This window comes from Schistocerca serialis, chromosome 4 (genome assembly GCF_023864345.2).
Source record: "Schistocerca serialis cubense isolate TAMUIC-IGC-003099 chromosome 4, iqSchSeri2.2, whole genome shotgun sequence".
NCBI classification, from domain to species: Eukaryota; Metazoa; Arthropoda; class Insecta; order Orthoptera; family Acrididae; genus Schistocerca; species Schistocerca serialis.
Window position 1 is genome coordinate 112,501,931 of NC_064641.1, and position 576,716 is coordinate 113,078,646.

The following is a 576,716-nucleotide window of genomic DNA, read 5'->3' on the forward strand; positions in this document are numbered from 1 at the left end:
TTTAAAGGTTTTAACAATGAATCTGGAATCTTAGCTACTGATGAACTTTCCTATGAATGCAGCAATGTAATTTAAACATGGACATTTAGTTGTATGACAAAGAACTTTGCTCTCTTTTATATTCAATAGCTACAACTTGCACAGAATATTTAACAGATTTTGGAAATGTTTAATGAGTCACGTACTGAACAACTGGAAGTATACATGACTACTAAGAATTTTTGGTAAGATTTACTAACTGGTGAAGCAGACACTGATTCACTAAACAGGTTCCCATTGGGAAATTTGGATATTTCATGCAAACTTTTGATGTGTCATTGTGCTATTGTCAGATAGAAGAAAGAATTTGTGGTGATTTTAATCCAGATTCGTTAACTACGCCTAACAGAAATGAATATGGTATAAGGACCTATAAATTAGTGTGTCATAAATTACCTTCAAGAGTAGGTTAAAATTCAACTGCATTGATAACTAATATTTTCATACAACAAACTGAAGTTAAATAAAATTTGTTGACCCACAGTTAGATATATCGCCTATACAGTTCCCAGACCTTAAAACAAACACTGAGATTTATGAACCATCTACAGTGAAAGACTTTAAAGGAAGATGTAAAACATATTGACTGTGGTTAATTTTGGAATGAAACCAGTGGCTAAATTAAACTCATACTATGTCTTAAAACGTTTCCATTTATGTTCAAAAATAGTTTCTGCAAAAAGAATTAATTATGTTATGAAGAAGTCATTAAGTGTATCAAGACCAATTAGAAGCATAGTGTCTTCTTTAAGCAAGAAATGGACTGATAAAAGAACAGTAAGAACGAGTGATGGTATGGAGACACTTTCATTTTATAAACAGTAGCATAGTATGCTAATAACAGTAGTAAAATATCTGTAAGTTAGATATGATGAGTGAGGCTGAAAGTTCAGGCATGAAGTCGTTTGAAGTTTCAACAGTTTTCAAATAGTGTCAAAGAGAATTGCACCGTTTTAAATCTCAATTCATATGTAGCAAATGTTTTTAATTACTAACCTTTACAAGGAGATATGAAAGCACAAAGGGGAAAGTTGGTGTGCAGATGTTATGATGCGGCACCTCAAGAGGATTACAGGAAATGGGTTAGCGAGATAGAAGATAGCGGAAATTCGGAAGCGAGCAGATACTACATCAGTAGAAAACTTGTGCTATTATATGGTGAAGCATGGTGCATGTAGCTCAGAAGGGAAGATAATATCTGCACCAAATGCAGAGAATGAAATTGACATTTATTTTGTATCTGTATCTTCAACAAAAGGACATTGTCAAGGTCATCAAAAATACAGATTCGTATGGGACTGGTAACATTTTCAGTAAGTAACAAATATTCATATGTCATGCACTTAGTTTCACATATACTACGTTATTAATTAAGTGTACTATCATGTGCAGATTATGTCAGGAATGAAATACCGAACTAATACGCTGCATAAACAAAGACATATTCATTGTTATGGATGAACATGTTGCCTATCGCACCAAACAAGTACTGCAGCAACTCACCTAAGAACTTACACAGCACACTGAAATCATAGCCTATATAAAAAAAATGAAATTTTAATGCATGCATTACTTTATACTAACTCAATTTTCATATTTTATTATTGAATAAAAGTTTTCAATCAGTCATTCCAATCAAAATTTTCATTCTTTATAACATCTTCGTTGGTAGACCCTTACTAAAAAAAAGTCTGCATCTTGATCATTTGGCGAAATATATTCTACAATGATCTTCTTCTCACTGACTAACTGCCATATATACTGGTAATGTGTTTCAATATATTGGGAGCGTTTGTAGAATCCTATACTCTTTATATGTTTATCACTAAGTGATGTGGCAATTGAACTTCCTTCATTAAATGACCCAGCTGTACTAATGATTTACTTCTCTCACTTGAGGCAACAAATCTGGCTTTCATTGATGGCTGTGCAATACATTTTTGAAGTTTGCTTTTCTACATTACTGGTCCACCTGTGAAAGTCTAGTCAATTTTTCACCTGCATAATCGATTTCACTATCAGCTTCTATAACAGAATTCGACAATTTTCTAAACTGAATTCCATCTTCAATTGTACATTTTAGGGAGCTTCGAATTCGATTAACCAATTTAAGGTGGGCTTGAATAGATGAACTTTGTGCTCCTGAAGCAGCATTGACAGCATGTGTTAGATCTGGGCGTGTTACCATAATTAATTACATGAGACTACCAATAATCGCTCTAGTATTAGCGTCATTAACTGTGTGAATCACTAGGTACCCACCCAGATTGAATCGATAATGATACTGGGTTTTTCTCACTTATACCATACCTTGCAAATACACTTTTTGTGGTATGCAGTCTGATTAATCTTCGCACAATATTCAAGTCTTAGGATTTGGAGGCCAGTATAAAATCCACTTCGTTTACCACAATATCAAACTCTTTTTATAATTATTTTGTGCAGCTGTAAATGACTTCATCTGATCTCATTATCAATCAATCATCCACATGAAATAACAGAATTAACTTCTCATTAATATATATAGATGGATCAGCACTGTTCTCCAGTAAATTTGGTTTCTCAAGGTACTCTCGAAAACTCATACCAACATCTTGCTGCTTGCTTCAATCCATACATACTTCGAAGCATCCTACACACACACACACACACACAACCAGTGTTATCGTCATAAGCTTGTGGCTGTTGTATATAAATTTCTTCCTCCAACATACCGTTCAGGAACGTTGTTTTGACATCAAAGTGCTTAATCCTCCAATTTCATTGAACAGCAACACACAAAAAGGCTCTCATTGTTTCATATCCAACGACAGGGATAAAAGTTTCAGAAAAATGAACTCCTGGCCTCTGACTAGATCCTTTTGCAAATAATCTTGCCTTGTAGCAAATGATGTCACTGTTATTATTCAATTTTGTTGCGGACATCCAATGGTTACCAATATCTTCCTTGCGACTGGTAAATCAACTAATTTCGAGGTACAAAACTTTTGATATGAGTGCATTTCTTAATCCATTGCAGCTTTCCAATTTTCTGCCTCTGAGAACTTCACTGCTTCATCATAGTCCTTAGGAACGTCCTTTAGCATCATCACCTTTGGTTGCTCAGGTTCGTCTTGGTTACGTATTGGCCTAATCATTTCTGTACTCCTCAATACTCGATGTCTATATGTATTTTCAGCACCATTTAAAGAGATGTCGTTTGCATCTTCATTGAGTTCAGCTCGATAGTGATGATTCAGTACTGTAATATTTTATTGTAATGTGTCCTCATCATTCAGATTGTGTGGTGTTTCATTTTTAATAACATTCGCAGTCGAGGCGTCAAAGAACTTTTTACTATCACTCATCAATAGTAGTTATAATGTTTCATCCCTGAATTTTACATCATGGCTGACAATAACTCAATGTCTGTCTGGGAAGTACACACGGATAGCCACAGTCGTCACAGCCAACTATGTAACACTTTCAAGTGTTGGCACTGAATTTCTTCCGTTTCTGTGCTCGAATCCAGACAAAACGTTCTGTCGCAAACACTTTCAGATGACCAAACTGACTCTCCTTCCTCAAAAATAATTTAGTTAGTGGTTTTCCTTCTACTTTTGTTGACCCAGTCTGGTTCAGAGTATGAGCTGCAGCAGTACAGCTTTACCCACATTGTCTTTGGAATATCCCTTGCTGACTGAGGCTGCGAACAAACCATCTCACAGAAAATCCTGTTCTCGCATTCAGCAAATCCATTTTGTTGCGGTGTGTATGGCACAGTCATAGAATGTTTCAGCCCAGTTGAAACAGTATATATTTTTGCATCACAGTTATCAAATTCCTTGCCACCATCAGTTAGCAAGCCCTTAATCTTCAGTAGAGTTTGTGTTTTCACCATATCAATAAATACTGGTAGCTTCTGTTTAACCTCATTTCTTTGCCATAAAAGATCTGTCACTCTGAAGGCAGGAAAATCATCCTTATAAACGAGAAAATATCGATAGCCAGCTAAATCCTTTTCTTCCATTAGACCAAAGACATTAGAAAAGGATAATTTTCCTGACCCAGCTGCTTTACTGACTCGGTTGGAGAAAAGTAGACGATACTGTTTACCTAGCATATAACCTTCACAAAATTCGCCATCAGCGGTCATATCGATACACATGGCTGTGATGATTGTACATGTAGTTTACTCAAGTGTCCAGATGTTTCATACCACTTTTATAGAGTATCAATAACTTAATTTACAACAAAAGACTTTTCTCGCTGAATCATTTTCACTGCCAAACGATAATGTTCATTCTTGCTTTCGAATAAATCAACGGCAGTTGGTATGTTGTTTCTGTAAAACAAAGATATTTTACCATGATTCTTGATAGCAATTGGTACGTCGTTTCTGTAAAGCAACCATATTTTACATGATTTTTGATAGTTTGATCCATACCTTTCTCCCCAGCATTTCTAACAGAAAAAAAATTAGAAGCACCATCTGGAAAGCACAACACATGTTCAAAATATCGTCAGGTACACCTTTCTCTAACAAAAGTTTCAACATCAATCGACCACTCCAATTGTTTTGATGTGCACATTATTCTTTTCGCTTGCCGCTTTCATTGCCGTATCAAAAGCACTCTATGAAACATACCAGTCTCAACGATATGGTACCTGATGAGTAGCACCACTATCGATATACCGCTTATCACATACTGATATACACTGAAGAGCCAGAGAAATTCGTACACCCGCCTAATATCGTGTAGGGCACTCGCGAGCACGCAGATGTGCCGCAACACGACATAGCATGGACTCGACTAATGTCTGAAGTAGTGGTGGAGGGAACTGACACTATGAATCCTGCAGGAAAAATACTTCTTGAAATACAGTGTGCTTGGATTTTGCTCATTTTGTACACTAAACAATTTATTTTTGTTCCTACTCTTGAACTGTTAAAAATTACAGTTGCTACATTTGTTTCATGTGTTTTTTTTTATTCGCAACTCGTAATTAGGTGTTTTTTCCTGGAATTCATGTTTTGCTTCGTCTTCTTGTGGTAGACAGTGTCAAAGCACATAAATATGAACAAATTCTTTTCGCAATGTCTGAAGTAAACGAGTACGCAAATTAGCTTCATCTATTGGGTTATTTAGCATAGACGTTTTGTTTGAACTCCATCAAATTTTGTTAAATGACGTTGCATTTGGCTTGGACCATTGAGAGTGAGTAATATGAGACTTACGTCACAACAAGTCAACATTTTCTGTGTATTGACTATCATAGATCTGGTGCAATTTTTCCCACAGATATTTTGCAGTTTCACATGGGGCGACTCGAAGTAAACGTTTTGTGTCTAGTGACAAAACGGGTCGTTTCTTTGCCTTACAATTTACTTTTGTCCAGTTAGCTCATTTTCCAACATAACCTTCAACAGTTAGTTCTAGTTTGATGAAAATACCACATCCCACTTTATAAACTACATCACATTCCAAAATAACCTTCATGAGAATACGCCACGTTGCCCAGTTCTCTTTACCAGTTACCTTTCTGAGGTGTTTTTTTCACTCACGATGTTTCTTTTTATTCATACTAGTCAACTGAAGTACTTTCCTTTTCCTCTGCCTTCTTTTAAACTAGCAAACACGTCGAATGACATCATAAGCTATCCACATTAACGTGATATAACATGACAAGCCGTCTGCTTGAATTCGTCTTTTCTTAGATAACTTTACTAAATTACGTGTCAATAGTTCATCAAGTCAATGTTTAGCAAAACCACACATCTGATACCATGTTAGGAACAAAATACCTAACATTCTGCAGAAACAAAGATTTCTTGACCGTTATATATCAAAATGTTATTTATGGCAACAAAAGAAGAGTAACAGCAACTCAACCCACGAACTCACACGGCGCACTGATAAAACTACATATATAATAAAATATAAAGTTTGTAAATTAATGCAGCCCTTTACAGATCAAAGTATCCTACTGTCTGAAAATATCCTACTGCTAGGCCTCTCTACAAGAAAGGTAAGTTTACAGAATGCCGGTAACTACGATTCAGAAACGCTTCAAAGATTATTTTCTAAACGAAAACAGGAATGTGCTCCACCTTTATCAGTGACTGTTCAGCAATGAGGCACAACGCATGCAACGGTTTGTATTTCAAAATTATTACTCAGCTGAGAGAGAAGCTTCTCCTTTGCATTCAACTTTCACATAATGAACTTTTAAAACGAATAAATGTAACGAGTTGGGATCTTCCACGACTCATTTAAGGCGTTTGTGGGCTCCAGACATAAGATTTTACTATTCGAGTCACCTTTTTGTAAAACAAGCTACTGAGGACATACTTTGTTTAGTCTCTGTACGTCCATCTTATATACAGATGGTTGCAGGACCGAGACTGTCCAGTACAGAATGCCAAATGAAAACACCTTTCAGCCGTCTAAATTTCCAAACTGTTAATTTATTGAGCAATCAGTTTCGGAGATATGTTTCGCCATCTTCAGACCCCTTTGCAAAGACAACAATGGTAACAGTATGAAATACATAACAAAAAGGGGCGGTGCAAGTCTTACAGTGGTAATACGGAGTAACAAATGAAATTAGTAAACTGTACAGGGAGTAGCATCAGAGTTAAAGATAAACTAAGGACTAAAATAAGATAAAAGCTACACGCTGTGTAAATATAAACTAGTTGACAAAATGTATATGATACATAATTGAAAAACAACCTACTAAACGGAGATCAATACTGCAAGTTAGGCATTGATAATCACGGTGGAATGCTTGTGTCAATGCCTGAGAAACACACTGACCAAAACAATTATAGTTGTAAATATATATTTTTAATGAAAAGTCATATTTTTTCTGAACTGTAGGGTGAATTTTAGAACAACTTATACACATCTAGGCATTTCAGTGTCAAAAATGTATTTTGATTGTGCATATAAAGTCATATTTCAACAAATTTTAGTAATAGGTCATATTGCGGCTAACTTTTAATATAATAGGTCATATTTCCGCCAACATTTGCCAAAAATGCTTATACCGCTTTTCTCGTAACTTAAGGGACGCACGAATAAGAAAATGAATATGTTGCTCACGAGACAATATTTAACGTGTTATTATGAAAGATAAATTAGTACACAGCTTTATTTCTCAGGACTGTAGCAGAAAATCGGTGTACCACAACAGTCGTTTCGTGAACATAAAACATTGTTGCGCAGAGTCGACAATACGCTCTCAGAGCCAACAAAGGCATCTTCTGCAGTAATAATCATCGCAGTCGCACAGGTGTTCCCAGTACCAGTTTGAATACAGCCTTTGCCTTGTTCAACATGCCTAAAGCAAAGTGCTCCAACAGCGTGAAGTTGCGAGGATATGTTTGAGAATTTGGAGAGAAGTTCTTTAGTATACTGATGGGAAAATATTATTTTGTAAACTGTGTGAAGTTAAAGTTAGCGCAGAAAAGCGCTTTAATGTGCAACAACACTGTAATACCGCTAAACACAGCAGCTGTGTGAAACGAAGTGCTGAAAATAACAGCAGGCGAACGCTGTTATTTGAACAGACAGGTCAATCGTCAACCGTGCAATCATTCTGCAAGAATTTGTGTGAGATGATGGTGTCCCGCAACATCCCATTGGAAAAGCTGAAGAATCCACATTTCAGACGGTTCTTGGAGAAGTACACAACACATCCCATTCCAGATGAATCTACACTGACAAATAACTATTTATCCGTATGCTACAATTATGTGGTCAACAAAATACGAATTACTATTGCTGAGCAAAAAATGTGGCTCTCAATAGATGAAACTACGGATATTAGTGGGCGCTATATATTGCAAATGTTGTTGTTGGTGTTCTAAAAGTTGATGGCGATATGTTCCTACTAACGTGAGAAGCTTTCGATAGGGTAACAGTTCATTGATTGCTATTTTGTTTGACAACTCCCTAAAGCTACTGTGGCCAGATGGTGTGAAAAGAGACAACGTTTTGCTGCTTGTAACAGATGGTGCTTCATATATGGCTAAAGCAGCCAAAGGATTCTCTACCCAAGTATGGTGTACGCCACTTGCCTTGCACATGCGTTGCCCAGAGTTGCCGAAGAGGTGCGATCAAATCACCCTGACGAGGACAACTTAATTTCCTGTGGCAAGAAAATCTATGCGAAGGCTCCGCTAAGGGGACAGAAATTCAAAGAACAAGCACCTTAAACGCCCCTCCCACCTAAACCTGTTCTTACCCGATGGGGTTCTTGGCTTAATGCTGCTCAGTATTACTGCACCAACTACACCCAAATAAAGATAATCTTCTGCGAGCTTGAAAGCGATGAATCAGGTGCTGTCAAAATTGTGAAAGAAGTTTTTACAGATACATTGTTTCGAAACTTGACATACATCAACACCAATTTTTCAGTGATATCAAAAGCCATCAAACGACTGCAGGCTGTTGGCACTCAGCTATGTGAGGCCCTGAGTATTGTGCAACATGTGGAGATTGAGTTGGGTCGAGCTCGTGGTCATGTGGCTGACAAAGTGAAAACCAAATTGCAGAGTGTTCTCCAACGGATTCCTGGATATTCTACAATGTTCAAAATTAGTGACATTCTTTCAGGGAATGCCGCAACATTTGAAGATACTGAAACAAAGCTGAACTCCAGTGAACTGGCTGCCTTCAAATAGGCTCCAGTGACGTCTTGAGAGGAGCTTTTCCAGGTACAAAACTATCCTCAGCGACAACCGTAGATCTTTGACAATGAAAAACCAGAAAATGCACCTTGTGAGCCAGTGCAACTTTGCAGATACTGAAGATTGACATACGGCATTAAATAACGTGAAACGCTTTAAATACTATGTAGAAATAAAAACATTGTTTTACTGTTTCCATGGATTATGTTTTCACTGTACTTTGTGTTTAGAAAATAAAACATTCAGACATTCAAAAAATAGGTGCAAATTAGCCAAAAACCCTACAGAAAGAAAGAACTATACTTACTATATTTTGAGAAGTGAATTTTGTATTACTTTATAGTGAATACAAAATTAAATAAACAAGCAAGGATGCTTTAAATAAACTTCTATTTTTTTTAAGGTCATATTTATGTAAGTTTTAGGTCATAAATGCGTGCATATTTCACTGTTTTTAGGTAATTAAATCCAGGCCCTACTGATGAGTACAAACTGAAGCTAAAACATACATTTATTTGTTGTCATATACTAGTAAAACATAAACTATGTACTGGACGTAAGCACCACAACTATCTGTACGCCGTATTCCATATATTAATAATAACTAATAACACAAGAATATAAAGTTACACCAGTGCCTTCTATCAATAATACACTCCTGGAAATGGAAAAAAGAACACATTGACACCGGTGTGTCAGACCCACCATACTTGCTCCGGACACTGCGAGAGGGCTGTACAAGCAATGATCACACGCACGGCACAGCGGACACACCAGGAACTACGGTGTTGGCCGTCGAATGGCGCTAGCTGCGCAGCATTTGTGCACCGCCGCCGTCAGTGTCAGCCAGTTTGCCGTGGCATACGGAGATCCATCGCAGTCTTTAACACTGGTAGCATGCCGCGACAGGGTGGACGTGAACCGTATGTGCAGTTGATGGACTTTGAGCGAGGGCGTATAATGGGCATGCGGGAGGCCGGGTGGACGTACCGCCGAATTGCTCAACACGTGGGGCGTGAGGTCTCCACAGTACATCGATGTTGTCGCCAGTGGTCGGCGGAAGGTGCACGTGCCCGTCGACCTGGAACCGGACCGCAGCGACGCACGGATGCACGCCAAGACCGCAGGATCCTACGCAGTGCCGTGGGGGACCGCACCGCCACTTCCCAGCAAATTAGGGACACTGTTGCTCCTGGGGTATCGGCGAGGACCATTCGCAACCGTCTCCATGAAGCTGGGCTACGGTCCCGCACACCGTTAGGCCGTCTTCCACTCACGCCCCAACATCGTGCAGCCCGCCTCCAGTGGTGTCGCGACAGGCGTGAATGGAGGGACGAATGGAGACGTGTCGTCTTCAGCGATGAGAGTCGCTTCTGCCTTGGTGCCAATGATGGTTGTATGCGTGTTTGGCGCCGTGCAGGTGAGCGCCACAATCAGGACTGCATACGACCGAGGCACACAGGGCCAACACCCGGCATCATGGTGTGGGGAGCGATCTCCTACACTGGCCGTACACCACTGGTGATCGTCGAGGGGACACTGAATAGTGCACGGTACATCCAAACCGTCATCGAACCCATCGTTCTACCATTCCTAGACCGGCAAGGGAACTTGCTGTTCCAACAGGACAATGCACGTCCGCATGTATCCCGTGCCACCCAACGTGATATAGAAGGTGTAAGTCAACTACCCTGGCCAGCAAGATCTCCGGATCTGTCCCCCATTGAGCATGTTTGGGACTGGATGAAGCGTCGTCTCACGCGGTCTGCACGTCCAGCACGAACGCTGGTCCAACTGAGGCGCCAGGTGGAAATGGCATGGCAAGCCGTTCCACATGACTACATCCAGCATCTCTACGATCGTCTCCATGGGAGAATAGCAGCCTGCATTGCTGCGAAAGGTGGATATACACTGTACTAGTGCCGACATTGTGCATGCTCTGTTGCCTGTGTCTATGTGCCTGTGGTTCTGTCAGTGTGATCATGTGATGTATCTGACCCCAGGTATGTGTCAATAAAGTTTCCCCTTCCTGGGACAATGAATTCACGGTGTTCTTATTTCAATTTCCAGGAGTGTAGATTCATAAGGTGCCACTTATTTCATAAAACATTTTAATGAACCAGACAATGAGTTTATAGAAATATACTGTAATGAATCCCCAATAAACACTAATTATTGAAATATATGGAAAGGGTTGTTATAGACGTTAACATGAAAGTGGTAAGTCTGCTTATAAGCAGGCATGTGGCTGGGTGATGTACCAAACCATAAACTATGAAGTAAGTACAAAGAATGATACTGCAATACATAAGCAGTATATTAGAAAGCCATTCACTGCAGTCAGAACAACGAAAGACTCGTACCTCTATATGTCACGTAGTCTTTAAGCAGGAGAAGACAAAGGAAAGTATGGTTTATAGCAGAAAAATAACCAGAAAAAATGTGTCAGAGTATGCCATAAAATGTGTAATATGTCATTTGGTACATTAGAAAGTGGATGATTTTCTGAGAATACGGACGTCAAGGAATATACCAGAACTGTACGTCGGGTATTATTAAGGCTTTAGAGGTATAAGTATGCAGTTGTAACGGTACCACAGACCACCTTGAACGGCAATCGATGGTAACGTTTTATCTCTGCGGGGAGTTTTTGAGATGTGACCGTGAGATTATAACGCTAATACCGGCGTTGCGTGTGCGTGCGTGTGCTACACTGTTTCCAGATAACAGAATTTTCTAACCTGTCACAAAGAAGCGCAGTATAGCACTCTAGCAGCGCATTTGCCAAAGATTGCATAAATTAACCAAAAGTGTTACCCTTTGGGAGGATTTTTGCATTGACCGTGCATTAACCTAACGGATAGAGGGAATCGAACCTGAATTTTGTAATGGTAGCAGTTAGTAGATACCAGACGACTAAAATTTTGCAAGAAGTTACAGTAGCAGAGTTCTTGTGACTGAAATAATAAAACGGTCGCCAGCCTACTTAGGCATAATAATGTGAAAACATTATTTTCAATGAATCTATCTTTACTCTTGTAAAAGGAACTTTCATTAATTCTTTCTCATTAAAGTGTAATGAACACCTGCAATGACCAGGCGAACTACACAGTGAATAGCAGTAGTTACAAACAGCATACGTAAGCAGTCATAAAATATTTGGGACTTTATCCCTGTTGACCTTAATCTTCACTTTTACCTTTCACTACTTTAACACAGGAATTGTTCCCAAAGACTTACGCAATACTAAATGGCACCAGATAAGAATTAAAGTTTGACTAACACACATATATACAGCAAAAATAAGATGAAATAACACAGTACACATGGTTTTATACATATTATTTTAAATTATTACTTCAGGTTTCTTTAGTTAGAAAACAACTGTTCAGTTTGGTTTCTTCCTGATATAAAAGAATGAAATGTGGGCCCACAAACCATTTCTTCTTTATATGAGCAAACTATATACACTTTTCAGAAACATTTTGCATTATGATCAATGCTGAATTACCGCCTCACTTAAGACCATTTATTTCGCAAAGTTTTAACATTATTTGTACTGACAATATTCTCTACAACTTCAGAAATGACTTCAAGTAACAGTTCAACTTCAAGTGGCATTAAAGCCAAATTGTTTATAACACCACTTATGAAGCAACTTTTATACTGTTGAACATTAAAACACTGATCTTTGTAAAATATAAGCAAACCAAAACACTTTGGAGATTTTTATAAATTCATCAGTAAGTGTCTCCCTTGATTTCAGTGAAACCATTAATCTGACTATCCACATTTACATATTTTTGCATTCAGAAATTAGGCTTAATCAAATAACACAGATTATTATCAGTTTTCATACACAGGATACTAGGTGTTTAATAATTTTGAGAGGACCCTGTTGGGTACCATGAAAGGAGTAAATTCATGGTTCGAACACAAAGTTCAGCAATATTTGAATTATTATTGCAAATTAAATCACACAAACACTCTGGTTCAGACTGTTATACAGTTCTAACCTCTTGGACCTGATGAAGTGGTGGTGCGATAGTGGTGGCGAGCACGTGGCGGCTACCTGGTCTCTCCTTTGGCAGTAATACGCTCTATTAAGCTCTTCTTGGCGACGTGAATATTGCTTTTAGAGCCATTTCCAAAGCAAGAGCACCATTTTACAGCCACAATTACACCCGAGGCAATTCAATATCAAATTAGATACTGCATGCTTCGCTCGGCACCTGCGCTGTCGACTGGTCGGCTGCTGGCTACTGACTGCTTGACTGACTCTCTCGCTTCCCGCTCAGCCTGACCGCCAATTCCACATTTTAGCTCGCGCCACACCATTTCCGTAGCGGAGCGGAATCACTATGTCTTTTACAATATATAAGACAAAGTCCCTAAGTATGAACCAGTTTTTAGATTGAATTTTCTCATATATAAACAAACATATTGAATAAAATTCCATTATTTAAGCACACAGTTATAATTCTACAAAACATATTTTGCTAAACACCACCTTCTTACAGTAATGCAAAGACATGAAGCCGTAAAGAGTAAACACTTTATACTTCAAATAATATATTACGCTGTATAAACTACTCGCTATCGATTATGGTGTTACAAGGTAACCTAATGGAAACAGAGCAGTCAAACTGGGATTCGTTTCCGAAATACTCCAGCAGAGTATAAACAGTAGTAAACGGTGGATCAGGAACAGACGTTCTCTCAGCACAAAAGCAAGTTGTAACGCTACATATTTAAACTGGTCGCCAGCCTAATTAGACATTCTTCTGTCAAGCAAAGTGATAAATCAGAAGGCAGTGCTAAGGTTAACCTAACCTTCCTTGATACACTCCACTCTCTTCTTATATCTGTTCACACTACAACACAGTAACCTATCCTTGCAGATGAATGTGCTGCTAACTAGTAAGTCAGATAAGCAAATGGCCGATGAGATAGTAAACAGCAACATATGCCTCTCAACAACATGTACCTTAATTGAACTAGGGGCAACAGTTTATAAAACCAAATACCGACACACGTGAAACTAGTAGCTATACTGAACAGGAAATAGCTTGAAATGATTCTGAATTTAAATCAGAGGGTCTACTAATGATCATAATCTATAACTTCATTGCCTAAAACAGGGTATCTATGCCTGTGCATTAACCACCTTGCGTTAGAATAGATAACATAATAAACAGTTCTTTCTTAAACTCGTTTTGAAGCGACTAAACAGAATGCAAACCTAACTACACTGGCTCTGAAGGAGCCTTTGCACTGCTTCATTAAATAACTAGGCTGGTACATGAGGATCCCTAAACTTTCATGGTTTGAAGAACCATGCTCATTAACAAAACTACACTAGTATGTACGAGAATAGGTAACTATTCTTATCATTACTTATTAGTTAAGTAAAACACAACCAACTATAACTCTTTAATTAACAAATGTGCTTTAATAAGCAGTCTCTTGATTTACTGGGAATTATAATTGGTTTTGAAAATGACAACACAACGTTAAATTCAAGTTTAGCCACTTTCTCATAATAAATCAGGACACTCGGATTTAAATTCACTAGGATAGGATACCTGCCTAGGTTTGTGATTTGCGATAATCACTGGTGTAAGATTGAGCTTTTAGTAACACCACGATTATGATTAAATTTAAGCAAATTTCACAAATACCTGGTCCATTTATAGAGTGCCAAATACTGAACAATTTAGTGGAAGGATGGTGGCACTCATGGCGCAATTTGCAGTGGTTGTGAACCTGGCGGCGATGCAGTCATGGCAGTGCTGTTGGCCTCGCCCTATTAATGATCTCCTTGGAGTCGAAATAATATTTTTATAGGACCAAAAACCGCGCCACGATAATGGTATCACCAAATTCACCACCTGAGGCCCATAAATACAGTCCTTAAGCTCTTCTGGCCTCAAAATTCCAGGAATATGAGCCACTGTGGTCCTCTGCTGCTAGTGAGGGGTTAACCATACCACTGCTCAGCCCAGACTCCTTACTCGTCACAAAGGACGAGTTGCCATTTGCGCACCAAACACACCTTTTCCACTCCGCCAGGCTACTTCCGTAGCTGTGGGGCTTCTCCACATCTTTTACATTTAACCCTACGTTCCCTAATTATAGACCAAGTCATTTTTAAGTACATTACGTGACAATCACTTCAGTAGTTATTTAAATTCACAAGCATAATTTTAAACAATAGCCGGCCGGAGTGGCCGTGCGGTTCTAGGCGCTACAGTCTGGAACCGAGCGACCGCTACGGTCGCAGGTTCGAATCCTGCCTCGAGCATGGATATGTGTGATGTCCTTCGATTGGTTAGGTTTAATTAGTTCTAAGTTCTAGGCGACTGATGACCTCAGAAGTTAAGTCGCATAGTGCTCAGAGCGATTTGAACCATTTTTTTAAACAATAACCTTCAAAATTTCACATAACGGAAACACGTATACATAGTCAAAGAATTTCCATGAGATATACAACATTATACATAAGCAGTACCACAAAATGACGTAGAAATATCCATACGGATACAAAATAGGTCGAAAATAGGAGTTACACAATCTGAGCAAACATCCACGTTAGCTAATACAGTTGCAGACACGTGAACACAAATATCTGTCACGTACCATCAAAACAATGTAAACAGTTAGAACTCACAACAAGAACACCATAATGCCAACAAAGGTAGTGCGTCAACCACCGTAATTACATGTCGAAGAATGAAGGTACGCAAGAAAATGTTCAAATGTGTGTGAATTCCTAGGGGACCAAACTGCTGTAGTCATCGATCCCTAGACTTACACACTACTTAAACCATGCGGCCACTACGGAACGAAATTGTTAGCGACAATTACAGCAATCACAGTCTACAAGTATGTATCCCTTGCAGAGTGGTATCTCATACATACAGCACACTTCAAAGCGTTGCAATCAGTAGTCAGTGGTAATCAGAAAACTAGTTAACATATTCTAATATACAGGCAAACACAGATGTAAAGTAGAATCCCACTACAATAATCAGTGAACTAAATGATCATAAATGTAAAACTCCCAATCTGTTGTACGTTAGTCACAACCATACATGGGAAACAAGCTCATGCACTCAAACAGATCAGTCTTAAAAGAAAGAAACCTATTTCACAAGCCATCAACGATGGTCATAGTATAGAAACATCTTATGTGAATAATACTTAACACACTGGCATGAGCTAAACAATGGGGGAAAATCAGAAAACGAAAGTGCATCCACATCAGATTGAGAACAACACGTATAACCAGGATTGCCGTGTTATAAACCACTAGTAACAAATGAACAGTTGCAATGTGAAACCGATAAACCAAAGTCAGCAACACCTAAAGTGCTAAAGACATCGTAATGTTGTCTAAACGACAAATGCTAACTCAGCAAAATCTGTAGAAACACAAATGATGACTAACCTCCGTAAAAAAAAAAAAAAAAAAAAAAAAAAAAAAAAAAAAAAAAAAAAAAAAGAGAGAGAGAGAGGAAGAACACACGACATGAAGCATGACGTTGTATTCGATGTTACTGTACAGAAATGAGGGAGGGAAACACCGTAATCAACTAGTGGAGATTATAGAGTCAATACGAGTAGTTCCATTAGCCCATGTCAGACAACATACTGAAACTGATGTAATCTATTGAAAATCCTCAAAGACTATCATGTCTAATGATCTGTGTGTCGTGTGGGAACGTAGTAGATCCTCCTATTACATGTGCCGTACTATACCTATAGAAGTACCATAAACGGTTAAACCATACAAATCTAAAATCTACAGGACCGCTAAAACCAAAATCACACCAAAGTAAATAACATATACTTCATATCGTAGATGGGCATTGCGTAAGCGTGAGTAGCCAAAGCAAAGAACAGACTATTGAAAGCCGACGAGCAAAGGCGCGCTCACACTCATAAATTAAACTGCTAGGGACTCAACACAAACAGTTGTGAAAAAAGATTAGGAAACAAGCATATCAGTAAAACGTAACTGGTTTCAGAGCGCCTATCCAAATCAGTATACAAAACTCTGTCACAATCAGTACGTCAGCTGTGGCGTAAAGCGTGCTACTCTTTGAGGATTTTCAACAGATTATATCAGTTTCAGTATGTTGTTTGACTTGGTTTAAAGGAATTACTCTCATTGACTCTATAATCTCCACTAGTTGATTACGTTGTTTCTCTACCTCAATTTTATACCGTAATTCCAATGTCATGTTCCTTGTCGTGTGTTCCTCCGTTTCTTACGAAGGTTAGCCATCACCTGGATTTTCACAGGTTTTGTTGAGTTAGCATCTGTCGTTTAGACAACATTACGAAGTCCTTAGCACTTTACATGTTGATGACATGTGTCTCACGACTTTGGTTTAACGGTTTCTCATTGGAAAGGCTTATTTATTATTAGTGATTTGTAACACGGGAATCCGGGTTATACGTAATGTTCTCAATCTGATGTGGATGCACTTCTCTTTTTTCTGATTCTTCCCCCCTTCTTTAGGTTATGCCTGTGTGTTAAGTATTATTCACATAAGATGGCTTCTATACCGTGACCATCGTTGATGGCTTGTGCAATGGGTTTCTTTCTTTTAAGACTGATCTGTTTGAGTACACGGGCTTGTATTCCATGTATGGTTGTGACTAACGTACAAGAGATTGGTAGTTTTAAAGTTATGATTATTTAGTTCATCGATTATTGTAGTGGGATTCTACTTTACATTTGTGTTTGCCTGTATATTAGAACATGTTAACTAGTTTCCTGGTTATGATTGGTTCAAATGGCTCTGAGCACTATGGGACTTAACTGCTGAGGTCATCAGTCCCCTAGTACTTAGAACTACTTAAACCTAACTAACCTAAGGACATCACACACATCCATGCCCGAGGCAGGATTCGAACTTGCGACCGTAGCAGTCGCGCGGCTCCAGACTGTAGCACCTAGAAGCGCTCGACCACTCCGGCCGGCTCCTGGTTATGACTACTGATTGCCACGCTTTCATGTATACTATATATGAGAGACCACTCTGCGAGGGATATATAAGTGGGTTACTCTGTGTTGTTTCCCTGGATGATGATCACACGAACAGTTTGTCAGGATTTGTAGGCGGTGGATCCTTGAGGTACGGCAATACGCGAACAGAGGTAAGTTTAAACAGTTTTATTAACAAAGACGGATTATAAAACACGTAAGCTACGAGCACCCATCATCACTGTGTCTGACATCCTAACACCGGCTAATTACGGTCGTATCGAAAGGCTCCATAGTGAGCTAAGAAAAGAGACATATTCGCGCCCGCGGCCGCGCTAGTTAACACTGCCCACTGCGGACGGCAGCCAGTCGCTACTCTCCGTCGCAGGGCGGCCGGACGCGAGTCTACTGGCCAAGCGAATCGTCAGCATTCCAGATAGGCCGGCTGGCCAGCGTGTGTTAACGTACCGCACAGCTGCGTGCAACCCGTACACCCTTACATCACTCTCCCCAGACAAAAAGAGCAACCATAGGTGGCTCAAATCGACCTCCTGCGCGTTATGAATCTATTTCGCCATTTGTGGCATCAGAAGGCATTCAACATGTACACCACTGGCCATTAAAATTGCTACACCACGAAGATGACGTGCTACAGACGCGAAATTTAACCGACAGGAAGAAGATACTGTGATATGCAAATGATTAGCTTATCAGAGCATTAGCACAAGGCTGGCGCCGTGGCGACACCTACAACATGCTGACATGAGGAAAGATTCCAACCGATTTCTCATACACAAACAGCAGTTGACCGGCGTTGCCTGGTGGAACGTTGTTGTGATGCCTCGTCTAAGGAGGAGAAATGCGTACCATCTCGTTTCCGACTTTGATAAAGATCGGATTGCAGCCTATCGCGATTGCGGTTTGTCGTACCGCGACATTGCTGCTCGCGTTGGTCGAGATCCAGTATCTGTTAGCAGAATATGGAATCGGTGGCTTCAGGAGGGTAATACGGAACGCCGTGCTGGATCCCACCGGCCTCATATCACTAGCAGTCGAGATGACAGGCATCTTATCCGCATGGCTGTAACGGATCGTGCAAACCACGTCTTGATCCCTGAGTCAACAGATGGGGACGTTTGCAAGACAACAACCATCTGCACGAACAGTTCGACGACGTTTGCAGCAGCGTGGACTATCAGCTCGGAGACCATGGCTGCGGTCACCCTTGACGCTGCATCAGAGACTGGAGCGCCTGCGATGGGGTACTCAACGAGCAACCTGGGTGTACGAATGGCAAAACGTCATTTTTTCGGATGAGTGCAGGTTCTGTTTACAGCATCATGATGGTCGTATCCGTGTTTGGCGACATCGCGGTGAACGCACATTGCAAGCGTGTATTCGTCTTCGCCATACTGGCGCATCACCCGGCGTGATGGTATGGGGTGCGATTGGTTACACGTCTCGGTAACCTCTTGTTCACATTGACGGCACTTTGAACAGTGGACGTTACATTTCAGATGTGTTACGACCCGTGGCTCTACCCTTCATTCGATCCCTGCGAAACACTACATTTCAGGAGGATAATGCACGACCGCATGTTGCAGGTCCTGTACGGGCCTTTCTGAATACAGAAAATGTTCAACTGCTGCCCTGGCCAGCACATTGTCCAGATCTCTCACCAACTGAAAACGTCTGGTCAATGGTGGCCGAGCAACTGGCTCATCGCAATACGAAAGTCACTACTCTTGATGAACTGTGGTATCGTGTTGAAGCTGCATGGGCAGCTGTACCTGTACATGCCATTCAAGCTCTGTTTGACTCAATGCCCAGGCGTATGAAGGCCGTTATTACGGTCAGAGGTGGTTGTTTTGGGTACTGATTTCTCAGGATCTATGCACCCAAATCGCGTGAAAATGTAATCACATGTCACTTCTAGTATAATATATTTGTCCAATGAATACCCGTTTATCATCTGCATTTCTTCTTGGTGTAGGAATTTTAATGGGCAGTAGTGCATTTCATTTGCAGACACAGTAACGTTTGATACAGAGTAGCGTGTCTTCAAGATGACAATTTCATACATGACAAGTGCTGTTGACAAAAGACAAAATTAATAAAAGCAATAAAAACACAATACTGACAATCAAGTAAGCATTAACATTACTGGAGGAATCGAAGGACTTAATTCTATTTGCTGCTACAATGAAATTTTAACTCATTATTTGAAGAGATTACATTTTCATGGATGTCCTTAAGCAAATTATTGTCTTCAGAAAAACTTGATAAAGAATGATTTCCATATGTTAAATATGTATGAATCATTGTAATAAACAGATAACATTCTAGTTAATGGCAAATGTCCAGTTGCATGAAATGTAGTTGGCAAAAGCTTAAAAAAAAAAACAGTAAATCTCTTGTTCATAATTAGCAAATGTAGACTCTACCTGAATTTGGCTGTGATCCATTTATTATACCAAGATGTACCCATTTCCAAAATTGTATCATTACCCGTAAGAGAACGAATTAGGTCAATTTGCTTTTTTACAGAATTGAACTGTTGCTGGATTTCACTCAGATTGCACTTGAGGACAAGTTTTGTATTACTTGTTGAAACTACCACGTTCAAACAAAACACCTGTACTCTGTGCTACTATTACTGCAGCATTAGTAGAATACGCTATCATACCAAGCATTAGAATAAAAATGAACATGGTTAATTAGTGCTAAATACTAGAGTTAACAATGAACATAAAATAAATTACTTTCTTGGGAAAACCTGTGGAATAAAAGGTTTAGTTCCACTTGTGCACTCGTGCAATAGCTTCAATAATAAATTTTTACAAGACATTCACATAAGCACATGGACCCGCCAGGATAGCCGAGAGCGCTAACGCGCTGCTTCCTGGACTCGGGTAGGCGCGTCGGCCCCGGATCGAAACCGCCAGGCGGATTAACGACGACGGCCGGTTTGCTGGCCAGCCTGGATGTCGTTTTTAGGCGGTTTCCCACATCCTACTAGGTGAATACCGGGCTGGTCCCCACGTCCCGCCTCAGTTACACGACTCACAGACATCTGAAACACGTTCACACTCCAGAATGAGATTTTCACTCTGCAGTGGAGTGTGCACTGATATGAAACTTCCTGGCAGATTACAACTGTGTGCCGGACCAAGACTCGAACTCGGTTCGAAGGTTCGCAGGAGAGCTTCTGTAAAGTTTGGAAGGTAGGAGACGAGGTACTAGCAGAAGTAAAGCTGTGAGGACGGGGCGTGAGTCGTGCTTGGGTAGCTCAGCTGGTAGAGCACTTGCCCGCGAAATGCGAAGGTCTCTAGTTCGAGTCTCGGTCCGGCACACAGTTTTTACACGTTCACACTACTTCACGATTTACACTAGACGCATACAGCTGGAGTACACTAATTCCATTCCGGGGGGTGTGGGTGGCGGCAGGAAGGGCATCCGGCCATCCCTTAACTTAACCATGTCAAATCCGTACTTAACCCTGCCGACCGTGCACACGATGCGGGATGAAGGCAGTAGCCAAAGAAAGAAAGAAGAAAGAACAATTCACATAAGCACAGGCTGAAATACACACACGCAGTGCACTCTCACACACTACACACGTTTACACAGATTGTACGGGTGTATGGCACAGGATCGCTCGGAACGTGACGATACCTCGGCCCGAAGTCTGGACTGCGACCTCACGATTCTCGCTTCCTGGCTTTGAGAACAGCAGGTCTGCCTCTCGCTCGGTCCTCGTCGTCTTGCGATACTACGGGAAATCTACCCAAAAATGGCTTTACACGACTAACATGAACGACAATCTAACGAAAGGGCAGTTGGAGCTTAAGAGTGACTGGCGGTAACACCTCCAAGATTTGATATGGTCCTTTCCAGAACTTCTTAAACTTTTTGACTTGACTCATCTTTAACACCACGTCGCTCAGATACACAAGATCTCCTTACTCGATACTGTGGCACTGCTGCTTGGTGGTCGTGTTGCCTTGCTTGCTGAAGAAAGGATTGATGATTCCACTGTGCTAGATCCCTTACGTGTTCATTGCTGATTCCGGCAGTCGGTCGTACAAAGTCCAACGGTGAATGCATTCTTCTTCCGTAGACGATCTCATTTGGACTTAGGCCAGTTGAGCTGTGCATTTTGGCATTGTAACAACTTACCAAGTACGCTAAACAGACATCCTAATTTTCGTGTTTTCTGCTCACGTAATGGCCAACCATTTTAATAATTGTTCTGAGGACTCACTCGACTCTTCCATTTCCTTCAGGGGTGTGCTGGTGTAGTCCTTAACTGAGGTATTTGCATGAGCTTACAAATCTGTTTAAGTAATTCACTCATAAAATTCGTTCCTTGATCACTAATTATACTTAATGGTGATCCAAACTTAAGAATCCATTCTTTTACAAAAACTTTAGCTATAGTCTCAGCGCTCTGGTCAGGTACTGGTATCATGAGAAGGTCCGAGTCACTGTTCAAATTCATCAGCCTCAGCAGATTCCCAAAGGCTCAGGAAAGACAATGTACGTTGAAGTTAAGTCAGCCCAATGCAAGGAAGGAGTTTTGTTATTAATTGAGCGATCCGAGAAAAGTGAGTTATTGGATACAATGCATTGTTATGTTGCCAAAAGTGCAGGTGTGGCTACAATGGTGAGACAGAATGTCGTAAAAGTCCCGGTTACAATAACGAATATGAGCAATGAGGATGTTGTTTTGCCATGGGGAACGAAAGTTGCTGAAGTGTCGAGCGTAAGTAAAAATGACGTAATACAGATACCAGATGAGGTAACAAATGCTGCAGTTATAAACACAGATTTTTGTAATAGTACCGCAGAATGGCAACGAGGAGATGAAGTTAATAATGAACTGAAGCGCAAGATTTGGAAAAAGGTGCAACATTTGACAGTCGATGAACAGAAGATTTTAGTGCCTGTTTTGTTGGAGTATGCGGATTTATTCCGAGAACGTGCAAATTTACCTGTCACTCATTTAGTTCAGCATCGTATTCATACAGGAAATGCAGCCCCAATTACACAGAACCTTACCGAAAAACATTTAGTCAAAGAGAGTTGGTAGTATACATGGTTAAAGAACAGTTATAATCCGGAATTATAAAACCAAGAGATCCTTCAGACCCACCGTGGTGTTCGCCTGTTGTAATTCTAAAGAAGAAATCAATTTCTGGAGAACCACAGTTCCGTTTTTGTGTTGATTACCGAGCTTTGAATGCTGTGACCACACCCGACATTTAACCCTTACCAAATGTGGTGGAAACCCTGGATTACTTGGGCAGATGTCGAATTTTTTTAGTATGTGATTTAACAAGTGATTATCACCACTTAACAGTGCACCCAGATGATCAAGCAAAAACCTCATTTGTAACAGCAACAGGAGTATACAAATATCTTCGTATGCCGTTTGGACTTCGTAATGCTCCAGCTACATTTCAACGCCTGACGGATTCAGTTTTACGAGGGCTCACCCCAACACAATCACTTGTTTACCTTAATGATTTAATAATTTTTGGTGAAAACATGAAGCAGCATACTGAGAGACTACGAGCTGTTTTTGAGCGTATAAGAAGTGCAAACCTGTCTTTATCAGTAGGTAAATGTCGTTTTGCACAAAGTAAAGTTAACTACCATGGTCATGTAATAACCAGTGGAGGTGTTCGGCCTCATCCAAACTTAATTGAAGATGTAAAGAATTTTCCTGAGCCACAGAATTTGAAAGAACTAGAATCATTCTTGGGATTGTCAAATTTCTACAGACGATTCATAGCCGGTTATGCGAAAATAGCACGTCCAATGACACAGCTACTGAAGAAAGGAGCCACATTTAATTGGTCAACAGAATGCAAAAAGGCAATGGAAGAACTTAGAACTGCTCTAATCACAGCCCCAGTGTTAGCCTACCCGGATTTCAGTAAAACTTTTACCCTTTCGACCGATGCATCCCATTTTGCCATAGGTGCAATCTTGTCTCAAGAGGTTGGTGGTCATGAACATCCAATCTCATTTGCTTCCAGACAATTAAACAAAGCAGAATGTAATTATACTACTAGTGAGAAGGAGCTTTGTGCTTTGGTTTTTGGTATAACACGTAACAGATGTTTCTTAACAGGAAGAGAATTTACAGTTATTACAGATCACGCCGCACTTAAATGGTTATTGAGCTTGAAGGATCCAAGTTCCAGATTAACAAGATGGGCATTAAGTCTGAGTGAGTACTAAGTTAAGGTTATTCACCGACCTGTAGAACAGGCTCTGCTAACGGTATACTATGCTTTCCACTTGACTGGCAACAGGTTCTATACAACACTGGTGACTACTTTGAAGGACAGTAACAGGTGCAAACATGTAACTCTTTTGTACCGGTTGTGAATAAATAGTTGCCACCATTTACGTTCCAACCCTCGTATTTAGCAACGGTTGAGGGGAGGGGGAGGGGGGGGGCAGGTTTAACCGTTAATCATAAACTCCGACTATCGAACAGCTGAAGGTTGAATGTAAACATTTGTTGGGCTCTCGCTGTAATGACTGTAGTGTGTGGAATGATTCATAAATTTGCAGTTTCATTGAGAACTGTTTGCAGTGGACTGGAGGTAAATGTGAAGATCCTTTGGGGATGTATCAAGAAATGCAGATCCGCAAACAGAAATACTGCCCGTTTTAAACACGATCTAATGAAACGCGAGCAGCCATTTGAAATGTAAGATTTCTGGAACCGTCGGCCGAAACACAAAAAGATGAGGTAAGAAGATTTAATTAGAAGTGCTAAGTCGTGTACCGCGCTTTCAGTATTTTAAGATTAGAGCTGAAAAATACGGTTTAAATAACACTTCATTGCTACTATTGCTGATTCCACATTTACGTACTTACTCGAAAATCTTTTGATAGCATTCAACAAGCCATTCCGTTGCTGCTGTAGCCTCTTCTATAATTAACCAGCTTTGTTATCGCAGTTAGGGTACTAGAAACACTGTTTATTTCTGGAATCAAATAAATAACCGAGGTATAATCAGTAGGAGCTCACCATGTTGGCTTTGCACATTTTTGGAGTAGTGTTACTTAAACAGCTGACCCATACGATATTATCGATAGTGTTTTTAGAAGCTATCTATGTATCGATTATCTATCGATTGTTTTGGGCTGGTATTTCAAATGAAAAACAGCTTTCTAACAATTTTTATTCCTTAAACTACAGCACTACAAGATATGCAAATTTTGTTTTATAAAATGTACGGTACTTAAATTCTTGCCCTTTAGTCTGTTGTTTAAAATACAACATTAAAAGATACACGTAAGGTGTTTAAATCCTTCTCCTTTATTCTGTTGCGTTTTTAAGTAATTATTTGTCTTGCCTTGGTGAAAATCCTCTCTGCAGGAACTGAAGTCGCTAGACACCATAAAAATTTACTGACCATTCCACACAACATACTATTAGAATTTGCACAATATTCTAATACACAAGCATGCTTGTCTATTACAGGTTTTGAAAATACTGATGTAGGTCAATTATGGAGTCACTGACTGGTGTAACGAAATCGACGTTACGCTGTAGCTAACTGGGCAGAAAAAGTAGATCATCCGATTTCAAACTGTTATACTATCAGTAGACGTATTAGCACTGCTCGTGAGTCTTTCTGTTTCAGGTATTATTCTTGTAATTGATACCATGATAGCAGCGTACTGTTTGTGAAGTATTTTCATCATTTGGATTTGCAGCACCTTGTGTTTACGGTATTTCCAGTTTAAATTGCTGGATGTAAGGTCCATCAGTTATGCAAAACACCGTTTTTTCCAAGTTTCCAAAAATGTTCCAGCACCTCTGTGCCATCACCAGTGGGTTTCTGTTTTATTTAATCTGTAATGTGAACATTTTTACTAAATGATTACAAAATTACTAGAATATTTAGTTCAAACAACAACTTATTTCTTTTAGTTAATACCTTTACACACGGTTTGCATCGTTTCTCAGGACCACTTGTGTATTGTTTACTATAGGTAGCTTGTCATCTGCACAAGAACCACGATTAGAGTGTGTTTTTGGTGGTTCGCTTTTACGACCATATTTGTGGAAATATGTGTTACATTTACGTGTGCTTCAAAATACCACATCAGGATGCTGAGAAAAAAAGGCTTGCCACACAGACACGTAAGCAAAAACGAACATAGGCGCGAAATATCGCGACAAACTAAATTAAGTTTGAAGCACAAAATGATAGGTTAACCCTCAATAAAATTTCTCATCAACATCACTTGGCTACAGAGGAAAAGCTGCCTGTAATAAATAATACACAAGTGAACCTGAAAAACCAGGTGAACCGAGTGTAAAGGTATTAAGTATGAGAAACAAATTGTTGCTCCCGTAATTTTTTAATCATTTACTAAAAATGTTCACATTAAAGATTAAATAAAGCAGAAACCCACTGATGATGGCACGGAGGTGCTGAAACATGTTTGGGAACTTGAAAAAAATGGTGTTTTGCATAATTGGCGGACCTTACATCCAACAATCTTTCTGACGTACCGGCTGATCATAAAGTCAGTATAAATTTGAAAACTGAATAAATCACGGAATAATGTAGATAGAGATGTATAAATTGACACACATGCTTGGAATGACATGGGGTTTTATTAGAAACAAAAAAATACAAACGTCAAAAAATGTCCGACAGATGGCGCTTCATCTGATCACAATAGCAATAATTAGCATAACAAAGTAAGACAAAGCAAAGATGATGTTCTTTACAGGAAATATTCAATATGTCCACCATCATTCATCAACAATAACTGTAGTCGAGGAATAATGTTCTGAACAGCATGTCCGGAGTTATGGTGAGGCATTGGCGTCGGATGTTGTCTTTCAGCATCCCTAGAGGTGTCGGTCGATCACGATACACTTGCGACTTCAGGTAACCCCAAAGCCAATAATCGCACGGACTGAGGTCTGGGGACCTGGGAGGCCAAGCATGACGAAAGTGGCGGCTGAGCACACGATCATTACCAAACGACGCGCGCAAGAGATCTTTCACGCGTCTAGCAACATGGGGTGGAGCGCCATCCTGCATAAACACCGTACACCCCAGAAGGTGTTTATCAGCCAGTCTGGGGATGATGCGATTCTGTAACATATCGGCGTACCTCTCACCCGTCACGGTAGCAGTTTTGCTGTCCAGCGCCATCTGTCGGACATTTTTGTGAACTTTTTTTTTTGTTCTGATAAAACCCCATATCATTCCAAGCACGTGCGTAAATTTTTACCTCTCTATCTACATCATTCCGTGGTTTATTAAGTTTTCAAATTTATACTGACTTTTTGATCACGCTGTTCTTGTGCCCTGTTCTACATCTACATGGATACTCTCCAAATCACATTTAAGTGCCTGGAAAAGGCTTCATTGAACCATCTTCACGATTCTCTGTTATTCCAAATTCATATAGCGCACAGAAAGAACGAACACCTATATCTTTCCGTACGACCTCTGATTTCCCTTATTTTATCATGGCGATCGTTTCTCTCTATGTATGTCGGTGTCAACAAATTATTTTCGTATTCAGAGGAGAAAGTTGCTGATTGGAATTTCGTGAGAAGATTCCGTCGCAACGAAAAACGCCTTTCTTTTAATGATGTCCAGCCCAATTCCTGTATCATTTCTGTGACACTCTCTCCCATATTTCGCCATAATACAAAATGTGCTGCCCTTCTTTGAACTTTTTCGATGTACTCCGTCAATCCTATCTGGTAAGGATCCCTCACCACGCAGCAGTATTCTAAAAGAGGACGGACACGCCTAGTGTAGGCAGTCTTCTCAGTAGATCTGTTCGTAATTGTAATTACTAGGTATTTATTTGAATTTTCGATCTTTAGATTTGACTGGTTTATCGTGTAACCAAAGTTTAACGAATTCCTTTTAGCACTCAAGTGGATGACCTCACACTTCTCGTTATTTGGGGTCAACTACCAATTTTCGCACAATTCAGATATCTTTTCTAAATCGTTTTGCACTTTTTTTTTTATCTGCTGATGATTTCATTAGTCGATATACGACAGCGTCATCTGCAAACAACCTAAGACGGCTGCTCAGATTGTCTCCCAAATCGTTTATATAGATAAGGAAGAGCAAAGGGGCTATAACTCTACCTTGGGGAACGCCAGAAATCACTTCTCTTTTACTCTATAACTTCCCGTCAATCACTACGAACTGTGACCTCTCTGACTGGAAGTCACGAATCTAGTCACATAACTGACACGATATTCCATAAGCACGCAATTTCGCTGCAAACCACTTGCGTCATACAGTGTCAAAAGCCTTTCGGAAATCCAGAAATACGGAATCTATCCGAAATCCCTTTTTTAAACAATGTACGGTTTGTCACTGGCTGGTGTAGACTAATGAAAGAAAGTCACAATAGCTTTTCTTTTGAATAAAATTTTGTAAAATATTTCTGCTTTGAAACAATCTTCTACTGTTAAGTTGATGCGCTTGGCAAAACAGATTGAATGTCGAATCCCTAAGATTTATGCAGCTTTTTCGTAACTGCAGCGTTGTCTGTAACCACTACCACTGTCTTATCAAAGATATTACATTCTAGTAAGATCTGACTGATGACCTGAAAAAAATGTGATATTAAAGTACCCTGCCAGTATGTTCGAAATTTTGCATAATATTGTCATCAAATTACTTTTTTTTCTAACGTTTTGCTATCTGAAAAATTACTTTCCTATATAAAAAAATAATCCTCATAAAAATTCGGTCAATATATTACTTGTCAATGTTACGTTGAGCTTCAGCGTCTTAGAAACACGGGAAAAGCAGGAAGAGGAAGAGGAAGCAGAAGAACAGGAAGGACACCATAAGGAATAGGGAAGGGGAAGTATTTACTGGTCTGCCATGCAATGCTGCTACCTTAGGAGTGCATGCTTGCTGATGAACTGCAGTAGGTACGGTATAAACTGCACGTGGGACTAAGAAGATTGAGACTGTGTTGGAGAGATCAAGGGTGGCTTCTTCACTCATGTTTTTTCTCAGTTGATTTGACACTCAGTACAAGGCAAAAGTGCCATCACTCTACTGCAGTGCTACAGCTGCTACGTCGCTGAGATCGGCAGCTCTTGTGATCCTAGTGCAGTCGACATAAAGTGTGTAGCTTGTAGAAATTTTATTGGGTGTTTCGCCTTTCGTCGGGGATAGCACACGGAGCGGTATAAACAGCACAATACAGTATTACTGTAAGATAAGGAAAGGTGCGGCGAAAGACAGGAGTGCTGGCACCTTTACCTATCATACCGATTCCTTAACACCCGCGGTGCTCAAAGTTTGCACTTGACAGAACCTGATAGATAGCATTTCGTCGGCTTCACTGTAGCGGCGATACAACAGCTTCCATTACAGAATAGCTGAGAGTTTTCCATTACTAGTGGAAAGTTCCGGTTCGGTTATACAGTATAGTCCCATTCATCTGAACTAATTAGGACTGGACCTTGTTCGGATTACCGATTTGTTCGGATTAGTCGGAATTACGGTGACGAGTTTCTAGAATGAAGTATACCAAGCAGGTAAGTAGGTTCACCATGGTAACAAATGGAAACAAGTGTGGGAACAATGGCTCACTCTCACTCCCTGCCCTTGTCGTTGTTGTGCATTGTTGAGACCTTTGTAGTGTCTGAGGTCAGTGCACTGCCAATTGGCTCGCAAAGCGCTTGGTTAGGTTAGTTATCGATCGCTGGCACGACAGTTGCGCTGCATTAGTTCAGGTGTAGTGGTGAATGTATTTTCGTCGTGAGTAAACGGAAACATACAACGTTAACTCTCAAAGAAAACCTGAATGCTTTGAGAATGCTGAATGGTGAGAATGTATCTAAACTGGCAACGGAACTGGGTGTTGGTAAAGCAACCGTTTGTGATTGGAAGAAGAACCGAATGAAGCTTGAACAGTGCTGTTACACGTCTTCGGGAAAAACACTTGAAATTCGGCACACTTTGAAACAGTTCCAGTACGATAACGTGGACGAAGCTCTTTACCTTTGGTTTACGCAGGCAAGACAAGGGGAACTCCTTTGAGTGGAGCACTGGTTCAGGAGAAGGCTGTTTACCTGAACAAGTTAATGAATGGTGGTGAGTATTTTAATGCGAGTACGGGCTGGTTGGACAAATTCAAAAAAGTCATGTAATCCGTCAGCTAACCTGACCGTGATGCATACTTGGGTGAGTTTCAAAAAATGATAAGAGAGGGATTAGTATTCTCCCCAACAAATTTATAACGCTGACGAGACTGGCCTCAATATTAGGGCAGTGCCAACAAAAAGCGTGGCATCAAAAGCAAAGACGATCCTCCTGGTTTTAAAATGTGCATATATCGTGCGACTTTATTAGCGTGCTGCTGGTAATCACAAGCTGCCTTTCATGCTGATCGGCAAATCTGCTAGGCCCAGAGATTTTAAAAATTGCAACATGACGTCCCTGCCCGTATAGTATCGCAACCAGAAAAAAGCTCTTCTAAGAATGGTGTCACGGCCAGTATGTTCCCCCTGTTCCACGGTTTTCTAAGGGAAATCATTTGTCTCCCCATGCAATCCTTTTCATTGATAACGCGCCATCTCACCCCACTGCTGAGGAATTATGTGATGGAGAAATTGAGAAATTGTGACGGAGTTTTTGCCGCCGAATGTTACATCACTTCAACAGCCGATGGACAAGGGCGTACTGCAAACATTAAAACTGATTTACAGAAAACAGTTTTTAAGAATGCTGATCCAAGATGATAGCATTCCTTTAGTGGACAAAATAAAAAATACCAGTGTAAAGGATGTTGTTTATTGCGCCGCTGAGGCATAGCAGAATATTTCAGAAAATACTCTGGGAAATTCGTGGAGGTAACTGTGGACATCTCTTGAATGTCAGGACAATCTAGTTGAAAATGAAGAGGAAAATCTATTACAAATAATACAGACAATCCCTGGATGTGAAGAAGCTAGTGAAGGAGACGTAGATGAGTGGATGGCAGGGGATGGGGCGTGTGTGGAGAACCTCGCTGACGCTGATTTAGTAGCTGCTGTGACTCGAGACCAGGAAGAAGTGGACTGCTGTGACGGAAGTGACAATGAGCCTGAAAGCGACAAAGGAGGGCTGGTGCCACACGGTGACGCAGCAGAAGCCCCTGACCTCGCGCTACGTTATTCGGAGCAACAGCTCACCGCTACACCTGCTGATTTGATGTTTATGAGACGATGGCGCAACTATGCGTCATATAACAGTCTGTCTTCATTACGCCAAAAAACAATGACTTAGTTTTTGTCATCTAACAAGTAGGGATAAAATGTCCGCTGTATTTTACTAAGTTTGACAGCTTTTCTTTCATTGTTATGCATTGTTTAAACCTGTTTTCATACCAATTTTTCTAATACGTGATTACTGTATTGTGTACGTACAGCAGTTTACCGCACAGTTTTCCACACTTAGACTAACACTTTTCACTTTCGGATTAACCGAACGTTCAGATTACCCAGGCTTCCGATTAGCCGGACTCTGCTGTATTTTCAGCTTGCTATGGTTAGTCTGTTTTGGCAAATTCGACACAAAAGCAAGTTGTTTGTATATTCGGAAACAGCTAGACAGTAATTGTAACGCCACTGCCAGCTGATTTTGCTATGCTGTATTAATTTTAGTTCAGACGGTGTTAGGGTTCGCGTTCGCTTCTCACTTGTTACTCTGCTATCGCACAAACTCTCAAGTGAAAACAAATGGCGCTGAAGTGACAAAGTTTTGAGATAGCGCATTATAGAGACATCTATGTTCAAATGTGTTGTTTATTTGTAGTAATGAATAAGAAAATATATCAGTGCTGTGGTAACGCACACAGTTTTCATCTGCCAGGAAGTTTCATATCAGCGCACACTCCGCTGCAGAGTGAAAATCTCATTCAGATTAAACTAATTTTTCGTTTATAATAAAGTGGCAAGTCAATGGCAGTATACCTTCATTTGCGTCGCTATTCCATATGTTCGTTGTAACACTAAAAAATTACATTTTGTAAAGGTTTCCTCTAATTTATTTTTTGTCTCTTCCTATAGTTTTGAGATTAGAAAACATTTAAGTGTGGTTTTATCTAGCAACTCATATCTGCTGTCTGAGGCAAAAAAGTTTTTTTCGAACCTTGATGGTCGGAAGTTCTGTACGGTAGCATACCGATAGCAGTCATTTTTGCATAAAAACAATCAATTTCTTTTTTTTACTTTCCAACTGACATCGTACAACTGACGTCTATCTAAATAATTTTCTACAGAGCTTCTCCATTCTTTTGGTTGCACCTCTTGCATCCGATATAGCTCACAAATTGATCCCTCACCTTTCAATTCTATTACTAATTCGTGGTTCCTAGTTTTTCTACATCCTTTCTTTTTAGTGGTCTCTTAAATTAGACCTATTCCCAGATCATGTTTATAATCTTTAATGCAGATGGCACACTTTACAAACTGACTATTACCCTCCCACATTCTTGAAAAAATTGCACACAGATGATTGACTTTCATGGTTCATTTTTAAAGCAATAACAAAAAAGTCTATTTACGCACATCTTACATAAACAAAATAATCTTGAAAGCGCGGAATTTCCTCAGCCCATAGAGACTACCGGTGTCGTGAGAGAGGTACTCATCGTTTCATGTCGGCGCCGCTCGGAACACTTCTTCGATCCTGTGCTGTTTGTCTTACTGCTGTTAAAGACAGCGATTCAAGAGTTGTGGCACTATAGTTGCGTGATGAAGAATAATCCTGTTGTGTGGTGTTTAAATAACGAAATGAGTGACGAAGAAGCCATTGTTGGCACATTGAGGTCACCTCCTACGATACCCCGTAGAAAAAAATGGCTCTGAGCACTATGGGACTTAACATCTGTGGTCATCAGTCTCCTAGAAGTTAGAACTACTTAAACCTAACTAACCTAAGGACATCACACACATCCATGCCCGAGGCAGGATTCGAACCTGCGACCGTAGCGGTCACGCGGTTCCAGACTGAAGCGCCTAGAACCGCACGGCCACACCGGCCGGCGATACCCCGTAGAGCTAGAAGCTTTGGAGGCGGAATTCCTCCTCGTTACGCTAGAAAAATTATTAATCAGGTTGCAGAATGATGCAAACTCGAAAAAATGGGAAAAAATAAAAATATGAGCTTATTCATCCGCTGCACAAGTTTCAAACATGAGGCTTCAGCATTAACAGGCAAGAGCTTAATAATTAGCTACAATAATTGTATTTATTTTCAGATGCTTTATACAGTAGAATCAGAAACTCTTAACAAATCTTTAACATGTCATTTTTTCCTCTACTAGCTGCGCTGTATTTCAACACCCTTATTTACATTTGTATTCGTTGCTACAAGTAAGCAAGCTCAAACATCTGAAGATGAAAATCAGTATAATGCACATTCACGAGTCCATGTTGTTTAGGTATGTACTTTTGACCATAAGCATCTGATCAGTACGACATGCGCACGACCGTGAGTTGTTATCACTGAAAGACAAGCAAGAAAATTTCCTCTCTCTAGACCCCTCCCCCGCAGCCACCAATCTATTAAGAACTTAGTTTATAAACAATTTAGACTGTCTAAGGTGCTACCATATTTCTTGTTGATTAAATACCTCCACACAATCTATTTTCAGTCTGCGCTCCAAACGTCGTGGAGATAATAGGAACCGACAATTTTTCAGGCGCCAATTCAAAAACAATTACATTGCAAACCATAGACTATCGATAGTTAAAACAGGCTACCGATACTGACGATAGGGCATATATTACGATTAATCGATAGTTTATCGATGTTTAAGTAACCCTATTTTGGAGCTCAAAAAATGTTCAAATGTGTGTGAAATCTTATGGGGCTTAACTGCTAAGGTCATCAGTCTCTAAGCTTACACACTACTTAACCTAAATTATACTAAGGACTCGAACCTCCGACGGGACCAGCCGTATTTTGGAGCTGTAAGGTGTTACACGTTGTGGTGTCACCGCCAGACACCACACTTGCTAGGTGGTAGCCTTTAAATCGGCTGCGGTCCGTTAGTATACGTCGGACCCGCGTGTCGCCACTGTCAGCGATTGCAGACCGAGCGCCGCCACACGGCAGGTCTAGAGACACTTCCTAGCACTCGCCCCAGTTGTACAGCCGACTTTGCTAGCGATGGTTCACTGACAAATTACGCTCTCATTTGCCGAGACGATAGTTAGCATAGCCTTCAGCTACGTCATTTGCTACGACCTAGCAAGGCGCCATTATCATTTGCTATTTACCTTGTGATGCATGTACCGTCGGACCGATGTTCACCAATTATGAATTAAAGTTAAGTATTCCAGTAGTTACTTACGTTCTTTGCTACTATAAATTCCCTTACCTGTTCCAGACCTCAGCCAGCCTGCGTGAGCTTAAACGCGTGCCTTTCGGCTTCCTCTCCTAGTGGCTTGGCTGTCTTGCCAAGTCACAACACATGTAACAATTAATTCTTGACATAACAGCGAAGCAGACGCCATCGCAAGAAATTCTCGCAGTTAAAATTAAATTAAAGACTTTTAAAAGTAACTGAGCAATGTCCGCAATGATTTATGAATGCAATTGCAAACATTTCTCATACTGATTTGTGTTAAAAGATAGGTAGTGTAGTTACATGCAGAAGCGCAAGCGTTCTGATGGAATATTGTTGATGTCGTTGTTGGCAAGCGGCTTGGACTGCATAATAATTCTTAATAATTATGGCTGACAGATATTACAGGAACAGTAACAACACTTTCAGATGCTATTAAAATTCATATGCAAATATTTGACGTTTTTGTTTCTGACATGGAATCAATTCATCGTCCTGAGACGCTAGACAAATAAATGTAAGATTTTTATTATCATGAACAATCATCCTTGGCGATCACGATCTGTTTCACGTTATACGGAATGAGAACATTTTATGAGCTTACACATGCTTAATGTAATATTTAACAGGAATACCATCGAGCATTACCAAAGTCTGATTCTGAATTCATTTAAAACTTGCGGTGCTTTCTTATTGAGCGAGATGTTGGCTTCTTTTAGGATTTTTTAAATAGTAAATGGTTATAATTAAAGTGCAGCTACCCACAGAGGTCCAGTATGGGCTGTAATTATCGTACGCATCGAAATGGCTCTGAGCACTATGGGACTTAACATCTGTGGTCATCAGTCCCCTAGAACTTAGAACTACTTAAACCTAACTAACCTAAGGACAGCACACAACACCCAGTCATCACGAGGCAGAGAAAATCCCTGACCCCGCCGGGAATCGAACCTGGGAACCCGGGCGCGAGAAGCGCGAACGCTACCGCACGACCACGAGCTGCGGACCGTACGCATCGAAACTCAGTACATATTCTAATGTGGAACCTAAACTGTCACAACATCGTGTATCTGATTTCATTATCATCTTCATTTCTTTCATCGGTATAAAAAACAAGTCTGATAATCAATGTATCGTAAATGGGTTTCTTATTTATTTATTGGACATGTGCAGGAAGAAAACATTCAGTTGGTCACATTACGCGTATAAGCTGTACCACGTAACGTGGAAGTCGTTAAGATATACGGGGGCAAGGTTTTTCTTTTTCTTTTTTTTTTTTTTTTGCAAATAGGTGCAGAAGAGAGAGTGAGCATTTTTCTGTATGCCTAATAATAGCAACATTAATTTATCAAGACACTGAAGCAACTATAATTTCTTGAACTGAACGATATACATCATTTAATGAAACAGAGTAACCCGCGGGAAGAGCAGTAATTTTTGCAGAATAACCTTTACCAAACACAGCCAGGAAATATGCAGTACATGAGACAAGGTACATCAACCTGCTCTTTTCTCGCTGCTCATTAGTTTTTACAAAATTCTGCCTCTAACTCTAACACGTAGTGGCTGGAATGGACGATAAAAACCGTGGGGCAAAATGGTGAGGGAATCGGATCACTAAAAGGAGGACTTTACCCGAGACGCGCATGCAACTGATACTCCGAATGGAAATCAGTGGGATATATTAACCACTAAAGCTGATTTGTAAAAAGGTAAACAACCTTCAGGAATAGCCGAGTCTGTCTAAATAATTTATAAGATACGGGAAATAATAAGTTACAACGTAAAGACGTCCTTATTCTCTTACTAAAGTAAAGAAGATGTATCAAGGGGAGGTTAATAGGGGCGTCTTTGCGTTCGTAATACACACCTATTGATCGAACGTACAGAAATCAAATCTAGCAACACACATTTGAATTGCTTCGTTATCTTCCTTTAATCCGACCTTCTGGGGGTTCCAAACTCTCGAGGAGTACTAAAGAACGAGTCGCACTAGTGTTCTGTATGAACTCTGCATTATAGATCAGCTACATTTTCGTGTCTTGGACTGATAATTTAAGGAATGAGGAAGTTCTGCGCAGAATCGGAGAGAAAAGGAACATACTGGAAACACAGACAAGAAGAAGGGACAGGATGATGGCATATCTGTTAAGACATCGGGAAATAACTGGCATAATATTAGAGGGAGCCGTAGAGGATAAAACCCGTAGAGGAAGACAGACATTAAAATATATTCAGTAGAAAACTGAGGACGTAGGCTGCACTGCAAGTGCTACTTTCAGATGTAGAGGTTGAGAGGAATTCGTAGCGGGCCGGATCAAACTAGTCAGATGACGGTTGACTAAAAAAAAAAAAAAAAAAAAAAACGAAGTTAACCATTCACCTTTACTACTACCGACCTAGCGTGCTCTTAGCAACGTTACGCTAGATTTCCTCGTTTGTCTGTGTATTTTAAATGAGGTAGAATAACTACCCTAGGAAAAAAATATGCATGCAATTCCTATTTCAGTAATAATTATAATAATATAATAATTTTAAAACGCTACAATATAAATTTTGACCATTTGGCGTACAGATATATGTTCATATGGAATCCAGAAAGAACGTACTACTGGTCTACTGTATTATGCTCCATCGCTACATCACAAATTTTGTAATTTACAATTGTAGACCGTACTGTACTGTATAACACTACACAGCGCTACACAGCTGTACTTGGTACCAGAACGGAGCTAGACTTGCTCTTTTGCCTGGATAGCTAAACTATGGTGCGCTGGGGCACAACTCGGGATTCGCTCAGGATTCCAAAGTGAACAAATGGTTCAAATGGCTCTGAGCACTATGGGACTCAACTGCTGTGGTCATAAGTCCCCTAGAACTTAGAACTACTTAAACCTAACTAACCTAAGGATAGCACACAACACCCAGCCATCACGAGGCAGAGAAAATCCCTGACCCCGCCGGGAATCGAACCCGGGAACCCGGGCGTGGGAAGCGAGAACGCTACCGCAGGACCACGAGATGCGGGCCCAAAGTGAACAGATTGGGAATTTGCTGCCAGGACTCAGGAAATCCTTCCAGGTCACCTGAGAGACACGTCTCCTTGCTGTCTGCAGGAGGTTGTTGTAGGTGGATGTGCTGACGTGGCGGTTGTCGTTGTCACGATGTATGGCATCTTCTCGGTTGTCCGTCTGTGAAGAAATTCAAATGGTTCAAATGGCTCTGAGCACTATGGGACTCAACTGCTGTGGTCATAAGTCCCCTAGAACTTAGAACTACTTAAACCTAACTAACCTAAGGACAGCACGCAACACCCAGCCATCACGAGGCAGAGAAAATCCCTGACCCCGCCGGGAATCGAACCCGGGAACCCGGGCGTGGGAAGCGAGAACGCTACCGCACGACCACGAGATGCGGGCGAAGAAATTCAGCTCGTGCCGCCTCTCCTCATTCTCTTGTATACTGTAGATAATATTAATACTAAAGACGCTTCTCTCCTGGTTTGTAACATTTTGTCTATTGGCACACTCCACGACGATGGGGTGCGCGATACCGACTGCTCCACATCCACATTTGTCTGTGGGACGATGGCGACTTTGTAGTAAGAAAGGCGTGTATGACGGAAGGCGCGCTCGAGAGTGCACTACTAGAGTGACATGTAAAAATCTGAAGTAAATCGGTTAATTACTTTTCGAGATTTGTGGTAAAACGTTTCCCCTTTATACAGGCCTTTTAGAGAAGAATCATTCGATTTGGCACGTCTGTATTTCTGAAACTAATAAATATATACAATGAATAAAATTATAAACAGCCGACCAATTGCAGTGGATAAAGAAATTCTTTACCTGTTGTTGTAATCTTCAGTATTCTTCTGCAGCACGACATTTCGAAAGCTTCTATTCTCTTCCTGTCCAAACTATTTATCGTCCATGTTTCACATGGCTACACTCCATACAAATACTTTCAGAAACGACTTCCTGACACTTAAATCTATACTGGATGTTAACAAATTTCTCGTCTTCAGAACCGCTTTCCTTGCCATTGCCAGTCTACATTTTATATCTTCTCTACTTCGACCATCATCAGTTATTTTGCTCCCCAAATAGCAAAACTCCTTTACTACTTTAAGTGTCTCATTTCCTAATCTAATTCGCTCAGCATCACCCGACTTAATTCGACTACATTCCATTATCCTCGTTTTGCTTTTGTTGATGTTCATCTTACATCCTCCTTTCAAGACACTGTCCATTCCGTTCAACTGCTCTTCCAAGTGCTTTGCTATCTCTGACAGAATTACAATGTCATCGGCGAACCTCAATGTTTTTATTTCTTCTCCATGGACTTTAATACCTACTACGAATTTTTCTTTTGTTTCCTTTACTGCTTGCTCAATATACAGATTGAATAACATCGGGGACAGGCTACAACCCTGTCTCACTCCCTTCCCAACCACTGCTTTCCTTTCGTGTCCCTCGACTCTTATAACTGCCATCTGGTTTCTGTACAAATTGTAAATAGCCTTTCGCTCCCTGTATTTTACCCCTGCCACCTTTAGAATTTGGAAGAGAGTATTCCAGTCAACATTGTCAAAAGCTTTCTCTAAGTCTACAAATGCTAGAAACGTAGGTTTACCTTTTCTTAATCTTTCTTCTAAGATAAGTCGTAAGGTCAGTATTGCCTCACGTGTTCCAATATTTCTACGGAATCCGAATTGATCTTCCCCGAGGTCGGCTCCTACCAGTTTTTCCATTCGTCTGTAAAGAATTCGTGTTAGTACTATGCAGCTGTGACTTATTAAACTGATAGTTCGGTAATTTTCACCTCTGGCAACACCTGCTTTCTTTGGGGTTGGAATTATTATATTCTTCTTGAAGTCTGAGGGTATTTCGCCTGTCTCATACATCTTGCTCACCATATGGTAGAGTTTTGTCAGGACTGGCTCTCCCAAGGCCGTCAGTAGTTCTAATGGAATGTTGTCTACTCTCGGGGCCTTGTTTCAACTCAGGTCTTTCAGTGCTCTGTCAAACTCTTCACGCAGTATCGTATCTCCCATTTCATCTTCATCTACATCCTCTTCCATTTCCATAATATTGTCCTCAAGTACATCGCCCTTGTATAGACCTTCTATATACTCCTTCCACCTTTCTGCTTTCCCTTCTTTGCTTAGAACTGGGTTTCCATCTGAGCTGTTGATGTTCATACAAGTGGTTCTCTTATCTCCAAAGGCCTCTTTAATTTTCCTGTAGGCAGTATCTATCTTACCCCTAGTGAGATAAGCCTCTACATCCTTACATTTGTCCTCTAGCTATCCCTGCTTAGCCATTTTGCACTTCCTGTCGATCTCATTTTTGAGACGTTTGTATTCGTTTTTGCCTGCTTCATTTACTGCATTTTTATATTTTCTCCTTTCATCAATTAAATTCAATATTTCTTCTGTTACCCAAGGATTTCTACTAGACGTCGTCTTTTTACCTACTTGATCCTCTGCTGCCTTCACTACTCCATCCCTCAGAGCTACCCATTCTTCTTCTACTGTACTTCTTTCCCCCACTGCTGCCAATTGTTCCCTTATGCTCTCCCTGAAACTCTGTACAACCTCTGGTTTAGTCAGTTTAACCAGGTCCCATCTCCTTAAATTCCCACCTTTTTGCAGTTTCTTCAGTTTTAATCTACAGTTCATAACCAATATATTGTGGTCAGAGTCCACATCTGCCCCTGGAAATGTCTTACAATTTAAAACCTGGTTCCTAAATCTCTGTCTTACCATTATGTAATCTATCTGATACCTTTTAGTATCTCCGGGATTGTTCCATGTATACAACCTTCTTTTATGATTCTTGAACCAAGTGTTAGCTATGATTAAGTTATGCTCTGTGCAAAATTCTACCAGGCGGCTTCCTCTTTCATTTCTTAGCCGCAATCCATATTCACCTACTATGTTTCCTTCTCTCCCTTTTCCTACACTCGAATTCCAGTCACCCATGACTATTAAATTTTCGTCTCCCTTCACTATCTGAATAATTTCTTTTATCTCATCATACATTTCATCAATTTCTTCATCATCTGCAGAGCTAGTTGGCATATAAACTTGTACTACTGTAGTAGGCGTGGGCTTCGTGTCTATTTTGGCCACAATAATGCGTTCACTATGCTGTTTGTAGTAGCTTACCCGCACGCCTATTTTTTTTATTCATTATTAAACCCACTCCTGCATTACCTCTATTTGATTTTGTATTTATAACCCTGTATTCACCTGACCAAAAGTCTTGTTCCTCCTGCCAACGAACTTCACTAATTCCCACTATATCTAACTTTAACCTATCCATTTCCCATTTTAAATTTTTTAACCTACCTGCTCGATTAAGGGATCTGACATTCCACGCTCCGATCCGTAGAACGCCAGTTTTCTTTCTCCTGATAACAACGTCCTCTTGAGTTTCTGCAGACTCCTTGTGAAACTGTGGCAGATGCGTTCGACGTCTGTGTCAGACACTCGGGGATGCCTGGCGATTTGCCTTTACACAAACAACCTGTTTCTCGGAATTGATAATGCCACCGTCTAATGCTCTGTGCATTAGGTGGATCCACACCGTACCTAGTACGAAATTTCACACTGAACAGTTATTACTGACCTGCGCTGCGCAAAACGCAGAATACAAAACGCTTTCTGTTGTCCCGACACAATTTTTACTAGAACTGAAGTGGGCGCTCACTGCTGCTACTTAGCGGGAACTATGTAAAGCTCGAGAGTTTGCTCTTTCCAATAGTACGTTGTTCAGTCACATATCTCAAATAACACAGTAGTTATGATTTTTATAAATCGGATGATTCTTTTTGATACACCCTGTATATTACATATACCAGGTGATCAAAAAGTCAGTATAAAACTTAATAAACCACGGAATAATGTAGATAGAGAGGTAAAAAATGACACACATGCTTGGAATGACATGGGGCTTTATTTGAACAAAAAAAAACAAAAAAAAATCACAAAATGTCCGACAGATGGAGCTGGACAGCAAAACTGCTACCGTGACGGGTGAGAGGTACGCCGATATGTTACAGAATCATGCCCAGCCTGGTTGATAAACACCTGCTGGAACGTACGATGTTTATGCATGATGGCGCTCCATCCCATATTGCTAGACGCGTGAAAGATCTCTTGCGCGCGTCGTTTGGTGATGATCGTGTGCTCAGCCGCCACTTTCGTCATGCTTGGCCTCCCAGGTCCCCAGACCTCAGTCCGTGCGATTATTGGCTTTGGGGTTACCTGAAGTCTCAAGTGTATCGTGATCGACCGACATCTCTAGGGATACTGAAAGACAACATCCGACGCCAATGCCTCACCATAACTCCGGACATGCTTTACAGTGCTGTTCACAACATTATTCCTCGACTACAGCTATTGTTGAGGAATGGTGGTGGACATATTGAGCATTTCCTGTAAAGAATATCATCTTTGCTTTGTCTTACTTTGTTATGCTAATTATTGCTATTCTGATCAGATGAAGCGCCATCTGTCGGACATGTTTTGAACTTTTGTATTTTTTGGTTCTAATAAAAATCCCATGTCATTCCAAGCATGTGTGTCAATTTGTACCTATCTATCTACATTATTCCGTGGTTTATTCAGTTTTCAAATTTATACTGACTTTTTGGTCACCCGGTACATTTATGTGTTATATACATTAAAATATGTAACCTCTACGTATCCTCTCATTAGGCGAACAGTATATCGTCGTAACGAAGCAGTGCAAGGGACATAGACGACAGCTCTAAGGGGTGGAGGGGGCGCTATTCTGAGCCGGACGGCCGGGGTTCGACGACCGGCGTCGGCCGTGGGTCGGTGACTCCGGCGGCCGGCTAGACACGGGAGCGGCGGCGGCGTCTGGCGGCCGCCTATGCTAACACGCCGCCATTCTGCTGCCTGCCGGCCAGATTTACGGCCCACAGCTGAGCCAGCGGCGGCCGCGACCTGCCCAACATGGGCGCGCGCCTAACAGCCGCCACCGCCGCCACCGCCGCCACTCTGCGGTCCAGCGCCGCTCTCTGTCCGTCTTCTTCATAGACCTATTACTCACGTGTGGAACAACAACGCACACTGGCATCATCTTTCTATACACGGCCATTCAGGAACAATAACTGTGTGTCTACCGATATACGTACTGGCGGAAGTAGAGCTGTGAGCATGGGGCGTGAGTCGTGCTTGGGTAGCTCAGACGGATGTCGGTACGGTAGCTCAGCGTGTTCGGTCAGAGGGTTACGTGCCCTCTGTAAAAAAAAACTGAGTGAATAGATCAACTTTGAACTTGAATAAGCGTCATGAGACGTCCGCCCCGAACAAATACAACGACCGATAGTGAACAAAATGAGATCAATTAAAAAAAAAAAGGTTGATAGAGCACTTGCTCTCAATAGGCAAAGGTCCCGAGTTCGAGTCTCGGTCCGGCACACAGTTTTAATCTGCCAGGAAGTTTCATATCAGCGCACACTCCGCTGCAGAGTGAAAATCTCATTCTGATATACGTACAGTCCGCAAGCCACTACACTCCGTGGCAGAGTGTGCCTACTAGCGCGTTCCAGTGCCACTCCATTCGCGTGCTGAGCGACGGCCTTTGTGCCCTCGTATGCTCTCTAATTTTTGTTTCATTTATTCATTCATCCAGTGATCATCGCGCAATGACATAGGGTCTGTCATCATATTTCAATGAAAATAAGTAGCTCTAACATACATACATATATTTTTTTTCCTTACTGTTATTTCATTCCCCTCACTCCCTATGTGCGCGCGGTGTGCTGTCGGCCGTACAATATTTCGCTCTTCAGCCGGGAACATTTTTAAAAATGTAGCAAAAATGAAAAAAATTGAAACTGATTTTCTTACTGAAATTGAAAATCAAAGACAGACATGCAAAAGAAACGAAAACATATACATTTTAAAAACACATCACAGAATGGCGAAATTCTTCTAAGAAGAAGCACTGGAGCACTGCACTTTCACTTGAAATCTGAAGGACATCCACTGGGAGAGTAGCTTATCTGGACGGGACAATATGTTGTACGCGGTTAAGAGGTACAGGTCTATTAGGTAGGAAAGCAATCGAGATGAAGGTAGGTGTTGGGGTGGACAGTGGGAAGACGAAAGGAGGCGAAGAGAAAGGGTGAGGAGGAGTCTCGTGTGTAGCTGGAGTAGAGGTAACAACACGAAAGAAATGGGGGTGGATGGGGAGGGAAAGGGGGAGGGGACCCTGATGTGGAGTGAGGTAGGTGGGGAAGAGTTAGACCTGGTAGAAGGGGTAGATATCAGGGTGCGTCTCATTATCTTGTGAAAGGAGTTGGTTGGGATAGGATATGGAGTGTATGTAGGCGAAGGGACGCGGGACTTTTTGTGAAGTCGTAGCACCAAGCAAGGGTTTCTGTTTGCAGCGGAGCAAATAGGTTTATTGGAATCTATTATGCAGTTGGTATAGGAGTGCAGAGGACTTAGATGCCGGTGAGAAGGGGTGGAAATTTGATGAGATGGTAGAAGACCGATGTGGGGGAAGGTAAACGGATGCAGGAAGGGAGGCGGATTGCATGGCGTTCGAGGATTTGGAGGGATATACGTAACTTTGGTGAGGCAGAGTTCCATCGTGGTGGTGGTAAGTTCCTATGAGACCAAACTGCTCAGGTCTCGGTCCCTTGGCTTAAACACAACTTAATCTAACGCTAAGGACAACACACACACACCCATGCTCGAGGGAGCACTCGAACCACTGATGAGGGAAGCAGCGCCGGCCGCTGTGACCGAGAGGTTCTAGGCGCTTCAGTCTGGAACCGTGCGACCGCTACGGTCGCAGGTTCGAATCCTGCCTCGGGCATGAATGTGTGTGATGTCATTAGGTTAGTTAGGTTTAAGTAGTTCTAAGTTCCAGGGGACTGATGACCTCAGATGTTAAGTCCCACAGTGTTCAGAGCCATTTTAACACCATTTTTGGGGGAAGCGAACCGTGGCAAGGCGACTGAGACCATGGAACATTTGCATTGCAGAGGATGGGTCGGATTAGGGTTTTGTGGGTGTGGAGAATAGTGGACGGGTGTAATCCGCAAGTTCAGCATGTTAGTACTTTTAGCAGTGTTCGTCTGTTGGAGGCTTTCTGTTGGATGGTTAGTAGGTGAAGTTTCCACATTAGTTGCCAGTCGATAGTTAGTCAAGATATTTTACTGTATTAGTTAACTGGACAGGACGGTTGTAATTGGTAAGGTAAACATCGTGGGAACGGACTGTGTCAGTGATTTGTTCTACATTTATTGTCTGGGTTTTGGAGAGGTTGATCTTGAGGAGCCATTGCTTACAACAGGAGGTAAACTATCTGAAGTGTATTTGAGGGGATCGTGTGGAGTAGAGGGTGAGGAAAGCGGTGTCATTAGCATACTGAACGAGGTGGTCTGGTGGAGGTGGTTAGGGCGTATCAAGTGTGTAGAAGAGATGAGAGAGAACGCCGCCTTGGGGACTTCTGCAGTGGCATGGAAGGGATGGGAACTAGTATTGTGGATGGGCAATAAGATAGGAAGCATAAAATGAGGCGGACATAGCTAATTGGAAGTACATATGGCTGGAATCTGAAAAGGAGACCAAAATGCCGTACATGATCATAGGATATCTCTAGGTTGAAGAGGACACAAATACCGGATTTACGGGAAATGAGCTGGTGAAATATGAGATGGGGCATCAGTGGAGAAATTAAGATGGTAGCCACATTGCTTGATGGGGAGGAGACGGCGTTGGTTAAAGTGCTGTTCGATGTGTCAGGAAAGGGTGGACCGAGGTGAGGCAGAAGAGACAGTAGGATGAAGTATCAGTAGTAGGTTTCTGTGGATTTCCATTGCTGAGGCTAGTAATCTGCTGAGAGGTTGAAAGGAGTCTGCTGGGGTACACTTGTATGTGGTACCCTAATATGAAAAGAATATTAATGTACATCAGACTGAACCTATCACATTATAAACGATATATGTCTCTGATATTCTTTATAAAGCGGATCCCTAACTGCACGACCGCAGAGCCAAAGATACTGCTTCTGGTCTGAGATTGTAGTGTTGGAGTAAGAGAGCACTGGGCGCACAGTTGTAGGTAGCTGTCTGTGAGCGAAATACGATGGAGAAGGTAGTTTTTGTGGTGTGCTCTCTGAAGCGACCAAGTGTTAGATTAATTTAGGTATGTCAATATTGTTGAATATGGAAGCGTAAGTCTTCATGCTACCAAGGTGAAAATGTTAAATATTTATGATTTTTGTTTTCCCAGCGCGTTAGTGCAGATGAGTCGGCTGATAGTTAGTAATTGTTGAGCAACACCAGAATGTACGTAAACTGATTTTATAAAAAGGCTAGTTAGATATTTCACTTTTGTAATGCTTATAAGATTTGTTAACAAAGCTATATGTAATTTGACGATCTGCGTTTATGCTGGATTAGTGAGGCTAGATAATAGTTGCTGTAAAAAAAATCTAATTATTTGTGGGTCAATTAATAAATATCATATATTCCTTTTTTAACAATGTAACTTCAGTTGTCAAATGTTTTTCAGAAGACAAACTTAACTCGCAATACAATTTTGCCAAAAAAACACAGTGTTAGTAATTCACCATAATCAATACCGCCTCCCTGTCCAGATCATATATTTTTCAAAGAAGTTGTTCCTCAGCCATAAGAATTTAAGGTGCATTTCAAGTGTTATGGCCAGCATTGCACAGTGTTGAGCGTGTAGTTAGCATACCCATATTTTTTTTATGAGAGACCAGAATATACACTTTGTGATCAAAAGCATCCAGACACCTCAAAAAACATACGTTTTTCATATCAGGCGGATTGTGCTTCCACCGAATGCCTGGTACTCCATACCAGCGGCCTCAGTAGTCATTAGACATCTTGAGAGAGCAGAATGGGGCGCTCCTCTGAACTCACGGACTTCGAACGTGGTCAGGTGATTGGGTGTCGCCGCGGTGGCCAAGCGGTTCTGGGCGCTTCAGTCCGGAACCATACGACTGCTACCGTCGCAGGTTCGAATCCTACCTCGGGCATGGTTGTGTGTGATTTCCTTAGGTTAGTTAAGTTTAAGTAGTTCTAAGTTCTAGGGGACTGATGACCTCCGATGTTAAGTCCATAGTGTTCAGAGCCATTTGAACCATTTGATTGGGTGTCACTTGTGTCATACGTCTGTACGCTAGATTTCCACATTCCTAAACATCCCTAGGTCCACCCTTTCCGGCGTGATAGTCATGTGGAAACATGAAGGGACACGTACAGCACAAAAGTGTACGGGCCGACCTCATCTGTTGACTGACACAGACCGCCGGCAATTGAAGAGGGTCGTAATGTGTAATAGGCAGACAGCCACCGACAATATTACACAGGAATTCGAAACTGCATCAGGATCCACTGCAAGTACAATAACAGTTAGGGGGAAGGTGAGAAAATTTGCATTTCATGGTCGAGTTGCTGCAAATAAACCACAAATCACGGCAGTAAAAGCCAAACGACGCCTCGCTTGGTGTAAGGAGCGTAAACATTGGACGATTGAACAGTGGAGAAACGTTGTGTGTAGTGACGAATCACGGTACACAATGTGGCTACCCGATGGCGGGGTTTGAGTATGGCAAATGCCCGGTGAACGTCATCTGCCAGCGTGTGTAGTTGTTGAAATGTGTGTGAAATCTTATGGGACTTAACTGCTAAGGTCATCAGTCCCTAAGCTTACACACTACTTAACCTAAATTATCCTAAGGACAAACACACACACCCATGCCCGAGGGAGGACTCGAACCTCCGCCGGGACCAGCCAGCGTGTGTAGTGCCAACACTAAAATCAGAGGCGGTGGTGTTACGGTGTGGTCGTGTTTTCCATGGAGGGAGCTTGCACCCCTTGTTGTTTTGCGTGGCACTATCACAGCACAGGCCTACTTTGATGTTTTACGCACCTTCTTGCTTCCCACTGCTGAAGAGCAATTCGGGGATGGTGATTGCATCTTTCAACACGATCGAGCACCTGTTCGTAATGCACGGCCTGTGGCGGAGTTGTCAGACGACAATAACATCCCTGTAATGGACTGGGCTGCACAGATTCTTGAGTCCTAAAGAACACCTTTAGGATGTTTAGCAACGCCGACTTCGTCCCAGGTCCCACCGACCTATATTGATACCTCTCCTCAGTGCAGTGCTCCTTGAAGAATGTGCTGTCATTCCCCAAGAAACCTTTCAGCACCTGATTGAAAGTATGCCTGCAAGAGTTGAAGCTGTCATCAAGGCTAAGGCTGGGCCAACACCAAATTGAATTCCAACATTACCGGTGGAGGGCGCCAGGAAGTTGTAAGTCACTTTGAGCCAGGTGTCCGGATACATCGTGTATCGCATTCCACCGTTGCTGCTTTAGAGGTAAGACAATTTAATTAATTTGTTATGTGCACAGGGGCCAATGTTATCACTTATAAGTTTTGAATAGACGCAGAGGGTTCAGTGCTTAAGGGGCTGAATGTGTTTTTTCATTGACTGTATTTCATTATTGGTATTGGGAATTGCATTGCCCTATCAATGCGTACAAAGTTTTGCTAACAATGACACAGGGTAAGCACACCACTTGCAGTTACAACACGCTACACGATAACTCGAGTTTAGTATCCATTCTACAGTTCAGACATTCATTCGACATAATCTAAAAAAATAATTTTTAAAGAGTGTTACAAGGTTAGTGGTGTAAAGGATTTCAAAGGTGAGTGGAAAGGAGACGGGGCATTCTTTGCGGTGTTAGTAGGTAATGCAGTCGTTACCAGGGGAAGCGTTGCGTTTTCTGTGGAACACGCGGTGATTTTTTATTTTGAGACAACGTAGTATCTCAAAAACTACAATTCGGATTAGAAAACGAAAAAATATGTGTTCAATACAACTGTAACTCCTGGTGCCATACCGCCTTTTCACCAGTTCAACGAAAAAGAAGAGGAATGGCTCGAGTTGGTGCACGCCAAGCCATGTAAACAATTCACTAAGTAGGCTATTGACGGCACGAACACCAAGACTGCCCCTCTAGACAAGCACAGTGTTACGCTTGTGGCAAGAAAGGACATGTGCAATCCGCTTGTTTGCAATGGAACAAACTTAAGAATTCTGCCTGCTCACAAAAATCTACTCACAAGGCCCATGTCATAAATGCGCCGTGTTCAAAACCTGCTGCAGGCATTAGCAAAGGTAGCAAGCAAACAATTTTTTCAGTGCTATGCCAGTTCAACAAACGTTTTGTTTATTTGCATCCTAGTGGAAAACACGTGAAATTTCAATTGGACATGGTGCCTCTGTTACACTGCTGAATCGTAATACATATGAACTGTTAGGCTCCTCACACCTGTCTAAAACTAACGCGCGCCTGACGGCTTATAAAGGACAATACATTGCCGTTCTGAAATACACTCCTGAAAATGGAAAAAAGAACACATTGACACCGGTGTGTCAGACCCACCATACTTGCTCCGGACACTGCGAGAGGGCTGTACAAGCAATGATCACACGCACGGCACAGCGGACACACCAGGAACCGCGGTGTTGGCCGTCGAATGGCGCTAGCTGCGCAGCATTTGTGCACCGCCGCCGTCAGTGTCAGCCAGTTTGCCGTGGCATACGGAGCTCCATCGCAGTCTTTAACACTGTTAGCATGCCGCGACAGCGTGGACGTGAACCGTATGTGCAGTTGACGGACTTTGAGCGAGGGCGTATAGTGGGCATGCGGGAGGCCGGGTGGACGTACCGCCGAATTGCTCAACACGTGGGGCGTGAGGTCTCCACAGTACATCGATGTTGTCGCCAGTGGTCGGCGGAAGGTGCACGTGCCTGTCGACCTGGGACCGGACCGCAGCGACGCACGGATGCACGCCAAGACCGTAGGATCCTACGCAGTGCCGTATGGGACCGCACCGCCACTTCCCAGCAAATTAGGGACACTGTTGCTCCTGGGGTATCGGCGAGGACCATTCGCAACCGTCTCCATGAAGCTGGGCTACGGTCCCGCACACCGTTAGGCCGTCTTCCGCTCACGCCCCAACATCGTGCAGCCCGCCTCCAGTGGTGTCGCGACAGGCGTGAATGGAGGGACGAATGGAGACGTGTCGTCTTCAGCGATGAGAGTCGCTTCTGCCTTGGTGCCAATGATGGTCGTATGCGTGTTTGCCGCCGTGCAGGTGAGCGCCACAATCAGGACTGCATACGACCGAGGCACACAGGGCCAACACCCGGCATCATGGTGTGGGGAGCGATCTCCTACACTGGCCGTACACCACTGGTGATCGTCGAGGGAACACTGAATAGTGCACGGTACATCCAAACCGTCATCGAACCCATCGTTCTACCATTCCTAGACCGGCAAGGGAACTTGCTGTTCCAACAGGACAATGCACGTTCGCATGTATCCCGTGTCACCCAACGTGCTCTAGAAGGTGTAAGTCAACTACCCTGGCCAGCAAGATCTCCGGATCTGTCCCCCATTGAGCATGTTTGGGACTGGATGAAGCGTCGTCTCACTCGGTCTGCACGTCCAGCACGAACGCTGGTCCAACTGAGGCGCCAGGTGGAAATGGCATGGCAAGCCGTTCCACAGGACTACATCCAGCATCTCTACGATCGTCTCCATGGGAGAATAGCAGCCTGCATTGCTGCGAAAGGTGGATATACACTGTACTAGTGCCGACATTGTGCATGCTCTGTTGCCTGTGTCTATGTGCCTGTGGTTCTGTCAGTGTGATCATGTGATGTATCTGACCCCAGGAATGTGTCAATAAAGTTTCCCCTTCCTGGGACAATGAATTCACGGTGTTCTTATTTCAATTTCCAGCAGTGTAAATGGTTCAAATGGCTCTGAGCACTATGCGACTTAACTTCTGAGGCCATCAGTCGCCTAGAACTTAGAACTAATTAAACCTAACTAACCTAAGGACATCACACACATCCATGCCCGAGGCAGGATTCGAACCTGCGACCGTAGCGGTCTCTCGGCTCCAGACTGTAGCGCCTAGAACCGCACGGCCACTCCGGCCGACCTGCCGTTCTGAGAAAATGTACTTTGCCTACCATGTATCGCTCGCATACTTGAACTGTGAATTGCACTGTTCTACAATCACGCGATTGTGAGAACATATTTGGCCTTGATTCGTTTGATTTGTTTGGCTTTAAAATTCAGGACAATGTGTTGTCAGTGAGTGCATTCAATGCCAACGACTGTGTAGCTAGTTTGCTGAAAGAATTCCCTGAACTCTCTTCTCAAGGTTTAGGTACGATTAACAATTTTGTTGCACATATTACCATGAAAGACAATGCTCAGCCGAAATTTGGCAGAGCCAGAACTTTTCCCATTGGGTTTCGGGACAAAGAGGCTGCTGAACTTAAGCAATTGCAAGATAGCGTAGCTATTCCGCCCATACAAGCTACTCAGTGGGAAAGTCCACTTGTTTTGCTCCCTAAACCTTCAGGTCGTACTCGCCTTTGTGTTGACTTTAAGTCTATAGCCAACTCACAAACTGTGATTGATACTTATCCATTGCCACGCCCAGAGGATCTCATTGACAGATTAGGCGCTGGTCGCTACTTTTCAAAAATTGATTTGCGTGACGCATATCTTCAAATACCACTAAATGAATCTCAAGCCGTGTGTGTTGTGAATACTCATTTGGGCTTGTTCAGATATTTGTGTTTGCGTTTTGGCAGTGCTTCCGCACCCAGCATTTTCCAACGGTATTTGGGACAGCTGACTGTTCAAGTACCAAACTTTTCAAGCTATTTGGACAATATTGTCGAAGCAGATCGTACGCCTGAAGAACACATTGCAAATTTTCGTGCTTTGTTTGGTGTTATGTGATGCAGCACTAAAGAGTAGACTGGACAAGTGTGATTTTTTTAAAACCTGAGTTGCAGTATCTCGGTCATGTCATAAAGAGTCAAGGTGTATATCCTCTTCAGTCACATTTGTTAGCCGTATGTGACGTGGTAGTTCCTCGCAACGTCACAGAAATGCAGTCAGTCTTAGGGCAAATGAACTATCATATTCGGTTCATAACGAATGCTGCACAAATTACAGCTCAATTGCATCGCTTGCGTCGCAAGAACGTCCTCTTTGTTTGGACAGATGATTGCCAAGAAGCTTTTCAAAAACTTAAAGATGCATAGCTTAGTAATCAATGCTTGGTTCACTTTGATCCTGACAAACAGCTTGTGTTGCAAGTTGGCGCTTCCTCTTACGGAATCGGTGCAGTGCTTTCACACAGATTTGGTGATACAGACAGGCCTATTGCTTTGTCAAAAGCTCAGTGTAACTATTCATAAATAGAGAAAGAGGCATTGGCTATTGTGTATGGTGTCACCAAGTTCTACCTCTATTTGTATGTCAGAAAATTCTACTTACTAACGGATCGCAAGCCATTGCAGTCCTTGTATCATCCGATGCAGCCGGTTCCTGTACAAACAGCCCTAAAATTGCAAAGATGGGCATTGCTGTTGTCTCAATACCAGTACAAGACTGTGTATCGTCCGAGAGCTCAACTTTGTAATGCGGACCCACTTTCACGGCTTCCGATTGCACCTGATACAGACTTTCTGCTGCATCTTGTTGTCACAGCGATGCTCAGTATTCTGAATTGCTTCAATCCTTTCCTCTGAGCTATAGGAAAATTGCACAGGCCACGGAAGCTGATTCAGATTTGAACATTTTGCTAAAATGCATTCGCACATCTTGGCCTCGCTCATTGCATAATATAAAGAACTCTGTAGTGCGCCGATACTTTGCACGTCCGCATAACCTCGCTATACAGCAAGGTGTGATTCTTGTTCAAAATGACAGTGGGCAGTCACGTGTGTTGATCCCCAAAGCTTTGCACAAAAAAGTGTTGCTGCTACTTCACCAAAGGAGTGTTCGTAGGAATCAATTAGCGCGTCGACACTGTACTTGTCAGGGTATGCACATCCAAATAGAACAGATAATATCACAGTGTCACGTATGTGAGGAAAATCAGTCCGCTCAGCCACAAAAATCCTCTGCTTGGCCTAAGTCGCCATCATCATGGCAATGTATGCCCATAGACTTTGCTTGGCCTTTTTGGAACACTCGCTGGTTGCTTGTGGTAGACTCATATAGAAAGTTTCTTTCTGCTGCGCCAATGAACTCGAAGACGCTACGTGGCACAGTTCAGGCGTTGTCCTCTATTTTTTGCCTCGGAGGTTTGCCTGAAGTCATAGTGTCGGACAACGGCCCTCAGTTCACGTCACATGAATTTGAAACATTCTGTGAACGCAATGGCATACAGCATCTCGCTAGTGCACCGTTTCATCAACAGTCAAACGGCGAAGCGGAGCGTTTTGTCAGAACCTCCAAGCAGCAGATGGCCAAACTTGGCACAGCGCACTCTATGGATCAAGCATTGCAATTGTTTCTTGCCCCATATCGTTCGCACCCACGAGATGGACCATCGCCGGCGGAATTGCTTCACGACCGCCTTCATTGCACACTGCTCCACGTGCTCTACCCTCCTCAGCATTCAGTGCCACAGGAAGGCCGCGAGCATCACTTCGAGCGGCGTGATATTGTCTTTTACAGGGTTTTTAGCGGCAGCAGGCGGTGAGCGCGAGACGAGATGCTTCGTCGACTTGGCGCATGCATGTATCTCATTTCAGGTCCAGACGGACTGCAGTGCCGACATCAAAATCAAATTAGCCACTGTCATGTGCACGGTGATCCTGCTGTATCTCTTCCCCCAGATTTACGGAACCCGAGGACAGCGCGGACACAGCAGCCGCCAGTGGGCGTCATCACGACACCGTGGAGACAGAGCCTTCGAATCTTCCGTTCCCTCTCGTTCTACCGATGGAGCCCACACCACAGCAGTCGGCGCCTTCTACATCTGGGATGGGCCTCCAGAGGTACACGTACCCTTCTGGGCGTTTTCCAGGGGATATTTCAACCAGAGCGAAGGCCGTATTGCGGGGTACGCCCGGAAGTCTGACGTCCACTGCAGCCAGAGCTTCTGTCCATCAGACCGCAGAACGTCCACGCTCCTGCCTCTACACCCCCCCCCCCCCCCCTCTCCAAATGTCGTGCTCCATATACGACGACCGTCCGTCGCTTTGGAGGGGGGGGGGGGGGAGAGGAGGGATGTTACTGCATAAAGTCAACGCCGGCACGGTAGTCGGAAACGACAGAGGAGCGATGGCTATGAGAGAAGGTCAGCCAATCGCACGGTAACTGACCTCCCTCCAGGACGACAAAGCGAAAGCACCGGCCGCTATGTGAAGAAGACATAAGCGCTAGGCCCGACTGGTGGCAAGTCACTTCGGTAGCAGCGTCAACTCTAGTGACTTCATTAGCACTCTACTTAGCACAGACTTGTGTTTGTCTATTCTGAAGAAGACGGATGATTTTGCATTTAGCCTTTCGTTTGCGACACATATCAAAGTAAAGTAATTGTAATTCTTTTTTGTAAAAAAACTCATTAATACGAACAGAGTATGCAGGATTCCTAGAGACTACACAAACCACTCAGTGTTTAGTAGCTTTTTCGATGTAGCTGTTTTGAAAGACTGATTGACTCACTCGTTCATTCACACTGCTTGTGCACGTTGCGCCGGCCGAAGTGGCCGTGCGGTTAAAGGCGCTGCAGTCTGGAACCGCAAGACCGCTACGGTCGCAGGTTCGAATCCTGCCTCGGGCATGGATGTTTGTGATGTCCTTAGGTTAGGTAGGTTTAACTAGTTCTAAGTTCTAGGGGACTAATGACCTCAGCAGTTGAGTCCCATAGTGCTCAAAGCCATTTGAACCATTTTTTGCACGTCGCCTTTTATTTCTTAAATACGTTCCTTCACATTCTCACTGAGTTGTTAGTTAGGATGCGCACTGTTACGGTAGGAGAGGGTATGCGGATGACAACCAAAGGCATCCAGCTGCGAAAAGAAATGCCACCTCGTAAGTCGAGCAGAATGGCAGGCGTCGGTCAAGGTGGTACCCAGAACTGTCCGGAGCGCCTCCAGACACGTCTTCGCTGGTCATCGGGGTTCCCCAATAATCCTACATTCTCTGGTATACCACTTCGTTTCCAACCCCACCTGCATCCAAATCCCTCGCGTAGGAAATGTTACCAGAATCCCACAATACTATCATCCTCTCTGAATTCAAAACTGCGCATCTTACCACCATCTTACCAAACTTGAAATCATCATTTTTATTCATATTCACTAAACTTTATACACTGAAGATCCAAAGAAAATGGTACACCTGCTTATATCGTGTAGCGCCCTCGAGAGCACGCAAAAGTACCGCAACACGACGTGGCACGGACTCAGACTAATGTCTGAAGTAGTTCTGGAGATAACTGACAATGAGTCCTGCAGGGCTGTCCATAAATCCGTAGGGGTACGAGGAAGTGGAGATATCTTCTGAACAGCGCGGTGCAAGGCATACCAGATGTAATGTTCACTCTGGGGAGTTTCGTGGCCATCGAAAAAGTTTAAACTCAGAAGAGTGTTTCGGTGCTACTTTGTAGCAATTCTGGACGTGTGAGGTGTCGCTTTGTCGAGCTGGAATTGCCCAAGTCCGTCGGAATGCAGAACGGACATAAATGGATACAGGTGATCAGACAGGATGCTTACGTACGTGCCACATGTCAGAGTCGTATCTAGACGTGCCATTCACTCACACGCCCCACACCATTACAGAGCCTCAACCCCCTTGAACAGCCCTTGTTGACTTGCATGTTCCATGGATTTATGAAATTGTCTCCATATCCGTACATGTCCATCCCCTCGATACAATTTGAAACGAGACTCGTCCAACCAGGCAACATGTTTCCAATCATCAACAATCCAATGTCGATGGTGACGGGCCCAGGCGAAGTGTAAAGCTTTGTGTCGTGCAGTCATGAAGGATACACGAGTGGGCTTTAGGTTCCGAAAGCCCATATCGAAGATGTTTCGTTGATTGGTTCGCAAGCTGACACTTGTTGATGGCCCAGCTCTGAAATCTGCATCAATCTGCGGAAGGATTTCACTTCTGTCACGTTGAACGATTCTCTTCAGTCGTCGTCCGCCCCGTTCTTGCACGATTTTTTTTCTGAGCGTAGCGATGTTGGAGATTTGATGTTTTACCGAATTCCTGATATTCACGATACACTCGTGAAATGATCGTACGGGATAATCCCCACTTCACCGCTACCTCGGAGATGGTGTGTCCCATCGCTTGTGCGCCGACTGTAACACCACGTTCAAGCTCACTTAAATCTTGATACCCTGCCATTGTAGCAGCAGTAATCGATCTAACAACTGCGCCAGACACTTGTTGTCTTATATAGGCGTTGCCGACCGCAGCGCCGTATTCTTCATCTTTATATATCTCTGTATTTGGATACTCATGCCTATAGCGGTTTGTTTGGCACTTCAGTGTACGTAGCTGGTTTTTTCCACGTCTGAAGAGGAGTGGCATACGCATTTCGACCTCATTCCATTCTTGGGGAATGTATGTAACATACAGACTATGCAGTCATGTCCAAGTTCGAGGCGGTCCCACTCTGTAAGCGACTCGTTATGAATTTACTGTCTCCAGCTCTCCTTACCTCCCGATCACGTGACGGGCTTGGTTGACAGCTTCTGTTTTTACTCGTTCCTTGAGAGTTTGAAGTGCTGTGAGCGTCTTCTCGTCCTTATATCTCTTACTCAAGTAAATTATACCATATTTTGCTAATGAAACGACGTGTGTAATTGAAGCTTATACCCTGACCGGTTAAGAAGATTCATGAAGTTGTCTCATGAACGATTCCCGAACTCCAATATTCTTAATAAAGTCTGTTCGGAAGTTGATGACAAATTGGCGGTCCAGTGGTGATGTCTCCAATTCTAAGCGTTACTGTAAGTCTTCAGTTAGAACTGCGGAAGCTGTCAGAAACATTTTGCTTGTAATTAGTGTTAGTCCAAAAATATTTATTAGGTGGCTTTCGCAACAGACGAGTTTGTACCGTACAGCCCATGTACTAGGAACCTATCATGTGTACAAGTATTATCTGTAGCTAATGCAGTAAAGAGGTATTGCGAGTGGTTGCCTACAAAGACTGTTGATGGTGGATTTGATCCGACACTGTATTTTCAGAACGACTAAGCTCGGTTTTTGACCGTTTGAATAGCCAGACTAATCGCTAAGGACCGACGGGGGAACCTTCACATTGTGAATCAAATACCACTCCATTATTAAGAGAAACTGGACTTTGCTGCAAGATTTCTGGTGTTTGCACTGTCAGGTACATCTTCTTTGAATTCAATATGAATACTGGGGTTTAATATCAAATTTTCAAGGACGTCTGTTCCCAATTAAGGAGGAGGAGGAGATTAGTGTTTAACGTCGCGTCGACAACGAGGTCATTAGAGACGGAGCGCAAGCTCGGGTGAGGGAAGGATGGGGAAGGAAATCGGCCGTGCCCTTTCAAAGGAACCATACCGGCATTTGCCTGAAGCGATTTAGGGAAATCACGGAAAACCTAAATCAGGATGGCCGGAGACGGGATTGAACCGCCGTCCTCCCGAATGCGAGTCCAGCGTGCTAACCACTGCGCCACCTCGCTCGGTCCCAATTAAGGGAACATGGAACAGGGTACAACTATTTTTTCGAGCAACGTCTCTTCGATCGCTGTTTCGTATAGGTGAAGCACAATGAGGAAAGGTTTGAGGCCGTCTCGTTTCCCGGACCTATCTGCTTGTGGTTTTTATCTGTACAGATATTTAAAAGGAAAAGTATACGAAGATAATCCTGAGCCGATACACCAACTGAAGGAAAACATACGCCGGAGTACTGAAGCAAATGACATTACAATCTTCGAAAAATAATACTGAATGTAATTCCAGGAACACAAAAAATGCGTAGAGATGCAGAGGAACATTTCCAATATGCGAGTGATAGGTTTGCAACTGCGTTGGAACTGTGGAGTGGAAAGACTTCGAGCTGTGGGGTCATAATTTTATCTTTCGACGTAAATTTATTTGAAAATAAAAATTTCAAAAAACCCTTACACAATCTTACAAGCACAATGTTGGCGAATTGGCTTAATATTCTGATAATGAAAGAGAAATGACAACAAGAACAATTGGAAACGTGCAAAATTTAAATAACCAATGATTCCCAGAGAACGTATAACTTGATGGTTCAAATGGCTCTGAGCACTATGCGACTTAACTTCTGAGGTCGTCAGTCGCCTAGAACTTAGAACTAATTAAACCTAACTAACCTAAGGACATCACACACATCCATGCCCGAGGTAGGATTCGAACCTGCGACCGTAGCGGTCGCTCGGTTCCAGACTGTAGCGCCTAGAACCGCAGGGCCACTCGGGCCGGCGTATAACTTGAAACTTGCAATGTGTCGCTATGGAATTTAACTTGCCTTGACGTTTTACAAGTGCAGTAGCACACATTTTTCCGGTGAACATCATCAGATAAACACTGCAGAATAAAAACACAAATGTTTTAAATCACTACACCACACAGTTATCAGTTTAAGCAGCGACAGTGAGAATTGTGAGAAGCTTAACATCAAAATTGGTGACCACGAAGCAGACGAAGTGAAGGAATTCTGCTGCAGGGTAACAGTTTCTGAACTATATGAAATAAAATCGTCATCACTTCTGAACGGTTTGGGCTAGTACGTTCAAACTGCACGGTTGGCCCCAGGGCCTTATAGGAATTAGTATGCATAGGCATGATTTGGTTTAGCGACGAAGCCCAAATTCATTAGGATGGGTTTGTCAACAAGCAAAATTGACGCATTTGGGGGACTTAGAATCCGCATTTCGCGATAGATAAATCTCTCCACCCTCAGTGGGTGACTGTATGGTGGGCAATGTCCAGTCACGGAATAATCGGTGCGACATTCCTTGATGTCACGGTGAAAACCGAACGGTACGTGAAGGTTTTCGAAGATGATTTCATCGCCATTATCCAAAGTGATCCTGATTTCGACAAGATGTGGTTCATGCATGACGGATCTCGACCCCATCGACGCAGTAGAGTGTTTGATGTCCTGGAGGAGCACTTAAGGGACCACATTCCAGATCTGGGGTACCCAGAGGCCACTGGCCTGGGCCTCGATTGGCAGCCATTTTCTCCGGATGTGAACACATGCGACTTCTTTTTGTGGGGCTATATTATAGACAAGGTGTAGAGCAATAACCAAAAACCATTACTGAGCTGAAAACAGCTATTCAGGAGGTCAACGACAGCATCGACACTTCAGCGAGTCATGCAGAATTTCTCTATTTGTCTGATCCACATCATCGCCAATGATGTCAGGCATATCTAACATATCATATCCTAAATCCTAATATCTGTAGTGACGTTTAAATGTTGTATAAAGCGTGTGCATGACGTAATTTGAAATAATTTGCTATTTTTCACGAAGTTAAATTATTGTCACCCCGTACCTTCGAAGCAAAATGACCCGTGGCGGACAGAGCAAGGAAGACATAAGAAACAGACATGCACAAGTGAAGAGGGTATTGCTGACCAAAGAAGTCTAATATTATCAGACATAGCCCATAATTTGAGGAAGAAATTTTTGAGAATGTACGATAAATAAATGTCGTGTGACTAGGACCTCTCGTAGGGTAGATCGTTCGACGGGTGCAAGTCTTTCGATTTGACGCCACTTTGGCGACTTGCGCGTCGATGAGGATGAAATGATGGTGATTAGGACAACATAACAATCAGTCCCTGAGCGGAGAAAATCTCCGACCCACACGGGAATCGAACCCGGGCCCTTGGGATTGACATTCTGTCTCGCTGACTACTCAGCTACCGGGGGTGGACAGAACGTACGTTTGGAGTACAGCATTGTGTAGTAGTGAGTCATGGTCTAAGGTGAAAACCGGAACAGAGAATCTAAGCGTTTGGGATGCCGTACTACAGAACAGTGTTGAAAATGAGATGGACTAATAAGGTAAGGAATGATGAAGTTCTCCGCAGAATCGGCGAAGAAATCTTTGACCATTACCTTTGAGTGACATCAGGCATTATCTCCCCCCCCCCCCCCCCCCTACTTTCATCTGTTACCCCGCCACCCTCTAACACATTATACCAACTTAAGCACCTAACTAAACTGTAGAATGAAAGACTTTTCTTAGAACACTTATTATTAAAATGATGAAAGATGAATGATATTTAGTGCATATGTGTGTGTGTGTGTGTGTGTGTGTGTGTGTGTGTGTGTGAGGGAGTTAGAATGGATGACGAAGGAATTCGAGGTGCATCGCAAATGCTACTCACAACTCCTCATCAGAAAATAAAGCTAACTATCCACAGTGAGGGTAGACACTTGTCACAAACCATACTTCTCCTGCATTACTCGTCTCTACTGCGGCACTTGTTTGACCTGCACACTGCAACGCCATTTAAAATCATAGAATGGCCGAGCGGTTCTAGGCGCGTCAGTCTGGAACCGCGCGACCGCTACGGTCGCAGGTTCGAATCCTGCCTCGGGCATGGATGTGTGTGATGTCCTTAGGTTAGTTAGGTTTAAGTAGTTCTAAGTTCTAGGGGACTGATGACCTCAGATGTTAAGTCCCATAGTGCTTAGAGCCATTTGAACCATTTTGAAAACCGTCTACAATACTGTAGTAGCCCTTATGTAGTTAACTGCCGTGTTGTGCTGTCAATTAATTCATTTATCTTTTCGAAACGAGTAATGAAGCAATTTCTGGACTACTGCAGGTACTATCTACAACTTAGAGAAGAAATTTTCTTGAGATATTAAGCATTTGCTACGTACGTGTCTCATTTTTATCATCAGTGATGAACGAGACAAAGCACAACATACAGGGTGACAATTATTGAACTGTATGGGAAAAAAAAACTAAATTAGTCACAAACTACGGCGTGGAGACACTTTATTCAACACGTAAACATCACCACAGATGTTCGGATATAGTTTATGACATGCTGGATATGCCTGCCATCATAGAATTTGTGGCGCTGACGAACAGCGAAATGCTGCCTGACCCACTGAGGTGTCGGAACACTGATACTGTTGATGGCCTCCTGAGTGGCTGTTATCAGCTCAGCAGTGGTTTCAGGATTATTGATGTACACCTTGTCTTTAAATATAGCCCACGAAAAGGGTCACATGTATTCAGATCCGGAGAATATGAAGCCAATCGAGACCCATGCCAGTGACCTCAGGATACCAGACAGCCAAAACGTGGCCCCAAAGTGCTCCTCCAGCACATCAAACACTTTCCTGCTTCGATGGGGGTCGAGCTCCGTCTTGAGTGAACCACATCTTGTCAAAATCGGGTCACTTTGGATAATGGGAATGAAATCATCTTCCAAAACTTTCACGTACTGTTCGGTAGTCACCGTGCCATCAAGGAATATCGCATCCATTATTCCGTGACTGGACACTGCTACCACACAGTCGCCCGTTGAGGGTGAAGAGACTTCTTGATCGCGAAATGCGGATTCTCAGTCCCTCGAATGCGTCAATTTTGCTTATTAACGTACCCATCCAAATGAAAGTGGGCTTCGGCGCTAAACCAAACCATACAGCGCATACTAATTCCATTCATGCCGCGCGGCCAATCGTGTAGTTTGGACGTCCTAACGCAAACCGTTCAGAAGTGATGACGATTTTATTTCGTAGAGTTCTATAATTGTCGCCCTGTATGTGTGTCATAGGTGGATTATTTGATGAACCTGTAACCTCCACCGGATTAATGCTGCTAATTGATAAAAAGTAGTTATTGATAACTTATATAAATATTATTACAGTCTTACAAAATTGTGACAATAGCAATGTCTTTTGAAAATAATTTAGTTTAGTGACTGAAACAGTATCGAATCGTTTAGTTTTTGCCCCTCAGAAAATATCATTTTACTCCTCAGGGGGTAATTACCACCTGGTGTGAAACCACTGTACTAGGGGGAGAGGTAGAAGGCAAAAACTGTACAGGAAGACAATTGAAATACGTACAACGACCGAGGACGTAGCGTGCGAGAGCCACTCCGACATGAGGTTGGCACAGGGGACGAATGTGTGGCGGGCAGCATCAAACTAGGCAGCTTTCGCAGCCACCAGGAAATTAACCAACCGGTAAACAGACTTCCTCTGCGTTGCCTCCGTGTGACTCCCAAGGGCAGCTGCGGCCGCTCCATCTCGACTTCCACGGTGGTAGCCGCAGCCTCCACTCTTGAAGCTCTGTGTAGCGAAAGCATGACAGACTTTCCGACCGCGCCCATATTGGCCCTTTCTCGCTCCTGCTTATATGAGGGTCATTCAATAAGTAATGCCCCACATTAAAAAAAAGAAAGAAAAAAGCCATTAATATACATAGACAAACGTCCTTGTTTGTGCTTCACATTTGATGTTTGTTCTGTGCGTCGGTGAAGTTTCGAACCGTTCTGGCAGATGGCAGAGTAGTAGTACAGCGTCAAAATGGCGTCTACATACTACCCATGTTACAAGCAGCGTGCTGTTATTCACTTCTTGTGTGCAGAAAAAGAAACCGTTTGTGTGCAGTGTATGTCGATGTTGCAGTTGATAGAAGTACTGTTGGGCGATGGGTAAAGAAAGTTACAGCCTCAAGAATAGCGGAAACAGGACTCCATAATCAGCCATGCTCGGGACGTTATGTAACAGCCACTTTTCCAAGATAATGAATCGTACGGGTGTCATTATTCGTGCCGACCGGCGCATCACAGCTCGACAATTGGCTCCGCAGTTGTCGGTCAGCATTGGAAGTGCGTCTGCAGTGATCGAGACTCTCGTATATTCCAAGAGGTGCTCACGATGGGTTCCACGAATGCTCACAGCGGACCACAAGATTCAAAGAAAGGCCATGAAACCTGATGTCAAGGGAAGGCAGGATTTGGTTACGATTGTGGACGGGCCGTAATCAGTTACTATTGGTTGCTTTTTACAGTTACACAGAATTTATTTTAAGCCAGTAATTCCAGACTCAACAATAAATAAAAATACCACACGTTAGTGAAGGAATAAACAACTGTGTAAAAAATAGTGTTTTCAGTGAGTTACAATTTACCAAATCACCATTAAATACAGATAAGCAGATAATGTTTTAAAAGCAAGCAACTGTGATCTGGGCAGAAGGCCTTACACGCCAGTAATAGCAATAAATTAAGAATTGTTTAAGAACTCGCTGCAATTTACAACTTAAAGGTATTGAAACATTAAAGGTAAGTTGCCACTAACACAACAGAAGGCATCAGACACTAGGAATGGCAGTAAATAAGGTTTTAAAGCTTACTGCTGGAATATAAATCCCAAATTAGAATTTTAAGGCAAATGACCAAAATCACGGCTGAAGGCCTTACACGCCAGGATCGGCAATAATATAAAAAAATTAGAAACCTGCTGTAAAACAGCAAATACAATAGCAAAGGTCAATAAAGAAACAAGCAACTGATCACCAAGCGGGTGAAATAAGATGATAGTAAACTTTGTAACACAACCATTAACATCCACTGAACGCTACACTGCTAGATTTATCCCAGAAGGCGACCCGGACTATTAACGAGACATATATAACCTTCAATGTAGACCTTACAAAGTATTGTACTAAATAATACAATAATAAAACACAAGGACCAGTACATAAGTTCCTCAAAGGGTACTGAGGCAGATTATACCCGCAGATGGAGTGGACTGAGTGAGCGTTACACTGAACTACTGGCCATCAGACCTCCCTTTAGAACACACGTCTTACAAGAACCCATGGGCCACAGACGGTGCTCCAGGAGTCGACCTCTGAGAAGGTCCGGCAACAAACACTTTCGCGAGCGATGAGACAGCCAGCCAACAGTTGCATTCACTTCACAAGATGATAACTCCGACAAGTGGCAGTCTAATGAATGACTAATGATAATCTTGCTGAAGCTACTTGACGTCCGATAAACCAAATTCAACGATGGAACAATACGCCAAAGCGGGAACCGGCGGTCTGCCCTACGTCCCCAAATACTGTGCTTCGAGTGCCCGGAACGAGAAACGAATCACTACCACCAGAGTAGAAGAATCACCAACCGGCCTGCAATCAAGAAAGCTGTCAAAACTACATGCCTTACCGGACAGCAGCGGCAAGGCGAGGAAACGTACATAAACAAGCGCCAGGGCAGGAGGGCAGGTAACTGGGGCGTTAGCGATCACCAGGCAAGAAAAATTACCGCTGGTTGAACTTAACGAATTGTAACAAGTTGAATGCACTAAATAGTAATAAGAACTCGAGGAAAGCTAATCAGATCCGCCTTCCCCAAGCACTCCACTCTCCGGTCTTCGACTCGGCGACACGACGGGCAACAGCACGAACCCAAGTCACTGGAGAATCGCGAGATATCACAATGGTGGAGGTTTCTCTACTTGGATTGAAATGCACTCATCTTAAAGCTTGTTGGATCCGGTTTACGACGAGGTCGTAAACCCTCGTAACCACAGCCCTTCCATCCGGCAGTCCATGCGTGCCACCAGCAGTCCCAGCGTGTTCTGGCACTGCGCGGACCTGGCTCCTCCTGAGTCCTCAACCGAACTCCGCATACTTACATGACACGGAGAAACAACGACGTCGCCCAAAAGGTAGGGCTTTACTACATATCGATAACCGCCACTGCTGCCACTAGCGGACAGGCAACGCTTGAGAAACCGCGTGGCGCCAGTCAACACCAGAAGAAGACAAACAACCGCAACCATGCCAACAAAACGATACCGTCTGGCTTCCAACAGAGGGCGGAAACCTACAAACAGCACCAACGCGAGCCGCATCACGGCTCAGGCCATTTCATCTGAACTGTTGGTGTGTTTTGAGACCGACATAGAGGCCCTTCTGTCATGGAGCGTTACGGCGTACGAAAGCTGGGTGCACCACTATGAGCCAGAAACAAAAAGGCAGTCCGCGGATAGGCATCATCCTCATTCACCACAAAAGAAGAAACTTGAGACAACCTCCTCTGCCGGAAATTTCATGGCGACAGTCTTCTGGGATTGTGACGGCGTCATTCTCGTGGATCTGATGCCAAGAAGGTCAACCATAAATTCAGAAGCATACGTGAAGACTCTGAATAAACTCCAGAACCGTTTCCGACGTGTTCGATCGGACACTAATCCAGCAGAAATCTTGCTCCAACACGATAATGCACGCCCACACACAAGTCTGAGAACCTGGGAACCCATCGGCAAATTGGACTGGACATCGTTACATCATTGCCTCATCCACCCTACAGCCCAGACCTGGCACCCTCGGATTTTCATCTCTTTGGGCCACTTAAAGATTCTCTACGGGGAACACGCTTTGAAGATGACGAGAGAGTCAGTCGTGCAGTGAAAACATACGCCTACATGACAAGAGCTTTCACCAACATGCTCTTCCACAACGTTGGCCAACGGCCATAGAACGTGATGGGGACTACGTAGAAATATTGGACATGGACATGTTGATGTATATTGTCACCAAATTCTGACTCTTTACAATAAATATGTTCTGAGAAAAAATGTAGACCATTATTCATTGAACGACACTCGTACATTGTCACTACAGCGTATTTAGCAATTTTTATGGATACGAACCTTAGCAGGTAAAAACGGACCTGTTACAGGATCACTTTGTTCTCCGTCCTCCTGTCTGTCTGTGAAGACGCCTTTTTCTTAGGAACGAGCAGAGGCATGAAGCTGAAATTTATATCAAGTACGGCTACTGTCTTTTGGAAGTGTAAATAATTCAAGCTTCCAAGCAAACACAATCAAAAACTACGTCCTTATACGTAACATGTCTTGATAATCACAAATTCACTCAACTAACTACGTACACTACTGGTCATTAAAATTGCTACACCAAGAAGAAATGCAGATGATAAACGGATATTCATTGGACAAATATATTATACTAGAACTGACATGTCATTACATTTTCACGCTATTTGGGTGAATAGATCCTGAGAAATCAGTACACAGAACAACCACCTCTGGCCGTGATAATGACCTTGATACGCCTGGGCATTGAGTCAAACAGAGCTTGGGTGGCGTGTACAGGTACAGCTGCCCATGCAGCTTCAAAACTATACCACAGTTCATCAAGAGTAGTGACTAGCGTATTGTGACGAGCCAGTCGCTCAGGCACCATTGACCAGACGTTTTCAATTGGTGAGAGATCTGGAGAATGTGCTGGCCTGGGCAGCAGTCGAACATTTTCTGTATCCAGAAAGGCCCGTACAGGACCTGCAACATGCGGTCGCCCATTATCCTGCTGAAATGTAGGGTTTCGCAGGGATCGAATGAAGGGTAGAGCCACGGGTCGTAACACATCTGAAATGTAACGTCCATTGCTCAAAGTGCCGTCAATGCGAACAAGAGGTGACCGAGACGTGTAACCAATGGCACCCCATACCATCACGTCGGGTGATACGCCAGTATGGCGATGACAAATACACGCTTCCAATGTGCGTTCACCGCGGTGTCGCCAAACGCGGATGCGACCTTCGTGATACTGTAATCAGAACCTGGATTCATCCGAAAAAAATAACGTTTTTGCCATTCGTGCACCCAGGTTCGTTGTCGAGTACACTATCGCAGGCGCTCCTGTCTGTGATGCAGCGTTAAGGGTAACCGCAGCCATGGTCTCAGAGCTGATAGTCGATGCTGCTGCAAATGTCGTCGAACTGTTCGTGCATATGGTTGTTGTCTTGCAAACGTCCCCATCTGTTGACTCAGGGATCGAGACGTGGTTGCACGATCCGTTACAGCCATGCGGATAAGATGCCTGTCATCTCGACTGCTAGTGATACGAGGCCGTTGGGATCCATCACGGCGTTCCGTATTACCCTCCTGAACCCACCGATTCCATATTCTGCTAACAGTCATTGGATCTCGACCAACGCGAGCAGCAATGTCGCGATGCGATAAAGCGCAATCGCGATAGGCTACAATCCGACCTTTATCAAAGTCGGAAACGTGATGGTACGCATTTCTCCTCCTTACACGAGGCATCACAACAACGTTTCACCAGGCAACGCCGGTCAACTTCTGTGTGTATGAGAAACCGGTTGGAAACTTTCCTGATGTTCGCACGTTGTCGGTGTCGCCGCCGGTGCCAACCTTGTGTGAATGCTCTGAAAAGCTAATCATTTGCATATCACAGCATCTTCTTCCTGACGGTTAAATTTCGCGTCTGTAGCACATCATCTTCGTAGTGAAGCAATTTTAATGGCCAGTAGTGTACATGTTGGGCCTGGTGGTCTAGTGGTAGCCGGCACGGTAGCTCAGTGCGTTGGATCAGAGGGGTGGCTGTTCTCTGTAATAATAGAAAAAATAGTAAAAGAAATGAGTGAGGGGATCAACAATGAAGTTGAACGGGTGTCATGTGACGTCCGCCAAGGACAAGATGCAACGGAAGAAACGGGGAGGGGGGGGGGGGAGGAGAGGTGGGACGGGGCTGCAAACCGCGTGCCTGAAATCCGAGAGGACTCAGCATCAAATTTCGCCCGGACCACAGGTTTTTCACTCTCCGTTTCAACCTGGCGTTCACATCTCCACGATGTGTGGATTCACCAGAAATAACAGGTGGTTCGGATTTCACGTTAAACGGTAGGGCCTCTTTCCCGTTTGGACAGTCGGGGTAGGGCAGAGACACAATGTCGCCAAAGTTGCATGCAAAAGAAAGACTCGCACCAGGCCATTCCACCACACAGAATTATTGTCATTAACATTAAATTGGTGCATAATTTCGTAGAGTTTCCTAAAAGTTTAGTAATCACAGCAGATAAACATATCAACGACCTTACTCATTATTAACAAATCCTCTTTCACTATTTAGAACAGTCTGCCAACGTTGGGGTAACGTTGTGATTTCGCTACTGTAGAAATCACGTGGTTTTGAGGCGCACAACTCGTCGAGCTATGTTCGGAGCGCATTTTCATCCGGAAAGGAAGTTCCTTGAACGTTGTTAGATAGAGAACAGTAAAGGTGAAAATCTTAGGGCGCAATATCAGATGAATAAGGTGGGTGCGGAATCCAACTCCTGTGTAGTGGTTTTTGCCCGTCTAGCAGAATGCGGGCAGGTGTTATCGTGGAGAAGCATCAATTCATGTAGTCTTCCTCGACCGTCTGCAAGACGTCTCAGTTGTTGACAGTAAATGCCGGTGGTGATCGTTACACCTCGCGGAAGCAATTCGCACTACACCACACCGTTGATGTTCCACCTGATGCATAACATTATCTTTTGTGGATGCACGCAGGAGTTGTTGCTTTGTTTGTGCTCAACCATTTCTTTATTTTCTTTATTTTAACATAAAGACACCATTTCTTGTCACAAGTAACGATACAGGATTGAGATACAGGACAGGAATGGTCGGTGTTGTTCACTAACCAATTGATAGCGAACAAGCAGAGATTCACATTTGACCACCTGCTGATTTCTGTGAGCCGGCCGCTGTGACCGAGAGGTGCTAGGCGCTTCAGTCCGGAACCGCGCTGCTGCTACGGTCGCAGGTTCGAATCCTGCCTCGCGCATGGATTGTGTGATATCCTTAGGTTAGTTAGGTTTAAGTAGTTCTACGTCTAGGGGACTGATGACCTCAGATGTTAAGTCCCATAGTGCTTAGAGCAGTTTGAAGCATTTTTTAAATTTTTATTTTTATTTTTGTGATTTTGGCTTAGAGCATGCGGTACGCATACACCCGATTTTTGAACCTTAACCACTGCATGTCACAAAATGGTGGAATGGTTCATCACATTTGGCAGTTCTCAAGTATAATGACGTGGATCATTGTGGATTAATACCTTTAAACGATCTTCACCAAATCGCGAAGGTCTTCTTGAACGTGGAGTGTCACTGATCCTCCTCAAAACGAGAAAACCATTTTCTTGCCCTTTTCTGTCCAATGGCATTATCTCCAAACACAGCGCAAATGTTTCTAGCCGCCTCCGCTGCTGTCACTCCTCTACTGAACTCAAACAGAAGAACATGTCGGAAATGTTCTCCACTCGTCACTCCACTTTCTAGCATCCACAGGCCCACTCACTAACTCCAAGTGACAAAATGACAATACGTAAACTCAAATAGCAGCAGTGAACTATCAATAAAAATGACAATCGATAAATAAGTCTATAGCAACCGGAATACCAACAGGCAAAACAAAAACGCTACGAACTTACGGGTCAACCTAATGTACTGGGTTGGTCGTATATGCATAATTAACTTCGTACGGAACCCTCAGAGTGCGACTCGTACTTGCACTTCTCCGATTTTTACCAAAGAAGCGGATTCAGACGCCCCACACAGTGCTAACGTACTTCACAAGCCTCAGACTGGATGTCTAGAATTTTCAGAAGCAAAAAATGGAAGCGTAATGGGTCAAAAAATATATTTTGAATAGGTCAAACTTCAGTTTCCGTCATGCTCACATTCATTTACAGTGACAACGGTAAATTTATAAATTCCTCTTATAACAGAAAGCTAAAATACTTAGCGTTACTGTATGTATAGCTTTCAACTGATCATCCGAAATTTTCAGAAGCTGAAAAAAGTAACCAACATTCGTTAGCGAAACGTTGCTTGTTCGAGGAAAACTGAAAGTAGGAGGACAAGCACCGGAATTCTGAAGCAGTTGCTGTGACACTTAAAAGGAATTTAACGAAAACGAACCACATAATAGTACAGCAGCGTTATTTGACTTGCAACAAGGTTTAAATAAAACACCAGATTGCACTTTTTTTTCTTTATTGTTATTGTAAACACCTTGTATAAAGGTGGGCTGTCAGCAGCATAGTACGCTGCTCTTCAGCCTCGAGTGGTACAATACAAGACATAAAGGGGCGGGGGGGGGGGGGGGTACAGATGATACAATACAAATGGCGGGCAAAAAACTGTAGACACAGAAAACAATAGACACGAAGCCGTTCACGCTGGACAAGAAAAAACACTAAAACCTGTTGACACGGCGCACGGACACTGACGACTGCGACGGCGCATGTGAACGGTGGGGCGTGACGGCGAAAGAACACTAATCACAAACATGAAGGCACACACATGAGACACTGATGGCGATGATCTCTAGCGCGTGAATGTCCACTGAGCGTGTATGGGTCCGGGGACCTGCCAAGAGAGGAGGAGGGGGGTGGGAGAGGGAGAGGGGAGAGCAGAGATGCCAAGGGCAGGGGAGATAAGGGGGACGAAGGAAGGGTGGAGGGGGGAGGGGAAGCCCGGGGGAAGAGGGGTGAAGGGAGGGGGATGGAGGGAAAAGGAGAGAGAAGGGAGGGAAGGTGCCCAAAGGAAAAAACACAGGAAGTGGGAGGGGAGGATCAAAGTTGGTAGGTGGGGTAGATGGAGGGGAGGAGGGCATCATCAGGGAGGGGTAGCTGGCGGAAGCCACCATGGGTGAGGGTAAGGAGGGTGGAGAGATGGAGACCGGGTGGGACGTGGGAATACAGGCGTGGCAGCGGGCGGGGGTGGGAGAGGATGGGTGAGACAAGCGGGTGAGGAGGATCGAGTTTACGGGAGGTGTAGAGGATCCATATCCGTTTGAGGAAAAGGAGGAGGTGGGGGAACGGAATGAGGTCATACAGGATCCGCGTGGGGGAGGGGAGACGGATGCAATAGGTGAGGCGGAGAGCATGGCGTTCAAGGATCTGATGGGATTTATAAAAGGGAGGGGGGGGGGCGGAGATCCAGGCAGGATGGGCGTAACAGAGGATAGGGCGGATGAGGGATTTATAGGGGTGGGGTCTGATTGCACATTTTCCCCTGCAAGGTTATGCAGAAATTTTCAACATAAATTTGTTCGAGTTAAAATATGGCAGGTCATTGCTACCTGATAAATTGGCAGTGAATCTTAAATCTTGTAATTTACGTTATTGCATGAAAATGGAATTAATTACATATAATCAGGCTTCTCTTCCGGTTTGCCAGTTAGCTCTACTGATTTTCGCTAACCACATTCTTCCTCTTAATGCATCTGTCTCTTCAGAAGGATGGCTGTAAATATCCCCTCCCCGCACCCACCTTTCCTCCCCAGAAAGGTGGCATTATTCAACACGAAGTTTACGAAAATACACAACACTTCCTATGTTACACAAGCAACGTAAAGGCCCAATACGGCGGAAAACATCAGTTTCAAAAGGGGGGGGGGGATGTAAGGCTGCACAGAGCTTTACCACACTGGATGTTAGAGGCGCCCTCTCGGGAGCAGTGACGGAACTACACGCGAGTTTAGCTCCACCTGACCAGTGGGCTGTGACCTCCAGTTTTGCCGCGAATATCACGGCACTTATGTACCTATTAGACTGTTGTAATTTTTAAAAATATTTTCTTTTTTAAAATAAAATTGCGCTTTTTATGACCATATGTTGTATTATTGACGAGGGTCTCTTATTTTTGTCGTACCCTATCACATGCACTGAACATATACGGCCTAAGGGTGCGGTTGCGCAGTTCTTTCCGTCCCTTTACGACAAACCTGCCCCTACCTGTGAACATTGTCTCAGCATATCATCAGTAGGGAAGCCGAGCGAAACCTACTGTACTTCGACGTGAACCAGGCTGTAATTAAAGTCACTGATCTACGTTTCGGGAGAAAGTTTTCACACGAAATGTAAGGTTGGAAATTTTGTCCACAATTAATATATTCTGAAACTTAGGTGAACAAGTATCACTGCCAAGCCCGTGCTAGTCTTAACACAGTCACTCACAATCCCTTTCACTCACGTTAGCAAGTTTATGGTGTTGCATTTCCCGAAAACGTAATAGCTACAAAATTACTGATTGTTTTTGATTGAGAATGCTCGCCAAATATTAAGTCTGTCGGTACCAAATGCAATCACAGTTTTTAGCCACCGACCTGCTCAATACGCCACGCGGAATATATGTCTTTTCTCGTCACAAAATTCACTTAAAAATTCCGAAATTTCTACACGCCCATCGGAATAATTATGCTGTCACTTTACCACACTTTTGATGTATGAAACACTGCTAGATCCGGCAACTTATCGTTTCCATCGGAACTACTACTACACACGTCCGAACTGTTTCATGGCTAGGCTCCCAATCTTCTCTAGAATACTTTAAGTCTTCTCTACCAGCTAAGAAAGGCGCGCGAAGAATATTGCTTTACCATTGGTCGGTTTACTCAACAGCCAATAGTAAAACAACATTCTCCCGCGTCAGTCAGCACTTTTCATCAATAACCAATAGCAAAATATTAAACCTAACGACTGCACATTTTACCGACGTAATTATCTAATATGCTGAAGTTTTGTTTATGCGTAAAGTTATTTACTATTGTCATTTATACCTGAATTAACTTTCCCTTTACCATAAACTTACTTTACAAATCTATTCTATAAAAATCCCCTTTGTCCACATCCATACTTCTTCGAAATGTTCCCACATTAAATCCCACTACATAACTCGTTAAACTATTATCTTCATATTAACCTTAAACCACACTCACGCATTCATACTGTTAAAACACATTTATAACATTTTACCTACACAAAAAGACATAATAACACTTTATGAAAATGCTAGAACAGTTTATGAAAAACATTCTATTACTTTAGTGCACTCTACTGGGCACAATCGAAACTAAATCAATCCCATGGCCAGTATTGTCCTCTATCGGCTGATACATAAACTACGTGCGCGTTCAGTCTCGCGTCACCATCTGTCGCTATCCAGCTCTGAGACACATCTCTCACTTAACCGCCTCCAAGGCAGGATCGGTATACGGCGCTACGCCTCAAGAGGATTCCAAAACGTATACCGACGAGAGGGGAGCTCGCCTAATAGCCCGGTGGGACCTGCAGTAGCCGCAGCCACTAAGTAGGCTAGGCGGGGTAACTAGCATGGGGAGGTGCGCCGCGTGCCAAGTGCTGGTCCGAGACAACTGACAGTCTGGACACGCGCCTCTGTGTGCGTGCGGACACGCCCCTAGCGGGTCGCCACGCGCTCATGCACTACCGCGTGGGCGTGCACGCGGTGTGTCTTGGCGTGCGTCCTCTTGCTTACTGTTGCACACTACCAGCTGCCTCTGCAAGACCGGCCGGAGCCGGTACTGAAACCCCGTGCTAGAGCTTGGGCCGTTGTTCGTTGTCCGGCACATATTACGACATGACACCGATGTGCAATACTAGCCGTCTTTAGTTGGATTAAAATATCCCCGGACCCCCTATTTTTTTTTTTTTAATTTTCCTCTGCTGCATTCTTTCGAATTTGTAGTCATTTGCAAGTGAGTACTGTGCAAGATGAGTAGAAAGTCTTTCGACGATGTTAAAAATTTATTTCTAACAAGGGAACCTCCCCATTGCACCCCCCTCAGATTTAGTTATAAGTTGGCACAGTGGATAGGCCTTGAAAAACTGAACACAGATCAATCGAGAAAACAGGAAGAAGTTGTGTGGAACTACGAAAAAATAAGCAAAATATACAAACTGAGTAGTCCATGCGCAAGATAGGCAACGTCAAGGAGAGTGTGAGCTCAGGAGCGCCGTGGTCTCGTGGTTAGCGTGAGCAGTTGCGGAACGAGAGGTCCTTGGTTTAAGTCTTCCCTCGAGTGAAAAGTTTACTTTCTTTATTTTCGCAAAGTTATGATCTGCCGTTCGTTCATTGACGTCTCTGTTCACTGTAATAAGTTTAGTGTCTGTTTTGCGACCGCACCGCAAAACCGTGCGATTAGTAGACGAAAGGACGTGCCTCTCCAATGGGAACCGAAAACATTTGACCGCAAGGACATAGGTCAACCGATTCCTCCACATGAAAACACATCTGATATATTCTATACGACACTGGTGACGGCATGTGCGTCACATGACAGGAATATGTTGTCGACCCACCTAACTTTGTACACTTGGCGAATGGGTAAAAACACTCTTCTATCGTGCCCAATTTAGGTTTCCTTGTGGATGTGATAATCACTCCCAAAGTGATGAAAACATGTTTATCACATAAACTGCAACAAATGAATGCAACAGTTTCACAGTCGCACAGTTTTCCCTGCGCTCTGTCAAAACATATGTTTTTAACGTTTTCAAATTTTTCCGTGTGTAGACCGTCAAATACAGCATATATCCAAGCAAATCTGAACATGTCCTGGAATTTTGGAGAGCGAAGTTGATTATGTGTGAGTGCCTGAACTTTGATAATTGTCTGAAAATAAAAAATTGAACTTTTTACTCGAGGGAAGACTGAACCATGGGGTTCGCATTCCGCAGCTGTTCACGCTAACCACGGGACCACGGCGCTCCTGAGGTCGCATAATCCTTGATGTTGCTTATCTTGCGCATGGACTACTCAGTTTATATACACTCCTGGAAATTGAAATAAGAACACCGTGAATTCATTGTCCCAGGAAGGGGAAACTTTATTGACACATTCCTGGGGTCAGATACATCACATGATCACACTGACAGAACCACAGGCACATAGACACAGGCAACAGAGCATGCACAATGTCGGCACTAGTACAGTGTATATCCACCTTTTGCAGCAATGCAGGCTGCTATTCTCCCATGGAGACGATCGTAGAGATGCTGGATGTAGTCCTGTGGAACGGCTTGCCATCCCATTTCCACCTGGCGCCTCAGTTGGACCAGCGTTCGTGCTGGACGTGCAGACCGCGTGAGACGACGCTTCATCCAGTCCCAAACATGCTCAATGGGGGACAGATCCGGAGATCTTGCTGGCCAGGGTAGTTGACTTACACCTTCTAGAGCACGTTGGGTGGCACGGGATACATGCGGACGTGCATTGTCCTGTTGGAACAGCAAGTTCCCTTTCCGGTCTAGGAATGGTAGAACGATGGGTTCGATGACGGTTTGGATGTACCGTGCACTATTCAGTGTCCCCTCGACGATCACCAGTGGTGTACGACCAGTGTAGGAGATCGCTCCCCACACCATGATGCCGGGTGTTGGCCCTGTGTGCCTCGGTCGTATGCAGTCCTGATTGTGGCGCTCACCTGCACGGCGCCAAACACGCATACGACCATCATTGGCACCAAGGCAGAAGCGACTCTCATCGCTGAACACGACACGTCTCCATTCGTCCCTCCATTCACGCCTGTCGCGACACCACTGGAGGCGGGCTGCACGATGTTGGGGCGTGAGCGGAAGACGGCCTAACGGTGTGCGGGACCGTAGCCCAGCTTCATGGAGACGGTTGCGAATGGTCCTCGCCGATACCCCAGGAGCAACAGTGTCCCTAATTTGCTGGGAAGTGGCGGTACGGTCCCCTACAGCACTGCGTAGGATCCTACGGTCTTGGCGTGAATCCGTGCGTCGCTGCGGTCCGGTCCCAGGTCGACGGGCACGTGCACCTTCCGCCGACCACTGGCGACAACATCGATGTACTGTGGAGACCTCACGCCCCACGTGTTGAGCAATTCGGCGGTACGTCCACCCGGCCTCCCGCATGCCCACTATACGCCCTCGCTCAAAGTCCGTCAACTGCACATACGGTTCACGTCCACGCTGTCGCGGCATGCTACCAGTGTTAAAGACTGCGATGGAGCTCCGTATGCCACAGCAAACTGGCTGACACTGACGGCGGCGGTGCACAAATGCTGCGCAGCTAGCGCCATTCGACGGCCAACACCGCGGTTCCTGGTGTGTCCGCTGTGCCGTGCGTGTGATCATTGCTTGTACAGCCCTCTCGCAGTGTCCGGAGCAAGTATGGTGGGTCTGACACACCGGTGTCAATGTGTTCTTTTTTCCATTTCCAGGAGTATATTTGGCTTATTTTTTTCATAGTTCCACACTACTTCTTCCTGTTTTCTCGATTGATCTGTGTTCAGCTTTTCAAGGCCTATCCACTGTGTCAACTTATAACTAAATCTGAAGGGGGTGCGATGGGGAGGTTCCCTTGTAAGGAACTACGGTAGATACAGTTTACCATTTTGTTGGAAATGGTACTTTAACTCGTGAAGCTTTTTGTGGATGCACTTGCATATGCGCCCCGTTTATTGCCTGTGGAATGTCTAGACGATACTTAATTCCTTTACATATACACTGATCAGCCAAAGAAACTGCTACACTTGCCTAACATCACGAGCACACAACACGACGTGGCATGGACTCGACTAATTACTGAAGTACTGCTGGAGGGAATTGACACCATGGATCCTGAAGGGCTGTCCATAAATCCGTAAGAGATCTCTTCTGAACAGCGTGTCTGGGGAGTTTGGTGACCAGCGGAAGTGTTTAAACTCAGATGGAGCCACTCTGTAGCAATTCTAGACGTATGGGGTATTGCATTGTCCTGCTGGTACTGTCCAAGTCCATCGGAATGCACAACGGACACGAATGGATGCAGGTGATCAGACAGGAATCTACATCTATCAGGGGTCCTATATCACTACAACTGCACACACCACTCACCATTACAGAACCACCACCAGCCCGAACAGTCTCCTGTTGACATGCAGGCATCACGGATGGATGCATGAGGTTGTCTCCATACCAGTACACATCCATCCGCTCGATACAATTTGAAACGAGACTCGTCCGACCAGGCAACATGTTTCCAGTCACAACAGTCCAGTGTCGGTGTTGACGGGCCCAAGCGAGGCATAACGCTTTGTGTCGTGCAGTCATCAAGGGTACACGAATGGGCCTTCGGCTCCGAAAGCCCATGTCCATGATGTTTCCTTGAAAGATTTGCAAGCTGACACTTGTTGATGGTCCAGCATTGAAATCTGGAACAATTTGCGGAAGGGTTGCACTTCTGTCAGGTTGAACGATTCTCTTCAGTCGTCATTCTTGCAGGACCTGTTTCCGCCCTCAGCGATGCCGGAGATTTGATGTTTTACCGGCTTCCTGATGTTCAAGTTACATTCGTGAAATGGTCGTACGGAAAAATCCCCACTTTATCGCTACCTCGGAGACGCTGTGTCCCATCAATCGTGCGCCGACTGTAACACCACGTTCAAACTAACTTAAATTTTGATAACCTGCCATTGTAGCAGTGTTAACCGATCTAACGAGTGCCGTAGACTTCTTATATAGGCACTGCCGACCGCATCGTTGTGTTCTGCCTGTTTCTGTATTTGAATATGCATGTCTATGCCAGTTTCTTTGACATTTCAGTGTATTTACGAATGTCCTTTCCGTCATCGCCTCTACATTCTCTCGTATCCGTGCTGTAGTAAAGAGTGCGGCAAAACATCCTTTCTAATTTGAAGTCGATAACAAATGGATCGAAATGAAAGATATGTATTAACATGAATGGTACGTATGGAGTGTGAAACCTAATAGCTATCGCATTGCCACCCTCTTCAAATAAAAAGTGTATTTCGAGTCTTGTTATTATAATTCCAAACTGAGAAGTATAACCCATAGGTCGTGTGAAATATTGTAACTGTGAAATATTGTACATGTATATTTCGTGAATTCACTGTGAATAAGTCTATTTCAAGTCTAAATTGACCTGCTACCTAGCGACACTATATTTTCTATATTTTCGTTAATTTACTGTGTTAAAAAGAAAAATGAATGACGTTATTGCAAAAAATGTGTATATAAACGCTGCAAGGTTTCTTGAGTTACCCCAGTTTTTCGAGCGATTTCAAAGTAATCATCGTGCCAGTCGGTTTAGTAAAAATAAGAGGAAGTTCTCTTTTAGAGGGAGATATTTGGAAGTGGCAGAGGTAGAGGCTGTTCTTTGTTTGGTGTGGAGGTATAACGGCCCCACAGTGGTGTGATGGCTTTTCTTTGTACCGTTGTAACAATCTCCAGATATGAATAAAACATCTTGGAAACTACAAAAACAGTATGTGTAGCACAAATTAGTGCCACATAATTGACTGTCTGGCCAGTGGTCGTATCACCAGGAATTTTCTTTTACATAGATCAACTCATAGCGCCACTCCACTCTGGTTCAAAATGGTTCAAATGGCTCTGAGTACTATGGGACTTAACGTCTGAGGTCATCAGTCCCCTAGAACTGAGAACTACTTAAACCTAACCAACCTAAGGACATCACACACATCCATGCCCGAGGCAGGATTCGAACCTGCGACCGTAGCGGTCGCTCGGTTCCAGACTGAAGCGTCTAGAAGCGCTCGGCCACATCGACCGGCACTCCACTCTGGTTCGAGATCTTTATGTTAGTTCACATCAAATAGCAAGGTACTCTGGCATGAGCCACAGTAGTGTTGTTCGTGTTGTGCATCGCCATAAATATCATCCTTACCATATTAGTCTTCACCAAGAATTAACTAGTACGGAGGCGGCCACGGTGGCCGAGCGGTTCTAGGCGCTTCAGTCCGGAACCGCGCGACTGCTACGGTGGCAGGTTCGAATTCTGCCTAGGGCATGGATGTGTGTGATGTCCTTAGGTTAGTTAGGTTTAAGTAGTTCTAAGTTCTAGGGGACTGATGACCTCAGATGTTAAGTCCTATAGTGCTCAGAGCCATTTTTTTAAAAGCATTATCTGCTGTATCTGTGCACAGAGCCAACTGGTACGGATTGTATGCGTCGCACTGAATTGCGACGATGGGCTCAACTTCAGATTCAGAGGGATGACACATTTAGTAATATGATTTTATTTAATGACGAGGCTACATTCACGAACCATGGAAATGTTAATTTGCATAACATGCATTATTGGGCAACTGATAATCCATGTTGGCTGCTTCAAGTTGCGCACCAAAACCCGTGGTCAGTGAATGTATGGCGTGGGATTCTGGAGGACAGAATTATAGGCCCCTATTTCATCCGAGGAAATCTTAATGGTAGGAAGTACACCACATTCCTACAAGAAACATTAGGCCTGTTATTGGAAGAAATACCTCTAGGAACAAGAAACAGAATATGGTATCAAAACGATGGATGTCCGGCACATTTTTCGCTGATGGCTAGAAATGAGTTGTTGAGGCAATTCCCAAATCGTTGGATTGGACGGGGAGGAGATGTGTCGTGGCCAGCTCGTCCGCCAGACTTGACGGCTCTGGATTTTTTCTTGTGGGGATTTGTAAAAGACATTGTTGATAAAGACGTTCCAACTACACCTGAAGAAATGCGAGAGAGAATTGTAAGAGCATGTGCTTCGATAAGTGCCTATGTGATTAGGAATACTACTCAATCCATGATAAGAAGACTGCAGCACTGCATTGATACCAATGGTCATCATTTCGAACACCTTCTGTAAATGGACGTTCGCGCCACGTTTGTGGCCATTGTTGACCTTCAAAGACCTTACTGTTACACATCATTGGATTCGTCTCGATAGCCGCTATCAGAAAATAAGTACCAAACTATAATATCCCATTTAAAAAAACGAAGTTAACCTTGATATCTCCGAAGCGACCCCACCTAGCAACGAAACACCAGCATCATCTTATGACCGCAGTTGTCCCATGAAACTTTTGTCCCACAAACATTTCAACTTGTATCATACTCGCAGGTTCGAATCCTGCCTCGGGCATGGCTGTGGCTTAGGTTAGTTTGGTTTAAGTAGTTCTAAGTTCTAGGCGACTGATGACCTCAGATGTTAAGTCCCATAGTGCTCAGAGCCATTTGAACCATTCGATATCTGTTATTTACTTCAGTTTTATCAGTGCTGTAGATGAACATTCCAAACAGAAACTTTCCATAAACTTATCGAAACTATTTGTAAGCGTTTAAAGCGTTCAAAGTAAGAATTGCAATGATGACAATTTAACAGAAATGGTTCAAATGGCTCTGAGCACTATGCGACTTAAATTCTGAAGTCATCAGTCCCCTAGAACTTAGAACTGCTTTAACCTAACTAACCTAAGGACATCACACACATCCATGCCCAAGGCAGGATTCGAACCTGCGACCGTAGCGGTCGCGCGGTTGCACTGTAGCGCCTAGAACCGCTCCGCCACTCCGGCCGGCGACAATTTAACAGTGTCTGGCTTCATAGAACATTTGTAACAGAAGCTGACTGCGGTACTGTCTACTGTGCCTATTTAAGGACTGGCAGAAATTTTTTTTTTATAAAATATCAAAATGCACACTAATTTTATTTCAACAATAACACAGAAAACAGGAATAACGGGTAATTGTTATACGTACCTGCCAATTACTTAGTTAAATTGTAATCTGTCTTTATTTTCGTGGCATCAATAATACTCCTATTTCAATGAGCTAATTTGTAGTTGTGGACTTTTCTATAGAGACCCAGCCAAGATTTTTTTTAAGAACCCAAACGATATATTTACAATATTTCATTAGTTACTATAAAAGTAAATAAAAATTAGGGCGATAAGATTGTATCACTGCATTATGGAAACGTTGCATTCGAAACTTTGAATAGGTGAAATGATCACTGATGGCTGGGAGTCCCCACCTGGTAACGTTCGGCCGCCAAGTTGCAAGTCCTGTCAGCTGACACCACATTGTTCAACTCGCTTGTCGATGATAATGAAATGATGATGAGGGCAACACTACAGCCAGTCGCGAGTGGAAGAAATCTCCGACCCGGCCGGGAATCGAACCCGGGCCCACTGCATGGCAGTCGGACGTTCTGACTACCCAGCTAAGGATGCGGAAAATTTAAATAATTGGCCAATAATGTTGCTGAATGTAAACATTTCCTGAATTACAAAACTCAGAAAAAAAACATTATGTTCTTTACGTGCAAGAGAGTCTGGCTTTCAAATGAGGTGAGTCCTGCCTGAAACAAACACGTATGAATGAATTTAGCACATTCAGGAAGCATACATGTACAGGTGTTATTAATGAGAGCTCATACCACTCTCGATGATACAAGTTGGTGTATTTTAATGCATTGGTATACAGATTATCAAGGTTGCCACTCCGCCTACATGAAGTTAAAAGAGAGCTGAGCATTTTAAAGCAAGTGGCAGTGGTGAACGGAGACAGAGGTAGGGACGCGATGCAAATTTATGATAAGATAATGAAGAATAAACAAAAAAATATATGTATTTAAAAAAGCAGATAAAAAATCGCTTGACCCCTTCCTAGGAGACAGTTTCCATTCCTTCCAATCTGACTATGTAAGCAAAGGATAGATGCTGTTTAAATTCAGAAAATATCGCCGAGGGCAGTTGACATATATTTACCAAATAAATTCATAAGAGATGGTACTGATCCTGCAGAATTCACAAAACAGATCAGAGCACTGTTGCAGAAGCAATGTAAAAAACATGCCAAATTTAAGAGTACGCAAAGCTCCCAAGATTGGCGAAGTATTACAGAATCTCGAAATTTAGCGCGAACTTCAATGCTCGAAGTTTTCCATTGCTTCTCTGTCTAGAATTCTGGCAGAAAACGCAAAGATATTCTGGTCGTATGTAAAGTACACCAGCGGCAAGACGCAGTCAACACGTTGACTGCGCGATGGCATTGGTGATGTTGGGAACGACAGTGCCACAATGCAGAGTTACTAACCACCGTTGTCCGATAATCCTTGACCAAATAAGACGAAAGAAATATTCCAAAATTCGAATTAAGAACACATTCCGACAGAATAACTTATAAGTAGATATCTTCGGTGTGGCGAAGCAGCTTAAATCCCAAACCAAGGCTTCCAGGCCAGACGGTACATCAGTCAGGTTCCTTTCAGAGTACAGTGATAAAAAGTTCCATACGTAGCAAGTATACAGGGTGGTCCATTGATCGTGACCGGACCAAATATCTCACGAAATAAGCGTCAAACGAAAAAACTACAAAGAACGAAACTGATCTAACTTGAAGGGGGAAACCAGATGGCGCTATAGTTGGCCTGCTAGATGGTGCTGCCATAGGTCAAACGGATATCAACCACGTTTTTTAAATAGGAACCCTCATTTTTATTACATAGTCGTGTAGTAAGTAAAGAAATATGAAAGTTTTAGTTGGAGCACTTTTTTTGGTTTTGTAACAGATGGCGCTGTAATAGTCATAAACATATGGCTCACAATTTTAGACGAACAGTTGGTAAGAGGTAGGTTTTTTAAATTAAAATACAGAAAGAGGTACGTTTGAACTTTTTATTTCGGTTGTTCCAATGTGATACATGTACCTTTGTGAACTTATCATTTCTGAGAACGCATGCTGTAACAGCGTGATTACTTGTAAATACCACATTAATGCAATAAATGGTCAAAATGATGTCAGTCAACCTCAATGCATTTGGCAATACGTGTAACGGCATTCCTCTCAACAGCGAGTAGTTCGCCTTCCGTAATGTTCGCACGTGCATTGACAATGCGCTGACGCAAGTTGTCAGGCGTTGTCGGTGGATTACGATGGCAAATATTCTTCAACTTTCCCCACAGAAAGAAACCCGGGGACGTCAGATCCGGTGAACGTTCGGGCTATGGTATAGTACTTCGACGACGAATCCACCTCTCATGAAATATGCTATTCAATACCGCTTCAACCGCACGCGAGCTATGTGCCGGACATCCATCATGTTGGAAGTTCATCGCCATTCTGTCATGCAGTGAAACACCCTGTAGTAACATCGATAGAACATTACTTAGGAAATCAGCATACATTGCACCATTTAGATTGCCATCCATAAAATGGGGGCCAATTATCCTTCCGCCCATTAAAAAAATGGTTCAAATGGCTCTGAGCACTATGGGACTTAACATCTGAGGTCATCAGTCCCTTAGAACTTGGAACTACTTAAACCTAACTAATCTAAGGACATCACACACATCCATGCCCGAGGCAGGATTCGAACCTCCGACCGTAGCGGTCGCGCGGTTCCAGACTGAAGCGCCTTTAACCGCGTGGCCACACTGGCCGGCTTCCTCCCATTATGTCGCGCCGTACATTTACCCGCCAAGGTTGATGATGTTCCACTTTTCGCAACCATCGTGGATTTTCCGTTTCCCAATAGTGCATATTATGCCGATTTACGTTACGGCTGTTGGTGAATGACGCTTCGTCGCTAAATAGATCATGTGAAAAAGATCTGTCATCGCCCCGTAATTTCTCTTGTGCCCAGTGGCAGAAGTGTACACGACGTTCAAAGTCGTCGCCATGCAATTCCTGGTGCATAGAAATATGGTACGGGTGCAATCGATGTTGATGTAGCATTCACAACACCGACGTTTTTCAGGTTCCCGATTCTCGCGCAATTTGTTTGCTACTGATGTGCGGATTAGCCGCGACAGCAGCTAAAACACCTACTTGGGCATCATCATTTGTTGCAGGTCGTGGTTGACGTTTCACATGTGGCTGAACACTTCCTGTTTCCTTAAATAACGTAACTATCCGGCGAACGGTCCGAACACTTGGATGATGTCGTCAAGGATAGCGAGCAGCATACATAGCACACGCCCGTTGACCATTTTGATCACAATAGCCATACATCAACGCGATATCGACCTTTTCCGCAATTGGTATACGGTCCATTTTACCACGGGTAATGTATCACGAAGCAAATAACGTCCGCACTGGCGGGATGTTACGTGATACCACGTACTTATACGTCTGTGACTATTACAGCGCCATCTATCAAAGCAAAAAAAGTGGACCAACTAAAACATTCATATTTCTTTACGTACTACACGAATATGTAATAAAAATGGGGGTTCCTATTTTAAAAAACGCAATTGATATCCGTTTAACCTATAGCAGCGCCATCTAGCGGGCCAACTATAGCGCCATATGGTTTCCCCCTTCAAGCTAGAAGAGTTTCGTTCTTTCTAGTATTTTCGTTTCATGCTTATTTCGTGAGATATTTGGCCCGGTCACTAGCAATGGACCACCGTGCATAAACGGCTCTCTCGTCGAAAGATCCTTACTAAATGGTGGACAGCTGCACATGTCACACCAATGCCGAGAAACTGAAACAGGAGTAATCCGCTGAATTGCAGAGCCATGTCACTAACATCGATTTGCAGCAGCAATCTGAGACATATACTGTGACCGAACATTAGAATTACCTTGAAGAAGGTGCTTTATTGACAAATAACCGACACGGATTCAGAAGATATCATTCTTGTTAAACACAGCTAGCTCTTTATTCTCAAAAAATAATGAGTGTTATCAACACGGGATGTCAAATTGAGTCCATATTTTTAGATCTCCAGAAGGCTTTTGACACCGTTCCTCACAAGCGACTTCTAATTCAAATTGCGTGCTTATGGAGTATCGTCTCAGTTGTGTGACTGGATCAATGATTTCCTCTCAGAAAGACAGATCAGAGACGAAGAAAGAATGAAAATATCTGAAAGAATGAAGAAGTATTGGGCATACAGAAGAGCAAAACACCCTTCACGTAATAATAAATTATAATAATCCTTGTATTGAAGAGCATTATGTTATTGAATAAAAAGAATTTCTATAATCCCTTGTATAACTGACCAGAGTGGTTCATTGCTACACCACGAAGATGACGTGCTACAGACGCGAAATTTAACAGACAGGAAGAAGATGCTGTGATATACAAATGATTAGCTTTTCGGAGCATTCACACAAGGTTGGCAGCGGTAGCGACTCCTACAACGTGCTGACATGAAGAAAGTTTCCAACCGATTTATCATACACAAACAGCAGTTGACCGGCGCTGCCTGGTGAAACGTTGTTGTGATGCCTCGTGTAAGGAGGAAAAATGCGTACCATCACGTTTCCGACTTTGATAAAGGTCTGATTGTAGCTTATCGCGATTGCGGTTCATCGTATCGCGACATTGCTGCTCGCGTTGGTCGAGATCCAATGACTGTTAGCAGAATATGGAATAGGTGGTTTCAGGAGGGTAATACGGAACGCCGTGCTGGATCCCAACGGCCTCGTATCACTAGCAGTCGAGATGACAGGCATCTTATCCGCATGGCTGTAACGGATCGTGCAGCCACGGCTCGATCCCTGAGTCAACAGATGGGGACGTTTGCAAGACAACAACCATCTGCACGAACAGTTCGACGATCTTTGCAGCAGTATGGACTATCAGCTCGGAGACCATGGCTGCGGTTACCCTTGACGCTGCATCACAGACAGGAGCGCCTGCGTTGGTGTACTCAACGACGAACCTGGGTGCACGAATGGCAAAACGTCATTTTTTCGAGTGAATCCAGGTTCTGTTTACAGCATCATGATGGTCGCATCCGTGTTTGGCGACATCGCGGTGAACGCACATTGGAAGCGTGTATTCGTCATCGCCATACTGACGTATCAGCCGGCGTGTGCTATGGGTTGCCATTGGTTACCCGTCTCGGTCACCTCTTGTTCGCATTCACGGCACTTTGAACAGTGAACGTTACATTTCAGATGTGTTACGACCCGTGACACTACCCTTCATTCGATCCCTGCGAAACCCTACATTTCAGCAGGATAATGCACGACCGCATGTTGCAGGTCCTGTACGGGTCTTTCTGGATACAGAAAATGTTCGACTGCTGCCCAGGCCAGCACATTCTCCAGATCTCTCACCAATTGAAAACGTCTGGTCCATGGTGGCCGAGCAACTGGCTCGTCACAATACGCCAGTCACTACTCTTGATGAACTGTGGTATCGTGTTGAAGCTGCATGGGCAACTGTACCCTTACACGCCATACAAGCTCTATTTGACTCAATGCCCAGGCGTATCAAGGCCAGAGGTGGTTGTTCTATGTACTGATTTCTCAGGATCTATGCACCCAAATTGCGCTAAAATGTAATCACATGTCAGTTTTAGGATAATATATTTGTCCTGTGAATATCCGTTTATCATCTGCATTTCTTCTTGGTGTAGCAATTTTAATGGCCAATAGTGTAGTTTTTTGTGTTAGCAAATTTCGAGTTCCACCAAGTTTTTAAGGAATCGGCTCTTTTGAGCTCAGTGTAGAATGTCCAAGTTTTCATCAGTCTTCGTGACAGAGTGCAATAAAGTCACCACACTCGCCGCAAACGCTGTTTTGTTTTCAGAGTATCTATGCTCGCTCAATCTAATTTCATAGTTCCTCACGGTTTGCCGTTTGTATTATATACTGTTGTCACTGCGATTGATCCTATACTCACCTGAATCCCGAACTTATTCCTGGTATTACAGATTTTGTTGCCTAGCGTGAATTTTAGCATGTTATTTGTACGAAAACCTATTTTCACATTCCGTTTACAAACGTATATATCGATTTTGTCGAAAGTCTTTCCGTTACAGGTCATAGTCACGTACGTTTTCTTGTTGTCATTCTAAACTATGATGTGACTTCCATTTAATTCTTTTAATAGTTTCTTCATGCACATCTACATGATTACTCTGCAACTCGCAATTACGTGCCTGCCGGAGGGTTCGTCGAACCAACTTCAAGCTATTTCTTTACCGTTCCACTCTCTAACATGGCGCGCGAAAAACGAAAACTTAAATATTTTCGTTCGAGTTTTCATTATTCCTATTTTATGATGATGATCATTTCTCCCTATGTAGGTGGGCATTAACAAAATATTTTCAACTCTGAGAACAAAGTTTTGAAATTTCATGAGAAGATCCTGCTGCAACTAAAAACTCCTTTGTTTTAGTGAGTGGCACACCAAATTTCGTATCATATGCGTGGCGCTCAATCCCCCGTTTCGTGATAATGCAAAACGAGCTGTCCTTTCAACTTTTTCGATGTCCATCAATCCTATCTGAAGCAGATCCCACAGGCACAAGAATGGCTGACACGCGTAGTGTAGGCAATCTCTTTAGTAGACCTGTTGCATCTTCTAAGTGTTCCTCCAGTAAATTGCAGTATTAGGTTTACTTGCCGCACAACATTACCTATGTGGTGGTTTCAATTTAAATTATCCGTAATTGTTATCCCTAAGAATTTAGTTGTGTTTGCAGTCTTTAGATTTATATAATTTTTCATGCGACAGAAATCCAATGCATTATTTTTGCTTTTCGTGATTTAGAGTCAATTGCTACTTTTTACACCACACAGATATCTTGTCTCAATCATTTTGGAAATCGTTTTGATCTTCTGATGACATTAGATGATGGTAAATGACAGCATCAGCTGCAAACAATTTAATATGACTGCTCAGAGTGTCTCCTAAGTTGTTTATATACTCTGGTCAGTTATACAAGGGATTATAGAAATTCTCTTTATTCAATAACATAATGCTCTTCAATACAAGGATTATTATAATTTTTTTATTACGTGAAGGGTGTTTTGCTCTTCTGTATGCCCAATACTTCATTCTTTCAGATATTTTCTTTCTTTCTTCGTCTCTGATCGCCGGTCGTCGTGGCCGAGCGGTTCTAGGCGCTTCACTCCAAAGAATGAGATACGTTTTCTCCCTGAACGTGCTCATTACTGTTTCTATTTTCCCCTATGCTGTTTCATTTGAAGCTTTTTCTCCAATGCCCATTTACTTGATATAGTTTATTTATGCATGTCCTAATTATTCTTTCTATCTTTAGAATTTTGTGCCAGTTAAGCCGTGTAAATTATTTTGAAGATCGTTTCAGCTGCGTAAGTTATTTCTGGTTGTGTAATTCGTTTACAACGTTTCAGCTTTGGATCTATGAATAAGCTTTTTTAGTTGTATGTATTTTTGGTAATGTAATTTGCTTTATTCACTTTTTTAATTCTATTTTACCATGAGGGTTTCTCATTTAGCTTGTATTTTACGATTTCATACAAATACTTAAATTTATAGACTATTTCGGTTTCTTACTCTGCAATTGTAATTGCTATTGTAATTTTGTTTTGCAAGTGGTGGGTGGGTCAGTTACCACAATCTTTGTTTTTTCGAATGATGTTCTAAGGCCAGTTTTCTATGCTATTTCTTGTAGTGATTTAACTTCTTGTCTGGTTTCATGGACATTTTTGGCTAAGAGAGTAACGTCAGCAGCAGATCCCCAGCAGTTTTCGCACTACCAATTCTTATGTTCTTTGGGCTATCATTGTACCATTCTCTTATTATGTATTCCAGTGCACAGTTGAATAGTAATTGTGGTAGACAGTCACCTTGTCTTAAGCCTGTTTTTATAAAGAATGGTTCAGAAATTTCTCCTCTAAACTTCACTTTCTATTTGGAGTTGCTTGGAGTAAGTCTCACTAATTTAATGAGTTTTGGATGGATATTCCTCAACATTTTTAATACACAGTGTCTATGGAGACATATGCCGTCATAAAAACTACAACTGTTATTTCCAGAGGTTTTTTCCGTTCCCTGTAGTAACCATAATCAGTTTTAAACTGATGATCTGATCTGCACCGTTTTCCGTGGTCTGAAACTCCCGTTCTAGTTGTTTCTTGATTCTTCCGAATAGGATCTTGGATAAAATGTATGTGCAGTCTAGGAGAGAGATTTCCTTTTTGTGCAGTGGGTGTATAATGGCTGCGGTCCAATATTCAGGGAATTGTTCTATTATTCAAATTTTTGTTAGAGCCACGTGCAAAGAGGTCTTGGCTGTTATCAGTTGAATATTTTCACATTTCAACAAAAACTTGATCTTCTCCACATGCCTTATAAGTTTCTTTTGTCCTTTGAGGGCTCTTTCTGTTCCTTGTAAAGTTGGGGGGGGGGGGGAATTATTGGGGTATTTACGTCGATTTATAAGAGTTCTTTGGTACTTCAAAGTTCAAAAGTTTATTAAATACTTTTGCCATGACTTCAACATTTTCTTTGTTGCCTTGTGCCATTCTTTCATCTTCATCTTCATCTTTCTGTATTAGCGTAGGGGGTTCATATTGTCGTAGTTGTGTTGTGGTAATTATCTTCTATAGCGTTTATTACGTCTCTATTGAACCCTCTCCCTTTCATTTCATTTTTGAGGTTGATGGCATTTTCTTCTGTTTTGTGTGTTCGAAACTTTAACCATGCCTGGTGTGTTTCCTCCTGGAATTTGTCACATTCTGGTGTGCATCATGCATGTTTTCTTCGTGGGTTCAAGGGAGCTAAATTCTCGGCTTGTTTCTTCAGACTTGGTACCAGTTCTTTTGTCTTTTTAATTAGCTTTTGTAGGTCATACCTCGTACTTGTTTTATTAGTTTTTCAACACTTTTTGTTTAATGGAGTGAATTTGATTTTACTTTTAACCAAACAGCGATCTGAGCCTGTGTGTACTCCTGTGAATATTTTAGCATCGTAAATTTCCTAATGAAAATTTTTGTCTGTACAGACATGGTCCTCCAGTCTGGGTGTTTCCGTGTTTTAAGTTTGCTTAGCTACCTCCTGAAGTATATTGATTTAGATATAAGGTTGTCTTCTCTGCAGAGTTCTACAAGTATTTGACCATTCTTGTTCCGTTTTCCAAATTGGGGACATTGCTTCATAGCCCTCTGTCCTGGTTTACATTGCTTCGTAACCCTCTGTCTTCCTTTACCATTGTAGATTCTGTATCATTGTGATTAGAACGGGCCATCTTTCGTGCTCCTCATTTGTTGGAGCCCCGCTATTAAATTTTTTGTTTAATTCATCTGTGAAATTGTTGAGATTTCCGGTCTTAAGTAGTGAGTTTATGTTGTGTGTTGCTATCTAATTTATTTACTTATGTCGAAACTTCTTTTTGTGCAATTACCGAAATGCGCAGCTATGATTATTAATAAACACTACATCCAGATAGTCTCAGAGAGGCTGACAACACGGGATTTGAACACAAGCACGCAGGAAATACGACTGAGTGAGAAGAAGTGAGAAAGCAGGACACGACAACTCGTGGAAACTGGACAAAATTTTGCTGACGTTAAGCTCACACTAGAGAGCTTTTCTTGATACTCCATTCGTTACGGAATGAGCACTGGGAGTAAAGCATCAGCAAGAACCCACAGAATGTCACATCGCTAGCACAGTGGAAATCCGGCTATGTGCAATATAATCCGATAACAGGTATGCTTAATGGACGTCTGATATTGGGGTGAGACTCGAAAAACTTAGCAGCACGTAAATAATATGAAGTTGCTGCGTGCTCCAGAATATACGGGACGCAGCCTACATTAAAGAGCACCAGGCTGTCTACCACTCAGGCGCAACACGGTTAGGAGAGGTTCCAGCGAGGAAGCTCGCGTCAAGAACTGTGTCACGATTCCGCTTGACGTCACGCAAATAGTTGCCAAGCGCACATCCAGCAGCCAAACGTAGATGAAAGACGCACTGTTTCAGACAGACAGTGTCGAGGTAGTCTCAGCGTAGTACCTCAAGGAAATCATCAAACAATAGTCGCTACGAACAAGAGCGAAACTGGGCATTCTACACAAGTGATGTTAATTATCGTTCACTGGGATTAATACTACAACTGTGTTTAAAGACAAATCAGTTAAGGTGAACATTGATGCAAATTGTCGTCACATTCTATCTTCATACTGCAGTTAACAAGTGTAAAGTTGCTATTAGCAAATTATTGTAAATTCTTGCTAATCTGTGTTGCGGTCGTTTTTTGTCACAGCTGTTGCGTAGCCCTATTTGGCTCTGTGAAGAGGCTGTGTACGTACTGCGTGCAAGCACAGCACCTCATCACAGCACAGCAGGGGGCCCTCTTCCTCCAACAACCATTTGCTTGACGCTAAGAACATCTGGTGAACGCAACGAAAGTGATGAAAATTTCTGGCAGACCGAAACTGTGTGATTAACCGGAAGCTTGTCAGATTCGAGTTCCGGTCAGTTGCACGGTTTTAATCTGGCAGCAGTTTGAAAACAGCGCAGGCTCAACAGATTCATTGTCAAAACAATCACCTACACTGTAGGCTACTAGGTGTAGAAGTATGAAACTGGAATTTGGTTGCAATAATTACATGTCTGTTAGTTGAAACTGATAAACAATATCTTATTCAAAATAATCTCCATCGCTATTTATATATTTCTCTCACCTCTCCAGTAGGCTATGATTGCCACGACAAAAAAAATAAAATAAAAAAAACACAGATCTTTTGAAACGAACCAGTCAGCGAGCCATTATTCGTATATTTTCATACGAATTGAAGCGTTCTTCAGCAAGAGCGTGTCCCGTGATGCATATAGATGGTAATCGGTCGGAACCATGTCTGGACAATAAGTCGCATGCCCTAGTACTTCCCAACTGAACGTCTCGATCGTTTCCCTGACCCGTTTTGCTGTGTGTGATGGTGCATTATCAAGAAACAATATGACTGTGTTGCCTTTTTCCATATTCCGGTTGTTTTACACGTAATGCTCTATTTAAATCGATTATTTGCTGTTGGTAGCGATCAGTGTTAACGGGTTCACCAGGTTTTATCAGCTGATAATATACAACACCCTTATGATCCCACCAAACACAGCATTGTCTTCTTTCCGAAGCGATTTGGTCTTACCGTAGATGTCGATGTTTTGTGTGAATTCACCCATGATGTACGACGCTTAGGATTCTCAAAATATACCCATTTTTCATCACCTGTCACTGTTCTATGGAGAAACGACCTTCTTTTGTATCTAGCGAGCACCATTTCATAAGCGGTCTTTCAATTTGCTTGCTGTCTGTTATTCAGTTCATGTGAAACCCAACATTGCACTATCTGTACCTTTCCCGTAGCTTTCAACCGAAGAGAAACGGCTTTCTGCCTCACATTCAATTGTTGCGCGAGTTCTTGTTGAGTTTGAGTATCATCTTCATTCAATAAGGCTTGCAATTGGTTGTCTTCGAACTTTTTCGGTGATTTCCCGCGCTCGTCGTTTCTCACGTCAAAATTACCACTTTTGAATTTTTTTAGCACTCGAAACACTGCAATAGCACTGAATAGGGAATCATAGAGGAATGCATCATACGTTGAAAACAATAGACTGGCTGGGTGAGATTAAGATTGTGAACACAAAATAAACAGTCTCGCATATGCGGATGACTTATTTGTGATGGCAGATTCGATTGAAAGTTTGCAAAGTAATATTTCAGAGCTAGATTATAAATGTAAGGACTATGGTATGAAGATTAGCATCTCCAAAACGAAAGTAATGTCAGTGGGAAAGAAATATAAATGGATTGAGTGCCAAATAGGAGGAACAAAGTTAGAACAGGTAGAGGGTTTCAAGTACTTAGGATGCACATTCTCGCATGATGGCAACGTAGTGAAAGAACTGGAAGCGAGGTGTAGCAAAGCTAATGCAGTGAGCGCTCAGCTACGATCTACTCTCTTCTACAAGAAGGAAGTCAATACCAAGACTATCTGTGCACCGTTCAATCTTTCGACAACTTTGTTGTTTGGGAGCGAAAGCTGGGTGGATTCAGGTTACCTTATCAATAAGGTTGAGGTCACGGATATGAAAGTATCTAGGACGATTACAGATACTAGTAGATGGGAACAATGGCAGGAGGGTGTCCACAATGAGGGAATCAAAGAAAAACTGGGAATGAACTCTATAGATGTAGCAGTCAGGGCGAACAGGTTTAGATGGTGGGGTCATGTTACACGCATGGGAGAAGCAAGGTTACCCAAGAGACACATGGGTTCAGCGGTAGAGGGTAGGAGGAGTCGGGGTAGACCAAGGAGAAGGTACCTGGATTCGGTTAAGAATGATTTTGAAGTAATAGGCTTAACATCAGAAGAGGCACCAATGCTAGCACTACTGAATAGGGGATCATGGAGGAATTTTATAAGGGGGACTATGCTCCAGACTGAACGCTGAAAGGCATAATCAGTCTTAAATGATAATGATGATGATGCTGATGACTCGAAACACTGTCTTTCCGAAGAGCACGTTCACCGAAAGCTTCGACAAGCATTCGATGCGAATCTGCAGCAGTTTTCTTCGAATGATGACAGAAAACCAACGCTGTCCGCAAATCGTAGTTCGTAGGCACAAAACACGACATGTTTACGGGTTAGAAACAGATAGCGAAGAATGGGACTCGGGTTACTGTGTGTTGGCATTCGTCGTCAGCCGTCACAGGAAGCAGATGGCACCGCAGACGCGCTCTCACGTTTCTTCCACTGACGGCTAGCACTATCTGTGGGAAAATTCCGGTTTCATACTTCTACGCCTGGTAAGCTATGTTATTCCAGGAACGCTAAGGTACCAGGGAGAAATTGTGTCAAGTGCGGAAGGTAGGAGGAGAGACGCTGGCGGGAAAGAGGCTGTGTGAGGCAGGACTGCTAGTCGTGGCTGAGGGTGGTTCAGACACACTCAGCCGGGCCCCGTGCGCCGTCCACAGCTCGATGTATGTAGCTATTTTGTTTCCTGTTTAGAATTCCTTTCGTTGAAAACGACTAATCTAATGACTGGCAACAGTTGGACATTTACACATGTAAATTGGTTCACATTTGCAGTGACGATGTCAAACGAAAATAAATAAATAAATAAAAGAAACGAGTTCATTGTAAGGGGGTTGGGGTAAGTTCCGATAGCAAAATGGATCAAGTACATATAGTTACTTAAATGTAAAACTTCCGAAGCTTGCAATGGGGCAAAGCATCTTATATTGATCTACGTTTGTTTCGACAGGATTCAGTAATACAGGACTATGATCTTCATTTGTAGCTTTACGACAGTAAGAAAATCTTTCATCTAAATAAAACTGCAGAATCCAAAACAATACCAAACATTTTGTCCAAAAATAAGAGATTTATAGTGATAAGCACGCCCAGGCGTTTCTGCCTGCAACAGACCTGGCGTTCGCCGTGCCTAGCTGACGTGACGCCACGAACAAACGCCGAGGCCTTCCTTTGAGTCGGTGTTGGCCTGCCACGGATGAAGCTGGTCCGCACTCTGAACTTTTTAGTAAAAGGGTGGAGAAATACTCTGGCATATGGGACTCACCTCCGAAAGATTACATGGTGTATCAAAAAGAATCATCCGATTTGGCGTCCGCCCCTGGTAGGTGAGTGATCAGCGGCATAGAATGTCATGCTTAACGGCCCGGGTTCGATTCCCGGCTGGGTCGGAGATTTTCTCCGCTAAGGGACTGGGTGTTGTGTTGTCCTTATCATCGTTTCATCCCCATCGACACGCAAGTCGCCGAAGTGGCGTCGACTCGAAAGACTTGCACCAGGCGAGTAGTCTACCCGACGGGAGGCCCTACCCACATGGCGGAATCCGATTTGGCCCGTCTATATTTCTGAAACTAATAAACATACACAATTAAAAAGAATGAGATTTTCACGGAGCGGAGTGTGCACTTGCCCGCGAAAGGCAAAGGTCCCGAGTTCGAGTCTCGGTCCGGCACACAGTTTTTATCTGCCAGGAAGTTTCATACACAATTAAAATTCTGTTTTGAAAATCCACCTTATGGAAACACGGTTAGTTGATTTTTTAATATTTACCCAGGCATGTTTCGACACCTTGTATCATCTTCTGTGGGTCAAATTTTATTTCTGTAAGTAAAATATCAAATTTATAGTAATTCCACTGTTTTAGGCCTAAGAATTACAGTACATGCAAATTGCTTTGTTTCGTTTAGACGCTCATTGCAAAATGAACTGCTTATTAAACACCGGCGTTTTTTGACGGCATGTCGTCTGCAGACTAGCCATGAAGAAAATTATTGCGTATTTGTGAAGAACTGTTTCGTGGGTAGAGGTTATGTGTGTTTCAGTACTTACATTTTCCGTTCTGTTTCTGGTTGGTGTTTCGATCAACTGCTGTTCACTGCACTGTTTCGATACAGTTCTCCACAAAACGTTTTTCTCACTAGTTCACCTCCCATGCACTTTCACAAAATGTGACGAAATGTGATCTGAGCAGACGCTTCTGACTCCATATCCAGTGAAAGGTGTTACTGTTGACTTGCTCATAGTTGGTCTTATGTTTGTTGTGGCGGTAATTTTGAATGTTTCGTCAGAACTGGTGTGACGTGACTGCTGGGAGAGGGCAGAATGTATGTAATGTGTATACGTGTGTATGTGCGAGTGTGAGTGTGAGAGTTCAAATTCAAATGGTTCAAATGGCTCTGAGCACTATGGGACTTATCTTCTCAGGTCATGTCCCCTAGAACTTAGAACTACTTAAACCTAACTAACCTAAGGACATGACACACATCCATGACCAAGGCAGGATTCGAACCTGCGACCGCAGCGGATATCTAGAGTCCCTCATGTTGTGCAACTTCCTGTGGTTCATTCGTACCCCATATTCTCACATTATGACGGTTCACTTTTCCATTCCAATGGAATGTTGGCTCGTCATTAAACACTAAACGTGGAAGAAGATTGCCATCCTTCGTCTTGCCAAAAACGAAGTTACAGAACTCCACACGTTGTTGTTTGTCACCTTCACGAGCAGCCTGCAGTAGTTTGTACGATATCATGTTAAACGTCGACGCTACCGACGCCAGATGGTCATCGTGGGGCGTGTTGAGCTGTCGAGATACATGGCGTACGGATTTCTGTGGACTCCTTGCGAAGCTGTGTGTTCAACGTCTGTGTCAGACACTCGTGGACCATGGATGTGTGTGTTGTTCTTAGTATAAGTTTAAGTTACTTTAAGTAGAGTGTAAGTCTAGAGACCGATGACCTAAGCAGTTTGGTCCCTTAGGCATTCACACACATTTTGAACACTCGGGGGCTCCCCAGCGATTTGCGTCTACACAACCCGTTTCTCGGAATTGTTCACGTCATCGTCTAATGCTCTTTTCTGTAGGAGGATCCACACCATAACTAGTACGAAAGTCAAGCTGAACAGTTATTACTGACTCGCACTGCGCAAAACGCAGAACACTAAACGTTTTCTGCTGTCCCGACACCGCATTTACCATTACTGAAGTGTGCGCACACTCCTGCTACCTACTGGGACCCATCTAAAACTCGAGAGTTTGCTCTTTCCAACAGTACGTTGTTCACGCACGTACCTCATATAATATAATAGTTACGATTTTTTAAATCGAATGATTCTTTTTGATACACCCTGTATTATGGTAAGATTAAGAAGACACCGACATTGTTTTAAGTGGGTGAAAGATTCCCGAATGTTTTGCTGCGAAACACTGCTTTCATCCTCTCTTAAATCTACGACAATGTGACGAACCCACCTTTCACCAGCAGTGAATTAACGAGTGGAGGGGGCGCGATGCCTCCTGTTACGTTCCACAAAAACACAATCCGTATTCTCCTACGTCCACACTTGTTTTCTTCCAGTGTAGTCGTGCTGCAGCATTGTCGCTGGGATGTCGCCACGTGTCAGTTGGCGTGGCTGATGTTCGCTCTCGTGTGCAACGAGTACAAGGAGCCGAATGCGTTCATCACGCGTAAGCGGAACGAAGATTGTCAGCGTTCTACCCAGTTGTCTCTTATGAAAGTGTGTGTTCACAAAAATCCCCTTAATAAATGGGCTTTTAAAATATAAGTTTTTATATTAGAAATGATTTTATAACACCATATGACCATACAGATGGAAGAATGGAGAAACTCGTAGAAACCGATCTCGGGGAAGATCAGTTTGGATTCCGGAGAAATGTAGGAGCATGCGAGGCGTCAGTGACCCTACGACTTCTCATAGAAGATAGATTAAGGAAATGCAAACCTTCGTTTATAGCATTTGTAGACTTAGAGAAATCTCTTGACAACGTTGACTCGAATACTCTTTTTCAAATTCTAAAAGTGGAAGTGGTAAAATACAGGGAGCGGAAGCCTATTTAGAATTTGTACAGAAACCAGATGGCTGTTATAACGGAAGCAGTGTTCGAGAAGGGAGTGATTCAGGGCTGTAGCCTATCCATGATGTTAATCCGTGTGTTGAGCAAGCACTAAGGAAACAAAAAACAATTTTGTAGTAGAAATTAGGGGAAAAGAAACTTTGAGGTTTGCCGATGACGTTGCAATTTTGTCAGAGACAGAAAAGGACTCGGAAGAGCAGTTGAACGGAATGGACAGCAAAAGAAGGATATAAGATGAAAAACCAAAACGAGGGTAATGGAATGTTGTCGAATTAGATCAGGTGATGCTGAGGAAATTAGATTAGGTAACGAGACACTTTAAGTAGTAAATGAGTTTTGTTATTTGGGAAACAAAATAACTGACGATGCTCGACGTAGGAAGGATATAAAATGTAGACTGGCAATGGCAAGAAAAGCGCTTTTGAAGGAGATAAATTTCTTAACATCGAGTATCGATTTAAGCGTAAGGAAGTCCTTTCTGAAAATATTTGTAAGGAGTGTAGCTATGTATGGAAGTGAAACATGGACAATAAATAGTTTAGACAAGAATAGAATAAAAACTTTTTGAAATGTGGTGCTACAGAAGAATGCTGAAGATTAGATGGGTAGATCACGTAACTAGTGAGGTGGTACTGAATATAATTTGGGAGAAGAGAAATTTGTGCTACAATCTGACCAAAGGAAGGGATCGGTTGGTAGGGCAAATTCTGAGGCATCAAGGGCTCACCAGTTTAGTACTGGAGGGAAGCGTGAGGGGTAAAAATCGTAGATGGAGACCAAGAGGTGAATACACTAAGCAGATTCAGATGGATGTAGGTTGCAGTAGTGACTCGGACATGAAATGGCTGGCCCAGGATAGAATATCATGGAGAGCTGCACCAAACCAATCCTTGGACTGAAAATCACAACAACAACAACAACAACAACAACAACAACAAATGGTTCAAATGGCTCTGAGCACTATGGGACTCAACTGCTGAGGTCATTAGTCCCCTAGAACTTAGAACTAGTTAAACCTAACTAACCTAAGGACATCACACACATCCATGCCCGAGGCAGGATTCGAACCTGCGACCGTAGCGGTCTCGCGGTTCCAGACTGCAGCGCCAGAACCGCGCGGCCACTTCGGCCGGCCAACAACAACAACAACAACAACAACAACCATATTAACAGAGAGGAGCATATTCAAGAGTGTCACTGCTTACTTTGTGTAACGGAAGAAATAGCCGACAGAAATGAATATTTAAGTGAATTTTATGATCACAATTACCATTAGAAAGTTCATAAGCTGGTTTCGAGAACGTGTAGAAACTTACCTTCTATCTAAGTTATATGCAATGACCTTTGTGGTATTACCTCCAGTCTGCCAATGGCACATTCAGTCAGGGGTTTTCTCAAAGGGGCGACATTAGTTAGTGGTTAACAAGATACGTGATTTTACATAACTCAACAGTCGTGACATAGAAGCAGCCAACATTGACGATGGACAGTCTCTTTAGATGGCACCATATAGGCACCTCATTGAAATTCGTCTTGCTTTGACCGCAACATTACTGTATTGCCATCCTTCATCAGAATTTTCTTTTGTAATTGGGGTTTCATGAGGACAGGGAGCAGGCAGGCGGGCTTCATTATACAGAAGTGGTAACAGATGAGACCCACACAAACCTCACAATAAAATGTTACTTTCTGTACGAGAACGATCGGATAAAATATCCCAAGGGGAGGAGGGCTGTTCTGACTGTTATAAAGCAGTTAACGAGAGAACACTGATAGTGCTCTGTCGTCCGCCTCTGAACAATCCGTAGCTAACCCCTGTTCTTTTCCATTGAAACACACTTAAAAATACAATATAAATTAAGTAAATGACATGGAGACGGGATGGTTGTTCTCGTGAAATAATGAACTCCGCTAATTAAGGTGAAATAGATAATTATTAATCCAGCAAAATTACATTCAGCTCAACGTACATCTCTTCTGTAGAAGCTACCGGTGAGGGAATTATCGCACAGTAAGCATAACAGCTCACCCATTCAAGCTGCTGACAAGCGTAATATACAGAAGAGTAGAAAAGAAAACTGAAGATGTGTTAGATGACGATCAGTTTGGTTTTGGGAAAGGTAAAGTCACCAGAGAGGCAATTCTGACGTTGCGGTTGATAATGGAAGCAAGACAAGGGAAATGAAGATACGTTTATTGACTTTGTCGATCTGGAAAAAGCATTCGAGAAGGTCAAATGGTGCAAGATGTCCGAAATTCTGAGTAAAATAGGGGTCAGATATAAGGAAACAATACTGTATATGTATGAAAACCAAGAGGGAACAATAAGAGTGGACGACCAAATACGAAGTGCTCGGATTACAAAAGGTATAAGACAGGGATGTAGTCTCTCGCACACACTGTTCAATTTATACAGCAAAGAAGCAATGGCAGAAATAAAAGAAAGGTTCAAGAGTGGGATTAAAACTCAAGGTGAAAGGATATCAATGATAATAATCGCTGAAGACATTGCTATCCTGAGTGGAACTGAAGAAGAACTACAGGATATGCTGACTGGAATGAACAGTCTAACGAGTATAGACAGAGTAAATCGAAGAAAGGCGAAAGTAATGAGAAGTAGCAGAAATGAGAACAGTGAGAAACTTAACATCAGGATGGAAGGTCACGAAGGAGATGAAGTTAAGGAATTCTGCTACCTAGGTAGCAAAATAACCAATGACAGGCGGAACAGGGAGGACATCGAAAAGCAGACTAGCACTGGCCAAAAGGGCATTCTTCACCAAGAGAAGTCTACTAGGATCAAATGCAAGTCTTAATTTGAGGAAGAAATTTCTGAGAATGTACGTTTGGGGCACAGCATTGTGTGGTAGTGAAACATGGACTGTGGAAACACCAGAAAAGAAGAGAATCGAAGAACTTGACATGTGGCGCTGCGGAAGAATTTTGAGATTTACACTGAAGCGCCAAAGAAAGTTGTATAGGCATGCGTATTCAAATTATATGTAAACCGGCAGAATACGGCACCGCGCTCCACCTCACCTATATAAGACAAATGTCCGGCGCAGTTGTTAGTTCGGTTACTACTCCTACAATGCCAGGTTATAAAGATTGAAGTGACTTTGAACTTGGTGTTATAGTTGGCGCAAGAGCGGTGGGGCAAAGCATCTCTGAGGTAGCGATGAAGTGTTGTGAAATCTAGCTTCGCAGGACAGAGCGGATCAAGTTGTGAAAAGGGGCCCAAATCAGTTGCTGTTAGTTGCACAAACATACAAACTTTATTTTGCTAAAACACTTAATAACACATGTCCTTAAAAGAATTCAGAAACAATACCGCTGAAGGCCAGAATACAAGTTATTAAAATTGCCTTAAGGAATACACACGGCTAAAGGCCTTAGTTACAAAACAGAAGAACTGAGGGCTTAAGGCTTAGATAACAAGAATTTCAGTAAGAAAATTTTAAAAATTTTAAACAAATAACCTTTAAAATTTTAATTTAAGACGTCTGAAGGCCTTATCTTAAAATATTTCACATAAAGTTCGGCTGAAGGCCACATACTGAACATTAAAACGAACTAAATTAGTAAACGGCTGAAGGCCTCACTCAATAATTGAAACTAGAAGAAAACCACACTCGAAAACTAACAGAATAGTGGTGCTCGGAAGTGTTCCAGGGGTCGGCCCGGGGAGGAAACTAACATAAGTTTAGGTGGGACAGGCAGCCAAGTGTAATACTAAATAATTGGATGCCCACACGACCTAGGGACAGCTGAAGAAACAACCAACAACCTAATCAATTCCCTACCACCCGACCAACGGCACGACAACCGAAAATATCAGCGAGGACGAAGGTACCAGCGGCACCATGCCTTGAGAACTGGTGTCTAAATACAGTCAAGGCACAATAACCACTTTAAAAAAAAATATGAACACAAAGGCTGTCGAACTACACCCCTTGCTGGACAGCATCAACATGACAAGGAAAACACACTGCTGGAAAACTGTGCTAACGTCAAGGGCAGGTAACCGGAACATTAACGGCCACAAGGCAGAAGATACCGCTGGTGCAGTTCACTAATAAGTTACAATCAATTCAATAGTTAAACATCATACAGGAAGACAGCTGCAAAATTTTGCCGACTCCAGCACACCATATGTTGCTGCTTGGGAAACTGCTCAGGAAGCAACAACCGGCAATGAACGAAGAGATGTCACAGCAGTTGAGGTTTCATAAGAGATTAACTGATTACTCAACTCCAGTATCCAGGTTTGGTGGGCTTCGACCTTTGCAGCTCTTGCAACTAGTGCATCGCAAATCCGATGGCGCATATACACCGCCAGCAGCCCCGGCCTGACCCAGCACTGTGGAGACTTCCTCGCTGCTCTGTCATAACCGACTGACTGCCTCATTCACACCACCTCACGGAAATGTAGCGGTCACACCAAAGATGGTACAGCAGTACTAGTATCAATAAGGGCTGCTGCTGCTGCTGCTGCTGCCACTTTCGGAGGCACGTCAGCAACTTGTTACGGTAGTTACTCAAGGAGCAATAAGACGCTACTCGATTGTGAGAATATTCCAAAGAAGAAACGACATCAATGCGAGCCGGCCACGGCTCAATCTCCCCCCCCCCCCCCCTCCAACACCAACCCAAGGAGGGGGGGAGGGAGGGTAACTAACATTAGGACTAACCAAATTTAACTTTGCTAAAGTGTACCCGGTACTGCTTACTGGTGTGGTTATCCTTAATCAGCAGATTCAGCAGAACTAAAATACGTACAATGGTGCAAGGTCCCAAAAAACGGCTAGTGAATTTACTAAGATTTCCGACACGCATCTGCCTCCCGGGAAAATTACGCACATAGACCTGATCTCCTGGCCTTCCCCTAAAGGCTCGCCGATTACGATTATAACGCTCAGCTTGTTTATTATGGGCCCTGAGTATATTATGTCTGGCATGGTTTCAGTTTTCCTTGACGACCTCAGGGGTAACTTCCACTGGAATTAGATCTTCAGCCGGCCGCAGTGGTCTAGCGGTTCTAGGGGCTCAGTCCGGAACCGCGGGACTGCTACGGTCGCAGGTTCGAATCCTGCCTCGGGCATGGATGTATGTGATGTCCTTAGGTTAGTTAGGTTTAATTAGTTCTAAGTTCTAGGCGACTGATGACCTCAGAAGTTAAGTCGCATAGTGCTCAGAGCCAATTAGATCTTCAATTCCCCACAAGTTCGAAAGAGGGGAATTAACTGGATAGGCGAGGATCAAGGAGGTGGGAGTAGCTTTTAAGGCCTCATGATTGACAGTATTGAAAGCAAAACTAAGCCAAGGCAGACTAGAGTCCAACATACTAGGCGTCTTTTGATGGTAAATAATCAAATGGGATCTAAGATTTCGATTGACCCTCTCTGCAAAAGATCCCTGTGGATAATTCCGCGTAGTAGTGATATGCCTAACACCGTTCTGAAAACAGGAGGCCTTGAAGGGAGTCTAAAGGAAAGCGGGTGCATTATCACTAAATATTTTTTTAGGGGGTCCAAAAACACTGAAAACATTAAATTTGGAAATAATAGTGGTAGCAGTCACGTTACGACTCGGAAGGGGCCAGGTAAATCTCGAAAACTCTTCGATAATAACCAACACGTACCGATGACCTCTCTTAGTACGAGGTAAGGGCCCTACATAATCGATATAGAGCTTGTGCATAGGACAGGATTCGCGCTCAGAACTCAGCAGACACTGTTGAAGAGCATTCTTAGGTTTGGCTACATCACACATCCGACATCGAGAAACCATCTCTCTCACGTCACGGTCCATGGAGGGCCAAGTCAAATGCTCCTTAATTTTTTGAAAGGTTTTGTAAGTTCCTAAGTGCCCACCCACCAACGAGTCATGAAAATAACGGAAAACAGGGCGCACCAGAGCTACTGGCAAACAAACAGATCTTGAGTTGCTTAGTACGTCCCACCCTTTTACACAAAATGCCCTTCTTGATAACAAACTCATCCGATAGTTCCCCAGCCAAGAGGCGTTACATAACGGGTGACCAACTAGGGTCCTGATCCTGATGCTGAGCAACATCAGATAAAGGGCGTATCTCACCTAACACGCTACAACTAAGACTGCTTTTCTCTGTCTCCGGGGTGTCCTCACTCGTAGGTTCAGTGAACATACAGCTAAGGACATCCGCAAGGACATTTTCAGTGCCTTTCACGTGTTTAACTTCAAATTTAAATGCAGAAATTCATACTGTCCACCTGGTAATATGGCCAGTTTTAAGTGGTCTGGCTAACACCCAGTTCAATGCCTGATTCTCGGTTTCTAGCTGAAATATCCGATGCTCAAGATTGAAGCGGTACTTCTCGAGCGCAAACAAAACGGACAACGCCTCGCACTCGTAGACAGAATATTTAAGTTCGACACCAGTCAACCGACAAGACGCGTACGCTAATGGCTGCCTCTGACCCTCTAACTCCTGTAGGAGGAAAGCCGAAACGCCGGCATTAGATACGTCGGTTTGGACAATAAACTTTTTATTAATGTCTGGTACTCCGAGAACGGGAGGTTTGGCTATAGCTGCCGTAATGTGCTCAAACGCGGTCTCTTGGGCAGGTTCCCATTCAAAACGCACTCCTTTCCGGCGCAATTCGTTTCAGGGGGCCACCAACTGAGCAAAATCAGGGACAAAACGCCTAAAATAGATGGCCATGCCTACGAACCTAGCTATTCCACGTTTATAGTGGGCGGAGGCAGAGCTTGTAATGCCGTAGTTCGCTCCTGGTCGATGCGAATACTCTGACCTGACACTAGGTAACCTAAAAAGGACACCAGCTGCCTGGCTAACGTCAATTTACTGGGTTTTACAGTTAACCCGGCTCCCTGCAAACTCAAAAAAACTTGCTGGATATGCTGCAAATGGTCCTGAAACGAACGGCTACAAAAGACTAAGTCGTCCAAATAATTATATACACACACTAATTTCAAGTACCCAAGGATATTATCCAGAAAGCGAGTAAGAACGGCTGCACCAGCAGCCAAACCAAGGGGAACCCTGTTAAATTCAAACAGATTCCAATCAGTACAAAATCCAATAAAATGTTTACATTATTCAGTTAATAGAATCTAATAATAGGCTTGATTCAAATCAAGAACAGTAAATCAATTAGCACCGGCAAACGAAGTAAAAGAGTTAAGAAGATCAGGTAGAGGAACATACTCGAGGACAACCTTAGAGTTCAGACGCCGGTAGTCAACAACAGGCTTGAAATCCCGCCCCTGATCCTTAGGGACGAGGAATATGGGTGAAGCATAGGCAGATGTCGAAGGCCTAATAACCCCTTGCTAAAGCATTTTCGATATTTTAGCTCTCAGTATCTTCACCTTAGGAGTTGAGAGGCGATATGGGGACTGCCTAACAGTAATATCATCAGCTAGATGGATATGGTAATTAAGAACGTTAGTAACCCCAAACCTATCACAAAGAAGCTCCGGGAACCTCTGCAGCAAATCCTGTAACTGGGAGGCCTGATGTGGGGAGAGATGGGCGAGGTCGAACTCCTTAGGCAGAGCCTCAACAGCCAGGATGCCAGAATCCTGATGCACAGTACGTTTAGCACATTCACAGAAACCAAACTTTTCCGCAGGAGCGAACTTAAAGAAGAAGGTGTGCCCAGAGTAATCCAAGACCAATCCAGTTTTATTGATGAAATCACAACGCAAAATTAAATCCACTGGCAGCTTCTTAACCTAGTCTAATGATAAAGGCCAGGAAAAATCCCCAACCGATATACTCTCCCAGACCCAACCATGCAGAGGCAACACCTGACCATTGGCCACCCGACATCTCTGCACCGGAGAAGGGACCGACCGAAATTTCGCAAGATGACCAAATTCAAGAAATCATTCAAAGCTCAATAGTGAAAGGGAGCTACCAGAATCCAAAAGAGCGCAGATCGGTTCCCCACCTACTCGAGAACAAATATAAGGCAAGCGTGGTGATGAGGGAGCGACAACACGGGTGCATTAAGATTCAACGGCTCGGTGCCGAGGTCGCTGGCCATCCCGGCGTCATTTATTGCCTCTGGATGCGCGAGACTGAATGCAAGAGCGCACCAAATGAGCCGTGCTACCGCACCTGAAGCCACGCTGGGGTTCCCTTGACAATGCGCGTGGCCTGACCCTTAACTTCACGACATACATTGTCCGCAAGCGGAAACGCAGATATCGCTACAACAGCGACATGGAGCTCTTCCCAGGTTGAAGGACGATCACGAAAAACAAAGTGCGACTTATCCGCTGCTCGCATTCCCTTATGCACAATAAACACCAATTCTCGTTCTGGCAAATCGACCAACAAGGCCAAGAAGGGCCGTCTGAACTCTGTCTATATACTGATGTAACTGCTCGTTATCCTGCTGCATCTCTCAAATGTAACGACACTCAAGCTGTTACCGAACTCCGGTGGTTAATCTCCGGCTAATGACAAGCTCCCTCAAATGCTATAGGGAGAACCCTTCGGCCAAGGCTCAGGACAGGAGGTTCCGCAGCTCACCTCTAGCTAGCGGGTACAACAGTGACAAAACTACTTGGTGCGGAACACGAAAGGCAGCAGCATGTTCAAGACGGACCAACAACCATAGTACTTCAGTAATATCTCAAAAGAAATACTCCAGAGGATTAGGTAATTTGGCAAACACTGCGTCTAACTTCAGACGATACAACAACACAACCCCTGGGCTGGCTCTCGGTTCCCCTTTGATATAGCAAGTCCCACTCTTCAGACCTCCTGCCATCCAATTCTAGACATGTAAGCTTAAAGTGCAATGCATTTATCAAAGACCCCAACTCGACGGTTAATTTTTTATCATGATCTTCCAAACCTAAGATGCCCAAATCCGCTATCCGATTGGTTAAATGCACTAACTGTGCCCGCACCCTATCCAGTTGACTGTCACTAGGTTGAGTGCCTTCCAAAACACCAATGGTGTACTCAAGGCACCTAACAGCCATAAAAAGACATTCCAAGGCTGCTTCTGTCTCACCGCCGGCGTGACGTCAACTGGGTGGAGAACGGTAGCACGCAAGCGGGCCGCTAAGTCAGGAACACTGCCCTCAATAGGCTGGCGCCCTATCACCATCTCAAACATGGTGGTCCTTCCTCAACAGGCCAATCCCCAAGCACTGCCTGACCGCCATTTAAATAAGGCACCTGAAAAAATCAACAACCTAAACAATATGGTGCAACACTAAAAGAAATAAAATACAAACTAACAGCAACTGGAATGGCAATATCACAAACGCAACCACGCTCTGCTACCAGTTGAAACCTGGCTTCGCAGGACAGAGCGTATCAGGTTGTGTAAAGGGACCCAAATTAGTTGCTGTTAGTTGCACAAACATATGAACTTTATTTTGCTAAAACACTTACCACACGTCCATTAAGGAATTCAGAAACAACACCGCTGAAGGCCAGAACACAAGTTATTAAAATTTCCTTAAGGAATACACACGGCTGAAGGCCTTAGTTATGAAATAGAAGAACTGAGGGCTTAAGGCCTGGATAACAAGAATTTCAGTAAGAAAATTTTAAACAAATAACCTTTAAAATATTAATTTCAGATGGCTCAAGGCCTTATCTTAAAATAATTCACATAAAGTTAGGCTTAAGGCCGTATATGGAACATAGAACAACTCAAGGCTTAAGGTCTGGAAAACAAAATTAAGGAAAATTCTCAATTTTTCAAATTATTTCTCAAATTTTAACTTGAGACAGCTGAAGGCCTTATCTTAAAATATTTCACATAGAATTTCGGCTGAAGGCCACATACTGAACATTAAAACGAACTAAATTAATACACAGCTGAAGGCCTCACACATTACCTGAGACTAAAAGAAAACCACAATCGAAAACAACAGAACAGTGGTGCTCAGAAGTGTTCCAAGGGTCGGCCTGGGAAGGAAACTATAACATAAGTGTAGGTGAGACAGGCAGCCAAGCTTAATACTAAATAATTGGACGGCAACACGACTTAGGGACAGCTGAAGAACCAACCAACAACCTAATCAATTCCCTTCCACCCGACCAACGGCACGACAACCGAAAATATCAGCGAGAACGAAGATACCAGCAGCACTACGTCTTGACAATTGGTGTCTAAATAAAGTCAAGGCACTATAACCACTCAAAAAAATATGAACACCACCAAGGCTATTTAACTACACGCAGTGCCAAATATCATCAACAGGAAAACACACCGCTGGAAAGATACGCTAACTAGCAGGGCAGGTAAGCCAGAAGATACCGTTGGTGCACTTCACTAATAAGTTACAATCAATTCAATATTTAAACACCAACAGGGAGATGGCTGCAACATAGCACACCATAGGTTATTGCTTGTGGGAACGACTCAGGAGCAACAACCAGCAATGAACGAAGAGATGTCACAGCAGCTGAGGTTTCATAACAGGTTAACTGATTAGTCAACTACAGTATCCAGGTTTGGTGGGCGACGAACTTTGCGGCTCTTGCAGCTAGTGCCTCACAAATCCGATCGCACACGCACACATGCACGCCGCCATGCACTCCGCCAGCAGCCCTGGCCTGACCTGGCACTGGGGAGACTTCCTCGGTGCTCTGTCGCAACCTACCGACTGCCTCATACACACCACCACACGGAAATGCAGCGGTCACACCAAAGATGGTACAGCAGTACTAGTATCGATAAGCGCTGCTGTTGTCACTGACGGAAGCAAGTCAGCAACTTGTTATGCTAGTAACTCAAGGAGCAATAACACGCAACTCGATTGTGAGAAAATACCAAAGAAGAAACAGCATCAACGCGAGCCGACCACGGCTCATGTGGGTTTCCCCGTATGACCATTTCATGAGCGTATCGATATTTACATCAGGAATCCGGTGAAACATCAAATCTCTGAGATCACTGTGGCCAGAAAAAGATCCTGCAAAAACGGGACTAATGACGACTGAAGAGGATCGTTCAACGTGATGGAAGTGCAGCCCTTCTGCAAACTGCTGCAGATTTCAATGCTGGACCATCAACAAGTGTCGGCGTGCGAACCATTCGACGAAAAATCATCGATATGAAGTTTCAGAGCCAAAGGCCCACTCGTGTACTCTTGATGACCGCACGACACAAAGCTTTATGCCTCACCTGGGCCTGTCAACACCGACATTTGACTGTTGATTACTGGAAACATTTTGTTGCCTGTTCGGACGAGTCTCATTTCATATTGTATCGAGCGGATGGACGTGTACGAGGATGGAAAGAACGACATGAAACCATGGACCCTGCATGTCAGCAGGACACTGTACAAGCTGGTGATGGCTCTATAATGGTGTGGGGCGTGTGCAGTTGGAGTGATGTGGGACCTCTGATACGTCTAGATACGACTCTGGCAGGTGACACGTAGATAAGCATCCTGTCTGATCACCTGCATCCATTCATGTCCATTCCGACGGACTTGAGCAATTCCACCAGGACAGTGCGACACCCCACACGTCCAGAATTGCTACAGAGTGGCTCCAGGAACACTCCTCTGAGTTTAAACACTCCCACTTGCCACCAAATTCCCCTGACATGAACATTATTGACCATATTTGGGATGCCTTACAACTTGCTTTTCAGAAGAGATCTCCACCCACTAGTACTCTTACGGATTTATGGACAGCCTTGCAGTATTCAAGGTGTCAATTTCCCCCAGCACTACTTCAGACAGTAGTCGAGTCCACGCCACGTCGTGTTGGGGCATTTCTGCTTGTTTCCGAGGTCCCCACACGATATTGGACTGTTGTACCAGTTTCTCTGACTCTTCAGTAGAGGTGGATTGATAGGTAAGGAATGAGGGGCTTCTGCAGAGAATCGGTGCGAGAAAGACCAAATTAAAAACACTAACAGGAAGACGGGATAGGATGATAGGACACTTGCCAAGACATCAGGGAATAACTTCCTTGACACAAGTGGGAGCTGTAGACGGCAGAAAGTGTACCGGAAGATAGACACAGGAATACATCCAATAAATAATTATGGACATGCGTTGCAAGTGCTACTGTGAGATGAAAAGGTGGGCATAGGAGAGTAATTCGTGTGGAAGGTCGCATCAAACCAGCCAGTAGACTGACAACCAAGAAAGTTAACATGTCAACATTTCCTGCTACTTTTACAGTAGCGACAAAAACTGAATAAGACAGGTTTAATGCAATTTTTCTCCTGGAATTGCTGGTTTCTTGACGCAGGAATACTTGCTGTTTATATACGAGTCAAAATGAAGCATGACATAAGGGAAAGAGGAGAACTACTTTGTTAGTGTTGAACATGTTTCCTTTCTGCAGTTTATTGAATTTTTAAATTAATTTCAGGGTTAAGTTACTCGTTTAAAATATAATTGTACACATAAACGTGTTGTGTTGTAACAACCATTGTTTGTTACATACATCTGAATGATATTTGATGTTTTGTATGGTTGCAATACTCAGTTACCTTCATCACGAGGTGTCGTTGCTGTCAGCGATGGTGTAATTGAATCCCAAAACTGCGTCTAGTCTTAATGGATATAGACCAAATATTGCTTCATATCATCCGTTTTGTTGTTATTTATAGGCAGTACAGGTATGCAGGGTTTCTTCGAAGGGATTTCCAAAGGTTGCACAGCTTTTCTTAGCCTAAAAGTGACTATCGTCAAGTCATCAGTATTGATGTTCTACGTAACAGTTCGCGTGTTTTCAGCTGGAAAGGTTATCTCGTGGTATTTTGAGGTCTCGAGGAACACTTTCGTATACGAATCATCGCTCAGGCAGCTTCTTCTATAAAATGTAGGCCTACGGGAACTGCAGTCGTAAAGAGAATCCATATTCATTTGATAAGTTATCCTTTTTTGAGGAATGTTTTATGAGTTCTTTGGAGCCCAAACTGATCTTCGGTCTCTGCCAGTCTTTCCACTTTTTTCTGTAAGGAATTTGTGTCAGCGTTCTGCAACCACGTCTTATGAAGGTGATAGTTCGGTAATATTCACACCAGTAAAAGGACAAAGACAGCACCACTTTCCATTGTTGCCAAATGTATTCAATATGGGGGATCCAAGATGGAGGCGATAGATATGGTAATGTTGCAATGACGTCATTGGGGAAGCTAAAATTTTGGGGGAAGATAGGTCAATTGGGCTGCCTCCACTAACCTAACCCCTCCCCTCCCACCATCCCCCTTCCCTACCCTGCCCCCTCCCCCAGAAATTAGCGGGAAGCTCAAATTCCACCAGGACAATGCAACACACCACAGCTAACTCCACTAACCTAAGAAAATGGTGGGAGAGTAGGTCTCTTGGGCCACCTCCATTAACTTATGTCATCCGACCGCCAGCTCTTCCTAGGAATTGTTGGGAAAAGGAGTCAGCATGTACTGGGCTGCTGGATAGTATGGATGTAAGTATTTATTCTGCATGCACTACTTATTTAAACAATTTGAGGCAGTAGCTCCATCCAGTCTGTCCACAATGATGTCCAGAGTCCAACTGACCTAGTACACAGTATTGCCACCAGAGGGTGCTGTCGTCCCGTCAGTGACATAATCCAAGATAGTGATCAAGGGGCGGGAGGGGGGAATGGTGCGAAAAGGCTTGTGCAGGGCTGCTGGACAGATGGAGGAGTGTACTTTATTTATTTTGGAACAACTTATTTAGGGGCGGATTTTACGTAGTTCATTTATTACACTCACCCTGACATGGTTGGGATCACACCACACAGCATACAGACCTGCAGCCTACTCGTAAATTACCGAAATAATACAGTACACTGATGTGCAGACAAGAAAACAATTTGTAAATTGTCAAAATAATACGTGTAAAAGGCTCTGCAAACACGCTTGCTAAACGTCAACTGTGGAAATCATGAACTGCACAGCCTGCACACCTGTTCACAAAGTAATGCAACAGATACAAAAGGAACTCGAAAATTGTCAAAAGATCATTCATGTGTAATGGTGTGCAAACATGCTCGCAACGCTTAAACAGCCGAAAACAATGCAGTGCACAAACACTCACTGCACGTAAAAACCACTTTTGAGCTATAGTCAACCGCGACTATTAGCGAACTGCCCCCCCCCCTCCCCCCCCCCCCCCCCCCTACAGAGCTCCACGGCACGCACACCGCATGGTATGCTCATGCCAGTGCCATTCGCGAGACGCCCCTGGGCCACGTGCTCATGTTTACCTTTGCTGGCGCAATACCTCTCTACCTTTGGATACTGACATCACAGGTCGCGCTATAGAAATCTGTTCCACTGTTTCCCAGAATAGCACAGGTTGAATTGTTCCCAGCGATCCTAATTCGACATGCGAGCTGCGTCTAGCTGTGCACACATTTACCTCCCCGGTGTGGCTGACGCATCGCCGCGAAATGTTATCGTAGCGACTCACCATCTAAAAGTTTCTCAATGTTATACTGACATCATATGACTATGTAAATAAGAGCCAAGTCGACCTCTCGAACATTGTAAAGTGTTACAGAAATAGTTAACGGTCGCTTTTGTAAGAGCTTTCGTGATGTCTCAGCTTGTCAGCATGGAGTTTCTTGTAGTAACAGAAACTGTCTACAGAAATAGCACATAACAACGCCGAATGCACTCCGTCCAACACATGTCACTCTTCCTAGAAATCGTTAAGTACTGCTTTCAACAAACATCTCCAAAACACAAACGTCCTCACTGCTATGTAGAGGCACTTATGTCCTAGCACAAAGGATGTCTTGTGAATGAATGGAGCACTATGATTGCCTCTTACTGAATTTACCCACCAAATTACTGATGCCACTGGTGTGGAAACACTGTCCGCCTTTTTTTCTTTCTGTAGATGAGACTTTTAGCTGCAAAACTATTTTGTGCAGATCGCCATATTGCACTGAGAGTTAAACCCTGCAAAAGTGACCTACAGATCGTTAAATTCGGAAAGACTTTTACTCAATCACATTCCTCTGTCACTGAGGACAGAAGCTTGAATCTTTCAGCGTGAAACCGATCTCCACATACCATATCCTATATCAACGTAGTAAACACACAATTCGTATCCTGCGCCATACAAAATTGCCACTTCTGCATTCTGAATAATGTCAACGACCATCAGACAATCGTACATATACCCCAAAGACTCTTGTACAAAGGCTGGGTCGGTTCCCTCTGCACAAACGCATTACTGTTTTCGGCCAGGAACTGCTTGCTTGCTGCTGTGCTTTCTTTGTCCATCTCCAGGTTCACAAGAATATTGGGATCCATACAAATATTTATCAGTGTAACTACAATTAAATATTTGGATTTATACCGCAGTCTGACACCGAGCAATGTAATGGAAATGTCTCCTTTTGATGGCCATGGTTCTGGAACGAATCTCATTACCTATAGCGCACTTTATTTTCCAAGTAAAAAAAAAAAAATCTTTCATCCTCCTTACGGCTGTCAATGTGCTGAATCTATACCTCCCCCAAAATAGGACACACAGTAGCGACCATCAGAAATTCCTACATATTCCGCAAAGACTGTTGGACAAAGGCTGTGCCGGTTCACCTCATCACAAAGGTGTCATTGTTACTGGCCCCTACCTGCCTGCTTGCTACACAAATCTCCAGACTCTATGGTCAGAAGAGTACATCTGTTTTGACACGGTTTACCAGAATATTGTACCATTTACGAGATACTTTCCGATATCAAGCACTTTGTAGTATTGTTTGTACAGTCGGTGATGTAACAGATTCCAAATCATTCTTATAATTTACAAAGTCAACTAAGGTGTTCATCATGTCTAGAGAACCAGCAAAAGTATCTTCCACCCGTCTTTCACCTGCTAGATGCATAAACCACACTCGATGTTCTCTTAAATAAATAAAGGTGCGAAATGTGTAGAAACAGTCAACTGGACAATTTACATGGGACAGAATAATAGTCAAGGATAAACACACGTCGTTATTGAATCTTCTCGTATTTCCATGCGATCATGAAAGGTATCCAACACATACTAAGTATTAGTCCGCTGTTCGGCAGTCTAGAGGATGACATGGTTAAGTCAGCTAAATTTCTGGATCCCAACAGGCCTCTCCATTCAGACAGCTCCTACTATTAGCCGGAAACGTGAATCATTCCCTCCACAGGCGTCTGGCGCAGCCAGAATTATCCTACTCAGTTATGAATTAAATTCGAATGATCATACTATGTGCAAAGCTGCAAGGATTGTAGTGTGGAGTCTGAGTGGCAGTTGCAAGATACATAGGAAATATCTAAGACAACGTTGTAATTTTACTGTAGCAGATACGTTCGAGAAAGGTGACTTGTTTCAAGATATGAGAGTGTCAGAAATATGATTTACTAGTGACTGTAATCTTTAAAGGACTTCTCCATAGTATCCAAGGCAGGTATGTGGTTGAAGGGAAAGATCTGATTCCATATCATAGACATCATTTCTAGCAGATAGCGTAACAGTAGAGATCTCAAAAGCATGTGTACGTTTCTTACAACCTCAATCAGCACACCATCTACTGTTTCTGATCCTTCTCAATCAACCTTTGCTTATTACCCAGTGGATATAACGCAGAACCTCTAACATGGCATCGAGATAGAATACATTAGAAATACTGGGGAAATATCTAGTGTGGGAATGAAGGGGTTGCAAATACTGGTTTCACACCACGTTCCTAAGCCGGTAATGTTAGTACAATGTTGCACCCTCGGCGACATGTAACCGCACTGTTGGCCTTATAATATGCACTCCGGCGATCGCCGCCTATATTCACTGTCGCCGTATTTGTCTGGAAAAACCATTTGATCCATAGGTAATGCCATATATCGACTTATAACATGGATAAATGTCTGCACCTGTTGAACCAAGACTGCTTGTGGGTTATATATGGTCGTAGCGATTGTATTTTTTTAAGATATAGTGGTTTGTAAGACGATTATGCCTCTCTTTCTAAGACATAGTGGTAGCATTCGCAGGAAAAACTTATGATTTTCGGTCAGTATTATTCATATCACCAGCAATCTTTTATTGGAGGAATATTATACTTAGTAGTAGGGACTGCATAATAGGTTCGCCTTGAGCATCAGGCTTATAAACTATGTGTGTGTGTTCAGACAAGTGCAAAGGTACTGACTACGTCCAGTCGTAAGGAAGGTATAGATCTGACGCGGAATACTGTGGTAGGAAAGGTGAGAGGATGTCAAGTCATAAGAATATCACAGATATTTCTATTTCCAGAGCCACAGTTGTCAGCACGGTGTATTTCCGATACTTCACTCATTGTTGAATGTAATATAAGAGAGAGCAATCGTAATATTTAATTGTAAGTACAGTGTTAAAATACATATGTGGCCAGTTTCCGAGGATAATTCTGGCTGCGCCGGTGGCCTGAGGAGGGAATGATTCACGTTTCCGGCTAACAGTAGGAGCTGTCTGAATGGAGAGGCCTGTTGGGATGCAGAAATGTAGCTGACTTAACCATGGCATCCTCTAGACTGCCGAACAGCGGACTAATATTTAGTATGTGTTGGATACCTTTCATGATCGCATGGAAATTCGAGAAGATTCAGTAACGACGTGTGTTTACCCTTGACTATTATTCTGTCCCATGTAAATTGTCCAGTTGACTGTTTCTACACATTTCGCACCTTTATTTATTTAAGAGAACATCGAGTGTAGTTTATGTATCTAGCAGGTGAAAGACGGGTGGAAGATACTTTTGCTGGTTCTCTAGACGTGATGAACACCTTAGTTGACTTTGTAAATTATAAGAATGATTTGGAATCTGTTACATCACCGATTGTGCAAGCGATACTACAATGTGCTTGATATCGGAAAGTATCTCGTAAATGGTACAATATTCTGGTAAACCGTGTCAAAACAGATGTACTCTTCTGACCATAGAGTCTGGAGATTTGTGTAGCAAGCAGGCAGGTAGGGGCCAGAAACAGTGACTCCTTTGTGCTATGGTGAACCAATACAGCCTTTGTCGAACAGTCTTTGTGGTATATATACGAGTGTCTGATGGTCGCTACTGTGTGTCATATCGTTGGGGTGGAATGGCCATCAAGAGGAGACATTTCCAGTACATTGCTCGGTGTCAGATTGCAGCAGTAATCGAAACATTTAACTGTAGTTACACTGATAGATATGTGTATGGTTCCCAACATTCTTGTGAGCCTGGAGATGGCTGTAGAAAGCACAGCAGCAAGCAAGGAGAATGGGTTCAAATGGCTCTGAGCACTATGGGACTCAACATCTTGGGTCATAAGTCCCCTAGAACTTAGAACTACTTAAACCTAACTAACCTAAGGACATCACACACACCCATGCCCGAGGCAGGATTCGAACCTGCGACCGTAGCAGTCCCGCGGTTCCGGACTGCAGCGCCAGAACCGCTAGACCACCGCGGCCGGCAGGAGAATGGGGCCAGAAACAGTAATGCCTTTGTGCCAAGGGGAACCGACCCAGTCTTTGTACAACAGTCTTTGTGGTATATGTGTCTGACGGTCGAAGCTATGTTCAGGATGCAGATGTGGCGATTTTGTATGGCGCAGGCTTCGAGCTGTGTGTTTGCTACATTGATATGCGATATGATACGTGAAGATCAGTTTCATGCTGAAAGATTCAAGCATCTGTCCTCAGTAGTAGGGCAGTTTATTTGAGTAAGATTCTTTCCGTATTTGACGATCTGTAGGTCACTTTTGCAGGGTATAACTCTGAGTGCAATTTGGCGATCTGTACAAAATAGTTGAAAGTCTCGTCTGCAGAAAGAAGAAAAAAAGGCGGACAGTGCTTCCACACTGGCGGCGGCAGTAATTTGGCGGGTAAATTCAGTAAGAGTCAATCATAATGCTCCATTCATTCACAAGACCTTTGTGCTGGGACATAGGTGCCTGTACATAGCAGTGAGAACGTTTGCGTTTTGGTAATGTTTGTTGAAAGCAGGACTTAACGATTTTCAGGAAGGGTAACATGTGATGGACGAGGTGCCATGTTAGGACCATCAGGAGGAATGCATGCCGGCCGGTGTGGCTGAGCGATTATAGGCGCTACAGTCTGGAAATCGCGCGACCGCTAAGATCGCAGGTTCGAATCCTGCCACGGGTATGGATGTGTGTGATGTCCTTAGGCTAGTTAGGTTTAAGTAGTTCTAAGTTACTGATGACCTAAGAAGTTAAGTCCCATAGTGCTCAGAGCCATTTGAACCATTTGAGGAATATATTCGGCGTTATTCTGGGCTATTTCTGTAGACAGGTTCTATTAGGACAAGAATTTCCATGCAGACAAGCTGAGACATCAAGGAAGTTTCTACAAAAGCGACTGTTAACTATTTCTGTATCACTTTACAATGTCTGAGAGGTCGACTTGGCTCTTATTTACATAGCCATGTGATGTCAGTATAACATTGAGAACCTTTTAGATGGTGAGTCGCTACGATAACATTTCCCGGTGATGCATCAGCCATGCCTGGGAGGTAAACAAGTGTACGGCTAGATGCAGCTCGCATGTCCAATTAGGATCGCTAGGAACAATTCAACCTGTGGTATTCTGGGAAACAGTGGAACAGATTTCTATAGCGCGACCTGTGATGTCAGCATCGAAAGGTAGAGAGGTATTGCGCCAGCAACAGTAAACATGAGCGCGTGGCCCAGAGGCATCTCGCGTATGGCACTTCACTGATACGTCGTGGTTGACTATAGCTCGAAACCACTTTTTATTTGCAATATGTGTTTGCGTACTGCTTTATTTTTGGATGTTTATGCATTGTGCGCGTGTTTGCGCTGTGTTACCCATGCATGATCTTTCGACAATTTACAAGTTCTTTTTGTATCTGTTGCGTTACTTTGTGAACATGTGTGCAGGCTGTGCAATGCATGATTTCCACAACTGACGATTAGCAAGGGTGTTTGCAGAGCCTTTTACATGCATTATTTTGACAATTTACGAGTTGTTTGCGTATCTGCTCATCGGTGTACTGCATTATTTCAGTGCTTTACGAGTAGTCGGCAGGTATGTAGACTATTTACTGTGACCGCAAGCATGCCAGGGTGAGTGTAGTAAATAAACTACGTGAAATCCGTCTCTAAATGAATTTTATGCATTATTTCGACAGTTTATAATTAGTGAGTGTCTGCAGAGCATTTTACATGCATTATTTCAGTAATTTACGAGTATTTCGCAGATCTGTACGCTGTGTAGCGTGATCCCAAGCACGTGAGGGTGTATGTTTTCATCACCATAATAAATGAACTATGTGAAATCCACCCTTAAATAAATTGTTCCAAAATAAATAAAGTACATTCCTTCCTCTGTCCAGCAGCCCAGCCCAGGCTGTTTCTCACTTTCTATGGTTGATTCTTCCTGTTGCTTAGGTTTATCATCAGCTGACTCACTATTACCTTCTTGTGTGAACAACCCTCCCCCCCCCCCCCCCAGCCCCCCCCAATTCTGAACTAAAACATTTATTACTCTATTCATTATTAGTTTGCTCTCCCCTTTTTGCCCAGCTGTAAAAATCACTTAACGTCTCCTCATCCAGAATTGAATCAGAACTTTGATCTCTCCTATGTTTATTTTGTGGTGGTCTACTGTGCCACATAGAATTCCAAATTTTTTTATCAAAACTTATATAATTCACTTTATATTCCTGGTTTTTAACCTGTTTGTTAATGGTACAGTTGTTTACGCTATTTGGTTTTGTGTGAAAGTTAGTGGTCCTATTGTGTTTCAGTCTGTCCACACCAAAGCTGTGGACCCTCATTGAGGCAGTCCAGAGTTTTCCGGATGACTACCTCTATTGTCACTCCTCCAATCTGTATTCATTCTGTTGTTACCTACCCATCTATTGTTCCTAGTTACACCATTGTTTTCCCAGTTTCTCCTTCGCACATTGCCATTGCACTCTCTTGTTCTATCATATTGGTGTTCATTCCGAAAATCTCTATCGTCCCTTCTAGGGTTCTCCCCACCGTAATCAGAATTCCACCTTCCACTGTAATGGTTTACATTTCTAAACTGTTGCACATTTCTCTCCATTGCCCTGTCTAATTTGTCTATATATTTTAGAAACTGGTCTAAACAGTCGTCAGGTCCATGCACTAATTCCCACTGTATTCTTTTGGGTAACCTTCTTTTAAGGGCATCAATTTGCATCATTTCATCGAAGGGTTTATCTAGATGCACCAATTTCCTAAGTTGATCCCTGCAAAAGTCTTTCATTGAGTGGTTTCTGCCCCTGAAACTAGGCCCATTTAAAAATTCACTTTTTATACTACCCTGTTCAGTCTCAGACCAAAACTTATTTAAAAAACTCTTCTTAAAATCATCAAACGTCTTCCACTCATCAAAATGTTGGTTTGCCCAAGACAAAGCTACTCCCTCACGAAATTTTTTGACAAATGTAATCTTTAGATTATCAGACATACCAGGAACAAGATTGTCAGAGCAGTGTTGTAAAAAGTCTACAGGGTGTAAATTATCACAAGGAAAACTTTTTACAGGTGAACTACTCCACACACTTCCACCACTCATACATAAATTTCTAGACACAAAATTATCTTGCATTTCAGTGAATCTCTTGTCTATTACACATTCATACATAAATTTCTAGACACAAAATTATCTTGCATTTCAGTGAATCTCTTGTCTATTACACTTAAATTACATGTTACAGACTCTTGTATCTTATTTAATTCAGCATCTAAGGAATTAACTTTTGATTCTGTATCTAGACTTGATTTGTCTACTCTCTCCCCCACAGTTCTTTGAGCTGAGGTTAACCTTTCAATTTCTTTCCCTTGACTTGACCTAACTGTGGCCAATTTATTTTCTAAGATCACAAACTTATTTCCTGTAGCCTCAATTTTGGAGTTCACGCCCTTCAAACTTTCTCCTAATTGAATTTTTAAATTTGAGATCTCTTCTTTCAGTGCATCACCGTTGCTTTTAATTTTTGCTTCCAGCGATTCACTAGTTATGTTTAATTTCGCTTCTAGCGCTTCACTGGATGCTTTTATTTTCGATTCTAGGGATTCACTATTTGAATTCATTACCATTGTTAATTCGGACTGCATTTGTCCCATTCTGGCAAAGAGTAACCTTACCCAGTCCTGTTGATCCGGTTTTCCTTCGGTTTGTGAGTCATCTGGATCGTCACTTACACCACACACATTCGAGTCTAACATTTCTCCCACTTCCTTTTTAATTTCTTCTGATAGCGTCATTATGACACCACGTGTTTGGACACAGTCTTGACGAAGAGTTTAAAACAAAGAAAAATTGTACTTATCTTTTCACACCACGACGTCGATCACAGGTCCACCTATCCGATAAACCAGCACTTTGTTGGTTCTCACACTACTTTTTCTGGTCCAGGAAACGTGTACAATGTTATTCATGTTTTACGAATTATAAAGTTTATACTGTCCTGCAAACAAAGCACAGTTAGCCTCATCGCACTTAACTGTAATATCGCGGACAAGTCCCAAAGTTTAACAGACCTCTTCCTAAAATTTCCACAGTCTATAAGTTGTCCTACTCGTTTGTCCACATGGTGACTTCAGGAACTACAGGAGATTCAAATTTATAGTCCGAGGTCGTTAACAAGTACGAACAGTCTGGTACTTAACTCATATCGATGGCTGCGTTGTTGTCTTCGTGAAGTCTAGAGGTGATTCCACTGCGAAGTTCCCGCGGTTTTCTTTGTGTTTGAATGAGACTAACTGGTTTGTAGGGCGAAGTGGTATTTTGATTTTTAGAGAGCAAGCGTTACATTAATATTGCACATCACTATTTAATCTGCTTAGTGTATTCATCTCTTGGTCTCTCTATACGATTTTTACCCTCCAGGCTGACCTCCAGTACTCAATTGGTGATCCCTTGATGCCTCAGAACATGTCCTATCAACCGATCCCTTCTTCTTGTCAAGTTGTGCCACAAACTCCTCTTCTCCCCAATTCTATTCAATACTTCATCATTAGTAATGTGAAGATTAGATAATCTTCAGCATTCTTCTATAGCACCACATTTCGAAATCTTCTATTCTCTTCTTGTCTAAACTATTTATCGTCCATGTTTCACTTCCATACATGGCTACACTCCATACAAATACTTTCAGAAACGACTTCCTGACACTTAAATCTATACTGGATGTTAACAAATTTCTCTTCTTCAGAAACGATTTCCTTGCCATACCCAGTCTACATTTTATAGCCTCTCTACTTCGACCATCGTCAGTTATTTTGTTCCCGAAACAGCAAAGCTCCTTTACTACTTTATGTGTCTCATTTCCTAATCTATGAAATAAGACATTGTTTTTCACCACATCTGTATCACCACCTCCTCCAACCCACCCTCCAGATCAAAAGACCTCCAACCACCTCTTCCAAATATCCACCTCCTTTCCGCATGACCAAACAGAACAGTCTCTTAGTTGTTAAACTCGCAGTCAAAGGCTATATTTACATAAAACATTACACGTAAAGAAATTACTGACATACATGATTTTACGTTCTGTTATAAGATGCAGTGATTGTTGATACAACTACACAGTACTGGAGGGGGCGCAGCTAATCCTGAATATCGAGATGATTTTCCAACAGTGCAAGCAGACTAAACAGTTTCTCAATCAGCAGTTTGTGGTATTAATGTCAGGGCTGGACCAGAAGAGTACGTCACAATCATGAGTTCCAAATCAATGAACGGCACAGGAGACTTGCAGTCCTTGCAGCTTCACACTAGCTGTCTCCAGTAGCTTTAATCCTTTGGAGACTGTAGGTAAAAACGTACAGATAATCCAAGAAATTCGGAAGAAGTGTAGCAGCAAAGGAAATGAGATGCAAACCAAGCGTGGGAAGAATAGTTCTGAGAAGATCAGGAAGGTCTGACTCGTGGATAGCGGTCCTGGGAGACGAATGTTAGAAGTCGTACAGATCTCTTTGAAGAGTGGTTTCAAGATAACTAGTATTTCAAAGACGTAGCTTGTGGTTTTTTTTTTTTTCCAATTTCATTATAAGGGTTTAGCGCTCTCCCCGTACAGCCGTCTACATACAACTTATAATACTGCAGAAATACTTCCTAATATTTCTTAGTAGGTTTAATAATTAACTGAAGTACATCGGAGGCAGTATCATTTGCTTAACTACATTAAGAAAGATAACGAGTGAGTTTCAGTTACAGTTAGTAATTTATTTAACCAGAAACATTATTTAACTTTGCCTTCAAAATTTAATATTTCGCTATAAATACTGCAAACTCAGTGCTTTCTGATTCATTTACTTTCTCGTGACCGGTGTGTTGTGGAAAGGTGTGACAACCTTCTGTTGCCACGTCAGTGATTATTTGCTGGCACACATTATTTTCTGGCACACCAGCTCTTTGGTGCCACTATCGATTACCCGGCTGTACTAGGATCTGTTGTCATCTCGCGGGTGTCTGGAGCTCGGGAAGTCGGTGTTGGATTCGCTACGAGGCGCAAGGACGTGCTTGCGTGGGCGAAAGAGGAGGACACGCGTGCTCGGCCAGCAGCGGTACGGGGGGTCGACCTCGTAAGCCGGTTGCGGGTTTGTGGTGGGCCTGCCTGATGTCAACTCCGGGCGCTGTTCGTCGCATTGCCTTGGTGCCTGTTTTCTCGCAGAGACCCATCCCTGGAGACCATCTCGAACAACGCTCTCCATCGAAGGTATAAGTAATTTTGGTGCCTTCGTTTCGTTGAACGGTTTGCGTTGCAGTGAGTGTACTTGTTGCTTGGTTGCCCTAATGTACGTGTTGTTGAAGTAAGAGCAGCCGGGAGAGTGTGTAACTGCACGGAGACCAGTAGTTACTATTTCTTTTTATAAATCCGCTAGTTGGATTACTATTAGGAAGCTGATTAGCTCGAAGGTGTGTGTGTTATATTTTTTTTTTTTTTTTTGTTCGGACAGCATCCAGAAGTTTGCGTACTGCCTGTATGAGATTTTCAGTGTATTTTGATTGCCATCAAATCGACGTCCCATGTATACTGCTGTACAATTTGGGTCGCTTCTATTGAAAGCACTTATTCAGTTATTAGCAAAGACTCTTATTCTGTAAAGCTAATCATTTGTACGTAGTTTCTTTATACACGTGCATTTATTTGAAAGCACTCACTCAGTTATTAGTAATGGCCCGTACTCTGTAAAAGCCAATCATTTGGACGGAGAACTTAATACGCGTGCATTTATTTGAATGCACTTATTCAGTATTAGTTGTGTTGTGTGTTGTGTGTGTGAAATCCTATGGGACTTAACTGCTAAGGTCATCAATCCCTTAGCTTACACACTACTTAACCCAAATTATCCTAAGGACAAACACACACAACCATGCCCGAGGGAGGACTCGAACCTCCGCCGGGACCAGCCGCACAGTCCACGACTGCAGCGCCTGAGACCGCTCGGCTAATCCCGCGCGGCTCAGTATTAGTAAAAGTGTAATTGATTCTTCATTTATTGGTATTGTTTATTGATCTCTTAACTTATATTAATTGATGTTCGGTTGGTGTTTGCCGTGTCTTCTGCGGTCTGTTTGTGTACCAGTTTTCTACGAGTTGGGGTGTGTGGGAGTGGCGCCACATTCTGCTTTAGTGTACAGAAGCTGTGATTTGCCGTCTAATGAGAAGTGACTCCCGGTTGGGCCCCGGGGTTTAGGTGTTGTTTTGGACGGCTGGTTTGCTGCTTCCGGCATTTTAAGTTAAGTCACCTTTTGCCCAGGGTAGCCTGGCGTCACTGCCCATTTGGTAAACATTTAACGTGTCTCATGTATATTTTAAAAAAATGTAGGTTTTTTTATTTGCTTGGGAATGAATTGTATTAAATTGTAACTTTGTCCTGCTTGTGTTATTTGGGTTCTAAACGAACTGGTGTGCATTATATGAATCACTTTCATACTGCAAATTATTGCACTTTTTAAATAAATTGTCTATGCCACATTTCTTAAAATCACTTTCTGATTGTAATTTCTTGTTCCTTTAAGCACTGAAATCTCTGTGGCTCATCTCTCTAACTCAGTTTGTGATTGAAATTTGTTGCCTTGCTTGAAAAGCAAGCTGTCTGTGATATTTTGGTACTGTCTTAAAGATAGCCACGTGTTGATTGTCTGTCAGCTGCTTTATAAATATTGTCTTTGAATAAATTGTTAATTTATTAATCTGGTAGTTGTGTATAAGGACTGACATTATAGGGGCCTTTACATTCCATGCTAAGTGTACCCCTTATCCCGACTTACTTAGTCACAACGAGCTAGAACGGATATTCAGAATTAAACCTGCTATCACGTTACGTCAGTTAGCCAAATGAGAGAGCAAAACAGAGACATTTAAATCACTAATGTAAGTTGCATATTACGTAGCCGGATAATTAACAGATTTACACAAGAGACAGAAGTACTGACGATATACGTTCTGCATAGATTCTGAGTGAGCTAGTTTTGGTTCCCGTATTAAATCACGTAAACTCAGAGGCAAATTAAAATTTACTTGTTATTCTTCTCTCATTTTAATAGCTGTACAATTGTGATTTGACTAGGGAGTAAATTCTCTCTTCAACAGCCTCTCACGTGGAACCAATATAAAGATTAACTCGAATATTTATTGATAGTCCATAGTCGATAAGGGGACAAAATACTGCTGAACAGACTTGGAAAACACATCTTCATCAGTCATATGAAGTCATTGCAAGAGCCTTGGTTAGCGGCACCACCAAGCTCGACACTCACCAGATATGATGCGAGTAGCTACGCACCACGCCATCAGAAAACGTTCGGGTGATACTAGGCGCACAGAAGATGTTTGGGACTCGGCGTCTATTTTGTATGTAGCTAATGAACAGTCATGACTCCTTGGTTCGTATCCAGTTTGGCGCGAGCTCTGGGGAACGTGCACGCCTCAGCAATGTGATACAGAGTTTCTGCAGGTTACGAGCTTGCGGGTGACTACAAAGAGTTCAATGCAAAATGAAATGTGGGTAATGCAGGCCTAGGTCTAATAAAGATTAAGAAAACACACATGTGGCCACCGTTCTTTGAACAACATAGTGACCACACTTTCCTAGCCAAGGCAGACACTAAACAACCATTCACCATATTAGTACACCTTAATGTGCCATCTAGCTCTATAGATGATAAAGATTGAAAGAACATATAAAGAGAAACTAGAAATTATGCAGATAGTTCAGGAACACGAAAGATAAATTGTGATGGCGGATTATAATTCGATAGCAGCAGAAGGAAGAGAAGGATAGATGGTAGAACATGGACTGGGGGAAGGAATGGAGGGCGAACCCGCCTGGTAGACTTATGCAAAGAGCACAATTTAATTATTGCCAACACTTCGTTTTTTGTTGGCGTCTTCAGTCCGAAGACTGGATTGATGCAGCAGTCCATGCTACTCTGTCACGCGCAAGCCTCTTCATATCAGAATAACTACTGCCACTAACGCCCTTTTGAACCTCCGTGCTGTGTTCATATCTCAGTCTAACTCACAAAAGAAGGTTGAACACTTGGAAGAAACCTGGATGTACCGCATAGTTTCAGATAAATTACAGAGATTTCGAAGCAATTTCTAAAGCGTAAAATATTTCCAGAGGGAAATATTGACACTGATGAAATGCATTGGTACGATATACAGATTGAAAATGGAGAAATTACAAGAACATAGAAAATTAGGGGGACTGTGCCTGGATATACTGAAAGCAACATAGGTTACAGAGAGTTTTAAAGGGAGCACTAGAAAACGATTGACTGAAATACGCGAAAGGATGCAGTAGAGGACGAATTGGTAAGTTTGAGCGAGAAAATACTCAACAGAGAGGATCAAAGGGCAAAAATATAAGGCCTGACGGGTATCTCTGGGTAATATGCGAGTAGTTTAGCTTAACTGACAAAAGGAGAAAGAATAAAAATACAGCAAATGAACCAAGAAAAAATAATAGGATCATCTAGAAATAATATTGACAGGTGCTGCAAAATTGGGCAGCAGTAACGACAAGAGGAGGAACAGAAAGATATAGAACCATGCCTGATTGTGCCAAAAATAAGTGCCACATACATGAAAATTAAAAATATTTGAAGAAACAGCCGAATGAATATAAAGAACTATGATGGCAAGCCAGTGATAAGCAAACAAGAAAATGCTGAAAGGTGGAAGGAATACACGAAAGGGGTCTGTATAAGGGGAAGGAACTTGTAATCGCTATAGGAAGGCAAGGGGGAATGGATGAAATGGGAGATATGTTACTGCCAGAAGAATTTGACAGAGCACTAAAAGTCTTATAAATAGCACACCTGCAGTAGAAGACATTTTCTCAGAATTATTGAGGTCTCTGGGGAGAGCCAGCCATTATAAAACGGTTCCACCTGGTGTGCAGTACGTACGAGAGACTCAGAATATCCTCAGAATTCTAGGAGAATGAAACAATTCCGATTCCTAAGAACAGAGCTGCTGACAGGTGTGGACCATTACAGAACCATGAGTTCAACAAGTTATGGTTGCAAGACACTGATACAAATTATTGACAGAAGAATGAAAAAAGTGTTGGGAGAAGACCATGGGAATGACCACTTTGGGTTCCAGAGAAATGTACGAGTACAAGAGGCAATATTGACACCACGAGCTTATCTTGCAAGATAGCTTAGAGAAAGACAAACTTACTTTTATAGCACTTGTAGACTTAGAGAAAGCTTTTTACAATGTTTAGTGGATTACACCTGTTGAAACTGTGAAGGTTGGGGGGACAACACAGCCGAAAGAACCGAAAGGGAAGCAACAGTAGAGATGGGAGAGGCACAGGATTGGAGATACTGATTAGCAAAAAGTGATAATGAAACGGTCGCCAGCCCTCTAGGGTGATGAATATCTAAAATCCTAAGAAAAGCCAACGGCAAAGAAAACCAAGCAAATAATCACTGACGTGGCGACAGAAGGTTGTCACACCTTTCCACAACACACCGGTCACGAGAAAGTAAATGAATCAGAAAGCACTGAGTTTGCAGTATTTATAACGAAATATTAAATTTTGAAAGCAAAGTTAAATAAAGTTTCTGGTTAAATAAATGACTAACTGTAACTGAAACTTTTTCAATCTGCCCTCGATGGGTTGCGGAAAATACATGTTTAAAATCGCTGGTAAGGTGGTACGTATAGCATAAATGCTTTCTCCGAAGGTTATTTTGAACAGTCAGTTTAGGAGCCCACTCTAAGTGTAAGTAGTTGCCAAAACATATTTGATATCAAAGCAACAAATAATCCTGAGCAAATAGCGAGCGTCATGATGGATACAGGGATTATTGACCTCAAGATCCTTCTGAATACGTAGCAGCCAAATGGAACCAAAAGAAACGCAAAATATATCTGTTTAAAAAAGCGGTAAATATTCACCAGATGCCTTCCTAACACCGTCTCCACTCCTTCAAAACTACGTAAGAGTAGACCAGATGTGGCCTAAAGTCAAAGAAACATTATCGACGGCAGTTGAGAGATTTATAACAGATAAACTAATAAGAGTTGCAGCTTATACCCCGTGGCACAGGAACAGATTGTAACCTCCCCCTTCCTGATCGTTGTATTGGATTGCGATATAAATGACCGTGATAGCGTGTGCCTAATGAATTTTTACAATGAGAAAAACTATCGTTACGAAAGGAAAATGATGACGGTTAGTAGGAGGAAAGCGTACAATAGACCGTTTTGAAGGAAGAATCTTTTCTAAACCTAATCTATACACTGATAATAACATTGAAATGGGTGGAATTTAGTACCGCTCACGAACCACAGAGGGGGAAAAAGGGAATCACTTAATATTTAATACAGAAAATACTGATTAGCAAAAAAGTGATTATGAAACGGTGGCCAGCCCTCTAGGGTAATGAATATCCAAAATCCTAAGAAAGCTAACGGCAACGAAAACCAAGCAAATAATCACTGGCGTGGCAACAGAAGGTTGTCACACCTTTCCACAACACACCGGTCACGAGAAAGTAAATGAATCAGAAAGCACTGAGTTTGCAGTACTTATAGTGAAATATTAAATTTTGAAAGCAAAGTTAAATAAAGTTTCTGGTTAAATAAATGACTGTAACTGAAACATTTTTACGTAAAAAATGACTTTCAGTAACCTCAGCCTAACGTAATGCAAAATTTGTGAAAAAGCGTGCAATTTACTTTGAAGTACTGAAACTTTAAGCAAAAATCAAAAATGTTCAAATGTGTGTGAAATCTTATGGGACTTAACTGCTAAGGTCATCAGCTCCTAAGCTTACACACTACTTAAGCTAAATTACCCTAAGGATAAACACACACACACATGCCCGTGGGAGGAATCGAACCTCCGCCGGGACCAGCCGCACAGTCCATGACTGCAGCGCCTGAGACCGCTCGGCTAATCCCGCGTGAAACTTTAAGCAAATGAACAACTGGTTTATTTTTAACATAAGAGCAATAAAATAGGTACCACACCAGCAGAAGTGATTCGCTAAGTTGAATACAGGATAAATGAAATTGCGCACACTTAATTTGTGCTGTATCCTTAGTTACTAGTTTTGCCAGTGAAATTTTACATTATTTTAAGCGAGTGAAGTTAATACTCAAAGTTGCAAATCAGTTAAGCCTCTGTAAGGCAATACAAGAACGAACAGTTACTGAGGCAGTAAAATTTGGACTGAAACTGGTCATTAGCAAACAAACAAAAGTGGCACGAAATAGCTAGTAAATTTTTATGTTTTTACGGCACTCGGTGGTTGTATGAAAAGGAAAGGGACCCTGCTTGGTAGTAATGCTTGAGAACAATGACACTGCAGGTGTCCTACAGGTTTTAACTATTGCAGGTTATTATTCAAGATAGTTGGCCATCGAAGTTTGTGAAAGAAATGCCACTGGGTAATGCCTGTACAATATTAGTTTTACGCCGCCAGTTAACAGTCTTACGATGTAGTAGCTGTGCGCACGATGACGAACGTAGCCGACGACAATGCTGGGCTGTTGCTGCTGCTGGTTGAAACCCCGAGTCGTGTCCTGAGCCGTGGATAATTATGGGACAGGCAATAGTTGGAATTGCAGCTTCTTCCGCCTGTCCAGTCCGACCGTGGTCTCAATACCCGCTTGTTAATAAATGACGTGAATCTACGTAGGCAAGATCATAACTGCATACTGCGTAGGTGGGAGCGCCCAACAAACACTGCCGCACTCTTCATTCATCACTCAAGTTGCTCTGCCTCCTCTCTGCCCGCAACGTGGCAGAGACTCTCCACACGCAAAGATAAAACAACGGCGCAGCTAGCGCCACATAATTATAATAAATTGTATATTTTCACAAATAAATATATTATTACATCCACTATGTATTAAATACAGTTTCTGTAATGAAGCTTACAGATTGTAAGGGATCCGTGATCCCACGAACATAGATATTAGTATCAGATGCACAGGTCGATAGCAGACAGGAGTCGATTGTCGAGCGCTGCAGGAGGCAGTGAGATGAGTGTCGAGTGAGCAGTAGTACTGGGGAGTGTCGAGTGAGCAGTGGTGCTGGAGAGACGGCCAAGAATGGTGGTCGAGTGAGTAGTAAACGGTGAATTCACCGGAGTATAACAAATGAGCGCGTCCCCCTGATCGTCGTGGTGTGGACCCTCATCATACCGATCGCGAGTGATATGAAACCAAAAGTGACAAGTGGCGAATTACGTGTTTCGCGTCAACCGCGTCGGCCAGCAACAACCATGGATTGCAGTGAGGATTGTTGTTTATGTTAACCAACATCATTGCGTGTGACGAAGTACTTGAAATCAGCAACCAATAAAAAGATACATCCGTAGTTAAAAGTGTAATGCGAAGGTAGCAACTGCCTCAGAATTTGTGTGTTCGTAGAAAATACAATACGGTTTGTACATCGCAACCTTTGTGGTCCTTAATAATAGACAAATATTCAATCATTTCACTATTCCGTCTCAGAACAGCCGCACTCGGTTGAAATACCCCCGAAACCACAGCAGAAAAACCGATAGCCTTTCATCCATTAAGCACACGGTCATATAATCGTAATAATTAACTGTCTGGCGGCTTCGATAAATCACGCAAAATCCAGTAAAGGAATTAAACGGGGGTGTTTCAAGATTCAGAAATAGCAGTATATTACAAGTTCTCAACAGGTATTCAATGGCGTAAAATTTTGGATGTTGAAGAAAGTATTTTATCTGCATTTTCGGTGTTACATCGTCAGAATAATGTTGCAGAAGCAATGAAAAATTCGTGCGAAATTTGAACGAACCCAAAATCTCCAAGAATGGTGTCGGCCCACTGAAGCTTGAAGCTTAGTGTGGACTTGAATACGAGATGCTTTTAATAGCTTGCACAACGAATGTCGGTCTCTAAAATCGGCAGAAAAGCCAAAGACATTCCGGTCGCATGTAAAGTGCAACAGCTGCAAGATACAATGGAAACGACCACTGCGCGGCAGCAGCGTTAATCTTTGACAAGGATTGGTTCAAATCCTGGCCTTGGCACAGATTTTAATTCATTGCTTCAGCTTCTGTCATTATCAGATATAAAGTTGAGGCTCAATATGTCTCCAGGAAAATGTAATTACAACAGAGCAATATTATTGTCAACAAAGACAGTGCCACTAAAGCCGATTTAGTAAATACAGCCTTTCGAAATTCCTCCATCAAAGGAGACGAAATAAATATTTCATAATTTAAATCAAGAACAGTTGCCAACGTTACCAACCTTTCAGAGTATGCTGATGCAATAGTTCCATACTTAACAATCATATACAACCGCTCGCTCGACGAAAGATCCATACCCAAACACTGGACAGTTGCACAGGTCACACCGATATTCAAGAAAGGTAGTAGTAGTAACCCACTAAATTACAGGCCCATAGCATTAACGTCGATATGCAGCACGATTTTGGAACATATATTGTGATCGGACATTATGAATTGAGGGTAACAGGCTATTGACAGAGTCAGCACGGATTCAGAAAATGTTCTTGTGAAACAACTAAATCTCTATTCTCACAAAGTAATGAGTGCTATCGATAACGAAAATTGATTCCACATTTCTAGATTTCCACAAAGCTTTTGAACCGTTCCTCACAAGCGACTTCTGAACAAATTGCTTGCCTTTGCAGTATCGTCTCAGTTATGCGACTAGATTCGTGATTTCGTGTCAGAATGGTCATAGTTAATAGTAATTGACAGGAAGTCACTGAGTAAAATAGAAATGATGTCTGGTGTTCCCGGAGGAAATATTTTAGGTTCTCTGCCCTTCCTAATGAATATGAGAGATTTAGGACACAACCTGAATTGCCCCCTTAGATTGTTTGCAGATGACACCGTCATTTACCGTCTAGTAAAGCCATCGGAAGGTAAACAAATTTCTAAACGATTTAGACAAGATATCTGTATGGTGCCAAAAGTGGCAATTGTCTCTAAACAGTAAAAATGTGACATCATTCACATGAGTGCTAAAAGAATTACATTAAATTTTTGTTTGAGATAAATCACACAAAAATAAAGTCGCCAATTCAGCTAATTACTTAACGATTACACTTTCGAAGAACTTAAACTGGAATTGACGCGAAGAAAATGTTGCGGAGAAGACTAACCAAACACTCTTTAGGTGATACAACAGATATATTAAAGAGATTACCTACACTACTCTTGTCCGTTCCCCACTAGACTAGTGCAGCGCAGTGTGGGATCCTTACCAGATAGGAGTGACGGAGGGTGTCGAAAAAGTTCAAAGAAGGCAGTTTGTTTAGTATTACCGCGAAACAGGGGAGAGAGTGTTATGGATATGATACACGAGTTTGGACGACAGTCATTAAAACAAAGACTTTTTACATGTGGCGAGATCTGTTCACGAAATTCCAGTGTCCAACTTTCCCGTCTAAATGCGAATATATTTTGTTGATGACAATCTATACAGGGAGAATTGATCATTGTAACAGAATAATGAAAATTAGAGCTCGCTCGGGAATAGTGAAGTGTTCGCTCTATTAGAAAGTGGAACTGTTATGGATATGATACACGAGTTTGGACGACAGTCATTAAAACAAAGACTTTTTACATGTGGCGAGATCTGTTCACGAAATTCCAGTGTCCAACTTTCCCGTCTAAATGCGAAAATATTTTGTTGATGACAATCTATACAGGGAGAATTGATCATTGTAACAGAATAATGAAAATTAGAGCTCGCTCGGGAATAGTGAAGTGTTCGCTCTATTAGAAAGTGGAACGGTAGAGAAACAGTCAAAGTGGTTCGAGGTACCTTTTGCCAGGCTGTTAAGTATGAATTTCAGAGTATATAAGGAGAAAACCATTACTGGAAAAGAGAAATTCGTTAAAACCAAATATGAATTTATGTTTTAGGAAGCACTTTCTGAAGGTATTTGTGTGAGATGGAACCTTGTACAAAGTGAATTGTGGACAACAAATAAGATGAGAAGTTTTTCAGATGTGGTGCCACAGAAGAATGCCGAGGGTAGCTTGAGAAGATGTGCTAACTGAATGAGGCAGGCAAGACATTGAGCACAACTTAACTAAAAGAAGTGATCGGTTGTTTGGACACATTGTGAGACATCAACGTATCGTCAGTTTAACAATGGTGCTAGCCCAGGGTAGAATTGCATTTAGAGCTGCATTGAACCAGTCTTCGTCTTCCGACAGAAGGCCACACCACCACAAATTTTATCGTTCTATATTGTAAGAATTTCATGTATTTATTAGCACTTAATTTCTTCAGTGGCTGCATATTTTTCGTAGTTTGTATACCAGAATATGTATCAATTTCTTTGAAACAATAACACTAGAAATGGGCCTGTCTCCCGAATTTCAAGACGTGTAAAATAAACTAAAAATTGTGAACGCTCCTCTGTTTCGAAAAGACCCAAGCTATTCTGGTCAGTACAACAGTAATATGGAACATATGAACTATAATTAGTAAACCAGGTATAATTTGCCCAATTTTTGAGTTTTTAGTTTTGGCGATGATGTGAAATAGAAGAAGTAACACATTATTGGCCTCCTCCTAGGGCTGCGTACAATTTTCGGGTAATACACAGTTAGAAATTAACAGCTTAACACACTTTGCTCATTTCACCTCAGTAGTTCCGTATGTCAAAATGAACTAGGTCTATCATAAAAGCAGCCTACAGACGTCTTGTACTTGCCTCTTAAGGAGCTAGACATGTTAACCACTCCTTCACAATTTATATATTCGTTAGTGAAAAATCGTCAAAAATAATCCATAACATTTTGGGTAGAGCACCTCTGTCCACAGCTACAACACTAGGAGAGTAAATGAACTTTATTACTCATTACTAAATTTGAAACTTCCTGGCAGATTAAAATTGTGTACCGGACTGAGACTCGAACTCGGGACCTTTGCCTTTCGCGAGCAAGTGCTCTACCGAGTTCGAGTTTCGGTCCGGCACACAGTTTTAATCTGCCAGGAAGTTTCATATCAGCGCACACTCCGCTGCAGAGTGAAAATCTGATTCTGGAAACATCCCCCAGGCTGTGGCTAAGCCATGTCTCCGCAATATCCTTTGTTTCATTGGTGCTAGTTCTGCAAGGTTCGCAGGAGAGCTTCTGTAAAGTTTGGAAGGTAGGAGACGAGATACTGGCAGAAGTAAAGCTGTGAGGACGGGGCGTGAGTCGTGCTTGGGTAGCTCAGATGGTAGAGCACTTGCCCGCGAAAGGCAAAGGCCTTGAGTTAGAGTCTCACACAGTTTTAATCTGCCAGGAAGTTTCATATCAGCGCACACTCCGCTGCAGAGTGAAAATCTCATTCTGATTACCAAATTTGCCAGTAGCTCAGAAATGACTTCGGTATGGAGCCACAAAAATGTTTCTACAAATATTGTAAAATACGACGTAATTGTCTTATAGGAGAAGGCCTTGAGTGAAAAGCTGTTATTTTAGTTCTTTCAATACCTGGCTCGCGTGCCTGAACATTACAAATAGTAGTAAGGTGTGGTTCCTGAAAAGGGGCAGCAGGCTTTTCAGTAGTTGCAGGGACAAGAATCTGAGTGACTGACTGACCTGGCCTTGTAACAACAAGCCTTTCTGTGCTGATACGGCGAACGGTTCAAAGCACGGGGAAACTGCACCCATTATTTTTCCCGTGGGCTTGTAGCTGTACTGTGTGGCTTAATAATGATGGTATCCTCTTGGGTGAAATGTGTCAGAGGTAGAATAATCCCTTTTCGGACCTCCAGGCGGAGACTACTTAGGAAAATGTCGTCATCAGGAGAAACAGGACTGTCGTCCTATGGATCGAAGCGTGGAAGATCCCTTAATAAAGCAGATAGGTTAGAAAATTTTAAAAAATAAATGGGTACTTCGGTTTTAGCTGTAGTGGGAATTAGTGAAGTTCGGAGGCAGGATGAACACGACTTCAGATCAGGTGAAGACAGAGTTATAAATACAAAATCAAACGGGAGTAATGCAGGATTAGATTTAATAAGGAATAAGAAAATAAGAATGACGGTAAGCTACTATGAGCACCATACTGGACGCATTATTTATCAAAGATGGACACGAACCCAAGAACCAGCACAGTAGTACAGTTTTATAGCCCAGCTAGCTCTGTAGATGATGAAGAAATTCAAAAAATATATGATGAGATAAAAGAAATTATTCAGATAGTTAAGGGGAAGGAAACTTTAATTCTGATGGGGGGACTACAAATCGGTAGTAGGAAAAGGAGCCGGACGTTGTGGCCGAGCGGTTCTAGGAGCTTCAGTCTGGAACCGCGCGACCGCTACGGTCGCAGGTTCGAATCCTGCCTCGGGAATGGATGTGTGTGATGTCCTTAGGTTAGTTAGGTTTAAGTAGTTCTAAGTTCTAGGGGACTGATGACCTCAGATGTTAAGTCCTATAGTGCTTAGAGCCATTTGAACCATTAGGAAAAGGAAAAGAAGGATAAGTAGTAGGTGAATACCGCCTGACGGTAAAGGGTGAAAGACGGAGCCACATGCTAGAATTTTGCACAGAGCATAATTTAATCATCACTAACACCTGGTGTGCTCTCTCTTCTCTTATATTCAATGCTTACATCCAGGAAGCTATAGACCAAGTCCGAGAAACTACTGAGGTGCGGATCAAAATTAATGGGCAGAAGATAGACATGCTACGTTATGCAGATGATATTGCTATAGTCACGGAGACAAAAGATCTAGAGGAAGTCCTCAGAATAATGGAAAAGATTCTATGAAATCAGTATGGAAAGAGAAAAAAAAGGTTAAAGTGATGGTATGCAGTACAGGAGCAGAAGAGAAACCTCTGAGAAGGAGAATTGGAAGAGAGGAGCTGGAAGTGATAGAGCAATTTACTTACCTGGAAGCAAAATCATAAGGGATGGTAAAAGCCGGAAAAAAATTGCGAGCAGAATACAAAAGGCCAAAATTGCATTTAATTGGAGTAGGAACTTACTCACCAGGAACAACATTAGTCTGAAAATAAGGAAACGTATCATTAAAGATTTGTTTGGAGTGTGGCCATATACGGATGTGAAACTTGGACAATTCGAATAGAAGAAAGAATACGGCTAGAGGCCCTGAAGATGTGGTGCTATAGAAAGATGATGAAGATCAGCTGGAGAGGCAAATAAACAAATGAAGAGGTACTTAGAAGAGTACAGGAAACCAGATCTCTGTGGAGGCACATCCAAACAAAAAGGGACAAACTTGTAGGGCACATCCTACGATACAACAACATCATTGGAGCAATAGCAGAAGGAGCTATTGAGGGTAGGAATCGGCGGGGCGACCGAGGATATCATACATGAAACAGATCATGAATGACGTTGGATGTTAACACATACGTGGAAATGAAGGCAGACACAAGAGAGGAATGGCGCCCTGCTACAAAGCAACCTCAGGGTTGAACACTAAAAGAAGAAGAAGAACACCTGGTTTTAGATTCATGAAAGAAGGTTGTATATGTGGAAGAAACCTCCAGACTGTTTATGTAATGGTAAGACAGTGATTTCAGAATCAGATTTTAAACTGTGAGGAATTTGCAGGAGCAGATGTGGACTCTGATCACAATTTATTGATTGTGAAGTGCAGATTAAAACTGAAGATATTGCCGGAAGGTACGACACTTAGAAATCTGGATAAGTTGAAAGAATGATAGGTTATTGAGAGTTTCCGAGGGACCATTAGGCAACGATTGACTGAAACAGGGGAAAGGAATGTAGCGGAAGACCAATGGGTTGCATTGAGAGATGAAATAGTGAAGGCAGCAGAGGATCAAATAGGAAAAAGACAAGGCCTAGTAGATATCGCTGGATACTGAATTTAATTGCTCAAATGAGAAAAAACATGCATTGAATGAAGCAGGCGAAAGGGAATACAAACATCTAAAAACTGAGACACGTAGGAAGTGCGAAACGGCTAAACAGGAAAAGCTAGAGGACAAATATAAGGTCTGAGTCGGTAAACCAGGGTAATTGAGACAAGAAACTTTAGAAACAGACACGGCCGTGCGCGCGCCTCCTATTGTGACCTTAGGAGCAGGCGTGTTCGAACCGGCGCGAGTCTTTGACAGCTGAGAAGGGGTGGAGGTCCAGCCAGCAGGACTCAGCATCTGCACGCGACTCGCATTGCCATCAGTAGAATACGGAACAGTTTGACTCGCAAGGATTGGCGGATGCTCTGACAAGGGAACCTCCCCATCGCACCCCGCCCCCCCCCCCCCCAGATTTAGTTATAAGTTGGCACAGTGGATAGGCCTTGATAAACAGAACACAGATCAATAGAGAAAACAGGAAGAAGTTGTGTGGAACTGTGAAAAAATAAGCAAAATATACAAACTGTGTAGTCCATGGGCGACATAGGCAACATCATGGAGAGTCTGAGCTCAGGAGCGCTGTGGTCCCGTGGTAGCGTGAGCAGCTCCAGAACGAGAGGTCCTTGGTTCAAGTCTTCCCCTGAATGAGAATTTTACTTTCTTTATTTTTGCATAGTTATTATCTGTCCGTTCGTTCATTGACGTCTCTGTTCACTGTAATAAGTTTAGTGTCTGTGTTTTGCTACGGCATCGTAAAACCGTGCGATTAGTAGACGAAAGGACGTGCCTCTCCAATGGGAACCGAAAACATTTGATCGCAAGGTCATAGGGCAACCGATTCCTCCACAGAAAAACACGTCTGATATATTCTATACGACACTGGTGACGGCATGTGCGTCACACGACAGGAATATGTTGTCGACCCACCTAACTTGTAAACTTGGCGAATGGGTAAAAAGATTCTTCTACCTTGCCCGATTTAGGTTTTCTTGTGGATGTGATAATCACTCCCAAAAAAGTAATGAAAACATAAGAGTTTGTCACATAAACTAAAAATAAAAAACCAAACTTTTCACTCGATGGAAGATCTGAACCAAGGACCTTTCGTTCCGCAGCTGCTCACGTTACCACGAGACCACGGCGCTCCTGCGGTTTCAGTGTCCTTGATGTTACCTATCTTCCCACGAACTACTCAGTTTGTATATTTTGCTTATTTTTTCACAGTTCCATACAACTTCTTCCTGTTTTCTCAATTGATCTGTGTTCAGTTTTTCAAGGCCTATCCACTGTGCCAACTTATAACTAAATCTGAGGGGGGTGCGATGGGGAGGTTCCCTTGTGAGTATAAAAAATACCATGGCCGCAATCAGGGAAACGCAAGCCCTGTCCGCACGGTCGGGGAACCTGCCGTTAGAGTGTAACACGGAGGGGTAACCACCATGGCTGAATAAACTGTCCAGAGCAAATATCAAATAATACTAAATCCAATAAAACGTGAACCCATTTACGAGTATCGTTCCGAAAGTGATGAGTCCTACTTTTATTCATGGAAACTACAGGAGATACACAAATCAGGACAGCGCAGCTAAATAGAGCAATATTTGAGCTACAGACTGTCATTTTTCCGCATACTCACCACCGATCGTTATGCACTTATGTCAACGGTGAACCAGAGCTTGCATTTCACACTTGTAAAAATCGGAACCAATTGAGGCTAACCACACGGTTCCAGCTTTGACAACAGCATCCGAGTCTTGAAAATGTTCGGCACGTAGCCCATCTTTCAGAGATGGAAGTCTGAAGGCGCTAAATCGGGACTGTGCGGCGGATGCGGTAAGACAGTCCAGTCGAATTTTGCAATGCGTTGCGTCGTCGCAAAACTGGTGTCTGGCCTGGCGATATCATGTCGCAGTTGAAAGTCGGTCTTCTTCTCTGGCCTTATCGTGCAAATTCGGGCTTTCAGCTTAGTCAGTGTCGCCTTGCAGCGTCCTGGATTGAGAGTTACTCCAGGACACGCGCAGTCCGGAACCGCGCGACTGCTACGGTCGCAGGTTCGAATCTTGCCTCGGGCATGGATGTGTGTGATGCCTTTAGGTTAGTTAGGTTTAAGTAGTTCTAAGTTCTAGGGGACTGATGACCACAGCTGTTAAGTCCCGTAGTGCTCAGAGCCATTTGAACCATATTACTCCAGGACATCCAAAAAAAACCACGCCCTGGCTATCCCAGAATGTGCACATGGACTGTCTTTTGGATTCTGGCTCGTAGTGGTGACACCACGTCTCATCTATTGTGACGATACTATTCAGAAGATTGTCACCTTCAGATACGAGGGTGAGTCAAATGAAAACCTTAAATATTGTTTTAAATATTATTTATTGTGCAGAAGTGGTACAAAGCTGTATCACTTTTCAACATAATCTCCCCCACGCTCAATGCAAGTCCTCCAGCGCTTACAAAGTGCATAAATTCCTTTAGAAAAAGATTATTTTGGTAGTCCGCGCAACCACCCATGCACCGCGTGGCGTACCTCTTCATCAGAACCGAACTTCTTTCCTCCCATTGCGTCTCTGAGTGGTCCAAAGATATGGAAATCGCTTGGTGATGAGGAATGGCGCCATTCCTTGCTCGCTCTCTTCGTTTCCGGTTGGTGGAAGTGAACCCAGGTTTCGTCCCCATTAACGATTCTTGCAAGGAAGCCATCACCTTCTCGTTCAAAGTTCTTCACAAGCATCAACAAGTCATTTTCTCATTACAGGAGTCAGCTGCCGTGGCACCCACCTTGCAGACACTTTGTGAAACTGGAGCACATCATGCACAATGTGGTGTGCTGACCCATGACTAATCTGTAAACACGCTGCAATGTCATGCAGTGTCACTCGGCGGTTTTCCTTCACTATGGCTCCAATTGCTGCAATGTTCTGTGAAGTCACAACTCGTTGTGTCTGACCTGGACGAGGAGCATCTTCCATTGAAGTCACACCATTTGCGAACTTCCTACGCCATTCGTAGACATGCTGCTGTGACAAACATGCATCACCGTACTGAAACTTCATTCGTCCATGATTTTCAATAGGTTTCACACCTTTACTACGCAAAAACTGAATAACAGAACGCTGTTCTTCCCTGGTGCAGGTCGCAAGTGGGGCGGCCATCTTTATACTGACACTGCGACGGTATGTATGCATCTGCACTATGGTACCACCTACAGGCCATTCTGTACGCTGTTTGTAGCACGCTTACCAACTTACAGGATAACGGCGCGAAATTTCGATTTGTTATTAGAAAATTAAAGTTTTCATTTGACTCACCCTCGTAGATATTGGTCCAGCAGGTTCCGACAGATTTCCATTCGATGAGCGATAACCAATACGTTCCAACATTATTTCCAAGGCATTACAGCCGATATTCAGCATTGCACACAATTCTCTGGTCGTCATCCACCGATCAGCACGGACGAGTTGATCAAAACGCTGTTCAACGTGCGGGATGACAGCTGCACAGGGTCGACCGGGTCGTGTTATGCACACATTTCCACCACCTTGAAAATGCCGAACCCGTCGCCTCACATTCCTCACGTCTATTGTGTCGTCTCCGTACATCTTTAGCAAGCGTCGATGGATTTCAGTCGGCGCAATTTCTTCGGCAGTGAGGAATTCAAACACACATCGCTGTTTCATACGCGCGTCCGTATCAGACCCCATTTTGTAACACTCCACTGCTGGCGCCAACTGCCGCAGAACAACGGAACAACCTGCAAATGAAAGAGGGAAGATTCAAGCTTTAGCATAACACCAACGACATATGGTGCGGACATCCAAAGCCACCACAAAAAAATAGGAGTCATTACTTTCGGAACGACCCTCGTACTTACAGGTCAGCCAGTAACACGGTTACAAAGTCAAAATTAAGGCGAGTGTGTGGGTGTAAACGCACCCTCGATACGAAGTGCAGTTTTTTAAAGTACACTACTGACCATTAAAATTGCTACGCCAAGAAGAAATGCAGATGATAAACGGGTATTCATTGGACAAATATATTATACTAGAACTGACATGTGATTACATTTTCACGCAATTTGGGTGCATAGATCCTGAGAAATCAGTACCATATTCTGCTAACAGTAATTGGATCTCGACCAACACGAGCAGCAATGTCGCGATACGATAAACCGTCATCGCGATAGGCTACAATCCGCCCTTTATCAATGTCGGACAAGTGATGGTACGCATTTGTCCTCCTTACACGAGGCATCACAACAACGTTTCACCACACAACGCCAGTCAATTGCTGTTTGTGTATGAGAAATGGGTTGGACACTATCCTCATGTCAGCACGTTGTAGGTGTTGCCACCGGCGGCAACCTAGTGTGAATGCTCTGAAAAGCTAATCATTTGCATATCACAGCATCTTCTTCCTGTCGGTAAAATTTCGCGTCTGTAGCATGTCATCTTCGTAGTGTAACAATTTTAATGGCCAGTAGTGTATTTCATGTTAAATGTCTTATGTATAAAATGAACTTTAAAAATTTATATCTCAACAACACTTTAAGCGATTTTCACAATCAGAATATCCATGGGTGAATCTCATTGAACACCATCGTACTATCATAGCAGATTTTTCATAAATAATACCTATTTTGAATTATGGCTTTGCATGTGCATTTCGCGCATCAAATTATGAAATTTTACGCAAATAATGAAGAAACATTAAAAGTAGTGGCAGTATTACGAAATAGATAGAGCTAGTTGTATATAAATGTGCTCATTTTTAATTATTTATATTTATTAGTGACGAAATAAGGCAAAGTAGCGTTCGCCTGGGCAAAATCGTTGTTTATGAACAAACTATATAAGTTAGAGAAAAACTGAGAAGGGCACCGGCAAGCTGATGAAATTTAAGTGCAAATTCATACATGATGTATGCAACATTAAATTTACAGTTTTTAAGTATCTTATGGAAGTCGGAAACGTGTGCACTTGACTCATGTCAATGCGAGGGCTTAATAGCGGCAGCCATCTTGGCGCGTAGCACTTTGGCAAGCATTCGTTCATCAGTAGCATTTAAGAAATTGAACAGACAGTAAGTATCTGTGGCAGCAGGTTGCATTTTGAGTGAGTCGAAATATTCCAAAGTGTTGAGTCGGGGACTTGTAATAGTTGCAGGTGTCACTACTCTGAAATATTTTCAACTGGTGGACTCTGAATATTTCACGCTGGCGAACACGTTCTGAATCCAACAAACTTTACAGCGATTATTTTTGTGAGTCAGCTGCACTAGGGACTTAGTTGGTTTGCAGTTGTGAAACTTCAGCTTCAAAATTACAGAAAAAGAACTTTGATTGTTTTTGATGATTTTTCGAAAGTTTACAGGGACTGGAGATATTGTACCATTTCATTTAAGCCCAAGTACAGTTAATAATTAATTCCATGCCAAACCATTATTAACTTGTGTTAAATGTTACGGTGATCGAATAAACTCCGTTTGTTATAATTTAGAAGGCTGTGAGAAGTGAAAATTATGTTTTTCACCGCATATTCCTGCCTGCATTTATCTGAACTTTGTGACTGCGCTTTTTAGGGTTAATGCGGCATTTGCCTTGATTGGTCCCTAGACTGTAGTGTAGCCAACACTTAAAAATCCAACCACGCATTCGGAGTCCCTGTAAACAATGACTGCACTGTAGTTTACTGCCGAGCTTGGCTGTCATTCCCCCACAATTCTCTGTGTCTCTGTTATTCTGACCTGCATGTCATCACACTGGCAAGTACAAGCTTGCAGCTGTTAACAAATTCTCCATGGTGGCTTCCATACTACGTCTCATTACTTTTGCTCAAAGATTGAGTAGTAGCAACACATTTAATATCTTCCAAATACGTAAGAAAACATGTTTTTCTGTAATAAGATTTGATAAAATGTTTGAGCATTTGTTCTTGAAAGTTTTTAGGATTAATATTTTTTTGTTTTTGATATTTTTTGCCTTTATGCCACATCTACAGACTGTCCTAAAATTTTGGGGATAGAAATTGGGGTAGTAAACTTGTGGGACCTGTGATTGGCAACTTCATTCCAACACCTCTCCTCAAAATACCATCCAAATACTGCCAATGAAAATTTCATCCATCATCAGGATTCTAATCTGCTTATCTCAGAGCTTAGAACAACCGTACAAGTAATCATTAGCTACGTCAGCTATGGAGCCATGTTATTAATAAAGTGGAACTATTGTTCTACTGTAATACATAGTCGGCCATTTTTTGGAAAATTCGTTCATGTGTGGTATTATGACTACTATTTAATTGTTCTTGGTCTTAATTGCTATTTGACATATGTAATGTGTATTCTAAAACTTAAGAATAGAGTATGGTTCTTTGAGATAGCAAACAATGACTTTCTAATTTACAATTTATCATTCGTGCTGATGCATACGGGATCTCATTAGCCAGAATATTACTTAACAGGTCTTTTATCGAAGCAACAAGTGTTAGCTTCTCTTTTGTCATTTATTACCCATAGAGTGGCACGATATACAAGCATTTATAACGAGGAGAAAGAGAGATACCGCCTGTAGGAAGACTGAAGTGGTTTTTGGAGAAAAGAGAAGCAGCTGTATGAATATTAGGCCAATACTATACAAAGAAGGGAAAGCTCAAAGGTGAAGGAGTATATTGAGGGGCTGTTCAAGTGAAATGAACTTGAAGCCAATATTGTAGGAAGAGAAGAGGATATAGATGAAGATGAGGTCGGAGATGTGATAGTACGAGAAAAATCTGACAATGGGCTGAAATACCAAAGTCAAAAAAGGTCCCTGAAGTAGACGACATTCCGTAAGAATTACTGATAGCCATGAGAGAGTCAGCCATCACAAAAACATTCCACCTGATGTGGAAGATGTATGACACAGGCGAAATAATGTCAGGCTTGGAAAAGGACGTAATAATTACAATCGCAAAGAAAGCAGTCTCTGATAGGTGTCAATATTATCGAACTACCAGTTTAATAAATCGTGGTTGCAAAACACTAACACGAATTACTTACAGAAAAATGGAGAAACTCAGGGAAGATCAGTTTGGGATCCGTAGAAATGAGGGACACACAAGGCAATTCTGACCCTAGGACTTTTCTTAGAAGATAGGTTAAGGAAAGGCAAAATTACGTTTGTAGACTTCAGGAAACGTTTGACAATGTTGACTGTCATACACTCTTTGAAATTCTGAAGGTAGCAGCCTAATATGCATGGAGTGAAAGATTATTTAGTACTTACAACTTGTACAGAAGCCAGACTGCATTTATAAGCGTCGATGGACAGGAAAGGGAAGCAGTGATTGAGAAGGGCGTGAGGCAGGATTGTAGCCTATCCCCAATGTTATTCAATCTGTACATTGAGCAAGCAGCAGAGAAAACCAAAGAAAATTTTAGAGGATGAGTTGGAGTTCAGATAGAAGAACTATAAACTTTGAGGTTTGCCAGTGACATTGAAATTCTGTCAAAGACAGCAAAAAACGAGGAAGAGCCGTTGAACGGCATGAACATTGTCTTGAAAAGAGGGTATAAGGTGAACGGCAAGAGAAGTAAAAAAAGGGTAATGCAATGAAGTCGAATTAAATCAGGTGATGCTAGGAGAGTTAGATTATGAAACTATACACTAAAAGTAGTAGAAGAATTTTGCTAAGATAGTTCACACAATAGTCTTTTGAAATGTGGTGCTACAGACGAATGCTGAAGATTAGATGGGTAGATCATGAAAGAAATGGGGAGGGACTGAATAGAACTGGAGAGAAAAGAAATTTGTGCCGCAACTTGACTAAAGGAAGGGATCGGTTGGCAGGACACGTTCTGAGACATCAAGGGATCACCAATTTGGTGCTGGAGGGAAGTGTGGGCAGTAAAAACCGCAGAGGGAGACCAAGAGGTGAATACAGTGATTCAAAAGGATATAGGTTGCAGCAGTTATTCGGAGATGAAGAGGCTTGCACAGGATAGAGTAGCGTGCACAGCTGCATTAAACGAGTCTTTGGACAGCAACGTTATACCTCACGACAATAACTGATCTGAAGCTAGCTGTAGGTCACAGCTAAAACCGATCACTGTAGAAATAAAACGTGTAATTGTCATCAGGAACTATGAAACAAGAAAATGAATTTTTGGTCATTTGTCCAATTGGAATAAATGCCGAGATCGTCACTTCTGTACAACTCCTGTTCTGTCGACGAAATTATAATCAGTAGCTAACAGATTGTGTAACAAAGCAAACATAAGTGTTGAGTTAAGCCTTAAATTTAAATTTGTTTCATTATCAACTAGTGTATTGTGAAAGACAATTTTCTTTCAATTTTTTCCGTCATCGTCTGGCTAGTTTTGTTCGGATCATGACGATTTTTCGTCCTGTGCCAATCTGTTTATCACATGTTAACATTCCGTGCAATGCTCTCGATAATTTGCTCTGCGTGTTCTTCCAGTATCAGTCATCCTCTACAGTTTTTGCTCTCGACGGCTCCGTCTAGAAACTAATACCTGCTGTCTTTAGATACGTTTTCTACATTTCCTTTTCGCGACATTCTGCGGAGAAACTCCACGTTTCTCATTTTATCAGTCGACATAATTTTAGCGAAACTTCGTTACGGTTCTTTTCTGATTTTGCAACAGCTCATGAATCACAGCCATTCAATGCCGTACTCCCAACACACGTTCTCAGAAATTCGTTTCTCTGATCAAGTCCTATGTTAGGTATTATTACAATTCTTTTCTCGGGAATGCGCTCTGTGCCTGCACTAGTCTACTCCTTACATCATCTTAGCATCGTCTGTGCTGCGTTATTTTGCCTCCAGGATAGCAAAGTTCCACCACTTCGTCCACTACATGGTCCCAGGCGTTACGTTTGTCTCTAATTTCACTTCTTCTACTGCCCAATATTCTCAATGCATATTGTGCGCTCTATATTATTTTCATGCCACTCAGCAGGTCCTGTAGTTCTTCGTTACTTCCACAGAGGATAGCAATGTCATTAGTGAAACCTGACATTAATATCGTTTCGCCCTGGATTTTAATCCCACTTCTGAATCTTGAACTTCCTTCAACGCTTGTTCAGTGTAGCGGTGAAGGTCTGCATCTCTGCTCTACGTCCTCTTCTATCACAGCGCTTCTCTCCGATCTTCCATTCTTACTCTTGGATCTTGTACGTATTGTACATTACCCGTCTTTTCCTATAGTATATATCTATTTTTATAAGGATTTCAACGATCTTGCTCCACTTTACATCGCGTAACACTTTAACTAGGTGCACAAATTTCATTAAAGTGTCTTGCGTTTTCCAGAGTCTTGCTTTCGTTATTAAGACTGAGGCCAGGTGGCCACTTTTCTTCTCCATTCTCAATATTATTCGTGTCAGGAGCCTCAGTGCATGAGCTGTCTGCGTGTTCGTGTGATAGTTCTCACAATTAAATGTTCTTACTGTCTTCGAAACTGTGTGAATGACTTTTTCCTGGAAGTCGGGTGGAATGTTTCAAGTGCCATGTAATATGAGACTAACATGTATAATCGTTTGATTGCCACTTCCCCCAATGGTTTTACCATTCGCTGTGGCCGAGCGGTTCTAGGCGCTTCAGTCTGGAACTGCGCGACCGCTACGGTCGCAAATTCGAATCCTGCCTCAGGCATGGATGTGTGTGTTGTCCTTAGATTAGTTAGATTTAAGTAGTTCTAAGTTCTAGGGGACTGATGACCTTAGATGTTAAGTCCCATAGTGCTCAGAGCCATTTGAACCCACTGGTATTAGGAGTTGCACAGAAATTCCTCCTGTCTTCTTTGATCACAAGTCTTCCAGATCTCTCATATTTGATTCCTACAATCGACGTCTATTTCTTCCTCCATCCTGCTATCAAACAGCTTCTCTCCCAGCTACAGATTATCAGTGAACTCTTTCCACCTATCTACTACCTCCTTTGTATTTAAGAGTGTAAATACTTTTGAAATATTAATGTTGACGTCCTTCCTTTTAAAAATATTTTGCTAATCGTAAAACTCTGCATCTGAAGAATTAACAACAGCGCCGAAATAGCGTTACAGTATTATATAGTACTTAAATATATAGAACTCGTAACACACGCATTTGCTGCACCAAAAAGAACCTAATGTCCCATAACAACAAAAACAGTAGAAAATACCGAAAACTGCTTATGGTGACCTCTTGTGCGCGTTCCTTGATGTGATTCTAAAATCGGTCACTACACTGAAACACCGACCAGGAAACAGTATGTTTTCTAGGTACCCTGAAAATATTTTGACTGGGACAAAGAAGCTAAGGCGGCTATTGACAGCAATTCCACACAAAAAAAATGGTTCTGAGCACTATGGGACTCAACTGCTGAGGTCATTAGTCCCCTAGAACTTAGAACTAGTTAAACTTAACTAAGCTAAGGACATCACAAACATCCATGCCCGAGGCAGGATTCGAACCTGCGACCGTAGCGGTCTTGCGGTTCCAGACTGCAGCGCCTTTAACCGCACGGCAATTCCACACATTTCGAGGACAAAATGTAGCACAAACTACACTAAACTTACAGCTTTGTCTGTCGAGAAACAAAGGCATTTTTTTACTTACAAACGATGTATTTCAGTGTCACGACAACCAAATTTTACTTTTCAGTCATGTAATCTCACATGTTTGACGCTCGCCTAGTGGCACTGAAATTGCCTTGACAGTACGAAACAAATCAGAAGTAGTATAATACTGCACCCCAAATGCCTAGGCTGCTACTCACACGTGGTAATGTTTTGATATAAACTGTGTTTTCTATAAACTGTGTCTGTTCTTTCGGCAAACATTTCTTTACTATTTTTAGCTTTCTTGTACGTCCTACTGATTTTATTTCTAAAGGCAGTACGTTTTTTTTAATGTTTTTGTATTTCCTAGATACACAGCCATTACTTGCGTATCTTGTGATCACTGTACTAATTAAGAGGGTACATACATTTCGCCATAGTCGAATGTATTCAAGCTGCGAAACCTCAATATATCAACATTACACAAAACGATAATGAGCACAAACGCACGGGCTGCTCAGAGCTTGTCTGTGTAGTACATCTACATCTACATCTACATCTACATTTTTACTCCGCAAGCCGCCCAACGGTGTGTGCCGGAGGGCACTTTACGTGCCACTGTCATTGCCTCCCTTTTCTGTTCCAGTCGCGTATGGCTCGCGGGAAGAACGACCGTCTGAAAGCCTCCGTGCGCGCTCGAATCTCTATGATTTTACATTCGTGATCTCCTCGGGAGGTATAAGTAGGGGGAAGCAATATATTCAATACCTCATCCAGAAACGCACCCTCTCGAAACCTAGCGAGCAAGCTACACCGCGATGCAGAGCGCCTCTCTTGCAGAGTCTGCCACTTGAGTTTGCTAAACATCTCCGTAACGCTATCACGGTTACCAAACAACCCTGTGACGAAACGCGCCGCTCTTCTTTGGATCTTCTCTATCTCCTCCGTCAACCCGATCTGATACGGATCACACACTGACGAGCAATACTCAAGTATAGGTCGAACGAGTGTTTTGTAAGCCACCTCCTTTGTTGATGGACTACATTTTCTAAGGACTCTCCCAATGAATCTCTACCTGGTACCCGCCTTACCAACAATTAATTTTATATGATCATTCCACTTCAAATCGTTCCGCACGCATACTCCCAGATATTTTACAGAAGTAACTGCTACAAGTGTTTGTTCCGCTATCATATACTCATACAATAAAGGATCCTTCTTTCTATGTATTCGCAATACATTACATTTGTCTATGTTAAGGGTCAGTTGCCACTCCCTGCACCAAGTGCCAATCCGTTGCAGATCTTCCTGCATTTCGCTACAATTTTCTAATGTTGCAGCTTCTCTGTATACTACAGCATCATCCGCGAAAAGCCGTATGGAACTTCCGACACTATTTACTAGGTCATTTATATATAGTCTTTTCCCCGCAGCTCCACTAGCGAATGCGTTCAACACAGACACTGAACACACCTCCTCCTCCCCCTCTCTGTCCCCACCTCTTCTTCTCACCTTCAGTCCACCCCCCACCTCTATTTGTCTACATTACTGGCCATTAAAATTGCTACACCACGAAGAGGACGTGCTACAGACGCGAAATTTAACCAACAGGAAGAAGATGCTGCGATATGCAAATGATTAGCTTTTCAGAGCATTCACACAAGGTTGGCGCCGGTGGCGACACCTACAACGTGCTGACATGAGGAAAGTTTCCAACCGAATTCTCATACACAAACAGCGGTTGAGCGGTGTTGCCTGGTGAAACGTTGTTGTGATGCCTCGTGTAAGGAGGAGAAATGCATACCATCACGTTTCCGACTTTGATAAAGGTCGGATTGTAGCCTATCGCGATTGCGGTTTATCGTATCGCTACATTGCTGCTCGCGTTGGTCGAGATCCAATGACTGTTGGCAGAATATGGAAACGGTGGATTCAGGAGGGTAATACGGAACGCCGTGCTGGATCTCAACGGCCTCGTATCACTAGCTGTCGAGATGACAGGCATCTTATCCGCATGGCTGTAACGGATCGTGCAGCCACGTCTCGATCCCTGAGTCAACAGATGGGGACGCTTGCAAGACAACAACCATCTGCACAAACAGTTCGACGACGGTTGCAGCAGCATGGACTATCATATCAAATCGGAGACCATGGCTGCGGTTACCCTTGACGCTGCATCACAGACAGGAGCGCCTGCGATGGTCAACTGAACGACGAACCTGGGTGCACGAATGGCAAAACGTCATTTTTTCGGATGAATCCAGGTTTAGTTTTCAGCATCATCATGGTCCCATCAGTGTTTGGTGACATCGCGGTGAACGCACATTGGAAGCGTGTATTCGTCATCGCCATACTGGCGTACCACAGGGCGTGATGGTATGGGGTGCCATTGATTACACGTCTCGGTCACCTCTTGTTCGCATTGAAGCCACTTTGAACAGTGGACGTTACATTTCAGATGTGTTACGACCCGTGGCTCTACCCTTCATTCGATCCCTGCGAAACCCTACATTTCAGCAGGATAATGCACGACCGCATGTTGCAGGTCCTGTACGGGCCTTTCTGGATACAGAAAATGTTCGACTGCTGCCCTGGCCAGCACATTCTCCAGATCTCTCACCAACTGAAAACGTTTAGTCAATGGTGGCCGAGCAACTGGCTCGTCACTCTTGATGAACTGTGGTATCGTGTTGAAGCTGCATGGGCAGCTGTACCTGTACACGCCATCCAAGCTCTGTTTGACTCAATGCCCAAACGTATCAAGGCCGTTTTTACGGTCAGAGGTGGTTGTGCTGGGTACTGATTTCTCAGGATATCTGCACCCAATTTGCGTGAAAATGTAATCACATGTCAGTTCTAGTATAATATATTTGTCCAGTGAATACCCGTTTATCATCTGCATTTCTTCTGGGTGTAGCAAATTTAATGGCCAGTAGAGCATCACCACCTACTTACTTTCTCTAATCTCTTCGTCTCCTCCTCCACCTCTCTGTATCCATTTCCTTCATCCCCTCTGACCATATCTCTATCCTCCTCTCTCTGACCATATCGACCTCCCCTCCCTCTCTCCACGTCTGCCTCTCTCTCTTCCTTTTCACCTGCCCATTACCCCTCTACAGCTTACACTTGCCTCATGTATCCCCCCCCCCCTTTCTCAGTGTGGCCCAAGTAAAGCTAAAAGTTTTTACACTCCTGCTCTAGAGAATAGCGGCGACAGCCAACAGTGTGATAGTGCTGTTTATAGATCATTTATGAGCACTGAGAACACTTTCGTTTCCACTCGCCGTCCAGTACGACGTACCTCGTTCTATTAGTCAGAACTCGATCGAGCCGATCGCCTCGTCTCGAGCGCCCGGTGAGTCAGCGAGCCGCCTCCAACTAGGAATGCAAATCGCGCAGCCCGTTACCGGACTGTCCCGTCGGCTCGTGATTAATGCAGGCGCGCTCTGGACGGTCGCTCTGTCGCTCGTTTCCCCAGCCCAGCCCTACCGCCGCGGTAGGCGAGCCGAGGCGGCGAGTGCGCATGCGCGCCGCCGCTACTCTGCATATGAGGCCGCGGCGGGCTCGCGCCGCAGCTACTGGCGACTAGGCGCTCGCCGCTGCTAGAAGCGACGCTACCAGCACCCACCGCCAGGAACCGGCCGCGACAGGGCGCTCGCCGCTGCTAGCAGCACTCACTGCCGGAAGCACCCACCGCCAGGCACCGGCCTTCTGCAAGCACTCACTGCCAGACACCACAACGCTCGGTAAGTCGCCAGAGGCCGTGGCTGCGTCACTCGGTGAAGCGGATTCTATAACGTCGACCATAACAATACTAATACTCATTTTGTTGCGTGTTTCTGTCACTGACTACAAGCAACCATACAGACTGTAACAAACCAGTGGCTTTAATTTCGATAACTCTGTTGCAAAAAGCACGGCGGTGAGGTTACAATTGTTGATTTTCAAAGGGAACGAGATACGCTTGCTACCACAAAATCAGAAAAATCGGAACTTTTTGTTGCTTGGAGAAACAAAACAAGAAGATCAGAAAAGTGAACTGGAAACCGTATTTCTCTCCAACTACCTTATTGTCTGTCACAGTGTGACAGTAGGAATTTCACACAAATCATCATCGTCATCACCATCATCATAGGCATTTACTCGTTGACGAGTATGAAATGTCTTTTGGTAGCGTTTCCTGTGGATTCTTTGATGACTAAGTAGTCCTGTTCTGCAAAATTGGTTCAAATGGCTCTGAGCACTATAGGACTTAACTTCTAAGGTCATCAGTAACCTAGAACTTAGAACTACTTAAACCTAACTAACCTAAGGAAATCACAAACATCCATGCCCGAGGCAGGATTCGAACCTGCGACTGTAGCGGTCGCGCGGTTCCAGACTGTAGCGCCTAGAACCGCTCGGCTACCTCGGCCGGCCCTGTTCTGCATCGCAGTAATGGCATACCCATTTGGTGTTGTTCCCCTCAAGATCCCTTGTCCTCTTTTGCCATCTCTCTTCCTATTCTCCAGCATTTGTCTCTGCATTTCAAAATTAAGTGTTCCTTGGTGAACAATTTGTCGCTATTTGGGTCTATCTAGGGCTACAGTTTCTCAATCATTTGTGTTTATTCGACATTTAACTTCAGGACATGTTTTGTTGCCCTCCCTCATTCCGTTGGCCATTATTCAATTGGGAGAACATGATTTGCTTAGGGAGACGGGAGTTTGGCATGCGGAGTTGGTGTATGAGAATTTTTGCTCCAAAATTCTGTTGTATGTTTGCCGATCCTGCCACTTTACTTTCAATATTCTCCTTAGGCAGCGTTGGTGGTATTTTTCAATGGCCTTTGTGACTCCTGTAGATGGTCCCGGTTCCACATCCATAAAGAAGTGTAGGCATGATAATGACTTTGTAGACTGTAAGCTTAGTTTCAGCACCCAAATAGTGGTTTTCCAACGCTCTTTTCAAAAGACGACCATATGAAGTACTTGCACACTTTATTCGGTGTTGAATTTCTGCATCTATGTTTGAATTTGGAGAAAGATGGCTTCCCAGGTATGTGTGATGTCCTTAGGTTACAATTGTTGCTTCTCAAAGGGAACGAGTTACGCTTGCTACCACAAAGTTAGAAAAATCGGAACTTTTTGTTGCTTGGAGAAACAAACTAAGAAGATCAGAAAAGAGAAATGGAAACAGTATTTCTCTCCAACTACCTTATTGTCTGTCACAGTGTGACAGTAGGAATTTCACACAAATCATCATCGTCATCACCATTATTATAGGCATTTACTCGTTGACGAGTATGAAATGTCTTTTGGTGGATCCTTTGGTGGCTAACTAATCCTGTTCTGGACCGCAGTAATGGCATATCCAGTTGGTGTTGACTGAATGATGCAACACGTTTCTTCCTCTCAAGACCTCTTGTTCTCTTCTGCCATATCTCTTCCTATTCTCCTGCAATTGTCTCTGCTTTTCAAAATTAAGTGTTCCTTGGTGAACAATTTGTCAGTATTTGGGTCTATCTAGGGCTGCAGTTCTCCAATCATTTCTGTTTATTCGAAATTTAGTCACATTTTACTTGAGCACATCTTTATATGGTTTTTTTGCCCTCCCTGATTCGGTCGACCATTATTCAATTGGGAGAACGTGATTTGCTTGGGGAGACGGGAGTTTGCCATGCGGCTGATGTGGCCAGTCCACCGAAGTTGGTGTATGACAATTTTTGCTCCAAAATGCTGTTGTTTGTTCGCCAATCCTGGAACTTTACTTTCAGTATTCTCCTTAGGCAGCGTTAGTGGTGTTTTTCTAAGGATTTTAAGTGGCGCCTGTAGGTCCTCCCAGTTCCACGTCCATAAAGAAGTGTAGGCATGATAATGACATTGTAGACTGTAAGCTCAGTTTCAGCACCCAAATAGTGGTTATCAAACGCTCTTTTCAAAAGACGACCATATGCAGTACTTTCACACTTTAGTCGGTGTTGAATTTCTGCATCTATGTTTGAATTTGGAGAAAGATGGCTTCCCAGGTATGGAAAATACTCTACAATCTCTAGAGGTGTTCCATCAACTGTGGTAACTGAAGCTGTTGCAGTGGAATTTGGGGCTACCTGATAGAGGACCTTCATTTTATCTGTGTTAAGCTCAAGACAAATAGATTTGTGTGCCAGACTGAATGCATATAGGGTAGTTTGTAACGTTATCATACGCGGACTGAAATTCGATGACAGCAGCTGTGGTTATTTTGCTTTTAGCTCGGAGTCTGCCAAGGTTGAATAGCTTACCAAATAGTGAATCAAAGACAGACAAGAAATAAACCCTCGATACGAAAATGAAGAGCAGCTTTAAAAATTATCCACACGCTCATAAAATAGCGTATCTCCTTCTTCCTAGCGTTTATCCCGTATCGTCAGGAGAGGCATATTAATTACTACATTTGGCAACTTTAGTGGTAGATGGTGGTCGGATGCTATTCCTCTTACCAACCTGTCACCTTCAGGACGGAATTTGTGAACCCGAACTGTCTGCTTCAATCGTTATCCCTTGTGAAAGTGTATAGACGTTTTCTGAATATTTCCTAAACCGATTCCCAGTATTCACCTATTGGGGTGTGAGAAGCCACCTAAAAACCGCATCCAGGTTGGCCGGCACACCACCGGCCCGCGTCGTTAACCCGCCTGAGGCTGGCGCCTCTCCCACTCCCGAAAGCGGCGTGCTAACGGCTCTCAAAACCGTACAAAATTCGTCTACAGTTAAAATACTTGACCTTCATAACTCGTACGAAACCGAAACTAACGTGTGTCTGGAATGACGCCGAACCAACCGTCTTTGCAACAACTATCACCATACGAGACATATTTCAGTATTATTATGAAAGTTACTAGTTGGGAGTCACTAACTGAAATCACTCCGAAGGCGGTGCAAAAGTTTGATGGTCGAAATTCGAAGAGCCAGTCGTTAAACTGTGGATATTACCTTGTAAATTTCGAGTCTAATTTTGAAAATCAAAATTTTGCTCACACATACTCTTAGCTTTCCCACCGGCAGCGCGTCTCACATGAAACCTAGAGTGTTATTCTATTATTAGATACATTACGGAAGACAAATTAGAAGCTGAACTGAGGTAATAATTTTCGCTGGGGAATGAGAGCACAAAAATCGCTTCTTTTCACAGCAAGATGCAAATATAATGTCTCCACTGCAATTCAGACAATCCCCTGGTTACAATTTATCGTTGCCAACTTAAAAGTTGTCACAAATTCTCCTTTTTCAAAACAGTGTGTAGTTTGCGCAACGTCTTGTCACAATGTTCCAGTTCTGTGTCGTTAATGCAAATATCTTTTTAACTCCTGATACTGTAGCGTGCACGCTACGTTGTTAACGATTGCGTGCTTCGACTTCTTTAATAATTAATCAGACGCCAGGCGCGTAACGCTACAGCTGTCCGAAACATTAATTGCTATTCGGGCTGCAGGTTCTGTTTATTGCTGGCTCGTTGAGGGTTTACTAATTATTATTTGATTAGCAGCCGACAAACCTGCATTTCACATCGTTTATAGATAGTTGTTGATCCGTTGCTACGGCAGTGCAAAGATAACACTGAAACGCTACGTCACGACTAGCGATTATCTCTGATACACTAAATCGTATTTTCAGTTTAATTAATATTTCCTCATCTAATTATACTGCTCTAGAGACTGAAGACTCATATGAAAAAAAAACGTATGTGTTGTAAAGTCAATTAACATTAGTTAATCACTCACAAACTCTGTTCAACAAAAATTCACCAAAACCAGAGACGCAATTACAGTATCTATATGCCATTGCTTTTTTGTTTCAACCTTAATTTGAATTAGTTAATGCTTGAACGACTATTTTCTCATTAGATCAATATCAATTGTTCAGAGAGACAGATCTTCAAATAAAAATAAAAATATCCATATAATAACGTCGAACACATCACAAATTTTTATTGCGTGCTATCATTATAGAAATTACTGACTCGTATAAAGACGATGAGTTAACTGATTTTGATGTCCAAATGTGTGTGAAATCGTATGGGACTTAACTGCTAAGGTCATCAGTCCCTAAGTTTACACACTACTTAACCTAAATTATCCTAAGGACAAACACACACACCCATGCCCGAGTGAGGACTCGAACCTCCGCCGGGACCAGCCGCACAGTCCATGACAGCAGCGCCTAGACCACACGGCTAATCCCGCGCGGCCATGCTCTACACTTAGCGTCACATTTCTCTAATCTAATTCCCTCATCTCGGCTAATCCCGCGCGGCGACCTTGATGTGCAATCAAACGTGCCTAGATATGAACTAAATACAGAACACAATACCAACATTGGTTTTCATTTTTTGACAATATTTCTGCATTTAACGCTGAGAATGTTAGGCCACCAGTTCTCAACCTTGTGATGTTTCTACCACAACATTTTTCGGGTCCACGTTATCCCATTATCAAGAGCTATAAAATAAGAGAACCACTCAATGAATCGCAATACAGGTTGTTCACGTACTGACAACCATATAGAAGTTCTACCAGAATTGCGATTTATTTATTGGTTTCTTTGTTTTATAGCATTTGATATGCGATAATACTGTCCCGAAACACGTGATAAAAATATCACACATTTGACGACTGATGCTGTAACATCTTCAGTACCGATTCATGAGACACTTGTAAGTTGGCTTCACAACAGATAATTTGTTCACATGTCCAATCTCCTCTATGAACATGAAACAGACAAACCAAACCAAAACATACATTTGTAGTATTACATATCAACAGGAAGATAGATGAATAATTGTAATAATTGGTCAGTGTCGTCCTAACCGCCGACTGCTTCACGTCTGCTGTGCAGCAAGCTACCTTAATTTAAGTATTAACTGTATTTTTCTTACTTGAAAAATGGTTCAAATGGCTCTGAGCACTATGGGACTTAACATCTGTGGTCACCAGTCCCCTAGAACTTAGATTTACTTAAACCTACCTAACCTAAGGACACCACACACATCCATGCCCGAGGCAGGATTCGAACCTGCGACCGTAGCAGTCGCGCGGTTCCGAACTGAGCGCCTAGAACCGCTAGACAACCGCGGCCGGCTTTCTTACTTGTCACTTCTTCTTCCGTGTGTTTTTGCTTTTAGGAAGCTTTAATTGTCGAGTGCTATTAATAGTGTTCCATAGATTTTGTGTTTGTTTTGAATACAGTCAGAGAGAGTCCCTTTAGTCAGCCACAGTGCCAGTAGTGCTGGTGTTTGTTTTCAATACAGTCCAGAGACAGGTAGTGCTATTTTCATTGTTTTCTACAAGAAGTGGCTAGCAATCGCAGTTTAGTCAATAATCAGCCGCCTTTAGAGAAATAGCAGTCTAGTCAAAAGTTGATTAACTCTCTTCAGTAAATTGATTCCTTAGGATGGATAGAGTGTGTGACTGCTGTGTACGGACGCAGGAGGAGCTGGCCACTGTTCGCGAACAGCTGAGCGTGTTGATGGCCGCGGTCAGCCGTCTTCAGGCTGCTGCCTCGGAGTGTAGCGGCAGTGGGGAGTCTGGTGCGTCGCATGGTACACCCCAGGTGTTACATGCTTCATCCACTGTCCCTGCTGTCGAGACATCTTCGCGGGTACCGGTTGCGGTTGGACCACCCTCTCCCCAAGGGGAGTGGCGGGTTCAGCGGCATTCGCGGCGCAAGAGGCGGAGGGTAAATGTGGAGGCTGGCAGTGTGGCATCGACCGCTCTGCCTGTGAGTGGACATGTGGCTGCTCCTTCAGCAAGGTCCGAGCAGGCACATGGGGGGAGGGGTTTATTAGTTATTGGGAGCTCCAACGTTAGGCGGGTGATGGAGCCCCTTACGGAAATAGCGGAAAGGTCGGGGAAGAAGGGCAGTGTTCACTCTGTCTGCTTGCCGGGAGGTCTCATCCGAGATGTGGAGGAGGCCCTACCGGCGGCGATAGAGAGCTCTGGGTGCACCCGACTGCAAATTGTTGCTCATGTCGGCACCAATGACTCCTGCCGTCTGGGTTCAGAGGTCATCCTCAGTTCGTACAGGCGGTTGGCGGAATTGGTGAAGGCGGAAAGCCTCGCTCGCCGGGTGGAATCAGAGCTAACTATTTGTAGTATCGTTCCCAGAGCCGATCGCGGTCCTCTGGTTTGGAGCCGAGTGGAAGGCTTAAACCAGAGGCTAGCACGATTCTGCGGAGATCTGGGGTGCAAATTTCTCGACCTCCGCTATCGGGTGGAGAAATGTAGGGTCCCCCTGAATAGGTCAGGCGTGCACTACACGCCGGAAGCGGCTACAAGGGTAGCGGAATACGTGTGGAGTGCACAGGGGGTTTTTTAGGATAGAGAATTCCCTCCCTAGGCCCGACAAGACACCTCCTGAGGCGCGGCAAGGTAGGAGTAGGCAAAATGCAACAGGGAATAACAATATTAATGTGCTAATAGTAAACTGCAGGAGCGTCTATAGAAAGGTCCCAGAACTGCTCCCATTAATAAACGTTCACAACGCCCATATAATACTAGGGACAGAAAGTTGGCTGAAACCAGACGTAAACAGTAATGAAATCCTAAACTCAGATTGGAATGTATACCGCAGAGACAGGCTGGACAGTGAAGGGGGAGGCGTGTTTATAGCGATAAGAAGTGCAATAGTATCGAAGGAAATGGACGGAGATCCGAAATGTGAAATGATTTGGGTGAAGGTCACGGTTAAAGCAGGCTCAGACATGGTAACTGGATGTCTCTATAGGCTTCCTGGCTCAGCAGCAGTTGTGGCTGAGCACCTGAAGGATAAGTTGGAAAATATTTCGAGTAGATTTCCCCACCATGTTATAGTTCTGGGTGGAGATTTTAATTTGCCGGATATAGACTGGGAGACTCAAACGTTCATAACAGGTGGCAAGGACAAAGAATCCAGTGAAATTTTTTTAAGTGCTTTATCTGAAAACTACCTTGAGCAGTTAAACAGAGAACCGACTCGTTGCGATAACGTATTAGACTTTTGGTGACAAACAGACCCGAACTATTTGAAACAGTTAACGCAGAACAGGGAATCAGCGATCATAAAGCGGTTACGGCATCGATGATTTCAGCCGTAAATAAAAGTATTAAAAAAGATAGGAAGATTTTTCTGTTTAGCAAAAGTGACAAAAAGCAGATTACAGAGTACCTGATAGCTCAACACAAAAGTTTTGTCTCAAGTACAGATACTGTTGAGGATCAGTGGACAAAGTTCAAAACCATCGTACAATATGCGTTAGATGAGTATGTGCCAAGCAAGATCGTAAGAGATGGAAAAGAGCCACCGTGGTACAACAACCGAGTTAGAAAACTACTGCGGAAGCAAAGGGAACTTCACAGCAAGCATAAACATAGTCAAAGCCTTGCAGTCAAACAAAACTTACGCGAAGCGAAATGTAGTGTGAGGAGGGCTATGCGAGAGGCGTTCAATGAATTCGAAAGTAAAGTTCTATGTACTGACTTGGCAGAAAATCCTAAGAAATTTTGGTCTTGTGTCAAAGCGGTAGGTGGATCTAAACAAAATGTCCAGACACTCTGTGACCAAAATGGTACTGAAACAGAGGATGACAGACTAAAGGTTGAAATACTAAATGTCTTTTTCCAAAGCTGTTTCACAGAGGAAGACTGCACTACAGTTCCTTCTCTAGATTGTCTCACAGATGACAAAATGGTAGATATCGAAATAGACGACAGAGGGATAGAGAAACAATTAAAATCTCTCAAAAGAGGAAAGGCCGCTGGATCTGATGGGATACCAGTTCGATTTTACACAGAGTACGCGAAGGAAGTTGCCCCCCTTCTTGCAGCGGTGTACCGTAGGTCTCTAGAAGAGCGTAGCGTTCCAAAAGATTGGAAAAGGGCACAGGTCACTCCCGTTTCCAAGAAGGGACGTCGAACAGATGTGCAGAACTATAGACCTATATCTCTAACGTCGATCAGTTGTAGAATTTTGGAACACGTATTATGTTCGAGTATAATGACTTTTCTGGGAACTGGAAATCTACTCTGTAGGAATCAGCATGGGTTTCGAAAAAGACGAACGTGTGAAACCCAGTTTGCGCTACTCGTCCACGAGACTCTGAGGGCCATAGACACGGGTTCACAGGTAGATGCCGTGTTTCTTGACTTCCGCAAGGCGTTCGATACAGTTTCCCACAGTCGTTTAATGAACAAAGTAAGAGCATATGGACTATCAGACCAATTGTGTGATTGGATTGAAGAGTTCCTAGATAACAGAACGCAGCATGTCATTCTCAATGGAGAGAAGTCTCCCGAAGTAAGAGTGATTTAAGGTGTGCCACAGGGGAGTGTCGTAGGACCGTTATTATTCACAATATACATAAATGACCTTGTGGATGACATCGGAAGTTCACTGAGGCTTTTTGCAGATGATGCTGTGGTGTATCGAGAGGTTGTAACAATGGAAAATTGTACTGAAATGCAGGAGGATCTGCATCGAATTGACGCATGGTGCAGGGAATGGCAATTGAATCTCAATGTAGACAAGTGTAATGTGCTGCGAATACATATAAAGATAGATCCCTTATTGTTTAGCTACAAAATAGCAGGTCAGCAACTGGAAGCAGTTAATTCCATAAATTATCTGGGAGTACGCATTAGGAGTGATTTAAAATGGAATGATCATATAAAGTTGATTGTCGGTAAAGCAGATGCCAGACTGAGATTCATTGGAAGAATCCTAAGGAAATGCAATCCGAAAACAAAGGAAGTAGGTTACACTACGCTTGTTCGCCCACTGCTTGAATAGTGCTCAGCAGTGTGGGATATGTACCAGATAGGGTTGATAGAAGAGATAGAGAAGATCCAATGGAGAGCAGCGCGTTTCGTTACAGGACCATTTAGTAATCGCGAAAGCGTTACGGAGATGATAGATAAACTCCAGTGGAAGAGTCTGCAGGAGAGACGCTCGGTATGGGCTTTTGTTAAAGTTTCGAGAACATACCTTTACCGAAGAGTCAAGCAGTATATTGCTCCCTCCTACGTATATCTCGCGAAGAGACCACGAGGATAAAATCAGAGAGATTAGAGCCCACACAGAAGCATACCGACAATCCTTCTTTCCACGAACAACACGAGACTGGAATAGAAGGGAGAACCGATAGAGGTACTCAGGGTACCCTCCGCCACACACTGTCAGGTCGCTTGCGGAGTATGGATGTAGATGTAGAATGCTTTCAATACTTATAATCACTTACTGTACAATGTACGCTGCGGCGGAAAAAATTACAAGTGAAAAAGCAAACAAGAATACTGTATCATTGCAACATATAGAAAATATTTTTATATCTTTAAAACAACAGCGATGTGTATTCCGCCCACACACAGGTGGCTGTGGATGTTTGTTTGAAGAGCACTTAGCTTTAAATAACCGATACAAAATAAATGAGAACAATTTTACACAGACTAGGTTTACTATCCTATGGACATTGTGACTACGGAATAAAGTTTTTATTCTACATTTCAAGATTAAGAAAGGCAAACCTACGTTTCTAGCATTGTAGACTTAGAGAAAGCTTTTGACAATGTTGACTGGAATACTCTCTTTCAAATTCTAAAGGTGGCAGGGGTAAAATAAAGGGAGCTAAAGGCTATTTTCAATTTGTACAGAAACCAGATGGCAGTTGTAAGAGTTGGGGGACATGAAAGGGAAGCAGCGGTTGGGAAGGGAGTAAGACATGGTTGTAGCCTCTCTCCAATGTTATTCAATCTGTATATTGAGCAAGCAGTAAAGGAAACAAAAGAAAAATTCGGAGTAGGTATTAAAATCCATGGAGAAGAAATAAAAACTTTGAGGTTCGCCGATGAGATTGTAATTCTGTCAGAGACAGCAAAGGACTTGGAAGAGCAGTTGAATGGAATGGACAGCGTCTTGAAAGGAGCATATAAGATGAACATCAACAAAAGCAAAACGAGGATAATGGAATGTAGTCGAATTAAGTCGGGTGATGCTGAGGGAATTAGATTAGGAAATGAGACACTTAAAGTAGTAAAGGAGTTTTGCTATTTGGGGAGCAAAATAACTGATGATGGTCGAGGTAGAGAGGATATAAAATGTAGACTGGCAATGGCAAGGAAAGCGTTTCTGAAGAAGAGAAATTTGTTAACATCGAGTATAGATTTAAGTGTCAGGAAGTCGTTTCTGAAAGTATTTGTATGGAGTGTAGCCATGTATGGAAGTGAAACATGGATGATAAATAGTTTAGACAAGAAGAGAATAGAAGCTTTCGAAATGTGGTGCTACAGAAGAATGCTGAAGATTAGATGGGTAGATCACATAACTAATGAGGTAGTATTGAATAGGATTGGGGAGAAGAGAAGTTTGTGGTACAACTTGACCAGAAGAAGGGATCGGTTGGTAGGACATGTTCTGAGGCATCAAGGGATCACCAATTTAGTATTGGAGGGCAGCGTGGAGGGTAAAAATCGTAGAGGGAGAACAAGAGATGAATACACTAAGCAGATTCAGAAGGATGTAGGTTGCAGTAGGTACTGGGAGATGAAAAAGCTTGCACAGGATAGAGTAGCATGGAGAGCTGCATGAAACCAGTCTCAAGTCTGAAGACCACAACAACAATGCAGACATAAACAAAAAGGAAAAAAAGTCAATTGTGTGACACCATACTGTATCCTCGTAAGATACACAACAGATGACCTGCCACTGTTGAGGTCACCACTGCTACATATCCATCGATACTGGAACAAATACAACCCTTATTGGCTGCGACGATGCGTGTTAAGCGTCTCTGAGTTTTACGGTTGGCTTGTTTTTGAGCGTACGCCAGCGACGAAGTCGTTCAAATGGAACACAGAGACGCGGTCGGTCGCGAACACTCGTTCAGAGGACGCATCCGGAAGAGAGCCAAGTAGGGTACTGAATTTTACGGTCGCCTGTCGGAAGAATATTGAACAGTAGTTCGCAAGTCGGCACTGTCGTCCAAGATCATAGCACTCATAAAAGACGAAGTTTTATTCGAATCTCGTGGTATGAGTTTGTTACTGTAAGTTAATAATACCTTTCAACATAGGATTTAATAAACTAATAAAGCTATCTCAATCGATTAAGCACAGTCAACTTCCCCTAACCGTTCATAGAATAACGTAATGATGAAACAATCCGTCATCGGTAGGAAGAGCGAGTTTTTATGAGCGAACAAGAGCCTCACACACTTCATCTGGTACCGACAATTTCATTAACTCTGCACAACTAATATGAGGTTTGCGCAAATCACGAAGTATTCTTCTAACAGAATTTCAGCTTGAAATGATTTTAATCTATACAAGGTGTTCCGAAGTTCCCCTTAAAAACTTCTAGGACTTGGAGAGGGGAGTGAGTAGATAATACTTAGAATAGAAACCTTGTCCGGGAATGTACCGTTTCCGTGCTAGACCCTTTTAAAACATGGTAAAGCGACCATTTTTTACAAGTAATTGATTAGGCGTGACCTAGTGCATCACTCGTTTTACAATTTCACTCATTAATAACCAAAGAAATTACTCGTGTACTCGTTGACGGGTTCTCTTCGACGTGATGCAGTTCAGGTCATTTCAATTCAATTTCATTTATTATTTGGAATTTTTGACCTGTTAGCTGGAAGTTCTAAACATGTACATATTTGTTAGTCATGGAGACGAGGTACTGCCGGAATTAAAGCTGTGAGGACGGGTCGTGAGTCGTGCTTGAGTAGCTCAGTGGATGAGCACTTGCCCGCGAAAGGCAAAGGTCCCGAGTTCGAGTCTCGGTCCGGCACACAGTTTTAATTTGTCAGGAAGTTTCATACAATGTTTGATGTTATGTATGTGTAGTAAATCATGTTAACAGCAACCATTAGTAATATTAATGCAGAAATACACTGAAGAGCCAAAGAAACTGGTACGCATGCCTAATATACTGTAGCGCCCGAGCGAGCACACAGAAGTGCCGCAACACGACGTGGCATGGACTCGACTAACGTCTGAAGTAGTAATGGAGGGAACTGACACCATGAGTCAACAATCTGTAAGAGTACGAGGGGGTGGATATCTCTCCTGAACAGCACGTTGCAAGGCATCCCAGATATGCTCAATAATGTCATGTCTGGGGAGTTTTGTGACCAGCGAAAGTGTTTAAACTCGGACGAGTGTTCCTCGAGCCACTCCGTGGGCAATTCTGGACGTGTGGGATGTCGCATTGTCCTACTCGAATTGCCCAAGTCTGTTCTAATGCACAATGGACATGAATGGATGCAGGTGATCAGACAGGATTCTTACGTACGTGCTACCTGTCAGAGTCGTATCTAGACGTATCAGGCGTACCATATCACTCCAACTGCACACTCACCACATCATTACAGAGCTTCTACCAGCTCGAACAGTCCTTTGCCGGGTATGGAGACAACCTCATAAATCCATCCATGGATGGATTTATGAGGTTGTCTCCATACCCGTATACTTCAATCCGCTCGACAAAATTTCAAAAGAGACTCGTCCGACCAGGTAACATGTTTCCAGTCATCAACAGTCCAATGTCGATGTTGAAGGACCCAAGCGTAGCGTGAAGCTTTGTGTCATGCAGTCATGAAGGATACGCGAGTGTGCCTTTGGCTCCGAAAGCCCATATCGATGATATTTCGTTGAATGGTTCGCACGCTGACACTTGTTGATGGCCCAGCATTGAAATCTGAAGGAATTTAAAGAAGAGTTGCACTTCTGTCAGCCGACCAGTGTGGCCGAGCGCTTCTAGGCGCTTCAGTCTGGAACCGCGCGACCGCTACGGTCGCAGGTTCGAAACCTGCCTCGGACATGGATGTGTGTGATGTCCTTAGGTTAGTTATGTTTACGTAGTTCTAAGTGCTAGGGGACTGATGACCTCAGATGTTAAGTCCCATAGTGCTCAGAGCCATTTGAACGATTTGAACCACTTCTATCACGTGGAACGATTCTCTTCAGTCGTCGCTGGTTACGTTGTTGCAGGATCTTTTTCCGGCCGCCGCGACGTCGGAGATTTGATGTTTTACCAGATTCCTGATATTCACGGTACACTCGTGAAATAGTCCTTCGGGAAAATCCCAACTTCATCGCTACCTCGGAGATGGTGTGTCCCATCGCTAGTCCGCCGACTACAACACCACGTTAAAACTTACTTAAATCTTGATAACCTGCCATTGTAGCAGTAGTAACAGATCTAACAATTGCGCCAGACACTTGTTGTCTTACATAGGCGTTGCCGACTGCAGCGCCATATTCTCCCCTTTTACATATCTCTCTGTCCGAATAAGCATGCCTACACCAGTTTCTTTGGCGCTTCAGCGTAAAACAGCACATCTGAAAGATAAGACTGAATAAAAAAAAGCAAAACCATAAAAGTTCCAAGTGAATAGCTTCCATCTTTCATTAGCAGATACGTTACCGGCAGCTTCGGAAGAGCTTGAGGTTTGCCGACTAACTACAACTATACCAGCTTTTAAACCCGTTGTTGTCAAACTATTCTACGTCACCCACACTGGTATGTGCGTGCCTCGGCAATCCTCAAGCCTACGCATACCAGTGTGGGTGGCATAGCACTCTTTCTTTTCTTTTTATTTTACTTTTTTTAAGTTTCTCTTAATTTAATTTATGTATGCCTATCATTATTTATAATAGAGGAAACGCTTCTCGTGACCTGCTGAGATTATTTTGATACTCAGAATGTCCACCTTATCTTATAGACTGAAAGTTAAGCAGTTGCCTTTTAGATATCTGATGTGCTACCATACTGACTTTAGTCCGAAAGTTTTGGTCAATTACAATGGTTTGCAGATCGCAGTCTAATTGTCTGCAGTCTCTCTCTCTACCTGAGAAAGGGGGCATCTGAGAACGACATGACCAGTGGAACCTTCCTCTCCACATTCACAGAATGGTGAGCAACTATATCGGACTCGATGCAGACGTTTGGGGTGTGGACCGTGACCTTTTAATAGGTGCCCCATACCTCGAGCAGGGGCAACATCGATCAATCTGAGCCTGTTCCTGATGCTCGGGAATATGCCATGCAGAGCCCCTAGTGTCGCTGTCACACAGCCATCCACCTAACTTCCAGGCTCGTAAATGTATTTTATCAGTAACATAGGTTCCTGTGATCTCGTACACACGAGCATATTGTCCACGTCCCAACCAATGCAGCACTGCCATGTAACGACACTACAGGTGTAGTGGAGAGGCAACAGTGAGCCTCAGAAGTAGGCAGCATTGTTTTGTAGCTGCCTAGACCAAGGCAATGCGCCCAGACGCTGACAGCGAAGCCAGCTATGGCGTTCAAGATAGTTTCGTGATATGATCGCACCACATGCAATAGTATGCATAATTTTGGCTGCCTTTTGAGTAACAGATTTTACGTCTTCTAGAAAGTTTATTTTCTCATCTAGAAGAAAGCCTAAAGTGTCCAAACAGTTCGGCATTTACAGATATTCCGTCAAACCTCAGCGAAGGATATCTGGCAAAAGAGTCATCCCTTCATAAATATATAAGTGCGATTGCGAACCGCTATAGTCAGTTTCTTGCTCTTGCACCAGTGCTGCATCTGAGCCAGCACATCATTCGCCTTTTACTCAAGTCTTACCCTTGAGTTTGGAGATACAACTACTAGAATGTCATCCGCGTATGCGTCAATACCTCCAAAAGCATCCCTGGCTCTGAGCACTATGCGACTTAACTTCTGAGGTCATCAGTCGCCGAGAACTTAGAACTAATTAAACCGAACTAACCTAAGGACATCACACACATCCATGCCCGAGGCAGGATTCGAACCCGCAACCGTAGCGGTCGCTCGGTTCCAGATTGTAGCGCCTAGAACCGCATGGCCACTCCGGCCGGCAAAAGCATCCCTCCCGTCTAACATTTGTAATAGGGCTCGGTACTAAGATCTCAGAACAGTGGACAACTTATGGAGCTTTGAGGACAGCCCTTGGTAACCTTTTTGATTACCTTGCTCTCTCCCGCAAGTCACTGGACGCTATATCCTCTACAGTAATCTACAAAGCTCTCATACAGACATTTGGTGACCCTGAGATTTCTAACGCTTCCGAATATCGCAGGCCACCAAAGATTGTCTAATGTGCCCTGGATGTGAACCATGAGCGCAACTGCATATCTCGTTGTCGAAGTTTCTACAATCTGAAGAGCTCTAATAAGTGTATCATCTATAGAATTCACTTTTCTGAATCAATAGCGACAGTGGTTTAGACGCTAGTGTTCCCCGTGCGCCTGCAACCGATCACAGAACAGACGTTCTGAACTTTGGTCAAAGCGTTTAGTAAGCAAATAGGTCTATAGATTTTCCGTAATGCTGTGTCTTCATCCTTTCCCTTTTTAATCACTACTGCTCTACCTGTTTCCCATATTGCTGGGATTATACCTCTTCGCAACGCCTCGTTTAGTAATGCAGTCAAATATGGCACTATTAATCGACCTACCATCCACACGACCTCTGGGTAGGCGCCATCTGCATCACGTGCCTTTTCCACTTTTGAGCTTGGAAATTGCGACAGCAACGTCTTCTTGAGTGAAAGGTATCACTAGCGTCTGATTGTCGTATTCGTTATCTAGCTCACTTCCTAGTTGTGCATGTACTTTAGTATATGTGGCTGTGTTATCATCAGGAAGTAGGGTTGTTAGCAGATAATTTGTTGACTCCATCCATCCCGCCGTCACTGAGCTACCGTCCTTACGATTTGTCGACATGATAGTAAGTCCCTTAATTTCAGTCAATAATTTATATGGTCTTCCCCATATGTCAAATTGCAGCTGAATTTGTAGAAATTTCTTCCAGTGTCTTCTTTTCGTTTACTGAAGCAATGTTCTGTAGCACATCTTAATTTCCCTGTATTCATGGAGCAGTGCATTCTGATTACCCTAGAACACGTTATTAGTAGAGCAAGAGGGGCATCAGCTCAGTTTGTTAGGGTGGGTTGACTACATCAGGCACACGTATATAATCAGGAGCAAACCTATTACGCTCTCTTGATTGACAGGTCCTTAACCTGTTCTTCTGTGAAGAGGATTATGACACCCTGGGGATAATCCATCCTTTTGACTGACAGGTCCTTTACCCATTGTTTGGTCAAGTGGTTTTCCAAGAAACCCCACTGCACCCACTCCCCCTTTCGCTCCTCCTCCCCCACCCCCTGAAAACTCCTCTCGCCAATAAAATCACAGTTTTTATATAAATTTGATTGACTAATTAATTAAATCGATCAATTAATTAACTTCTCCCCCTCTGGGAAACCTCCCAGTCCACCTGGGAATTGGCCGGAAAAATACTGAGTTTATTTACCAGTTGGTGGGAGATCGATTGCAGTGTATGGAATATTTTTTAAACAATTTAGACAATACATGAATATCGTTTATTAATTTATGGGATGCTAGGTGGTGTATGGAATATAGTTCATTTATTTAGTTAAAGAACTTGGTGGGAAATTGATTGCAGTGTAAGTTCGGTAAGACATCTGATTTTATTACGAGGGTTGTCTCTCCCTGTGTAGGTGGGAGATTGAAATATCGTTAAAATATATCGACACAACGAAAAAAACGTCAAGTCAACAACAATATCTGTGGTATCCTAGCCATTGCTTCCACCCGCCAAGTGACATGTCACTGATATCAGGTTGATAGGTTAATTAATTAAACTGATCAGGAGAGCCACTTTGCATGGCAGTAATTTTTCTTTTTCAGTAATTGGATTACAGCCACCTGGTTTTTCAAATAGGAATCACAGGAGGGAAGATGACGTTCTTTTTGAGGAACACTATGCAGATCCGAGATCTGAAGCTGACCATAGAAGAATTCTATCACCAGTAACATACATTTCGTGTACGAAATGCGCTATTAAAAACACGATCACGACTATTTTACAGTCACCCTGCATAAAAAGCGGTCTTGGTTCTACAGGCACACACAAGACTCACTGATAGTGTGACACTTTCTGGTAGAAATGCTGTCTGCGATTTGGAATCAAGTCTATCCATTCAACCACTTACTTGCGTTGGACCCTATGGAGACATCTTTTAATGACTACAGTCATTGGTGAATCATATTCGTGCCACTATCATATCTCGAAACGAGTCATCATTTTCAAACCTATCTGCTACAGTAAAATTCCAATGGGGTTTTAGACGGTCCCTCTGCATATTGCAACTACTCCTCAGGCTCTGGCCCCACCCTCCCTGCAGCTTCGTCAACGTGATCGTCCAAATATAAGTCAGAACTGAACAAAAGTCAGAGAGCACTATATCTAAGAAATTGGAAATTTGGGAATTGGCGGTAAGGTCTTATGGGACCAAACTGCTGCGTTCATCGGTCCCTCAGCTTACACACTACTTAAACTAACTTAAACTAATGTATGCTAAGGGCAACACACACACCCACGCCCGAGGGAGGACTCGAACCTCCTATGGCGGGGAGCCGTGCGAACCATGACAAGGCACCTCACACTGCTGGGCTTCCCCGTGTGGCCTATATCTAAGACCTTATGCCTTCTGTGGAGAAACAGGGTGAACTGGGTTAATGCTACAGGAATGTGTTTTGATCTCTAGGTGGAAATGGAAAAATGTTGTTGTAACATTGCCAACCATGTACAGTGTGTAAGGCCAATGCCAAGCGAAAGCTAGTCCTGCAATATGAGGTAGTAGAAAAGATAGTACAAGCAGTTAGGAAACTGGAGGAAGGACAAGGATTTTGCTACTGCACTGTGGTATGTCTCCAAACCACATATAGGTACTGCAATCGGAAGGAGATCTGCGTCCCTCAGGTTCCATTCATGTCTATCGCCCAAATACTCTCTATCGTCGTTATTCTGCACCATCAAACAGAGAAAAACTACAAACTGTAAAAACTCAGCTAACGTCATCCGGTAGAGAACTCGATAAGATATAAGATATATAAAAAATAAATGCTGCCTGCATACTGACATTGAGCGTATGTCGCGATTCTATTAAATATACAGGTATCAGTTCATTGGAGCAGGTGGCCCATTATCGAAATTGCTTCCACAGACTAGTGCAATGTTTCATCACCTGTACTGTAGGAGGACCATATGTCACACACTATTACTCGCAAGATAGGGGTCCTGTGTTGTTATGTGATACATTCTTTTTTTCTGCTGTAACACATCCAAGCAGTTTATGATTACAGCTACATAAACCACTATCATTTTGTTTTCTCCATCAAGACTTTCTTTTTTGAGGTCTGTGTCAGTTGTCAAACGACATTAACATGTCTCAGTATGTTGGTTCTCACCAAAAACTGGACATTGCAAGTTGTAAATTATGGTGCTGCTGCTTCCATAACATGTACAGGATGACTGAAATAAAAGACAGAGGCAGTGTTTCTTATTGACAAAAAGAAATGTGGAAGACAATGCGAAATATGGAAAATGGAAGTAATATTGCAGTCATGTATGCGATCAATGTTTCAAAGGTGTTGGTGCCACCAAGGCTCTCTCTCCATCATGCACAAGTGATGTCAGTCAACTATTATGTGGTAATCAACAGTGTACCAGAGAGTGGATGGGACAGAAAAGACACCATAGATGTACTGTAATAGACACCATAGTTTATAGTGTGATCAATTTTAGCAATTTTGCCAGTTTCTTTCTGTAATTTCAATGCCAAGAAATGACACGCCAGCATGCTCCCCAGTTTCTGTATCATCGCTAAACCACTCCTCCATTACTTTGTCAGTACCATTGCGAATATACGAGTAGATAGATGACTTTGCAATACTGCCATACATTGTTAATTCTCATATATATATATATATATCTCAAAGCATTACAGACAGCATCCTATATCGATCTAAATATCTATATATCTCTAGCATTTCGATCATAATATGTAATTTACGATCACGATTGCCCATCTTCCCCTATAAGGATGGGACTCACAGAGCATCCTTTCATTCTTAGGATAAAGTTGGACATTGAAAGATCTCCCTGCATTGTCCCTGACCAACCCTTCCTGCAACACCGTCACCAATTTCCTTTGCAGCTGACCAGAAGTAGGAGGCTACATTCCACACCTTGTGAAGGAAAAGATCGAGCCGAGTCCGTAACTGCCATTCAGCGGAGACTGTTCCACACTAATCGTACTCACAGCGCCCATCCAGAGCACAAGATCCCTTCAGATGCGCGCATGTCGAGGAGGTTACCACCCCTTGCCAGTGTGTAGGAGATGTGAGAGTGTTGTGATGATATAACAGAAGGTTATGAAGAAGAAACAAGTGGTTTATGCATGATGGCGCTCCAGACAGACGTAGTTTGGAGCATTCTACGTAACTCAACTGCGCCATCAATTCAGAGGTATTGTTCTAGTGTCTGGAGTTAGTACCAAGAAAGTATTGGTAACATTGTGGAACATAAACACATGCATTCCTAAGGCTACACGGTTCTGCACTTAAAACGTGCTATAATGCTAAAGTGGTATGGCTTCTGATCTATTAGTCACATGGAATGCAACGCAGTTAATATTCAAACATAAGAAATATATTCCTGGCACATGACGTACATTTTCCATGCAAGTTTCTCTCCGATAAACTATGGTGACAAACTGGAGTAAAGTGATAAAACTACTACCTTGCACACCAAAGAAAATATCGGTTCTTTGTAACACAATCACTGCATAGGTTTTCAGAGGTGTATGATGCAAACTGTTTGCGAAATTCAAGCCCGATTACGGTTCGAAAATTATGATATGTTCAAAACAGCCTTATAAAATTATCGTCGACAGCCGTAAATGCATACAAAGAAATAAACACCACGATCAGTAGCCAGAGGAGATGTAACAGTCTTACCGCAGTTTACCACAGGCCCTAGTAACCTTCCTCTTGCACGCAGAAGTTTTGCCCCGATGTTAGGTTGTATTGCTCACGTGCGGGATAATATTGCCGTTTTGCCTTGACGCCACGTCTCTAGAATGTCTTCTCTCTTCACTATTAAGGTGTGTACATGTAACATCAGACTACTCTTCTCCTCCACAACACGCAGTTTTATTGATTTTGCTCAGTAGTCTTTCTATGGTATTTGTCTCTAAAGTTATGTATTGTCAATCAGTTTCCGTAATTTTTATAGGATTTCACATATTTCGCGGTATTTCCCTCAATTTTACGTATCTCACTTCAATTTTTCGCGACTATAGCAGGTTTTCCTCCAATTTTATCGATTTTATGTCATCTTCCATTTTTTTCCACCGTTTTCAACATATATATGGTCATATTGCCCACATATCCATGTGCTGTTTGATTTTCTACGAGAATATTTGCGCATCTTATACACCAACCTACTAAAATATCTCAAGACTTGGCCCGCTCCCCGATGATCCACTTGCATACATTTAGGATGCCCCCTTTTTTCAGGTAGAGAGAGACTGCAGACAATTAGACTGCGATCTGCAAACCATTGTAAGTGACCAAAAACTTTCGGGCTAAAGTCAGTATGCTAGCACATCGGATATCTAAAAGGCAAGTGCTTAACTTTCAGTCTATAAGATCAGGTGGACGGTGTGAGTATCAAAAAATTGTCAACAGGCCATGAGAAGCGTTTCCTCTATTATTAGGATAGGACGAATATGAAAAGTATAGTAACAGTCGCTACGTACCTATATGAAACTCAAGAGTCGATTTACGTCCAAGATGTGGCACAGAAATTGACTCTTCGTATACATCGTCGTTAGTGTAGAGGAGGGTACCGGAACAGGTTTTCCATCGATGGACACGTTTCATCACACATTAGTTGGAACTCCTGTGATGAGTGTGGTTTGGAGAAGTTCGCTGTTAGTGATCGCAGGTAGATAGTGCTCTGAGTCACACAGAACACACAGTTGAATACGAGTCGATCGCAGATTATACCACACAACTGATACACCCTGTGAGAACAACTGAAAAGAAATGGTTAAATGACCTGCAGCAACTTCTCCCTCTCTTTCTCCCAACCGATCACTCCACCTACTTTCTATCGTCCTTTAACGCAGATCCATGTAAGTTTAGAGGCAGATGGCTCTATTTTCCAGGAAAGCATCAAATACAGTAGTCAACTATATGGATCACTATTACTTCAATAAACATACAGTTGAATCCAGAATGAGATTTTCACTCTGCAGCGGAGTGTGCGCTGATATGAAACTTCCTGGCAGATTAAAACTGTGTGCCCGACCGAGACTCGAACTCGGGACCTTTGCCTTTCGCGGGCAAGTGCTCTACCATCTGAGCTACCGAAGCACGACTCACGCCCGGTACTCACAGCTTTACTTCTGCCAGTATCTCGTCTCCTACCTTCCAAACTTTACAGAAGCTCTCCTGCGAACCTTGCAGAACTAGCACTCCTGAAAGAAAGGATATAGCGGAGACATGGCTTAGCCACAGCCTGGGGGATGTTTCCAGAATGAGATTTTCACTCTGCAGCGGAGTGTGCGCTGATATGAAACTTCCTGGCAGATTAAAACTGTGTGCCCGACCGAGACTCGAACTCGGGACCTTTGCCTTTCGCGGGCAAGTGCTCTACCATCTGAGCTACCGAAGCACGACTCACGCCCGGTGAGCGCACACTCCGCTGCAGAGTGAAAATCTCATTCTGGAAACATCCCCCAGGCTGTGGCTAAGCCATGTCTCCGCTATATCCTTTCTTTCAGGAGTGCTAGTTCTGCAAGGTTCGCAGGAGAGCTTCTGTAAAGTTTGGAAGGTAGGAGACGAGATACTGGCAGAAGTAAAGCTGTGAGTACCGGGCGTGAGTCGTGCTTCGGTAGCTCAGATGGTAGAGCACTTGCCCGCGAAAGGCAAAGGTCCCGAGTTCGAGTCTCGGTCGGGCACACAGTTTTAATCTGCCAGGAAGTTTCATACAGTTGAATGTTTTTTTAAAAAAACATTCAGCGACTGTTTGTTAGCTGACACCGCAGGGCTGTGATTGGCGGAGAGGACAGAGAATCACATTGTAAATACTGTTTGTTAAGGTCTGGAACACCTAAGCAGTCCTGCAAAGGGTCACACACGTGATCCATTCTGTGATCCATTCTGTAATTGTATACTGCACTCACCCCAGCTGGTAATACGAGTACAACGCTCTTTAGCTAAGGACACTTAATAAAAATTTATAAGGCGATTGATGGTAACTTTGGGGTCACACCTAGGCGTGTGATCCGACGTATACAAATCTTTTGAATAATTTCGTGAAGCCTTCAGCTGTCATTTTCTTAATTTCCTGTACGATTGTACTATCTGCTACCAAAAAATCATCCATAAAATACTTTAAAATGGTCTAAGGCCAAAATTGTACAATCGTACAGGAAATAAAGAAAATGGCAGCTGAAGGCTTCAAGAAATCATTCAAAAAACTCATCGCAGCTGTGGACCCTATCGGATTGAAAATTATAGTATATAAATTTATTGCTTTACATTTGGTGGTCATCCACTTTAAATATTCTATTCCAACCGTCTCATCGCAGTCGACGAAAAGTGACTGTTTCGCTGGTTCTCAGTGCATCCATGTCAACTTTTCCTCGTATTCCTCTTGCTGTCGGGTACTCGTTCCCATGTACAATAGTTGTCCTACACCAAGCAAAAAACATGCAAATGCTCTCTCAATTTCCCCGCCCGTCGGCGTATTTTCACTCACTTTATAAGCATCTTCCGTCATTTTACGCAATTTTTTCGATTTTATGATACATCTACCCGTGTGATCTTGACATCGCTTCTCGCTCCGAATTTTAAAATTGGTTTTAGATGTAGTACAGTTACCAGCACCAAGCGCAATTCTCTATTTTTCTGGTCGGACGGCGTAGCATAGCACTGTACTGGAACGCATTCAGTCACCTCCAACCTCATATTCTACAGTTGCAGTGCGTTTGCTCTGTTTTCTGTATGTCTGTGTCTGTGTATGTGTCATGGATGGCTCCCATAACCAAGTCCTCTGGTGGATCCAACTTCGAACACAGAACACATCTCTGGACGTAATGAGTTGTTGATTCACATTCGAGCCCTATTCCAGATGTGTCATACTGTGGCTCCACCTCTGAACATTGCTCTAGGTATAACGCACGGAGATCCACCATTAGTCCCTATCCAGGATGCGCCATACTGTGAATCTGCATCTCAACATCGTTCCGAATATAATGTTCAAACCCTACCCCGGACGTGGCATATTGTGATTGTGGGTCCGCCACGTGTTATATGCTCTTTTTTGAAGATTGCAGCCTACATGTACAGGAGACGATTACACTGGAAATGCAGCAAGGTAGGCAACTAAGCCATCCTAATCCGTTTTACTGCTGTCCAACCCAACCCTGCTTTCCTCTGCTTGACTCCCTGTGTTACTGCCATTTCCGCTTCGATGACAATTACATAATGGTCACTGGATGTTAGGTACTGGAGCACTTGCAAGCTGCTAATCTTAGCTGCAGCCATGCGGTTTGCCAAAGTGACGTCTATGTTAGTGACTACACTTGATCGTCCCTCGAATGTACTCGGCTGGCCTTCTAGATTTAAAACAATAAGGTCCAGTTCCTGCATTGCGCCCTCTAGTATCTCACCTCATTCGTCAGTTTGTCTACTGTGCCACAGAGAGGATTTTGCTTCTCCTTTGTTGCCATGAGGAGACACGCCCCTCGCCCATATTCAGAAACCGACCTGAGTTTACCTGGATCAGATGGGATGAGAGTACTGCATTCATCTGCTTACTACAGTCCACTTTGTCTGCGCGTCCTTCACTTCCACTGTGACCACGCACCACATTTGTCACAGTGAATTTGCTACTTCCTGTGACGTCAATGGCACACATTGCCGCATCGTGGTTACTGTTCCCAATCCGCAGGAAAATGTGGGTGCTCATTGTTTCTACAGTATGGTTCTTGCAAACAGACTGTATCAACACTCAGCACGTCAATTAGTTTTTGATTTTCAGTCATTCCCACTTTACTTAGAGGAGCATTTACCTGTAGTATCCTTAGTACTTTACATCTTCCGAGTGAAAACAAAGCACATCGGAAAGAGGGGGCTGGGTCAATGAAAACGGGTCCATACGCTTTTACAAAATCCGAGGATAGAAGCTCAATGTCCAATGGTTCTTTTCTTCTCGTGAACGCCTGACGAAGCAAGTCACACAACGGTTTAAACTCTCTTGGCAAATTATAGACTCTTAAACAACTCTGCCTAATGCCCCAGGCGTAAGATAAGTAATATACTTCTCTTTGGGATGCCCAATTCTAATAATATGTCTAAGAGCAGCCTGCAGTACACTGGGATCCTCCGAACGATTTCATTGGACATTCTGGACTTCTGAATTATTAGAAACTTTGTCTGCCATTGAAAATCATTTTTAGTAGGGCTCAGAATGCTAGAATTTTCGTTTTGTGTTTGATACAAGGGCCTGATTTTCACTGCACTTCACTGTTTTGTGATTCTTGTACTCATCAGTATTATCATTGTCACCACGTGGAAATAGGGGAGGATCTGCAGATGACGTCGAAGCTACGTGGGTGTCTGCTGTTACTGCAGGTGCGAGCCCCATGTAGATGCGGTATCGGATTGTCCAGCTGACAAGTCGGGAAGCCTTCTTTGAACGAAGTTCACAAACTTCATCTGGTGTGATTTCGCACGTGATGATAAAGTGGCTTCTTCTCTGGAGAACAGGTCATTATGAGGTGTTTTTTTTTTTTTTTCATCAGTCTGCTGACTGGTTTGATGCGGCCCGCCACGAATTCCTTTCCTGTGCTAACCTCTTCATCTCAGAGTAGCACTTGCAACCTACGTCCTCAATTATTTGCTTGACGTATTCCAATCTCTGTCTTCCTCTACAGTTTTTGCCCTCTATAGCTCCCTATAGTACCATGGAAGTCATTCCCTCATGTCTTAGCAGATGTCCTATCACCCTGTCCCTTCTCCTTATCAGTGTTTTCCACATATTCCTTTCCTCTCCGATTCTGCGTAGAACCTCCTCATTCCTTACTTTATCAGTCCACCTAATTTTCAACATTCGTCTATAGCACCACATCTCAAATGCTTCGATTCTCTTCTGTTCCGGTTTTCCCACAGTCCATGTTTCACTACCATACAATGCTGTACTCCAGATGTACATCCTCAGAAATTTCTTCCTCAAATTAAGGCCGGTATTTGATATTAGTAGACTTCTCTTGGCCAGAAATGCCTTTTTTGCCATAGCGAGTCTGCTTTTGATGTCCTCCTTGCTCCGTCCGTCATTGGTTATTTTACTGCCTAGGTAGCAGACTTCCTTAACTTCATTGACTTCGTAACCATCAATCCTGATGTTAAGTTTCTCGCTGTTCTCATTTCTACTACTTCTCATTACCTTCGTCTTTTTCCGATTTACTCTCAAACCATACTGTGTACTCATTAGACTGTTCATTCCGTTCAGCAGATCATTTAATTCTTCTTCACTTTCACTCAGGATAGCAATGTCATCAGCGAATCGTATCATTGATAGCCTTTCAGCTTGTATTTTAATTCCACTCCTGAACCTTTCTTTTATTTCCATCGTTGCTTCCTCGATGTACAGATTGAAGAGTAGGGGCGAAAGGCTACAGCCTTGTCTTACACCCTTCTTAATACGAGCACTTCGTTCTTGATCGTCCACTCTTATTATTCCCTCTTGGTTGTTGTACATATTGTATATGACCCGTCTCTCCCTATAGCTTACCCCTACTTTTTTCAGAATCTCGAACAGCTTGCACCATTTTATATTGTCGAACGCTTTTTCCAGGTCGACAAATCCTATGAAAGTGTCTTGATTTTTCTTCAGCCTTGCCTCCATTATTAGCCGTAACGTCAGAATTGCCTCTCTCGTCCCTTTACTTTTCCTAAAGCCAAACTGATCGTCACCTAACGCATTCTCAATTTTCTTTTCCATTCTTCTCTATATTATTCTTGTAAGCAGCTTCGATGCATGAGCTGTTAAGCTGATTGTGCGATAATTCTCGCAGTTGTCAGCTCTTGCTGTCTTCGGAATTGTGTGGATGATGCTTTTCCGAAAGTCAGATGGTATGTCGCCAGAATCATATATTCTACACACCAACGTGAATAGTCGTTTTGTTGCCACTTCCCCCAATGATTTTAGAAATTCTGATGGAATTTTATCTATCCCTTCTGCCTTATTTGACCGTAAGTCCTCCAAAGCTCTTTTAAATTCCGATTCTAATACTGGATTCCCTATCTCTTCTAAATCGACTCCTGTTTCTTCTTCTATGACATCAGACAAATCTTCACCCTCATAGAGGCTTTCAGTGTATTCTTTCCACCTATCTGCTCTCTCCTCTGCATTTAACAGTGGAATTTCCGTTGCACTCTTAATGTTACCATCGTTGCTTTTAATGTCACCAAAGGTTGTTTTGACTTTCCTGTATGCTGAGTCTGTCCTTCCGACAATCATATCTTTTTCGATGTCTTCACATTTTTCCTGCAGCCATTTCGTCTTAGCTTCCCTGCACTTCCTATTTATTTCATTCCTCAGCGACTTGTATTTCTGTATTCCTGATTTTCCCGGAACATGTTTGTACTTCCTCCTTTCACCAATCAACTGAAGTATTTCTTCTGTTACCCATGGTTTCTTCGCTGCTACCTTCTTTGTACCTATGTTTTCCTTCCCAACTTCTGTGATGGCCCTTTTTAGAGATGTCCATTCCTCTTCAACTGTACTGCCTACTGCGCTATTCCTTAGTGCTGTATCTATACCGTTAGAGAACTTCAAACGTATCTCGTCATTCCTTAGTACTTCCGTATCCCACTTCTTTGCGTATTGATTCTTCCTGACTAATGTCTTGAACTTCAGCCTATTCTTTATCACTACTATATTGCGATCCGAGTCTATATTTGCTCCTGGGTACGCCTGTCTTATAGCTTCCTGAACGTTCAGCCCCACTTGCACGAAATAAATGTACCTCAAGATAATTTATCATGCAACACATCTTTGTCTGTGTTATTGCCCATGTAGGAAGCTCTTTTAAGTTCCTTTGCAACTGCTGTCTCTAATCCCTTCTCCACTATCATGTCATCTATGAAGTTCATGAAGTCAAGATACTGCTTTTCGATAAACTCTGTGCCGGCCGAAGTGGCCGTGCGGTTAAAGGCGCTGCAGTCTGGAACCGCAAGACCGCTACGGTCGCAGGTTCGAATCCTGCCCCGGGCATGGATGTTTGTGATGTCCTTAGGTTAGTTAGGTTTAACTAGTTCTAAGTTCTAGGGGACTAATGACCTCAGAAGTTGAGTCCCATAGTGCTCAGAGCCATTTTGATAAACTCTGTAGTTATTGGTACCGGAATTTCGTCAAAATATGACACTCCTCTGCCTGCCAGTAAAATCTCCAGTTGCTGACGTCAGGCTATAGCACGAGGCCAGTTCCCTGTCTGTTAAGTAAAAATGTTTCTGTGCAGCGTCATGCTCACGGTAATGATACTTCAGCGTCTCGCGTCTGCTGAACTGACGCAGTACGGCCTCTTCCAGTTCGAGTGAGCGGCGTCTCCTTGGAGCACCACAAACACCCCTGCTGATGGTGAAGGTACCGATTCTCGAAGCCGTTGCGTAATTGTGGCGGGAAGGGTACGCGATGGAGTCGGGCGCTGCGGACAACGACCTCGATGAAGGCGTCGAATAGTTCTTCCATTACCGTGAACTTCATCGTACAGAAGGATCATATGGGTGAATTCTGCAAACGTGTAATCAGCCACATTGCTCTGACACTCACAGACAGGTGAACGACAGGTCAGAGATGTGGGACAGGCGTTAAACGACATCAGCCGATAACCACGACTACCCTGTTGCATACCTATGCAGAAAACATGTTTTCAAAAGCCTGTAGCTACCATTTCCGGACATGGGTTCCTATTCAAAATACGAGGGTTTCCCAGAAAGTAATGCAGCGCACTTTCTTTCAATATTTCTTTATTGAACTTAATGACAATTACACACACGAAACAATGGTGTTTTATTTACACCCCCTTTTTTTTCACGTTATTTCCATCCCGTTCTATGGCCTTTCTCCAGCACGAAACAAGGGCGTATGCCCTGTTTGTAGCAATGCTTGTCCTGGTGGCGGAGCCAGTGCTTCACTGTGTGAAATCACCTCCTCATCGTCAGCAAAATTTCTTACACGAATGGCATCCTCAAGTAGCGAATGTCAACATCAGCTCGCTGCAACATGTCAGGTGTGACAGCTGTGGATGGTCAGGTGTGACAGCCGGGGATGGCCTCCCCGACTGCTGCAAATCGTGGAGCTTCGCCGAACCGCCTTCTGATGACCTCACCCTCCGTGCCCAGCGACTAACTGTACTTCTGTCGACAGCAGATGCTCCATAGACTTTGCACAACCGTTTGTGAATATTCACCACAGTGGGTGAGAAATTCAATGACGGTATATTACTTGTATTGTACGAGGGCAGTTCAATAGGTAATGCAACACTTTTTTTTCTGAAACAGGGGTTGTTTTATTCAGCATTGAAATACACCAGGTTATTCCCCAATCTTTTAGCTACACAACACTATTTTTCAACGTAATCTCCATTCAATGCTACGGCCTTACGCCACCTTGAAATGAGGGCCTGTATGCCTGCACGGTACCATTCCACTGGTCGATGTCGGAGCCAATGTCGTACTGCATCAATAACTTCTTCATCATCCGCGTAGTGCCTCCCACGGATTGCGTCCTTCATTGGGCCAAACATATGGAAATCCGACGGTGCGAGATCGGGGCTGTAGGGTGCATGAGGAAGAACAGTCCACTGAAGTTTTGCGAGCTCCTCTCGGGTGCGAAGACTTGTGTGAGGTCTTGCGTTGTCATGAAGAAGGAGAAGTTCGTTCAGATTTTTGTGCCTACGAACACGCTGAAGTCGTTTCTTCAATTTCTGAAGAGTAGCACAATACACTTCAGAGTTGATCGTTTGACCATGGGGAAGGACATCGAACAGAATAACCCCTTCAGCGTCCCAGAAGACTGTAACCATGACTTTACTGGCTGAGGGTATGGCTTTAAACTTTTTCTTGGTAGGGGAGTGGGTGTGGCGCCACTCCCTTGATTGCCGTTTTGTTTCAGGTTCGAAGAGATGAACCCATGTTTCATCGCCTGTAACAATCTTTGACAAGAAATTGTCACCCTCATCCACATGACGAGCAAGCAATTCCGCACAGATGGTTCTCCTTTGCTCTTTATGGTGTTCGGTTAGACAACGAGGGACGCAGCGGGAACAAACCTTTGAATATCCCAACTGGTGAACAATTGTGACAGCACTACCAACAGAGATGTCAAGTTGAGCACTGAGTTGTTTGATGGTGATCCGTCGATCATCTCGAACGAGTGTGTTCGCACGCTCCGCCATTGCAGCAGTCACAGCTGTGCATGGCCGGCCCGCACGCGGGAGATCAGACAGTCTTGCTTGACCTTGCGGCGATGATGACACACGCTTTGCCCAACGACTCACCGTGCTTTTGTTCACTGCCAGATAACCGTAGACATTCTGCAAGCTCCTATGAATATCTGAGATGCCCTGGTTTTCCGCCAAAAGAAACTCGATCACTGCCCGTTGTTTGCAACGCACATCCGTTACAGACGCCATTTTAACAGCTCCGTACAGCGCTGCCACCTGTCGGAAGTCAATGAAACTATACGAGACGAAGCAGGAATGTTTGAAAATATTCCACAAGAAATTTCCGGTTTTTTCAACCAAAATTGGCCGAGAAAAAAAATGTGTTGCATTACTTATTGAACTGCCCTCGTACATCACCTACAGACGCCACTTTGAAACTGTCCTGCAACTACGCTATCTGTCGGAAGTGACGGAAACTTGGCGCGCTCACTCAGAAGACTTCAAATAATACATACGTAACGTTTCTCATTCTTAGCATTGTTTTCGGCTGAGAAAAAAAAATGCAATGTATTACTTTCTGAGCGTCATATTATGTACTCACTCCGCTCTACAAGTTGTAGAAGTCTGTAACGGGAATTGCCGAACACGCTGTATGTTAAGTAAAAATGTTTCTGTGGAGTGTCATGCTCACAGTAATGATACTTCAATGCCCCGCGTCTACTGAAGCACAACCAAGACCATTCCGTTCTAGTACCTATCTCGTGGAATTGTTGATGGTTTTTCAACTAAAACGACCGTTAAAACAGTAAGAACTGCAGCTGGGTGTTGAGATGCGATGAAGTTAGCTAACGTTTCTTTATTACTTTTTAAGTTCTCGTGCGTTGGTAAAAACCTGACTTCTTACAAAAAACTGTCAGTAAAAATAAAAGCAATTTTTAATCACCATTTCGGAACCTTCATCGTCAGTTTCTGGGTTTCATTAGAACACTCTGGATGGCGATTCAAGCCGAATTCGATATTGGTGACACACTCATCCTTTTTTTTTCTCCCCTTTATTCTTTTTCTTTTTGTAGTTTGATGTGTTAGGGAACCTGCGAGTACGTTTCACATTGTCACTCATACAAGCACTCTGAAACAAGAAAAAACGACGCACCACTAAGGAATTATCAAAATGAGACGGAAAACAGTAGGTGTAACGTACATATACAGACAAACAAATGATTAAATTTCAGTAAAATTGGCTGATATATTCAAAAGAAAGAGCTTCAGAAATTCAGTAAGTCAGTAGCTCGTTGGTTCACCTTTGGCCATTATGCAAGCAGTTATTCGGCTTGTTGATTGAGAGAGTTGTGCGGTGTCCTCCTGGGGGATAAAGTGCCAAATTATGTCCAACTGGAGCGTTTGAAAGTCGAAATCCCGAGCTGGTTAGAGGTCCCTGCCCATAATGCTCCAAACGTTCTCAATTGGGGAGAGATCCGGCGACTTTGCTGGCCAAGGTAGGGTTTGACAAGCACGAAGACAAGAAGTAGAAATCCTCGTCATGTGTGGGCTGGCATTATCTTGCTGAAATATAAGCCCAGAATGCCTTGCCATGAAGGGTAACAAAACGGGGCATAGAATGTCGTCGACGTACTGTTGTGCTGAAAGGGCGCCGCGGATGACAACCAAAGGAGTCCTGCTATGAAAAGAAATGGCACTCCAGACCATCACTACTGGCTGTCGGTCCCTATGGCGGTCTACACTCAGGTTGGTATCCCACCGCGGTCCCGGACGGCTCCAGAAACGTCTTTGCTGGTCATCGGCGCTCAGTTCGATGCGGGACTCATCACTCAAGACAATTTTATTCTAGTCACTGTGATTCTAGGCCGGATGTGCCCAACATCATTGCAGACGGGCTTGTTGGTGTACAGAGGTCAACGGTGGTAGGCGCAGGAGCTCCCGTGAGCTCAGACCCCTTTCTGTGGTCCTCGTGGTCACTGAAGCAGTAAGTGACAACTTCCTTCCTGACACTGTGTTCGGCCATGGTGCACCCATTTATGCCAACATAGTCGAATAGCGGCATCGCTCTTATTTAAAGGTCAAGCGATTCGCCGATTGCTCCAACTGGCTTGTTACAGCCCAACTACAAGTCCTCTCTGCGTATATTTTTCACGAGCCTGTTGGCGAAATATAGTTACTGTAAAACTGAAAACACAGAATGAAATTCTCAAAGAGTTTATGCCCTTGAACCGATATGTCACCTGTTCATTATCTTTGCCAGCTGCTCGTTGAATCTGCGCTGAACCGTTACACATTGTTGTGTACATAGTTCTGCGTAGTCAGCATGTACACAACTTTTCCACTAGAGCGCGCCCTGCTAAGCACAACAGCGCAGGCGCAGCGCTCGTCCGTCTCCGCACAACGAGATGGCGCTGCCTTAGACATGGACCAAATTCTGCTTCCGCCGATCCGCGTATTAATATGTTACGCAGCCAACGAGATTGCTGCTAACGTAGAACCTTTTCTCCTTGCAGATCACACTCGCGCAGTGATACCTGAATGCGCTAGGTATTATAATGAGTGTACAGACCTCCAATTAGTCAGTCTGCATTTGTCTGCACCAGTCTGTACCAGTCTGCATTAGTCTGTACCAGTCTGCATTAGTCTGTACCAGTCTATAGTCAAGTTTCAGTCTGCGCCTAATAAGATTACCATATTCCTGTACATAGCCATGAAGATAAATGTATAGACACTTTGTCAAGTATCAGAGATATGTGAGAATAAGATTAACGTACCAAGACCAAAGGAACTTCAGATTATCAATTGTAAACAGCATCCAGAATCAAGTTACGTGATGTCTCTGCTTTTTATTATTTTAATAAATGTGTGTGATAATTAATCAAGTTCTATTTAAAGTTGGTCACCGTCAATCTGCTACTCTAAGTGTGCAAGTGGTATTTCTATCGTCTGACCTAACGGGAGAAGATAAACACGCCACGATAAGACCACGAGACATATTGCTGAACACTCGCCTACTTCGTTACAGTGACAAGTCAAATAATCTGATGGTGTGTGTACCGAAGGTCTTACAGTACGCACACCACACACATTCATCAATCGTCCGCCAAAGTTAACAGTTTTACATTCTCGATCGATACCTGTTTGAATATCGATTTGAGATCAGTTTGCATAACTCCTCCTTCTTGTTTTTAGCTTAAAATTTGTATGCCAGTTGTTTAGATCTTCTCAACAGCCAGAGTTTACAGTGTTCTGGTTTTCCTAAAACCCACCTTGGTGTTTCCTCGGACTTGGCAGAATTCTTGACATCTGTCACTCTTCTTCTACGTGGTCGACTTCGTTCTCGCTTTTGCTGTGGTACCCACCTATTATCATTCATTTCTTCTAAATGGCCGCAGCAAGGGAAGCCGTTTCTATCAGTAGCTTCTGTTATGGTCCTTTTTATGCCACTTTTTCGATTTGTTCATTGCTGGTGTAGTCTAAACTTGAGACTCTGAAACTTCGTCTCCATTTATCTATTTCCATGGATAACTGTTGAACTTTTATGTGTCTGTCTTATTTCCCAAACTTCTCACCCTTATGAGCATAAGTTTTGTATTATTGTTTTTTTATATAAACCTTTTTTAGTTTTATCCTGAAGATCGAGTTTAACTATCGAATAACACTTTTTCTTGTCGCTTCTACATCTTCATCACTTTACCCATTCACGGGTGTAGATACAACCTACATATCATACAAAAAAATACTGAAATTCTTTCTGTGGTTTTTTAAACCCGTCTTGTCGAACAGTTAGACAGTTATCACTTGATCATTTTCGATTAATAATATAGCTTATGATCTCCCGCTGGTACTCCTATATTGTTACATTAGCTTCTTCACGTCTGTAATACTTCTTCCACGTGAACTTTAAACAACAGGAGAGCCAGTGACTTCGCTGACGAAGGCCTTTGCTAATTTGGAGTTCCTCAGATAGCTCGTAAGCTACTTTTACGGAGCTGGTGCGTCATTCCAGTTACAACACACACTGATAGTCTACAACATTACGACTACTGCCCAGCGCGAAATTATATCCCGCCTGCTGTCGAAGCAGGCACGTGCCGCGATACAGGAAGTCCGTACGGACATCACAAAGTTAGTTAGACGCGACGTCCCACGCTAAGACCACTGTACAACAACAGTGGCTCGTACTCGGAACAGAGTACATGTTCCGGATGTTCTGCACACACAGTTCTGCTGCGATACGGATAACACCTGTACCACAGTGTGCTAGTGAAAAAACAGCCCGTCAACTTGAAGCATATACTGAAGCTCCAAAAAAACGCGTATAAGCATGCGCATTCAAATTCATAAATATGTAAACATGCAGAATACAGCACTGAGGACGGCAACGCGTATGTAAGACAACAAGTGTCTAGCGCGTTTGTTGGATCGGAATGGCATGTTATCAAGATGTAAGTGAGTTTCAACGTGGTGTTATAGTCGGCGCACGAGCGATGGGGCACAGCATCTCCGAGGTAGCGATGAGGTGGGGATTTTCCCATACGACCATTTCACGAGTGCACCGTGAATATCAGGAATCCGGTAAAACGTCAAATCTCCGACGTCGCTCCAGCCGGAAAAAGATCCTGCAAGAACGGGACCAACGACGACTATAGAGAATCGTTCAACGTGACAGAAGTGCAACCCTTTCACAAATTGCTGCAGATTTCAATGCTGGGCCATCAGCTAGTGTCAGCGTGCGAACCATTCAACGAAACATCATCGATATGGGCTTTCGCAGACGAAGGCCCAATCGTGTACCCTTTATGACTGCGTGACACAAAGCTTTACACCTCGTCTGGGCCCATCAACACCGACAATGGACTGCCGATGACTGGAAACGTGATACGACTCTGACAGCTGGCACGTACGTAAGCATCCCGTCTGATCACCTGCATCCATTCATATCTATTGTGCATTCTGACGGACTGGGGCAATTCCAGCAGGAAAATGCGACACTCCACGTTCAGAATTGCTACATAGTGGCTCCAGGAACACTCTTCTATGTTTAAACACTTCCACTGGCCACCAAACTCCCCAGACATGAACATTATCGAGCATATCTGGAATGCCTTGCAGCGTGCTGTTCGGAAGAGATCTCCACCCTCTCGCAGTCTTACTGATTTATGGACAGCCCTGCAGAATTCGTGGTGTCAGTTCCCTCCGGCACTACTTCAGACATCAGTCGAATCCAAGCCATGTCGTGTTGCTGCACCTTTGCATGCTCGCGGGGGCCCTACACGGTGTTATGGACGTGTACCAGTTTCTTTGACTCTTCAGTGTGTATTAAATACATTTAAAGTGCTGTCGTCAGTGACGTCTATCATGAATAAATAGCGTAGCGCTATGTTTCTACGTTTTGCGTATCGTTTGTGTAGGGCGAGTAGTGATTGGTATTGAGAGGTACATCTACATTTATACTCCGCAAGCCACCCAACGGTGTGTGGCGGAGGGCACTTCACGTGCCACTGTCATTACCTCCCTTTCCTGTTCCAGTCGCGTATGGTTCGCGGGAAGAACGACTGTCTGAAAGCCTCCGTGCGCGCTCTAATGTCTCTAATTTTACATTCGTGATCTCCTCGGGGGGTATAAGTAGGGGGAAGCAATATATTCGATACCTCATCCAGAAACGCACCCTCTCGAAACCTGGCTAGCAAGCTACACAGCGATGCAGAGCGCCTCTCTTGCAGAGTCTGCCACTTGAGTTTGTTAAACATCTCCGTAACGCTCTCACGGTTACCAAATAACCCTGTGACGAAACGCGCCGCTCTTCTTTGGATCTTCTCTATCTCCTCCGTCAACCCGATCTGGTACGGATCCCACACTGATGAGCAATACTCAAGTATAGGTCGAACGAGTGTTTTGTAAGCCACCTCCCGTAAGTGAACAGTGTAGCACTGCATTTTTACATAACGTCTTTGTAAGGACGTATACTAAAAACAGTATTGTACTGTAAGGATAAACCGAATGATGTTTTGCGTTTTAAGAGTACTGACCTTTTATGCGAGAGGACGGATGTCGTAATCCACATCTGACCGACTTGGTTACGTTTGGCATGGTTTCCGTAAATTATGTCACGCAAATGGCATGATGGTACGTACCAAGAGGCCACTGCCGACTACCTGTCCAGTCTTTGTCAAACTAGACCATTAAGTATGTAGATGTCTGTACACGCCCTAATGAGCTAAAACGTTATGAGCACCTGATTAATAGCGAGCTGGACCCCCCCCCCCCCCTTTAGAACTCAGTACTGCAGCGATTCTGCCTGGCATGGACACGATAAGTGCTTGGTACGTTTCTGGACGTATGCAGCAGATGTGTACGCACAGCTCACGAAATGCCCGTAAATTGCGGTTTGCGGGCGCAGAGTTGGTGCCTGATAGCATCCCTCACGCGTTCCATGTGGTTCAGATCAGGGATTTCGGTGCCGAATTGGCAAACGAGAGTTCATCACGAAGCTCCTCAAAAAACTGTAGCGTAGTTCTGTCTTTGTAACAGGGACAGCTGGAAGACACCAGCGCCGTGGGGAAAGGAATCAGGCTTTAAGGGATGCAGGAGCTCCGTAATCATCTTCAGATAGTCTGCAGCTGTCACAGTGCCTTCAGTTCCTACCACAGGACGGACGGACGCTGAGGTGAATGTCCCATATAGCGTAATAATGTCTCCCATCAGGCTCTGTCCGTGGCACGGTGTACAGATCTTCCAGAAGCCTTCAACCGACTCGACCATCGACGTGGGGTAACAAGAAACGTGGTTCATCCGAACGGGCGGTACGTTTCTATCGATATACTCTCCAGTCTCGATGATCCCGTGTCGACTGCAGTCGTAGCAAGTGATGTCGTTGTCTCAACATGGAAAGACATAGAAGTCGTCTGCTGTAGAGCTCCATGTTCAAGGATGGTGTGCTCAGAGGCAGTTACACCTGCACCAGCATTGCACTCACTCCGGAGATCTGCCACAGATCGCCGGCTGTGCTACTTCACCAAATGAGCGAGCCTCCGACATCCACGTCCAACACCTTGTCGACCAGTCGTGGTTTCACTGCCCTTCAGCCACTTTCCACAGATGCTCACCACAGCAGCATGCGAACAGCCGACCAGTTTTGCCCTTTCCGAGACGATCGTTCCGATGCTCTGGCCTCGACAGTGAGCCCTTAGTGGGTTATGTCAGTACGTAACGTGACATTCTCCTCTAGAATTACTTTTCATCAACAGTAGTTATCGATACCAGTATTATTTTTCTAATTTTGGACAGGTCAGTATTATCTCAGTTCCTTTTCTGAAACATAGTATGTTCTATTTCAAGCTAAAATTTATTAAAAGGAATTACTTTATAAAACATTTTAGTTTCGATGTTATAATCGGTAAGTACTAGTTCTCAATGGAAAGTTAAAATTATTTTTTTAGAAACATTTGAAATTACGAATTATTTCCACTCTTAAAATTTCTATTATTAATTACACAGTCCTCTCCTGATTACTATGTTTACTTCTGGATTCATTTATGAAATAATAATCGAAATTAATAATTTAACGAAAGCTACTATGAATTCATTTGTTAGGGAAAATTGTAAACCCTTTGGAATATTGTTATTTCCTCAGAGTGTGAGAGTCGTAAGCTTGCCTCTGATGTGATCGGACATATTTCTGTATAATAGCTGCGAACAATGTAATTTTGACTCTGTTAATGTGAAAAGTCAAAATAGCGTTTGATATACTAAAATGTGAGAAAATCTGCGGAAAATATATTTACGTAAAAAAATATGCTGCAGCAACAGTCTTCCAATTCATTTAGTTCACACCAACCCTGAGGACATGATGTTCGATTTTCAACTCAAAGAATGAGACCCCTAGACGAGAAGAACTGGAGCCATCTCAACATGACAGGCTAAGTAAACTTGAAAATTTATTGTAATCTTCGCTCCTCTCAAATCTTCATAAAAGATTTTGTTTAGTAATTGCTTGGGCTGGGACAATAGATGGAAGAACGAAGGAGGGGGAGGTAACAAGGGCATTCCTTCGTTTAGTAACCATGTTTCTGCTAGAATGCTTCCACTTTCGTCTTTGCGTCGCTTGTATACGAGCCCACTTCAAAAAGAAAGCTACGGAGTATTACGGCAGGCGAACTAACTTGGATTGAATGCTGCACTACACTTCAAAGCGACACAGATACATGGCACTATTTTTCAACACTTCACCAAATCTCTGTAACTAACTGTCGAAACATTCTACTGTCTTTCGATTCGTCGACGATAGAAATTCGGTCCTTCGTTACGGAGCCGTTCGAGAAGCGCTGTGTGAACTTCCTCATGGCTGGAAAGTATCTCCGCTCCCGAGATATTATTTCGGCTTGTCGAAAAGACGGAAACCCCGTGTTGCTAGATCTAGACTTCCCTGTCAGCATCACGCACCTCTGTGCGGCCTCGGTCGCACTGTTGGCTTACATTCCACTACGCCTGGGCGCGATGCTGCGTTTGGTTCGTACACTGCCAGAATTTCACGATAAATCTCTGTGAAATTTATTCCTTTTGACTACAAGAACCGTACTGTAATCTACTTGAGTACTCTGCAATGCACAAGTGCCCGGCAGAAGGTTCATCGAACCACCTTCAAGATATTCTCTACCGTTCCTCTCTCGAACGGCTCGCGGGAAAACGAGAGCTTACCAGGTGTAGAAGTATGAAACCGGAGATTGGTTGTCTGAAACTGATAAACTATACTTTATTCAAAATAATCTCCATTGCTATTTATACATGTCTCTCACCTCTCCGGTAGGCTACGAATGGCACACCAAAAAATAGTTCTTTTGGAGCGAACCAGTCAGCGAGCCATTTTCGTACGTTTTCATACGAACTGAAGTGTTGTTCAGCGAGACCGTGTCCCAGCGATGCAAATAGAGTCTGGAGAATAAGCCGCTTGCCCTAGTATTTACCAACTGAACGATTCGATCGCTTCCCTGACCCGTTTTGCTGTCTGTGATGGGGCCTTATCGTGGAGCAATACAACTTTGTGTTGCCTTTTTCCATATTCCGATTGTTTTTCACGTAATTCTCAATTTCAATCGATCATTTGCTGTTGGTAGCGATCAGTGTAAACGGTGTCACTAGGTTTTAGCAGCTCATAGTAGATGAAACCCTTCCGATCCCACCAAACACGTAGCATTGTCTTCTTTCCAAAGCAATTTGGGCTTGCAGCGGATGTCGATGGTTTGACTGGATTCACCCATGATTTATGGCACTTAGAATTCTCAAAATATATCCATTTTTCATCACCTGTTACTATTCAATGCAGAAACGACTTTTCATGGCGTGCAGCATTTCACAAGTGATCTTTCGATTTGGCTGCTGTCTTCCGTTCAATTCATGCGGAACCCATTTTCCCATTTTCTGGACCTTTCCCATAGTTTTCAACCGAAGAGAAACAGCTTTCTGCGTCACATTCAGTTGTTCCGCGAGTTTCTGTTGAGTTGAGTATCATCTTCATCCAAGCCGGCATGTGTGGCCGAGCGGCTCTTGGCGTTTCAGTTTCGAATCCTGCCTCGGGCATGGATGTGTGTGACGTTCTTAGGTTAGTTAGGTTTAAGTAGTTCTACGTTATAGGGGACTGATGACCTCAGATGTTAAGTCCCATAGTGCTCAGAGCCATTTCTTCATCCAATAAGGCCTGCAATTCGTTGTCTTCGAACTTTTTCGGTGGTTTCCCGCGGTCGTCGTTTCCCACATCAAAACCATTACTTTTGAATTTTTTAACCACTCAAAAGATTGCGTTTTCCCAAGAGCATGTTCGCCGGAAGCTTCGACAAGCATTCGATGCAATTCTGCAGCAGTTTTCTTAAAATGATAACAGAAAACGAATGCTGTTCGCAAATTGTAGTTCGTAGGCACAAAAGTCGACACGTTTACGTGTTTGAAGAAGATGCAGATGTATGAAACTTGGGTTACTGGGTGCTGACATTCGTCGTCAACCGTTACACGGGCCCTACACTGACGACTGGCACAATCTATAGGCAAATTCCAGTTTCATACTTCTACTTCTGGTAAATCTTCAAGTGTCAGCTCTGCTTTCTCTTATTTTATCATGATCACCATTTCTCCCTGTGTAGCTGGGTATGAACAGAATATTTTCGTAAACGGAGGAGAATGTTGGTGACTGAAATTTTATGAGAAAATACTACAGCAACGAAAAACGCCTTTGTTTCAGTGATTACTGCCCCAGTTCATGTATTCCGTCTGTGGCACTCTCTCCACTATTTAGCGAGAATACAAAACGAACTGCCCTCCTTTGAACCTTGTCTATGTCAGTCCCATCTGATGCCCATCCCACAGCGCGTAACAGTACTCTAGAGGAGGGCGGAGCAGCCCGGTGTAAGCAGTCTCTTTATTAGACTATTGCACTTTCTAAGTGTTCTGCCAATAAATCGCAGTCTGTGGTTTGCGTTGCCACGTTATCTACATTATGGAACCAATTTAAGTACTTCGTAATTGTAATCCACATCCCGCATTGTTCAGCTTCCGGGTACCTACACTGAAGAACCAAAGAAACAGGTACACCTGCCTCATATCATGTAGGGTCCCCGCGAGGTCACAGAAGTTCCGCAACACGACGTCACATGTCCTCCAATAATGTCTGAAGTAATACTCGAGGGAACCGACGCCATGCATTCTGCAGGGCTGCCCATAAATCCGTAAGAGTACGAGAAAGTTGCGGAAGGGTTGCACTTCCGTCATGCTGAACGTTGCTCTTCTGTCGTCGTTGGTCTACATCTACATCTACATTTATACTCCGCAAGCCACCCAACGGTGTGTGGCGGAGGGCACTTTACGTGCCACTGTCATTACCTCCCTTTCCTGTTCCAGTCGCGTATGGTTCGCGGGAAGAACGACTGTCTGAAAGCCTCCGTGCGCGCTCTAATGTCTCTAATTTTACATTCGTGATCTCCTCGGGAGGTATAAGTAGGGGGAAGCAATATATTCGATACCTCATCCAGAAACGCACCCTCTCGAAACCTGGCGAGCAAGCTACACCGCGATGCAGAGCGCCTCTCTTGCAGAGTCTGCCACTTGAGTTTATTAAACATCTCCGTAACGCTATCACGGTTACCAAATAACCCTGTGACGAAACGCGCCGCTCTTCTTTGGATCTTCTCTATCTCCTCCGTCAAACCAATCTGGTACGGATCCCACACTGATGAGCAATACTCAAGTATAGGTCGAACGAGTGTTTTGTAAGCCACCTCCTTTAATGATGGACTACATTTTCTAAGCACTCTCCCAATGAATCTCAACCTGGTACCCGCCTTACCAACAATTAATTTTATATGATCATTCCACTTCAAATCTTTCCGCACGCATACTCCCAGATATTTTACAGAAGTAACTGCTACCAGTGTTTGTTCCGCTATCATATAATCATACAGGATCTTTTTCCGGCTGCAGTGATTTCGGAGATTTGATGTTTTACTAGATTCCTGATACTCACGATATAATTTTGATTTAACCAGTTCAACAAGACGGCTGCACAAAATTATTGTCAAATCGATAGTGGTTTCGCCAGTACTAAGGCAGTCTTCATCAGAATAAAAATTACATAGGAATACATAGAAAATATAATGACATGGCTTGAAATACAATATACTTAATAAGATTACTTCCATAAAATGTACAAAAAGTGTACTTACATGTCATCACACCATAGATGAATAACATCTGAGCAAAAGTGCTCTAGTCAAACAGAAATTGTTACAAGAATAAAAACGGAAATGTAAAAATGTAACATGTTTGTCAACCGGATAAAATATTTCATGGAAATACAATGGCAGCCGCGAGGTCGCTTAGGGCCAAGAACTGTATCAATACAGGCGTTACCGCCACACTAGACGGCTAACAGGACAAGGCAGCCACGAGTTGGACACGAAAACAGATTCGCTCCATCTAGCAAGAAGTGATCGAATTACAGACAAGAACAAATGACGCGTTGAAAAGACAATTGTAAACATTACAGGTAACAACAGGGCTCAGTGCATGAACGTTACAACATACCGTAACAGTCTTATTTTACATAATAAAATACAGTTCAAGAAATGTACAGAAGCCGGCCGGAGTGGCCGTGCGGTTATAGGCGCTACAGTCTGGAACCGCGCGACCGCTACGGTCGCAGGTTCTAATCCTGCCTCGGGCATGGATGTGTGTGATGTCCTTAGGTTAGTTAGGTTTAAGTAGTTCTAAGTTCTAGGGGACTGATGACCACAGTAGTTAAGTCCCATTGTGCTCAGAGCCAAATGTACAGAAAAAAACGTGAAAATGGAAGGGAAAATGATGTTCATGAGAGTACATTGAGGAGAGTACCACCATTCAGACCGTTTTTAGTTAGCAGTCTATACCTTGGAAAAAAGTTTTTGTTGAGTAATTGTAACTGTTCGTTAAGAATGAGACCGTTCTTCAGAGATAGGTGTTTAAAAATTTCTAGCTCTTCTAAGATGTTAAGCCTAAAGCCTTTTTTCTCCGAGTGCAAGATCTGGACGTCTTTTACATCCTTAGGATTATGTCCTGTGATTAACAAATGGTCAGCGAAAGTTGAATTGTGAACATATGTGCCTTTTTTGCCTAGAAGGTGTTCCTTCAATCTTATCGAAATAGCTAGGCCGGTTTGGCCTATGTAATAGGTGGGACAATTGAGGCAAATATTTTATAAACACCAGAATTCTGCAAAGCGTAAAGCGTAGGTTTCAAGTTATGTATGATTTTACTTTTATAAGAATTATTAATGGAGAAGGCTACTCTACAATTATATTTATTTTGAAGCAGACGCTGTATCCTGTAAGAAATTGAACCCAGAAACGGTACGGAGAAAAATTTTTTCTTTTCATTAGGTTCGTTATTAGAAAGGCCTAGGTTCGTGATTCTCTTATCGGTTTTCCTACTAAAAATTCTATCTACTATAAAAGGATCATAGACATTATTGACAGCAACATTTTTAATCACATTGATTTCAGAATTGAGATTTTCACTAACAAGGGGGGTGGAGGTGGCTCTATGAATAACTGAATGAAAAACGACCATCTTATGAGAATGCGGGTGTACACAAAAGTTTTATCTCAAGTACAGATAGTGCTGAGGATCAGTGGAGTTCAAAAACATCGTACAATATGCATTAGATGAGAATGTGGCAAGAAAGATCGTAAGTGATGGAAAAGAGCCACCGTGGTACAACAACCGAGTTAGAAAACAGCTACGGAAGCAAAGGGAACTTCGTAGCAAACATTAACATAGCCAAAGCCTTGCAGACAAACAAAAATTACTCGAAGCGAAATGTAGTGTGAGGAGGGCTATGCGATAGGCGTTCACCGAATTCAAAAGGGAAGTTCTGACTTGGCAGAAAATCCTAAGAAATTTTGGTCTTATGTCAAAGCAATAGGTGGAACAAAGCAAAATGTCCAGACACTTTGTGGCCAAAAGGGTACTGAAACAGAGGATGACAGACTAAAGGTCGAAATACTAAATGTCTTTTTCCAAAGCTGTTTCACAGAGGAAGACTCCACTGTAGTTCTTTCTCTAGATTGACGCACAAATGACAAAATGGTAGCTATCGAAATAGATGACAGAGGGATAGAAAAACTATTAAAATCGCTCTAAAGAGGAAAGGCCGCTGGACCTTATGGGATACCAGTTTGATTTTACACAGAGTACGCGAACGAACTTGCCCCCTATTTGTAGCGGTGTATCGTAGGTCTCTAGAAGAGCGCAGCGTTCCAAAAGATTGGAAAAGGGCAGAGATCATCCCCGTTTTCAATAATGGAAGTCGAACAGATGTGCAGAACTATAGACCTATATCTCTAACGTCGAACAGTTTTAGAATTTTGAAACATGGACTATGTTCGAGTATAATGTCTTTTCTGGAGACTAGAAATCTACTCTGTAGGAATCAGCATGAGTTTCGAAAAAGACTATCCTGTGAAACCCAGCTGCAGCTATTCGTCCACGACTCAGAGGGCCATAGACACGGGTTCCCAGGTAGATGCCGTGTTTCTTCCGCAAGGCGTTTGATACAGTTCCCCAACTGATGTTGTTGTTGTGGTCTTCAGTCCAGATACTGGTTTGATGCAGCTCTCCATGCTACTCTATCCTGTGCAAGCTTCTTCATCTCCCAGTACCTACTGCAGCCTACATCCTTCTGAATCTGCTTAGTGTATTCATCTCTTGGTCTCCCTCTACCATTTTTACCCTCCACGCTGCCCTCCAGTACTAAATTGGTGATCCCTTGATGCCTCAGAACATGTCCTACCAACCGATCCCTTCTTCTAGTCAAGTTGTGCCACAAATTTCTCTTCTCCCCAATTATATTCAGTAGCTCCTCATTAGTTATGTGACCTACCCATCTAATCTTCAGCATTCTTCTGTAGCACCATATTTCGACAGCTTCTATTCTCTTCTTGTCCAAACTATTTATCGTCCATGTTTCACTTCCATACATGGCTACACTCCATACAAATACTTTCAGTAACGTCTTCCTGACACTTAAATCTGCACTCGATGTTAACAAATTTCTCTTTCTCAGAAACTCTTTCCTTGCCATTACCAGTCTACATTTTATATCCTCTCTACCTCTAACATCATCAGTTATTTTGCTCCCCAAATAGCAAAACTCGTACACTACTCTACGTGTCTCATTTCCTAATCCAATTTCCTTCATCATTCCCCGACTTAATTCGACTGCATTCCATTATCCTCGTTTTGCTTTTCTTGATGTTCATTTTATATCCTCCCTTTAAGACATCGTCAAATCCGTTCAACTGCTCTTCCAAGTCCCTTGCTGTCTCTGACAGAATTACAATGTCATCGGCGAACCTCAATGTTTTTATTTCTTCTCCATGGATTTTAATTCCTACTCCGAATTTTTCTTTCGTTTCCTTTACTGGTTGCTCAATATACAGATTGAATAACTTCTAAAATAGGCTACAACCTTGCCTCACTCCCTTCCCAACCACTGCTTCCCTTTCTCGCCCCTCGACTCTTATAACTGCCATCTGGTTTCTGTACAAATTGTAAATAGCCTTTCGCTCCCTGTATTTACCCCTGCCACCTTCAGAATTTGAAAGAGAGTATTCCAGTCAACATTGTCAAAAGCTTTCTCTAAGTCTGCTAGAAACGTGGGTTTACCTTTCCTTAATCTATCTTCTAAGATAAGTCGTATGGTCAGTATTGCCTCACGTGTTCCAACATTTCTACAGATTCCAAACTGATCTTCCCCGAGGTCGGCGTGCACCAGTTTTTCCATTCGTCTGTAAAGAATTCGCGTTAGTATTTTGCAGCCGTGACTTATTAAACTGATAGTTCGGTATTTTTCACATCTGTCAGCACCTGCATTCTTTGGTATTTGAAACTGATAGCCAAATAAAATTTGTTTGGAAACTAGACGGCCGAAAGGTGTTTGATTTGACGTTCTTCATCCCAAAGGCGTTCGACTTGCTTCAGGTCGGGTCTCTGGGAAGGACAGTCCGTTTCACGAATGTTATTGTCGATAAAGCGTTGCATCACAGATGCTGCTGCATGGTGGGGTGCATTGTTACGCTGAAGCAAACAATCATCATCCACCAATTGTTCCTTTATCGCACGCGCTGTGCTGTAAAATGTGTTCATATCCTCTGGCCTTTAGAGTTTTCTTAAGGGCAATAAGGGGATCGGATAAAAACCACGAAAAAGACTCCCATACCTTGCCACTTGTTGCCCTCTGCACTTGCCTATTGGCTCTACGCATATTGACAGGTAACACTGTGCAGGCATTCGGCACTCGCCAAACACAAGTTACAATGTAATTCATCACTCCAAATCACTTGTTGCCATTCACACATTGTCCAGTGGCATCGCTGTCTAGACGATCTCCAGCACTGGTTAGCATTGGCTAGTGGCATATGAAGTGCTGTCAGAGCTCAGTACCCCGTTCTGTGCGTAAGTAGGCTGTTTAGGTTTTTATATTGGTAACGCCATGTAGCGCTCTGTATGAAAATCACTGGCTGTGCTGTGTGCAGTCTGTGGCTGGTTGGCATTGTTGGAATATTCGCTATCGTAGTGTTGGGCAGTTGGACGTGAACAGCGCGTAGCGTTGTGCAGTTGGAGGTGAGCCGTCAGCAGTGGTGGATGTGGGGAGAAAGATGGCGGAGTTTTGAGAGCGAGCGGATGATCTGGACGTGTGTCCATCAGAGACAGTAAATTTGTAAGAGTGGATGTCATGAACTGATATATATATTATGATTTTTGGACACTATTAAGGTAACTACATTGTTTGTTCTCTATCAAAATCTTTCATTTGCTAAGTATGCTTGCCAGTAGTTAGTGCCTTCAGTAGTTTTATTTAGCTGGCACTATTGGCGCTTGCTGTATTGCAGTAGTTCGAATAACGAAGATTTTTGTGAGGTAAGTGATTGATGAAAGGTATAGGTTATTGATAGTCAGGGTCATTCTTTTGTAGGGATTATTGAAAGTCAGATTGCGATGCGCTAAAAAATATTGTGTGTCAGTTTAGTGATGATCAGAATAAGTAAAGAGATAAATGTCTGAGTACGTTGAGTTTTGCTCAGCTGTTTGAAAATCAAATAACGTAAGAGGTTTATCAGCACATTAATTTATAAATTTTTCTAAGGGGACGTTTCATGTGTAACTCCCTACGCTCATTCATTGTGATAGCCGACCTGCTGGTAGCTGTTTGGAACTCACGAGTGATTCCTCCCACCGGTTTCACACGATTCTTTACGACCATTCTACGCAGTGTTAGACGTCCCTGTCCGTCAGTGCGTGATGTGGTTTATTTACGGTTTTCCTTCATCACAGACAGGTGAACTGGGCAGCTCTCGAAGTGTTGAAATGTGTGCCTGATGGATTTGCAGCCAGTGACGGACCTATTTCGCTTCTCTAGTGACGACACAACACTGCTGGGACTCGTCTCATGACATCTAGTGACCAGTGCCACATTACATAAGGGAGTTCAAATGGTTGAAATGGCTCTGACAATGGAACCTCCCCATCGCACCCCCCTCAGATTTAGTTATAAGTTGGCACAGTGGATAGGCCTTGAAAAACTGAACACAGATCAATCGAGAAAAATGGAAAAACTTCTGTGGAACTATGAAAAAATAAGCAAAATATGCAAACTGTGTAGTCCATGTGCAAGATAGTCAACATCAAGGATAGTGTAGGCTCAGGAGCGCCGTGGTCCCGTGGTTAGCGTGAGCAGCAGCGGAGTGAGAGGTCCTTGGTTCAAGTCTTCGCTCGAGTGAAAAGTCTAATTTTTTATTTTCAGTTTATGTGACAAACTCTTATGTTTTCATCGCTTTTTTGGGAGTGATTATCACATCCACAAGAAAATCTAAATCGGGCAAGGTAGAAGAATCTTTTTACCCATTCGCCAAGTGTGCAAGTTAGGTGGGTCGACAACATATTCCTGTCATGTGACGCACATGCCGTCACCAGTGTCAAATAGAATATATCAGACGTGATTTCCTGTGGAGGAATCGGTTGACCTATGACCTTGCGATCAAATGTTTTCGGTTCCCATTGGAGAGGCATGTCCTTTCGTCTACTAATCGCACGGTTTTGCGGTGCGGTCGCAAAACACAGACACTAAACTTATTACAGTGACAGATCATAACTTTCCGAAAATAAAGAAAGTAAACTTCTCACTCGTAGGAATTGAACCTAGGACCTCTCGTTCTACAGCTGCTCACGCTAACCACGCGACCACGGCGCCCCTGAGCTCACACTCTCCTTGATGTTGCCTATCTGGTACATGGACTACTCAGTTTGTATATTTTGCTTATTTTTCCATAGATCCTCACAACTTCTTCCTGTTTTCTCGATTGATCTGCGTTCAGTTTTTCAAGGCCTATCCACTGTGCCAACTTATAACTAAATCTGAGGGGGGGGGGTGTGATGGGGAGGTTCCCTTGTGAGCACTATGGGACTTAACTTCTGAGGTCATCAGTCCCCTAGAACTTCGAACTACTTAAACCTAACTAACCTAAGGACATCACACATATCCATGCCCGAGGCAGGATTCGAACCTGCGACCGTAGCGGTCGCACGGTTCCAGACTGTAGCGCCTAGAACCGCTCGGCCATCCCGGCCGGACATAGGGGACTCTGGATACTTTTGAGAATTTAATGTGTTGAGTAGGAACAACGCGTGGGACGAAGAGTCGTCAAAGGAAGTGTTGCTAGGAACAGAAGGCATACAAGGACGAGGCTTAGACTGCTCGATGACATTAAAAATGGATAAAGTTCACAGGAGGTGAGGAAGAGGCGCAGGGCAGAGGGCAGGGTCCTGTCGTAAGGCGGGAGTACGTGAGTAGAAGATGAGTCTTGACGAGGTGTCGGTTCCCACAGCAGCTGCAGTACTTGTGGCCAACCTCGTCGTTCGCCGCTTACAAGCGGTGTCGGCTCCCCCGCGGCGTGACTCCGTCAGCGGCGCAGCCGAGTCGATTTTCTCGTTACGCAAGCCGGCCGTCGCTCGGCCTTGATTCGGGCAGGCAGACAGGCGCGGCGGGCAGACACAACACCTCTCGCCGCCGCCAGAATCTGCTCCCACTGCGGACGCTATCCTGCGAGGGTGGTCCAAAAAATACTACGGTGACGACTAAGCTGAACACCTGACCCATCAGACTTGTTGAGAAGACTAGCGATCAGTGTTGGCTATAGGAAAGGCAAGAATTCCAGCTAGGAAAATCTGACTTTTCCCTTGATGATGGAAGCAATGCTCAGAACCAGTACAATGTGTACAGTATAAAATGGTACAACCTTGGGATGGAGAATGTCAAATCGTCTAGTTTCCAAACAAATTTTATTTGGCTATCGTCGGCCGGTGTGGCCGTGCGGTTCTAGGCTCTTCAGTCTGGAACAGCGTGACCGCTACGGTCGCAGGTTCGAATCCTGCCTCGGGCATGGATGTGTGTGATGTCCTTAGGTTAGTTAGGTTTAAGTAGTTCTAAGTTCTAGGGGACTGATGACCACAGACGTTAAGTCCCATAGTGCTCAGAGCCATTTGAACCATTTTTTAATTTGGCTATCGGTTTCCAATACCAAAGAAAGCAGGTGCTGACAGATGTTAAAATTACCGAACTATCAGTTTAATAAGTCACGGCTGCAAAATACTAACTCTAATACTTTACAGACGACTGGAAAAACTGGTAGAAGCCGACCTCGGGGAAAATCAGTTTGGATTCTGTAGAAATGTTGGAACACGTGAGGCAATTCTGAACCTACGACTTATCTTAGAAGACGGATTAAGGAAAGGCAAACGTACGTTTCTAGCATTTCTAGACTTAAAGAAAGCTTTTTACAGTGTTGACTGGTATACTCTCTTTCAAATTCTGAAGGTGGCAGGGGTAAAATACAGGCATTTCTAGCATTTCTAGACTTAGAGAAAGCTTTTGACAATGTTGACTGGAATACTCTCTTTCTAATTCTGAAGGTGGCAGGGGTAAAATACAGGGAGAGAAAGGCTATTTACAATTTGTACAGACCAGATGGCAGTTACAAGATTCGAGGGGCATGAAAGGGAGGCAGTGGTTGGGAAGGGAGTGAGACAGGGTTGTAGCCTATCTCCGATGTTACTCAATCTGTATATTGAGCAAGCAGTAAAGGAAACGAAAGAAAAATTCGGAGTAGGAATTAAAATCCACGGAGAAGAAATAAAAACTTTGAGGTTCGCCGATGACATTGTAATTCTGTCAGAGACAGCAAGGGACTTGAAAGAGCAGTTGAACGGAATGGACGTTGTCTTGAAGGGAGGATATAAAATGAACATCAAGAAAAGCAAAACGAGCATAATGGAATAGATTATGTTGTAGGGAAAGCAAACCAAAGACTACGATTTATTGGCTGAACACTTAGAAAATGCGCATAAGGAGAGTGTTTGCACCACACTTGTCCGCCCTCTTCTCTTGGTGTGATGTGTGCGATCCGCATCTGATGGAACCGACGGAGCACATCGAAAACGTTCAAAAAAGGGCAGTTCTTTTTCTATTGCAGCGAAATAGAGCAGTGAGCGACACGTACACGAATTGGTGTGGCAATCTTTAAAGCAAAGGCTTTTTCCGTTGCGACAGAATATTCACCTTAAATTTCCACCACCAACTTTCTTCTCTGTTCAGAGCTCGCACAGAAAGATTTAAGTGCTCGTTTCTCCCACGCGCCATTCCAGACTGGAACGGTAGAGAAACAGTTCTAACGTGCTTCAATGAACCATCTGTCATACACTTAATTGTTTATTGCAGAATAATGATGCAGACGTTTATGTAGTTGTCGATGTAGCTTTGACCAGAACTACCTCCTGTAGGAATGCTTGATACTTTTTTTGTAAGCAGCCTTTATGTTGGATCGATAGGGATGAAACCACTGAAGACTCAACAACACGAAATGATATCAGTTAAATTTACTCGGAAATGCTGATCCTGCAGTGTAACCAATATGTCGTGACTAGCTATAATTTCTGCCAGATAATTTCGTTTCATAATTCATAAGATTTATGTTCCTTGTAACAGGTTAAGTCATGAGTCTCCAGTAAATCTGATAACAGTCCAACGCATACCGTCTGGTTGTACCGTTCGCAAATCAGCTAAATTTCGATTACGCGATAAGTCACACAAATCTGAAGGCTGTAAATTCGACTAAATACTTAGGGATTACAATTACAAATAACCTAAATTGGAACCATCACATACATAATATTATGGGTAGAGCAAACCAGCAGAACACTTAGGAGGTGCAACAGGTCTACTAAAGAGACTGCTTATACCACGCTTGTCCGCCCTATTTTGAGTACTGCTGTGCGGTGTGGGATCAGGTGGGACTGACGGATAATATCGAAAAAGTACGAAGAAGGTCAGCTGGTTTTGCATTATCGCGAAATAGGGGAGATAGTGTCACAGACATGATACGTGAATTGGAGCGGCAATCAAAACAAAGACGTTTTTCGTTGCGACAGAATCTTCTCATGAAATTTCAATCACCAGTTTTCTCCTCCGATTGCGGAAGCATTCTGTTAGCACTCACCTACATAGAAATGATCATCACGATAAAATAAGACAAATCAGGCTCGCACAGAAAAATGTAAGTGCTTGTTTTTCCCACGTGCCGCTCGAGAGTGGAACGGTAGAGAAACAGCTTGAAGGTGGTTCACTGAACCCTGTTCCAGGCACTTTATTGTGAATAGCAGAGTAATCACATAAATGTAGTAGACGATAATGACAGGCCCAGAGCTGTGTTTAAAGACATTTTTAAAGCTTTACTAGAGAACATTACGTGGGGGTATCGAAATTCGGCATTACTATTCTTTTTAAACATGTCGTTTGTTACCTCTGTAACCATCGCAGCTGGCCAAGTAATTTGTTTACAGTGAGCGTTTAAACGAACAGTTTGCGAAGAAAAAAGGAATTTCGCGTTAAGGTTTACATTCGATGATGCGTTTACGTTTCTCGTCTGAGAAACCATGGTGAACCAGTCGGCTACGCCACGGAGGATGACACCAGAGTTCACAGACCACGTCTTAATGTTGTAAGGGGGAAGGAGGGATTTTACAGCGGGACGGCTCTACTAATCAGTTTCATGTGCTCTGGGCGGTTAGTCCTAGATATTTTACAGTTGCTACTGTTTCTGGCTTTTGCAATATTGGGGCTAAACAGCAGTGGGTCTTTCCACCTGTCAATGCGCAGTGCGTCACATTTTTTTCACCTTCACGGTCGACTGCTTGGCCCTGCATCAATGCTGCTCAGTCGCTGCTGGGGAATTGATTATTCTTCGTGTTTTACTGTTCCTGTTAATAAATATCGATGAAGCGAATAACGCACTAAACTAACTTGCGGCCGGTCCACGAAATGGACACGAAAAATTCCGCTTTAAAAAACATTGGGAAACATGCCGATGGTTTTCGTCAACGATGGGTGTTGCAAGAACGAAAGTGCAAATATCTGTCGAAACACCATAGAAAATGTGCCCGACGACTCATAGGAGAGACACCCGATAGAAACACTGATCAGCCAGGGCATAATGACCACTGACCTACTATCGATATGAACCCGTCCAGGCGATAGCAGTGTCACCTGGCGAGGAATGACTGCTAGGCAGGCACCAGCACGGTGCATGTAGTATCAGCGAGCGTGGCATGTCCGTGTGCAGAATGGGGTAGAAGGGCGATGTACCTGAGTTTGACGGCAGATTGTCGTGGCCTGGAGACTCGGCACGAACATTTCGGAAACTGCACGATTTGTCGGGTGTCTGAGGATTGTCTTCAACACGAGACGAAACCATGTCCAAACGTTGTGGGGTTGGGCGGTCACCCCTCATTACAGGTGACGGACGTCTCAGGCTGGGTACACTGGTAAAATAAGACTGGCGGCGAGCCGGCCGGTGCGGTTCCAGGCGCTTCAGTATGGAACCGCGCTGCTGCTACGGTCGCAGGTTCGAATCCTGCCTCGGGCATGGATGTGTGTGATGTTCTTAAGTTAGTAAGGTTTAATTAGTTCTAAGTTCTAGGTGACTGATGACCTCACATGTTAAGTCCCATAGTGGTCAGAGCCATCTGAACCATTCTGAACCGGCGGCAAGCTGTGTGTCTGAATACACAGTGAACCGAACGCTCCTAACGAGCAGTCGACGAAGCGTTCATGTACCAATGTTAATACGACGACATCGGCAACTACGGATGAAATGGGCACGTCACCATCGGCACTGAAAGCTGGTGCAGTGTCAGAGCTTTGTATGGTCTGATAAATCCCGATACCTTCTTCATCATGCCGATGGGAGGGCGTGAATCCGTCGTCTTTCAGGCAAACAGCTCTTTGACACTTGTACTGCGGGGCAGATATAAGCTGGCAGCGGCAACGTTATGCTCTAGGGAACATTCACGTGAACATCCGTGGGTCCAGTGGAGCTCGTGCAAGGCAATCATGACGGCCAAAGACTGTCGTACTAGGGTTGCAGTCCACGTACACCCCTTCATGACGATCTTGTTTTCCTACGGCAGTGGCATTTTTCATCAAGATAATGCTCCAAGTCACAAGGCCAGGAGTGTGATGGCGTGATTCCAGGAACACAGCGTCGAGTTACAGTTGATTTGCTGCACCCCCCTCCCCCCCAGCTCGCCAGATCTGAACGCGATCGAACTCATCTGGGATGTAACTGAAGGTGGTATCAGATTCAGAGCTCATCACCTCCCCTCCCCTCCCCCCCCCCCCAAAAAATACGGCAATTAGGCGCCTTGTTTTGTGTAGATGTGGTGCCAACTGTCTCCGTCGACCCACCAAGGCCTCATTGGTTCCGTGCCAAAGGTTACATACTGCCTATTAGGTAGGTAGTGGCGACCAAAATGTTTCCATTTCAGGGCGTTTCTGTGGTGTATATGCAACGTAGCACCGACGTGTGGCATTCGTGTCCTCCGGCGTGAGTGCCGTGAATGCGGAAACGTGAACTATGGCGACGTTATTACAAAATGCGTCCAAACAGGCCCAGTGTGCTCTTTTTTTAATTGCCGAAGGATAAACACCGGTAGACATCCATCAAAGGGTGAAGAATGTGTATGGAGCAGCATGTCCGCCGAAGATCGCCGTTGTGAAACGGTGCACCCCAAGGCTTGTTGCTGTTTGACGATAACGCGCGTCCCCACGTAGAAGTGGGGGACGCTCGAGAACCCGCCCTCTAGTCCTGATCTCTCCCCATACTGTTATCACGTCTTCAGTCCCATAAAGAAGGCCATGAAGGGTCGAAGATTCCTGTCGGGCGAGCACGTGCAGAAGCCAGTGATGCACTTCGTCACGCAGCATACCACGGTGTTTTACCAAACGGTTATCGTCAACCTGGTGCGCCTGTGGTATGGTTGCCTCAATGCTCACGGCGATTTCGCCTGATTGACACACACTGTTTCACTGCTCATCACCTCGACGTGAACGGACGGAAACGTCTCACTTTCAATGAATTTGTTACTAGTACTCCTACATATAGGGTGGAAAGAAATTTGCGCCTTCGGACTTCGCAGCGTGATTCTTCACATAATAACAATACAAAAATGTCTCTCACAAAATTTTGTATGCGTCTATTTCCGGCAGTAAATGGACGTTTATGACTGGAAATCTGGCAATGCGGTAATACTTGTACGGTAAATACCTCTGTCAGAAAATTGGAGCAGTGATGTGCAGCTCGTACTGTGGATAGACGTTTTGGGTTAGGATGTAGGAGGTCGAAGGTTCGATTCTGGGTCGAGGCGTTTTTGCTTTTATTTCCCAGTTTAATTGTGCCATATAGTACTGTCGTATATACCGTTTCTTAAGCCACATGAATCCGACTTTTACGCAGTACATGTTTGTGTATTATTTACAAGTCATGTTGCTAGCTCTGTTGGTGACGTAAGGCCATAACGAAATGCAATGGACCTAACCGTGGCAAGAGTAATAGCTGGTACTAATCGATGGGGCCATTTGGGTAAGGCACACAGGAAACAGGTTTGCAATCTAGTAGATGCAGCGGTGCGAAATAATTCGCGTCCACGACGTGCAAAAGGCCTCTTAAAAAGCTCGCTAGTGAAAACGATTGTACTTCCATTTCTGTCTTCGTAGTATGTAAATGCAAATGTTTTGTAGAAGACCCGCTGTATGACGATTAACACAGCGGATACAGTACCACGCAGTCTACATTTATCAAATAAAAACTAATACGCCTCGACCAAGAATCGAACCCTTTACTGCACCTCTACTGCACCAAATACACAGCACTAATCTGATATGCTGACAGAGATAATTACCGTGTTACAGTGTTGCCAGACTGCCGATCTTAATCGTTCATTTACTGCCGCAAATACGCGTAGGACGAAATTTTGTGAGAGTCATTTTTGTATTGATAGTACGTGAGGAATCGCTCTGCGAAGTCCGACTGCGCGAATTTTTGTTCCGCTGTATACAGTACATTGGTCCAAAAACTTGTACGTATTGTTTGTGATTCTTCAGTTTCTCCCAACAAATTTACTGGTCGAACAATCCACCGGTGTACTGCCGGTTGAAAGTTCCCAACTTCCGATATACGCTATTTTATTGCCCATGAATTCCAAATCAGTTTACTTAAACGAGTCATTTTTCTAGTTTAATAGTTTACTGTTCTGACAGTCGCCACACATGAGGTTTTTTTTATATAGTCAAGTGACAGCCGCCGCATACGCGTTCTTTTGTTTTGTTACGTGATAATGTTTTGTTTTCAGTTATATGAGTAAACACGGTTGGTGCAAAGCTGACATCCGATGAAAGGAAGATCGTTTTGAATTCGTACATCAACAACGAAAACATTAATGAGGTTCAACGCCAGTGGCGAACTGTGTTTCAAACAGAGCTACCGACACCTGTAACGGTCTCGCACGGTCGAGACACATTTTACTTTGAAGGCTGTGTTACAGACCTGCACAAACAACGGTCCGGACGAAAATGTAACAGCAACAAGTCCAGCGAGCTCCCGTGCTGTATTACGAAAATTCGCTCGCTCTCCACAGAAGTGAGTGAGAAACGAAAATTGCTACGCGCAATGGACGTGGACGACCCAGATAGTAGAACGTTGTACTGCCAGAGATTTAACGGCATGGTGCGTCACATTCTACCGTTTGCAGAGATGATTGTGTGGTCTGATTGGCACAGTTTAAACTTGACAGTACGGTAAACCGCCACAGCTGCGTCTGCTGGGCCGCCGCTAATCCGCACACAATGTGGACAAAGCCGTGAATTTACCGTGAACGTATGGTGCGGCTTGTTTTACCGGGCTTTTACTAGGCCGTTCTTCTTTGACCGCACAGTTACCAATGGTGTGTACCAAGAGAAACCTGAGACATATTTCACTTGCCATCCGTGAGTGATCGTTTGCTTTTCAACAATACTGTGCCCCACCTCACTACAGTAATCGTGTCAGGGAGGAACTCAAAATCTACCCGCACGATGGATAGGCCGAAGAGATGTTCTCGAGTATCCACCACGTAATCCTGACTTAACTCCTCTGGACTTTTACCTATGGCCAACACACTAAATGACGTTCTTTACCGACAAAAACACCGGCTGCAATTGCACGATTCTTCTGTTCTACCGATGGCAGCTTGAAGCGTTACTCTTTAACAGTGACAAGGTCCAGAAAATCATTCATTATATTCTCCAAGTTGTCTCTGAAGCGCTCTACCAATAAAGTCCTTTCCACACCTGGTATATAAAAGCAACCGATTACCACGTGTGACCTGCTTCTTATGCTTAACCTCGCCCAAATTATTTCACATTCGGAATCTGCGATACACTCATCAGACACTCTTAGAGTTTTCATGGCAGTAAGTCGCCACCATTGACCTCTAACCTATTCTAGAGACAAAATCTCAGTTTGAATTTACTATTTAGCTGCCTTTCACTTTCGGTTTCAATCAACTTTCTATTCCAATCCCATGTGGACATTGTTAACTTCAAAAACCGATAGTTATGTTCGGACCTTACCATGGATGCTCCTGCATTGTGCAAATAGTACATTAACATTCTCTCTTTCCGATCTGTAAAACCGGAATTTCTCCTCCGAGGGTAATGCGGCTGACGTGTCTTCGATTTTGGCAGACATTTCATCATTGATTCAAAAGAGGGGATGCTCCAACCTAAAAATCCCCCTTGTGCGTGCCACACGTGGAGAATAGTGTTTTACCTAGCCGATAATGTACCTAGGAACATAACATTTACTTTGGTCGGTACTTCAATCCACCCACTGTTTTGAGAATCACATCAAGGAATTCGCACAAGAGCACCATTAATCATTTTCCGAAAATTTTCAGTTTTTCTTGTTGATACACATAAGGTTGGGTTTCGCGTATTATTTGCAAATATTTCGCGTCCTACGAATTTAATTGTTTTACAATATACCAATGGACCAGTGTGAAACTTTCACACTTTTTAATAGGGCATATGGAATAAGTGAAGTAGTTAGGATAAGGGTAGTTGGCGACAATGACAAATATGTTTGCCGCTTGTGAAGATATACTCGTTTAGAAAAGTCAACTTGTACGACGGGCAGAGATAATGTTCTAACGCAGTGGTAGCAGTTATTAGCTACTACGACAATGCTGTATACAAATTATCCAGTTAATAAGTAATTTAAAACAAATAAAATGGTATTTGTAAAAAGATAATACGGAAAGGAGTCTCTTATTCATGACTAACAAGTTAGATTCGTAAAATGTAGGTACGAAGTTGGCCGTTCTTACTTTAAAATTTACCACGAACAGTAAGTTTTACCGCAAAATCGGAATGCTGCGTCAGAAGGCAGTTAAAAAACCTTCATAACGATACCTCATTCATTCCTTTAGAATTAGTAAGTGTTGAGAAAAAAAGATGTTGAATCTCGTATATATGACTCAAACTATCTGAGATATATTGTTAATTCTTCAGGTACAGAGTTTTCTGGTGACTAAAATACTACACAGATTTTTACAACCATTTATATAAAATGTGGATAGTTAAGCCGTATTTCCTTCTATGTCAAAATGTATTTAAATTGCAGCTGGCTTTTATAATACGTCTGCTTGGTTTGATTTCACTTTCTGATTACTGTTACGTAGTAGAGACATAATGTAAGAGATCGTCTACCGAATACAGTAATGACAAGATTTTCTCGACTGCAACGCTTTTAAGTTTCAGCCGATTATTTGTTCCTAGTACATGGCCATGTTGTACCTTGGAAGATGCTTTCACCCTCGGAAAAAAATTCTTAATTTTCCGGAGTAAATTTTGTAATTTCAGATAAAGTCTACAGCACATAAAAAGAGAAAGACATCATTTAAAAACGGAATAAGAAAATATTTCAAACTTCTATTACAGAGCTGAAAAGTTTACTGAGGTCGAACTCTCTCCCCTACTCTGCTACCCGAACAGCCGATTCCAACGTGCAGATCACGCCTTGACTGTGGCCCTACAGACTCCACCCAGATAGTGGAGGGTGAGAAATTCGATTCTGGTATCATCACAGTACCATCTGAGCTTATGGTTTATACTGTCCACTCTTCTCCAAACGAAGGTCTGCGATGGACTCTGGGTACGACTTTGCTGCTAATACTGATTCGTGCTCCCACTTCGTGTGCGATACTACTAGTAGCTGCGTCCACCACTGCAGCCAATAGTGCAAGCCAACATTCCTTCGCGATCTGCCTGTTATTTCCCTAAAGGTCTGCATAATCCAAAATGGTTCAAATGGCTCTGAGCACTATGGCACTTAACATCTGAGGTCATCAGTCCCCTAGACTTAGAACTACATAAACCTAACTGACCTACGGACATCACACACATCCATGCCCGAGGCAAGATTCGAACCTGCGACCGTAGCAGCCGCGTGGTTCCGGACTGAAGTGCCTTGAACCGCTCGGCCACAGCGGCCGGCGCTGCATTATCCGCCTAACGTTCTAGCTCCCAATGACCAACACACCCGCCCTTTGCGCTTGTCCACACTGAGCAGGAAAATCGGCCACTAACGCAAAAGACGAGGTACACAACGCACCACGAAAGAATTATCCGAATGGAACGCAAATTAGTAGACATGATGTACATTTACAGAGAAATAAATGATTACAATTTCAGAAGCATTGGATGATATATTCAAGAGAAAGAGCCTCGTGAATTAGGCAAGTTATTAACGCATTGGTCCACCTCTGGCACTTATGCAAGCAGTTACTCGACATCGATTGATACATTTGTTGGATGTCTTAGTGGAAAACGTCGTGCCAAATCCTGCCAACTGGCGCTTTAGTTCACCAGAATACCAAGATGGTTTGGGAGCCCTGCCCATATTGCACCAAATATTCTCAATAGGGCAGAGATCCGACTACCTTGCTGGCCAAGGTAGGGTATGAAATCACGAAAGTGTACTGTAGAACCTCTGACGGTGTGCAGGAGGGCGTTGTCTTGCTGAAATGTATGGCTTGCTGTGAAGGGCAGTGAAACGGGGTGTAGAATATCGTCGACGTACCGCTGTGCTCTAAAGGACACAGTAGATGTCAGCCAAAGGGGTCCTGTTATGAAAAGAAATGCCACCCCAGACCTTGACTCCTGCTCACTGACCGAGCGAGGTGGCGCAGTGGTTAGCACACTGGACTCTCATTCGGGAGGACGACGGTTCAATCCCGTCTCCAGCCATCCTGATTTAGGTTTTCCGTGATTTCCCTAAATCGCTTCAGGCAAATGCCGGGGTGGTTCCTTTGAAAGGGCACGGCCGATTTCCTTCCCAATCCTTCCCTAACCCGAGCATGAGCTCCGTCTCTAATGACCTCGTTGTTGACGGGACGTTAAACACTAACCACCATCACCACCTCCTGCTTACTGGGCCGTAAGATGGATGGCAATCAGGTAGCGCACCTCCACACACGTCTTCGCTCGTCATTAGGGCTTAATTCCAAGCAGGACTAATGACTGAAGACAATTGTTCTCCAGTAAATGAGACTGCATTCCGAAGACGTGTCTGGAGATGCCCCGGACAGTGGTCGGGTGCCACCAACTTGACTGTCGACTGCTATATGACCCAACAACCAAGAGGGATGGTCTGGGCGCCATTTCTTTTCAAGCAGGCCCCCTTTGGTTGTCATCCGCAGCACCCTTAAGGCACAGCGGTACGTCTGCCGGGATATTCTATGCCCCGTTTTGTTGCCCATCATGGCACCCATCCTGGGCTTACGTTTCAGCAAGATAATGCCCGCCCGCACACCACGGGAGTTTCTACCTTAGCCAGCAAGGTCGCCGGATCTCTTGCCAGTTGAGAAAGTTTCGAATACTATGTGCAGCGACCTAGACGTTTTGACGATCTAACGTGCCAGTTACACAAATTTGGCACAATATTCCCCAGTGGGACATCCAACAACTCTATCAATCAATAAAAGCCGAATAACTGCTTGCAGAAAGGCCATAGATGGAGTTACTGACTTGTTCAATTTGTGAAGCTCTTTCTCTTGAATAAATTATCCAACTTCTCTGAAATTGTAATCATTTGTTTGCTTGTACATGTACGTCACATCTACCGATTTCCGTCCCCTTCGGATGTTTCCTTCGTCGTGGGTGTCTTTTTTATCTTTTTTTTTTCTTTAGTGTACCTCGTGCTGGCTCAGATATATTATCACCGCTGGACAACACCTCGTACCGGTTGTCAAGGCGGAAGCGACTAGCCGTGCGGCAAGTTGCCACTTTCGTCTTCCGCCCAGAGACACGCGAACACGTCACTGTCCGCCGCCAGCTCTGGAATGAGGACAAAAGGTGGCACGCACCGGAAGACGCGGTGATGTCGGCGTCGCCAGGGGATTCTATCAGCACCAGAGGTGACGTGGCTTCGGCCACTGACTTGGGCCCTTCGCAGTTTACCCGTTCAATCCATCTACTCTTCAACACCCTTCTGTATACCAAGTTTCGAAAGGTCCTGCTCTCTTACTGCGTGTACAACTTATGCTTCATATTTCACTCCACGTTTCATTGAAACAGCATGAAACACTTCGATCGCGGCCAACTGGCTGTCTTTCTGATGCCTTGCGTGTGCACACAACACGCACAGACCCCTCATGCGAAAACTACTTAAAATCACGATCGTATTTACTAGCCGCAACGTCAGGGACTTATTGTGACTGACAAAGAGGACCGCAAATGTGGCAGAAAAAAAAATGGTTCAAATGGCTCTGAGCGCTATGGGACTCAACTGCTGAGGTCATCAGTCCCCTAGGCTTAGAACTACTTAAACCTAACTAACCTAAGGACATCACACACATTCATGACCGAGGCAGGATTCGAACCTGCGACCGTAGCGGTCGCGCGGTTCCAGACTGAAGCGTCTAGAATTCAGGTAAATATAGCAATAATAGTGCTTATAGCGACGCCTTAACTACACCAAGAAGTTAACTCACTCTGTACTGACAACGGTGGAATACCCAAACTCTTGCAACAAAATGAACAGCTCTACCAAAACAGGTAAATAATAATTACTATTCACTTCTATTCAGAAGAAATCAGCGTCGTTGTATGGGCACCCACAAAATTTTTCCTTTAAGGTGAATACGACATGAAGTCTCAAAAATGCGAGGGTACTACCCAATCAGCAGGTTTTTGAACAGCAACGTAGAGATTAATCAGACGGTAAAGATGGCTCACATGTCATTTGACATACAACGACGTCCGAAACATGTAATTAGAAGGGTAACACAAAGTACACATTCTGAAAAGTTACGTTACTAAGGAGAAATTTGTGACAGGAATTAAAGATCAGGGAAAAGAAAGAAAAACCTTAAGGCTTGTGAGCGATATAGTAATTCTGTCAAAAACAGACATGGAATGTCAGTTGAACCGAGAGGATAGTCTTAAAAAGAAGATATAAGGTGAACATCAACGAAAGTGAAACGATAGTTAGGGTTTGAATTAGAACGTGTGATGCTGACGGAATTGTACTACGAAATGAACGTTGGAAGCAGCTGGCGTGTTCTGATATCTGGGGAGAAAGATGACTGACTACGGCGCAGGTAGTGAGGACACAATTTGCAGACTTGCGATTTAGCTGTTTGACTGCATTCTGAAAGCGTTTGTCTGCAGTATCGGAACGAAATATGGGTGAAAGACGGTAGAGACAAGAGAAAATAGAACTTTTAGTAATATGGTGCACAGAAGAATGCCAAAGATTAGATATGTAGTTCGAGTAAATTATGAAGAGCTGCTACACTGGATGCAGGTGAAGTGGCATACACAGGAGCTGGATTTATTCAGGTTCCAGATTGATGAAAAAAAAGCACAACTAATAACGCAAGTAGAGGTTACTCTAAATAAGACGACAGATTTTCTTTGTGAAATAGGAATGAAATTTAAGTACTACGTCGTACATAAGTATACACGAATACAACTTATGATATACTTAATAATTACTGATACATTATAAACAATGGAGGCTGTAGTTCTGAGTCATATGGATGTGATAGTGTATAGAGAGGTGTTATCTGATGTGTGCGTATTGTGAAGACCATTATATCTACAAAGTTAGTAATAACCCTGCAATTCGACATGCTCGTCTGATCTCAAGTAAATGGATTACAAATGTTAAACAACAACACGATTTGGAACTTCTGAAACAGGACTCCGTAAAGTTTCTCTATAAACTGCAACTAGCAAATAAATTAAAACACAGGCCAGACGGAAATCCATAAAGTACGTATACAGTGATAAAAGTGCACAGCAGCTTTTGAGGCTCGTGGAAGAAAGACATAAGTGGAACCTGCGGTCGTTTTGGATCAGCTCTACTCGCAGTAGAGAAAAAAGAAAAATGAAATGTGATATTCTGATAATGAAGGCTACAGCAATGCGGTGTTTCAGTTCTCAAGATGTGCATCAGTCTTTCATCCCAAGAACGTGCAATGTAATTACTGGTTTCGATCAAGTGCAATCATCTTTATATGAGTGTGTGATAATAAAATGGCATAAAACTATGAAATTTTGAGACAAAAATGATTTTTAAGGTTTTTTGGAAGTCTATAAATGCCCTAATTATCGGGCAGTTTTCCGAGCATCACAGTATTTGTCACGTCTTATCAACTGAACTGTGTGTCTTACAGTGATATGATTTTTCAGGTCCATTCTGTGGTAAGAGGCTGCAAGATGTGTTGCAAATAGAATTAGTAATAAATAAGTAATAAATTAAAACTTCATGCCTTATATCGAAGTTTTGGTGCTCTTACTGTGGGAGGTGTCAGTGAGGAAAAGTTCCGAAAATGTTTGAAATTATGTTTAAAGTTCTCCCATTCTCAAATTCTGGCTGAATGTAAAGGGTGTCCCAAAAGTAGGTTAACATTTGAAAATGCAATAAATCACGGAGTAGTGTAGATAGAGAGGTAAAAGTTGGCAGACATGCTTGAAATGACATAGGGTTTTATTGTAACCCGAAACGAGTTCAAAATCCGGCCAACAGACGGCGCTGGACACCGTTTGTCTTTACCCACAACTGCAGAATTTTGGCCGCAGAAAGTCGTGGAACTGTCGTGGAAACCCCACTGCACGACGAGAAAGTCACAGTGTGATACGAATTTTCCATATGAATCGGGATCGGACCTTTTTCTTCGTGGAAATACGGGGTGCTGCTTTTCCAACTGCCAGCATGACGGGTGCGAGGTATGCCGATGCGTTACAGAACCGTATCATCCATGGCCCGGCTGATAAACACCTGCTGGAAGGTACGACTTATATGGAATATGGCGCACCTCCCCATGTTAATGCACGTGTGGAAAATCTCTTGCGCACATCGTTTGGTGGGGATCACGTGCTGAGCCACCACTTCCGTCATGCTTGCAATACCCCCCTCCCCATTCTCGCCCCACCCTCCTCCCCCCCCGCCCCCTCCGCGGTGCCCGCACCCAGGTCCTCAGACATCTGAAAGTGTGATTACTGGTTGTGTGGGTTACCTGAAGTCGCAAGTCTACCGCGATCGTCCGACCTCATTAGGGATGCTAAAAGACGACACTCGACGGCCGTTTCTCACCATTCGTACTGACACGCTGTATAGTGCTGTTCACAACAATATTCCCCGACTACAGATATTGTTGATAACTGATGGCAGACCTGTTGAGCATTTACTATGAAGAACCATCTTTGCTAAAAGTCAATTATTATGCTAATTATTGCTTTTGTGTTATATGAAGCGACATCTGTTGGTCATTTTGTGCACTTTCTTTGGTTTCAGTGAAACCTGATACCCTTTCAATCACGTGTGTCAATTTTTACCTCTCTGCCTACTTTATTCCGTGAAGCATTGAATTTTCAAATGTTAATGGGCTTTTGGATCACCCTACAGTCTGGTTAATTTGCGGACAGTGAGTCAGGCTGCCGCAGGACATATACACCTTTTCTAATTTGTCTTCCTGTGTTAAACCTCTAGCGTAAGATAACCTTCTTAATGAATGGATTATGAGACGATTTAAATTTTTCAATTCGGTCAATGGTGATATCAAATACTGAAAAAGTAATTTTTGTTGCCCCTGGACGCCGTTATATAGGCAACCTGCAAGTGGGATCGTGAACCTTGAACCTGGTTAGCCGTCCAGTGACACACATTCGTGCGCGAAACGTTAAGAGTGAAAGTAATTTTCTCATGATATGTCACTACCACTGACATAGCTTGATGAAATTGGACCACACGGAGAAAGAACTGGTACAGTATGGTACGTAAGGTAATTGAAAAAAATACGCAATGGCACAACCAGAAGTGACACTTTTATTCAGAGATAATAATTACACTGAAGTTAACTGCGATTTATCGTGGTCCCCCGTAATACGTCTCCCCAACGCATCCTACAAGCGCTCGATGGGATTTAAGTCGGCAGAAAGGACAGGGCAGTCCATTCGTGAATATCCTCTCGTTCTCTTGTTCCAAGAGCACTTCCACCTGTGCTGTTCGATAAAGTCCGCATGCACCAATAACCATCCGACAGTTCTCAACCACGCTGGTGCAGGAATAAAACGCCCAACACCTTATCAACCTCGTGACCAGCGGGGGAGCAGGTTTCAGAGCATGCATTGCCATCTGCGATGGTCACCCACCCTGTAGAGAACCCTGTCCCACCTTTTGCAATGTCCAGGGGACCATCTTTCTTTCTTTCTTTCTTTTGCTGACGCCATAGCCCCGCAGCGATCGCAGGGTCGGCGTGGTTAGAACGGATTTGGCAAGGTTAGTGTTAGGGGTGGCCGGATGCCCTTCCTGCCACTACCCCGTACACCCCCAGGGATGGAATCAGTGTACCCCAACTTTCTGCGTCTAGTGTAAATCGTGAAATAGTGCGAACGTGTTTCAAATGTCTGCGACTCGTGTAACTGAGGCGGGACGTGGGGACCAGCCCGGTATTCACCTAGCGGAATGTGGAAAACCGCCTAAAAATCACATCCAGGCTGGCGAGCACACCGGTCCTCGTCGTTAATACGCCGGGCGGATTCGATCCGGGGCCGACGCGCCTACCCGAGTCCAGGAAGCAGCGCGTTAGCGAGCTCAGCTACCCTGGCGGGTCGTCCAGGGGGCCAGCTTAAAAGACAGTGTAGGCGATACGTCCCTATGGGTCCAAACTGCTGAGGCCGCCGGTCCCTGAACTTCAATGAAATTATTGTCCCTGAATAAAAGTGTCACTTCTGTTCGTGACATTGTTTCAGTTACCTTCCGTTCTATACTTCAGCAGTTCTATCTGTAGTCCAAGTTTGATCGGGCTATGGTGCTTTGCAGTGACACATGAGACGAAATTTACTTTCGTCCTTAAGTTTTGCACACCAGTGTTTCTTAATGAAACTATAGAGCAGAATAGATTACAAAAATTTGCAATAGATATTACAGTTAATAAAATGGAAAGAGCATGTGGTTTGATAAATGACATCTACAACAAGAAAAGAAAACAAACACTATTTTACAACGATAAGACTAGAATGTTTAAATGTATGTGAATACTCAACGATGAACCATAAGCTCAACAGAATAGAGGTATTTGAAAGGAAGTTTACTACAAAAAATTGTGTGTAAAATGATCTACAAACGTCCAGAAAATGAATAGTGACGAGGAAATCTACGAAAATGTAGAGCAAATGTCAGAAGTAATAACGAAGCGAAAATTAAACTTCTTAGGACGCCTCTACAGGATAAATGAGAACAAGCCAAGGAATCAAAAATTGCCGTATTTCTGAGAAAATAAATTGATAACAGCATGGATTTGAAATTTGTTTAATTCGCTATTTTGTCAGTGTTATTATACTGGTGAAAGACGTACGGAAATGTGTCAAGATCCATCTCCTATAATATTAGTATGCTGATTAAGCAAAAAAAGGAAAATAAAAGCAAATTTATTACTCTTCCTATAAATCATGAAATATCAAATTCTGTTGTATGTGACTGCGATTATACAAATAATTTGTAACATCTCCTAATAATTAATGCAATATTGCTCCTCCTCGCTGCAGACAACTTACCTCGTCTTGCCGCTGCAACTGCGTGAATATCCTGCATCCAGCAACATGCTAAAATAATTCGAAAGAAATACCGAGATCTATGTAGTCACGATTATCAATACAATTACTACAATTTCTTTTATACACAGAAATTGGATGATCAGGAGGCTTTTGGTCAACAAGCCTTAAGCGGCGTAAAAAACGAAAGCAACCAATAAAATTTTTTAATTTACTGTGTTCTGATAACTGACAATTTAAACTCTGTCCAACTTTACTCGGACATTTCCGTATCTTCGACAGATTGATTAGCAACATCTTTAATTATTCTAGAATGCCTATGATCAATAATCACGTATTTGATCACAACAAAGATGAAAATATTATTCTCAATGTATGCATACACAAAAAGATGACAAAACCCCTCCAGTGCGCAAGCAAGCAACAGTTACGTGGATAGAAAAGGCAAATTACCAAAAATCCCCGATAAATACCAAAGTCTCCTCCGATGCCACTAGCACGATCACTCCTCCTGACAAATGTTCGCTTGCTACCACTCGCGATAATAATATCTCAGACTCACAGTTTGTGTGTGCACACCGCAGTAGAATCAGTGGGCAACTTTCCAAAAAAATATTAACACCCAGTTTCCAGATTACAGAAAAAGAAAAGAACTAGAAAAAAACAATATAAAAATCGGAAGTAACAGAAAAAACCTTTTTAAAAATAAAATACTAAATTAAGAGTGTTCTCAAGGCATAAGAAATAAAAAATGGAGAAAAACATGGACAGAAAAAAGGAAAAGAGATCATCGGGAGAATATGAAGCAGTACTGGAAGAAACAGGAGACAACTACAAAGGAATAAGGGCAGTTGAGCTTGTTGTGTGATCTTATTTGATACATCCAAAAAACAAGTGAGTGACAGTAGAAAGAGCAAAAGAACTAACAAAGAGATTTGTCACTACTGTGAAAATGTATGGTAGAGGCGACAAATGTGGTATCATACGGAGATCGCGTTGGCTCACCAAAGCCGGCAGTACGAATCGAATACGCCGTCATTAGCGGCAGCTCGCTGTAGTTTGTAACAACCAATGGGAGGCACTCCAGAAGCCCACGACCTGATTCCCCTTCATTCCCATCCCGGTATCGAGCCGTTCTCTTCTTCCACAGCTCACCACATCCTTCTGTCCCGGGTACATATTATCACGCCTGCTTCCTTAAGCCTGCATTTGAGAAACTGAAGCTATTGCGTTCAGAAAGAGAAATTCCGTCTTACTTCGGGGTGTTTCGTAGACAGCACTACCCCGAACCCGCAGTCTCCCTGATGAGTCAAAACATTATGACCACCTCCTTAATAGCCTTCTTGTCTCCCTTTGGAATAAGAAACGTCACTAATTCTGCGTACTAAGGATCCGAGAGTTTGTTGGTAGGTTTGTGGAGGTATGTGCCATTAGATGTCTACGCACAGATCACGTAATTCACGTAAATAACGGGCCCCCGATAGAGACACAGATGGGTTCTATAGCATTTACATCAGGCGAATATGGTTGCTGAGACATCATAAGTTCGCTGTAATGCTCGTCAGACTACTGTAGCATGGTTCCGGCTCCGAGGCAACGGCAATTATACCGTTGAAAGATGACACCGCCGTCGGGGAAGAGACCGAGCATGAAGGGATGCAGGTGGTTTGCAGCTGTCAGCGTGTGTTCGATTTGTCACAGGGCCCATGCAAGCGCAGGAGAATGTCTCCCATAGCATAATACTGCTCCTATCAGCCTGCATCCTGGGGCACTGCATATTTCGAGCCACCATTCACCTCGATGATGGCATTTGTGGAGACGACCATCGACCTAGAGCAGAAAAAAATGGATTCGCCGAAGACTCGACATGTTTCTATTGATGAACGGACGAATTCCGGTGGTCCCGTGACCACTGCAATCGTAATTGATGATGTCCTTGTGTCAACATGCGAACACGTAGGGGTGGTTTGATGCGGAGCTCCATGTTCAAAAATGTACAGCGAACGGTGTGCTCCGAAACACTTATGCTTGCACCAGCATTGTGGTCTATCGGCAGAGATGCCACAAATCACCATCTATCCTACAGGGCTATTACAAATGATTGAAGCGATTTCATAAAGTCACTGTAGCTCCATTCATTGACATATGGTCACGACACACTACAGATACGTAGAAAAACTCATAAAGTTTTGTTCGGTTGAAGCCGCACTTCAGGTTTCTGCCGCCAGAGCGCTCGAGAGCTCAGTGAGAGAAAATGGCGACAGGAGCCGAGAAAGCGTATGTCGTGCTTGAAATGCACTCACATCAGTCAGTCATAACAGTGCAACGACACTTCAGGACGAAGTTCAACAAAGATCCACCAACTGCCAACTCCATTCGGCGATGGTATGCGCAGTTTAAAGCTTCTGGATGCCTCTGTAAGGGGAAATCAACGGGTCGGCCTGCAGTGAGCGAAGAAACGGTTGAACACGTGCGGGCAAGTTTCACGTGTAGCCCGCGGAAGTCGACGAATAAAGCAAGCAGGGAGCTAAACGTACCACAGCCGACGGTTTGGAAAATCTTACGGAAAAGGCTAAAGCAGAAGCCTTACCATTTACAATTGCTACAAGCGCTGACACCCGATGACAAAGTCAAACGCTTTGAATTTTCGGCGCGGTTGCAACAGCTCATGGAAGAGGATGCGTTCAGTGCGAAACTTGTTTTCAGTGATAAAGCAACATTTTTTCTTAATGGTGAAGTGAACAGACACAATGTGCGAACCTGGGCGGTAGAGAATCCTCACACATTCGTGCAGCAAATTCGCAATTCACCAAAAGTTAACGTGTTTTGTGCAATCTCACGGTTTAAAGTTTACGGCCCCTTTTTCTTCTGCGAAAAAAACGTTACAGGACGGGTGTATCTGGACATGCTGGAAAATTGGCTCATGCCACCACTGGAGACCTACAGCGCCGACTTCATCTTTCAACAGGATGGTGCTCCACCGGACTTCCATCATGATGTTCAGCATTTCTTAAACAGGAGATTGGAAAACCGATGGATCGGTCGTGGTGGAGATCATGACCAGCAATTCATGTCATGGCCTCCACACTCTCCCGACTTAACTCCATGCGATTTCTTTCTGTGGGGTTATGTGAAAGATTCAGTGTTTAAACCTCCTCTGCCAAGAAACGTGCCAGAACTGCGAGCTCGCATCAACGATGCTTTCGAACTCATTGATGGGGACATGCTGCGCCGAGTGTGGGAGGAACCTGATTATCGGCTTGATGTCTGCCGAATCACTAAAGGGGCACATATCGAACATTTGTGAATGCCTAAAAAAACTTTTTGAGTTTTTGTATGTGTGTGCAAAGCATTGTGAAAATATCTCAAATAATAATGTTTTTATAGAGCTGTGAAATCGCTTCAATCATTTGTAATAATCCTGTACTTTACAGAGCAGACAAGCCTCCGAACCCCACGTTCTGTAAAGAGTCGTGGACGTCCAACCATTTAGCAACTAGTGGTAGTTCCACTGTCCTACCTCTTTCTGTGGATGATCGCGACAGTAGCACGTGAACATTCGACCAGCTCCGTTCACAGGCTCTGGATAATAATAATCCGCCCTTTGGCAGAATCACTTATCTCAATGGGTGTCCCCATTTGCAGCCCATATATTCGCTAGAGTGATCCCCCATCCGTGTCTCCTCTGCTTACATACTTTTGTGCCAACAGCGCCACCAGATATCATCTGTCGTAGCAGTGGGCATGGTCATAACGTTTTGGTTTATCAGTGTAAACTGGAAATAGCAGTAGAACGTGATCAGGCGTACCAGTGGGACTCTCAATTCTACAACTTCGGGAATGGACCGTGACCTGTAATATAGTGCAAAGGACAGTGATTTTAAACAAGAAAGAGGAAAGCCTTACACTATGATCATGTGCTACTGTGATCGGCAACCATAAGCAGTATGTGAGAGGCTACGCCAATGTTAACCATGCAAAGTTTCTGGCACAATACCTCTACCAGTGTGTGCAGCATAACCTCCGTAGACACAGTTGAGCCAGAATGTCGTGATAAGCTGCTTAGTGGCGTGTTGGTCCACCGTTGGAACGCAATACAGGGCCGATTCTGGGTGCCATGGACTCGACAAAATCCCTGGTAGGTTTCCAGAAGTCTACTCAAAGGTTTCTTAACTCCCGTAAATGGCGGACCTGTGGTCTATGGTCACTGAGCTAGCGTCCGATAGCGCCCCAGAGGTGTTCCATTGAGTCCAGGTCAAGTGGATTTTATGGGAAACACATCGACCTGAGTTCCGTTGTGACGTGACGAAACGGCAGTCGCCCGATCATAACTCTAGGTTCGTGGATTTGTCTAGGAGATGGCTCATCGTAACTACAACATATGAAACATTAGTTCACTTGTTTACAATAATGATAAAAAGATGTGGTTAACTTTTCATGTTGGCCATTTCCAGAGGAATGAGCCCAATATTTAACATTGCCTTTCAACAGAAAAGCATCACTTGATGCATACAATTACAAACCTCTTGAAGTACTAGTTCAACATTTACTCAAGTACAGTTTCATCTGAGACTTGAATAGCACTGGTGTTCTAACTAGGTGATGCTGACTGCTTCATTCGAGGTCATAAACTGGGGCTGAAGTCTTGCACGCTCGGATTTAAACTGACGTCTTTGGGATGGCGCTACTGTGCAAAGAGGGAGGCCATGTCTTGAAGAGAGCCTCCCATTCTTCGTTGCAGACAGCAGCGAGACATCGCTAATGTCTGTGGTTCAGATGTGCACTGCAGACCTTGGTGGGACACTGCAATCTTCGGACGTCACCATAAGTTTACTACTTCGCACCTCTCCTATTGGACGATGTCATCGACGCCAGGGAAGACATCAGGCATCATGATGTCTGTGGTCTGCAATAATGTCCGCTTAGTGTACAGCAGTCATGGTGCCTTCGATTACAATACAGGACCCTTGGAAGCCCAGGTAACCCTCCCACAAAGCATAATACTGTCCCCAGGCTACACCTTTGCATTGACCCACGGTCCAGCCTCGATAATCTCATGCCCACAGCAGTCGTAAGTGACGTTCGCTAGGTCAGCGTAGTAACACGCAGGTGCCGTCTGCTATGGAACCCCACATTCAACAATGCACTCTGAACGATGTGCTCCGAAACACATGTGCCTGCACGAGCACTGTACGCTGCAGTCAAGTCTGCCACAGATCAGTGCCTAAGTAGCTTCACAGAGCGGACTAATCACCCACCTCCACGTTCTACGATGTGTGGACGTCCAGTTCCGTTTCACCTACTCGTGATTTCACCGACCTTGAATCACGCTCCATAGATGCTCGTGACAATAGCTTCACCGTTTTCTAGCTGCTCGTTCCCAGACGTTGTGCCACAGCAATCTGTCCTTCAGCAAACTGGCTTATGTCACCAGAGGATGAAAATACCGCTGCAGTCGTAAGGTCCTTTTCTTTAGGACACGACCGGTTTCGGGCTCTTGTACGTCCGTCTTCAAGTGTGGTACTGAAAATAGCAAGAGACGGCAGATAATTTTTTACAGGCATCAATACAAATGAATAACAAAAACAGAGATTCTATAAAAAAAATAATGACCCGGTTTTCAATAGAAATCGTCCGCCACATTTTCCGTGTTCCTTCGGGCATTTTGAACGAGCACTGCGCTTAAGCACTCAGGTCAGCTGAATAACTTCTTTTTTGAAGCAGCGCCCAGACTTATTTCCTTGTCTTTCTGGTTTCTGATTATTGTACATCACACATGTATATTTCTTAACTGGGTGAGTGTTTTTCGCCCTTACTTTTGTGTCCCTTAATTAGGCTTAATGAATGTACGGCATATGGCTGTTTCCTATAGTGAGGTCTGCGAGGTCCACCCATTTCATTTTACATAGCTGTAAAAGTCCTCTTTTAATGGAAGTTTGCATTTTTTTCATTTTTATCCTATGACTATGGCCCATTATTGTGCTGCGTCATTAAGTGTCTTCATTAATGTAAAAGTTACCTTTTTTTCATGATGTAAAATTCGTCTCAGGTTTTATGTAAGTCTTGATTAGTTGTCGACTTTTAGTGAGCAGGTTTTAAATTGACCCAACTTTTAATGTGTCCTTTTATTGCTATTACTGCTAGCTATTAATTGGCATAAGTTTCTTGCAGTGTGGATTGTAAGATTAACTACTTTCCCTTTCGATCAGTGGCGAGATGCTTGTAAATAGGAGTGGCACATGTGTATTTTCTTTTTTCTGATGATTTGACGTGTTGTTCCACGTCGCCACGTATATATCCCCACTAAATTAAAAACGTCATGCCACTCGTGTAAAGGAAAAAGTTTCATTGCGTTTTACGGTTTGTACATAAATTTTATGTCGCCAGCTTCTACTCAAATGGTTCAAATGGCTCTGAGCACTATGGGACTCAACTGCTGAGGTTATTAGTCCCCTAGAACTTAGAACTAGTTAAACCTAACTAACCTAAGGACATCACACACACCCATGCCCGAGGCAGGATTCGAACCTGCGACCGTAGCGGTCTTGCGGTTCCAGACTGCAGCGCCTTTAACCGCACGGCCACTTCGGCCGGCAGCTTCTACTCAGTTTTACCGCAATTCTGTACTAACCTGTTCTATATATATTCCTTTACCACGCATGATGCACTTTTAACGTTTTTCATGTAACTTTCTATATAATGTTTCCTTTTCTTCATTTTTCATTCTAACTGTAAATCACTAATTGAAGTTGTAAACGGCCGGGCTAGTGGCTCCACGTTCTTCTTCCCGTCAACAGATGGCAGTAATTTTGCCACTCAGGTTTACTAGTTTGCTTCCTCCTTCGCGTACGCTACTCCATGCTCTGCTCTCGTTGGTAGTACAACGCGTGTTGGTACTTGTCCATCGCGGCGCTCAGAGTCACAGCACCGAGTGTAAGTGTCCTGGTATTTTTGGCATATTTCTTCACCGAGGCGGTTGTCTGTAGTACTGTCTGGTGTCACTTTGACATTGACTTAGATTTTACAGCACCTAGCCGGACCGGTGTTTTTTTAAAAAAAAATTCTGGTTTTTGTTTTTTGTTTTTCATGTGTATTGCTGCGTGTAAAAATTATCTCCCGTCTCTTTCTATTTTCAGTACGACGCCTGAAGATGGGCGTATAAGAGCCCGAAACCTGTCGCGTCCTAAATAAAAAAACCTTGAAACTGTAACGGTATTTTCAAACTCTGGTATAATGCTCAGTTGCAGATGTTCCTCGGACGGGATTGTTTGGCTTACGTCAGTTGATTTCCATGTATCGGCGATAAATTGGTTCCCCTTCGTCTCTCCCCTGCTTCGTACACTGCCTGCCGCCTCACGTGTCTGCAACGCCAGCAAGTGCCATTACAATATATGGCACCGTGTCAGCAGGATGTGGGCATGGTAGCGCGTTGACGTGACTGCCGATCCCGGAACGTCCGCGCTGGGTCCCGTTGGGAGGTTAGCGGCCGCCTGCATTCCGTGGCGCCGCGCATTTGGCACAGTCTATGCTGCCAACTAACGCGAGACGGTCAACTATCGGCTGTGTCCGCTAGCCGACGCGTGCTGTGATGTGTCGACACTCAATGTCGGCCGACTCTGAAAGAATGCCACGGTCCTGCGCTGTTGGGCCCTCCCCCGCAATCAGTGAGGCGTAACACAACCTGGCCCATCAATAAGCTTTCCCTCAATGAATGAAAATAATTATATAATAGTCCCTATCTTAGGGCTACCACCACTTTTAAACAACTAAACGCATTCTGTAAGCAGCCCGGCATACAGTGAGAAAACTAGCTTTAAACACTGGACAGAATAGAAAAAACTGATGCACGTTCTGACTTTAGTCCCGCGAAATGTTGTGTAGATCGCACTGCGGTGTCACTCCGGTCTCAAGTCGATAAGATAGTGCCGTGACACTTTACGCTGAACAGTGAGTCGGACAACCACACATTTTTCAGATATTGTTTGTGTGACCTGTTTAACAAATGACACCCATCCCACCTACACTGAAGCGCCAAAGAAACTGGTACAGGCATGGGAATTCGATTACAGAGACATGTAAACAGGGAGAATACGGCGCTGCGGTCGGCAACGCCTATATAAGGCAACAGGTGTCTGACGCAGCTGTTAGATCGGTTACTGCTGCTACAACGGCAGGTTATCAAGATTTGAGTGAGTTTAAGGTGGTGTTACAGTCGGCGCACGAACGATGGGACACAGCTTCTCCGAGGAAGCAATGAAGTGGGGATTTTCCCGTACGACCATTTCACGAGTGTGCTGTGAATATCAGGAATCCGGTAAAACATCAGATCTTCGACATCGCTGCGCCCGGAATAATATCCTACAAGAACGGGAGCAACGACGACTGAAGAGAATCGCTCAACGTGACAGAAGTGCAACAATTCCGCAAATGGCTGCAGATTTCAATCATGGGCCATCGACAACAAAAGCGTGCGGGCCATTCAAAGAAACATCATCGATATGGGCTTTCGGAGCCGAGGACCTACTCATGTACCCTTGATGACTGCACACCAGAGAACTTTAAGCCTCTTCTGGGCCCCCTCAACACCGACATTGGACTGTTGATGACTGGAAACATGTTGCCTGGTCGGACGAGTCTCGTTAGAAACTGTATCGAGCGGATGGATGCGTACAGGTATGGCTGACAACCTCATGAATCCACGGACCTTGCTTGTCAGCAGGGGACTTTCCAAGCTGGTGGAGGCTCTGTAATGGTGTCGGGCGTGTGCAGTTGGAGTGATATGGGACTCCTGATACGTCATGCTGCCTGATCACCTGCATCCATTCATGTCCGTAGTGCAATCCGACGCACTTGCGCAATTCCAGCAGGACAATGCGACACCCCACACGTCCAGCATTGCTACAGAGTGGTTCCAGGAACACACTTCTGAGTTTAAACACTTCCGCTGTACGCCAAACTCCCGAGACATGAACAATACTATGAATATTGCTGAGCATATCTGGGATGCGTTGCAACGTGCTGTTCAGATCTCCACCCCGTCATACTCTTACGGATTTAGGGACAGCCGTGCAGGATTCATGGTGTTATTTCCCTTCAGCATTACTTCAGACATTAGTCGAGTCCATGCCACGTCGTGTTGCGACACTTCTGCGATCTGGCGGGGGCTGGCGTACGGTATCAGTTTCTTTGGCTCTTCGCTGTAGTTGTCAGGACAAAGCCTGACGGGTGGCACTTCATAAGTTATGTTTACTACACTTTAACCGGTGTAATGGCGTATATCGACTAAAAATTAACTACCGATATTATGAGAAATTGTTGTCTACAAAATTTCCTCCGCGTGGTCCACTTCTGTAATGGCTCTCTTACTATCATAATAGTACAGTTAACGAGTCAAATGTATTTGTGTTCATATATTTGCCTGTTTTTAGTAGACGGTCATTTTCCTACCGTGCGGCAGTGCCATGACGTAAAACTGCTCCCCTCATTATTGCAATTCTCTCATTAACTACGATCTACACAAAGAAAATATTATTAGGGTAGTCTGTAGAATTCTTGGGAGATTATTCGGAATTGTGATCGTAATTCTTGTTCACAAATTGGCAAATAGTTTTTCTATAAGATCAAGATTTTCCCGAGAATATTTTCTTTCTTTTGTCGCAAAATCATGCAGAACTTTTCAAATTTCATTGGGATGACTCTAACAAAAATGGTTCAAATGGCTCTGAGCACTATGGGACTTAACTTCTGAGGTCATCAGTACCCTATAACTTAGAACTACTTAAACCTAACTAAACTAAGGACATCACACACATCCATGCCCAAGGCAGGATTCCAACCTGAGAGCGTAGCGGTCACGCGGTTCCAGACTACAGTCTGAACCGCTTGGCCACTCCGGCCGGCTGACTCTAACACTAAAGCACTCTATCAACTCCCTGGAAGCCAGCATCACTGGACTCAGAATATTCTGCAATAATGCCCAATGCCGGCACCAGTCCACACACTTTTTATACAGGGATATGTCATACTCGAAAGCTGCTCCGTTCCGATTGGTCGGCTGTCTGATGATGGGAACATGGGAATAACGATACGCGGCGTTACCAAGAAAACTTTACACCCAAATATTCCCGTGTGAAAGCGATGAATGCCGTATTCCATCGGTTTGTGGCGTATTGCGATCCACTCATCTCGAGAGTGCAAAAAATTGCAAGTGAAGAAGATAAACAGATGCCACCTGAGGTAAAATTTCTGCTTTTCGAACCATCCCCGTCCGCAGCTCGTGGTCGTGCGGTAGCGTTCTCGCTTCCCACGCCCGGGTTCCCGGGTTCGATTCCCGGCGGGGTCAGGGATTTTCTCTGCCTCGTGATGACTGGGTGTTGTGTGATGTCCTTAGGTTAGTTAGGTTTGAGTAGGTCTAAGTTCTAGGGGACTGATGACCATAGATGTTAAGTCCCATAGTGCTCAGAGCCGAGCCGAACCATCCCCCAGTGGACAATCCGATAGCGACCCTTCATAATGACACAGACGAAGAATATGACAGTGATATCGACTTTGTAAAACATCGAGTAAAACATTTCAGTACTGGAGTTTAGACTTTTAATTCGTTATCGGTGACCTCGCAATGTTTTGTACCCGAAATTTTATTGTAATCTGCTGAATTTATCATTTCTGATCCACCAGATTGAATCCACTATTTTGAATTTTGAAATTCAGAAAATAGATTTCTAATCAGAGACCCAAATAATTTATTAACAAAACAGTTTTGTAGGATTTTATATCCATTTTTGTACTGTGTGCAGGTTCTGAAGCAAGTTGGTCCACTGTGCGCCGGTGTGAAATGCCGACAATTTCCAGACCCGTTACGGTCACGCTGGAAAGCAAACACGTACACTCGTTTTTGCATACATGTACCTTACACCCATTTAGATTTCGCATTTAACAAAATCTAAAATAAAACAATTAATATGTGTCAGCCGGCCGGAGTGGCCGTGCGGTTCTGGGCGCTACAGTCTGGAGACGAGCGACGGCTGCAGTCGCAGGTTCGAATCCTGCCTCGGGCATGGATGTGTGTGATGTCCTTAGGTTGGTTAGGTTTAATTACTTCTAAGTTCTAGGCGACTGATGACCTGAGAAGTTAAGTCGCATAGTGCTCAGAGTCATTTGAACCAATATGTGTCATTTGGACAGAAGATTTAATATAAAGTAACTAACGTTGCTCCACCAATCCGATTCTTTCCAGCTTCATTCACGGAGGACACATTAGAATCTCCGCCCATTTTTACCAGATTTTTTTGTGGCTGTTCTGACACTATCCGAATTTCCCGCCATTTTCTTCGTGAAGATGGGAAAGATTAATTGCTTTCTGATATGCCAAATAGTCGCAGCAGGCTCAAATGGTTCAAATAGCTCTGAGCACTATTGGACTTAATATCTGAGGTCATCAGTCCCCTAGAACTTAGAAATACTTAAACCTAACTAACCTAAGGACAACAACCACATCCATGCCCGAGGCAGGATTCGAACCTGCGACCGTAGCGGTCGCGCGGTTCCAGGCTGAAGCGCCTAGAACCTCTCGGCCACACCGACCGGCCTATGATCGCAGGCCAAGAAAGTTTTATTGAATGCTGCGCCATAGTACAAAGTAACACAGACGCATGGAACCATTTTTGAACGCAGTTACTAAATCTCTGTAAACAACAGCCGGAACGTTCTACCAACCGTTCAACTCCTCGAAGACAGAAATCGTCACCTCGGTCCACGCAGCCCTCCGAGAACCGCCATGAGAGCGTACTCACCGTCTGGAAAGCTGCAGCTGCTGCGGATCAGTTGGTCGATCACGTGACACGGTCGCTGTCGTCTCTGAATAATGCCGATGACCTTCCTTCCCGATCTGCATCACCCACGGTTCTGGGGCATTTGTCCAGTTGTTGGAATCATTTCACCACCGCCGCATGAGAAATCGCGTTTGGTCGATATACTGCCCGAATTTCACGTTGAATTTGTATGCAAATTAGTGGTTTTGGCCACACGTACTTCAACACGTACTTTATTGCATTTCGATCCCCCCCCCCCCCCCCCCCCCCCGCCACCCCACCTTCCCCGCCAGGACAGCTAGCTGCAAGTAGTACGCCGCTCTGCAGCCTGCGGATAAAGCTACAAAACATAATTACCAAATATAACAATAAAAAGAGGTGATAAAACAGTGACTGTTTAAAACTGGTACATGGCGAAAAAATTGTGAAGAAAACATATAAAACAAAGGGGGTAGGTGATGCTGATCAAAAACACCAAAGAAATAGACAGGCACAATTACACTACTGGCCATTAAATTGCTACACCACGAAGATGACGGGCTACAGACGCGAAATTTAACCGACAGGAAGAAGATGCTGTGATATGCAAATGATTAGCTTTTCAGAGCATTCACACAAGGTTGGCGCCGGTGGCGACACCTACAACGTGCTGACATGAGGAAAGTTTCCAACCGATGTCTCATACACAATCAGCAGTTGACTGGCGTTGCCTGGTGAAACGATGTTGTGATGCCACGTCTAAGGAGGAGAAATGCGTACCATCACGTTACCGACTTTGATAAAGGTCGGATTGTCGCCTATCGCGATTGCGGTTTATTGTACCGCGACATTGCTGCTCGCGTTGGTCGAGATCCAATGACTGTTAGCAGAATATGGAATCGGTGGGTTCAGGAGGGTAATACGGAACGCCGTGCTGGATCCCAACGGCCTCGTATCACTAGCAGTCGAGATGACAGGCATCTTATCCGCATGGCTGTAACGGATCGTGCAGCCACGTCTCGATCCCTGAGTCAACAGATGGAGACGTTTGCAAGACAACAACCATCTGAACGAACAAAAAAATGTTCAAATGTGTGTGAAATCTTATGGGACTTAACTGCTGAGGTCATCAGTCCCTAAGCTTACACACTACTTAACCTAAATTATCCTAAGGACAAACACACACACACCCATGCCGGAGGGAGGACTCGAACCTCCGCCGGGACCAGCCGCACAGTCCATGACTGCAGCGCCTAGACCGCTCGGCAAATCCCGCGCGGCTCTGAACGAACAGTTCGACGACATTTGCAGCAGCATGGACTATCAGCTGCATCACAGACAGGAGCGCCTGCGATGGTGTACCCAACGACAAACCTGGGTGCACGAATGGCAAAATGTCAGTTTTTCGGATGAATCCAGGTTCTGTTTACAGCATCATGATGGTCGTAACCGTGTTTGGTGACACCGCGGTGAACGCACATTGGAAGCGTGTATTCGTCATCGCCATATTGGCGTATCACCCGGCGTGATGGTATGGGGTGCCATTGGTTACACGTCTCGGTCACCTCTTGTTCGCATTGACGGCACTCTGAACAGTTAACGTTACATTTCAGATGTATTACGACCGTGGCTCTACCCTTCATTCGATCCCTGCAATACCCTACATTTCAGCAGGATAATGCACGACCGCATGCTGCAGGTCCTGTACTGTCCTTTCTGGACACAGAGAATGTTCGACTTCTGCCCTGGCCAGCACAGTCTCCAGATACCTCAGCAACTGAAAACGTGTGGTCAATGGTGGCCGAGCAACTATCTCGTCACAATACGCCAGTCACTACTCTTGATGAAGTGTGGTATCGTGTTGAACCTGCTTGGTCTGCTGTACCTGTATACGCCATCCAAGCTCTGTTTGACTCAATGCCCAGGAGTTTCAAGGCCAGAGGTGGTTGTTCTGGGTACTGATTTCTCAGGATCTATCCATCCCAATTGCGTGGAAATGTAATCACATGTCAGTTATAATATAATATATTTGTCCAATGAATACCCATTTATCATCTGCATTTCTTCTTGGTGTAGCAATTTTAATGGCCAGTAGTGTAAAAAATCCGGCGACAGTCTGGTTTCTGTCCGCAACACTGAACACTCACGGAAAACACTGCACTGTAGAGTACTAAGGTGTGGTACGGGTGGTCGTGCGGTAGCGTTCTCGCTTCCCACGCCCGGGTCCCGGGTGCGATTCCCGGCGGGGTCAGGGATTTTCTCTGCCTCGTGATGGCTGGGTGTTGTGTGATGTCTTTAGGTTAGTTAGGTTTAAGTAGTTCTAAGTTCTAGGGGACTGATGACCTAAGATGTTAAGTCCCATAGTGCTCAGAGCCATTTGAACCATTTTTGTGGTACAGGTACGTCGATGATACTTTCGTGGTGTGGAGCCATGGTGAAGAACAGCTCGGTGACTTCCTAAGACACATGAACAGCCTCCATGCCAACATAACATTTATCATGGAAGTAGAAAAGGACAAGAAACTGCCTTTTGTAGATGTGCTAGTCACAAGGGAAGGAGAAAACCTGGGACACAGCGTGTATCGAAAACCGACACACACGGACCGATACCTGCACAAACTGTCAAACCACCACCCGAGCCAGAAAAGGGGCATGATTAGTACGCTCGTAACGAGAGCAGGACGAATATGTGAGCCGTAACACCTCAAACGAGAAATGCAACACCTCAAACGAGAAATGCAACACCTGGAAACTGTTCTGAGGAGCAATGGGTACTCCACAAATTACATTAGAAGTGTAACAGAGCCAAACACTCGGCGAAGTAAGGAACCAGAAAAAGAAATGTCGGGTACGGCCTTTCTGCCATACATTCCCTGAGTGACGGACAGAATCGGCCGTATATTGCGCAAACATGGCGTAAAGACGATTTTCAAACCGACAAGGAAGATCAAAGAGTGTCTTAGATCGGCGAGGGAGAAAAGAGACCCACTTGCAATGTCGGGAATACGCCGTATACCATGCACATGCGGAAAAGTTTATGTCGGAATGACTGGACGATCCATCAACACCAGGATCAAAGAGCATAAGCGACATTGCAGGTTGGGGCAGGTGGAGAAATCGGCCGTGGCAGAGCACGCACTGAATGAGACCGACAACGTAATAAAATTCGCCGACACGGAAGTTCTGGCTGTAGAGAAGCACTATCACACGCGCTTGTTCAGAGAAGCTGTAGAAATACAAAAACACGCGAACAGTTTCACAAAGAAAGAGGAAAGCCTTAAGGTAAACGGATCCTGGCTTCCCGTACTGCAGCGAACGACCGTCGCAGGTAGCAAGAGGAGAACCGCACCGGAAATGACCGCGGAGAAGCCCTCGGGCGTTGACGCGCCAGGTACATGTAGTCTGCGGCCGCGAGCTCGGCTCCAGTTCACCACCGGCAATGGAGGGTGAAGCTTTGACAATGCCAGCCACTCGTGCTGGCGAAACGTCAGAAAAATCATTAGATGAACGTCGGCCGAAGAACCCGAGACAGAAGCCAATAGGCAGTTTGTCAGCCAGTAGACTCATTTGAAGTGGAAAAGATGGACGATTACGCATGTGAAGACGCGCCTTCCATATCCGCATTAGTTTATAAGTTATTTTAAATTGAATGTTATAAATAATTCCTGATCTGTGCAGTTGAATACATCGACAATGCATAATGCGATTGCAACGAACGAGGTGTCTACGGCTCCACTTCATAGAACTGTATGGGACAGTGATAAGAGATTTACCGAAATTATTCACATATTTAAGTGAGAGGCTGAAAAATGGATTTCGCACAGTTAAAAACAGCTTTTATTACTAAGTAAATATAGAAACATAAAAAGTAGTGGAAGTACTGCAGGCGTTAGATATATAGTAAATTATTTAATATATAATTTAAATTGCTTGTTGATGTTTCCATGAATGGAGTTAAAAAATGGACGATAAATAGTTTAGACAAGAAGATAATAGAAGCTTTCGAAATGTGGTGCTACATAAGAATGCTGAAGATTAGATGGACAGGTCACGTGACTAAAGAGAAGGTACTGAACAGAACTGCGGAGAAGAGGGATTTGTGGCACAACTTGACTAGAAGAAGGGATCGGTTGGTAGGACACCTTCTGAGGCATCAAGGGATCACGAATTTAGTACTGGAGGGAAGCGTGGAGGGTAAAAATCGAAGAGGGTTGGTTCAAATGGCTCTGAGCACGATGGAACTTAACTTCTGAGGTCATCAGTCCCCCTAGAACTTAGAATTACTTAAGCCTAACTAACCTAAGGACATCACACACATTCATGCCCGAGGCATGATTCGAACCTGCGACCGTAGCGGTCGCGTGGTTCCAGAGTGTAGCGCCTAGAAACGCTCGGCCACCCTGGCCGGCAATCGAGGAGGGACCCAGGAGGTGAATACACTAAACGTATTCAGAAGGATGTAAGTTGCAGTAGTTATTTGAAGATAAAGAAGCTTGCATAGGATAGAGTAGCATGGAGAGCTGCATCCATCCAGTCTCTGGACTGAAGACCACGACAACAACAACAACATTTACACTTATAAATCATAAAACGCAGGAAAACCATAGAAATTATTGTTTATCAATAAAATATGGGAGATAAAAGAAAACTAATAACAGCATTACATTTCTCGGAAAATTTCCATGTGATTTGATGTCTCATGTGTGTACAAATGGTTAAAATTAAGAATGTCGGCAATTTTCTCGTTCAGCAGCTCAACTGACTTCAGTGGTGCATGACCGAGGTCTCCTTGAACAGCACCAAATTGGAGCGGAGTCTAGGTTCGGACGCCGTTGGAGGCTGTCAGATTGTGTTTGTCAGGAGAAAGTTTTATATGATGAGCGGCGAAATAGCCGGCATCTGATGTACTTCTTCCTTTCAGATTGCGCGTGACGCAAGCCGTACATTCAAGATTTCAGTGTGTAGCCGTTGTGGAATTTTTGGTTTGATATGCTGTGGAACTTTAACTGTTTTCTACAGATTATTTATTGTGGACTGTGACTTTCGATTTTTTTTATGTTCTTAGTGGAAATAAACCCGAATTTGTGAAAGTTAAAAAAAAAAAAAGACATGAGTGCGTATGTGATTTTTGCATAGCAAATCCTGCCTGCATTTATATTAAACTATATATACCTTTGTGGAACATTGGGTACAATGCGACGAATGTGAGTTGGTGCCACATAGACGAAACGTAGCCAAACTTGTAAGTCCAACCACATTTACGGGGCCCCATTGCAGTGTTTGTGCTGCGTAATGTGGGTAAATCTTTTCTTGTAGTAGCATGTGGAAGCTCCGAGTTGACATAGAACTTGTAAACAGTTTAGAGCTCTGAATTTTCACGAGTTGGTGAGAGAGACTGTATTTTATTTCATCGTCCACACTACACGCACACTGCCATACGACGAGTACGGTAGCAATTCTCGTATGACAATTCGCCACTCCCATTGCTCGATGGCTGAGCGTGGCTCAAAAAATTCTTCCTCTCCACCTGCGCAAAAGGGGAGTCCGTTCTTCCGAATCATTGCGCGTGTTTTCATTAGCGCCCATAGTTCAATTTCAGGCGTGTCACCGTCACGTAAAACTGGCGCGGGATTGTTTGGAATTCCACGGTGTGGATAGGACGCAGCATCGTAGCTCGCTGTAGAATCGCCCCCTAGGGGTCTCAGAAGCTTCCTTTGCAATTCTTTCAAAGCAGCGTCGATGTGCAGTATCTTTTCATAGTCGTGGTGGTCCGTAATGATCTGGTCCTTTGCCCATCTGTGTAAGATTCCATGCTCACTGCGAGGTATGTGTCACGGACAGTTTGGGTCGCTAATCAGATTAAAAGCAGTCGGAATCATTTTAGTAGGAGGGTATAGCTCAGATAAAGGTGCACACGGGAAGATTAAAAGCTGTGTCTGCCCCTGTTTCGATTTAAATAGAGGGGTTATCATTTATTTCAGTTCAAATGTTCAATAGTATGGCCGCGCGGGATTAGCCGAGCGGTCTCAGGCGCTACAGTCATGGTCTGTGCGGCTGGTACCGGCGAAGGTTCGAGTCCTCCCTCGCGCATGGGTGTGTGTGTTTGTCCTTAGGATAATTTAGGTTAAGTAGTGTGCAAGCTTAGGGACTGATGACCTTAGCAGTTAAGCCCAATAAGATTTCACACACATTTGAACATTTTTCAATAGTATGAGGGAATGATCTGTATTCAGAACAAGTAAAATACGTAAACACACCAACCCTTGCAGTCCCACGTTGTCATGACGCTCATCACTATTGTTACAATACTGTTTTCATTGTGGTTACTGTAGTTTAGCACGGAGACCATGAAAATTAAGTTGAAACAAGGACATGTGAATTATAATTTATTCTTACTGACACACGATTATTGATGTCAACATTATTCTCTTAGCCCGCATCTCGTGGTCGTGCGGTAGCGTTCTCGCTTCCCACGCCCGGGTTCCCGGGTTCGATTCCCGGCGGGGTCAGGGATTTTCTCTGCCTCGTGATGGCTGGGTGTTGTGTGCTGTCCTTAGGTTAGTTAGGTTTAAGTAGTTCTAAGTTCTAGGGGACTGATGACCATAGATGTTAAGTCCCATAGTGCTCAGAGCCATTTGAACCATTATTCTCTTACTCATGCAACAACTACACCACTTTGTTTACTCAAAAATGTTTTTCTCTTTATTAATCATATTGCTATGGCTGTAAGAAGAAAACCATTGTCACATATGGTAGTAACTAATGCTATTTGTAATTATGTTGTAAAGCCGGCCGCGGTGGCCGAGCGGTTCTAGGCGCGAAGTCCGGAACCGCGCGACTGCTACGATCGCAGGTTCTAATCCTGCCTCGGGCATGGATGTGTGTGATGTCCTTAGGTTAGTTAGGTTTAAGTAGTTCTAAGTTTATGGGACTGATGACCTCAGACGTTAAGTTCCATAGTGCTTGGAGCCATTTTTTAAATTATGTAGTAAATACTTCGCTCTATTTTCTTATCTTCTGTGTAACTTTTTGATCCTTATTACATGTATGTTGCCAACGTGTGAACATTCATGCAGGTTGCAATGCTGACGTACAACTATTATCCTTGTATGTAACGCAATACGTCATAACTCACAGTGATGTGCGAAGTGTGCCCTCCAGCATATTGATACTCTTTGTGCATACGTTGAGTGTTTACGTACTGCGAATGAGTCTGAAACTAAGTGCAGCTAAATACTGTGTGTGTTTTGATGTAGCCTGTAAAATGTACACTGTCGGAATCAATCTGCTAGACCGATGCAGCGCAATGTCACAGTATCCTAAAACATCATTTTGTTTCACAAACTTTTAGTGACCAGTAACTAAATTCTAAAGAATAATTGAAAAGAAGGTGGAAGATATGCTGTGTGAATGTCATTTTGGATACAGGAGAGGATTAGTAACAAGAGAGACGATTCTGGCTCTGAGGGTTCCTACGGGAAAGCAATGACAGAAAAATATACCAGCCTATATTACCTTTATAGACCTGGAAAAGACATTTGATAATGTTATCTGGCATGAGATGTTCAGAGTGATGAAAAAAGCACATCTAAAACACAAAAACATGCAGGTGATACTCAGCTTTTGTAAGAATCAAGTCGCCGTGAATAGAAACTTCCTTCAGGAACAAAAAGCAAAAACGAGAAAAGCCGTGAGACAAGGATGTGCTCTCTCTCCTGTTATGTTTAGTGCTTGGATCCAGGAAGCTGTAGACCAAGTTAGCAATACTACAGAAGTGGGGATCGAAATTAATGAGCAGAAGATAGACATAATGCAGTATGCAGATGATATTGGTGTGGGCATGCAGATGAAATAAGATCGAGAGAAGCACAATGGAAAGGATTTTCTGTCATAAGTATAAGCGAAATACTACAATGGTATGCCATACTGACGAAGAATACGAACCTTCAAGAATAAGAACTAGGAGAGAGGAGGAATTTTAATATCTTGGAAGCGGTTTCCCATGGTAATGATATTACTTTGGTGTGAACCCAGAATCATATAAAACTTTCTGAAAGATGTAACCGCCATTTCACTGAATAGGTTTTATTACACAATATACATTTAGGCCTTAGGCAGTTTCAAAGTGTTACAAATATCAAAATTCATTAGACTTCAGAAGAACAAGAGCCATCTTTAAACTACATATCTTCGGTTATACACACAACAAAAAATTTTTGCACCACCTCGGTTCCGAGAGTTCTGGGACCTGTACAGAAAATTGGAACAGAGACGCCCTTTTTACTGCTCATTAGAAGCGCATGTTGTATGTTGTACCACCACACAGCGAAACCTTCAAAGCTGGTGGTCCAAATTGCTGTACACACCGGTACCTCTAATAACCAGTAGCACGTCCTCTTGCATTGATGCATGGCTATATTCGTCGTGGCACACTACCCACAAGCTCATCAAGGTACTCTTGGTCCAGATTGTCCCACTCCTCAACGGCGATTCGGCGTAGATCCCTTACAATGGTTGGTGGGTCACGTCGTCCATAAACATTACAATGGTTGGTGGGTCACGTCGTCCATAAACAGCCCTTTTCAATCTGTTGCAGGCATGTTCGATAAGGTTCATGTCTGGTGAACATGCTGGCCACTCTGGTACAGCGATGTCGTTATCCCGAAGAAAGTCATTCACAAGATGAGCACGATGGGGGCGCGAATTGTCGTCCATGAAGACGAATGCCTCGCCAATACGCTGCCGATATGGTTGCGCTATCGGTCGGAGGGCGGCATTCAAGTATCTTACAGCCGTTACGGCGCCTTCCATGACCACCAGCGGCGTACGTCGGCCCCACGTAATGCCACCCCAAAACAGCAGGGAACCTCCACCTTCCTACACTCGCTGGACAGTGTGTCCAAGGCGTTCAGCCTGACTGGGTAACATTCGTGTAATAGGCCAATAGCCTAATTTACTGGCAATTAGCATGACATCTTCACTTGATATGGTTTTGGAGAAAAATAGATGACCAAATCACAGGTTTTAAACTTCGCTACACTATGTATAAGGAACTACTAACTTATTTTTATGTCGATAGCTGCTTAGACACAGTGTAGCGAAGTTACAAACCTGGGATTTGATCATCTTTTTTACTTCAAAGCCATATCAAGTGAAGAAGTGATGCCAGTTGCCAGTAAATTAGCCTGTACACAAATATTCTTTCATTTTACAAAATTGGTTTATATATCAGATGGTAAAGATTATGATGACCTCTACCTCCAAAATGCCTATTACCACGTAAGGCAGCCCAGCCTCCTCTTTAAACTCCAAACCTACACCGTGCCTATCAATTTTCTCCATCTGGTCGCTTTCCTTCTCTCAGACAGTGCTTCCTATGTCATCCTCCATGACAGCAACTGCTGTATCTTTTTCCCCACTGCTGGTGTTCCCCGAGGCTCCGTCCCCTCCCCTCTCCTCTCCTCTCCTCCCCTCTCCACTGTCCCCTGTACACTGCAAATATGCCCAAGCAACCCCCACCTGTCCACCTGCTCCAATATACTGATGGCTCCGCCCTTCTGGCTCTCTATCCCACCCTTCAACGGTCCTAGTGCTCCCTCCAAGCCCACCTTGAACAGATCACCACTTGGTCGTATCAATCCCTACAAAACCCAAGCAATTGTCATAGGCCACACCACCCGCTCCTTCTGTCTTCACAATTTCTACCTCACCATTAATGGTCGTCCCATCCAGCTTACCCCCATCCTGAGGTACTTCGGCCTTACCATCGACTGTCACCTCACCTGAACCCCTCATCTCCTGACTATCCAACAGAAAGCCCACTCCCTCCTGAAACTCCTGTCTCCTCGGACATAGGGATTGCATCCTTCCACCTTCCTCCACACTTACAAATCCCTCATCCTTCCTATCTCTGTTATGCCAGCATTACCCAGTTCTCTGCCCCCTCCCCCCCCCCCTCCCCACACTTTTGTAAGGCCCCTCCACATCCTAGAACGCCATGCACTCCACCTAGCCTTCCATATCCGCCTTCCTTCCATGACTTCTGTATGACCTGATCCCCTTCCCTTTTCCTCCAATGTATCTGCATCCTTTACACTGTCTGCAGGCTTGATCCCCCCCACCCCCTGGTTTCCTCCTTCCTCTCCACTCCCCACCCATTGCCATGGCTCTATCCCCCCCTCTCTCCACCTCCATTCCCTCCATCTCTTTCATCAGGGCAATTTCCAGCACCTCCCCATCTTGGATCTTTAACTTCACCGTGACGTGAACTGGCCTTGTTTCCCCCCACCCCATGGCCCCCTTTTCCTCTCCCTTCTTTCTCCAGAACGGATTTTCCTCCTTCCCCTCTGAGTCTCAGCACCCTCTCCTCAACTGCTTCCCTCCCATGCCCTTCCCTCCCTACCCCCCTTCGAGGGGCCTGCCACCCATCTCCCCCCTCTCCACCCCTTCAGCACACCCGCCCCCCCCCCCAGTTTCTTCCCTTCTCCCTTGTCTCCATCCCCCTGGCAGATCCTCTCAGTCTGTTCATCGTCGGCAGTGTGCTATGCCAGTGTTGTGTTTGGTGCTGTTCTCCCACAACGTCAAGAGCTGAGATTTTAATCATGTGCTGGACTTGTACATAGCGTTGCTGTCAGTGATTGTTATGTGCTACGTTGCCCATCGCTACTTTTATGCTCCAGCCGTACTTTGCCTTGTGTTATCTTTTAATTGTCATAATGTGTGGTTTTTTGTGTACAGTGTTCAGATTTTTATAGCATTTTTACAGTCACCCTGTTTTTTACGCTATCTTTCATTATGTTTCACCTTTTATATGTCTGTTTCGCCATATTTCCTTCTTTATGTTGTTTTAAATGTCTCCATGTTCTGTGCTTACTGTCGTCTGTCACTCAGCTGAAGAGCGGCTCCTATCTGCTGCCAGCCTGCTCCATAGGGGGCACTGAAATACAATAAAGGAAAAAATATTGCTGACTGTGAGACTTCAGTGTATTTTATGTGCTCCGCAAATCGACAACTGTGGTTTTTAACTTTGTGTTGACTTTTTTGACTGTCCCACAATGAACATCTCTGTGTCAGTGTATATTTTAACCCCCATTGTCTCCACTTATTCTGTTTTCATGTCCCCTTTTTGTCGCTTTTATATATATAGTTTCCTCCTTTTATTCACTGTCATGTCACTCGGCTGAAGAGCAGCGGATTGTGCTGCTGCTGGCCCTCCCCTGTCCATATGGGGCAGGGGAATGAAATCACAATAAAGAAAGAAAAACAGTTTGTTGATGATTTGTGTTTTACTCAAGTCTAATGGTTATTTGATACTTGTTAATCGCTAAAGGCCGAAATCTAGATTGTGAAATAAAACCTGTTGTGCAGTCAAATGGCGCTTATGGTTCACATGGCTCTGAGCTCTATGGGACTTAACTTCTGAGGTCATCAGTCCCCTAGAACTTAGAACTAGTTAAACCTAACTAACCTAAGGACATCACACATATCCATGCCCGATGCAGGATTCTAACCTGCGCCCGTAGCAGTCGCGCGGTTCCAGGCGTTTATGTCTTTCAAAAGTCTTCACAAAGGAAGTCGGAAAGAAATTGTGGGCAGACTGCAAGCAGGCCAAAATAGCATTTAATTTTAGAAAGGACTTACTCACCAGCAGTAATATCAATCTGGAAATAAAGAAATGTATCATGAAAGCATTTGTTGTGTTGTAGCCCTATACTGGAGTGAAACACGGGCCATAGGAAAATAAGAGAGTAGACTGTAAGAATCTCTGGAGATTTGGTGCTACAGAAGGATGATGGTCGTCTGGAGGGGCAGTGTTACCAGTGAAGATGCGCTGAGAAGGGGACAGGACCAGGTCTCCATGGAGGCACGTTCAGACTAGAAGATACAAACTCGGTGACAGATTGTGAGACACACCAGTGGAACAATAGCAGAAGGAGCTATCGAGCGAGAGAATTGCCAGAGCCATCAAAGGATGTCATACACGCAACAGATTATGAAAATGTGGGATTCACTATGTATGCGGAAGTGAAAAAGAAGGCACACAGAAGGGAGGTATGGGGCACTGTTGCAAACTAATCTCAGGGGGGAGACCACGAGCCGGCCGTTGTGGCCGAGCGGTTCTAGGCGCTTCAGTCCTGCACCGCGCGACCGCTACGGTCGCAGGTTCGAATCCTGCCTCAGGCATGGATGTGTTTGATGTCCTTAGATTAGTTAGGTTTAAGTAGTTCTAAGTCTAGGGGACTGATGACCTCAGTGCTGAGCCATTTGAACCATTATTTTTTTCTGGAGACCACGGCCATAGCGTCTAGCTGCACGTAACCCACTCCTAATGTTCCTACAATACGTCTGATGAGAATCCTGCAGTGCCCTGTTACTACAGCAGCCCTCACGGAAAACAGACACCTCTGTGTCATCGTGACATCTCACAGCTTTGCCAGGTGGTGATAATTTCAAATGTTAGAAAAAATTTCGAAAAAAATATTACGCGTATCTATTTTAGTTTAGAATATGATGGAATACTTTCCAAAAGAAAATTCTAGCCTGCTGCTACAGAAAAAAATAAATAAAAATAGAAACTAATGTTACAAGAAATTCTGAAGAGAAATTATTTTCTACTTCACCCCGTGCAAAAAACGGAACCATAGACATATATGAACGTTCTCCAACTTTATAGGTGCATGTGATACAAGTTTTATCGTAAAACTGTAAAAATATTTTGAGATAGAAAATAAAATACCCTAAGAGATGTGAAACTGTTACACTAGTGTGAGGCAAAATGTCGTCTGTAGGACTTTGTACAAACTTCCAGCGGTAAATTTGTTAAGAAAACTATAAAATTAATCCTGGTAACAAGGAGACAACGTTACTGTAACGTGTCACGTATGAACGCGTTTTATTTACGAGAGCGCTCCACAACTAGCAATTATAGTTGGATTCACGAACGATGGCGGTCGACTTTAGGCTCGTTCTGCCTACCTACGCCGCGTATTCTCCGACAGCCAATGAGCGTTCTATATTCTTCTGAGAGCTCTGCTGTGAATTCCATAGCTAATGCGAGCATTAAACGTGGTCGTAGCGAATTGTTTAGTGAATTTCGATTCCATTCATTGCGAATTGTCACCGCAGATTGTGATTGTAAATGATAAATTCTGCATAAGCAAGCCAGAGACGTAATTTGCAGGGTATACGCTTTCTTCAAGCGGAAAGCTTGCTTACCGCAACTTTCGCTTGGAATTGTCAACAATGTAATCCTCGTCCGTCCCTCGACATACATGAACAGCCATCATCCGTGGACTGTTTGCCGCCGCTAGGATTTTAGTCCGAGACCTCACCGTAACGTGACCGAGAATATTACCCAACTCCCGAAAATTTTTATTTTGCAGCTCTTACTGACCATTTGTCACTGCACCCATCACCCAAAGTGTCGATGTAGACCACACAAAAATAGCTGTAGGTGCTTTCAGCCCAATATTTCCGCTGAAGTCGAGCATAACATATTTATTTGTATGGTTTTGTGAAGCTCAAGTTTTGTAAGAGTATACTTCAAGGCTATTGCCTCACCACGCAATAAAGGCGTTGTTCTTGGTGCTGCAATATCTCTGCGCTCCATTAAAAATTTTCGCCCGTCATTACATTTTCTGAATGAAAAACCAAGTGTGCAGAGAAGAGAAAGTATTGGAGGACAGTTCTAAGCACTAACTTTTCGTAAAAGTTGTCAAATTCCGTAGATTTCTGTTTTCAGTTTTATCCCTTTCTTGGATAATCAAAACACGTGTCCGCAGCTCGTGGTCGTGCGGTAGCGTTCTCGCTTCCCGCGCCCGGGTTCCCGGGTTCGATTCCCGGAGGGGTCAGGGATTTTCTCTGCCTCGTGATGAATGGGTGTTGTGTGATGTCCTTAGGTAAGTTAGGTTTAAGTAGTTCTAAGTTCTAGGGGACTGATGACCATAGATGTTAAGTCCCATAGTGCTCAGAGCCATTTGAACCATCAAAACACGTGCTCACATCTAGACATTCTGCAAATATTACTGCAGTGTTAATGAGGAATACAGTCGATTTGGTAATGCCACAAGATTTTGTTGTCGTTTTATGAACTTTAGCAAAATTTATATTATTCATGGCTGGATCATTAAAGAACTTCAGTATACTGACAATTTCAGATTATCTTCGAATGTCTTTTCGTCCATCACGCACTCTGGCTGGAGACATAGCCCCTTGCTCCTGCGTTTCACTCACTTCCGTTCCATGGAAAGCTAAAACCACACATGAACACACGATATTGCACGTTAACACTGAACATTTAGCTAGCACTGATCTACTGCATTGTTAACAGTGCATAGTGGCGAGAGAACCACAAGGAGGGCGAATCACGCAGCTTAGCACCTGCCCACATCATGCATTGGGTGTGAACTTGAAATGTCTACTTTCGTGACGGCCACTGTGGTCCATAAAATAAATCGTATCAAAATTTTAAAAAAGCGACTGGTTGCGTATTATACCCACAGAAATCACCAAGTAATGATAAATATTTTTGTTTTCATCGCGGTTTACCTGCTTCAGTCATCGTCTGCATTTATCTCCTATTTGATATCAAATACCGTTTCACGTGACCGGCTCAAAATTCTGGTTGTCTCCGTTTGGCTCCAAATAAGCGTTGGCCGCGTCAAAACGCAAACCGCGCCAGTGCCAAACTGCTGTCGTTTCTCCCTCACTCTGTTTGCGAGTGGGATAGGAAAGGAAATGACTATAGAAGTGGTACAAGGTACCCTCCGCCATGCTCCATAAGGTGGCTTGCGGAGTACGTGTTTAGGTACATAGATGTAGATGCAGATCTCCAGGCGACTCCTGCTCTTGTCCACCAGTTCGTTGTCCTGAAGGCCTTGCGTCCAAGTTAATGAAATTCCGAAGTCGATATGCTGTATCGTAACGATTTGCTGCACAGCTGGCACAGTAATGTACATACGAGGGGTACCCAAAAAAACCGGAACAACGTTGCCGTGGGCAGAGCTTGTGTAGTATGCATTTCTGCCGCTAGGCGTGTACAGTGCAATTCATTGCCAGTTCAGTGCCGCCTGTGTTGTCGACCTGGCTTGTTCTGTTTCATCTGCAGTGATAGTTTTTGCTAGCGCTCTTTTGTTCTTGTTTCGTTTTTATGATGACAGCTTTAAGTGAACTGCGTGCAACTGTGAAATTTTGTTTTATTCTCGGTAAAAATGATGCTGAAACTGTTTTAATGTTGAAAACAGCTATAGGAGAAACTTAAGTGTACAAGTGGTTTGCTCGATTTAAGAATGGCGACATGTAAACTGATGACGAACATTGTTCTGGACGTCCATCAGCTGCCCGAATCGACGAAAATGTTGAAAAAGTTCGAGAGCTTGTGCTCATAAACTGTCGACAGAAAAATAATCAACTGTCAGAGATTAGTGGGTTATCTTGGAGCTCGATTCAGCGAATTTTAACGAAAGATTTGCAAATGAAAAGGGTTGCTGCGAAGTTTGTTCCTCGGTTTCTGACTGACAGCCAAAAGGAACGTCGAGTTCAAAAATTTCGTGCTTAGAAACGACAGCTTGAAACTGATCCAGATTTTGTGTCAAAAGTCATTACTGGTGGTGAGTTATGGTGCTACGGTTACGACCCAGAAACAAACCCACAGTCAAGCCAGTGGAAGAGGTCATCATCACCCCAGCCAAAAAAATGTGAAGTCAAATCAAACATCAAGACAATGCTGATTTCCTTCTTTGATGCCAAGGGCATAGTTCATTCAGTTTGTTCCCCCATGTTAGACCGTCAACCAAACATTTCTTTGGAAGTTTTTAAGAAGACTGCGCAACAGTGTTCGTCGACAAAGAACCGATTTGTGACAGACAGGAGACGAGTTCTCCCACCACGATAACGCACCTGTGCACATAGCCATCTCTGGTAGACAGTTTTTGGCTAAAAATGTCATGGTTCCACTGACCCACGCACCTTATTCACCTGACTTGTCTCCGTGCGACTTTTTCTTATTTCCACGCAAGAAAAGGGGCATCGAAGAACATCGATTTGACAGCGCTCAAGAAGTCCGAAAAAAAACGGGGAAGGAAGTGTCAGCCATTTCTAAAGATAACTACAAAAAAATGTTTCGAACAGTGCAAGCACCGGTAGGACAAATGTATTGGTTGTAAAGGAGATTAGTTTGAAGGAGATGAGTTTGTTTTGTACACAATTTGAAAATATAACGCTTTCAAAAAGATGATTCCGGTTTGTTTTGGAGAGCCCGTCGTACGTTCTTTTCAAGATACGCGGGAGGTTGCAGAGTTACACAGATAGCTAGGTTAGTAGCTGTCGGTGTTGCGTTGCGACCGCGTGCTGCGGCAGTCCAAGGGCGGGAGAAGCATTTACCTCCAGAGTCACGTGACAGACACGGTTACGGAACCGCACGGCGTTATTCAGTTTAATGAAAGCAGCGTAACGGCTGGAGAGAGTGGATACTTCGGCATTCTGCGACCTCGCTGGCGAAATTATTTCTCCCGGCGCGCGCGCGGGTCTCGGCGCCAGCACGTAATTCAGGGGCCGAGATTAAAAACGACAATGTGCGGCGAGCGCCGGTGGTTGTTTTGTGCGCATTGTCACGTCGCGCTGCATTCACAATCCTGACTTCCCTCAGTTAAATTTCTCAATTCTCCGCGGCGCAGAATCCACTCAGGTGCGTGGCGGCGGCCGCTTCTCCGGGTAAATGTGCCCGGGTTTGCTCTGCCGCAACAATGCGACGCGTTAGCCAGACCAGCCACTGTGTGGGGGCGGCCCTCGCCGGAAGCGGAAGCCTTCCCCTCCCCCTCCCCCTCATCATCCGGAAAATTAATGCTTTCAAGGCCGGAAAGAATCTCCGTTTGCAAACATGACGTACACTTACAATAATGTGGCTCTAGAATCGAAATTCTACTACCTTTCCCTCCCTGAAGACAGAGATTTCAGATATTTGTTACACTCTACGTGACTTGTGGATCCGTTTTGATGTACTCCATTCATCATAAGAATGAACTTGACGTAAACATTACGCCATGTATTCTTCCGCGTTTGATTGAATCTCATGGATTTCGCTTCACGTGGAGCGGACCAGTACTGTCAAGTATGGTCACAAGGATACGTTTTATGCTCTGTTACGCGCACGTGGACTGAGCTATAATGTGCTGGATAACAGCTTTACCGGCGCATTAAACTTGGACAGCACTGGCCAACCAGCGGTCCAACTAGCCTTCAATGATGAGAGTAGTTGCAGTTCAGATGTAAAAAGAGACGGGCAGAGAAGCAATGTAGCTTCGAATGTCATTTAACATTTAAAGAGAATGAAATAATATTCCGCAAACTCTAGCACTACCGCGCACTTCTTAGCTGAACAGACGGAAGGCATAAAACGCTCTCGTTCTCACCTGACATAGTAATCTAATTACAAACAACAGTGATGAAAATTCCTAACATAAACACAGGGTATTTTTTCTGAGCGAGCTATGAATGATGCAAAGGCATACTGCAGGGATTTCACCGTACTGTTGAATACTGAAGTTCTTAATTACAGTCAGTTCTCTGGCAATCTCTTAGCTCTTTTCTTATCCGAATCCGAGAAATATCTCTTATCCGAATCACGGAAATACATTTCAGCTCTGGAACTGTCATCTGCTACGTTGACAGCGAGTCGATCAAAAACAAAATCAACGAAGCCCCCCAGGCGTCTCATTTTCTCCTCTCCTTTTATGATGAGCCGTTCTATATCGTGCCACGTTCGGCAGTGACACGTGAAAAAGCTGCGTGCGTTAGTTCCAGTACGTCTGGCAGCTTAACAGTCTTGTTATTCCTCCGGCCAAATCCCTTAGCTTGGCTCCACTTCAGTTTTGTTGGGTTCATATTGTAATGGTACAGTGGCAAATGTAAAAATGCAGCACTTATATGATGTGCTCGACGCTGTGAAAATGATTGTTTTTCATGTTTCTGCAACACATATCTACATCTGCGATCTAAGACACTGGATATAGTCCAAATAAAGAGCATTTAGTTTTTCATTTTTGCCTTAAAAATTAAATTATGTTTTCTTAAATTAAGCAACGTTTCTTTCATAAAACATCGATAATTGAGAATTTATATTTGAAATGAAAACAGGAATTTCGCGTGCAATATGTAATTAAAAACAAGAAGACCTGCATTATTCATAAAAAAACAATGATGAATTTTACTATTACGAGACGTAGGTAATTCAAATTGAACGAGAAAAGAAATTGACTCGGGCGAGACTTGAACCAGCGAACCACTTACTACATTGAACTACATTAGCTACTACGGTACCGATTCGTCTACACACTAACTTGTATTTTCGTTGCAGCTGTTTCTAATACAAGCCTCGGAAAAATTCGAAGCCCATTATCTCTCCAAATTTATGACAAACATTAAGAACAATCTATTCCTCGGCACTTTTTAACCGTGTTCCGCAAGTGTGTTTCACTACGGATTAGGAAGCAGCCTCAGCCATTTTCATACTGCGTATTAACAGCGCGACAATCAGGGCAACAGTGCAGAGGCTGTGACTGTACACGATTTTTGAAAGAAAAGCTACATAACTAAAGCGAGCTTAAGAAAAAAATTGATGGCTGGGCTAATACATTTGTATAGCTTCAAGTTTCATGCAACGTAACTTAGTAATAATATGTCTAATACGTAAGTAGGACCTACTTCCAAGAGCGCAACAACACGAATGTACGTGTGCTATGTGACCAATCATCGCGTTTTTGTCTGTTTACGTCAGGTTTATTCTTATGGTGAACGGAGTACAGTAACTCTTGTTTGTTACGTCCTAAGTCGTTTTTGTGATAATATCGCCATCATCAGTGGACATTTATTCTAAAAGCACATGCAGGATGCTAGCGAAATGCTGAAAGATGTGCAGACGATCGACTGTCGTTGCAAGTACTGAGCGTTAGCGTCAGTGTGAATAGACGTAACGTACTGCGCCTAATGTTCCATTACACTGCTTGTGATAAATAAGTGGAAATAGGCACCACAGTGACAATCGGAGAATTATCGCCCAGAGCAACATTAATTGGAATGAGCACTTAAAACTAATCGCAGAAAGAGCTGAGGTCAGGCTGACATTTCGTGCAAGAATCCTAAGAAAGTGAAGGTGCGCCGTTGAAAAACTGGAGAAGAAAGTTTTTGGTAATATTTTCGGGAAGCAGCGCTTCTCTCATCTATATAAAATCAGTGAATAAACAATCTAGATGACGATGGTACTTTATTAAAATGACTGGTTTCGGCCTATACTTAGGCCATCTTCAGACATCACCATCAGCTGAAGTTGACGATGCGTATAACAGCCAGTTGATCTCAGTCACTGAAACTGCGCTAAGTGTTGAGCAGTTTTAGCGGCTGAGATCAACTGACTGTTCTATGCATCATCAACTTCAGCTGATGGTGGTGTATGAAGATGGCCTAAGTATAGGCCGAATCCGATAGCAATGAACTTAACTGAAATCCTAAATGATTTCGTTACCATGACAAGCTGAACTTATCCAGTCAAAATGCGAGAAACGACTGGCAGACGCAATGCGATTCGACGAGGATTTCAAAAGGAATTCATTATGGCTGGCTGCAACCCAAAATAGCGTTGTCCCTTGGCTTACACATTGGCGTAGAAGTAGACGATTCCGAACAATGATTACACGCATGCGCTTAAATGACGGCAAATTTCCAACCTGTTGTTGTCTTCACTCCTGAGACTGGTTTGATGCAGCTCTCCATGCTACTCTATCCTGTGCAAGCTTCTTCATCTCCCAGTACTTACTGCAACCTACATCCTTCTGAATCTGCTTAGTGTATTCATTTCTTGGTCTCCCTCTACGATTATTACCCTCCACGCTGCCCTCCAATGCTAAATTTGTGATCCCTTGATGCCTCAGTACATGTCCTCCCAAGCGGTCCCTTCTCCTTGTCAAGTTGTGCCACAAACTCCTCTTCTCCCCAATTCTATTCAATACCTCCTCATTAGTTATGTGATCTACCCATCTAATCTTCAGCAGACTTCTGTAGCACCACATTTCGAAAGCTTCTATTCTCTTCTTGTCTAAACTATTTATCGTCCATGTTTCACTTCCATACATGGCTACACTCCATACAAATACTTTCAGAAACGACTTCCTGACACTTAAATCTATACTCGATGTTGACAAATTTCTCTTCTTCAGAAACGCTTTCCTTGCCATTGCCAGTCTACATTTTATATCCTCTCTACTTCGACCATCATAAGTTATTTTGCTCCCCAAATAGCAAAACTCCTTTACTACTTTAAGTGTCTCATTTCCTAATCTAATTCCCTCAGCATCACCTGACTTAATTCGACTACATTCCATTATCCTCGTTTTGCTTTTGTTGATGTTCATCTTATATCCTTCTTTCAAGACACTGTCCATTCCGTTCAACTGCTCTTCCAAGTCCTTTGCTGCCTCTCACAGAATTACAATGTCATCGACGAACCTCAACGTTTCTATTTCTTCTCCAAGGACTTTAATACCAACTCCGAATTTTTCTTTTGTTTCCTTTACTACTGTACTACAGCATTTTACCCCTGCCACCTTCAGAATTTGAAAGAGAGTATTCCAGTCAACATTGTCAAAAGCTTTCTCTAAGTCTACAAGTACTAGAAATGTAGGTTTGCCTTTCCTTAATCTACTTTCTAAGATAAGTCGTAGGGTCAGTATTGCCTCACGTGTTCCAACATTTCTGCGGAATCCAAACTGATCTTTGCCGAGGTCGGCTTCTACCAGTTTTTCCATTCGTCTGTAAAGAATTCGCGTTAGTATTTTGCAGCTGTGACTTATTAAACTGATAGTTCGGTAATTTTCACATCTGTCAACGCCTGCTTTCTTTGGGATTGGAATTATTATACTCTTCTTGAAGTCTGAGGGTATTTCGCCTGTCTCATACATCTTGCTCACCAGATGGTAGATTTTTGACATGACTGGCTCTCCCAAGGCCGTCAGTAGTTCCAAAGGAATGTTGCCTACTCCTGGGGCCTTGTTTCGACTCAAGTCTTTCAGTGCTCTGTCAAACTCTTCACGCACTATCGTATCTCCCACTTCGTCTTCATCTACATCCTCTTCCATTTCCATAATATTGTCCTCAAGTACATCGCCTTTGTATAGACCCTCTATATACTCCTTCCACCGTTCTGCTTTCCCTTCTTTGGTTAGAACTGGGTTTCCATCCGAGCTCTTGATATTCGTACAAGTGGCTCTCTTTTCTCCAAAGCTCTCTTTAATTTTCCTGTAGGCAGTATCTATCTTATCCCTAGTGAGATAAGCCTCTACATCCTTGCATTTGTCCTTTAGCCATGCCTGCTTAGCCATTTTGCACTTCCTGTCGATCTCATTTTTGAGACGTTTGTATTCCCTTTTGCCTGCTTCATTTACTGCGTTTTTATATTTTCTCCTTTCATCAATTAAATTCAATATTTCTTCTGTTACCCAAGGATTTCTACTAGCCCTCGTCTTTTTACCTACTTGATCCTCTGCTGCCTTCACTACTTCATCCCTCAGAGCTACCTATTCTTCTTCTACTGTATTTCTTTCCCCCATTCCTGTCAATTCTTCCCTTATGCTCTCCCTGAAACTCTGTACAACCTCTGGCTTAGTCAGTTTATCCAGGTCCCATCTCCTTAAATTCCCACCTTTTTGCAGTGTCTTCAGTTTTAATCTACAGTTCATAACCAATAGATTGTGGTCGGAGTCCACATCTGCCCCTGGAAATGTCTTACAATTTAAAACCTGGTTCCTAAATCTCTGTCTTACCATTATACAATCTATCTGATACTTTCTAGTATCTCCAGGATTCTTCCATGTATACAACCATCTTTTATGATTCTTGAACCAAGTGTTAGCTATGATTAAGTTATGCTCTGTGCAAAATTCTACCAGGCGGCTTCCTCTTTCTTTTCTCTCCCCCAATCCATATTCACCCACTATGTTTCCTTCTCTCCCTTTTCCTACTCTCGTATTGCAGTCACGCATGACTATTAAATTTTCGTCTCCCTTCACTACCTGAATAATTTCTTTTATCTCATCATACATTTCTTCAATTTCTTCGTCATCTGCAGAGCTAGTTGGCATATAAACTTGTACTACTGTAGTAGGCATGGGCTTCGTGTCTATCTTGGCCACAATAATGCGTTCACTATGCTGTTGGTAGTAGCTTACCCGCACTCCTATTTTTTTATTCATTATTAAACCTACTCCTGCATTACCCCTATTTGATTTTGTATTTATAACCCTGTATTCGCCTGACCAAAAGTCTTGTTCCTCCTGCCACCGAACTTCACTAATTTCCACTATTTCTAACTTAGACCTATCCATTTCCCTTTTCAAATTTTCTAACCTACCTGCTCGATTAAGGGATCTGACATTCCACGCTCTGATCCGTAGAACGCCAATTTTCTTTCTCCTAATAACGACGTCCTCCTGAGTAGTCCCTGCCCGGAGATCCGAATGGGGGACTATTTTACCTCCGGAATATTTTACCCAAGAGGACGCCATCATCATTTAACCATACAGTAAAGCTGCATGCCCTCGGGAAAAATTACGGCCGTAGTTTCCCCTTGCTTTCTGCCGTTCGCAGTACCAGCACAGCAAGGCCGTTTTGGTTGATGTTACAATGCCAGATCAGTCAATCATCCAGACTGTTGCCCCTGCAACTACTGAAAAGGCTGCTGCCCCTCTTCAGGAACCACACGTTTGTCTGGCCTCTCAACAGATACCCCTCCATTGTGGTTGCACCTACGGTACGGCCATCTGTATCGCTAAGGCACGCAAGCCTCCCCACCAACGGCAAGGTCCATGGTTCATGGGGGTAGTTCCAACCTACGTGCTACAAATCGGACGGAAGAAATCTCCATTGTGTGATGTATGCTCTGAAGAGGGAGACGTGTACCAGCTGCTATTCTCGTGTATCAGATACAAGACATAACAAAAATGTGTCATCCGAGCACTCGTTAACGGAGGGATTCTCCTACCAGCTTAGGCTGCAGTGTTTCTATCAACCCAGAAGAGTGAACTGTTATTAAATGTTAAGTTCAAGCCCATAAATATGTATGTTCTAATTACCTATATATGTATTGGGTATATGATGTTTGGATATTTTTTATGATGCTCTATGAGTAGGGTGCAGTCATGTGTCAATCATTTATTCATACATTAAATCTTCTTGTAGACATGCTTAGGAGAATAACCATTATGAATGGTACTATGTAAATGTAGTTGACGCCTGTTCTGAGATGGCCAAATACCAGTGATGAAAGGAAAAAAATAACTCGAAAGACTGGTGACCTAAATAAAAAGAAAGATGAGCAATAATTTTTTTAAGTTTTGTTGTGTTAGAATGAGAACAGTTTTCCCTATTCATGTCACTTATGAAGATGTACACGTACATTTATAACCTGCAAACCATCCTATGTTGCGTGGGGTTGCGTACTTTGTGTGCTATCATCACGTCTCCCCTTTTCTGTTCCAATAGCGAATAGTTCACGGGATGAACGGTTGTTTGTAAGCCTGCGTGTGGATTCTAATCTCTCTAATTTTACATACATGTTCTATCCTCTAGATTTATACAGAGTGGTCTATTGATAGTGATCGGGCCAAATAACTCACGAAATAAGCGTCAAACGAAAAAACTAAAGAACGAAACTTGTCTAGCTTGAAGGGGGAAATCAGATGGCGCTATGGTTGGCCCCCTAGATAGCGCTGCCATAGGTCAAACGGATATCAACTGCGTTTTTTTTTTGTTTTTTTTTTTTTTAATAGGAACCCCAATTTTCATTACATATTCGTGCAGTACGTAAAGAAATATGAATATTTTAGTTGGACCACATTTTTCTGTTTGTGATAGATGGTGCTGTAATAGTCACAAACGCATAAGTACGTGGTATCACCTAACATTCCGCCAGTGCCGACGGCATTTGCTTCGTGATACATTACCCGTGTTAAAATGGAACGTTTACCAATTGCGGAAAACGTCGGTATCGTGTTGATGTATGGCTATTGTGATCAAAATGTCCAACGGGCGTGTGCTATGTATGCTGCTCGGTATCCTGGACGACATCATCCAAGTGTCCGGACCGTTCGCTGGATAGTTACGTTATTTTAGAAAACAGGAAGTGTTCAGTCACATGTGAAACGTCAACCACGACCTGCAACAAATGATGATGCCCAAGTAGGTCGCGGCTAATACGCACATCAGTAGCAGACATGCGCGAGGATCGGGAATCCCAAAAACGGTGGTGTTGAGAATGCTATATCAACATCGATTGCACCCGTACCATATTTCTATGCACGTCGTGTACATTTCTGCCACTGGGCACTAGAGAAATTGCGGGACGATGACAGATTTCTTGCACGCGTTCTATTTAGCGACGAAGCGTCATTCACCAACAGCGGTAACGTAAACCGGCATAATATGCACTATTGGGCAACGGAAAATCTACGATAGCTGCGACAAGTGGAACATCAGCGACCATGGCGGGTTAATGTATGGTGCGGCATTATGGGAGGAAGGATAATTGGCCCCCATTTTATCGATGGCAATCTAAATGGTGCAATGTATGCTTATTTCCTACGTAATGTTCTACCGATGTTACTACAAAATGTTTCACTCCATGACAGAATGGCGATGTACTTCCAACATGATGGATGGCCGGCACATAGCTCGCGTGCGGTTGAAGCGGTATTGAATAGCATATCTCATGAAAGGTGGATTGGTCGTCGAAGCACCATATCATGGCCCGCACGTTCACCGATGTGACGTCCCCGGATTTCTTTCTGTGGGGAAAGTTGAAGGATATTTGCTATCGTGATCCACCAACAACGTCTCACAACATGCGTCAGCGCATTTTCAATGCATGTGCGAACATTACGGAAGGCGAACCACTCGCTGTTGAGAGGAATGTCGTTACACGTGTTGCCAAATGCATTGCGGTTGACGGACATCAGTTTGAGCATTTATTGCATTAATGTGGTATTTACAGGTAATCACGCTGTAACAGCATGCGTTCTCAGAAATGATAAGTTCACAAAGGTACATGTATCACAATGGAACAACCGAAATAAAATGTTCAAACGTACCTACGTTCTGTATTTTAATTCAAAACCTACCTTTTACCAACTGTTCGTCTGAAATTGTGAGCCGTATGTTTGTGACTATTACAGCGCCATCTATCACAAAGCGAAAAAAGTGGTCCAACTAAAACATTCATATTTCTTTACGTACTACACGAATATGTAATAAAAAATGGGGGTTCCTATTTAAAAAAACGCAGTTGATATCCGTTCGACCTATGGCAGCGCCATCTAGCGGACCAACCATAGCGCCATCTGGTTTCCCCCTTCAAGCTAGACAAGTTTCGTTCTTTGTAGTTTTTTCGTTTGACGCTTATTTAGTGAGATATTTGGCCCGGTCTCGATCAATGGACCATCCTGTATAGGAGGAAGCAACATATCGGTTGACTGTTCTAGGAACACGTGCTCTCGGAATTTTAGCAGCAAACCACACCGTGATGCAATACATAGGCGAGAGAAGCGATCCTTGGACAGTAACAGGTCGGTATAATGTGTGAGAATGTGTAGCACAGGTGAGCGGGGGACTTCAATGTGATTCTTCTGATGTTTGGCCCAGTTGTATTCAGAATAGAACCCCTACGCAAGAAAAACGTTGTAACTTCCCGGCTGATTCCAAATTGTTTGCCGGATCGGGGATCGGACAAGGGACCTTTGTCTTTCTCCGGTACGACAGACGACCTAGTTCCATAAGATACGCAGGAGAACACCTGTGAAGTGTCGAAGGTAGGGGATGAGGTACTAGTTGAAGTAAAGTTGCGAAGTCGCGTCATTGGTCGTGCTTGGATAGCTCAGCTGCTGGAGCATTTGCTTTCTGTATCATATGTGTGTCTCTTAGGCTCAATGGGAAGAAGATAAAGGAGACCAGAATGCCTAGATTCGGATACAGACTGCCGTTTTCCCTCGCACTATGCGCGAAGGGAGTGGGACAGATAATCGCTAACATAGACAAGAATTACCTTCCACCAAACATGTACACTGCCTGCCTTGTCCAGTATTTATGTAAATGTAGATACTAAAGTTTCCCACTCTGAATAAACAATTGTGAGTGAGCGACCTCGTGCTGCTACTTGAGTCTTGGTCTTCACGTAAAAATCCCACCTTGTTGCTCCACACCATTATTCCTTGTCGCATAGCCGTCACTGAAACGTGTCTATTGGATCGACAGCGCCAGTCCAGCCTCTCAAAGCCTGTCTCCTCGGCGCTTGAGAATCGTATCATTACAGCATCACACCACCCGTAGGCAATCACTGAGCGACTGCCACCTTCAAGGTAAACAGCATGGCAGGGCTGGTTCGCATTCACAAGTGTGCTACCACATTCCATGTCTCTACATCATTGTCTTACGCGGATCTGACTTATTCTCGCTCTACAACAGTCCATACGTTGATATTAATTATTCGTATTTTTATGCTGACACTTTCATTTCTTTAATGTTTAATTTAATCTATTGCAAAGCGTTTCAATCACGTTTTGTTCAACATCATGCAGAAAATGACTTTTGAAGATACATTGCATTAATCTCAGTTAACATGGAATTGTTTTGTTCCTGTTCTGCTGGTGGAGAGGTGAGAATGATTTAGAAGTTCGAAGCCACGGGTTGTTTAGACGACAGACCCCGTAGTGGCCGGCCGAGCGCAAGGCGTAATGCTTTTGAGACAGTTCAGGAAGAAATGCAGACTGTAACGGGTTCCTCTACGAACGGGGAAGTCAGCGCTCGTGCAGTCGCACGTCGCACCAGCATTCCATACACTACTGTTTGGTTGGCACTTAGGCGTACCCTCCGATGCTATCCGTACAAAATCCATCGGCATCATGAACTGTTACCTGGCGATTTAGTGAAGCAGAGGGCATTTGCGGTGTGGGCATTTCAAAAGATGGCGGAAGATGACGATTGGTTGAGTAACGTGTTGTGGACCGACGAAGCTCATTTCACGCTCCGAGGGTCTGTCAGCGCCCACAACTGCAGAATTTCGGCTACCGAAAATCGTAGAACTGTCGTGGAAACTCCATTGCACGACGAGAAAGTCGGATTTACCACATCTACCGTTATCGGGCCTTTTTTCTTCGAGGAAATGGTTGATTCTGGTTTTGTAACTGCTACCGTGACGGGTGAGAGGTACGCCGATATGTTACAGTATCGCATCATCCCCAGCCTGGCATTGCATTAATCTCAGTTAACATGGAATTGTTTTGTTCCTGTTCTGCTGGTGGAGTGGCTATTGGGGTATTTGGGGGGAGGAGGGAGGTAAGTAGTTGGCCAAAAATCGATGTACAGTAGTATCTTTGCTAGCGTGTAACTGCGATTTTGGCGTCCCGGAGCTTCATTCGCAGTGTTGGTACACTGGCGGAGCTGTTCTACGATTATGAAATTACACTACTCTACTGCTTAATCTAACACTGATTTGGACATAAACTGAGGTGACAAAAGTCTTGGGATACCCCCTCTTATGGTGTACGACCTCCTTTTGCCCGGCGTAGTGCAGTAACTCCACGTGGCATATCGCAGAAACAATGAGACACGCTGTCTCTATAATCCTGCATAGCTGGGAGAGTGTTGCCGGTGCAGCATGTTGTGCACGAACTGACCTCCCGATTATGTCCCATAGATGTTCGATGGGATTCACGTCGGGCAACCTGCATGCCCAAGTCCAAATGGCTCAAATGGCTCTAAGCACTATGGGACTTAACATCTGAGGTCATCAGCCCCTACACTTAGAACTACTTAAACAAAACTAAACTAAGGACATCACACACATCCATGCCCTAGGCAGGATTCGAACCTGCGACCGTAGCGTCCAGCTCCAACTGCCATTCCTCGTTCAAATTCGTTAATTCCCATCTTACGGCCATAATAACTTCGAAAACCTTTTCACATAATTACCTGAGTACAAATGACAGCTCCGCCAGTGTGCTGCCATTTTATACTTAGTGTACGCGATACCACCGCCATCTGTATATGTGCATATCGCTATCCACGGCTTTTGTTCAGATGCTCAAATGGGTGTGAATTCCTAAGGTGCCAAACAGCTTAGATCATGGGTCCCTACACTACATCTTCATCTACATCTACATCCATACTCCGCAAGCCACCCGACGGTGTGTGGCGGAGGGTACCGTGAGTACCTCTATCGGTTCTCCCTTCTATTCTAGTCTCGTACTGTTCGTGGAAGGAACAATTGTCGGTATGCCTCTGTGTGGGCTCTAATCTCTCTGCTTTTATCCTCATGGTCTCTTCGCGAGATATACGTAGGAGGGAGCAATATGCTGCTTGACTCCTCGGTGAAGGTATGTTGCCGAAACTTCAACAAAAGCCCGTTCCGAGCTACTGAGCGTCTCTCCTGCAGAGTCTTCCACTGGATGGTTCAAATGGCTCTGAGCGCCATGGGACTTAACATCTTTGGTCATCAGTCCCCTAGAACCTAGAACTACTTAAACCTAACTAACCTAAGGACATCACACACATCCATGCCCGAGACAGGATTCGAACCTGCGACCGTAGCAGTCGCGCGGCTCCGGACTGAGCGCATAGAATCGCGAGACCACCGCGGCCGGCTCTCCGTAACGCTTTCGTGATTACTAAATGATCCTGTAACGAAGCGCGCTGCCCTCCGTTGGATCTTCTCTACCTCTTCTATCAACCCTATCTGGTACGGATCCCACACCGGTGAGCAGTATTCAAGCAGTGGGCGAACAAATGTACTGTAACCTACTTCCTTTGTTTTCGGATTGCATTTCCTTAGGATTCTTCGAATGAATCTCAGTCTGGCATCTGCTTTACCAAAGATCAACTTTATATGATCATTCCATTTTAAATCACTCCTAATGCGTACTCCCAGATAATTTATGGAATTAACTGCTTCCAGTTGCTGACTGATATATTCTAGCTAAATGATAAGGGATCTTTCTTTCTCTGTATTCGCAGCACATTACACTTGTCTACACTGAGATTCAATTGCCATTCCCTGCACCATGCGTCAATTCAGTGCAGATCCTCCTGCATATCAGTACAATTTTCCATTGTTACAACGTCTCGATATACCACAGCATCATCCGCAAAAAGCCTCAGTGAACTTCCGATGTTATTCACAAGGTCATTTATGTATATTGTGAATAGCAACGGTCCTACGACACTCCCCTGCGGCACACCTGAAATCACTCTTACTTCGGAAGACTTCTCCCCATTGAGAATGACATGCTGCGTTCTGTTATCTAGGAACTCTTCAAACCAATTACACAATTGGTCTGATAGTCCATACGCTCTTACTTTGTTCATTAAACGACTGTGGGGAACTGTATCAAACGCCTTGCGGAAGTCAAGAAACACGGCATCTACCTGGGAACCCGTATCTATGGCCCTCTAAGTCTCGTGGACGAATAGCGCGAGCTGGGTTTCACACGATCGTCTTTTTCGAAACCCATGCTGGTTCCTACAGAGTAGATTTCTAGTCTCCAGAAAAGTCATTATACTCGAACATAATACGTGTTCCAAAATTCTACAACTGATGGACGTTAGAGATATAAGTCTATAGTTCTGCACATCTGTTCGACGTCCCTTCTTGAAAACGGGGATGACCTGTGCCCTTTTCGTCCTTTGAAACGATACGCTCTTCTAGAGATGTACGGTACACCGCTGCAAGAAGGGGGGCAAGTTCCTTCGCGTACTCTGTGTAAACTCGAACTAGTATCCCATCAGGTCCAGCGGCCTTTCTTCTTTTGTGTGATTCTAATTGTTTCTCTATGCCTCTGTCGTCTATTTCGATATCTACCATTTTGTCATCCGTGCGACAATCTAGAGAAGGAACTACAGTGCAGTCTTCCTCTGTGAAACAGCTCTGGAAAAAGACATGTAGTGTTTCGGCCTTTAGTCTGTCATCCTCTATTTCAGTACCATTTTGGTCACAGAGTGTCTGGACATTTTGTTTTGTTCCACCTATTGCTTTGACATAAGACCAAAATTTCTTAGGATTTTCTGCCAAGTCAGTACATAGAACTTTACTTTCGAATTAATTGAACGCCTCTCGCATAGCCCTCCTCACACTACATTTCGCTTCGCGTAATTATTGTTTGTCTGCGAGGCTTTGAACATATTTATGTTTGCTGTGAAGCTTCCTTTGCTTCCGCAGGAGTTTTCTAACTCGGTTGTTGTACCACGGTGGCTCTTTTCCATCTCTTACGATCTTGCTTGACACATACTCATCTAATGCATATTATACGATGGTTTTGAACTTTGTCCACCGATCCTCAACACTATCTGCACTTGAGACAAAACTTTTGAGTTGAGCCGTCAAGTACTCTGAAATCTGCTTTTTGTCACTTAAGCTAAACAGAAAAATCTTCCTACCTTTTTTTAATATTTCTATTTACGGCTGAAATCATCGATGCAGTAACCGCTTTATGATCGCTAATTCCCTGTTCTGCGTTAACTGTTTCAAATAGTTCGGGTCTGTTTGTCACCAGAAGGTCTAATATGTTATCGCCACGAGTAGGTTCTCTGTTTAACTGCTCAAGGTAGTTTTCAGATAAAGCACTTAAAAAAATTTCGCTGGATTCTTTGTCCTTGCCACCCGTTATAAACATTTGAGTCTCCCAGTCTATATACGGCAAATTAAAATCTCCACCCAGAACTTTAACATGGTGGGGAAATCTACTCGAAATATTTACCAAATTTTCCTTCAGGTGCTCAGCCACAACAGCTACTGAACTAGGGGGCCTATAGAGACATCCAATTACCATGTCTGCTTTAACCGTGACCTTCACCCAAATTATTTCACTTTTAGGATCTCCGTCCATTTCTGTCTCTGCGGTATACATTCCAATCTGAGTTTAGAATTTCATTACTGTTTACATCTGATTTCAGCCAACTTTCTGTCCCTAGTACTATGTGGGCATTGTGACACGGATCTGTACGCCCATTTCACCTGTTACTCTACGAATTTTACCCTGCAGTTTCGTTTTCGGACAACTCAGTGTTTATGAGGTATCTTCTTAAGTGTGTGTCATAAAATGATATAATTTGGCAGGTTTACTCAGCAACATATGTGGATACTGTCTGCGTAATGTGTTGCGAATGAAGTTTGCAGCAAAAATGCAATTAATTTGAACGTCATGCATGATGCAGCAGTTTTTCACGCATCTCAGTGTTTATGACGTCATATCTCCTGAACTATTCTCCGTACAATTATGTTATTTTGTTAGTACATTCAGTGATACACGTGATTGCGATATGCGAAGTGTGTTGCAAATACAGTCAGCAGTAAAGAAGTAATAAATTAGAACGTGTTGCTTGACGCAGCAGTTTTACTGCATGAACAGCGACAACGTAGTGAGCGATAAACTTTTTTTCCTTTCATCATTCTGTGGGGGTTGTCAGCGAGAAAATGCTCCGTGAAGGTTTAAAATTGTGTGTAAAGTTTATTGCAAGTCACTAAGGGATGAATGAAGTCTGGGCATAGGCGCGTCGTGGGCTGCACTGGTATGTAGGTGGTTCTTAACCCCATAGCTATCCTCTCCAGACAGAAGGCGATACGTGTACCAAGTTTGGTTGAAATCGATCTGGTGGTTCAGAAGGATATGTGGAACACACACACCAAAAAGTCAGTATAAATTTGAAAACTGAATAAATCACGGAATAATGTAGATAGAGAGGTACAAATGGACACACATGCTTGGAATGACATGGGGTTTTATTAGAACCAACAAAATACAAAAGTTCAAAAAATGTCTGACAGATGGCACTTCATCTGATCAGAATAGCAATAATTAGCATAACAAAGTAAGAAAAAAGCAAATACGATGTTCTTTCAATGAAATGCTCAGTATGTCCACCATCATTCCTCAACAATAGCTGTAGTCGAGGAATAATGTTCTGAACAGCACTGTAAAGCATGTCCAGAGTTATGGTGAGGTACTGGCGTCGGATATTGTCTTCCAGCATCCCTAGAGATGTCGGTCGATCACAATACACTTGCGACTTCAGGTAACCCCAAAGCCAATAATCGCACGGGCTGAGGTATGGGGACCTGGGAGGTCAAGCATGACGAAAGTGGCGGCTGAGCACACGATCATCACCAAACGACTCGCGCAAGACGTCTTTCACGTGTCTAGCAATATGGGGTGGAGCGCCATCCTGCGTAAACATCGTACGTTCCAGCAGGTGTTTATCAGCCAGGCTGGGGATGATGCGATACTGTAACATATCGGCGTACCTCTCACCCGTCACGGTAGCAGTTACAAAACGAGAATCACGCATTTCCTCGAAGAAAAAAGGCCCGATAACGGTAGATGTGGTAAATCCGACTTTCTCGTCGTGCAATGGAGTTTCCACGACAGTTTATCAGCCAGGCTGGGGATGATGCGATACTGTAACATATCGGCGTACCTCTCACCCGTCACGGTAGCAGTTACAAAACGAGAATCACGCATTTCCTCGAAGAAAAAAGGCCCGATAACGGTAGATGTGGTAAATCCGACTTTCTCGTCGTGCAATGGAGTTTCCACGACAGTTTATCAGCCAGGCTGGGGATGATGCGATACTGTAACATATCGGCGTACCTCTCACCCGTCACGGTAGCAGTTACAAAACGAGAATCACGCATTTCCTCGAAGAAAAAAGGCCCGATAACAGTAGATGTGGTAAATCCGACTTTCTCGTCGTGCAATGGAGTTTCCACGACAGTTTATCAGCCAGGCTGGGGATGATGCGATACTGTAACATATCGGCGTACCTCTCACCCGTCACGGTAGCAGTTACAAAACGAGAATCACGCATTTCCTCGAAGAAAAAAGGCCCGATAACGGTAGATGTGGTAAATCCGACTTTCTCGTCGTGCAATGGAGTTTCCACGACAGTTTATCAGCCAGGTTGGGGATGATGCGATACTGTAACATATCGGCGTACCTCTCACCCGTCACGGTAGCAGTTACAAAACGAGAATCACGCATTTCCTCGAAGAAAAAAGGCCCGATAACGGTAGATGTGGTAAATCCGACTTTCTCGTCGTGCAATGGAGTTTCCACGACAGTTTATCAGCCAGGCTGGGGATGATGCGATACTGTAACATATCGGCGTACCTCTCACCCGTCACGGTAGCAGTTACAAAACGAGAATCACGCATTTCCTCGAAGAAAAAAGGCCCGATAACGGTAGATGTGGTAAATCCGACTTTCTCGTCGTGCAATGGAGTTTCCATGACAGTTTATCAGCCAGGCTGGGGATGATGCGATACTGTAACATATCGGCGTACCTCTCACCCGTCACGGTAGCAGTTACAAAACGAGAATCACGCATTTCCTCGAAGAAAAAAGGCCCGATAACGGTAGATGTGGTAAATCCGACTTTCTCGTCGTGCAATGGAGTTTCCACGACAGTTTATCAGCCAGGCTAGGGATGATGCGATAATGTAACATATCGGCGTACCTCTCACCCGTCACGGTAGCAGTTACAAAACGAGAATCACGCATTTCCTCAAAGAAAAAAGGCCCGATAACGGTAGATGTGGTAAATCCGACTTTCTCGTCGTGCAATGGAGTTTCCACGACAGTTTATCAGCCAGGCTGGGGATGATGCGATACTGTAACATATCGGCGTACCTCTCACCCGTCACGGTAGCAGTTACAAAACGAGAATCACGCATTTCCTCGAAGAAAAAAGGCCCGATAACGGTAGATGTGGTAAATCCGACTTTCTCGTCGTGCAATGGAGTTTCCACGACAGTTTATCAGCCAGGCTGGGGATGATGCGATACTGTAACATATCGGCGTACCTCTCACCCGTCACGGTAGCAGTTAAAAAACGAGAATCACGCATTTCCTCGAAGAAAAAAGGCCCGATAACGGTAGATGTGGTAAATCCGACTTTCTCGTCGTGCAATGGAGTTTCCAGGACAGTTTATCAGCCAGGCTGGGGATGATGCGATACTGTAACATATCGGCGTACCTCTCACCCGTCACGGTAGCAGTTACAAAACGAGAATCACGCATTTCCTCGAAGAAAAAAGGCCCGATAACGGTAGATGTGGTAAATCCGACTTTCTCGTCGTGCAATGGAGTTTCCACGACAGTTTATCAGCCAGGCTGGGGATGATGCGATACTGTAACATATCGGCGTACCTCTCACCCGTCACGGTAGCAGTTACAAAACGAGAATCACGCATTTCTTCGAAGAAAAAAGGCCCGATAACGGTAGATGTGGTAAATCCGACTTTCTCGTCGAGCAATGGAGTTTCCACGACAGTTTATCAGCCAGGCTGGGGATGATGCGATACTGTAACATATCGGCGTACCTCTCACCCGTCATGGTAGCAGTTAAAAAACGAGAATCACGCATTTCCTAGAAGAAAAAAGGCCCGATAACGGTAGATGTGGTAAATCCGACTTTCTCGTCGTGCAATGGAGTTTCCACGACAGTTTATCAGCCAGGCTGGGGATGATGCGATACTGTAACATATCGGCGTACCTCTCACCCGTCACGGTAGCAGTTACAAAACGAGAATCACGCATTTCCTCGAAGAAAAAAGGCCCGATAACGGTAGATGTGGTAAATCCGACTTTCTCGTCGTGCAATGGAGTTTCCACGACAGTTTATCAGCCAGGCTGGGGATGATGCGATACTGTAACATATCGGCGTACCTCTCACCCGTCACGGTAGCAGTTACAAAACGAGAATCACGCATTTCCTCGAAGAAAAAAGGCCCGATAACGGTAGATGTGGTAAATCCGACTTTCTCGTCGTGCAATGGAGTTTCCACAACAGTTTATCAGCCAGGCTGGAGATGATGCGATACTGTAACATATCGGCGTACCTCTCACCCGTCACAGTAGCAGTTACAAAACGAGAATCACGCATTTCCTCGAAGAAAAAAGGCCCGATACCGGTAGATGTGGTAAATCCGACTTTCTCGTCGTGCAATGGAGTTTCCACGACAGTTTATCAGCCAGGCTGGGGATGATGCGATACTGTAACATATCGGCGTACCTCTCACCCGTCACGGTAGCAGTTAAAAAACGAGAATCACGCATTTCCTCGAAGAAAAAAGGCCCGATAACGGTAGATGTGGTAAATCCGACTTTCTCGTCGTGCAATGGAGTTTCCACGACAGTTTATCAGCCAGGCTGGGGATGATGCGATACTGTAACATATCGGCGTACCTCTCACCCGTCACGGTAGCAGTTACAAAACGAGTATCACGCATTTCCTCGAAGAAAAAAGGCCCGATAACGGTAGATGTGGTAAATCCGACTTTCTCGTCGTGCAATGGAGTTTCCACGACAGTTTATCAGCCAGGCTGGGGATGATGCGATACTGTAACATATCGGCGTACCTCTCACCCGTCACGGTAGCAGTTACAAAACGAGAATCACGCATTTCCTCGAAGAAAAAAGGCCCGATAACGGTAGATGTGGTAAATCCGACTTTCTCGTCGTGCAATGGAGTTTCCACGACAGTTTATCAGCCAGGCTGGGGATGATGCGATACTGTAACATATCGGCGTACCTCTCACCCGTCACGGTAGCAGTTACAAAACGAGAATCACGCATTTCCTCGAAGAAAAAAGGCCCGATAATGGTAGATGTGGTAAATCCGACTTTCTCGTCGTGCAATGGAGTTTCCACGACAGTTTATCAGCCAGGCTGGGGATGATGCGATACTGTAACATATCGGCGTACCTCTCACCCGTCACGGTAGCAGTTACAAAACGAGAATCACGCATTTCCTCGAAGAAAAAAGGCCCGATAACGGTAGATGTGGTAAATCCGACTTTCTCGTCGTGCAATGGAGTTTCCACGACAGTTTATCAGCCAGGCTGGGGATGATGCGATACTGTAACATATCGGCGTACCTCTCACCCGTCACGGTAGCAGTTACAAAACGAGAATCACGCATTTCCTCGAAGAAAAAAGGCCCGATAACGGTAGATGTGGTAAATCCGACTTTCTCGTCGTGCAATGGAGTTTCCACGACAGTTTATCAGCCAGGCTGGGGATGATGCGATACTGTAACATATCGGCGTACCTCTCACCCGTCACGGTAGCAGTTACAAAACGAGAATCACGCATTTCCTCGAAGAAAAAAGGCCCGATAACGGTAGATGTGGTAAATCCGACTTTCTCGTCGTGCAATGGAGTTTCCACGACAGTTTATCAGCCAGGCTGGGGATGATGCGATACTGTAACATATCGGCGTACCTCTCACCCGTCACGGTAGCAGTTACAAAACGAGAATCACGCATTTCCTCGAAGAAAAAAGGCCCGATAACGGTAGATGTGGTAAATCCGACTTTCTCGTCGTGCAATGGAGTTTCCACGACAGTTTATCAGCCAGGCTGGGGATGATGCGATACTGTAACATATCGGCGTACCTCTCACCCGTCACGGTAGCAGTTACAAAACGAGAATCACGCATTTCCTCGAAGAAAAAAGGCCCGATAATGGTAGATGTGGTAAATCCGACTTTCTCGTCGTGCAATGGAGTTTCCACGACAGTTTATCAGCCAGGCTGGGGATGATGCGATACTGTAACATATCGGCGTACCTCTCACCCGTCACGGTAGCAGTTACAAAACGAGAATCACGCATTTCCTCGAAGAAAAAAGGCCCGATAACGGTAGATGTGGTAAATCCGACTTTCTCGTCGTGCAATGGAGTTTCCACGACAGTTTATCAGCCAGGCTGGGGATGATGCGATACTGTAACATATCGGCGTACCTCTCACCCGTCACGGTAGCAGTTACAAAACGAGAATCACGCATTTCCTCGAAGAAAAAAGGCCCGATAACGGTAGATGTGGTAAATCCGACTTTCTCGTCGTGCAATGGAGTTTCCACGACAGTTTATCAGCCAGGCTGGGGATGATGCGATACTGTAACATATCGGCGTACCTCTCACCCGTCACGGTAGCAGTTACAAAACGAGAATCACGCATTTCCTCGAAGAAAAAAGGCCCGATAACGGTAGATGTGGTAAATCCGACTTTCTCGTCGTGCAATGGAGTTTCCACGACAGTTTATCAGCCAGGCTGGGGATGATGCGATACTGTAACATATCGGCGTACCTCTCACCCGTCACGGTAGCAGTTACAAAACGAGAACCACGCATTTCCTTGAAGAAAAAAGGCCCGATAACGGTAGATGTGGTAAATCCGACTTTCTCGTCGTGCAATGGAGTTTCCACAACAGTTTATCAGCCAGGCTGGGGATGATGCGATACTGTAACATATCGGCGTACCTCTCACCCGTCACGGTAGCAGTTAAAAAACGAGAATCACGCATTTCCTCGAAGAAAAAAGGCCCGATAACGGTAGATGTGGTAAATCCGACTTTCTCGTCGTGCAATGGAGTTTCCACGACAGTTTATCAGCCAGGCTGGGGATGATGCGATACTGTAACATATCGGCGTACCTCTCACCCGTCACGGCAGCAGTTACAAAACGAGAATCACGCATTTCCTTGAAGAAAAAAGGCCCGAGAACGGTAGATGTGGTAAATCCGACTTTCTCGTCGTGCAATGGAGTTTCCACGACAGTTTATCAGCCAGGCTGGGGATGATGCGATACTGTAACATATCGGCGTACCTCTCACCCGTCACGGTAGCAGTTACAAAACGAGAATCACGCATTTCCTCGAAGAGAAAAGGCCCGATAACGGTAGATGTGGTAAATCCGACTTTCTCATCGTGCAATGGAGTTTCCACGACAGTTTATCAGCCAGGCTGGGGATGATGCGATACTGTAACATATCGGCGTACCTCTCACCCGTCACGGTAGCAGTTACAAAACGAGAATCACGCATTTCCTCGAAGAAAAAAGGCCCGATAACGGTAGATGTGGTAAATCCGACTTTCTCGTCGTGCAATGGAGTTTCCACGACAGTTTATCAGCCAGGCTGGGGATGATGCGATACTGTAACATATCGGCGTACCTCTCACCCGTCACGGTAGCAGTTACAAAACGAGAATCACGCATTTCCTCGAAGAAAAAAGGCCCGATAACGGTAGATGTGGTAAATCCGACTTTCTCGTCGTGCAATGGAGTTTCCACGACAGTTTATCAGCCAGGCTGGGGATGATGCGATACTGTAACATATCGGCGTACCTCTCACCCGTCACGGTAGCAGTTAAAAAACGAGAATCACGCATTTCCTCGAAGAAAAAAGGCCCGATAACGGTAGATGTGGTAAATCCGACTTTCTCGTCGTGCAATGGAGTTTCCACGACAGTTCTACGATTTTCGGTAGCCGAAATTCTGCAGTTGTGGGCGTTGACAGACCCTCGGAGCGTGAAATGAGCTTCGTCGGTCCACAACACGTTACTCAACCAATCGTCATCTTCCGCCATCTTTTGAAATGCCCACACCGCAAATGCCCTCTGCTTCACTAAATCGCCAGGTAACAGGTCATGATGCCGATGGATTTTGTACGGATAGCATCGGAGGGTACGCCTAAGTGCCAACCAAACAGTAGTGTATGGAATGCTGGTGCGACGTGCGACTGCACGAGCGCTGACTTCCCCATTCGTAGAGGAACCCGTTACAGTCTGCATTTCTTCCTGAACTGTCTCAAAAGCATTACGCCTTGTGCTCGGTCGGCCACTACGGGGTCTGTCGTCTAAACAACCCGTGGCTTCGAACGTCTAAATCATTCTCACCACAGCTGCATTTGTGAACGGACATTTACCCGTTCGAATCCCCTTCCTATGGCGATAGGATCGTAACGCTGAACTAGCACATTCCCCATTCTGATAATACAGCTGCACTAAAAGCGCCTTTTCAGGTAACGTCAAGATGCTGTGACTGCTGGCGCATCTGATTCTCTCTCTCTTTTTTTTTTTTTACTTTATTGTTATTTTAAAACTTGTACAACTCAGGTAGGCTGGCAGCGGCACACTACGCCACTCTTCAGCCATAGCGTTTTACAAGAGTATAAAAAAATGGTGAATGACAATGAACAAAGTGACGGGCAAAAGAGAGAGGTCACAGAGACACAAAAAACACGGAGTCGTTCACATGTGACGATAACAACACTGAAAACACGTTGGCACGTCGCACAAAACACTGATGAGTCCGACGGCACAAGTGAACGTAGGAGTGGGACGGCGGACACCAAAAACACTATTCGACGTCACACACACGAGACACAGAAGGCGACGATCTCCGGCGCGCAAATGTTCACGACGCGTGTGCGAGTCCGGGGACCTGCCGAGAGAGGTGGAGGAGGAAGGGGAGTGGGAGAGCGAGAGGGGAGAGCAGAGATGCCACGGGCAGGGGAGATAGGGGTTCTCTCTCTCTCATTACAGCTCCTTTTATACACGATTGTCATGCGCAGTCACTGACGTTTTGCTGTCCAGCTCCATCTGTTGGACATTTTGTGAACTTTGTTCTTTTTTGGTTCTAATAAAACCCAATGTCATTCCGAGCATGTGTGTCAATTTTTACCTCTCTATCTACATTGTTCCGTGGTTTATTAAGTTTTCAAATGTATACTGACTTTTTGATCACCCGGTATATATATATATATATATATATATATATATATATATATATATATATATATATATATCAAAAAAGATTGTATAAAAAAATACACTAAGGTTACAAAAGTTATAGGACAGCGATATGCACATATACATATGGCGGTAGCATAGTGTACACAGGGTAAGGTGCATTGATGATGTCGTCTGTGCACAGGTGATGAATGTAAAAAGATTTTTTACGTGATAATGGCCACGCGACGGAAATTAACGGGCTCTGAACGCGCAATGGCAGTTAGAGCTAGAAGCAAAGGACATTCAATTTCTGAAATCGTTAGGGAATTCAATATTCCGAGATCCGCGGCGTCAAGGGTGTGCCGAGAATATCACGTCTCAGACGTTATCTCTGACCACCGACATCGCAGTGGTGGACAGCCTTCACGTAACGACCGAGGGCAGCGGCGGTTGCGTAGAGTTTCAGTGCTAATAGGCAAGCAGCATTGCTTGAAATAACAGCAGAAATCAATGTGAGACGTATGATACACGGCGAAATTTGGCGTTAATGGGCTGTGGCACCAGACGAACGACGCGAGTGCTTTTGCTAACAACACAACATCACCGGTAGCGCCTCTCCTGGGATCGTGACGTATGGGTTCAGTCCTGGCCTGGTCAGATGAGTCCAGATTTCAGTTGGTAAGAGTTGGCGCAGACCCCACGAAGCCATGGACCCAGGTTGTCAACAAGCCACTGTGCAAGCTGGAGATGGCTCCATAATGCTGGGGGCTGTGTTTACATGGAGAGGAGTGAGTCCTCTGGTCCAATTCCACCGATCATTGACTGGAAATGGTTATGTACGGCTACTTGGAGTCCATTTACAACCATTTTTATGGATGACAGTGAACCATGTCACCGGCCCACAGCTGTTCGCTATTGGTTTGAAGAAAATTCTGGAAAATCCGAGCAAATGATATGGCCTCCCAGATCGGCCAGCATGAATCCCAAAGAACAAAATGGTTCAAATGGCTCTGAGCACTATGGGACTTAACTTCTGAGGTCATCAGTCCCCTAGAACCTAGAACTACTTAAACCTAACCAACCTAAGGACATCACACACATTCATGCCCGAGGCAGGATTCGAACCTGCGACCGTAGCGGTCTCGCGGTTCCACACTGTGTAGCCTAGAACCGCTCGGCCACTGCGGCTGGCCCCAAAGAACATTTATGGGACATAGTAGAGAGGTCAGTTCGTACACAAAATCCTGCATCGGTAACACATTCGCAATTATGGTCGGCTATAGACGCAGCAGCATGTGGTATTGCGGTAGCATTCTTGCTTCCCACGCGCGGGGTCCCGGGTTCGATTTCCGACGGGGTCAGGGATGTTCCCTGTAGCGAGATTCAATACGATAACATACGAATCCACCAAAAAATAAATCCAAAATATATATATTTACAAAAAAAAAAAACAGATAAAAATTCACTTGACGCCCTATTAAGCGTCAGTCTCCATTCGTTACGAACTAGCGGTGTAAGCGTAGACCAGATGTGACTTAAATTCAAAGAAATGGTACTGACATCAGTTGAGAGAGTTTTACCGAATAAGTTAATAAGAGACGGAACTGATCACCAATGGTACGCAAAATCTTCAGAACACGGATGTGGAAGGAACGAAAAACGAATGCCAAATTTAAAAGACGACAAAGTCCTCAAGACTGGTGAAGTTTGACAGAAGCTCGAAACTTAGCCCAGATTTCAATTCGAGATGATATTAACAATTTTCACAACGAATCTCCGTCTCGAAATCTGGCAGAAAATCCAAAGAGATTCTGGTCGTATGTGAAGTACACCAGCCGCAATACAATCCGTTCCTTCAATGTGCGATAGGTATGGAATTGCTACCGGAGACAGTGTTACTAAAGCGGAGTTACTACATACCGTTTTCCGAAACTCTTTAGCCATAAAAGATGAAGTAAATATATCAGAATTCAATCAAGAACAGCTGTCAACATTAGTAACTTATAAGTAATACCTCCGGTGAAGCAAAGTAGCTTAAATCATTACCAACTGCAAATTCTCCGGCAAAAGCTGTATACAAATTAGATTTCTTTCAAAGTGTATTAATATAACAGCTCAGTACTTAGTAATCGTATACAGCCACTCACTCGACAAAAGATCCATACCTAAACATTGGAAAGTTGCACTTCTCACACCAATACTCAAGAATGTTGTGGGGAATGCCAACCAAGTCTGTGTGTCATTGGCAGAACACTTAGAAGATGCGACAAATCCACTAAAGAGGCTACCTACACTACGCTTGTCCGTCCCCTTCTGGAGTATTGCTTATAGGACATCGAAAAAGTTGAAAAAAGGTCAGCTCGTTATTCATTATTACAAAATAGGGGAGAGAGTGCAACGGATATGTTACGCGAAATCAATAAAACAAAGGCGTTCTTCGTTGCGGCGAGGTCTTTTAACGAAATTTCAATCACCAACTTTCTCCTCTGAATGCGAAAATATTTTGTTGAGGCGCACCTGTATAGGGAGAAATGATGATCGTAATAAAATGAGAGAAATCAGAGCACGCACCGAAGAATGAAGTTTCGTTTTTCCTGCGCTGTATTAGAAAATGGAACGATAGAGAAATAGTCAAAATGTTTCAATGTACCCTGCGCCCGGCTGTTAACTGTGAATTGCAGAGCAGACAAGGAGAAAACCATTTCTGAAATAGAGAAACTTGTTAAAACCAAATATGAATTCAAATTTTAGGGAGCAATTTCTGAAGGTACTTGCGTGAGGTGTAGCCTTCTACGGAAGCGAATCGTGGGGTACAAATAAGAAGAGAAGAAAAGTTTTTCGAATGTGCTGTTACAGGAAAATGCTGAAGATAACTAATGAGGGGGTGCTGAATGAATGAGAGAGCGTTTGTTTTTCCAGTGCGCTGTTCCAGAGTGAAAAGTGTTGAAAGTAAATCGATTGACCCTCTGCCGAACCCTGCCAAGTACGAATTCCTGAGTAATCATGTAGATGTAGAACTAGATGAAGGAAATGGGAGTAATCCATTGAATTACAGACCCATATACCTGGCGTCGATTTTTTACTGTGTTCGAACGCTAGGAATAACGTCGAAGAAAACCATCTACTGACAAACAGTACGAAATCAGAAAACATCTTTCTTGAGAAACACAACTAGCTCTCTATTCGCAAGAAGTAGTGAGTGCTATCGAGAAGGTACCTCAGGTTGATTCCATATTTCTAGATTTCCAGAAGGCTTTTGATCCTGTTCCTCACAAGAGACTTCTAATCAAATTACGTGCTTAAGGGCTATCGTCCGAGTTGTGCGACTGGATTCATGATTTTTTTGTCGAAAATGTCACAGTTCGTAGTAACTGACGGAAAGTCATCGTGTAAAACGAAAGTTATTTCTGGTTTTCCCCAAGGAAATGTTATAGGTCCTCTGCTGTTCCTTATCTATATAGACGGTTTAGGAGCCTATCTCAGTAGCGCTCTTACCCTGTTTGAAAATGGTGCTGTCGTTTGTCGTCTAGTAAAAGCATCAGAAGATTGAAACCAACTGGAAAATGATTTCGACAAGATATCTGTATGACTTGAAAAGTGGCATAGAAGTGATGTCATCCAGATGAGTACTAAAAGGAATCAGTTAAATTTCGTTTACTCGATAAATCACACAACTCCAAAGGTTGTGAATTCAACTCCAGGATTACAGTCGGTCAGTCCCATCTGGTAAGGATCCCATACCTCAGAGTAATGCTCTGGCAGCGGAGGGACAGGCAAGCTGTAGGCAGTCTCGTTAGAGACATTGGCCAAACAGGAAGACATCTTATCAGATATAAGGAGCACATTTGAGAGAGCTAAAATAATTAGTTGAGCTTATTTCTGCATTTGAAAAATCAAAACCATACTGCTTATACGACAGAAAGTGTACTACAGGTTCTGCACAGATTACCAAAAGCGTTTGCAATGAACATTCTTGACGAACTGCAAATCTCGTACATAAGAGAATATACCCACACGAAATATTAAATGATTATACGGAACTTAGACACAAGTACTACCTCAAAATCTGTATTGAACTTTTAGAGCACGAAAATGGATAAATCAGTTGGATGTAACATAGGCAACAACCAAGGACAATCGAACAAATTTTTGTTAATAAAATAATATCGCTGTTCATCTTTGTAAACATATAGCATCGTAAGAGTGGGACTCTCAAATTACTGTCACACAACAATTAACGTTTTATTTGCAATTTATTTACGTCCTTTACCATCTGATTAAAACAATGACAGTTATAAGACAGCTCATTAACGACGTAATATGGACATCACATCAGTCTAGACATGAGTACAATATCGTCAATTTATTATAAATGATGTTCACATTTATACACGTTCTCAACAAAATTAAACTCGCAGGCTCTTGGCAATGGCGATAAATGCCGAAACAGTCTGACGTGAATGAAGATCAGTTAGCTATACGTAGCTATTTGGTGCATCTCTCTAATAATCATGTAATTATCACAAGTATATTATGCTGCTGGCCCTAAAGAATAAAGATTGTTGACGATATATAAAGATCAACATTCCGCGTTTTATTCGCTTAAAAGTCCAATTTGTGACGATAAATGAGGGTATTAAATATAATAAGCGTTGTCTTCTACATAGTATCATTCCAACATATAAAAGTTACAGCAGGAGCAGGCCTTGTACATGAAATCAAGAACTATGCAGCAAGATTTTGGGTAAGACAAGAAATACAGGACTCATTACATCGAAACGGGAACAGTGTATCAAGAACTCTATGTGGCACATCTAAAGTTAAGTAGCAGTGTAACACTTTTAGCTTTTGATCGTACGACAACCTACACTTTAATTTGAACCTCATTTTCAATTGTACTCACGTTTAGAAAATTACACAAATATAAAATTTGCAGATAACGAAAGACATCTCCTCACAAAATGTCTGATACACAACACAGCCACAGTACTACAGAAAAATTCTCTAAAGCATTTGATAGCCACTGCTAAAGTTGCAGCAGATGCAACAAATCTCTCGAACGGAAAACAGAATGAAATTACAGTTAGCGTAACTATTATTATAGACAATGCACTATGCAATCATAAAGTATACAAATACCAGCCCAAAACAGAACATAAAATTCTAAATAATAAAAACCATAAACTGCTATCAAATGATGCTATAGCATTAAAAGCAGATAAAGGAAATAGAGTGGTCATTCTTAACCAAAACGACTATATAGATACAGTCATGTTATTCTTTGAGTCTAATAATATCACAGAACTGCCTCACAACCCTACCAAATGATTAGCATCTAAAACAACGAAAGCCATTAAAGATTCTAATACCATTCTTACTGAACGCGATAAAAGAACATATATAGTAATGAATCCAAATACACCAAAATTACGAACCCAACCAAAGACCGATAAACCGACGGTTCCAGAGCGCTCGTAATTAATGACATTAATATCCCATTATATTTTATAAGCAAAAATCTAAACACACTAGTTACAGAACTTTATACTTTCAACAAAAATTACACGATCAAAAATTCACGGAATCTAGCAAGCGATATGAAAGACATACAGATACCACTTAATGGTAAATTTATTTCATTTGATGTCACTAATCTATATACCAATGAATCAGTACAGAAAATTGCCCAAATAATAAATTATAGCATGTTACAATGTAGCAAAATATTCATCACTGGAACACTTGAAATCTTTTAGAAATAGCTCTATCACAAAACTATTTTGAATTTAACAATTAAATTTATACGCAAACAAATGGACTAGCCATGGGTAACAGTGTAACAGGCACATGAGCCGATATTTTTCTAAATTCTCTGGAAGAGAAATTCTTTGAATCAGATTGGCCTACTCTCAACCAAATCCACGTAGGTACCGAAAATAACCAACAAAATCTTAACCAGCTACATCCTAAAATTAAATTCACAATGGAAATTGAGAAATACAGTGCCATTAACTATCTAGACCTCACAATTGCCAAAAATTATGATCACCACAAATTAGATATCTATAGAAAGAATACTACTTCTGACAACTTTATAAATACCAATGCCTGTCATCCACTGGCTCATAAGCTAGAATTTTTCCATTCAATGATTAATAGAATAAATAACCTACCATTACAAAAATTAGAAATTCAAAAAGAACTTAACAACTTCTTTATATAGCCTACACAAATTACACTAACCCCACCATAATCAAGAAATTATAGAACAAGTGTAAAACATCAAAGAAGAACACAGTACATAGCGAGGTATGCATAACTCGAGAAACATCACCCACACAGAGAATAAGATACTCTGGTAGAATCTCAAACAAAATTAACGCTCTTTTTAAAGTTACAAATATTCAACTAACCTCTGGAATAAATAACAACCTTTCAATAAAATTAGTTTCCGTTAGTTTCCATCACCACTAGAACATCGAAATATGATAACTCAGGGATATACACACATCAAAAAAGTTTGCGTCACCTCGGTTCCGAGAGTTCCGAAACCTGTACAGAAAATTGAAATAGAGATCAAAATAAACATCATTTCCGCCCTTTTAATTGCTCATGAAAACCCCACATTGCATGTTGTACCACCATACACACCATACAGAGGTGGTGGTCCAGACTCCTGTACGCACCGGTACCTCTAATACCCAGTAGCACGTCCTCTTGCATTTCTGCATGCCTGTATTCGTCATGGCATACTATCCACAAGTTCATCAAAGCCCTGTTGGTCCAAATTGCCGCACTCCTCAACGACGATTCGGCGTAGATCCCTCAGAGTGATTGGTGGGTCACGTCGTCCACAAACAGCCCTTTTCAATCTATCCCAGGCATGTTCCATAGGGTTCATGTCTGCAGAACATGATGGCCACTCTAGTCGAGCGATTTTCATTCACAAGATGTGCACGATGGGGGTGCGAATTGTCGTCCACGTAGACGAATGCCTCCCCAATATGCTGCCGATATGGTTGCACTATCGGTCGGAGGATGGTATTCACGTATCGTACAGCCATTACGGCGCCTTCCATGACCACCAGCAGCGTATGTCAGCCCTACATAATGCCACCCCAAAACAGCAGGGAACCTCCACCTTGCTGCACTCGTTGGACAGTGTGTCTAAGGCGTTCAGCCTGAACGGGTTGCCTCCAAACACGTCTCCGACGATAGTCTGGTTGAAGGCATATGGGACACTCATCGGTGAAGAGAACGTGATGCCAGTCCTGAGCGGTCCATTCGGCATGATTTTGGGCCCAACTGTACCGCGCTGCATGGTGTCGTGGTTGCAAAGGTGGACCTCGCCATGGACTTTGGAGTGAAGTTGCGCATCATGCAGCCTATTGCAGACAGTTTGAGTCGTGACACGACGTCCTGTGGCTGGACGAAAAGCATTATTCAATGGTGGCGTTGCTGTCAGGGTTCCTCCGAGCCACAAACCGTAGGCAGCGGCCATCCACTGCAGTAGTAGCCCTTGGGCGGCCTGAGCGAGGCACTTCGTCGACAGTTCCTGTCTCCCTGTATCTCCCCCATGTCCGAACAACATCCCTTTGGCTCACTCCGAGACGCCCATGTCCGAACAACATCCCTTTGGCTCACTCCGAGACGCCTGGACATTTCTCTTGTTGAGAGCCCTTCCTGGCACAAAGTAACAATGCTTACGCGATTGAACCGTGTTATTGACCGTCTAGGCATGGTTGAACTACGGACAACACGAGCCGTGTACGTCCTTCCTGGTGGAATGACTAGAACTGATCGGCTGTCTGACCCCCTCCGTTTAATAGGCGCTGCTCATATATGGTTGTTTAAATCTATGGGCGGGTTTAGTGACATCTCTGAACAGTCAAAGGGACTGTGTCTGCCGGCCGCGGTGGTCTCGCGGTTAAGGCGCTCAGTTCGGAACCGCGCGACTGCTACGGTCGCAGGTTCGAATCCTGCCTCGGGCATGGATGTGTGTGATGTCCTTAGGTTAGTTAGGTTTAAGTAGTTCTAAGTTCTAGGGGACTGATGACCACAGATGTTAAGTCCCATAGTGCTCAGAGCCATTTGAACCATTTGAACCATTTTTTTGAACTGTGTCTGTGACACAGTATCCACAGTCAACGTTTGACATTTGAAAAATTAAAATCACACTCCACAAAATACCAAACGTTTTTGTTATGAACATTCTTGAGTAATCGGAAATCTATATATACACAAGAAAATACCCACAAGAAATATTAAACAAGCATACAGAATTTACATGTAAGCAATACCTCAAAAACTTTATTGAACCTGTAAAACACGAAAATGGATAAATTAGAAGTAACATAGGCAACAACCAAAGACAATCATAACAAAATTTTAGTCAATAAAATAATATCGCTGTTCATCTGCATAATCTTTGCAAGCACACTGCCTCATAAGAGTGGAACTGTCAAATTACTGTCACACGATATTTAACGTTTTATTTGCCATATATTTACGCCATTTACCATCTTATTAAAATAGTGACAATCATAAGCCATTTTACTAAGATCGTAATATGGACGTCACATCTGTCTAGACGTGAGTACAGTATAGTTACTTCAATATAAATAACATTCACATTGATACACTTTCTCACGAAAATTATATTCGCAGGTACTTGACAGTGGAGATAAATCCCGAAACAGTCTGTCGTGAATAAAGATTAGTTAATTATACATAGCTGTTTGGTGCAGCTCTCTAATAACCGTGACATTATTAGACTATATTAAGCTGCTGGCCCTAAAGAAGAAAACTAGTCGACGATATCTCCTTAGGGGATTTGTTGCATCTTCTAAGTGTTCTGTCAATGATCCACAGTCTTCGGATCACCTTCCCTATAACATTCTTGACTATTTGCATGACCGGTGAAGTTTTCCAGTCTTTAGATACGGAACTTCAGTCGTGCGAGCGTTTGTGTGTGATTTAGTTAGTTAGTTAATTACATGTTCAATAGATAATTTGAATGATTCCTTTATCGAAATGATTTGGAAGGAATCCGTTTACGTGTTATGTATACGTGGTGAGCGTTAACAGTAATGAACACGTTATTGTTTTTAGTCCTGCTCATGCAACTACGCTTTTTTTTTTTACAAGCTACCATTTTTCAAGTGGTAACTCGTCAGTGGATTTGAAGTTGTCTACGAGAAATGATTTTAAATTGGATTTAAAACTTGCTATCTGTCAGACATTTTTGTTGCTGCCTATTGAACTTCTTTCTGAGTTACTGATGGCTTCAACAGCGTGTAACAAAGATCACATTTTTCTCCAGTGTTGTAGGTATGGGCATCATTATTGTTTTCAAATTGTGATCGATCATTTATGACGGATTTCATTAGTGGATAAGTGTATTGTGACGGAGCAGTTAAAATGCCTAGTTCCTTGAAGAGGTACCTACATGACGTCCGTGGGTTTACACCACAATTTATTGTTACTGCTCACTTTTTTGCAATGAGTACATTCTTTCTAAGTGATGAGTTTCGCCAGAAAATTATTCCATGCGACGTCATTGAGTGGATATATGCAAAATATGTCAGAAGATTGATTCGTTTGTTTCCAAGATTAGCAATTATACGAAGAGCAAAAGTAGCTGAACTTTATTGTTTGAGAAGCTCAGTAACATGCTTCTTCCAGTTGAAGTTTTCATCAATACGTATATCGAAAAATTTGGAACATTGTACTGTACCTAATGACTCCTGCCCATATGTTACATCAATTGTTGGTATTACTGTTTATTTGACACTACAATAGTGAAGGCATAGTCACAGTACATAAATTTTTTCTTTAAAAAAAAAGGAAAAAAATGTGTACTGTGACTATGGTTTCACTTTTGTAGTGTCAAATATTCATTTAACTTACATAATAGTCACACTCCTTTACGGAAATTATGTCGAAATATAGTATTGCTGTTTGTTGTACAGGAATGAATGTAGTGTGTTTTTATATAATTTCGAGCGAGCCACTTAATAATCCTTTGGAAAATATTATTAACACTCTCTCCTGTTGCTTTGCCTCTAATGTGATTTATTATAGCACTAGTTTCATCTGCAAAAACTACCAATTTTTCTTGTTGAATGTTAAGTGGAATGTCGTTCACATATATAAGCAATTGGAATGGACCAAAAATTGAACTGTAGGACATCCTTTGTGATTTTTTTCCCCCAGTCACTAAAGTTTTCTGTCTTTCCAACATTGTCTGAATTTCTTAAAAGACATCATAGTCGCCGTGGACTGTATCAAATATTTATTGTTACTATTGCAATTTCGGCCTTATGGCCATTTTCCCATTTTCAACTAAGACTGCAAAGTTACATTCTGTCAGAATATAAAACTATCTGACATGAGTACATGTCGTCGTCAAAATGCATGTACATGTACTCATGTCAGATAGTTTTATATTCTGACAGAATGTAACTTTGCACTGTTACTTGAATATGACCATAAGGCCGAAATTGCAATAGTAACAATAAATATTTTATACAGTCAACGGCGACTATGATGTCCTTTAAGAAATATTATATGACTGTGAATCCAAACCATGAGAAGTTAACCAACTGTCTGAATTATTCAGCAAAACTTTGTTCATTCTATTTGTTAAGTACGATCCAAACCAATTTTGCGTACTGCCATTAGTACCATAAAACTTGGGTTTTTCTAAGGGAGTGATTGCTAAGGATGGATCTATTATATCAGCATTCTCTGAAAGGAATCGAACTGGTATTCAGTCTCGACCTGAAGACTTGCCTTTATTAAGTGCTTTGTTACATCGAAGACATGTACTGCAAAGTTACTCATGTTGGCAGCTACTCTCTATTCGAATTCTGTGATTTCTTCGGTGAAGGAATTCCGGAAAATCGTGGTAAGTAACTCTGCTTCAGTGGCACTGTCATCGGCAACGTTATATGGCTGTCACTTTGTAAGCTACGAGGAAACGTGCATAATTTAGTGTACCGCAGCGTTATACAAACCAAATCACTGTGCAGCTGTCGTTTCGTGGTATAAGCGACAGTCACATGGTTACAAGTGTATATGTTATTCATATGTACGTAATCAGCCAATTGGAAAACGCTAGCCACGTTGTTCGCAATGGCGATAAAGTGATATTCGAGGAAAATTTGTTATTATGTACATAAGGATGTTAAAATTTATATTCTTTTCGTGTTTCTAATATCTCTGTCACGGCTTATTTTAGGTAGTCTGATGTCCTGTGAGCCTCACGCATAGAAAGCGTGCTGACATCATCCGCGATGAGAACGTGTTTACGGAAGTGTGGCCTTAGCTCGCGTTACGATACTCTGGGGGTCGGGTTTATCGCAGATAGAACCTCCCATGAGCTCAGCTGTTGTCTGTAAGCATCATCCACACGTTAACTCCCTCCCAACCCAAGCAGTCACATGTTGGTAATGTCCTGCCAGTCACACAATATGCACCGCCTACTGGCTGCCGAAATACCCAAACTTCGCAGCACACCGATTTTCACAGCATAGTCGCCTACAAGGCAAAAACAGAATGGACAATGTAAACGGGTTGGACGGTAGCATGAAAGGCACATGATACTGGGCGAAAGGGCAACATATTCCAGGCCATCCTTGGTGTTTCAAATCGGAGCTGTCACAAAAAGAATACGTTACTATTAACAGCACGCCACATCAGTACTACTATCTCACTGAAGAGGGCATAGTACATACGTAGTATATTGACAGAACGTGAAAATCACAGTATTCCTAGAACAATTACGTTACACATTGTTTTAAAAATTATGAATCATTTTTCTCGTGCAGTATCACTCATCTCCACGAAAAGGGCTGATGCGAAATGTATGTGCAGTTTCATTCGTCTCTGTGAGAAGGAACTTTAAAATTACACTGTGTTCTTACGAACAATTATTATACTTCTCTATATACATAATTAAAATTTATATAAAACTGTCTATTATTATTATTACTCACGTATGGGCCCACGCGAGAATCATTAATCAGTGTCGTTTTTGACGGTTGGCCTTCCTTTCTGTCCAGATTTGTTTCATCCTTTCAGAATGATGTCTCTTTCTTTCATCAGATCGCGGTGTTCCAGTCCGTTTTCTAATTTCCCTCTGACGAACTTTCCAATCAAATATCTTTTGTCCGAATGTTTTTCTATTTGTAACGTCTGCCTGAGTTATACCGGCAACTTTAAGATCCTCCTTAATCGCAGCGATCCACTTAATTGGCTCAGTTTTAGCCTTACTTCTGTTTTCGAAGAATTCTACTATTTGTTTTCTCAACCTAGTGCCCATAAAATTTAAGTCTTCGTTTTCTCATGTCATCATATGTGTCTGTTTATTCTTCTATTTCCTTATTAGTTCTCAGCCTGTTAGTTTCTCCATCAGTAATTTTGGGCCATAATATTGTACTAATAACCTTTCTTTCTTTCTTTTGAATTTCTTCAGTATCCGTCTTTCTATTTAAAATTAAAGTTTCTGCTCCACAAAGACAATCAGGTTTGATTAAAGTGCTGTAATGCCTAAGATCAATGAATTTAGAAAATGATTTTTTATTATAAATATTTTGTGTTAATCTGAGTGCAGTTGCAAATTTTTGGCAGAGAACTTAGTTTGCAGCTTTTTCCAGACCGATTTCTTGCATAATTTCCCCCAAGTATTTAAACTGAGAAACCCTTTTTATTGTTCCATATTTCGTACTCAAAAACTTTGATACTTATTTGTTGTATGTCATATATTCCATTTTTTAATGTATTTGTAGTCCTACTTTTTCCGCAACTTCTTCAAAAATTTCAGTTTTTCTTGAGTTGTGGTAATATCCCTAGTTAAAATTGCTAGATCATCTGCAAAGGCGAGGTAATCTACTCTAATATTTCTTATACATTGTTCTAAATGTGGAAAAATGTAAGCTAATCCGGATGGGTAGATATAAAAACCTGTGATGTTCAGATACAGTATTACTAATGTCCAGCTTGACACCGTCAAGTCGTTTAAATATCTGGGCGTAACGTTTCAGAGCGATATGAAATGGAATGAGAATCTGACAGGGAAGGTGAATCTTCGACTTCGGTTTTTCGGGAGAATTTTAGGTTCGTTTGTAAAGAAGAGGAATACAGGAAGCTACTGCGACCTATTCTTTAGTGTTTGGGATCCCTACCAGGTCGGATAGAAGGAAGACATCGGAGCAATTCAGAGGCTGGCTGCTAGATTTGTTACTGACGCATTGGAACAACAGGCAAATGTTACGGAGATGTTTCGGGAACTGGAATTGGAATCGCTTGTGGGAAGGCGACGTTCTTTTCGAGGAACACTATTGAGAGAATTTCGAGAGATGGCATTTGGAGCTGAATGCAGAAGAATTCTACTGCCACCATCATGCCCTACGGCCATTAAAATTGCTGCACCAAGAAGAAAGGCAGATGATAAACGGGTATTCATTCGACAAATATATTGTACTAGAACTGACATATGATTACATTTTCACGTAATCTGTGTGCATAGATCCTGAGAAATCAGTACCCAGAACAACCACCTCTGGCCGTAATAACAGCCTTGATAGTGCTCGGCATTGAGTCAGAGCTTGGATGGCGTGTACAGATACAGCTGTACGTTCGAATTCACTTACTTCCAGCATGATGCAAATACAATTACAGAGAACAATGTTCTCACCACGACTGGTAATAGGGACGTACTGAGGGCATTGCTCGGGTGCCATTTGTGGTCAAATACAACAGCAGAACGTGCAAGATTGGTCAGCACCTACACTGACGTTGACACGTGTCACTACTGGCTATTAAAATTGCTACACCACGAAGATGACGTGCTACAGACGCGAAATTTAACCGACGGGAAGAAGATGCTGTGAAATGCAAATGATTAGCTTTTCAGAGCATTCACACGAGGTTGGCGCCGGTGGCGACACCTACAACGTGCTGACACAAGTTTCCAACCGATTTCTCATACACAAACAGCAATTGACCGGTGTTGCCTGTTGAAACCTTATTGTGATGCCTCGTGTAAGGAGGAGAAATGCGTACCATCACGTTTCCGACTTTGATAAAAGTCGGATTGTAGCCTATCGCGATTGCGGTTTATCGTATCGCGACATTGCTGCTGGCGTTGGTCGAGATCCAATGACTGTTAGCAGAATATGGAATTGGTGGGTTCAGGAGGTTAATATGGAACGTCGTGCTGGGTCCCAACGGCCTCGTATCACTAGCAGTCTAGACGACAGGCATCTTATACTCATGGCTGTAACGGATCGTGCAGCCACGTCTCGATCCCTGAATCAACAGAAGGGGACGTTTGCAAGATAACAACCATCTGCACGAACAGTTCGACGACGTTTGCAGCAGCACGGGACTATCAGCTCGGAGACCACGGCTGCGGTTACCCTTGACGCTGTATCACAGACAGGAGCGCCTGCGATGGTGTACTCAACGACGAACCTGGGTGCACGAATGGCAAAACGTCATTTTTTCGGATGAATCCAGGTTCTGTTTACAGTATCGTGATGGTAGAATACGTGTTTGCCGACATCGCGGTGAACCCACATTGGAAGCGTGTATTCGTCATCGCCATACTGGCGTATCACTCGGCGTCATGGTATGGGGTGCCCTTGGTTACACGTCTCGGTCACCTCTTGTTCTTATTGACGGCACTTTGAACAGTGGAAATTACATTTAAGATGTGTTACGACCCGTCGCTCTAACCTTCATTCGATCCCTGCGAAACCCTACATTTCAACAGGATAATGCACGACTGCATGTTGCAGGTCGTGTATGGGCCTTTTTGGATACAGAAAATGTTCGACTGCTGCCCTGGCCAGCACATTCTCCAGATCTCTCACCAATTGAAAACGTCTGGACAATGGTGGCCGAGCAACTAGCTCGTCAGAATGCGCTCGTCACTACTCTTGATGAACTGTGGTATCGTGTCGAAGCTGCATGGGCAGCTGTACCTGTACACGCCATCCAAGCTCTGTTTGCCGGCCGCGGTGGCCGTGCGGTTCTAGGCACTTCAGTCCGGAACCGCGTGACTGCTACGGTCGCAGGTTCGAATCCTGCCTCGGGCATGGATGTGTGTGATATCCTTATTTAGGTTTAAGTAGTTCTAAGTTCTAGGGGACTGATGACCTCAGATGTTGAGTCCCATAGTGCTCAGAGCCCTTTGAACCATTTGAACCAAGCTCTGTTTGACTCAATGCCCAGGCGTATCAAGGCCGTTATTACGGCCAGAGTTGGTTGTTCTGGGTACTGATTTCTCAGGATCTATGCACCCAAATAGCGTGAAAATGTAATCACATGCCAGTTCTAGTATAATATATTTGTCCAATGAATACCCGTTTATCATCTGCATTTCTTCTTGGTGTAGCAACTTTAATGGCCAGTAGTGTATTATGTTTATGATCTTTCCACATGTTTGTCTACCTCTTGTATTACCGAGTGGGGCAGGAAAGAGGGAAACTGATTCATGTAGAGAACTACCGTCGGCCAAGCATTGGAAGGTGGTTTTGCAAACTCTGGGGGTAGGTGTAATAGAAGCTCTCCCAGGGCAGCAGAGATCCTCCCTCCTAGTTGACCTCACCGTCGACAGTCAGCTGTTTTCGAGTCGCCGCATTCCCTGGGAAACTGTGCAGCACAGCTGGTTGCGCAATGGATTACGAAACGACGTAACGAACTGAGTGAGTCTGGGGCTCGTAATTAGTCTGCGATGTACGCGTCTCCAGGCTGTGGAGGCCATATCCGTCTCAAAAGAGGGCAAGGGGGGGGGGGGGGTAATACGAGTGACGTCACTGAGCGGACTTTGCTCCACAGCTCGTACACCGCATCGCATAATTCTCTCTGGCCATTGCTGCTCGCCAACTGGCAGGAGGCGGACTATTTACCACATCTACTCCGACGTTACTTCCTTGTATTAGGATGGGATGACGCTCATTTCTGAATGCACTCACCGATGAATACTTAAACTATGAGAAACATTCTGCTAGCCTAGTCGCACAACCGCGATAACCAAGAACTGATTTTCATATCACTGAACAGCCAAAGAAAATGATACACCTGCCTAATATCGTGTAGGGCGCCAGCGAGCACGCGGAAGTGCCGCAAAACGACGTGGCATGGACTCGAGAAACGTCTGAAGGCAGCTGACGCCATGAATCCTGCACAGCTGTCCATAATGGCGTAAGGGTACGACGGTTTGGAGATCTCACGTTGCAAGGCATCCTAGATGTAGTATCATCGCCGCAGATACAACTACAACGCCGCGCCAACGCAAGCCCGTCGTCTGCCGAGCACAGCGCACTCTAGCGGGCTGTGCAGCTCGACGGAACTGGAGTGTGCCTCGTTCACTTCTTAGCTAGATTTCAACCTAGGCAGACGCACTTTTCATAATCGCCCCTCAGCCAGTTCTGTTTGCACTGATTCTCTGAGGAGGGCCCATCAGGCTTAGTCCCTGAGAATATGTTGTGTTAGTTATAGCCTATCAACATGACCTCCTACTTATTTGCATTTAGTGACGAGCTGAAAAACACCCACGCGTTTTGTGCCTCTAAACAGTGAGACACAATACTAAATATGCTCAATAATGTTCCTGACTGGGAAGCTTCGTGGCCAGCGGAAGTGTTTAAAATCAGAAGAGTGTTCGTGGAGCCACTCTGTATCAATTCTGGACGTGTGAGGTGTGGCATTGTCCTGCTGGAATTGCCCGAGTCTGTCGGAATGCACAATGGACATGAACAGGTGCAGGTGATCAGACAGGATGCCTACGTATGTGTCACCTGTCAGAGTCGTATCTAGACGTACCATGGGTCCCATATCAATCCAACTGCACACGCCCCACAAAATTACGGAGCCTCCACCAGCTAGAACAGTCCCCGGCAGACGTGGAGGGTAGATGGATTCATGAAGTTCTCTCCATACCAATACCCATACACCGCTCGGTACAATTTGAAATTCTTCCGACCAGGCAACATATTTCCAATCATCAACAGTCCAATGTCGATATTGAGGAGTCCAGGCGAGGCGTAAAGCTTTATGTGGTGCTCCGAAAGCCCATATCGATTATGTTTCGTTGAATTGTTCGCACGCTGACACTTCTTGATGGCCCAGCATTGAAATCTGCAGCAATTTGCGGGAGGGTTGCACTTCTGTCACGTTGAACGATTCTCTTCAGTCGTCATTAGTCCCTTTCTTGCAGAACCTTTTCCAGGATGCAGCGATGTCGGAGATTCCATGTTTTACTAGATTCCTGATGTTCACGGTACACTCGTGAAATGATCGTTGGGAAAATCCCCACTTCATCGCTACCTCGGAGATGCTGTGTCCCGTCGCTCGTGCGCCAACTACACCACCACATTCAAACTCACTTAAATCTTGAAAACTTTCTATTGTAGCAGCAGTACCCGATCTAACGACTACGCCAGTCGCTTGTTGTCTTATATAGGCGTTGCCGACCGCAGCGTCGTCTTCTGCCTGCTTACATATCTCTCTTTTTGACTACACATGCCTATACCAGTATCTGTGGCGCTTCAGTGTAATAGTTTTAGAAAAAATTGATGAACACCTTAAAACTCTTTGAACATTTCCTCTCATTACTGTCTTACAGGATAGTTTTCCGGAGTAACCCACCTCCTGAGGAGGAAAATATGGAATGCGCAAAAGCGACCAAAGAGAATAATGAGTGGCCTTTTGTCTTGAACGCCTCTTCAAGGAGATGGGCAACTTAACTGCTCGATCACAGTATGTGTACCGTCCAGTGAAATTCTTCATAAATAATCCATCACAATTTCAGGACAATACTGATGTACACACTCGAAAAGAAAATAACTACTATTGATCATTACTGAAGCTTTCAATGGATCAGAAAGGTTTCGCGGTGTGTCTTCACATGATGCAGATTGTTTTGTAATTGCGGACAACGGTACCGCAGCCATCCCATACGTCATACTTATACCATGTGTCTTTTCATTCAAATTATATTATAAAGAATTTCAAAATACACTGCAAGCTAATTTTACGGAAAATTCAAAGCATTAAAATAAAAACGAATCTCTCGCTGATTTCCGTTTCTGTTCTGATGCAAACGATGTTTATACTATATTTATCCAACAGAGATGACATGGGGACGGCACGATGCAACACATACAAGAACAAAAATTACTTCAAAAATCAAATCGGACTATGTGTAATTTTGAAAATTATCGATGCATTATTGTAGATATTTAACTTAATTTATATAAATCAACACATCGTACAATAGGTGCAACTACACTACTGGCCATTAAAATTGCTACACCACGAAGATGACGTGCTACAGACGCGAAATTTCACCGACAGGAAGAAGATGCTGTGATATGCAAATGATTAGCTTTTCAGAGTATTCACATGAGGTTGGCGCCGGTGGCGACACCTAGAACGTCCTGACACGAGGAAAGTTTCCAACCGATTTCTCATACACAAACAGCAGTTGATCGGTGTTGCCTGGTGAAACGTTGTTGTGATACCTCGCGCAAGGAGGAGAAATGCGTACCATCACGTTTCCGATTTTGATAAAGGTCGCATTGCAGCCTATCGCGATTGCGGTTTATCGTATCGCGACATTGCTGCTCGCGTTGGTCGAGATCCAATGACTGTTAACAGAATATGGAATCGGTGGTTCACGAGGGTAATACGGAACGCCGTGCTGGACCCCAACGGCCTTGTATCACTAGCTGTCGAGATGACAGGCATCTTATGCGCATGGCTGTAACGGATCGTGCAGCCACGTCTCGATCCCTGAGTCAACAGATAGGGACGTTTGATAGACAACAACCATCTGCACGAACAGTTCGACGACGTTTGCAGCCGGCCTGTGTGGCCGCGCGGTTCTAGGCGCTTCAGTCTGGAACCGCGTGACCGCTACGGTCGCAGGTTCGAATCCTGCCTCGGGCATGGATGTGTGTGATGTCCTTAGGTTGGTTAGGTTTATGTAGTTCTAAGTTCTAGGGGACTGATGACCACAGATGTTAAGTCCCCTAGTGCTCAGAGCCATTTGAACCATTTGAACCATTTTTTTTTTTTTTTTTTTTTTTACGTTTGCAGCAGCATGGACTATCAGTTCGGAGACTATGGCTGCGGTTACCCTTGACGCTGCATCACAAACAGGAGCGCCTGCGATGGTGTAGTCAACGACGAACCTGGGTGCACGAATGGCAAAACGTCATTCTTTCGGATGAATCCAGGTTCTGTTTACAGCATCATGATGGTCACATCCGTGTTTGGCGACATCGCGGTGAACACACATTGGAAGCGAGTATTCGTCATCGCCATACTGGCGTATCACCCGGCGTGATGGTATGGGGTGCCATTGGTTACACTTCTCGGTCACCTCTTGTTCGCATTGACGGCACTTTGAACAGTGGACGTTACATTTCAGATGTGTTACGACCCGTGGCTCTACCCTTCATTCGATCCTTGCGAAACCCTACATTTCAGCAGGATAACGCACGACCGCATGTTACAGGTCCTGTACCGACCTTTCTGGATACAGAAAGTGTTCGACTGCTGCCCTGGCCAGCACATTCTCCAGATCTCTGACCAATTGAAAACGTCTGGTCAATGGTGGCCGAGCCACTGGTTCGTCACAATACGCCAGTCACTACTCTTGATGAACTGTGATATCGTGTTGAAGCTTCATGGGCAGCTGTACCTGTACACGCCATCCAAGCTCTGTTTGTCTCAATACCCAGACGTATCAAGGCCGTTATTACAGCCAGAAGTGGTTGTTCTGGGAACTGATTTCTCAAGATCTATGCACCCAAATTGCGTGAAAATGTAATCACATGTCAGGTGTAGTATAATATATTTGTCCAATGAATACCCGTTTATCATCTACATTTCTTCTTGGTGTAGCAATTTTAATGGCCAGTAGTGTAGTTACCGGAATCGACTTTTCTGGCCTCGTGCTTTGAATAAGACCTCTATTGCTTCAAAATGCTTTATTTAAAACGTGTCAACAAATAAGCTGAGCACTGCTCTTGTGCTTGGAAGCTGTCCCTTAACAAAACCTTTTACGTCACTGTGAACAAGAAATGGTGCTGACTTCCAGTAAATGGTAGTAATATTTGGCATAATTCGTGTAAAGGAAACCAAAAGCGAAAATATAATGACACGGCGAGTGTTGATAAACGAAAAACAACTAAAGACATTTATATGAAAAAATAATTTCAGGCCATATAATCTTGTAGGGAAAATGTGTGTTATGTTACTTCGCAATCAAGTTTTGTTACTTGAATATTTGTGTTATGATTAACAAAACGACATTTCTCTCTTAAGCAGTGGATTGTGTGTAAATCGGGTGCATGCAGTCAGTTTTAGATTGACAGAAATAGCGGAGAATTCGAAAGAATTATATCGAAACGTCATGAAATGAATCTTCGACGTCCGCAGCAGCTACTTTGTAAAGTAACTGTCACTGTCAATGAATCTCTGCAAGAGCCGTGTAATTTGAGATGTTATCTTATTTTATTTTGAAGACGACCAGTTTCGACATTCCAGTACGGCCCATACGCATCTCTCCAAATAAACGATATGTCATATAGTGCCACATATCCATGGATGTCGTGAATTCAATCGTTTAACTAGATGTTATCAAGTGTTCGAATGAAGCACTAGTGAAATGAGGGATTTATGGCACTATCAGACATATCGTTTATTTGGAGAGACGCGTATGGGACCTGAAGATGGCGTAGTGGAATCCCGAAACTGATAGCCTTCAAAATAAAGTAAAATAACATCTCACTTACTCGGCTGTTGCAGAGTTCCATTGACAATTACTTCACCAGCCGATGTCCCCTGTCCATGAGGGATCAACAGAGATTGAACTTTGTGAAGCGGTTAGAGCACAGAAACGCAGCAGGTACACACGCATAAAAAAAAGTCATCTGCAAACAACCGAAGACGGCTGCTCAGATTGTCTCCCAAATCGTTATATAGATAAGGAACAGCAAAGGGCCTATAACACTACGTTGGGGAACGCCAGAAATCACTTCTGTTTTACTCGATGACTTTCCGTCAATTACTGCGAACTGTGACCTCTCTGACAGGAAATCGCAAATCCAGTAACATAACTGAGACGATGTTCCATAAGCACGCAATTTTACTAAGAGCCGCTTGTATGATACAGTGTCAAAAGACTTCAGGAAATCCAGAAATACGGAATCGATCTGAAATCCCTTGTCAATAGCACTCACCACTTCATGCGAATAAAGAGCTAGTTGTGTTTCACAGGAACGATGTTTTTTTAAACCCATGTTGAGTGTGTGTCAATAGACCGGTTTTTTTTTCTAGGTAACTCATAATGTTCGAACGTAATATATGTTCCAGAATCCTGCTGCATATCGACGTTAACGATATGGGCCAGTAATTTAGTGGATTACTCCTACTACCTTTCTTGAATATTGGTGTGACCTGTGCAACTTTCCAGTCTTTGGGTACGGATCTTTCGTCGAGCGAACGGTTGTATATGATTGTTAAGTATGGAGCTAATGCATCAGCATACTCCGAAAGGAACCTAATTGGTATACAGTATGGACCAGAAGACTTGCTTTTATTAAGTGATTTGAGTTGCTTCACTACTCCGAGGATATTTACTTCTACGTTACTCATGTTGGCAGCTGTTCTCGATTCGAATTCTGAAATATTAACTTCGTCTTCTTTTGTGGAGGCATTTCGAAAGGCTGTGTTTAATAAATCTGCTTTGGCAGTACTGTCTTCGATAGTATCTCCATTGTTATCGTGCAGAGAAGGCATTGATTGTTTCTTGCCGCTAACATATTTCACATACGATCAGAATCTCTTTGGATTTTCTGTCAGTTTTCGAGACAAAGTTTCGTTGTGGAAACTGTTATAGGCGTCTCGCATTGAACTCGGCGCTAATTTTCGAGCTTCTGTAAAGGATCGCCAATCTTGGGGATTTTGCGTCTGTTTAAATTTGGCATGTTTGTTTCGTTGTTTCTGCAACAGTGTTCTAACCCGTTTTGTGTACCAAGGAGGATCAGCTCCGTCGTTTGTTAGTTTATTTGGTATAAACCTCTCAATTGCTTCCGACACTATTTCTTTGAATTTAAGCCACATCTGGTCTACACTTATATTATTAATTTAGAATGAGTGGAGATTGTCTCTCAGGAAGGCGTAAAATGAATTTTTATCTGTTTTTTGAATAGGTATATTTTTCGTGGATTTGGGGATTACAATATTCAGTCTCGCTACGACAACCCTGTGTTCACTAATCCCTATATCGATTTTGGTGCTCGTTATTAACTCAGTATTATTTGTTGCTAAGAGGTCAAGTGTGTTTTCACAACCGTTTACTATTCGCGTGGGCTCATGAACTAACAGCTAGAAATAATTTTCAGAGAATGCGTTTAGCACAATTTCGGATGATATTTTATACGTACCTCCGGAATTAAACATGTATTTTCACCAACATATCGAGGGTAAATTAAAGTCACCACCAACTATTATCGTATGAGTCGGGTACGTGTTTGAAATCAAACTCAAGTTTTCTTTGAACCTTTCAGCAACTGTATCATCTGAACTGGGAGGTCGGTAAAAGGATCCAATTATTATTTTATTCCGGTTGCCAACAATGACCTCTGCCCATACTAACCCACAGGAAATATCTACTTCAATTTCGCGAGAAGGTAAACTACTTCTAACAGCAACAGACACGCCACCGCCAACCGTGTTTAGCCTATCTTTTCGGAACACCAATAGGTTCTTCGCAAAAATTTCTACTGAGCTTATACCCGGCTTTAGCCAACTTTCGTTGCCTATAACGATTTGAGCATCAGTGCTTTCTATTAGCGCTTGGAGCTCTGGTGGTGCAAAGTCCAATGTGGGGTTTTCATGAGCAATAAAGTCCGCCCCGGTAGCTGAGTGGTCAGCGTGACAGACTGTCAATCCTACGGGCCCGGGTTCGATTCCCGGCTGGCTCGGAGATTTTCTCTGCTCAGGGACTGGGTGTTGTGTTGTCCTAATCATCATCATTTCATCCCCATCGACGCGCAGGTCGCCGAAGTGGCGTCAAATCGAAAGACCTGCATCAGGCGAACGGTCTACCCGACGGGAGGCCCTAGCCACACGACATTTCCATTTCCATGAGCAATAAAAAGGGCGGGATTGATGTTTATGTTGATCTATTCTATTCCAGTTTCCTGAACAGGTCCTAGAACTCTCGGAACCGAGGTGATGCAAAACTTTTCTTGACATGTGTAGTTTACACAGGCAGACGGCGCGCTTGCTCTTACGTCAACGTGGATCCCTAGTGGCAGCACGCGAATCCCACCCAAAGCAATTATGATACCAAATCGATCAGGCGTCGACTTCACCTTACAGGAATACCGCGAATAAAGTGCAAGACTTGCGAGAAAAATACGGTAGTTCTCCTAGACGACACGCGGATGAAGTAGGACAGGAAGTAGATAACGTTGCCATCTGAGGCTTTCCCGGCGTACATGATGCTTCAAAGGTTCTAGGAAATACTGCCGGACGCAATCGTCGAAGGTCCACGATATTTTGACTAACAACCTTTGCGCCATCGTCAGGTGACTATCAGTGCCAGCTGATGATGGCGGAACGGTTGTTCACCGAAACATCGTGGACCTTCGACGATTGCGTCCGGCAGTACACGCAGGAATGTTGGAAGCGTAGGTAGTGTTCTATCTACCCTCTGGCATGCGCTTTAGAGTAGCTTGAGGATTATGTATGGAGACGTAGAAGAAATATGGATGTAGATCAAGCCCCTATCGCCGAGTAGCAGCAGTGTGGACGTGTTTGCTGCTCTCGCCAGTTCGTCTGAGCAGTGGGTGCTGACTTGCTGACTTGTTGCAGGCTGCTGACAGTTCGCGATGGCGCCGGCCCCGCCAGCGCCGCAGCTACTGATGCTGACTCTGCTGCTGATCTGGCTGCCGTCGCCGCAGGTCGTGTGGGCCAATTCACCGCGGTGAGTACAAGCAAGAGCGAACTCTGCAGGCGCATGGCATTCCGAGACGTGTAGCGTAACCAGCAGGTTGTGAAAGTGAAGTACACTCATCATCACGTAAATGCTGTCATGTCAACTCACTAACTGCGATAAAAGCACAAAGTCTTCCACGACCGATTTGTCCCATTAAACGTTGTCGGTGCAGTTGTCGCGCAGACTCTCAATAAAAAGTTGAGCTTTCGGCAATGTCCCCCACTTGTCTTCTTTGGAAAAGCAACTGACCGTAACGGAGTCAGAGTCCCTTAATTCTTCGACAGTGTCTTGCTTGCCTCATGGAGGTTGTTGTTGTGGTCTTCACTCCAGAGACTGGTTTGATGCAGCTCTCCATGCTACTCTATCCTGTGCAAGGTTCTTCATCTCCCAGTACCTACTGCAACCTACATCCTTCAAAATCTGTTTAGTGTATTCATCTCTTGGTCTCCCTCTACGATTTTTACCCTCCACGCTGCCCTCCAGTACTAAACTGGTGATTCCTTGATGACTCAGAATAGGTCCTACCAACCGATCCCTTCTTCTAGTCAACTTGTGCCACAAATTTCTCTTCTCTCCAATTCTATTCAATACCTCATCATTAGTTATGTGATCTACCAATCTAATCTTCAGCATTCTTCTGTAGCACCACATTTCGAAAGCTTCTATTCTCTTCTTGCCCAAACTATTTATCGTCCATCTTTCACTTCCATACGTGACTAAACTCCATACAAATACTTTCAGAAACGACTTCCTGACACTTAAATCTATACTCGATGTTAACAAATTTCTCTTCTTCAGAAACGCTTTCCGTGATATTGCCAGTCTACATTTTATATCATCTCTACTTCGACCATCATCAGTTATTTTGCTCTCCAAATAGCAATATGCATTTACTACTTTAAGCGTCTCATTTCGTAATCTAATTCCCGCAGCATCACCCGATTTAATTCAACTACATTCCCTTATTCTCGTTTTGCATTTGTTGATGTTCATCTTATACTCTCCTTTCAAGACACTGTCCATTTCGTTCAACAGCTCTTTCAGATCTTTTACTGTCTCTGACAGAATTACAATGTCATCGGCGAACCTCAAAATTTTTATTTCTTCTCCATAGATTTGAATTCATACTCCAAATTTTTCTTTTGTTTCCTTTACTGCTTGCTCAATATACAGATTGAATAACAGCGGAGATAGGCTACAGCCCTGTCTCACTCCCTTCCCAACCACTGCTTCCCTTTCAAGTCCCTCGACTCTTATAACTGCTATCTGGTTTTTGTACAAATTTTAAATAGCCTTTCGCTCCCTGCATTTTACCCCTGCCACCTTCAGAATTTGAAAGAGAGTATTGCAGTCAACATTGTCAAAAGCTTTGTCTAAGTCAACAAATGCTAGAAACGTAGGTTTGCCTTTCCTTAATCTGTTTTCTAACATATTCGTAGGGTCAGTAAGTAGGTAAGTGGTGGATATTGCCAAAAGCTCAGGCTTTTATATTGAGTTAAACAGATAGTACATCAAGAGAATTTAGTACAAATAAGATTACGTAGAAACTAAATGGAAATTTCAGCCTTCTGCCTATTCACCCGTAAGGACATACGGTGACAGGAACCGCCGTGACTCTGTTGAAGTGTGATGCTATTTATAGCCGAAATCTAGATTTGCAAGAGTAATAAAAACTAATGGAACTGCGACTGACTGCTGTGTGCCTGTCCTTCCTTATGGTCCACAGTCGCTGTACACAACGGTTCCTGGTCGAATCAAAGTCGATTAAGGATATCGAAATGTTTACTCAACAACGTAACGCTTCATTACAAAACAGTTGTCATAAAACAGAGTTCAGAACGTGAAATTATGTAACTTGTGAAAGCAATAATACAAGTTTCGAGAAAAAGTAACCAAACTGGAAATTTCGTTCACCAATGAAAAAACTGATAATTTCTACATCTACATCAATACTCCACGAGCCAATTTGCGGTACATGGCTGTGCGTACATCTGACAAATTTCCTCCTATCCCTGTTCGATTCGTGAATTGGTACGCGAGAAGAACAGTAGGATATTTTCCAACGTTAAAAATATGGTTCGGACTGTTGTTATTCTGATTATGACATTCAAATAACATTTACGGCTAATATTCTTACGAAATATATGATATTTATATAATATTAAAGCTTAAAAATCATTAAATATCACTTCCAGTAATTTTCGGGTTTGCAACCGGACCCCATCAACATTCTGCCACGATATTTCGGCCCAGAGACGTCCGGCCATCCTCAGGTGAGTAGACGAAGTACTGAAGAGAGCTGAGGCACGTCTTATGTACGGACATCTCTGGGCTGAAATGTGGCAGAATGTTGATGGGGTCCGGCAGCAAACCCGAAAACTACTGAAGAAGAAATACGCCGGCAAAATTCCAGAAATCACATTAAATATCACGATGTGATCACGTGGTCGAAAACGCTCTCTTAGTGGCTGAAGCTCTCGTGACGCCACAGACTAGGAGTAGGACGAAGTTGATGTGTGTTATATGAATGTTAGTCGAAGTTACCAGATTTTTACGTAAAAAAACTTAGCTATTTAATGACGGAAAACATAATTACAAGTTTTAAGTGACAATAGTAAGAAATTTTCTAAACGCTGATAGTGCAAACCTTCCGAAAGTTAATGCGTTTATGCTCCACCCATTTACAGCGGCGATATGTGCATTATTAAAAAACTAAGGAATTGTACTACTTTCGCAAATGGATCTGTATACTACAACTATACTGTCGACTATTAGTCATGAACTATGACTCAAACCAATTTCTTTTCTCTCTCTCACTCTCTCTCTCTTTTTTTTGGCATATCTTAGTGCTGATTTGCTCTATAGAAGACACTCAGCAGAGGCAAATCTCGGAGCAGAAGTTCATGGAGCAACGGGTAGCGCAACTTACTGCGGGTATAGAGATCACAGGTTCGAACAAGGAAAGGTCACATACATTTCAATGTTTTACACCAATTTGTTTAAATGGTGGGATGTTTTATGTATAGATTCACGCTAATCTTAGTTCTGAGCAATGGACAACTGAGGATAAATTCATTTGCTTTTCGTAGAAACAATTCACTTTCTCTTTTCTTTTTTAAAGCTTTGCTACTAGTCAAGACATCACCATACGCCCACGGTACAACGACACCTAGGACGATGAAGTTTTGTGTACGGAGAGATGCATTGAAGAGCCAAAGAAGCTGGTACACTTCCCTAATATCGTGTAGGACCCCCGCGAGCACGCAGAAGAGCCGCAACACGACGTGAAAAGGTCTTGACCACTGTCTGAAGTAGTGTTGGAGGGAACTGACACCATGAATCCTGCAGGGATGTCCATAAATCCGTGAGATTACGAGGGGTTGGAGATCTCTTTTCTGAACAGCACGCTACAAGGCATCCCAGATATTCTCAGTAATGTCCATGTCTGGGCACTTTGGTGGGCGGCGGAAGTGTTTAAACTCAGAGGAGTGTTCCTGGAGCCACTCTGTAGCAATTCTGGACCTTTAGGGTGTCGGATTGTCCTGCTGGAACTGCCCAAGTTCGTCGGAATGCACAATGGACATGAATGGATGCATGAGATCCCACAGGACGCTTACGTACGTGTCACTTGTCGGAGTCGTATCTATACGTATTAGAGGTCCCATATCACTCTAACTGCACACGCCCCACACCATTACAGAGCCTCCAGCAGCTTGAACAGTCCCCTGCTGACATGCAGGGTCCATGGATTCATGAGGTTGTCTCCATACCGGTACACGTCCATCCTCTCGATACAATCTGAAACGAGACTCCTCCGATCAATCAGCATGTTTCCAGTCATCAACAGTCCAATGACGATGTTGACGGGCCCAAGCGAAGCGTAAAGCTTTGTGTCGTTCTGTTATCAAGGGTACACGAATGGACCTTCGACTACAAAAGCCCATGTCGATGATGTTTCGATAATGGTTCGCACGCTGACACTTGCTGATGGCCCAGCACTGAAATCTGCAGCATTTTGCGGAAGGGTTGCACTTCTGTCACATTGAACGATTCTCTTCAGTTGTCGTTGGTGCCATTCTTGAAGGACCTTTTCCGGCTGCAGCGATGTCGGAGATTTGATGTTTTACCGGATTCCTGATACGGTACACTCGTGAAATGGTTGTCTGTGAAAATCCCCACTTCATCGCTACCTCGGAGATGTTGTGTCCCATCGCTCGTGCGCCCACTATAACACCACGTTCAAACTCACTCAGATCTTGATAACCTGCAATTGTAGCAGCAGAAACCGATCTAAGAAATGCGCCAGACACTTGTTTTATATAGGAGTTGCCGTCCGCAGTGCCGTATTCTGCCTGTTTACATATTTCTGTATTTGAATATACACTCCTGGAAATTGAAATAAGAACACCGTGAATTCATTGTCCCAGGAAGGGGAAACTTTATTGACACATTCCTGGGGTGAGATACATCACATGATCACACTGACAGAACCACAGGCACATAGACACAGGCAACAGAGCATGCACAATGTCGGCACTAGTACAGTGTATATCCACCTTTCGCAGCAATGCAGGCTGCTATTCTCCCATGGAGACGATCGTAGAGATGCTGGATGTAGTCCTGTGGAACGGCTTGCCATGCCATTTCCACCTGGCGCCTCAGTTGGACCAGCGTTCGTGCTGGACGTGCAGACCGCGTGAGACGACGCTTCATCCAGTCCCAAACATGCTCAATGGGGGACAGATCCGGAGATCTTGCTGGCCAGGGTAGTTGACTTACACCTTCTAGAGCACGTTGGGTGGCACGGGATACATGCGGACGTGCATTGTCCTGTTGGAACAGCAAGTTCCCTTGCCGGTCTAGGAATGGTAGAACGATGGGTTCGATGACGGTTTGGATGTACCGTGCACTATTCAGTGTCCCCTCGACGATCACCAGTGGTGTACGGCCAGTGTAGGAGATCGCTCCCCACACCATGATGCCGGGTGTTGGCCCTGTGTGCCTCGGTCGTATGCAGTCCTGATTGTGGCGCTCACCTGCACGGCGCCAAACACGCATACGACCATCATTGGCACCAAGGCAGAAGCGACTCTCATCGCTGAAGACGACACGTCTCCATTCGTCCCTCCATTCACGCCTGTCGCGACACCACTGGAGGCGGGCTGCACGATGTTGGGGCGTGAGCGGAAGACAGCCTAACGGTGTGCGGAACCGTAGCCCAGCTTCATGGAGACGGTTGCGAATGGTCCTCGCCGATACCCCAGGAGCAACAGTGTCCCTAATTTGCTGGGAAGTGGCGGTGCGGTCCCCTACGGCACTGCGTAGGATCCTACGGTCTTGGCGTGCATCCGTGCGTCGCTGCGGTCCGGTCCCAGGTCGACGGGCACGTGCACCTTCCGCCGACCACTGGCGACAACATCGATGTACTGTGGAGACCTCACGCCCCACGTGTTGAGCAATTCGGCGGTACACCCACCCGACCTCCCTCATGCCCACTATACGCCCTCGCTCAAAGTCCGTCAACTGCACATACGGTTCACGGCCACGCTGTCGCGCCATGCTACCAGTGTTAAAGACTGCGATGGAGCTCCGTATGCCACGGCAAACTGGCTGACACTGACGGCGGCGGTGCACAAATGCTGCGCAGCTAGCGCCATTCGACGGCCAACACCGCGGTTCCTGGTGTGTCCGCTGTGCCGTGCGTGTGATCATTGCTTGTACAGCCCTCTCGCAGTGTCCGGAGCAAGTATGGTGGATCTGACACACCGGTGTCAATGTGTTCTTTTTTCCATTTCCAGGAGTGTACATGCTTTCTTTGGCACTTCAGTGTATCTTAGGTCCACCATGAGTGAACCACGATGTTATAGTTTGGCAATTTTTTCAGTTCATAGTAGTGTAGCTAATGGTATCGATTGTGATGACGTAATTTCAAAATTTGCGTCAGAAAATGTTAGAAGGACGAGATTCCAAGCTTCATGTTAAAGTCACCTATCAGTGAGAAGATAGCTTGCTGTTAGTGCTGCTTCATTCCCAATAACTTAAACTGTGTTATTAATTAAAACACAGTTTGCTAATTTGTTTCCATTTGTGAAAACTGGTTACAAAACTGTTAACGTTGTAATGTGCTTGCTTGTATTAAGGGGGGACGTACGTGAAAGCGACCGAAAGTTTGAAAAACTTTTATTGGCTCTTTATTTACTACACGGTATTGAAATTACAATTCCTGAATATTACGTCCCAGTTCCACTCCTAAGTGTAATAAAAATGATAACTGACAAAAACTTTCACGGGGCACACCCCTTCTTGTTCCGTATCTTCTCGTAATATTTATTCCTGGGGCGGTTTTTTATAGTTTTGCGCAATCGCAATGCGGTGGATGTTTACACGGTACATGTAAAGGACTTTGCCACTGATATCGTATTTTTTTGTTTACGGTGTTCGTTTGCGAGTGGTTTCAAAGGAGTAACTTTTACGAAAGTTGTGTGTAGATCTATGGTTACAATCTGCAGCATGCCTCGTTTCAGTAACGTGTGTAAAATGTTTAGGAAGTGTCGTTCTTCTCAGTGCCATAAACACAGCTTCAAAACTAGCTCAGTAATAATGAAAGAAGACGTCTCCGCGGTCAAGAAAACAATTGCTTAACAGAAGAGAATTGATGGACCTGACATTACTGCTACTCCGTTTAAAAAATCAGGTTAAGGCAAGAAGACAAACACATAAAAGTTGTGGTGTCACCGCCAGACACCACACTTGCTAGGTGGTAGCCTTTAAATCGGCCGCGGTCCGTTAGTATACGTCGGACCCGCGTGTCGCCACTATCAGTGATTGCAGACCGAGCGCCGCCACACGGTAGGTCTAGAGAGACTTCCTAGCACTCGCCCCAGTTGTACAGCCGACTTTGCTAGCGATGGTTCACTGACAAATTACGCTCTCATTTGCCGAGACGATAGTTAGCATAGCCTTCAGCTACGTCATTTGCTGCGACCTAGCAAGGCGCCATTATCATTTGCTATTTATCTTGTGATGCATGTACCGTCAGACCGATGTTCACCAAGTATGGATTAAAGTTAAGCATTCCAGAAGCTACGTACTTTTTTTACTAGACTCAACTCCTTTAACTGTTCCAGACCTCACGCCAGCCTGCGTGAGCTTAAACGCGTGCCTTTCGGCTACCTCATAGTGGCTTGGCTGTCTTGCCAAGTCACAACAAAAGTTTCCCTGAGGATGTAGAGGAGTATGCGTATGTTTTACACCAGTTGACCCAGATAAGGTATGGTCTAACACAAACAGTGACAAATCTTTGGTTCAGATCTTCCGCAGCTTACGTTTTTCGAGACTTCATGTACCTTTTCCTCACAAACCACAGACGTAACATTATTTGAATTTGACATGCAATTAGTCAATACTGTAGTGAAACATTCTGTGGAAGGAATTTTCATTTACTGCAATATTATGGCATTTATGTCAGAGGAAAACCCTAAAATTTGTTGCAATTTTTTCAGAGATATTCGGAGAGCCGTAAAAATCCAGCAAAAGGAGATATCAAAAGTCTGTTGCACACCTATTTGTAATAATGTTACATTAAACCTTGTACAAAAAGGCACTGATTTCGTTCTGATAGATCTTTCGAAAAAAGGTTCAAATGGTTCAAATGGCTCTGAGCACTATGGGACTCAACTGCTGAGGTCATTAGTCCCCTAGAACTTAGAACTAGTTAAACCTAACTAACCTAAGGACAACACAAACATCCATGCCCGAGGCAGGATTCGAACCTGCGACCGTAGCGGTCTTGCGGTTCCAGACTGCAGCGCCTTTAACCGCACGGCCACTTCGGCCGGCTCGAAAAAAGGAACGTTTGTATTCATCTCGATGGAAAATTTCATTTGTTTATAATTAAAACGGTATCACGTCAATAAGCATGAAAATTTTGTGTGTACGCACATAATATTTCTTAACAACTATCTCCAGTTTAGTTATATTGTCTTGAAAAGCTTGGATTCTACAATGTTTTCTTCAGAGTATTGCAATTTCGCATACATCCCCCTAAAAAACGTTACTTGATATTTTTCTGAGGTTGGTGTGGATGGGGGGGGGGGGGGGGACAAGTTAAAACTCCGCACCGGGTGCCAGACTTCACCGTCGGGTTCTTCCCTTTGCTGTTAGCGTTAAACTGTTTTTATCTACATCTAATGTGGGCTGCTATTTTCTCATCAATTAGGCATTTTGTTCAAGTCTGTCCGCATCTCCTTACGATCGTCCAACGAAGACATTCTCCTGCGGGCAGCAGTATCGCTAGCGAACTGTCTGCTAGTCCGGCTGACTCTGCCCCGCCAAATCGTTTGTGTATGAACAGTCCCTGTCTCTCTCTCTCTCTCTCTCTCTTTCTCTTTCCCCGTGTCTGTGCCTCTCTCTCTCTCTCTCTTCTCTTCTCCCTCCGCTCTCTCTCTCTCTCTCTCTCTCTCTCTCTGCCATCCATAATTCAGCACATTTGGATCGGTAGTCGTTACAACAACTTTCTTAGGATTCACTCGCTCTGGAATGTTAAAGTGCTGGCAAGGACCGTGTATCTTCGAGATCTCCTTCCCGGTTGTTTCTGTATTGCGAGTACAGAGAATGAAGCGTCACTTTCGAACTGAGGCCCCCTCCAGCTGTCAGAATGTGCGGCACGTATTCCGATACACTATCTCGCCAGCAACGTGTCTGTAACATAACTTATCGTCACTCCACTGCACAACACAACACACCGTTATCAGGTGTCCCGTGTACTGCAACACTGAGCTCTACGCAACGTCTATATGGCATATATAACATCAGCCACGGCAAAAAACACGTGGAGCCGCAAAACTACAACTTTCCAAAGGTATACTTCCCATTTTCATCTATGATATCGTTGGTTTGTCTATAAGTGCCGGTTCACAACTTCCCTTCACACGTTAAGCATTTTCGGCGATATGTTACCAATTAACAACGCAAAAGAAACGTTGTGTGTACTTTTAAATGCGAAAATTTGAGGTTAGGCTTTGCCGATACCGTTATGGATATCAATTGAAACTAAATTAACAGTAACTATTCACGACGCGCTCTGCAGAATTATACACCCATCATTTGGTGGATCTATGTGAATCAATCAGGTACAGACTTATTTCAAGTACGACTTTTGCGTAACGTGTAGCACAGTCTGGCAGCAGAGGACAAAAATTATTCTTGCACATAGCTCGATGATATGTGGGTGCTTTGATTACACAGATGAATAGTAACACAAACGTTAGCGCCACAACACGTCCGGTACGTGTTTTCCTTTGCTGGGAGCTGGCTGTTACACATCCAACGCAGGCTGCTTCGTGACGTCATACGCCAAGCAAGCCATGCATCATAATAATGAAATGATTCTCAATTCAGCTTACGTGTCATACACTCTTAAATTAAGCTGAACGCCAATTTCCTGAATGGTTCAGCGCCTCATAACAGAAACCAGAATCCCTCATAGAGGGTCAGGTGCTCTACCCACGGACGTCACTTTTATAAGTTGTTTGCTGAACGAAGTTAACAGAACAGTAGAGGGACTGAAACTAAAAAAATGCTGTTAGCTTACCAAAATAAAAACCGAATGAAAAAATAGTATGTACATCAAACAATACCATTCGATTTCGGATTAGAAATCTGGACCCAGCTTTTGCCAAGATAACGCATTTGCAAAGTAATCGATGTATTCTTATTTTTGTTTTAATTTAATGGTATTGATATAAATATCACTCTTGGTGCTATTAGTTCGTGGAAGCTATACAACGAATGTCCTGTCGTCCTTTTAGTGCAAGTAAAAGGTGGACTGGAATTTCAATAACTGTCAGCAACATTAGGCATCATATCTACACTTTGGAGCAAATAAATGTGGCCCCGACAACATGGTTTCAGAGTACAAAGAAACACAACAGAGCAAAGGAAATACAGTACTACCCTGACTATAGCAGATGTTGAAAGTGTCACAATTCATCTCTTGGCATTTCTGTACCCTGATCAGCAAGTTTCTGTAGGCGGATCGAAGCTGGACTGATGGAATTGCTGCAGTCCCGTCCGAAATGTTCTTGAAGACCATGAGTATTGTTGCGATACACCTTAGACTTGAGGGCTCCCCACACGAAGAAACCGGACACTGACAGATCAGGTGACCTGGCTGACCAGCTAGGGCCGCGATCAGACTGACCTCTGCTAACAATTCTGTCAGGCGTGAAGATTGTATAATGCGCTCCACGGTTCGGTCGGCTGTGTGCGTAGCTGCTCCACACTACTGAAAGTTTAAGTAATTGTAGGTCTTTTCCTACTCCGTTAATACTGGCACAAATTCACTTCCAACCGTACCTTTTCGTCCGGGCCACTTTTAATTCCCTATCATGTAGGAACGAAGCGAAAAGCGAAAACTTCACTTACTTTATCATAAATCTTCGAAATTATCTATTCAGTTGCTCAGTGACCATACTGACATCGAAACGGAAAATGACAGAGAGAAGGTTGAAATACTGAATTCGGTCTTCCGAAATCGTCTCACCGTGGAATATTGTAGTACGGTCCCTCCTTTATGTCAACGTACGAATGTCGAATTGGCAGACACTGAGATAACCGATCGCGGAATATAAAGGCAACAGTAATAGCTTAGTAACTGAAAGCCATCGGGGCCAAATGAGCTACCTGTAAAATTCTGTAAATATAACACGAAAGAAAATGGTCTCCTTCTAACAGCAGTTCGCCGTAGTTTATTGGAGTAACGAAGGGTACTTAGCTACTGAAAACAAGCGCACGTCATTCCCGTTTTCAAGAAGTGTCGAAAGACAGACGCACATAATTATAGATCTATAATGTTGACGTCACATTTTTGTATAATTATTGAACATGTTTTAGGGTAAAGAATTGTTTTTAGAAAAGAAATCTCATCTACAAAAAACATCACGGATTCTACAAAGAGAGATCCTTAGAAACTCAGCTCGGTCTATTCCTCCATGAGATCCACAGTACCGCAGACAACGGCGCTCAGGTTGATGCCGTGTTCCTCGGCTTCCTGAAGACCCTTGACACCGTCTCACACTACCGTTTAGTGAAAAAACAGAAGAGCTTACCTAGTATAGGACCCAATATTACACCTGCATAATATCGTGTACGGTACCCGCCATCACGCAGAAGTACGCCAACACGACGTGGCATCGACTCGACTAATGTCTGAAATAGTGCTGGAGACAATTGACACCAGAGCTGTCCATAAGTCCGTAAGTGTGCCATGGGGCACGTTGCAAGGCATTCCAGATATGCTCAATAATATTCATTTCTGGCGAGTTTGGCGACCAGCGGAAGTGTTTAAACTCAGAAGAGTGTTCCTAGAGCCACTCTGTAGCATTAATCGACATGTGGGGTGTTGCATTGTCCTGCTGGAATTCCCCAAGTCCGTCGAAGTGCACTATGGACACGAATGGATGCAGGTGATCAGACAGAATGCTTACGTACGTGTCACCTGTCAGAGACGTATCTAGTCGTATCAGGGGTTCCATATCATTGCAACTGCACACGCCCCACACCATTACGGAGCCTCCACTACCTTTAACAGTTCCTTGCTGACATGCTGGTTCCATGGATTCATGAGGTTGTCTCAAAACCTGTACACGTCCATCCGCTCGATACAATTTGAAACGAGACTCGTCCGACCAGGCAACATATTTCCGGTCAATGTCGGTGTTCACGGGTCCAGGTGAGGTGTAAAGATCTGGGATGTGCAGTCATCAAGGGTACACGAATGGGCCTTCGGCTCCGAAAGCCCATATCGATGATGTTTAGTTGAATGGTTAGCACGATGACACTTGTTGATGGTCCAGCACTAAAATCTCCAGTAATTTGCGGAAGGGTTGCACTTACGTCACATCGAACGATTCTCTTCAGTCGTCGTTGGTCCTGTTCTTGCAGGATCTATTCCCGGCTGGAGCGATTTCGAAGTTTTGATGTTTTACCGGATTCCTGGTATTCGCGGTACACTCATAAAATGGTCGTACGGGAAAATCTGCACTTCATCGCTACCTCGGAGTTGCTGTGGCCCATGTCTCGTGCGCCAACTACACCACCACGTTCAAACTCACTTAAATCTTGACAACCTGCCATTGTAGCAGCTGTAACCGATCTAACAACTACGCCGGACACTTGTTGTCTTATATAGGCGTTGCCTACCGCAGTGCCGTATTCTGCCTGTTTACATTTCTCTGTATTTGAATACGCATGCCTATACCAGTTTCTTTGGCGCATCAGTTTAGATTAGATTAGATTAGATTAGATTAGTACTTGTTCCATAGATCATGAATACGACACTTCATAATGATGTGGAACGTGTCAGATTAATAAAAGGTGTCTATACAAGATATTACACTACACAAAATATTACGTGACACTTAATTTTTTTTTATTTTTTTAGTGGGCGTTGGGGAAATTACCCACTTACTATATCCAAAAATTCATCTAATGAGTAGAAGGAGTCGCCATTAAGAAATTCTTTTAATTTCCTTTTAAATGCTATATGTCTATCTGACTTTTCATGCTATTAGCCGGCCGGAGTGGCCGAGCGGTTCTAGCCGCTTCAGTCTGGAACTGCGCGACCGCTACGGTCGCAGGTTGAATCCTGCCTCGGGCGTGGACGTGTGTGGTGTCCTTAGGTTAGTCAGGTTTAAGTAGTTCTAAGTTCTAGGGGACTGATGACCTTAAGTCCCATAATGCTCAGAGCCATTTGAACCTTTTTTTATGGTATTAGGTAAGTGACCAAAGACTTTTGTGGCAGCATAATTTACCCTTTTCTGAGCCAAAGTTAGATTTAACCTTGAGTAGTGAAGATCATCCTTTCTCCTACTGTTGTAGCCATGTACACTGGTATTACTTTTGAATTCGTTCTGATTGTTAATAACAAATGTCATAAGTGAATATATATATATACACTATTGGCCATTAAAATTGCTACACAACGAATATGACGTGCTACAGACCCGAAATTTAACCGACAGGAAGAGGATGCTGTGATATGCAAATGATTAGCTTTCAGAGCATTCACACAAGGTTGGCGCCGGTGGCGACACCTACAATGTGCTGACATGAGGAAAGTTTCCAACCGATTTCTCATACACAAACAGCAGTTGACCGGCGTTGCCTGGTGAAACGTTGTTGTGATGCCTCGTGTACGGAGGAGAAATGCGTACCATCACGTTTCCGACTTTGATAAAGGTCGGATTGTAGCCTATCGCGATTGCGGTTTATCGTATCACGACATTGCTGCTCGCGTTGGTCGAGATCCAATGACTGTTAGCAGAATATGGAATCGGTGGGTTCAGGAGGGTAATACGGAACGCCGTGCTGGATCCCAACGGCCTCGTATCACTAGCAGTCGAGAGGACAGGCATCTTATCCGCATGGCTGTAACGGATTGTGCAGCCACGTCTCGATCCCTGACTCAACAAATGGAGACGTTTGCAAGACAACAATCATCTGCACGAACAGTTCGACGACGTTTGCAGCAGTATTGACTAACAGCTCGGAGACCGTGGCTGCGGTTACTCTTGACGCTGCATCAGAGACAGGAGCGCCTGCGATGGTGTACTCAACGACGAACCTGGGTGCACGAATGACAAAACGTCATTTTTTCGGATGAATCCAGGTTCTTTTTACAGCATCATGATGGTCGCATCCGTGTTTGGCGACATGGCGGTGAACGCACATTGGAAGTGTGTATTCGTCACCGCCATGCTGGCGTATCACTCGGCGTGATGGTACTGTGTGCCATTGGTTACGCGTCTCGGTCACCTCTTGTTCGCATTGACGGCACTTTGAACAGTGGAAATTACATTTAAGATGTGTTACGACCCGTGGCTCTAACCTTCATTCGATCCCTGCGAAACCCTACATTTCAGCAGGATAATGCACGACTGCATGTTGCAGGTCGTGTACGGGCCTTTTTGGATACAGAAAATGTTCGACTGCTGCCCTGGCCAGCACATTCTCCAGATCTCTCACCAACTGAAAACGTCTGGTCAATGGTGGCCGAGCAACTGGCTCGTCACAATACCCCAGTCACTACTCTTGGTCAACTGTGGTATCGTGTTGAAGCTTCATGGGCCGCTGTACCTGTACACGCCATCCAAGCCCTGTTTGACTCAATGCCCAGGCATATCAAGGCCGTTGTTACGGCCAGAGGTGGTTGTTCTGGGTACTGATTTCTCAGGATCTATGCACCCAAATTGCGTGAAAATGTAATATGTCAGTTCTAGTGTAATATATTTGTCCAATGAATACCCATTTATCATCTGCATTTCTTCTTGGTGTAGCAATGTCTCGAAATGACCACGACGAAAACTTCGAGAAATTAGAGCTGATACTGGGACTTACCAACAACTATTTTTCATGAGTCGAACAGGGAAGGGGTGATCAGTTTGTGGTATCAGAAGTACCTTTCGCCGCACACCGTAAGGTGGCTTGATGAGTGTGGGTGTAGATGTAGGTGTCGTGGACGACGAGTGTCCCAGATACTAAGATAACGTCCGGAGTGACCCAAGGAAGGGCGGCAGGCCAGCTCCTGTTCTCTATGTACATAAACGATGAGGCCCGTAGTACGAACTGAGGTCGCTCGCTGACGGCGTTGAGTGAGCGTAGGGGGATTCAGGATGACTTGGACGGAATCTCTGTTTGGTGGAGTGACTAGTAGCTTGTTTCAAAGGTGCATCAATTTAAGTTATGCGGATGGGTAGGAGGAACAGTCCTCTAATGTTGGAAAACTTTATTAACTGTTAGGTCTACAACTTTGCTTCCGCCGTTTTGCAATAGACAGCAGTAGCGGCAAGTGGGGTTCGGGTGGTTGATGATACGTGTAACATAATAAGCTTAGGCGTCTTTAAACATAATGCCATAAAAATATTAGTCGATTTGTGATTGCATCATAAGATTATTCTCGATTAAGTACGTCAACTTATGTATCCATTTCTCGCCATTTGCGGGAAGTTTTAATTTTCTGCTTTACCATGAAGAAATCTGCGGCTGTGGCTCTTAAAATGCTGGGTAAGACCAATGGTGGGGGAACTGTTAGTGGAAGAACGTGCAGAGAATGTTTTCAACGCCTTAAGAACGGTGATTTTGATGTCGGAGACCGGCAAGGCGGTGGAAGACAGACTGTTTTCGCAGCTACTGAAACAGACGGAGACAGTCACAGGACATCATTATCGAAAGCAGCTGACGCGTTCGAGACCAGCACTGAAACACAAACGGGTACAATACAGCGATAGACACGTGAAGGTAATTTTGCAGCATATCGCAAAACCCGTCAAAATATACATGGAAACATTGAAGTGATAAGTCCTATCCCTCCCGCCGTACTCTTCATACGTTGCTTTTTCGATCAGAGGCATACAGTCTGGCTGACCGGCACTTCCGTTCATATGAACAAGCGCAAAATTGAATCGATACATGGATCTCCACAAGTTCTTCAGCCACGGCATTCGTATGCTGTCTGAAAGATCGGAAAATGTAGTGGCCAGCGATGGCCAATACTATGAATCATAATTTTTTTGTACGTTTTTCACAATAAAGCCCCGAACATCGAGAAAAACGGTGGAAGCAAAGTTTTAGACTTAGTATATGTAACTTCACTTTCTCACGTCGATCAGAAAACTAGGCGTAAGGCTCGGAAAAGACATGAAACGGAAAGACGTCACGAATTCATTTGCGGGGAAGGCTATGGTTTGTTGGAGGAGTTTTGAGAAACAGTATCTCACCCAGTGCGACAGAGCGACTAGCTCTTAAGTACTTTTCGAGTGTTTGGGATCCGCACCAGAACGGATTAATGGAAAACCTCAAAGCGTGTGACAAGTGTGCTGTTAGATGTCTTAACGGTCAGTTCGCTTAGTGCAACGGAAACACTTCGCAACCTTATATGAGAACGTTGGATCTCGGAAGGTGTTTTTACGAAGCGGTATTAAGAAGCTACACTAGATAACCAACATTTTCGAGAGAGTGCCGAACGATGCTAATGTCTCCAAGTATCCATCTCGACTAAGGTAAAAAAAGGGAAATTTGGGCTTGTACGAACGAAGAGAGGGATTCATTTTTCCCTCGCTCCATTTGCGAGTGACACAGGAGAGAGCAAACAAGCAATGGTACAAAGTACCCTCCACCATCACGGTAGACAATGGCTTGTGGAGTGTGTATGTAGAGGTGGATGAAGAGCAAACGATAGCTACTGTCTCCGCAGTGATGCGTCCCGTGCTACTGGCTATTAAACATCTCCATCTACGTCCATACTTCGCAAGCCGCCTTATCATGAGTGGCGGTGGGTACTCGTGTACCAGTGTAGTTTCACCACTTTCCTGTTCCATCGCCAGCCGGAGTGGCCGAGCGGTTCTGGGCATCACAGTCTGAAACGGCACGACCGCTACCGTCGCAGGTTCGAATCCTGCCTCGGGCATGGATGTGTGTGATGTCCTTAGGTTAGGTTAGGTTTAAGTAGTTCTAATTTCTAGGGGACTGATGACCTCAGAAGTTAAGTCCCATAGTGCTCAGAGCCATTTTGGACCTGTTCCATCCCGAATGCTTCGCGAGAAGAACGATTGCCTGTAGGCTTCCGTGCAACTTCGAATGTCAGAAATTTTTTTGTTGTTGTTATGGTGTTCAGTCCAGAGACCAGCTTCATACAGCTCTCCATGTTACTCTATCCTGTGCAAGCCTCTTCATCTCCGAACAACTAGTGTAACCTACATCCTTCTGAATTTGCTTAATGTATTCATCTCTTGGTCTCCCTCTACGATTTTTACCCTCCACGCTTCCCTCCAATACTGAATTGATGATCCCTTGATGCCTCAGAACGTGTCCCCCCTTCTTCTAGTCAACTTGTGCCACAAATTCCTCTTCTCCAAAATTCTGTTCAGTACCTCCTCATTAGTTATGTGATATAACCATCTAATCTTCAGCATTCTTTTCTAGCACCGCATTTCGAAAGCTTCTATTCACTTCATCCCTAAGTCGATGTTTCACTTCCATACATGGTTATACTCCATAGGGTCGGCCGCTGTGGCCGGGCGGTTCTAGGCGCTTCAGTCCGGAACCGCGCTACTGCTATGGTCGCAAGTTCGAATCCTGTCTCGGGCATGGATGTGTGTGATATCCTTAGGTTAGTTAGGCTTAAGTAGTTCTAAGTCTAGAGGACTGATGACCTCAGATGTTAAGTCCCATAGTGCTTAGAGGCATTTGAACCATTTTTTTATACTCCATAGAAATACTTTCAGAAAAGAGTTCCTGACACTTAAATCTATAATCGATGTTAACAAATTTCTCTTCTTCAGAAACGCTTTCCTTGCCATCGCCAGTCTACATTTTATGTCCTCTCTATTTCAGCCATCATCAGTTATTTCGCTCCCGTGGCAAAACTCATCTACTACTTTAAGTGTCTCATTTCCTAATCTAATTCCCTCAGCATCACCTGATTTAATTACACTACATTCCATTATGCCAACGGCCTTGCCGCAGTGGTAACACCGGTTCCCGTCAGATCACTGAAGTTAACCGCTTTCGGGCTGGGCTAGCACTTGGACGGGTGACCATCCGGTCTGCCTAGCGCTGTTGGCAAGCGGGGTGCACTCAGATCTTGTGAGGCAAACTGAGGAGCTACTTGATTGAGAAGTAGCGGCTCCGGTCTCGTAAACTGACATACGGACGGGAGAGCGGTGTGCTGACCACATGCCCCTCCATATCCGCCTGTGGGACGAGGATGACAAGACGGCCGGTCGGAAACGTTGGGCCTTCCAAGGCCTGTACGGACGGAGTTTACATTCCATTATCCTCGTTTTGATTTTGTTTATGATGATCTTATATCCTCCTTTCAAGACACTGTCCAATCCGTTCAACTGCTCTTCCAAGTCCTTTGCTACCTCTGACAGAATTACATTGTCGTCGACAAAACTCAAAGCTTTTATTTCCTCTTCATAGATTTTAACTCCTACTCCAGATTTTTCTTTTGTTTCCTTTACTGCTTGCTCAATATACAGATTGAATAACATCGGGTATAGGCTACAACCCTGTCTCATTCCCTTCCCAACCGCTGCTTCCCTTTCATGCCCCTCGACTCTTACAACTGCCGTCTTGTTTCTGTTCAAATTGTAACATACGTAGGACGAAGCATCTTCCAGGTATGTACACTCTCGGAACTTAAACAGTGAACCGCGCCTCCTTTGAAGCGTCTGCCACTGGAATTATGCCCGCCGCTGTGGCCGAACGGTTCTAGGCGCTTCAGTCCGGAAGCGCGCGACTGCTACGGTTGCAGGTTCGAATCCTGCCTCGGGCATGAATGTGTGTGATGTCGTTAGGTTAGTTAGGTTTAAGCAGTTTAGGGGACATGACCTCAGATGTTAAGTCCCATAGTGCTCAGAGCTATTTTTTGAACTGGAAATGGCTGAGCATTTGCGTGATGGTTTCGAGCTTACAAAATGAACCTGTAAGGAGAAGTGCTGCTCGGCTTTGAATCTTCTCTGTTTCTTCTGACAGTTCTGTCTGCTACGGATCCCAGACTGAGCAAGATACGAGTGTTGGTCGAATGATGATTGCTACCTTTCCTGAGGATTCGTCCAATGCATCTCGGTCTGACATCTCGCTGAATAATGGGCCTTTCCACCTAATTACAAGCAATGCACTACACTTGATTATGAAGAGGGTCAACTGTCGATCCACGCACCAAGCGTCGAACCTTTTCGGGTTCTCCTCCTTACACGAAGCATCACAACAACGTTTCACCAGGCAACACCGGTCAACTGCTGTTTTTATATGAGAAATCGGTTGGAAACTTTCCTCATGTCAGCACGTTGTAGGTGTCGCCACCGGCGCCAACCTTGTGTGAATGCTCTGAAAAGCTAATCATTTGCATATCACAGCATCTTCTTTCTGACGGTTAAATTTCGCGTCTGTAGCCCGTCATCTTCGTGGTGTAGCAATTTTAATGGCCAGTAGTGTATTTACCGGTGAAGCAGGGTTCAAAGAGATGGTGTTGTAAATTTCCATAACCAGTAAGTATGGGCAGACGTAAACTGCCGAGCAGTTCTGGAAAGTGGGCACCGACACCGATTCTCAATGAATATATGGGTAGGCGTAGTTGGCGGTAGATTAATATGCCAATACGTACTGCCAGAAAGGTTAACGGGGGCGTATATCTGGACTTTTCATCAATGTACTGCCTACTTTGCTGGAGGCTGTGCCATTGCGGCAACGAATACAAACGTGGTTCATGCATGATGGCGCACCAGCACACTTTTGTCACAATGTACGTAACATCTGTCGCAGACATTTCAGGATCGCTGGATTGGCTGGAGGGGGGAGGGGGGAGGAGGGGGGTGCACACCTCTGCTTCCTCGTTCCCCAGACCACAATCCCCCAGACCTTTGGTTATGGGGACACTTGAAGAAACTGGTCTACGACACACCAATCAATGATATGCGGACACTACCGGGTCCCGTCTTCAGTATGTGTGCCAGCAGGAAGAACAACAACCTGGTATACTTCAAAGGCTGCGTCATTCCTTACGCCGGGCGCAAGGGGTGCATTGTTATAAATGAACGTCACGTTGAACATCTCCTGTAAACACGTGTTTATCGCAGCAACTACTCATTTCCGGACCTATATCTGTTGGAATTATCTAACAGAGTATGCATTTCCAGACCTTATTTTTCTTGTTTCGATGAGTACTACCACCTCTCAAAGTATTCGACACTTTTTTGAACACCCTGTGTAAACTGTTATAATATTTCTGGCTTATTCAGCCTTCATGTTAGGCTCCAAGAAGCTGTTCCCAGAGCAGTGGAGATGCAAGAAGTATATAGATGACGAAATGTGATGTGAGGTACCTGTGACAGATGTTAGATTCGGTATCATTTCGGTGAGAAAGACCGCCTGCATAATGCTACTGCTCTGTAATTGGCTGCTGTGTTCGGAGCGAGGGTGTCAAAACGTTAAAGTATAGTTATTATTATTAATTAAACTACTCATTTGAATTACTTCACTTTTTAATATAAATATCTCTCAACAGCTGACTATCAATCAGTCATTTTAGAATTATTAAAAACAATTTAAATCAGAAACAAAAGACTGACGAAATTGCAGACGATTCACATCGGAGGCGTTCGGGTCACGCCTTTTCTGGTATGGCGCGCGAAGTGTTTCGGGCTGTTCGTCACTCTGGATTAGGCAGTCGAGAAGAACAGACATGTTGACTGTCGTAGGATATTTTTCCAATTTTTATTTAAGTTCCTGTTCATCACTCTGGATTAGGTAGTCGAGATGTACAGTCATGCTGTCTGCGCCAGGATGTGTTTGCCAGTATTCAGTATTAAAAGATTCATTCCGGTAGTCATGAGGCACAGACACGTGCCACAAATAGTGTAAAGATACATTTTCGTAAACACTGTGTTTGATCATGTACTTTGCCGTATCAGAAGGTGTTGTATTAAGATCATGTGTGGCTGTATTAAAATACGCGAGTGGCATTCCAAAGAAGTGATACATTATTTCAGAACAGAACCTCGCTAAAAGTCAGTTAGAGCCTCAAGATACAGAACCTACGACCTGCGTGCTGTTTTCTGCCCTGGGGACATCAACTTGAAGACAGCAGGCTAGTGAACTATAACAGAACCTTCGTATTCCACACAGCGCAGTGGAAACAACTAGGCGCTTCACATGTACTGCATGCACAGAACAAATGTGCTCAGTGACACGTCATCTGCAGTAATGCAGAGGAGGTAAAGGAGGATGATCGTTATTAACACCAACAATCAATTCATTCTTCCTTTCTTGCCGTACTGTGAAAAGCAATGGTCCGATAACACTCCTTTGCAGCACCGCAGAAGCTATTTTTACATCTGAAGATTTCTCTCCGTTGTGAATGACGCGCTGTATTCTACTTACCACAAACGCTTCGATCCACTCACACAGCTTGTCTCATATTCCGTGTGCTCTTACATTGTTCATTAGGAGGCAGTACGGAACAGACGAATGCCTTCTGGTAGTCAAGGAACGCGGTACAACGTGTGCGCCGGTGCCTACCGCCTTCTGGTTCTGGTGGACGAACAAAGTGACGTGGGTTTCACACGATCGTCGCTTCCGAAGCAGTATTTCCTCCTACAGAGTAGATTTTCTGTCTCCATAAATGTTTCAAATTGCTACAGGAGACCGATTTATCCGGCCGAAGTGGCCGAGCTGTTCTAGGCGCTACAGTCTGGAACCGCGCCACCGCTACGGTCGCAGGTTCGAATCCTGTCTCGGGCACGGATGTGTGTGATGTCCTTAGGTTAGTTAGGTTTAAGTAGTTCTGAGTTCTAGGGGACTGATGACCTCAGAAGTTAAGTCCCATAGTGCTCAGAGCCATTTGAACCAATTTTCGAGACCGATTTCAGATATATAGGCGTATAGTTTTGTGCATCTCTTATACGAACCGTCTTGAACACGGAATTGGTGTGAGTTTTATTCCTGCTCTAGCAAGGCTCCTTCAGTCACCTATGACACACTGCTGCTAAAAGGGGAGCAACTTCTTTCGCATACAATGTCTAGAATCATATTTGTATCGTATGAGTTCCAGTGGTCTTTCCTGTGTTGGGCGATGTCAGTTGATTTTCTATCTTGTGGACACTTATTTCGGTGTCCAGCATTTTGACTTTCTCATGGACAGTTAAATGAGGTAACATAACACGATATTTCTCACTGACACAGTGTTGGGAATGGCGTTTAGTATTTCGGGCTTTTCTCTGTTACCTACCCTTGCAATACCATTATGGTCTTTTCTGTGAAGTCAGCAGACAGAATTTTTGCTATCTAATTGGTTGCACGCGTAACTCTCCTTACGCTAACTTTGGCTTCGTTCGGTTTTTGTCTTTGAGGCTTTCGCAAAGTCTATATTTGCAGCGAAGCTCTCTTTGCTTCATGACAACTTTCTAACACGGCTGTGGAATTACGGACTATCTTCTCCATTCCCCACAACTTTGCTCAGCACATACTTGCTACAGGCAGGCATATTGTACAATACTCATGAACTTTGTCCATTTATGGTCAATATTTCTGTCCTGGAGACGAATTTTTCTTGTTTACTGCTCTTGCTAACTAAAAATATCTATCCTTTTTACAACCGTATTCAGGGATGCTGTAAGGGCCGTATGACCACTAGTTGCCTGTTGTACTCTGAATAAGTCGTAGAGATCAAGTCTGTTGGTGACCAGGATATTTAGCATGTTACTTTCAAGAGACGGTTCTCTGACTGTCTAATCGCGATAATTTTCGGATATGGCACTTAGAAAAATTTCACACGATTCTCCGCCCCTAGCACCCGTCTTAATCACTTGAGTCTTCCAGTCTATAGCTGATAAGCTGCAATGTTCGCTTGGACATTTGGACGCAACCTTCTCCAGTCTTTTCCTGAAATGTTCCGCCACTGCTGTTTCTGAGGCAGGGGTCTGTGAAATCATCCGATAACCACGTTTCATCGACCTTTAACCGTTAACTTCATAGAACTTATTTGGCATTCAGGTCTGTTGTAACCTAACCAGTTTTTTCTTCTCTTACACAAACGCCTCCACTATCCGCTATCAACCTCTGGACTGAATCTGATTATCAACTGAGTTAGTGATGAACCACTAGCAGCGCCAACGTAAAAAATGCGTTTTCCTGTCGTCCAGTACACGTGCACTCCTATTCAACACTTTGACGCCAGTTTCGGCACGCTACGGTACCTACGCCAGGAAGATACACAGACTGCAGGCAGGGAAACGCCTCGGACACTTCCCACACTTGGCTGCCTAAGTTGCACTGTCCCAGAAGGTAGCGACAAATGAAAGCAGGCGGTCAACATGTTGACACTACGTCCACGGCGAATGGCCCCAAGACAAAGGCTGGCGGTAGTTGTTATCAGGGCCTGTGGAAACAGCTCAGGCCGGGGAGTTTTAGAGCTGTTAGCGTCGACTCGACTGCGCGAGCTAACATCTCAAAGGCGTTCGGGCTCACATGTGGTTCCTCTGCGTCGTAATGTCTTGGCTCAAACTTTTCTAGGGGTTGAACCGCACGTGTCACATTACACGCCCTAAATTAGACGCTTGTGACCCTTTGGTTAAATTGTCTAGCTGATGGCAAGTTTGCGGAATAAAAAGTTAATATAACATATAATAACAGTAATAATAATATCGGGAACTAAATTGTTGTTGTTGTTGTGGTCTTCAGTCCTGAGACTGGTTTGATGCAGCTCTCCATGCTACTCTATCCTGTGCAAGCTTCTTCATCTCCCAGTGCTTACTGCAACCTACATCCTTCTGAATCTGCTTAGTGTATTCATCTCTTGGCCTCCCTCTACAATTTTTACCCTCCACACTGCCCTCCAATGCTAAATTTGTGATCCCCTGATGCCTCAGAATATGTCCTACCAACCGATCCCTTCTTCTAGTCAAGTTGTGCCACAAACTCCTCTTCTCCCCAATTCTATTCAATACCTCCTCATTAATGACCCATAAATGATGTAGGCTACACAGCTGCGATTTGGTTAGAATTATGTTTATTCAGAAAGCAAACTAATAGCGAAAGTGGTCGTATTTAGAGTTACTGTTACACTCGAGCACATATCCATTTCATACAGTTCGATCATTCACAATCTCATCGCGAAATACAAGTCCAATACTCCACCTCGTTAACTACGCGAAAAGTTAGAGTTCCCACCAGGCGCGCGGCTGCTCACCGCTCAGAGACTAAGTCCCGCGATACCACACAAAGCGAAATTTTCTAAGTCGTTTCACTTCCTAGCTACCTAAAGACCGACTGTCCGCTTTCGCGTCTCAATCCGAACTGTACCCTCTGGTGTCTAGACCAGAACTGTCTCCGTGCCCGTTCTGGACGCGTCTCGGGCGTGCCGAACATCGTCGCTCAACTGTATAGTGCAGTTCCCTTCCGTGAAGCCGTCCATCTGATTGGCTACACCTTATTCTACATCATTTTACATTTAAACATATTTAAAAAATCAAAACATGATCACTTTCATGATCTAAATAAAATAACAATAGTATCCACTACATAATAAATGTTAAATTCTTTTACATAAAACCAATACAGTTTCCTTCTTAGCTTTGAATGCCACGGCCAGTAGCCTTGGACCTATGTGCTTCCTGATAAATAAAGAACAGAAGTAACTATTATGCACTAAACTTTACAACAAATATTCTATTACCTAATGATTCAATAAGGTGTCATGCTGTCATCGTTCAATGTGTTTTGTGCAGAGAAATGATGATCTGATGCTTAACTGAAAATACTGATATTTTAAATTTACTATATCTTTTAAACAAATAAAGTTGCAGAGTTAATATTTACAACATTTGTCACTTTAATGATGCGCTTCTATATGAAATGTCGTTTGTTATGATCGACCAAAGCGTTCAGATTTTAGCATTCAGGTCTTTGTTACAAAACTTGTTAATTTCACTCTAACAGTAAATCCTAAACTATTATAGATATGATCAATATTCGAGTTTTATTGGGATCACCATGAAAACTTATGAAGGATGGTAGATTAAAATTACTGTGGCTTCATTTCCTGAATTACTACAGAGTTAAATAGTTTTCATAAATCTTTCTCTTTATGGTCAATCTTAGGTCGGCCATATTTGCTGCGTCTCCCTGGCTACAAACGGCTTCTACGAGGTTTCCCTATGACGTAGGTTCTCGTCTATCTTACTCACACACTACAGCGCTTAAGCCTCATTCAGCACAATAGACGGTTTCCCAATCTCGTGACGAATCTGCGCTCTTTGTGGCACAAGGTCCTGGACTACAGGGTTCGTTTCACAATTCCTGAAGACCGATTCTTTCGGCCATATATTTGAATGAGACGAAATGCTCGTTAACTCACAACTGGCACGTCATAACACGGCTAAACGCAGAGTGACTGAATAGTGAAGTGAATACTTCCAGCACTGACAGGCACCAACAAAAGATATTGTGGCTAAAATTATTATTTTATATTAACTTCAGATCTTTTCTTTTTTTTTTCATCGCTTGGTTCAAATGGCTCTGAGCACCACGGGACTTAACATCTGAAGTCATCAGTCCCCTAGACTTAGAACTACTAAAACCTAACTAACCTAAGGACATCACACACATCCATGCCCGAGGCAGGATTCGAACCTGCGACCGTAGCAGCAACGCGGTTCCTGACTTTTGCGCCTAGAACCGCTCAGTCACAACGGCCGGCTATTCATCCGTCTTCTGACTCTTAATTTCTTCACGTGTCTTCAGTGTTGCTTCTAAGTGATGAAACCATTTAAAAACCACTGTAGGCTGTCAATTACGGTGTAGAGTTCCTTTTTTGCACCACACACACACACACACACACACATACACATACACTCCTGGAAATTGAAATAAGAACACCGTGAATTCATTCTCCCAGGAAGGGGAAACTTTATTGACACATTCCTGGGGTCAGATACATCACATGATCACACTGACAGAACCACAGGCACATAGACACAGGCAACAGAGCATGCACAATGTCGGCACTAGTACAGTGTATATCCACCTTTCGCAGCAATGCAGGCTGCTATTCTCCCATGGAGACGATCGTAGAGATGCTGGATGTAGTCCTGTGGAACGGCTTGCCATGCCATTTCCACCTGGCGCCTCAGTTGGACCAGCGTTCGTGCTGGACGTGCAGACCGCGTGAGACGACGCTTCATCCAGTCCCAAACATGCTCAATGGGGGACAGATCCGGAGATCTTGCTGGCCAGGGTAGTTGACTTACACCTTCTAGAGCACGTTGGGTGGCACGGGATACATGCGGACGTGCATTGTCCTGTTGGAACAGCAAGTTCCCTTGCCGGTCTAGGAATGGTAGAACGATGGGTTCGATGACGGTTTGGATGTACCGTGCACTATTCAGTGTCCCCTCGACGATCACCAGTGGTGTACGGCCAGTGTAGGAGATCGCTCCCCACACCATGATGCCGGGTGTTGGCCCTGTGTGCCTCGGTCGTATGCAGTCCTGATTGTGGCGCTGACCTGCACGGCGCCAAACACGCATACGACCATCATTGGCACCAAGGCAGAAGCGACTCTCATCGCTGAAGACGACACGTCTCCATTCGTCCCTCCATTCACGCCTGTCGCGACACCACTGGAGGCGGGCTGCACGATGTTGGGGCGTGAGCGGAAGACGGCCTAACGGTGTGCGGGACCGTAGCCCAGCTTCATGGAGACGGTTGTGAATGGTCCTCGCCGATATCCCAGGAGCAACAGTGTCCCTAATTTGCTGGGAACTGGCGGTGCGGTCCCCTACGGCACTGCGTAGGATCCTACGGTCTTGGCGTGCATCCGTGCGTCGCTGCGGTCCGGTCCCAGGTCGACGGGCACGTGCACCTTCCGCCGACCACTGGCGACAACATCGATGTACTGTGGAGACCTCACGCCCCACGTGTTGAGCAATTCGGCGGTACGTCCACCCGGCCTCCCGCATGCCCACTATACGCCCTCGCTCAAAGTCCGTCAACTGCACATACGGTTCACGTCCACGCTGTCGCGGCATGCTACCGGTGTTAAAGACTGCGATGGAGCTCCGTATGCCACGGCAAACTGGCTGACACTGACGGCGGCGGTGCACAAATGCTGCGCAGCTAGCGCCATTCGACGGCCAACACCGCGGTTCCTGGTGTGTCCGCTGTGCCGTGCGTGTGATCATTGCTTGTACAGCCCTCTCGCAGTGTCCGGAGCAAGTATGGTGGGTCTGACTCACCGTTGTCAATGTGTTCTTTTTTCCATTTCCATATATATATATATATATATGGTGTTACAAAAAGGTACGGCCAAACTTCCAAAAAGCATTCCTCACACACACAAATAAAGAAAAGATGTTATGTGGACATGTGTCCGGAAAAGCTTAATTTCCATGTTAGAACTCATTTTAGTTTCGTCAATATGTACTGTACTTCCTCGATTCACCGCCATTTGGCCCAATTGAAGGAAGGTAATGTTGACTTCGGTGCTTGTGTTGACATGCGACTCATTGCTCTACAGTACTAGCATCAAGCACATCAGTACGTAGCATCAACAGGTTAGTGTTCATCACGAACGTGGTTTTGCAGTCAGTGCAATGTTTACAAATGCGGAGTTGGCAGATGCCCATTTGATGTATGGATTAGCACGGGGCAATAGCCGTGGCGCGGTACGTTTGTATTTAGACAGATTTCCAGAACGAAGGTGTCCCGACAGGAAGACGTTCGAAGCAATTGATCGGCGTCTTAGGGAGCACGGAACATTCCAGCCTATGACTCGCGACTGGGGAAGACCTAGAACGACGAGGACACCTGCAGTGGACGAGGCAATTCTTCGTGCAGTTGACGATAACCTTAATGTCAGCGTCAGAGAAGTTGCTGCTGTACAAGGTAACGTTGACCACGTCACTGTATGGAGAGTGCTACGGGAGAACCAGTTGTTGCGTGTGCAGGCACTATTAGCAGCTGATTGGCCTCCACGGGTACACTTCTGCGAATGGTTCATCCAACAATGTGTCAATCCTCATCTCTTTACGGATGAGGCTTCATTCCAACGTGATCAAATTGTAAATTTTCACAATCAACATTCCTGGGCTGACGAGAATCCGCACGCAATTGTGCAATCACGTCATCAACACAGATTTTCTGTGAACGTCTGGGCAGGCATTGTTGGTGATGTCCTGATTGGGCTCCATGTTCTTCCACCTACGCTCATGGAGCACGTTATCATGATTTCTTACGGGATACTCTACCTGTGCTGCCTTTACACATGCTCCTGCACATTTCAGTCGAAGTGTTCGTACGCTCCTCAACAACAGATTCGGTGACCTATGGATTGGTAGAGGCGGACCAAGTCCATGGCCTCCACGCTCTCCTGGCCTCAAACCTCCTGACTTTCATTTATGCGGGCATTTGAAAGCTCTTGTCTGCGCAACCCCGGTATCAAATGTAGAGACTCTTCGTGCTCGTATTGTGGACGGCTGTGATACAATACGCCATTCTCCAGGGCTGCATCAGCGCATCAGCGATTCCATGCGACGGAGGGTGAATGCATGTATCCTCGCTAACGGAGGACATTTTGAACATTTCCTGTAACAAAGTGTTTGAAGTGACGCTGGTACGTTCTGTTGCTGTGTGTTTCCATTCCATGATTAATGTGATTTGAAGAGAAGTAATAAAATTAGCTCTAACATGGAAAGTAAGCATTTCCGGACACATGTCAACATGACATATTTTCTTTCTTTGTGTGTGAGGAATGTTTCCTGAAAGTTTGCCCGTACCTTTTTGTGGTGGTGGTGGTGGTTAGTGTTTAACGTCCCGTCGACAACGAGGTCATTAGAGACGGAGCGCAAGCTCGGGTTAGGGAAGGATTGGGAAGGAAATCGGCCGTGCCCTTTCAAAGGAACCATCCCGGCATTTACCTGAAACGATTTAGGGAAATCACGGAAAACCTAAATCAGGATGGCCGGAGACGGGATTGAACCGTCGTCCTCCCGAATGCGAGTCCAGTGTGCTAACCACTGCGCCACCTCGCTCGGTGTACCTTTTTGTAACACCCTATATATATACGGCCGGGAGTTGAACACAGGTCTCGTAAACAGTAGATAGATATGCTAGCTATTACACCATTACACCACTGTAGCGTTAAACAGCATGGATGAACTAAGTCAAATGATTTCCCTAACACAAACTTCAAATGTTCAGCCCATTTTCCCCTCTGGAAAAATGTAATTTCACCAAAAGGAGTGTAAACAGATAAGAAACATTAGTGAACATCATTGTGCTTCCATATTACAATTGTTTTTTATATTACATACGCAGTGTTCGTGGTGAGGGTGTCACATTTTCGAGCTATTTAGTGACATACAGAGATAGGCAAAATAATGAGAACACCTGTACTTACTTGGGAATGGTTTACTAACAAGGGGTTGGACCCCCATTTGCCCGTAATACAGCTGCGATTCTTCTTGGAATACTTGCATATAATGATTATATAGTCTCCAGTGGAACGTTACGCCATTCTGCTCCGGAGTCTGCGTTCCAATACCGACCACAAGGGTTCGATAATGCAGTTCAGTTGCACGCTCCTCAAACCACTATAGTACTGTCCTGGCTGTGTGAATGGGTGCATTATCGTCGTGAAATATGGCATCACTGTTGGGGAACAACATTTGAATCACGGGGTGCATCTGATCACCTAATATTGTTCACATAACTGTTGGCTCTAACACGGCCTTTGAGAGTAATGGTGGGACTAGCAGAAAACCATGATATGGATGCCCACACCGACACACTTCCACTTCTACGCTTAGCCGCTAGAATCAAGCAGTCAGGACTGTAAGCTTCTTTTGGTATTCTCCAGACGTAAACCCGGCCCGATGTTGTAAGCAACGAAAACGTTAACTCGTCGGACCATATGACGTGTTTCCACTGATCAGCCGTCCAAGATTTATGCTCCTGACCCATGTTTTCCGCTTCTTTGCGTTGGTTGTCGTCACTAATGGTTTAGATATAGCAGCTCGTCCGTGAATATTCCCATTATGGAGTTCTCGGCGGACAGTGTCGATAGATACGGCGTCTCGAAAATGGCTATTGAGCTCTGCAGTCACTTAAGCTGCCGTAGTTTTGTGCTGTTTTGGCACTATTCGTGTTAGCGTACGACGACCTCACTCATTTAGTTTTGATTTACGCCCACTACTACGTTTGCGCGATGATGCCTTTCGATGTTTTGTGTAGTCTGTCACGACTGTTGAAACAGTTTCTCTTGAAACATTCAATAAGTTGGCTGTCTTGCTTAGTGATGGTACAGCTAATCGGGCCCCCACAATCTGCCCTCTTTGGAACTCTGTTAGGTTTTTCATTGCACGCCGATCTCGGCCTCTGAATGCAAATACGAAGTGTCCACTACTGTTAAACAACCTGCAGTGATTCCTAGTCCTCACTGAACACGTACAGTCCAGCGCGACACGTGCCTTACTTACATTTTTGACGCCAAATACAACCATCCCATTACTACCACTGTTCATATTATATGCCTATCCCCTGTACACTTGTTCCCACCCACACTCGTCAAACTTGTACAACACAACCTGCTTACAAACACATATTATACAACACGTCATGCAAGTGAAAATAATAGTAACAGTAGGGTTTCTGGTCCTTGCAAATTCATTTTACGGCATGACGTGTACTTTTGCTCCCTACACATAGAACGAAACAGATTTTAAATGTAAGGCATTAACTCTTTGTAAGTAATTTAACAACAGTTGTAATATGCAAGCATGATCATGTTCACTAATGTGTCTCACCTGTTTATTGTTTTTTTGGTGTTGTATTCGCAGATATTTGAAAATGGCCAGTAATGTGATATACATACAGACACGGTGCAATAAAGTCGCCTCGCATAATAAAATTGACAGCCGACGGTAGCCTTATCTTCTGACTCATTTGATGTGACCCGCAATGATTTTCTGTCCTGTGTCCATCTCTTCAAGTTAGAGCAACACTTAACACGCAACTTCCTAAGTTATTTGTTGTATGTATTCTAAACCATTTTATTTACATAATTACGGAACGACTGGAAGAAACCGACCTCGGGCAGTATCAGTTTTGGTCCCGAAGTAATGTAGGAATGCGAGGCAACGCTGATCCTACATCGTATCTTAAATGACAGACTGAAGAAAGACAAAATTACATTTACGTTATTTGTAGATGTGGAGAAATTTTTTAGCACTGTTTAGTTTAACGCATTCTTTGAGACTCTGGAGGTATCAGGGATAAAGTACAGGCAGCAAAAGGTTACTCTCAAAGTCTACAAAGGCAGACTGTAATCATGAGAATCGAAGGTTATAGTCGGCGCACAAGCGATGGGACACAGCGTCTCCGAGGTAGCGATGAAGAGGCGATCTTCCCGATGAATATCAGGAATCCGGTAAAACATCAAATCTTCGACACCGCTGCGTCCGGAAAAAAGATTCTACGAGAACAGGACCAACGACGATTGAAGAGAGTCGTTCAGCGTGACAGAAGTGCAAACCTTCCGCAGATTGCTGCAGATTTCAACGCTGGACCATCAACAAATGTCAGCGTGCGAACCATTCAACGAAACATCATCGATATGGGCTTTTGTAGCCGAAGATCCACTCGTGTGTTCTTGATGGCTGCACAACAGAAAGCTTTACGCCTCGCCTGGCATCGTCAACACCGGTGTTGGACTGTTGATGACTGGAAACATGTTGCCTCGTCAGACGAGTCTCGTTTCAAATTGCGTCTTGCGGATGGACGAGAGTGGGTATGGAGACATCTTCATGAATCCATCGACCCTGCATGTCAGCAGGGAACTGTTCAGGTTCGTGGAGAAACACTCTTCTGAGTTTAAACACTTCCGATGGCCATCAAACTCCCCAGAGCGTATCTGTGATGCCTTGCAATGTTCTGTTCAGAAGAGATCTCCTCCACCTTGTATTGTTACGGATAATGGACGGCCCTGCAGGATTCATGGTGTCAGTTCCCTCCAGCACTACTTCAGACATTAGTCGGGTCCATGACACGTCGTGTTGCGGTGCTTCTGCAGTTTTGCGGGGGCCCCTACACGATATTAGGCAGGTGTACCAGTTTTTTTTAAATCTTCAGTGTAATAACACCCTCGATTTTGCGGGGCCGGTATCTGTTATTTACGGGCGAAAGAGAATCATAGCTTGAAGACTGTATCCAGATCATTTAAGGTTCTTATATGTCCATCCTTTTGACTGGAGGTCTTGGGGCCGGCCGACCACTATAGTAAGAAAATGAATCGACTACAGCCGCCCTTGTGGTTTTATTTAATGTATAGTTACTAGTTTCGACGCTTCAGTGCGCCTTCTTCAGGCCTTAGTTGATGCTGAAGGTGTCATCACAATCCATATATAGGCTGCACAGTGGCCAGCGTGATTTCCACAGACTGTAGCTGCGAAGTCAGCATTCCAACCAGCTGAGATGGCAGTTGATGGCTGGAGTGCTGACTTCACAGTTAGAGATAGTCTGCGTAAATCAGTTATGTTGGCCACTGATGTAGCGTACATATGGATCGTGAAGATGGAGCACTGAAGCGCCGAAACTGGTAGCTACACAATAAATAAGATCTTAGGGACGACTGAATTTGTTCCATTTTCTTACAATATTTAAGGTTCCGTGCTTGCGGCGTTCAGCTTTGCAAAACGCTTCGTGATGATCGGCAGCTAATCTCAGGGACGCTGTAGCAAGTTGCAAACGAATAAATGGCAGAACACTAATTGTATTCAGCCATTGCGTCTCCACATCACGATCCGTTAAGCTCGTGTTGGACGTTGGCTGTAACAGCAAAGGATTAAAACATTTCACTATCGTATAATCTATTAGGAGAACTGTTAAAATGAGAACTCATGGGACTTAAAAATAATTTACATTAATTTAATTACAAATGGTTCTAAAGCTAATACATGACAGTTACATCACATTTGTCAACTGAAAAGAAACATTAATTGAGGATACGCAAGGAACGCAGCTATAGTGCGTCGTATCAGTATAAAGGCTAGCAGAAAAGATAGGGATAGCCGGCAGGAACGCTCTTCACGTATTTTCTAAACAAAAGAACGTATTACAAACTATCACAATGTGCCATAAGCTGACTGCCGTTATATATTTGAAATATTATTTATGAAATAATAATTACATTTCACAAAATTAATTTGACATAAGTTATTTGGCTTGGAAGTTTTTTATAGTATATAAATAGATAACTCCACTTGTTTGTACTTTCCGTTGTTTTTGCGACTTTAAATTTACGTAACATTACGTGGGTCTGTCCATGTAATGCTTCAAATTCCGGTGCGTTCGTATTCCATAGCAAACAGTGCTCTGCGACGCCAACTTGTTGGGTTACGTCATTGGAGTGTGCCGCTGATGTTCTCGTCATCGATATCGAGAGTGCGCACTGTTTATCCAATACATGTCTAGTCACATTGGCACGATATCTGATACATCCCGGCCTTCCGTAAAACGAGGTCATCTTCGACGCTCTCGAGTAATGCCCATGTTTTATTGGGTGGGCGAAAGACACTTTTTGCTCAGTGCTTTTTTCAGTATGCGCCCGATTTTCCCAGCGCAAAGAAAAAACGAACACATCTGCCTTTCCGTGCAAGCTCTGATTTCCCTTATTCTGTTATGATGATCGTTTCTCTCTATGTACGTCAGCGTCAATAAAATATTATGCATTCGGAGGACAAAGTTGGTGACTGAAACTTCGTGAGAAGATTCCGCCGCAACGAAAAACGCCTTTGTTTTAATGATGTCCACCCCAAAACCTGTATCATTTGACTGACACTCTCTCCCTATATCGCGATAGCAAAAACGTGCTGCTCTTCTTTGAACTTTCTCGATGCACTCTGTCAATCCTATCTGGTAATGATCCCACACCGCGCAGCAGTATTCTAAAAGAGGACGGATAAATGTATTGTAAGCAATCTCTTTAGCAGATCTGTTACATTTTCTAAGCGTTTTGCCAATATATTGCAGTCTTTGGTTCGATTTCCCCACAACATTTTCTACGTGTCCTTTCCGATTTAAGTTGTTCGTAATTCTAATTCCTTGGTATTTATTTGAATTTATGGCCTTTAGATTTGATTGATTTATCGTGTAACCGAAGTTTCACGGATTCCTTTTAGCACTCATGTGAATGACCTCACACGTTTCATTAATTAGAGTCAATTACCAATTTTCGCGCCATTTATATATCTTTTCTATATAGCTTTGCAATTATTTTGATCTTCTGATGACTTTACTAGACAATAAAAGACTGAATTATCTGCAAAATATTAAGACGGCTGCTCAGATTGTCTCCGAAATCGTTTATGTAGGTGAGGAACAGCAAAGAGCATATGACACTACCTTAGGGAACGCCAGAAATTACTTCTGTTTTACTCGATGACTTTCCGTCAATTGCTACGAAATGTGAACTCTCTGACAGGAAATTACGAATCCAGTCACGTAACTGAGACGATATTCCATAAGCCCACAATTTCAGTACAAGCCGGTTGTGTGGTACAGTGTCAAATTCCTTTTGGAAATCTAGAAATACAGAGTCAGTGTGAAATCCCTTGTCAGTACCACTCAGCACTTCGTGTGTATGAAGAGCTAGTAAGTAGTTGTGTTGACTTTCGGGTCCTTTCGTGTCGTTGGTTTTTTAGAAGAATTAATTTCGGGTTGTTTGTGCTGCACTTGTGACCCCTACTCTACTGCTTAACTCTGAAATAAAGCAATTTCAGACAAAACTTTCTTTAAGGGGACTGGTCCGTGAATACCAGGGGAAATCTTGAAAAATTGTCAGTTTTCTAAACAGTGTAACATGATTCTTTACGCTATTATCTTTAAAGCAGACCGTTGAAAAGATGATGCTGTCATAAATTGTGGTACAAAAAATTTTAATTATGATTATCAAAAATTTTGGAAATGAATTCAGGATTTTTCTTCAAAAAAGCATTTTATCTTCGATGTAGTCTACTTTTTAGTTGAGCGTGTTTTAAGGCAATATATAAAATTTCAGCTTTCTATCTTTAATAGTTTTTAGCGAAAGTGTACCAGAACATGAGATAATTTAACTTTCGGGAAATTCAAGTTACGGTTAAAACTTACGTTTTCTACTAAACTTGCGTGGCACTAATGCATCCCAGGTCCATATTCGTCTTGTTTCGAGTTGAAGATTTATGAAAGAAGGCAGCCCATACTTGGTTTTTCATTCCCTCAAGGTCATTTTTAATTTGTCTTATGGCTTGTCCATAATAATACTGCAACGTGTCTGTTTCTTCGTCTGTAATCCGACAACGTCCACTAATGCACTTACCATCAGCCAATTTTTTTCCCTTCAGATTTCTCTCCAAGTTCCTCAGCCTTGTACCTAACCTTTGCTGGACATGTCCAATACACAATCCATTTTTTTCAATTTTTGTGTCAGCATAAAGTTTGGATTCACAAACTTTTTGGTACCCTTTTGATTCTCCATGTCCTACGTAAGATGTACATCACATCATATTTCTCCAATGACCTGTGAAATATCCTCACAACGCCTACAGATCGCATGCCTCCACTATAACCACTAAAATTAATCAAGTTCCAATAGTACAGCCATGACAGTAGTCGTAATACATTCCACATCAATGGTTTTACAATTGTCCAAGGAGGTAGCTGTCACTTCACCATTTAAGGAACTATGGGTTCTTCGTTTCCAGGATGCATCCAGGTCTGGAGACGTACATGTATTGCTGTCATTCATATCTACACTTTCCTGAATAGCATTTTTGGTTCAAATGGCTCTGAGCACTATGGGACTTAACATCTATGGTCATCAGTCCCCTAGAACTTAGAACTACTTAAACCTAACTAACCTAAGGACATCACACAACACCCAGCCATCACGAGGCAGAGAAAATCCCTGACCCCGCCGGGAATTGAACCCGGGAACCCGGGCGTGGGAAGCGAGAACGCTACCGCACGACCACGAGATGCGGGCTGAGCATTTTTCATACTATCATTTGCTACTTGTTCTTAAGTGTGTAGAATAATTTTATTGTACCTATCAAACGTTGTAGGGAGAGGTAAGTCCACAAGAGTACAGAAAAATTGTGCACTTCTGTTGCCTATACACCTCATAGCATAAGGAAGTTCAATATTTGTGTTGTAGACTCTCTGTTTAGTTACGCCACAGGTATAACCACATTCGCTTATATCACAAAAATTACAAACGATTCTTAATTTTTATGCACAACCTCTTCTAGCACATATCTGCTCAACTACCTTCACACCAATATTGTAATTGTCAGCCGGCCGGGATGGCCGAGCGGTTAAAGGCGCTACAGTCCGGAACCGCGCGACGGCTACGGTCGCAGGTTCGAATCCTGCTTCGGGCATGGATGTGTGTGATGCCCTTAGGTTAGTTAGGTTTAAGTAGTTCTAAGTTCTAGGGGACTGATGACCTCAGATGTTAAGTCCCATAGTGCTCAGAGACATTTGAACCATCTTTGAACCAATATTGCCACATTCCTTACACTGCAAAATCTTTATTTATTAGTTCAGAGAGAGGAGGGGGTTTAACAATAACACAACCTGAATCAATAGTTGGCGTCTCTACATTATCAGCATTAATACTGTCGAGCCCATTGTCCAAATATTTCAGTTTCAACTTCGAAGCGCTTGGAGTAGTTGAAGCTGATTCAAGTATTTAGTATTAGCAGAGTTAATCCGTTTGGTGAACTAATTTCCATAAAATTTACGTCGTTTAACACCTATCTTCTTAATTCTTCCCATTGCTTTCAAGCGAAATAAGAAACCCACGCATACAATAAGACACACGCACACAATTACTTCGCTGTAAACAAAATATCCACGCCAAATACAACAGCGAACAATGACTAAACTCTCTGTATAAACAAAAGCTTTTGCAGGTTAGCGTACTTGAGGGACGAAGAAGTCGTAATAACGAACACAAATGAGAGCAAAACCGTGTTTTTAACAGAGCTGACTGTGTGCCATGGAATCGTCGTGGTGGGTAAAGCCACTTTTTTTAAATTCCTCTATTTTGGAACTTTCTGTGGTCCATTTTCCTGGAAGTGGACTCTTTCTCGTTCACAAAACTACAGAGAATTTTTTTAAGGCAGTTATTCACGTACAAGTCCATTTAACATTTTATTCTTATTCTGGTGCATACATTACATCCACCGCGTGTGTACAGTTACTTTTGAATCACCCTCTATGTTGAAACTACAAACACGAAGATAGTATAAAAAGCGGAGGTTACGTGTTTTGAAATACACTACTGGCCATTAAAATTGCTACACCAAGAAGAAATGCAGATGATAAACGGGTATTCATTGGACAAATATATTATACTAGAACTGACATGTGATTACATTTTCACGGAATTTGGGTGCATAGATCCTGAGAAATCAGTACCCAGGACAACCACGTCTCGCCGTAATAACGGCCTCGATACGCCTTGTCATTGAGTCAAACAGAGGTTGGATGGCGTGTACAGGTACAGCTGCCCATGCAACTTCAACACGATACCAAAGTTCACCAAGAGTAGTGACTGGCGTATTGTGACGAGCCAGTTGCTCGGCCACCATTGCCCAGACGCTTTCAATTGGTGAGAGATCTGGAGAATGTGCTAGCCAGGGCAGCAGTCGAACGATTTCTGCACCCAGAAAGGCCCGTACAAGACCTGCAACACGCGGTCGTGCATTATCCTGCTGAAATGTAGGGGCCGTCCGGAGTGGCCAAGCGGTTCTAGGTGCTATAGTCTGGAACCGCGCGACCTCTACGGTCGCAGGTTCGAATCCTGCCTCGCACATTGATGTGTGTGATGTCCTTAGGTTAGTTAGGTTTAAGTAGTTCTAAGTTCTAGGGGACTGATGACCTCAGAAGTTAAGTCCCATAGTGCTCAGAGCCATTTGGACCATTTGGAAATGTAGGGTTTCGCAGGGATCGAATGGAGGGTAGAGCCACGGGTCGTAACACATCTGAAATGTAATGTCCACTGTTCAAAGTGCCGTCAATGCGAACAAGAGGTGACCGAGACGTGTAACCAATGGCACCCCATACCATTACGCCGGGTGATACGCCAGTATGGCGATGACGAATACACACTTCGAATGTGCGTTCACCGCGATGTCGCCAAACACGTATGCGACCATCATGATGCTGTAAACAGAACCTGGATTCATCCGAAAAAATGACATTTTCCCATTCGTGCACCCAGGTTCGTCGTCGAGTACACCATCGCAGGCGCTCCTGTCTGTGATGCAGCGTCAAGGGTAACCGCAGCCATGGTCTCCGAACTGATAGTCCACGCTGCTACAAACGTCGTCAAACTGTTCGTTCAGATGGTTGTTGTCTTGAAAACGTCACCATCTGTTGACTCAGGGATCGAGACGTGGCTGCAGCCAAGCGGATAAGATGCGTGTCATCTCGACTGCTAGTGATACGAGACCGTTGTGATCCAGCACGGCGTATTACCCTCCTGAACCCACCGATTCCATATTCTGCTAACAGTCATTGGATCTCGACCAATGCGAGCAGCAATGTCGTGATACGATAAACCGCAATCGCGATAGGCTACAATTCGACATTTATCAAAGTCGGAAACGTGATGGTACCTATTTCTCCTCCTTACACGAGGCATCACAACAACGTTTCACCAGGCAACGCCGGTCAACTGCTGTTTGTGTATGTCAGCACGTTGTAGGTGTCACCACCGGTGCCTACCTTGTGTGAATGTTCTCAAAAGGTAATCATTTGCATATCACAGCATCTTCTTCCTGTCGGTCGGAAATTGCCTCAGAAAATTTCTTGTGAAGGAGTCTTTACTTCGTCTGGCTTGATGACAAGCAGAAGCGCTGAAAGGGTGGAGCATCCGGTCGCGTGTCGCCTGTTCTCGCCTGCCCTTGCCACCGCGCTCCGAGTTCGTCTCCCGGCCACAGCAGCTGGTACGGTAGCCCCGCGCTCCAGCCCAGCACGCCCGCATTCCTGCAGACACCGGAGCAGCCGTCGTGAGGCGTGGCTGCCGGCGCGTAGGAAGAGGGCCGCGACATGTGGACCGAGGTCGGCCGAGGGAGTGCGCGGGTCGGCCATCGACTCTGCAGTCCGGCTGAGTGGGTGGGCCAGTGGCGAGTCGAGGCACGCTGAGCCCACACTCCAGCCGCCGATTTATGGCGTCCGCAAGTGGTTGATGCTGAACGGTGCGCAATTGTTTCTCTGGCAGTTGTATGGTAATCGTAGATGAAATCGGAAAACCGACGCTAAACGTCACAGAGCAACTAAAACACTTGATTATCCGACGCGTAAAGGCAATTGATTAAAGTCTCACATCCCGTGTTTACCTAATTTGTCATTTTGTCTTCGACAGAAGATACGCGGACAGTGTTTTCCATCACCTCAAGCCGCTGTTGTGCCCTCAAGATATCGTATTGAGTGGTGCCAACATAAGAGTGCTAAACATTCACACAATACTGTATAACACCGACCTTATCCATTCCGGATGTACACTGAAGCGCCGAAGAAACTTGTATAGGCAAGTGTTTTCAAATACAGATATATGTAAACAGGCAGAATACGGCGCAGCGGTCGGCAACGTCCATATAAGTCAACAAGTGTTCGGCCCAGATGTTAGATCGGTTACTGCTGCTACAATGGCAGGTTATCAAGATTTAAGTGAGTTTGAAGATGGCGTTATAGTTGGTGCATGAGCCATGGGACGGAACATCTCCGAGGTAGCAATGAAGTGGGGATTTTCCCGTACGACCACTTCACGAGTGTACCGCTACCATCAAGAATCCGGTAAATCATCATATCTCGGACATCGCTGCGACCGGAAAAACATCCTGCAAGAACGGGACCAACGACGACCGAAGAGAATCTTTCGACGTGACAGAAGTGCAACCCTTCCGCAAATTTCTGAAGATTTGAATGCTGGGCCATCAACAACCGTCAGCATGCGAACCATTCAACGAAACATCATCGATATGGGCTTCTGAGCCAAAGGCTCACTCGCATACCTCTAATGACTGCATGACACATAGCTTTACGCCTGACCTGGACCCGTGTCAACACTGACTTTGGACTGTAGACGACTATAAACACGTTGCCTGGTCGGACGAGTTTCGCTTCAAATTGTATCGAGCGAATGGACGTGTACAGGTTTGGAGACAACCTCATGAATCCATGGACCCTCCGTGTCAGCAGGGGACTGTTCAAGCTGGTAGAGGCTCTGTAATTTTGTGGGGCGTGTGCAGTTGGATTGATATGGACCCATGCTACGTCTAGATACGACTCTGACAGGTGACACATACGTAAGCATCCTGTCTGATCACATGCATCTGTTCATGTCCACTGTGCATTGCCTGCGGATGGACGTGTACGGGTATGGAGACAACTTCATGAATTCACGGACCCTGTATGTCAGCAGGAGGAGGCTCTGTAATGGTGTGTGGCGTGTGCAGTTTGATTGATATGGGACCCATGAAACCTCTAGATACGACTCTGACAGGTGAAACGTATGTAAGCATCCTTGTCTGATCACCTGCATCCATTCATGCTCATTGTGCGTTGCCACGGATTTGAGCTATCTCAGCTGGACAATGCGACACTCCATATACTCAGAATTGCTATACAGTGGCTCTAGGAACACTCTTCTGAGTTTAAACACCAGATTGAGCATATCTGGGATGCATTGCAACGTGCTGTTCAGATGAGTCCTCCACCCTCTGGTACTCTTACGGATTTATGGACAGCCCTGCAGGATTCACGGTGCCAATTACCTCCAGCACTACTTCAGACATGAGTCGAGTCCATTCCACGTCGTGTTGCGGCATTTCTGTCTGATCGCAGGGGCCCTACACGACATTAGGCAGGTCTACCAATTTCTTTTGCTCTTCAGTGTATTTAAAAAGGCTTAAGAATATAAGATATAAAATGTAGACTGGCAATGGCAAGGAAAGAGTTTCTGAAGAAGAGAAATTTGTTAACATCGAGTATAGATTTAAGTGTCAGGAAGTCGTTTCTGAAAGTATTTGTATGGAGTGTAGCCATGTATGGAAATGAAACATGGACGATAAATAGTTTGCACAAGAAGAGAACAGAAGCTTTTGAAGTGTGGTTCTACAGAAGAATGCTGAAGATTAGATGGGTAGACCACATAACTAATGAGGAGGTATTGAACAGGATTGGGGAGAAGAGAAATTTCTGGCACAACTTGACTAGAAGAAGGGATCAGTTGGTAGGACATGTTCTGAGGCATCAAGGGATCACCAATTTAGTATTGGAGGGCAGCGTGGAGGGTAAAAATCGTAGAGGAAGACCAAGAGATGAATATACTAAGCAGATTCAGAAGGATGTAGGCTGCAGTAGTTACTGGGAGATGAAGAAGCTTGCATAGGATAGAGTAGCATGGAGAGCTGCATCAAACCAGTCTCGGGACTGAAGACCACAACAACAACAAGAATTTTAAATAAAATATTCAGTGGCATTATTTTTCAGCACGCCTCCGTAGAAATTTCTTGCAGTTTCTCGATACCTTTCTTTCAGCCGCGGTAAGTCGACCAGTAGGTGCAGTTCTCACAATGACGTAGTCCCGAGGAAGGTGGAAAGCCAGTCGCAGACTCCTGTTCTGAATGATTAAGCTTTTGCATTACGGATGATTTACAACCCGTAACTGTTAATTGAATGTAAATACATAAAACTGCAATTGGTCACTTTTTTGAATAGTTATTTATCATTCCATGAACCGTTTTTCGAATCGTTTCAGGTTCATCTTCAGATCGTTTTCTGGGAACTACATCACTATTTCTAACATAATGCTGGGTGCTGGCTTGCCATAATGTGGGCGCCCATACTGTCGCATCGGCAACAATGCCCGAAACAACCGTTGCGTACTCGAGGAGATTTCGTATGAGGCACTTGTTGATAACAAGATAGGTGTGAGAGAAAGCGTAGAGAGTGAGTTGAGAACCAGTTGTCCCTGAGTGGTCCGAAGCCCCTGTCGCGTACGTCGTCTGTATGCTGGTGCCACGACAGACGTATGTCCGGCTTGACACCGAGGAGTCGGGCAGATGACGCCCAGTTTGCGGCTGTTGCTCTGACTATGACGTCTGACAGAGGTGCTGGCACTAACCTCTCCGTAATGATGACCTGCGTCTTGTTCGAATTGAAAGCTAGACATCGTTTTGTTTCCCAGACGTCGAGTTGATTTATTGACGTCTAAGTCTCCGTTGCAGTATCTGTGAATTTAGGTTCTCGATGCACAAGGCTGTGTAGTCAGCGTATGAGACTAGCTACACCCGTGATGCTGTGGAGATATCTACTGTACACAGCGGATGTAGAATCTGGCCTTACTGTACACCGCCGATGACGGGACGACTTGATGGCACTCAGTCTGCGATTTGTACTTGGAAGGTTGTCTCGCGTGTTGTGTTGGGACTCCGTGCGTTACTGACATCCTGTAGTCCCTCATGCCACACGGAGTCTACACCCTCTGTTGGACCCCGCTACTTAATTACTTAATTAATTAGTTTCATGTTCCACAGATTATCTGCACGATTCTTTCATAGAATTTATGTGGAACGAGTCAGTTTACAAGATACGAGTGTGTACACAGGATTGGTGTTAATGTTTATGAACACGTTATTTTGTAGTCCTAGTCATGCAAGTAAACTTAAAAACAAGGCTTTTTTTTCTCATTTAAGTGCGGCGTCTAGGGAGCCTGCCGGCCGGGGTGGCCGAGCGGTTCTAGGCGCTACAGTCTGGAACCGCACGACCGCTACGGTCGCAGGTTCGAATCTTGCCTCGGGCATGGATGTGTGTGATGTCCTTAGGTTAGTTAGGTTTAAGTAGTTCTAAGTTCTAGGGGACTGAAGACCTCAGAAATTGAGTCCCACAGTGCTCAGAGCCATCTGAACAATTCTAGGAAACCTGCTTACTCGGTTCGCTAGACAAACATTCAAACCGGTCGTTCTAGTGAGTTTTATTACAAAAAGTAGACATACAGTACTTAACTTTTGCAACTACAAAGATGTGTCGGAAGCAAAGGGCGAAATACAAAATGATCAATCTTTTTCAGCATAAACTGTCCAAAGTCTTGGCTACATAGATAGTATAAAAGAAGTGGCTAGAGTTGACGCTGCTATAGAACTGGGTTGTCACCAGTCCAATTTCCTTTAAAACGTCTTTTTCCAAAATATTCCAGAAAGAAATGGACAGAAGAGTAATCGTACTTTTAAGTAAAAACAATTCATTTAAAACATCGCAGTTCGCATTCCAGAAGGGTTGCTGAATAGAGAATGCTATTCACATGTTAAGCGACCAAGTATTACAAACCTTAAATACTGAAATATTGCCAGTTGCTACTTTTGTGGTTTTTCCAAGACTTTCGATTGTTTAGATTATGTTACTGTCTTGGAGAAACTTAAGTTTTATGGAAATGATACCGTTACGCTCAACCTATGTCCTCTTTGCATAGGGGCCACTGCTGTCGCGTTCTCGTCCTGGAGACAGGTCGGCCAGCGTGCCATTGGCTGACGTCTTCTCACAGCCATCATTTCGCTATCGTTCCCGACTGGCATGCAGGCGCTTGACTTCACGCCGTAACGTTTAGGATAATCCATTTTCAGAGAACCACTTAATAATTCCTTGTAAAATGAATAAGAGTGAGTTACGTTCCCTTGTATAAAGGTACTCAACAAACCAAGAATGAATTGATCCCTGTGGGACTCGCTTTGTGATTTCACCTAAGTCACTAAAATTTTCTACCTCTCCAACATTGCCTTAATTATTCAGCATAATGTTTTTCATTCACTTTGTGAAGTATTATTGAAATCAGTTGAGTGTAAAGGTATCAGTTATACAAAACTTAAGTTCTTTCAAGAGAGTAACGTAACCTACAAAATCGAACATCTTGGAAAAATCACAAAAGTAGTAACTAGCAATATTTCAGTGTTTAAGGTTTGTAATAGTTGGTCGCTTAACATGTGAATAGCATTCTCTGCTGAGCAACACGTCTGGACTGCGAACTGCGATGTTTTAAATGAATTGTTTTTATTTAAAAGTACGATTACTCTTCTGTCCATTACTTCCTGGATTATTTTGGAAAAAGACGTTTGTAAGGAAACTGGAGCATAATTATTTAATGCTTTCTTGTCACTTTTCTTCTAAGCGGTATTTTAATCTGCCTAGAAAATTCTTGTTTCACTGATGCTTTGCGTACGTCACAAAGGATATGACTTTTTAAGTTAGACCGCCGGCCGCGGTGGTCTAGCGGTTCTAGGCGCTCAGTCCGGAACCGCGCGACTGCTACGGTCGCAGGTTCGAATCCTGCCTCGGGCATGGATGTGTGTGATGTCCTTAGGTTGGTTAGGTTTAAGTAGTTCTAAGTTCTAGGGTACTGATGACCAGAGGTGTTAAGTCCCATAGTGCTCAGAGCCATTCTTTTTTTTAGTTAGACCAAATTTTCAGAATTCTCTTTGAAATTCTATCAACACCATACGATCCTTTTCTTTTAGAATTCTTGTAAACTCGTTAATTTCAGTGATGGATGCTGGTACTACTTCCGGTTGCTTAAAGTTTTGTGGAATGCTATTTTTAGTGTACTCGCTTGCTACTTCAACTGAACCATTTAATCATAGTGTTGCTGCTACTTTTAGAAAATGACTGTTAAAAGCACGTGCATCTTGTTAGAAGGAGGAGGAGCTTATGGGCGCTCAATGTCGAGGTTACTAGCGTTGCGGCTTGCGAATTATCACTCACAACATTGTAGTCTCACAATACAGCAGCTCACATACATACGCACGAGGCGGAATGATACCGAGCAACGCTCAGTTTCCGCCAGTGTGGCAAGCGGTGCACAGTAGCCTGGACCGGGATTTGGACTTTAGCCGTACGTAGTCTTGGTCGTTTAACGCCTGCGCAGCCGGCAACCCGAATGACACTGGTGTACTGCATGGAGCATCTGCACCCTGCTGGATAAAGCAGACGCACGTAAATACTTCAAAAGCGACTGGTCGCTGTTACCTGTGCTTATATTCAAAAAAGTTTATAAATTTTAAAGGCGAATATTTTATGAAATAATAAACCGCAGACGTTTCTGTTACGTGTTTTCGTAATAACTTAAAATGTATCCCTCATATTAAATGACAACATTTTCTTAAATCCACGAAATTTATATCTAGCGATTGGCAAAGTTCGACTTAATTGTCATTTTAAAATGGTTGTTGCTGTTTTCTCGCCTTGAAGTTCTATAAGTATCGCAGTGACTACTGTTCCCTGCATCACACTTGGCGCCAATTGTGTAATGGACCCTCTGCCATGTCACCTATTTAACGAAAGATGGGCGCCAAATCACTTAATCTAAACCAAAACAGATCGAATTTGCAGGGTTATCATTGAAGGAAAATAGATAACCGGGAACCACGTAGGTTAAAACAAGCAACTCAGTTATTAACTTGTAAAGAGATGATGTTTACGGCGCCGAATCCGTGAACGGGCGGAAAAGGAGTGCAAATTTTCGTTCCCCGTAGCACCAGGAGGAAGAGAGGGAGATGAGCCCATCGTCTCATTTACCCCGAGAAATGTCTCGGGTAGTCAAATTGACTTCATACTGACAAGGATGCCACCCGGCTGTCGGACTTTTGTAATTTTTTTTTATATCTATGGTAATGTAAAGTTCAGAACTCTAATATGAATGGCCCAAAGCAGTTAGATGAAATTCTCAAAAATTCTCGAGAAAATAGATTTTTAAATTTTCCGACCATCCTTAATAACATACAGTACGTTAATTTTTCAAGAACCAGCTTGGCTCTGTGTAGTTTATCTCCCCCCTCCTTCCTAATTCCATCTATTGTCTACATTAGTCTTTTATCAAGATTTGAGAGGAGCGAAGATTACAATAAACTTTCTAGTTTACTTAGCTCGTCATGTAGAGCTATCTCCAGTTCTTCTTGTCCAGGGGTCTGATTCTTGAAGCTGAAAATGTCACATTTTAAGTCCTTACGGTTGGATTGATTCAAATAAATTTGATGATGTTGCTGTAGAATTTTTGTTTTTCGTAAACATATTTTTCACATTTTAGTGTATCATACAGTCTTTTCATTTTTCACGTTAATAGAGTCGAAATAACATTGTTCGCACAAAATACAAAAAAACGTCCGATCGCATCAGAGGCATGCTTATGACTCTCACAATCTACGGAAAAGGTTTCCAATTTTCCTTGACAAATGAATTTCTATTAATTTCGATTATTATTTCATAAAGGAATCCAGAAATGAAAATAGTAACCAGTACAGGATTGAGTACTTAATAGTAGAAATTTTAAGTGTGCCATTAATTCGTTTTTTCAAATGTTTCTAAAAAAAAAATTAACTAAACATTCAGAACGATACTCGATTACAACATTGGAACTAAAGTATTTTGTAAAGTAATTCCTTTTTATAAATTTTAGCTTGAAATATAACATAATGTGTACAAAATTATATGAAAGTTTTCAGAAAAGCAACTGAGATAATACTGATCTGTCCAAAACTCGAAAAATACTACTGGTATCGACAACTACTGTTGAGGAAAAGTAATTCTAGAGGAAGGTGTACCATTAAAAGTTGATCAAAGTTAGGGCCAACATACAGCTGCATTCCAAGCCATGTGTAAATGAGCAGAAAATAAAACTAGTCAACGAGTTCACCTTGAAAGGGGTATAAGGCAAGATATTTTTATTGGTGACTGCGGACAGTGTACTGAACAACATGACGTCAGTATTTACTTCATTTGGATACTAATAATTATAGCTATTAGGAGCAGTATGTTTTCGGTTGGTCAGTACCCCCAATTACATGTGGCGAAAGCAAGCCCTTAATGCTTATTTTGCCCTGGGCAATAATTCGGGTTTTGAAGTGTGGACGCATGGTCACAAAACGATAGGTTCTACTGACACGTGTAGTCCACCTGGCGATGCAATTACGGCCGTGCAGAAAACATCAGGTAGTAAATTATGTCACGTGGTTGAGGGAAAGCTGTTAGACATGGAGAAAAAAACAATTGACATGCTGAAGTGGGTAGATATTAAGATACCAATGATCACAATATCTATAGTTATACCGCTAACACCCTCTCTATAACACATTACCAAGCAGCACCATACCATGATTATTCTCCTTATTTCTTAAAAACGAACACTGAAAAATCACGACACATGCCAAACACCCGGAATGCTTTAGCCACATACTAAAAATAATAACCACATCGTAAATACAAGAAGAAGAAGAAGAAGATGATGATGATGATGAGTATCAAACTGCTGGTACTGATGATTCAGCAGCTCTAACCTACAAAGGAAAGAAATGCTACTTACTGTGGAAAGAAGTGAAACTTTTTAATGTGCCAAATAACAAAGACATTTTTGTGTGCTAAAAACAAAGAAATGGATGTACTCCGGTTCGAATTCTGGCGGAGAGAGGAAAGTTGACCACCAATATTTGGTCGACGAAGGTAGGAGAGGTGGTGCTGTAAACTTTCTGATCATCTGATTAAATTGAAAAGCTTTCCTCAGTTTCTTATCAAGTGAGGCACGTGGCGCTGTCCATCGACTATTCGAGGAAAGTAGGCCGTGTGTTGGCACTATGTTTGACCCTCTCCCTTCCCTCATTAACGTACAACACAAACATGACACCACGCTACACACTACACACCCATTACAGTCACCTAGACTCAATGCATAGGCTTAAGATACAACTCTCACACGTCACGAGGACCATTGTATGTAGGATAGAAAGATGATGAAGATGAAGTGCGACAGGTTGTGGAAATAGATGCCTGTCACATTGACGTGGAAGACAGACTGGGCCCCTACGAGGATGCCGGATGAGGACGAGCGTGTTGGAAAAGAGAGTTGCTTTGCAGGGATAGTACGACGGACTTCAGCTGCGGGGTTGGGACGGAGGGAGTTGTCACGGTGGACTGGGCTTCTGACTCGTCAGATGAGAATGGTGAGTTTGGGATTCGTTGGAGGAGGGTCAACTCTGGACACCCATTGTCGTGTGCAGATAGTGGACTCCAGATGGAGGGAGGACTGACGCTGGTGCTCTTCCTCGCAGGTGGCAGTGGACGTGCGACTCGGGGTTGTGTGTGCGCAGCGAGGCTCCCTCGGACCCGCGGCTGGACGCGGAGCTGGAGGAGACGGTGGTCCAGCGGAGCGCCCACCGGCTGCGGCCGCCCTGGCCCTCTCACGAGCTGTGCCGCCTCACCTGCGGGCCCTACGGCGCCCTCTGGCCGCGCCCTACGGGCCACTCGCTGATAGCCGACGCCCTCGTGCCCTTCAGCCCCGCCACAGTCAGGTTCGACCTCTCTGCCGGTGAGTGAGTGTAGAGTCTTGTACCGTAAGGAAGCAAGGGAGAGGACGTTGTTAAGGGCGGCCAGTATCCTCTTTCTATAGCACAAATGCACATGTGGATAAACACGGTTCTTTATTCACATGAACCGGAGAGCATGTACTCAACTGGAATAGAGTCCATGTGCTATGGTACAAGCTCATCAGTAACAGTCCTCTTGCAGAGAAAACACGTAAACTTCCTATAGTCACTAATCTGGTCGCTGTGTACTGGCGTGGCCTGTGATGTGAACTGAGCCGCTCCACAAGTATTCCGATAGACGCCAAACTGGAAGATTCAGCGAGTCACTGAGGCCCTCCGGTCAGCGGCGGTGGCCTAAATACGTGCTGTCGGCAGGGCGTTGGCGGTTTGTTGCTTGTCGGTGTGTCTCTGGCCTCTCTCGTCATGATAGGCACCCAGAGCCTACTACTGATCTCCGCACTACATCTTTGTCGACCGGTGTGCTGGTGACAGTTTATGCCATCACAGTGAGCAGCCTCTGCATGACACTATTCTGTGTCATGCCCTGCATACCAGGCCCAGTCTGGCCTGATGCACACCTCTCCACACTTGCCCTTCCTGTGCGAGCCTCTTCGTGTCTGGAGCCTGCATGTGTGCTAAAAGCCTTGGCCACTTCCACCCCATTTCAACCCCCCCCCCCCCAAAAAAAAATCTCTTCCCCTCACTACCAAACTCATTATAGCTTGATATCTCTGGTTGCGTCCTATCAAACCACATCTTCTTTTAGTAAAGTTTTGCCATAAATTTCATACCTCTCCGACATGATAAGTAAGTTTTCAGTAGCTCTGTCTCTGCTGACCACGCCATACAATTTTCACCATTCTTCTGTAGAACCACATTTCAAAAGCTACCATTCTCCTCCTATCCTGCTGTTTATGTCACACGTTTCACTTCTACATAACGTTTGAACTCCAAACAAATGCTTCCAAAAAAGGCTTCCCAATCTATTTATATTCTATGACAACAAATTTCTGTGTTTCAACAACGCTTTCTTCTGTCGAGGCTGTCCTTTATATTCCCAGTCAACTTCAGCTACTTTGCTACCCAAACAGCAAACTTCGTCTGCTACATTTAGTGTCCCATTTCCCAATCTAATTACCTCCATCAGTTGATTTAATTCCATCACATCTCATTACACTCGTCTTATCTCTGTCGGTGTCCATTTTATAACATCATTTCAAGAGACTACCTACTCCGTTCAACCCATCCTTTCATGTCACAAAACCTCAACATAACAGATAATTTCCACTTCGGGCCAACCCCCTAGCTACCTTGGTGCCAGAAGAGCGTACCCACCATTTTAATCATCTTTATACTGATATACAATTTAGAGTTTATGTTTTGCAGAAAATAGATGATATTCTACTCATATGAATTATACACTGAAGAGCCAGAGAAACTGGTACAGCTGCCTAATATCGTGTAGGGCCCCCACGAGAACGCAGAAGTGCTGCAACTCGACGTACCATGGACTCGACTAATGTCTGAACTAGTGCTGGAAGGAACTGACACCATGAATGCTACAGGGCTGTCCATAAATCCGTAAGACTACGACGGGATGGAGATCTCTTCTGAACAGCACGTTGCAAGTCATCCCTGATATCCTCAGTAATGTTCATGTGTGGGGATTTGGTGGCCAGTGGGAGTGTTTAAACTCAGCGGAGTGCTCCTGGAGCCAGTCTGTAGCAAATCTAGACGTGTGGGGTGTCGCATTGTCCTGCTGGAATTGCCAAAGTACGACTGAATGCACAATGGACACGAGTGGATGCAGGTGATCAGAAAGGATGCTTACATACGTGTCACCTGTCAGAGTCGTATCTAGACGTATCAGGGGTCCCATATCAGTCCAAATTCACACGCCCCACACCATTACAGAGCCTTCACTAACTTTAAGAGTCCCCTGGTTATATACAGCATCCACGGCTTCATGAGGTAGTCTCGATACGGGTGTATGTACGTCCTAGCGATACAATCTGAAACAAGACTCGTCCGACCAGGCAACATGTTTCCAGTATTAGCACTCCAAAATTGGTGTTGACAGGCCCAGCAGAAGCGTATTACTCTGTGTTGTGCAGTCATCATGGGTACACGAGTGGTCTTTCGGCTCCGGAAGCCCATATCGATGATGTTGAGTTGAATGGTCAGCACCCTGACACTTGTTGATGGTCCCGCATTGAAATCTACAGCAATCTGCGGAAGGGTTGCACTCTTGTCACGCTGAACGATTCTCTTCATTCGTCGTTGGTCCCTTTCCTGTAGGATCTTTTTCGGCTGCAGCGATGTCGGAGATTTGATGTTTTACCGTATTTGATATTCACGCTACACTCATGAAATGTTCGTACGGAAAAAATCCGCTCTTCATCACTACCTCGGAGATGATGTCTCCCATCGCTTGTGTGCCCGCTATAACATCACGTCCAAACTCCCTTAAATCACGATAACTTCCCATTGTAGCAGCAATAACTGGTCTAAGAACTGCGTCAGACACGTGTTGTCTGATACAGGCGTTGCCGAACGCAGCGCCGTATTCTCCCTGTTTACGTATCTCGCTTGTCCATACCAGTTTCTTTGGCGCTTCAGTGTATGATACCCCACGCTATACTCAGGCTTAATGACGGCATCACCCAATTCCTAAGTAAAGGATCACATACAAGGGTACAGAAGGTTCATTTTAGCAGTAACGAGCAATTTCTGTATAACTGTGTGGAGGAAAAAATATTTGCTTACTGATAAGCAAATTGTTAACAGAATCATGTAATTCGTAACTGAACTCCAATGACGACTACATGTACACGTAGACGTACATAGTACTGCATCAATCGACATGTATTGGAATCCAAAGAAAATAAAATTAAGTCTTCGTGTTTCTTGCGCTTGAAAAAATATACATAAAAATTTACGAATCCCAATGTAGTTCTTCTGCGGATAATGTTCTGGTCAACTGGAGTCAAAGAATTTTCTGCCACTGTGTCCAACCGTATCGAATTCTCACTTAATGTTCGTCCAGCGGCTATAATGAAATACAATGTGAGCTTTCACTAGAAATGATTTTGGCCTAACTATTGGAGTTTACAGGTCAACAGTTCGGAATTTGGTTTTTCTGAAGTATTTAACCAATACTGATCTCCATGTGTCAAATAATATTCACAATTATAGGTTGTTTTGGGCAGATGACCCTATACTCTGTTTCTTTATGCACCTTTCAACGCTGTCCATAACGCAGAGTATTTAAGAATTCGATTAAAGCAAACTGTGCAGACTTTTCACCATACAACACAGGAACATGCGCCTTGCTGTAATTTACATGCAGTCGTACACGATAAGCGAAAATCGGAACAGTACAATCATTTTTCTGAGATACAATTCCAGATGCAAATATTATGGTCATTAACATAGATCAACACTACTCCCGACTTTTCGCTTGTATTTATCAAAACAATTCGTTATTTCGCGATTATATTGTTCCTCTTCTCACTTCTCTGTTACTCCAAATACAGATAAACACTTCAGCCACAATAACTAAAATCAGGTAACTGACTTTAAAAAAAGAAAAAAAGCACTATCTTGTTAACAGATCTATTAAAATTAGTAGAGACTGATGCATAAAAACTAAAGTGACTCCAAATACATTCAGTTCTCTCTCTCTCTCTCTCTCTTCCGCTCTCTTCCGTCTACTTACGATCACGTGAAATAATTTACGGCTGTTTGCTTTTGTCATTTCTTTCTTGCCAGTAGCTTGTCATTGTTTCCCTATGTTCATCTCTCATTCCTTCCCTCGTATTGCACCTTTCTTTCTGTTTCCTCCTAGAAGCTCTTGAAACTTTTTACTTTTGCTCTTAACTTTTCTCTTTCTCATGTTTCTTTCTCTTTCCATTGCACTCAGGCCTGCTTTAACTTCTACAATGCACACCACTGATGTTTCTCGATTTTTGTGGGAAAAAATTTAAACTCTTTTTGTTATTGTTTTTTCGTATAGTCTTTTTGGTGTGGATAGAATACAACTCTTCTCTTCCTCATTGTGTTTAATAATCGGCTATTCTTTTAAAGTTCTTGGTTATTTCTTAATTTCCATTACCCATTGTCATAATGTGTTTTCAATATTTTCCTAATTACATTTCTTTCCCTCTTTTCTATTTCACCTAACTGTTCGTCTGTTTTTAACGAAAGGCATTCTGAAGCATAAAAGCACTTTGGTCTAATGACATTGTTGTAGTGGCAGAGATTTGCATTTATGGAAACAGATTTCGTGTTATACAGGTTTTTTGTTAACTGGAAAGCCACTTCCATTCTCCTTGCCCTTACTAAGTTAGCTTATTTGTCCAAAGCTTTCGGTTGTTTTACTTCACTTAGATATTTAAATTTTGTAGCCTTTCTTATTCTTCCATAATCAGTCCCATGTAGTATTGCCCTTTCCATTGTTCCGTAAAAATTTGCCTGTATGTCGGTGCCTTCCTCACGCCTGTCACATACTCTTCACTTTTTAAAATAAGAGATAATTTAGGCCTTTGTTTAAAGCTGTCTCTTGTAGGAGAGTTACCAGATTTGTTGCATCTTCTGTAGGTTCAGCTAAGATGGCAAGATCGTCTGCAAAAGTCAAACATTGTGATTTTAATACCTTCTTCTGGTCTTGTCCTCCATTCTCAGATTACCTTTCTTAGTATACAATGAACGGTACATATGATTTGTTCAATCAGAGGTGTAAATGTTAGATGGCACTATCTACTAAAAGGTCTGTTTTAGTTTAAGGTTTTTCCACTGGTATCTCGATATCACTGCGTATCGGGTACGTGAAGAAAGCAACCGTGGTTAATACTAACTAAGCCACAGCAAAAGTCATTTCCTTCACTATCTTCAAAGCCCTCATCCATCTCTGAGAGAATTACAATGTCACTGGCAAACCTCAAAGTTTGTATTTCTTCTCCCTGAGCTTCGATTTTCTTTCCAAACTTCTCACTATATATAAATACCTAGAATTAAATGCAGTAAATAAATAAATGTTATGCTTGTAATGGAGCTGTCACACACTGATAACTGAATGATGGGAACTGAAAATACAATACTGGCTAATACACTTGCAACACCATAAACGCGGCATTTAACAAACGACATATCGGCACCAAATGCACTGCGTTCTAGGATACGTATAGGATTAGCAAAATGGTTCAAATGGCTCTGAGCACTATGGGACTTAACATCTATGGTCATCTGTCCCCTAGAACTTAGAACTACTTAAACCTAAATAACCTAAGGACATCACACAACACCCAGTCATAACGAGGCAGAGAAAATCTCTGACCCCGCCGGGAATGGAACCCTGGAACCCGGGCGTGGGAAGCGAGAACGCTACCGCATGACCACGAGCTACGGACAATCAGCAGTTGTGTGCTGCTGCACAAAGTACTCGTAGGTATTAGTAACGACACCTATATTTCGTCTATATGGAAAGATTGCACATCGGGTTTCTCATTTGAAAATCACATTTAAATGTTTTATGTTTATGAGAAGATCGTGTTACGCCCCATGTAAGAAGGAGAAACCGCCTACCAGCAAATGTCGGAATTCGACGCACACTGGTCGGGACCACTCGACTGTCAGACGAATATGGAAACCATGGGTTCAGGAATGCCGTACTCAACAATCTGAAGGACCTCAACGGCTAAATGCGACTAGCGCCCGAGAGGACAGACGAACTGTTGGCTCGGCCATGCTGGGTCTTGTAGCCAAGTCAGGAGATGGGCTTGAATGCCGTTTAAGACGCGGACAGTGAAACGACGTCTAAAGCACTGTGAACAATCTAACCTTTACTAGGTCTGTCAAACATTTACAGCGCTGATTGGCGCGTTTGTCAAACTTTAGTCGTGTTTCGTGTGTCAGCAAAAAACTTTGATACGCAGCAGATTTGACAAGATGGCAGACATTGTTTGTGCTGAAGGGCAAATTATTTCTCCGGCATTTCGTTACTGGGACTGTGTGCTCAAGGAATCCATCCATCTTAATTTGCGATTTATCACTTTCGCTAGTTTCTACCGCCGGCGGCGCTAAATTCTTCGCTTCGGAGGGGACAGCTCTTCCGCTTCTCGCGCAGGCCCAGTGGCCTCAATCCGGGGTATAAGGGATCCGCCGTTTCTGACGTTCATGCAGTTCCAGCGCGATTATGTACTCAGCGATCGCACTTAAAGTTGCCGGCCAGACGACGACCATATCCGGCAGCATGCCCACGAAGAGCATACGCATAGAAAGATGCACGTATGAGTGTGTACCCAAGATTTGTTCGATGTGGAGCCTATTCAAGCTACATACTTTGTTACTGGTAGAGGTAGCTGCCATGTGTACTTCATTCCACACACTGTGTACACCCAAAGGTAGTTGAGGAGACATGGATTTCATGAAGGAATCTGAGTCATATGTAACTTCTCTTGGTTCAAACGGCTCTGAGCACTATGGGACTTACCTTCTTAGGTCATCAGTCCCCTAGAACTTAGAACTACTTAAACCTAACTAACCTAAGGACATCACACACATCCATGCCCGAGGCAGGATTCAAACCTGCGACCGTAGCGGTCGCGCGGTTCCAGACTGTAGCGCCTAGAACCGCTCGGCCACTTCGGCCGGCTGTAACTTCTCTTGTTGCCATGTTAAAATCTGCTGCTTTTGCCAGAACACGGCAGAGTTGACAAATATTCATCTTAGTAACAATCTAATACTACTGAAATTCTGACAGAATTCTGTAATAGTGCACTATTAAACTAGTAACTGAGAGTAAGACAGCCCGTTGTCAATATAAAAATAAACATGTAAATTCTTCAGGCCACAAGTGGTCCATTGGGACCATCCGACCGCCGTGTCATCCTCAGCTGAGGATGCGGATAGGAGGGGCGTGTGGTCAGCACACCGCTCTCCCGGTCGTTACGATGAATTTCTGTGACCGGAGCGGCTACTATTCGGTGGAGTAGCTCCTCAATTGGCATCACGAGGCTGAGTGCACCCCGAAAAACGGCAACAGCACATGGCGGCTGGATGGTCACCCATCCATGTGCCGGCCATAAGCGACAGGGCTTAACTTCGGTGAACTGACGGGAACCGGTGTATCCACTGCGGCAAGGCGGTTGCCAACTTCTTCACCTAAACCACAGAAGTTCTCGTTTCACCAGCTACTGATCGTCCTTAAATATTACTATATTGTATTGAAAGAAACTCTAGTCGCTTGAATATCGTGGTATAAGGAACATTCAAATGAAAGCCGGTCACTAGTGTAAAGTAACGGTAACGATTTTATTAACTCAAAAATGTAGTTATACACAGTACACATACTTAAAAATAGTCGCCAAAACTGTTGTCACATTTATCCCATTGCGACACTAGGCGGTCGATTCCATCCTTGAAGAAGCTAGTACGCTCCTGTCGGATCCAGGCCGGGACCCAGTCACACACTTCGTAATCCGTTGCGAATTGATGTCCTTGAATAGCTTGTTTTAGGGGTCCAAACACATGAAAGACGCACGGTGAAAGGTCGGGACTGTACCGTGGATGTTACAGCATTGCCCACCGAAACTGCTGCAACGTCTTCACCGCATTGGCCGTGCGTGTATTATGATGCAGGAGGATAACGCCATTGGATAACATACTTCGGGGATTCGACTTGATGGACCGTCTAAGTTTGTGTAAATTGGCTTGATAAGCTGATGGTGGTTCCCCGTTCCAGGAACTCGACACGCAGTGGGCGCTTGTGGTCAAAAAAGGACATCGTGACCTCACCAGAACTGGTGCGCACGGCCTTCGATTTCTTAACAGGTGGTGAAGTCCCATGTTTCCATTGCTTGCTCTGACGCTTGCTTTCCGGTTCAAAATAGTGACACCATGTTTCGTCATTTGTGACAATACGCGACAGAAAGCCGTATTCCTCCTCATGATAACGTCGCAGATGACTCAAAGACAGCGCCATTGCGCTGTTCGGCGGTCAGTTGGTGGAGAACCCACTGCGCACAGAGTTTTCGAAAGTTCAAGTGTTGATGCATTATGGGGTGGGCTGTGGCCACGCTAATACCCAGCAACCGGTGGATCCCGTCCACGGTGATTCCGCGGTTGTCCAAGACTAAAAAAAATTCGCTTCCGCAACCATTTCCGGTGTGACGTCACGATGAGCCTGTCCAGGACGATCATCGTCTTCCAATGACGCGCCTCTCAAGGAATCGTTTGCGCCCTTCCACAACACTTGAACGACTCTGACTGTACTCACCGCACACAGCCTTCATCCGTCGATACATTTCACGGCCTCCAACTCCCTCCGCCGCCAACAATCGAATCACTCCTCGTTGTTCCTGCTTACTCGCCTGCATATTCAGTAGTGGACGATTAGCTTGTGTGACCACCTTCTCCTCGGCGTGAAACTACACTGGCGTTATGCAACATCAAACGGTGCGCACGCGTCAGTCTGTCTACCAATAGATGGAGCCAAAATACCCGCAGTTACGTGGTGCCACCTTACGTGTAAGGCAAAGGTAGACGCACTTACCAGGTTTCGTTTGAATGAACCTCATAGATATGGAAGTTTCGGATATTAGTCATATGGCAAAATACTCTCCTCTTTGTGTTCTATCGTTTGCCAAAAAGTCTCAGACCGTTTATGAGACCCGAGGCGTTTATGAGTATTTCATTGTAGCTTTTTCACTGGAGCCTGCGTTCGTGATGGAGCAGTCTACACACATGCAATTATCGCGACATTGGAGACAGATAGCGATATCCTTTCAAATTTAAAGAATAATGCAGCATGTTATCTAAATTTCATATGGAGCATCATATTGTAAGGGGTCCGTAGGCCCTTACTATAAGTTTTGCGACAGCACAGGTCGACAGGACAAACAATCGATAGTGTGCGTCGGGTTGCGACAGCGAGAGCGAGTGTTGAGACAGTAGAGTGGGATCCAGGCTGCGGGCCGGGCCGTGGGGCGGCCGGTGACCGTAATGCAAGGCCGTACCGACAGAGGGGGTGGCCATCGCCGCGGTTTAACCCCTTTTGTGTTAGAAATATACGGGAAAGTGAACAAGTACAATTACTAGTGTGATTCAGTGATATTTCAGTGCCGATATTTGTAATTTCGCGTCTACCGCGCCGGCATTATTTGGATTGCAGTGTTGGATACAGTGATTAAAATTTGCGTGTGACGATAATGAATAACTAAAGGGCCTGTGCTGAGATTAGCCGTTATTAATTCTGTACGACGAAGGCAGTGGCTGTCTCCTTACTTTGTGTTTTTGTGATGAATATAGGTCATTGATTAATGAAGCTGTGTTGTCGTTCTTCTTGGCACCAGACAATTCTTTATTACAGCATTTGAGAAGGACAAAATGGAATGTAACATCTCTGTAGCAGTCCAATCCGATTGCCAGCCCCATTAGGTACACGGTCACATTAATTATTATCTATTTGGGCTGCTATCAGATCCCGATCGAGCGGGATAAGTCAGTAGATTAAACCGGAGTGTTACAATATGAACTAACACACACCAGACGCAGATACATATTTTTCAGCGAAAACTTCAAGAATTTCTTGTAGTAGTTTACTAATATCGAAATGCCACAATAACTATGACCATTGACGAAATAGGCAGTTCACCATTAAGCTGCCGAATTAAGCACTAAGATGTGCGAGAGTCGGAGTTTATTACCGAAGAGTTTCTTTAAAATCGTTTGAAAAAGACTGCAGATCGGCCGGTTCCCGCGGGGTTGGCTGTTGACTCAGTGAAGCGAGAAGCTGACACGTTGCGCGCCGAGTAGGCCTGGCGTTGCCGTCACCTCTGCGCTTCCCTCGACGCACTACCTACCGAACTGTCACAAGTCGCAACTAACAAGGGGACCCTCCATACTGTAAATCACGGATTTTGATGCGCTTCAAATATGCTGTAGAGGCACTTACCCTGAGTACCTGGCTATCCGCTTTTTTAGCGACGGGCCTCGGTTTTGGAAAAAATCGATTTTGAAGTTCATTGCGCGCTTTGTATAACCGTAACATTACATATACTCCGAGCAAGTTACCGTAGCGCAGCGGTAAAGGTTCACGCCTACCGCGCTGGAGGTACAGTGATCGAATCCTATACCCGTATGTTTTTTTTTATGTATGCAAGAACCGTCCGAAAATTTGGTTCCAACGTTCAAAAACTAGTAGACGAATTAACTGGGAAATACAGAAATGTAGTCGTGTCCTGTACGAAATCCGGTAAGTTCATGAAACTGGTGTAAGGAGAATTTTTGTGTTCTGTAATTCTTCCGTACGTGGGACAGAATTTTTTTTTTTTTTTTGCACATTATCGATTCGTGGGGAAGGCAAGCCGATTCAGCTTTATGCGATCATCTATTCACTGATGATAGGAAAGCGAGCAGCTGCACCCTAAAAGTGGTCCCACCAAACTGCGCTCCTTACTGCCAGCGCTGCGATGTGTATTTTTACCGACAGGTGAAAATCTTCACGAAAATTATTCATTATGCTCCCGACTTGATGAAAGACAGTAGAGAGATCGCTTCTAGCGAAGATTCGATAAAATTACGTTCGCTAATCCTACATAAATTCAGCGCACCTGATTTTGAAAGCGTGACTCGAATCGAAATTAGATGATGAAAGAGAAATCTTTTTGAATGCAAAAGAGTTATGTTTCCCGGTATCGCTCATGAAGAAACCGTGCGCCTGCAAGACGGTTGCTTTCATAAAATGAACGTGGCGCTGCGAAAATTTGTGCTTCGGTTGTTTCTATGATAGATATCACCCACAATCTTGTTCTGGCACATCAAGCAATATGGACGAGGAAAAATAAGATTTTGTGATATTTTATCACAGAAAAAATTAATAACTGAATATATCTTTATAATTTCGCACACCTTACACAGTTTGTTAATATTCTTTGAAATAAAACTGCAAAATTCAGTCGATTTTCAAAAAAAAAGTACACGAGCAGGATCCGCAGACGGTACCCCGAGGGCGGCAGCCGTGAACCTTTACCGCTCCGCTATGCTGACTTGCAGGGATTGAATGTAACGTTACGTGTATATGAAACGCGCATGAACTTCAAAATCGATCTTCTCAAAAACCAAGGCCCATCGCTAAAAAAGCGAATAGCCAGGTACTCAGGGCAAGTGCCTCTACAACATATTTGAAGCGCATCAAAATCCGCGATTTACAACGTGGAGGGTCCCCTTGTTTATATTAGATTTACTTTCATTCCAATTGATTCGTAGTGAGGAGGTCCTCCAGGATGTAGGACATGTCAGAAAAACAACAATACATGACAAATATTTACAAACTCAAACAAATAAGCCAATGTACAATTGCACGGGTCCCAAGTGGCATGGTCGTCATGTTTTAATGAAGGCTGTACGAAAGAATCATTTTACAAATACTAATGCACTGAATTTAAAATAAAAAGTTTTTTACTTATTTATAAGGTAATAAACATGTAATACAACTACTAAATACTTATTTACAATGAACACATTACTGAACTGAACTGGTGCAGAAGTGAGATTGTACTTACACGCACGCACACACACACACACACACACACACACACACACGCACACACACATACTTATTTACAATGAACACATTACTGCACTGAAATTGTGCAGAAGTTATATTGTACTTACATACATATATACACACAAATCAGTTGGTTCTACTGAGAAATTCATCAATGGAGTAGGAGTTGGCCACCAATAAATCCTTTAGGCTTCGCTTACACTGAATTTCATTGGTTGTTAAGCTTTTTATGGCTGCTTGCAAGTTATTGAAAATGTTTGTTCCTGAATAATGCACACCTTTTTGTACAAGACTAAGTGACTTTAAATCCTTGTGAAGATTATTCTTATTTCTAGTATTGATTCCATGAATTGAGCTGTTGGTTTGAAAAAGTGATACATTTTTAATGACAAATTTCATTAAGGAATAAATATATTGGGAAGCAGTAGGTAGTATCCCTAGTTCCCTGAACAGGCTTCTGCGGGATGTACTTGAGTTCACACCACGTATAATTCTTATTGCATGTTTTTGTGCCCAGAAAACTTAAGCTTGGCTTGATGAATTGCTGCAAAACATAACCCCATATGACATTATCGAATGAAAGTAAGCATAGTATGCCAGCTTTTTCATTTTTATATCCCCTATGTCTGACACAATTCGCATTGCAGATAGAGATTAGTGTTGTGTACATAGTGCCCCATAGTCAGCGCGTACACAACTTTCCCTCTAGAGCGCGCCTCGCTAAAAACAACAGCGCAGGTGCAGCTCTCGTCCATCTCCGCACTACGAGATGGCGCTGCCATAGAGACGGACCAAATTCTGCTTCCGTTGATCCGCGTATTAATATGTAACGCAGCCAATAAGATTGCTGCTAACGTAGAACCTTTTCTCCTCGCTGATCATACTCACACAGTGATACACGAACGCGCGAGGTATTATAACGAGTGTACAGACCTCCGATTCGTCAGTCTGCATTTGTCTGCACTAGTCTGTACCAGTCTGCATTAATCTGTACCAGTCTGTACGAGTTCTGCATTTGTCTGTACCAGTCTATAGTCAAGTTTCAGTCTGCGCCTAATAAGATCACCATATTCCTGTACATGGCCATGAAGATAAATGTATAGACACTTTTGTCAAGTATCCGAGATATATGTGAGAATAAGATTAACGTGCCAATACCAAAGGAACTTCAGACTGTCAATTATAAATAGCATCCAGAACCAAGTTAAGTAATTTTTATGCTTGTTATTATTTTAATAAATGTGTGTGAAAATTAATCAAGTTCTGTTTAAAGTTGGTCACCGTCAATCTGCTACTCTAAGCATGCAAGTGGCTTTTCTATTGTCTGACCTAACGTCAGAAGATAAACTCGCCACGATAAGACCACGAGACATATTGCTGACACTCGCCTACTTCATTAGAACGACAAGTCAAATAATCTGGTGGTGTGTGTACCGAAGGTTTTACAGTACGCACACCACAGTTTGTTAAGACGCTTCAGCAGTTCTGTGGTGTGCTCCTCCCAGTTGAATTTATTATCAAGCTGTAATCCCAAGAATTTAAAACTGCCCACTTCTTCTATCTGCTTGTCATCGTATGTTAGGCATATACCTGTGGGACACCCCTTACAAGTTCTGAACTGCATGTAGTGCGTTTTTTTTTTTTTCAAAGTTTAGTGACAAAGAATTGGCTATGAACCAGTGATTAATGTCCACAAATATTTTAATAGCTGGCCTTTCTAAGACTACACTTGATTTGCTATTATTAAGTTTAAGCGCACTCTAATACAACACGTGATTTTCTCTCCAATCTGTTATATCCATCAGAATCGTCAGTTGTAAAATCGTGGGAAGTGTCAGGCGCTATCACGACGTGGGGTGTTTGGGTTACAGTGGCCGGCGAACAGGGCAGGGAGCTGGTGGACGCGGCGTCTCGGCGCTGGGTGCGAGACCTGCAGCACGCCTTGGCGGGGGGCGGTGGTCACGGCGGCGGGGGAGCGGGCGCGGGGGCGGCAGCGGGGGCGGGCACCGACGTGCTGGTCACGGTGCTCACCAGGGACCGCCCCCAGGCTCTCAGCTGGGAGACCGACGAGACCTACACCCTGGACGTCGCCTCCAACGGTAAGTGTCCGACATTGTCAGAGGCGGGGGTATCGCCAGGTGTGCCACCAGGAAATCTGATAGTACCAACCTTAGGTCTACTCTCCGTATACATAAATGACCTGACAGACAGCGCGAGCAGCAGTCTCTGGCTGTTTTCTGACGATGCTGTGATGTTCGGGAAGTTGTTGTTGTTGTTGTTGTGATCTTCAGTCCTGAGACTGGTTTGATGCGGCTCTCCATGCTACTCTATCCTGTGCAAGCTTCTTCATCTCTCAGTACGTACTGCAGTCTACATCCTTCTGAATCTGCTTAGTGTATTCATCTCTCGGTCTCCCTCTACGATTTTTATCCGCCACGCTGCCCTCCAGTACTAAATTTGTGATCCCTTGAACCTCAGAACATGTCCTACCAACCGATCCCTTCTTCAAGTTGTGCCACAAACTCCTCTTCTCCCCAATCCTATTCAGTACCTCCTCACTAGTTATGTGATCTTCCCATCTAATCCTCAGCGTTTTTCTGTAGCACCACATTTCGAAAGCTTCCATTCTCTTCTTGTCCAAACTATTTATCGTCCATGTTTCACTTCCATAATGGCTACACTCCATACAAATACTTTCAGAATCGACTTCCTGACACTTAAATCAATACTCGATGTTAACAAATTTCTCTTCTTCAGAAACGCTTTCCTTGCCATTGCAAGTCTACATTTTATATCCTCTCTACTTCGACCATCATCAGTTATTTTGCTCCCCAAATAGCAAAACTCCTTTACTACTTTAAGTGTCTCATTTCCTAATCTAATTCCCTTAGCATCACCCGACTTAATTCGACTACATTCCATTATGTTCATCTTATATCCTCCTTTCAAGGCACTGTCCATTCCGTTCAACTGTTCTTCCAAGACCTTTGCCGTCTCTGACAGAATTACAATGTCATCGGCGAACCTTAAAGTTTTTGTTTCTTCTCCATGGATTTTAATACCTACTCCGAATTTTTCTTTTGTTTCCTTTACTGCTTGCTCAATATACAGACTGAATAACATCGGGGAGAGGCTACAGCCCTGTCTCACTCCCTTCCCAACCACTGCTTCCCTTTCATGTCTCTCGACTCCAGTAACTGCCATCTGGTTTCTGTACAAATTGTAAATAGCCTTTCGCTCTCATTATTTTACCCCTGCCACCTCCAGAATTTGAAAGAGAGTGTTCCTGTCAACATTGTCAAAAGCTTTCTCTTAGACTAGAAATGCTAGAAACTTAGGTTTGCCTTTTCTTAATCTAGCGTCCGGGAAGTTATCGTTGTAGAATGACTGTAAGAGGCTACAAGATGGCTTTGATAGAATTTGTGTTTCGGAACTTGCTAATCCGACTAAAGGCCGAAATACTAAATGTCTTTTTCCAAAGCTGTTTCACAGTGGAAGACTGCAATTGAGTTCCTTCCCTAGATTGTCGCACAGATGACAAAATGGTAAACATCGAAATAGATGACAGAGGGATAGGAAAACAATTAAAATCGCTCAAAAGAGAAAAGGCCGCTGGACCTGATGGGATACCAGTTCGATTTTACACAGAGTACGCGAAGGAACTTGCCCCCCTTCTTGCAGCGGTGTACCGTAGGTCTCTAGAAGAGCGTAGCGTTCCAAAAGATTGCAAAAGGGCACAAGTCATCTCCATTTTAAAGAAGGGACGTCGAACAGATGTGCAGAACTATAGACCTATATCTCTAACATCGATTACTTGTAGAATTTTGGAATACGTATTATGTTCGAGCGTAATGACTTTTCTGGAGACTAGAAATCTACTCTGTAGGAATCAGCATGGGTTTCGAAAAAGACGATCGTGTGAAACCCAGCTCGCGCTATTGGTCCACGAGACTCAGAGGGCCATTGACGCGGGTTCCCTGGTAGATGTCGTGTTTCTTGACTTCCGCAAGGCATTCGATACAGTTCCCCAAAGTCCTTTAATGAACAAGGTAAGGGCATATGAACTATCAGACCATTTGTGTGATTGGATTGAAGAGTTCCTAGATAACAGAACGCAGCATGTCATTCTCAGTGGAGAGACGTTTTCCGAAGTAAGAGTGATTTCGGGTGTGCCGCAGGAGAGTGTCGTACGCCCGTTGCAATTCACAATATATATAAATGCCCTTGTGGATAACATCGGAAGTTCGCTGAGGCTTTTTGCGGATGATACTGTAGTATATCGAGAGGTTGTAACAATGGAAAATTGTACTGAAATGCAGGAGGATTTGCAACGAATTGACGCATGGTGCAGGGAATGGCAATTGAATCTCAGTGTAGACAACTGTAATGTGCTGCGAATACACAGAAAGAAAGATCCTTTATCATTTGGCTACAATATAACAGGTCAACAAGTGGAAGCAGTTAATTCCATAAATTGCCAGGGAGTACGCATTAGGAGTGATTTAAAATGGAATGATCATATTGATCGTCGGTAAAGCAGATGCCAAACTGAGATTCACTGGAAGAACCCTAAGGAAATGCACTCCGAAAACAAAGGAAGTAGGCTACAGTACACTTGTTCGCCCACTGCTTGAATATTGTTCACCAGTGTGGTATCCGTGCCAGATAGGGTTGATAGAAGAGATAGAGGAGATCCAACGGAGAGCAGCGTGCTTCGTTACAGGATCAATTAGTAAACGCGAAAGCGTTACGGAGATGACAGATGAACTCCAGTGGAAGACTCTGCAGGAGAGACGCTCAGTAGCTCGGTACGGGCTTTTGTTCAAGTTTCGAGAACATATCTTCACCGAGGAGTCAAGCAGTATATTGCCCCCTCCTACGCATATCTCGCAAAGAGACTATGAGGGTAAAATCAGAGAGATTAGAGCCCACACACAGGCATATCGATAATCTTTCTTTCCACGAACAATACGGGACTGGAATAGAAGGGAGAACCGATAGAGGTACTCAAAGTACCCTCCTCCACACACCGTCAGGTGGGTTGCGGAGTATGGATGTAGATGTGGATGTCGTTAAATGTAAATTAATGCAGCTGAGCAGTAAAGACAATCCTCTGATGTGGCAAGACAGTGTCAGTGGTCACTGCTTGACACACTCACATCGCTTAAGTAAATAGGCGTAAAGTTGAAAAGCCATACGAAATGGAACGAGCACGTAAGGATGTTAGTATGGAAGGCGAACGGTCAAATTCGGTTAGCTGAGAGAACTTTTGGAAGGTGTGGCCCATCTACAGGGGAGACAGCGTCTACAACAATAGTGTGGCTTTTTCTTGTCTATTGTTTGAATTTTTCGGATCTGCAGAGGTCTGATTGAAGGAAGACACTAAATCAATTCGCCAGCCCGGGTGGCCGAGCGGTTCTAAGCGCTACAGTCTGGAACCGCGCGACCGCTACGGTCGCAGGTTCGAATCCCGCCTCGGGCATGGATGTGTGTCAAGTCCTTAGGTCAGTTAGGTTTAAGTAGTTCTAAGTTCTAGGGGACCTCATAAGTTAAGTTCCATGGTGCTCAGAGCCATTTGAACCATTTGAACTAAATCAATTCAGACACGTTCTACAAGATTCATAATCAGTAGGTTCGATCAATATACGAGGGCAGTTCAATAAGCAATGCAACACATTTTTTTCTGAAACAGGGGTTGTTTTATTCGGCATTGAAATACACCAGGTTATTCCCCAATCTTTTAGCTACACAACACTATTTTTCAACGCATCTCCATTCAATGCTACGGCCTTACGCCACCTTGAAATGAGGGCCTGTATGCCTGCACGGTACCATTCCACTGGTCGATGTCGGAGCCAACGTCGTACTGCATCAATAACTTCTTCATCATCCGCGTAGTGCCTCCCACGGATTGCGTCCTTCATTGGGCCAAACATATGGAAATCCGACGGTGCGAGATCGGGGCTGTAGGGTGCATGAGGAAGAACAGTCCACTGAAGTTTTGTGAGCTCCTCTCGGATGCGAAGACTTGTGTGAGGTCTTGCGTTGTCATGAAGAAGGAGAAGTTCGTTCAGATTTTTGTGCTTACGAACACGCTGAAGTCGTTTCTTCAATTTCTGAAGAGTAGCACAATACACTTCAGAGTTGATCGTTTGACCATGGGGAAGGACATCGAACAGAATAACCCCTTCAGCGTCCTAGAAGACTGTAACGATGACTTTACCGGCTGAGGGTATGGCTTTAAACTTTTTCTTGGTAGGGGAGTGGGTGTGGCGCCACTCCATTGATTGCCGTTTTGTTTCAGGTTCGAAGTGATGAACCCATGTTTCATCGCCTGTAACAATCTTTGACAAGAAATTGTCACCCTCAGCCACATGACGAGCAAGCAATTCCGCACAGATGGTTCTCCTTTGCTCTTTGTGGTGTTCGGTTAGACAACGAGGGACCCAGCGGGAACAAACCTTTGAATATCCCAACTGGTGAACAATTGTGACAGCACTACCAACAGAGATGTCAAGTTGAGCACTGAGTTGTTTGATGGTGATCCGTCGATCATCTCGAACGAGTGTGTTCGCACGCTCCGCCATTGCAGGAGTCACAGCTGTGCACGGCCGGCCCGCACGCGGGAGATCAGACAGTCTTGCTTGACCTTGCGGCGATGATGACACACGCTTTGCCCAACGACTCACCGTGCTTTTGTCCACTGCCAGATCACCGTAGACATTCTTCAAGCGCCTATGAATATCTGAGATGCCCTGGTTTTCCGCCAAAAGAAACTCGGTCACTGCCCGTTGTTTGCAACGCACATCCGTTACAGACGCCATTTTAACAGCTCCGTACAGCGCTGCCACCTGTCGGAAGTCAATGAAACTATACGAGACGAAGCGGGAATGTTTGAAAATATTCCACAAGAAATTTCCGGTTTTTTCAACCAAAATTGGCCGAGAAAAAAAATGTGTTGCATTACTTATTGAACTGCCCTCGTACAAGTACGAGGGGTGTTCAATATATAATGCAATACATTTTTTTTTTCTCGGTCAGTTTCGGTTTAAGAAATCTGGAGTTTATTGTGAGGCATGGTGGAATATTCCAGCTTCAGCCCCTATAGCTTCACGAAATTCCTATAAGTTGCTGCGCTATTCGTAGACTTCAAAGTGACGTTTGTAATGGGGGCGCATTCCAAGCAGAGAGCTGTCATCGGGCTTCTTTTGGCGCAAAATCAGAGCACTGCAGTTATTCGTGGGCACTTTTAGAATGTCTACAGTGAACAAAAGCACAGTGAGTCGTTGGGCCAGAAGTCTGTCATCATCGCAAAAAGATTGTACAAACCTGTCCGATCTACCGCGTGTCGGCCAGCAGCACATAGCTGTGACTCCGACAATGTTGGAACGTGCGGACACTCTCATTCGACGTTATCGACGGTTCACAATCAAACACCTCGCGCCACAACTGGACGTCTCTGTTGGTAGTGTTGATACACATGTCCACCAGTTAGGATACTCAAAGCTGTCTGCCCACTGGGTTCCGCGCCGCCGTACAGAAGACCATAAAAAGCAACGTACAACCATCCGTGCAGAATTGCGTGCGAGTTACCAGGCTCATCGTGACAATTTTTTGTCGAACATCGTCACAAGCGATGACACATGGGCTGGTCACATACAACCGGAATCAGAACGACAATCCATGCAGTGGTACCACACCGCCTCTCCTCTGAAGAAAAAGTTCAGAGCCGCACCTTCAGCCAGTAAAGTCATGCAGTTATGTTTAGGACTCTGGAAGGGTTATTCTGTTTGATGCCCTCCGTCATGGCGCAATGATCAGCTCTTAAGTGTATCTACCCTCAGGAAATCGAAGAAACGGCTTCAGCGTGTTTATCGGCCTAAAAATGCCAAAGAACTTCTTCTTCTCCATGAAAGCACAAGGCCTAACACAAGTCTGCGCACCCGAGGCGACGTCACACAGCTTCACTGGACTGTTCTTCCTCATCCACCTCACAGCCCGGATCTCGCACCTTCCGACATCCATCTGTTTGGTCGGGTGAAGGACGTACCCCACAACAAGAAGTACGCGGATGATAGATTATTAAGGGGAGGTTTACTATCTTTGGCCCGAAAAAGCATGTTCTTTGAGAATATTTTTCTCGGGATGTGTTACAGATATCAACGTCAAATTTGGTCAAAATGTTTATTGATATTTCCTTTACAAACTGGAATTTTTGGCCGGAAATGTCGAAGAGCAAAGGCGGAAGTGCCGCCGGAACGAAACAAAATTTCGATGTAGACCTCCACACGCGGTATGTCACAGGTCAACCGGCTCGTCTGAAATCAAAATTGAGTTGGCGTTAGCGAAGTATATAAGATTCTTTAGGAGTTGTACCACGCTTAAGTTATTTGGACCATAGGAAACAAAATGGCGGCCATTTGAAAAAAATAGGTTTTTTTCGTCTTCCAAATGGTTCAAATGGCTCTGAGCACTATGGGACTTAACTACTGAGGTCATCAGTCCCCTAGAACTTAGAACTACTTAAACCTAACTAACCTAAGGACATAACACACATCCATGCCCGAGGCAGGATTCGAACCTGCGACCGTAGCGGTCACGCGGTTCCAAACTGACGCGCTTAGAACCGCACGGCCACACCGGCCGGCGTCGGCCAAGTAAAACTGTTTATAGTTGATGTATCTGAATAAAAGTGGTACAACTCCTAGACAATTTAATTAGCTTCGTCGGAAACAAAGAATCATGCCAATCGGTTCAGCAGATTTGAAGTTACCACACCGCGCGATAAAAAGGAAGTCATTTCGAGAAAAACGCTTTTGAAGTTTTGACTACATATAAATGCCATATTATGCAACGTACGTTCAACCTGCTATTCCGGGTCCATAAACTAGTCCTTCCTCTTCCTCTTAGAGGGCGTTCTGCTCGATCTGAGCCATCCTGCGCTGCTCCAGAGCCGCTCGTACAGCCGGTGACAAGCGGTTTTCGGGCGCTTGAATCCGGTGGTCGTCCGAATGCTTGGCGAACTGCGTCGAATAGAGTCCCAGGGTGACGTCCATCGTTATCATGGTCTTCAGGATTGCTGAGTACCCTTCGTTGAAGCTGCTCACTGCCAGGAAAGTCGCAATCTCCACAGTCTTCGCACCAGAATGCAAATGCTTGGGGGCTAACTTCCAAACACACGCGTTCAAACTTTCATTTGAATGTTGTGCGTTTCCTCCCAAGCACCGGTAAGATAACTCGTCCTCTAAAGAAAAAAACTGGTGCGTGAAAAAGGCCGATTTGAGGCAAGTGCACTTTTTGTTCAACCGCGAATAACCAACATTTCCGTTCCGTACTCGGAAAAACCGTTTCATTGGTAGATTCTAAACACCTTTATGGATCAAAAAATGCAATTTAAAAAATCGATTTTTGAATCAAAAGATAGTGAACCTTCCCTTCATGCAACAAGACGCTGTCTCTGACATCGACCAGTAGAGTCGTCCCATGTGGGCTTACAGGTTCCCCCAATAAGGTGACGTAAGGTGGTCGCATTGAACGGAAATTATGTTGAAAAATTGGGTTCTGTAGGCAAAAGGTTGGGGAATCCTGAATAAAACCAATCTGATTTGACAAACGTAAAATGTGTTGCGTTACTTATTGGACGTTCTTCGTATTATAGAGATGCTTCGTGAGCTCAAATGCGAATCCCTGGGGGAAGGGGGGGTGGGAGGGGGGGGGGGGGGGAGCGCGATGTTCTTTTCGCGAAACACTGTTGAGGAAATTTAGAGAACCGGCACTTGAGGCTGACTGCAGAAGGATTCTACTGTCACCAACGTACATTTCACATAAAGTCCACGTAAGTAACATAGGATAAATTAAGTTCTTGTGGAGGCATACGTACCGTCGTTTTTCCCTTTCTCAGTTTGCGAGTAGAGCGGGAAATGACTAGTAATGGTACAAGGTACACACCATCAATCACCATACGGTGCTTTGTGGAGTATGTACATAGATATAGATGTAAACTGCCCCAGTAGTAGTAGTAGTCACAAACATATATCATTTTGAGCAAATCAGGCTGCGACACGTGAAACTGCGTGATCGTGTTGGTCTTTCTCCACTTGTCCGCCAGTCAACGTGACACAGTTTAACCCAACAATGGATGACTTGATGGAGACCTCGATTATAGCAGTCTGCATTGCATGTGTTCAGGAAACGTTCCACATTGAGAAGCAACTCATCATTATTCTGGAAATACCTGCCATGCAATGGTTTCTTCATCCGAGGAAAGAGGAGGAATCACTGACTGCCATGTAAGGAGTATAGGGGAATGGAACGAAATTTGACAGCCCAAAGAAGTAGTTACATGTGACTGTGTCCTGTGCAGAGCAAGTTGGGACGTTTCTCTGGAGCAGAAACAGTTTCCTACGATACATCGTCCTGAGAGCCTTCTGTAAGCTTGTCAGGGGATTTCGCTACTACGCTCCTTTGAGGATTTGGCCCTGCGAGTATAACCTGTTGACACCACACCAAAGCCAACGGCCATGCGTCGTTGAATACACTGGTTCCTGTCGGAGCATCAAAGTTGAGCAACATCATGCATGGCCTTATGATAGATCGGTAACTGTCGCGTACATCACGCATTGTTGACAGGTTTCCCATTGCCGTTTCGCCATAGGGCCGGAGAGGTGGTGCCACAGAGTTCCTGAGCACCAGACTTTCCGTCAACATTACGGATTAAATCCATACCTCTCGACGTCTCTCATGGTGTGAGGGCGTGGGATGGTTGATGGTGATATGTCTGTTAGATGGGTCGTTAAGCTTTGTGACCCTCTTGGTTCTTTTCGAGAGAAATAGGCTATGTGCCGACACTGAGTCTCATCCTCTCCTTTCTGTCGTCACCATACAACGCAAACATGGCACTACAGTACACTTAGACCCATTGTAGTCATCTACACATATCAGATACACTTAACACACAACTGTTACACTTCGCAGAGGAAAAATGCTAGTGTGCACAAAGGATAGGGAAAACCTTTCAAATTAGGTGGTACAACCTGTCCTTCAGGGTCTTGCAGCCAACCATGCTGTACGATTTTACTTCTTACCACACTGATTCATTCCCAAAAAAACAACCAGCCTTGCCTTCCCTGACGATGGTCGGGGTTTCATCTTTGTCATCTGAAGAATTCATCTGGGTTCTCCTGATACAGCTGCCTACGATCCCGCTGCTGCCTCAGTTCGTTGGACGGTTTCTGAATGGGCGTGAGCAGTCGCTGAACTAACAGGTGGCGACATTCTTCATGTTCTAAATGTCGTGCTACATGTTGAAACCTGATCCGTGACCGATTTTCTCTTTTTCCGTTAATGCCTCCATCGTTATTCGCAGCTCTTTGTGCACCAGAATTACCACGTGATACTACATCATACCAGCTGGCATCTCCATTTTATTTTGGCTCCCCTAGCAGGTACTGTCTGATGCGTACCAGCACAGCAGGCAGGTATCTGCAACAAACAAAAAATTAATTATGTATATTTAATTTTCTAGATGATGATCAAAATTTCTGGCTACTGCTCGGGAGTAATGCGAGGGTGAAGTATGTCACCTACACTGTCCAACATCTGCATCGACGACCTGGTCAGGAATGGATGATGGACAGAATACCTGGAAGTATAAGAGTTGGGCCAGGCAAATTTCTAAATACGATACTTTTTGCCAATGACCTGGTAATTACACAGGATAGTGAAGACAAACTACAAATTGCCATATATAGATTAAACAATATAAGTCTAAATTATAATCTAAAGATTCATACCCCATAAGGACTAAGAACTAAGATAATAATCAAGAATATAACAATAAAACAGGTGACCCATTTCCAGTATCTAGGATGTGATATAACTTTTGAAGAAGTGAAAGATGTAAATAATAAAACTATCAACATATGTGTTGCATGATAAAAAGAACAGTGAAGGGTAAAACTAGAAGAAAAACCCAAATGAAATTTTGTCATGTCATGTCAGTACCCACATTACTATATGGAGCAGAAAGTTGGATATGAAGATCAAAAGACCTAAGACAACTTGAAACATCATAAATTAAGTTCCTTACATCATGAAAGGCTGCACAATAGAAGACAGAATAAGAAATGAAGAAATAAGGAAACAACTGGGGGTACAGTCATTAGCTAAAAAAGGAATCCAATGAAAACAGAACTGGAAAGAGCAAAAATTGCATATGCCACTTCAGAGAATCCCTAGACAACCAGTGTAATATAACCCTATTGGAAGAAGGAGTGTGGGAAAACCGAGATGGAGTTAGTGAGCCTGGAACAGGCTATAAGGCCTGATCCCCATATTGACAAAATAAAAAGAAGACTATGGCTTGTATGTGTACATTATATATTGTGGGTGACATGGTGCATAATTTTCGATCTCCTTACTTATTTATTAACAGCCCTTAGTTCTTCATGTGTAAAAATATTCAATGCAGCTTCTGACCGTCACCACCTTCTTGTAGCCCAAAACAGATTCATTAATTTTGAAGTAAGCTTAAATTTGGGCGGCTGCTCACTTTGCACACTGAGATGGTGACAGACCGCAGGGAGAGGTAGCAACGGTGGAATCTGAATGAACAGTGTTCATAATACTCATCTTTTACTCTTCTTCTTCGTTGAAAGTTGGGGCTCATAGTCCATTCTGAAATGCAACTTTGTATACTGGTCTAGAGGATGCCTGACTTCATTTTCTTTAAATAATATAGACACAGGTGGAGTTTCTGTTGTTGAATAGATATATTTTCAGTCATTTCTCTCCACAATACTGATTACAATCAACCAACATGCTAACACACCATACATAACTTGTACTCCATCCTCGCACGTCAAACTCGTACTGCAAACTGCCCAAGGACAAAGATTTACCTCTAACAACATGTAGTAAAGTAAATACTGTCATATATCGATCTATTTATGCAAAATAATCTTTGAAACATACATTTCAAAAATAAGGTACAAATAATTGTTTATCACTGCTTATCTTTTTAAGAAGTCCGTAATTGTAATCGTAATTACATTAAGTGTTTATATGACGACATTTATACATTTTCGTGTCGCTACATGGTAGTGGGTTTCTGGGTTTTGAATCTTCAGCTTGGGAATCGGAGATTTCATATGATCCAAGATCAGTTAGTATATTTATCTCACAATAATCAGTTTTATTACAAGCTTCAACTACTCCTTTTTAAAAACAGAATTCAGTGGTTTATATATGTTATTGCAGTCACTGCTTACTGATTGGAGGTCCACAAATGTTATATAATTGAGGAAATTTGATTTTTTTCTGTCTCAGTTGCATGGATATACAATCTTTACTGTAGTGGTTATATGTTCCAGGCTGACACACAATTATAAAACCATACACCTTGTCATTAACCATAACTAGTTATACAATATGGTGCCATAAGGCACTAATAGCTTCTGTACAAAAAGTCAAATCTGTATGCAATAAATAATCTCATTGATAAGTTAGCCTAAGTGTTTCCAATGAACTGTAAACATATAGTCTAGCTTAGGTGTCTACTGTAATAGCAGACACGTAGGCTAACAGTTTGACTTCCTGTACAGAAGTTACTCATATCTTTTGGCGCCATATTGTACGACTAGTTACAATTAATAATAAAATGTATGGTTTGAGAATCGGCGTGTCAGCCCGAAACCGGCAACAGCAGCAGCAGCAGCTGAGACCGAAACACAAAAAAAAATTAAATTTCTTCACAGTTCAATTATCTTCTGCTTGCCTAAAACCTGCTTAAAATCTGTAACTGCTATATGCGTTTCCGAATTGCATCTCGACTTTATTGTATATTGTTTAAGGGCCTACAGAAAGCCCTATCTTTCCAATGTTAAAGTAGCGCTTATAAATTACATGTTTTCTCAAAAAGTGATTGCGCTAGGAAGTTGACATTTTTACAGGTTATTTATTGGAGTATTGGCTGCAAACTAAAACAGGAATTTTTTAAAAATATGAATTCAATTGTCAGAGATTATTTTTTTCTATTGTAATGAAAACTGACTACATCTTATGGCATTTTTATTGATAAATTCAACAGTATACAGATTTATTGGAAAAGGATGTGTTAAGTTACTAAGAAGGTACTGTGTAACACTTCCTAAAAGTCTGAAGCAAATTGGTTTGGTAGACACTGAGAAAACATGTAAATTAAATCAATGAATAAAAGTTTTGGGACTCAAACGACAAAGTTTGAATTATCTTTTTAGAGTGTTGCAGGTCCATAGAATGGATTATCTTCGTCTTCTGCAAACTTCTCCTGCAGCTTCCTCTTTGTCCTCCTCCTGTTTATTCTGGCTTGTATTTCTAGGCTACTTAGAGCCCTGTCAGAAGCCCAATGACATTCCTTGTCTAAAGCAAGCCACGTTTGTACCATGTTGAAACCCATCTTCAGTCCCATATTTCGAAATACTCTGCACCTTACAACGTTGGCATCATTGAAAGTAGCAACAGTATCATACACACCAAATTGAAGTGTTTCTATTCCAACAAACACTGTCTTGGGAATTCTTGACCATAAAACACTATTTACATTGTCATTGGGGTTTTGAGTTTTTCCATGAACACACTTTTTCAACAGTTGATGTGCTGCTAAGTCTCTAAAATAGGTTTTATGGTCTTCATTACTGCATCAGGTAGACTGTGTTTATGAGTGTACACTTCACTTATTAGCAATCCCTTGGTACACTTACTCCAACTGTTTTCTCCTTTTGGACACAAGTAAGAATGGGGACTTTCATCGGTAGAAAAACTATGAAAAAAAAGCCCAAACAGCGTTCTTCATTTCAGCAACATTGTGTGTGTTTTGCCTAATACCTATTCCATAATAGTTCTGTATTTCTTCAATTACACTGTCAGTTAACCTTCCCTTCCCAACCAACCCTTTACCATCATTGAGATTTTGTACAAAGCTTTTGGTCACATTTCTGTACGTGTCCAGTACACCCAAATTTCTTCGCTACAACATCTTCACCATAGGGCTTCAATTCTTGAATGTGGTAAAACATTGAAGAATCACCATCACCAAGGTAGTTCACATATGGCACCTGATCACACACAACAGAACCTTGAAATATATTTGCGACACCAGCCACTTCCATTCCTCCACTACCGTCACTATAGTTAGCTATGCAATTATTTTCATGTGTAACTTCATTCTTTTATGGATACCTACAATATTTAGATGTTACTGCTACATACAGGACTTACCCTGTATACATACTGGTGGCCGATACTACACCATGAAGAGATGTATGCCAGGTACTATCGAATGCTGCAGTCAAGTTACCACTGTCTTCTACTATTGCTCCTTCGGCAGCTTACACACATCTTGTACTTTACATCCTATAAAGCTATTATAGTTCATAAACTTTATTGGAGCATTTGGAAGATCCATCATGCCACCGAAAACTACACCTGCAGTAGCACCCTTACCAACTGTATGCAAGGCATAAACAAATCTATTGTTGTGTTCATAGATTTTGCTACTATTTTCTTCATGTGGAGTTATTGGAACACTGTTCCAAAGGTGGTCATGTATGAACACTTACTGCACTTCAGTTCCATTTCACTGGCAAGTCCTACGTGATTTTTTATTGAAAGTTCCAGACTGACTTCACTACACTGAATTCATCTTGCACACTTTGCAAAAATTCCATTGACAACTGACACCGAATATTTCATTCACATCGGATTTGCCCATAAGACATTCATTCATACTTTTTGCTAACTGAACCAAGCTGCCTTTGTGAAGCACTTTCTTTCTCACTTCCATTGCAATGGGCAGGTGTACTAGCAAGGTTAGGTTCACACTTAGTTATCATCTTTATTGTTTATAGTAATAGCACCTACCTTTGGCTTTCCAACATTTCTCCTTTTCTTAAAAGCCTTCAGAGGATTTCTAGTCCTTTATGTTTACCAATGATTTTCCATCAATAAAACAGAGACTTCAATGAACAGAATTCACTACGGATATTTTCAGGATACAAAAGAGTAAATAAACATGAAATGCACAACAATCGAGCGATCAATATGTATCAAACTGTCACAGGTTCCCCGCAATACTTTTTTTAACAGTGATTTTCTCTCACATCACTAAAATGTACATGACGAGCATGTAGATTCATGAGCACAACTGTGACACCAGTTTAACAACGCCACATTGTGTCACGCTCATGCAGAACATATTTCAAAAACGTTTTAAAAATAGTTGTTGACTTCTGAGCTGAATAATTTCTATACCAATCGAAAGGGGAAAGACTGTATATCTTCAAAATGCAAAAAATAAAAATTTATCATTTCATAATTTTTAACCTTTCTGGATCCCCTTAAAGGTAAAATGTTGCCCATAGCCAGAGACCAGCTTGTTTTTCTTCTAGCATTAACTCTGCTGCTGTTTTTTATTTGATGTTTATTGCTCTTGCATCAATTTTATGAGCTGAATTTAGTAAACATCTCTCATTACTGTGACACACTTCTCGGGATTGAACAGCTGAGTCCTAAAGTCAAGGATATGAGCAGCACAACTCCAAGTCAGGTCAAACAAAGACTTACCTATGAGAAGATTTTGACACTTAGTGACAGCAGTGACACCTCGTGTTGGTTTGCCTTATGCATGTGTTGCCTTGCTGGCCTATGAAGAGGCTCCTGCTCCAGCGTGCTGCTACAGTAGCCTGAAGAGACTTAGCGATGGCAGTGTCTCGCCTGGAGATGATGATCAGTTGGACTGTAGAAAGACAAGTGCTGTGTCTCCTCGACTTAACATCTAGCACCAATCTCAACACAGGTATTACAAGTTATTTTGTTGCAAAAGCCCACAAAGTCACATCTCTCATTACTTTCCTGATTTTTGTTTGGTAACAGTTCCCAATCAAAGCCATTTCCTGCAGCATTCCCATGTAAGCAGTGAGTGACTCAACACCAGCGACCCTGACATGCATTGCCAGCTACTGAAATACACTAAACCAGTTGACTAAAAGTTTGCTGTGATACAACCAATTGTCTCAACGTAGTGATACCCAGGAAAGCGACGCTGACATAAATATTAACACAATGTACACTTTAAAAATTGCTTTGTAATCGTTGTGTGTAATGGAATGGTAGTAACTGTTTGGGTACAAGTCTTGAAAAGAGTAACTATTGTCTATCTAATCATGATCCATATTAGATAAATTCTGTGTAAATAAACACAACTTTGATGTACTTTAATTATGTTCCTGTAGCTGGCACACCTAATTCTTTTATTTGTTATTGACTGCAAATGCCACACATAGGCGCATTGTTTACAACTGATAAAAAAACAAAAATAAATTAGCTTCTCAAGCTGGACAACGTAATAAATCTTTCACAATATAAGTTAAGTTCTCATATAACAATCTCAGATGCATTTAAAAGGATTACTAACTAATAACACAACCATTTCATTAAATTTCAAGGCTATGGTACATATGTTGGTAATTAATCCAGCGAACTAAAAGATTTGAAACAGAGTTCACTTAAAATCCTCCTTCTCACCAGATTCACACAATATCTGTCAACAAAATCCTTCAAACACACCATTATCTCAGATGTATCTCTGCACATTCAGTAGCTTTTTAGGAAATATGTTAACAATAAAAGCAGATTTTTAAATTTTATTTCAATCTTCCCATTTTTCTGGTACTGTAACATGTATTCCAATTATTTTTTGTATTTTTATACTGCCTAAATAGATGATCCCTCAAGAATGTAAGACAATGAAACAGAAATTTCTGTATGATCTATTAGTTTCCCTATAATCTGTAGAATGGTACATAATAAATAGATATAGTTATAAACTATTCTCATTATTTTATTTATTAAATTTAGAGTAACTCAATAATTGATTTAAATTATTTCAATTGTTTTATTCTGTCTCTATAAATTACTTATGCTAGAAATATTGTAGGCTTTTACTGACAGATTTCCATTGATAACCACACTGCAGTTTGTCCTTTTCTTAGCTTTTATCCTTTTAAGTACTACTTCTATGTTGTCAATACAAGAGCTGCACTTCTGCTTCTTCTTGTAATAGCTTCGTAAATGTTTATCATGAACTCATTTATTACCATTGGCAAAGGATTTTAAAATAATTTCTTTCAAATAAACTTCTTCTATTCCATTAAAAGCAACCATTGATATCAATTATGTTATCATTCTATCTACACAAAAATAAGAATAATAAATCTATCTAACAGACAACAGCTTATAGGAAATGAAAATGGAAAATCTCTAATCAATGATAATTTTATGGAGGAATGAGTGTACCACATTATTTTAGTAACACAGCAATAGATAATTACAGATACCAGCATATCGCTGTCTATGAAGCTACATTTTGTGAATTTTATGATTTTACAAAAAATTATAAATTTAAAGTCATACGTATCAAGCTTTCAAATAAATTATTTGGTCTCAAGATACAACTGCATCATAGGTTTTTAAATTATTCTTCTACACATTTTTTTAATCTTTGATATAAACTAGTTGAGTTGTGAAACGAATTAGTACTTTCTGGTATTTTTTTAAATATTATTATACCTTACAACAATTGCATCTGTTGCATACTATGTTTTGTGGCGTCCAAAATGTAATTAAAATGAAAATATATATATATAATTCATCATCATTTCAATGCCTTTAATGGATTCACTACACATTTTGACTTTTAAACCAACATCATCCGCTGGAATTCATCTTTTACATAGCTGTATTTAGTGACAAACATTGGCAATTTATTGCAGCAGGATGTAAGGGGGCCATTATGGTAGACCAAGATTTACTCTATAGAAATTGACTGAATTATCCATGGCATCTATAGATGTGACATAGCAAATAGTTTAACAATGTAAAAGCAATTTACAGCACAAACATTATAATATACATGCCATATACTGACATAGAAAATCACATATTATTTCACTTTTCGATAAAGATATTAAGATTTTAAATAACTGATTCATGATAAACAGTAAATCATTTACGAAATATATCCTCATTTTCTATGATGTTATGACCAAGAACTAATGAACATTTTTACTTATATATTTAACAGTAGTAACGTTTGATAAAATTACTTTCCCTAGAAACAAATGTTTCCATAATAGAATGATGACAATGAAATACAGAAAAAATGCAGACATTCCTTACATATGCACTGATGCTGACTTCAAAACATTACAACATTTATGGCTAACATACTAAGAGTTAAGACAAACATAGTGAACCTGATCTTCATATACAAAATATTTCATAGATTATTCAGGTATTTATTCAGAGTATTTGTGTATAGTGTACATGTGGTCTCTGGTGACTTGTCTGAGTGCAGTTGCATTTTATTTCTGTCCTAACCTCCATTTTTCTTTCTGTATGTTCTACACTGAAAATATCTGTACAACAGTATGGTTGCGCTTTGTGTGTCCTGTTTGGAAATAAATCTTTCTGTTCACTCAGAGTACTTGCTGTTGACAACAGTAATGCTCTCGTCACTCCACACTTTCTCACTTGTGTACAGTACTGCTGGGTTCTGTCTTGGACTGGTTTCTCCAGCAGTGTCTGTTGTAGATTAACAGTGACCCACAACAGTGTCAGTAGGTTTCTGATGAAGAGTATGTCAATATCCACCTCCTGTTTACCGAATGCAGTGGAATTGTGCCACAATGGCGCTATGTTGATATGTTCCCACAGTGGCGGTAACATACCACAGTATACTTGCACCTGTGTGTGGCTTGTTCTTTAGTCAGTGTTTGGTGTGGCATGTTTTGCGTATTACAGGTTTTTCACTATTATGAAAGAATTTTTAGAGTAGAAGAGGTGATTGTGCTAACAATCTGAGTAAATCATAACACATCATTACATGCAACGAGCCACCAGAGACAACAGTGTTTTTATACCAAACTTCTCAAGAAATACTATCTGAACAATCTTTCAAATTTGATTCGTGGAGTTCGAGTTAAAGTCATGAAACATAGTCACAATTCTCAGAGGCACAGAATTTCACGTTTATGGGGTATATCATAAATTGCATGCCTATAAGGTACTATGCGTTAATATAAATATGTGCAAACACCTACACTTCTCAACACAAAATTTTTCTGGGTATGGTACCATGTCATATTGTATAAATCTACTGCTGGAGAAAGCCAATGTTTCAGCCATGGTTGCAGCGGCCTTCTTCTGGCTCTACTAGTGCGTTCTAGCTACGTAGTGTCCCTTATATTTAGTTATTACTGCTCATTGTGCATGCCATTACATCATAATTTTAAAAAGATAGTTCATTTCATTGGTCATTTACGGAAGAATAAGGGGGAACTTTATTTTAATAGCTAATTGTGGTGGAGGAAGAGCTTAACCTCTATTGCCTATTGGCTCTTGTATTATGTGCCATAATTTGTGGTTACTGGCGATTGAGAAGTTGCCTCCTTTTTACCAAGTGCTGGACGTCGGCCACACGACAGCAGCTACTCGCTGGTAGTGCTCGTGCCTCGTGTTGACAGTGCGGTCTGTTGGGCTCTGATTGCTGGCAGTCAAGATGGGGCAAGCCTGAATCCATCTTCTCTGTTCATGTTCTTAGGATGTTTACGTATTTTGATGGCCTCTGTGATTTTGCGTTTTGTCATAACCAGCTGCTTGGCCAACACACAGGCCTCGTTTAATTTTATTTCTTTTCCACAATCTTGCTGAAGTTATGCCTCTGGAGATTTGTTGTATTGCCACTGCCGAATGTCCGTTGCTATTGGTCTGCCAGTCTCGCCGATTTATGCCTCTTCACATTCACATTCCACCTTGTACATTCCTGCAGTGTGTAATGCTTCCACCTTGTCCTTCGTGCAGCCTAGCATGTCCTGGATCCTGCGAGAAGTATAGAAGACAGGCTTCACCCCAACCCCGAGAACGTGTTAGCGTATTCGGTCAGTAACATTTTTCGCAATAGGTAAGTGCACTGCTGGTTGCAGTTTGTCTATTTCTTGCTTATCTTCCTTAATTGTATTCATCGACGAGGCTGTGTGGATCGAATTATAGCTGTATGGCATGCATAGTAAACAGTAATAACAGAATATAAGGGACACTGCTTATAACTTTTTACTTTGTAAATAAGACCAAACTCAATCTATCTATACCCAAACCAAAATTCTCATTTACTTAAAATTTTAAAAATGTAATAAATTTTTTATTTATAAATAAGATCCTCCAAACCAGTTCTATGTATATCCATGGACCAAATTCTCATTTATTTAAAAAATTTAAATCTACTACGTTTTTCTCTTTATAATAAGCTCTGTCAAAACTTGCCTATCTATATCGTTGATTGAAATTTAAACTAACAAGAATCAAGGACACATTTCAAACATACACATTTTAATTTTTAAAACCTAAATTTTTATATATAAATAAAAGCAAAACAAAATGAATTCCTAGGCTGAGCTATTTCAAAACTTCTATATTATTGTATAGTTAAAACGATATAAGTTATAATATTAAAAAAATTACTCTAAAGAAAATAGTTATTCAACTGTAACTAAATACGTTCTGTTGGAATTTGTTATTTTAATACGAAACAATCTAAGAAGAAAGAATTAATACATAAAGCTCTAAAAGATGGTCGGTCATTTTTTGTAAAACAAAAAATTTAAACAGTTTCTCCAAACTTAATGTAGAAAAATTAGCACATCTTATTCTAAAGACTATTCACAATATTAATAACAACGATAATGGTGATGCATTGAATAAAAAATCATTAAATGATCCTCATAAAAATGTAAAACGAAAAATTAAAAAAGTGATTCTACTGTTAATAATCAGTTATAAATCGATCTTTTGAAAAGATCTGAGAACAATATTAATTATAAAGGTATTTATTTTCAAAAGCTTCTTGTAGATAAACATCAAGAAATTAAAGAAAAACTTTTCAAAACATATACCAGGTTTCTGTTTTCTAGAAGATAACGATTTTTTAAATCACCTAACTGATTTTATAGAAATATTCTACTTTTAATTCAGTAATAATAACTATGAATTTAATAATAATGATCATATCGTTAAACTACAAGAATTTTTTAATCAAATTAACAAATACATAATCACCAAATTAAAGAATATTTTTAATACAAAGAAGAGTGATTAAAGCTAATATGAAATTTTATTGTAATTTGAAAAGACAAGATGAAATACAAAAATTTAATTTTAAAACAACTAATCAACATATATTAAGAAAAATTTATTTAGAAGTCTATTATCTAAACTATTAACTGAAATGGAAGACATGCAAAGGGAAAAATTTGGTTGGTCTTTATTTTATACAAATAATTTAGAATTAATGTTAATAGACACAAACAAATTTCTGGTTCTTCTTATTTCCATTTACGAAAAGGAGTTAAAGATAAAAAGATCTTTAATTTATGTAAAAAACACATATCAAAAATGTTTTCTTTATTCAAAAAAATCAGCTTTATATCCAGCAAATGATCTTGTAGTATGAGGTAATAATTATAAAAATATTAGATTAGAATTAGATGAAATTTTTGGAAAAGAGAAAATTAATTTTTCTGTTCAGTAAACAGATATTAAAAAATTTGAAAAGAGATCAACTATTTTAATTAATGTTTATGCATATGAGAACTATGATGAAAAAGAAAGAGTTGTTGTACATCGTCTTTACCAAACAAAAAACATGTTAATCTTCCTCTAATCAAAGGAAAAAATAATTCACATTACTGGTGGATAAAAACCTGTGTAGATTAATTCGTTCATAATCAGCTACAAAATGGACATCAAATTTTTCTTCGTGACAGATGTTTAAGATACTTTTATCCACAAGAGAAATTGTTTATTGTATAAGAACTGAAGATAATTATGAATATGTGAACAAATTCTTTTCGTAAGTATTGTTTAATAAGAGAATCATAACCATTTACTGGATCTTGTATGAGTGCTAGTGCCTTTAAAATCAATACATCCTGTAGTTGCTGTAAAAATGATACACTACTCCTTATGCAATTTTTCAACTAAACATTCCATTTTTGGATCAATTTTTGCTTCTAGTTCATTTTTTTCTAAATTTATTTTACCATTAGTCATGTGACCTTTATGCTACTGCTCGTTTATTATAAAGGTCCATTTATAAAATTAAATATGTCATTAAACTTATAGTTCATACATAATAGTCTTAAAAAATAGACACAAATGTCCACATATTATTTCACCGTATTTCTGTATAGTTTCAATATTATAATATAATCATTTTTTCCTACATAATTGACTAGTTGCTTTGGTATATTGACCCCAAATGAATAAAAAAATTATATTTTCATTCTTATAATAACAACTCCAGTGAGTACCAACATGATCAGAAGTATATAAATTTACTATTCCATATTCTAAATTTTTTGATTTATCAAGTAACACAGGCCAATGCAAATTTTTTTAAAAACCTTTTTTACTTTGTTACCTGATCTTTATAGATTTTTATGAGCTGACAGAAAATCTAGCTTTAGTTTTTTTGCATCACCCTTAGTTTTCGAGCAATATGCTTTTTTTATAGTCCTATAGTATATGGTAAATGGGGAAATTAATGAAATGCTTTGTTACAATGTACACATAATTTGCATTTACACAAAAGCTACTTAAAACAATGATATGTGTTAATAGAGGCTTCATATGTCAGCTTTAATTGGTTTCTATTTTCTTTCTGTTTTTTCTTTGAAGCTTCTTGTGTTGTTTTTTCTACAATGAGTCGCTTGATGAAGTTCTCGGTGAAGTGACCAACAGTAGTCCCCAATCATGTTGGTGTTCCAGCACCCTTGGTAGCGTTTTTCCATCACTTCAATGTCCTGGTGGAAACGCTCTCCTCGCCCCTCACTAACATCTCCCATATTGTCTGGGAAGTAATCAGGGGCTGTTCAAAAAGTGAACTTTCAGGCTCACTAAACATCCTTTTTCATGTCCTAAGAACTTTTTAATGCCCAGATCACTAACCATTTAACTGTAAAATGTAAAGAAATGGTGGTTGATATGCCTTTTTCAGTATGATATTTGGATTTCCCGCCCTAAAAAAAATAAGAATAAGGTATTTTCAGCAAAAATGTTTTTCCATCATTGGCCTGTGTAATTCATCAGTAGTAAAAACACAATTCAAATATTTCATTTTTAATTGTTTAACTTGTTATTCTGTGTCAAAATTAGATGAAGGATTATTAATTTTTTTTTTCTTACCTATTTAAACATTTTCCTTTACTTTCCACTGCTACGTTGTGTCTTTTCAGTTCTTCCAATTCTGTATTGCTTTTTTCTTATTTATAACTGCGTTTACAATTACTGGAGATCCACCACCTAGTGAAGCAATAGTTGCTAGATGTTCAATGCAGCTAACAATAGTGGTAAAAGTCTTACCTTAGTGTTTTGTGTCTTTTTTTGTTCAATAATTATTTGATAATCTCTTTGAGAACATGAACACCTAATTTAATGATTAAACTTCAACCAACTTTTTTATCTCTTTTCTTTTTTGTGTAACAGTTAAAAATCGATCAGCACTATTTAATTTTTCATTATTTAAAATAACTTTAAATGTTTTTGTTTCATTTTTCCATTGGAAGTTCAGTACAATCAATAATAAAATTATTGAGTTATATTGATTAAAAATTAATAAGGAATTCTTTATAATCTCTATCTATATTCACCAACATTTAATACATGTCCTAACTTTTGATTGCCATATGTTATTTCTCTAACTGCAGATGAATCTATTTTGTCTCATAATGAAGCATCAGAAACAAGCACTCTTGCTTTTGCAAGTAATTGAAGTTCTTTATAAGCTTCATGTCTTTTCTCTAAATCTTTAGTATCTCCGTAACCAATTTTTATGACTTTTGCAAGTTTCATCTAATGGAACAATTCCCATATCACCTCTAGCTTATCTCTCATCTAGCTTTGTCCTGAATCACAAAATTGATAGCCTGGAAGATGGATTTCAAATAGTAATCTATTAATTAAAGTACTGACTAATACTTTTCCATATTTTTTACTTCTCCAAAACGTGTGTGATATATTATTCAAAAATCCAATTAAATAAGGTGTTCACTAATAACAAAATCGATTAATTTCTTGGTTAGTATTTGAATTATTTCTACCTATTCATTATGATAATTTTTATTTCCAGCAAATTCTTCTCCATGGATTACTGCTAATCTATCACTTACTGACAAACATCTTTCATCCACATATATTCAACAGGTTTTTGTAAATATTTTTTTACTAAACCTTCAGAAATTTTTCAAATGAATCATCAAGATTATTTCTAAACAACTAAGAAAATATTATTCAATAATTGTTTTTGTCAAATGAGTGTGTTTAATTCTGATAATTGGTTTAATTTTAAGCAAAAATTCGTAAATTTAGATAGTCAAATTATGTACCTAAATTATCAGAATTATTTGTTGTTTAGTTAAAAGATTCAATAATGCATCTGTTCCTTAATATTTTTTCTCCAATTTTTAATTTATCACCATTGAATTCTACTGGTAGTTTACCAATATACTTAAATTGAAAATCAGTTGTTAATCAAGAAACAGAATCTTCACTATAATTGATAAAGTCTAATAGTCCTTCACCCATATTTATTTTGTTAACTTCTTTTCCTTTTAATTTTCAATCTCTATCATTAATCTCAGACAAATTATTTGTTTCTGATCCACTTAACATGTAATCAATTTTATCACCATCATGTCGTTGGTTTATGCAATATCACTACATTATTCTAAAATAAAGTGGTTTATAGGAAACCATTTATTTTCAACTTCTCTGTTTTCTTCAAATTCTTTCAAAACATAATCACCTAATCCTTCAATTCACTGTTTAACTTTATCAGTTGCATCAAATACTGGTTGATTTCCTTTTTTAAATTATACATATGCTGTTCTTTTTTTCATTTTTAAACTTCCATTTAATAGTTCTTTTCATTTTCAATTAAATTTTTTAACAACTTCTGGATCGTATTTTCCAAACATTTATTAAGGATTTTTATTTTAATTCAACATTCACATTTAACAGTTTTATGTTCTTCATTTATGTTCAACATTTTTAAGTTCCATGTTTCTATGTTTAACTTTTTTATGCTTAACGTTTTTATGTTCAACTTTTTTTAACTTAAACATACTTAATCTTTTCTCTATATTTAACTTCATTAATGTTTCCTGTCATATCTTTTGTCAAAAAACCAAATTCATTTTTACTGCATTTACTACATGTGTATGGAAAATCATAAAATTTCTATTATCTTATGTATTGAAAATATTTCCGAAATTTACATTATCTTTAATTGTTTTGGTAATTTTGAATAATCTGAGCTAAATAAAAACAATGTATTCATTTCTGTCTGCCTCTAGTAAAGTACTCTCTAACTATATCTTGATTTTTAAAAATGGAGTCATCAAAAATTACAACTGAATTATGTTCACATTCTTCTCATGGAATAATTTAGTCATTATTCTCAATAAAAATAGCAATTTTCCGTAAATTATGTCTTCATCTTTTTCACATCTTTATCTAAAATCTTGATATTTTGGTTGATCTAAACTTTTGAATAAAAATACAAATGACAAATTTTTTCCAGTTCAACCATCCTGGAACTAGAATAGAATTATGAACCATTCATATTGTTTTCCCACAACTACTTGCTCCTATTACAGAACATTGAATAGAATTTGGTAAAAGCTTACCATGTTTACTTTTAGATTTCTTCTCCAGAATTCTAATTTTTGGTTTCCAATCACCATTTTTTTAGATAAATTTTTTTAATTTAAATGAGTAGGTTATTCCAATTGAGTGATCTTCATCTGTTCTTAAAAAAAGATGAAGTATTGCAATAAGAGAAACTTTCACTAGTTGACCTTTATTCAACATTTTAAACTCCAAATAATAATACATCAAAAAATAATAAATTGTATACTAACAAATATATGATAGAAATTCCTGTTGGTCAGTATAGTTTGAATAATTGAGGAAAATTTATTCAGTCGAAAAAAGCTATTATAGGCATTGAAGAAGATACAATTTTAAATAGAGTTCTTTTTGAAAGTGATGTTTCATTATTTATGGAGTAGATAGATTGGTCAAGTTTGTGATTTAATAGTCACATTACTGATACTAAAGAAAAACAATTGATAAAAATGCTCATAAAGTTACTTCATTTGAATTAATAAATATAATTTTTATCTAGCTGGTTGAATGTTTATTAAATATAATGATAGTTTTCAGCAGAAACTTCTTCATTTAAATCATATGTTGAATTTGGAGGACCAATAATTTATGAACCAAATTATTCTATGACTATTCCAATTTATGATTCTACTCAGAATTTAGAAATAACTATAACTGATGAGAATGATAATTTAATTGGTGCTTGTGTGATTGTATTTTTAAAAATGAATTAATAATTTTTTTCTTTAAAAAAAGATCAAATAATAACAAAAAAGATCCATACTCTCCTTTTATGTCCACAACAACTACTCTATTATATATAAATAAAAAATATAAAAACCTGTACCTCAATAAATGAATTATATTATATTCTTTCTATTTACTCTTTCTTTTCACTAATAATAAATAAAGATTAAATAATATAATGAATATATTTAATATAGAAAAGTAATTTAATGCAATGTGTTACTAATATAAAATTAACTTTACATTACATTTACTTAAATATTAAATAGTTGAATAAGTTAATTGATAATAAATAAGTTAATTATTAAAATAAGAGTTTTTATTATATAATAGTTGATATTGTACACATATAATTATAATAATTATAATATTTATTTACATATTATTATATAATATAATATACAATAATTCATTTTTAGCTAAAACCATGAGTAGCTGTAATTCTTGGTTAATATATGTATAAAAGTAATAATTGAATATTAATAAATAAACTTACAGGTATATATATTTAATTATGTGTAATATATTAATATAAGTTTTATATATATATATATATATATATATATATATATATATATATATATATATATATATATATATATAATGAAAAATATGCTCAAATCACAACAAATTAAATCAAAATAAAAAAAATCCTAATTTTTTTAAAAACTTGTGATTATATATTAAATACAAACAAATGAAGTGCCTGATTAAAGAGTTACCATGATAGGGTAAATTAAGTAAATAAAATTTCTTCATTAAATAAATAATGTCAGAATTAATTAAACTACCTTCTTAGTATCAAACAATAATGCACATCCTACACCTTAATGTAGAAAGGTAAGCTAATCTAGTTAATGGGTTCTTACTCCATTTATAGAGGTGTCAATCCTCTTCTTTTTAATGACCAACAACCTTACAAAACCTCTCTTCCTATCAATGTTAATGATAGGAATGATGCTGTCCATTTCACCAAATTCCTGATTCAGGGTTTGAATAGGTTTTGAGATCAACTTAGTTTCATTTAATACAACTCTAACAAGAAATAAAAACATAATGATAAATGAATAATCAATTAAATATTTTATTCTCCAAGCAATTGCATAGACAATACTATTATTTTCAGTTCTGCTGATTCAGATAGAGTACCCAATAACATGGGAAAGAGAATTTATTCGTTCAGTAATAATCAGATCAAGTTTACTATTAAAGATTGGGCTGCACCTTCCAGAAGTCTTAGATGCTTCAAACTGAAATAATTGCTTAACATTAATAACATGACAAAAATTGCCCCAGTTCTATCATACTGTATTCAACTAAGAACGTTTATTTGAACCATTATCATTTTAAGAATTATTATTGGGGCAATAGGAGGTTTAAATCAAACATCTTTATCACAACTTCTTGCATATTCCTCAATTACACATTTAGGGTGAATAATTTGATCTTCATCTGTTAGAGAAAACATTTGAGAACTATACTTTATTATTTATTCCTAACTAAGACTAATTATAGTTTTATTATTTAAGCAAATAATTCGTTATTTATAAATCAAATTTATTCATCCAGAAACATAAATGCTGAAATGAAATTCATAATATTTCTGTCTCCACTATCTCTAAGTGGTTTACCACCATTCCTTGGATTCCTGCCAAAATGAGTTGTTATACACTCACTAATAGAAAACAACATAACAACCATTATAACAATTATAGTTGTACTCGCCACGTGAGATTAGCCGAGCGGACTAAGGAGCTGTAGTCATGGACTGTGTGGCTGGTTCCGGCGGAGGTTCGAGTCCTGCCTTGGGCATGCGTGTGTGTGTTTGTCCTTAGGATAATTTAGGTTAAGTAGAGTGTAGGCTTAAGGACTGATGACCTTAGCAGTTAAGTCCATATGATTTCACACACATTTGAACATTTTTTGAACATCAGACGACTGAAAGTAACTAATGGTGTCTTAAACCAAATAATAGTAAATTAACGACTACTTCTGATGGGGTACTTAAAATCCAAATCCCTTAAATATCCCCTCTCATATGATTCTCTCTATTCATTATATTTTCAGCATCTTTAATTCTATTCAAACAAATAAACTTTTTCTCATTTAAACCTAATCTTATTAAAAGAGCAGAAAAAAGAACAATTGAGATAAAGAATCTAAATTGAAAATGATAACAAACTTATTTTCAACATTTGATCCATCAACTAATATCTTCAACTTATCATTAAATTGAACGAGAATATTCCTAGGATTATTATTAATCCACTCAATATTTTGAATTACACCATCATGAATTAACATTATCTGGAATAAATGAAACATAAACCTACACAACGAATTTGAAACATTATTAGGACCAAAATCATTTAATGGAACAACATTCATCTTTATCCCAATTTTCATTATAATATTATTCAACAATTGCATAGGGCTATTCCCTTAACATTTGCAATCGCTCTACCCATATGATTAAGATTTATATTATTTGGATGAATCAATCATACTAATCATATATTTACACATCTTGTACCCCAACGAACACCACCTGCACTAATGTCATTTGTATTATTAATTGAAACAATTAGAAATGTTATCTGGCTGTGAACATTAGCAATACAACTAGCAGCAAATATAATCGCTATTATTAGCCTCATTAGGAGATACAAGACCATCTATAGCAGTAGATGTAATCTCATTATTAATTATTGCTCAAATACTCCTAATACGCTTATTTTTTCTGATTTTTACGAATTCTATATTCTAGATAAGTATACTAAACTTATGTTAACAACTCACTCAAACCACACATTCAACATAGTTGATTATAGACCTTGAACATTAACAGGAGTAATTGGAGCAATAGTCATAGTATCTGGATTAGCAAAATGATTTCACTTATTTAACATTAACCTACTCATAACTGGATTTGGAATTACCTTATTAACTATAATTCAATGATGACAAGATGTAGTACAGGAAGGAACATATCAAGGATTACACACAGGATGTGTATCAATTGGATTACGATGAGGAATAATTCTATTTATTGCATCAGAAGTCCTATTCTTTGTATCATTCTTCTGACACTTCTTTAGCAGAAGACTAGCACCAACAATTGAACTAGGGGTATTATGGCCTCTAATAGGAATTCAACTTTTTAATCCTATGCAAATTCCATTACTTAATACAGCTATTCTTTTAGCCTCAGGAGTATCTGCAACATGAGCAACCCACAGTCTTATAGAATCTAATCACACTCAAGCACTACAAGACCTATTCTTCACAGTACTATTAGGACTATATTTCACAATACTTCAAGCATATGATTATTGAGAATCACCTTTCATTATCGGAGACACAGTATATGGATCAACATTCCTTGTTGCAACAGGCTTCCATGAACTCCATGTAATTATTGTAACAATCTTCTTAACAACATGCCTTCTTCAACACTCAATAAACCAGTTCTCACCAAGTCACCATTTTGGATTTGAAGCAGCAGCATGACATTGACACTTCATAGATGTACTATGATTATTCCTATATATCTCAATTTGTTGAGGAGGTCGAAAATTGTTTTTCTAGACTAAATAGTACATTTGACTTCCAATCAGAAATGTTGATATAAATCAAGATAAACAATCCTAGTCCTATCTACAAGAGTTTTCGTTAGATTTATTATCCCAATAATCGTTATAATCCTCGCAACAGCACTATAAAAAAAACTAATTTATGACCGTGAAAAAAGATCACCATTTGAATGTAGGTTCGATCCAAAAAGATCAGCATGTATACCATTCTCCCTCTGATTGTTCATAATTGCCGTAATCTTCCTAATCTTTGATGTAGAAATTGCTCTAATTCTACCAATCGTAATTATTTTAAAAACATCAGACATCAATCTAAACAGCATCAACAACATTCTTCATTCTAGTCCTATTAGGGGGGCTATGTCATGAATGAAATCAAGGAGCTCTACAAGGAGCTATATATATATAATCAATGAACCTTAAATGGGATAAGAAGCGAAATATTCCAGTCAGTTTCGACCTGAAAGGTTGGTGAATAAAATACCCTTACCCTTATTAATTAATTAATTGAAGCCAAAAAGAGGCATATTACTGTTATCAATTATACTCATTTCCAACTAATGAGAAGAAATAATTTAAATCTTCCTAACAAGGAAACAGCAATTATATTAATATTTGTGATGGTTGGACTCATCCAAATTGTTCACAGTTTTATATCACATTCGATGATATTCACACAGTTGGAACAAATTTTGCAGCATATAATGGTAAATCGAATATTAACTAATTAATAATTATGTATTAAAATTTTTTGATGTTATACCAATTAAAAAAGGAAACAATATTATGTCTAGAACAGAGCATCCATTTATTTATTCATCAACTCTTATTCACTTAACTTCATCTCTATCATATGAGTTGCCTATGGAAGGACATATTCTTAAAATGGTAAAATTAGAAACAAGCAAAATCAAGTACTTCATCCATTAGAATTACTTGGTGGGTTTATTAATGACTTTAAAGAAAAATTTTGGAGGGAGACAGAAAAGTAAGTTTTACTTGGAGGTTAAGAGAATATCAAGTATATTCTATTCGTTGATGGTCTCCTAGTATGATAGTAGTATGCTTTCAAAAGAGGGTGATATTGTTGTAAAATGTATGGAAATTCATGTTCCTGTTGTTAAATATGATCCAAAATATTCGCTTGAACTAGAATAAGAAAAACTGAGAAATCCAAAAATTCCAATTTCTTTCTTTGAACAACAAACAATTGAATTTGCTGGATTGAATGGTAAAAGAAATTTTAAATAGGTTTTACTAATTGTTATAATTCTTCTGAATTTGATGTGTCATTATTTTCCAAGCCAATCGGTAAAATAATTAGTTAAATGATTCTTCTTCATTGTATCATGTTAAATTAAAAAATATTCTTGTAAAAATGGAAGAAATGAAGCTTTTCCTCAAGAATTATGCAATCTTGACCAACTGAATAACTTTTGAAAAGCTTAGGATGGTCTTAGAGTTTTTAATAGAGTAACACAATTAAGTAAAGATATAATTGTGAGTCCATTCCATTTTTTTCAAAATTATCCTATCTATGTTGTATATATGACAAGAAGAATTAATGTTTTAACTACTCAAAATACAACAGTAAAGTTAATTGCATTTTTTAATGAAAATACAGCCAATGATACAGTTGCAAGCATAATTATGTATGGTAAAAAGAATTTAACTGAAGATTCACAACACACAATTTTATCTGAAAATTTTAAAAACATACATGAATAAAAAATTAGAAAGAGTTATAGAAGTTCTACTTCATATTTATATTTTCTTCTGAAATATTTTCGAAAAAGTAGAGAAGATATAACCTGAAAAAAATCAGTTTTTCAAAAATTAAAACTTTTCATAAACATTTTAATTTTTTAAACATTATTTTTTCTATATAAATAAAAGCATAACGAAATGAGCAAATTTATAGTACTGAAAATCTGGAAAGTGACCTTAACAGTTATAGTAATGGTTGTGCAAGAGATTTCACTAAATTATCAGAGTTGAAAAAGGTAAACCATACAATATTTCAAAAGTTGAAATTTTATCAGTTAAATATGGGAAAAAAGTTTTAGCTGATAAATATAAAATTCATCTTCCAGACAGTTATACTGAAGTCTTTTCATATGCCAAGGATTGCATTTTATTAATGGACACAAAAACAAAATAAAGATAAATCTGTTCATATTATTGAATTTGAATAAATTTTAGAATTTTTATAATTTTAAAATTTAGTTTTTATAATATTAAATATTAAATGAATAATTTATTTTTTGTTTAAATTTCGTTTGGAGGTACAGATAAATTTTTGATCAGGGGATGCAGCAAAATTAAAATCTTGGTTTAAATCATTGAATTTTTAAAAAAATATGCTCTTTGGTGCAGAATCGGCACACATATACTATTGATGAGAAATGTGTCAACCAGATACCTCCTGCAGAAACCTAGTTTTTGTATGCATAGCGATTTTTCTTGAGTACTTTATGTCCAAGGTATTTAGAAATATTACAGGTGCAATATGTGATGCAGGTCACGAGGTGCGGGTAACAGTGTCGGCACAGACAGTGTGGGGTGCACTGCATGGCCTCACATCACTGCGGCAACTGGTGGGCTGCTGCGGTGAGGGTGGCGCAGCTCTGCTAGTGGCCGAGGCGAGGATAGCGGACGGCCCAGTGTACACCCACCGTGGTCTTCTGCTGGACACGGCGCGCAACTTCCTGCCAGTGGAGACCATGATGGCTACAATGGATGCAATGGCTGCCTCCAAGCTGAATGTGCTGCACTGGCATGCCACTGACTCACAGAGCTTCCCCCTCCTGCTGCCCAGGGTCCCACAGCTCGCCAGGTCAGTCGTGCAGGAGGACCATTCCTAAACACTGTGCTGTTTCACCCACACATGGAGCTCAGTGCCACGAGCTACTGTATGGTTAATGGACTATAGTATCAAGGGAGCCAGAGGCTGTAAAATGAAAACCACTGAAAGGGTTTGAATGTCTATGGAAGAAGGTAAGAGCACTGAGATCAAAAACTTGCCACTTGAGACACACGAGTGCACACACACCCACATATGTGATGACAGAGTGAATACATCTGTGCATCAACTTTCCATTCCACTGAGTCATGCTGAAAACAGAAAAATGGAGGTGGTTTGAGAAGAAGAGCAAAGAGATGTTGTGCATTTCCTGACAGTGGAAGGAGTGTGGCAGTGAGAAATTCATTGAAGGACAGCAGAAGTGGACAGAGGGCACTGCATGTCCATTCTGAGGGTCACACCATAGCACAAGTGACATAAAGAAAGACAGATGTCTTTGGCGGATGATGTACGATCTGGAACGCCACACTACACTACCAACAAAATTGTCCGGCTAGTTAATGCCCTCATCATTGAAGCTATTACTGCAAAGATCGCATTGAGCATTGGAATTGCAATGGACATGCTGTGTTTTCCATACACTTGTGCCACTCTTTGATGAATTTTCTTTGCCCGCACACCTTCTGCTGTAAGGAAAGACACTACATCCCTTTGCTTGAAACAAGCTCTTTGTGAAATAAAGATGTATAACAAAAAAGTACATCATCATATTACTGGTATTCTAAACTTATTAATCGACCATATCAGCTAAAGAAGGTACCTTTTAAAATGGTAGTGTTTACAATAAAACATTCAGTTGAGTTTGTTCCTAGCTTTCTTCTTCCAGAACAAATACGATAACTTCTTTGGTAACCCAATTCTAACATCTGAAGCTTGTTTGTTAAACGGAATATACAATTAGTTTCTTGTAATTGGTGCTTATTAGATGGTTTCTTTTACAAATTTCTTTACTGTACCATTGTCATGCCACAAACAGTCAGCTGCCAGTAGGGTGCGAAGCACAGTAAAGGGAAAGACCCCTGTGCATATGCTCAACACGAGTACACTAATCCTAGTGGCAAACATCATCCATGTCATTGCTAATACAATCAGCACTTGAATGTTGGCAGCTGAGACAGCAGTGTCGGCTCCTGATAATATGTCTGCAAGGTACGGCGACTTATCCTGGACAGGCAAAAATATTTATGTCACAATTTAATAAATATTGGATTGCTACTTTGGATGGTTGCTAATGGGAGCTGTAGGTCACCGGAAAGGTCAAAAGATACATAATTAGGCTTCTTCTTTGTTAATTGCATTTTTCCATTTCTTAATTCATGCACAACTCATGATATAGAGTAGAAGAAGAATGGGTAACTTTAAGAGATGAAATAGTGAAAGTAGCAGAGGAACAAGTATGTAAAAAAACCAGAGCTGGTATAAATCCTTGTGTAACACAAGAGACATTGAGTTTAATTGATGAAAAGAGAAAATATAAAAATTGAGTAAACGAAGCAGGTGGAAATTAATACAAACGTTTCAAAAATTGGATCCACAGAAAGTGCAAAATGGATAAGCAGGAATGGCTAGAGGACAAATGTAAGGCTGCAGAGGCATATATCACTAGAGTTAAGACATGGGCCGCCTACAGGCAAATTAAAGAGACCGTTGGAGAAAAGAGAACCACCTGTATGAATATTAAGAAGCTCAGATGGTCAACCCCCCAGTTCTAAGCAAATAAGGGAAAGCAGAATGGTGGAAGGAGTACACAGAGGGTCTGTACAAGAGAGATGTATCTGAGGAGGATATTATGAAAATGGAAGAGGATGTAGATGAAGATGAAATGGGAAATGTGATACTGTGTGAGAACTTGACAGAGCACTGAAAGACCTGAGTTGAAACAAGATCCCCAGGAATAGAAACCATTCCATTGGAACTATGGATAGTCTTGGGAGAGCTAGCAATGACAAAACTCTTCCATTTGGTGAGCAAGATCTATGAGATAGGTGAAATACCCTCAGGCTTCAAGAAGAGTGCAATAATTGCAGTTTCAAAGAAAGCAGGTGTTGACTGGTGTGAAAATTACCGAACTATCAGTTTAATAAGTCACAGCTGCAAAATACTAACGTGAATTCTTTAGAGAAGAATTGAAAAACTGGTGGAAGCCGAACTCAGGGGAGATAAGTTTGTATTCCATATAAATGTTGGGACACGCGAAGGAATACTGGCCCTACAACTTATCCAGATAGATTAAGGAAAGGCAAAGCTACGTTTCTAGCATTTGTAGACTTAGAAAAAGCTTTTGACGATATCGACTGGAATACTCTTTCAAATTCTAATGATGGCAGTGGAGTAAAAGGCTATTTACAATTTGTATAGAAACCAGATGGCAGTTGTAAGAGTCAATTGGCATGAAAGGGAAGCAGCGGTTGAGAAGGGAGTGAGACAGTGTTGTAGCCTATCCCCTGTATTATTCAATCTGTGCACTGAACAAGTACCTGAAGAAACCAAACAAAAATTTGGAGTAGATATTAAAATCAATGGAGAAGAAATAAGCACTTCGAGGTTTGCTGAAGACACTGTAATCCTATCTGAGACAGCAAAGGATCTGGAAGAGGAGTGGACAGAATGAACAGTGTCCTGAAAGAAGGATATAAGTTGAACATCAACAAAACCAGAACAATATAATCGAATGTAGTAGAATTAAATCAGGTGATGCTGATAGAATTAGATTAGGAAATGAAACACTTAAAGAAGTAGATGTATTTTGCTATTTGGGGAGTAAGATAATTGATTATGGTCGCAGTAGAGGGGATATACACTGCAGAATGGCTCTTCTGAAGAAGAGAAATATGCTAGCATCGAGTATAGATTTAAATGCTAGGAAGTTTTTTCTCAGAGTTTTTATTTGGATTGTAGCCATGTATGGAAGCGAAATAGGGCAATAAATAGTTTAGACAAGAAGAGAATAGAAGCTTTCGAAATGTGGTGCTACAGAAGAATGATGAAGATGATAGGTGTAGTCACGTAACTAACAAGGAGGTACTGGACAGAAGTGGGGAGAAAAGGAATTTGTGGCACAACTTGACTAGAAGAAGAGATCAGTTAATAGGACACATTCCGAAACGTCAAGGGATCACCAATTTAGTATTGGAAGGAAGTGTGGAGGGTAAAAACCGTAGAGGGAGACTAAGAGATGAATACACTGAGAAGATACAGAAGGATGTAGGGTGCAGTAGTTAATCAGAGACAAAGAAGCTTGCACAGGATACAGTAGCATGGAGAGCTGCATCAAACCAGTCTCTGGACTGAAGACCACAACAACATAACTCACATATGCATTCACTTATCATATATACATATATATATAGCCAAACCTATTAAAAGTTTATTTTTATTTCCAAATAATTTTTCAATAAAATCCAGGTTTTGGTTGAAGAAATTTTATTTGAACCTGCCTATACAGAAAAAGTCATGAATTGCAGTTAAAAACTGGTTTCAATACAAAATATGAATAAAAACACAATGCACCACATATCAACCTCAGATACAAAGCTCTCGAGGTGATTATGCAACAAAGATGCACAGCACTAGAGACATTTCAACATTACTGGTCTTCTGGGAGCAGTGCACCCAAGCTATATGTGAGCGATATTATGTTTACCACAAGGATTTGCGCCGATCCTACCCTTGTTTGCAATCCGCATAAATGATTTTCCAATCTATCTTAAAAGGTAGTGCAAAAGTTGATAACTGTACATCTTTCAGAGGCCTTTTAAAGGATCTTTGGATTCTTACACTCAATTCCCAATACATTTAGGCCCAATCCTTAATGGTTTTCGTTGCTGATAATATCTATTAGTTTCAGCTGATTCATGATTTACAGTCAGAATATAAGATACAAAAATAATTTACATGTAGACTTTGTCACCTTGTCTAAAATTTAGAATGAAGTTGTATGCTCTGTTGGGAAGATATTCAACAAGCTCCCATTCAACATAAAGCAAGAAATTTGGAATCCCAACCAGTTCAAAAGAAAGTTAGAAACAAACCTCATTAGTCATTCTTTCTACAAATTATATGAATACATGTATTCAGGGACTGAAAATTTCTCTCATCTACTCGACAAATAACAGTGTTTGTTGTGAAATTGCATGGCAGCTAGGAATTAACAGTGAGCAATAGTATTTACAAGCAAAGTTTTCTTGAAAACTACCATTGTAATCAAATGAATGTTGAGCTATTGATAGGATACGAATTGTTGCTGCATCTTGTGAGAAGGTGGCAACTCTTTTTTCAAGTTACCAACTTTCTTTCTGTACTGAATTACGTTTAGAGGCATAACCATGAATAGAAGTAAGCACTATAGTGGTATTTTATTGTTAATGTAGTACAAAGATTATATTTCTATGATTTTCTTGGTTTTTGTTGATGTATACCTTGACTCATTCAAATTCCTGAAGTTTCTCCTTTTTGATATGATGTACAGAAAATGATGAGTAATTGAATGAGTGAATGAAAAAACTGCCCCAGATAATGGAGAAACACCACTGAAATGCACTGTAAATAAAAACTTCAAGTTTAGTGACTGGTTATGTTCTGTTTCTATTTGTATTTCAAACAGACGACTATTAAACTGTCTACAAAACATATATATCTGTAAACATTGCAATTCAGGGTGTCCATTAAAGAATGTCCCAGTTATAAATGTTAGTGGTATTAACCTTGAGCATTGTAGAGCCTTAGTTCAAGGTCACAATGAAAGAGTAACACAAACAGTTTTAGGCAAATGCTTTGTCATCTTCCCACTTGCAGTACCACATAACCAAATGGCGGTTCCTGAGGGCAAAGTATTTTGTGTATTGCCTTTTGCTGAGAGTGAATTTGTCATTTCAGCTCAACGCGCTTTTCGATTACAGTTTAATTGTGATCCTCTGTTTGGCAAAAACATTCGCCGAAGGAATGGCCAATTCGAAACGGCGGGATGTACATGTTAAGTGAAAAGCACGGTATGACCAAAAGTGTCTGAAGAGGATGCTGACTAAGTCAGGGCATTTTGTCTTCATAGTCATAAGAAGTCTCTCTGGAAAGCAGTTCCTGAACTTCAGGTGCCAAAGACGACAGTGCAGAATGTTTTAAGTAGACATTTACACATGTGTCTTGGTTACAGTTAGTACGTGCTTTAAAGCCAGATGACTATGGTGTATATGATAACTTTTCAAGGGAAGCTTTACAGTGGGGAACTGACTTCCTTGATTGTGTGTTGTTCAGTGAAGAAGCATTGGGAAGGTCAGTATCCATAATGTTCGCATCTGAGAATCAGAACATCCTCATGAAATTGTGCAACATCAAAGAGGTTCCAAAAAGTTAAAATTTTCCTCACTGTGTCCTGAAGTCAAGGGCCAATTATCATTATTATTATTATTATTATTATTATTATTACTATATTCGCTGAAGCTACCACAACAAGGGTGACTTACTTGGATATGTTGCAAGAATGGCTCTTTCTCAAGTCACAAGGTCAACCTGAAAACTTTATTTGGCAACAAGATGGAGCCTCTCACTGTAGGCAGCTCTTTGTTTGATCAATGAATGTAAGTAAAATGAATGGAAAGACAGCTGTAATTACTGATTTCTTTGTCACAACAGGATTCACTGAATTAGGGCAGCGTCCTCAAGTGAACTACATTAGAAGGAAAGAATCCCATGTAACACATATGCTCGAAATACAATAAGAATTTTTTTAAAATAATTTTAAAATTTTAAATTTTTTCAATAAATTTTTTAAGAAAATTGTTTTACTGTTGTATAGATACCATGTAATGTATTTAAACGATTAGAAAAAATCAGAATTAAGATGTACTTACAACAGTGTCACATTAGTGCATGAGGATGTATCCCAAAGTCCATAGTGAAATCCCTGAAGAAGGGAAGTCATCAAAATAGATAAAACAGGATGTTGGTGCAATAGTGTGGAGGCACACTATGAGAAAAAAAAGTATGTAAGCACATGAGTGAGACCAAAAGACATAAATCAGGAAATATTAAAATTATTCACTCATCCACACACCATTATGAATAAATGTTAAGACAATGAAGTTGATTAAGCAAGAAACGGATAAGCACGACCATACAGAATTTATGAAATGGAGGACACAATTTTAAAATGACAACATACTGACACAGTTATTGTCACGTTAAAAATTTTTGTCAGGCTGACTATCTCAAATGAAAGGACACCTAACCATGGCAGAAAATTAAGATAATGATATAACAAAGGACTAAGATAAGTTGAAGAAAGATATAACAGGAATCTATGCATACCGTTTAATGGTAGCAAGGGTGCAACTCGGAAGGCAGTCAGGTGTGTATTAAAATGGAGAAATGACGTACCATGGGAGGTGCTAGCGATCGATGGCAAGACCATGACATAACGTAAATGCAGAGAGATTTTCGAATATGTAGATTGGTAAGTACTCTAACAGTGAAATAATGTATCCAAAGATAGAATAATACAAAAGTAAAAGATAAAAATCATATGAATTGCTCATTCAAGGAAAGGTAAATATAATGATGAAAAAGTAATGCATGTAAAAATGAGTAGAATCGCAAAGTAGATGAAATGAAAATCCAGTTTGTAGAGATATGAACTGCTGTTCTAATGCAGCATAACCATTCGTGACAAAGAAATTGTAAATTACACTGTTTTGTGATTCATTTTACTTCTGTTTGTTATGAAGTTTAGAGGCTGTGTGTAGCACCAACGTATTATATCTTTGTACGAGAGAGGTTGAAAGTCGAAGTCCCAGACGGTTACATTGGTTGTAATGGTCAGTAAAGTAGGTCCCTTTTCCGCTTGCCTCAACGTTGGTCTGACTTCAAGCGATGCGATTTTTTCCTTTGGGGGTCCATAAAAGATCGTGTATATGTGTCACCACCATCTAATGATTTGCCGGAGTTGAGGCACAGAATTGAACAGGCTATTTCTTCCCTTTTCCTCCACACATGTCAACCAAAGTGACGGAAGTATTGGATTTTAGGTTGCATGTCCTGCCATGTAACTGAAGGTGCACATGTTGCACAATTGTAAGAAAAATATGGTGAGTTTGCCTCCAGCTTGATGTTTAGGGTGTTCCATTTATCTTGTGAGATCTGTGAGGCGCAGTAGATGTCCAGCGATCAGATGCCGTGTCGCCCATCTACTGCTGCAGTACGACATGGCTACATTTAAAATACAAACAAATAAATTCTGTACTCACCTATGTCATGCAAAGAGATGCTGGAACTGCCCGCCATTACATTCAACGGATTTGTGACATCTACTCAAGAAATTGTTAATCACATGATCTAATTCTCTCTCAAATATTGAATTATTTTATTCACCGGTTCCTCTATCATGTGGGGATTTGTTGTGTGCACTTTGTCCTTCAGTGCACCCTACAAATAAAAAATAGCACAGAGTTAAATCAGGACTTCTAGCAGGCCAGATATTGTTACTAATCACTCTTTCATCGAACAGCGTGCCAAGAAACATTGGTCTTATGAGCCCTTGCCGAATCCTGTTGAAAAATGCGAGCTTCGTCCTCTTTCACTCAGTTCATAAAAAGCAGTCGCAAAATTTTTTGCACCTGTAAGTACATCATTAAAAAAATTGGTCACATTATTCTGTCACCACTAACTGCACACCACACCCCTATTTTCTGATCATGAAGGGAATCCTCATGAAGCACAGCAGGTCCATCTGCGCTCCAATGTCGATAGTTTTGCGAATTGACACGCCTGTTTAAATGGAGCCACGTCACGTCTGAAAACAGACTGACATAAGGATCCATCTTGCCATCATGCAATTGTTTTAAAACCCATTCGCAAAACTTAACCCTGTGCACAGGATAATCAGGGCGAAGTTCGTTTATTACTGATACTATATAGGGCCTTAGCCCTAGCAGCTTAGCACTTCTTTGCATTGCTGCGAAAAATGTCCAAGAGACTTTTTAAGGGAATTTTGCAGGTGGTATGCAGTGTCATCGAGACGAGCTTCTGTGAGCACTGTACGTCGCCGTTACACGAAATTTATTCACTAATTGGTGAACTGCATCACGACTCGGAACTGGACCACCTGGAAACTTCTGTTCAAAAATCTCCTAACAGTACGGGTTGTCTGGGGGAGGAGACCAAACAGTGAGGTCATCGGTCTCATTGGATAAGGGAAGGATGGGGAAGGAAGTCGGCGGTGCCCTTTCAAAGGAACCATCCCGGCGTTTGCCTGGAGCGATTTAGGGGAATTATGGAAAACCTAAATCACGATGCCGAGACACGGGATTGAACCGTCGTCCTCCCGAATATGAGTCCAGTGATCCGAACAGTATGGCCCAACTCTGTACACACATACGAATCGTAAATAAGTACTCGTTGTGGAACATAATAATTCGCTCTTGCCATTGTTGCATTTGGAAACTTCACCGTTGCACTCATGATGCCTGATTCGCTGCTCGAATGACACTGACCGAGAAAGTGCGTATTTCTGTACAGCCTTCAGGCTAAAATGTACAAAAAAAGGGGGGGCGGGCATAGTGCTGTCCTGGGGGACCCATTCAACTGGCAGGAACGACTTCCTGGCTGGCCTGCAATACCCTGGGCAGGTGGTCGTCAGTTAAATGAAACACCCTCTATGATTTAATGATTTTTTCATAATGCAGGGCCAGAGTCATATGTCTTTAAAGTCAGTGCCGCCATTAGACTGTTGTTTATTTGCGGTGTTACATTTACACTTATATAATCATGATTTCTGCTTCAAAGTGCCATTATCAAGTGTTTTAAGTGTTATAAATTGCCTAAGTATGCCATCTTAGGCGATTTATAACACTTAAAACAACTGCTTAAGATGGTGTGCTTAGGCAATTTATAACACTTAAAACACTTGATAATGGCACTTTGAAGCAGAAATCATGATTGTGTAAGTGTAAATGTAACACTGCAAGTAAACAACAGTCTGATGGCCGTACTGACTTTAAAGACCTCTATGATTTGTTGTAAATAGTCTAAATTAAATTGTTGTATCATATCATTGAAACCTGGACATTCATTTCTGGATACCTTGTATACTCTGAAAAAATAGAAAACTAAAACAGGTAAGTAAAGGAGGAATGACATTAAGGGGGGTAGGACGTCAAACGGGCCGACTTGGAGCAGGAGAGGCACCACAGGACATTTTAATTTCCACTGTCTATAATTTTACAAGTAAATTCATAAAACTTTGTCAGCATGACCAGAAAGGATTCAGGATTCACACTGGTCTCAGCATAAGTTCAAAAACATAACAAAATAATTTTTTTACATGTCAAATTTCATCATTTTTTCATTTACTATTGGCTGCATTTGTTACTATAGGTACACTTTTCTTCATAAGTAAGAAAGGCTATTCGATAAATTTTGCACAGCATACAAACCATACATACAGGTGTCCAAAACTCTAGAATGTATTTAATTTATGAAAAAATGAATGAGCTGTTACGTTTTAAACTTTATGTTTAGAAAAAAATCAAATTTTGTAGTTAATCATCTCAATTTTTACTACAGTTTTTAACAGATTTGGAGAATTCTAGAGTTTCATACACCTGTAAGTATGGTTTATATGCTGTGCAAAATTCATCAAAGAATCTCTCTTACTTGTGAAGAAAAATATATCTATGGCAACAAATGCAGCCAACAGTAAGTGAAAAAATGATGAAATTTCGTATCTAAAAAAAAATTTATTTTGTTATGTTTTTGCACCTCCACTGCTATGAGTGTGAATCCTGAATCCTTCCTGGTCATACTGACAAAGTTTTATGAATTTATTCGTAAAAGTATGTTGTTGTTGTTGCGATCTTCAGTCCTGAGACTGGTTTGATGCAACTCTCCATGATGTGCAAGCTTCTTCATCTCCCACTACTTACTGCAACCTACATACTTCTGAATCTGCTTAGTGTATTCATTTCTTGGTCTCCCTCTACGATTTTTACCCTCCACACTGACCTCCAATTCTAAAGTTGTGATCCCTTGATGCCTCAGAACATGTCCTACCAACCGGTCCCTTCTTCTTGTCAAGTTGTGCCACCAATTCCTCTTCTCCCCAATTCTGTTCAATACCTCCTCATTAGTTATATGATCTACCCATCTAATCTTCAGCATTCTTCTGTAGCACCACATATCAAAAGCTTGTATTCTCTTCTTGTCCGAACTATTTATCGCCCATGTTTCACTTCCATACATGGCTACACTCCATACAAATACTTTCAGAAACGACTTCCTGACACTTAAATCTATACTCGATGTTAACAAATCTCTCTTCTTCAGAAACGCTTTCCTTGCCATTACCAGTCTACATTTTATATCCTCTCTACTTCGACCATCATCAGTCCTTTTGCTCCCCAAATAGCAAAACTCCTTTACTACTTTAAGTGTCTCATTTCCTAATCTAATTCCCTCAGCATCATCCAACTTAATTCGACTACATTCCATTATCCTCGTTTTGCTTTTGTTGATTTTCATCTTATATCCTCCTTTCAAGACGCTGTCCATTCCATTCAACTGGTCTTCGAAGTCCTTTGTTGTCTCTGACAGAATTACAATGTCATCGGCGAACCTCAAAGTTTTTATTTCTTCTCCATGGATTTTAATACCTACTCCGAACTTTTCTTTTGTTTCCTTTACTGCTTGCTCAATATACAGATTGAATAGTATCGGGGAGATGCTACAACCCTGTCTCACTCCCTTCCCAACCACTGCTTCCCTTTCATATCCCTCGACTCTTATAACTGCCATCTGCTTTCAGTACAAATTGTAAATAGCCTTTCGCTCCCTGTATTTTACCCCTGCCACCTTCAGAAATTGAAAGAGAGTATTCCAGTCAACATTGTCAAAAGCTTTCTCTAAGTCTACAAATGCTAGGAACGTAGGTTTGCCTTTCCTTAATCTTTCTTCTAAGATAAGTCGTAGGGTCAGTATTGTCTCACGTGTTCCAACATTTCTGCGGAATCCAAACTGATCTTCCCTAAGGTCGGCTTCTACCAGTTTTCCCATTCGTCTATAAAGAATTCGCGTTAGTATTTTGCAGCTCTGACTTATTAAACTGATAGTTCGGTAATTTTCACATGTGTCAACACCTGTTTTCTTTAGGATTCGAATTATTATATTCTTCTTGAAGTCCGAGGGAATTTCACCTGTCTTATACATCTTGCTCACAAGATGGTAGAGTTTTGTCAGGACTGTCTCTCCCAAGGTTGTCAGTAGTACTAATGGAATGTTGTCTACTCCCGGGGCCTTGTTTCGACTTAGGTCTTTCATTGCTTTGTCAAACTCTTCACGCAGTATCATATCTCCCATTTCATCTTCAAGTACCTCCTCTTCCATTTCCATAATATTGTCCTCAAGAACATCGCCCCTGTATAGACCCTCTACATACCCCTTCCACATTTCTGCTTTCCATTCTTTGCTTAAAAGTGGGTTTCTATCTGAGCTCTTGATACTCATGGAAGTGGATCTCTTTACTCCAAAGGTCTCTTTAATTTTCCTGTAGGCAGTATCTATCTTACCCCTAGTGAGATAAGCCTCTACATCCTTACATTTGTCCTCTAGCCATCCCTGTTTAGCCATTTTGCAGTTCCTGTTGATCTCATTTTTGAGACGTTTGTATTCCTTTTTGCCTGCTTCATTTACTGCATTTTTGTATTTTCTCCTTTCATCAATTAAATTCAGTATCTCTTCTGTTACCCAAGGATTTCTACTAGCCCTCGTCTTTTTACCTATTTGATCCTCTGCTGCCTTCACTACTTCATCCCTCAGAGCTACCCATTCTTCTTCAACTGTATTTCTTTCCCCCATTCCTGTCAATTGCTCCCTTATGCTCTCCCTGAAATTCTTTACAACCTCTGGTTCTTTCAGTTTATCCAGGTCCCATCTCCTTAAAGTCCCACCTTTTTGCAGTTTCTTCAGCTTTAATCTACAGTTCATAACCAATAGGTTTGTGGTCAGAGTCCACATCTGCCCCTGGAAATGTCTTACAATTTAAAACCTGGCTCCTAAATCTCTGTCTTACCGTTATATAATCTATCTGAAACCTTCTAGTATATCCAGGGTTCTTCCATGTATACAACCTTCTTTCATGATTCTTGAACCAAGTGTTAGCTATGATTAAGTTATGCTCTGTGCAAAATACTACCAGGTGGCTTCCTCTTTCATTTCTTAGCCCCAATCCATATTCACCTACTACGTTTCCTTCTCTTCCTTTTCCTACTGTCGAATTCCAGTCACCATAACTATTAAATTTTCGTTTCCCTTCACTACCTGAATAATTTCTTTTATCTCATCATGCATTTCATCAATTTCTTCATCACCTGCAGAGCTGCTTGGCATATAAACTTGCACTACTGTAGTAGGCATGGGCTTCGTGTCTATCTTGGCCACAATGATGTGTTCACTATGCTGTTTGTAGTAGCTTAGCTGCACTCCTATTTTTTATTCATTATTAACCTACTCCTGCATTACCCCTATTTGATTTTGTATTTATAACCCTGTATTCACCTGACCAAAAGTCTTGTTCCTCCCCCCACCGAACTTCTCTAATTCCCACTATATCTAACTTTAACCTATCCATTTCCGTTTTTAAAATTTCTAACCTACCTGCCCGATTAGGGGATCTGACATTCCACACTCCGATCCGTAGAACGCCAGTTTTCATGCTCCTCATAACGACGTCCCCTTGAGTAGTCCCGGCCCGGAGATCCGAATGGGGGACAATTTTACCTCCGGAATATTTTACCCAAGAGGACGCCATCATCATTTAATCATACAGTAAAGCTGCATGTCCTCGGGAAAAATTACGGCTGTAGTTTCCCCTTGCTTTCAGCCGTTGTAAAAGTGTAGACAGTAGAAAATAAAATGTCCTGTGGTGCCTCTCCTGCTCCAAGTCGGCCCGTTTGACGTTCTACCCCCCTTAAGTTGGAGGTGTTTTGAGGCTAGTGCTACACAGCTTTACTACTAGTGATCCAGTGATCCACCCGGCCGGCAGGTGGGGCGCGTTTTCGGCGCGCGAGACGTACTCGGCGCAGCAGGTGTCGGCGCTGCTGTCGTACGCGCGGGCGCGCGGCATCCGGCTGCTGCTGGAGCTGGACGCGCCTGCGCACTCGGGCCAGGGCTGGCAGTGGGGCGAGGCGGCGGGGCTGGGCGCGCTGGCGCTGTGCGTGGGGCAGCAGCCGTGGCGCCGCCTCTGCATCCAGCCGCCGTGCGGCCAGCTCAACCCCGCCAACCCGCGCCTGCTCGGCGTGCTGGCGGACGTGTACCGTGACGTGGTGGACCTCTGGCCGCCGGGACAGCCGCTGCACATGGGCGGCGACGAGGTGCGTAGCGCGTCTCCCAGGGGGGCTCCCCCGCGTACTCACAGGTCTACCACACTCGCTGCCGAGCTAGCGCCTCAAGCCGTCGGCACACGGACCGTGCATCGGAGCGTTGAGCGTGCCGAGTTTTTGACGTCATAGCGTGGAATAGCACGCTCGGGAGTCTTTCCGAACGTGCAGAGCAATATCTGGCATGTCAGATATTCTGAGCGTGCGTCTGAGCGTTGACCAATGAGATGGCACAACGCCACCTACGTGACACGCACGCCGTCTCTCTTCAGTACAGAGTTGTGAGGCGCCATATTGGCATTCATCTCAAGCCTATATATATATGCCGTTTCTGAGCATCAGCAAATTGAGAATCACTGGAAAACCCGTTGTTAACTGTGTCATTCGTTCTAATAAAATCATGAGAAACATCATATTCGTGGCAAAAGAGTTATTGTAACTTGCGTATTGTGAGGGTAGGTTATTTGAAGGCAGTGACACACTGAAGATCCACCCAAAACGCATTGTTCTTGCTACAATTTGTTATAATTAAATTTCAATTAGTAACATATCTACGATTAAGGTTTTCAGCAAGGGGTAACTTACTATGATTAGGATCAAAGGATGTGTTGTTGGTTTGGCGTAATGAGTAGCGTCACTGTCCTGAGATGATTTTTTTTAGGGGGGGGGGGGCTGTGGTTTGCGTCTAGACACTTCAAAATTTTTTCCTAACATTGGCGTTTTTATTAGGTTCTGATACTTTATTATTAGTTTAATAGAAGTATATACTATAATATTTGATGTTATGTAAATATAAGTTCACCTTTTTTTGAGGGGTGACTTTGTTCGATTGGTTTAATCTATAGGACAGCTTGCACTACTTGTATAAAGATATTTTGCTCCTTTTTCTTTTACGCATCGTAATTCACATGTTGCAAAGATTCTCCTACTGGGTAGGAACAGTGATCAAGTAAGACAGACCTTGGGGTTTTGCTAAAATGTGGGAATGATGAAATAATGCTTATCTTATGCGGCGAAGTATTCCAAATTTTTACCGCACTGTTTGTAATGGAACTTTTATAAGGCTGTGTCCTTATTGATTGGACATGGTACTTTCCTTTTCGTGGAAGATGGAGGAAATGTGCGTTTTAATAGAGCTAATGTGGGAATTTTACGCGCGCCCATTGAGCAAACAGTATGATTTACGAGCTAGAAACATCCGTCAACTGTCGCTGGAGTGCGTTGCGATCGCGTATACAACGTTGGAGCCCACGTACCGTATGCACAAGTCGCATCGTTAACCGGTCGGCACACGGACCGTGCTGTCGAACGTTAACGTTGAGCGTGCCAAGTTCAACGTGCTGCTGAGCGCTCAGGAACGATGCGACTTGTGCATACGGTACGTGGGCCCCAACGTGGTATACGCGATCGCAACGCACTCCAGCGGCAGTTGAGGGATGCTTCTAGTTCATAATCACACTCTTTGCTCAACAGGCGCGCGTAAGATTGCCACGTTAGCTCTATTAAAACGCATATTTCCTCCATCGTCCACGAAAAGGAAGGCACTATGTCCAATCAATAAAGACACAGGCTTATAAAAGTTCCATTACATACAGTGAGATACAAATTTGCAATACTTCACGTAAGATAAACATTATTTCATCATTCCCACATTTTAGTAAAACTCCAGGGCCAGTCTTACTTGATCACTGCTCCTACGCAGTGGCAGAATCTTTGCAACATGTGAATTACGAAGCATAAAAGAAAAAGGAGCAAAATATCTTTATACAAGTACTGTAACCTGTCCTGTAGATTAAGCCAATCGAACAAAGTCACCCCTCAAAGAAAGGTGAGCTTATATTTACATAACATCAAATATTATAGCATATACTTATATTAAACTAATAATAAAGTATCAGAACCTAATAAAAACGCGAATGTTATGAAAAAGAATTTGAGAGTGTTATGACGCGAACCTCCACCCCAACAAAGACTCATTATTGGACAGAGACTCTACTCATTACGCTTTTTTTTTCTTTTTTTTTGCATCTGCTCGGGGCGGATCGCCGTAAGACATCCGTTTAAGTTCGTTGTTGATCGATTAACTCAGTTTTTTTATTCCACAGGGCAGCTAACCCTCTGACTGAACATGCTGAGCTACCGTGCCGGCTGCTAAACTAACAACAGACTCGGTTTTGTTAAGCATATTTTCATACCCCTTGCTAAAACGTTTAATTTTACCCCTTCCTAAAAACGTTACTCTTAGATAATTATGTTAATTGAAATTTAATTATAACATTGTACCAAGAACAATGCGTTTTGGGTTGATCTTCAGTGTGCCACTCCCTTCAAATAGCCTATTTTCATAATACGCTCGTTACAATAATTCTTTTGCCACGAATATGATGTCTCTTATTATTTTACTGCAACGAATGACACAGTTAACTACGGGTTTTGCAGTGATTCTCAATTTGCTGGTGCTCAGAAACGGCATATATACATATTGGCTTGAAATGAATGCCAATATGGCGCCTCAGAACTCTGTACTGAAGGAAGACGGCGTGCATGTGACGTAGGTGACGTTGTGCCGTCTCATTGGTCAACGCTCAGACGCACACTCAGAATATCTGACATGCCAGATATTGCTCTGCACGTTCGGAAAGACTCCCGAGCGTGCTATTCTACGCTATGACGTCAGAAACTCGACACGCTCAACGTTCGGATGCACGGTCCGTGTGCCGACGGCTTAGTGTTTCTCCAGTGTCTCTGGCGGATTATGCTGGAGTGATTTTAAATGTAGAATCTTCCAGCTACGGCTCTTTTCTTATCCTGTGAAGGATAGCACCAGCAAAATATCGTCTTGTACGAGGGTCACTCCAAAAGAAATGCACACTATTTTTTTTAAATCCGTTTTTGTTTTCTACACGTTTGAAAGTTTTACAGTATGTAGATCATCCTTTAGGAACAAAATTTTCATTTCACCACATAATTTCCATCCCTCTCAACTGCCTTACCCCATCTTAGAACCAGCACCTATATACCCGCACGGTAAAATTCTGGACCAAGCTGTTGGAGACGCTGTTTGGCAGCGTGCACCAGGGAGTCATCATCTTCAAATCTTGTTTCAGGAAGAGAGTCTTTCAGTTTCCAAAAGAGATGATAGTCACATGGAGCCAGGTCAAGTGTTCTCAGTGTTGTCCATCCGAGTTCTGTGATCGTTTCCATGGTTTTTTGACTGACATGTGGCGGTGCATTGTCATGCAACAGCAAAACATCCTCCTTTTGCCGATGTGGTCGAACATGACTCAGTCGAGCTTGAAGCTTCTTCAGTGTCGTCACCCATGCATCAGAATTTATGGTGGTTCCACGTGGCATGATGTCCACAAGCAAGAGTCCTTTGGAATCGAAAAACACCGTAGCCATAACTTTTCCAGCAGAAGGTGTAGTTTCAAATTTTTTTTTTTATTTTTTTTTTTTTTTTTTTTTTTTTTTTTTTTTTTTGCCTTGGGTGAATTTGCATGATGCCACTCCACTGATTGCCTCTTCGTCTCTGGTGAAAAAGGAGCCATGTTTCATCACCTGTCACAATTCTTCCAAGAAATTCATCTCCACCATTCTCGTAATGTTCCAAAAGTTCACTGCATACCGTTTTTCTTGTTTCTTTGTGAGCCACTGTCAACATCCTGGGAACCCACGTGGCAAAAACCTTTTTTAACGCCAACACTTTCAGTATTCTGCAAACACTTCCTTCCTCTATCCCAGCGTAGCGTGACAATTCGTTCACTGTGATGCGTCTGTCAGCAGTCACCAATTCGTTAACTCTCTGCACAAATTTTCTGGAGTGTGTGCAGTACGAGGCCTGCCGCTATGAGGACAATCCTCAATATTTCCGTGCCCGCTTTCATCACGTTACCTGCTTGCCCACAAACTGTACTGCGATCTGCAGCAGCATCTCCATACACCTTTTTCAACCTCTTGTGGATGTTTCCCACTGTCTCGTTTTCATAGCACAGTAATTCTATGACAGCACGTTGCTTCTGACGAACGTCAAGTGTAGCAGCCATCTTGAAGCCATGCTGTGACGGCGCCACTCACGGGGACAGGCTGAACTAAGTTTGAAAACAAGCGGGAAGGATGTGTCTACACACTGTAAAACTTTCACACATGCAGAATGAAATTTGTATTTTTACAAAAATGGTGTGCATTTCTTTTGGAGTGACCCTCGCAAAACAGAAAAAGAAAAAGAGAGAGAGAGAAAGGATATGCAATGGCATTTCAGTCGTTACAGTATCGAGTCAGAGTTACAAAGAACTTGGCAGTATGGGCCGACTTACGAGTATGACGTTGTAGTCCCCTCTGCCCTGAACGAAAACAGTGATTCGGTTTGGAAAGGCGTCCTAAAGCCGTTTTATCCTCTCCTGAGACAAACTAGCCCACAACTGCTGTAACTGGATACTGGTGCTGAGAGACCTGACGTTCGAAATGGTCCTACATCATTCTGTCTGTGACAAATTTTGGTGGTCTTGTTGGGGTAGCTCAGTAGATATGTGCCGTGTGTGTATGAGCATTGTCCTTTTGAAAACTGGCACTGCGATATGATGCACAAGAGGAGACAAGTGGGTACACAGGATGTCGGTGTTCTACTGTTGTGCCCTCAGAGTTCCTTCAACCGCTACTAGCCGTGTCCTGGTGTCATACCGGATGCCCCATCACACCATGATGCCAGTAATAACGGCGCTGTGCCCCTGCAAAATGTTGGAAGAACGGCACCTTCCCCAGGTCGCCAACATACTAGCCGAGGATGGTCGTCTGGGATAGTGCTAAACCGTGATTGAGCGCTGAACTCAGTGTGACTCCGTTCCTCACAGTCTCCCAGTCACAGCACTGCCGCACATTCAGCCCTTTGTGTTGTACTGCTGGCGTGATTCCCTAGCCTGGATGCTCTGCAGCTAGTCTCTGACAAATAACGTGGTATGAAGCAGAAAGTTGCAGGGGATCCATTACTCCTTCTCGGATGGCAGGCACAATTTGAGAGTATTGCAGTGAGTTTGGTGCATAATTCGCGATCCTCCGTTTTGGTAGTCAGAGGTGTTCGAAGAATGAAGTGGACTAGCCTACAGTTAAATGAAGCGAATAAATCCCATTTGTTTCTCTGGAAATATCAGTGTTGTATTTTTGAGTCACCTTTCCCCTATTGACTAAACATGAACAGCGCTCACGGATTAGACCTTAGCCGCGCGGGGTAGATGCGCGGTCTGGGGCGCCTTGTCACGGTTTGCGCGGCTTCCCCCCGTCGGAGGTTCGAGTCCTCCCTCGGGCATGGGTGTGCGTGTGTTGTTCTTGGCGTAAGTGTAAGTTAGATTAAGTAGTGTGTAAGTCTAAGGACCGATAACCTCAGCAGTTTGGTCCAATAGGAACTTACCACAAATTTCCAAAAAAGTTACGCCTTAGGCCCGCTCCGAGTAGCTGGCTAGTGCCTACGAGGCATTACTAGGAACGACCTCTGACTGTGTGACACGTGGTCACCATGACGCCAACCCTTCCAGGCCGCTATTGCCACTAGACAGAACCTCATGGTGCTGCTGCTTCTTCGTTCAAGCAGCTCCTCATTTGGCCTCATGAGGCTGGGTCGATTCTGTTACAGACTTCCCTGTCTCGTAGAAAATAATCTGATGAGGTGCTGGGAATCGAACACCCGTCCTTCCGCACTGAAGGCAGTAACACTAGCCTTTCCCCCCTTTTCTCTGTCTCTCTGTTCCTTGGTCGTTATTTCCTTAGCAGTTCCATACTTTGGATGAAATCTCTTTAATTCCAGTGATAAAAGCTTCACCCAGTTTCTTTTTTTGTGCTGAGCTACCATGCCACCTACCACTGGCCTACAGAGGGGCTCTTTCCCTTATTGACTTTCAACTGTATTTCTGTTTTGGTCGTTGTGGAGAGTTTCGGTGAAAGTCGCTAGTAGCCAGATGGAGAAGATATTACGAACTGTCAGCAATGCGCAGTTCCCAAACCAGTTTTCGTATTCCGGAATGCTTATGAAAGCAGTTATCTAGCTAGGGAGCTTTAATTATTATCAAAAATGGTTCAAATGGCTCTGAGCACTAGGAGACTCAACTGCTGTCGTCATAAGTCCCCTGGAACCTAACTAACCTAAGGACATCACACACATCCATGCCCGAGGCATGATTCGAACCTGCGACCGTAGCGGTCGTGCGGTTCCAGACTGTAGCGCCTTTAACCGCTCGGCCACTCCGGCCGGATTTAATTATTATCGCTGGAGCTGTAAGAACCCTGCTGCGCGGGTCAAAGCAAGCCTGGCTACTCCTATTTGTGCTGCTCCTGTAAGCATACCAATGCACAAAATTAACCTGGGACCGCCAGTAAACGCTTCCGACTGATTATACGGTGCAATACGTGGCGTGTTTTGTCTCGCGCACCACACCTTGCGAAGCCAGTGCAGTTACTGACAGTGGCCGCGACTGAGAAGCACTCGAGACCACGGATGCCTGAAGACACGAAAGAAAATCCATCTGCAGCGAAAGTGACATGCAGTTGTAACCTCCCAACAGTTTATTTCCATAACCTCCCAATAAAAATGTGACTAACCTCACAATAAATTGTGACTCACGTACATAACCTTTCAATAATTAACTGACTGTGAATCTAAACTGGTAAATCTGGACGTCAGCAATGCTGCCTCATGACCCTGAAAAGTCATTCTGAATAAACTGGAGATTCTTACCTCAATTATGTCGCCGGATAGCGCGTATATATCTGCCCCTATAAGAAATTTTTCTGTCACAGCCCAGTGCAATGCTGGAAACTAGATTTTGTTATGTATAAAAAAACTTAATTTTCTTTACGGTAATTGGCATGACTATGGATAGGAGAAATTAGTAAAAACTTTAAATTCAGATGAATGACTGTCATAAGTTATCTTCATAAGAAAGATTATTATTGAAAAATTATTGAAAAATATTTTCATGTGACTTTGATATAACAATAGTATGAAATGAGTTGTTGCAAATGAGCACGGCAATAAATAATAATATTTTTTGCTTTTACCGTATACTACGTCGCTCAGGCACCGCTATCGTTCTCCACGACCGGCCCTGGTAATTCCATACAGGACACAAGTGCTCTCTGTGAGCTATACAACTAGACAACCGCTCCGTAAGAGCGACCTGACCCAACCGCCCGACTGCAAGCTAATACTACTACTGCTTCCAGAATGACATTTTCACTCTGCAGCGGAGTGTGCGTTGATATGAAACTTCCTGGCAGATTAAAACTGTGTGCCCGACCGAGACTCGAACTCGGGACCTTGCCTTTCGCGGGCAAGTGCTCTACCAAAGAGAGCTTCTGTAAAGTTTGGAAGGTAGGAGACGAGGTACTGGCAGAAGTAAAGGTGTGGGTACCGGGTGTGAGTCGTGCTTCGGTAGCTCAGTTGGTAGAGCACTTGCCCGCGAAAGGCAAAGGTCCCGAGTTCGAGTCTCGGTCGGACACACAGTTTTAATCTGCCAGGAAGTTTCATATCAGCGCACACTCCGCTGCATAGTGAAAATCTCATTCTGGAAACATCCCCCAGGCTGTGGCTAAGCCATGTCTCCGCAATATCCTTTCTTTCAGGAGTGCTAGTTCTGCTTGGTTCGCAGGAGAGCTTCTGTAAAGTTTGGAAGGTAGGAGACGAGGTACTGGCAGAAGTAAAGGTGTGGGTACCGGGCGTGAGTCGTGCTTCGGTAGCTCAACTGGTAGAGCACTTGCCCGCGAAAGGCAAAGGCCCCGAGTTCGAGTCTCGGTCGGGCACACAGTTTTAATCTGCCAGGAAGTTTCACTACTACTGCTGCCGACACTGCTCTCTGGTCTGCGATTCTATTGTAGCTTACATATCGCAGGCAGCGCGTGACCAATCCATCGAAGTTACATCTGCTCGAGTGCGCTAGCAATAAATTCCTTAGTCATGGACCTTTTACACAGTCTTCTGGGATAGGCAAGGAGTGGTTTTATGTAGACTGAAGCAGCACGCAAAAATTTGTTCCAAAACCGGGAATCGAACCCGGGTCTCCTTGCTACAAATTTTCGTTCGCCGCTTCAGTTTACGTACATAAAATCATATCTGTATGAGGCCAGTAGTCTTTGAAATTGTGTCATTTCATCTGTGTAAGTATCTGCACCTGGATTAAGGCTGTATCCCCCATTTACGTTCAATGCACAGATTCAAAGTGTTCAATTGTGTGTGAATTCTTAAGGGACCAAACGGCTGAGGTCATCGGTCCCTAAGCCTACACACTACTTAACCCAACTAACTTACTCTAAGGACAACACACACACACCCATGGCCGAGGGAGGACTCGAACCTCGAACCTCCGACAGGGGGAAGCCGCCCGGACCGTGACAACACGCCCCAAAACGAGCGGCTACCACGCGCGGCCTCAATGCACAGGTGCTATTCCAAAATACGGAGAGCCTCGGCAGTTCTGTTAGTGTATAAGGGGGAATTTAAAGTAGACTGAGCCGGCAGTGAGGATTTGAATCGAGGAGGGAGGCGTGCAGGGTAATATGTGCAGGTGTGTAAACCGCTGTGTCAAGATAGCTTAGGGGGTTATATCTAATGCAAAAAAAAAGAAAAAGAAAAAAAAAGAAAGAAAGCCAGCACGGTAGCTCAGCGTGTTCGGTCAGAGGGTTGGCTGCCCTCTGTAATAAAAAAAAAAACGGAGTTGATTGGTCAACGACGAACATAATCGGGTGTGTCTCGCGACGTCCGCACCGAGCAAATACAACGAACGAAAACGAACAAAATGAGATTTAAAAAAAAGTGGCTAACGCACCTGCCTACTGAGCAGGAAACCCGTGTTCGATTCCTGGCCTTGGTACAAATTTTTGCTCGCTGCTTCAGTCAACAGACGTAAAATCATATCTGTATGAGACTAGTAAAGTGTCTGAAATTCTATCATTTCATTTGTATAAGGTGTGGTTGTTTCGGGTGGCTTGGAGCCTACAGTAATCTTGACATTGAGGTATGTATAAAACAGAGATGTGTCGTTGAATTTTTCTCTGCTGGGCAACTTGTACCAACTGAAATCCGTCAATGCCTGCACAACTCGTATGGAAACAACACAGCAGACGTGAATAATTTACGTGAGGTAGCGGGTATTGCTTTCCAGGAGTAATGAACAGGACGTGCGAGTCCAGTGAAGACAGTGTCTATGCTGTTGAGCTACCATCCTTCGTGATGAACAGTGCCTCGAGCCACACATCCGTGATGATCGTGTCTTACGACGATGTAATTGGGTGTACAGCTGAACGTCGGTTGTAATGCCTCAGACAAAAACTTACTCTACCACGTTTATCGCAGAATTTGTGGGAGACGACTCCAGTGGACGTCTACATGAAACGAAAACGATCACCAAATGGAAATTTCTAAGGACCTGCTGGGCCAATACGATGCCGAAGGTCCCAGTTTTCTGAACACGGTCATCACTGGAGGTGCTACGAGCCATTACGAACGAAATCCGAAAGACAGTCTGTGGAGCAGTGACAAGCAAAGTCTCCAACAAAGGAGCCATCTGCAGGCAAAATGATTGCACCACCTTCTGAGACAGGCGTACTGCTGCTCTTTCGAACGTCTTGGAACCTGATGTAACTGCTGATTCAGAACGAAGATGACGCTAACTATTTTGAAAGCCAAAATGTCCACAATCAAGTCAGAGAAGAAGACAAACGTTCGGTTGCAGCACGATAATGCCAGGTCCCACAACAGTTGTCAAATCTGGCTGGACTGTCCTACTACATCCATCTTATTACGGTCATTATTTATCAGCTTATTCGGACTACCATCTCTTTGGGCCTTTGAAGAACGACATGGCAAACACTTCCCGAGCTCAGATGCGGTGGTCAAAGCTGTGAGACGGTGGGCAGCCTCAGCTGGTTCAGGTCCTTGTAGGCACTATTCCCTCCTAAATTTTGATTTATTAATTTGTCAGTTTCAGAAAAAAAATTGTAGGGCAATTGTGGAGAATACGCAAAGGACTGACATGTCTTACGATCCACCATTGGCGAGATTTATATTCACGCTAAATTTCACAAAGCAGCACTTCCACGCGACATGCCGGCAACCTACTAAACCACGCTGCAATGCAGAAATGCCTGAACGAAATACTATTATAAAAGGAAATTAAATCTGCTGGATACGTACCTCAATGACAACTCTTGTGCATCGTTGGCAAAAGTCCGTAACGACTGGTGCTGTCTCTGTCGAAAAATGGCGGTACGGAGCTGAAATCTTACTTCGTTCTACTTCGTTATTGGGCTTCATGCCTCCGCTGTAGTTTCAATGGAAATGAATGGGTGGCTTTAGCTTCAGAATTACTCTCACGTAATCATAGCAGCTGGATCAATCTAAACCACTGACCAGCACAATCGATGCGCTTGAGCCCTCCTACACGGCCCCTAAGTTGTACATGGTATCCGTCTAGCAGCTTGGCACCTCAGTGGTGAAAGCGGAGCTATGAAGGATTGTCCTCCGTACGAAAAGTCGGAATACGGTGGCAGCATTAAGGAACTAGCGATGGTGGCAGAGTTGATTAGGCGTGAATTTATCCCAGACTGCAGGCAACGCTTTTGCTAGCTTTCAACTACGAAGTGCAAACGGTTGCAGGCGAAAACAATAGGTGATAACAGAGCTCCGGGAACGCTGAGGCGTTGTTATAGAGACGCTTACAAAATCGCGTAACGTGATTGGTTGCAGTAGGCACGTGGAGCTGCTGTACCCAACCCACTGTAGCTGTCAAGGACCTTCCTACAGCGACTCGACTACAGTGGATGTTCTTGAGAAATGTGGTAGGATAAAGTGCCCTCTCCCCCCACTACTACTGAGACAATAGGAAAAGCGTCGTCCAAAAATTTAAAAATAATATTTATTTGCTGAAAAGATATACACATACAAACACATCTAACAATACTTAGAAGGAAATATATAGAGGCTTTCTTTCCACCTTGTTTTTTTCTCCCAGTAAGCACCAAGTACTATTGTTCTCATTAAATTCTTCATTTGTATGGCCATATTGTACGTAGTTGCTTTACAATTCTCGAGGGTATTTCCGTTCTGTCGTTGCAACTACAAAAAATGCGGTTTTTTTTTTCACCAGACGCGTTTCGCTTTATTGCGGTAAAGCATAATCAGTGGTCTGCAACTAAGTTATTTACTTTTTGATTTGCTGTAAGATCGAAAAATACACTCCTGGAAATGGAAAAAAGAACACATTGACACCGGTGTGTCAGACCCACCATACTTGCTCCGGACACTGCGAGAGGGCTGTACAAGCAATGATCACACGCACGGCACAGCGGACACACCAGGAACCGCGGTGTTGGCCGTCGAATGGCGCTTGCCGCGCAGCATTTGTGCACCGCCGCCGTCAGTGTCAGCCAGTTTGCCGTGGCATACGGAGCTCCATCGCAGTCTTTAACACTGGTAGCATGCCGCGACAGCGTGGACGTGAACCGTATGTGCAGTTGACGGACTTTGAGCGAGGGCGTATAGTGGGCATGCGGGAGGCCGGGTGGACGTACCGCCGAATTGCTCAACACGTGGGGCGTGAGGTCTCCACAGTACATCGATGTTGCCGGCCGCGGTGGTCTAGCGGTTCTGGCGCTGCAGTCCGGAACCGCGGGACTGCTACGGTCGCAGGTTCGAATCCTGCCTCGGGCATGGGTGTGTGTGATGTCCTTAGGTTAGTTAGGTTTAAGTAGCTCTACGTTCTAGGGGACTTATGACCTAAGATGTTGAGTCCCATAGTGCTCAGAGCCACAACATCGGACCGCAGCGACGCACGGATGCACGCCAAGACCGTAGGATCCTACGCAGTGCCGTAGGGGACCGCACCGCCACTTCCCAGCAAATTAGGGACACTGTTGCTCCTGGGGCATCGGCGAGGACCATTCGCAACCGTCTCCATGAAGCTGGGCTACGGTCCCGCACACCGTTAGGCCGTCTTCCGCTCACGCCCCAACATCGTGCAGCCCGCCTCCAGTGGTGTCGCGACAGGCGTGAATGGAGGGACGAATGGAGACGTGTCGTCTTCAGCGATGAGAGTCGCTTCTGCCTTGGTGCCAATTATGGTCGTATGCGTGTTTGGCGCCGTGCAGGTGAGCGCCACAATCAGGACTGCATACAACCGAGGCACACAGGGCCAACACCCGGCATCATGGTGTGGGGAGCGATCTCCTACACTGGCTGTACACCACTGGTGATCGTCGAGGGGACACTGAATAGTGCACGGTACATCCAAACCGTCATCGAACCCATCGTTCTACCATTCCTAGACCGGCAAGGGAACTTGCTGTTCCAACAGGACAATGCACGTCCGCATGTATCCCGTGCCACCCAACGTGCTCTAGAAGGTGTAAGTCAACTACCCTGGCCAGCAAGATCTCCGGATCTGTCCCCCATTGAGCATGTTTGGGACTGGATGAAGCGTCGTCTCACGCGGTCTGCACGTCCAGCACGAACGCTGGTCCAACTGAGGCGCCAGGTGGAAATGGCATGGCAAGCCGTTCCACAGGACTACATCCAGCATCTCTACGATCGTCTCCATGGGAGAATAGCAGCCTGCATTGCTGCGAAAGGTGGATATACACTGTACTAGTGCCGACATTGTGCATGCTCTGTTGCCTGTGTCTATGCGCCTGTGGTTCTGTCAGTGTGATCATGTGATGTATCTGACCCCAGGAATGTGTCAATAAAGTTTCCCCTTCCTGGGACAATGAATTCACGGTGTTCTTATTTCAATTTCCAGGAGTGTAGTTCGTTAATAATATGCCGTAAGTAAAGACCAGCATATTGTTAACGAGCTGTTTTTTGCTCTTAAAGCAAATCAGAATGTAAATAACTTAATTTCAGGCCACTTATGATGCTTTACCTCAATAAAGCGAAAGGCATCCGGTGAAAAAAAAACGCATTTTTTGTAGTTGCAACGACAGAACGACAATACCGTCAACTATTGTTTTCCTTCACCAGAATTGACTTTCTCACTGTAGGCCTACATTCATCTCCATTATGGGGAAACACTCGTAGGAAAAAAACAAAGTGTTCATGTAGCTATTTCAATGTGTTTGAAAACAAAGCTGTCAATACAACCAACATTAAGAAGACACAAAAGCACAAAAATCACGCGTCTAGCATGAGTAATCGCAGCGTAAATAGGTCAGCCTCAGATGTTAGCAGAGGTTCCTACAGTCCTTTTAAACCAGGCCAGAAGCTCAGTACTCTGACATGGTATTTTTTAACTCTTTTTTTTCAGACGTGTTCTTGCTGCTTGTGAAATGTAGCGCAGGTACTTTTCTAATCACAGGGCAATGAATTCGACAACGTTTGCTCTACTTCATGACGCGGTACTATTAACTAGTACAGGAACTTCATTTTTGATGACTAAAGATCTACATCTGTGGTATAGACTTTATTTTTAATTTTGCTATGCCAAACACTTCTGCCAGGCACCTGAATTTACAAACGTCTACAACAGTATCACCAATGAAAAAAAGTTACACAACAGTAATCAGTTAGTAGTTCAATTAAAAAATTAAATTAATTTTTTTAATTTAAAAACATTGTTGTTGCTTTTTTTAAGGTGATAATTAAAATCTTATGACTACCTTATTGCCTTTCCTGCAGTTTTACAGTAGTCATTGTACTGAAATGGACGTAAACAATTATTATGTTAATGCGATTTTGTCATATGACGACATGGTTGGAGACCGTGGCTGTTATTTGAAGACGTAGGTTGATGGTGTTGAGACAGCAACCAGCCACAAATTTATTTCAAGTTCTTTTATTCAAAACGTACCGTTACCGACTTCGAATCATTACGATTCATCTGCAGATCAAGTAGCAAATTTATCTGTTACTACAATTCTCATGATGCTAAATGTAAATGAATAATGTACTGTCTTAGCCTTATATATATATATATATATATAAGCTTTGACATGGAACATCTTTATAATTAGTGTAGCAGTATTCGCTCTAATATTCACATAATCAGTATCTCTCTGCACCGGTGTAAAAGGCGTTTCAGTTGCATAAGTGAATTTATGATCTTTTTCCATACATGTAGCATCTTTGTAATATTACGATATATCATAGTATCTTTGATACTCATATGTTTGTGAACACTATGTACCTACAAAAACATGCGGTGCATGTTAGAAGTATGTTCTGTGACTAAGCTGAAGTGATCAGTGATACAAATTTACGTGTGCAACGCCTGAAATGTGGTGGAAATGCATTCAGTGACAAATCTGAAGTGCTCAATTATGCAGGTTTATGTGTGCAACGATGTGAATGCGGCGAAAACTACAAACATTGTCTGCTGGACGAAAACTATGAAAACAAGTACTCCAAATCGACATTTCATGTGAGTCACATCCCAATGCAAATCTGCAACTCAACCATCTTTGCGACGTGCTTATAATTATGTATTATTTATGTTTTAGGATTACTAATCAGTAAAAAACGCAGTACATGTTGTAATGAAAGCATGAAAGCCGACTGACGATGAATCGTAATGATTCGAAACCAGTAACGTTTTCTTCTTCTGTAGTGGTCCATCCAAGGATTGGTTTGCAACAGCTACAATGGCAACTTGTCTCCATTCTGTGCGTCTTTCAGCTTTTCTCTTCATTTCTTTATAGGTGTTACAACCCACATCTTTCACGATTTGATCCATGTACCTCAGTCGTGGTCTTCCTCTTGGTTTTTTTCCCTCGACATATCCCTCTATGATTGTGTTCAGGAGTCATTTATGTCTTAATAGATGGCCTGTAAATTGCACTCTTCTTTTAACAATGAAACTCCAGAAGCTTCTCTTCTCACCTGCTCTTTCCAGAACCACTTCGTTTGTAACCTTGTCGATACATTTTATTTTGAGCATGCGTCTATAGCACCACATTTCAAAAGAATTTAGCTTCTGGTCTTCCTCTGTCCCGAGAGTCCATGTTTCACACCCATAGCATGCCACACTCCACACATATGATTTCAAAAATCTTTTCCTTATTTCAAGGCTGATGCTCTTAGATGTTAAGATGTTTTTCTTCTTGTTAAAAGCAGCCTTTGCTTGAGCAATTCTACTTCTCACTTCTGCCTTGCTCCTTCCATCCCTGGTAATATTACTGCCCAGATAAGTAAATTTATCAACTTGTTCAAGCAGTTCATTGCCTACATGAACTTGGACTTTCACTTGATCTTTTTTGTCGCATGCCATTACTTTTGTTTTTGCTTTATTAATTCTCATATTATATTCTTCCCCCATAACTCTATCCATTCTATTCAGTGGGACTACAAGATCTTCTTCACTTTCAGCCAGGACAGCTATATCATCGGCGTATCTTATCATATCTATTCGTTGGCCATGAATTACTATACCTGTCTGTGAATTTTCCCTTACTTTTTTCAGCGCCTCTTCAATGTATAGGTTAAAGATAACAGGGGATAGTGCGCAACCTTGTCGGACACCTTTCCGTATCTGCACCTCTTCTTGTTTTGTCCGTCCACGGATAACTGCTGTCTCGTTTTTGTACAGGTTCCATTTGAATAAAAGAACTTAAAATAAATTTATGGCTGGTTGCTGTCTCAACACCATCAACATTTGTAATCATTAGGTTTATGTGTGATGTAGTTACTCGATACACATTCGCATAGCAGTATGACATGTGGCACACGCATAGCACGAGAACAAATAACTCTCCCTAGCATCAGCATCTCGTACTGGAAGCCCATCAGCAGTGAGACGTAACGAGTGACTGAGGTTGCTAGGCTACACACATACCGTACCTTAAGCTCCCTCTTCATCGGAGTGAATGGAGCGAACACAATACTGAGCATTCGCGGATGACTCACCAGTTTCCACTAACATGGACTTGTATCGGCGAACCAGCGTTGACACTAGAGGCAACGGAAGACAACTCGACATAACGCTACGTTATTGTATTTTGGCTCTAACAATAATCGATGAGCATACAGGATACCACTATTAAGCCACTATGCCAAAATCTGATACTCAGAGAAAATTATTCTGTATGCCGAGCGCACTGTTTTTGACGAAACAAGAAAAAAACACGTAGGAAAGGAAGATTTTTTGTTCCCCAGTTTGTAGGAAAACATGAAATACGTGGAGGCAGTGCAGTAAACAGCGAACTGCAGCGTCATCTCTCCTCGGCATTAGTCCAGTATTTTACACGAATATCGGTTAACGATGTCGTTGGCTTCTCATTACTGTCGAAGAGGAAGTTTGAAAGCAGAATGGTAATTACCGACGACGAACGTAACACAAAGAAAGACCAGCATTTACACTCTGGTTATTAGCAGCTGGAGGCATTACGTTAGCATAAGTTACACATGTTGTTGGGACGATGTATATATGCCGGCCGGAGTGGCCGCTACAGTCTGGAGCCGAGCGACCGCTACGATCGCAGGTTCGAATCCTGCCTCGGGCATGAATGTGTGTGATGTCCTTAGGTTAGTTAGGTTTAAGTAGTTCTAAGTTATAGGGGACTGATGACCTCAGAAGTTAAGTCGCATAGTGCTCAGAGCCATTTGAACCATTTGTTGTATATATATTTTGTGGAGGCCAAGATCGCTTGATTCCAATTACTTGTTTCGATAGAACCGTGGTGTCATCTTCAGATTGAGATTACGCTTCGCGTGTATGTTCACATACATGTGTCACCGAAAAAAATATAAATGACAAACCAAAAAAATGGTTCAAATGGCTCTGAGCACTATGGGACTCAACTGCTGTGGTCATAAGTCCCCTAGAACTTAGAACTACTTAAACCTAACTAACCTAAGGACAGCACACAACACCCAGCCATCACGAGGCAGAGAAAATCCCTGACTCCACCGGGAATCGAACCCGGGAACCCGGGCGTGGGAAGCGAGAACGCTACCGCACGACCACGAGATGCGGGCAAATGACAAACCATGTGGAGTTTTTTAATGTACTTACACTTTGTTCTCAAAATGTCGAGGACACATGTATGAGAAGATATAACCAAAGTGTAACGTCAATCTGAAGATGACAGCACGATTCTGTCGAAACAAGTAATTGGAATGAAGGTATTAAAATAAAGCGATCTTGGCTTTCGCATTTTAGTAGCTTCTGATTGTGGCTGCCACATATGCAAAGCAATTCTAGGATCTTATTAAAGTGCGTATAAGGAAGACAATATCAATAATATATGATAAATGACAAATCAAATATACATACGACATAATATACAGGTTACTCGATAAAATGTGCTGTCCAGTTGTTAGAGGGTAGCTAGTGCAATCCCGCATAAACCATATTTATTTGTGATGAAAAATATCTAGATAACAGTGGTACGTCAGACATGTGTTTACAGAGAATGATCAGATATGTCGTATATTATTAACTAGCTGAGTACCGGGCATTGCCCGGCTATGTGTTTATCCCAGTCTTGTGTTAGTGTAAGTTCTGCTTCCCCTTCAGCTATGCACCGCCTCCTCTCCCTCGTCTATCTCCTTCCCCCCTCTTTACCCCACTTACCCTCTCCCCTTTGTACCCCTCTCTCCATCCCCTTCTCTATCCATCTCCTCCTCCCTCACCTCCTTGTCCATCTATCTCCTGGTTCCTCCCTCTGTCAGTCCATCTCCACGTTATCACTCCTACCCCAGTAGTTCACTGGTTCTCACACCCAAAGTATTTCTTTCAGATACTATATAGTATGTGTATCAATTTTGGTTGAAATCTATAGGTTTAGGAGGAGCTTTATCAGCCGTGGCTTTCCCCATGTGTGCACATGTCACTCATATTTCACATTTATTTGTCGTATATCACAAATATTTGTACATATAATTCACCTGTGTGTCTAGCGAACTGTATGCTGCAGATTTGTTTTCACACAACTCAATGTATATGACGTCATATCTGCTGAATTATGCGTTGTACAATGATACAAGTTTCTAAGTAAATTCCGCGACGTATGTAGACACTGTCTGCGAATAGAATTAGTAGGAAAGAAGTAATTCATTTAACCGTCATGCATGATGCGATATTTTTTCACGAATCTCGATGTTTATGAAGTCATATCTCCTGAACTGTGTGTCGTACAGTGTTGTAATTTTGTAATTACTTTTCTTGGTATATTTGAGTATCGTTTGCAAAATGTGACGCGAATGCAGTCAGTAGTAAAGAAGTAGTAAATTAAAATGTCGTGACTGGCGCGTCAGTTTTACTGCCTGAACAGCGAAAATGCAGTAAGTGATAATTTTTTTACCTTCATCATTTTGTGGGGGTCATCAGCGAGAAAAATTTCCATAAAGGGATTGAAATTATGTGTAAAGTTTGTTGCAAGTTATTAAATGTTCTGATTCTCAAACACTGGATGAATTTCTTTTTCACCCCCCAACCCCACCCCTTTGATAGACGGGTGTTTCTTGCCCCCAAAGCGATTCTTTCCAGATAGTAAATGATATAGAAACCATGTTGGTTGAAATCGGTACAGTGAGTTAGGAGGAGATATGGAAAATACATACACATGTACATCCATTGTTATAATAAATATGGATTTCACCCTAGACAGTATATACATAGACCCACTTGTTTTCTTAAAAGGAAATTTATTTTGCTTTTGCTTTTTTATAAAAGAATTACAAAGCTTGTGCTTATTTACTCCTGATTCAAGCATCTAATGAATTTATCTACTTTTTCGCATCTTCAGTAGGACCTTTGACTGCATCAGCAATTTTCTACCAGCCGTATTTGTTAGTCCTTCGGAATTTTTGCTGTGCGTCTCTTAGATACCAGAAGCTTGTATGTTATCTAATATTTTTCCGTCAGCAACATTACATTCACTTCGAACCACTGCATCTCTCACGCAACTCACGTCTACAATAACAAAAGTAGATAAGGTAGCAGACGTAAGGTTTCTGTAATGGTAGCACCGAAGCAGTGAGGACGAGAACTTCCTTAGATGGTTCGGTAAAAGACCGACAAGCAGCAGAACACGGTCGAACACAAGGGAATACCCACCGAACACACTGGACTGCCGCTCATGCACGCCTAGCGTTTGCAGCGGACAGAATTGTCGTTCGCTGTTATACGTTCGCTTCGTTGTTAAGGGTTCTTTCAAAAAGCTTAGGTGTAAAAGGTGCTTTACACGGTTCTGCCTTGACGTGTGTGTTTTTCCGTCGTTTCAGGGAACTTTGTTCTAGGAGGCAGCCCAGAAGAGTGACAAACTTCGTGTCATGCCCGCAGGTGTCGTACTCGTGCTGGAATTCCAGCGCGGAGGTCCTGGAGTACATGAGCAAGCGGCGCTGGGACCGCTCGCAGGACGGCTTCCTGCGGCTGTGGGCCGAGTTCCAGCAGGCGGCGCTGGAGGCGCTGGACGCGGCGCGGGGCTCCAGCGACGTGCCCGCCATCCTCTGGAGCTCGCACCTCACGCGGCCTGGAAACATAGAGCGCTTCCTCAACAGCTCCAGGTACCGTGCCGTTAACTGTCAGCGTGCTGGAAAATTCACACCAGCAGTTGGCATATCGCGTCGTGATGGTTCTGTTTGTCGGTGATATGGAGACCGACACGGTGCCTTCCAACTCGTTGCTCAGTTAATGCTTGATCCAGAGCGCCACACGGTGTAACTCAGTCAAAAAGAGCTGCTAAGAAATGACTGCACGGGTATACTCCTAGTTTGCACATTGTTGATTCTTAAACCACTTTACGTTCATTCTAATAATTAGCTTTAGGTTCTCTGCCTAAATAAGGTAAGATCTTTGAAAAATAACTGTTATATTTCCAGATAATACTTCCTGACAAAAAGTACAGCACCCAGAAGACATGGTCAGGTGTCAATATAACATCATACACTATGTCATCAAAAGTATCCGGACACCTGGATGAAGCGTCTTCCATCGGTAATGCTGGAATTCAATATGGTGTTGGCCGACCCTTAGCCTTGATGACAGCTTCCACTCTCGCAGTTATATGTTGAGTCATGTGCTGGAAGGTTTCTTGGGGAATGGCAGCCCATTCTTCACGGAGAGCTGCACTGAGGAGAGGTATCGATGTCTGTCGGTGGGGCCTGGCACGAAGTCGGCGTTCCAAAACATCTCAAAGGTGTTCTGCAGGATTCGGGTCAGGACTCTGTGTAGGCCAGTCCGTTACAGGGATTTTAATGTCGTGTAACCACTCCACCACAGGGCGTGCATTATGAACAGGTGCTTGATCGTGTTGAAACATGCAACCGTCATCCCCGAATTGCTCTTCAACAGTGGGAAACAAGAAGGTACTTAAAACGTCAATGTAGGCCTGTGCTGTGATAGTGCCACGCAAAACAACAAGGGGTGCAAGCCCCCTCCATAAAAAAAAGGACCACGCTATAACACCAACGCCTCCGCATTTTAGTGTTGGCACTACACACGCTGTCAGATAACGTTCACCGGGCATTCGCAGTACCCACACCCTTCCATCGGATCGCCTCATTGTATACCGTGACTCGTCACTCCAGACAACGTTCTCCACTGTGCAATCGACCAATGTTTACGCTCCTTACACCAAGCGAGGCGTCGTTTGGCATTTACCGGCGTGGTGTGTGGCTTATGAGAAGCCGCTCGACAATGAAATCCAAGTTTTCTCACCTCCCGCCAAACTATCATAGTACTTGCCGTGGATCCTGATGCAGTTTGGAATTCCTGTTTGATGGTCTGGATAGATGTCTGCCTATTACACATTACGACCCTCTTAAACTGTTGGCGGTCTCCGTCAGTCAACAGACGAGGTCGGCCTGTACGATTTTGTGCTGTACGTGTCCCTTCACGTTTCCAATTCACTATCACATCGGGAACAGGTGGTGGTGGTGGTGGTGGTGGGTAGTGTTTAACGTCCCGTCGACAACGGGGTCATTAGAGACGGAGCGCAAGCTCGGGTTAGGGAAGGATTGGGAAGGAAATCGGCCGTGCCCTTTCAAAGGAACCATCCCACATCGGGAACAGTGGACCCTAGGATGTTTAGGAGTGTGGAAATCTCGAGTACAAACGTGTGACACAAGTGACACCCAATCACCTGACCACGTTCGAAGTCTGCGAGTTTCGCGGCGCGCCCCATTCTGCTCTCTCACGATATCTAAGGACTACTGCGGTCGCTGATATGGAGTACCTGGCAGTAGGTGGCAGCATAATGCACCTAATACGAAAAACGTATATTTTTGGGGTGTCCGTATACTTTTGGCCACATAGTGTACATGTACACACCATCGACGGGTTATAAATGATTATGGAGTTAAAATTCTGTGTGACAGGTAGAATGGCCGTCAGACTGCATTAGCTCTGTTCAGCATCAGTGTTGTCGCGGGTCTGCTTCTGGTATATAATGGGCGTGAATAGCTTCAGATGGTGAGTAATGGCTGTGACGGACACGGAGATGCCACGTACTCGTGCGAGACGGAGGTATCAGCACCTGACAGAGTTTGAGAGACGTCTCACTGTGGGACTCCGTTTGGCCGCCTTGTCGCATCGTGCAGCATCCAGATTTGTGGGGCATTCAGATGTGGCAGTGAACCGATGTTTGAGGGCATGGGAACTTGAGCCCTCGCATATTCGTCGTCAGGGCTACGGTCGACCGCGCCCGACTACCACGTGGGAGAATCACTATTGCGTGCACTGAGCACTACAGAACCCCTTCACATCCGCACGCCCATAATTCTACAGTCGATTAACGTCGCCGGCAGTTGTGGCCGTGCGGTTCTAGGCGCTACACTCTGGAACCGCGCGACAGCTACGGTCGCAGGTTCGAATCCTGCCTCGGGCATGGATGTGTGTAATGTCCTTAGGTTAGTTAGGTTTAAGTAGTTCTAAGTTCTAGGGGACTGATGACCTCAGCAGTTAAGTCCTATAGTGCTCAGAGCCATTTGAATGCAGATGAACGTCGGCGTTATAGGTCTACAGAGTGAACCCCCAACTCCACCAACAAAATTTCGGAAGTCGTTCGTGGACATTTTCTGTGTATGAGACCTGGGTTTCTGCCGGCGTTTACAGCTTTCAGATAACTTACGACAATGCAGCCGGGTGACGACGTCGACAACTTCTGATATTACGACAGGAGCACACCCTGCCATTTCAAAGGAAAAGCTGCAGCAGGTGAGCGCTGTGCAAGGGAATTTAAAACCTCGTTTTGCAGAGGAACTCCGGAAGGATAACACAAACGTACACTGTAAACAAAGGTGCCGTCACACAAACCAAAGACGGTCGACGCAGGAGTTGTAGATAGTTAAATCAATAATAAATTGGTGTGGTAGCATTAACTCTGTCCCTCCTTTTTTTTTTTTTTTTTAACAAGAGAGAGAGAGAGAGAGAGAGAGAGAGAGAGAGAGAGAGAGCGCTGAATTCAATGCAGAGTTGAAAGAAAAAGCACCAAGTCTATTTACCACATTACTCGTTAATTTAATTTCAACTCCTTCCTTCGTAACGCTATACGAGTAGCTAGAACTGCGTGCCAGAATGTCCGCGTTGTTATATTCTAAAGGATGACCGGTGCCAAGAAAATGTTCTGCAACGACGGATTTGCTCGGCTCTTCTAAGTGTGTGTGCCGCTTACGATTAGTACAGCGATCGTCCACAGTCCTGATAGTCTGACCGATACACGACGTGGCACACCTGCAAGAAATACGGTAAACACCCGCCTCATGCAAACCGAGATCATCCTTTACGGTACCTAAAAGGACCCTGATCTTGGATAACTCTTAACATCAGCATGGTTGTAGAAAGCATCGCTCGTGCGAAACTCAGCTTCCACTCTTCTCACATGATGTACTGAGAACTATGGATGAAGGGCAAGAGGCAGATGACATATTTCTAGATTTCCGGAAAGCATTTGACAGGGTGCCGCATTGTAGGCTGTTAACGAAGGTACGAGCATATGGAATCACAGATATCTGAGTGGCTCGAAGACTTCTTAAGTAATAGAATTCAGTATATTCTCCTCGACGGCGAGTGTTCAAGGGTATCGCCAGCAGTGTCGAAGGGAAGTGTGATAGGACCGCTGTTGTTCTGTATATACATAAATGATTTGGCGGATAGGGTGGGCAGGAATTTGCAGTTGTTTGCTGATGATGCTGTGGCGTACAGTAAGAAAGTGGCTCCAAGCACTATGGGACTTAACACCTGCGGTCAACAGTCCCCTAGACTTAGAACTACCTAAACCTAACTAACCTAAGGACGTTACACACATCCATGCCCGAGGCAGGATTCGAACCTGCGGCCGCAGCAGCCGCGTGGTTCCGAACTGGAGCGCGTAGAACGGCTCGGCCACAGTGGCCGGCGCTACAGTCTGGAACCGCGCAACCGCTACGGTCGCAGGATCGAATACTGCCTCGGGCATGGATGTGTGTAACGTCCATAGGTTAGTTTGGTTTAGGTAGTTCTAAGTATAGGGGACTCATGACCTTAGAAGTTAAGTCCCATAGTGCTCAGGGCCATTTGAACATTGGCCGGCCGTACGGTAAGGTGTCGAAGTTGAGTGTAGGAAGACAAAATTTCCAGTTAGTGTGATGATGGCAGCTAGCCCTAAAAGTGGAAAAATGTAAGTTAATGAGGATGAGTATAAAGATCAAACTTGTAATGTTCGGTTCAATATTACTAGTGTCCTGCTTGAGACAGTGAAGTCGTTGACATATCTGGGCGTAACGTTGCAAAGCGATATGAGGTGGGACGAGCATGTGACAACTGTGGTGGGGAAGGCAAATGGCCTACTTCAATTAATTGGGAGAATTTTAGCAAAGTGTAGCTCATCTATAATGGAGAAGGCGTACACAGCACTAGTGCATCCTATTCTTGAGTACTGCTCGAGTGTTTGGGATCCGTACCAGCTCGGATTGAAGAAAGAGATCGAAGCAATTCACAGGCCGGCTGCTGGATTTGTTACCGGAAGGTTCGAAGAACATACATGTATTGTGGAGATCCTTCGAGAACTGAAACGGGAATTCCTGGAGGGAAGGCTACGTTTTTTTTCCGAGGAACGCTATTGAGAAAATTTAAAAGGACCGCCATTTGAGGCCGACTGCCGAGCGATCCTGCGGCCACCAACATACATTGCGCGTACGGACCACGAAGATAACATTAGAGAGATTAGGCCTCGTATGGAAGCATGCGGACACCCGTTTTTTCCTCACTCTATTTGCGGGTGAAATAGGAAATGAAGTGACTAGTTGTGGTACATGGTGCCCTCCACCACAAATCTTGTTCGAAATGATCCATGGGTAAGGCAAAAAGGCCGTAGACTTTGATGCCATCCGGTACGCAGCTGGTCGATAGCGCAACGCACGCCTGATCTCTTTCTCACAGCAACCACTCTGACGAAAGGTGACCTCGAGATGGGCTAACTCAGCTGACTCTAAGAATCCGGGGCCCTGCAAAGGGGTCGAAACGTCGGTAATTTTAGAAGAAATATGACGCGGCCTAATAACCCAGAAGATTTTAATTTCAGTGACAACGGTCACGAAAGCCTGCAGACTTACATAATTTTCTGAGTATTTTGTTATAAGGGGCGCGTGGGCTCCAGTGGTTCATCACAGATTAATATCATTTCTTTTCATTTTCTACCGCCATGAACTTTTTATCTGTAATTCGCTGAAAATACCTGCAAAATACCCCACACGAGACGATAGGCCTGAGTGTGTCCTGCTTGCAAAATTTGGAAATTTGTGGAAAGTTCCTACAGGACCAAACTGCTGAGGTCATCGGTCCCTATGCTTACACACCTAATTAATCTAACTTAAACTAACGTACGCTAAGGACAACATACACAACCATGCCCGAGGGAGGACTTGAACCTCCGACGGGGGGAGCCGAAAACCGTGACAAGGCGTCCTAGACCGCACGACTACCCCACGTGGGTGTCCTGCTTGCAAACAAATTTGTCACGCCTACTCACGGTTCTTGCTGTTGATCAGAGTAGACCACACTTTCCGCCCTCGAGGTCGCATTTAGGACTGCTTGGTTGTGTCACGAGTCTGTTGTTGCGGCACTGCTAGCTGTACGCTAAGACTGATACAAGGCAGTATGCGTAGGTTTACTGTTGAAGAGGTGGCCGATTTGCTCCTCTTGTGAAGGTCCGCTGAATGCAACGGGAGACTGACATAACGACTCAGTTTATGAAGACATTGCTAACTTTGAGTGTTAGAGTTGTAAAACTACCATAGGGTACTGTAGACCATCATAAGAGAGCCTGCACCACGGTAGTAGCCTCGGCCAGTTAAGATCGTGGCCACATTACCCGTTCATTAGGTGTGCCGCATACGTGTAGCCCTGTACCTCATCTCGATCGTTCTGTTATGTATGTCATCAGTGTCTTGCTACGCGTAGGTACCCTTAGAAACCGGAAGCGACGAACCGTCCAGAAACTGAGTTAGGATATAGATAGGCCTGCGTAACCTACAGAACATTTTTGTTCTACACATTCTCCTGTCTGTTAGTTAAAAATAAACACACTACTTATAGCAAAAATGAAATTGCCAATGTTTAACTCAGATTTTACTCAAAAATTGTTGATCTGCAAAGTAAACTACAGGGGCATTACACTAAAAATTAAAAAAGAACAATATAGATTTATCATATGGCACTGTAAAACGCAATTCCCACAAAAAAATAAAACATCGTTTCAGCACTTGGTCAGACTTGTAGAAAACATGTTTCTGTTATTCTTAAACTGCTTTCGCATTTATTAATAATAGCAGGAAACTCTTGCCTTTGATAATGATGAACTTCCTACTGAATACAAAATAACAACAATACTTGTATAGATTTTTTTACGAATTTGCATGTAAATTGTACCTGCATATAAAAGTGCAGAAGTTATGCCATCAATTTTTTTTCTTACAGAATGCAGTTTGTATTCTTTAAGGATATACGCAGTAAACTAGCACTGAATGATGTGCAGCTCTAATTATGCGCTGAACAAACAATCAAACAAACAAAGAAACAAAGCAGAGAGATATCGTCAGCTCCCAGTTTCTCTCTTCTACATTCGTTTTTTGTTTCTTTCCCTCCCAACGCTGCCAATATTATAGTTAATTCTACCATTTACTCCGTCATTTATGTACTGAACCGTGGTTTTGGAACAGCACAGCCCCAGTGAGTTGTGATTTTTGTCTTCTCTTTACTTTTTATGTATATTTGCTGGTTCAGCTATCTTGTTCTATAGTGTAAAGTGTAACTACAGGATGTATTACACTTCTAGTGTTACCATACAAATTTCATACTAACAAGTTTACTTAATTATTTGAGTATGCTAAAATTTTAATGTTATGATAATCTGCGTAATACTACTGATAAAAGTAATGTACAAAAGGAAACTGCTATACGAGCAGTGGGAGCGAAGCCCATACGGATAATCAGTCGAACAGTGAGAGAGAGTCCCCGTGTATGCAGCGTGCAAAACTTGCGTCAAATACTGGCGCACACTTACTTTCCGAATACGGAATGGGCTCAATATTTATGTGGTCACTGTGGAAAGAAAGTGTTAAACTGTTTTGAGCCTCGCTCCAAACTGAACCGACAACACACATGGGTGTGATCACTGATTGGCGTCTGTTGCTTTGAATTGATTGCTGTGGCGTGAGTTGTAATAACTAACGTGTTCTAAGGTCTTACATATATCACTTAATCAGGTTTCATGCATTTTACAGCATTTAAGTTGCTATAAAAACAGTTACGCAGTTTTGTACATTTTAAAGCTGTTCACCGGACTGTGAATTCGCGGATGTAACGGGTGTGATAAAATGGACAAAGTGACTTCACGATCTGCTAGTCGAAGTGAATTTCGAATTTTTCAAAACTGTGTTCTTGACATTAATAACTGCATCGTGCGTCTGAAATCTTATCGTCGTACACATTAAACTTCGGTCGATATAGGCTGATTCATCTGACACTGCTGAAGGGTTTTATGCAACCTGCAGCGCCCTCAAATAACATGCGCGAGATTTTTATATTCTCCCGCTTGCCACGCTCGAACTATGACTCCTATACAAAAAATGAACAACACTTTTTTGTAGGAAATTTAATGTCGTTTTCGCTAGAGCCTGTAGTTTTCGAGTTATTCAAGAGAAACGTACAAAAGTGATCTTCAAATGCACCCCCACCCTCACACTAAGCCTCAACCGGTCACGATTTCTACTATGTTGTTCATAGCACTCCCTCCCAATGCGCTACAATAATTTGTAAGCGAATGATCATTTATCGCATTTGACCTTCTTTGGTGTTGGCCTTATTATACCACCGGCTTCGTCGAGCACTTGCAGATTGTGAAATTGACGCTTGTGTTCATTTTACCTCAAAATTTTATAACTTTTAGCAGCATCAAATAAAGTCGTTGTATTCGTCAGGCCATCTGACTACGAAACTATTGTGTTTCTGAGGTTTGAGTTTGGACAGAATTGTCAGCATAGTTAGTTTTATTGTAACGTTTATAAAAGTCGTTTTTCTTTCATTACCCTCACGGATACATTCAAATTGATAACGTTAACGAAACAGCTGACTATGCCGGTGGCGTAATATCCCAATCATTACAGACCAAAAATGTCGAATATCGGGAGTAGTTCAGTAGTTCGCAATTTTTTGTGCAGTGATAGGACGGAGTGCCACGGACAATGTACTAGAAATCCTGACGGGTGAGGGATGGGAAAGGGGATGGAGATGAGTTTGAAGGTCACTTCTGTGCGTCACAACTCGAAAACCATGGCCTCCAACAAAAACATACCCAAGACAAAATTTAACTACATTAAATTTCCTACAACAAACGCCTGTTCATTTTTCCGTAGGATTAATAGTTCGTGCGTAGCGAGCCAAAGAATATGAAAATCTCGTTGTTTCTGAAGGTGTTGGAGGCTACTTAAAAACCCATTGGTAGGAGCAGCTGAATTGCTCTGTACACACTGCACAACACAACTAAAAGACCGCTTCTTTGAAACTCCATAATTGCCTCCCATTGAGACACAAAAGTTTGAACTTCGGGTCAGAGGTGCCTCCAACGTTCCTCAGTAGTGGGCAAAAGTGTGGCGCCCTCCAACATCACTCTCTGGCTCGGCCACGCGTCAAACAGCAAGGTGTTGACACATGTAAATATAACGCCAGAGCACAGTAGTTCATGTAAGGTGAAAGGTAGGGTAATGATGTAACACTGGCACAAATTTCACTACAAATCTACCGAACGCCACTGTGGACGCGTCTCACGCTGGGAAATCGTCACATCCTCTCTTACCGAGATTTCACGCCTTCGTATAACGCCTCTGCGATGGAGGTCAAAATCTACATCTACATCTACATGGATACTCCTCAAATCACATTTAAGTGCCTGGCACAGGATTCATCGAACCACCTTCACAACTCTCTATTATTCCAATCTCGTATAGCACGCGGAAAGAATGAACACCTTGAAAGGTGGCTACACTGTGCCATTGCGCCAGAGATTGCGCCAAAGAGTACTATTAAGCCGCCTCCACAGTGGTTGTCGGGAGTTCGTAGCAGTCAGTGCTAGTAGAGAGCTCGTAGAGGACAGTGTGTGTTAAGAGTTCGTACCGAGATGTGCTAGTGGGCACAGCTTGTCGTGAAATCGGAGGGATATGTTGTAGTAAAGAGTGTTGTTCCATGTTGTATGCAGTTATTTGATGGGAGAGATAGCAGATGTTATTGTGTGCATTTCGTCAATATATATGAAGGTAAAAAAATACAATGTTCTTTTATTGATTGTGTGTCTGAAATAATGCGTCACTACAGGTTCAGTCAACAAAGCATCTGGCTTGTGTTCTTGTATTAGAGTGAATTTTGGTTTTCTTGCGTAATTATAGTTTTTCTAAATTTCTTTTGTCACGTCAGTATAGTTGGTATTTAAGAATTCTTGTCTTGTTGGAAAAGAACCGTGCCAGATGTGTACGTTGAGTCACACTCCACATACAGAACAGTTACATTTGTGCTTGGATTTTGTAGGTTTTATAGTTGCTGGGGACTTAATTAATTAACTGTGTTTACGAAAATCTTCTTACATTGTTTTTTGCAGTCAGATTGCGTAATAATACTAGTCAGGGCCAACCGATTACGAGACTTACGTAATCGGACATACAGCTACATAAATTATTTTCAATCAAATTTATTTAATTAAGCCCCCATGCACGTGGCGACCCTGCCAGGATCGTCCCTTGGATTCTTCTGATTGTGAAAATTGTAGACTGTAGTATTGTTGTAGCAATTTGTAGTTTAGTAATTGTTGGTTATATTGCATGTGTAGATTTGGTAATTGGCATTCTTCTAATGGTATTTTTCAAAATTTAATTTTATTGCCTTGTATACGCGTTTGACAAATTAGTGCAATTATTGCAATTGTTCGATTGATCGTGTTTGAGGGAGTCATTGCATTAGAATGGTATTGTTGAGATAAAGAGTCACGGTGTGTAATTTTCGTACAGTGACGAATTTTTTTTGTATGTTTTGCAAATGATTACGCTATCGATGAAAAAGGGAAAAATGATGAATAGTCAGAATAACGAAATTGTTGACATGGCGAACTCGCCAACAGAGGAAAACAGCATGATGGATAAGGAAGTGGAAAACAATGTAATAAGTCGGGAAGACAGTCCGGAACCATTTCAAAATTTTTCTCAATCAGAAAATTCACAGAATCTGAGATTAACGACGGAAGATTCTGAAATAGTATTGGACACAGATAGCCTTACAGCTGTGACGAAGGAAGTTAGTTTTGCGGGAGATGTTAGGGGCGAAAAGAATTCTGAACAATTTAATATGGAGCAGTTGATGAGTGTAATATTAAATCTGGGATCACAAATGGGAACAATGGGAACAAAGTTAGACTCACTGGGATCACGGATGGAAGCAATGATAACACGGATGGGAACTATGGAAACTCGGCTAAGATCTGAATTTAAAACAGAAATAGGAACAGTTAAAACCGAGATGAAAGCAGTGGGATCACAGTTACGATCTGAATTAGAAACTGATAGGGGAACAATGGAAACTCAGTTAGGCTCACGAACAGGGACATGTTTCAAATACATGAAAGACGAATCAAATAAAGAAATTAGAGAGGAGACGCAACCGATTTTGAATGCTCACAATAATAGTTTAATTTCAACAGAAATCAGACAAGAGGAACAGGACAAAGAACAGGAAGAAGAAGATCGCGTGATAGTACAGAAATTTTCAGAGTTACAGCGTGCACACGATAAGGAAGAAATAATTGAAAGAATCGAGGAATCTGTACCAAATGACATAATAAATAACTTAACGCAACAGTGTGAACACTTAACTACTAAAATTGACAACACCGAAACCCGAGTCGCGACATTTACAGAAGACGTAAATAAAGTGAAAGAACAATTAAGTGACTCATCGGAAAGAGTCGAAGAGATCTCAGATAAATTGACAAGTGTTAGTTTAGCAGAAGGATGTGAAGAAAGTAATTTATTTCATTTACGAGAAGCAACAAGAGAGCGCCAGGCGCGTGAACTTGACAATAATCGACGTTCGGACTGGGACAGACGCGGTAGGTCTTTGTCGCCACGAGGCGAAAACTTTGACTATAAACACTTTTTGACTGCCCGGAAATTTGAGATCTTTCGTAATTCTAAGGATGACATACATCCATGTTTATGGCTAGATCAATTTACGTACGCACTTCCGCCAGATGTGCCACAAGGTCACAAACTAGAAATTATGTGCAGCTATTAATGTCCTCAGGGGATTCACTACTCTAAGTGAATATGTGCCGTAGCGAGCATAGGGCCCCGAGCTGTAGTGGTGCTATTTCCCTTTTAGTTTTCTGTACCGCTGCCTACTCTTTTACTATTCTTTGCATCTGTCAAAACAACTCTTCGACTATCAATCTATCTAGTGAGTAAGTAAACAATAACCGGATATGACGATTTTACCCAAAAGAGATTTCGGAAATTACCGATTGGACTTACTGTACCTATTGCAGCATTCTTTGTAGTTTAAACGAAATGTTACCTGTTTATCTTCGTGACAACATTACTTCTTATGTTGACGACATTCTTATTGCTAAACGTTCTTGGAGTTGAGCATAACAAAATTTTGGATTCATCATTACGTATTTTTGCAAGAGTTGGCATTACAGTGAACTTAGAAAAATCTGAATTTGGTCATTCTAAGGTGAAATTTCTCGGTCACATTATTTCTACAGAAGGTATTCTTCCGGATCCAGAAAAATTAGACGCTATTCGTAATTATGCTGTTCCTACCACAAAACGAGAGGTTCGTAGTTTCCAAAATTTTTGTGGAATGATATACTTTTAAAAAAAATTTTTTTGTAGAATGACATACTTGTGAGAAACTAACAGCTACATGTAAACATGCGGAGTGTACAAGGATGCCGCGCTGTGTTTTGGCGGCGGCATATACTCAAAGCAACAGTCAAGTCTGCGCGCCGCACAAGGCAGTCGTTGACCGCGAACAATTGCTTCCTACGTCACGCGCCTACAGCTGATCGAGCGCTCAGTGCGAATGCACTGACAGCCGTAAACAAACACACAGTCTAATTTCTCCGATTAAATTCAGTATAAAGCTATAAGGACTTGTTGAATTGTGTTATTAACATTCAGTATTTTGCAGGATACGGTTGTATAAAGTATTTAAGACCTTCAGGTAAATTCTGTGCGTGTCCGACGTTAAGACGACCTGCTATCGAGAAATTTTCAGGAAGAATGTAATTTCGAAGAAGAAAGTGATTAACTAAAAAAAAAAAAAAAGGTAACTATTAATTGAGTTTATTTTCAGGTAACAAATTTCCACTTAGGTACGTACTTTAGACGTAATTTGCTGCTCGCGATTACGTGATTCATACTTTGTGCTAATCTCATGTTCTATGAATTTACGTGTGAAGCGACGCGCTTGCGTACGTTAACTGAATTTGACAATGATTATTAATGAACTGGGTTGTAACTTGTGTATATTATGCATCGCTTGGCTGCTATGCTTTTTCACTGATGTCATATTTTTTAATTATGTGCCTGCTGTGCTTATTTATTTGAATTATAATTGTCATCTGATTAATTGTGCTGACTGTGATTATGTATGTAAGTTATACTTTGTGATTTATCTGCTTGCGCCTCCATGTTTACTTGCTAAGATGACATATGAACATTTATTTGCTTATGCTGATATGATGCTAATGACCTGTTTATTACGTAAGATATATGTTTACTGCTATGCGTATGGATTACATATTTACACATTTCTGTTTTGTTGCCATAACTGCTCTTTAATTTGGTATATAGAAATGCTGATATAAGGTGTACAAACATAGAGTTTAGGTCACACTATGGTATTAATTATAGATTGTTCGCTTGGCAGAGCCTCATTGTAAGAATTGTGCTGCATCCACTGGTTGACATTCTATTCTCTACTGGGATATTTACGCGCTATTGCATGTTTTGCTTACGCTCAGTGCCTTACATTTTTAAGATAAAAAAATTAACTGCTATAATTCGACGAACGACATTAGTACAAGAAAGTCATAGAAGTCACATGAGCTGAGGTTTTATGGAAGTTGTATAAATTTATGCTAATAGGAAGGAAGCTAACGACATGACAGACCAAAACTAGGTTTAGACCATTAACAATTATTACACTGCATTTCGTGAGCAATTGAAATAGGAAGTGACACTAGACACAATAAATACTCCACATGTTTGCTTCTGCCATAATTCTTGAAGTGGTGTACACACTGTGAAATATTATGATCATTCACACTCCGTAATTGTACTTAATTACTGAGAGTTATTCGAACTAACTCTGTTAGAGGTCATGTATGCATTTCTTTGTTTATAATTCATAATGAGTAGAAAATTTGGGTTAGATGGATTACACAGAGGTTGTGTGTGGACACTGTGTCTTCGGATTGTATGGGATGCTGAATTGAAGTTGCATTAGGATTTTATCTGTACTTGTTCGAAGAGACTGACTAGAGGAAAAAGTTGTTATGGAAGTGAAATGATATTGGTGCTGAGGTTTATATTTATCGACGTATTATTGAGGTATAGAGATTATATGAAGTTGATGATTATGGAGTTTTTGTGGACAGGAGGTAAGGTAAATGATATTGATGATAAGACGTATTGAAGAGGTATTATTGAGATTGTGTGAAGCTGATGATTATTGGAGTTTTGGTGTATAAGAGGTAAAGTAAGTGAGATGCATATTTTTTTTTTTTTTTTTTTTTTGGTTGGTCTTATGGAACAAAGAGGATGAAAATAGCAGACTAGAACACTAAAATAGAAGGAAAATAGTCTATACACACACTTTGTTAAATCACTAAGCAGTATATACTTTTTTTGAAGAGAGGAAGTCATTGCATATCTTGGCTCACTGACAGTTGTTCAGCAACAGTACATTTTGATCTGGCTTGGCAAACATTGGTCTTGACATGATGACTATGACGTTGACTAACTATTATTGACTATTATACATTGCTGCCAGTACTACTTGATACACATGATGAACATCAGATTTTGACAGAATTACATTTACACTATTCAATTACACAGTAGTACTTAATGTGGATGAAGGATGAGTGAGTGTGTTCTGTGTGTTTTCCTTTACTAATCCTACCCACCTATCTCCTAAATATTATTTTATTTGTTGGTAGTGGCTTGCACTGACACCCATAAATATTATAGGTTTACTGGTATTTGTGTATTGTAATAGTTAATAGGACAATTATCTGATATCATTTGTGTGTTTGTTATGATTTGTATGTTACTGTGAAAGCATTTGTATGTGCATTCAAACTATTGTTCATGCCTGAACTGTCTGATTAGTGAAGATAAATATTCTGAACTGTTACCTGCACTTTTCAACATGATGTGTGACATTTTGTCGTGTTTAATTTCTGCTGAAGAACTGTGTGATCAGTGATTCTAAAAAAAATTATGGACTGTTACTTGTACCTTTTCTTCATGATTGGTGCCACTAGGACATGTTTAATTTCCGCTCATAAACTCTGATGAACAGTGTGATCAGTGCTAGTGAATTTTATGGAACTGCTTCTGCTGAGAGATGTGACTTGTTGCTGTCTGCACCTACTCAATATTGCTGGGTGCCACTGATGGACTGCTTCTACTGAAGAGATGTCCCCTGTTGCTGTGTGCACCTGATCAACATTGCTGATGCCACTAATGGACTGCTTCTACTGAAATGGTGTCACTTGTTGGTGTCTGTACCTGCTAAACTTTACTGGGTGCAACTGATGGACTGCTTCTACTGAAATGGTGTCACTTATTGGTGTCTGCACCTGCTCTCAACATTGCTGGGTGCAACTGATGGACTGCTTCTACTGAAATGATGTCACTTGTTGGTGTCTGCACCTGCTCTCAACATTGCTGGGTGCAGCTGATGGACTGCTTCTACTGAAATGGTGTCACTTGTTGGTGTCTGCACCTACTCAACATTACTGGGTGCAACTGATGGACTGCTTCTACTGAAATGATGTCACTTGTTGGTGTCTGCACCTGTTTAACATTGCTGGGTGCAACTGATGAACTGCTTTTACTGAACTAATGTGACTTGTTGCTGGGTGTACCTGCTAAACTTTACTGGGTGCAACTGATGGACTGCTTCTACTAAAAAGATGTCACCTGTTGGTGTTTTTTTTTGTATAAACTAATCATTGAAAGCATTTTATGTGAACATTTGTATAAACTGATTTTTGTATATTGTGTAAACTATTATGTAAAGTCACATGTATGAAAAGAAGTTGTATTGCCTACTGTATTTTATATATTAGGTTAGTGAAAAGTCAGTGCAAAGCCAAAATTTTTAACTAATTATGTGATAGTTAGGTATTAATATTATCTTTTATTTTTGTCTGTATTTTTCTGGACGAATTTGGTGGTATTTTCACCACCAATGCTGGCAAAAATACCATCAAATTCTGGCCTGTGGAGGAAGGGCATATGAAAGGTGGCTACACTGTGCCATTGCGCCAGAGATTGCGCCAAAGAGTACTATTAAGCCGCCTCCACAGTGGTTGTCGGGAGTTCGTAGCAGTCAGTGCTAGTAGAGAGCTCGTAGAGGACAGTGTGTGTTAAGAGTTCGTACCGAGATGTGCTAGTGGGCACAGCTTGTCGTGAAATCGGAGGGATATGTTGTAGTAAAGAGTGTTGTTCCATGTTGTATGCAGTTATTTGATGGGAGAGATAGCAGATGTTATTGTGTGCATTTCGTCAATATATATGAAGGTAAAAAAATACAATGTTCTTTTATTGATTGTGTGTCTGAAATAATGCGTCACTACAGGTTCAGTCAACAAAGCATCTGGCTTGTGTTCTTGTATTAGAGTGAATTTTGGTTTTCTTGCGTAATTATAGTTTTTCTAAATTTCTTTTGTCACGTCAGTATAGTTGGTATTTAAGAATTCTTGTCTTGTTGGAAAAGAACCGTGCCAGATGCGTACGTTGAGTCACACTCCACATACAGAACAGTTACATTTGTGCTTGGATTTTGTAGGTTTTATAGTTGCTGGGGACTTAATTAATTAACTGTGTTTACGAAAATCTTCTTACATTGTTTTTTGCAGTCAGATTGCGTAATAATACTAGTCAGGGCCAACCGATTACGAGACTTACGTAATCGGACATACAGCTACATAAATTATTTTCAATCAAATTTATTTAATTAAGCCCCCATGCAACCTATATCTTCCCGTACGAGCTCTGATTTCCCTTATTTTATCGTAGTGATCGCTCCTCCCTGTGTAGGTCGGTGTCAACAAAATATTTTCGCATTCGGAGGAAAAAGTTGGTGATTGGAATTTCGTGAGAAGATTCCGTCGCAACAAAAAACGCCTTTCTTTCAGTGATGTCCAGCCCAAATCCTGTATTATTTCTGTGACACTCTCTCACATATTTCGCGATAATACAAAACGTGCTGCCCTTCTTTGAACTATTTCGGCGTAGGCCTGCTCTGTCAGTCCTATCTTGTAAGGATCCCACACCGCGCAGCACTATTCTAAAAGAGGACGAACAAGCGTAGTGTAGGCAGTCTCTTTAGTAGGTCTGTTACATTTTCTAAGTGTTCTGCCAATAAAACGCAGTCTTTGGTTAGCCTTCCCCACAACATTTTCTATGTGTTCCCTCCAATTTAAGTTTTTCGTAATTGTAATACATAGGTATTTAGGTGAATTTACGGCTTTGAGATTAGACTGATTTACCGTGTAACCGAACTTTAACGAGTTCCTATTAGCACTCATGTGGATGACCTCACACTTTTCGTTATTTAGGGTCAACTGCCACTTTTCGCACCATTCAGATATCTTTTCTAAATCGTTTTGTACTTTGTTTTGATCTTCTAATGACTTTATTAGTCGATAAACGACAGCGACATCTGCAAACAACCGAAGACGGCTGGTCAGATTGTCTCCCAAATCGTTTATATAGATAAGAAACGGCAAAGGGCCTATAACACTGCCTTGGGGAACGCCTGAAATCACTTCTGTTTTACTCCATGACTTTCCGTCAGTTACCACGAACTGTGACCTCTCTGACAGGAAATCACAAATCCAGTCACATAACTGAGACGATATTCCATACATACGCATTTTCACTACGACCCGCTTATGTGGTACAGTGTCAAAAGCCTTCCGGAAATCCAGAAATGCGGAATCGATCTAAAATACCTTGTCAACAGCACTCAGCACTTCATGTGAATAAAGAGCTAGTTGTGTTTCATAGGAACGATGTTTTCTAAACCCATGTTGGCTGTGTGTCAATAGACTGTTTTTTCCGAGGTAATTCATAATGTTCGAACACAATATATGTTCCAAAATGCTGCTGCATATCGACGTTAACGATATCGGCCAGCAATTTAGTGGATTACTCCTACTACCTTCCTTGAATATTGCTGTGACCTGTGCAACTTTCCAGTCTTTAGGTACGGATCATTCGTCGAGCGAACGGTTGTATATGATTGTTAAGTATGGGGCTAATGCATCAGCATACTCCGAAAGGAACCTAATTGGTATACAGTCTGGACCAGAAGACTTGCTTTTATTAAGTGATCTGAGTTGCTTCACTACTCCGAGTATATTTACTTCTACGTTACTCATGTTGGCAGCTGTTCTCGATTCGAATTCTGAAATATTTACTTCGTCTTCTTTTGTGAAGGCATTTCGGAAGGCTGTGTTTAGTAAATCTGCTTTGGCAGCACTGTCTTCGATAGTATCTCCATTGTTATCGCTCAAAGAAGGCATTGATTGTTTCTTGCCGCTAACATTCTTCACATACGACCAGAATCTCTTTGGATTTTCTGCCAGGTTTCGAGACAAAGTTTCGTTGTGGAAACTGTTATAGGCGTCTCGCATTGAACTCGGCGCTAAGTTTCGAGCTTCTGTAAAGGATCGCCAATATTGGGGATTTTGCGTCTGTTTAAATTTGGCATGTTTGTTTCGTTGTTTCTGAAACACTGTTCTAACCCGTTTTTGTGCGCCAAGGAGGATCAGCTCCGTCGTTTGTTAATTTATTTAGTATAAATCTCTCAATTTCTGCCGATACTATTTCTTTGAATTGAAGCCACATCTGGTCTACACTTATATTATTAATTTGACATGAGTGGAGATTGTCTCTCAGGAAGACGTCAAGTGAATCTTTATCTGCTTTTTTGAATAGGTATATTTCTCGATGATTTGGGGATTGCAATATTCAATCTCGCTACGACATCCCTGTGTTCACTAATCCCTGAATCGGTTTTGATGCTCGTTATTAAATCAGGATTATTTGGTGCTAAGAGGTCAAGTGTGTTTTCATGCCTAGCGTTGAAATCACGCGGGTTTCGTATGGGTGGCCGAGAGAAACATTTCGAACACACTGTCGCACAGTATCGACAGAAAAAGGCCACAAAAGGTGGAGTGTGAGCCGTCAATGAAACCACGCATTCCCTAGGGGGCGATCGTTTTCACACATTTCGCGCTCGAAAACATAAGCTTACAGTGGAGTGTACAACAGAAAAACTTTCTTGACAAATTTTGACACGGCTGACACCCCTACGATTCAACCATTCAACCCTTTTCTAAGGACATCGCAGGTCTGAAAACCCGTTGAACATCATCTCACTACTTCGGAGTGCAACGAGACAGCAAGTATTACTTAGGTGTGCAGTATGGAACCACTAGGGACCATTCAAAACCTTTCGACGAAATATGGACGTAATCCGAAGGAGAATAAGTACGTTTATGCCTTTTCATCCCCCCTTTCTCGAGGTCTCCTACGGCGTGTGTACAGTGGGATTTGACTTTGAGTCACACGTAAATAAAAGGGCAAAGGGTCTCTCTAATCCCCCAGTTCACCAACACCATCGGTACCACTGGCACACCTTTGGTGGACACTTTAAAATGTCTCTGAACAGAGCATCCATCTAGCGATCTCAACCCGCCGGCCGCATATGTAACCATTTCGACAGCTCTCTGATCTCGTATGCAACTATCAGGCGCTACTGTGGAATGGGTTGCCTTTCCCTGCTGCTGGTAGGGGTAAGCGAATGAGTATCTCTGCACAGGGACAGTTTGAAATACCCCAACATAAGTTCCCGAGTGATACCAAGGATGCCACTGAATTGGGGGGGGGGGGGGGGGGAGGTGGTCTTAAGGGGATCCTTTGCCATTTCATTTACGTGTATATCAGCGTCACATCCCTCCGCGCATAGGTAACGGGAGGGGGTGATGAAGAAGCTATAAAAATGTAAATACGTAAATGTAAATACGTAAATACGTAAAAATGTAAATACCTTCTCAAGTTCATTTCAGATGGCTATCTGGAAGTTACATATCTATTTCTAGCATAATACAGGGTGCTGGCTTTGTGACAAGAAGATGGAAAATGCTTTAATGCATCGCCATGAGTATCGTTTATCCGTTGATACAGATGCAAAACTTTTAGTTTTGTACTCAGTGCGACAGTACGGGCGTCTTTTTTCTGTTAGTGTCTGCTTCCATTTTGATGCGCAGTTAGTACATCACTTCATACACCTTTACACTATCTGTATGTATTTACACTGTGATAGCGAAACTTTGCCGGCATCCAGCATGTGCTATACAACCGTTACTTGTTACAAAGATAGCACATGTTGGATGCTGCCAAAGTTTCTCTATCACAGTGTAAATACATACAGATTGTGTAAAGATGTGTAAAGTGATGTACCAAGTGCCAATCAAAATGAAAGCAGACAATGAAAGCCGCCCATACTGTCGCAGTGAGAACAAAACTAAAAATTTTGCATCCGTATCGACTGGTAAACGATACTCATATCGATACATTAAAGCATGTTCCATCTTCTTCTCACCAAATGGTTCAAATGGCTCTGAGCACTATGGGACTTAACTTCTGAGGTCATCAATCCCCTAGAACTTAGAACTACTTAAACCTAACTAACCCAAGGACATCACACACATCCATGCCCGAGGCAGGATTCGAACCTGCGACCGTAGCGGTCGCGCGCTTCCAGACTGTAGCGCCTAGAACCGCTCGGCCACTCCGGCCGGCTAATTTTACATATTTATGTGTTACGTTTGGTAAAATAAGTAAACTGGGGCGTCCGCTATTAATTTCCGAGGTCCGACCAAACACAATAAAGCAAGCCATTTATAACTGGTGCAGGCTATAAATACAATGGGAATTTTAAATTTGACAGCTTAATTTTACGTTCTGAAACTCTTGAGATAGCAGCACTCTCAAAGCCATGAGTGAGCTTACTTGCCTTCGTAGATACCATTGAGCGGTATTAAAACCTCTTTGACCATTTTTTCCCCTAAAGGCTTACATGAGAGTTCTGCAATTTTCATTCTTTTGGGGGTTTTGTTTACTAAATTCGGAGACCACTTTTACACGATATCACAACTGCAATACCGAGTGCAGATATATTTATTTCGCAGTTTTCGGTAAATATATGAAATTTTTCTTTTGAAATAGTAGTAGAACATAATTTTACTTTCATTGTGAGAAGGAGTCTTATTACTTTTTAAGCACCCATCACTTCCAGTCTTTCTCTTTGACTGTGTGACGCAAGCATAGGTGGTACAAAGAAAAAGTCTGACTGCACGGGGAGGCGGTGGTGCGAATGGAACAACAAGATTTCCGATGTGGCGAAATAGCACATCAGTTGCGTTAAAAAAAATTTTTGACGCAACTAATGTGCTGTTTCTTCAAATCAGTGTTCATCAAAAACAGTTGTCAAAAAAATGACCCTAATATAAATGAAAGATCGGTTTTTGTAATAAGAGGAGACGTGTGAGCGGATATGCTGCGGTAGTCGGCGCTGCCAACAGAAACTGCCACCTTTAACTTCACTATGCAAAGTTTGACACTACAACTGCTAGGTCGCTGGCGTTTACAGAAATGAAAAAAACAGGGAATTTGGCAGGAAGTGTTCCAGACAAGTCCGCTACGCGACGAAACTGAACGACGGACCAATCGCACACCTTTGGTTGTGCAACTGACATGCAGTTACCATTGTTAGCAAAACGATTATTGCCAAGAGTGAACGTGCATCGTTTTCCTTTCAATTCTCGCTCTAAGGGGAATAAGCAGGCAGCTAGCTTGTTGGTGTACAGAATATCTAATAATAAATCAATACTGAAATATACAGTTCTAAAACCTTCAGTATATTTACACTGTGCAGCTGTGTCTCTTTTTTTTTTTTTTTTTTTCGTCTGTATCTCGATACTTTTTTCGATACATCATGGGCCGGAAATGGTATTTTTTAATTATGATATATCGGATTCCTGATTTTTTTTTAAAATCAACAGTCCTACTTGATAGCAGGACGAGTTCTTAATCATTATATTTTATTTCATTACGTTTCCGGGTTAAATATTTAGGCTCGTATATGGTCAAGATTCTGAGCCGCCTTCGGAAGAAGCTTTCCCTAGAGCGACAGCAACCACAGCACAGTACTTTTGCGTCCGCGCCTACGAGAATCTACATCCTTTTATGTTTTGGTGATTGTATATTGGCCACTTTTCCGCTGTTGTGAAGGAATTTTCGCAGCAACAAAGGTTCAATCTCCAAACTTTTATTGTTGCAGTTCTGTTTCATCTTGTTTAGATGTGTTACCTGTTCCACGAGCGTTCTCGAAAACGAGTCGCTTGCTAACACTTGGCTGCTGCAGCTTTCTGCTGGAAACTGCTGGTAGAAGGGCGGCAGGCGCTGTTACACCGATGTGCTGGGTGTGCCGGCAGGTACGTGATCGAGACGTGGGTGGAGGGCGGCGACCCGCTGCCACAGCAGCTGCTGGCGCTGGGTTACCGGCTCGTGGTGGCCACCAAGGACGCCTGGTACCTGGACCACGGCTTCTGGGGCAGCACGCGCTATCACGACTGGAAGGCCGTCTACAGCAACCGGCTGCCTGGCTCCATGGCACAGGGCGTGCTGGGCGGCGAGGTCGCCAGCTGGGGGGAGCTCGTCGACGACCAGGTCAGTGGCGCCAGCACTCGACCCCAGCCCCAACTGCAACCCCAAACCCAACCCCGACCCCAACCCCAGCCCCAGCCCCAACCCGAACACCCTGCCCCAACCCAAACACCCAACCCCAACCCCAATCTTAACTCAACCCCGCCAGGAGGGTCGGTGAGCAGGTGGGTCTTAAAAGTTTCACTGGATCCATGACTTAACTACTAATGGCATCATACAGAGAGTAGCGGAGTGTCTCCTGGTATCACTGTTACTTCCTGCTCTTTACTGATGCTGCAGGTGTTTACAAGAAAGTATCATCAATGGACAATGGTTAGGAACTACAGAAATATTAGTAAAAAACGTCCACTTTACGTAATGAATGGCAGCTCTCTTTAAATGTATATAAACGTAAGATAATGCCTATATGAAACAGAAACAACGTGATGACATGTGATTATAGGATTAACAGCCAACACCTCATGCTCATCCCATTGTATAAGTACACTGTCTGATCAAAAGTTCGCAGACCCATATTACGGGACATTAATATAGGGTGTATCCATTCTTTGCCTTTATGACAGCTTGAATGCTGCTGGGGAGACTCCCAATGAGGTGCCTGAATGTCTGTGGGGGAATGGCAGCCCATTCTTCCTCAAGAGTCGAAAACAGAGAGGGTAGTGATGTTGCGCACTGTAGATTGGGGTGACGTCAGAATTCCAACTCATCCCACATGTGTTTCATTGGCTTCAGGTGGACGCTCCGGGCCGATGAGTCCACCTTTGGGACTCTTCAAACCCATGCCTCACAGGTGCTGCTCTGTGGCAGGGTGCATTGTCATGCTGATCCAAAAAAATATCATCTCCGAACTTTTTCCTCTACTGTGTGCAGTGCACAGTGGTTGCTGCTCATATCCTTCGATATTTAGTGATTTCTTATGCGCAATAAAAGGACCATACCATAATCGTAGAAAACAGCCCTATACCATAACACTCCCTCCTCCATATTTCACTGTTGGCTCTACACATCGTGGCAGACAACGTTCCGCAGGCATTCCATCGGATTGCCACAAACTATAGTGTCATTCATCACTCCAAACCATTTGTTTCCAGTCATGCATTGTCGAATCGCGTTGCTCTTTACACAATCTCAAGTGTCGCCCAGCAATGACTCCACAGGGTGCCTCAAACCTTTTGACTCTAATTACACAGGCGATAGTGGGGTCCAGTACTGTTTACATTGTAATAGGGAACCAATAGTTGGAAATGCATATTTACAGTGTTAAGACATACACAATGTACACCACATAACAAGAACATAGCTCATGGTAACTGTTGAAAGTGATGACTGCACTCTTGCAAGGATTCTTTTGTTGATCGCAAAAGGATGTGGTTTCAAGACGACGGTGCGCTGTCCCACTTAGATGTCAATATGCACGAGCACCTGAACAATGCATACCTTCACTGCTGGGTTGTACACTGTCTGCCTAAATAAAGAGACTTATTTCGTACAGTATACAGTATTTACTCCTGTCACGGTCGCCACTTTACAATATTATATATATATATATATATATATATATATATATATATATATATATAATAAAAAATAAAATGTGTGGCTTTTTGGATATATTGAATTAATGAGATTATTTTTTCAGCACTCGGACAAGCACAATAAGCTGGGCTATGACTGTAAACGGGTAAAGAATCCTTTTATATTAGTTTCACATAAATGAAATAGTCTTTCTCTTGTGGTATATTCATGCTCACCAATTAATAATATTATGTCCGCCATAATCACCTACAAAATCTTGACCATGTCCATGTTGTGTTAATCGGATCTTCGTAACTTTTCTGAACTACACAGATGGGCTTCAGTTCTTCTTATTACATTACTGCTTGAAACAATAACTCATAGAACCTTTCAGTTAATAAAATGACACTATATTCTTTTGTTCAATGCACGTATAAGATACATACTCTTCACTTATTCACATCACACAAAATGGTTATCTCCGTTCTCTGGCAGAGAGCAAGTCCTTCCTCCTACTGAGGGACAGGAAAAACATCTTATGTTTTTTAACATTCGAAAAGCAAAAATACATGACGGTAGGCACAGTCTCTACGCTGGGCTAACGCTTCACCTTTTCTCTTTGCCTTTAAAGAAAACGAAAACAAAAAAGTAAGAAATTCAAAAGGTTCATCACAGTCGGAACTGGAGGTCATGTCCCAAGGCCAGCTCGATTGCCGGATCTCACACCTGTGGGTTTTTTCCTCTGGGGTGACATCGAGACGTTGGTATATAAAACCCCCGTAGAAGCGAATGAAGACCTGCTTCCTAGGGTTCAAACTGCCTGCGTCCTGGTACAAGAGACACCAGGGATCTTTGAGAGAGTGCTGCAGAACTTCATTGAAATGCCTGCACTGAGACTGGTGGTCGTCACTTGGGGCCACGTCGTTGTTAGGTTTATAAGACAATAAATATACGTTTCGACCATTGGTTCCCTATTTGAGACACCCTGTAGAAATGTGTGGCTTATGAGTGGTAGCTCGACCATTGTACCCCATTCTTCTTAACTGCCTATGCGGAGTCATCGTGCTAGCTGAAATACTGGCACCACTTTGGAACTCACGAGAGATCCCTTCTGTTGCTTTCATCAGATTTTTTACAACCACCACCCCAATGATCGACGGTTCCTCTCCGTCAATGCATGATGTCTATCTGGGGTTGGTTTAGCTGAGGTTGTTCCATCGCGTTTGCACTTCACAACACATCACCAACAGTGGATTGGAGCAACTTTGGACAGGCTGAGACGTCCGCGATGGATGCATTACTCAGGTGACACCCACTGACCAGCCCGCGCTGGAAGTCACTGGACTCTCCTGGCCGACCCATCCAGCTCTCACTGCTTCTCTGCTGACAACACAGCAGTCCCCTCCTCCTCTTATACTGGCGGTCCGTTCCTTGTGACATGCACTGTTCCAGGAGTGTCTGGATAATTTCTATCAGACCTATATTTAGGGCAAATACCAAGGAACGATACGAAACGGAACGATTAGATAAAGTCAGTATTAAGGAAGGCAAATTAAAGACTCCCATTATGTGGTAGGGTTCTGGGAAAATAATATCCCAGAAGCTAGACCGTCCTAAATGGAATATGTCACCATGAAGGACCAGTCTGATATTTACGAAACTTTGTGGACATCTTGTTCACCTAACGGCTATTAAATGATTATCTTGTCATTCCATTGGGGACTGTCGTCGATAGTCAACACTGGTGCGGCGCGTGACTCCCACATGCACGTGTAGACTACGTATTCGTTGCGGCATGGAAGCAAACAGCCTTAGAATCTCTTCTTGAGGAATTTCTTACCATTCCTGAAGCACGTGCTGTGTCAGCTCACGAAAATTGGTGACTGGAGCCTGATACCGTCGCGTGCCATACATACTGCATGAGCGACCAATCAGTGATCAGGTAGGTTAGTCCAGGATCTGTCTGTCGTGTGAACTGCAGTGTGGCGTCCTTGCACTATCCTGGTGCAATACACCATTTGGTACCCTGGTTATAAAGAATAAAAGTACTGGGTTTTCCATTCTTGCCACATACTAGCGAGCATTTTGTCGCTCTTCAACAGTTACCAGATCAGTCTTGTTGTCATATCCAAAAGTCACGACACCATGATTCTAGCAGTTGGAGACGTATGGGCCTCCACAATCACTGCTTTCTGAGACCTTTCACAATGTCGCCTATGAACGTGCTGGCGTCGATCTGTTGTCTGTGCCACGATGTCGTGACAACTCGAGATCTCAACCCATCTTCCAGTAGCCTGTTCCCGGCGGTTCGTGGTGCCGGTCTGCCTGTAACCTCTTTCTGGATTTCAGCTGCTGTCGTCTGTCTGTACCTCAGAGCCAGTCGAACAGCAACACCCGTTTCTCGTGGTGTAGTCTTGTGCCTACTCCTGTAGCCACACCGCTCTCCTGAGTCCGTCTCGTGGCCACTGGTTCTGCAGCCATTGCGCTAGAGACAGCTGTCGGTATGAAGCTTCTCTACCGAGGGGTAGAGAACTGACCTGCCTCGCCAAAGTCCGAAATGTAGCGATACGCTCCACTTGCAGGTACTCCGGGCATGCTGCGTTGCGACCTCCATCTCAGAAGTCCCTCTAACGTTAGACGCACCCAGTGAAATACGTTCACATGGCTTGATGGGTTGGGAGTTCCTCAACAGAGATGTTCGGTCGCCTGCCTGTAAGGTCTTTTAAATGGACGCCATTTCGGCGACACGTGCGTCCTTAACCTACCCCAGTCATCCAACTGGAGAAAGGGAGCCTACAGTTTGAAGTGGAGACCGAACCACTTGTCGTTCCTGGCACTTCTGTACATCAATGAGAGGTGAGGGCTAGCCTCAGGGTAGACTGAAAAATTTCAGTGTCAGAGCAGGATTCGATCTCGCGACCTTAGATTCTACAAGCTCACACTTTACCACTACACCGCCAACCCCGAAACACGTCCAGTGTCCGTTACAAACTCACACCATTCTTAATATGCAGGAATGGCTATTTTTCTCTTCTAAAAATAATGAATATAAGCTCGCATGAGGGTGAATTTTAATCAACATAACCCACAGGCACGGAAGAGGTTACCGACAGATCTGTACCTGCAGATTGGAAAAATGCGCAGGTCGCACCAGTGTTTAAGAAGGGTAGTAGGAGTAATCCATCGAACTACAGACCTATATCATTGACGTCGGTTTGCAGTAGGGTTTTGGAGCATATACTGTATTCAAACATTATGAATCACCTCGAAGGGAACGATCTACTGATACGTAATCAGCATGGTTTCAGAAAACATCGTTCTTATGCAACGCAGCTAGCTCTTTTCTCGCACGAAGTAATGGCCGCTATCGACAGGGGATCTCAAGTTGATTCCGTATTTCTAGATTTCCGGAAAGCTTTTGACACCGTTCCTCACAAGCGACTTCTAATCAAGCTGCGGGCCTATGGGGTATCGTCTCAGTTGTGCGACTGGATTCGTGATTTCCTGTCAGGAAGGTCGCAGTTCGTAGTAATAGACGGCAAATCATCGAGTAAAACTGAAGTGATATCAGGTGTTCCCCAGGGAAGCGTCCTGGGACCTCTGCTGTTCCTGATGTATAGAAATGACCTGGGTGACAATCTGAGCAGTTCTCTTGGGTTGTTCGCGGATGATGCTGTAATTTATCGTCTAGTAAGATCATCCAAAGACCAGTATCAGTTGCAAAGCGATTTAGAAAAGATTGCTTTATGGTGTGGCAGGTGGCAGTTTACGCTAAATAACGAAAAGTGTGAGGTGATCCACATGAGTTCCAAAAGAAATCCGTTGGAATTCGATTACTCGATAAATAGTACAATTCTCAAGGCTGTCAATTCAACTAAGTACCTGGGTGTAAAAATTACGAACACCTTCAGTTGGAAAGACCACATAGATAATATTCTGGGGAAGGCGAGCCAAAGGTTGCGTTTCATTGGCAGGACACTTAGAAGGTGCAACAAGTCCACTAAAGAGACAGCTTACACTACACTCGTTCGTCCTCTGTTAGAATATTGCTGCTCGGTGTGGGATCCTTACCAGGTGGGATTGACGGAGGACATCGAAAGGATGCAAAAAATGGCAGCTCGTTTTGTATTATCACGTAATAGGGGAGAGAGTGTGGCAGATATGATACGCGAGTTGGGATGGAAGTCATTAAAGCAAAGACGTTCTTCGTCGCGGCGAGATCTATTTACGAAATTTCAGTCACCAACTTTCTCTTCCGAATGCGAAAATATTTTGTTGAGCCCAACCTACATAGGTAGGAATGATCATCAAAATAAAATAAGAGAAATCAGAGCTCGAACAGAAAGGTTTAGGTGTTCGTTTTTCCCGCGCACTGCTCGGGACTGGAATGGTAGGGAGATAGTATGATTGTGGGTCGATGAACCCTCTGCCAAGCACTTAAATGTGAATTGCAGAGTAATCATGTAGATGTAGAAATACTGCAGTATCAGTCTGGCAGCGTTCCATCAAAGTGTTCGTGATGTGACAGTTTCCACTTTCAATAGTGTTTGACACTAGCAATAACAAGTCATTTTCAATAGCGTTTACTACAAAGAGAGAGGGGAGAGAGGAAATTTATACCCACAACAAAAGTTAGAAGAATCGCAAATTTCGTTAACTTTTTAAATAGATACTGAGGTATAAGTAGGGTCCAGAATCTGAACGTATACTTTAGCACAACCTTAGCAACACCAACGCATATTCCCGTATAGTGAAAACTGAAGGGACGAATACTTTACGACAACCACAAAAATTTTAAATGCAAATTTCGTAAATTGTCGTTGACTTGTATTCACACTATACTCTTTGGAGATACATGTAAGATGTTTAAGAAGGGTCCCAAACCCGAAAATATTAATATGATATTTATTTTGAAAAGTCACATTCACTACTAAGACTTACATTTTTGGCTTAAGTTTAACCGAAAAATTACGGAATCTGGTATAAGAGATCATTAAAAAGTATAAGTCTTTTTTTTTTAAATTTTAAAATACGAGTGACATTTGATAGATAATGCACACCCTTTTTTTACTTACACCTTTTTTTCAATATTTCTTTACAGTCCTTCATTACAGTCTCCTTGCTTCTCTATAATTGAATCTCAACGTCTCGGAAGCTCTATTACTCCATCCAGGACACCACTTCTGCTCATCTGTCGAATGGCTCGGGTAACGGTGGTAGAGATCTCTTGCAAAGAAAGATAACGACGTCCACATATATAGCTTTTTTCAACTTCGAGAACAAGTAGAAGCCTGATGGACTCACACACTCGGGCTTTAAGGAGGATGCGGCATCACCTCCCATCCGTATTCGCGCAGTTCTTGGGCGACAACATCGCCGATATGGGGGCGAGCATTCCGGAGAATTAGTGGCCCATCCTGAGGTCCGGTGTTGTGCATTTTTCTGCGCAGTTTTGCATGAAGTTACGATAATACAGTGCTGTGAAACTTGTTCGACGTGGGACTATTTGTCTTGATGATTCCTTGGTGATCATAAGCAAGAAACATCATTTGTTTGAGCTTTGTTTGAGCACGTCGAAATTTTTTTGGACGTGGAGAATGTTAAGCTCGCCACTCATTGGACTGTGAATTCAACTCCGGTTCAAAGCCTCTAATTCACGTTTCACCAATAGCGACAATGGGACTCAAGAATTCTTGGACGTCACAATCGAATCGCTGTTTCAGCAAGGTTGCAGTGTCCAGAGGGTTCTGCTTCTCTCCAGCAGTCGAACAGTGTGGGACTCATCTCGAAGAAATTTTTCTCTTCTTTCTCATTTGTCACAATACAGAACACTGATGTTGGGTGAAATCCGGGGCTTCAGAGAGTTCCTCGCAAATCGCACTGCGACTTTCTTCACGAGCATATGCCACAAGTTTCACATCTCGTTCATCTGTTGACGTTTTCAGCCTTGGGGGTCTTGGATTATCGACTATGCTCATACAACCACCACGAAAACGATTAAAAACATTTCAATCTTGCTGTACGACCGCTGGTCTTCAACAATCACAGTATCCGAGACCCTTGCAGGGCCCATTTCTACCTGTCACCTATTTTAGGTTAGAGTACGCAGCGAAAAAACAAAAACACGAGCTTTTTCCTCGAGGTCCCAACTACTCTACTGGCCATTAAAACTGCTACACCAAGAAGAAATGCAGATGATAAACTGGTATTCATTGGACAAATATATTATACAAGAACTGACATCTGATTACATTTTCACGCAATTTGGGTGCATAGATCCTGAGAAATCAGTACACAGAACAACCACCTCGGCCGTAATAACGGCCTTGATACGCCTGGGCATTGAGTCAAACAGAGCTTGTATGGCGTGTACAGGTACAGCTGCCCATGCAGCTTCAACACGATACCACAGTTCATCAAGAGTAGTGACTGGCGTATTGTGACGAGCCAGTTGCTCGGCCACCATTGACCTAACGTTTTCAATTGGTGAGAGATCTGGAGAATGTGATGGCCAGGGCAGCAGCAGAACATTTTCTGTATCCAGAAAGGCCCGTACAGGACCTGCAACATGCGGTCGTGCATTATCCTGTTGAAATGTAGGGTGTCGCAGGGATCGAATGAAGGGTAGAGCCACAGGTCGTAACACGTCTGAAATGTAACGTCCACTGTTCAAAATGCCGTAAATGTAAACAAGAGGTGACCGAGACGTGTAACCAATGGCACCCCATACCATCACGCCGGGTGATACGCCAGTATGGCGATGACGAATACACGCTTCCAATGTGCGTTCACCACGATGTCGCCAAACACGGATGCATCCATCATGATACTGTAAACAGAACCTGGATTCACCCGAAAAAATGATGTTTTGCCATTCGTGCACCCAGGTTCGTCGTCGAGTACACCATCGCAGGCGCTCCTGTCTGTGATACAGCGTCAAGGGTAACCGCAGCCGTGGTCTCCGAGCTGATAGTCCATGCTGCTGCAAACGTCGTGCAGATGGTTGTTGTCTTGCAAACGTCCCCATCTGTTGACTCAGGGATCGAGACGTGGCTGCACGATCCGTTACAGCCAAGCGGATAAGATGCTTGTCATCTCGACTGCTAGTGATACGAGGGCGTTGGGATCCAGCACGGCGTTCCGTATTACCCTCCTGAACCCACCGATTCCATATTCTGCTAACAGTCATTGGATCTCGACCAACGCGAGCAGCAATGTCGCGATACGATAAACCGCAATCGCGATAGGCTACAATCAAAATCGGAAACGTGATGGTACGCATTTCTCCTCCTTACACGAGCCATCACAACAACGTTTCACGAGGCAACGCCTGTCAACTGCTGTTTGTGTATGAGAAATCGGTTGGAAACTTTCCTCATGTCAGCACGTTGTAGGTTTCGCCACCGGCGTCAACCTTGTGTGAATACTCTGAAAAGCTAATTATTTGCATATCACAGCATGTTCTTCCTCTCGGTTAAATTTCACGTCTGTACCACGTCACCTTCGCGGTGTAGCAATTTTAATGGCCAGTAGTGTACATCTGAAGTAATTTCCATTGTCGTTGTATCAAAGAGTCCTCAGTAGTACCAAGCTGTGCGTTATTTATGAAATGTCCCTCGTATGAAGTACATGACTGGATTATGATATTTTCAAGAAAATATCCCCGCTCCATGCCTCCGCGCGGGGACTGGGTGTTCGTGTTGTCCTCGTTATTTCATCATCATCATCATCATCATCATTCGCGACAACGACTAGATTGGATTGTGTAAAAAATTGGACTGTGTAAAAATTTGGACTCTGTACGGGCACTGATGACCCGGAGCTTGCAACGGTTCTTTCGCGTTCTGGTCAATACAGTACCACTGTAAAGACGGAAGATCCGCGATTCGGAATGTCAGAACTGTGTTGTAGGTAGCGGCAGGACCACCACCACAAAATTACGCAGCACTAACACTGCAAACCATCGACTCTCGGAGAGAGATTTTAACCGTGCTCAACCCACTGGTAAAGTATCGAACTATTTTTCTCCGAATCATACAGTTTGTGGAAAAAGCAGTGAGAATAATTACTTTTGGAAACCTTTAGCCAGACAAAGTCCGTTATAACAATAAACTGTTTCGCTTAACAAAACGGCCGCCAGCCCAAATCAGGCACAGTGTCTACACAAAAAGATTAAGTCAATTTTCGACACTGAATAAATAACTACCTTCACTTACTACGTAATTTAAATACAACCACTTAATTTCCATTTACTACGGTCACTTGGCAGTAAGTACTATTAATTCCACTTTCTGTTACTTATGGAATTTATCACTATACTTCAGTAATTATTTAAAGAAGAGACACATATGTTTCAACAAGGATACCAAAAAAATATTAAACTTATAGCTATCATTCATATGACCAAAACTATTATTTAATACGACTAAATTTAATTTCTTTAGGACTGTTATTTGTTAATGTTTTTCTAACACTAATATTAGCCTCGCTTTCTTTGACATGGAGAAGCAACACGAACAATTACTGTTAAGATTGTTGCAGTTAAACAATTATGTTACTTTAGTTTCAGAAATGCTATTGAAAACGTATCCTCATGGTCACGCAAAGCGGCGGCCCTTAAACTGATACGTGCAAACTTTAGTATTTAACAATGATTTTCAGAATTTACTCCCAAAACAGTACTATTGCCAGTAATTTACTATTATTCAAGCTTCAATAAACATTAGGATACTCGGAATAAATTCGTTTAGGTAAGGACCCTACTGAGGTACATGAAATAGGAAAATTACGGTCAAACACAAAGGTACATTTACACTTATATTCCACTGATTGAAGATGGATGGTTCATACTGTGATACACTTGTAAATAAAGTACTTTGCCTGTTGCTGATGTCGAAGGTGGCGTGAGGCGGTGCTGCGTAGTAACATTGCGCAGGTACGGCTCTTGATTTGCATATCTCTGTCTTTCTCTTGGTGGCGACGATAAAATTGCAAATTTCTGAGCTATCAACTTATTGCCGTACTGCGCCAATCATGTAGAACACGTCCGAGGCCAAAACCCAGTCTTGCAGGTAAGTTCGGGGCCTCTAGAGCTTGACCAACGTAATGCGTATTCACCTCTTGCAGGGCAGCTACCGACTGTCTGAGCCACTTGCGCGCCAATTCTCACTCGCGCGCCCCACCACCTTTTCCATTCCACCACAGAGCGGAGTTCCGTTCTACCTATGATCCCTACACCTTTTCAATTTACACTTCTGCTTACAAAAACCCTAAGTATGAAACATCTACAATTGTATGACAGTATATACCGGGTGATCCAAAAGTCAGTATAAATTTGAAAACTTAATAAACCACGGAATAATGTAGACAGAGAGGTAAAAATTAACACACACGCTTGGAATGACATGGGGTTTTATTAGAACCACCCCATATTGCTAGACGCGTGAAAGATCTCTTGCGTGCATCGTTTGGTGATGATCGTGTGCTCAGCCGCCACTTTCGTCATGCTTGGCCTCCCAGGTCCCCAAACCTCAGTCCGTGCGATTATTGGCTTTGGGGTTACCTGAAGTCGCAAGTGTATCGTGATCGACCGACATCTCTAGGGATGCTGAAAGACAACATCCGACGCCAATGCCTCACCATAACTCCGGGCATGCTTTACAGTGCTGTTCACAATATTATTACTCGATTACAGCTATTGTTGAGGAATGATGGTGGACATATTGAGCATTTCCTGTAAAGAACATCATCTTTGCTTTGTCTTACTTTGTTATGCTAATTATTGCTATTCTGATCAGATGAAGCACCATCTGTCGGATATTTTTTGAACTTTTTTGTGGTTCTAATAAAACCCCATGTCGTTCCAAGCATGTGTGTCAGTTTGTACTTCTCTATCTACATTATTCCGTGATTTATTCAGTTTTCAAATTTATACTGAATTTTTGACCACCCAGTACATACAAAATTGACATAACTAATTACAGTTGTATTTGGAACATTACATAATTATTTAGAAAATATGTTTTAATACATTTATTCCACCTACGTCAAAGAGGTTATTTTAAACAGATAAACTACACTTAACAAAAGCTTACTCTCGTTGTAGAATTTGCTTAATTATTCAAAATTATTACGGAACAAAAAATTTTAAAATATACAGATTAATGGCAGTATTATATTTACAATAGCATTACAAGTTGAGCTCCCCACAAACGAAACATCATCATCATCATCATCATCACCGCTCCCTACCACCTGGTGTTCTGACAGTTTGTGTGTCGCCCCAGACAAAATCTCGTCTGTACGCATTGTTTAGCTGTTAAGGTGTAGCACACTGCGCTGGCTTTTGGAGACAGCCTGAGCTCTTCCTGTGGTGTTCGCAGTCGCTGGACAAAATTTTTTAAAATAGACAGATTAATAGCAGTATTATATTTACAATAGAATTACAAGTTGAGCTCCGTACAAAGCAAACATCATCATCACCGCTCCCTACCACCTGCTACTGTGACAGTTTGTGTGTTGCCCCAGACAAAATCTCGCCTGCACGCATTGTTTGGCTGTGACGGTGTAGATCACTGCGCTGGCTTTTGGAGACAGCCTGAGCTCTTCCTGTGGTGTTCGCAGTCGCTGGACAATTTTTTTTAAAATATACAGATTAATGGCAGTATTATATTTACAATAGAATTACAAGTTGAGCTCCGTACAAAGCAAACATCATCATCACCGCTCCCTACCACCTGCTACTGTGACAGTTTGTGTGTCGCCCCAGACAAAATCTCGCCTGTACGCATTGTTTGGCTGTGACGCTGTAGCACACTGCGCTGCCTTTTGAAGACAGCCTGAGCTCTTCCTGTGGTGTTCGCAGTCGCTGGACGCGCGGGTGTGGCCGCGCGCGGCGGCGCTGGCGGAGCGCCTGTGGTCGAACCCCGGCACGTCGGCCAGGGAGGCGGAGCCGCGGCTGCACGCCCACCGCGCCAGGCTGGTAGCCGCCGGGGTCCGAGCGGAGGCCCTGGCGCCGCGCTACTGCGTGCTCAACGAGGGCGCCTGCCACTAGCCGCCGACCCTAACTCAACACTCTGCTGTACCGCTCTGCACAAGTTCCTGCCGCCAATAAAGGCTACGTCTTGTTCTGTACCGCTCTCCTGTTTCCAAATGATATCCCCTCAGGTATCCACCTTTCAGCGCACGCTCAAGACCCACATAGTGACGATAAATGGCTGGCAATCTCGTCAGCAATATCGCCTGCAATCCGTTGCTCTCTTCGACTGTCATCCGGCAAGTGAGAGGTCAATGTGACAACAACAAAGGAGAGAGAACACTGTCACACTGGTCAAGGATTTGGATGGCGTCTTACACAGCGCATTTAAAACAAAAGTGCCAGGTAATACTGAACAAAACTACGAGGGTCACTCCAAAAGAAATGCACACTATTTTTTTAAAATCCATCTTTTATTCTTCATGTTTGAAAGTTTTACAGTGTGTAGATACATCCTTTAGCAACAATATTTTCATTTCTCCACGTATTTTCCATCCCTCTCAACTGCCTTACGCCATATTGGAACCAGTACCTGTATACCGGCACGGTAAACTCCTGGACGTACCTGTTGGAGACACTGTTTGGCAGCGTGCACAAGGGAGTCATCATCCAAAAAAAAAAATGGTTCAATTTGCTCTGAGCACTATGGGACTTAACTGCTGTGGTCATCAGTCCCCTAGAACTTGGATCTACTTAAACCTAACCAACCTAAGGACATCACACACATCCATGCCCAAGGCAGGATTCGAACCTGCGACCATAGCGGTCGCGCGGTTCCGGACTGTAGCGCCTAGAACCACATGGCCACTCCGGCCGGCGAGTCATCATCTTCAAACCTTGTTCCACGAAGAGAATCTTTCAGTTTCCCAAATAGATGATAGTCAAAAATGGCTCTGAGCACTATGGGACTTAACATCTATGGTCATCAGTCCCATAGAACTTAGAACTACTTAAACCTAACTAACTATGGGACTTAATATCTATGGTCATCAGTCCCCTAGAACTTAGAACTACTTCAGCCTAACTAACCTAAGGACAGCACACAACAAAATGGTTCAAATGGCTCTGAGCACTATGGGACTCAACTGCTGTGGTCATAAGTCCCCTAGAACTTAGAACTACTTAAACCTAACTAACCTAAGGACGGCACACAACACCCAGCCATCACGAGGCAGAGAAAATCCCTGACCCCGCCGGGAATCGAACCCGGGAACCCGGGCGTGGGAAGCGAGAACGCTACCGCACGACCACGAGATGCCGGCAGCACACAACACCCACAGATGATAGTCACAAGGAGCCAGATCAGGACTGTAAAGCGGGTGTTTCAGTGTTGTCCATCCGTGTTTTGTGATCTCTTCCATGGTTGTTTGACTGACATGTGGCTGTGCATTGTCTTGTAACAGTAAAACATCCTGCTTTGGCCGATATGGTCGAACACGACTCAGTCGAGCTTGAAGTTTCTTCAGTGTAGTCACATATACATCACTTGGCATGATGTCCACAAGAAAGTGTCCTTTGGAATCGAAAAACACCGTGCCATAACTTTCCCAGCAGAAGGCGTAGTTTTGAATTTTTTTTTTTTTTTTTTCTTGGGTGAATTTGCATGATGCCACTCCATTGATTGCCTCTTCGTCTCTGGTGAAAAATGATGGAGCCATGTTTCATCACCTGTCACAATTCTTCCAAGAAATTCATCTCCACCATTCTAGTACTGTTCCAAAATTTCGCTGCATACCGTTTTTCTTGTTTCTTTGTGAGCCACTGTCGACATCCTGGAAGCCCACCTGACACAAACCTTTATTAACGCCAACACTTTCAGTATTCTGCAAACACTTCCTTCCCCTAGCCCAACATAGTGTGACAATTCGTTCACGGTGATCCGTCTGTCAGCACTCACCAATTCGTTAACTCTCTGCACATTGTCTGGAGTGTGTGCAGTACGAGGCCTGCCACTGCGAGGACAATCCTCAATTTTGCCATGCCCGCTTTCATCACGTAACCTGCTTGCCCACCGACTAATTGTACTGCGATCAACAGCAGCATCTCTATACACCTTTTTCAACCTCTTGTGGATGTTTCCCACTGTCTCGTTTTCACAGCACAGGAATTCTATGACAACACGTTGCTACTGACGAACGTCAAGTGCAGCAGTCATCTTGAAGACATGCTCTGACGGCGCCACTCACGGGAACAGGTTGAACTAAGTTTGAAAACAAGTGGGAAGGATGTATCTACACAATGTAAAACTTTCACATATGCAGAATGAAAACTGTATTTTTACAAAAATAGTGTGCATTTCTTTTGGAGTGACCTTGGATAAGAAAAGCTCCTATAATGATACATCCCGAAACCAATACCTCTTGACATATGAGTTTATCTGTCCTCTCGTTCCCACCTGTCTGTTATATAGACGTAGACGCTACAGGCAGTGCCACTTGGGTGACCACCCATCATGAGGCACCTTTCAATCGTTCTTCACACTAAATCACGCACTCCTTCGAATGCACCTGCCCCCATTTCGACTGTGTCAGATGCACTGGTCACTAGCCAGTCTAAAATTTGCACATAGCTGATGGACTGAGGATACACCAGTGCCCTTAAATGTCCCCACAGCCAGAAATCCAACGGGTTTGGAAGAAGCACATTGATGATCTGCACAAACAGTTTGGTTCAACTACTTGTGCTATTAGGGTTATTGCAAATTTTTGGTGATAAACGTAGTAAATTAGCCTACTACGGCTGTTTTCATTCACTGCTCTCGTGTGGCATCATATTTTGGGCTAATTCATCATTAAGAGGAAAAGTATTCATTGCACAAAAGCGTCTAATCAGAATAATAGCTGAAGCCCACGAAAGATCACCTCGCAGACAGGAACTCGGGATATTCACAGTACCTTCGCAATACATACATTCACTTATGAAATTTGTTATTAATAACCCATCCCAGTTCAAAAATAACAGCGAAGGGAGGCCGTGCTACTGGAAATGGAACTCCTCGGTCGATCCATCGCCCACCAACCGTTGAGGTGAGGTAGCGTCGCGCGATCCGGAGAAAACGATCCCGTCGACCGTAAATTACTGTCGTGGTCGTTCTGCAACGGTAACATTCTCCAATAGTGCTGGTAATCCACTGTGCAGGCGTCGCTCACACACAGCACCTGTTAAACTGTTTGTTAAAGTATATGGCCCAATGCGTTTGTCACAGACAATTTCTACCCAATACACTGATACTAAAGCGATCCTGACGGCTCATTTTAATGATTGCTCGACGGTTTGCATCTGCCCACAAGTACTTATTGTAGTAATTCAGTGTGCCATCTGTCATGAATACTGCCTCATCTGTAAAATACACTCTGTTGTTGTTGTGGTCTTCAGTCCAGAGACCGGTTTAATGCAGCTCTCCATGCTACTCCATCCTGTGCAAGCTTCTTCATCTCCCAGTACCTACTGTAGCCTACATCCTTCTGAATCTGTTTAGTGTATTCATCTCTTGATGCCTCAGAACATGTCCTACCAACCGATCCCTTCTTCTAGTCAAGTTGTGCCACAAGCACCTCTTCTCCCCAATTCTGTTCAATACCTCCTCATTAGTTATGTGATCTACCCATCTAGTCTTCAGCATTCTTGTGTAGCACCACATTTCGAAAGCTTCTATTCTCTTCTTGTCTAAGCTATTTATCGTCCGTTACACTTCCATACATGGCTACACTCCATACAAATACTTTCAGAAACGACTTCCTGACATTTAAATCTATAGTCGATGTTAACAAATTTTTCTTCTTCAGAAACGCTTTCCTTGCATCTACATCTTCCGTCTACATTTTATATCCTCTCTACTTCGACCATCATCAGTTATTTTGCTCCCCAAATAGCAAAACTCCTTTACTACTTTAAGTGTGTCATTTCCTAATCTAATTCCCTCAGCATCACCCGACTTAATTCGACTACGTTCCATTATCCTCGTTTTGCTTTTGTTGATGTTCATCTTATACCCTCCTTTCAAGACACTGTCCATTCCGTTCAACTGCTCTTCCGAGTCCTTTGCTGCCTCTGACAGAACTACAATATAATCGGCGAACCTCAAAGTTTTTATTTCTTCTCCATGGATTTGTGATCGGTATAGTAACCAGAAATCTACTACAGCATTACTGGCCCTGTTTTGACCAGAACCGAGGTAGAATCTTCCTACGCGTCGGTCAGGGGCCTGAAGATGGCGTAAGCAAACGGCCGAAATTGGTAGACAAACAATATAAGCTTGGAAACTAGATGGCTAAAACGTGTTTTATTTACCATCCTGTGTCGAACAGCCGAGTGCCGCAACCATCTCTGAAAAGATGGACATAAGGGGTGCTTTTAATAGTTGCCACAACGAAACTCTGTCTCGATATCTGGCAGAAAATCCAAAGAGATTCTGGTCGTCTGTGAAGTACACAAACAGCAAGACACATTTACTACCTTCACTTCACGATAGCAACTGTACTGAATGAATCTAACACTGTCACAACACGAGAAAGTGATCGTCCAAGCGGTTCTAGGCGCTACAGTCTGGAAACGCGCGACCGCTACGGTCGCAGGTTCAAATCCTGCCTCGGGCATGAATGTGTGTGATGTCCTTAGGTTGGTAAGGTTTTAGTAGTTCTAAGTTCTAGGGGACTGTTGACCTCAGCAGTTAAGTAGCATAGTGCTCAGAGCCATTTGAACCATTTGAGAAAGTGATCGTAAAATTTTCTAAAATTTTCATAATTTTTCTATAGATTGTTTTAGTGGCATTTAACATATTTTTTTGTACAAAGTGATGACTAGTTTCAATAATTTAGCCACAATCATCAGATCTGAAAACCCACAAACCAAAAGAAATAGCCATACATCAACACGATATTGACCTTTTCCATAATTGGTAAAAGGTCCATTTTAACACGGTTTAATGTATCACGAAGCAAATACCGTCCGCACTGGCGGAATGTTACGTGACACCACGTACTTATACGTTTTGACTATTACTGCGCCATCTATCACAAAGCGGAAAAAGGGTTCAACTAAAACATTCATATTTCTTTGCGTACTACACGAATATGTAATAAAAATGGGGGTTCCTATTTTTAAAAAATGCAGTTGATATCCGTTTGACCTATGGCAGCGCCATCTAGCGGGCCAACCATAGCACCATCTGGTTTCCCCCTTCAAGCTAGACCAGTTTCGTTCTTTGTAGTTTTTTCGTGAGATATTTGGCCCTGTCACGATCGATGGACCAACCTGTATGTTAGAAACCACTACTTCAGAAACTGGATTATCTAAAAACAGGTCTATTGTTTGCGATTTCTATGTTTTTTGTTCTGAGGCGTGTTATGTGAATCTGACAAATGATAGTGTTGCTATAGGTGGTGAAAACAAGATCACTGAAGAAGTAGATCCATCGCATGTCACAAATTGCAAGTACGCAGGTACGGGAAAGAACTTGTTAAAAACGAAATTAAACAGATATAAGTGTTTGGAGGCATTGAAAGGGAGTCTGAGAAGTATTTTATAAATGAACGTAAGTGTCCCTTAGTAAGCACATCATCTTCCCAGGAACGAAAGTAATTACTGATGGGTGGTAGTCTTAACAATAGTTTGAAGAAGGATTCGATCTCAAATTTGTCAGCCATACGGTGCAGTATATCTCTTTGGAACATCAGTCCATACACGGAATATCGAGCGCTTATGGAAATCTCTTAAATCATCTATTAAAGGAAAAGGTTGAGTGGGAGACAGAGACAAACTTTACACATTTTAATACCTGTATTGTCACAACTTGCGATTAGGCGGCGAAAAGCTTTCTTGTGAGACTCTCTCACTATCTGTGAAAGATAAATTTGCGTGTACCCAGCTATGGCAAAAACCGATTGCTCCCGGCTGCGTACACAAAATCCAGGATTGTACTGGATGAAGATCTGGATGTCCATTAAGGTAAGTTACATTACATTCATCTATTGTCTGAAACTCTGTAGATGCACTAGTTTAAAATCTTTGAACCAACAAAATTTCACAGCACCACAGACTTTCTTTTATTATGTTATTGTCTTTGTACCTGATGAAGGTGTATCAGCCAATAGCTAGTATTGTAGACTATTACACCATTGTTGTGTGTTTTTTCACTCATAATGAAAGTCGTTTGCTTCTGGGCAGAAAGACTAGCCTTTCTTCCATTTCTTCAAGGAAAAATGCCTGCAGGTAGGAAAGGCTTTCAGAAAGGGAGGTATTAAGGAAACATGGAGATGCTGTGGTGTGAAAGTAAAGAGTTAACATAAGTTATGAGTGAACTCTTACATGGAAAGACGATAACATGACATGGAACAATGATTGTGATGACAAGAAATTGTTGTTGATGTTCCCTCTGTGAAGGTCTTTCAGGTCTGTGCTATATTTATTTTCCAATAGAATAAAATTGTGCCTTAGTATTAAGAAACGAATGCTGATGCATTTAAACACTGCTTCAGTCATTACCAAATTTCGTTTTGGATAGTGTTCTTGTAGCATAGTGGATAACGCCCTGCACTATTCCTTGTAAGAAACTAACTGCGAGAACAAAATATGAAATTCTGGTGTGATTGAATGTAACTCTGAACAGACCATGCAACAAGCTGAACTTTTAGAATTTGTGAAAAGATGCAAACCACAGAAACATTATATGTCTTCCATGGTACGACAACCACATTAGTGCCAGTGAACTCACCCTCGCTAAAATTAAACCAGATGTCACTGGGGAGAATAAAATGTTTGCATTTCTAGATAGACTCAAATAGTGTCTGGTTGAAAGAGGCTGCACAGAGATGGTATAGCATCAGATACCATGTGTGGAATGATATCAAAACTTCAAATGAACAAGAGGACATAAGAAAAGAAACAGTACCAAGCAGTAGTTTTTAAAAAAAAAAAAAAAAAAAAAAAAAAAAAAAAAAAAAAAAAAAAAAAAAAAAAAAGCAGACTAGAAAGACAGCAGCAGCAAAAATAGCAGTGTTAGTGCTATGCTTGTGCATGCATGCATTTGTGTGTGTGTGTGTGCGTGCAAAGAGGAAAGCAGTGGTGGCATGGGTACCTTTCTTTAAAAAAACAAGTGGAAGTGTGTTGGGACTCTTGTTGTTCATGATGTATATCAATGACCTGGGACTAACCCTGCTTGCAAATGATGCAGTTACCTATAATCAAACACTATTAAAAAAAATTTAAAAAAAAGTCTGCAAAAATATTGTGTCAGCTGCACATCTACATACATATTCAGCAAACTATTGTCAAGAGTATGGCAGAGAGTACTTAGCATAATACCACATGTTAGGGTATGTGGAAGGGGAGAAGAATGAATACCTGACAAGATTTCAATCTCTAGTCGAAACCAACAAGTTGCTTTAAATGTTCAGATTGTAAAATGGTGCCCTCAAAAAATGCAACAATGCTGTATCATAATATCACTGAGTCACATTTGGAGTCCATCAACTCCTACAAATATTGTGGTCAAACAATTTGAGAGTAGGCCTATATCAAACAGAATGATCACATAGGCTCAGATATAGCTAAGGCAGGTGGTAGACTTCTGTTCATTGGCATGATACTGGGAGATTTCAATTGTTCTACAAAAACTTTTGTTTGAAATAGAACTGGGAACATTTCCTTTTGTGACAAAAGTGCTTATCAGCTGAACTATCCAAGTGTGCCTTGCGATCATACCCTTGCAGTTATAGTTTCACATCTTGATCCTACACATCTCAGTACTAAGTGAGAAATTCATTCTTAGAATAACTCTTAGGATGTGAATAAGCCACAAGGACTGGAAAAGATGAGAACTGAAGCATCTGTGAGGTGAGGTTACAGAAAGATGCAGGAGTTGAGACCTCATGGAATAACTTCCAGTGTACTAGAGGGAACCGCAGAGGGCAAAATTTGTATGGGTAGAAAGAGATTAAAATGTATCCTACATACTGAAGATGTTTGCTTGAATAACTACTCTGAGATGTAAAATTGATACAAGAGAATAATTTAGCTAGCTGTATCAAACCAGTCAGAAGATGGGGGAAAAAGATCTCCATGATATCATATATTCCAGGAGTCAGAAAATTAGGTTGATCTTCTGTGGAGTTCCGAAAACTGAAGTTATGAAGCTGAGCTGAGAATCTGAATATCTCCATTGGTAAAAGAATGGGCCACTGCAAGCTTCTGCATTCAAGTCCAGTCAGGCACACAGTTTTAATCTGCCAGTAAGTTTCAAAATAACACGCATTCCTCTGCTGATTGAAGATTCATTTTTTGTTTGAATATCTACATCTACATATATACTCCACAAGCCGTTGTACAATGTGTACTTCACACCACTGCTAGTCACTCTCTTCCCTTTTCCTCCCAGAAATAGAGTGAGACAAACTGATTGCCTTTATATCTCAGTACAAGTCCTAATCTCCCTAACTTTTCTTAACTGAGCTGGATGTGCAAAGGGGTGGCATAGTTTTGCACTTGGTGGAAAATACTGGTTCCTGAACATAATTTTTCAGATACATCATCTTCTTTCTGCAAGAATTTCCATCTGAGCTCATGGAGCATTTCTGTAACACTCTTGTGTTGATCAAACAGACTGGTAACAAATCTGGAAGCACACATATGAATTTCTTTGATAACTTCTTTTAATCCAACATCATTGGAGCAGTGGACACTTGACCAGTACTCATGAACAGGTTCAGTACAGGGTTTTACTTTTTAGCCTTGCTACACTTTTTTAGGAATCTTCAAATAAACCGTAGTTGGCCAATGGTCTCCATTACTGACCGTATCTATTAATTATGTTTCATGCCATAGATACACAATCAGTGTCAGTAGGTCAAGTGGGGAACTTTTAATGCTGTATTTTAGCATCACAGGAATGTTTTAATACCATATTTGAACATTATAGGAAAGTTTCTCCTAACCAATCACATCAACTTATAACCATCTACATTTAAAGCTAACTGCCATCTCAACAAGAAATTTTCTCAAAAATTAGCTGCCATTCATTGTACCAAATAAAAATTCTGTCAAAGTCATCCGGAATCCTCTCCTACAATCTTGCAACAACAGTATTTTTCCATACTCAATAGCATCATCGGGAAACAGTCTCAGTTTGCTGTCCACCCTATCTGACTCATTGTTTACATGTGCAGGAACAGGAACAGCCCTATCATACTTCAGTGGGCCACTCCTGATATTACATTTGTCTCTGATGAAAACTCGACAGCCAACATCACATTCCTTGCAAAAACAGGAGACAACTTTGGAGGAACCTGAGAGGTGAGAGGGTAAAAATGAAAAGTAGTTTAATAAACTCACTGGTATATGTGTATAAAAGACACTGGCATATCACAACAGTAACACAATTAAATTAACAAATAACATAATTGGAATGGAAGCTGTAAAGTGTGGAGTGGCTGTAGCAGCACTACTCTTGGAGCACGAGGGGCACCAGCCTGCAGATGAGCTGCTGGAGGAGTTTGGCACGAGAGCTGCTGACTTCGAGGACCGCCTCGTGGGTCACCTCATCCTCCTCGTCATAGCTGAGTGCACACCGGTTGGTGATGAGGCTCATCCCGAACACCGTCAGCCCGCAGTGACGCGCTGTCACTACCTCGTGCACCGTGCTCATGCCTGCAGAAATAAATACTGAACCGATATCTAACTGACTAAAACTAAGGGAAGATTCTATGAGCCCTATACTATACAGTTGCATCATGACATTTCTAATCACATCACAATGTTATTTGTTTATTTGTGTGAAGAATACATGAAACAGTAAAGACTGTATAGGAGTAAGCACAGAAGAATGAGGTGCTGTGTCCATGTAATTAAGTTTCAAATGATATTACACATACACAATTTATGTTTTTTGTAATAGTATTTAATAATATTCAGTGATAATGCTAATTTGATTCAAGCACCTGAGAGTTTATATTTAAATCACCTAAAACTGTGTTAATGATTCTCTCAGTAAAAAAAAAAAAAGAAAAAAAAGAAAAAAAAAACCTCAAAATTAATGACAACTCATTAGATGTGTGTATTTCACGATAATATACCATCATATACTATACCGTCATTGATGTCTATACCTCCAAGAGTATGCATGGATGCCCACAACATATTTATAACCACTGAGCTTAACAGGTTAGAAAACATATAAAATTGTGAGTGCATTCTTAGGGTGATTAAACAGTACAAGTAATAGATATGGTTTTAATTTAATATTTCTCAGAATCTTTTTGTAACTGCATTTAACAAAATATTTGTATATTAGTGCCTGTGTTCCCGGCCTATTTATATAGCTGTTAAAGTCCCTTAAATTCTCCGTTTATTATTAACGTAGAAAAATAATAGATTCTATTTGCTTCACTCAGATACCAACTCAAAAAGATATAAAACAAGGGAAAAAATAAATGAAAATCAAATCAAATAATTGAGCAGTGTAATCCCTCCAGGGGTTGTGTAAAAACATACTAGCTGTTTTTACCTTTGCATATGAGTCTCTGGGCACAGACAAATGTTTCGATTTATTTAGAGTTTTACATTACAAAGGATTGCCACTCTGCTGTTAATTTGTGCTATTTTCTTTTCAATGCACTGTTATGCAAGCATTATTTTAATTGATTTTTCAGGCCTACTATCAAACTCATTTGTTAATTATATATAAAAACAAAGATGAGGTGACTTACCGAACAAAAGCGCTGGCAGGTCGATAGACACACAAACAAACACAAACATACACACAAAATTCAAGCTTTCGCAACAAACTGTTGCCTCATCAGGAAAGAGGGAAGGAGAGGGGAAGACGAAAGGAAGTGGGTTTTAAGGGAGAGGGTAAGGAGTCATTCCAATCCCGGGTTTCCGCTCCCGGGATTGGAATGACTCCTTACCCTCTCCCTTAAAACCCACTTCCTTTCGTCTTCCCCTCTCCTTCCCTCTTTCCTGATGAGGCAACAGTTTGTTGCGAAAGCTTGAATTTTGTGTGTATGTTTGTGTTTGTTTGTGTGTCTATCGACCTGCCAGCGCTTTTGTTCGGTAAGTCACCTCATCTTTGTTTTTATATATAATTTTTCCCACGTGGAATGTTTCCTTCCATTATATTGATATCATTTGTTAATTAATGTGGCATGCTTCTTGGTGATAGTCAAGTGATAGTAACCGACTGCCATGTCGTGGCATATTCAGCCAAGACATACACACCATTCAAACAGTTACATTAATTTTGATTTATCAGACAAAGCTGACCTCTGAGAAGCAGTTATGCAGTATTACCAAGCCATTCCCTGGCAGAGGTGAGTCGAAATGACAGATTGTGATGAGTGAATCCAGTTTTACACAAGAGACTTTTCTTGTCAAAATCATCTACTTGTGGGACTGTGTCATCAGTAAGCAATTGGTTGTGCTGAGTGTAGAGTATTAAAATTCTCATCATGCTGAAGATTCTGTAAGCACAGAAACAAGCAACAATGGCATCATCTGCTACTGACACTGGAGGGTAAGTTTTTTACAACTACCTCACTCATGGTACAGTAATAGATTTGTGCTATTGTATCATCCTTTTATCTTTATTTGTGAAGGAGAAAAACAGTTTTGAATGTTATTTGCTATTTAGAAAGAAAACAAGACATAAACGTATATTGTTTGATATGTTATGTATAATACATACTGTATTTTGTCAAGTAAATAAATAAATGTTGATGTTTTGATGTGCTTTGAGGACATTTTTCATAATGTTTCAGTTCTTGACTTGTGGAGAACTTACCATATAACCCTTCTGAAGAACATCTCCTATGAATTTTGCTAGTTCCTTAATGCTGTTACTATATTTCAAATTTTGTAAGGTCAGTCCTTCATGACTACACTATCACCATTTTGGTGCCAAACATACAGTACACATCACTCAGAATACATGTGGTTTTGGGCACTGACTTACAAACAAACATGAACACTCATCAAAAATGAGTCTCATTACATAAATAATTCACCATGGGCACTACAGTACACACACTTGCCACAAGTTGTCAGTTGAGACAAAGTCACTCATGTAGAAGGAGCTTTAGGTACAGAAGGAGTAATGATGCTACTAGTTATTATAGATAGAAACAGAGTGGGACAACAGGCCACTAGCATGGAAGATAGCTACTTGTCACATGGAATGTGTTGAGGCAAGGTTAATAATTTTAAATGTAAAGTGTGTTGCCACCAGCTCAAAATATACATGGAAGAAAACTTTTACTGGTACCTTAATGATTATTTTAAAGTTAATTTGTAGTTCATTTTGGAAATCAAAAGAGTCAATAAAATGATGACAACTAGTTACAAACAAAAATGATGCACCACAACTTTTGGGCCTTCTGGATTGCAGTAATGTTAGTCAGAAGGCATTTCAAGATTGGCCATTATAATGTGCACACTAGTAAAATATGACATAATCAGAAAGTTTTGTTATTATCATAGTGTGTTACTATTAGCCACCAGATGTTGCAAACTGCAACTAACGCTTTGCCAAAGTATATTGTGAAGAAATTTTGGTGCTTTCAGTTAATAAACATACATAGCATCCTTAAAAAATCTTTCTTGGTAGTGAAACAGAACCACTGCCTCATCCCAGTACTCATTTCACCATAGTACTACAAGATCTGGCAACCTGCACTCACTCTACACAACAGTACAACAATCTATGATATCATCTACACTAAACATGAGGCTAGTGCTGACCCTTTGACTTCTGTAGAGAATCATAACTTTGGCAATTCATAGATGGAATGTCATCATGAGAGATGTCCACTGCGGGTACATCATAATTACCACTTGCATGTACTGCTGCTGTAAGGTGGATGGGTCCCAAGGAATTGTAACAAAAGTGAACAAATTTCATTATTTTGAAAACTTTTTATATAGTTTTACACAGTAGATAAAATAAATCAATAATGATGATGTTGTTGATGATATAATAATGATGCTGATGGAGCACAAAAATAATCATGCCATGATGGAGGTGGAATGAAGAGTATGATAATGTAGCCCTGCAACACATGCAGGAAGCAACTGTCAGTTAATGAGGGGAAACATAGAGGGGGGAGGTAAACTGAAGGGTTGGATGAAGTGGAATGTTGTTGACTATGGCTGGAAGTAAGAGAGAATTTGGGGACAATTTCATTATTGAGTAGCAGGAGGGATTAAAATTCTGGTGAGAGAGGCAGGATAAGGCATGGTGGGGCATTTAAGATGAGATATAACTTCAGTGGCACACCAGGGCACCTTAATTGATGATTAGTGAATGAGAATGTTAATGTTTTGAGTCCTGAAGTACTCCAAAGAAAAGCCCTAATAACTGGTGTATAAACAGCTGATAAGTAACATTTTGGGAAATAAATATTCCAGAACTACAGTTTTCTTTATTTATTTATTCTGTCATAATCATTTTAGAGGATAAGGCCTCATCATAAAATGGTCACCAGCATCATACTGCATTAACAATTGTAAAGACACCACAAAATATTGAGATGGAGGTCAAAATTACCCACACTTACTGAAACCAAATCATATATTGCCAATACATTATATGTCAAATGCATCAGATCACACTGAAAAGATTAAACAATAAAAATAAGTAAAATTATGTGAACCATCTCTTGCATATTACGAGGGTTGCTCAGAAAGTAATGCACCACATTTTTTTGTTCAACTATTCTTCATTGATCATAATGGGAATTACACATATGAAAGAATGGTGTTTTATTTACACACCCTATTTTTCCACGTAATCTCCATTCCATTCTATGGCCTTCCTCCAGCGCAAAACAAGGGCATGTATGCCCTGTTGATACCAATCCTTGTCCTGGTAGTGGAACCAGTGCTTTACTGTGTGAATCACCTCCTCATCAGTCCAAAATGTCTTCCACAAATGACATCCTTTAATGGCCCAAGTAAGTGGAAGTCTGAGGGGGCTAGATTAGGTACATCAGGTGTGAAACACCCATGGATAGTCTCCCCGACTGCTGCAAATCGTGGAGCTCCGCCGAACTGCCTTCTGATGACTTCACCTTTCATGTCCAGTGACTAACTGTAATTCTGTCAACAGCAGATGCTCCATAGACTTTGCACAACCATTTGTGAATATTCCCCACAGTTTCTTTCTATATAGTGAGAAATTCAATGATGGTACATTGCTTGTAACATACATCACCTACAGACACCATTTTGAAACTGTCCTGCAGCTACGCTATCTGTCGGAAGTGATGGAAACTTGGCACGCTCACTCAGGAGACTTCAAAAAATACACACATAATGTTTTGCATTCATAGCATTATTTTCGGGTAAGAAAAATGTGTGGTGCATTACTTGCTGGGCAAACCTTGTATATGATATATTAATATGGTACAGTATGGTTTCATTGAGCATGAGTAATTTTGGCCTTCATTAACATATTCTGTGGCCTCTTAGAAGATTAATCAGTATATGATGATTATCAGCATTTGATACTGAAGCTACAGCCTCAAAACTGACCATGTCAGACTAAATAAAAAATGAAATCAGTGGAAACTATGGAAGATGTACTTTCTGAAATACCTGAGAACTCTCACACCCTCAGCCACCATTGTTGTTGTTGTTGTTGTGCTATCCCATTGAAAGACTAATCAGTTGCAGCTCTCCATGCTGGTCTATTCTGTATGAGTCCCTTATTCCCTGCATGACTATCACAACCTACATCCATTTTACTTTGCTGTAGTCAAGTCTTGCTCTGTCTCTACAACCCCCCCCCCCCCCCTCCACACACACACACACACACACACACACACACACACACACACACACACACACACACACTTCTTTAAATTACCAAACTGATGATTCCTTAATGCCTCAGCTCAGGATGTGTGCCATCAGCCAATTCCTTATTTAAGTCAAGTTGTACCATGTCTTTTCTCACCAGTTTAATTCAGTGCCATCTCATTAGTTATTTGAGTTACCAACCAATCTTCAGCATTCTTCTGTAACATCACATTTCATAGGCTTCTTTTTTCTTCTTTTCCATATTGTTTGTTATGCTAGTTTCACTTCGTACTAGGCTAGATTTCAGACAAGTACTTTCAGAAAAGATTTTTTTTCCTATTCCCAGCCTGAATTTTTATATCCTCTCTAGTTCAGCCATTATCAGTTAACTAGCCATGTACTAAACTTAGTATCTCATTTCCTAATCTGATTTCCTCATCACCTGATTTAATTCGACTTGAATCCATATCCCTTGTTTTACTTTCATTGATGTTCATCTCATAACCTCTTTCCAAGAAAGTCTATTGTGTTTAAATGGTCTTCCAACTCTTTTGCCATCTCTGACAGATCTACAATGTAAGTGGCAAACCACAAAGTCTTCCTCCTGAACTTTAATCCCCTTTCATGATTTCTCCTTGTTTCCATTCACTTTTTGATCAGTGTACAGATCAAGTAACATCACTGACAGACTATAATACTGTCTCAGTCCCTTCTCAACCACTGATTTTTGTGCCCTTTGGCTCTTATAACTGCAGCCTGCTTTCTGTATGAGTTGTGGATAACATTTTGTTTCTTGTATCTCATCCCTGTTACCTGCATACTTTCAAAGAGTGTATTGCAGTCAACACTGTCAAAAGCTTTCCCTAAATCTACAAATCCTATAAATGTAGGGTTACGTTTCTTCAACTTGTCTTCTATAATAAGTCATAGAGTTGGTCTGCCTTGCGTGTGCTTAAATTTCCCCAGAGCCCAAGCTGGTCTTCACCAAGATTGGCTTCTTCCAGTTTTTCCATTCTTCTGCAAATATTTAGAGTCAATATTTTGCAACTATGACTCATTAAACTGATGTTATTGAAATATTTACGCTTGTTAGCACCTGTCTTGTATAGAATTGCAATAATTGCATTCTTCTTGATGTCTGAGGGTACTCCACCTGTCTCAAACCTTGCATAGCAGGTAGGACAGTTTTGTCATGGCTGGCTCAGGATCCCAATCATGCTGAGAGAATGTAATCTACTCCAGGTGCCTTCTTTCAACTTGGATCTTTCAGTGCTCTGTTAAATTCTTCTCACATCAGAGTGTTATCTCCCATCTCATGTTCATCTGCTTCTTCTTCTCTTTCTATAACAACCAATAGAGACTATAAAAATACATAAACTTTTCTTGCTTCCAAAATTAAGTGCTGAAAGGATGTCATTTCAAGACTGCTGATGACACGAAGAAGAATACTTTCTAGATCTGCATAGCAATGTGGAAACTTGTGAGGCAAGTGTGCGGGTAGAGAGGAGAGGACTACTCTGAAGGTCACAAGGGCTGAACATCTCTAAACTGAATAAAAATGTTTTGTTTGTACTTTTCACAAATCTGGAAACTAAGTAAAATTTGTAGTACACTTCTTACCAACTGCATCAGTACCCAGTGCCTTGAGGCAGCGTGTTTCTGCAACAGTCTCAAATGCAGGACCACCTTGTGCAGTGTATACTCCTTCTTTGATGATCTCAGCGATGCCCATCTCTTTGGCAACAGACATGACTTTTTTCCTTATTCCTCTGTCATAACATTTTACAGTGGCAGGGAACCGAGGTCCAAACCTGTTGGAAGAAGGAGAATTAGTTTGTTGATTATTTTCATGTTCAATAGATCAGGATTGCAATCTCTACGTATTTAATGAAATGAATCAGTTCCATAATTTTAGTAAAATGAAACAACGGAAATTCCAGGTAGCAATATCAACAATGTAGAAAAAGATATATTGCTACCTACTGTAATGATGACACATTAAGTTGCAGGCAGGCACAATTAAATGACACTTACACATAAAGATTCAGCCACAGCCTTTGCCAGAAGAAGAAAGAGAAACACACACCATTCGTTCACTCAAGCAAGCACACATCATACACACATGGCCACCAACTCCAGCAGCTCAGACCAGAATGCCAATGGCCATTGGCATTCTGGTCCAAGCTGTCAAAGTTGGTGGTCATGTGTGTATGAGATGGATTTGCTTTGTGAATGAATGGTGTGTGCTTCTCTTTTCTTTTCTGATGAAGCCTGTGGTTGGAAGCTTATGTGTGTATGTTTGTTAATTGTGCCTATCTGCAGCTTAATGTGCCATCTTTACAGTTTACAACAAGTAGCAATCTGTCTTTTCCTGCCATCATTTTAGTAGGTTTTTCAGTGAAAAACCTGGCAACATACTTACCATGCTTACACAATTGCCTTAAGATTATTATTATTACTCTTTTTAATACATTAATTTATACTTAATCTCTCTCTCTCTCTCTCTCTCTCTCTCTCTCTCTCTCTCACACACACACACACACATACACACACACACACACACACACACACACACACACACACACAGAACCTATGTTGTTATTACACATTCAAAAATTCTGCTGTGGAACAGAAAGAGTTACCAAGAAGATATGATTCAAGTAAAGTGTTATGAAATTCTTTATATCACTGGATAGCTGATTGGCTGAATGCCTCAGTCCTTTTTGTGCCACATTAAGGCTGACTGTGATGTGTAGAGTACATCATTTCTCTATTTCATAATTTAGGAGGAGCCTACCCCAGAAGTGCCTAAGCAAGCCTTTATATTTCTCAGTTGTAGGTGATATAAAAATTAAAGAAATAATGTACTTTGCTTACAGCCATTCCATAATCTCATATGTGGTAAGTGACTCATCCAGTCGAGCTAAAATTTTCAGAGTCCAAATACAACTTGACTACCTGGATTAGGAAATGAGTCAGAGTAACTGAATATCTACTGCTCCTGTAATCACTACTTTACCATGGCCCAGCAGAACAGACAAATTCTTCCACATCATCTAGCTGTACACATGCACTGTCATAATTATCTGTTCCTAAAATTAGCACTGACTAGCTGAAAAGTTCATAAAGTTCAGTACATATCTGGACCAGCTTAAATGATTTAGGTGACACTTGAATTGATGTACGATCTACACAGGGTTTATTCCACTATACATGGATAAGCACATTTGTTCAAAAGCTGGGAGCATTGACTTGATATAAGCAAATACATGATAAGATATGGAAAATGTGGCCACTGAATACTGAAGTTTATATTCAAGTCCATCTAACAAAACTGCACCATTAATTCATAGAAATTCCAACAAAATTCCATAGAACCATTCCTATCACCAAATTAACTTTATTATTTATAACTACTACTCACTGCTCAGCTTAACGTATGATTTTTACAGAGTCACAAATTAGGCTAATTCTGAAAAAGACATACATATCAAAGACTTTTAGAGTATTGATGATACTAGCAAACCTGGCAGAGCCCGCACCCAAACCACTATACCTCTCGTGTTAACAACCACACTACAACGGCCTGATGCTACAGTAACTGCAAAATCAGCTAGCCAGAGCTGTTGAGCTTCCTTACTTATAAGCTGCCCCATCTCCATGGCTTTTCATGTAGCAAATCTGTGACAGATCACATATTATCAGTTTACTGTAAATTGCTTAAATTAAGTGCCTTTCACATGAGTTATAAGTGGCTAACAAGAGAAAAGAAAAACAAGACTAATTTGTTGAATCTATGCCAATTAGTACATCAGACTGATAGTTTTTAATACTGTTCACAGTTTCAGAAATTGATCATATACATAAATGTATGCAAATAATATTAATAGTAACTTCATACTTTTATAATGAAGTACTGTTTGAGAAAATTGCGCAAGTATTCAGTCTAATCTTCATGAAATGTTCATAAATGTAAATTTGTGAAATTCAGATAACAAAAAACATGGTATTCTATGACTACAGTATCAATGAGTCGCAGCTGGAATCTGTCAACTCACACAAATAGTTTAGTGTAACAGTGAAACAGAATGATCACATAGGCTCAGTCACACATAAAATAGGTGGCAGACCTTGTTTTACTGGTAGAATACTGGGGAAATGCAATCAGTCTACAAAGGAGATTGTGAACAAAACACTTGCAAGACACATCCTAGAATATTGCTCCAGTATGCCAAACCCAAAGCAAATAGGACTAACAGTGGATGTTGTACGTATACAATGGAGGTAGCATGAATGATCTCAGGTTTATTTGACTCATGGGAGAGTGCCGCAAAGATGCTGATGGAAGAGAACTGACAGACTAGCCTAATTACAAAGTTTCAAGAACTGACTTTAAATGATGACTCTAGAAATATGCTACAACCCCCTACATATTGCTCCCATAATAATCATGAGAACAAGATTAGATTAATTACAGCATGCACAGAGGCATTTAAACAGTAATTCTTCCTGCACTCCATAAGTCAACAGAATGGAAAAAGCCCTAATAACCGGTACAAAGGAATGTGCCCACTGTCATGCAGTTCACAGTGGTTTTGCAAAATACAGATGTAATAGATGCAGGAATCATTTCACATAACTTTCTGAACAGCATGGTAGCAAGCTGGTATGACATGGGCATCCAAAAACTGCCACAGTGTCTACAAAAATGCATCAACAGAAATGGTGATTATGTCAAAAAATAGCTAAATGTTTCTACAATGTAAACCATTGTAGAAATAAACAGGTCTATGTACCTATAAAAAAATAGGAGACCTTACTTTTGGAATTACCCTCGATGTTATGTCATGGGCCCATCCAGATGGCCATGCATTAGCTGCTCCAGGACTGGGGGAGGCACGCCCAGCAAATTAACTAGGAGGGCCAGTATGCTGTCAGCCTGGATGTGGCTTTTAGGCAGTTTTCCGCCTTGCAATAGATAAATACTGGGCTGATTCCCAAGTCCCACCTGAGTTTCATGATTTGCAAACATTTCAAAAACAATCTCACCCTTTCACAAGTTAGAGCTCTAGATACAGACAAATATGTTATACAAATTCTGTCCCAGGGAGAAGGAGCAGTTACAGGAAGGGTGAGGATAGGGAGAGCATCTGACTGCTCTCATAAATGGACGTTATCAAATCAAGAATAACATGTCAACCCCATGAACATATGGGGTAAGGCCAAGAAAAAGATGATGATGAAGACGAAAGAAGACAATTGTCGGGCAGAGGAGTCATTATCACCAGTAATTTTGTTTCTGCATTTTCTGAGAGCCGATGTAGTTGCTTATTATGTAGCATGTCAATAACCAGTATTTACAAAGACCCTACATAATATTGTTTGTTGTACTGTGCCAGACTGACCATATTAAGGATGGAAGCAACAGTCCACTTTTGAGCTCCTGCTTCCTGATCAATTTTCTGCTAGGTAACTGCTATAATTTAACCTGACACCTACCTTCAACAATCCCTGCTGTCTACAGTAAAGCTGAAGCCTTATTGCAACTTAGCAACCCAGTACTAAGCCGAGGTCAGGGCAAGTAATAACTGTGGTCCATCAAGTTTAATTCCCATTTATGCAATGAGTTTGTCATCTTACACAAAAACATGCTACAAAAGTTATTTGTTGTGTGAACTCAAACACATCCTGCCCAGGCCTGTTAGGAAACTGCTGGTATCAGAGTGTAGACACTACAACATGGCAGTCATCCACGATAGTAAACAAATGAGAAGCTGGGCTGCCTGAAAGGTGAAGAGCAGAGTGGGGAAATCAGGCACGCATCCCTCTCACAGGGCTAGTAACCTACACCCCAATGTTCCATGCTCCTTGCATGCTCCATACTCCATGCTCCATGCAGAATTACATATGATCATAAGTACTGTCAGTCCATTCTGATATTGTGAGGATCTTACTCAGACCCCACCATAGACCAGAATTAGTCTCTTCACTTATTTCAAAATAAGAAAGAAAATAATGAGTAATGCACAACATAAAACAAAATGGAGTACACAAAGCATCTGGTAATGACTACAACACAACTGTTTGCTGAGACTGATGGTACTGTAAATGTCAACATTAAAAAAGGATAGTTCCTACTCACCACATAGTGGAGATGCTGAGTTGCAGATAGCCACAACAGAAAGACTGTCAAACAAACAAAATTTTAGCCAAAAAGCCCTTCATCAGAATTAGGTAAAAAACACACACACACACAGATATATATATATATAAAATAGAGGGAAACATTCCACGCGGGAAAAAAATATTTAAAAACAAAGATTATGTGACTTACCATATGAAAGCGCTGGCAGGTCGATAGAAATACAAACAGACACATACATACACACAAAATTCAAGCTTTCACAACAAACTGTTGCCTCATCAGGAAAGAGGGAAGGAGAGGGAAAGACGAAAGGAAGTGGGTTTTAAGGGAGAGGGTAAGGAGTCATTCCAATCCTGGGAGCGGAAAGACTTACCTTTGAGGAAAAAAGGACGGGTATACACTCACACACACACACATATCCATCCACACATATACAGATAACCCGGACGGTGTAACACTGTGCCAAGATGTGCTGGCCATGCACCAAGGCATGTTTAGCCACAGGGTGATCCTCATTACCAACAAACACTGTCTGCCTGTGTCCATTCATGCGAATGGACAGTTTGGTGGTGGTCATTCCCACATAGAATGCATCACAGTGTAGGCAGGTCAGTTGGTAAATCACGTGGGTGCTTTCACACGTGGCTCTGCCTTTGATCATGTACACCTTCCGGGTGACAGGACTGGAGTAGGTGGTGGTAGAAGGGTGCATGGGACAGGTTTTACACCGGGGGCGGTTACAAGGATAGGAGCCAGAGGGTAGGGAAGGTGGTTTGGGAATTTCATAGGGATGAACTAACAGGTTACAAAGGTTAGGTGGACGGCGGAAAGACACTCTTGGTGGAGTGCCTCTGCACTTCCGCCTCGACTGACATCTCTGCCCAAACTCTTTGTCTTTAAATATGTCTGCTTGTGTCTGTATATGTGTGGATGGATATGTGTGTGTGTGTGCGAGTGTATACCCGTCCATTTTGCCCCCTAAGGTAAGTCTTTCAACTCCCGGGATTGGAATGACTCCTTACCCTCTCCCTTAAAACCCACTTCCTTTCGTCTTTCCCTCTCCTTCCCTCTTTCCTGATGAGGCAACAGTTTGTTGCGAAAGCTTGAATTTTGTGTGTATGTTTGTGTTTGTTTGTGTGTCTATCGACGTGCCAGCGCTTTCGTTTGGTAAGTCACATCATCTTTGTTTTTAGATATATTTTTCCCATGTGGAATGTTTCCCTCTATAATTCAAATGCATATCATTATTATAGAAGCGAGTGCCTGAGGATCATGGATAATAATGGAAGAGTTGTAGAGGAAATGGATGAGCTCAAAAAGATTTGGAAGGAGTACTTTGAAGATCTGTTGAATGCCGCCAAGCGGGTAACTAACAGCGATGGAGAGCCTAAGGCAGCAGGCGATTATAATAGTGGGGAAATTGATGATCTAACTTGGAATGAAGTGGAAGAAGCCATAAAGAGGATGAAAGGGGGCAAGGCACCAGGTTGGGACGAAGTAACAGTGGATATGATACGAGCAGCAGGAGAAGTAGGAACCCAGTGGCTATACACAGTGCTGAGGGTGGTGTGGAAGGAGAACAGAATTCCTCAGGATTGGAAGAAAGGAATTATAGTCCCGATCTTCAAGAAAGGGGATAAAAGGAGATGTGAGAACTACAGAGGAACCACCCTGCTATGCCACTGTGGAAAAATCTATGAAAAGATCCTGGAGAAGAGAATAAGAAGCAGTATTGAAAGTAGACTGCAAGAGGAGCAGTATGGATTCAGACCGGGAAGATCAACAACGGACCTCATATTTGCGGTAAGGCAACTGCAGGAAAGGCACTATGAGTACGGGAAGGACTTAATCATGGCCTTTTTAGATATTGAGAAGGCGTATGACAGTGTCTATAGGGACAAGCTCTGGGATGTGCTGAACGCAAAAGGGATAGATGAAGAGATAACACGAAAAGTCAGAAAAATGTATGAGGGAAGTGAGAGTTGTGTGAAAGTGGGGAGGGAACGTACTGCATGGTTCAAGCTGGAAAATGGGCTGCGACAGGGAAGTGCACTTTTGCCTTTATTGTTTATTACTGTTATGGATGAAATCCTACAGCAAGTATCAGATGCAATTGGAGATCATAAAATGAAAGCAGTGCTTTTTGCCGATGACCTGATGTTATGGGGAAATTGCGAGAAGGAGGTGCAAGAGCAGTTAGATGTATGGGAGGCAACAGCAGCACAATATGGAATGCATTTCTCTGCAAAGAAAAGTGAAATAATTGTCACAACAAGGAAGAAGAATAGGCCAAATGTGGATATAACTTGTGGAGGGGAAAAGCTACAAGTGGTAGAGAACTTCAAGTACCTGGGAAGCACGATTGAAAGTAAGGGGGGAAACGCAATGGAAATAAATGAAAGGTGCAGAAAAGCAGAGCAGTTCTTCAAATGCATTAGGGGGCTTATTTGGAGCAAGGAGGTGCCACAGAAATCCAAGGGAATTATATACCGAACCTACTTTGTCCCCATATTGGCATACGGAAGTGAGACATGGGTAATGCACAAAAGCGACAAAAGTAGAATACAAGCTAGTGAAATGAAGTTCCAGAGGAGCAGATTGAGTGTAACAAGACGAGACAGATTGCTAAATGTGTATGTGAGGGAAAGACTAAAGGAGGAACCAGTACAGGACAGGATAGAAAAATCAAGACTGCAGTGGTATGGACACATGAAGAGAATGGATGAGGGAAGAATTCCAAAGAGGATGTTTGATCTGCAACTGGAGGGGAAGAGACCCAGGGGAAGACCAAGAGATAGATGGGTGAAGGGAGTGAAGGAATGTGTGACGAGAAGAGGAGAGAACTGGACGAAGGTGGAAGAGGGGGAATGGTGGAAAGACAGAACAGGATGGAGAGGCTTGTGTTCCCAACAGACCCAGCCAGTGGCTGGAAACTGTCCAAGATGATGATGATGATGATCATTAATATATATATGTATATATATATTGAGGCGGTACAATTGGAGAGCGATCCGCTTTCACCAACATGAATAAGCAATTCATTAATAGTTTATATATATATATATATATATATATATATGGTGGAGGGAAGCATCCCACACGGGAAAAGTGTATTTGGAAACAGGGATGATGTGACTTGCGATGCGGGGGCGCTGGTGGGTCGATGGGGGCACGGGCGGACACATGCGTGCACGCGGAATTCAGACTTTCGCGGCGGACTGTTGCCTCATCGGGGGGAGGGGGGGAGGGGGAGGGACGAGGGGAGGTGGGTTTTGGGGGAGAGGGTGGGGAGTCGTTTCAGTCCCGGGAGCGAAGGGGCTTGCCTTGGGGGGTGGGAGGAAGGGGTATATGCTCGCGCACACACACACGTATCCATCCACACATGTACAGACGCAAGCAGACATGTTTGGGGACAGCGAGTTTGGGCAGAGATGTCAGTCGAGGCCTCGACTGACATCTCTGCCCACACTCTTTGTCTTTAAATATGTCTACTTGTGTCTGTATATGTGTGGATGGATATGTGTGTGTGTGCTAGTGTATACCCGTCCTTTTTTCCCCCTAAGGTAAGTGTTTCCGCTCCCGGGATTGGAATGACTCCTTACCCTCCCCCTTAAAGCCCACTTCCTTTCGTCTTTCCCTCTCCTTCCCTCTTTCCTGATGAGGCAACAGTTTGTTACGAAAGCTTGAATTTTGTGTGTATGTATGTGTTTGTTTGTGTTTCTATCGACCTGCCAGCGCTTTCATGTGGTAAGTCACATCATCTTTGTTATGTCATGTGACTTACCAAACGAAAGCGCTGGCAGGTCGAAAGACACACAAACAAACACAAACATACACACAAAATTCAAGCTTTCGCAACAAACTGTTGCCTCAATTCACACACACATGACAACAGTCTCTGGCTGCCAAGGTCAGACTGCAAGTGGCACTGCATGATGAGAAAAGTGACCTGGGTGGTGGGGGTAAGGAGGAGGGTGCAGTGCTGTGGGAAATGGATAGCAGGGTAGGGGTGGGGGATGTTAAAGTGCCACTTGTGGGAGCCTACTGGGATGAGGTGGGGAGAGGGTAGGGCAATTAGAAGCAGTTTGGAGGTTAGACAGAAGGTAGGGGTGGTAGGGCATAACAGCAGAGGAGAAAAGTAAAAAAACAGTGGGTGTATTGGTGGAATAGAGTGCTGTGGAGTGCTGAAGTGGTAACAGGGAAGAGAATAGGTGGGTAAAGGACAATGACTAACAGAGGTTGAGACCAAGAGGGGTACGGGAATGTAGAATGTATTGCAGGGAAAGTTCTGACCCATTTAGTACTGTAAATGTGGTAGCTCAGGCCCAACCATTATTGGTATCTCATGCAACCATAGTTCAAAATGGCCATGCTGAAGTACCTAGGTTATAACTATTGCTTCCCAACACATTTATTACTTGATGAAATTTGTCATAAATAATACATACAGTTTTGAAATGAATAGTCCAGTTCATGGAATCAGTATTAGAGATAATAACAGTCTTCAAAATATTTGAAGTCACTTACTCTGTTTTAGTAGGGTGTGCATTATGCAGGAACATAAAATCCCAGTCAAATCCAAGATATTTTATTTGTTTACCTTTTTAAAGCTGGCCCGATCAGCTGACGAGTCAATGACCCTTCTATTGTTAAAGCTAAAATTGATAAAATACATTGAGTCAGCACTTTCTACCTTTGGGAGGAGTCCGCTTACTCCGATAAATAGAATTACTCCGTGACATATGATTGGCTATGGAAAAAATTTTGAGATTGGAAAGAGGACTCACAATAGAGTAGTGTTAATGTATGGACCTAAGGGACTTGAATGTGCATAACTGTCAATTGTTGAGCACAATTTTGCAAAAAAAATAAACTAGTACAGAATTTTATAAAGAAAGAGGGAATATGTGGATATTCTATAAAAGGTAATTCAATCAAACTAAATTATTTTCTGAATTGAATTTTGGGGAATTGTGGTATGGCTCTACAGGAATTTCAGACATTTCAATAATGTAGGAGAAGACAGATTGCTACTTACCGTAAGCAAGAAACATCAAGTTGCAGACAGGCACAGTTAAAAGACACTTACGTAGAGCATTCAGCCACAGTTTTCATCAGTAAAAGAGAGGCATTCTGCCTCAAGAAGCTGGAGTTGGCGGTTGTGTGTGTGTGAGGTGTGCTTGCTTGTGTATGTAAATGGAGTGTGTCTCTCTTTGACCATGAAAGCTGTGGCCAGAAACTCATTTGAGTGTCTTTTAATTCTGCAACTTGATGTGTCTTCTTTATGGTAAGTAGCAATCTGTCTTTTTCAACAATACCAGAGAAGGAAAGTTGCTACTCACTATATAGCGGAGATGCTGAGTAGTGACAGGCACAATAAAAAGATTCACACAATTAAAGCTTTCGGCCATTAAGGCCTTTCTCAGCAGTAGACACGCATACACATATGCACACACACACACACACACACACACACACATACACACACACACGCACTCACATAAACGCAACTTGCACACACATCTGCAGTCTCAAAGAGCTGAGACCACACTGCAAACAGCAGCACCAGTGCATGATGGGAGTGGCGACTGAGTGGGGGTAAGGAGGAGGCTGGGGCGGGGAGGGGGAGGGATAGTATGGTGGGAGTGGTGGACAGTCAAGTGTTGCAGTTTAGACGGAGGGCAGGAAAGAAGGTAAGTGGGTGGGAGGGGTAAGTAGCGGAAAGGAGAGAAAATAAAAGACTGGGTGTGGCGGTGAAATGACGTCTGTGTAGTGCTGGAATGGGAACAGGGAGGGGGATGAATGGGTGAGGACAGTGACTAACAAAGGTTGAGGCCAGGAGGGTTACAGGAACATAGGACACATTGCATGGATAGTTCCCACCACCGCAATTCAGGAAAGCTGGTGTTGGTGGGAAGGATCCATACGGCACAGGCTGTGAAGCAGTCATTAAGATGAGGGATATCATGTTTGGCAGCATGTTCAGCAACAGAGTGGTCCACTTGTTTCTTGGCCACAGTTTGTCAGTGGCTGTTCATGTGGACAGACAACTTGTTGGTTGTCATGCCTACATAGAATGCAGCACAGAGGTTGCAGCTTAGCTTGTAAATCACATGACTGGTTTCACAGGTAGCCCTGCCTTTGATGGGATAGGTGATGTTAGTGACCGGACTGGAATAGGTGGTGGTAGGAGGATGTGTGGGACAGGTCTTGCATCTAGGTCTATTACAGGAGTATGAGCCATGAGGTAAGGGATTGGGAGGAGGGGTTGTGTAAGAATGGACAAGTATATAGCATAGGTTCGGTGGACGGCAGAATCCGACGGTAGGAGGGGTGGGAAGGATAGTGGGCAGGACATTTCTCATTTCAGGGCATAACGAGAGGTAATCAAAACCCTGGCAGAGAATGTAATTCAGTTGCTCCAGTCCCAGATGATAATGAGTTATGAGGGGAATACTCCTCTGTGGCCGGACTGTTGGACTTTGGGAGGTGGTGGGAGACTGGAAAGATAAGGCACGGGAGATTTGTTTTTGTACAAGGGTGGGAGGATATTTATGGTCAATGAAGGCTTCAATGAGACCCTCGATATATTTTGAGAGGGACTGCTCGTCACTGCAGATGTGACGACCACGGGTGGCTAGGCTGTACAGAAGGGACTTCTTGGTATGGAATGGGTGGCAGCTGTCGAAGTGGAGGTATTGCTGGTGGTTAGTAGGTTTGATATGGACGGAGGTACTGATGTAGCCATCTCTGAGGTCAAGGTCAACATCTAGGAAGGTGGCTTGTTGTGTTGAGCAGGACCAGGTGAAGCAAATGGGAGAGAAGTTGTTGAGGTTCTGGAGGAATGTGAATAAGGTGTCCTCACCTTCAATCCAGATAGCAAAGATGTCATCAATGAATCTGAACCAGGTGAGGGGTTTAGGATTCTGGGTTTTTAGGAAGGATTCCTCTAGATGGCCCATGAATAGGTTAGCATAGGATGGTGTCATGCAGGTGCCCATAGCCATACCGTGGATTTGTTTGTAGGTAATGCCTTCAAAGGAGAAGTAATTGTGGGTGAGGATATAGTTGGTCATGGAGACTAGGAAGGAGGTTGTTGGCTTGGAATCCATAGGGCATCTGGAAAGGTAGTGTTTGACTGCAGTTAGGCCATGGGCATTAGGAATGTTGCAGAGAGATGGACTCTGGGGAGATGTTCTGGGATGGGCCTAAGGATTTGAGTAGTGACTGGAGATCCTGCTGGATTACTGGAATGGGATCACTGTGGCATGGTTTGTAGGTGGAAGTGTCTGACAGCTGACGGAGTCCTTCTGCCACATAATCCTTGCGGTTCAAAACAACGGTGGTGGAGCCTTTGTCAGCAAGTAGGATTATAAGGTCGGGGTCAGTTTTTAGATGGTGGACTGTGGTTCTTTCTGTGGATGTAAGGTTAGTTTCCATGTTGAGGGATTTGGGGAATGATGTTGAGGCAAGGTCCGATGTTAAGAAATTCTGGAGAGTTAACAGGGGGTGGTTTGGAGGCAATGGGGGTGGATCACAGTTGGATGGAGGAGTGAACTGAGTTAGGAAAGGTTCAATATTGGTCTTTGGTTGAGTCTGATTAGTCGGGTTGGTAGCAAAAAAGTGTTTCCACTGTAGGGACCCAGAGAAGAAGAGAAGGTCTAACTAGTCCAGCATGGTTGAATTTGGGAATGGGGCAAAAGGTGAGGCCTTTGGAAAGGACTGATATTTCTGTGGGACTAAGGCTTCTGGGGAAAAGGTTCATAACTGTGTTGCAGGTCTGTTTAGGTTCTGGGTTCTATATGGTAGTGGGAGGAATTTTTGTAGGGTGGGGTAAATGTAGTAGATCTGCGAGACAGGGTTTGTCAGCTATGAGGGGGCATGGGGGAGGTTTGGAGGTGGTTGTAGAAGTGGTGGACAGTGGTACTCCGAGGTGGGAGTATGAAGTGAGTAGAATGGAGAGCTTTTTGAGGTGGTGTTGCATGTTACTCAAGTTCCTGCAGGGATTGTTGATTTTCCTACCTGGATTTTCCATTGTTTAATTTCAGACATTTGGTGAATGATGTTTGCTGGTGGATATGCAAGCACAGTCAGGAGAATTTAGAAGCATTTCCTGTTATAATAGAAATCTGTGAATGGCAACACATCATAAAACTAAATGTGGACTCAGTCATACAGAATCTGTATCCAAGGATCCTATACAAGTTCCTATTTATGAACAATAACAGTTTTACAGGTGAACAGAGGATTTTGGCAGTTGATTTTGCTGTACAAGATTTCATCACTACAGATTTAAAATTCTTTCCAGGTTAAAATGTTATTGCGAGACATTTTTTGATGAAGACTGAATGATATGAGCTCACATTTTATAAGACTGTTGAGGTACAAAAATAACAGTAATTTGTGCTCTAGTAATTGAGATTTTCAAGCATTAGCAATAGAGTTTTTGCTTATTTGTTACACAAACTTTCTCAGCGTAGAGTAGTAGACACAGATTCAGACATTGGTGCATGCCTATTAGCTTCATGCTATAATTACTTCAAGTTAAATTGTTTTCTTGTCACGCTTAATCACACCTTCGGTGCAATATATCTGCACATACATACAACAATATATACAAATATGATAAGAGCTATACTGTAGGAACAAACACTATCAATAAAGTGCCTGAAGTCGTAAAGAGTTTAGCTACTAATATAGTTCATTTTAAGAGGAGTCTAAGGGATTTATTGGTGGCCAACTCCTCCTATGCCATGACAAATTTCTTAGTAGAATGAAATGACGTGTATAATCTCAAATAAGGTGAGTGTTATGTAAAATCTGATATCTGCCCATCTTCAGTGCAGTAATGTGATCAATGCAAACAAGTGTTGAAAACCTGAGAGAGAGAGAGAGCGCTTTATACTTCTGAGGAAGGGCTTTATCCAAAAGCTGAGATATTTCTAACATTGTTGCTGTCTGCAGCTCAAAACTTTCTTTATGGGGTAAGTAGCAATCTGTCTTTTTCATATTGCTGAAAATTTAAAGAAAATTTTCTTGGAAATTAATTACTGAATCTCTGTAAATGGACTGTCACTGAACTTACCAGTAAACAAAGCACAGTACATACATAAATACAGACATTAATTAAGAATACAATATTTCATAATGATTTGGAATGTGTTTTTACACAATTTTTTTTTTTTTTTACTACTTCATATAAAAAAAAATCATCTAGTGAGTAGAAGGAGCTGTCATTCAGAAATTCTTTTAATTTGTTTTTTAGTGTAGGTTGGCTTTCTGTCAGACTTTTAATGTTATTTGGCAAATGACCAAAGATTTGTGTGACAGCAAATTCACCCCTTTCTGTACCAAAATCAGATTTAACCCAGAATAGTGAAGATAATCCCTTCTTCTAGTGTTTTAGCTATGCACTTCGCTATTGTTTTTGAATTGGGGTGGATTATTAATAACAAATTTTATAAATGAAAATATGTATTGCAAAGGTACTGTGAATATTCTGAGTTCCTTAAATAAGTGTCTGCAAGGTGATCTTGGATGAGCTCCAGCTATTATTCTGATTACACACTTTTGTGCAATGAATACTTTTTTTCTAAATGATGAATTACCGCAAGGTGTACATTAAGTCTGGGAACACTTTCAATTATTTATTGCACAAGAACTAAACATTGTACAGATGTGATACACATAGCATTTTGAAGAGAAACTCTAAAAGTTATTTTTACAAGCATTCGATATGCGAATCATGAGTGACCCAGCAGACATCAACAAGGTAGCTGAATTCTTGCCATACTCATCACAGCATGGCATCATCGACTGTGGCAGTCGCTTTCTGTGTTCTCTCTTGGAGCACTGCTACATCATGTGGTAGAGGCAGTACATACACCAGATCTTTAATGTGTCCCCACAGAAGAAAGTCAAACAGAGTGAGATCTGATGATCAGGGAGGCTATTTCACGAAACAGTTGTCCCGTTCTGTAGCACGGCTGCCCTGTTTGTGACTAGCGCTGACTATTGGCAAATTACCAAACTACGCTGTGGCAGTATGCATGAAAAAAATTTTCAGAGTTTCTCTTCAAAATGACATATGTATGATATCTGTACAATGTTTGGTTCTTGTGCAATAAATAATTGAAAGTGTTCCTGGACTTTATGTACACCCTGTATTATTTTCTTAATTTTAGTGGGAGAGGTGGGCTGAATTTCAATTTTATCAAATTGCATAGGTATTGCCTCTTCCATATACTGCCTTCCATTTTCTAATGAACAGCTGGATCCTATTTTCTTTATAGCATTTAAAAATTATTATTAAAAATGTTTTCTACTTCTGACTTCTTGTTACCAAACTTTCCATTGAGTTTCATATAAATACAGTCTTCCCGTGTTCTTGGTTGCCCTGTTCTGTTCTGATCAAGGTCTGACCATGCTTATATAAATAATTTAAGATGGTAAACCAATGAATGAAACAAGGTATTCTAAATTCTTAGGTCCTTATACTGAAAAAACTGCACTGGAAGTCATATGCTACATATCTTCTAAAATGTCTAAGCTCTGCAACTTCTGTGTTATCAACAACAGATGATTTTGGAGCTGAAACTGTCAAAATTTGACTTACTTTTTGTACTTTTATTCAGCAATGGGTTACTACATCATATTCTGGGGCAACTTATCACTGAAGAAGAAAGTATTCTTTTAAGTGATGCATGGCTGCAATGGAATAACAATCATCATATACACCTCAGTGTGTTGTATGTATATGCACTTTCTGACAATTTATATCACTTAAATTAGACTTTTCCACATCCACAAGCCTCATTTGACTTAGGATCCATGGAATGAATATTAGCACATGTTTTTGTAAATATGTGTTATGTATATCTGTTTTATGATATGTTCTACATGCTGTAGGAACACCTTACTCTGGATTTATGGAACCAAAGGTAAATTTAATCTAACCTAAATGTTTCTCCTTCTAGTATTATATCTATGAATGTTACTGTGGTTTTTAAATTCAGTCTGATTCTTGAGACCAGACTTCATAAGGGAATAAATGTAGGCCTACTAAAACCCTGTAGCCAACATGCCCAATTGTTTAAAGAGCTATCTACAATAGACTCTGAAATGGACATAATACATTATCATCATTAGACGCTTCTATGCAAAAATACTTCCTCTGTCAGTGATGGTTTGCCCCAGAAATTATTTAATAACACATTTCTGGAAAAGCATTGTCATGTAGCTGAAATATTTCTAACATTGTTCCTGTCTGCTACTGAATGCCTCCTCTTTATGGTTAGCTGCAGTCTATCTTTAGTATATTGTTGTTATTCCATCCAGAACTTTCCATTGTTTTATTTGAATTTTCAAGTGTTGAAGTTTCTTCTTTATAATACTTACACCATCAGCAAAAATAACTATTTCTGCTTTTTGGATATATGATAACTGACAGCTATAGCTTGCATAAAAAGTTCACTTCAACAAACAGTTATAGTTGTCAAACAATGTTCCCTTTTTTTACAGAGTTTGAGCTCTTTTTTTATTTTTTGTACTGTAATGTGCATTAAGTTATTTGTAAGGAAACACCAAACTCATCTTTAAGACTTCCATTCATCTTCATTTTTCTGGGACCTGTTATCTGCTTTCTACAATCTAGGAACTGTTTCTAGAAATGTTTCCTAGTGTGCCAAAACAGTAAAATGTCCAAGATGGTCATCTTATCAAGGATGCATGTTTGTTCTTTACTTTTTAACTAATCATTTGAACTAAAAGGATGTTTTCTTTGAGAACATTAGACACATTTTCCTTCCATTGTTTCAGTTACTGTGTGAACTGAGAAATGTTGCATAACATTTCTTTCTCTCAAGAAACTGAGTTGTGTTGAGCTTCTACTTCAACACATAATATTGATTTCTGCCAGGAACTTGTAATTGCTGTGATCCAGTTAACAATGTGATGTGTTTGAACTTGGATATTCAATTGCTGCACCAGCATTGCTTTTTGTGCACATTGTTTCATATGCTACACCCTAATACACAGTTGATACCAGTCCTTGCAGCAGCTATCAATATGATAAATGGTTTTGTTTTGAAGGAGAAATGCAAGTTCAAAGTAAGTTAGTGCAAAACTTCTCAATCATAAAGGACAAGGTAAGAATGTTAACTGCACAGTTCGTGGTACAGAATTGGATAAGCAGGATAAATTGGTATTATAACTCATGTAATGAAACAATCATATGGCATTATTTGGTGAGAGACCCCGTATATTTGGCTGCCTGGTGCACACCTTTCTATAGGACATATCTTCAGTGACCTGTGCATTGATGACGATGAGATGAAACGATAATACAAACACCCAGCCCTGAAGCAAAGAAAATCTCCAATCTGGCTGGGAATTGAACCTGGGGCCCTGTGATCAAGAGGCAATGACACAAGCCACTAGACCATGAGATGTGGACTATAGCACACGTGAAGTAAACAAACATAAGTCTGGCTACATTTGCACATTGTGATGCACAGCCAGTATTTTATGCTGACTGATTGTGCCATCAGTACAGTTGAAATGCCATTCAAACAAAACTTTTTCCATTCTCAGTTCAAAATGAAAACAGTTAAGAACTGCCTCTCTAGTGCTTTACCTCTCCTAAAGCCAAACTAATCATCACCTAAGAGATCCTTAATTTTGCTTTCCATTCTAATTTTCTTTTCTATTTTCCTCTATATTATTCTTGTCAGAAATTTGGATGCATGAGTTGTTAATAGATTTCTTATCTGCCCTTGCACTCCTCAGAACTGTGTGAACCACATTTTTATGGAAGTTTGTTGGTATGTTTCCAGTCTAATGGATTTTTAAATACCAACTCGGATAGTCATTTGGATACCATTACCCCCAATAATTTTAGAAATTTCACAGGAGTGTTATCTATGCCTTCCAAGTTCCCTATGTCTGCATATCACATTCCATTTCTTTTTCTATTGTATCAGTAAACTGTATTCTTTCCACTTATCCTCACTCTTCTCTGTGTGTAACACTGGAATTACTCTTGCACTATTAATGTTAATATCTTTGCTTTTAATTCTGCTGGAAGTTGATTTGACTTTTCTATAAGCTGATCAGTCCTTACAATGACCATTCATTTTTATAATTTGTTTACATTTTTCCTGGATCCATTTCACCTTATCTTCCATGTTCTTCCTATTTATTTCATTCCTAAGTGACTAATATTGCCATATTCCTATCTATTCCTGAACATTTTTGTACTTCATTCTTTTGTCAGTCAGCTGAAGTATTTCTTCTGTTATCCAATGTTTCTTCGCAGTTACCTTGTCTGTCTAATCTTTGTGACTGCCCTTTTTAGAGATGTTCCTTCCTCTTCAACTAAAGTAACTACGCTTCAGTTCAAAATCTGCATCTGCCCCTGGGAACAACTTACAGCCCAAAATCTGGTTTCATAATTTTATCTGTGATGTAATCCAGCTAGTATCTTCCCATGTCTCCTGGCCTTTTCCAAGCATATGTCCTCCCTTTCTGATTTCTGACTACTGTTTTTGCTATTAAAAGCTGAAGTTTATTGCAGATGCCTGTTAGTCTTTCTCCTCTCTCTTTCCTACTACTGCTAACCTAGTCTCACATGACACTGTCATCAGTTCCTTCTACTAGCACAGAATTCCAATCCCCATTGTTTATTAGGTTTGCCATTTCCCTGTAAACATTGAGCTGTTTGTCCAATGCCCTCATACTTTCTGTCTTCATCTTCTGCTTGTGACATCAGCACATACATGCTTGAATTATTGTTGTTGGAGTTGGTTTGCTGTTGATTCTGATGAGAACTGCAATATCACAAAATTATTCAAAGTAACTGACCTTGCTACTCATAATGAGTCTTACACCTCTTAAATCATTTTCTGCTCTGGTTGATATTACTCTATATTTGTCTGACCAGAAATCCTTATCTTCTTTCCATTTTACATCACTCATTCCCATTACATCTAGACTGAACCTCTGCATCTCACTTTTCAGATTTTCTAGCTCCCCAACCACATTCAGACTCTGACCCATAGGATGTTGTCGTGTCATTGGTTATTCAAACTTTTTCTCATGATCACATCTCCTTTGACAGTCTCCACATGGAGATCTGAATGGGGGAAAAATCCAAAATCTATTGCAAATGGAACAATCATCATGTCACTTTTTCTACTACATGCCACATATCCTGCAGATATACATTAATTCTCCTTAATGCCATGATATCCAGTGACTTCTGCATTCTGCAATCATTGCACACACATATTTAAGGGCTCTATCCCATCCCAAGGTGCCCTGAAACTCTGTCTGCTCTTCAGCCCTCTTTGTCAAGACCATTACCATAATGAGGGTGACTTCATATACCAGAAATCTTTGGCTGCCACCTCTGATGATTTTTATTCAAAATTTGTCCTTTAACTAAGGTTTAACCCTCACAGACATGTCACGTACACTGCACACATCTCCCACTTCCCCTCTTTTTGTCCATCTTCTCATCCTCCTCTCTCTACCCATCTCCTTCTCCCCTCTCTGTGTCCATCTACTCCCTTCCACTCTTTCTAACCATCTCACCTCTCTCTCTCTCTCTCTCTCTCTCTCTCTCTCTCTCTCTCTCTCTCTCTCTCTGTATGCCTCACACCTCCCTCTGTCCATTTCCTCCACTTCCATATTCTATCCAGCTCCTCCTCTTCCCTCTTTAAGTACAACTCCTCTCCTTCCCTTTTCTCGATCCATCTTCTGCTCCACCTCATCTCTGTCTCTCCATCTCCTCCTCAACTCTATCTGTCCCTCTCCTCCCACTTTCTCTCTTTCTGTCTCCTCTCCTCCCCCTCGCTTCTCTCTCTCTGTACATTTCCTATGTTGCTCCATCCCCATCAGAATGGGAACCTGAGTTTTGTTGCTGGTTTTTCCTCTGCATTTGCAGAAACAAGCAGAACACTATTTCATTCATCAATTCACTTATGCATCAGACAATATATTTGTAGGTCATTCCCTAATCATTGCCACAAATGGCCTCTCTGGCCAGGATGCAGCAATCCACACTTGATAACTTGCCTGCTCACAGTGAAATGGTGTCTTGGAAAACTGAGACAAATGAACATACAAAGGAAAAGTTTCATGATGGCCTTACAGGAAGCTGACTGGAGGGATGTGTATAATGTGACAGAAATCAATAACTAAGCAACACAAGAACATGTTTATAGACGGACTGCAAATTCCTCTCTATAGTGACTAAAAGCTTTATAAACATTTATTAATATAAATTAAGGTTTCAGACAGCAAGAAAGTGCACAAAAAGACATTCTTAAAGAGAGAAATCATCAAATACTATGAAGAGTATATGGAAAACAAAACATTATCTTACCTTTCATCATTCGGCCCAATGAGAGGATTTTTTCCAGAAAATCCAAGCAAGTTGATGTGGTCCTTAATGATCATAAGGTCACCAACATCCAGATGCTCACTTATCCCACCAGCTGCATTTGTAACAATCAGATGAGTAATGCCACACAACTTCATGACCCTCACTGGCATAGCACACTTTAAAATAACAGAAAAGCACCCACTTTACTAACTGACCTCAGACCACCCTCCATTGCACACATTCACTGAAATTTAGTTCTGTGGTATGACATTTTCTGTAAACACAATCAACAAAGGGTTCCAAAATTGTGAGAAGACTTACTGCATGAGAATGCCAAAATTTTAACCCTCTACATTGAAAAAATATCTCAAACTATACATCACTGGAAATCCAAAAGCCTTTCTTTTATATGAACTAGTCCTTTTCTTTTCTAAATGAATTTTTGCACCAGTGGACAAAAATATATTACCACAACACTTTGATATTCAGAACACCAAGATTCTGTAAACAATGTCTCATTTCATCCAATTTTAGTAGATATGACAATATGTACTATACATTCATTCAATCACACATTGTATTGCCTAAATTCCATCATGTATGAAAACCTTTAGGAATTTGGAATGAGACAAGTTACACTTTAATGGGCAAAAGTGGATGGAGGGAGGAGGGATAGGGAAACAGGGGCCTGGAGGCCTCAATGGTGTTTCACCCATCTCCGAAGCTCACATGTCAGTCCTTGGCTTCAGGGGTATCAGGATAGGATTGAGATAGTAGTTAGTGTCAGAGATGACAGGGTTTGGGCTTGGATAGTCTGGTCATTCCTGGATGTCTCAGCACTTCAGCACAGTGCACCAGGCATGGTTGTAAGTGAAACACCACCTGATCTGTCCCCTGGTTACCTAGGAATGTAGGATTCTGGGCAAGCATATGGCTTGAGTATCCACGTGTGGTTCTTCAGTCCAGTGGCAGATATTGTGATGAAGAAAGCTGGGATATTTTTTACTTACCTTCTTGCTTTGCCAGCTGCCTCCTTAAAATTCATTTTTTCACTTTTAACTAATTACCATTAACATATGTGACCATAATTTGTATTTTCATAAAAGAGAAAGATTGGCCCTTAGTTTTAAAGAATATAACACCAGATCTAATTTTGTGCTAAGTTATATGTATGTATTTGATTTTCTAATTTATTTGGACTATTACTGGTTAGTATCTTTTGCAACTTAAATTATGTTGTTGACTTGTAAACAAATATAAATTCTGTACTAATTATAACTTGGTAGACAAAATACTAGTAATCTTAAAGTATCTATTTGGCTCTATTCGAAAACATGTTAGCAAAGCCAGCCCTTAACTAATTCCAAAGTAATTAACAGTTTTGTAAAAAGTATTGTTTGCATAACTATATTTGTTGATTTCAAGATTTAAACAAATAATTCAGGCTAATTCTTGTAGCAGAAGAAACTGTTAAAAAGACAGAATTTTTTGATGTATTAAGTTAATTTAATGTGTTAAGTTTTACTTAATTTCTGTAAATTTAACTTCAAACCATGTGTAGTTTCAGCCCCTATTACTGCAAGGATATATGAAGGCCTGCATTTTGGTCATGAGACAGTCAGTCCACAGTTGAGTATCAGATGAGGAACTGGTGTTTGTTTAGAATGACAACAGTGCATCAACTTAACAGTGAAATAAGAGTTACACCAATAGCCCGTGTGTTAAAGCAATGACAGTGTCTGCTCCATATGTACCTTTCTATTCTTGAAGAACAGTGAACTTTGTGGTTACATTTTCACTTCTCGTAGATGTTCAATAGTAAACTATTGTAGCTGTATGTGGAGGTTTGTCTGCAAACTATTAATGAGGCTTTTGGAAAGTTTAAACAATATGCAACTGTGTATTATTGAGGGGGGGGGGGGGGGGGTTGTGAAAAGTGAAAGTAAAAGAATGTGAAACACAACTGTACATCTGTTGTCTTCATCATTATAGTAGACAGTATTGCGATGTCCACCCCCTATTTTTTTCACCCAGTACATTGACACTGAGGACAACAAAGGAAGAAACAAAGTAGGCGAACTGCTACAATATCACCATGACTTAAGTATATTGTCTTTGTCTGCTGATCCTATGGAATGGTTACTTACCCAGGCCAGTATTAACACACTTGGAGTTATGATGGGTGACCTAACCAGCCCTTCCCGACTCTTGAGTCATAGTTGGAGCTATGACTCTCTTAACATAGATTAATTCTCTAAAATATGCTAACAATAAATTGTGACCAGGTCTATGAAATGGAATGAACACATAAGGTCAGTAGTAGGCAAGGGCACCCATACCCAGAGGAAAGGGTGGGCCACAAATCTCCCCTCCCCCCCCCCCCCCCCACCACCACAACCAACTGTCAGGGAAAGGAAATAATTAGTGCAGTCAGGTGTTCTGCTTTCAAGAAAATGATTTAAAAGTTGGTATTATGCAGGTTTTTAAAAGGGTCAGATATAGAACTTTCTAATGGCTACTTAAAAGCCAAAATATTAAAACCATATCCCCAAGAACCCCCGTCCCTTGGCTCCCCCCCCCCCCTCCCCCCCCACACACATGCACACACAGATTATCATTTATCATATGAGCACCCTTGGTAGTAGGGCAGGAAAATGGTTGACTCTAGGTAAGTGTAGCTCATCTATAAAGGAGGCCACATAGAAAAACTTGTGCCACTCATTCTTGTGTACTACATATTGTCTGGGATACTCACCAGGTCAGATTAAAGGAAGACACTGAAGCAATTCAGAGGCATACTGCCAGATTTGTAACTGGTAGATCTGATCAAAATTCACGTGTTAAGGAGATGCTCTGTGATCTCAAATGTGATTCCTAGGGGGAGGGGGGGAGGATGTTCTTTTTGCAAAAAACTATTGAGAAAGTTTAGAGAACTGCCACTGCTCACTGCAGAGCAATGCTATTGTCATCAATGGTACATCTCACATAATGGAAGCAAAGATAAGATATGCAGGCACATAGACAGTTGTTTTTCCCTCACTCCATTTGAAAATGAAACAGGAAAGGAAATGAATAGTAGTGGTACAAGGTACATGCATCGTATGGTGGCTTGTGGAGTATGTATATAGATGTAGATGTCCATATGTAACTTTACAGATAAAATTATCAGCTGTGTATGTACTAAAAAGTATAAACCTGTTTAATTTGAACATTAATGTAAATATCTGATGACATAAGTTTCTGGCAACCTGTTAATGACTTACAACAATGAAAACAATCAAGTTTTGACAATATAATGTAATTAGATATACAAAAAATCTATTCACCAAGCAGTGACAGAACACACACATAAAAGAAGGTTATAATTAGTCAAGCTTTCAGAGCCAGTGGCTCCTTCTTCAGGCAGAAGTATTCAAGAGAAAGAAAGAGGGGTGAAGGAAAAGGACTAGAGAGGTTTAGGGAAAGAGATACAGTTCAGAAAAGTTACCCAGAACCCCAGGTCAGGGGGGACTTACTGGATGGGATGCGAAGGAAAGATTGATTGTTGGGAACTGCATTGGATGAGATTAGCTCAGAGCTTGAAGATGGTAGACAAGGTAATATACAAGATAGATATTACTGCTAAAGCATTATGTATGAGTTAATAAGAGTAGGAAGCTAAGTGCATTGTATGTAACAGAGATGGGAGTAGGACAGAAAAAAAATAGACAGACAAGAAAATGAAAGATGTAGGAAACTAAAATTGAGTGAAGAAAGGAGTAGTTACTGTGAAGAAATGCTGAGATGGAAGAAATTAACGTAAATTAAGGGCAGGTGAGTGGTGAGAACCAAGGACATGTTGTAGTGCTTGTTCTCACCTGCGGAGTTCTGAGAAACTGGTGTCTCTGGAAAAATCAAGATGTCGTGTTGTGAAACAGGCACTGAGGTCACAATTGTCATCTTGTAGAGCATGCCTTACAACAGGATATGTGTGCTGCCAGTATGCATCCTCCGCCTACGCCCATTCTTCCTGATTGATTACTGGATGGTAGTCATGCCAAAGCAAAAGGCAGAACAGTGTTTACATAACAACTGCTATATGATATGTCATTCCGCAGGTGGCTCTCCCTTTGATAGTATCTGTTTTGCCATTTACAGGGACAGTATGGGTGGTGGTAGCAGGGTGCATAGGGTAAGTCTTGCATTGGAGCAGTCACAGGGGTATTAGCCACAGCGTGAGGAGACGAATACAGAAGAAGCATAATGTCTGAGAAGAATATTGCGGAGCTTGGGAGGGTAATGGAAAGCTTTTCGTTGCCCTCCCCGCCTCCACAATATCCTTGTCAGACCCTATGCTTCTTCTGTAAAGAACCTTAACAAGTTTTTAGCATCTGTCTGGGATACTATTCTGGGACACAGCAATTTGTAAAGTAATCTGGGGTAGCCTTCACAAAACTGGACGTCTCAAGGTCCCACACAGCTCCTGCAGTCTGCTGGTGCTAAGCGCTGTGATTTGCCCACCTCATAGCTTTGTTGTCACATGTACACTGTTAACAGTGCATTAGGTCATTGTCAGATGCATATTCCTATGTTTCCATGCAATATCATGTGTTCACATGTGGTTTCACTCCTCTGTAGAATGGTACACTGATGTGTGTTTGGTAATGAGCAAAGTGCAGGAGCAAAGGCTTAAGGGCAGTGCTGCTTTGTTCCGTGTTCCTAAAGGGTGAAATGGTAATCAAAAGCAATCTAAAATTTTCACACTGAATACACTGCAGATTTCTTTTTGACTGGCCTACACAACAGCAAAAAGGCAGAAATGACATAAATTTTATGTAAGTTCACAAAATGACAACAAAACCTTGTGGTATTTCCAAATAAACTGTATTACATAGGTACTAAAAAGAGCTGTTTGAATTATGACAAAAATAGCAAGAGAATTCACTCCACTGAGTTGTTTAAATGTACGAATATTCTGACTGTTCCATGTGAGTACATTCTGCAAACAGTGATCCACATTGAAAAAGACATTGATGAGCAGCCAACAAATAGTTATCTACATGAACATGGAATCAGATCCTGCCATGACTTACATCTCAATAGAAAAAGCTAAACAAAAACCCAAAGTAGTGTGCTGTATATTGGCATTAAACCATACAATGAAATACTGCAAGAGGTCAACGACAAAACTGAAATACATGCCTTCAGGGATGCCCTAAAAATTATTTGTTAGAAAACTGTTTTCATACTGTAAACAATCCCCTCCAAGAACCATGGACCTTGCCGTTGGTGGGGAGGCTTGCGTGCCTCAGCGATACAGATAACCGTACCGTAGGTGCAACCACAATGGAGGGGTATCTGTTGAGACGCCAGACAAATGTGTGGTTCCTGAAGAGGGGCAGCAGCCTTTTCAGTAGTTGCAGGGGCAACAGTCTGGATGATTGACTGATCTGGCCTTGTAACACTAATCAAAATGGCCTTGCTGTGCTGGTACTGCGAACGGCTGAAAGCAAGGGGAAACTACAGCCATAATTTTTCCCGAGGCCACGTAGTTTTACTGTATGATTAAATGATGATGGCATCCTCTTGGGTAAAATATTCTGGAGGTAAAATAGTCCCCCATTTGGATCTCTGGGCAGGGACTACTCAGGAGCACGTCGTTATCTGGAGAAAGAAAACTGGCGTTCTACGGATCGGAGTGTAGAATGTCAGATCCCTTAATCGAGCAGGTAGGTTAGAAAATTTAAAAAGGGAAATGGATAGGTTAAAGTTAGATATAGTAGGAATTAGTGAAGTTCGCTGGCAGGAGGAACAAGACTTTTGGTCAGGCGAATACAGGGTTATAAATACAAAATCAAATAGGGGTAATGCAGGAGTAGGTTTAATAATGAATAAAAAAAATAGGAGTGCAGGTAAGTTACTACAAACAGTATAGCGAATGTATTATTGTGGCCAAGACAGACACAAAGCCCATGCCTCGCCTACTACAGTAGTACAAGTTTATATGCGAACTAGCTCTGCAGATGACGAAGAAATTGAAGAAATGTATGATGAAATAAAAGAAATTATTCAGATAGTGAAGGGAGACAAAAATTTAATAGTCATGGGTGACTGGAATTCGGTAGTAGGAAAAGGGAGAGAAGGAAACATAGTAGGTGAATATGGATTGGGGGGAAGAAATGAAAGAGGAAGCCGCCTGATAAAATTTTGCACAGGGCATAACTTAATCATAGCTAACACTTGGTTCAAGAATCATAAAAGAAGGTTGTATACATTAAAGAAGCCTGGAGATACTGACAGGTTTCAGATAGATTATATAATGGTAAGACAGAGATTTAGGAACCAGGTTTTAAACTGTAAGACATTTCCAGAGGCAGATGTGGACTCTGACCACAATCTATTGGTTATGAACTGTAGATTAAAACTGAAGAAACTGCAAAAAAGTGGGAATTTAAGGAGATGGGACCTGGATAAACTAAAAGAACCAGAGGTTGTACAGAGTTTCAGGGAGAGCATAAGGGAACAATTGACAGGAATGGGGGAAAGAAATACAGTAGAAGAAGAATGGGTAGCTTTGAGAGATGAAGTAGTGAAGGCAGCAGAGGATCTAGTAGGTAAAAAGACGAGGGGTAGTAGAAATCCTTGGGTAACAGAAGAAATATTGAATTTAAATGATGAAAGGAGAAAATATAAAAATGCAGTAAAAGAAGCAGGCAAAAAGGAATACAAACGTCTCAAAAATGAGATCGACGGGAAGTGCAAAATGGCTAAGCAGGGATGGCTAGAGGATAAATGTAAGGATGTAGAGACTTATCTTACTAGGGGTAAGATAGATACTGCCTGTAGGAAAATTAAAGAGATCTTTCGAGAAAAGAGAACCACTTGTATGAATATCAAGAGCTCAGATGGAAACCCAGTTCTAAGCAAAGAAGGGAAAGCAGAAAGGTGGAAGGAGTGTATAGAGGGTCTATACAAGGGCAATGTACTAGAGGACAATATTGTGGAAATGGAAGAGGATGTAGATGAAGATGAAATGGGAGATACGATACTGCGTGAAGAGTTTGACAGAGCCTGAGTGGAAACAAGGTCCCAGGAGTACACAACATTCCATTAGAACTACTAACGGCCTTGGGAGAGCCAGTCCTGACAAAACTCTACCATCTGGTGAGCAAGATGTATGAGACAGGCGAAATACCCTCAGACTTCAAGAAGAATATAATAATTACAATCCCAAAGAAAGCAGGTGCTGACAGATGTGAAAATTACCGAACAATCAATTTAATAAGTCACGCATGCAAAATACTAACGTGAATTCTTTACAGACGAATGGAAAAACTGGTAGAAGCTGACCTCGGGAAACATCAGTTTAGATTCTGTAGAAAGATTGGAACACGTGAGGCAATACTGACCCTACGACTTATCTTAGAAGCTAGATTAAGGAAAGGCAAACCTAAATTTCTGACATTTGTAGACTTAGAGAAAGCTTTTGACAATGTTGACTGGAATACTCTCTTTCAAATTCTGAATGTGGCAGGGGTAAAATACAGGGAGCGAAAGGCTATTTACAATTTGTACAGAAACCAGATGGCAATTATAAGAGTCGAAGGGCATGAAAGGGAAGCAATGGTTGGGAAGGGAGTGAGACAGGGTTGTAGCCTCTCCCCGATGTTATTCAATCTGTATATTGAGCAAGCAGTGAAGGAAACAAAAGAAAAATTTGGAGTAGGTATTAAAATCCATGGAGAAGAAATAAAAACTTTGAGGTTCACCGATGACATTGTAATTCTGTCAGAGACAGCAAAGGACTTGGAAGAGCAGTTGAATGGAATGGACAGTGTCATGAAAGGAGGGTATAAGATGAACATCAACAAAAGCAAAACGAGGATAATGGAATGTAGTCGAATTAATTAGGGTGATGCTGAGGGAATTAGATTAGGAAATAAGACACTTAAAGTAGTAAAGGAGTTTTGCTATCTGGGGAGCAAAATAACTGATAATGGTCGAAGTAGAGAGGATGGAAACTGTAGAGTGGCAATGGCAAGGAAAGCGTTTCTGAAGAAGAGAAATTTGCTAACATCGAGTATAGATTTAAGTGTCAGGGAGTCGTTTCTGAAAGTATTTGTATGGAGTGTAGCCATGTATGGAACTGAAACATGGACGATAACTAGTTTGGACAAGAAGAGAATAGAAGCTTTTGAAATGTGGTGCTACAGAAGAATGCTGAAGATTAGATGGATAAATCATATAACTAATGAGGAGGTATTGAAAAGGATTGGGGAGAAGAGAAGTTTGTGTCACAACTTGACGAGAAGAAGGGATCGGTTGGTAGGACATGTTCTGAGGCATCAAGGGATCACCAATTTAGTATTGGAGGGCAGCGTGGAGGGTAAAAATTGTAGGGGGGGACCAAGAGATGAATACACTAAACAGATTCAGAAGGATGTAGGTTGCAGTAGGTACTGGGAGTTGAAGAAGCTTGCACAGGATGGAGTAGCATGGAGAGCTGCATCAAACCAGTCTCAGGACTGAAGACCACAACAACAACAACTGTAAATGATTGCCTTTATAGTGTGTAATTTTTGTTGACAATTGTGCTAATGATCAATTGCTGTAATGAAGAGGTATTTTACAATATATTCCGTAGAACAGTGACATATAATGGCCAAATGGGTAACTCAGTGAGGCAAGATTCTCTGAGAAAGGGATATAAATGTTACAGTTTTTAACATCATTGTTTTTCAGCAACCATATACAAGTTTCAGTGGGGAAATAACACAGAGACAAATGGTTGGCTGTACTTTGCAACCACTTATTTCTCCACTGAAAAATAATGTAAATGTAAACATATTTATTTATTTTTTATTCATTTATTTGTTTATTGTTCCGTGGGACCAAATTAAGGAGAAGTCTCTATGGTCATGGAACGAGTCAATACATGAAATTATAACACGATATCAGAAACAGATAAAATGAAATATAAAAAAACATATTCAGGTGACAAGTCGTAAGTTTAAATAAAGAAAATCAACAATGTAACACTGGAATTTGCTTAATTTTTTAGCTCTTCCAGTAGCTCCTCGACAGAATAGAAGGAGTGAGCCATGAGGAAACTCTTCAGTTTAGGCTTAAAAGAGTTTGGGCTACTGCTAAGATTTTTGAGTTCTTGTGGTAGCTTACTGAAAATGGATGCAGCAGAATACTGCACTCCTTTCTGCACAAGAGTCAAGGAAGTGCAATTCACATGCCGATTGGATTTCTGCCTAGTATTAACTGAGTGAAAGCTGCTAACTCTTGGGAATAGTCTAATATTGCTAACAACAAACGACATTAAAGAAAATATATACTGTGAGAGCAATGTCAGAATTCCCAGACTATTGAATAGGGGTCGACAAGAGGTTCTCGAACTTACACCACATATACCTCGAACAGCCCGTTTTTGAGCCAAACATACCCTTTTTGAATCAGAAGAATTACCCCAAAAAATAATACCATACGACATAAGCATATGAAAATATGCGAAGTAGACTACTTTTCGTGTTGAAGTGTCACTTATTTCAGATACTGTTCTAATGGTACATAAAGCAGCATTTAGTTTCTGAACAAGATCCTGAACATGGTCTTTCCACAACAGCTTACTATCTATCTGAACGCCTAGGAACTTGAACTGTTCTGTCTCGCTTATAATATGCCCATTCTGTCTGATCAAAATATCGGTTCTTGTTGAATTGTGAGTTAGAAACTGTAAAAACTGAGTCTTACTATGATTTAGCATCAAATTATTTTCCACAAGCCACGAACTTATTTTATGAACTACATTATTTGATACTGTTTCAATATTACACACAAGATCCTTCACTACCAAGCTGGTGTCATCAGCAAACAGAAATATTTTTGAATCACCTGTAACACTAGAAGGCATATCATTTATATAAATAAGAAACAGCAGTGGCCCCAGCACCGACCCTTGGGGAACGCCCCACTTAACAGTGCCCCATTGGGACTGAAAATCATTACCACTCTCAATATTGTGAATTATCTTCTGCTTTCTGTTCTTAAAGTAAGAGGCGAACCAATTGTAAGCTACTCCCCTTACTCCATAATGGTCCAGCTTCTACAGTAATATTTTGTGGTCAACACAGTCAAAAGCCTTCGCTAAATCAAAGAAAACACCTAGCGTTCACAACCTTTTATTTAATCCATCCAAAACCTCACAGAGAAAAGAGAATATAGCATTTTCAGTTGTTAAACCACTTCTAAAACCAAACTGAACATTTGACAGCAAATTATGTGTATTTAAATGCTCCATTAAACCTTCTCGATAACTTTAGCAAACACCGATGGCATAGAAATAGGTCTAAAATTGTCAACATCATCAGTGTCTCCCGTTTTATAAAGTGGCTTCACTACCGAGTACTTTAATCGGTCAGGAAACCGACCACTCCTAAAGGAAAAGTTACAGATATGGCTAAGTGATTTAATTATTAACTCAACCTCCCTCTTGTCAGTATCATGGAGGAGCATTTCAGGCAACAGTCTTGGAACACTTTTTTCTAGGAGTGCTATATGATTCCCTGTTGGTACTAGGTTTCTATTTCGTTCACCTGCTATATTCAGAAAGTGATTATTAAATACTGTACATATATGCGACTTATCAGTAACACGGACATTCCCACTACGCACTGATTCTATATCCTCGACCTGTCTCTGCAGACCAGCCACTTCGTTTATGACTGACCATATGGTTTTAATTTTATCCTGAGACTTAGCTATTCTATCTGCATACCACATACTTTTTGCCTTCCTAATAACATTTTGAAGCACCTTACAATACTGTTTGTAATGGGCTGCTGCATTTAGATTTTGACTGTTTCTAACGTTTTGATATAATTGCTACTTTGTTCTACAAGATATTCTTATCCCTCTAGTCAGCCACCCATGCTGCCTGTTTGTGCTAGTACCCTGTTTTGAACGATCTAACGGAAAGCAACTTTCAAAGAGCATGAGAAAAGTCTTGAGAAAAGCATTATATTTATCGTCTACTGTGTCAGCGCTATAAACATCTTGCCATTCTTGTTCCTTGATAAGGTTTACAAAGGTCTCTACAGCAACTGGATTAGCTTTCCTAAACAGCTGATGACTATATTTAACATGTGTTGCAGCAAAAAAATCTTTTAGAGTTAAAATTTGTGCATCATGATCTGAAAGGCCATTCACCTTTTTGCTAACAGAATGCCCTTCTAGTAATGAGGAATGAACAAAAATGTTGTCTATGGTTGTTCTACTGTTCCCTTGCACTCTCATTGGAAAGAATATGGTTTGCATAAGATTATATGAATTAAGGAGGCCTACCAGCATCCTCTTCCTTGCACAATCACTTATACAATTAATATTGAAGTCACCACATATAACTAACTTTTTGTATTTCCTATAAAGTGAACCAATAACCTCCTCTAGCTTTAGCAAAAATGTTGTGAAATTGGAGTCTGGTGATCTATAAATAACAACAGTTACAAGTTTAGCTCCATTAAATTTAACCACACCTGCACAACATTCAAACACATTTTCAGTGCAGTACTTTGAAACATCAATGGACTCAAATGGGATGCCATTTTTCACATACATGGCTACTCCCCCACACAGCAAAGAGCTCCTCAAAAAGCTGCCAGCCAACCTGTATCCTGGTAAAGGAAGCCTCTGAATTATCTCCTTATTTAAGAAGTGTTCAGATATACCAATAATTTCAGAGTCAACATCTATAAGCAGTTCACTAACTTTATCTTTAATACCTTGTATATTTTGATGAAATATACTAATTCCCTCATTACTCGGATACCTAAGCTTTGTCAAAAGTGATTCCTTTGTTAGAGAGACTTCCCTTAAGCAGGAATACCTATCAGCTGACTCCAATCTAAAAGAGGTGCAGCTCTAACACCCACTACAGCAGGAATTTTCCCATGAGTGATCCCACCAACCCCACCTATGCTGTCACCTATAAGCTTTGCCAACCTCCCCTTCCCATACCTGTTGAGGTGCAGGCCATGTCTAGTGAAACCCGTCCTGCTGATAGACTCCACCGACACCACTGAAATGTGACCCATGCTTTCTGTCATCAGCGCACCCCCAAGTCTCATGTTATTACGCCTGATGGCTGTATTAAGATGAGGCTGATCGTGACGCTGAAACAGTTCCACGAAATGCACATTTGTGTTGCCAGTCTGAGTGGCTATCTTTTCCAGGTCACCATCTACGTCATACTCCCCATCCCTATCAATACTATTACCAGCCCCACCCACAATCACTACCTGATCCTCTTTAGTAAAATCCCTACATAACCCCCCTATGTTAACAGTCACCTGAGCCAATCCTGCATTAGGCTTCACAATGCTGGTGACCTGGTACGCACTCCCCAGCACTTCCTGCAACTGCTGGCCTACACCTCTGCCATGAGAACTACCTAACAGCAGAACCTTCTTCTTCCTCTTCGACTTTGCAACTGTTCTAGCCACCATAACTACTGAGGTCTGCTGCATACTTCCTACATCTACAGCTACTAGAGATCCCTCTCCACTAGACTCTGACAGTTGGTCATATCTATTGTAAACACCAATAGTAAAACTATCTGAAAATCTTCTGCTCCTAGCAGATCTCTTGCCAACAGCCGGCTCCCATTCCCCAACCCCCTTCTCCCTCCTCATCCTATCTAGCTCCTCTTGTGCGTTTTTCAACTGCACCTGAAGGGCACAGATCTTACGCTCCTGCTCCTCTATCAACTTACTCTTGCTACATAAACTGCAGTTCCAGGAGAGGACCTCACCAGAATGCCCACTGGCTTCCCCACTGCATTCCCCCCAGTGAAAATACTTCGAACAAGTCTCACACTGCAATCCACTACTCACGAACCTATGGCAAAGCCCACACTTCTCACTCATGGTAAAATTTTACTTTTTCTAAGTTCCGCTACTACAATAAGAAGATGTTAAAAACTTGACTACAATAATCACAAACTTACTCGACAAGGGAAGTAACTACTATTATTAACAGTATTACTAAACAACAAATGTGAATATAACAAAAGACTAATACAGAAAGAGAATCAAACGTCTAATGACACAGTAACGAAGCTGAAAACAGTTCCCAAAAGGTTCTTCTGAAATTATTTCACCAGAAAACACAAAAAACACTGGTTGAAGACTACTAAAGTTCCTAAATAAACTACTATACACAAACAATTAATTAGTACTTAGCTTTCGATGCGCCGCTACAGCTGCAACTGGTCAGCGCGGAATGTAAACACAGGTAAGAGGTTACGTTGCTCGATACGAAACACTCACAAATATCAGGTCACAACACAAGAAAGGCAGAGGTGAGTGAAGAAACCACTAATAAGTCTCTTATATAGTAAATATTATCACAAAAAGCGTTAAAATATGTATTCCACAAATTATGGAATTTGATAATTTTGACAAAAAGTTTGTGTATGGAGCTGTACTTTGATACTATGACAGAGTACCCAATGGCTATAAAAATACATAGTTATCTCCATGAAGAAATTAATTATTGTGGCTCAAAGAAAGTATAATGGTAGTCAAAAAAATTTAATGGAATACTGAGACTTCACAGCAGCAAGAATAAGGTTTTGTGTAAAAAGCACTTACTGCTTGCTGAGGACAGTAGTCTTGTAGTATACTTTGATAAAACTTAAGTTTTACAAAACCAAATGAAAAAATATATTTTTCTTGACTTCAGTGTAAATATTGACTTGGAAGTACCAACAATTACTTTTGTATAGCATGCACTGGTGATCTGGGTTATGAGTGCATTGATGAAGGGTCAATAAGGGCTGCATATAAAAAAAACTGGTAGTCATGGAATATTCTCAATCATATTAAGGTGAGCCATCAGAACTAAAATCATGGTGGTGTCATACAAGTACTTGTGCACTCTTGCACACACAGTGTCTTATCAGCTTTATTGGTGGAAGTTTGTACAAGGTCCAACAGAACACAAATTCATCAGTGATGACATGTAATTGTTTCATTACACAAGCAGAATAGTTTCACACCTCTTATCATATTTTATTTTTTGTCTCAGAATACGTTTATGTTTTCTTGATAAAATACATACCAAAATCATGAACAAACTTTGAGAATATCCATATATTAACTTCAGTCTAGATATGTCAGTGTTTCCATTTTTTCCACAGGCTGAAGTAAAAAATACGTTTCTTCAAAATGTCTTGTGGTGTTATTTTTATTTTTATTTATTATTTTTTCATAGAGCTGGCAAGAATTATCTTTTGGCAAATATTTTCTAAACTAAAAATAGAGGTGTCTAATATTTTTTCAGAATTTTTATTAACTCTTGAAATTACCACTAACTGGCAATACTGTAGGATTATATGACAATGAGGTACCTATTTTCATAATGGCCACTGTAGTAATAATTTCCATGGTTATCAATGTGAGGAGATTAGTACTAATCATAATTTGTTGTTATTGTGCTACTGAAGTAGCCTGCAGTGGCTATATCTGAAACTGACTGATTCCCTGTCACTTAGGACTGTTCTTGATCATGAGATTTATGAAATACAATGTGTGAATGAATGAATGAATGAATGCTATGTTAATTATTTTTCCTCAAGACATTGCTCCATTTTCTAAGGTTGAGAGTGAATAGGCCTCAGAAGTAAAGTAGTAATTAAGCAATCACTGCAAATTAATACAAAAATAAAAACATATATATATCACTTGTGACGAAGCAAGCTAGCATAATTTTAATTCCCTCTTGTTTTGCCATCTGCCTCCTTAAATTCATTTGGTTACTTTTAACTAATTACCACTAATATACGTGAATATAATCTGCATTTTCATGAAAGAGAAAGACTGGCCCTCAGTTTTAAAGCATATGACACCAGATCTAATTTTGTGCTTCTTCTTCTACTGTATTTCTTTCCCCCATTCCTGTCAATCGTTCCCTTGTGCCCTCCCTGAAACTCTCTACAACCTCTGGTTCTGTCAGTTTATCCATGTCCCATCTCCTTAAATTCCCACCTTCTTGCAGTTTCTTCAGTTTTAATCTGCAGTTCATAACCAATAGATTGTGATCAGAGTCCACATCTGCCCCTAGAAATGTCTTACAATTTAAAACCTGGTTCCTAAATCTCTGTCTTACCATTATATAATCTATCTGAAACCTTCCAGTATCACCAGGCCTCTTCCATGTATACAACCTTCTTTCATGATTCATGAAACAAGTGTTAGCTATGATTAAGTTATTTTCTGTGCAAAATTCTACCAGTCGGCTTCCTCTTTCATTTCTTACCCCTATTCCATATTCACCTATTATGTTCCCTTCTCTTCCTTTTACTACTATCAAATTCCAGTCACTCATGACTATTAAATTTTCATCTCCCTTCACTATCTGAATAATTTCTTTTATCTCATCATATATTTCATCAATCTCTTAGTCATCTGCAGAGCTAGTTGGCATATAAACTTGTACTATTGTGGCAGGTGTGGGCTTCATGTCTATCTTGGATACAATAATGCTTTCACTATGCTGTTTGTAGTAGCTTACCCACACTCCTATTTTTTTATTCATTATTAAACATACTCCACCATTACTCCTAGTTGATGTTGTATTTATAACCCTGTATTCACCTGACCAGAAGTCTTGTTCCTCCTGCCACCGAACTTCACTAATTCCCACTATAGCTAACTTTAACCTATCCATTTCTCTTTTTAAATTTTCTAACCTACCTGCCCGATTAAGGGATCTGACATTCCACACACCGATCCGCAGAACACCAGTTTTGTTTCTCCTGATAACGACATCGTCCTGAGTACTCCCTGCCCAGAGATCCAAATGGGGGACTATTTTACCTTCGGAATATTTTACCCAAGAAGACGCCATCATCATTTAACCATACAGTAAAGCTGCATGCCCTCGGGAAAAATCATGGCTGTAGTTTCCCCTTGCTTTCAGCCGTTCACAGTACCAGTACAGCAAGGTCTTTTTGGTTAGTGTTAGAAAGGCAGATCAGTCAATCATCCAGACTGTTGCCCTTGCAACTACTGAAAAGGTTGCTACCCCTCTTCATGAACCACATGTTTGTCTGGTCTCTCAACAAATACACCTCTGTTGTTGTTGCACCTACGGTATGGCAATCTGTATCGCTGAGGCAAGCAAGCCTCTCTACCAATGGCAAGATCCATATTGCATGGGGTGGAAGGATGTCTATGGTACTTAATTCAAAATTGAAAAAATTGCCACCTTGCTATCGAAGAAGTGTCGGACCTCATCTTTGACCTCAAGCACCTGCCAGCCAAGTGTTCTTTCAGCTTAGGAAAGAAGTGGTAGTCACTGGATGCTAAGTCCAGACTACAGGTTGGATAGATGATTATGTCCCGTGCAAACTCTTGTAGAGCATTCACTGCTTGACAGGCATTGTGGGGGTGAACACTGTCATCAAGAAGATTGTGTCCTTGCTCAACATTCCTCCTCTAAGGTTCTGAATCACCCATCTGAGTCTTTTTAATGTCTGACAATACCTGTCAGCATTTATTGTTGTCCCAGGAACTATGAAGTCAAACGACAATTTTCGATTTTGATCCCAAAACGCAGTTGCCATAATGTTACTGGCAAATTGTGTTCATTTGAATTTTTGCAGCATGGCTGAATCAGAATGCCACTGCTCATGTGACTGTTGTTTTGTCTCAGGTGTCAAATGAAAGCCCATGACTACTGAATCCAAAAGGTCACCTGTTTATGTGCATAGCATTGAAGAAATTGGCAGGAAGTTTCAACTAGTTGCTGTTTGTGGTCTTCTGTTAGCATTTTTAGGACCCATCTTGCACACACCTTCCAAAATTTAAATGCTTCAGAGTCCAGTGAACTGTGCTTGAAAAAACCTCAGGATCAACATTGCAGAGCTCATCAAGAGTGATCTGCTGATCTCAAAGCATGAGTTGTTCAACCTTTAATTATCTTTTTGGGAATTGGTGGTCTCCTGTTCCTTTCCTCATCATTAATTTCAGAATGACCACTTGCAAACTCCGTACACCACATGCAGAGATTTTTGGTATCAATACATGACTCTCCACACACTTTTGTCAACTGTACATAATGTTGATTGGTTTAGCATCTTTTACACTCAAAAACTGAATAACAGCACAAACTTCACAACTGGTAGCAGTGGCTAATGGGAGCTCCATTACAACTGGCTGCCAAGCCAAGACAAAGCTCCAGTGGATGTGCGGTGGTTTCTGTAGAGTGTGGAGGGAGGAACAAAAAATATTGTGTGACCAACAGCCATGCAACCAGTTTCCTTGTGACCCATCACTTTTGAGAACTTACTTTTGGGTTTACTCTTGTAAATGGTTACTGTGGTAATTTTTTTTATGTCACTCTGTGTGAATCCCTCCTCAGCCATAAATAAAATGTAAGTTTTGAAATATGTATCCCCAGTACTGTCTTAGAATCCACTGACAAAACTTTAATTTGTTGTGGTGGTCTTGTGGCCTAAGTGTTTGAAGATATTGTAAGTGATAGGGACAAAATAACAGATCACATATCATGCAAGATCCTTACCTAGGAAAAATTATCTTCATAAACCAAACCCTGCCACACTGGTAGATGTATCAACTCAGTATCAGTCTGAAGAAAAGTGGTACATGTTATGGATACTGACCAGAAGCAAATGTAGTCAACACCATTTCATGTGAAATCTCGAAACTATTTTTCACAGCCCAGATTGTGGGTATGCTCTTAACCAATGTAAGCATAATCAAGATGCTCATGCATCATTACTTAAAATGAAGTCAATATAACAGGCTTAAATCATCAAGCCTTTTATAATAAATTTGCATAATGCTTTACAGCAACAAATATTTACCTTCCATACTGGATATCCTTCAAATGGGTGGAAACGTCCCTGCATGCACATGAGCTGTACCCCATTCAAAACACCGAACACAAGTTTCCCAGCATGTCCAACAACAGTTGACACAGGAAATCCAGGTATGTCTTCATAAGGAAATATCTGACGCTCTGTAACACTTTCTATCAGGTCTCCTGTTAAAACACAAAGTTTATGAACAAAATTTCAAATAATTCACATGTAAGATTGGAATTGTTTATTTTCAAATATCTAAAGAAAAACAAACACTTGAAATGCTATCACTATTTTCACAAGCCACCGCAGGCATAAGGCAAGTACCTGGAAATTCCTTGAAATAGAAAAGAACATTTAAAGTATCTCTCAGAAACCACTTTTCATAATCTCTTTAAATAAAATGACTGCTAAGGAGTCTACTGCATGATATAAATGAAAAGACCTCCTAGAACTTCTTAAGATTCATTTAGTGGAACAAGAATAAACACTGTCCTGTACCTATCCTCTGTAGCCATCTGTTTGAAAGAACATCTATAAATAACACAAAGCCCAAGTCGAAAGCTACAAATTGACTGTGGTAGCTGACATAGAGTTTATTGTTGAGATAACTGCTATCAAGAACAAGGAATATATTACAAGGGTGTTCCTTGATCTCGAGAAGGCATCGGCAAAATTATGGAACACAGGCTTCAGAGGCATTGTTCCTGATCTTGTATAAGTAAGAGAAAGCAATTTATACTGTTAAAAATGGTGAATGGCATGCACAGATTTAGCGCTACTGATATGAAATACAGGGTAACCCATGGCTCAGTGTTGGGAACTTTTTTTTCCTTGATTAATGTTTTCTTCTTCTTCCTTCCAATTGTCAGGCTTCTTGGCCTGTTTTACATCTACATCAACATCTAGTCTGCAAACCACTGTGAGGTGCATGGTGCAAGGTATGTCCCATTGTACCAGTTCTTCTTGTTCCATTCATGTATGGAGTGTGGAAAGAATTATTGTTTGAATGCCTCTTTGCATGCAGTAATTATTCTAATGTTATCCTCACGATCCCTGTGTGAGTTATATGTAGCGGCTATAGTATATTCCTAGAGTAATCATTGAAAACCAGTTCTTGAAACTTTGTGAATAGACTTTCTCAGGATACTTGATGTTTATCTTTAAGAGTTTTCCAGCCCAGCTCCTTCAGTATCTCTGTGACACTCTCTCATGGCTTGAACAAACCCGTGACCATTTGTGCTGCCTTTCTCTGTATACATTCAATATCCCCCATTAGTCCTGTCTGGTATGGGTCACACACACATGAGCAATATTCCAGAACCGGTAACACAAGTGATTTATAAGCAGTCTTCTTCATAGATTGATTGCACTTTCCCAGTATTCTGCAAATAAACTGAAGTCTACCACCTGGTTTACCCATGACAGAACTTTTGGGAACATTCCATTTCATATCCCTACAAAATGTTACACCTAGGTATTTGTATGAGCTGGCTGATTCCAACAGTGACTCATTTATGTTATGGTCATAGGATACTATGTTTTTTCATTTTGTAAAGTGCAATATTTTACATTTCTGAACATTTAAAGAAAGTTGCCAATCTCTGCACCACTTTGAAAGCTTATCAAGATCTGACTGAATATTTATGCAGCTTCTTTGAAATGGTACTTCATTATAGATAACTGCATCATCTGCAAAAAGCCTGATTTTATTATTAATATTGTCTGCAAGGTCATTAATATATAACATGAACAGCAAGGGTCCCAACATACTTTCCTGAGGCATGCCCAAAAATACTTCTACATCTGATGATGACTCTCCATCCAAGATAACATGCTGCATGATCCCTAGCAAGGAATCCTCAATCCAGTCACAAATTTCACTTGATACCCCACTTGATCATAGTTTTGACAATAAGCATAGGTGTGGTACTGAGTCAAATGATTTTTGGAAATCAAGAAGTATTGCAACTATCTGATTGCCTTGATTCAAAGCTTTCAGAATGTCATGTGAGTAAAGTGCAAGTTGGGTTTCATGTGATCGATGTTTCCAACACCCATGCTGGTTGGTATGGTCATCCTGTTCAAGATACTTCATTTTGTTTCAGCTCAGAATATGTTCTAAGATTCTACAACAAATTGATGTCAAGGACATTGGATGGTAGTTTTGTGGATCACTTCTGCTACCCTTCTTGTAGATGGGTGTGACCTGTGCTTTTTTCAAGAACTGGGCATGGTTTTTTGTTTGAGGAATCTACAATAGATTACAGTCAGAAGAGGAACTAAATCAGCTGCGAATTAGTACAGAATCTGACAGAGATTCCATCAGGCCCTGGAGCTTTGTTCAATTTTAATGATTCCAGCTTTTTCTCAACACCTCTCACACTAATACTTATTTCATTCATCTTTTCAGAGGTATGAGAATTAAATTGGGGCAGTTCTTCTCGGTTTTCCTCTGTAAAGAAACATTTAAAAATGGAGTGTCATTGAGAAGTTCTTCTGCTATCTTTTCATTGGTTGAACTAGCGATCTTACACTGTTGGACTGGTAGTACAGCATGGGTTTTGGGTTCCTCTATGAGCTCATTTGTTGTAGATGTTTTCTCCAGCTGTGTTTAGTAGTTCTGCATACAATGTGTGATGTGTTCCATTTTAAGTTCCTTCAACACACCTCCACTCATTTTGTGTTCCATATGGTGTATCTAACTGTTCATCTCAAATTTCATTTCACAGGCTGTTAGTCTTTTCATTTCTTTTGTTTTTGCCATCCAGGCTTCACTGTCATAGTATAACACACATCTTGCTAAGCTATTACAAAAGCTTCTGGACTAGAGGAGGATTCATTACAGTATCAATGACTCCCATTGTTTTTATATACCTGGAGGCTTTTTCTGTTAGGTCTGATTCTTTGCAGTGTTTAAATCACATAAATAACTTTTGCTACATCTGTGGGAAGTATTCTATTAAATCATGCAGATGACATGTGACATCCATAGTGGAAAAATTGTATGACCTTTATTTTGCGTGCATGCTTGATAACCAGGACTGAAAATGGGCATCACAAAGTCTGTGTGAACTGTTTGTCCTGTCTTAATGGTTGGGTGAAGAAAAAAGATAAAGTTACAATGCCTTTTGCTATTCCATTCATGTGGAGGAAACCGATCAATCACCTACATGATTGTTATTTCTGCATGGCTAAAATAGCAGGGATGAAGGGCAAGGATAGAAAGACAATCAAGTATCCCTCCATCAAGTAAGCTGTTCAACCACACAGTTCTTCCTTTCCTGTTCCCACTCCTCCAGACACATGGATTGGAAGTTGACATCTAGATCAAATCTAGTACAGATGCAGATAATGCAATCTCTGATTTCACCTACAAAGAAATGATGCCACATCTCTTGACACTAAATGATTTTAATAATAATAATAATAATCTTTCTAAGGCATAAGCTGAACTTTTAGGTTTGTATCTGAAATAATGGAATTTACTACACAAATATGCTAGGCTCTGATGTTTGAGAACATACATTCTGAAAGTACTGCAACCATTTAGGTAAAGGGATGGAACACACTTTCACATTCTCTTATGTGTCACTGTTAAGCTTTTTAATAATTTTGAACGTCTGTGGTTGGAATCTGTAATTATCATGTTCTATATGAGCCACAAATTTTTCCCAACTCTGTCTGTGTTTTCTACATATTTCTCTTTTCCTATGATATTCTGTTGTATCCTTCTGTTTTCTTATTGACAGATGTTTCATAAATACTTCTTGTTTGTCCTTTACAGCCTTTTTGGCATCATAGTTCCATTCTCTCAGTCCAATATTGTCTCAGGGTGTTAAAATTACTGTATTTCTGCTCAGACTCGATATTATGTGAGAAGTTGCAATCCAAGAAGCAGCAGCTTGAAGATTACTTTGCACAATATAATTTTCTAGAATGTGTTTTGTGAGGTGTGCTGTTGCTGATTCTGTGCTTTTCCCTGATCGAAATCCAAACTGGTCAACAGACAGTAAGTTGTATTTATTTAAATAATTGATTAGCCTATCTTTCATAATTATAGGCCAATTTCTCTACTATCATGCTTTGCAAAAATATTAGAAACTATTATGAAAGATAGGCTAATCAATTATTTAAATAAATACAACTTACTGTCTGTTGACCAGTTTGGATTTTGATCAGGGAAAAGCACAGAATCAGCAACAGCACACCTCACAAAACACATTCTAGAAGCATTAGATAAAGGGAACTACACAACAGGTATATTTCTTGATCTAACTAAAGCGTTTGATACAGTAGACCACAACATATTGTTAAATAAGTTAGATGAACTTGGAATTAGGGGACTTGTGAAAAAGTGGTTCCAGTCATATCTAAAAAATAGAAGACAGATAACTGAAATCTCACATATTTCAAGTTGCTCAAACTATATTGTAAAGTATACTTCAGACCCAAATTATGTAAATACAGGTGTCCCACAGGGTAGTGTCCTTGGTCCAGTACTATTCCTCATTTACGTAAACGACTTCCCACAGAGCATCAAGCATGGACAAACAATATTGTTTGCAGATGACTCAACTGTTCTAATCAGTGACAAATCACCAGATGCACTAAAAGAAAAAGCCGAACAAACACTAAACAGTGTACGTGAGTGGGCATCCAATAATAAACTAACACTAAATCTTAAAAAAACAAATGCTGTTAACTTCTATGTCTGCAAAAAACCACACTTTAACAACTTTAAGTTAAACAATGAAACTATAGAATGTGTAGACTACACAAAATTTCTTGGTATGCATATTGACAGTCAGTTAAAGTGGGAAGAACATATTAAAATACTTAGTAACAGAATCGCTACAGCATGCTATGCTCTGAGAATTCTGACTGCAGTTTGTGATACTACATGTATCAGATCTGTATATTTTTCTTATATCCATTCTGTTATTACCTATGGAATAATATTTTGGGGAGTCAACAGTAAAAATATTCAAATAGTTTTCAAATTACAAAAAAGAGCAATTCGTATAATAACCAAGAGTGGCAGTAGGGCTCACTGCCTTGAACATTTCCAAAAGCTGGAAATCCTAACTGTCCCCTGTGAATACATTTTTCAAAGTGTTATGTATGTAAAAAAAAATATTGACTGCAATATGAAAAATTCATTAGTACACAGCTATGAAACTAGAAACCAATTCAATCTGCATCTAGAGAGGAAAAAATAAAGTTAAAACTCAGCAGAGCTTGTTGTACAATGTTGTTAAATTATATAATAAATTACCCCAAAAAATAAGAGACATTGACACAATCGGACAGTTCAAAACAAAACTAAAATTTTTTTTATTAAATAAAAGTTATTACGCAGTAACAGACTATCTGAATTAAAACATGTAGTGTAATTAAAGTAGCCTGCATTGTAATACATGAGGAAATAATTATGATATGTAATCAAAAATTGTACAGTACTATAAGAAAATTACAAATTACACAAGGATATAAAACTAATTTAAGATACCTCAAAAATGTGTGTAAATACTAATTTTATGTGTATAATTGTAGGTATATTGTATTGTATATGATTTTGCTGACGAAATCCACACAATGTAAATTGTTACATGGATTAATAAAGAAATCAATCAATCAATCAATCAATCTTTTTATGCCAGTTTGTTTTTCTTTCAAGGTTTTGATTGGCAGCTTCTCTTAGAAAGTATTGGAGAGTGTCCCATTCTTCCTTTGAGCTCTCTTTTACAGATGGTATTTTCATTATATCATCAATCCACTTTCAGTATAACCAAACTATACTGGGATCTCTGAAATGCTTACTTGGAAAGCAAGGTCTTTATTCATTGGCAGTCTCCTATACTGCTATTTCTTTTTATGTCATCTTGGTCTTATTCATATGTGGCTTACTAGAAGGTAGTGATCACATTCACTTTCAGAACCTCGAAACACTATTGTATCCAATACCCTATCAGCCATTTTGTTATTACAAAGAAAATAATCTTAAGGTTCCTGACTACCCGAGTGAATTTGTGACTTATATTGTGTTTGTTTTTTGTAAATGACATAAAATACTGCTTCTCAAATTCAAAGATAATTTTGATGCTGATGATATATCTATTGCACACAAGCATAAAAATTGTGATCAATTAGAAATACTGTGAACTGGAAATTTTTTTAATTAGGGTCACTGTATTAGAGTGGTTTAAGTCCTATGCAACAAATCAAAGACAAAGAGAATTTATATCATCCAAGAGAGAGGAGTTTGTACTTCAAAATGGAAAACCATATCCCCCCCTTCTCCCTCCTCCAATAGCCCATTGTCAAACCTCCATCTAGTCCCTGGATGCTCCACCAGACAGCACTCTGCTCTCCCCCTCTCATACCTGGCTATCCCACCCACTTTACTGCCCCTCTTCAGAGTGGTCCCCTTTCATTCAGTACAACAGTTGGATTATAGCCAGAGCAGCCAGAAGAGGTGGCCATGTGTGTGTGAGGCATGCCTGCTTGTGTGAATGAGTGTGCGTTTTCTTTTCTTTTCTGAAGAAGGTTTTGGCCAAAAGATAAACATCCAACAGTCTTTTCATTTTGCCTGTCTGTACTCAACATCATTTGTATGGTGATATTGTTGATGTTTGAACCTAGAGTTTGCATTTATTGGTAGGCAACGCCTACTCTATAGATGGACTTCATAGTACAATCAGTTGTTGTCTATACTCCTAACTAACAAACCTGGCAATGCTTTGCAATTGCTAAATATACGTGGGACTTGCATATACTTCATAAACTAATCTCCCCCTCTCTCTTTCCATCACCTTCCCCCCCCCCCCCCCCCGGTACATCCCCCCCCCCCCCCCCCCCCCTGTATCCTCCTGTCCTCTTATCCTTCTTTGTGATCTAGAGCATTGTTTATTGTTATTGCAAACAAGACCTAGATTGGTAACTGAAGTCACTTAAAATGAATCGGTAATTGTTGGGATCGTTGGTGTATGATTTATGAGAGAGACTTCTCCAGCTGCTTGATCTGTGAGAATAGTAGCTTCAATGATGGTATTTCTCATAGTTTTAATCTGCAAACGAGTAGGGCAGCTAAGTTTTGAACAATTCAGATTATTTAGTAGTATTGTAATCATAAGCCATAAATACAACTTTCCTCTTTCCTGTGAAACCGATGGTGAGAAAGAAAAGAAAACAGCACATTGCTGTGTATTCATTTTCTTATAAGTTTTATATAGTAAGAAAGAATTTATATGGGACAAACAACTTGTCTCATGCTTTACATCCACTGCTAACATAGTTGAAAATGACTCTAAGAAAGAAAACAAAAGAACACATTTTCATTGGACAGCACAGCATCCTATTTCTCACAGTTGCTTTCCACAGAAAATCTGTACATTTTCTTTTAAAAAATTATGTAGACTATGTCCATCTGAAAGTTTACTGGTGTATCATGTAGATACATGAAGTAAATTGTTGGAGTAATTTTCAAGATCTTTGGTAACAGAGTTTTCTCTTTCTGTATTAAATATGTAGTTAGAGATTATACATCTTTTAAAAATATGTAGTGTGTAAAATGTTTAAGCAAATGGGTAAAACTTTCTGAGATATTTGGTAGCTATGTTGCCCCTTTATATATTACGTATATACTGAAGCACAAAGAAACTGGTATAGGCATGCATACTCAAATACGGAGATATATAACAGGCTGAATATGGCGCTGTGGTCAGCAACACCAATTTAAGACACCAAGTGTCTGGCACAGTTGTTAGATCAGTTACTGCTGCTAAAATGGCAGGTTATCAGGATTTAAATGAGTTTGAATGTGGTGTTATAGTAGGCACATGAGTGAGAGGACACCGCATCTACGAGTTAGCGATGAAGTGGGGATTTTCCTGTATGACCATTTGATGAGTGTACTGATCATATCAGGAATCCAGGAAAACATCAAGTCTTGGACATCGCTGTGGCTGGAAGAATATCCTGCAAGAAAGGGGTCAACAGTGACTGAAGAGAATTGTTCAATGTGACAGAAGTGCAACCCTTCCGCAAATTGCTGCAAATTTCAATGCTGGGCCATCAACAAGTGTCAGTGTGTGAACCAATGAATGAAACATCATTGACATGGGATTTCGGATCCAAAGGCCCACTCATGTACCCTCGATGACTGCATACACAAAGCTTTATGCCTCACTTGGGCCTGTCAACACAAACATTGGACTGTTGATGACTGGAAACATGTTGCCTGGTTGGACAAGTCCTGTTTCAAATTGTATCAAGTCAATGAAAGTGTAACGGTACGCAAATTAACTCATGAATTCACTGATACTGCATGTCAGCAGGGGACTGTTCAGCATGGTGGAGGCATTGTAATGGTGTGGGGCATGTGCACTTGGAGTGATATAGAACCCCCGACATGTCTAGACACAATTCTGACAGGTGACATGTATGTAAGCATACTGTCTGATCACCTGCATCCATTTATGTCCACTGTGCATTCCAATGAACTTGGGCAATTCCAGCAGGGCAGTGCAACACCCCATACATCCAGAATTGCTGCAGAGTGGCTCCAGGAAAATTCTTCTCAGTTTAAACATTTCCACTGGCCACCAAACTTCCTAGACATGAACATTATTGCACATATTTGAGATGCCTTGCAACGTGCTGGTCAGAAGAGATATCCATCCCCTCATACTTTTATGGATTTATGGACAGCCTTGCAGGATTAATGGCATCAATTCCCTCCAGCAGTACTTCAAACATTAGTCAAGTCCATGCTATGTAGTGTTGTGGCACTTCTGTCTGCTCATGGGGGCCCTACATGATATTAGGTAGGTGTACCAGTTTCTTTGGCTCTTCAGTGTATATTTATATTTTACATATATTAAAAAGTATATAGCCTTTGTCCATGTGAATGTTTGTTAGACTCTCAAATATATAAAGACACACACACACACACACAACTTACAGAGTTTGAATAAATGGATTACTACACTGTTATGTGTGTAACCGATTTTGCTGACTTCCATCCACAAAAAAATGTGTAAAAGTTGAATAAATTGGGAAATGTGTTTAAGAATGTGCTTACCAAGGCCTGTACCACAAATTATGGCTATCTTTGGTCGTATCTTTGTTCTGTCCAGTAGGAACTGTGCAATCTCCTGAACCTGCTCATAGCTGTAGCTGCAGAAGACATAGAAACAAACAGAAAATTATCCAACAAGTCACTCACAGTTGTATTGTTTCCTGTAAGCAAGAAGTGTCTACTTATCATACAAAGAAAGACATTAATTGGAAACTCCTGGGTGCAATACAAATTATCCAATCAGTACAAGTGACCACTCACCATATATTTGAGGCTTGTGGGCAGTTGGAGGCACACCAACAAGAGTGAATTTTTTTTTCTTTTTGAGGCAATTGCTGAATACATTTACAGTAATTAGCACTTTTCAAGACTCCACATGTAATAGATGGCATATGGTAAACAAAGCAATCATGATATTTTAAGTATTTTTGTTCCAAGGAAAGACAGTGTACAAAATCTCAGCAATGTCATTCTTGTTTATGTGTCTGTCAACCACTCAACAGCAGAAAAATATGGTGAGTGAGTACCTCTACTACCTTCATACTGTGATATAAGAACCATACCTTTAAAACATGAATTGTTTTACAATGCAAATAGTTTTGAACAATTAAATTTTCTGTATGGAAATATGTGCACATCTCCCTTAATAAAGACAAGATATTCACCTTCCACAATCCACTTAATTTCAATCATCACTGCTGTAATTGCTGCAGTAATATGAATGTGTATATAGCAGCACACTGGTTTTCAGAAATTTGTGAAAGTGGTTTGTAACTGTTGTGGATTCCACTACAGGAACTGACTGTGGTTACTGAATGAAATGTTTATATGTGCTACAAGATTTTTAAATTTCTTGGCCTGTGTGGGCACAAAATATTACCTGTGAAAGTGACCATAAAGCTTAAATTGCAGTTGTGGTGAGTGAAATTAAAGAGACAGTGAAAATCATAAATATCACCTTTAAAAAAGTTCTACATCAGTGTGACAATGTTTGTGAAACTAAATACTTTGTATGGTCTAAGGGAGGTTAGAGTTTAACACCCCATCAGTGATGAAGTCATTAATAATGGAGCTCAAATGGTTCAAATGGCTCTGAGCACTATGGGACTTAACATCTGAAGTCATCAGTCCCCTAGAACTTAGCACTACTTAAACCTAACTAACCTAAGAACATCACACACACCCATGCCTGAGGCAGGATTCGAACCTGCGACAGAAGCGGTCACGCAGTTCCAGACTGAAGCGCCTAGAACCGCTCGGCCACACCAGCCGGCAATGGAGCTCAAACTTGAAATAGTCATTAATGGGACAGGATGTTTATCAAACAAATGATACTGATATTTGCCTTAAGCAGTTTAGGCAAAGCAGAGAAAACCTATATTTGGATGATTGTATAGGAATTTCATCACAACTTCTCCCAAGGACTCAAGTGCCATATTTACCATTGTGCCCCCTGACTCAGCAGGCCCAGGTTATATACCATCTTTTGTATCTCATACTCATTACTTTCGGGCTTTATACCTATAGGGCAGTGATTGTTCTCTGTAGGTCTTTTTAGCTTTCACAACAGTTCCTTCAGAATCACACTATCTAGTTGTTTTGGGGGGGAAGTAGATCTTACAATGTTTTCGTATCAAATGCCACAGCTAAAAATTTAATAAAAGACAATTCCAATTTCCACCTCAGACGTTATACTAGCACTGTTATTTATACTATACAATCAACTGATTTCAGGTGTGTGCCATTTTCGTTTTATAATTGTAATTTTACACTGGCATCCTGCCTGTGTGTACAGTCCATTTCATATTAAAATGACAGACACACATTTGTATACAGCCACACATGATTATGATGTAAAATTATAATAACAAAGAGTAGCACTTGAAAATGGCACACACCCAAAATCAGCTGATCATGTAACATAAATTACAGTTATTGTCAAAGTGGAAATTCAAATTGTCTTTTAAATTGTCTTACAGTAGCCTTTTTAAGACTACTGGAAAATCTACTCTCACTTGCCAATACATTTACTTTTTAACAATTTATGTAGCTTACAGCTGTGACCAAAATGTGACCTACACAGTCACAGTACAATACGCCAAAATAATAGGCATCACTTGGTTGATTTGACTTTTTTAGTGTCATGTGACATGTCATATACATTAATGACTCATCAGTAATGTTTTGTTTGTTCAGATTGGGCTTAAAGTCTGAAGAGTTTGCAAGGGTATTGCAGATTAGATTGTGCGGAGAAATAATTTTTAAGAAAAAACGTGGTATGTTGCACCATTTACAAGTTAATTAGCCCTGAAGTTAGCCAATCAGGCCATTGTGCATGCAAATTCAAGTGGCCCACCAGATACAATTTGTGTTGGTTGTTCTCATAATGTAGAAGATAGCACATGAGAGTGCTGAGTCTTTAGCTCAGGTTGGGACCCTTACTACCAGCCCATGTCCAATTTCTGCATCACTGTCTTGTTCGGTTTTAGGAAACAAAACAAAGAACACATTTGGTGACACCATCTCTGTCAGGCCACTCGAATATGTGCACAGTGGCCTGATTGGCTAATTTCAATGGTAATTAACTTGGAAATGGTGCAACATATCAAATTTTTTCATTAACAATTATTTCTCAGCACAATCGACCCTACAGCAACTTGAAAGCTTTTCAGGCTACGTCTACATATACATCTACATATATACTCCACTAGCCACCAAGCAGTGTGTGGCAGAGGGCACAAGTCGCACCCAAGTCATATTTCCCCCCTCTGTTCCACTCGCGGATTGCACGAGGGAAAAACGACTGTCTAAATGCCTCAGTACAAGCTCTAATTTCTTTTATTTTTTAATGGTGATCATTGAACAATTTGAAAGTTGGTGGTAATAATATATGCTCTACATACTCGGCGAAGATCGGATTTCGGAATTTAGCGAGCAGCCCCTTCCATTTAGCACGTCATCTATCTGCAAGTGTGTCCCACTTCAAACTTTCTATGAGATTTGTAACGCTCTCATGATGGCTAAATGTACCAGTCACAAATTTTGCCACTCTTCTTTGGATCTTCTCAATCTCTTGAATCAGACCCAACTGGTAAGGGTCCCACACAGACAAACAATACTCTAAGACTGGACAAACTAGCATATTGTAAGCAATTACCTTTGTTGAAGGACTCCATTGCTTCAGGATTCTACCAATAAACTGCAATCTAGAGTTTGCCTTGCCCATTACTTGTGTAGTCTGATCATTCCATTTGAGATCATTTCAAATAGTCACACCCAGTTACTTGACAGATGTTTCTGACCACCCTGTATAATATGCTAGTTTGTATTTATTTCTGTATACTACATAGATCTGCATTTCTTCATTACTTCACAGAAAATGTAAGATACATTTAAGATTTAAGGTGCCATACAAACATCAGCTTACATGTGTTGTGTAATATTATGTACACTTATCATCCATCAAGAATTATATTACAATAGTTAACAACAGCCACAATTTGGTTATAATTACTTATCAGTCATGGATCTTCTTTACTATAATAACATTTCTTTTCATATAATTTTTTATTTTGGGCTCAGAGGATTTTTAATACTTGTTCCTAAATTAATTGTAAATTTTTGGTGCCATGTAATAGAAAGTATTCTCAAGCAGTTTGAGCCTATGACATGGTAGTTTATAATCCGACCTATCTCACATAATATCCATGTTCAAAGGAATCTTCTATGAATATTTTGAATATTTGAATATTCTGACTTGCAACAAAACTTAATTATCTCAAAAGTAATCATCATAACTATTAGTACATGTATCCCACTGGGAGACAAGATGGTGAATGTCGTCATGGAAAAATATTAGTGGTCGCCTATGGTACCATGATTTTACCCAGATATGCACCCCTTCATCTGAGGCAAATCCATGGCCATGAATGTCTTTCTTCATGCCTCAAAAAATAAGGAAATCACATGGGGAGAGATTGGGACTTAATGGAGGATGTGTAAGGGTTTCCCAGGAAAACTTCTGCAGCAGAACTGAAACGATCTTCACAACATGTGCGGCTGCCATGCCGGACCTGAGATGTACCACATTCTAAGGCTACTAAATAGATGGCTCTTCTTCAGTAGCCCATAGAATGTGCTCTTCCTGGTGAGGTGTATGAGCAACATGTGGCCTTCCTCAGTCAACAGTCTCGGTGCAGTGCTATGGATCGTGCTCTTCCTGGTGAGGTGTATGAGCAACATGTGGCCTTCCTCAGTCAACAGTCTCGGTGCAGTGTTATGGATCAAGTCTCAGCAATGCTACAATACACAGCTGCCTTCAGTCTGGAAACACCATTTGATACAGCTGTTCAGCCTCATGTCTATTACCTATTACTATTCATGTGGCAGTACGCAAAAATTATGTGTGCCTGCTCACAAAATGAATATTCTACTGTGTTTGAATGGAGCACTTTGGGTTAACTCACTACCTGTAGTGCATGTACACAATGGACACACTGAAGATAGACAAATGATGAATGAAACCTAGTCTCCCTGGCAACAGAATGCCATCTAGGACATAGTGAGTCAAACAGTGCATAGATAAGTGAAGTTATTGGGTTTTTACTGGAAAGCTGTTGGATATCAACTTTCATCAATAACTGGAAAATGAGGGATTTTCAGACATGTGTTTCTATCAATGTGTGTGTGTGTGTGTGTGAGTAGAGAGAGAGAGAGAGAGAGAGAGAGAGAGAGAGAGTCAGTCTACTGTTACACCTGAACACCACAACCATACTGGTTACTGCTGATCTTTGGGGCTCAATTCAAAGTGGAACACTTAATGGAAGACAACTCTACTCCAGTCAATGAGTTTGCAGGCCAAAAACATGTCTGGAGATACCCTAGACAGTGATGGGATACCAATCTGACTGTCACCAGCCATATGGCATGACAACTAGGAGTGATGGTGTGGGATGTCATTTATTTTCATCCCGTTTTGTTGCCCATCGTGGCAATCCATCCTAGGCTTATACTTCAGCATGATAATACCCACCCACACATGGTGAGAGTTTCTACTGCTTGTCTTCGTGCTTGCTGAGCTCTACCTTTGCCAGCAAAGTCACGGAATCTCTTCCCGTCTGAGACTGCTTGGAGGATTAGGGGCAGGACCTTCCAACCAGCTCTGGATTTTGACAATCTAGCATGCCAGTTAGACATAACTTGACACAAGTCACTCCTGTGCAAAGCTCCATTGGCCCCATCCTGCTTACGCCCGCAGGTTTAGTGGGAGTTTGAAACCTACTCATGCGAAAATGTTAGTCCGCAATTGTTTGAAATGATTTCATCATCACGCCGCCTTGGTTTAACTTTAGGCAACAGGAGTTGGAAAGTGCCCTAATTGCTTGTAAACAGTCATGGGTAGTGGCCTGTGCCTCAACGTCACGCATGGCACATTACAAATAAGGTGCATGGGCCAACACAATTTCGAGAGGACGAGAACGTCACTCGAGCACAGTACTCTACGTTCAACACACTCACTTTTGAGTTGATTCACAGTTCAGACACTCCTGAGTCAGCTTCCATATAACACCTGTAATTCCACTGTACTGTGCAGGTAGAGGGCATGGTAAACAAAGTTCCACAAGTTGTGAACACACCTGTGTATATACTAAAAGTGCATAATCCAAAGTATTACAGTTATACCTTACACAGTTCTGTACTCACAGATTAACTGGTGGCTGTGGCAGACTATTGGCAGGCCATTACTGCAATTAAAGGCCCATATACTCTGTGATAGGTACACAATGTTCCATTGTTTATTACAAAAATGATACTGTCTCTAATTCAGTCCCAAAGCAGTTTAACACGCATTTATGAATATGACTGATAACATTATGGAGAAATTTCAGAGTTCGCGCTGTTACTGGCCTAGCAGTATCACATGAATCCATAGATACAGTGGTCAGAAAGAGTGTGAAAAGCTAGTAAGGATGTTGCAAGGTAGGATAAAATCTTCTCGGTTTTCAAGCCGCGTCAATTCCAACAAAATTTTTGAGTTTTTGATGGCTAGCTTTACCATCGTCATCAGGAGTAAAACTACTGACTGCGGGGATTGTTTTTTTTTTTTTTCCTTGTTTATTGTGCTTTCATTCTCCTGCCCCATATGGGGCAGGGGAGGGCTGGCAGCATCACAATCTGCTGCTCTTCAGCCAAGTGATAAATTTAATAAAAAGGGGAAAACAAGACATATAAAAGGCGATAAAGGAGGACATGAGAACATAGTAAGGGGAGACAGTGGGGGTTAAAATATACACATACATGGAGAATTTCATGTGGGACAGTTAAAAAAGTCCACATAAAGTTAAAAAACACAGTGGGTTATTTGTGTAGCACATAAAAGACATTGGGTCACACGGTACTAAAACACTCCAGAACGACGACACTTAAAAACTACTGCATGAGAAGGAGCACACAAGACGAAGAGTAAAACCTGGACCTGCCGAGGGAGGAGAGGTCTGATAGGAGGGAAAAGAGGGGACAGAGGTGGAGGTGGGCTGGAGAGGGTGGAAGGAAAAACGAGGGGTTCAAGGGACGCACCAAAGGGCAGGAGACAGCTGGGGTGGGTGATGGAGAGGGAAGGAAAGTCTGTAGGAAGCGCAGAGAAGCAGGAGGGGTGCATTTAAAAGAGAGGGGAGCAGAAGAGTGAGGAGAAAAGCTGCTCAGGGTAAGGGAAAAGGAGAGGAGAGGGAGCCAAGAGGAGAGGGAGGGGGAAGGTGATGTTAGAGTTGGTAGGAGGGGTAGGTATCAGGGCAAAGCTCATCATCTGAGAGGGGTAGATAGTGGAAGTTCATTTGGGAGAGGAGGTGGAGGATGTGGAGAAGGAGAGAGAGCAGGACACAATGGTAAAGATGCGGCAATGGGCGAGAGGAGACAGCAGGAGGGGGGGGGGGGGGATCCAGTCTGCAGATGATGTACAGAGTGTGGATGTGTTCGAGTAAAAAGAGAAGATGTGGGAGGGGGATCGGGTCATGGAGGTTTCATGTAGGGGACAGGAGGTGTATACAGAAGATGAGGCAGAATGCACAGTGTTCAGGATTTGGAGGGCTGTATAGGATCTGGGTGGGGCGGAAATCCAAGTGATGTTGGCATAATGAAGGATGGGATGGATCAAGGATTTGTAGGTGTGAAGGATGCTGGAAGAATGCAGTCCCCACTTGTCTTTTTTTTCCTTACTGTATTTTCATCTGGGGCAGGCTCACAGCAGCATGGGCACTGCTCTTCAGCCTAGACACCTTACAAGTATACAGGAGATTTAAAACAGTAAAAAGGAGAAAACATGGCTGAACACAGATATAAAGGGGGATCATAATGGAAGAAAGTACACAAAACAAGGGTGACTGTAAAATGGAGATAAAAAAAACAAAAAAAGTATTTTACACAAAAAACCACATACTGTATTAATTAAAAGACACAAGTCCAAGTATAGCCAGAGCACAAAAAAAGTTGCAGAATGATTAAAACAGCCATGTGATGGGTGGCATAGCATGGGAAACCCACAGACAGCAAAACTATATACTAGTCGAGCACACCATTAAAATCCACACCACTTGACGACACTGTAGAACTGCACCGAACACATCACTGATGCAGCACACTCGGTGATGGATAAGAAAACTGGGAGGATCTGCCAGGGGTGGGGAGATAAGGGAGAAGGGAATAGAGGGGGAAGGGGTGGTGCTAGACAGGGGGAGAGAAAGGGTGGTGGGGGATGGGGTGGGGGACGCAGCAAAGGGGGCCGAGGAGGGAAGGACGGGAGAGGAAAACCGCCGAGGAGGGTGTGCAGAGACTCGGGGAGGGGGGGCACTACAGTTGATAGGAAGGGTAGACGTCATGGCGAAGTTCATTTGGGAGGGGGAGGTGTTGTAAATTGGCCTGATGAAGGATATGGAGGGTGTGGAGTGGAGGGAGGTCAGGACTGGTTTTTTTTTTTCTTCTTTATTGTAATTCCATCATTCGCCTGCCCACACGGGCAGGGGAGGGCTGGCAGCAGCACAGTCCACCACTCTTCAGCCAAGAGGCTTTACAAAATATAGCAGAAAGGGGGATTCTTACATTAAAAGAAGGATAAAAAAGGACCAGAGAAACACTGTAAATGGAGATGAGAGGAGGTAAAATACACACTAGTATGGGGACTTGCACTGGGTGACAGTTAAAAGTCGACATAAAATTAAAAGAAACACAGCTGGAGACCTGAAGTGCACTTAAAAAACACTCAGGGCAAAAACAATGTAAAAGGCAGCCACAGTATAAAAACACACTAACAATCATTGACTACACACAGGCCGAGCACATAAAACCACATCACTAGATGACACTGTATAACTGCACCGAACAGAACACAAATGCAGCACACTTGATAATGAATAAAAACCTGGGAGGACCTGCTGGGGGGGGGGGGGGGGGGGAGACATGGGAGAAAAAAGGAGGCTAGAAGGAGGGGAGAGAAAGAGTGATGAGGTGGGGGGCGCGCCGCAGGAGGGCTTGGGAGGGAAGGGACTGGAGAGGAAAACAGCCGAAGAAGGGAGTGCAGGGACTCGAGGAGGAAAATCCACCCTGGGAGAAGGAGGGGAGAGGAAAAAGGGGGCCCTGGGGAGAGGGGGAACAAGGTCAGGTTACAGTTGGGAGGAAGGGCGAAGTTCAACATCCAGGTGGGGGAGGTGCTGGAAATTGCCCTGATGAAGGAGGTGGAGGTGGAGAGAGGGAGGGATGCAGCGATAGAGGCACGGCAGTGGGCGGGGGGAGGAGAGGAATGAGGAAACCAGGGGGTGGGGGGGGGGTCAAGCCTACGTACAGTGCGGAGATGTTGGGGGAAAAGGGGGAGGTGGGGGAAGGGGATGAGATCAAATCGGGACTGGCACTATCTCCCTGTTATATACCTGCGATTATGGCTGGTAGGACCAATCAGAGAGGGCTGAAACAACGCGTGCGTGGATGGCGAGTGGGCAGCCCGTAGCTTCTCCGGCCTGCCGCGGCACCGAGCGACGTCAGGTGGCGCAAGGGGCCGACGCCACATATGAAACGGCCGCTCCCGCCTCCCTACAGGCGTTAAGCGTCCGCCATTGCTTCCTTTCGACATCCAAAGCCCTCTCCCACGCCCTGCTCAGTGTGTAGCCCTAGTCTCTGTTGAAATTGTTGCTGCTCGTTCTAATCACCTAGAAGATTTTACCCAGTCGTGCCACTGCGAAAGACTCCGAGGACACATGTTGCAAGGTAAGTTTTGCTGAGAAATAATTTTAAGGAAAAAAATCCGATACGTTCCGCCGTTTCCGAGATAGGTAGTAGTAAGGCAGTCAAGTAGGCCGTTCCGCACGAAAAACTATCTAGGGCGGTATCGAACACTTCATAAAGCTTCCCTTGCTAATTCCTATTACACCACGTGTCTATCATGTCATTTCTTGACTTATCTCCGAATTATATTTCAGCTTCCTGACTTCCTCTTCTGTTCTATTTTAGTTATAAGTACATAGTTTGCTGTCTTCATTCCCGCGATTCTTACGTTATCTTTCTTCGAATTAATTAGCTCTGTCAGATGTTTGCTTAGCTTGTGTGGTCTCATTGTTTCATTCTGTGGCGACCATCTGACGAGTGGAGCTGTGGCTGCTACTCTAGCGAACGAACAGACCGTCTTGTATTTGTTTTCTTCCCTAAGCCTGACATTTTCATCTTCCAATTGTACTATACGCCCAGTCAGGTTTTAGTGCGGCATTGATCATTGAGTGAGTTTGTATTTCAAGTCTAGTACATTTGTAGTAGTAACTTTAATAGTTACGTGCAATTACTCATAACTGTATTGTATTAAGTCCTCAAGTTCGTCAGACTCTACATTATTTGTTTCTGAGTGCTCGAAAGCTTTTGTGGAGGGCTTTATTGCACACTCTGTGTAGTTTTTGTCTTACTCACGTTTCAGAATGTGTGGATGAGCTGCCTGGACCTTGCTATGTTCATACAGACCCAATTGTTACTAGGACAGCTGATATTTTTAAAAACATCGGAATCCAATAAACCGATACTTACGAAAATAACATTATCGGAACTCCATATATCGTAAAAAGACATAAAAGTGCTTGGAAAAAAAATATATCGGCTGCACATTGTAAATATACTGCCAGTTTTAAAGCTCTAAATTTGAGTATTGGTTTATTACTAGATATTCTGCACATCAACAAGCTAGCAGCCTGCTTATCCCGCTTAGAGCAAGAATTGAAAGGAAAACGATGCGCGTTCATACTGGGCGATAACGTCTTGGCTAACAATGGTAACTGCATGTAAGTGGCACAATAAAAGATGTCCGATGGCTCCGTCGTTCAGTTTCGTCACGTATCGGGTTTGTCCGGAACACTTCATGTCGACTTCCCTGTTTTTTTATTATTATTTTTTTTTCATTTCTGCAAACGCCAGTGACCTAACAGGCATAGTCAAAATTGCGTGGTGCAGTTAAACGTTACCGTTTCTGCTGGCAGCGCCGAGCGCCGATTACGTCAGCATTTGCCCTCACATCTCTCTGCCCACAGGAAAGACCAATCTTGTCATTCAGATTTCTGTTCGTTAGTTTCAGCAATTGTTTTCGAAGAATGCCGATGTGAAGAAATACCGCACTAGTTGCGTTATTTTTCTTCTTTTTTTCACGCAACGGATGTGCAATTTCTTCACATTGGGAATTTCGTTATTCCATTCACCCCCCCCCCCCCCCCCCTTTCTCTCTCTCTCTCTCTCGTTGCGCAATTCTCTGTGCCATCTCTATCCTTGCTTCACACAGTCAAAGAGAAAGACTGATCATGATGAAACCTCAAAAAGTACTAAGACTCCGTCGTACAGTGAAAGTAAAATTATGTTCTACTACAGTTTCAAAAGAACAACTTCAAATATTTACCGAAAATTGCGAAAACAATGTAACATAAAATAAAAATATCGGCACTCGATATTCGCAGTTTGATATCGATATTTTGGTGACTAAGAAACGCCGATATATATCGATAATTTTTTAAAGAAATATCGATATATCGGTATTTTATCAGGAGCCCTAATTGTTGCTAACGCCTCCGCGGTTACCGAGGTTTCACACCTCCTCTGCCGCCTCCGAGGCCGCTGCCCCCGGTGGCAGAGGCGTATTACGGCTGCTGATGTAAGCCGCGTATGCTCCACTTGGCCTGAACGCTGATGCCGCAGCTTCGCAATCTGACACGGCGCGACGCGGCTAGGGCAGCGGGAAATGACTAGCGAAGAAACGAAAGGTATTTATACGAGAGCTGGAACTTTAGTAGTGGCAACTATTTATTTACAGCTCGTACTAAATAGATACCTGTTTCAAAGTGTTACTGACCTTCAAAGTAGTCACCAGAATTGTGTATAATCCGTTGCCAGCGATGTGGAAGTCGTAGGACACTCTTAGCTGTGCCAGTTGTGTTGACAGTTCGAGCGGCGCGGTCTATTGCCCGACGAATTTGTAACAGTTCTAAAGCGAATGCCGTGAAGTGTTTCCTTCAGTTTAGAAATCGAGTTGAACTCACGAGGGCTTAAGTCAGGGGAGTGCAGTAGGTGGTATAACACTTAGCAGCTCCATCAGTCAAACAAATTAGTAACAGCTTGGACTGTACGTGCTTCAGTATTGTCCTGCAAAATGGTGCTCACGTCCTGCAGAAAGTGTCATCACTTCTGTCTGTTCATTTTTGGAACAAAACCTTCGACGAGCCCATTCGATTTATGTCCGGAGAGAGAGGAAGCCATGCAATTCGTCCATCTCTATCTATCCATATGTCATGTACTCTGTTATTTAGGCCCGACAGACATTAAAATGAGGAGGTTCTGCACCGTGCATGAAGTACATGTTTTCTCCCACAGTCCTACGAAACAGTCACCAAGAATTCCGGTCCAAACACTGACAGAAAAGCTTTGTTGATGATTTGCACCACAGTTCCGTGAAAATTTACAATCTGATCTCGTTGAATCTATTCCTCATCTGCGAACAGCACCGTTGCACTAAAATTAGGGTTGACACTTTTTTGAATAAACCACTCGCAGAAGAGTACACGTGCAGGGAAATGAGCTGCTGATAGTGCGTTGTAAATGGTATGGTACAGCTGGTCCTCGGGTAACACTCGCCAGTCATCTGGTAAACATCCAGTGTTGCAGCTACATGCCTTGTACTGACACTAGGGTCGCCGTCAACTGCATGAAGAATTGCCGCCTCCCATTGCAGTGTCTTTGTCCTTCTAGGCCTCTCCTGGTCACTTAAATGCCCCAAGTTCCCTGGGACGACGATCAATGGCTTGGAACGTTTTCCTGTCGGAGCACCTTCATCCTAGAAATCTCTCCCAGTACAAACGTTGAGTGAGAGCGCCATTGCCATCAGCTAATATAATATCAAATGGGCATCTGCCATCTCCGCATTTCTGTACACTGCAATTGCACGAGCCAAGTGCCGGCCGTTGTGACCGAGCGCTTCAGTCCGGAACCGCGCGACCGCTACGGTCGCAGGTTTGAATCCTGTCTCGGGCATGGATGTGTGTGATGTCCTTAGGTTAGTCAGGTTTAAGTAGTTCTAGGTCTAGGGAATGGGGGAAAGAAATACAGTAGAAGAAGAATGGGTAGCTCTGAGGGATGAAGTAGTGAAGGCAGCAGACGATCAAGTAGGTAAAAAGAAGAGGGTTAGTAGAAATCCTTGGGTAACAGAAGAAATATTGAATTTAATTGATGAAAGGAGAAAATATAAAAATGCAGTAAATGAAGCAGGCAAAAAGGAATACAAACGTCTCAAAAATGAGATCGACAGGAAGTGCAAAATGGCTAAGCAGGGATGGCTAGAGGACAAATGTAAGGATGTAGAGGCTTATCTCACTAGGGGTAAGATAGATACTGCCTACAGGAAAATTAAAGAGACCTTTGGAGATAAGAGAACCACATGTATGAATATCAAGAGCTCAGATGGAAACCCAGTTCTAAGCAAAGAAGGGAAAGCAGAAAGGTGGAAGGAGTATATAGAGGGTCTATACAAGGGCGATGCACTTGACAATATTATGGAAATGGAAGAGGATGTGGATGAAGATGAAATGGGAGATACGATACTGCGTGAAGAGTTTGACAGAGCACTGAAGGACCTGAGTCGAAACAAGGCCCCCGGAGTAGACAACATTCCATTGGAACTACTGACGGCCTTGGGAGAGCCAATCCTGACAAAACTCTACCATCTGGTGAGCAAGATGTATGAAACAGGCGAAATACCCTCAGACTTCAAGAAGAATATAATAATTCCAATCCCAAAGAAAGCAGGTGTTGACAGATGTGAAAATTACCGAACAATCAGTTTAATAAGCCACAGCTGCAAAGTACTAACACGAATTCTTTACAGACGAATGGAAAAACTAGTAGAAGCTGACCTCGGGGAAGATCAGTTTGGATTCCGTAGAAATACTGGAACACGTGAGGCAATACTGACCTTACGACTTATCTTAGAAGAAAGATTAAGGAAAGGCAAACCTACGTTTCTAGCATTTGTAGACTTAGAGAAAGTTTTTGACAATGTTGACTGGAATACTCTCTTTCAAATTCTAAAGGTGGCAGGGGTAAAATACATGGAGCGAAAGGCTATTTACAACTTGTACAGAAACCAGATGGCAGTTATAAGAGTTGAGGGACATGAAAGGGAAGCAGTGGTTGGGAAGGGTGTAAGACAGGGTTGTAGCCTCTCTCCGATGTTATTCAATCTGTATATTGAGCAAGCAGTAAAGGAAACAAAAGAAAAATTTGGAGTAGGTATTAAAATCCATGGAGAAGAAATAAAAACTTTGAGGTTCGCCGATGACATTGTAATTCTGTCAGAGACAGCAAAGGACTTGGAAGAGCAGTTGAACGGAATGGATGGTGTCTTGAAGGGAGGATATAAGATGAACGTCAACAAAAGCAAAACGAGGATAATGGAATGTAGTCGAGTTAAGTCGGGTGATGCTGAGGGTATTAGATTAGGAAATGAGACACTTAAAGTAGTAAAGGAGTTTTGCTATTTGGGGAGCAAAATAACTGATGATGGACGAAGTAGATTGGATATAAAATGTAGACTGGCAATGGCAAGGAAAGCGTTTCTGAAGAAGAGAAATTTGTTAACATCGAGTATAGATTTAAGTGTCAGGAAGTTATTTCTGAAAGTATTTGTATGGAGTGTAGCCATGTATGGAAGTGAAACATGGACGGTAAATAGTTTGGACAAGAAGAGAATAGAAGCTTTTGAAATGTGGTGCTACAGAAGAATGTTGAAGATTAGATGGGTAGATCACATAACTAATGAGGAAGTATTGAATAGGATTGGGGAGAAGAGAAGTTTGTGGCACAACTTGACCAGAAGAAGGGATCGGTTGGTAGGACATGTTCTGAGGCATCAAGGGATCACCAATTTAGTATTTGAGGGCAGCGTGGAGGGTAAAAATCATAGGGGGAGACCAAGAGATGAATACACTAAGCAGATTCAGAAGGATGTAGGTTGCAGTAGGTACTGGGAGATGAAGAAGCTTGCACAGGATAGAGTAGCTTGGAGAGCTGCATCAAATCAGTCTCAGGACTGAAGACCACAACAACAACAACAACAACAGGTCTAGGGGACTGATGACCTCAGATGTTAAGTCCCATAGTGCTCAGAGCCATTTGAACCACAAGCCAAGTCTGTGATTAACTCTACGTAGTAACCCGTGTGATTGAAACGGTAGTACTGATCGCGGCAACAGTTGATGTAATCTGTAAACAAGCAATGTCGTCGCATAGCTACAGGGACACGTAGAACAAAACACTGACGGTGAACAACGTAACCAGACGTCATCAAGAGCCCATATTCCCAATGATTGTAACGTTCTGTTCTTGTGTGTTTGCCATTTCTAATGAGTTGGAGAAAATGATCTGTAACGTAGAAACGTGGCGTTTCCAACTCATGTTCATATAACATAATTTCTTCGTCTACATGTGGCGAATATGTCCTGCAATTTGTGCCGTAAATTTTTGTTGCGCCCTGTGTATAGGGGCATCGTCTGACGTTGTCCGCTGCGTCATGTACATTGTGACTCACGTAAAACTTGCACCACAATTATTGCGGAAATGGAAAGTGCTATTGATGTGCAGTTTTCACAGAATGGGTTGGTAGTCAGGGGCTCGTATTGTTAACCGACAAACAGATTGTAATAATACTTAGGAAGTGTATTTTTTTGCAAACATACACTTTCTTAAATGGAACATTGTTTATTCACATTAACAAACTAAAAGTAGGGTAAATTAGAATGACAGCGGTGTTTGTTGCAGGCGTCTAGTGCGAGTCGTTTATGACGTATCGTATTTTCAAACGTTCCAATACCGACACTTGTTTGTGGTATTCAATCTGCGTAGTCGCTATTTTGTTGTGTTTGCTTACAGTGTGTTTCTGTGTTCCTTGAGTGCATTGCTACTCGGTTAGTGTGCGACAGTCCAAGCCGTAGGCCACGAGTGGACGATGAGATTTACCAACGCACAAAAAGCTGATATACTCATTGCTTACGGAGAGTGTAGGACGAATGCAGTTCGTTCTTGCACGGTGTAAGCGGCAAGATATCCCAATAGATGTCAACCATCTCGGCAGTTTCTTATAAAACTCTTCAATCAGTTCTGTGAAAGTGGTAGTGTCACACCTAGGCAACGTAAAAGAAGGAAACAAGTGACCACAGAAGAGGGGGAAATTAACGTTCTTGCTGCTGTTGTAGTTGATCTGCAAGTTAACTCCCGCACAGTCGTACGAGGAAGTGGCACGAGTCAGACCAGTGTCCTAAAGAATGGTTCAAATGGCTCTGAGCACTATGGGACTTAACATCTGAGGTCATCAGCCCCTAGAACTTAGAACTACTTAAACCTAACTAACCTAAGGACATCACACACATCCATCCGCGAGCTAGGATTCGAACCTGCGACCGTAGCGGTCGCGCAGTTCCAGACTGAAGCGCCTAGAACCGCTCGGCCACAGCGGACGGCACCAGTGTTCTACTCCTTCTTCATCGACATAGGTTCCATCAAGAGCTGCATCGAAACGATTATGAGAACCGTGTTAACTTCTGTACATGGGCATTAAGGCAGGATACTCCTGATGTATCATGTATCTTGTTTAGTAAAAAAATTGGAAATTTGTGTAAAGTCTTATGGGACGAAACTGCTGAGGTCATCGGTCCCTAAGCGTACGCACTACTTAATCTAAGTTAAACTAACTTACTCTAGGGACAACATACACACCCATGCTCGAGGGAGGACTCGAACCTCCGACGGAGTGAGGCGCGCGGACTGTGACAAGGCGCCCTAGACGCGCGGCTAACCCGCTCGGCTATCTTTTTAAGTGCTGAAGCCACATTTTCCGATCACGTCCGAATCATGCACTACTGGTCTGTTCCCCGGGCCGGCCGGTGTGGCCGTGCGGATCTAGGCGCTTCAGTCTGGAACCGCGTGACCGCTACGGTCACAGGTTCGAATCCTGCCTTCGGCATGGATGTATATGATGTCCTTAGGTTGGTTAGGTTTAAGTAGTTCTAAGTTCTAGGGGACTGATGACCACAGCAGTTAAGTCCCTTAGTGCTCAGAGCCGTTTGAACCATCTGTTGCCCGCCCAGTTAGCCGAGCGGTCTACCGCACGGCTTTCCGGAGTGGGAAGGAGCGCCTGGTCCCCGGCACGAATCCGCCCAGCGGACTTGTGTCGAGGTTCGGTGTGCCGCCCAGTCTGTGGATGGTTTTTAGGCGGTTTTCCATCTGCCTCGTCGAATGCGGGCTGGTTCCCCTTATTCCGCCTCAGCTACACTATGTCGGCGATTGCTGCGCAAACAAGTTGTCCATGTACGCGTACGCCACCATTACTCTACCACGCAAACATAGGGGCTACACTCGTCTGGTGTGAAACAACGTTCCCTGGGAGGGGGGCGGGGGGGGGGGGAGGTCCACCGGGGGCCGAACCCCACAATAACCCTGGGTTCGGTGTGGGGTGGCGGAGGGGTGAAGTGGACTGCGGTAGTCGTCGTAGGGTTGTGGACCATTGCGGCTGCGGCGGGGACGGAGCCTCCCCGTCGTTTCTAGGTCCCCGGTTAACATAGAATACAATACAATACTGGCCTGTTGACAGTTCCCGTTGGATTCGTCCGGTGGAACGTCAGTGTCCATGGAGTGTACACGTGTGGTGTGGGATAGAGAACCGTCAGCTCATACGCCCATTTTTCGTAGACGGAACACTTCAATTCGTATGAGAAGGTACGGAAATGGCTCGCTGGTTGGTTCGCTTCAAAAGAAGAATTGTTTTTTTGGCGCGGTATTCATAGCCTACCGGGGAGATGGGAGAAATGTATAACCAGCAATGACGATTATTTTGAATAAAACATTGTTTATCAGTTTCAAACAACCAAATTCCGGTTTCATATTCCTACACATGTTAAGCGGTCGTTCTCCCGCGCGCCGTTCGAGAGAGGAACGGTAGAGAAATAGCTTCTGCCGCGCACTTAATTGTGAACTGCAGAGTACTCATGTAGATGTACAGTACGGTTCTTGTAGTCAAAAGGAACGTCAGTGTCCATGGAGTGTAAACGTGTGGTGTGGGATACAGAACCGTCAGCTCATACGCCCATTTTTCGTAGACGGTTCACTGAACGCGCTCAGGTATCGCGACTTGCTAACATAATATCTTCCACGGCTGTTAGAATACTTTCCTCTGCAGACTAGGGGGAACATGTGGTACCAACATGATGGCTCTCCAGCCTACAGTGCACGAAGTACTCCAGCATGTCTTTACGAATTGTTTTCAAATCGTTGGACTGGACGCAGAGGACCTGTACTTTGGTCGGCCCGTTCCCCGCATTTAACGCCTGTAGATTTTTTTCCTGTGTGGAAGCTGAGAGACCCCGCTTGGACATCTCCGCTGAAATGTTACCATGTGTGTAGCACTCGTTCCGTGCCAGACTGGAAGCGTGTATTGACGCTGGCGGTGGTCATTTTGAACACAACCTCTGATGGTCAATTGTCTCGTTACTCGTCAGAATCCACGTAAGTAGTGTACGCACTTGTGTAGTTCAAAAATGGTGAAAATGGCTCTGAGCACCATGGGACTTAACTTCTGAGGTCATCAGTCCCCTAGAACTGAGAACTAATTAAACCTAACTAACCTAAGGACATCAAACACATCCATCCCCGAGGCAGGATTCGAACCTGCTACCGTAGCAGCAGCGCGGTTCCGGACTGATGCGCCTAGAACCGCTCGGCCACAACGGCCGGCTTGTATAGTTCTTTAGTGTGTGCTACGACAAGTATTGTACAAGTGTCGGTGTGGGAAGGTTTCAAACTACGATACCTCGTAAACGACTCACACTAGAATCCTGCAACAAACACCACTGTCTCTCTAATTTACCCTATTTTTAGTTCGTTAATGTGAACAGCCATTCTTCCATTTCAAAAAGTGTATGTTTGGACAAAAATACACTTTCTAAGTACTGTTACAATCTACATCTACATCTACATGGATACTCTGCAAATCACATTCAAGTGCCTGGGCGAGGGTTCATCGAACCACCTTCACAATTCTCTATTATTCCAATCTCGTATAGCGCACGGAAAGGACGAACACCTATATCTTTCCGTACGAGCTCTGATTTCCTTTATTTTACCGTGGTGATCGTTTCTCCCTATGTAGGTCGGTGTCAACAAAATATTTTAGCATTCGGAGGAGAAAGTTGATGATTGGAATTTCGTGAGAAGATTCCGTCGCAACGAAAAACGCCTTTCTTTTAAAAATGTCGAGCCCAAATCCTGTATCATTTCTGTGACACTCTCTCTCATATTTCGCGATAATACATACCGTCCTGCCCTTCTTTGAACTTTTTCGATGTACTCCATCAGTCCTATCCGGTAAGGATCCCACACCGCGCAGCAGTACTCTAAAAGAGGACGGACAAGCGTAGTGTAGGCAGTGTCCGTAGTAGGTCTGTTACATTTTCTAAGTGTCCTGCCAATAAAACGCAGTCTTTGGTTAGCCTTCCCCACAACATTTTCTATGTGTTCCTTCTAATTTAAGTTGTTCGTAATTGTAATACCTGGGTATTTAGTCGAATTTATGGCTTTTAAATTAGACTGATTTATCGTGTAACCGACGTTTAACGGATTCCTTTTTTGCACTCATGTGGATGACCTCACACTTTTCGTTATTTAGGGTCAACTGCCAATTTTCGCACCATTAAGGTATCTTTTCCAAAACGTTTTCCAATTTGTTTTGATCTTCTGATGACTTTATTAGTCGATAAACGAGAGCGTCATCTGCAGATAACGTACGACGGCTGCTCAGATTGTCTCCCAAATCGTTTATATAGATAAGGAATAGCAGAGGGCCTGTAACACTACCTTGGGGAACGCCAGAAATCACTTCTGTTTTACTCAATGACTTTCCATCAATTACTACGAAATGTTACCTCTCTCACAGGAACTCACAAATCCAGTCACATAACTGATTGTTGACACTGACATCTGTTGATTGGTTACCAATACGAGCCCCTAACTGCCAATCCATTTTGTGTTTTCTGGTAACACATTGGAGCTCAGAATGTGTTTCAGCATTCTACAGCAAACTGATGGTAACGATAAAAGTACGCAGATTTTCTCTAATAAGCTATGAGAAAACGGGGATATTATCGAACCTGTTCCTACCACGCAGGACACAGTGCACCAGACAGACCCTAAGACAGGCCTGACTCTACCAATTACACTGTTATCAGTTGTACACTGTGTATGTCCGACGTCAGCGTACAGTAATCTCTCACAGATGGCAGCACTAGCAGTGGTGGGTATATAAAGCGTGTCGAGAAGGATGTAGAGAACCCCCCCCCCCCCAAATTCTATAAGTCTCTCCAGATCCTTGAGCGTCGTGCACTCCGCCTCGCCTTCCGTATACGCCTCCCGTCCCCCACGTGGATCGTCTGTGACCTCATTCCTTTACCCCATCTGCTCCTATTCCTCAAACATATCCGCATACTCTACACCTCCCGCCGCATTGATCCCCCTCACCCCCTGGTTGCTCCTCTCCCCTCCCATCCTCGCCCCCTGCCACATCTTCACTGTTGTGTCCCCCCTACCCTCCATCTCTACACCTTTCATCTCCTCACCCACGGTGGCTTCCATCTACTCCCCCTCCCGGATGATACCCTCTCTCCCTCCATTTATCCCTCCTATCAACTCTGATCCTCATTCCCCCTCCTTTCCTCTGTCCTTTTCCCGGGCTCCCTCTCCCCCCCTTCCATCATCTTTTTTTCCCACCTACCCTCTCTCTGCCCCCCTTCTCTCCCCCGATTCCTTTTGCATTTCCCTCCTCTGCCTTTTTCCATTCCCTCTCACGTCTGCCCAGCCCGTCTCCCCCCTTGTGAGTCCTCTCCCTCCTTTGGTTTCCCCTCCTTTTTGATTTTTCCTCTCCTCCCTCCTTGTTTTCCCCCTCATCTGTCCAGGTCCCCCCCCCCCCCCCCAATCTGCCCTTGGCTAGGGAGTGTCATCTTTGTGCCGACATTTTCGTGCAGTTTTTTACAGTGAGTGTTCAGTGTTGCGTGTCTTTTCGGAAGTGTTACGAACAGACATCATACTGTCACTGGGCGTGATTTTTTATCTCATGCGAACAGAAACAAGACTGTCGCCATGTTTTTTTAATTGTGTGTCTACTATGTTACTAGTCTGATTCCTTTGTATTTTATTAGCATTGCCTACCCCTTTCCTTTATGTTTTAACTTTCCACAATTTTCCGCCGTTTTACAATTTAAGTCACCGTTTTATCACCTGCTTTTATTGTTTCTTTTCTTCTTACATTTTTAAAAATTCTGTAGGCTGTAGAGCAGCGTACTAAGCTGCTGCCAGCCCGCCCCCTTTCGGGGGGAATTGAAATTCAATAAAGGAAAAAGAAAGATGTAGAGAACAGTGCAGTCATTGTCGTAATGTAGGAACGGAGCGATTTATCTGACGCCCAAAAGGGCATGATCTTTGGCTTTCGGGCCAAGAGTGGAAGCATTTCCGAAAAGGTTTAACTACCGTTCACATGCCGCCATGATTGAAGCATACCGTGCATGGAAAAATGGCGAAATGGCGCTATTCAGACCAGTGCTGACGCTACTGTAGTGCACCACGGGCTGTAGGTGACAGGGATGAACAAAAACTGAAAACATGTGCATGGGCGAATAGACGTGCAACTGCTGAGCAAATGATCGCCCATATGGACCAAGGTGCTACCAACAGTGTCTCCTCAACGACTGTTCAGCAGATGTTGCTGCGTACGGGCCTCCACAGCAGGCATGCTCACTGCTGTTCATTGGTGACGGAAGCCAGTGCCACAACTGGACGTCCACTGAATGGTGACAGGTGGCCTTTTCAGATCAATCACGTGCTATGCTTCATTGGCGTGTACTGCGTGAAACATCTGAAAGCAGACACCCTGAAACAATCACCAAAAGGTCCAGGTTGGAGGAGGGAGCATTGTGGTCTAGGGAACGTTTTCGTGACATTCCCTGGATGACCCCGTCATCCTCGACAGCGCACTGTACCAACATGAGTTTGCATCCATCCTTGGGGACCATATGCACCCCTATATGCAGTTTGTTTTACCTGGTTTCCATCAGCAGGACAGTGCAGCGTGTCACACAGATCACAGTATAAATCCATAGTTCACAGAGCACCAGGATGTGTTTACCATACTCTCCTGACCACCAAATTCCCTGGATCTAAACCCAATCAAGAATCTGTGGGAACACTTCGATCTGCCTGTTCATGCCGTGGACCCTCAACTGAGAATCCCAGTGCAGTTGGCCACAGCACTGGGGTCAGCATGGCTTCACATTCTAATTGGTACATAGCAGAACATCATTGACTCTCTTCTTGCACATCTTGCACAGGTTCACACTGTATAAGTGGGCTATTCAGGCTTCTGATAGGTGGTCGCTTTAATGTGAGTGTACAGTGTCTATACAAAGCAGGATGTTTAAGTGTGTTTCTGTCATCTGCTCCCCTGGATCGATTCCAATCAAATTTTGCATAGGAACAGCAGACCTTATGAGCATCAGCACTGTGTGGTTTATACCCTCATAGTTCCAACAGGTGCGAAGATACTGGCACAAACACGTTTTTCGTAGCCCCTAGCCTATAAGCTGCCCTGTACGACAGGTATGTTCAGTGGGAAGAGCACCAGCCTGCCAAACGAACCTGCTGTGCAGGGCAGCCTATGTGTTGGGGGCAAGAAGTGGTATTCTGGGCCCTGACATGCAGACTGCCCTGCATGAGAGGAGTATCATGTTGGAGTAGTATTTGCTGCTGTATCGACATGCTTTGCACGGCAGCCTGTATGTCGGGGGCAAATAAATGATTTACAAACCCTTGAAATGTAGCCTGCTCTCCATGACAGGTGTGTTGTGGGAGTAGTATTGGCCTGCATTATTGAGCTGTATTGCAGGGGCTACACATGGCGATGAGTATGGTTGGGGACAGATTGAGATGGATAGAGGAGGGGAAGGACAGAGCGAGGGGAGGAGGAAATTGAAAGTGAGAGGGAGGAGGGGGAGCTGCGTAACACAGGTGCAGGGTGTAGAGGGGTAGTGGGCAGGTGGAAAAGAGAGGGGGGCGGAGATGGAAAGAGAGATGTGGAGAAAAATATGGTCAGAGGGAGTGATAGGAAGATGTGGTCAGAGAGGGGGAGGAGGAGATGAAGAGAAAGAGACAGTGAGGAAGAGGTGATACAGATGGGAGAATGGAGTGGACACACAGAGGGAGAAAGAGATGGAACAGGGAGGGGAGGAGGAGATGTGTTCAATATATGTGTTAAATACACATGCAGCTGAAGCCGCAGGGAAAAGGATAGTTGACTATATATGTATGTCCATACAGCCGTCTCGATAGTAGAACCTCAATTATGATGATACGAACATAAGGACAACACGAAAGTGGAGAGAATCTTCGGCCCGGCCGAGAACCGAACCCAGGGCCCGTTCGCTTGGCAATGTGCCGCGATAGTCACGCAGCTACCGAGACAGGACGTGGGTCACAACCTTGGGGTGGTAACACTCATTTCCCAAGACTTCATACAAACGGGCCGTCATTTCGACGTCACACGCTGTGTCGTGTGTTATGAAAGCACGCCGTCTCGAGGCAACGGCACATTGAAGGTTTATACAAAAACGTCGTTCTTGGTACAATTTGCTGGAATTAAACGCGAAGTAATGACGTATCGGTGTTTAAAGCCTTCATGAGTTACAGCACAAACTCAAAAATTTCGTAAGATCATCGTGGTGCAGTAGTTGTGAGTGTACTGTAAAGTAGGCGATCATAACATGATCGAAAATGGCATTTTCGAAGCTGTCAAAAACGTGCATTGTTCATTGTCGACGATGTGACGATGATTTGAAAATGGGTCTTGGCCCGAAAGTAGTCATCGAATGAATAAAAAGTAAAAATTTGCAACTTGGACTGTTTTTTTCGTTCTACTGAGAGCTCTCTCTCTCTCTCTCCCTCCCCTCCCTCTCTCTCTCTCTCTCTCTCTCTCTCTCTCTCTCTCTCTCCCTCCCTCCTTCCCTCTCTCTCCCCCTTCTCTCTCTCACACATACTTACTCTCACGTGCGAGTTCTCATTGTCAATAATTAATATAATATTTGATTAGGACTTCTTTAACCAGCAGTACGCCGTTTTTTGTCAACTTATAACAACAAATCTTACCAATACCAAGGCGTTTTCGAGAGATTCTCAATGTGCTGTTATTTTGAAATAACATTAATTCATAGGACATAAAATAAAGCAGCTGCTGCTTCAATTAATCTGCTAGAATTGCTACCCACCCTTTCCAATTGCAGACCAACTCCTGAAACTACTTTTCAGAGTTTCTAGACAGTGTTGTTGAGACATCTTAATGAACACTGTCGAATATATACGTTATTGGATTCAATGCCAGCTGGCCTCAGATTGTTTTTTTCTTGTAAATAAGCAAGTCGTCTGACTTTCGGGGTTGATGAAGGCGTATGAAGAAAAATAGTTGGTATAACTTTTTCAGCAAATTTCGGAAATAACTCTTGCAAATACTCTAATTACTCCCTTATCCTAACCCAGTCCACACGAATGCAGAACTTTTAGACATTTATAAACACCGTAACTCCGTGATTAATATGCCCTGCAGTAAAGAAAATGTGTAATGTCCAGTTATCTGCACTTCAGGCAAATGTTCTTGTTTCGAACGTCATGTTCGCTTCTTCGGTACGGCATGTGAGTCATAATGACGTCACGTGTGCATGAACTCATGTGTACCCGGCGTGGAGACGTGACAGAGCGGTGGGAATGAGCTGTCGTGTTCGGGCGCGCCCGCTGCCACGTCACGGGTGTGGCTGCCCGGTTTGTTGGTGTATCAAAGCGAACTATCCAACGAGTCTACAAGGAATGCAGTAGCTCTCGCGGTCTCGGAACAGCGGTCTTAAACAGATCCAGACCGACAGCGACCAGAGGCGAGTGCCACTCCTTGTCGATTTCAATTCCGACAGAAACTGCTACTGTCAGTGTATGCAGGCCTACCTTCACCAGTCTAGGAGAGATCGCTAATAAGAAAACTGCATGCAGTGGACGTTTGTAGTCGGGTACCTCGCGTCAGTCGTTGCTCACACCGTCATCTGAAGTTCCACGTCTTCAGGTGACCAAGCAGCGCAGACATTGGGAAGCAGCTGGCTCGGGCCGTGTAATGTGCTCCAACGAGTCACTATTTTGTCCCAGTTCAAATGATGCAACGTCTAGTGCACCAGCGGTCCAATGAAGTGTTTGAAGTGTGTAGTTCAAAAATGGTTCAAATGGTTCTGAGCACTATGCGACTTAACTTCTGAGGTCATTAGTCGCCTAGAACTTAGAACTAATTAAACCTAACTAACCTAAGGACATCACACACATCCATGCCCGAGGCAGGATTCGAACCTGCGACCGTAGCGGTCGCTCGGTTCCAGACTGTAGCGCCTAGAACCGCACGGCCACTCCAGCCGGCGGAGTGTGTAGTTTGCGTCGTAGTTGGTTCTACGATATTCTACAGTGAATAACGTCCTCTCGCTCTCTCTTTCTCTGCTTTTAAGGTGCTGAATCCGCTCATTCATGTTACTATCAGCCTGAACCAGGATGTTTCTTCCAACATGCCAAATTTAAAAGAAATCAAAATCCCCAAGACAGGGAAAGTCTGGCATAAGTTCGAAATATAGCGCGTACTTCAATGCGAGGTGCTTTTAATAATTTCCACAACGAAATTCTGTCTCGATATCTGCCAGAAAACCCAAAGAGATTCTGTCCATACATAAAGCACGCCAGTGGCAAGACGCAATCAATACCTTCACTGCACGATAGCAACGGTGAACTCACTGATGACAGTGCCACTAAAGCAGAGTTATTAAACACGATTTTCCAAACTTCATCACCAAAGAAGACGAAGTAAATATTCCTGAATTCAAATCAAGAACAACTGCCAAGATGAGAAACATAGAAATAGATATCCTCGGTGACGCACAGCAGCTTAAATCACTTAATAAAAGCAAGGCTTCCGGTTCAGATTGTATACCAGTCAGGCTTCTCTTAGAGTATGCTGATACCATAGCTCCATATTCAGCAATTATATACAACCGCTCGCTCACAGAAAAATCCGCACCTAAAGTCTGGAAAATTGCTCAAGTCACACCAATACCCAAAAAGGGAAGTAGGAGTAATCCGCTGACTTACAGGCCTATATCACTAACGTCGATTTGCAGTAGGGTTTTGGAACATATACTGTATTCGAACATTATGAAGTACCTCGAAGAAAACGATTTATGCGCATATCGTGGTCGTGCGGTAGCGTTCTCGCTTCCCACGCCCGGGTTCCCGGGTTCGATTCCCGGCGGGGTCAGGGATTTTCTCTGCCTCGTGATGGCTGGGTGTTGTGTGCTGTCCTTAGGTTAGTTAGGTTTAAGTAGTTCTAAGTTCTAGGGGACTTATGACCACAGCAGTTGAGTCCCATAGTGCTCAGAGCCATTTGAGCCAAAACGTTTTATCGACACATAGTCAGCATGGATTCAGAAAACATCGTTCTTGCGAAACACAACTGGCTCTTTATACTCATGAAGTAATGAGTGCTATCGACAGGGGATGTCAGATTGACTCCATATTTTTAGATTTCCAGAAGGATTTCGACACAGTTCCTCACAAGCGTCTTCTAACCAAACTGCGTGTGTATGGAATATCGCCTTAGTTGTGCGACTGGATTCGTGATTTCCTGTCAGAAAGGTCACAGTTCGTAGTAATAGACGGAAAGTCATCGAGTATAACAGAAATAATATCCGGCGTTCCCCCGGAAGTGTTATAGGCCCTCTACTGTTCCTGATCTATATTAACGACGTAGGAGACAATCTCAGTAGCCGTCTTAGATTGTTTGCAGATGATGCTGTCATTTACCGTCTTGTAAAGTCATCAGATGACCAATACGAATTGCAAAATGATTTAGGTAAGATATCTGTATGGTGCGAAAAATGGCAGTTGAACCTGAATAAAGAAAAGTGAGTACTAACAGAAATCCGCTAAATTTCGATTACGCGGTAAGTTACACAAATCTGAAGGCTGTAAATTCAACTAAATACTTGCGGAAACGATCACGTAGGTAATATTGTGGGTAGAAGCAACCAAAGACTCCGATTCATTCGCAGAACACTTATAAGGTGCGACAGGTCTACTAAAAAGGCTGCTTACACCAAGCTTGTCCGCCCTATTTTGGAGTATTGCTGTGCAGTGTGAGATCCGCATCAGATGGGACTGACAGATGACATCGAAAAAGTACAAAGAAGGTCAGCTCGTTTTGCATTATAGCGAAGTAGGGGAGATAGTGCCACAGGCATGATAGGTGAATTGGAGTGGCAATCCTTAAAACAAAGGCGTTTTTCGTTGCGACGGGATCTGCCCATGAAGTCTCAATCATCAGTTTTGTCCTCCGATTGCGAAAACATTCTTTTGACACCCACCGACATAGGGAGAAATCATCATCACGATAAAAAGAGAGAAATCAGGGCTCGCACAGAAAAATTTAAGTGCTCGTTTTTCCCGCGCGCCGTTCGAGAGTGGACCGGTAGAGAGGCAGCTTGAAGGTGGTTCATTGAAACCTCTGCCAGGCACTTTGTTGTGAATAGCAGAGTAATCACGTAGATGTAGGTGTAGACGTAGAACATACTCGGCAACCATGTGTTTTCCTTTCTTCTACATCTTCGTTATGAATATGCTGTGAACGCTCACGTCTTCCAAGATGACAACACCTTGTTCTAGAGGTAGCACACACACTTTTGACGAACAATTAGGCACCTTGTTGCGCCTTGACTGACCCACTAAATCACGCGATTCTAGTTGCATAGAAAATGTCTGGGACTATTTGCAAAACTGGATAAAAAGCTGCAATCAACACCCCTGCAACGTGTTAGCTCTGCGGTATCCAGTGACCACTGAATGGCTTAGCTGGATGCGGCATACGTGGAGAAACTTGTAGTCTACATTTCTTGCCGAAATGAAGCCGTTGTCAAGGCTAGAAGTGATGATACTTGATGTTAGCCTGATGTCTTGTGGCTGTGACTAATTCTTTTTGTCTGACGTGCTTATAATGATGTCTACCAGTGTGTATAGGCCACGCCGATGTAGCTTAAGCAGTACGATTATCACTTTTAGTTGTGAAGCCATGGTAGTTGAGACGGCATTTAACTCTGACACATGATCTGTATCTTTAGCTGTGAAGCCATGATAGTTGAGACGGCAGTTAACTCTGACACATGATCTGTGTCCTAGAAGAAAGTTTAGTGAGAGGAGTCTTTCTGCTAGGGTACATGGGTATTACAGGGTACAAAAGGGTGGACGTAGCAGCCATTTCAGTGTGCCATCCCCCTACGTGGTATCGACTCGCTGTTGAGGTACAGTCATATGCGTCGATGGGAAGATGAGTGGCTGGAAGTGACAAACAATAAGCTGCGTCTAGTAAAATCCCCATTACGGCCGTGGCGTACACCTCTTTCCAGCCACGCACACGGCATGAAGTCCTCCTTACTCGCCTTCACGTAGGCCCCAGCCGTATGACTCATGGCCTCTTGTTCCGACGAGAGATCCTCCAGAATTCTAATGTAGAAAAACTGCCGCATAAAAAACTTAAAAGCAGGTATTTACGGTGAAGCTAAGCAGCGTAAGTCACTTAATAAAGGCAGGGCCTCCAATCCAGAACGTATACCAGTCTGGTTCCTTTCAGAGTACGCTGACACAATAGCTCCATACTTAGTATTCATACACAACCGTCGCTCATCGAAAGATCCGTACCTAAAACCTGGAAAGTTGCACAGGTCACGCCAACACCCAAAAAAAGAAATAGAAATAATCTTCTGAATTACAGACCCATACCATTAACGTCGATTTCCAGTACGATTTTGGAACATATACTGTGTTCGAACATCGTGAATTATCTCGAAGAAAACTATTTACTGACAAATAGCATAGAGTCAAAAAATATAGTTCTTGTGAAATACAAGTACTTCTTTACTCTCACGAAGTAATGAATGCTGTCGACGTGGTATGTCAAACTGATTCCACATCTTTAGATTTCCAGAAGGCTTTCGACACCTTTCCTCACAAGTGACTTGTAATCAAATTGCGTGACTATGAAGAATTGTGTCAGTTGTGTGAGTGGCCTCGAGATTTCATATCAAAAAGGTCACAGTTCGTAGTAATTGACGGAAAGTTATCGAGTAAAACAGAACCAATATCTGACATTCCCCAAGGAAGTATTACAGGGCCTCTGCTGTTCCTGATCTACATGAACGACATAGTAGACAATCTGAGCAGCCCTCTTAGATTCTTTGCAGATGATGTTGTCATTTACCGTCTTGCAAAGTCATCACATGGTCAAGACCAGCAAAACGATTTAGACACGCAATCTGTAAGATTCGAAAAGTGGCAATTGACTCAAAAAAATGGAAAGTGCGGAATCATCCACATGAGTACTGAAATAAATCCGCTAAGTTTCGGTTAGACGATAAACCACACAAATATACGGGCTGTAAATTCAACTGAGTACTTAGGGATTACAATTACAGATATCTTGAACTGGAAAGATCACATAGATAATGTCGTGGTGAAAGCAGACCGCCGGCCGGAGTGGCTGAGCGGTTCTAGGCGCTACAGTCTGGAACCGCGCGACCGCTACGGTCGCAGGTTCGAATCCTGCCTCGGGCATGGCTGTGTGTGATGTCCCTAGGTTAGTTAGGTTTAAGTAGTTCTAAGCTCTAGGGGACTGATGACCTTAGAAGTTTAGTCCCATAGTGCTCAGAGCCATTTTTTGAAAGCAGATCAAAGACTGCGATTTATTGGCAGAGCACTTAGAAAGTGTAACAGGTCTATTAAAGAGACTGCTTGCACCACGCTTGTCCGCCCTCTTCTTGAGTATTGCTGTGCGGTGTAGTTTCCGCACGAGATGGGACTGACGGAGGACGTCGAAAAAGCTCAAATTAGGGCAGTTCGTTTTGTACTATCGCGAAATAGGGGAGAGAGTGTCACTGACATGATACGTGAATTGGTGTGGCAATCATGAAAACAATGGCGTTTTTCGTTGCGGCAGGATGTTCTCGTGAAATTTCAATCACAACCTTTCTCCTCCGAATGCGATAACGTTTTGTTGATGCCCATCTAGAGAGGGAGAAATGATCATCATACGAGGGTGGTTTGAAAAGTTCTCGGCATCACCACGATAGGTCGGCGCTAGCGCAACGAATTGTTCACGTGATATCCATTGGACTGTTGCCTGTAAACATGTGCCACGTCAGTGCTCTTGGAAGAGAGTTGTGGCGGTGACGCTGTTGTTGTTCCCGTGTAGTGATTTGCGAAGATAGAAAAAAATCGAGATTCGAGCAGTGATTAAGTACTTCGTAAAGAAATGTGCGAAAGCAGAGGACATTCATGCCGATTTCCAGAATATACTGGGATACTCTGCTCCATCATATTCAACTGTTGCCAGGCGGACAAATGAATTTAAATTTGGTCAGGAGAGCTTAGATGATGATCCGCGCAGTTTTCGACCAAGATGTGTCACTACTCCAGAAATCAATGCTAAAGTGCACAAAATGATCATGGAGGATCGCCGATTGAAAATGCGTAAAATTGCTCACGCTTGCCAGATGTCATCTGAAAGGGTAAATCACACTTTAAGTGAAGGATTAGAAACGAAAAAAATTATCTGCAAGATGGGTGCCGCGACTCTTGACGCGCGCCGGCCGCGGTGGCCGTGCGGTTCTAGGCGCTGCAGTCCGGAACCGCGGGACTGCTACGGTCGCAGGTTCGAATCCTGCCTCGGGCATTGATGTGCGTGATGTCCTTAGGTTAGTTAGGTTTAATTAGTTCTAAGTTCTAGAGGACTGATGACCTCAGAAGTTAAGTCCCATAGTGCTCAGAGCCATTTGAACCATTTTGTCATCTTCGAGACTCTGTATCTAAAGGCACTGTCTGCCAAGAACTCCGTAAAACGAATTTTTACGGACGACCTGCTGTACCGAAACCATTAGTGACGACAACTAACGCAAAGAAGCATAAAACATGGTGTCAGGGACATAAATCCTGGACGGCTGATCAGTGGAAACACGTGATATGGTCCGACGAGTCAAAGTTTTCGTTATTTCCAACATCGGGCCGGGTTTACGTCTAGAGAACGCCAAAAGAAGCCTACAGTGCTGTTTGCTTGGTTCCAACGGTTAAGCATGGAGGTGGAAGTGTGATGGTGTGGGCGGCCATATCATGGTATTTTGCTGGTCCCATCATTACTCTCAAAGGCCTTGTTAGAGCCAACGATTATGTGAACATTTTAGATGATCAGGTGCACCCCATGATTTAAATGTTGTTCCCCAACAATGATGCCATATTTCAGGACGACAATGCACCCATTCACACAGCCATGACAATGCAATCGTGGTATGAGGAGCGTGCAAGTGAACTGCAGCGTCTTCCCTGGCCAACAAAGTCCCCGGATTCGAACATTATGGAACCCTTGTGGGCGGTATTGGAGCGCAGACTCTGCAGCAGATTTCCGCCCCCCTCGTCGCTACAGGAGTTAGAAGAGGTTCTAATCGAAGAGTGGCATAACATTCCACTGGAGATTATACAATCCTTATATGCCAGTATTCCGAGAAGAATCGCAGCTACATTATCTACATCTACATTTATACACCGCAAGCCACCCAACGGTGTGCGGCGGAGAGCACTTTACGTGCCACTGTCATTACCTCCCTTTCCTGTTCCAGTCGCGTATGGTTCGCGGGAAGAACGACTGCCGGAAAGCCTCCGTGCGCGCTCGAATCTCTCTAATTTTACATTCATGATCTCCTCGGGAGGTATAAGTAGGGGGAAGTAATATGTTCAATACCTCATCCAGAAACGCACCCTCTCGAAACCTGGACAGCAAGCTACACCGCGATGCAGAGCGCCTCTCTTGCAGAGTCTGCCACTTGAGTTTGCTAAACATCTCCGTAACGCTATCACGCTTACCAAATAACCCTGTGACGAAACGCGCCGCTCTTCTTTGGACCTTCTCTATTTCCTCTGTCAACCCGACCTGGTACGGATCCCACGCTGATGAGCAATACTCAAGTATACGTCGAACGAGTGTTTTGTAAGCCACCTCCTTTGTTGATGGACTACATTTTCTAAGGACTCTCCCAATGAATCTCAACCTGGCACCCGCGGTACCAACAATTAATTTTATATGATCATTCCACTTCAAATCGTTCTGTACGCATACTCCCAGATATTTTACAGAAGTAACTGCTACCAGTGTTTGTTCCGCTATCATATAATCATACAATAAAGGATCCTTCTTTCTATGTATTCGCAATACATTACATTTGTCTATGTTAAGGGTCAGTTGCCGCTCCCTGCACCAAGTTCATATCCGCTGCAGATCTTCCTGCATTTCGCTGCAATTTTCTAATGCTGCAACTTCTCCGCGAAAAGCCGCATGGAACTTCCGACACTATCTACTAGGTCATTTATATATATTGTGAAAAGCAATGGTCCCATAACACTCCCCTGTGGCACGCCAGAGGTTACTTTAACGTCTGTAGACGTCTCTCCATTGAGAACAAGGTGCTGCGTTCTGTTTGCTAAAAACTCTTCAATCCAGCCACACAGCTGGTCTGATATTCCGTAGGCTCTTACTTTGCTTATCAGGCGATAATGCGGAACTGTATCGAACGCCTTCCGGAAGTCAAGGAAAATGCCATCTACCTTGGAGCCTGTATCTAGTATTTTCTGGGTCTCATGAACAAATAAAGCGAGTTGGGTCTCACATGATCGCTGTTTCCGGAATCCATGTTGATTCCTACAGAGTAGATTCTGGGTTTCCAGAAATGACATGATACGCGAGCAAAAAACATGTTCTAAAATTCTGCAACAGATCGATGTCAGAGATATAGGACTATAGTTTTGCGCATCTGCTCGACGACCCTTCTTGAAAACTGGAACTACCGGTGCTCTTTTCCAATCATTTGGAACCTTCCGTTCTTCTAGAGACTTGCGGTACACGGCTGTTAGAAGGGGGACAAATGGGGACCCAGCCCCTTATTAATAAACCATTCCCAAGTAAGTGCTGGTGTTCACATTATTGTGCCTGTCCCCTGTACATGTCCTGTGAACATGAACGTCCACTCTAGTCATTCAAGGTGTTCTTTTTGTTTCTGAACATGAGTGTATAATATAGCGACCTGCAGCAGGATCTAAGCCTTCGAAAAGCATCGAGATTAGTAAACATTCATATCAGTGAGAGGTTACAATGTTTCTTATGGTTAGTCAGGCTGTTGTTTTCAGCAGTTTCAGTACGAAGCGTCATATTTGACGAGCAAAGCGCAGCGGAGCAACTATAGTGACGGACGAAGCTTACGGTTGGCTGTCTCCGGTATCCACCATGGCTGCCTCGCTGTCAGCTGCTGACTGGACCAGAGTGGAGTGACAAGAGAGAGAGAGAGTCTGCTGTCCTCTTCCCTCCTTGAAACAAGTCGGCGCAACCGCTAAAAATACGGCCGCGTGCTGCCGCCGCCGCTTCTGCTGCTACACACACGTGTGTCGCGTCTGGCTGGCAAACTGCGCTGCTGCTTGTCACACGCAGAAACTTCCCTTGTCTACTTCTGCGAACCTCTGTCCATAGCCGTACTCACGCCGCCATTGGCTACGGCCGCTGCTTCTTCCTCGACAACTCGAGCCGGTAACCTAGTAAGGCGGCGACGGTGGGGAGAGAACAGCTGACTGAGCGCGCTAGGGGAAGGCGGGGGAGGGGAGGGAATCTCAGCTACGTGCGCTCGTCTCTTGTCACAGTGAGCGGCGTCGCGGACTCGCCGATAGCCAATTCCCACGTGCCGACTGTGTATACGGGGCTTTCCAAAAAGTAAGGTGATTATTCAAATTGCACGGGCAACGTACATTCGATTATCGATCTTTTCAAATGTGTGAAATCCTATGGGACTTAGCTGCTAAGGTCACCAGTTCCTAAGCTTACACACTACTTAACCTAAATTATCCTAAGACAAACACACACACCCATGCCTGAGGGAGGTCTCTAACCTCCACCGGGACCAGCCGCACAGTCCATGACTGCATAGGCTAGGCGCAAATTAGACGCGTATAGCACGGGTGGTGTGACACGACATGAAGGCTAGGCGCAAATTGAGACGCGTATAGCACGTGTGACGTGACACGACACAACAGCGCGACACGCACGTGCCGCACGGGTCGCGCTGGTGCAGCGCACATTGCGACGCGTACACCGTACTTCGCACGCGCCGACTGGCGACGCTCTACGCTGACAGAACCGAAGCGCGCGCAACCTCTTATCTTTCTCAAACGATTTTACAGGAACTATTCACTGAAAATATTTTATTTTTGCCTTACTTGTAGCGTTATATGTCAGCTTCGTGGCGAAGTGCCCATCATCTCGCTAATGGCCATTCTTATTGTGATGTACACATTTTAGTAAGACACTACGCAAAACTCAAAACGTTTGCAACGAAAATTAGGGGTCTCTATGCTTTTACGTCTGCTGCGTATAACACCATATGTTGCTGCGTATGAAATTTAGCTAACATGTTGAATTTTTCTTTAGACTTGGGAGGAGGTCTCTATCTGCCTCTGATCTCGAGAAAATGGAACCTATGTAGCACGCTCACTTCCAATCTCACGCCCGCGAGAATGAAATACTCGCAACATCTCTCATATCTCCTAAACCGCTCGAGACATCGAAACGAAAGTTTGGCGAATGATAGCACACAAGGAGGAGAGCATTTTGCCAATTCGTAAACACACGGAACTTTCTTATAACAGTACTTTCTTATAACAGAACTTATACTTCCCGTTTTATTTTATTTTTTACTCCAGTGACTGTAATTTTTTAAGAATTATCGACAGCTAGCGAAGCAAGAGATTCCTAGTATGAAAATAAACATGAAATTTCTTCTCTTATGTTACTGCAAACCGACACTATGACGTTTCTCGTAAGCTACTGAGCTCTGTTATTGCCAATTACTTGTTTAATGAGGCACTCCGTTTCAGAATTCTGTCGCAATAGCTGCTGTGAGATGAATTTGGCAAATTACACTGTGACAAAGGAAGTACAATTAACCCTGTCACCCTCATAAACGGTGATGCTTCTTCGAATGAGAAACGGTTAACCACTAACACAAAAATAGAGTGCCAATTCTGTTGAAATTTTGGTGGAATCCCCGTAACCCATCGTATTTATAACACTGAGCGACTGGATTGGAAAGTTACCAAAGGATTTTATTCCTTCTCCTGATCTGAGCAGTATTAAAATAATGACGAGCGTTCCTTCAGGGGGAATGATAGGCACATGCCAGGTACTGGTTACTCACCTACGGCTTGACAAACTGACAATGTGTGATCACGAATAAAATAGTTGTTATTGAGAAAAATAAACAACTGATCTGTCGCACAATAGAATGGTCAGTGTATTGTCAGCAGCGGAGGATAACGCGCGCGACAGGAATGCAGAAGCCAGCCATGTGCGCCTTGTGAGATGGAGTTCGAAAAACATTGCCATGAAAGTAGATCTGCCTTTGTCAGCAGTACATTTCAACAAATTAAATATATCTAATCATGACACTCTTTTAGGATATTCCTACTTCCGTAATAATACCGACCATTTTCTTCATTTGTGTAGCTTGTTGCATAATTAGTTTATTAATGCTGATAATGTACATGTAACAATTGAAATGCTTTTTCTCATCACGGCGAACCAATTAAAACATTTTTATTTGTGACTGCTTTTCGACTGTTTCTAGCTTGTAGTGAAAATATGATATTCACATGCATGTAGTACAGTGTGTCGTATTACATTATTACATCCATATCCAAGTAATCGCAGTGAGACTTCTATACTTCAGATCTTAGACGCTTTTTACCAGGAGAGTACCCCTTTCCAAATTTTTGTAACAGATCGTGCAGATACGCCAGCATACTAGGCAGCGAGAAGATAACCTTGTTTTACTTTCCTGCCTTGCTTCTTAATCACATGATTTTATAATATCCTTGCTTCCTTATTCACCACTCTCTGTCCCTTCTTACTATCTGAAAACATCGCGGAGGCATATAATAAATCCCAGCGGCCAATGGCTCACCAGTTACTGAAGTATGCATTTTTCTTGACAGAAGAAAAACCAAAGAAAACAATACAGATATAGATAACAGAAAAGTATAATGTACTAACGAAGAAAGCTGGAGCGTTTAATTGGCGAAAAACGAAACACTACCCAAAGGCAATAAAATTCAGTATACAGTAAGGCAATATTTATCGTATGGGCAATACTACCACTGCTCATATGCGCCGTGCCGATGTGAGCGTATGGCCGGACTACTTTTCTGCTCGCCGCCTAGATCGCTTGGCTAATCCAGCGCGGCTTATCGATCTTTTCTTTTGTTATGTTGATACACATGTCCCGAACATATGTTCACAGTTTCAAGTGTACAGCGTACTTCGTTTGTTTTTGACAGATAGAAAGGATGGACTGTTTTAGTGTGTTCGGCGATTTTCGATTTTTATAAAAAATAGAGCAAAGAATCTGCATCGAATTTTGTTTGAAAAATGGAAACAAGTGCTCTAAAACACTTGCAATGTTGACAGTAGCATACGGTGAGTCTGCTTTAAGTAAAAAAAATGTTTACAAGTGGTACAAGCTCTTCCAACATGGCCGAGAGGATGCCAAAATACGAACCTCGTCCTGGGAACCCCAGCTGTGAAGAAAATTGTTTTGGAAAATCGTCGAATTCCCATAAGAGAAGTTGGTGAGGGTGTTGCCATATCGGTCGGCTCGTGGCATGCAATATTTTCCGATGTTTTGGGCATGAGACTTGTGTCAGCGAAGTTTGTTCCAAAACTTCTCTATTTTGATCAGAAGAACCGTCGCATGAGCATCGCTCAGGAGCTCTTGAATGATGTCACTGATGATGGGTTTACGGTTATGACGTCGAAACCAAAGCCTAATCGTCCCAATGGAAGCAACCAAGCGAGCTGAGGGCGATAAAAGCATGCCAACTTCGATCAAATTTCAAAGTTTTACTCACTTTTTTTTCAATTATCGTGGCGTAGTGCATCATGAATGTATGCCTCTAGGTCGTACGGTCAGTAAGGAGTATTACCTTGACGTTATGCGTCGTTTGCGAGAAGCAATACCCAATAAAACGGCCGGAATTGTGGAAAAACAATTCATGGCTTTTGTATCACGACAATGCACCTGCACATTTACCGTTGCTTGTGAGAGATTTTTTGGTCAAAAACAATACGACGATCGTGCCTCAGCCACCATATACACCGAATTTGGCCCCCTGCGACTTTTTCCTGTTCCCAAAACTGATGAGACCTATAAAAGGACGAAGATTTTCAACGACTGAGGAAATAAAAACATCGTCGCTGTAAGTACTCAAGACTGTACCAAAAAGTGCTTATGAGAAGTGCTTCGAGGATTGGAAGAAACATTGGCGCAAGTGTATTCTATCTGGGGGGGGGGAATTACTTTGAAGGGAACAACATGAATATTGATGAATAAATAAATATTTTTCATAAAAAATATAAAGTCATCTTACTTTTTAAACACACTTCGTATGGGGTGTTTCCGTAAGAGCGTGTAAAAATGTAACAGAACATAGAATTTGATACACTAAACAATTTGAAGCGGAGAACCTGGCGTCGGAGAAGCCAGCTTAAGGAGATAATAGGAGTAAAATCACAACAATGTGTACCTTTTTGTTTACATTAGTGACAGTTAGCCGCAAACACCATCCTTGACTCGATGAACGTACCATTTGTACTGCATGTTACAAAATGTGCCGAAACTGATGGCTATCAATCTCAATGCAAGCAAGACATCGACGAACAAGATTCTGACGCACCCTGACAAATATTCCTGGTGTGTTTCGAATCACATTACAGGCAGCTACAATTCTGGCAAGTAATTCCATCTCCGTATCCAATGGGGGTCTCATATACAAGCGACTTTAGATGTCCCCATAGGAAATAACCGAGGGGATTCATGTGAGGTGGCCTCACAGGCCATGGAATAGGACCTCACCTTCCAATCCAGCGTCCAGGAAGTACGGCATTGAGGTGACTGCGGACATTCGCACTGAACTGAGGCGGTGCACCGTCATGTTATTGATTCATATCACGTTCTGTCTTGGGAGAACGAAAATACGATACAACAGAGCCACATTATGGACAAGTAAAGTAAACAAATCTGCATCATGACTGCCTGGTAATCAGGCTCGTCCTCCTTGTCTCCTTGCAGGAAATAAAGAATGTACATGTAAAAAAACAGCACAGTACTGTAAACTTGTACGCATATTCGTTGTAAATAAGCTGGAAAACAGTAGTGAACAACGCGGTAGACAAGTTTATTTTCATATCTCCTTAAGCTGGCTTCATCGACCCAGTTTCCCTATCTCAAATTGTTCAGTGGATCATTCTCTATGTCCTGTTACAATTTTTCTCGCTATAACGGAGACTTCCCTTATACAGCCGCCCGTTGATGGGCGACTGTCGCTGTAAAGCTAACCAGTGAATTTGGTAACGGACGGATCCGCTACAGTCAACTAATGTCGAACCACAGACCCCTACAAAGCAACCGTGCATTTCTCTACTGGATAGGTAGATTTCGTCTGCCTAGACTTCAGAAATGTTATAATTACTTGGTGCAGGGAGTGGGAACGTCAAGTCACAAAATAAAGAAAAAACCTATCACAAATTTTCTCTTATTCCCAGAGGTATTGACAAAATGATTTAGATAATATATCTCTATGGTACAAAAAGAGGAAACTGCCTCTAAATCATGAAAACTGTGAATTCATTCACGTGAACACCAAAAACAATCCGCTAAATTTCTGTTACACGATAAATCATACGAATCTAAAGGCTATAAACTCAACTCAATACTTAGGGATTACAATAACGAATAACTTAAACTGAAACGATGACACAGATAATGTTGGAGAAAAGCAGAACATAGATTGCGATTTATTGGCAGAACTATTAGAAAATGTATCGGGTTTACTAAGGAGACTGTTTACACTACGCTTGTCTGCCCTCTTCTGGATTATTGCTGTGTCGTGTAGCATCCATATCAGACAGGATTGACGGAAGACATCGAAAAAATTCAAAGAAAGGCAGCTTCGTTTTTTATTATCGCGAAATAGGGGAGAGGGTGCAACGGATATGACACACGAATTGGGGTGTCAGTCATTAAAGCAAAGGGGTTTTTCGCTGTGGCAGGACCTTCTCATAAAATTTCAATCACCAACTTTCTCCCCAGTGTATGGAATGTTTAGGTGGCGCCACCTACATAAGGAGAAATTATCATAATAATAAAATAATAGAAATCAGGAGTCGCACGGAAAGATTTAAGCGTTTGTTTCTCCCGCGTGCTGCTTGAGTGGAACGATAGAGAAGTAGCTTATACGTGGTTCGATGAACCCTCTGCCAGGCATTTAATTGTGAATTGCAAGCTAATCGTTTAGGTGTAGATAGATACAAACGAAATTCGGCACAGGTTAAGAAAGGATAAGCCATATGATTTTTAAAAAGAATACAGTTACACGTTCCATAAAATTAAGAAATAAAAAGTGTTCAAAAGAATATCCGTAGTAAACGCGCCGACCAATACGCGAGAGCTCATCCGCAGCCTGCTTGTACTTGTGCAGTTAGGAAAAGCCACACTTCCTGCCACAGGAGAGAGCGGGGCTACACAAATATTGTACGTGATTACACAAACAGAAATACACCCAGTTCATTTCCAACGGAAATGAAATTTCGCGCCGAAAATAATTACAGCGTAAACAAAATCTGGCACAGTACTAACGACGTAAACCATTACGCATATTAGAAATTAAATATTCACGAAAGAATTCATGCCAAAGGGAGACTGGGCCCGCAGAATTTCTCTAAGAACGTCCGACGTTATCTGAATGACACGATTCCAGGGCGTTGGATTGGAAGAGCAGGAACAGAAGATGAACTTTACCGTCGTTGTCCTCCCAGGTCTCCAGACCTCACACCTTGTGAGTTTTATCTGTGGGGCTGCCTTTTATTCCCCATATGACTGACACTCTTGAAAGTCTTCGACGTCGCAGTGATGAAGCTGTGAACTCGACCAGCTGCTTGGTGTGTGGCAGGAAATGAGCCATCGTTTTGATATTTGTCGTGTAACACATGCTGCTCACATTGAATGTATAAAAATTTGAACTTTTGTCTTTCCATAAACTTCGGAATTGTGTTTCTACCTTTTGTAGTTTGGAAGCAATACATGTTTGAAATCTGTTCCTTCTTTTTCAATTGCCATATGTATTCTTTATCATTATATATGAAAATTGTATACAAAGCAATGTGCTGTTTTTTTTTCTTTCTTTCAGTCGTTTTTCACAGGAATCAAGAAAAGTTGTACTTAGAGCTTATCAGCTTATGATTAGAATACTAAGACGGAGTCTGAATTTGCACTTACTTTCAGAGAGAGGGGGGGGGGGGGGAGGAATAGATGGACAGAAATGAGGTGGCGGAGAAGGAAATGGGCAGAAGGAGGGGGAAGAGGTGAAGGACAGAGAGAGAGAGAGAGAGAGGGGGGGGGGGAACAAGATTAGGACATATATATCCAATTCCCATACATATTTAACAATTGCAAACCATTTCCGAGTTCTCTAGTAAATAATAAATAGGGTAGAAAATTCTAAATTCTTAGGTGTGCATTTTCATGGAAACTTAAATTGGAAAAACCAAGTAGTTGATCTGCTAAAATATTTGGGTTCGGCTACTGTTGGTCTAAGAATAATTGCAAACTTTGGGAATATAGAAGTCAGTAAGTTAACATTATTTGCGTATTTTCATTCACTGTGTATTATGTGATAAAATTCTGGAGTAATTCTTCACTTAGGCAAAAAGTATTCATTGCACAAGAGAAACTAATTAGAAATACGAGTGAGGTTCACATCTTGCAGCTAGGAGTATTAACTACTGTCTCACAGTACATTTATTCTCATATGAAATTTGTTATTAACTATCCATGTCAGTGTGAGAAAACAGAGATATTTACAGGCGCAACACTAGAGGAAATAATGATCTGCATTACCCTTTAATGACTCTAAGTTTGCTATAGAGAAGGGTGACCATTTATGCATTGAAATAAAATTTCTCGCTAATGACGGAAGTGTCTTCGAACATAGATTAAAGATGGTTCTTCTTAACAACTCCTCCTACACCATACAACAGTTTTTGAACAGAAGTAGTTACTCATTTATACGAAATAAGCCTGTAAATAGTCAGCACGCAGGCATATAAATATTTCTGAATATACATGTGTCTTGTTCCGTTGATACGTTACATGCCATGATGTTTATAGTGAATGTTATCTACGGAACAAGCAACTCGCTATACAGCTGACTGTCTCGCACACAGCACTTCACTGCTGTGACTTGCGTCATCGTTGAAGGGTCACATGACCTCTTGTTGCCAGTTCCATATCATTTACAGCTGCCTCTAGGGATCAGTGAGCACTTTTACACGTTAACTAACATTTTCTTCCCTCAGTTTATTTGACAAGGTTTATTACGTCTGATTTACACTGAAGAGCCAAAGAAACTTGTACACCTGCCTAATATCGTGTAGGGCCCCCGCGGGCACGCTGAAGTGCCGCAACACGACGTGGCATGGACTCGACAAATGTCTTGAAGTAGTGCTGGAGGAAATTGCCACCATGAATCCTGCAGGGCCGTCCATAAATCCTTAAGAGTACGAGGGGCTGTAGCTCTCTTCTGAACACCACGCTGCAAGACATCCCGGATATGCTCAATCATGTTCATGTCTGGGAAGTTTGGTGATCAGTGGAATTGCTTAAACTCAGAAGAGTGTTCCTGGAACCACTCTGTAGCAATTCTGGAATTGCCCAAGTTCGGCGGAAAACACAATGGATATGAACGGATGCAGGTGATCACACAGGGTGCTTACGTATGTGTCACCCGTCAGAGTCGTATCTAGACGTGTCAGGGGCCCCATATCACTCTAACTGTACACGTGCCACACCATTACAGAGCCTCCACCAGCTTGAACAGTCCCCTGCTGACATGCAGGGTCCATGGATTCATGAGGTTGTCTCCATACCCGTACATGTCCATTCGCTCGATATAATTTGAAACGAGACTCATCCGACCAGGCAACATGTTTCCAGTCATCAACAGTCCAATGTCGGTATTTCCGGGCCCAGGCGAGGCATAAAGCTTTGTGTCGTGCCGTCATCGAGGACACACGAGTGGGCCTTCGGCTCCGAAAGCCCATATCGACGATGTTTCGTTGAAAGATTCACACGCTACACTTGTTGATGGCCCAGCACTGAAATCTGCAGCAATTTGCGGAAGGGTTGCATTTCCGTTACGTTGAACGATTCTGTTCAGTCGTCGTTGGTCTCGTAGTTGCAGGATCTTTTTTCGGCTGCAGCGAAGTCGGAGATTTGCTGTTTTACCGGATTCCTGATACTCACGGTACACTCGTGAAATGATCATACGGTAAAGTCACCACTTCATCACTACCTCGAAGATGCTGTGTCCCATCGTTCGTGCGCCGACTATAGCAGCACGTCCAAACTCACTTAAATCCTGATAACCTGCCATTGTAACGGCTGCAACCAATCTAACAGATGCGTCAGACACTTGTTGTCTTATATAGGCGTTGTCGACCGCAGTGCCGTATTCTGCTTCTTTACATCTCTGTATTTGAATACGCATGTCTATACCAGTTTCTTTGGCGCTTCAGTGAATGTATTATGCTTCTGATGTTCTGAGGCACTTCGTGTGTCATTGAAGGGAAAGGTGTTTGTCGGACCGATTAGCTGCGTTGCTGTCGGACTTCTAGCAATGGACGCCTCTCGGCCACCTCGTTGAACAATTTGTGTGACGATGTACTGCGGGCTTGCGTTCCTCCCTAAAGCAGGCGCCGTGCACTGTGTGTTTCGAGCAGAACTTCCGGAATTACAGGCTGCCTGCTATCTGCCGGACTGGTGAAACACTCTGACCGCTGCTTGATAAATTAAAGTACTCTTCACTGATAAAAGCATTCTGATGCCATTACCGACAAGTTCTCTTACAAGGTCATTTCGTTCATTATCGACAAGGCGTTGTGGACGAGGTCATTTCGTTCATTCCTTGACTGTTACAGTTTGTCAAAACAACCTTTCTAGTCAGTCATTTTCCATTCTTTTGGACGTTTGATAGCCACTAATCTATGAGCAGAGTGAGAGAGCATAGATATTTTTTGTTACGTGATTTAAGCGAACTAAGCGCCGGATCCCTCGCTTTACCTAAGATGGAGCCTCAGTTTCTGTTGAATTCTCAGTCCGTCACTTCAGTATAGATTACCTCCTCTATGACAATGTCCGAAAAGTTCATCGCCTGGACCACGACACTGGTTGCCTCGTATTTCAGTTCATACTCGCAGATGAGACAGCATACAGTGACAATCAACTTAGTTCGCTACAAGTCACATTCGTGTGGTATGCGGCGTACACCCGTTTTTTTAGTCCTAGCTTGTCTTTCACACAACACTCTAGGACTATTGAATGAAGACGTGTGACGAGGACCTCCCGTCGGGTAGACCGCTCGCCTGGTGCAAGTCTTTCGATTTGACGCCACTTCGGTGACTTGCGCGTCGATGGGGATGAAATGATGATGATTAGGACAACACAACACCCAGTCCCTGAGCGGAGAAAATCTCCGACCCAGCCGGGAATCGAACCCGGGCCCTTAGGAGTGACAGTCTATCGCGCTGACCACTCAGCTACCGAGGGCGGACTCTAGGACTATTAATTTCATTGGAGTGACCGATATACATAAAAAAACTTCGAAGCATTTTCTCGATCTTCCCGGATATGGCGCCATTGTGTGGAATCTATACCTAAGAGGCCATATGATTGAAATTTATGGTAATAAAAATACATTTCTGTTGCTGGGGCGAATAATCTTTTTATATGATGTTGTTTGTAAATGCTACATTCGAGTGCACATATTATAGTTAGCAAATGTGATTGATGTAAATTAGCTTTTCAAGTGGTTCTATACAAAAATTCCATCAACAATGTAGCTAATCACTGTGATCGAAACAGTTGCACTTCAACATACTGCATTATTTAATCTTGGCCATATACTGGAATATCAAGTACGTTTAACATGAAGCATGAATCCTACAAACACAATACCCAGAACATAAAACTGAGTATGTGAGTCGCATCTAGTACATACCATTATTCTGTGTTCATTGTTTTTGAGAGCCACTGTATTTAGATTTGCATTCTGTTTCAATTTCTGGTTGCCCCACAAGAACGTTCTTGTGGCGCATCCAGAAATTGAAACCTCTCGTGGCAAAGAAAAAACGTCCTGAGTTGCAAGTATTAAGCCTCAGTCTATGAAAACAATAAATTAATAAATATCATGTATGGGATAAAAAGTAATGTGAAGCGTTAGTCTTTCATCTCCATATGTTTTTAATATATACATTCAAAAAGTGATACAAATTATGAAACTCAAAACTGACAGACTTAAATTCAGTAGCACTCGATAATGGGAGAACGTAGTCCCGAAACGTGTCGTGACAAATGATTCACACGTTTTACAACTGATGCGTTAAATTCTCACTGCTGAGATAAGAGATTTTCGTAAGATGGCTGATGGCAACACAACAGATAAGATTTAAATTTGAAAGTGAAAAAGATTCAGTGTATCAGATTTAGATAGAAAAGGACGTGAAAAAAGTGAAGTTAATAAAATGTGGAGCCGGCCGCTGTGGCCGAGTGGTTCTAGGCGCTTCAGACCGGAACCGCGCTGCTGCTACGGTCGCAGGTTCGAATCCTGCCTCGGGCATGGATGTGTGTGATGTCCTTAGGTTAGTTAGGTTTAAGCAGTTCTAAGTCCAGGGGACTGATGACCTTAGATGCTAAGTCCCATAGTGCTTAGAGCCAATAAAATGTATCAACGAACTGGAAGTAAATAAGAAGAAAACTGAAGTAATAATTATCATAGAAAAATAATGAAGAGAACAACGTGGGATACTAAGTCAGATCTGCTATCTCAGTAGTAAAATTACGGAAGGCAGGTCATGTTTAATATCAGTGAAGGGAACAATAGTATCAGCAAAACACTTATTTATGGCTCTTGTATTGTTGTTGTGATCTTCAGCCCAAAATTGTGTTTGATGCAGCTCTCCTCGCTAATATGTCCTGTGCAAGCCTCTTCATCTCTGCCCAACTACTACTACTTTTTATATCCTTTCTGCTATCGAAAATTATTTTATTCCCCAGACAGCAAACCTCGTCTTGTACTTTTAGAGTCTCATTTCGTAACACACTGAAGCGCCAAAGAAACTGGTATAGGCCTGCGTATTCAAATACAGAGATTTTTAAACAGGCAGGATACTGCGCTGCGGTCAGCAACGCCTGTATAACACAACAAGTGTCAGACGCAGTTGTTAGATCGGTTACTGCTGCTACAATGTCAGGTTATCAGGATTTAAGTGAATTTGAACGTGGTGTTATAGTCGGCGCACGAGCGATGGGACACAGCATCTCCGAGATAGCGATGAAGTGAGGATTTTCCCGAACGCCCATTTCACGACTGTACCGTGAATATCAGGAATCCAGTTGTAACCTTCCCCCCTCTTATAGACCTTAATGACAGTGAAAAATTAAACCGCGTGGACCTAATGGAAATTTGGGAAAACCAATCGTCACCGAAGTTAATTTGTCGGTAAAGAGGGAGGAAAGGGTTACATCTAAATGAAAGGAAAAATGCAAATGAAATTGGTGAAAATTAATTTTGAGAAACGGGTAAAATTAATAAAGAAAGTAAATGTGCAGTCGTTACATTAACAATTAATTGGCGTTAATTAGATATTTGAGATTTGGGGAAAATTACGGTCGCCAGTTCTATGGACAACTACTACAATAACTGAAAATGAAAGATTAATGCACATATAATTAGCACTAAAAGCGTGGCAACTGAAGGTTGACACGTGCTGCGTGAAAATTGAATGTTTGTCAGAAGTAATAAATTTCGCTACACTCTGACTTTATTTAGCAAAAGAATTAATAAAACCGGAAAATTGAAAGTTAATTTAGTGACTGAAATTAATAGTGAACTTTGTTTCTGAAGCACTACGAAATTCAATAATATAAGGTTAGTCTTGGGCTACCTCAACAATCATTTCAAAAGCTACTTGAAAATGGTTCAAATGGCTCTGAGCACTATGGGACTCAACTGCTGTGGTCATAAGTCCCCTAGAACTTAGAACTACTTAAACCTAACTAACCTAAGGACAGCACACAACACCCAGCCATCACGAGGCAGAGAAAATCCCTGACCCCGCCGGGAATCGAACCCGGGAACCCGGGCGTGGGAAGCGAGAACGCTACCACACGACCACGAGATGCGGGCAAAAGCTACTTGAATCTACGCAATTTAGAAATAAGAGATTTAACTTTGAACTTGAATTAAATGATTCTGAACAATTAACAATAGTAAAATTTAGTACGTACCAAGCTCAGCTGCAGTCACAGGTAAGCTAAAATATGCTAACAAAACTCGCACTATTAATTTCTGCTTGTGTAATCTAAATATTGTAGACAGCTATGAATACTTTAACTGAACTTTGAAATTAAAGCAGTGAAATGGAATGATATTACTTTAATGCTGGCGTATGAATTTCAACGACACTCGGGTTCATTCCAGAAAAGGAAGGGACCCTGCTTGGTAATGCAATTGGGACAATGAGCAACAAAGGTTCATGCTAAGTTGCTGTATTTTTGTGATGCAACGGTTTGAAAAGCTGAGGCCTGCCATAGGCTCTAAGCACTATGGGACTTAACATCTGAGGTCATCAGTCCCTTAGACATAGAAACTACTTAAACCTAACTAACCTAAGGACATCACACACATCCATGCCTGAAGCAGGATTCGAACCTGCGACCGCAGCAGGCGCGCGGTTCCTGACTGAAGCGCCTAGGACCGCTCGGCCACAGCGGCCAGCGGTCTGCCATACAGTTCTATAACTTTACGTGCTTTTAGTCTTCCTTGTTGGTTGATTGAAGGTTTGCAGTCGTCGATCGGGGAGGTGGCGACAGTCACTCATTGTCGGCCGTCGCTGTTGCAGAAGCTGGATGTTGGCGCGCCCTCTTTTCGACACGGTCACCAGGCGAAACGGGCTCTTGATGTGCGCCAGCTAATGCTTCCCGTCCGCGACACCGTGTCAGAAACTATCATAGCAAGTCGAGCGCAATTACATGCTGCCAAACCCCGAAAGCGCGGCAACTCGCGGGAGCATCACACAACACACCGTCTCCACCACCCTACTCCAGCCAGACTCCCTCTGCCCGCGCTCCACACGGCAGAGTTAACACTACCAAAGATCCTAAACACTTTGGTTCGCCACACGACCTATCAATGTAATCGTTCGATAGCATAGTTTTCCCTAGGCCAGACTCAGCGTAAAAATACAAACAATATTTACAAAACAAACCAAAAATACATCGACATTGTCAAACAATTACAATATATAAAGACACAGAAGTGTCATATCTTCAGCTAACAAAATAAGGAAAAAATTTATAGTACAATAGATGGAAATAGGAGAATATGCATTTCCGGCGTTACACGGTAAAACATCAAATCTTCGACATCGCTGCTGCCAGAAAAAGATCCTGCAAGGACAGGACCAACGATGACTGAAGAGAATCGTTCAGTGTGACAGAAGTGCAACCCTTCCGCAAATTGCTGCAGATTTCAGTGCTGGGCCATCAACAAGTGTTAGCGTGTGAACCATTCAACGAAACATCATCGATATGGGCTTTCAGATCCATAGGCCCACTCGTGTACTCATGACGACTGCACGACTGCCTGAGCCCGGCAGCACCGACATTGGACTGTTGACGACTGGAAACATGTTGCCTGGTCGGACTAGTCTCGTTTGAAATTGTACCGAGAAGATGGATGTTTACAGCTACGGAGACAACCACATGAATACATGGACCCTGCATGTCAACAGGGGACTGTTCAAGCCGGTGGAGGCTCTGTAATGGTGTGGGGCGTCTGCAATTGGAGTGATATCGGACCCCTGATACGTATAGATACGACTCTGACAGGTAACACTTACGTAAGCTTCCTGCCTGATCACCTACATCCATTCATGTCGATGGTGCTTTCAGACGGACTTGGGCAATTCCAGCAGGACAATGCGGCACTCCACACGTCCAGAATTACTACAGAGTGGCTCCAGGAACACTCTTCTGAGTTTAAACACTTCCGCTGGTCACCAAACTCCCCAGACACCAACATTATTGAGCATATCTGGGATGCCTTGGCTCTTCAGTGCATAATTCCCTCAACATGGTCTGATGTAATTCGACTATTTTCCATTACCCTTGTTTTTGTTTTCTTGCTATCAAGTTCTATCCTCTTTAGAGGACGCTTTCGATTCCATTCAAGTAGTTTGACGTATCTGAAAGAGTTACGACGGCATCAGCAAACCACAATATTTTCATTTCTTGTAGTTGATCTTTAATTCTCTCATCTAACTTGTTGCTTTCCCTCGCTGATTTCTGCATACAGGGTCGACGAGAACTCCACCGACAGACGTTGTTCAGTGATACCTTACGAGTATTTTGTGACAAGGTGTAAGACCTATTTTCGACCTATTTTGTATATGTATCGATGTTTCTATATCAATTTATAGTGTTTCTTATGTAGGTTGTTGTATCTGTCATGGAAATTCTTTGATTATGTGAACATATTTCACTTATATGAACTTTTTAACGATGTTGTTTGAATTATGCTTGTGAATTTAAGTAACTACTGGAATGATTGTTATATAATGTACTGTAAATGACTTGGTCCATAGTTAGGGAACGTAGGGTTGAACGTAAAGGATGTGGGGAAGCCCCGCAGATATGAAAGTCGCCTGGCAGAGTGGAAAAGTGTGTTTGGCGCGCAAGTGGCAACTCGTCCTTCGTGACAGGTAAGGAGTCTGGGCTGAACAGTGCTGTGGCTAACATCTTACCAGCAGTAGCGGATCATTGTGGCTCATTTTCTCGGAGTTTTGAGGCCAAAAGAGCTTAAGAGCGGTATTTATGGACCTCGGATGCTGCATTTGGTGATACTACTATCATGGCATGTTTTTTGGCGCTAGAAAAATATTATTCCTACGCCAAGAAGATCTATAACAGGGCGAGGCCAACAGTACTGTCATGACTGCATCGCCACCACGTTAACAGCCACTTCAAATTACGCTACCAGTACCATCAGACTTCCACTAAATTGTTTATATTTGGCACTCCGTAAATGGACCAGCTATCTGTGAAATTTGGTTGACTGTAATAATAATCGTGGTGTTGCTAAAAACTCTGTCTTACACCGTGATTATCCCAAATCACAAACCTGAACAGGAACCCCAATCTAGTGCATTTAATTCCGAGTGTCCTAATTTATTGTGGAAAGACTTATTCGGCAGATGTAAAAACAGTTCTGATTGCTTTTAAGCCTGTGGAGTTATAGCACTTAAAGTTCAGTTTAAAGGTTTGAGAAATTCTCCACTTCCAATGCGTTTTTAGACCAATCTGCAGTCATTTCCTTAAATAATTTATCTCACTTGAAAAGCCGCCTGAAAATACACTCCTGGAAATGGAAAAAAGAACACATTGACACCGGTGTGTCAGACCCACCATACTTGCTCCGGACACTGCGAGAGGGCTGTACAAGCAATGATCACACGCACGGCACAGCGGACACACCAGGAACCGCGGTGTTGGTCGTCGAATGGCGCTAGCTGCGCAGCATTTGTGCACCGCCGCCGTCAGTGTCAGCCAGTTTGCCGTGGCATACGGAGCTCCATCGCAGTCTTTAACACTGGTAGCATGCCGCGACAGCGTGGACGTGAACCGTATGTGCAGTTGACGGACTTTGAGCGAGGGCGTATAGTGGGCATGCGGGAGGCCGGGTGGACGTACCGCCGAATTGCTCAACACGTGTGGCGTGAGGTCTCCACAGTACATCGATGTTGTCGCCAGTGGTCGGTGGAAGGTGCACGTGCCCGTCGACCTGGGACCGGACCGCAGCGACGCACGGATGCACGCCAAGACCGTAGGATCCTACGCAGTGCCGTAGGGGACCGCACCGCCACTTCCCAGCAAATTAGGGACACTGTTGCTCCTGGGGTATCGGCGAGGACCATTCGCAACCGTCTCCATGAAGCTGGGCTACGGCCCCGCACACCGTTAGGCCGTCTTCCGCTCACGCCCCAACATCGTGCAGCCCGCCTCCAGTGGTGTCGCGACAGGCGTGAATGGAGGGACGAATGGAGACGTGTCGTCTTCAGCGATGAGAGTCGCTTCTGCCTTGGTGCCAATGATGGTCGTATGCGTGTTTGGCGCCGTGCAGGTGAGCGCCACAATCAGGACTGCATACGACCGAGGCACACAGGGCCAACACCCGGCGTCATGGTGTGGGGAGCGATCTCCTACACTGGCCGTACACCACTGGTGATCGTCGAGGGGACACTGAATAGTGCACGGTACATCCAAACTGTCATCGAACCCATCGTTCTACCATTCCTAGACCGGCAAGGGAACTTGCTGTTCCAACAGGACAATGCACGTCCGCATGTATCCCGTGCCACCCAACGTGCTCTAGAAGGTGTAAGTCAACTACCCTGGCCAGCAAGATCTCCGGATCTGTCCCCCATTGAGCATGTTTGGGACTGGATGAAGCGTCGTCTCACGCGGTCTGCACGTCCAGCACGAACGCTGGTCCAACTGAGGCGCCAGGTGGAAATGGCATGGCAAGCCGTTCCACAGGACTACATCCAGCATCTCTACGATCGTCTCCATGGGAGAATAGCAGCCTGCATTGCTGCGAAAGGTGGATATACACTGTACTAGTGTCGACATTGTGCATGCTCTGTTGCCTGTGTCTATGTGCCTGTGGTTCTGTCAGTGTGATCATGTGATGTATCTGACCCCAGGAATGTGTCAATAAAGTTTCCCCTTCCTGGTACAATGAATTCACGGTGTTCTTACTTCAATTTCCAGGAGTGTAGTTCAGTTAATCTGTAATGAAAAAGATTATGAATTGTTACATTTATGCTGTTTGATCAGAATTACAAAGTTTTATCAGTGTTCATTTTATGAGAAAGTGGTTGAACTTGTATTTAATGTTGTGTTGGCAGTTGCACAGCCCACTATATTTTGAGTAGGTTAAAAGACTGCTTATCAAACCACATTTGTTATTTAAAGATTTATAGTTTGTTGTGCTTTACATAATTAATAATGAAGCAAAGCAAAGACTCCTTGAGAGCCATTGTAGTTAGGTTTGCATTCTGTTTAACTGCTTCAAACCGAGTTTAAGAAAGAAATATTTACTTTGCTATCTATTCTAATGCAAGCTGCTTAATGCACAGGCATAGAGACCCTCTACTAAGCAATGAAGTTACAGAGTATGATCATTAACAAACTCTCTAATTGCCGGCCGCCGTGGCCGAGCGGGTCTAGGTGCTTCCGTCCGGAACTGCGCGACTGCTACGGTCGCAGGTTCGAATCCTGCCTTGGGCATGGTTGTGTGTGATGTCCTTAGTTTAGTTAGGTGCAAGTAGTTCTAAGTTGTAGGGGGCTGATACTCTCAGATGTTAAGTCCCATACTGCTCAGAGCCATTTTTGAAGACCCCCTGATTTAAAGCAGAATCATTTCATGCTTTTCCCTGTTTAGTGCTGCTACTGGTTTCATATGTTGTGGTGATTGGTTCTTTAACTGCTGCATCTAGTTCATTTAAAGTACCTGTTGCTGAGAAGCATATATTACTGTTTGCTATTTCATTGACCATTTGTTTGTCTGACTTCCAAGTCAGCAGTACATTTATCTGAAATGTTAGGTTACTGTTAATTAATCGAAACCCTCAGCTGCCAACAGGTGTTGTAGAAACACCTCAATGGGGACAGCTGAAAATGTGTGCCCCGACTGGGACTCGAACCCGGGATCTCCTGCTTACATGGCAGACGCTCTATCCATCTGAGCCACCGAGGGCACAGAGGATAGCGCGACTGCAGGAACTTATCCCTTGCACGCTTTCCGTGAGACCTACATTTCCAACTGGCTGGCTGTTCCCAACTGGAACAGAAGGGAGAACCGATAGAGGTACTCAAAGTACCCTCCGCCACACACCGTCGGGTGGCTTGCGGAGTACGTATGTAGATGTAGATGTAAATGTAAATGTATCATATGTGCCCGACTGGAGACAGATTTGGTGACCGAGCAGACCAAGGGACATGTCGACACTCTGTAGAACATCTAACGTTATCCTGTTGGGAAATAATCCCTGGAATGCTGTTCATCAGTCACAGCGCAACGGGTCGAATCACCAGACTGGCCTACAAATTTGCATTTAGGGTGCGCGGGATAGCCACGAGAGTGCTCCTGCTCTTGCGAAATCGCACCTCATACCACGACTCCAGGTGTAGATCAAGTCTGTCTAGCACGAGGAAAGGCTGGTTGCAGGCCCTCAACTGGTCTCTTTCTAATCAACACACGGCCATCTCTGGCACTGAGGCAGAATCATATCTCACCAGAAAACACAACAGACCGCCCCCCATCCTCGAATGAGCTTTCGCCTGACACCACAGTAGTTGCAAATAGTGGTGGTTTGGCGCCAGTGAAATGCAATCTACAGGGCATGTGCTCCTAAGCTGTCCTTGAAGTAACCGATTTGTAACAGTTCGTTGTGTCACTGTGGTGTCAACTGCTGCTCAAACTGCTGTTGCAGATGCACTGCAATGGGCTAGATCCATACGCCGAACACGATGGTCATCCCTCAAGGTAGTGCCACGTGACCATCCAGAGCCCGGTCTTCTTGCGACCGTACATTCCCGTGACCATCGTTGCCTGCAATCATCTACAGTTCCTGAGAAGTCTTCCTGCAGTAATGCAGAAGAGACGTCCAGCTTTGTCGTATCCCTATTGGTTGGTTGATTTAGGAGGAGGGGACCAAACAGCGAGGTCATTGGTCCGATTGGGGTAGGGAAGGACGGGGAGGAAAGTCGTCCGTCCCCTTCCAAAGGAACTATCCCGGAATTTGCCTGAAGCGATTTACGGAAACCACGGAAAACCAAAATCAGGGTGGCCGGATGTGTCGTCCTCGTAATCCATGTTACGCGACCTCGATCAAATTCAGTGAGGTGTTGATAATGGTGTCTTTGTCGCCTAAACAGTCATTCTTGACTAACTTCAACTCACCACGTCCAATCTGAAACGCAACTAAAGCCCACGATCGTTACAGCGTGCATTTAAAGCAAACTTGGTTTGCATCCTCATAGCGGCGTTAGTAACGCCACTCTCACGCGACTGGCGCGAAATTCGAATCGACATCTTTCAGATGTACAAACACGTCTACCAACTTTCGTTTATGTCGCACGAGTTCTTCTACAAGGTGTAGAAGTATGAAACCGGAATTTCCCTATAGATGGAGCTAGCCGTCAGTGTAGGGCCCGTGAGACCGCGTCTGCAGCGCCATCTGCTTTGTGTAACGGCTGACGACGAATGTCAACATACAGTAACCCAAGTTCTATGCATCGGTATCTGTTTCAAGCCCGTAAACATGTCGAGTCTTGTGCCTACCAACTACGATTTGCGGACAGCATTTGTTTTCTATAATCATTTGAAGAAAACTGCTGCAGAATCACATAGAATGCCTGACGAAGCTCTCGATGAACATGCTCCTGGGAAAACACAGTGTTTCGAGTGGTTCAAAAATTCAAAAGTGGTGATTCTGGCGTGAGAAACGACGAGCTCGGAAAATCACCGAAAAAGTTCGAGGACAACGAACTGCATGCTTTATTGGAGGAAGATGATACTCATACTCAATAGGAACTCGAGGAACAATTGAATGTGACGCAGAGAGCGATTTCTCTTCGGTTGAAAGCTAAGGGAAAGGTCCAGAAAGTGGGAAAATGGGTTCCGCATGAACTGAATGAAAGACAGCAACCAAATCGAAAGACCACTTGTGAAATTCTGCTCGCCAGATACAAAAGAAAGTCGTTTCTCCATCGTATAGTGACAGGCGATGAAAAATGGATATATTTTGAGAATCCTAAGCGTCGTAAATCGTGGGTGAATCCAGACAGACCATCAACATTCACTATAAGATCAAATTGCTGTGGAAAGATGACAATGCTCTGTGTTCGGCGGGATCAGAAGGGTGTTAACTATTATGAGCTGCTAAAGCCTGGCAAAACCGTTGACACTCATCGCTACCAACAGGAAATTATCGATTTCAATAGAGCATTACGTGAAAAACGACCGGAATATGGAAAAAGGCAACAGGAAGTCATATTTCTCCATGCTCCATGCTAACGGACCATCACACACAGCAAAACGAGCCAGGGAAGCGATCAAGGCGTTCGGTTGGGAAATACTAGGGCATGCGGCTTATTCTCCAGACCTGACTCCGTCCGATTATCATCTATTTGCATCACTGGGACACGCTCTCGCTGAGCAACGCTTCAGTTCCTATGAAAATGTACGAAAACGGTTCACTGACTGGTTCACTTCAAACGAAGCAATTTTTTTGGGGGGGGGGGGGGAGGGATTATAGCCTGCCGGAGAGATGGGAGGAATGTATATAGGGTGGTCCATTGATCGTGACCGGGCCAAATATCTCATAAAACAAGCGTCAAATGAAAAAACTACAAAGAACGAAACTTGTCTAGCTTGAAGGGGGAAACCAGATGGCACTATGGTTGGCCCGCTGGAGGGCGCTGCCGTAGGTCAAACGGATATCAACTGCGTTTTTTTAAAAAATAGGCACCCCCATTTTTTTATTACATATTCGTGTAGTACGTAAAGAAATATGAATGTTTTAGTTGGACCACTTTTTTCGCTTTGTGATAGATGGCGCTGTAATAGTCACAAACATATGGCTCACAATTTTAGACGAACAGTTGGTAACAGGTAGGTTTTTTTAAATTAAAATACACAACGTAGATACGTTTGAACATTTTATTTCGGTTGTTCCAATGTGATACATGTACCTTTGTGAACTTATCATTTCTGAGAACGCATGCTGTTACAGCGTGAATACCTGTAAATACCACATTAATGCAATAAATGCTCAAAATGATGTCCGTCGACCTCAATGCTTTTGGCAATACGTGTAACGACATTCCTCTCAAGAGCGAATAGTTCGCCTTCCGTAATGTTCGCACATGCATTGACAATGCGCTGACGCATGTTGTCAGGCGTTGTCGGTGGATCACGATAGCAAATATCCTTCAGTTTTCCCCACAGAAAGAAATTCGGGGACGTCAGATCCGGTGAACGTGCGGGCCACGGTATGGTGCTTCGACGACCAATCCACCTGTCATGAAATATGCTATTCAATATCGCTTCAACCGCACGTGAGCTATGTGCCGGACATCCATCATGTTGGAAGTACATCGCCATTCTGTCATGCAGTGAAACATCTTGTAGTAACGTCGGTAAAACATTTCGTAGGAAATCAGCATACATTGCACCATTTAGATTGCGATCGATAAAATGGGGGCCAATTATCCTTCCTCCCATAATGCCGCACCATACATTAACCCACCAACGTCGCTGATGTTCCACTTGTCGCAGCCATCGTGGATTCTCCGTTGCCCAATAGTGCATATTATGCCGGTTTACGTTACCGCTGTTGGTGAATGACGCTTCGTCGCTAAATAGAACGCGTGCAAAAAATCACTCATCATCTCGAAATTTCTCTTGTGCCCAGTGGCAGAACTGTACACGACGTTCAAAGTCGTCGCCATGCAATTCCTCGTGCATAGAATATGGTACGCGTGCAATCGGTGTTGATGTAGCATTCTCAACACCGACGTTTTCGAGATTCCCGATTCTCGAGCAATTTGTCGGCTACTAATGTGCGGATTAGCCGCGACAGCAGCTAAAACACCTACTTTGGCATCATCACTTGTGGCAGGTAGTGGTTTGACGTTTCACGTGTGACTGAACACTTCCTGTTTCCTTAAATAACGTAACTATCCGGCGAACGGTCCGCACACTTGGATGATGTCGTCCAGGATACCGAGTAGCATACATAGCAGGCGCCCGTCGGGCATGTTGATCACAATAGCCATACATCAACACGATATCGATCTTTTCCGCAATTGGTAAACGGTCCATTTTAACACGGGTAATGTATCACGAACCAAATACCGTCCGCACTGGCGGAATGTTACGTGACACCACGTACTTGCACGTTTGTGACTATTACAGCGTCATGTATCACAAAGCGAAAGAAGTGGTCCAACTAAAACATTCATATTTCTTTACGTACTATACGAATATGTAATAAAAATGGGGGTTCCTATTAAAAAAAAAACGCAGTTGATATTCGTTTGACCTACGGCAGTGCCATCTAGCGGACCAACCATACTGCCATCTGGTTTCCCCCTTCAAGCTAGACGAGTTTCATTCTTTGTAGTTTTTTCGTTTGACACGTATTTCGTGAGACATTTGGCCCGGTCACTATCAATGGACCACCCTGTATATAGCAATGGAGATTATTTTGAATATAATATTGTTTATCAGTTTCAAACAACAGACTTGTAATTATTGCAACCAAATTCCGATTTCATACTTCTTTCTACAAGTTGTAGATGTTGTCATTTTTTTCCGTGTAGCTAGTCGCTCCCCGCGTGCTGTATGACGTACGCGCCGCGGCCTGCCTTCATCGCGGCCCTCGGCTAAGTTGTGTGTGTGTGAAATGTGTGTGAAATCTTATGGGACTTAACTGCTAAGGTCATCAGTCCCTAAGCTTACACACTACTTAATCCAAATTATCCTAAGGACAAACACACACACCCATGCCCGAGGGAGGACTCGAACCTCCGCCGGGACCAGCCGCACAGTCCATGACTGCAGCGCCTTAGAGCGCGCGGCTAATCCCGCGCGGCATCGGCTGAGTTGGTGATGGGCGGAGAGAGGCGAGGGCCAGACAGCTAGGCACGCTAGGAGCGCAGTGCTGACAAAGCGGCGTGCGCAGCCTTGTAGAGGCCAGTGCAAGCGCAACTAACAGCACGCGCGAGCCGCTGCAGCCTGCTCTGCCACGAGACGTGTGTTCTGCCCTGGGATTCGCCGCGGCCGTTAACTGATCCGCACGTTAACTGATAAGAACAGCGCCACATATCGCACGGCAACAAGACCTGCGTTCGGTAAACGAAACAATCAAGACGAAGCGAACGCTTACGATGTACTGTGGAGACCTCACGCCCCACGTGTTGAGCAATTCGGCGGTACGTCCACCCGGCCTCCCGCATGCCCACTATACGCCCTCGCTCAAAGTCCGTCAACTGCACATACGGTTCACGTCCAGGCTGTCGCGGCATGCTACCAGTGTTAAAGACTGCGATGGAGCTCCGTATGCCACGGCAAACTGGCTGACACTGACGGCGGCGGTGCACAAATGCTGCGCAGCTAGCGCCATTCGACGGCCAACACCGCTGTTCCTGGTGTGTCCGCTGTGCCGTGCGTGTGATCATTGCTTGTACAGGCCTCTCGCAGTGTCCGGAGCAAGTATGGTGGGTCTGACACACCGGTGTCAATGTGTTCTTTTTTCCATTTCCAGGAGTGTATATCCTCTCTACTTCGACCATCATTACTTACTTTGCTCCCCAGATAGCAAAACTCATCTACTACTTTAAGTGTCTTATATCTTAATCTAATTCCCTAAGAATCACCTGATTCAATTCGACTACATTCTATTATCTTCGTTTTGCTTTTGTTAATGCTCATTTTATACCCTCCTTTTAAGACACTGTACATTTCATTCAACAGTTCTTCCAGGTCCCTTGCTGTCTCTGACAGAATTACAATGTCATCGGAAAACCTCAAAGTTTTTATTTCTTCTCCAAGGATTTTAATTCCTACTCCATTTTTTTCTTTTCTTTCGTTTACTGCTTGTTCAATATACAGATTGAATAACATCGGAGACAGCATACAACCCTGTCTCACTCCCTTCTCAACCATTGCTTCCCTTTCACGCCCCTCGACTCTTATAACTGCCATCTGGTTTCTGTACAAATTTTAAATAGACTTTCACTCCCTGTACTTTACCTCCGTCACCTTCAGAATATGAAAGAGAGCATTCCGTCAACATTGTCAAAAGCTTTCTCTAGGACTACAAATGTTACAAACGTAGGTTTACATTTCCTTAATCTATCTTCTAAGATAAGTCTTAGGGTCAATATTTCCTCGAGTGTTCCCCCATGTTTACGGAATCCAAACTGATCTTCCCCGAGGTCGGCTTCGACCAGTTTTTCCATTCGTCTGTAAAGAATTCGTGTTAGTATTTTGCAGCCATGACTTATTAAATTGATCTTTCGGTAATTTTCACACCCGTCGACACCTGCTTTCTTTGGGATCGGAATTATGATATTCTTCTTGAAATCCGAGGGTATTTCGCCTGTCTCATACATCATGCTCACCAGATGGTAGAGTTTTGTCAGGGTTGGCTCTCCCAAGGGTACCAGTAGTTCTGATGGAAAGTTGTATATCCTCTTCAAAACAGTCCCCATTAGATATTTTGCACTTGCGACAGCGATTTTCCAATCCCTGTAACACTTCTAGAAGTCGACATTTGCACTAGCTTTTAGCTCTCTTAGCGATGCGTTTTTAATCTTGCCTGTGTTTGTACAATTAATACAGCGGCCCTTTACGGTGGTCTTTAGTTGGGAACGGAAGAAACTCACATGTTCACATGGAGCCACGTCTGCCGATTATGGACGCTGGAGTTCTGTTTTTGGCCAAAAATTCAAGGACAAGTAAAGATGCAGAGGCCATGAGTTGTTTTGCCATGAATACGGGAATTTTTTCTGATTGCTTCAGGTAGACGGCATCGAATTTACAGGATGACAGTTATGGAACTATATGAAAAAAACGTAAATTAGTTACAAACTACGGCGCGCACACACTTTATTCAACATGTAAACGTCACTACAGATATGCGGAAAAGTGTGAGTTCATCCACATGAGCGTTAAAAGGAATCCGTTAAATTCGGTTACACGATAAACTAATCAAATCTAATGACCTAAATGTAACTAAATACCAAGGAATTACAATTACGAATAACTTGAATTGGAAGGAAAACGTAGAAAATGTTGTCGGAAAGGCCAACCAAAGACAGCGTTTTATTGGCATGACACTTACAAAATGTAACAGATCTACTAAAGATACTGCCTACACTACGCTTTTCGTCCTCTTTTTGAATACTGCTGCGCGGTGTGGGATCCTTACCGGATAGGATTGACGGAGTACATCGAGAAGGTTCAAAGAAGGGCAGCACGTTTTGTATTGTCACGAAATACGGGGGGAGGCTGTCACTGAAATGATACAGGATTTGCGCTGTACATCATTAAAACAACGGCGTTTTTCGTTGCGGCGGAATCTTCTCACCAAATTTCTATCGCCAACTTTCTCCTCCGAATGCGAAAATATTTTATTGACGCCGACTTACACAGGGATAAGTGATCATCGTAATAAAATAAGGTAAATCAGAGCTCGCACGGAAAGACATAGGTGTTCGTTTTTTCCGCGCACTATACGGGATTGGAATAGTAGAGAATTATGAAGATGGTTCGATAAACCCTCTGCCAGGCAGTGAAATGTGATTTGCAAAGTGTCCTTGTAGATTTAGATGTAGGTTACGACATGTTCGATATGCCTGCCATCATTGGTGATGATCTGGCGCAGACGAATAGCGAAGTTCTGTATGACCCGCTGCAGTGTCGGAACATAGATGCTGTCGGTGAGCTCCTGAATGCCTGTTTTCTCCTCAGATATGGTTTTGGGGTTATTGCTTTACACCTTGTCTTTAATACAATCCCGTGAAAAGGAGTCGCATGTGTTCAGATCCGGAAAATATGACGGCCAATCGAGGCCCATGCCAGTGGCCTCTGGGTACCCCAGAATGTGGTCCCCAAAGTGCTCCTCCAGGACATCAAACTCTCTTGCTTCGATGGGATCGAACTCCGTCTTGCATGAACCACATCTTGCAGAAATCAAGGTCACTTTGGATAATGGGGGTGAAATCATCTTCCAAAACCCTCACGTACCGTGAGGTAGTGAACGTGCCACCGAGGAACATCGCACCGATTATTCCTTGACTGGGCACTTAACATCACACAGTCACCCGTTGAGGGTGAAGAGACTTCTCCATCGCGAAATGCGGATTCTCAGTCGCCCAAATCCGCCAATTTTGCTTATTGACGAACTCACCCAAATTAAAGTGGGCTACGTTGCTAAACTAAACAAAGCGTGCGCATACTAATTCCCACCATGCCCCGGGTCAACCGTGCAGTTTGAAAGTCCTAACGCAAACCATTGAGAAGTTATGACGACGATTTCATTTCATATAGTTCAATAATTGTCGCCCTGTAACCAGTACTACTTTTTGATCGTTCGATCTTGTGGCAAGAACACGGCGAGCATAACCTTCACATTTGACCGCAACTGTCGAGTTCTTTTGGGTCTTCCACAATGCTTCCACTGCGGCAGTTGAGCATTAGTCCCGTCGTCATATCCATAGACCTATATTTCATCACCTGTGATGACACGTTTCAGTATTTCTCCACCATTGCTGACTTTATGTAGCGCTTCCTAGCCACCTGCATTCGCCTAAGCTTCTGATCAAAATTCGACAGTTACCACGTGATTCTGATTGTTCCAGAGAGAGAGAAAGGAGGGACTGGATGATGCTTACTGCAATGCAGGCTACATATTCCCACCGACGTGTTGGGAGCTGTTTCATGTGGCAGAAATCTCTGCCTGGGGTGCCTGCTTTCATAACACCTGCTTTCCACCAGCAACCAGGTTGGTGGCATCGGAGATGATTCCACTTAAAATACTGGAAATTTCCCACCCAATGCTAGCACAGCATTCGCTGTCACAGCCATACTGTTTAATGTGGCTATTATGCATTTTATACCCAAACTATCCGAAAACATTTCATGGCATGAGCCAACTGACATGCCATTCATAGTCGTTTCTTTTATTTTCCCCACGATTTCAGTACAACGTGCTGGGTCTTTCTGGACGCTCACCATCTTCAAAGTTTTCGCAGTCTTTACTAAACGTATGTAGTAGTTGTAAACCCTTGTTTTACTCGTAGGCTCACCGAAAGCAGTATTAAACATCTGTAAAACTCTGATGCATTTTATTCCGTTCTTATAGCAAAATCTGATACGAATTCCCTGATCCATTTTTATACAATGTAAATAATCGCCAACACCACCAAAAAACTGTAACCTTTTTGACAGCCGACAGAAAATATATACAACATGCCTGACATAGTACAGGTACTTTTCGGACATGTTTACCAGCGCAACAACGAAAAAAATCGCAGGAATCGGAGTAATTCTGCACACGAAACTGCGAAATTCCCGTTGCGTCTAGTACACACATCGTATGTGTACTGACTGGCTTTATAATGTTCACAGAAAATAAAGCTGCGTACGGATGATGCTAAAAGGAATCAAAAAGCTATGCACTGTTTCCTTTAAATCAATATCTACAGAGCTATCGGTACTTTCCTATAGCTCACAAACTAAAAGTCAGGAGAGTATAAAATCGACTAATTCATACGTAAAACTATTACATGATTTCATAGAGGTGCCTTGTCTAAATGAAGCATAGTTATCGAAAAATGCACGAAAATTTGCAGTTACGAACCAGGCGAAGGACGGTTGTGACTTTGGAGACGCCTTACTTCCTCTGGGGAATGCCGTCCAGCAAAATTGGTGTGCATATCCGCCATCTATAGTGAATACAGGGCAGGGTATCTGCTTGCCTGCGCCAGCCACAGACGGTTTCCGAAGGTCGCTCCTACAAACGCACAACCTTTACGTTAATTACTGAATAAACCATTGGCGAAACACAAAAATTTGAAGAAGAAATTTCGTCTGCAAATTACCATCACCTTTTGCAGGCGACATATCTATACATTTCAAAAAAAACTCATCCAGTTCAACAGATATTCCGTTACTTACCTATAAACAATACCTGTTTGGGATATGGGACAACTTGTCCTCTCATCCCCATCCGCCTGTTACATACAGACACTACAAGCAGTGCTGCATGTAGTCACCACACATCCTGACACATCCTATAGCTCTTCTTCACAATGAATCACGCTCTCTTTCATGTACACCTGTCTCCATTTGGACTGCATCACTTGTATTGGTCGCACTCTCCCGTAACGTCTGCTTGGGCCTCCACCAACACCTTTAAATGTCCCCAAAGCCAGAAATCTAACTGATTCTGGTCTGGTGAAACGGAGGGTGATAGTAGATTGTCAGTGGGCATTCAAGCACAGGTAACAATCTTATCTCAAGGCCACTGATAAGGAGTTCCAGTGACAGGTTACACACTTGTGCTAGTTCTAGTCAATGTCAACCCCTCCCCTGCCCCAGGGAACTCCCAGCAATTGATACAGGTCACCTCCACCCCAGCCCCTACTGCTCTATCTCACACCTCCCCTCCAACCTCACCCCCTCCCCTCCCCTCTAACCTGGACTACCAAGATTCAAGCCCCTCCCCCTCGTCATATTTTATAACTGGAGCGGTTGAGTGGATGGCTTCATTCGTGAGCTCTGCACCTGAAGGAGAGGATCAGGGTGTGGCCACTAGTTAGTAACAAATTAATGTTACTGTAGTTACAATAGCATCAACTGCCTTGCCGCATTCATAACGTCAGTTCCCATCAGATCATTGAACTTAGGCGGTGTTGGGCTTGGCTAGCACTTGAATGGGTGACCGTGAGGATCTGGCAAGCGGGGTGCACTCAGCCCTTGTGAGGCCAGTTGAGGAGCTACTTGACTGAGAAGTATCGGATCCGGTCACGAAAACTGATAATGGCCAAGAGAGTGGTGCGTTGACTGCATGCCCCTCCATATCCTCAAACAGTAACACCTATCAGCTGAAAACGACACGGCGGTCGGTCGGTCTCATTGGGCCTTTTCGAGGTTCTGTTCACAGGCAGTTTAGTGTTTTAGTTACTTATGATAAATCACATCACAGTTATGATAAATCACATCACCTCATGTCTAATAAATATAAACAAATAAAATTTAATATCACACGACTTTCACCATTCAAGGCATCAGCAGAGACTGCATGCAAGCAGTTATCTAAATTTTCTCATTTTTCTATATTATCGACAATTTTATCTATTTTTGAAGTTGTATGAATTTCCTCCCTCTCTCTTGACATTACGTCAATGTCACATCATGTTATGTCGCATCGCATCACGTCTACGTCATGATGCTCTCAGCCAATCGCAATCTGGCATGCAATCAAAGGTCTTCGAATTATTTATCATTGCTAAGTCATCCTCATATTAATAGTGTGTGTGTGTGTGTGTGTGTGTGTGTGTGTGTGTGTGTGTGATGTCACAGTACATGTGTTAAAAAACTAAAACATTTCCCTATTGGTAGAAATAATGACAACACGACATATTCCACAAAATTAATGATGCGATAGCAAATTCTATAGGTACTGCAGCTATACCGATTTCCAAACAAAGATACTGTAGCCATAAGAAATCCCAGAGCACGATTGATAAACTCTTGCTAAGTCACAGATACATGACATGTGTGTGATGTTAAGGTTTATGTGTTAAAACAAGCGCATTCTTAAACACAACAATAACTTCATGGTAAATTTGTGGTCTCATAGCAAAATTCTGAGGTTTGCCGATTTCCAAGACTTCCAAGCAAAGATACATTATGTGTGTATAAGAATTAGCACAGTGCTACAGACTGTGCATCTAGACAGCTGACCAGTGTCTCCAG

The 576,716-nt window shown here is 42.6% G+C and overlaps 2 protein-coding genes, 1 non-coding gene and 1 pseudogene across 4 annotated transcripts; 2 read left to right on the forward strand and 2 right to left on the reverse strand.

Moving 5' to 3' along the window:
- The first annotated feature begins 147,944 nt into the window (after window positions 1–147,944).
- Window positions 147,945–450,090, forward strand: LOC126474886 (chitooligosaccharidolytic beta-N-acetylglucosaminidase-like). Of its 2 annotated transcripts, XM_050102380.1 has the most exons (10): window positions 147,970–148,006; window positions 148,073–148,133; window positions 289,023–289,134; window positions 336,837–337,093; window positions 350,529–350,756; window positions 382,272–382,587; window positions 395,642–395,969; window positions 415,229–415,452; window positions 437,211–437,445; window positions 449,822–450,090. In XM_050102380.1, the coding sequence occupies exons 3-10, from the start codon at window positions 289,040–289,042 to the stop codon at window positions 450,008–450,010; spliced, it is 1,872 nt and encodes a 623-aa protein (XP_049958337.1). In that variant the 5' UTR covers window positions 147,970–148,006; window positions 148,073–148,133; window positions 289,023–289,039; the 3' UTR covers window positions 450,011–450,090. The 2 variants fall into 2 exon arrangements, with proteins under 2 accessions (XP_049958336.1, XP_049958337.1); XM_050102379.1 differs by having other exon boundaries at window positions 147,945–148,133.
- Window positions 306,651–306,768, forward strand: LOC126475839 (5S ribosomal RNA; annotated as a pseudogene).
- Window positions 450,091–459,305: 9,215 nt separating the features above from the next.
- Window positions 459,306–546,510, reverse strand: LOC126474953 (purine nucleoside phosphorylase). Its single transcript, XM_050102472.1, has 6 exons — window positions 546,211–546,510; window positions 513,264–513,358; window positions 504,182–504,360; window positions 486,310–486,485; window positions 466,400–466,590; window positions 459,306–459,634 (listed from the first exon to the last, which is right to left on the reverse strand). The coding sequence occupies exons 1-6, from the start codon at window positions 546,234–546,236 to the stop codon at window positions 459,429–459,431; spliced, it is 873 nt and encodes a 290-aa protein (XP_049958429.1). The 5' UTR covers window positions 546,237–546,510; the 3' UTR covers window positions 459,306–459,428.
- Window positions 546,511–564,846: 18,336 nt separating this feature from the next.
- Window positions 564,847–564,921, reverse strand: Trnat-ugu (transfer RNA threonine (anticodon UGU)). Its single transcript has one exon. It is a non-coding gene; the product is annotated as a tRNA-Thr (tRNA).
- Window positions 564,922–576,716: the final 11,795 nt, after the last annotated feature.

Bases quoted from the DNA above. Each gene is read 5' to 3' on its own strand.
- LOC126474953 (XM_050102472.1), bottom strand. From the start codon at position 546,236: ATGGTGGATACCGGAGACAGCCAACC. The intron at 504,361-513,263 runs GTAAGCACATTC...GTGTTTTAACAG, and splicing joins AATTTGTGGTACAGGCCTTG to GAGACCTGATAGAAAGTGTT. The intron at 486,486-504,181 runs GTAAATATTTGT...GTTATTTTAAAG, and splicing joins AAGGATATCCAGTATGGAAG to TGTGCTATGCCAGTGAGGGT.
- LOC126474886 (XM_050102379.1), top strand. From the start codon at position 289,040: ATGGCGCCGGCCCCGCCAGCGCCGCAGCTACTGATGCTGACTCTGCTG. The intron at 382,588-395,641 runs GTCAGTCGTGCA...CCCGGCCGGCAG, and splicing joins AGGGTCCCACAGCTCGCCAG to GTGGGGCGCGTTTTCGGCGC. The intron at 437,446-449,821 runs GTCAGTGGCGCC...TGGTGTTCGCAG, and splicing joins GGGAGCTCGTCGACGACCAG to TCGCTGGACGCGCGGGTGTG.